The sequence below is a fragment of the Panthera onca genome, chromosome D2 (assembly GCF_046562875.1).
Source record: "Panthera onca isolate mPanOnc1 chromosome D2, mPanOnc1 haplotype 2, whole genome shotgun sequence".
Lineage (NCBI taxonomy): Eukaryota > Metazoa > Chordata > Mammalia > Carnivora > Felidae > Panthera > Panthera onca.
Window position 1 is genome coordinate 1,028,737 of NC_138349.1, and position 561,556 is coordinate 1,590,292.

The window sequence follows — 561,556 nt, forward strand, 5'->3', positions numbered from 1 at the left end:
CAGAGTGAGCAGGGCTGCGTCCTTGTCCCCCCTCAGGCAGGGGACAGCAAACTGCTCCTGGAACACTGTCCCTGAGCCCCGAGGCTGCACCCCAGCTGCATCCCCCAGCCCCAAGCTCTGCCGTCCCTCCCACGGGCCTCCCGCCCCCAGCTCTGCTCCCTGGAGGAAAGGCTAGCCCACAGCCTGTGTCCACACGGCCCACAGAGCCACTGGCCGGTCAAGTGGCAACCACGGGACATCTGAGTTGTCAGGTCCAGACAGACAGAAGGAAAGATGTTTTAACCAAGTCTTTGGCTGGGAGATATTTACGTAGTTTCAAAGACAAAGAGACCAAAGCTCAGCTTCTGCTTGGACAGCCGGGGTCACCAGAGCTGGGAGGCCAGGTGAGTGTGGACGGGCTACCCTGCAGAGCCCGTGGCAGGCCTCACAGACAGGGGTCCCCCTGCCTTCCGGACAGGGTCTCCATCACCAGTGGTGGGAAGAGGCATAGATAGTATAGAAATGTTTTCAGAGAATCAAACCCAAAATGTCAATATTTGTTATTTTTTCTTGTCCACGATTTGCTGGTTTTGGCTAAAAACCTCAGGCAACAGATGGCCAGACACTCTGGCCCCCCTCTGTCACCAGCTCCTGGTTTTAAAGGAGTCACAGCCCAAAGGAAGGGGTCACTTGCAAGGGGGAGAGTTGCTCTGAGCTGGGAACAGTGCCACCGGGGACTTTTGTCCACAAAATGGGCATGGTCTGGTCAAAGCCAGTAAGACTGGTCCTCAGATAAAAGAAACATCACAGTGTTAGTTCCTGGGCCCCATGATTCCTCTGTAGTGGCTCAGTCTGAAAGACAGCAATGAGTAAGAGAGTAGGACCTCAGGCTCATGGGAGCGGGTCCAGGAGAGATGGGAGAGCAAGGGAGACCGCACTGCCTCCCCAGGTCGGGGGGAAACATAGCAGGGCCAGACAAGGTGCAGTGGTTTACGGCAGAGACTTGAAGGGACCCAGTCTCCCATAGTAGACCTAGGCTCGGCCCCCAATGGACAAAAATCAGCCCATGATGCAGCCAGGCTCAGCCCAGGAAGGAGCCAGAATCAGCCTAGGACAGAGCCAGGATCAGCCCTGCACAGAGCCAGGATCAGCCCAATATGGACAAAAGTCAGCCCATGATGGAGCCAGGCTCAGCCCAGGACAGAGCCAGGCTCATCACAAGAGGACCCAGGATCAGCCCACGGTGGACAAAAGTCAGCCCATGATGCACCCAGGCTCAGCCCAGGACGGAGCCAGGCTCAGCCCAGGACAGAGCTAGGATCAGCCCTGCACAGAGCCAGGATCAGCCCAATATGGACAAAAGTCAGCCCATGATGGAGCCAGGCTCAGCCCAGGACAGAGCCAGGCTCATCCCAAGAGGACCCAGGATCAGCCCACGGTGGACAAAAGTCAGCCCATGATGCACCCAGGCTCAGCCCAGGACAGAGCCAGGATCAGCCCAGGACAGAGCCAGGATCAACCCAGGATGGAGACAGGATCAGCCCAGGAAGACCCAGCCCCAGCCCACAGTGGACAAAAGTCACCCTACAATGGAGCCAGGCTCAGCTCAGCCCGGGATGAAGCCAGGATCAACCCTGGCAGCTTTTGAAAGAGGAAACTGGGTCACAGTAGACGCATCCCTTTTTGGACTCAGGACATCTGAGAGGTGCCTGCTGACATAGACCTTAACATTAAATTAGCACATCTGACTTGTCTGAAAACTGTCGGAAGAAGTATGTGCTGCCTCTCCTGAGATCCATGAAATGCTCCCGGGAGCCAGGAAGCCTGGGCTGGGATCGGCAGGCTGACAGCTGGAAGGATTCGCCCATTCCACAGGCCCCACGTGCGCAGCCAGAGTCCTTGGAGAGCACCCACACCCCGGGAGGAAGTTAGATTCACTTCCCTTCCATCAGGCACCGAGCTGGATGCTGTCTGCGCCCCACAGGCCACTCCCCACGGTGGGCGGGGCCCCTGTGGCCCACTGAGCCCCGCCCTGGCCCTCTAGTGTCTGCCCCAGCCCCCGTCTTCAAGGGGGCCACCTGCTTCCTGCCAGGACGTGACCCCCGGACTTGGACGGACCATCTGCCCGACTGCAGAGAGCACAGGGTTGGGGGGATGGTTGGGGTCCCCGTACTTGGGGTCTGGCTCACATGGTGTTCTCAGGAGGCTGTGGCCCAAGTTAGGCTTAGCCTGTCTGCACGCTCCCTTTCATTTGTATTTTTAAAATGTTTTTATTTATTTTGTTTTAAATGTCTTATATGCATTTAAGTGTCATCTCTCTCTTGAAAGAGAGAGAGAGAGAGCACACACGCGCATGCATGCGAGAGCTGGGGAGAGGCAGGATCTGCACTATCAGCACAGAGCCAGACACGGGGCTCGAACCCACAAACCGTGAGATCATGACCTGAGGTGAAACCAGAAGTTGGACACTCAGCTGACTCAGCCGCCCAGGTGCCCCCCTTTCTTTGGCTTTAAACAGAGAATGTCACTTTGTGGAGACCTTTGGTGTAGCTGGGGGTTTTTATTTCGTATCTAAAGCTCATCTCAACGTCCTGGTTCTTGTCTGTGAAAACTGTCTCGGAATTTCTACAAGGAAGCATCTAGAACTGGCTGACCCAGAGCCACAGTGAGCCGTGACCCATGAGGGGAGCACAGGCGCCCCTGGCCAGGCGCCCACCTGCACCCCCGGTGTTTCTGAACCTCGTTCGACGACATTCCATCTCCACGGATCCACGTGGCTCTCATGGCGGGGACCCGGGAGCTCGGTCCTGATGTGGCTCGTGGGCCTGCTGGCCACCTGGCTGCAGAGTTTGCAAGCTTGGTTCCAGAAGTTTCTAGGGTTTGCTCCCTCCTCCCACTGTCTCGAATGGTCATGCAACATCCGCTTGGCCCCAGTGCCTGGCGGTCCGGGGTCCCCGTCATGCTCCAGATGCGAGACTCCGAGTGGTTCCCCAACAGCCGCTGGGCAGGAAGCTCTGTTGGGCACCTGCCTCCCGCCCACTCTGGGCGCCACGTCCTGGGGGAGGAGCCCCACAGGGAGCCAGGATGGGCCAGCAGGCTGGAGTCCACAGACATGTCCCTGCCCCCTGTCACTCGTGGTCTAGAGGGACAGAGAAGGGACCGAGACGGGACAGAGACGGGACAGACGAGGAATTACAGCAGTGACAAAGGAGAGGGCCTGGATGGGGTTCTGTAAAGCCTTTTTGAAGAAGTGACATTTGGGGAGGAACCTGAGGGGTCAAGAGTCCACATTGGCCCCATCCCCCTCTCCTGGCCTCCAACGGCTGTGGCTGGTCTCCTGGCCCACAGACCCCCCCCCCCCACCCCAGGAGTAGATCCCACTTAGTGTCCCCTTGGGGCGAGGGAAGTAACACATCAGTTGTTCAGCTTGTCCGAAAGTGTGCATGTCCCTGTGGCTGTGTGTCCCTGTGGCTGTGTGTCTTTGGGACTGTGTGTCCCTGTGGCCATGTTTCCTTGTGGCCATGTGTCCCTGTGGCCATGTTTCTCTGTGACTGTTTGTCCCTGTGGCCGTGTGTCCCTGTGACTCTGTGTCCCTGTGGCCATGTGCATGTCCCTGTGTCTGTGCCCTGAGCGAAGCAGGCCTATGTCACTGGGATGAAATGCAAACTTGGCCCCAGCTGGGGGATAAATTCGAACAGCTGTGTACAGCTGTGTGTTTATCTGTGGCCGTGTGACCATGCCGTGTGTGTGTGCGTGTGTGTGCGTGTGTGTGTGCGTGTGTGCGCGTGTGTGTGTGTGTGTGTGTGTGTGTGCACAGGCACACACAGTGAGCAGGTTCATAGAACTTTCTGGTAGACCAATCTGCAGGTGGCCCTGAGCAGCTCTGGACCCTTGTGCCTGCCCGATTGTGACTCCTCTGTCAGCCCCAAACACCGGCTGGGACCCCGAGCTGCAGCATCTCCAGCGGGGGCGCGTCTCACAGGAGGGCAGAGACAGGTGAGCTCCCGGGGGAGGCGCCTGCCTCCACGAGGCGCCCCACAGGGCGAAGGCAGGGTGCACTGGGTACGCACAGGGTGCACTGGGTACGCACGGGGCCCTGGCTGTAACGTGGCCCGTGGCAAGACGCGGCCTGTAACCCCGTGGCCAGTGGCACTGCTGGGCGCTACGGGGCTGTGGATGGAGTGTCTTCTGATGGGAGTCTCCGGGCGGCTGGAGAGCCCGGGGCTCAGAGAGGTTGAGAATCTGCCTAAAGTTGCAGCCACATCCTCTCCAAGGTCGACCTGTCTTCAAAGTCCATGCTTTCTCAGCAACCGGAAATTCTGTCCCGTTCAGGACTGAACTATGGCAGCAGCCACACTGGAAAGGAAGGAAGGGCTTCTGTCTATTTTGGGGAAAGGCTGGAGACAGGGGAGGGCTCCTACGGGTTGGCCCCACACCCCTCGTGGCACCAGGGGCCTGGACGCCAAGGTCTGGCCAGTGCTTTTGCCCCGTGCCGGTCCAAGGCGACAAGCCCCCCGACCCTCTGGGAGAAGGGACCCCAGGACCCCTGCTTCCTTTGGGGCTCAGGAGATGTGGGGCCACATCGACGGGTGCTGCTTGTGTCCTGGTTCTCTGCCTTCACGGGGAAGCTCCCCCCGGTGGGAGAGGCGGGGCCCTCAGGAGGGAAGGGGAAGACAGGGGAGGAAGAAGGTCCTGGGACAGCACCCCGGCCGGGAGCCCCAGCGCACAGACAGCCACGTCCTCCAAGAACGAGCTTCCCATAGACCTGAGAGAGGACATTCTCCTGTGGCTGACGTGGCTTGGGACTCTCAGCTGGATCCCAGAAAGCCCTGACAGATCTGGGGCTGGCATATGACTCGGTCCTGAGACCCCACTGGGAGGTCTGCTGCCCAGGGAAGCTCGTGGCTCAGAACGTGTGCTCCAGGAGCATGACTGATGGCCCACGTGCTGTGACTCTGGGGCCACTGTCTGGCTGGACTATTCTTAACCAATAATGAGCACCGCGGATGAGACGGGGGATGGGCTGGAAGACTCCCCCTTGACCTGGCTGTGACTTTCGTGGAAATGCTCTTCCTGTGATGGTTAATTTATGTCAACTTGACCCTGCTATGGACACCCAGATATTTGGTCAAACATCATTCTGGGTGTCACTGAGAGTGCTTCTGGGGGAGATTAACATTTAAACCAGCAGACTGAATAAAGCAGATTGCCTTCCCTAATGTGGTGGGCCTCATCTAATCAGTTGAAGGCCTGCATAGAACAAAAAGGCAGATAGTCCCCCGAGTAAGGGAGAAGGTTTTTGCCTGACCACCTTTGAGCTGGGGCATTGGCTCCTTCTGGGTCTCAAGCCTCCTGGCTCTCAGATGGGGACGACGCCATCAGCTCTCCTGGCCTCAGCTTGCCAACTCACCCCAAGTCTTGGGACTTGCCCGCCTGCCTCATCGTGTGAGATGATTCCTTATAATCAACCTCAATCTCAATTCTTGAGAGGGAAAAAACAAACAAAAAACACAAAGCAGTTCTGAGCTCTGTCCTCCAAAGCAGTCTAGAAACGATGATCAACCCAGCCACGGAGGAACCGGGGACCTTGGAGACCCAGGTGCGGGAGAGGAAACACAAAGATGAGCCTCGGCTGTCTGGTCCTGCCAGAGTGAGGACGCCACCAGGATTACCTGTGTCGTGTGGGAAGGACTCGGGAGTGAACGTGCTGAGGCTCCCGCTGACCCAAGAAGGGCGATCTGACCTCCGATAGGACCGCAGCCAATGGGCCCCACCCGCCACCTCGCTCCACAGCGGGTACGTAGCGCCCAGCGATGCGGAAGCCGGTGGGTCATCTTGGGAGCTGACGCATTGTCTTGAAAGCTGGAAATCAGGGGAACAAATCAAGCACTTACCCCCCGTTTGTCCACGAACTGACCGCCAGGCCACCGCGTGCAGGTGGGGGACGGTGATGCTTTATGAAAACTTGCCGACTAGCAACTGAAAGATGACAGACCCCGCTTGTCATCGTTTCGTGGCCCCCGCGGACGCATGGTCTGGGGCTTCCGTGGCTGCTCAGACAGCAGGGCCATGCGTCTCCCGAGGGACCGTCACCGCGCCTCGAGACCTGCCCAGGGGACCGGCCCGCATCCGACGGGGCCTCCGGGCCCAGGCAGACCCTGGCCGGCCAGTCGTTCGTGCACCGGCCTGTGAGTCCCGCCGGCGACCCCGAGCAGACCGCAGGGAAGCCCAAAGGGGGAGGACCCGTGGACTACAGGAGACTTACGCACGCCGAACTCGACAACTGAGCGAAGCTCACCTTGCTGTCTCAGGACTCACGTGGTGAATCAGCGTGGTGACGGACAGCGGTGACCCTGGGGGCCGTGGTCCGGCGACAGGCGGCGGGCGCAGGGGGTTCTGAGGTCGCGGAACGAGTCTGTTCGGGTCTGCACACTGCCTTACGGATGTCCTCTTCACACTGCCTTAATAAAGCGCATATTTTCTTGGTGTGGTTTCCGCTTCCCAGCTTTATTGTACAATAGAAAGGCTTCGAGAGTAGGGGCCACATCGTGCGGGGCATCACCCCTCTGCGCCCCTGTGCGGAAACGGTCAATCCTTGGCGGGGGGAAGCCCCTTGAAGCCCAAAACCTTCGGTCTCTGCAGAGACACAGGCGCCCCTCAGCTGGGGGTCGGGGTGCTTCTGCGGGGCGACAGGGAGGGACGCAGGGTTCATCAAAACATCAACTCACCCGGCAGACAAGGAGGCCGAGCCCTCCCGAAACCGGCCTGGCCTCCGGAGGCGGTGCAGCTGATGGGCTGGGACAGGTGCGCACTGGCTCAGCAGACCCTGGGCAACCGGTGTGTGACCGCGGGGGACAGACTACCGAGCCCCAAACAAGAAGGAGGCGCGGTAGGTCAGTCCCCACCGGGGAGGGGGAAGCACCTGCCCCTCCCCGGTGGGCCCCGGGGAGAAGGACCCCTGCAGAAGGACAGACTTGGGGATGACGGAGAACGAGCACAAAACAAGGAAACCAGCGTCCATCAGAAGACTCCGAAGAACAATCATTTCCAAAGACGATCTTTCCAAGAAAGAAGCTAACTCTTTGACATTTACGACGGGACGCGGGAGACACGGCCCCACACACGGGAGGAGGGCATTCAAGACAGACAGACAGATGGGTGTGGGGTGGGGGGGGCCCTGCAGGACGCCACAGGACTGGGATCCGGGGAGGAGGGCAGGAATCTGCAGACTCCGGGCACGGGGGGGCTTTGCCGGCAGGGCTGTCGGTGCGGAGGGAGCCGAGGAGCCGCGGCCTCGCGGGAGGAGGTGGGGCGGAGGCGGGAACGACACCCGAGGAAAAACATGGAAGTATCCGAGTAAATGCAACACACTGTTTTCGGGAACCAGAAATCCGGCCAGCGCAGGCTTCCTGCCGAAAAAGGACGTCTGCGCGTTGCGTCCACTCGAGAGACAACGGACCACACGGCTGGAGCCCGACTCCGGCTCCCTGGCCCGTCAGACTCACAAACACGGTTCTGTGACCCGCAACATACGCGGTGAGAGGGTCGAATTGTCACCGAAGTCGGGTGACATGATGCAGTCACGGTGCAGTAGCCTGTGGAGGACGGTCGCGCTCGTAATAACTCTGTGCACAAAACCCCAGCCAGGCGCGCTCGAACACCTGCTTTGGCCCAATGAGAACCGAGCACCAAGCAGCCCTGGAAGAGCCCCCTGCCCCCCGCCTGGCTCCGCGGCCCCTGGGAGCCCCCAGCTCGGGGAGGAGCCCCTGCGGCCCGTCCTCTGCAGAGTCCCGCACACCTCCCGCCGTTAGGACCACCGCAGCCTCAGCGCCCGGCTCGTCCGTTCCAGCAGCAGCGAAACCTTCCGGGCGGTCGAGACCCCGCGTGGCGGAGGCAGCGGGCACCCTGGCCCTCGCGGCTCAGAAGCGCGGGTGCACGAGGCAGAGTCCGTGCTCCTGGCGGAGGACCGTGAGCACACCGCCCTGCCCTGCGTGGGGAAGCCTCGGGGAAGCACGTAGGTCTGTCGACTCAGAGAAAGAGGCCGTGACCGTGAGATGAGCGGGCACCCAGGTCCTCGCGATCTCATCCCCGCCGGAACCGACCTGGCTGTCACCAGCACACAAGGGGTGATGTCAAGGCTGGGGCCCCGGAGGGAAGCCCAGGGAAACCATTCTGGATGCGCTTTGTCTCCTTTGTGCTTTTTCAGGGGCCCGGCCGCGTGCGTGTGTCATCTCTGAAAGGAAACCTGCATCTGTGGATTCCACGCATCTGTGGAACCCACACCCCCGGGCAGCAGCACACATTTGCCTGAAATCCCGGCAGGCGCTTCGGACGTGGGCAGATTCCTTCCTTCTGTTTTGTGTGTTTTCCAAAGTTCCTATAGTAAGTGGTATTACTTTTAAAGCAGAAATCGTGGTGGCGCCTGGGTGGCTCAGTCGGCTGATCGACCGACTTCGGCTTAGGTCATGATCTCACAGTCCGTGAGTTCGAGCCCCGCGTCGGGCTCTGCTGACAGCTCAGAGCCTGGAGCCTGCTTCGGATTCTGTGTCTTCCTCTCTCTCTGCCCCTCCCCTGCTCACGCTCTGTCTCTGTCTCTCTCTCAAACATAAACATTTTTTTTAAAAACCTGCCAAAATCTTTTTTAAAAATAAAAAAGCAAAAATCATTCAAGTATATTTTTTATTATTTTTAAATGTTTATTGGGGCGCCTGGGTGGCGCAGTCGGTTAAGCGTCCGACTTCGGCCAGGTCACGATCTCGCGGTCCGTGAGTTCGAGCCCCGCGTCAGGCTCTGGGCTGACGGCTCGGAGCCCGGAGCCTGTTTCCGATTCTGTGTCTCCCTCTCTCTCTGTCCCTCCCCCGTTCATGCTCTGTCTCTCTCTGTCCCAAAAATAAAAAAAAAAAAATTAAAAAAAAATAAATAAATAAAAAAAACGTTAAATGTTTATTTATTTATTTTGAGAGGGGGGAGGATGAGTGGGGGGGGGCAGAGAGAGAGAGAGAGAGAGAGAGAGAGATTGAGAATCTCAAGCAGGCTCCACACTGTCAGCACAGAGCCAGACTCAGGGCTTGAACCCATGAACTGTGAGATCATAACCTGAGCCGAAATCAGGAGTTGGAGGCTTAGCCAACCGAGCCGCCCAGCGCCCCAGAAATCATTCCAACTTAAAAGCCAAAAACAAGGAAAGGCGGGTGGGCGGAAGGCCCCACTTAAGGACGCAGTGGCCCGGAAGCCAGCAGGCGAAGTGGCTCCCGGGGCACCTGCAGGGGTGGAATCTCGAGGGGAGACAGCTCGGCCCCACGGTGGGAGCGTCCCCCGGGGCCGGTTGGCCGCACACACAGAGAGGAACCTCCGTAAACAAGGGGTGAGGCTGCGAGCGTGGGGAGCCACCGCGGCCCTCTAGCAGGAGGCCAGGACAGCGGGTGCCCGCGTGGGGGGCACTGTGGCGTGAGCGGAGACGTCGGGGCGCCGCCAGCCCCTTCAGAGCCTCGGGGACACCGCGCCCTGGGACAGAGGAAAGCAGCCCTGGGGCCAGCGAGCCTGGAGAGGCAGGCCAGGACACATGCTCCGTGCCCCCCGCACCGGATGCCGGGCCGCGCCCACGGCAGGGCTCCGGGAACGTGTGGGGGTGCACGCGGGCTCAGGGCAAGGGCCCAGGGGGCCTGCAGCCCGCGCTCCCACCCTCGTCCGGGACCCCACACGGCCGGACCGAGGCTTCCTACCAGCCCCCTGTGAGCTCCAGCGCCCAGGTGGCCTGTTGGTGGAGGCACCGCGGGGCCGAGGGAGGAGAAACCGAGGATCGGGGAAAGACGGGGCAGGGACGTGCCGCCCGGAGGGCTGTCAAACGGCCATAAAGACCTTCCTTGGAAGGCAGTGAGGGCTCGGAGGGTCCCTGGGCCGGGACCCCCAGTAAAGGGCCTTGGGTGAGGGAAGCTGACGTTGGACATGACTCGGCACGGCCGAGGCCAGGCCAGGGCTCCCGTCAGGACATCAAGAGTCCCTGGGAAAACCGGCCCCCGCGGCCCCCCCGGGGCCCCGTCCTGGGGCTCCCCAGCGCCCACCCAAGTCCTCACTGCGACCTCCCGGGGTAGCTCACACCAGCCAAGGAAGAAGGGGCAGGAGACCCCGAAGGCTCACCACGCCTGCTGAGGTCCTTCCCTCCGTCCCCTCCCCCGGGTGCGCCCACGGCCAGTGCGGTCCACTGGGGCGGGGGTGGGGGGGACCCAGCCCTCAGCCCTTCCCCCACCTCTCCTGGCCGGCTGCAGGGCTGGCTTCTCCCTCGGCCGGGGAGACGGCGGCTACAGCTGCCACGTCCACGGCCAAGGAGTGAGGGGTTTCTGCCCTGCGTCCCCAGCAAGAGCCCCAGAACCACCGGTGGATCACGCACCTGTGTCCAAAGGGCAGGGCCTGAGCAGTGGACCCGACCCGCTTAAGCCAGCCTGGAGCTGGGAGCTGGCGAGGGGGGAGGGAAGGGGGCTTCCGTGGATTCCCAAACCTCCACGGGCCTGGCTAGCGGGGGGTGGGCACAGAGAAGCTTCTGCGGGTGCCCCGGACCTGCAGGAGCCGACCCGGGAACCCTCGGACCCTCCGGGCTCCAAGTCCCGCTCCCCACTGACGAGGGTTCTGCAGATAGACGGACAGACAGATGGGGGTGGGGGAAGGCGGGACGGAGAGGAAGTGGGGGGGGAGATTAGCGGGTGGAGCAGGTCTTGGGGCACATCCGGGACTGCAGCTTCTGCCCTTCTTGGAGGCCGACGTCAGGGGCCCAGGAGCCCGAAGGTGGAGGGCAGAGCCCAGAGACTCCCGTGGAGAGACCCCCGCCCCGCGCGCCAGCCCTCCGCTTAGCCAGGCAGACACAGGCGATCGGGTGCGGCGAGGCCTGCCCGTCGCTCAGGGGGACCAAGGCCTGGGGTCGGGCAGCTCCTGGTTTTCCACCCCCATCCTGCAGGGGGGGCCCTTGTCCAGTCCCTCATGGGACCCCGGTGTGCTCCCTACCTTGGGGCCTGGGGTGGGGGGGCGGGGTGAGGGCTGACAGGTGTCACCGCCTGGCTTTGTGGCTTCCTTCAGGAAGAAGCCTGTTTGGACCAGGAGCCCTGTGCTGCTCACACCCTCACAGAGGCTGGGGTGCACAGCGTGCCCCGGCCCAACCCTCTTGTGTCGTGTCCTTGGCCTCCCTCAATTTTCTCTGATTTTTATTGGTTTGAGCCTCTCACTCTCTTTCTGACTAAGTGGGACACCTGCGTCCTTAGCCTTCATTCTTTTCCCCTTGTAAGGCAGCACGGTGTCCTCTGAGCACCACTTTGCAGGGCCCTGCGTGCATGCTGTTCCACCCGCTGCAGACACGATGGCAGGGCGCTCACTGCAGTCCATTCCCAGTGGTTCCGGTTCCCATCAGACACTATTCTGTGACCCGTGCATCCTTCGCAAGTTCACATTTTACTTCCCAGGTAAATTGAGATTTTAAAGGATTATTTTTATTATTTTAAATTACTAAGATTAATTTTTAGATCTTGTTTCGACTTTCCACTAATTGCATTAAGGACAGAAAACATAGTTTGTATGGTATCGATTCACCGACATTGGTTGGTTTCTTTCGTGTCCTGACGTGCATTATTTTTCATAAGCCTTCCGTGTACATTCGAGAATAACAGGAAAGGGACGCCAGGGGGGCTCAGTGGGCTGAGGGTCTGACTCTCGATTTCGGCTCAGGTCACGATCTCGAGGTTCGTGAGATCAAGCCCCTCCTCAGGCTCTGTGCTGCCAGTGCGGAGCCTGCTTGGGTTCTCTCCCTCTCTCTGCCCCTCCCCAGCTCTCAAAAAAAATAAATAAACATTAAAGACAGAACGGGAACGTCCCTCGGAGTGCCTCGGTGGCCAGAGAGCAGGACGGATGTTCCCTCCCTTTTGTCAATACAGCTACAAAATCACGGACTCGACTTTCAGCCGCCCGGCGGCCGCTGCACAGCGCTCTCGATGGAGGACAGCTCCCCGTGGGTGGCCTGGGGCCGGGCCCTGTCTCAGCTCTGGTCTGATCCAGACTCGTCTTCGGCCTTGCCCCTCTCTCGGGGTCCCTCATGGGGGGTTTCTCCTTGTTCCCTGCACCTGTGCTCGCTCGGGACGGCTGTGCCTCCTGTCAGCGCAATTGTGCGGGAGGCGACTCCCACCCCATCCCCAGAGGCTCTGCCCCTGCCCCCACCGCACCGGGAGCCGGCTCCCCCCTTGGGCTGGATAGTGAGCCTTCCTGTGCAGCCTCGGGGTCATGCAGCCGGTGACTGGGGACCCTTACTCTTGGGGTGAAGCCCTGTGCTCACAAGGCCCTGGGGCCCCACGGCTGCCCGGCGGTCTAGCGGCTTATCTTGCTTCGCTTTTTGCCTGAGGAGTGGTTTCCAGGGGAGGCTGAGTGGGCCTCCTGCCCTCGCTGTCACACCTTGCTTCCCTGCCTCCTCGCGGCCAGCAGGGTGGGCTCACTGCCCAGCACGCGGGGTGTGCTCACGAGGTCCGGGCTCCGAACGTGCCAGCTCGGCAGCTCCCGTGTCTGATTTTGCTCTCCAGCACTGGGCCAGCGGAGGGACGGGGACGGGGGACAGACACGGGTCAGGCGGTGTGGGGCTTGGGCGTTGACCCGGGCCAGGCCCCGGGATTCCACAGCCAACGGGCCAGAGTCCTTATCCTCAGGGGCCCCTGGAGGCATGCGGGGGCCAGGCTGCCCCTCATCGCTGCTGGTGGGGTCTGGTGGGTGGCATCCTCAGGCTCCGTGCCGTGAGGGTGCAGGTCAGGTGTGGGAACGTCTGCCTGCCGTGTCCGGGCGCCTGGCCGTCCGCCCCAGAGGCCGGGCCGGTCTCTGGCCCCACACCCCTCCCTTGTAGACAAAGCTGTTTCCTAAAGCATCTGGGGATAATTCCTCGCTGTGCTCTAAACGGGGTTTCCAGAACCTTCTGGGCTTGCAGGTTGACTCCAAGGAGGACTTTCCTCAGACGTGTGACATTACAGCATGGAGTTCTCCATCAGTGCCTCTGTGCAGCACGAGAAGACGCTCAGTGACCCCAGGGACCAGGCGGCCCTGGCAGACTCCATGGGGCAGAGGAGGCTCGGAATGGACCGGCCCCGAAGAGCCCCTCTTTGTCCATCGGTCTCGTTGAGGCTCCAGCCACGTGGCTCGGACGCACATGTGAGCCTAGGGGACCCCTCCAGCACAAGTACAGGTTACGATGAGACTCAGGAAAGCACTTGGGGGGTCTCTGATACATCTGTCCCCCTCACAGGGTCACACTCTCCCTCTTCACTAGCCGGCGAAAGGTTCAAAAGGCAAGTCAATAATGTGGGGAGACTGGAATGTGGAGCTTGGGGTCTCAGGTTCACGGAGGAAAAAAGTGAAGTCCTGTGAAACTGTGTCCAAGGCACAAAGCTGTCTGGTCTCATTCATGAGTGAGTGGATGGATGGACGGATGGACGAGGAAGCGGGGAGTAGACGTACGGATGGATGAGGAGAAGGATGGCCGTCCCATCCCCACTGTTGGTGGCCCGCATCCAGTGGCCACAGTCGGCACGCTGTGTGTCGGGGAGCCCCTGCGAGTGGACGTTTCCGTGCGTCCACCTGTGACCCAAATTCCATGTCTCACGAGGGGTGGCGGCTCCCGGGGGCCCGGGACTCAGGAGCGGGTGCCTATGTAAGATTGGACGAGGCCGGCCTCCACGCCCGGGGGCCGAGGGGCACGAGTGTGGACAGGAACCACTCAGACTGGTCAGGCACCAAGGCAGGGACAGCAGACACCTGCTGGGACCTCTGCCCCGGGAGGGAACAGAGTGGGGAGCTGGCCTCTGCTCGGCGGCAAGGTGGGGTCCCCTCCTGCATTTAGGGCCCAGCCTGGGAGGCCCCTCCGGAGCCGGCCGGCAGGGTTCCAAGACCCCTTCCCGGGACCCTGGGAGCGGCACCCTCATCAGGCTGGTCAGCCCAAACTCGGGTCCTCCGCAGAACGTGGCCTGACCCGGAAATCGGGCCTCTCGGAGATGGACGCGAGGCGGAAGGAGACCAGGCCCGGGGCCTGGAGGAGGCAGGAAGGCCCGTCCCCTGGGTCCCCTGCGTCAGGGCCGGGAGGGCGTTAAGTCCCTGCTTGCGGTACTTTGCCCCCGGAAGCCGTCACAGACCCCTGGTGGACTGGCGTGCAGGCACAAGCGTGGGCTCTGTGACCACCCTGTGGGGCCCCCGCACGTGCGGGGCAACGGGCCCAGAGGCGGCGGGCGTGGGCTTGGACCGCACGGCCTGGGTACAAGTGCCCACCCCCCCCTCCCGTAACGCCCTCAGGATGCCCCCCGGGGCCACCACGGGCTCGGCTATGCCTCCTCGTGGACTCAGAGCCCCCCTGGCCCCTGCCCGGGCCCGTCTGCCTGAGGCTGGGTACAGTTCCAGGTGGTTTATGGGGTTTCGGCCGAGGAGTGGCCAGTGGCTGGAGTCTGCCGGAGGGAGGTCCCGGGCAGTGGGCCATCTGTGGCCCCAAGCCGTGTGGGAGTGGGCAGCGGGGCCCGTCTGGGTGATGGCGGGGCTCCAACAGCAGCCCCCGAGCCCCCCCACCCCGCCCCGGTCGATGGGGACCCACAGGCCGCACTGACGAATGTCAAGGCCCCGGCGTTCGGAGCAGGCTGGCGAGCCGGGTGGCTGACAGACGCAAAGGTCGCTGCTGATTAATACCGAGCTACCAAATGCCATGGGCCGCCAGACACGGGAGCGCCCCGGCTCGCAGCTGCTAATGGCTTAGGGATCGGCAGCGGGAGCTCCCGGGAGCCTGGAGAGCACAGAGCGAAGCTCCCCCCGGAAGGTCAGCCCACCGGCCGGCAGACGGCTGAGCGGGGCGTCCCCGTGTCCCCGTGTCCCAGACAGACCTGAGGGTGAGCCCAAGAAGCTCCGCCTGGTCCGTGTCCGCTCTGGGCCTCTGCTGCCCGGCACACGCACAGCTGGAGACAGACACGAAGTGTGGCGGTTCACGCCCAGCCCCCGGGGCTGCGACAGGGGCCTCATGACAGCCAGAGCCAGGTCACCCCGGAGCCGTGGCGCCCAGTCACCCCCTGCGAGGGAGAGACCAGTACTGGGTCCTCAAGGGGGATGAGGACGGGCACCCATCAGGGGCGGCCGGGGCCCCGGCACCTTCGTTTGTGTCGGGAGGCAAACGGGCGTCAGGGAGGTCAAGAATCTTCTGCTCACAGGTGTCTGCCCTCCCCAGGGCCGCGAGGCCTCCTACCACTCCAGGACGACAGGCAGCAAACACACCTGTGCACACGTGCGCACACACACACACACAGGTTCACACCCATGTGCACACGTGCATGCACAACCCATTCCCGTGTGAGTACACATATACACATACGCACACGCACAGACCCAAAATAGAACCCACTTGCAACCTGTAAAAATAAATCCTTCCTTCTTTTTTTTAAAATGTTTTTATTTATTTTTGAGAGAGAGAGACAGAGAGACAGAGAGACAGAGACAGAGTGCGAGCAGGGGAGGTGGGGAGACAGGGAGACACAGAGCCTGAAGCAGGTTCCAGGCTCCCAGCTGTCAGCACTGAGCCCGACGTGGGGCTCGAACCCGCGAACCGCGAGACCATGACCCGAGCCGAAGTCAGATGCTCAACCGACTGAGCCACCCAGGCGCCCCAAATCCTTCACTCTAAAAGTAGAGAAGATAACAAGCAAGTTGAGGATAAGAAGTATATTTTACAAAAATTTCCAAATGGAGAAGTATGTATTTTGAAGTATCTGCTTTGAGCTTTTGTTACAAATCAAGACTAAAGGCACTGAAGAAACGAGAGGACCAATCAGAGGCCTTCAGTGGAACTTCTGCCTGAGTGTCAGAAATGAAAAGATCGCTCGGCAGAAAGCAAACACAGGAAAGGTCACGGAGAAACCGGAAGTCAACCGGAGGAAAGCGATCTGCTCTAGAAGCCGTGAGGAACACACGCTGAGAGGATCCCAACCAGGGACACAGTGATGAGCGACATCTGGAAAGTGGAAAAAGCTTTCAGTGAGTTTTGAGATCAATTACATGTAGAAATGAGTCTAAAACATTGCATTTGGTTACAAGTCAGAACTAAACGTCAAAAACAATTCTTCAAAAATCACATAGCAGACGGGCACCCGGGGGGGCTCAGTGGGTTAGGCGTCTGACTTCGGATCGGGTCATGATCTCAGGGTTTGTGGGTTCAAGCCCCGCGTCGGGCTCTGTGCTGACAGCTCGGAGCCTGGAGCCTGTTTCGGAATCTGTGTCTCCCTCTCTCTCTGACCCTCCCCCTGCTTATGCTCTGTCTGTCTGTCTCCCTCTCTCTCTCTCAAAATAATAAATAAACATTAAAATTTTTAAAAATCTCATAGCATAAAAACTATAAGTGAAATAACATATAACACTATTGAAATAAATCTGTACATCTAAAAGAAAGGGATGATTTTCTAAGAAAATGGGCTTTTCCAAAATTGTCTCAAGAGGAAAATTAAGAAGTCCAATAGGTGAATAACCCTGGAATGAATTCGAAGCGTCGCACGAGAAGTGGTGTCAGATCCATACAATTTCAGGGTATTTATGGATATTTCAAAATTTTAAGCAACAGATATTTCCAATGTCATATAAATTGATAACTGATTTAAAAAATATGAACATGTTCTCCGGGACACCTGGCTGGCTCAGTCGGTGGAGCGTGTGACTCTTGATCTCAGGGTCATGAGTTCGAGCCCCACGTTGGGCGTTGAGCCTACTTAAGAAAATATATGAAAATCCTCCCACTTAACTATATGAATCTAGTTTAACCCTGACACTAAAACTTGGCAAAGACAGCATTAAAAGAAGATTTATGGAACAGTCTCAATTATGAATTCAGACCTAAGAATTCCAAATAAATTTATAGCAAGTTAAATTCAGTCACTGTCTTAATTAACAATACATTTAGTACATTGGATTTATCCCTCGAAGACAAGGATAAGCTAAAATTATAAAATCTAAGCTGTATCAATAATTTAATCATATCTACAGGTTAAATGAGAAATATGACTCATTAATAAATACCACAAAAGGCATTTGATAATACTTAATATCCATTAACCTTAATTATTTTTTTTGTAGAGAGAAAGAGAGAGCAACAGTGGGGGAGGGGCAGAGAGAGAGAGAGAGAGAGAGAGAGAGAGAGAGAGAGAATCCCAAGCAGGCTCCACACTCAGCTCAGAGCCCAATGCAGGGTTCCATCTCATGACCCTGGGATCATGACAGGAGTTGAAATCAAGAGTTAGATGCTTAACCAACTGAGCCACCCAGGCACCCCTCCATTAATCTTAATTTAAAAAAAATTAATGTTTATTTATTGTTGAGAGACAAAGACAGACAGGGCATGAGCAGGGCAGAGAGAGAGAAGGAGACACAGAATCCGAAGGAGGCTCCGGGCTCTGAGCTGTCGGCACAGAGCCCGACACGGGGCTTGAACCCATGAATCCCGAGATCATGACCTGAGCTAAAGTTGGACACCCAACCGACTGAGCCACCTGGGTGCCCCAACCTTAATTTTAATCCAAGTAAATACATGCTTAATTTTAAGAGTCAGAATTATTTGCCAGGGTTTATAACATAATGCTCTAGTCCCTTAATTCCTCTTAACTTGTAGCAATTTCCTGCTTCCCAGAAGCCCCAACTTTCAGCTCTTTTTAAAAAATTCTCCATACTTCATACAATTCTTTTTTTTTTTTTTAATTTTTTTTTTAATGTTTTTTATTTATTTTTGAGACAGAGAGAGACACAGCATGAACGGGGGAGGGGCAGAGAGAGAGGGAGACACAGAATCGGAAGCAGGCTCCAGGCTCTGAGCCGTCAGCCCAGAGCCCGACGCGGGGCTCGAACTCACGGACCGTGAGATCGTGACCTGAGCCGAAGTCGGACGCTCAACCGACTGAGCCACCCAGGCGCCCCCATACTTCATACAATTCTAAGTAACATACTTCTCCTATCATTGCTTGATTTTTCAGTTTTAGATATTATCTACTGGCTTCCTTTGGAAGTTTGAAACTCTCTTACATTGCCTCCATCATTATACAGTCTCATGGACTTCTCTCCCCTTTCTTATATTTTGTGGGCTATATCACAATTTTTATTAAATCAAAATTATTGTTTGTGTTATTAGATCAGGTTAACGTCATTCAGATCTGGATGAAATGTAATTTGATTGTATTTCCTTTGTTATGTAACTTTATAGTTTCCCAGAGTTAATAATTGCCTTACTAGTCATTAGCTTGATTTTTCTGCCTAAGGTTTACAGAACTTCTTGAATCCATGGGCTGATGTCTTTCATTTGTTCTGGGAAATTCTAGTCATCATCTTTTTGCACATTGCTTCTGCCCCATTTTCTCTCCTCTCTTTCTTAAACTTTAATTATTAGTACGTTAGAACTTGAGCATGTTCTGGGCACCTGGGTGGCTCTGTCGGCCAAGCATCCGGCTCTTGATTTTGGCTCAGGTCGTCACGGTTCACGAGTCTGAGCCCAGCATTGGGCTCTGCGTCGGCGGTGAGGTGCCTGCTTGAGATTCTCTCTGTCTCCCTCTCTCTGTCTCTCTGCCCCTCCCCCGCTCACACACGGTGTCTCTCCCTCTCAAAATAAATAAACTTTAAAAACAAAAAAAAGAACTTTTGAGCAAGCTCCACATGCCTCACATATGTTTCTCTGTTCTTTCCTTATCTGTCTTTTCTCTCTGTGCTGCAGTTTGGGTCTTTTCTATCAACCTGGCTTCTGGTTCCTCGATTCTGTATCTGCGAAGGGTGTTGATAGAGTTACTAGTTTCTGACATTGAACGTACGGCTGCAAAATATCCATTTGATCTTTTTCTAATTTAGTTCATGGTTTTTTAACAAATATTTCAATTCTCTGGTGAAACTTTCCATCTTTCCTTCAATTTTCTATGATATATTCATCATAGTTATTTGGGAGTCCTTGCCTGCTAACTCTAATACCCAGATCATCTCTGGGTCTACTGCATGGTCTGGTTTCCCTCTTAACTGTGGGCCATATTTTCTTGCCTCTTCGATGTTCGGTTAGTGTTTGCTATATGCTTAACACCGCGCACGACGGAGCCGGCGAGGCCCAGGTAAGACTCTGTTCCGCCCATCCTGTCTTCTAGGTGTCAGGCCCGGCCCGGCTGAGGCTGGGTGGGCTGACCCACAGTGTGAGCCCCCCCTCGCGGCCTGCAGGCTGAGCCACCCCGAGGCTGTGAGAGGCCTGATGGCCTTTCCGGTGCAGCCTGACTCCCCAGCCTCTCCTTTCCCGGCTCCCATCTGGTGAATGACTAGGAGTTTCACGTCATCCCGTCATAGGCCCGCACCGTCCAGGTCTCAGGGCCGCCGGCCCCGAGCTCTCCAGAGCACGTTTGCCAGGGGGGTAGAAGGGCAGGAGGTCAGACAGGTGGGAGGAGAAGGAGGCTGGGGAGCTGAGTTCTGAGCCTGCCTGCCAGTGCTGGGGCAGGCTGTGTCTCCCTGCAGACAGCTCCCCGTGGGGTCCCTCGGGGCCCAGAGGGTCACAGCTGCAGGCCTCCTGGGGTTTGCTTTGAACCCAGCCCACAGAGGAGTAACCCTAGTACCAGGCCAGGAGAGCACTCGCTGTGCATTCTGAGCGTTCGACCAGCACCGCGGGGATAATTGGTTAATTATTTGGAGAAGAAAATAAAGTTAAATCCCTGGCCAAGCTTCCATATAAATTAATTCCAGATGGATTAGAGTAGTATGAAAAGAAGAGGGAAAAATCACGCTGTAAATACAAGAGGCATATGTAAGTATTGCGCCGAATGGAATTTGATAAGAACTTTCTAGGCACACACCCGAAGAAGGAAAATACGACTAGCTTTCAGTGCGTGCCGTTTCCACATCTACGTATGTGTAAGTGTCTTCAATAACTTAAAAGCCAAGTGACAAGCAGGAAAACACTTTGGCAACAGAGGGAGATCTCCAAAACTGATGTAAAAAAAATGGAGAGTGGGGGACTAGGACGCAACCGTTTCAATAAAATAAATCCCATGTCTCCGTGAGCCAGGTGCCTCTAGACATCAGAGATGAAACGAAAGGCAGGTGGGATTTATCCGGCACCCAGCTGCCCACCCCCGTCCCAGCCCCAGGTGAGCCATCTCCTTCCAGGGGGCGCCCCTCAGACCTGGTTTTGATTCTTGGCCCCACCTGCACCCTGGGATTTTCCCTTCAGACCTGAAAGGCCCATTAACATATTTTCCTAAACAAATAGATAGTTTCCCCTGGAGACAAAGCCTGCAGCCCACGGGCAGGGGGGCTGAAAGGGAACCGCAGGAAGCAGGAGGCGGGGCTTACACCCTGCGTAGACACCCTCCCCATCCCCCTCTCCCCGCCCTGGGTGGGAAGTCCCTGACCCAGCCCGCCTCCCCCAACCGCCCTCTTCACCCGCATGTGCAACTGCAGGGGTCCTGTTTTGCCTCAGGACTCCTCCTCAGGGTGTGAGCATCAAGGGGACAGGGACTCTGTATGACCCCGGGGCGGGGCACGAACGAACGAACCTGGGGCCAGGACGAAAGGATGCGGCTACAAGGCCACCCCGGTTCCCTCTGGCTCTGGACGTGTGGGTGACTGGCTTCCTTCTGTTTTACAGCCGTTCTACAGCAGTGACACAGGTGTTGTTGAGGTAGGCAGCACACGCTGGTAAGAGACAGTGCCCACTGAGCCCACTGAGCAGACACCCAGCCAGAGCGGCGGCCGAGGGGCCCCTGTGTGGGGCAGGGAGGGGACCTGACGCGGGGCTTGAGCCACAGAACAGGACCTGGCCGGGCTCCTCCTGGCCAAGGGGCCATAAACACCCGCTGGTCCAGAAGTGTCCAGGTGCCCAGAGCGCAGGCCAGTGCCCAGTTCTGCCAGAGCTTCCGGGCTGTGACGCTGCCCGGGCACAGCCCTGCCTGCCCCGGACACGCCCAGCCCTCGCCCAGGGGTCAGGAGGAGGCGCCGCGCAGGGCAGCGTGAGGGTCAGCGGGCCCAGGGAGACTCCCCAGGGCTGGTGCTGCCGCCGCCGTGGGAACCCGGGAACCCAACCCTCGGCCAGGCCGCCCCTCCGGCCGGAGCCGCTCTTGTCAGATGGAGCTCCTGGCTCCCTCCCTCGGCCTGAGTCACGGGGAAGCCAGAGCGGGCCACTGTCACATCACCTGTGCCCACACACCTCTGTTTACCCAGCCCCGGAAGGGGCGATGACCCCATGTGAAGACAAGGGGCCTGCCGGCTGCCCCAGGTCACCCTCCCAAGGCAGAGCGGGCCGGGCCCCGGTGGCCACGTCACCGCCCGAGACTTGGGACCCGGGGGGCTGGGACCGGGCCAGGGACAGCCATGGCAAGGCAGGTGTGTCCACCGGGCCGCTGGGAGCCGCCGGGAATGAGGTGTTGTGTAACCTCCCCTTCCTCTCCGGGCTTTTCGATTTAATTGCGAGTGTATTTCCAGCAGCGGAATCTGGGCCACGGTGACGCGAGCGGATCTGAGGGGAGGGACCAAGCCCAGGGGTCTCTCCCTCCACAGTTGTCCCCAAGCTCCTCCAAACTCTGGCTGGCGGGGTGCTCGGTGTGGGGGGACACTGAAAGCCTGCCTCCTGCAGAACACATCTGGGTGCAAACCTGCGAGGCAGCTAGCCTGCAGACCATCCTGCCCTCTGGGCCAACCCTCCTTCTTCCGGAACCTTCCTTCACTAGAAAGTGGTCGGGGCTGGGTGCTGTGGTGACCGCCCATGGCCTGGATCTCCAGGGTGTCACCTGCTGTGTGCTCGCCCTGTCCCTGCCTGCAGGTGGCCCCCAGCTCAGCCATAGATGCCACAGGAACCTGGCCAGCGGTGGCTCATCCCTCCCACGTCCCGGCCTTTCACAGCAGCCATGTGTCCTCGGGCAGGGCTGACCTCTCCTGGCCTCAGTGTCCCCAAGTACAACAAGAGGGACCGCCCAGGGCCCGGCCCTACCCGTGTGGGTGCGCTCCGAGGACCAGGGACCAACCCACCACACGGGGCTCACAGTGGACCCTGCATCCACCCCTGGGCGGAGCTGGTAGGGGGACTTGTGGCCTTGACCTACAGGCTGACCGCAAATCGAGTGCTGCCCCTGCTGGCCCTCCCGGCCGGGAGGGGGGCCCTCTTTCCTGGGGGGCACCTCCAAGTGGACCGGACACTCGGCTGTCCCGGTGCAGTGTGGGCAGGTAGCTGGGGCCCGGCTCGGGGAGGGATGAGCCCCAGCAGGGCCCTCGGAAGGCGGCTTCCTCCCGGATCCCGAGCCAGGATGGGGCGGGGCCTTCCAGGACTCTCTACCGCCCGAGGCAGATCCTGTCCCGGAAGCAGGCTGAGCCCCCAGCCCCGCCGACCCTAGAAGCGCCTGCTGCCTCTGCTTACGCTCAGCTCACGGCACTGGCCTCTCTTCTGGGCGGGACTGAGGCAGCTGGCAGCCAGGAGTAGGTGAAGGGCAGGCTTTGGGGGTGGCCCGTCACCGGGCCAGGCCACCAGTGACATTTTTAGAAAGGATTTGGTATTTGTTATTTCCAAAAAGGCATCCAAGTGGTCTCTGCGGGAAAGAGCAGCACCTTGGCCTCCTTCCGTGTACTTTACGGCTTAGCGCTGTTCTTATTTTGAATTACACAGCGGCGGGGGTGGGGGCACCCCAATCCTCCCCGGGCCTTGGTCACAGCCCTGCATGGAGCCCAGGAGGGACTTGGAGACCCAGGCCCCAGGCAGAGGCTGCTGAGCGCCCAAGTCAGGCAGCTCCACGTCGGGGTAGGCCCGGCAGCGAGGCAGCCCAGCAGACCATGACCCCCGACCTGGCTGGTGGCCCCTGACCCAGCGACGTCTGTGGGTGGCTCGTGTGGGCATGTCTGCCGGGGCCACTGCCCGCGTGCTCCTGGGCCGGCCTGGCACCACGTCACGGTCAGGACGGTGCCCGGTGCTCCTGGCCAGCGGCTCAGCTCCTCCCCACTCGGGGGCCGGTGGGTGGGGCCCGGCTTGGCCTGCAGGGCGGCCTGGAAGCTTCCGGGTTGGGTTGGGACAGGCCTGACTCTGTGGAGTCCAGCCAGAGAAGAAAACCAGATGGGCTTTTAGGAGCTGGCCCAGCTTCGGGCGGCCGGGCACTGCTCTGGGGGAAAGAAGTGCCACCGTCCTGCCCCTGAGAGGCCCGGGGCCCTGGCAGGTCCTGGTGGGGACACCCCCGGCATGCCGGCCCCTCTGCTCCCTGGAGGAGGCGTCCCCATAAACTCCAGGCCCTGGGACAAGAGTGACCTTGTCTGAAGCAGAGACCCGGGGTCCAGCGGGACCACCAGGGCAGATAACCCCCTCGGGGCCTCAGTTTCCCTTCACCTCAGCCTGGCACTGGCACCCCGCCCAGGGGTCGGCCTTCGCCAAGAGCCGTGTCTGCCTGGCGGCTGGGCCTGCACACCCACGGGCAGAACAGACAGCACACAGGATCCCTGGAATGCTGGAGAAGAAGGCCTTCCCTCAGGCTTGGCCTGGCCCCCTCTGGACGCCGCGGCCAGGCTTGGACACAAGCTGGTTTCACCGCAGCCAGAAAACATGAGGCTCTGGCACAGCGAGACAGGCGGCCCTTCCAGGGAGTGTGGGCAGGGCTCCTGGTTAGGCTGTCGGGGGTGGACAGGCACACCGGGGATGCTGGCCTCGGGAGCCATCGGGCCGGCCAGGAGGGCCTGCGGGGGGGCAGGAGCTCAGCTACGGGGCTCAGGCAGCCTCAGGTCAAGGCCCCAGACTGGGTTTGAATCCAGCACTGCTGTTTAAGGCAGGGTGACCTTGGCCTCAGTTCCCTGTCTGGGATATGGACACAATAGATATCCCTAGAGATTTGGTGCAAGCTGGTGACAGGGGGTGCTGGTGACCTTCTATGGGGACCCAGTGCCCCTTCCTCAGCCCCAGCCCCATGCCCCTGCTGGCTTCTCAGGGAGATGGCTGGGTGTGCGGATATGGATAGGGCCCGTTTCCTGCCAGGCCCACAGCCGACCCCCTGACCGCCGGTCATCTCCATAGCTTCGCGCTGACCACCTGCCTTGTGTCCGGGCCGTGCTGGGAGCCAAGGACAACCCTGCCCTCAGGGAGCACAGAGGCCATCGGACGGGAGAGGCCCAGAGGAGACAAATAAGGAGGTTGGGGAACTGGCCTCAGTTGGGGGTACAGGGAAGGGCGTCCGGAGCACAGATGTCCTCCTGGGTCTTTGCACGGGCCCCTGGGCGTTGTTGGCTGCCACATCGACCTCGTGGTGCACGGGGCCGAAAGGGTCCTTCTTGGGTTCCGTTTACAGGCAAGGACGCTGAGGCCCAAGGGACGAGGCCTCTGCCAAGACTGAATGAAGAGCTGGGGCCTGGACCCGAGGCTTTGTCCTGCGGCCCCCAGGACAGCCTCCCCAGCCCGGCCTGCCCCCTAGCCCTATCTTCCTTGGCTGAAGGCCCACCTGCCTCCCCATCAGCCCTGTCCCCAAGATTGGGGGAGGCGGTTCTCAGGGGACTATCCCGTTCCCTGGTGCTCACGCTGATGCCCGGTGACATGACATCACAATCCCGAAGCCCAGAACACACAACCCGCTCTCTGCTTCCACATCCTGGACCTTGTCCCTGGCCCTGGACCCAGACCCAGGACTCCACCACCTGTGCCGGGTGCCTGGGTCTGGCCTCCCGAGGTCTAAGTGTCTACGTGAGCTCCAGGCGCCCCACTGGCCCTAGTCTCGCCCGCCTCCTGGCCCCTTTGCCACCCCAGCCTGGTCCAGCTGCAGCTCTGCCCAGCCCCACTCACCCCTCCCCTGTTAAGAGGAGGCTTGGAGGGGCCCCAAGCATTAGAATGGAGGTTTGGGTTGCTGTGCCCCCCGGGTCCCTGCCAGGGTATGCCAGGGCAGCCTTGTACCAGCCTGATGCCCACCTCACTGCACTAGCCCACTGCCCTTTCCCAGAGCCTCTCACAGGCAGGCTCTCCTCTCCCAGACATTTCTAGCAGCTGTGGAGATGTTCTGAGGAAGCTGGAGACCAAGGTATAGGGGCCCCTAGGTCCCCACCATTGTGGATGCAGTGTTCTGGCTTGTTCTGTGGAATCAAGGAGAGACATCTTGCCCCTGTTTTCACACCATGGCCCAGGACGGCCCAGCAGCAGCAGGCTTCCTGAGCCACGGTTCCCGGAGGGGACTGGGAGAGGCCCGCAGATACATTCTGCTTCCTGCTGGCTTCCTTCCAGTAAACATTCTTCCAGATGAAGGGCCGGGCTTTGCCCATGGATTCTGATGGCCATCCTGATGGGAAAGAGAGCAGAGTGGATGTGTGGGCTCCCTCGGCCTTCGCCGCTGGCCGGAGAAGCTTTCCAGGGCGGCAGGCCGTGTCACCAGGGAGCCGGGCCCCCACGACGGCCTCCCCGGCCCGGCCTGCCCCCTAGCCCTATCTTCCTTGGCTGAAGGCCCACTTGCCTCCCCCATCAGCCCTGTCCCCAAGCACCCCCACCATCGTTTTCCAAGGTGGCTGGGCCTCAGAAGAAGCTGCAGGCATCCCTGTGTGGGCTGGAATGTGACTCCGTGGGTTCCCAGGACCCCATGAGGTCCCCCATCGCTCTGTCTAATTTAGAAACGACTAATGAGTCCACTCCCCCCCCCCCCCAGGGAAGCACTGCCATCTGTCCTGGTTTTCGAGGCTCCTCCTGATCCTGCAAAGAGCTGCAGGTGACCTGATTTACCCACAGTCAGAGGAGGAGGTGCCCACAAAGGCAGGCGGCAGCCAGCAGCAGGATCTGGTGACGGGGCAGGCAGGCTGGGCCCCCCAGCTGCACACCTCGTCCCAGGGGAGCCCGGGGCCCCTTGAGGAGGCAGGCCGGCCCTCCGCCTCTGGGCAGTGCAGACTCCCATTCCTGGGAGAACCCCAGGTCTCTGCTCCCACGACCCCCACCAGGGAGGCAGGGACACATACGGACTCCCTTCTACAGCAAGAGACAGCCATTCTGAGAAGTCTCCGGCAGAAAGGTCACCGCCAGCCTGGAGATGCTCCCCTTGGACGTCATCAGCTGCCCGAAGGCAACCCCTCTCCCCAGCCCGTCCCCTGCACGGTGCCATCCTCTCTGGGACCCGAGTGCCCATCCACAATGCCAGGGCAGGGCCCGGTAGCCAGGGAGGTCCTACCCAGGCACATGATGCCTGTTGGTTCATTCATTCATTTGCTCAGCCGTGTGTCTAGTGTTCTTGAGCGCCCCCACGTGAGCGGCCAAATTAGTGCTGGGGACGAGAAGCAGTTCACAGCCCTGGGAACAGACGGGCCCTGCGCAGGCGGGGAGAGAGGCCTGGGGACCTGATGGGAAGGAGACGGGGAGGTTGGGAGGGTTCTAGGGAGGAGATGAGGCCTGAGCTGGAGAGCTTGGGGTGGGGAGGAGACACGCAGGGTCTCAGGAAAGGAGAGGGACGGGCAAGGCCCTGGCTGGGCTGGCAGGTGAGGGCAGAGTGCACTCTGGGAGGGCCCCCGGGACCCCTGTCCCCAGGCAGACCCCCACCCCCTCTGGGACTTAACGGCTGGAACTCTGGTCAGGCACAGGCTGAAGAGTAAGACAGAAGACAGGAGCGTCCGTCACTGACGCTGCAGAAAGGGAAGCCCGTATAGACAGTGTGACAGTCACCTGATGGCCGCCTGGCTGCGGCCGCCCCCCAGGTCAGGAGGGACAGGGTAGCAGGGGATGAGGGTGCTTGCTCCGCCCTCCCCAGCGAGGCTGGCTCAGGCCCAGGACAGACCCCTCCCCACTTGGGTCCTGCAATAGGGGCATGCAGACTGCCGTCACCCTGCATCCTGCTTCCTGAGGCTGCCAGGCAGACGTGGACAGCATCACGGACAGCCCACGGTTGGGCAAAGCTTGATCGTGATGGTTTGCATGAACCACAAAGCAAGCAGGAGCTGTTCTCCCCTGTAACTCACAGGGCATCTGCTGAAGGGTTTGAACTGGCTCCAAACCTACTCGGGCCAAAACCGCTGAGCTGGGACTTCTGTCCATTCCGTGCAGTCCCCGCTCCTCAGGGGACTCCTGCCCCTGTGGACGGAAGGGCCTACAGACACCCCGGCTCCATCGTGGGCCACCGGCAGTGACAGGACTTGGGGCTGAGGGAGGGGGTGGCCCTGGGCAGGAGGCCACCACATAGCACCGAGAAGGTTGTTCTCACCTGACAAGCAGGTTTGGCCCCGAGCCTGTGCTTCGGGCACCTGGTTCCTGGCTGCCCGGCCACCTCTGGCAGGTGCCGATTGCCCCGGGGGCTGCGTGGGGTGCCCACCTCACCTCCAGGCATGAGGCCTGGCTGCCTGGGAGGAGGTCCCACGTGCTGGGAAAATAAAGGTCCCCAGTGTCCTAAACCCTGGACCCGTGACTGTGTCACCGTGCACGGCAAAGGGGATTCAGGTTGCCAGTGGAATGAAGGTTGATAGACAGCCAACGTGAAGATGGGGGGGGGGGGGGGGGAGGGTCATCCAGGATGATCCAGGCAAGGGTCCTGGCAGGGGAGTGGGGGGCAGGAGAGTTCAAGAGATCAGAGAGAGGCACCTACTGGCTTGAAGGTGCAGAGAGGGGCCGGGAGCCAAGGAAGGCAGGTGCCTCTGGAAGGTGGAAAGGGCCAGGAAATGGAGTCTTCCCCGGAGACTTTATATGAAACCCCCTGCCCACACCTGGACTCACCCACTCCACACTCGTGACCTCCAGACCTGAAATGGTAAATCTGTGGCTTCTCAAGCCCCTAAGCTGTGGTAATTTGTTACAGTGGCCACAGGAGATTCCCGCACCCTCCTTCTTGGGACCAGGGGTCCTCATGGAGATGACGACGAAGGTGATGACGATGGTGGCGGTGATGGCTGCTGCTGCTGCTGCTGGTGACATGGCAGCTCACGTGCGTGGCCAGAGGGATGTCCCTGCCACGTTCTCGTGGAGAGTCCGGCGGCGGCCAGGCGCTCATGACGGGCCCTAGTGAACCCCAAGGGCAGGTAAGAAACTTAGGGATGTGGGAAACAAGCCGCCCTCTGGTGAGACTGCCGGGGAGGAAAGCCCGGGCGTGAGGGCTGTCCGGTTAGGGTCGAGGGGGGAGGGACTCCTTTTCTTCCAGGTCTCCTGTGGCGGCTCCACGTGATTGTAGCCAGAGCGTCTTCGGTGCACCTTTCGTGCTGTGGGCTCTGGGAGTTTGTGGGCAGCAGGAAGAGGGCAGGGGGCAGCGGGGTTGGCGTGGGAGCAAGGCACGTGCTTGTGCCCGGAGGGCGCCCTCTGTTGGCAGATGTGGCGCGGCCGTGGGTCCTGCAGCATGGGGCCACCTCCTGGCGTGGCTGCACCTGTGACCCACCAGGGCACCCCGGGGGCGGGGCGGCGCTCTGCCTATGCCTGCTCGGGCTCACCTTCTCTCGCTCCCTGGGCACCGCTCACCCAGCTGGCTCCTGGGGACTTGCTCTGAGTGTCACAGGAGGCCCTCTCTCCCGGGAGTCTCTTGGCCTCGATGGCCGAGTCAGCTTGTCTCTTGAGAGTGTGCTCCTGTGGTTCCTTCTTCCCCTGCCCGCGGCCCCGACCCACACCTGCCCACACCAGGGCGCCGGAAATGGCAGGATGGGAGCCACGTGGCCTCCACCACCAAGCACTGAGGCCACTGATGGCTCCAGGTGGGGTCGGCACTGGGTGCGGGTCCCCTGCACTGAGCTTTGGGTGCATGGAGCCCGTCTTTGCGCCGTGTGGGGCGCACGCCTGGGGCCGGAAAGGCCTCTCTGAGACCCCTGTGGCGCTAGAACCGCAGACGTGGTGTCCCGTCTCCCTCCTGACGTCTGAGAGCGCCTCCCTCTGGGCCCTGCCCTGGGCGGCTCCCCAGGCTCCAGTGCAGGGCTGACAGCCGGCACCGCCAACCGGGCAGCGTTTCTGGCGGCCACCTTCGGAAGGGCCCGGAGAAACCGCGCCCCTTCCCCTTGGCTCTCAGCCAAGCGCAGGCAGGACGCGGCCTGCCCCGTGAGGCGTCGCTTCGTGGCTGTCCTGAGACGCCACCACGCGATGCGTCTGTAAACACGGAGGCACCCCTGAAGCCCACCCACGTCCTCACCGCCCCAGGCCCCTGCCGCTGTCCTGCGTGCCCATTCGCCTGCCCTGCTGGCACTTTGTGAGGACGTGGAAAGGTACGTGGCTGGGGCAGGCACCTCCCAGGCATGGGCAGGACCAGAGAAGAGGCGCTGGGTGCCGGGGCCGGCACGACCCACTCAGGGGACGCTTGCGGGGGGCTCTGGGCTCTGGGCTCTGTGATCCATAGACCCCAGGAAAGCAGGTCTGGAAACCCCCAGGAGCCAGAGCCCGAGGCGAGCTGGAAGATTCCAGACCCTGGGGCAGCTCGTCCACCGCAGACTCATGTCTGAGCATCCAGCAGCTCTTAGAGAACATTGCTGTCCTCAGAGAGCATCGTGGTTGCTATGGAAATGTCACCTCACGGGGACAGCAGTGCTCTGTCTGGCGGCTCCCGGAGACCCAGCACGGGGTGCTCGGTGCTGTCCTCACCCCACCTTGCTTCTTCCACGCTGTCCCCGTCCCCCCTGCCCCCCGCCCTGGGTGGTGCCGCCGCAGCGCTCTCCCGTCCGAAAGGGACATTTAGCCCCTCCCTCCGTCCCCCCTCCCTGGCCTTGGGTCCTGGTCAGAGGACTCGCCGTGAAAGCCGACAATGCAGCGTATACGGGCGGTGGGTCCCCTCCGAGGCTGCCTGTTTCCCTGTGTCCCCCTGGCCTGCGCCCAGGCCAGAACACCTCCTCTAGGTGCCCCTCGAGGGGCTAAGCCCCCGACAGGGAAGGGGAGGTGGGAGGCCCCTGCCTCCTGTCCCGCCTGCCAGTGTCTGCTCTCACTTGTCCTGTGCCAACCCCCCTCGGTCCTCCGCCCGCGGCGCCTCCCACCTCAGCCCCGGCTGCCCTGCCTGCCGTGCACGTCCCTGGAGAACGTCTGCGCAGGTGAACGAATGCTTCCAAACCCTTGCTTTGGGAAGAAGTGATTGTGTCTGGGTCTCTGGAGGCCCCGGACCCGTGGGAACACTGCCTGGGACCATTGCTGCCCCCCTGGGGCCCTGGCCCTGCTTCCGTGGCCATTCGGGGGCCGCGATGCCAAGAAACGTCAGCAGGGGGCACCGCCGCACCGTGGCGACCCCTCGCCTGCAGCTTCGCAGGCCGACACCAGGGAGTGAGGGTCTTTCCACGGCTGGGACCTACAGCCGCGCCCTCAGCAGTCCCTGGCGGGGCTCTAGGCCACGTCAGGATTGTCCCCAGAGGGGCTCAATGGAACAGCAGGGACTCCCCAGTCCCAGAGACGCGTGTGGGGCCTGCTATTTGCAGGAGCCTCACACATCTGGAATCTTCTGCACACCTTAGGAGGGGGTAACGTTTCTGGGGTTCAGAAGTGGAAACTGAGGCACGGAGCTGTTTGTCGCCTCCTGGCTTAGGTCCAGCCGCTTGGACGTGGCCAAGTGGAGCCCACTCCTCTTTCCAGGACTCTGCCCCTGAGCTGTGGGTGGCCCAACCCAGAAGGGGCACCTGGGCCTTGGGGGTCCAGTCTTGGAGGTGCTGGAAATGCTGCGGTGCCCGGTGGGCCTGGGCCTGGAGAGTAGAGGCCTCAACAAGACCTGAGCCAACTCCCCGTAGATGGAGGGGTCGGCCCTCCATTCCTGTGGCCAGGCTTCTTGGGGCCAAGGAGCTGGTACAGATACACTCACAGGTGAGCATGAGGGCTGTGGGCCTGGGGGCGGCACGGGCCTGGGGGCGGCATGGGCCTGGGGGCGGCACGAGCCTGGGGGCGGTGTGGCCCGGGTGCATAAGGAGGCCACATGCGTGGTGGTGCTCTGCCTTCTGCAGTGTGGCCAGAAGAGGGCCCCCAGGCCCTGCAAGGCTGCATGGACCACCCAGAGGCTGCAGGGCCAGGTTGCTGGGTGTTCATTGGGCGGCAGAGGGCCCCAGGGCTGGGCTGGCTCAGGGTACGGCCTCCTTCCGGCTGGAGCCCTGTTGGCACTTTGGGCCGGGCCCTGATGGCAACTCCCTCCTGCTCCCGGGACTGGGCGGCCACTCTGAGCCACTCCCCAGGTACAGCACGTGGCTGTGCCAGGAGGAACCCCGGGGGCCTGCAGGGTCATCCTCCCCACTGCCACCCTATTGGGCTCACGGTTTTCGGCCAGGGGCTGCAGCTCGCCGTGCCGCCCACCCTGTGACACCACAGTCCCTGGGGTCCCAACAGCCCACGCACATCTGGGGCGAGGCCGGCACCCTCCGCTACCCTCCTCCTCTCACTTCTCCCAAACCTCCACCCGGTCGTGGGCACGCGCTCCCCTGTGTGGGCCACACTTGGGCCGGGATGGTGCCGGGCTGGCACCTGGGCCCTCAGCAGGCTGCCCTCTGGCCGCTGCCCTGGGGTCTCCCCGCAGGGGCAGCACACATCACCCCTGCAGAGAGACCCCCTTACCTGCCGAGGCCGCCCGGAGACCTCAGGTGGTGGTGGCGGTCGTGACTGTCCCCACGCTGGGGGCTTGTCCCTAGTGCCTGGGCCCGTTCTGTGCCCTGCGGAGACCAGACAGGACCAGCATGCCATGCTGCCTGGACCCCTGAGGCCTCCTTCTGAACATGTCTGACCCTCGTCCAGCCCCAGGAGGCCCCTAGAGTGTGCCCCGGTGTGGGGGCCAACGTCCGTCCCACAAAGGCAGACCTTACCTTGAGCCAGGCCTTGGTGCCTCGTCTATCAGACACAAGGTCCCAGCTCAGAAGGCCTCATGGAGGCTGGGGAAGATGCCCGGGCCACCGCCGTAGGCCACATGCAGGAGGCGGCGTCCTTGGACCTGAGCTCCATCCAGGTCCCCACACCTAGGGTCCCTCGCCTGCCCGGAGCTGACCACGCCAGCCTCCGAGGTCTGAGAGGGCGGGAGAGGTGCCCACCCCCACCCTTCCTGTGTGCAGGACTTGTTTACCCATATGTGGAGCCAGAGGGCCCCTGGGGCTCTGACCCCCTGGCAGGCTCCTCTCCCCCAGCCGGGAGCATCCTTTCGTCGCTTTGGAGCAAGCCCCTCCGAGGAGTCCCCAGGGCGCAGAGACCGCCATACGGCAGGTGGGGGGGGGGGGACAGAGGAGAAGGCAGAGGCACCAGGTCTGCCCTCCCCCCGCTGGTGCAGGTCCCAGAGCAGCAGCCCACGGGCCCCGGTCAGCGCTCAGCTGGACACACTCCTGCCTCCCCGGCTCTGCCTCCTGAGACGCGCGTCCGCCTCTCGGCCGCTGTCTGGGGAGGGGCTGGGGGTCGGGGAGAGGGTGGGTCGGAACTCCAGGTCCAGGGTGTCGTGGGGGGAGGGACTCTCTCCGTACCCCCAGGGTGACCCGCCCCGGCCCCTCTCCCCTCCCTCTCCCTTCACCAAAGGCCTTGCCTGGAAATCCACGGGAAGGGCCAAGCTGCCTCTCTCCCGGCTGAGACCCCCTCCTGCCCTTGCCCTGCTCCTAAGCGCCACAGCCTTCCCTCTGTCCAGGGGTCATAAGAACAAGCTGGACCAGCAGGAAGTCCTGGGGGTCGGGTGGGGGTGCTTCTGGGCACAGGGAGGGGCCTGGCCAGCCAGGTCCCCGGGCGGGGTGGGGCGTGTGTCTCCAACCCACCGTTTGGGCCTCCCAGTGCTGAGGGCGACGTCCACTGGGTTGGGACTCACCTCCCTGCCCCGCCCCCCAGCACCTCTGTTCCAGCCCCAGCACCCTCCTGGCACCTGGGGAAGGCCAGCCTGGCCTTACCTGCTGGCCGGGTCAGTACGACTCGGAACACGGACGTCTGACGGGAGGCGCCAGAATAACACAACGCACAAAGGCAGTGTGAATCTTTCATAGACGAAAGCACAGCCACATTTAAAGACAGGATCCGCGGGGCCCCTGGGTGGCTCAAGGCGGTTGAGCATCTGTGACTTCGGCTCAGGTAATGATCTCACAGTCCGTGGGTTCGAGCCCCCCATCGGGCTCTGTGCTGACCGCTCGGAGCCTGGAGCCCGCTTCGGATTCCGTGTCTCCCTCTCTCTCTGCCCCTCCCCTGCTCACGCTCTGTCTCTCTGTCTCTCTCTAAAATAAAAAATAAAAATAAAACTTTAAAGAGGGGACCCTCCCTGTGAGGAACGCGGCCCGCCCTCCATCCCAGGGTCACGCGAAGCTTCTTCGTTGGGAGGCGCCCCACGGTGCAGGCCACGCCCTTCAGGCACCTCCACCAGCCCCTCCCACCACCGCACCCGGGCCGCCCCCCTCCCTGTCCTCAACAGGTGCCCACGTGGCCCTATGGCAGGGTCTCAGGTCATGCTCTCACGGTTCGTGGCTTCGAGCTCCGGAGGACAGACAGGTGGCTCCTGGCCCCTCACCCTGCTGGCCCACCCGTGATCTCCTCTTCCTTTCCCCACAAAAGGAAACTTCTTTTTGTATTTTCACCTTTTCTATAATGCGCAGCTTTTAGAAAACTTATTTCATTAAAATTCAAAATTTTTATTTTAAAAGCACAAAGTGCAAGACAAAGCAGTAGGTTCCCGGGGGAGCTTGGGGAGCCCGTGGGCACAGGGGGCACAGGGCCCAGAGGGGCGTGGTCGCCCGCTGGAGGGGAGCAAGGGGTACCCCTGGAGGCAGGAAATGAGAGCCAAGGATGCTATTTCTGTCTGGGGGGCGGGGTTCTCCCTCTTTGTGCTTAAGGAAAACTGTTGCCCAACACAGCGATGAGCAGCCTTGTCCCAGGGGCCTGTGGCGTCCCCGGGGTGCCATCACTTAGGCTGTATTTTAATGAGGAATCCGGACAAGCAATTTGTTTCCTGCCTCTGCCAGGGGCACCATTAGCTTTCTCCCAGAGACAGGGGACAGCTCCTTGGCTCCGGCCTCCCCACGGGCCCCCAGGACCCCAGGCCTCCCCTCCCCTGCCGGCCCTGCCCTTCCTTGCTCCAGGGTCTGAGGTGTCCCTGGCAGCCCGTCCTGCCAGAAGCGTTGTGGGGCCCAGTGCTCTTGGTGCCCTGGCGTCCCCGAGGACGGTGCAAGGGTCTAGGAGGCCTCCTCTCTCTCCCTGGGGTGAGGCCAGCCTCTTCTAGGCTCGAGGCAGCCCCCGCTGAAGGCCCTAGGCCTCCCCACACAGCAGGCCGCCGGAAACTCTGCCATCCACCTGTCAGCACAGGCCAGCGAGGGGCCCCACAGAACTGGCTTTTCCAGCCACCCCGCATCACCCGCCTCTCCCAGGCCCTGGGCCCCTGGGGGTGCAGGCTGGGGGTGGGTGGGGGGCTGCCAGGGAGAAGAGAAGACGGCTCTCCTGGTGGCCTGGGCCTTGAAGAGAAAGAAATAGCTTCTTGTGTGCCCAGTGACTCCTGTGCCCACTGGATCCCAGTGGGGAGGGGGGAAGGGGAAGGGAGGGGAGGCAGATGTGGGGGGAGGGAGGGATACCAGCGAGACCCCCACTGTGTCTCATGCTTGCACTCACTATCTGCACGCGCACGGACACACACACACACACGCCTCGCACCCGTGGCCTTTCGTTAACCCCCTGCCCCGCGTGGTGCGGCCCACCCAGCCCTGCCCAAGGTGCCAGGAGCCCATGGCGGCGGGGGGGGGGGGAGGGCTCCCTCAGCACCCCATGTTGCCTCCGCCTGCTGGTCCTGGCCACCATGTGGGCCACCTTGGCTGCCCTGAGGGCCCCTCACCCCAGCAGAGGAGGGAGAGGCCCGGGGCGTGTGGCCCAGCTGGCAATCTCACAGGCCCTTCAGGCCCTTCCTGAGCTGCTGATTCAAAGCCTGAGGCTCGAAGGTCTCTACAGACACCACGTCCCAGCCTCGAGGGACCCCACACCCACGTCGGGCTCGGGTGGGACTCTCCCCAGCCCCCCCCCCACCCCTCCCATGGGATCCAGCAGCTCCCCAGGCCCCTCTCTCCTCCCCAGAGGGCCTCCCGGCCAGCTGACCATGTGGCTGGAGCCCAGGGCCCTGGGGAGCCGCCAGGAAGGGCCTTGCGGGAGGCTCAGGGAGGCCCTGGCGCCCTCCCCGCCCTCCCCTCCCCACCCCCAGCTCCCCTGCACTTCCTCTGCCTCTCCCAGTGAGTCAGCAGGGAGCTGAGAGGCCATCTCTGAGGTCTGCCTAGGGCCCTCCCCGGGAGTCCAAGCTTCTGGAATGCTCCACACCTGAGGCTTCCTCAGCATTTGACCAAATATGGGGCCCTGCCCATCTCACCCCACCCTACCCCACCAGCCCCACCCCACCCCCACCCCTGAGTCAGCCAGGCTCCTGCCCCGGAGGAGGCAGGACCAGAAGACAGAGAGCTGACCCTGGGGTCCCACCTCCTCCCTCCTTCTGACTAACTCCACTGCTGAGCTCGAGAGCTGACCAGGGCCTAGCCTTTCCCTCCCCCTGAAAGTGTCTTCCCAGTGCCCTGGGAGAGGGGCAGGGGCCAGAGGGTGGAGTCAGGAGCGGCTGGGAGTCGCCAGACACTGTGACTCTGGCTGGGGCCTCACGACTGGGGGTGCAGCCCTGGGGGTCCCAGCGCCCAGATCCTGTGGGGAGAGGGGCAGTGCAGCTGCCCAGGGGCTCCAGGAGGCGGGCAGAGCCAGGGAGCCCACCCAGGCAGAGCACGGCCTCAGGGGCAGGTGGCCTGTGACAGGGAGGCTGTCTAGGCCCTGCTGGGCACCCGCCCCCCATTCCAGCCCCAGGGACTTCAGGGAAGAAAGGGGTGAGCACAGGCCTTCTCCAAGGGGAGACCAAGCCCCCGGGCAGAATGTGGGATGGTCTGATGGCTCCCACACTCATGGGGGTGCCTCCTCATGCCCAGCTTTGGGGGCGCCAAGCAGATCGAGGGGTGTCATCCTGTTGTCCTCAGCAAGCTAGCACTGCCCGTACCAGGGGCGCTGGGAGCCACAGCTGGGGCAGCTCCTCCAGAGGGGAGGCTGGCTCCACCCGCAGGGACCCTTGGCAGGACCCCAGGGTTGACAGCAGATTGTGGCCCTGGAGTGGCACGTCCACAAGGTCCTTATGGGATCGGCAGGACATCTGTCACAAGCACCCAGACGCCGACCCGCCCCCAGGACTCTCCCATGCCCTGCCCTGCCATGACCCACGGAAGTCAAACAGCCAAGCCCCCCGGGTGGGCACCTCGGGACCAGGCCCTTGGACACAGCTTCCGCCTGGGGACACAGTCCCTGCCCGGGGACACAGCCCCTCCCCAGGGACACAGCCCCTGCCCAGATCTCCAGCGGGGTCTGGGTCCCCCTCCTCTCTGCCATGTGGACCCGTAGTCGGCTCTGGTGACCTCAGGGAGCAACACCTCGCCCCGTCCACTGGGCCCGCAGAGCAACCTTTGGGGTCTGGCTCTTCGGAATGTTCCCAGCCCTCCCTCTACCTGGCAACCACAGTGCACGGACGTGTCCAAGCACATGAAGTAGAGACAAGGCCCGTCGCGCCCGCCCCTTCCTGTGGTGCCGGGTCATCTGGGGCGTGGATGCTTCCGGATGCTTCCACGAGATGCCCTGTTCCCTGCTGTTCCCCGTCGTTCCTCCCCCTCCTGCTCCTGCTGGTGCCGAGGGGACCTGACCCGTCAGCCTTCGGGGCTGGTGACTTCGCTTGTCACGATACAGCGGTGTGCTAAGAACTCGCTTTGGTCAATGATGCACCCCTGCCCACACGCATGGGCACCCACCTGCTCCCACGGTCAGCTCGGAGGAGACAGAGCAGGGCCAGCGGGAGCTTCAATGTTTAAATGAACATCTAAAAACAAAAAAATAAAATTGAAATCAAGATACAAATCAGGAGAATTGGGGATTTTAGCCAGCTTCATTTTTTTAAATAGATGAACATTTTTTTTTTTAAGTTTATTTTGAAAGAGAGAGAGAGAGAGAGAGGGAGCACAGGTCACATTGCCAGCAGAGAGCCTGACGCGGGGCTCGAACTCACAAACCGTGAGATCATGACCAGAGCCAAAGTCAGAACTCAGACACTCAACCGACTGAGCCCCCAAACGCCTCCAACCAGTTTTATCTTTTTAAAATTTTTTTTTAACATTTATTTATTTTTGAGACAGAGAGAGACAGAGCATGAACGGGGGAGGGTCAGAGAGAGGGGGACACAGAATCTGAAACAGGCTCCAGGCTCTAAGCTGTCAGCACACAGCCCAACGTGGGGCTCGAACTCATGGACCGCGAGATCATGACCTGAGCCGAAGTCAGCCACTTAACCGACTGAGCCACCCAGTCGCCCCCGACCAGTTTTATTTTTAATTCTGTTTCTGCGTCAAGTTGTAGGCACGAATATCTCCAATCACCAGCTCACGTTTTCTAGAACTCATTGCTTTGGCGGGTGCCACCTGCGGCCTGCTGTGGCTCGTCCATCTGTCCCCTCTCGCGGGACAGGTATGGCATCGGCTCCACGCCCAGCAGATGGAATTAAAAGGACAGATAATAAAGAGTGCCGGGGAGGGTGCGGTGACAGCAGAGCCCTGGCTCACGGCCGGCGGGAATGCACAGTGGCGCCGCCACGGAGGACAGCCTGGCGGCTCCCCGAACGTGAGTCACCCCACGACCCGGTAGCCCACTCCTAGACATGTGCCCGAGACATGAGGACACGCGTCCACGCGAGGCGTGTGCACGCGTGTTCTCAGCGGCCGGGGCCCGGCAGGCAGAGGCTGGAAGTGAGCTGAGTGCCCACGGGCGGCTGAAGGGCGGCACAGGCGCGGGGACCGTTTCTCAGCTGCAGAAAGGAGGGAATCACGGACACGCGCGAGCCGCCGAGCAACATGGCGAGTGAGGCGCTCGAGGGGGCCAGGTGCAAAGTCCACGTACCGTCCGGCTGCATTCACGTGAACAGTCCAGGAAAGGTAAAGGGAAGGATCCAGAGAGCGGATTTGTGGGGGCCAGGCGCTGGGGGAGGGGGGCTGCCCGTACCGGGCAAGGGGGAGGCGCTTGGCCTGGAGGTGACGAGCTCTTCCAGAGTTGCCTGAGGTGGTGAGGTGAAGGGCACAGACGTTAGAGCTCGATAAAGCCATTTTGCAAACGGTTAAGGACAGGACCCCTCCAAGTTTCTAGAAAATGCACCAGAGTGCTTAAAGAGACAGGAGAGGTCACCACCGTGCGCTGCAGGGCGGGAGTCTGCTCCTGACCAGGGGCCTCCAGGGACCACTCACGGTGCCCACGGCGCCCACGGGTCCTGCTCCTCGGGGGCCACACTGCCGGTGCCCTGCGGGCTTGGCCCACGCGGCGGAATTCAGGGCTGCCGTCCCCGAGGGGCCCGAACGCCCGGGGCCCTCCTGGTCGGATCTAGCAATCTGTCCACTAGCACACCGCTGGGGGGCACGGCCTCTCAGACCAGGACAGACACGCTCATCGAGGGCTGTTCGCAAACACGGGACCTCGGCAGCAGATAACATGTCAGGAGCAGTGGATTCCTTGGGGGACGCTGGGTGGGGGGCACCGGGGAGCCATTAAGGTTCTTTTGGTTTTGAACACATGTTAACGCATGAGAAACTGTGTGAGAAGTGATGCTGATTTCCACAGCACTGTCCACGCGCGCACCTGTGTCCCTGCGAGCGTGCCCGGATGTGCGTGGTTCTCCAGGAGAATATGCCGGAGGCAACTGTGGGCGCCCTGGATCGCGGGAACTCTGATTTTCTTCTTTACGTATTCGTTTCCACTTTCTTAGCGAGACACGATAAACAGCTACAGTTTTTGTAACCGGAGCAGAACAGAACAACAGTATCCACAGAAAGGCTGGCCCTGGGGGGCAGGGGGTCTGAGGGCGGAGAGGGGCTCTGAGGACTGGGGGGGGGGGGTAGCGGGGGGCTCTGAGGGCGGCCTCTGTTTGCAGGAGCTGAGGCCGCTTTCTTGCCCGAGTTTGTGGAGAGGCCTCTCCTGCGTCGAGGAGGAAATCCCCACATTTGCGCAAAGCCAGAGCCACGGTGAGGCTGGGGTCCAGGCTGAGCCGGGCAGGACCGGAAGCCCGCAGGCCCCAGCCCCAGGGGCGAGGCCATGTCATCCAGGAGTCTGAGAGCCCTGGAGCCTGGGTGGGCTGATTTCGGGTCACATTCCTGCTGGTTTTCTCTGTCCCCTGTGGTACTCCGGACACACGGCCTGGATTCGTGGTGCACCAGAGGTGACAACAGCCTTTGTACTTTGCAGAGGCGTCCGGTGGGACCCAAACCCCAGAGAACCCCCTCAGAGGGGCAGGAAGGCCTCCCTGAGGCTCTGGCGTGTGGGGGAGCGGCCCCTTCCCGCATCTCGATTTCCTGGTGACTGTAGGAAGGGGGGAGACACTGGGGAGCAAGAGAGACAGAGGGAGACAAAGGGAGAGACAGGGAAGGAGGTTGGGACAGAGAGAGATTTTAAGGAGCTGGCTCACACGACTGTGGGGGACTGGAGAGCCCTAAATCTCCAGGGCAGGCCGCAGGCTGCACACCCAGGGGAGAGTTGGGGTCCAGAATTCCTCGGAGACAGAACTCCCTCCTTCTCAGGGGACCACAGTCTTCTTCTCTTGAGGTCTTCAACTGATTGTATGAGACCCACCACATAATGAAGGGTATAAAATGGTGGAAAAATTATATATTGGCCTCTGTCCCCTTAGAGAGAGGTCCTAAATCCCTCAGAATTTCCCGGTGACAGGAGTGTCTCTGGGTCTAAGAGGTGACTCTGAGTGGGCTCCTGGATGGGGGCCAATCACCAGAAAGAGCAGACTGCGGTTAGAAGCTAAGAACTTTCCTCCCCACCCCTCCCCCATCCCCCCTTTGCTCAGGGCACCTGCGCTGAAACCCAGACCTAGCCCCAGGCTGAGCCCCGCCCCCGCCCCCCCTGGGCACCAGCAGGCACCCGTAGGGGAGAAGCCCCTCCCCTCTCCCGGCCTCCCTGGGCCACACGTCGAGGGCCAGCGGCCACCTGACGTTGTGGGTCTGTTCTGTCCAACCTGGTGCCCAAGGTCTCTCAGTTAGTTTGAACACAGACCAGTCCCGCCACCAAAGCCATGGTTCTGCCATTGCTTCTGGAACTGGGAGAATCTGTGCTAAATTAGACACAATAACAATTACATAATGAAACGCTCCTCCCTCTCTCTCTCCTCCTCCAGACGGGGCTCACGTTGAACCAAGCCTGACAGCCTCCATTACCGCAGAAAGGCTTTCAGCAGGAGCATTGATTTCCCGCCCGGGTCATTTATATCCTTGGGCGGACCCCGCGCACGGGCACCAACTGCTCGGGCCGGCCATGCACGGCAGGCCAGGGGGCCCCGGGGCTCCGCCACGGGATGTCGGCCACGGCGGTGATTCATTCCTCAGCGTCGGGTTGACATCTCGTTTGTCTTGATCCAACGTTAGCTCAGAGGGGGAAACGTTTTTGTTTCAAGTGTGAACCGTAAACTGTGCGTGTTTTTATTCCTTCATTTGCCGCCAGCGCAGGCGCAGTCCAGTCAGCAGAGAGGAAAATCTATATATCTATCGGCTCCAATGTGCATCCCTCCAGGGACGGGGTCCGCATCCGGCCTGCTCCTGGGGGCGTGGGCGTGGGGGGTGGTCACATCTGCTGCTGAACAAAGGGCGCCCTGGGGCCACTGACCCCCTGAGCACACCCCAGTCCTGCCCCCCGCCCCAGGACCTGCTCCCTCTCAGCCCTTGGGCGGGTCCAGGCCCTTTGGGGGCTCTGCTGGCTGGGGCTGGGCCTGGAGAGTCCCGAGAGCCTCCCCGTGTGGCCTCCCTGCTCTGCGCCCGTCCATGTGGCTGCTTCTCCAGGGAGCGGAGGCCCCAGTCACAGAGTGGCCACAAAGCTCCCGTGTGCGAGTGACCTCAGAGCTTTCGTTTCATCTCTGGTCCACTCCTCAACACGGACTCACGCAGGCAGGCCCCAGCATGGGGCAAGGACGGGGCACGTGGGCTCCAGGCACCTCCGGTCAGCCCCCGCCCCCGGCACTGCTCGGTGGCCTCCAAGCCTGTCCCCACATTGCTCCCGAGGAGCCTCCACAGGGCCTGCCCCAGTCCACACTTCAGACCTGCCTGGGACCTCCCCCCAGGTCCCCAGGCCCCAGGCGAGGGGCCACCAAAGCTGTTGGATCTCCTAGCCAAGGTCCACACCCCCACAGCCCACAGAACAGGCCTGTGGCCCCCGGGGGATGGTCTTCTTTCCTGATGGCCCGGACTGTTTACCTGGTGCGGCCCCATCACTGACACGCAGATCTAGGGGAGGCAGTGCCTGAAGGACGTGACGTGAGGGCACCCTGCCCTCCAGAGTGACCTGCACACCCACCCGCCCGCGGCTTAGCCCCATGACCCCCACAGCTCCAAAGCCACTCCTCAGAACCCATGGGCCAGGGGGACTCGGGGACCCCACCCATCGTCCCCGGGAGGGGACGGGAGGGGACGGGAGGCCACCAGTCCCCACAGAGAGGCTGGGCAGGGAAAGGGAGGAGCCAACAGGAAGCTGGGGGTGGTAGGCTTTGAGGACCACCCCAGGAACTGGAGGAACCAACTGCTTCCTGCTGAGAGCTAGCCACGACCCCTCCCCTCCCCATGCCCCCCCTCCCCCAACCCTGGGTCTGCCCAGCTCCTTAGGCCATGTCAGGCCAGCTCCTTGGGCCAGGCCAGGGCTCAGTCCCGCCAACCACACAGGCAGGCCCGCTGTTGTTTGCTGGTGCGAATTTGCCAGAAGGCCCAGGGCAGGTGGGGAGTGGCCAGAAGTCCTTACCACGGCTACCTTAGCGCTTGGTTAGGCCAGGTTGCCCTCCCTGAGCCTCCAGGCACGAAGAGACACAGTCACACATGCCGGCACACAGACCTGGGACAGGCAGGCACACCCCACAAAGACCCACAACCGCAGACAGTCCCCAGACAGATGCCCTCACGGACACACACGACCCTCACCCCCACTCTCACACACACGCGGGGACACACCCTCCCACCTGGCGTCCCCGGCCTGCACCCCACAGCAGGTAGGCAGGCCTGGCAGCTGGCTGCAGTTACCTAGGAAACGGTGTCACCATCGTGGCATCGCAGAGTCTCAGGGGCCCCCAGCAGGTGCTGGGCAAACCCCCCGGAACCTGCCTGGGACTCAGGCTGTAGGTAGGCACGGTCTGGATGTAGAGAAGATGGCCGGTGGGCAGAGCGGGCCCCACTGGGCGAGGAACAGGCCTGAGAGATGGCAGGGGCAGGCGAGAGCCCCCCCCCCCCCGGGGCCCCCAGGGGCCACAACTCTGATGCTCCAGATCCTGACATGGGCCCTGCCCTTGTCCAGCCATGGTGCCCACAGACCCATCGGCAGTGCCCACTAGGCGGGATCACTTCCTCAGACAAAAGCCGTCTCGGAGAGAAGGAACGGAGCCAGGAAGAAAGCAGCCCGAGGTCCTGCCTCCCCAGGAGAAGGGGCAGGACAAGGACAGGGAGCTGGGCAGTAGGCAGTAGGGAGGGACATCTCTAAGTGGGGGGCGGGTTCAGGATAGGGGGCAGGGCTTGGTCCTGCGCCTCTGCTGAGCCAGATGAGGGACCACTGCCAAGATCCAGGCTACCTGCTCGCTGACAGGTAGGGCTGAGTGCACCAGGACCTGCCTTTTGGGCTCTTGATGGGGCATAGGGATCCGCGCAGGGACATGGGGGGCAGATGGGTGTTCAGAATGACAAGTATGCAAAGCTGGGGCAGGGGGAGCAGACGCCTGTCCTTCCTGCTGGGAGGTCTCCAGCACACCTGCCCCACTCGTTCATTGGCTCAGAGCCAGGCCCCACATGGAGGGCGTGGCAGACACCACAGAAGAGACAGGGACAGTCAGTGGCTGAGCCCCCGGGCTGCAGGTTGACATTCAAGTCCCTCAAGCCCTGAACAGGCTGCCCATCATTCCCACTGCCTCACCGGGTGCCCAGTTGGAGCAGTGACTTAGGAAAGACCCTACCTGAGCCAGACCCAGCAGCCAGACCTCGAGGGGAGGGGGGAAGGTGGTGGTGGACAGGCTGTCTCTGGAACCAGGGGGTGAGAAGGGTCCCTGGTCCCGAGGAAGGAGGTCAAAACAAGTGGGGCAGAAAATGGCCTGTGTGGGCACGGGCAGGGGGACCGCAGGAGACCTGGGCACAGCGCCTGCGGGAGACAAGCCAGAGGGCCTCGCACGGGGCAACAGGTGGGGACCCTGAGCGGCTGCTCTGGCCCCGGGCTGGCGCCGACCATGGAGGTGCTGTGCACACAAGGCCACACTTCGAGGGTCTCTGTGCTCACGGACCCCTCCTGCAGAGGCCTTTCCCTACAGCCCCCAGGATGATGCTCTCCCCTCTCCGCACCTGCACGGCCCTCCGCGCAGCCCCTGTGTCCCAAGGCCTGGGGCAAGCCTGCCCCGACCTGCTCTGCGGGGCTCGTCCTGGACAGCACTGGAGAGTTTGCACTGCGCCGTCCTTTCCAGGGCACTTACCACCGGGCGCGTGAGGAATCGCGTGGAGACGATGGCGGTGCGGGGGCTGGGCATCCAGCCTGCTGTGGGCCCTCGGGAGCCAGACGCCCGGCTTCCCCCGGCGCTGGGGCGAGGCTCCCGCCGCCACGGGGAGACACGGAGACGCAGACTTCACGCCTGCTCGGGGGTGAACGATAACTACCCTCCCTCTTGCAGCTTCTCCCAGCCTCTCCCAATGAACCCGTTTTCTGTCCGTGTGAGATCCCGGGGCCCAGCCCACTTGGCTGCTTGTGATGGTGTGGATTTCAAAGCCACATACTGGGCTCTCTATTCCCACTGGCGTGTGTTCTGACTCCACAAGCGTTTGGTGTTTCCCCCAGATCAGGGATCCTGAATTCAGGGGATCTGTGAACTCGGGCAGGAGAAAACGACACCTGTCTTTGCACAAACCTCCACCTGAAAGTTAGCACTGCCCTCCACTGGGGATGTCCCCGGTGCCAAGAATTTTCTCCGTAACCCACTGATGCGCCTGTGTCCCCGTCCTCTCGTGGCAGATGCTTCAAACGTCCACGCTTCCCACAACCGCCAAACCGCAGGGCCTCTTCCATGCGGGGGACACATGCACTACCGCTTTGCATGCCTGCGTCTAGCCTTTTGATAATTATCTCAAAATAACTGCCTTCGTGTGTGAGCCTATGTGTCTTTATTCATTGAAAACCTAAATGAGCAGGTGGAGTGCAGGGGATTTTCAGGACAGTGGCACTATTTCGTGTGACATTGTCACCGCGCGTTTGTCAGAACCCACGGAAGGTATGGGTTTGCACAGAGAGAGACCCTAGTGCAAACTATGGACGTGAATTCATAGTGATGTACTGGGACTCGCTGGGTGACTGCAACAAAGGCACTCACTAGAGCAGCTGTGAACAGCAGGGGTGAGGCGTGGGGAGGGGAAACGGGAACTCTGAACTGTCTGCCCATGTTTCTGCAACCCCAAAACTGCTCTAAAGTATAAGGCTCATTAATTTTTTGCCGTCTATGAATTATGGGGAAAAATTGTCATCAGGCCTTACCCCCACACCCCCACCAGAGCATGGCGGGACTCAGGACAGCCCAGCCCCTCACCAGGCGCGAGTGGGGCGGCCGGTCCCAGGGCCACGCAGCCCTGGGTTCCACGGCCTGTGAGCCACAGGACAGTGGGCATGGGCATCTCCAGGGTGGCCTGTAGGAAGCGACGGTGATGAAAGGACAATCCGTGTTGACGCGTCCCACACACGCGCACGCACACGCACAGGCGCACGTGTGCACGGCATCAGCAAATGGCCCCGCTCCAGGACATGCCAGAACATTCCATTCCCAGCTGTGCAGATCTGAAATTCTTCTCTGACGTTTTCCATTCTGACTGCACGTGTGATTTAATCTCAGCATTAACGTTCAGAGTAATTAAACCAAAAACCTCATTTCGGAGGTTTTCCTGAGCTTCTGCATCGATGTTGGACACCTGACTCCGACCGTGGATACTGTGCCGGCGGGTAAAACCACCTCAGTCCCAGTAAACACAAGCCCGGCCCCAGATCCTGCAGAAAGAGGTGCCTTTTCCGCGAACCGACCCACCAAACTGTCTGTTTAGGTGCCCAGATCTGGCAGGATCTCGTTCCCGTTTTAAGATCTCAGAGCCAAATTCAGTTTAACAACCTAAACAATTAGCCTACTTCAGAGCGAATGTGTTTAAAGTTGGAATGTAACACATTAAATATTTCAAGGAAAAAAGGCTCACTGTGTGAATCAGAAAGTCAGGATTCCTGTAGAGCTAAGCCCAGAAGTGATGCTTGTTTGGAGGGAGCGCGGTCAGCCGGTGGGAGGCTCGCCTGCGTGCGGCATCCGCCGGAAGGAACACGGACGCTCCATTTGGCTGCCAGGAGAACGCGGCCCTGTGTCACAGGCCAGGGAGCACACGGCCGGCTGGGTGTGCACTCCACGCCTCGCCAGCACCACACGCTAGGTCCCTGAGTGTTTGATGACCACCGCGAGACCGCTCTGGGGACACGGACGGGCTCCGAAACGCTGGGGGCTCGACCATAGAGGCTGGTGCCACGAGTGCCCCGTCCAGGGAAGAGGCGCCTGTGGGGTGGACGCAGCTCTCGCCCGAAGGAGCATCCCGCGGGGGCTTGGGGCTTCTGGGGCCAGACGCTGAATGACCAGGCTGGTGGGGCTGGGGACAGGCTGCAGGTGGTGACCTCACCACCTTGTCACCATCCTCTCCAGCCTCCGTGGGCCAGCGCGATGGGCCAGCAGATCTTAACGCATCGTGTGGGCAGCCGCCGGTTAGGGACGGTCCCAAAGGGCTGACGTGCCGCAGCCAGACGCGTGTGAGAAAGGCAGCTTGAACAGTGGGCACCGGCAGGCTTGGGTGTGTCTCCGCACCCGTGTCTGGAGTCCCAGCCCCACCACTGCCCTCAGTAGCTGCTGCCGTGGGTCGCGCGGGAAGTCCACATCCACGGGGTAGGGGAGGGCCAGCTCAGGCAGCAGGGCCGCAAGCCAGAGGGTCTCAGTGCCTGCTCCCCGGACTACAGCTGGGAGCTGGGGTCACATCAGAGCACCTGAGACTGCCAACCCCCATCACGACACCTTCACAAAAAGGACGTACGTGTCCATCACCCACGGGACCCCGACGTACACCGACACAGGACCCGTGCGTGAGCGTCCTCGGCAGCGCTATTTATAATGGCCAAGAGATAGACACCGCCCAAGGTCCATCAAGAAGAAGGCACAGGAAGGACACGTGGCCCACGCGCGGATGGAGTGTGGTCCTCGGAGGAGGGGGAGAAGCTCGAGGACGCGGAAGGGCGCCGGAGAGACCACGCTCGGGCGAGAGAAGCCAGGGCAAAGTCCACGTACTGTAGCATTCCGTTTGCACCAAAAGTCCAGAACAGGCCACGCCTAGAGACAGGGCGCCAGGGGCTGGGGACCGCGTCGGGGGGCGACCGCTGTGCTCTGCAACCCCCGACTCTGAATGTTCTCAACACCGCTGAGTCGTACGCGGCGCGGGGGCGGCCGATGCAGCTCGTGCTGGTTTCCCGTCTCCCCAGAGGGCGGGGGCAGGTGGTCTGAGGCGCTCCCAGGACCCACGTGCTTGTCTCTGTTGCAGACCCTACCTACGCTGATAATACGCAGCCAATTGCTCAAACGAATCATCGAGACCGTTGTCTCTGCGACAAATAGCCATTAGGAGCTCCATGCTTCAAGCTGCATCCAGATCAGGGACCTGAGGGCTGGGACAGCATCACAGCAGCTGGCCCTAAAATCTCCCCTTCCGGCTGCCCCGTGGGTGCCGATCCTGGGCACTGTCCCCAGCGGGACCCACGGGTGGTGGGAGGGAGCAGGTGGGAGCCGGCGGTTTGGGCAGGGCCTCAGTGACCATGCCGAAGCAGGCCTCAGCTGTGTGCCCCCAGCCCTCCTCTTTGTGGGGGAGGGACAGTCTCCTCCTACACAGACCCGGTGCAGGACCAGGCAGCCCAGCCGTGGGCCTCCTCCCCGTGGGATCTGCAGCCCATGGAGTGCCACTCCCACCGCGAGGGGCTCGGGCTCTCCCCACATGTTCCCCGAACCCCCCGTGCTGCCCACACCTATCTATGGCCCCTTCCCCTTTCTGCAGGCCTCCCTCCTGGGCCCACCTTCGCCCCGCCCAGTCCCCCTTGGGTGGGCCCGTGTTTGCCTCCCCACCTCTGCTCCTGTCAGCTTTCCTAGCTGTCCCGAGGCCCAACTCACACCCACTGGTCCAGGATGCACTCTGCATGTGGACACCCCTGCCCTGATAAGGACTGGATGTTTGGGCCCCCAAAATCCCTATGGTGAAGCTTAACCCACAGCGGGCAGGGTTTTTTGTTTTTGTTTTTGTTTTTGTTTTTTTGGAGAGGAGCCTGGGAGGCGGTTACGTTTAGATGCGTCTGTGAGGGTGGCCCCCCAGTAGGGTCAGCGTAAGAAGAGTGTAAGAAAAGACACCAGGCTCATTCTCTCCTCTCTCTCAACCACACAGAAGAAGGTGGCCGTCTGTGAACCAACAGGGGACGCTTACCAAACACCGTGAGGCACCTTGACCTTGGACCGCCAGCCTCCAGTCCGTGAGAAACACAGGTCCATGGTGCGTTGTCGTAACAGCCCAAGCCGACTGACGGCCCCCTCCCCCCAGGAGGCCTCAGCCTCCGAATCCTTGTCTTCAAATGGGGACACTGATCCCAGACGCTTCTTCAGGTTCCCTAAGCTGTGCTCCCAGATTTGGGGCCCTGGGCCTCTGCCCTAAGCCACACTGGGGGTGGAGGGGAGCCCCACAGCCCTGCCTCCCTCATGTGGTCAGTGATGTCCAGCCAGTCTGTAAAAGGGTCTGGGACACAGGGTCAAGGGTGCTGGCTGCCCTGCCAGAGGCCCAAGGGCCTTACGAACTGATGTCTGATCTCTAAGGTAAGGAAGCCAAGTCTGGCATCAGGAAGGACTGCTGTCCTTACAGGTGGGGCAGGAAGGGAGGCAGGTCCCGGGACTGTGTTCCTGAGAGGACCCGGGGCCCAGAAGGACCACCTGGGGACAAATGTGCAGAAGGCCCACCGGGCAGGGAAGGTGGGGGAGACGGCAGGTTCTTATTTTCTGCTTTAATTTTACTGATTTTCTACCACCAACAGTGGTTATTTCATAATTAGAGAAAAAGAACTCTTGCAGCAAAGGGAAGGCATGGTGGGGTGGGGGGTGGGGGAGCCACTTCTGCAGGACCCCGAGTGTCCAGGGCTTTGGGGCCCTTAAATCCGGCTGACGGGATCGGAAATCAGCTGGAAGATGTGGGCGCCTGCGGTGACCCGACCCGCGTGGCAAAGCCCCTCAGCGCCAGTGAGGACCCGGTGTTTGCTCTGCCCCCACCCCCACTGCCCCCAAGAGCAGGAGGCACGTGGTGGGTTCCTGTGCTTTCCTGGGGAGCAGAAGCGCAGTTGTGGGGCCTAGGGCCCCAGCCCAACACCCACCACGTGTGTGGCACAGCGCCCTGCCCCCATCATGAAGCCCAGGCCTCTCCAGGCCCAGGCCCCGGTGCGCCCGCAACGGCCAGTTCACAGAGCCCGTGGGGTCTGAGGGCCGGAGAGTGGTCGGCCCCCCTGGCAGGCGGCAGGATGGGCATAAACCTCGGGTTCCAAGCGCCTCCGGTAACACCCTGGCCAAGCCGTGCCCTCTCCAGGCCTGGGTCCCCCAACTGAACAATGGGGTGGCACCCCAGGTTGCTATGGGAATGCAGAGGGGGTTCTGTTGCAGGGGACCCGAATAGGAGGCCAAGTGGAAGCGGGTCAGGAACTCTGCTCTCCCTCCTCCATCCGGGGACCCTTCCATCCCCGAGGACGCCCCTCCAGCCCCTAGGCCCACCTCCACCGCGTCCTCGGAGCCCCCCCTCCCGCCCCCGTCCCCGCCCCCGTCCGTCCCCGCCCGTCAACCCCGCCCGTCAACCCCGCCCCCCTGTCCCTGCCTGGAACCCATCCCTGTCAGCCCCGCCCCCTGTCAATCCCCCGCCCGCCCCCGCCCCGCCCGCCAACCCCGCCCCCTGCCCGCCTCCCTGCCCCGTCCCCATCCCTGTCAGCCCCGCCCCTGTCAGCCCCGCCCCCTGTCAATCCCCCGCCCGCCCCCGCCCCGCCCGTCAACCCCGCCCCCTGCCCGCCTCCCTGCCCCGTCCCCATCCCTGTCAGCCCCGCCCCTGTCAGCCCCGCCCCCTGTCAATCCCCCGCCCGCCCCCCTCCCACCCCCTCACCCTCCCTTCTCCCGTCCCTGCCCCCTGCCTGGGCTTCATCCCTGTCAGCCCGCCCGCTCCCCGCCCTGTCCCCGCCCCATCCCTGTAAGCCCCGCCCCCTGCCAGCCTCCCCCGCCCCCGCCCGTCCCCACCTCTGTCAGCCCCTGCCCTCATGCTGCAGCCTGGTGGGGGGCACTGAGACCCCATCCCTTGGAGGAGCAGGGCATAGGCTGGGATGGGGCACGTGACAGAAAACAGACCCGGAAGTTCGCCACCTGTCACCCTCCTGTCCTCCCCAGGCCTCGGACATCAAAAGCAATGCCAGCTGGCCAGGGGTCAACGACCATCGACCAGCCCTGGGGGAAGCAAGGACCCTGGTGACTGGGGTGGGGTGGGGGGTGGGCTGGCTCCTTCTCCCGAGTCCAGGCTGGGTGCGGGAAGGGGCCTGTGGGGCTGGAGGCTGAATGAGCCTCCCCCGGGGGGCATCCAGGCCCAGGACGCACCAGGCTGGGCCTGGCTGGCTCCTGGGGCCACATTCCCCCTGTACCCTGCCCCCAGTCTCCTTGAAAGCTAAAGGGATAGGCTCTGTCCATGGGGGGCATGCCCAGACAGCCCTGTTCTCAGAGCAGAGCAGCTCCTGCAGGGGGTCCATGGGAGGCAGGGCCCAGAGCTGGAAGGGCCCAGGACTGCTCCCTCTGGGCTCCCGGATGTCCCTCCAGCCCGGCCTCGCATACTCCACACCCCATTTACACCCAGGACCTCATCACACTGAGCAAGCTGGCCCCTCCTGCTAGGGCCATGCTCGAGATGGGGGGGGGGGGGGTGTCCCTCTGTCGAGACGACCTCCTCCCCAGCCCCTTCCAAGCTGGCATGAGCCTTCCTCCTCCATTTTCCCAACCAGCACCCAGCACCTCTCCCCACCCCCACCCCCCACCCCAAGCCCACTACTTCCTGCTGCCCTTGTGCTGGCCCCATCCATCAGGGGCACGGTGGGGGCGGGTGGAGGGAAGGAGCAGAGCACCTGAGTCACCAGGGCACCCAGATGTCGTCAGGGACCAGCCACCTACCCAGGTTCGGGGCCAGCGCTGGGTGTGGGCCCTGCCTCCCAGTTCTTGGGAAGAATGACGGACTATCATGGACGGGCTTGCCGTGGGTACCATGAAATCAAACTGACAAGAAAACACGATTAATTTGCTGCTTAAAGAAACAGTCACAAAGACTTAAAAAAAAAAAAAGCTGCCTTCCCTTTTAATTAGATGCGCTGTCTGTCCCTGCATGCCCAGGGGCCGGTGCACCCCAGCTGGGTGGGGGTGCGGAGGGGGGAGCCGAGGCTGGCTCTCATCCAGGCCCTCCTGCCGGACGGGCCTGGGGGCTTCAGCAAGGGCTGCCTGAGGGGCGCTGAGCCAGCGGGCTGCTGGTCATGTGAGGGGACCCCAAGCCAATGGCAGGAGAGGGCCCTGAGCAGGACTAGGTAGCATCCGCCCGGAGACAGGGCCGCTAAGGGACCGGGGAGCCACAGTCTGAGAGCTATCTTGGGGCCAGGCATCCCAGCTGGGAGGAGGGCACTGACCCAGGACAGCCCAGGGACAGCTCTGGGGCAGGGCCGGTCTCTGTCTCCTGCGATGGTGGTCGGGATGGGACGCCTGGACGCAAACCCCCACACCCCGGTGGCCATCCTCATGCTGCTGTGACCTGGGAGCATGGGGCTGGGAGCCCTGGCCAGGCGCTTAGTGGTCTGCCTGTGGCTGTCCGGCTCCGGGGCCCTGAGTCCCCGTCTCCGTTTGTGATGTGCTTCTCCAAGGAGCCATGCCTAGCTTTCCAAGAACGCCCTCTCTCTGCCTTGGTGCTGTCCCCAAATCCAGGCGGCACCGTACAGAAGCCGCTTCTCCCCTCAGAGTGGGCATGGCAGCCCCTGGCACCAGACTGGGGGGATGGTCTTAGGGCAGCTGTGAGCGCAGGGCCCGTGGAGCAGGACAGGAGGGGAGGGGAAGAGAGCACGGTCCCTCCTTCCTCCAAAGCTCGCCCTGCCCTGGCGGACTGGCGAGTCTTCCAGCTGTGGACCCTGGGGGCCAGCACAGCTCCTCCTGAGGGTTTATTCTGGTGAGGTTCTGGCTCTGCTGTGTCCCACACCCTCTGCCCCCCAGAGTCAAGAACCAGGGGGGAGGGGAGTCTCATGCTCTTCTGTCCTGGGGGGCTCTTGAAGTGCCCCCCACACACACACGCCCCAGCCTGGCCCCGAGAGTCCTGGTGGGGCCCTCAAAACGTTCCCCAGTAAAACCAGGACCAGGCGGAGCAGTCACCGTCCCTTCTGGGATGTCCCTCGGCTCCGGAGAGCCAGCCGGGAAACCAGGAGGCAGCAGGGAGTGAGAACAAAACCACCCTGTCTGCCCCACCTGGGGGAGCCGCAGGGAGGCCCGGTCGAGCCACACGCCCAGGGCAGGCGGGGAGGGAATGTGGCACGGGCCACCTGCTTCTCAAAGCTGCCACCTTCACACACGGCGGGCGTCCCTCCAGGGGCCACCCGCACGCGACACATAGGACCACACGGAAACGCTGCGCCCGGTGCGGCTTCGACACAGACCTCCCTTCATTCTCTTTCGTGCTTAAATAAAGAAGGAGCAGAACTCGTTTTCTGTTTCTTTCTTTTTCTTTTTGGTCTTTAAAGTGACAGAAAGGAGACAGGAGCAGCTCCTACAAACAACAGGCCAAGCTGTTTTCCTTTGGAAGTCTCCCGCATTCCCAGAGTGGCTCCCCTCCCCAGGCCCTCACCGCCAGGGCGCCCGCGGGCCCCCAGCTTTGGGAGAATCATGGGGGAGGCCGGGCAGGTTCCGGGTTCTCAAGTGCACAGAGACCCCGCGCCGAGGGCTTGGGGAGGAAGCGCCCCACACGTGCAAGCTGGTTTCTGGAAGCCTGCGGGCCTGAGGGGGCCTGGCCCAGGACCTGGACGCGGGGTGGCAGGCCTCGCCTCTGCTAGGTGCCCCAGTGGGCGAGGCAGCAGCAGGAAGGGCGTCGTGGGCTCCTGGAACTTCACAAACCACAGGAGCTAAAGCCTGAGTCGGGGGAATAAAGACGTTCAGCGGGGAGGAGCCGCGGTGCTCCTGGGGGCTGTCCTCCTCCCCACACACACCTGCTCCCCTCTGGGGACCCCCCAGCAGGCTGGCCACCGTGGGCCTGGCGCATTTCTGCAGGCAGCTGGCCAGAAGGCACACGGGGCCCCTCAGACGGAACAGGTGATGCGGAGGGCACCCCCAAAGTCAGAAGCTCCAGGAGAACAGCCGCGCCCTCACCGTCGGTGACCTTGAGGGAAGCAGAGAGGGAAAGAGGTTACCTCGGGGTCAAGTGCTGGGGGACAGGCCCCTTGGGGGTCCGACCACCAGTCCAGAGCACCCGCTCAGGCTCTGTCTCGCCAGGGACCCGCAAGGACCCCCCAGCTCCCACTGGCCCTCACCACCCCAGGAATCTCGCCTCCCTGGTGCCACATTGTGCCCGCTGAACCTCCTGGGTGGCCCCTGTCCCACTCGTGTCCATCTCACCTCCCAGGGCCCCAGGATTTCCCAGAAAAAGGTGCAGGACACTTGACGGCTCAAGAGCCCAGACCACGGGGCTCCCCATGAGACACTAGATCCTTCTGGCCCCTCATGGCCAGGGGGACTGGGGAGCTAAAATGGTTGTGCACATGGCTTGGGGCTCACAGCTCAGAGGGACCCCAGTGTGTCACCGTCAGAATGTGTGACCTACACCCTCTGGAGGGACACGCCCTCTTGGTGTGGGGGAGCCCCCTGGGGCTGAGGGGACAGACCCTTGAATAAGAAAACCTTTCCCAGGTCTCCCTGAGCAGGCCCGGCCGCAGGGATGGACGGGCACCTCAGCCCCGGCTCCCGGCCCCACACGGGGACAGCAGCCACGCCTGCCAGAAGGGAGCTGGCCCGAGTCTGGTGACCGGGGGCAACGTGTTCTCTGCACTTTAGTCAGGGGGTGGAGGGACACGTGACAGGTCTGCAGGGCCACACGGTCACAGGAGGTCCTGGAGGGCGAGGGGAGCTGGCGTCCAGCAGACAGGAGACAGTCCGGCCCGGCCAGGAGAGCCCACAGGGCGCAGACGGCTGCTCTCCCACCAGGAGGGGCCGGGCTCCCCCACCCGCCCCCCCTCGATGCGCTCGGACCAAACAAGCGGAAGCGATGCTGCCAGGGTCCTGCCTCAGACCCCCAGATGGAGATGCCGCGACAAGGCCCAGATTGCCCTGAGACCGCCACGCTGGGAGAAGGCTCGGCCGCCACGCGGAGAGGCCCTGCGTGTGTGTGAGAGAGATGGGGGGGGGAGGGGGAGAGAGAGAGAGAGAGACAGAGACAGAGAAAGAAAGGGGTGGGGGGAGAAAGACAGACAGAGAAACAGAGACAGACACACAGCTCAGGGCACCCGACATATCGTGGCAAGGGAGGGGCGCCACGGCCCAAGAGCACACACAATCCTAAGAAACACCAAAGCCGTGACACGTTAGGCCCGTGTGTGGTGGCAAAGCCTGTTCACACATCACACAGTGATCGTCGCCATCTGAAGGCCCTGACGGGTTTGATCTCTCTTAGCTGGGGACAAATAAGTGAGAAGAACATAAAAACTAAGCAGCCAAAGAATGAGGCAAATTCAACTCTGCAGAGAATAGAGCTGAACAAAAATGAAATTTACTCACGGGTATCTGCACGGATGGGCTGCGACGTCTAACACCAGCACTGAATCTGGACTCAGCCAAATAACTGTGTGTGTGTGTGCGCACGCGCGTGTGGACACGTGTGCCCAGGTCAGCCCCGTCCACACCACACCGGCCCTGGGGGGCTGGCCTGGAGGCCCCAGGACCCACCCGTGCCCTCGAGGGGCACAGAGGTGGTGCAAGCAGGTGGCTGGGAGGAGCTTAAGCCCAAAGCAAACCCCCCCACCCCCCGGAGGACGCGGCTGGCCCCAGGTCGGGGGCTGGGTGGAGGGGACAAGACACTGACCTCCCAGACCTTCCAACACAAGGCTGCTGCCCTTGTGACAGGTGTCCGTGGTTGGTGGCCCCTCCCTGCGACATCACTGAGGCTCAGGCGCACTGACCATCCAGGTCCCAACCCGGCGTCAGGTTCCCGAGGGGCCCAGGAAAGACCCTGGGGCAGAAGGGCTGACAGCAACAATCCCCCCCGTGAGTGGCCTGGCTGGGCGGGGGGCAGGGGACCGCCCTTCCTCCTCTGTCCAAAATGGCCGGATTCCGGTGACCGGCAGAGAAGCTCTCTCAGTGGCTGCAGCAAACCAGACCCGTGTTGGCCCTGACACAGGGCTCTGGGGGTGGCCAGCAGCCCCCCGGGGGGCAGGAGGGGCGGTGGGTGCAGAGAGGGGATGGGGGGTGTGAGGGTGGAGATGACCACGGCCCTGGTGCTTAGGGCTGAGGGACCATCACCACCCCTGCCTTGTAGACAGGGGCTCAGGCTCCCGACCCTGTCCAAGGTCACTCACCTAAGCCTCGAGGCCAGGACGCAAACCCACATCCCAGGGTGACCAGAACAAAGCACCCCAGACCGGGTGACTCCAAACCACAGTTACCCCCTCTCTGTCCTGGAGGACAGACCCTTGGAATCGAGGTGTCCCCAAGGGGGAGCCCTGACTCTAAAAGGCCTGAGAAGGGGACCCCATGGGGCCCTAGGCCTCCCTGGTCGTAGACCCCACCACAGTGCAGCTGGACGGACGTCAGGCTGAGCCCCAGGAGCGAGGTGCCCCGAGATGCCAGGCCCTCTGCTGGAAACAGTGTCCCCCCAAGTCCAGGCCTGAACACCCAACCCCGGCCCCGACCACACTCCCTGCAGGGAAGGCTGCTCCAGAGGGCTCCACAGTTCCCTGGCCCGTCAGGGAGGAGGCCTGAGCAACACACACTCAAGGGGCAGGGGTTTCTGACCTGGGGTGGCAGTCCCTTCCCTGGCCAGGGAGAGGCCCTGACTCAGGGTCCCCAAGAAAATGTCTCTCAGAAGAACATGACTCAAAGTCACTGTGTCACGGGAAGCGTGCTGATCCCAGTGAGCTCTGCCTGGGGGGTGTCTCAGGGAAGCTGGACGAGGGTGACAGCCACTCTCCATGGATGCGGGAGCTGGATGGGGCTCTGCCCGCCCCCCCACAGCCGCTGCGCGCTCTGGGCAGACGAGGTGGGGTCCCAGCTCCTGCACCGCTGAGCACGCAGATCCCAAATGAGATGAACAGTCCCTTAGGGAGAAACACTGGCCAGATCTCGGCCTGTTGCACAAACCCATTCCCCCCAGAACCATTTTCTTTCTGCCTTTTCATCTGTCCCTGCCCGGGAAGCAGCTGTGACCACCCAGGCTGAGCTCCTCTGCAGGTGTCCGCACAGGGGACCAAGAGCCCACCCTGGACAGGGGTTTGGGCAGCCACACCTCCATGATCAGGTTGCTGAGTGGCCCAGCAGACACGGTGAGGAGGGGCATGGGGGCTCCGGGGAGGTCACGGCCGGTCACAGCGGGAGCTGCTGGGGGCCGAGGGGTCAGCACCACCCGGGAATCGGCGCACGGGCCGCCCCTTTCCGTTGAATGCTTTGGGGGCTCACATCAAAGGCAAGCACGCTTCGCTGCGAGAACCACACCACCCCGGGAGATAATTAAACCTGCCCAAGCCCCTCTCCGTCAGCAGCACGACCTTTGGAGATGTCGTTAAACATCCATCAGCCCTGATCCTCGTTAGAAAAACGCACCACAGTCTCCAGAGGCGGCGGCCAGCCCGCCCCTTTCGCCCCTTTCTGTCTCGTGCACCACACCGGGCCTTCAAGGAGGCCCCCTCCCGACAAGACAAGCAGGGTGGTCACGGGTCTGTCCTAGTGCCCTCACCCACCGCCTCTCCGGCTTGGCCGGGCTCCATGGGAAGAGCAGGTGTTTTGAGAAATCTGGGGAAGAAGGGGGAGCCCCCTGCACCCTCCTCGTACCCAGCAGCCAGGAAACCCCCCTCAGAATGCGTGGGACCCCTGCCGGGTCACTTCCTTCCTCCCAGCCCAACAGGCCCAGAACCCGTCCCTTGTCATGCAGGGATGTTCCGGGGGACCCCCCCAGAGCACCCCAGCTCCTGCTGTACCTCTCACCCGCCCCCCTGGAAAATGCGGGAAACAATGGGAAAGGCGAGATCACTACACTGGCTGCTGCTGGCGGCCACAGCTGCACAGAAAAGTTTGTTCTTCCAGGGGCTTCCTAGGCAGGAAGACACCCAAATGCCCAGCACGGCTGCCCCGCCTCCCCTCACCCCCACCCCAGGCTCCGGGGTCTCTGGGCAGGGCCTTGCCTCCACCTCCACCATGCAAGTGCCCAGACATCCCCTCCCCCCTTCCCCCCTGTCTGCCCCTCACTGGTCCGGGCTGACCTCCCAAGAGCTTGTCCCCCATCAGGAGTGTCCCCCATGGGGCCCCGAGGTCACCACCACGGGCCCCATGGTTAAGGTCAGCCGAGGCCGCTCTGCCCGCCCAAGTCGCTGGTGCCCTAGTGACTGGGTCCACAGCTGGGGCTTGTCGAGAAGATGGGGGTGACCAGGAGGGCTCCCCTCCCCCTACAGGGCCTGGGCTGTGTGGGCGGAGGGTGGGCAGCGTGGCGGGTGCTGGGCAGCGTCCCATGTCCCGTGACGGCGACCAGAGCTGCTGCTCCCAACACGTAAGACCAGAACTAAGAAGGCCCGTCTCCCCAAACCACAAGCCTTCTGAACACAGTGCCATCAGCCAGCAGCCACACGCAGAAGGGGGAACCACCAGGCGTCACAAAACAAAGCAAGAGAGGCAGCCACTGGCCGGGCATCGCGGACGTCCACCGTCCTGATGGTGTGTGCAGAACGCCCCCATGCAGACCCCCACCAACCCCTCCCCACCCCGCCCCCCCCACGGCCCAGTCCCTCAGAAGTGCCTGCCACACAGTGGCCACCTAAGCTCACATCCTGGGTCTGTGACCCCGCTCCAGCCCCAAGAGCTCCACAGCACACGGCCTTCCATGGGCCACACACACACACACACAGAGCTCTGCCACTTGACTTTGGCTCTTGGCCAAGCGCGGCCACCCCCTCAACCCTGCGGAGACCTGTGTGGCCTTGGCTGTGGCCCCCGTGCACCCTCCTCTACAGAACTGGGCCCGAAGCCACCTGCTTGGTCCCCATGGTTCCTGCAGCACCACAGAGACCCCGGCCCAGGTGTGGGGATCCCAAGGCCACTGAAGTGCTATTTCCTCTGGGAAATTCAGACGCGCTGGCAGGAGGCCTTCAGAATCAGGGTCAGTCACGCCCACCGGAAGTGGACTCCCCCCAGGAATGCGGGTATCAGAAATGCCGGCTCCTCCAGGATGGAGGGCTGCACCACTGTGGTTTGAAGGCGTTTCCCCAGGATATTTGGCAGTTGATGCGTGGCCCAAACCCTCTGGTCCGGAGGCCCAGGCGCCCTGCTCCCAGTACTCCCCCTCTGTCCAGGGGCGGGGCCCGGGGCTGAGGTCGAGGTGTCCAGAATCCCCAGGAGAGCCCGGGCTACATGTGATCTGTCCACGTGGACGTGGGAGCCTCCAGCTCAGGGTTCTTATTCCAGAGATGCCCCGGGGCAAATGCCAACCTGCCCACCTGCCCCAGATCCTCTTCCCGGGAGGCTTCCCCCACTCCAGCTACCCCTCCAGCTGGGAAGCACCTTCTCTTGCCCGGGGTGCTGTGGGCTGGTGGGCACATCAGGCAACCAGTTCTCCCCAAGGCCTAGGCGGGGCCAAGGGTGCTGGTTGTGCAGTGGAGGGCCCGGCTGGGGGTGAACCCCAGCTGCCTCCCGCGAGCCAGCGTCCCCAGGTATGGGATGGGGTGCCACAGCCCCGTTCCCCGGTGCCACGGGCCCCTGCTGCGAGGGTCTGAACTCACAAGAACTTACTTACCTGAGGGGGAGCCCACACAGGGAAGCACAGAATGGAGGGGTGGCTTGTCAAAGGGGCCCTGATGGAAATAAGGGTGCAGGGTGACCATGCCGAGCTGGGGGCCTGTCAGGCACAGCTGTGCACAGGGGGCTCTGGGAGAGCTTCTCCAAGAGGGGGACGCGGACCAACAGCCTTGAGAAAGAGGGAACGACCAGCAGGCACGGCGCGAGGCAGCCGCTGTGGCTTTGCCACACGGTGCCAGGGGCAGGGCATGGGGAGAACCTAGGGGTTCTCAGGGGGCCTGTCTGCCCTACACCTGCAGCCCCACTACTGGGTCCAGTCATAGTCTCGGATCCCCCGAGACCTGAAGGACCTTCCTGCCTGGTTACGTGCTCACACCCCCCTCCCACACCCCATCTTGACGTGGCTTAGAAAGGTGCAAGGGTGCTGGTGGGCCCAGGGACTCTGCCAGGATGGGGACATGGTCTCTGCACACGGCCACCAGCATCTGGTTGCTGCGGGTCGCAGGCGCAGTGGGGCACCTGGGGGGTGTGGACGCTGCTTACACCCAAGCGGGGAGAGGGGGCTCCATATCTGTGCCCGCTTATGTCGCAAACTCAGGAAGATCAGCCAACACTGGGGGCGCCAGGGCGGAGCCAGACCTCTCCAGATGGGACTGGTTGCACCGATTTGACGTGGGACCCTTGTCACGTCCATGAGCACGTAATTACAAAACACACAGGAATAACTACAAATGGAACGTAAAATAAAATAAATAACCCTAACTGTAGGTCGTAACAACCACAGAGAAAGAAACTGTCTCGATGACTTGGAAAGAGGAACTTGACACACAGCCCCCACCCCAAGGACACTAAGATCCTTAAGGAAACCTTGGAGTATCCCCACTGATCACCCAGTAGCAGTATTCCACATATATTACACAGCTGGTAATTACATGCCAAATATATGCTTTACATATATTTAATATTTGACTAATTGTACATACACATTAACTTTTACATAGAAAATTAATACCGTTGACCCCTAAATAGGGATTGGGAGCACCCCGGCACAGTCAAAAATCCATGTGAAACTTTGACTCCCCCCAAAACTATTGTTAATTGGAAGCCTCGCCAGCAACATAGTTAACACATATTTTGTATGTATTATATGCTGTATTCTTACAACAAAGCCGGCCAGAGGAAAGCAAACGTTATATTAAGAAAACCGAAGGAAGAGAAAATTTTACATTTACAAACATTCACACACTGCTGTGTATTAATCGGAAAAAAGTCCGTGTACAAGTGGACCTGTGCAGGTCAAGCCCGCGTTGTTCAAAAGTCAACTCCATGTGAATTTCATTAACAAGCAAGATTTTCTGCACAAGAGAACAGAAATGCAAACCAAACAACCAAGAAGTAAAAATTCTGGATTAGAAAAATCAGTGGTGGGGCGCCTGGGGGGCTCAGTCGGCGAAGTGTCCAACTTCAGCTCAGGTCACGACCTCACGGTTCATGAGTTCGAGCCCTGCGTCGGGCTCTGTGCTGACAGCTCAGAGCCTGGAGCCTGCTGTGGACTCTGTGTCTCCCTCTCTCTCTGTCCCTTCCCCACTCATGGTCTGTCTGTCTCTCTCTCTCTCTCAAAAATAAATAAACATTAAAATTTAAGAAAAAGAAAAGAAAAATCAGTTTCAAAGTCGATTTCTCTTCTAAAGAAATTCCTAGGTCTGCTTGGAAACCACGGGGGAGGGATCACCAGCTGCCCCTCCCTCGAGAGGACACAGGACCCCTTGGGGAACGGCCAGCCCCAGGTGTGGGCGGGAAACGAGCCGGAATCCTGGGTTGTGTACAAAGCATGGCCACGGCTTGGGAGCCGCTGAGCTAACCTGCCGGGATAGCCCTTGGGGACGGAGTGACAGAAGCCCCAAAAGGGCAATCATTGCACAGATTGACGGGAGTGAGTATGTCCCACGAGGTTGTGTGCTGTGACAGTTCCCTGGGCACTCTGCAGAGTGCTGGGAGCCGACCTGTCCTGCAAGACTGCATCCAAAGGTTACGGGATGCCCAGGGCGTCACTGAAGGTTGCTAAGGAAAGACCTGAACAGTGATTCTGAAGAAGATGGGGCCCTGGTGGAGGTGGTGCTGCTCGAGTCCCACGGCACACGTGTGCAGAATGTGGGCCCTTCCCCGTGCACCCCTGGACCTCTGACCCCAGGGCAGGTGCCGGGTCCAGGGGTGCTGAAGCTGCGTGGAGCCAGGGGTGAATATTCAGAGCAGGTGTGGGGGGGGGGGGGCAGGGGCACGGAAGCAATGACATCCAGGGCGATGCGTGCTCTCCCTGGGGATACAGGCAGCCCCTCCCTGAAGTCAGGAGAAGCCCCTTTGCTCCAGGTACCTGCTGCAAACACGTGAGTCTCCCAGCACAGCCTTGCCCCTGCTCCCGCCCCACCTACCTGCACCCTGCCTGGCCACCCTGCACTCAGGGCACTGCCCGGAAGAAGCGGAAGAAGCGGAGAGGACGGCCCCGGCAGGGGGGAGGTCGGACAGGGCCTGCGCGCCCACAGCAAGCTCAGAATTCTCAGAATTACAGGCCTTAGTTTCCTCCGGGAACAAAATAATTATAACCTTCGCGGAGAACCTGAGTTCCCTGAAAGCAGTGCAGGAAGTCAGCTGAAAACCCATCTCCAGACGCGGAAGCACCTTTTTATTTACAGCTGGGAAAAGAGAAAAGTCGGTTTGGGGCTCGCAGCTCAAGCACCCTGCTCTCGAAGGCACGACAGACAAGGAAAGTGAAACCCTGGACACGGGGTCCGGATGCTTCTGCCCCAGCCGGCCCAGCACACAGCACATGTACGCAGACTTCCAGCCTGAAGGACCCACCGCCCACAGGCACAGCCTCCCGGGGGGGGGGGGGGGGGGGCGGTGGATCCTTCCGGAACAGCACCACACAACCCCGTCAGGCTCCAGTCCCCTTCACCACCCGCTGACCCGTCCCTGAGCCCAGCTGGCCTGTCAAGGACGAGGCTGGGGGAACCAAGCTGAGTGGACACACAGGCCCCTAACATCTGCTGACCAGATGAGAGGGGACACTGGGCAACTGGGGCCCCGAGGACTTCAGGCCCCACCCCTGGAAGGGGACTGTCACCCTCTGCAGGGAAGGCGCTGCGGTGTGACCACATTAAGGGCTCTGATGAGGAAACGCTGGCTTTCTCGCGCGGCCGCCCTGGGGTCCTTGCAGGAGGGGGGCAGAGGGAGACTCGACACTGAGGAGCGGGAGAGGCCACGTGACCGGTGCGGTCACAAGCCCAGGGACTCTGGGAGCCCCCAGGAGCTGGAAGGATCCTCCCCTGGGGCCTCCGGAGGGAGCAGGGCCTTGCAGACGCCTGCAGTTTGGGGTTCTGGCCTCCAGAGCCAGGAGAATAAATTTCTGTTCTTTCCGGTGGCCCCGCATGTGGTCGTTCGGGACCGTGGCTGCAGCTAACCCTCCGGACGCCGTTCGCTCAGTGAAGCAGAAACCCAGTTCCTGGCCCCTCGAGGGGGCTGCTCTGTGACCTTGGAAAGCTCCCTGCCTTCCAACACTCTGGCGGCTCAGGCAGAAAGGGGCGCGCTGGGGCCCCTCCAGCTCACATGCAGCCTGGGAGTGTCCCACTGGCCCTAGAGGCAGGGAGGGACCCCGCGCGGCCTTCTGCCCCCCCCCACCCCACCCCCTGCAGGTACCACAGAGCCTGGCCCACGCCTCAGCGGAACACTGCCAACAGCCCGTCCCCCACCCGGCTCTGCCCAGTAGGGTCCCTGGGCTCCGAATGCTGCACAGAGGGTGCTCTCAGGGCCCCCGGGACCCAGGTCTCCTGTCCCCATAGCTCTGGGCCCCGCGGGGCACGCTCCTAATGACCGTCGACCCTCTCCCCGTGTGGGGCCAGCAGGCTGGACGAGGCCCCGTCCCATCTGTGCCATCCACCTCCCTGCCCAGTCCCCATCTCTGGGCCCCCGCCAGGCCTCACACCCCGTAACCTTGCTCTGCCTCTCCGCTGCACCAAAGCTTCCTCCCCTCCAGCAGCCATCCCGTGGGGCCTAGATCATTCCACGGATCCACGACCCCAGGTCCAACATTGCCCTGAGTGCTGGCCTGCCAGCCGAGACTCGGGCACTCAGACACTGGCCACCGTGGTCCCCAAGTTCCGGGAGCCGACAACCAGCATCCCTGGCTGGTCTCTTCCGGCCTCAGATCCCCGCTCCCTGCTCTGTCCCCTCCCCTCCTGTCCACCTCCCCACCCCTGACCCCACAGCCAGGGGTCTTTCCAGTCAGAATGGGGCCATTCACCCCTCTGCCTAACATGCCCCCAAGGCACCCTCTGCTCTCAGGACAAGGCTGCAGCGCTGGCCTCCCCAAGCTGTGTGCCTCCTGCCCCACCCTGGAAAGTGCAAGATTCCTACCACCACAGGCACTCGCCCTAGTAGCTCACGATTAGCTCACCGTTCGTTCTCAGTCATATGTCGCCTCTTCCAGGCAGCCTCCCCGGATACCTAGTCCAGGTCAGCTTCCTCACCAGACACTCTGCTGTGGGGCCCGTGCCCCTTCTCAGCACCTTCCTGCACGTGATTACGCACAAGTCTGGGGAACGTGACTCGCAAGGGAGGCCCTCCTTGACGCTGTGCATACTCTGACCCCCATCTGGAGGGGCACTCAGCCCTCCGTGGGCGGGATGCCACCCTCGGGAGCAGTTACCCTCACCTGTCAGGCACCGCTGCCTGCCTGCAGGCCAGGCCTGACCAGTCAGCTCCCAAAAGGCCTCGCCCTGTGACCCGTGGAGCCCCTGGAGCCTCACAGTCAGGAGGGGGACACCCGCCCCATCCAGCCAGGAGCACAACCCCGTCCCCACCCCAGGGATGCAGCCTGTGGCAACCTGGGGGAGGGGGCGTGGGAGGGGCCAGAAAGGCGACTGCCAACAGGTCATTACCAGACCCCCCGGGCACCCTTCCCTCACCACCCGGCCCACGTGGCAGGTGCTACGGTCACTCCGAGACAGATGAGGAAAATGAAGCTCAGAGATGCCAGCCTTCGGGGCCAGAGCAGCAAGCGAGCAGCCAGGGCCCTGCGAGGTGGCCCCATGTCTGTCCCTGGAGGTCAGTGCCTGCTGAGGACCACTATGCCCTGTCGCTGGAGCCCGCCCCGGGCTGGGCTCTCACCGGTGCCCTGGCCGCCGAGTCCCAGGATGGCTCGGGGCTTCTCCAGAATGTCCCTGTGGACACCCCCCTCTCAGCCGAGCCTCCTGCCGCCCTGCAAAGTGGGACGGAGGAGTCTCGGGACCAGGTGGCCCCGGGAGGGAGCTGCCCCCACGGTGTGTGCTGCTTTCCTCCTGACCAGCACTGGTCAGCAGCACAGATTCTCCCCCGGGGCCGAGGGGCTCTCGGCAAGTGCCTCAGGGGGTGGTAGCAGGGCCAGTCGGGCTGGGCCCCGGCAGCCGGTGGACGTGGCCCGAAGGACAACCATCCCCACCAACCCCTGCCCCAGCGGCAGGACCGCGCCGGCCTCCTCCCAGGCGTGCCCAGGTGCCAGCGACCATGCCGCTCCTGTGCGAGGCGAAGGCAGTTCCCGGCTTCCCCCTGGAGGAGCAGGCCAGAGGGCCTGGTGCCCAAACAGCACCACTGACACTCGAAAGCAATCTTGTGGACGGGAGACTCCCGCTCACCAGCACCATTAGCCTCCTGCCTGGTGTGGACCTCACGGCAGCCTTCCATCCTCATCCAACAGAACTAAAGAGTCACTCGGGCAAGACCACTTTGTGCTTTGGTGCCGACAAGATCCAGCATCCCTCGCTCCCAGAGCCCCACGCACCGCTGGGGACAGCATGGGCACAGTCCCCGAAGCCAGAGGGACAGAGACAGAGAGATGCTCAGGGACAGAAACACAGAGAGGAGAGGGAGGCCGGGAGGGAGGGGGAAGGGGGTGGGGAGGAGGCCGGGCTGTGGGCACGGGGCCCCTACAGCAGGCAAACCTGTCTGGCAAGATTCTTCCCTCTGCTTCCTGGTAAACAGAGCCAGCCCTGAACCACCCCAGCCAGGGGCTCCCTGCCCGCCAGGCCACACTGCCACCCCCCCATACCCCCCCCCCCCCCCCCCCCCGTGGTAGGCTCACGGCCCTAGGAACTGCCCACTGTGACCAAGGATCTGAAGGTCGGTTTCGAGGACTGACTGCTCACCACATCCTCGCTGACAGCACGGGCCCACGGCGAGTGGGGGAGGTGCCCAGCTTCCACCCTGGCCCCAGACCAGGCCAAGGGCAGGAGGGGCCTGGTGAGCAGAGAGGTCGGGTAAGGGGGCAGCAGAGGGCGCAGACGGTCCCGGGGCCCACAGGACACACCCAGAGCGGGGAGATGCCCAGAGCACCTGGCCTTTCTCCAGACTCCCCCCGACACACAGGGCGCCCACGCCCCATCACAAAGACCCAGAGGTCACAGGGCTGTGCCCACTTCGGGGGAGGACAGGTTTGTGTCCGGACCCCTGGGAGTCTTTCAGAGACGGTGACCAGGCTCGATGCAGGAAGCAGGTGGAGGAAAGGGTGGGGACAAGGCTTCGGGAGTCCTGGCTGTGACCCCGCCCAGGTGCACCCCTCACCATTGCTTCCTCAATCCTAGGACCCCCCCAGACACGTGGCACAGCAGTGAGGGACCAAGCCGGGTGCCCCACAAACCCCTTCCCAACCACACGTCGGCCGGCCCAGCTGAGGCCCGAAGGCCCAAGCTGGGAAACTGGCACCAGACAGGCAGACAGGCAGGTGGACCAGACCGGACAAGGTCAGCTAGAGGTCACAGAAACTGAGGCAGAGGCCCCCCTGGGGTGGAGGAGTGCCCCTCTGACACCCGCCTCCCCTCTCTCTGCTTCTGTGGGCCTGGGCCTTAGGCTAAGGGGCCCGAAGAGGGCCATGGCCTGACCTCCAGAGGGGGGCCCCACCACACGCCCTCGGGTCCAATGCAGGCAGCCTGCACGGGACCCGCCTCCTGCCGTGGGGAAGGACAGGGAGGGGAGTGGGCCCCAGGGGGCCACCACGGGGGCCAGTGACCGCTGGACACACCCCGCTGCTCAGGCCCCAGAGCCGACGCCCTCTGATGGGAACACACCCAGCCCCTCCCTGCATCCTGGGCCCCCCGGGAAGTTCACGGCGGGCAGCCTCTGCCCCTCGGCCGTTTCCTGACACCCCACATGGTGACCACCCCACAAGCTGCCTGGTGACACCCCAGGCCCATGGGGTCTCCTTCTAAGACCTGGGGTGGGAGGCCCTATAGAGTTCTCCCGGAGGGGAGACAGAGGGTAGGACACCGGCCCAGGGACAGACCCCGGAGCACCTGACCGACACAGGTCCGGGAACCACGCACCCGCAGGAATGGGGGGTGGGGGCTAAGGCCACGCGAGTGGCATCTGAGGGCAGCCAGCCAAGTCAGGACCCATTGGGGACAGGAGGGAGGGGCTGCGGCCCCAGCGTGGGGAGAAAAGAGGGAGGGACCCCTCAGAGTGAGTGGCCAAGAGGAAGCTCCCCCCCCAACACCTGCGCCTTCTCCAGGACGCAGATAAAAGGGGACGGAGATCTTTCGCGGCCCTTGGAAAACTGGCCGCAAAACACCAACCAGCCCTGTTCTCCGCACGGTGGCTGACGATCCCCCACGACTCGACTCGGAAAGCCTCTCTTCCGCGAACCGCAAAGCAGGGTGCCGCTGCCATTAAGCAGGCCTCTCTGCCAACTGCCAGCCAGAGGGTGGAGGCTTCCCAGCAGAGCAGCGGGAGGGGCACAGGAGCAGCCCTGCGCGCTCACCTGGTCGGGCGGCTTACGTCTCAAACTGGGTTAAGACCTCCCTTATTTCCGGGGCCACATGCTGCGCGGCATTGGCGGCCTCCGTTATGGCTTTCCGGTACATCCCCTTCTTCTTACGGTTAAATCTCAGTTTGAAAAACTCAGAGAAAGGGGAGAGTTTTGAAGTAGACAAGAATGACGTAGTCGGAGAACCAAACCACGAGACTTTGGCTTCTTGCCAGGAAGGCTCCCCGTCCTCCTTCTGGCTAAGACTGATGTCAAGGACACGCGCTGGCCACCAAGGAAAACCATGAATCTTACCCCACACGATGTCCCCTACGGCCACGGTCCTTCCGTCCTCAGTCACGCACTTGGAGACGCTCTGTGTGTGCAGCCTGACTGTCAGGGGCGGGACCGTCTGCCTCGCGGCCCCGGACGAGGACCTCACAGACGTACCGTCGCCGGACAGGTCACACGTGTCCGGTGACGGCACTTCTGAGCTGCACGATTTGGACTCGTCCAGGCTGTCGCTGCTCCACACAGATTCACCGGCACAGTCCGTCCCCCTCCTAGGGCAGGCGGCGAGGAACGCCAGGCCGTCCTGCTGGGGTTTACCCTGGGGACACCGCTTGAAGTCATCATCCTCGCCAGAACTTCCGGAAGACGAGTCCGCCGGCCCACGGCCCGCGGAGCCGTGGCCCAGGAGAGAGGGTGAGCTGGCCCGGGGGCCTCGCCCGTGGCCGTTGAGCGCCTCCACCAGCTCGGCTCTGTAGACGGGCTCCCGCTCCCCGGCCCCCGGGCGGTGGGGCTTCAGGCGGATCTTGGGGGGCGGCAGGCCGGCGCCAGGGGGCCCGGGGCGCGTCAGCTTCAGCTTGGGGATGGAGGCGCTGGGCCCGCTGGGGTCCTGGCCGCCACCGTGCAGGGCCTGGGAGGGGCAGAAGGGCTCGAGGGACCCGTGCACGCGGGAGGGGATCTCCACGACCTCGCCCGTGCCCTGGGGCGTGCTGTAGGAGATCTTGATGGCCGGGCTCCGTGGCACCCGGGCCTTGTCCTCCTCTCGCTTCTCCCTCTTGCTCCTCCTCGTGGTGGCCGCGGGGTCGCCACCGCCGGCCGGGTCCTCCGGCTTGCGGGGCTCGCTGTCAAAGCCAGGGCCGCTGCCCACCCTCCTGCGCGGCCTCGGGGCACCCGGGGGGCCGGGGCTGGCCTCGGGGGGGCTCAGCGTGCTCTTGCACTTCTCACAGAGTACTTGGCGCGGCCGCAGGCGGATGGGGCTCAGGGCCAGCCGACCCGGGTCACGGTTGCGGGACAGACGCCGGCGTGTCCTCTTGATGGTCCGGGGGGGCGGCTGCGGCACCCACTGCCGGTAGGTGCTTCTTAGCCAGAGCGGGGGAGGGAAGGGGGCGCCTTCGAAATACGGTGGGAACGGGGGCACGAGCGGTGGCTTGGGGTCTGCAGTCTCGGGGGGCTGGTCCCCGTCGGGAGGCGGTGGAGGGACTGTCCCCAGCTGCATTGCCTCTCCGTCCTGCTCCGCGGGGGCCGGGCCGTGGCAGCCGTTGACTGGGGGGTCCTCGGGCTGAGGCAGCGGGGCCGACAGGGGCAGGCCAAACAGGCCGGACCTGGCAGAGGGGAGACAGAGGGGAGAGTCAGGACGGGAGGACACCGCTGCACCTGGCCCCGGCCCGTGGGGCCCGGAGCACCTGGGGAGGCACACGCCCCCACGTGTCCACCACGTGGGACATTTCAGGGGAGGCACGTGCTCCACCAAGTCTCGTGACCAGCACGGCGGCCAGCTCTCGGGTCCTCAGGGCCCGACGTCCACACCTTGGTTCACGGTAACAAGGGGAATTCGGGCAGATGGAGACTTCCCAGGGCCCCGGTGTAGGCATGGGGGCCCTGGGAGCCTGAGAACAGGGTCTCTGGCTCTGTGACATGGCCTGAGCAGGCCGGCTGCTCTTCACGGGCCTTGTCCACCTTCTCCCTCCTCCCAAGGGAAGACCCCAAGCATGCTCCCTACAGGGCTCAGGGCAGCCCATAGGAGCCGGGTCCCAGGCGCCGGCCGTGTGTGGGGGCAGCAATGGCCTCCACGGCCCAGAGGGGACAGAAGTCAGCCACCGAACCAGAGCTTTGGGTCTGGGGGTGAGATGGCTCCCTCCCAAATGCTGAGTCGGTCTCAGCTGTCTCCACGGCCCTCGGGTGAGGGTGACACCCACACCACCCCTGGCCACCGTAGCCTGGAAGGACCACCCCTCCTGCCGGGCACCCCCAGGCCCTCCCACAGGCCCTCCAGCTCCAGGAAGGAGAGTGGGCCAGGCAGTGTCGACAGGGCCACGAGACCCATGGGAAGGGAACACGAGAGGGCAGGAGGACCCCTCCCACGAGGACGCACGGCCAAGGCCAATGGCACAGCGGCACCCACAGGGCTCCGCAGCCACAGTCCTGCCCCCTCCCCGGGAAGCGTCGGGCCAGGCAGCCTCCATTCAGACGTCTGGGCACCTTGGGGCGTCTCGTTGTTGAAGTCAGTGGTCAGTGCTCCGTCCCCCCGGACCCCGTGCCGGGAATGTCGGGAGGCCGTACTAACTCACCAGCGACGCCCGGGGCAGCAAGAAGACACTCACTGTTCCAAACAGTGAAAAACAAGGCCGCGTAGGTATGCGTAACTTCTAAACAAATGTGATGTCACCTGCGAGGCCCTTTGGCCAAAACCTGTTACTTTTTACGCACAAAAGCAGACTTCTTCCGCCAAGTTAAGGGAAACACGGCACTTCTGTGCTCACCGTCCACTACGAACCTAACCGAAGTAGAAGCGACAAATGAACGCTCTGCCTTTTCTATTTCCAAATGGTTTCTCCACTTGCTGTTCTCCAGAAGAATCGAGGCCAGCTAAGAGGGCCCACCGCGCAGGACATCACCGCCTCCAGCTTGGCCCCCGAGTGCCGAGGACCGGCCGGGAGCGGGCACAGGCCACACGGGAGCCGGCCGCAGAGGGCTGCGGGACTGGCCCAGGCGCAGTGGCCCGCGGGGACATCGCCTCCCCAAGGTCCTCGGTCTCGAGGTCGATGAGTTAACAATATGGCGGCACACCCACCGTGTGAACACTGCCCCGTTTTCGTGCAAGGTCGTGGTAAAAGCCCGGAAACCACGGTTTTCCTTTCTTATCAAGCTCCTGTCTACGTGCGGCCATCCCCTGACACTAAAGTCTTCGCGTGTGGGGGCAGGGGGTTCACATTCATCTCCTCATGACCAGAGAGTCCATAGACACAGGACCGTGGCCACGGGCCCCAGGGAGACTGCTCCTGCCCTCTGTGTGGCCAGACAGCCGAACTGTAACCTGTAACTGTGAGCAAGGGAGAGCGGTGGGGGGAGCTGTAAGGCCAGCCTGGGAGGGAGCACCCAGCCACGGGCCGCAGGGGGGCACCTGGCTCCCTCCGAGGTGGGATTCTGCCCTGGGGGAGGGGGGAGCGGCCACGGTGAGCCCCGCCACCCATCTCCGTCCTCTGCTGGGCGTGTGGCTCTTCGTGTGCCCAGTGGCCCGGGACGGCCAGGCCATCCCCCTGGACCACATGTGCTGCGGCCCCTGCAGCCACAGGCCACGCATCCCTGCTGACCAACAGCGATACCAGAGTCTGCTCCCCAGTGCTGGTCTCCTGCACTAGAGGACTCGCACGCTAGGATGGGCCGGGACTCCTGGGGAACGGGGGGCCCCGGGGTCGTGTCCCCACCGGGAAAAAGGGTTCCGCACCCCGGCACCGGGCACAGGGACCTCACAGCCCCAAGAGCCACCTCCAGTTTCTGTAAGTCAGGGTTTACTGACGCCCAGCCACGCGTGCTCGTGCTGGTGCTCGGACTACCCTTGGCTGCCTTCCTGCTCCCCGCTCCCCACCCCCCCACTGCTGAGTAGCCAGGACAGAGGACAGGCGCCAGGCCCAGAATAGCTACTGTGCAGCCCTCTCGGGGAAGTCTGCTGGGGTCCAGGTGTGGGAGACAAGGCCCGGCCCAAAGCTGCCCCCACCCCACCCACAGTCGTGGCCAGCAGGCCAAACCTCACCCTGAGTCCTCAGGCATCAGAGTGGGGACTGGACCCCACACCGGAATCAGCACCTGGTTCTTTCCTTTCAATAAGCCTCATAGAACATAGAACATTCAGAACAAAGCAGAAACTCTGAGCGCTAAACACATGTACTCACACCAAGACACACACACACACACACACACACACGCACACACACACACGTGCACACACATTCACCCTGAGCTTCGGGGCCAGTGTGCCCAGCCTCTTGCTGTTAGGGGTGCTGGGATCCCCTCCATGGAACCCATGGCGCCCATGTAGAGGCCTCAAACGAAGGGGGTGTTGGCAAGGAGAACGGGGAAGGCAGGAGGTCCCCACCCCCCGCAGCCGTGGTGACCTGACAGACGATGACATCAAGACACGCAAAAAGTCCCCAGGGGCCCCTCAAGGGACAGCCTTAGCCCCAGTGGGAACTCCAGGATGGCCAGGAGGTCACCGGGGAGACCAGCCCCTATGCTGAGTGGGCACCCAACTGCCACCTGTGGGCACGAAATAAGGGCCACAGTGAAGGTTCCAGAACCTGAGAGGGAAACCTGTAGGCACATCTACAGACCAAGGGGTCCCACAGACCAGGAGAGGCCACACAGCAGACAGGATCCACACCCCTGGGACCTGGAGTGTTGTTCCCAAGGCCCCCCCAAAGCCCACTTCCTGCCCCCCTTTACAGGCACTCAGACCGTGACCAGACCATGGGGATTCATCCACATTCCCCACTCCCCTCCCAAGCTTCTCTGCCTTCACCCCACTCGGAACCAGCCCATACCCCCCCAGGCTCTCCTTCCCTCTGCCCCACCCTGTCCCACGCCTGTGCCCCTACCAGCCTGCCTGTGGGGGTGCAGAACCCCTCCTGCCAGCCGGGGTCCGGGGCACCCCAAGAGCAACCCCCCGGGGCAGGTCCTTTCCCTCACCCGGAACCCGTCTTCCCTCTAGAAGCCTCCTCTGCAGGACCCTGTGGGCTGACAGCGCCTTTGGCCACCTCCCCCCGTCAGGGGGGCAGGCTGGGGACAGCTGGGGCGGAGAGGGGGTTGTCGCCCTGCCCCCGAGGCCCCGAAGCTGTGCTCCAGGGAGGTTTCCCCCCCCTCACCGTTTATGACACACCCCTCAGAAGTCCCTGCGTGTTTACGACAGTCACAGAGACCGGTGCACGTGCTTTATGGCTCCTGAGTGACCCCTCCCTGCCCTGGGAGGTCAGACACAGCTTCACAGAGGACCCAGAGCCCAGGCAACACGCCTGCACCTGCCCTGCGTGGGGGCCACAGCCTCGGGGGTGCGGCGGGCTCCCAGATGTCAGCTGCGGCCTTGTGGATCGGCACTCGGGCCGGCTGACCCCGCGGCCCCGTGACTCCGCAGGCGGCTGCTTCCTTCCAGCCTCGGCCACACCCACAGCTGCCGGAGGGTAAACAGCAGCCAGTGAGGGGCTCGCTCCCTGGGCAGCAGGTGCCTGGGCACCAAGCCCCGCGAGGTACACAGCGTCCCCCTGCCCGATTCGCCGATGGCGAGGCGGCTGAGGGAGGCCAGGGCACCCGGCGGGTCTGGTGACAGTAGCGGTCTGGGCTCACGTCTCAGCTCCACTGCCTCCAAGTACAGAGACACAAGCCGTTCTCGAAGGATCTCAGCACCCTGTCTCCAGCGGGGTGACCTCAACTGGACCAGAGGGCACGAGGCGTGGCAACACCACAGCCTGTGGTTTGCCTACGGGGCCCAGCCCCTCGGTGAGGCCAGGCTGTGCTGACATTGGCACGTGCCCAGGGTTGGTGGCCCCGGCCAGCCTGGCAGTGCCCCCCCAGGTGGCACTGCAGGGCCTCAGCAGGCGAGAGGGCTGGGAGCCCCGCTGTCCCGCCCTTTACTGTCCTTGCTGGACCCACCGGTTGCCTACCCAAGGATGGGGTAGATGTGTGTGAGGAGGGGCCCTGGGACTGGGGTGACTCACAGTGCAGAGCTGGGGCCTGGAGGGCCGGACTGACCAAGGTCTCCATGCAGGAAACTGGGGACCCCCAAACGAAACCTCAGCACAGCGTCCTCGGGGAGTTGGGGGAAGGGCAAAGGAAAGGTGGGGGACACCGAGGTGAGGAGCCCAGGAGACTCTGATGGGGGTGAGACCCAAAAGCAAAGCAGTTTTTCCCCCGAGTGTCCCCACTCTGCCGAGACGAAGGCACGGCCATCTGGCATGGACACCGGGCCCAGAGAGAAGCAGCCTAGCCTGCAGTCCTTGGCAAAACACCAGCGGCCGGGCCTCGCCTCACCCGCCCTCCCTGAGGTCTCACCCATGCAACCAGCTCAGCAAACCCCCAGAGCAGCCGGGCCCGAGCTGGCCCGTGGCCAGGAGGAGACGGCCCGGCCGCCTGCCAGAGCTCCCGGCCTCCCCTGCGGCCTCTCCGCTCTACCGACTCGGGATCCAAGCATCTGTGGAACCTGACAGTGGCCTCCGACCCCAGCCAGGTCCACGTTTGCCCTGGCCTTTCCTTCCTCAACCTCGCACAGGGAGAGGCTCCCCTGGTGTCCAGTAGAGAGGTGAGAAAACGTGGCTTCTGGAACAGAAACACCCCAGGGGTCCATGCAAGGAGCCTGCAGCCCCAGGACAGGCCTGAGTCCCGATGGTGAGGCCCACCCTGCGGCCAGGCTCCTGCCCCCCACCTCCCTCCCCCCTCCCCCCACGACTCTACACGTTGGTTTAGGACACGTGCAGCAGTCCGTCTGTCTCCTCTGCAGCCCTGCACACAGGGAGTTGCAGGGCCTGGCCCCGAGGGAGGGTCAGGAGCAGGCTGGCACAGGGAAGGTAGGGTGGCCTTGCCAGGCCTCTAGGGTGTGGAGGCCTCCGGGTCCACTTCTGCTCAGGGACTTGTGAAAAACAGGTTGGCAGGGGAAGTCACAGCCTGGACACCAGAGTGACCCCTCGTCTCCATGGGAGGCCGCCCTGCCCCCGTGGGTAGACCCAGGGTCTTGGGGACAAGCCATGGGGCAAGGCTGTCACATCTGGCCCCCCGAGTCCCAGACCACCAGCATCATCCCAGTAGAGCTCAGCTGACCACACCCTCGTCTAAGCCATCTGAGGGCTCCCGCAGTCCACACCCCCTCATCACCTCCACGCTGGCCAGGTCCCCTGGGTGCAGCTGCCTGCCAGCCGCAGACCCTGCCACCCCATGACACACAGGGCACCTTGCTCCTGGCCCTTCTGGCCCCTGAAGGCAAGGAGGACGTGCTCAGCAGGGCCCGGACCAGGTGTCCATCGTTGTTTGCCCGGTGAACCATCCCAGGACCGGTCGCCAGTGGTCAAGCCTCCCTCCTGGACCAGGGGCTATGCCTGGGATGGAACAGGGGTGCTCTCCTGCCCGGGGACAGGCCTGCTGGGATTCCTGACTGGCTGGAGTCCCAACCTCCCAGGGTGGGGTGTGGGTCACAAAGGCCCAGGAATCTTGCACGGTAATGGCGCCCTGGGTGACTCACAACTGGGGAAGTTTGAAAAACACCAGTTCGGGGATGAGGGCTGGGGACCTGGGGTTTGCCATCAGGCCCGATGGGGCAGCTGGTCGTCGGGGCTCCTGTTACTCTCGAGACCTCTCCTTTACCACTCGGGTCTCTGCGGTCCTGGGGCCATGCCTCAGCCAGGGCCACCCAGGTTGGGGGACCTCAACCCCAGGGGTACCCCCAAACCACCCACAAAACAATGCCCACACCCGCCCGGCACCCCAGCCCAAAGACTTGGGGCAGGCCTGGGCCATCTGCACCCTCACTACACCAGGAGAAAGCACAGCCTCACAGGGAAGCTGGAGGGTCCACGCACAGTCTTCCTGGGACTCAGCCCAGGTACACAGTAGGTAGTCAATGAATGCAGGTGAAGGCACGAGAAGGCAGGCCCCCAGCAGTGGAGGACCTTCCTTCAGAGCACAAAGCAACCTGGCAGCAGGTTCAAGGCTCGGGTGGGAGGAAGCTGGGCACCCGCCCCGGCAGCTCCACAAACCTGCTGAGATCTCGAGGGCCTCTGTGAGCTCTCGTCCTCCTGTGCACATTTGGGGACGGGAATCTGCCTCTCAGAGGGCCAAGGGAGGGGATGCCGCCTCCCAAATGCCCGGAGAGTGACACTGCTCATGGGCCCCGCTCTGGGACGGGAAATGGGGGCTGCACGAGGGACCCCTCCTCTGGGACTGCTCCACCCCTGCAAGAGACTCAGGCTCCCGGCCCCCCACCTCCCACCCCAGGCCCGCACACAGACGCTGGAGGCTGCTGACGATGACAGTCACTGGCACGTGCCTGGCCGCGCACCACGGGCACACCGACAGCTGCGGCCTCGCTGCCCTCGACAGACCTAGGACGACCCCACTGCTCTGGGACCCGCGGGTTCCCAGAGGTGGGCGGCTGTGTGCAATCGGAGGGAGGTCCCAGCCGTTGTTCCCGGCCGGCCAGCGCCACCACCCAGGGTGGGGCCTCCACTGACCGGCCCTGCCACTGTCACACGTCGGGGAGGGGCAGCAGGCACCGAGGAGGAGAAACCGGCCCCAGGGAAGGCGGATCGGTGCCACGGACACGGCAGCCCAAGGCCAGACACCGCGGCCCACAACACCCCGCCCGGGGCTGCCAAGAGACCCCACCTGATGACCAGGCTGCAAACAGGAGCGCTGAGTCCTTAACATCACGGGCAGAGAGCGGAAGGCAGGGTGAAACCAGAAGTGGCAAGAGGAGGGGAGACGAGGGTGGCAGTTTCGGGACCACGCCCCGGAGGGCTGGAGGCGCTGGGGGGCCGCAGGGGGTCTCGGGATTCCCCACAAGGAGGAGGGATCAATGCCGATCGGAAAGAGCCAGCGCTGAGAAGAGCTGCACCCACCGAGGCCTCGGTTCTGGGCCACTCTGGTTACAGCTGAACGTGGCCGTGGCAGGGCTGACGCCCACCAGCGTGCTGCTGCCAGTTCCCACACTGGGGATCCCAGCACGGCCTGCTGGCTTCTACGGGGGAGGGGGGTAGGGAGGGGAGTGACGGGGGTGTTGATCTCCACACCAGGTTAGCCACAGCCTCGGGGAGGGGAGCCCAGTTGGAGGCAGAGAGGAAGGGGGGTGAGGCTGCCATCTCGCAAACATTGCCACCCACAAGCCGAGGGGCCCACAGCCTCCCTTGTGCTGAGCTGGGGAGCCCAGAAAACGAGGGGGGGAAGCCTCTGTTGCGAGTGCCCCTCTCCAGGGAGGAAAGGCCAGGCAGGGCTGTGCAGACAAAGCCTGAGTACAGCCCCCCGCACAGACAGGGGAGCAGGGACGGACAGAGCTGGCAGTCCTGCCCGAGAGAGGAAGTGATGGCCATCAGGGGCAGGAGACCTTGGCCACCCGGGGGGGGGGGGGGGGGGAGGGAGGTACAGGCTTGGCAGCCTCCAGGTGGCTATGTTGCAGCCCTCGCCCCCCACCCCCACCGGGTCCCGCCAAGCACTCTCTGTGGTAGCCAGGGCGGAGCGGGGCGACAGTCACCCGGGAGGCCATATGTTAAATCACATGACCGGTGCATAAATGGCTTCTGGCACGTCTAATAAAGAGATGATGCCAGCAGGGTAACTGTTGAAGAGTGATGGTCTTCCTGCCACGTCCCCGCTACTGCAAGGTCTGGGCTCCACGGAGGGAAAAAGTTGGGCCTCCGCAAGGGGAGCCATTTACTGCTCTCAGCTTGGAGATAAGGCCCAGCAGGAGCGCCAAGACATTAGTGCCTGATTAATGCCTAATCATTTATCTGCGCGACAGCTCACTGCCATGTGACACTGTATCCAGGAGACTCTTCCTGCCTCCGAGTCCCTGCAGCGGGCGCACAGGTGCGTCTCAGGTGCCCCCAGGCCTGCCCGGGGACCCCCTTCCACCCCGGAAAGCAGGGCTCCTGCGGCCACCGCCCCCCGCCCCCCGCCCCGGCTCAGCACCTCCACGGGCGCCTTCTCGCTCCCACACTGCCCGGGGCCCCTGCGCCCCAGGCCGCGCTGCGTGGGTTAAATCCCACCGCTGGACGCAACTGCTTGCCATCAGTCCAAGCCTCAGCCCCGAGTCGCTCCTAGGAGTCTGGGGGGACCCAGGGAGATAGACAGGACGCCCCCACTTGTGAGCGACTGGCAGGGCAGGGCAGGGCAGGTCAGGGCAGGCGCGCATCTGAACCCGCTCCCCCGCCGCCCCCCAACCGACAATTCTGAAAACAGCCGAATTCAACAGTGCGTCTGAACAAAGAAAAGTGCGTTAATTATGGCAGACGTGCGGAGTTCGGGAGCCGGCGGCACGCGGCGGCGGCGCGGGGACTCCCCGCCACCACCCCCCCCCACCGGGCGCCCACCGCCGCTCCCGCCCCGCAAGTCGCGACGACTTTGAGAGGCGCTCTGGGCCCCCCGAGGGGCGGCCGCGCTCGCGCGCCCCGAAGCCCCGGGCCGGGGGTGGGGGGTGGGGGGATGGAAACCGAAAGCGGGCGCCGGCGCCGAGCCTGCCCCGCCCCGGAGCCGGTCCGGGCCCCCACCCCCACCCCGCCCCGCGCCGGCCGCCGGGGGTGGGGGGAGGGGGGCGCCCCCGCCCCCGCTCACTTTTTCGTGCAGTCCAGCAGGATCCCGGCGAAGCTGCGCTCGCCGCAGCTCACGGTGACCAGCAGCGCGCCGTTGACGACCTGCTCCACCCGCACCGGCAGCCGGCAGCCGGCCCGAGGCTCCATGCTCCCGCGCCGCGTCCCGGCCCCGGCCCCCGCCCCCGCCCCGCCGCCGCCGCCGCCGCCGCCGCCGCCGCCGCCGGGTCAGCCCGCGCGTGACGCCGCCCGCCGGCCGCCTGACGTCACAAAGCTCCGCTCGGGGCGGCCACCGCGAGCGGGCCGGGGCGGCGGGGGGTGGGGCGCGCGGGGCACCCCCCGCCCGCCGACGGGGCGCGGGGGGTGGGTGGGGGGGAGCCGGGGCCGGGCGCCTGGGAGCCGGCGAGGAAGCGCATTGCGGGACCCCCGGGACGGGGCAGGGCCGGCTGCGCCCTCCGCTGGGGCCCGCGGCCGCGAGCGCCCGCCCAGAGGACGTGCGGGCCGGAGCTCAGGACCCCTGCCCCGGGGCCGCTCCCCGCCCCCCGCCCCCGCGCCGGCCCGGCCCGGCCCCCGCCTTCCCCCGCCCTCCCCCCGCCTCCGGTCTGGCACCGGGTGGCCACCCGGCACTGCGGGGAGGAAGTCCGGGCGACGCGAGCAGGAAGCCGGTCGGGCCGGGCCGAGGAGACGCGGGCGCCCAGCTGCGGCCCACTCGAGTCCTCGCCGCGGAGGGGGCACTTGGCGAGCCTCGTGCGCTCGGCGCCTCCGCGGGTGACCGGAGGGCGCGCGCTCGGCTCGGGGCTGCCTGTGCGCCTGGGGGTGGCCCGCAACGGCGTTGGGGAGGGTGGGCCGTCCGCAGGTCTCGGCCGCGCGCCCCCGGGTCGCCGGGGAATCTGCGGGGTGCGTGCGACCCCGCTGCGCCCAGAGGGCCCGGGACCCCGTGCGGCGTCCACAGCGGAAAGGACCGCCTTCCCCGAGTGACAGCGGGGCTCCCCCACGCGCGCAGCTGGAGGGCTGGGCTAATTGGAGGTGCAGGCGCCGAGCGGGCGCGGGCCCCGCCGGGACCCCTTCCGGAACCCTGCTCCCGCGCGCCTCCAGCCCAGCCAGATTTCTCCACTGTCCCGAGCCTTTGCGCCTTTCGCACCTTGCTCGGGACCCCGTAAGAGGCAGCCCTTAGGGCCGGCCTGTTGCAGTGACCTTGCCCCGGCCCGGCTGGTCCCCTGAGCCAAGCTTGCAGCGAGCGCCTGGCTGGGCACAGGGGATTGGCGGGCCTTTGGGTTGTCCTGACGACCCGGACGCCGCCAGGCCCCGCCCACCCCCCCGCCCCCTCCAGAGCCCAGGCCCTGCCCCGCCCGGCTCGGACCTGCGCCGTGGCCGCCACCCCTGGCGCCGCCGGGGACAGTCGGGGCCGCAGTGGCGCCGCTCCTCCTCGCCCTCCGGCGGCGGGCCGCGCGGCGCGGGGAGCAGGCCGAGGGGAGCCGGGCGGAGCCAGGGAGCCCGCGGGGAGCTGGCGGCGCCTCACCGCCGCCAGTTTTACGGGGCTGAGGATCGAGGCCCAAGGAGCCCTAGGGGAGGCCTGGGAGCCCAGCGAGCACGTGTTCTCTGCAAGGCTTGGGGCTCCTCTGCAGAGTGAGGGGTTTCACCAGGAGGCACCTCCACCTGGCCACCTCTTCAGGGTCCGCCGCCTCCCACCCTGTGACTGTTGGGCCCCCAGCGGGAGCCTGTCTGCTTCTTCCCCCACAGGCCTTTGCAGCCTCCCCACGAGGGGAGGGGGGGGAGGGGGGGGAGGGGGGGTGGGGAGGGGGGACTTTGGGGCAGAAATGCCAGGCAACAGGGGCCAGATGCTGCCTACCTGCTCAGCACAGGTGCAAGCATGTCCCAGATGCCTCGTGGGCACTGGGACCATACCACGGACCAGGCTGCTGGGGTCAGAGTCAGATCCCAGACCGGTGGGGACATTACAGAGGTGGGCACGTCAATGCGTTTCCCCGGGGGAGTGGGGGGGTGCTGGGTGTGGGTGGGAGGTGCCTGGGAGAGGTGCCCTGGAGGGGGTGCTTGAGTGAGCCGGCGACCACCCAGGGGAGAAGGGCCCCACGGGGCAGCTTGGGCAGCAAAAGGCTGCTGGTTGCCTAGGGGCCCAATGTAGGGGGCTTCTGGGGTCTCTCCCAGGCGTTAGCGGGAGGGGCAGGGAGGGGCTGGGCGCCAGAGACACCCGAGGAGCTCTCCTCCAGGGGACTGTGAGTGCCAGCTGGATGGGAGGGGCCCGCAGACCCACCCTGCAGCTCTTCTGCTGAGCTGCCCGCCCTGGGGACTTTCTCTCAGCCTCTGCCCCGCTGGGCTGTGCGCTGTGCACTTTTTAAGTGAAGTCGGAAGCCATTTTCAAAATCGCTTCTCCGGGAAGCAGAACCTAAAGGCATTGGCAGACGGTTGTTCGATCTGCAACTTAAAGGGTGGCGGTTTAGGGTCCCCCCCCCCCCCAGACCATCACTCTCCTGGGAGGAGCACCCCAAGCCGGCTCGCCTGCTCCCCCACAGGCTTCCCCTCCCCAGAGCTCTGATTAAAAGGCGGATACCCTTAGGGAGGGGCCGACCAGCCCAGGGGGCCTGGATGCTGACCCCACTTGCCGACTCCTTCCTGACCCAGTGTTGTGTCCTCTGAGTGTCCCCTTCAAAGGCCCACCCTACACACGCTGACCAGCCCAGCCCGGCCAGCAGGTTCTAGACAGAAGAGCCCCAGGCAGTGGGAGAGCTGCCCTCAGGCTGTGGAGTGACCCCCAGGCTCAGGGAGAGCCAGCTGGGAGCCTCCCCCCTGGGTCTCCGGACTCTGCCCCCAAAGCTTCTGCTCTCTGCCACAGGCACCACAGGCACCGGGCCTACCCAGCGCCCAGCCCGTGGCCTGGCCTGCCCCGCAGAGTGAGCAGGGCCGGCAAACCCGGCCGGGTGGGCAGGGTGGTGGTGCGAAGGGGGACGGGAGACCATCCGGCACCCTCGCTGGGCCGAGCTGAGTGCCCACGAGCTGGCAGGAGGGGCGGCGGGGCGCTCTGGGCAGGCGCTAGCCGCTGTGTCCGGCTCCCCTGGGTGTGGTTTCTGTGCTGGGCCTCAGAGGTCCTCCAGGATCTGCCCCCACACCCCCGCTCCCTGCCGCCCCCCTGCCAGCCCAGCACCAGCGTCCCTCCTCGAGGACGGGCCGGGCCCCTGAGAACCAGGGCCTGGGTGGGGACGTTGGATCTCACTAAGCACCCACGTGCTAGCACCCATCCCACGTCTGGGGCAGAGCGGGGTGCGCCAGCGGACCAGGCCTCCCTGAGGCCAGCACTGGCACATGGCCCCTGTGCTGTCCCCAAAGGCAGGGGTTCCAGGGAGTCTGCTTTGCAAATGCTGAACCCAGGGGACCCGAAACTTCCCCTGCGGGTCACAGATCCCATTGGAAACATTTGTTTGGTTCTGTTCCCCTCTGGACACCCTGCGTCCGCGAGACCGGCGTGGTTCTGTCTGACCGCCCTGAGGGGTCAGGTCTGGAGCCCTGTCCCCACCCCAGGGATTATGAGGACTGTCACGTCTCGGGACGAAGCATCTCACAGGCCTGGCTGGGAACGGAACCCGCTGGGACTCCTGGAGGTGCCACAGACAGCAGTTAAGAGGACGGACTCAGGCCACGTTCGTTGCTGGAGTCCCGCTGCCTCCCCTGTGCCTCAGCATCGTCCTCCGTAGAGTGGGAATCACGGCAGTGACACACACAGCCTCCCGGTGGAGTGAACCGTCTAACGTGGGAAGGATTTCGCATGGCACTGGCCGCAGTAAGGACTCTGCAAGAGTTAGTGCTCATCACGGCCATCACACCACCGCCACCGTGGCCTGTCACCATCAGTCGTCCCCTCTGTCATCGCCATCACCACCACCTCTGTCATCACAACCACCTGCCATCACCCCTGTCACTGGGCCATCAGTGGAACCACAGGGGGAGGTCAGGGCTGAGCGGGGCACATCCCCTGAGCAGCGCCTGCCCGGTGGTGGCAGTGGAGGTGTGGAAGGGCCCGGGTGCCTCCCGGGGAGCTGTCGTCGCCCCACTCGCCCCATGGCCTGCGCCCCCCACTCTGCTCCGGGGCCTTGTCAGGGGAGCTGAGGCAGCCAGGCCCGGATCCGAGGGGGCCCGCAGTAGCAGGCATCTGAACAAGAACAGTTTTCGGGCGGAGAATCGTTTCCCAAGGTAATTGCTTTCATTTCAAAACAGTTGATCCGTGGCCCTTCTTTTTCTGATCCAGCTCGCTGGCTCTTCCGTGGTCGGGGAGACCACGGCAGGCGACAGCGCAGTCCCTCGTTTACCCCTGCACACCTGTCACACTCACCTCCAAGGGCTCCCCAGGGCTCGAGGGCACCTGCCCAGTTCTTCATTTCACCTGGTTTGCCGTTCGCCTCTGGTGTCCCCATGACTTCCCGCAGGAGAAATGCCCCCTCCGCTGACCCCAACCGCCCGTGCGGAAGTGACCCAGCCTCTCTCCCAGAGTCCAAGACCAGCAGCGCTCCCGGGGAGGCTCCGCGTGACGAGGCGCAGCGGAACACGGCCCGCAGCAGGATATTCCCAGAGCCTGCCTGCCTGGTGCTCCCCAAGAACTCCGGCGGGCGGCCAGAGCAACAGACCGCAGAGGGTGGACCACGTAAAAACAGTCTCCCCAACGAGCTGCAGGCCCACGCGTGGGGGTGGCGGGCAGAGTGACGAGCTGGGGCCACTGCCCCGGGGTCCTGCCAGGTGGGACTGTGCCCCCAGGGGAAGCAGAAGCAGGGCCCCCACGCACGGGGGTGGCTGGGCCGCCGGCACTCGCCACGCCAGCTGACGGCCGGGGAGGTGCAGCAGGGGGGGCCCCAGGAGGAGGAGGAGGAGGAGGACAGCGGGCGGGGTCCGAGGGCGTCTCCCAGGGGCGTCCTGACGGCTGGGCCACCCTCCTCGCCGGGCTCTCCCGCAGACCCACATCTTCTCCCTGAGGACCACCACACCCTGGATGGAAACCAGCCTCGGTCCCAGGTGGCCTCCTGGGTTTTCCTTCTCCTGACACCTCGTTAACCTCATTAGACATCTTTTGTGTCATTACTTCAACCTGGCACTAGAAAGCGGCTTCTATTTGCTAAAACAGCATCGATATTTCGCGGCTGAACTAGTTGCAAGTTACCCAACCTGGTGATTATTTGGAGAAAGCCACTCAGAGCTCACAGACCATGTTCTCACACCCGAAGGCTCTGTTCTGCCTGCTGCGCTCAGCCCCCAGGCCCCCGGAGCCCAACCCCAGGACAGGCACTCCCCCCCCCCCCCCCCCAGGGCCCAGAGGGGCGGGTGGGCAGTTGTCACTTAGGGAGAGGCCTGTGCTGGTCCTTCGGGGCCAAGCCCAGGGGACAGCACTCCAGTGCACACACCAAACCTTGCTGTGGTAGCTGAAGAAACTTCCGGCAAGGGCGGGTGGTTCTTTCCCATTGTGCCGACCCCCACGTCCCTGGGTGTACACGGCCTTTCGCCTGCTCCACAGACCAACACAGTGAGCATGGAGAGCACAGAGATGGGGAGCACGGAGATGGGGGAGCACGGAGATGGGGAGCACAGAAACGGGGAGCACAGAGATGGGGGAGCACAGAGATAGGGAGCACAGAGTTGGGGGAGCACAGAGATAGAACACAGAGATGGGGAGCACAGGAACGGGGAGCACAGAGATGGGGGCACACAGAGATGGGGAGCACAGAGATAGGGAGCACAGAGTTGGGGGAGCACAGAGGGGGGAGCACGGAGATGGAACACAGAGATGGGGAGCACAGGAACGGGGAGCACAGAGATGGGGGCACACAGAGATGGGGGAGCACAGAGATGGGGAGCACAGAGAGCATGGAGATGGGGGAGCACGGATATAGGGAACACTGAGGGTGGAGCACGGAAATGGGGAAGCACAGGGAGCACGAGGATGGGGGAGCACAGAGATGGGGAGCACGGAGATGGGGGAGCACAGAGATGGAGAGCACAGGGAGCATAGAGATGGGGGAGCACGGAGATGGGGAGCACGGAGGGGGAGCATGGAGATTGGGAGTACAGAGGGGGAGCACGGAGATGCGGAAGCACAGGGAGCACAGAGATGGGGAGACGGAGATGGGGGAGCCCGGAGATGGGGCAGGGCCGCTCTCCACCCCCAGGGTTGAAAAGGCCCACGGTTGCTTCCTCCCTGCTCTGTCCCACCAGGAAGAAATGGAAGCTAATGGTGTCATGCCGGGGGTGCTGTTTTCCCAGTGAGCCCTACTCCCCACGGGCTCTGGCTCCCCAAGGCTACTGTCAGCTGTTTCCAGCCCAATAATGTGTGTTTCTGTGCACTGGGAAGCATGCAAACCCGGCCAGGGAGATTCTTCAGGCGTCCTGCCCCGGGGGGTTGGCGCAAACAGTCTCTGTCCGGACGCCAGGAGCCGCGGTGGCCTGCAGAGTCCGCGTCCCGCCAGACCCGGCACGAGGACTCCACCCTGCACCGCCCACCTCAGCGCAGGTCTCTCTTGCCCTCTCCAGGCACGGCCTCCCCCACCTGACGACCACCTGTGGTTACTTGGGGCTCCACCTCTGCCCACAAGGCCCAGGGCCCACATCCTGGCCACACCTCCACACTGTGAGTCCCTTCTGAGACCTGGATGCCGGTATTTCCTGGGCTAGACAGTGGCCAGCGCAGGGGGGCTCCAAATGGCACCTGCACCTGACCGTGCGCAGGTGGCTGGCGGGAAGAGAAGGGGCCGCGCTGGCCGGGCCTGACCCTCATTTTAGCCCAGGACCACTGAGGAATCCAAGGATGTGAGACGTGAGCCAGGGCTCCCCTGTCATGATGCAGGTGCCTGGTCACGGTGGGAGAACAGACACCGCAGATGTCAGCCCCTGGGGGGCCCTACATGGGCCCAGGCGGCAGGCGTGTGCACGAGAGGGCACAGCCCCTACCCTGCAGCTCTGTGGCGGCCGTGTGCCTTGTCCTGGCTAACTCGAGGCACCACCTGCAGGGAAACTTGGGTTACTGCGCCAAGGCCTGGGTGTCAGCCCTGGTGGCTCCAGAGAGCAGGTCCTTGGTGGGGGACGCCGCGTGCAGAGGCCCCCGGATTGCACCAACTGCTCTGGACAGCGGCCATGGCCCTGCAGCCCACGCCATCCCATTTCCTAGCACAATCCCTGCCCCCCAGGGGTTCCCGGCCCTTCCTCTGGCTCTTCCTCCCTCCCCCTTCCCAGGGTTGTTGGGCAGAAAAGGCCTCGAGGTCCCAGGATGTACCATCCAGGCAGTTAGCACAGATGTGCTCACTCAGAGATTAAGGATGGAGGTCAGATGACCAAACAGGAGAGGAGCAGGAGTGGGTCGGTCAAGTGCCAGCGGGGAGAGTACCCCCATCCCAGACACCCCGATTCCACTGGAGGGAGGGTACCCCCCACCCAAGACACCCCGATTAAACTGGGGAGAGGGCACCCCACCCAGACACCCCAATTCCACCAGGGGGGAAGGCACCCCACCCCCAGACACCCCAATTCCACCGGGAGGAGGGCACCCCCACCCCAGACACCCCAAATCTACAAGGGAACCAACCACAAGGCCCAATCAGCAGCCAAGCTAGGATAGGACTCTAAAATTGCCCCCCACCAGTGCTAGCAGGATCAGTGACCTCTGTGTAGGCTCAGAATCAACGAAGGAAACACCGAAATGAACAAATCATAGAATGGTAGAATGAGTACTTAGGAGAAGCAATAAATAAACCACTGGTTGACCTAAGGAAAGGGAAAGAACTTGGGGTGGGGAGTGTCCCTGGTCACTGCCCCAGGCTCCCTCCCCTCCAACCTGCCTGTCTTCCGAGTCAAGTGGGTGCTACGCTGGGGGCGGCTTGGGTCCCCCACGAGAGATCAGGTGGTACCCCTCGAGGGCAGTAGCCGTGCAAAACCAAGCCAGGGTCTGTTGGGGGGTTGGTCACTGGACCCCATGGTGGGCCTGGTCTAACCCTGCCTCCCTCCCACCGAGAGGTCAAGGAGCTGAGAAGCCAAATCAAAGATAGTTTCAAGGTCAAGCCCTTGAATTTATTGAACACTCAGTCAGAGGCTCCTGCAGGAGGGTCTGAGCAGCCTGGGTGAGGGCTAGCTAGGAGGGGCTGACGGGGGCAGAGGGGAGGGCCGGGTGCTGACCCGCGGACGTGCCGTCGGTGAGACGGGCAGAGGCACGGGCACGGGAGTGCACACCCGGTGGCTCGTCCTTGGTGTTCTCTCCTTTAATCTGGCTTAACCCTTTTACAGCCTCTGAAAAAGCCGCGCAGACCCGGGGGGGAGGGGGTGGCGTTGGAGCGGACGCCCCGGGCGCGCTCGCAGGGAAGGACACTCGGAAAGGGCCCACGAGCCACTGCACCCACTCCTCGGTCTGAAGAGTCTTTGTCAGTGCCAGGGATCCTCACTCATTAGCACTCGCGACCGTCCTCAGACTCAGTATTTCATGTGGAACAATATCTTCTGGGGCTGGGACGCAGGTGGGTGGCGTGGACGGTGCCCAGCGAGAGCCGCGAACCGGTGGCTTCTGGTTAAGGTCGGCCCCGGTCCCGGCTCCATCACTTGATCCTGTAGCTTCCTGGCCTTTCGGGAGAAAGGGAGGGGGTGGACGTTAGCCCAGCTGGCAGGTCCCGGGGTGGGGGCACAGCCCCGTCCACACAGAAGGACCGTGTACAGGTGCGCAGCGCTCTGTCCTGTCCCGGGGTCTGCAGGGGAGCCGGCTGAACACCCTCCCTCCCAAGGAGGACAGTGACCTCTCCGGTAGGCCCGTGGGCTGCGCCTCCCGGAGTCCCCACCCGGGCCCCGCCTGTGACATCTGCCCACAGCTGAGTGAATGCCAGTCCGTGGAGGGTTGAAGACAGGAGCAGGGGCTCCTCATGTGGCCGACGTGGGCACCATCCCTGACCATGACCCCTCCAGAGCTTCGTGCCTGTCCTGGGGAGGCAGGGCCTCAACTGCACCCTCACCCCACAGACACGGCAGCAGGACCAGGGTCCCTGATAGTGGAAGGAGATGCCCAGAGGGGAGTCCTGTGCTGCTCCAGATCCCACGTTCTCAGCCAGTCTGCTGGGCCAGGAAAAGTGGTGGACGGGGCTCCGTGGCCCTCGGTGGGATAAAGCGGCCAGCATCAAGGAGGCAGGCTCTTTCCTGTCCCGGTCCCGCAAGAAGTTGGCCAGCGAGTACTCGTGTCTGCAGTGCTGGGACCTCCCCAGGGCATAACCCGGACCGCCCTCCGGCCCAGGCACCGAGACCCCTAGTACGGATCCGTCACAACCGTGGGTTAACGTTCAGGTCCACGTCATCATGGCTGGGTAACGATCACTACCTTGGACAACGTGGGATTAGGGGCTCCAACCCTGCACGGCAGAAAATCCGTGTGTAACTACTAACTCCCCCAAACTGTACGAGCGGCCCAGAAGTTAGGCCTCTGTTGACCAGAAGCCTTGCCGATAACACACACCGTTGAGTAACACCGATTTTGTATGTGGTGTGTGTTCCAGATGTCATCTTACGACAGTCAGCTAGAGAGAAGACGACGTCACTGAGGAAACCACAAGGACAAGTTACAGCACGTACCGTCAAAGACCCGCCTACGAGCGGACCTGTGCTGCCCCGGCCGTGCTGCCTGTCTTCTTCCCTGCAGAAATCTACGTCCGTCGTGCAATTCCTAACCGCTCCTTCAGAAAGATTTGCTTTGTTTTCGACACACTTGTCCGGGAACCTCTCGACATCCTGTCTCCTTGGTCAAATGCTCAGCGATCTGTCTGCCCTGGAGAGACCCTTGGGGCTCCTCCCTGAGCTCCAGGCTGGCGGCCTGCACAGCCGACAGCCTGCGGGGGGGGGGGGGGGGGGGGGCTCCTGGGCTCTCTTTTGGGTCAGCTTCCTTTTTTCTGGAACACTCACTCCTTTCCCGTTCTGCTGACTTGATTTGGAAGGATGCACTCTGCAGTAGCTTCCAGAGAAAGGCCGCGCAGAAAGGAACGCAGTGAGACCTTGTGTGGGAATGCCTCTGTCCGTGGGCACCTGGCCTGCCAGTCTGAGGACAGAATTCCTTGCTGCCCCCCCACCCCCCGGTGGTGAGGCCACTCGGTTCTCTCCTGGCCCTTTGCAGGTTTCAGCTTCCTGTTAGACCAGACGGGACGCGTTACACTCCGTGACCTGCCTCTCACACATCATCGTCACCCAGGGGCCGTGGTTTACAGCAGGGCTCACTCCTGGTGTGCGTTCTGCCGGCCCAGACAGATGTATAATGACAGGTGTCCGTCACTGTGCTGTCACAGAGCTGGCACCACCCTGAACATCCCCCGTGCTCTGCCTGCTCATCTCTCTGTCCCCCAGCCCTGCAGCCACAGAGGCTCCTACTGTGCACAGACTTTTCTCTCTTCCAGAACGTCATACCGTTGCAGCCTTTTCAGATGGGCTCTTTCACTTAGTGATATGCATGTGAGGCTCCCTCAGGTCTAGTCATGATGTGACAGCTCGTTCCTTTTTGGGGCCAAATGGTACTCCACGGTCTGGAGGGACCACAGTTTATTGATCCGCTCACCTACAGAAGGACATCGTGGTTGCTCCCAAGTTTTGGTAACTATGAGTGAAGCTGCTATGAACATCTGTGAGCAAGTTTTTGTCTGGACTTAAGTTTTGAACTCTTCGGAAAATGCCTAGGGGCACGATTGCTGGATCTCAAGTTCAGAGTACATTCAATTTTGTAGTAAATCACCAAACTGTCTCGCAAAGTGGCTGTGCCGTCTGGCGTCCCCACGGCATGAACGAGAGTTCCCGCTGACCCACATCCTCACCAGCATCTGGTGTTGTCCGCGACTGGATTATAACCATTCTAATAGGTGTGTGTGGTACCTCTCTGTTCTAATTTGCAATTTCCTAACAACATACAATACTGAGCATCTTTTCATATGCTTACTTAACATCTATATATCTTCTTTGGTGAAGTGTCTGTCAGATCTGTGGCTTACTTTTTAATTGGGTTGTTTTCTCTCTATATTTTGGATAAGCAGTCCTTTGGTAGATGTGTTTTTGCAACTATTTTCTCCCAGTCTTTGGCATCTTATTTTTTTTTTAACTTTTAAAAAAATGTTTATTTATTTTTGAGACAGAGCGTGAGTGGGGGAGGGGCAGAGAGAGAGGGACACACAGAATCCGAAGCAGGTTCCGAGCTCTGAACTGTCAGCACAGAGCCCGACATGGGGCTTGAACTCACAGACTGTGAGATCATGACCTAAGCTGAAGTTGGACACTCAACTGACTGAGCCACCCAAGCGCCCCTATTTTAATGTTTATCTTTGAGAGAGACAGAAACAGAGTGCAAGGTGGGAGGGGCAGAGAGAGAGGGAGACACAGAATCTGAAGCAGGCTCCAGGATCTGAGCTGTCAGCACAGAGCTCTATGTGGGGCTTGAATTCATGAGCCATGAGATCATGACCTGAGCCAAAGTCGGACACTTAACTGACTGAGCCACCCAGGTGCCCCTGGCATCTTATTCTTTTGACAGTATCTTTCGCAGAGACAAATTTTTAAATCTTAATGAAGTCATTATCAATTTTTTTTGTGGTGCCTTTGATGTTCTATTTAAAAACTCCCCGCCAACCCAAGGTCACCCACATTTTCTATGTCATTTTCTACAAGTTTTACAGTTTTGCATTTTACATTTAGTTCTGTGACCCACTTTCGGTTCACTTTCGGGGAGGCGTAAGGTCTGGGTCTAGATTCGCTATTTTGCACGTGGACGCCCGGCGGTTCCAACACCATCTCTGCTCCGCCGTGTTACCTTCGCTCCTTTGTCAGATGTCAGTCGACTGCACTTATGTGGGTCTCCCTCTGATCCACCGACCCATCCGTCTACCGTTCCGCCAACCCCTCGCCATCTTGATTACTGTAACTTTTCCGTGAGTCTGCAGGTCGGGTAGTATCAGTCCTGCAACCTTGTTCTCCTTCAGTGTTGTGTGGGCGATTCTGGGCCTTTGTCTCCTCTCCATGTAAACGTTAGCAGCAGGTTGTCGATATCCACAAAATCACTTGCTGGGACTTTGATTGGGATTCTGCTGAATGTCTTCACCAACTTGGGAAGAACCACCATCTTGACGACATTGAGCCTGCCCATCCATGAACATGGGATTCCTCTCCATCCCTTTAGTTCTTGTTTGAGTTGACTCATCAGTTTTGTTGTTTTCCTCACACAGATCTTGTACATATTTTGTTAGATTTGTACCTAGCACCAGTTTTTGGGTACTAATGTGAATGTTCTTAATTTAAAATCTCACTTGTTTGCTGATGGTATATAGTAAGTGACTAACTTTTCCATCTTAACCTTGGATCCTGCAACCTTGCCATAATCACTTATTAGTTCCAGGAGATTTTGCTCAATTTTTTGGGATTTTCTACACAGCCAACTAAGTCATCCGGAAACAAAGGTAGTCTTAACTCTTCCTTCTTAATCTACCTCATTTTCCTTTCTTGTCTTGTTGCAGTAGCTAGGACTTCCCATGTGATGCTGGAAAGAAATGGTCTCGTTCCCGACCTTCAGGGGAAAAGTAGTTTCTAGTTTCTTACCATGAAGTACGATGTTCGCTGTAGTTTCTGTAGATGCTCTTTATCAAGTCAAGGAAGTTCCACTTGTGCCTAGTTTGCTACAAGCAGTTATCACAAACAGGTGCTGGATTCTGTTAAATGCTTTTCCCGCACCAAATGATACGATCGTGTGATTTTCCTTCTTCGGCCACAAGGTGACGATACGTTTACATAAAATGGGTTTTGAATGTGGACCCAGCCTTGTACACCTGGGACAAACCCCACTTGGTCATGGTGTATAATTCCTTTTATACATTGTTAGGTTTGATTTGCTAATATTTTGTTGAGGATTTTCGCATCTGTGTTCAGGAGAGACACCGGTCTGTAGTTTTCCTCATACGTGACGTCTTTGTTCTGGTATCAGGGTGATGCTGGCCTCATAGGATGAATTACGATGTTTCCCCTCCACTTCTATTTTCTGGAAGAGATTATAGAGAATGGTATCATTTCTTCCTTAAACGTTTGGTAGAATTCTCCAGTGAACTCGCTTGAAAATTATTATCGGTTTGATTCCTTTAATAGATGCTAGCATATTCAGACTGGCTATTTCTTGTGTGAGTTTTGGCAGATGGTGTCTTCCAAGGCATGGTCCATTCCGTGTTAGGTTATCAGACTTGTGAGTACAGTTGTTCATAATGCCAGACCGACCTTTCACTCCACAGTTGAAGCTCGAGGCACAGATGTTTAGAAGCCTTAGGAGGTAGAGCTTGGGGTGTTTAAGGAGGAGGTTACAGCCATGAACAACGGATTTGGAGACAATAAAGTTACCTGAGGGCAGGTGCAATTCTCTGGGCTGGGAAGGCAAAGCCGGCAGAGGGTGGAGTCTGACAGGGTGGGGTCCCTGAGACGCAGCCCAGGCCCTGCCTGCACTCCCTCCTCCCCTCCTCCTGCCCCGTGGACCCCGTGGACAGAGGAGGTGACGGAGCCCTCCGATGGGCTGTGGGGACGGCTCTGTGGGCAGCTTTGGTGCCGAGCCGCTGTGTCAAGGTGAGCCTGGGCTCGGGGGGCCGGGGAGAGCAGGCGTGTTTTCCTGCGTCCGTGAGCAGCAAGGGCATAGAGGCATCAGGCTCAGCCTGCACAGCCTGAGGCCGGTCACTCTGGGGAGGTGACAGGTCCCCTTACCGCTGGGTGGGTAACTATGTGTCGTCTGGGGCAGGAAGCCACCTTTCTTGAGCGCGGTATCACTCCCATAACCCCGACCATTTCTGCACACACAGCACACGTCTGTGCAAAGGGGCCTGCCTCCCTGCCCATGGGTTCCAGGGGGTCAGCCGGCTCCAGGCCCCTTCAGGGTCTCACCAGGCTCTGCTGGTTACCAGGCGTCGGGCAAGGACCCCACGGGCACGTCCCCATTGTCCCTGGTGATAAAGCGGAGGCTGTGCTAGGGTCCCGGCAGGTGGCACAATGTGTCAGGGGGCTCACGCACCTCACACACCAAGAAAACACCTCTTATCCTCCCACGAAGCGCGATTCTGGGCACGTCCCTCACGTGAGGCACGTGGGGTGCTCCCCACGATCGAGAGAACGCGTGCTCTGAAGAGGCGCGGCAGGTTCCCTCTGATTCTTAACAGAACAATTCGTTTTTACACAGAGCCAATGCGCACTTACAATGTCCAAGTCCCGGGCAGCCGGGCTCATTTCCTTGAGTGGCACCGTGCCTTGAAATCTTTTTCTTCCCTCGTGCGTTTTCTGAATGTGCTGCTTTAGGTTTTCTTCCCAGAGCTCCTCTCGGAAGGCCCTGAGGGAACAGAGGGTGATGAGGACACGATTTCACACATCAAGTCGAGTCGAGTCTCGGCAATCCCTGCTCCAACAAGGGAGAGAGAATTTTCCTTTTTTCCTCCAGGCCAAAGTGCAGTCCTGGGGCTCAGGGGCTGTCGCCACGAGAATGGGGCCACCTAGGCCACCCGCTGCCCCTCCGGGCAGCAGCTCAGACAGGCCCAGGCAGTGAGAAGCCGCAAGAACACACGCCACGTTTTAAAACTTCACATCCAGGTAAGAAATTACACATTCAGGGCCGTGCACAGACACTACACGAAAGGGACAGTCTCTGTCTTCACAGGAAATACACAGTTGTGATAAATCCTTAAACGGGATTATTAAATTAGGATTTCAGACATACTTGCTCTGCCAACATCAGGGCTTTGGGCTCAAATTCTCTGCCTTTAAACACGAGGATGTTCAGAGTGGCACAGCATTCTGGGCCGCGCAGGAAGGGCGGCAGTGCCTGGTGTGTGAGGAGGCCCTGGAGTCTGGAGTGTCTGCCCAGGAACAGAACCACCCCCACCCCCACCCCCCACCCCCCCCAACCTCCCCAGCCCCGCCAGCCCGGGGCCTCCCAAGGCCCCAGCCCCACCCCCCAGTGGCCCCGGAGTCTGGGGTGTCTGCCTGGGAACATAACTGCCTCCCATAACCCCCCTAGCCTGGGGCTGACCCGAGGACCCTAACCACCCCTCCCCCCCCCGCCAGCAGGAGCCTCTGTGTCGGCTTTGTTTGCTTTTCAGCATAACGGACACAGGCAGGACGGTGGCCTCCAGTCCTGCCCTGCACAGACCCCAGCGTCGGCACCTCTGAACCCCGGTTCTCAGGAAAGTCCTGCCCACAGGGCAGTCGGGGTCCGCGGGCACATGCTCGTGTGCTGTGGGGACAGCTGCATGCCGTCCATTTCCATCTAAGCCATTCCACGGGCTGGGGTGAGTCCTGTCTGCGGACCTGCAGGGTTGTCCCCGGGGTTCTGGGCACGAACACGAACGACTCCCCAGAAAAGAACACCCCTTTGCCGTCCACGCGTCACACCAGGACGACCTTCCTCTGGGCCTCCTGGTCCCCAGAATGTGGAAACACGGCGGTGGGCAGAGCCGGGACGTGCAGGCCAGGCCAGTCCTCCCCGGAGCACATGAGCCCCCCACCCACGCCCAGAGCTCGCCTCCGCTCAGCTTCGGAGCGCCCGGGGCGGGGCCGGCAAGAGGGGGCACAGGAGCCCCGTCCAGCAGTGTCCCTGGCCGCCCATGGCTCTCCCTGCGTGCCCGGGAGGGGTGCAGAATAGCACAGTCACAGCATCAAGTGTGTTGTGAGTGAAAGAGCCGAGAGGAAAATGCGCGTGCATGCACACGCACACAGGCACACACACGCGCATGCACGCACAGGCACACAGGTCTACTTCTGGTCTGCAGCAGCTGGGGAAGGGTGAGGGGCCCAGCGGTCATTTCCGGGGTGCAGATGCTGGGTCAGCATCAGGGGTGTGCTTGGTCACCTGCACCGGAAAACTGCAGAAATGCCACGCCCCCAGCAGCTGCTGTGCCCGCCCTGTCCCGCCCCCCGCTCCCCTTCCCCCTCCCCCTGGCCTGCCCCAGATGCCAGCAGGTGCCAGTGAGTGCTGGGGTGTGACCGCGGCCACCAGTGGGCAGCGGGGCTGAACTCGGACCCCGGGACCAACCTCATTTCTTCACTTGCTTGCAATGACTTCTCTTTCCTTTGCCTCATGTTTCCGGGTGGATTCACTGGCATTTTCTCATTGTCTGCCAAATCCACGGCACAGGGAATCTTTGACACCACCTAGGAAAAGGCAAGACATTTTCAGGAACCTAAGGAAATGCTGCCGTTCACACAAAGCCAACCGCCCGCAGGCAGTAGACTCATCCTTCCTCCGAGGAGGCTGCCGGCTGGACGCTGGTCGGTGGGAGGGCAGGGTCCGAGGGGGGATGCCAGCGGGCCTGGAGAGCTGCCCGCAATTCTGTCCGCAGGGCGGACAGGGGCCGTGCTCTAGAGTGGGTTCCATGCCTCTCGAGTGGGTGCGGCTGTATTTTGGATCACTGAGTTTCAAGCTGATAGGTAAGTGCTCCTGCACAACTGACCCGTGAGAAGGTAGGAAACGTCCTGTCATTGGGAAGCCTGTGTTTGTAAACTCACTGCTCTTGGATCCATGACGTCACGGATCAGCACGGATAAATGCTGAAAACCCAGGAGAAGCACTCGGGGTTGGCTTTTCCTGATAAAGCCCACCGATTCCAAGTGAGGACCTGCAAGGTCCGTGGGATGCAGGTAGAGAACAGTGTTCCTGTCTGCCGGTCCCCGGCCCCAGGTGGGATGCGGCGCCGCCCCCATCGCGGGATGCCCGGTGGGGCGCAAACGTGTCCTCCGGTAGCGCCAGGACCCTCCCCGGCAGCCCCAAGTTCACGGATGGCGGAGAGAGGGCACAGCTAGGGCAGAGCAAGATGCGACAAAGGTTCACATGTTTCTGGAAGCTCTCTGAGAATCGCAGGCCATGTGAATTCATTTTGGAAACAATTTCCTTTCTAAGTTATGGCACTGCATAAAATATGTCCAAGCAGCACCGTAAATGCTGGAATACTCCTTACGTCTAAGGGTCTGAGGACCTGATGCCAGGATTTCTGGTCACCCGGGCTCTTGGATTTCCTCATCCACCTCTCCGGAGTCACACCTTTCATCGCCTGCAGGACCCCCCTTCCTCCTTGTCTTCCCAACCCCTACCTGGGTTTGCCTTTCTAGAGCCTTCCTTCCCTCCTCCCTCCTTGGGCCACACCCAGGTGTCTGCCTGGCTCTCCTAGTGTCCTAACCAGCTGCTGCCTCCACACTTTCCTGACTCCCACCTATGATACGCTCCCATGGCAGGTGGGCTTTGAAATGTCTCCTTTGGTGTGGCCCTGTGCCCTTGAGGCACCTCAGACACTCCCCAACTCTCAGGGAGCAAGCCTGAGAACCAGACTGATCTCTCCCTATGCCAGGGGGCTTTAGACTTGTGTGTGTGTGTGCACCTATGTGTGTGCACCTGTGCCCGTGTATACCTGAGTGCATCTGTGTGTGTACACACCTATGTGTGTGCCTGTGTGTGTAGCTGAGTGCATCTGTGTGTATGTACCTGTTCATGTGCCTGTGTGTGTACCTGAGGGGACCTGTGTGTCTCCATCTGTGCATCTCTGTGTGTGTACCTCAGGGCACCTGTGTGTGTGCACCTGGGCCTGTGTCTGTGTGTGTGCCTCTGTTCACATGTGCCTGCCCCTGAAAGGAGAGCACGCCCTTTAGGGCATCGCAAGGTGGGCAGAGGGAGAGACATGGCAAGTGTGGGTGTGGGGAGAAGGGCAGGGAGGGAAGGGAGGGAAGGGAGGGAAGGGAGGGAAGGGAGGGCAGGGAGGGCAGGGGGACTCCCGGGGAGGGGAGGGGAGGCGGGGCTCTGACCAGGGGCTCCTCCGGCTGAAGTCTGCAGGGGCCCACGTGCTGCTACCCAGACTGTGTCTATAATCACCTCATGTGCCACAACACCTCTAAGTGGATTAGCAGGGCAGGACCTGGTCTGCCTGGTTCATGTGCCTGACTCTGGGAAGGTGCTTAACCCCAGGGGATGGGGGTGGGGGTGAGAGAGGGATGAGGGAGGGGCAGAGTCGGGGGTTGGGGGGGGGGGCCAGAGCTGGCTTAATCCCAGTGGATGGGTGGGGGAGGGAGGGGGCTGCCACACTTTCCCAGGAGGACTCCTAAACATTTCTCCAACAGGAAGAGAAAACAAATAGAAATTCAGTAGGTGAATTTATATATATATATATACGTATATATATATATATATATACGTATATATATATAGCCACAGTTTGCTATCAGTACAAACACCGAGGAGGAAGACGTCCCACATACCCAGTCCTCTGCTGAAAGCAAGGACCACAAGCAGGGACGGACAGGAGGCACAGCGGCGCCCCCACGCCCTGCAGGCCGCCAGCCCTCCACCTTCTGGGGACAGAGCCCACACACAGCACAGCCGCTTCCTGGGGAGGCCGGCGGTGCCGGCGTTCACGGGTCCACGTTCCCTCTGCCACATTGCCCACAGACGCGCGTCTCCGTACGCGGATGCCAGGAATCGGACTGCGTGTATTAAAGCACGGGGTCACCAAGAGCTCAGAGAAGCTCGGATTTTTAACTTAGGTATTTTCCAACACGTTGCAGCAACAGCAGCGGCCACGGTGGCTGGGAACACGTGGCCCTAGCGGGTGATGGTGTGGCAGCCACTGAGCAGAAGGAGCCTCTGTCCTGTCTTTACTGCCACTGGGGGGTCCCTTGCGGGGACAGCCTGTCTGCCTCCGCCCACATTCCTACTGAGCTCTTTAACTTAAAACAGCCTGGTGATCGTTCTTCAGATCTCAGACAGCGGCCTTTGTCCCAAGTACAAGTGTTAGCCTGTATCTTTTGACTTTGATTACGGTACTCTGGGCTGTCTAGAAATTTCAGTTTCATAAAGTTAAATTTTTCTTTTTTTCCTTTTTTTGCGTTCACTCATTTTCTGAGAGGGCGCACAAGCGGGGAGGGGCAGAGAGAGAGGGAGAGAGGATCCCAAGCGGGATCCGCACTGTCGGCGCAGAGCCTGACACGGGGCTCGAACTCACAAACCACGAGGTCACTGAAACTCACGACCTCAACCGACTGAGCCATCCAGGCGCCCCGAAGTTAAAATTTTCTATTTGTAGTTCCAAAAATTCTGTATTTCCTATTTGATTTGTGAGGCTTTTTGCCACTCCAGATCATACCAATATTTTTGAGTTTCTGTGCTACAAAATACAACAGCGACTATGCACAGTATGTCCGTGTGGTTCACAAATTATGCAGAACAGGACAACCTTCCTCTTCTTGCAGAGGGTTGTGGACGTCACATTGCCCACTAGAGTAAACCGTGTACAAACAGAAGCTAGCTCCAGCGATCCCACTTGCCGGCGCCCCCCCCAAACTGAAAGCGGGGTCTCAGACACCCCCGTGTCCACGGCAGCAGATTCACAGGAGCCCGCAGGTGGAAGGGACCCGAGTGTCCACCGTGGACGAGCGGGTAAACGCAGCGGTCCGTCCACACGACACGAAGTCCCCCGGCCTCGCGGGAGGGAGACGCCTGCCACGCGCGGAGGAGCCCCGGGGTCGTGATGCCCGGTGACAGAAGCCGGACGCAAAAGGACAGGCCCGGTGTGACCCCACCCTCTCGAGGTCCCCGCAGCCGTCATGTTCACAGAGGGCAGGCAGACAGACGGGGCAGGGGAGCGGACGGGGACCTGGTGTCTGATGGGGACAGACCTTCCTTTTGGGGGGACGGGAGAGTCCTGGGGACGGAGGGGGGGTGGCTGTGCGCGGGGTGAGCGTGCTGGGTGCTCCTCAACTGGACACCTGAAAACAGTTCACACGTTTTACGTGACGTGTGGATCTCACCCCCATCTTACAGAAGGAAGGCTTCCACGCAGCGCCAGTCGCCAGCCTCCACCGTTAGTGCTGCTTAGATACAGCTCCGCCAACGGGGCCGGGAGCCGGCAGCCCCAGCAGGCTCAGCGGTCTCTTGGTCTTGACAACCCGCCCCTGCGATGTGGGGAGAGGCTGGGAGGGGGTCCCTGCAGCCGGCAGGGGGCGGGTGCACCCCGGACCCGGGCACCAACGGGACAGGAGCGCTGCTGTGGGGCCGCGTGCACTCAGGGCCCGGACACAGGAAGAGTCCAGCCTGACTCGGGCACCCCCTGCCCCCCCCAGCAGCCCTGAGCCCGCCACTGGGAGCCCCCTGCCGGGTCCGCCCCGATCGGCATCCTGCAGGGCGGGCTGAGGGGGAGCCTGGCCGACGGCAACAGGCGACACCTGGCACAGGCGACCACGGATCCTGTGTGTCCAGCCTGAGAAGCCAGAGCCTGGCCGAGTCGGAAGCCTGGTTGGGGGGGGGGGAGGATGGCACCGGCACATTCCTGGCCAGCAGGGGGTTGGGACCCCAGGAGCCTGTGCAGGTCTAGGAACAAGGGGAACCTTCCAGAGTGGCCACACACGCTTGAGGACCCGCAGAAGAGTGGGGGCCCAGCGGGCAAGGGGAGGAGATGCCTGTGCAAAGGCCCTGTGGCAAAGAAGAGGGTCTAGGTAGGATGACAAGGAGGCTCTGGAGGGCACTGGGGGCGAGGTACAACAGGGTGAGGAGGGCGGTCAGTAGACACAGACACGGAGGCTGGTGCCCGTGAGCTGTGAGGACACAGTGTCAGAGGACTGCTCGTGACCATCCGCTGGAGAGACCCAGGGATGGAGGTAGAGATGATGAGGCCCGGCTCCTGGGGACAGAGCCAGCCTTGGGGACGCCTGACCCGAGGAAGGTGGCAGGACACAAGCAGCTTCTCACGGGGTCAGGGGGGACGCTCGCGAGGAGAGGAGCTGCAGGGGAAACAGGGCACCTGCCGTCCAGGAGCGGGGCGGCACCACAGGCAGGCCTGGGCAATGGTGCCGGGACCAGCCAAGGGAAGGGGTCCGTGCGCCACAGCAAAGCGCCCAGAACTGGGGCCACAGAGGGGGCACTGGCAGAGGCCCAGGGGAGGAGACGGCAGAGCCTGTGCACGCCCGCCTGGTGGCCTCTCTTTTCTCCCTGTGGTCACCTGCTGACTGAACGGTAGAGGCCAGGGGAGTAGTCAAGCTTTGCAAGAGTGGGTGGGAAGGGGTGCGTGGGCGGGAGAGGGGAGGGCCGGGATGCCCCGACCCCACGGCAGAGCCTAGCACCCCTCCGCAGCAGAGCTGGGAAGCCAGGGGCCGGCCGGGAAGGGACAGCTGGGCACTTGCAGGGTGGCGTTTCCAGGGGGCCTGGGTGACAATGGGGCACAGGCCCTGGGCCAGGAGCTGGCGCTCCGGGAGGCAGGGGACAAGCCGAGCCTGGTCTGGCCGTGCACAGGAGTGCTGGGCACGGAGGCCATGGGGCTGTAAGCACTGGTTTCCTAATTGTTTTCCGGCAGTCCTGCATCGCGGTCCCACTAAGAGTCCTGATCCTTCGACGGCACATTAACTGGCTGTAGGTCAAGGATGCCGTGTGGGTTTGCTTTCATACGCTCAGCTGGGGGGTCGGGGGGGGGGGTGAGGGTGAAGCATCTGCAGAAGGCCGAGCCCTGACCCCGCGGGGACACCCAGCCTCACAACATCCTTCCTGCATGTTCAGAAAGCCCCAGAAATGTTTTACGCACCTCGTAGGCCTCAGAGAGGCGAGGGCGTCCTCTGCAACAGAGAGGAAGAAGCAGGACGCAGCATGGATGGCTGCCGTCCCCTCCCAGCCTCCGGCACGGCGTGGCTTCCCGCCAAGCCCCTTGGGCAGGGTGTTCGCCCCTGGAAGGACCCTGTCCCAAGGTCAATGGCTGGGGGTTTCCCACAAGGGTGGCAATTCTCCTCCACCTGCAGCCGACACCACTGGGTCTCCTCACGTCCTCACGGCCGCCCTGCCTGAGTCCAAGCTGCCCCTCACCGCCAGCTGACCGGCTCCCAGCCAGGCCTCCCACAGCCCCTCGGGGTCAGTCACGCGCTAGAGCAGCTCACAGAGCTCAGGGCACAGCGGAGGCTGCAGCCTGGGAGCAGCTGCGGGAACTGCCACACGGACGATTCGCGGGGCCACACGCGATGAGACGGGGGGGGGGGGGGGGGGGGCCGCATGGAAGATTCATGGGGCCACATGGGACAGGCGGGGGGGCACATGGGACAGGCAGAGGAGTGCCCGGGACAGGCGGTGGGGGGGCCTCACGGGACAGGAAGGGGGGCGCATGGGACAGGTGGGGGGGCACACGGGACAGGCGGGGGGGCACACAGGGCAGGCGGGGGGGCACATGGGACAGGCGGGGGGGCACATGGGACAGAGTGCCCGGGACAGGCGGGGGGTGGGGTCCCCCGGGACAGGCGGTGGGGGGGGGGCCTCACAGGACAGGAAGGGGGGGCGCATGGGACAGGTGGGGGCACACAGGACAGGTGGGGGGTACATGGGACAGGCAGGGGGCTCACAGGAAAGGGTGGGGGCGCAAGGGACAGGTGTGGGGAAGCGTGAGGAGCCGCACATCCTCTCTGGGCGCCACCCTCCCGCACCTGCGGGGCCGTTGGGATGGGGCTGAAAGCTGCAAGCCGCGCTCAGGCGGTCTTTCCGGGGACCAGCCGCGTGACGAGGCCCCACCCTGAGCCACCCGTCAGCATCAGCTGAGGTAGGCTCCCAGCGCTCCCTACGGTAATAAGACACGCCCGTCACCCCCGGCCCCATGGGGTTTCGCAGGTCTGTGGGGGCAAAGCACAATGTATTTCTCGTCAGGCCGCGGTCTCACAGGCCGGCGTGAGTCTCACACGGGGTCTCAGCTCGTGCTGCCCTATAACGCCTTCGAGACCCTCGTGTCAGTGGGGTATCCTGCTAGCTCACCCTTTTCCGTGGCCACGGGGTCACCCCGAACTTGGGATACAACTTACAGCCACCCATCTCCTGGCATGCCAGTTGTTTCCACCGCGCTGCTGTAATCGAGCTCGGACGGCGTCCTCGAGAAGGTGTAAGTGTGCAAGTCGTCCTGTTCCTGGAGCGACGGCACACGAATCTTGGATGCTTACGTGCCGTGCAAAAATGCGGGTGGTGACAGAGAAGACGGGATGGGAGGACGTAGCACGTCGCCTGTGACGCAGGCAGGCGTGCGTGCCGGGCAGGGAGCAGAGGGCAGCCCGCCCGGGGAGGCCACGCGGCGAGAGGAGGTGGGAGGCGCCGCTTCCTCCCAAGTTGCTGTGGCTCTGATGTGGCTCTAACGGTAAAGGACCACTGGAAGTGTCCGCGGGGAAGTCAGGTGTCTCAGGGCCTAGAAGGTCTGAGAGCCACCTGCTCTCCTGTCCCCCCGGCCAGGTCTCCTTAGTGAGAAGTACAGGCATGAGCAAACACGCCCCGTGTGAAGGGCCGCGGTCACAGTCCCGGCTCCACCTGGCGCTCCGGGGACCCAGGGGCCAGCCCCGTGGGCACTGGCATCGGGACCGTGGGCACTGGCATCGGGACCTACCAGACCCCGCACTTGGATAAAAGGGCTCCGTGTGTCTTTTCTCTTCAGGTGACAGTTGCTCTGCTTCAAAGGACAGAGGCCTCACAAGGAACGTGAGGTGGTAGCAGGACTGGGCACAGACGTTCCCATTGGGACAGCGCTGGCGGCCGGCCGGCCAGACACGAGCCTCCCGTGGGCGGAGAGCGGCCCGGCGCCCAGCCTGGCGTGGAGCGTCTGGTTCCCCCCCCCCAGCCCCTCCCCCGCGTCCCCCACCCCCAGTCCTGGCTCCTCACATGAGAGGAAATAGGTCTGTCAGCGGGCCGCAGGCTCCATCTCCGCAGCGGGCACCGTGGCCCCCGGACCGGATGAGACCCCTCCCGCTGGCGTCCTCGTCCCAGACTCCTCTGGGGAGGCAGGGGCTTGCCCAGGGCCTCCTCCGCTGTCCTCCGGGTCCGGGCTCGCTCCCGCCACTCCTGCGGTGCTCCTTCGTCTCTGGGGAGGACACGCGGCACGTTAGCCGTGGGACCAGAAGCAGCCCCGGCACAGTTTCCCCCCAAACCCTTTCCCGTCCCTCCACCCAGACGGGAGGCGCCCGTCTGCTCCTGTCCCACGGCGCCAGCTCCATGCGAGGGGACAACACAGGCCCCCCCACCCCCACCCCCCGGGGCTGAGCAGCAGGACCCTGTCCCCAGGGAAGACGTGGGCTCTGGCTGAGCTCAGGAATCAGAGGCCTTCACGGTCCCCATGACACCTGAGTTCCTTCCTTCCTCTCTCTCTCTTCCTTTTTTTAGAGAGGGGGTGGGGGACAGGGAGAATCGCAAGGAGCCTCCATGCTCGGTGCAGAAGCTGACGGGCGGGGGGGAGGCTGGATCCCATGACCCTGGGATCATGACCTGAGCTGAAACCAAGAGTTGGACGCTCAACTGCCTGAGCCACCCAGGCGCCCCAAGTTTCACTTCTACGGCTGAGCTTCTTGGGCCCACCCCCAATCCCCTCCGCCAGGGAGCCTCCACGCTGCCGGCACAGCTTGGCCCTGCACGGTGACCTCGCTGCCCCTGCACGGTGACCTTCCAACGGTATCCGCTGGACTCACTGCCTGCCCCGCGGAGGTGGGGCTGCCGCACCGGATGCGTGTGGAATTTCTGAACTAAACGGAAAGACCAGCCCCTGGTTTGGCTGTGGTTGCAGCTTCCGGGATGGGGTGGGGTCCCAGCAAATCCTCACCTGGCCCTGGGCTCCACCCAGCTCGCACTCTGGAGTCTGGAAGCTCTCTCCCCAGCCCCACGCAGGCCCCTGAGAGGCTGCTTCCTGCCTCCCCCGCTCCCAGGAGGTTCCTGAGCCCCCTCCCCCAGCTGAGCCAGGCTCCACCACTCATCTCCGCAAATGGAGCTGTGACCTTCCACGACCTGGCCCCTGCTGTGCCCCTGGACAGGGGCTCCACCCGAGTGTCCACTACCCCTTACCCACTCCTGGAGAGGCACAGGGGACGCGCCGAGGGCTTGCATGTGCACAGATAACCAGGTGGCGTGACGGGGGTCCACGGGGCTGTGCTGAGTCTACGCCACAAGACGGGACTCTGCACGCTGTCACCAAGGGGCCACAGAACGCCAGCGCAGGCCCGAGGCAGAGAAACCAAGAAGACAGCGCTCGCTTGCCCTTGGTATTCAAGAATCTTCTCCCACAGAGCTGTGCAGCATCCTGGGCGCCACTCGAGCCCAACCTCGTGGCAGGAAGCACACGTCCTCCCGGCCACACGCCACGGCGACCACAGCCACCCCAAGTGCCACCTCCCTGCACGCCGTCCAGATCGTAGGACTCGCACTGACACAGGGCAGAGCGAGGGATGAGGGGGTCCAGAAGGGCGGGTTGGGCGGGTCTCACAAAACACCATAAAGAAAGGAACCTGGAGGGAGGTGGGGAGGGGGACCCTCCTGCAGCACCGTGAGAGGCACCCCAGCGGTCAAGGTCATGCCAGTACGTTTGCTCCAGAAGGGCCGGCAGAACTGCCCTGCAAAGCCACCTGTGCTTGGCCCACACCTGGAGCTGGTGGTAAAGCAGCAGATCCGGGACTCCGGCCGAAGGACTCTCTGGGGGGCCCGGGGGGCGGCCTGAGCTCCAGCCGGGGGCCTGCCTGGCATGTGGCTGATGACCAGTGTGAACGTGCCCTGCAGCCGGGACTCCAGGCGTCAGCCGCACGTCAGTCATCAGGACGACAGCGCGGGGGGTGGAACGCAGCGAGTCCTGACCAGTTCTGAGGGCCGGACACCTCCCTCCTTCCACAGGAAGGGTCGGGCCCCGTCAGCACGTCCGGCGCGGGGAGGACACGGGCGCACCCCTGCCACACTGTTCCTGGGCAGTCTGTCCCATCAGAGTCCCCAGAGTAAACGCACTCGTGCGGGGAGATTTCAGGACTAAGGAGGGTCTATTCACACGGGGTGTGGCAGGCGGCCCCGGGGACAGAGCAAGAGCCCTGTGACCCCAAGCCCCGGGGAGGAGGGACGGAGAGGCTGCCAGGACCCAGGCGGCACTTACACGGAGGTGCAGGGGGAAGCAGGACCCTGCCCTCCCTCTCCGCCTCCTCTCTGATCTCCTGCTGGGGCCCCCATTGGCCAAACCCAGCCAGGAGGTGAGGGGCACTGGGGTGCCGTGGACGCAGTCCATGCTGGACGGCCTCCTGGGGCCCAGAGCGCAGTAGAGACGGGCGGCCGGTGGAGCTGGAGGACAGAGGAGCCGGTGAGGACAGGCCCCGGCCCGGCCCCCTGCGAGGCTGACTGCAGCTGCAGGCAGCGCACAGCTACCCAGGCAGGGGCAAGAGGGAACTGTGTCGGTGGGTGCTTCTTTTTTTTTTTTTTTATGTTTATTTATTTTTGAGAAACAGAGTGAGACAAAGTGTGAGCGGGGAGGGGCAGAGAGAGAAGGAGACACAGAATCCGAAGCAGGCTCCAGGCTCTGAGCGAGCAGTAGCACAAAGCCCGATGCGGGGCTTGAACCCATGAACTGGGAGATCATGACCTGAGCCGAAGTCGGACGCTCAACCGACTGAGCCACCCGGGCGCCCCGACTGCATCCTTTTTTTAATTTTCAACTTTATTCTTTAGAGCTAGAGAGAGCGAGCGAAAGCGGGCCAGTGTGTGAGTGGGGGAGGAGGAGGGGGAGGGGGAGGGCCTCAGGCAGGCTCTAGGCTCGGCACAGAGACTGACCGGGCTGGGGCTCGATCCACGACCCCGTATCATGACCTGAGCCAAAACCGAGAGTCGACGCTCAACTGGCTGAGCCCCCCAGGCTCCGGGGAGCAAGGCTTCAACGCACAACCTTCCTTAGAAGAGCCCCGGGAGCCAGGTGATCGGGAAGAGGGCAGGAGGGGATCAAGAAAGAACAAGGCATCTGAGAAGACGCTGGGTGGAGCCGACGTAGAGCAATGACCCCCTGAGGCCTGTGCCCACAGCCGCCCGCCCGAGGGAGCCAGCCAGCAGAGCACCCCAGAGGAGGCAAGAGCAGAGCCTTCCCCAGAGAGAGGCAGGCCCCGCGCCAGATCACTCACCGTACGTGCTGCTCCCTGGGGGCCAAGGCCCGGCTGTCCTCCGCTCTCCTGGCGGGAAGCCCCGCTCGCTGCCGTGGCACCAGGGCCGGCAGGACGCTCCTGAGGGAGGACATCTTCCTTCTACCGTCACAGACCCCGCGGTGAACACTCCCCCGCGGACGGCACGCGCTAGAACACAAACACGCAACACGTCTGAGCAAGGCCCGTGGGGGCCGATGGTGAACGTCCATGGGCGCCCACGGAAGCCCACGGAAGCCCGAGACCTGGCCGCTCCCAGGGCCCGGCAACCTGGGGCTCCTGCCTCGGAAGGCTCTGGGTGGCTGGGAACCGGAAAGACAAGTGGAGTCGCAGAGAGAAAGGCCTCCTCCTTGTTCATAACGAGACGGGGGAACTGAGGGAGGGCGGGGGTGGGGGTTAGGCCCCGGGGACTCAGTGCTGGGCTGGCTGCAGCTGGACACCCACACTGCCCACCTCCAGCGCCTCCCAGGTTGGAATCGGTCGACAACACTTTGGTTTTCTCCCGAGAGTTTTCAAACCTCAGGACGGGAGAAAGAACGGCACAATGAGCCCCCGAACACCTTTCACGGGGAAGGAAGTTTTCCATGGGCCGGACCCCAGCCTTTCAGACTTACTTTTCCTAACGGCCCCCCCACGGAGCGGGGCCACGGACACCGCGGACCACTGGACACACGTCCCTGCCGTCCGCGGGGGCTGTGCCGTGCAGCGCCACAAACCACAGTAACCGCTAGGATTCTGTGCTCCCCAGGGGCCGATTCGTGTCCCCCTGGAATGGTACCGCCCCCTCGTGTGAGTGTATGAGCTATATTCACCAATAAATGTTCTCTTTCTTTGTCCCTCCATCCACATGTGTGTGTGCACACACACACGCACAGGGTCTGAGTTTCTGGGTAACTGTAACCCCAAACCAGGCAAGCATCCACCACATGACAAATGCCGACAGGGCACAGACATCTACCTGACGTTTTAAAAGATCACGAAAAGTGGTATTACAAGGTTGGCCAGATCAAGACAATACAGCCTGGCTTTTAAATTTTACCTGAGAACGCGTCTGGAGCCGGAATGTTCTTTCTCCTTCGTGTTCAGAGCCGCCTTGAGGTTTGCAGGTAACTCTGCCGGTAAGAGCTGCTTTGCAAGCACTTCCTCCTGCTCCTTCTCGACAATCTCCTGCCTCAGCCTCCAAAAGCGCCTGATTTCCTCCTCGCCCGGCCAGTCTTCTGGGGAGGCAGTGGACTTGCCCAGCTCACTCAGGTGTAGCTTTTCAACAGGAGGGAGAAAGTCTGCTTTTTCTTTTAACCTCCCCCTTCGATCCTGAGAATTCACAGCGTCTTTGTCGGCCACACGCTCTGCGGACAAACACAACGGGGGAGGTGGGGGCTCCGTTGGGTGCGTCGCGGCAGCTGGTCAAGTCACTGGTGGACACGGTGCTGTGGGCCGGCTGCACCTCTACACGGCCCCCCGGAGCCGCACGACCCTGGTGACCGGCTCCCTCCACCCTCCGGCCCTTCCACTCCACGTCTATTTATACAGATGAAGCACACTTCTCTGTTCCCCCAGCCTCGATCTTTTAATAGCTTTATTTCTAATTAATTCTTGGCCCAGGTGCCTACTGTGTATGCTTGGCAAGATCGCTGTCGACCCTAAACACTGTCCTCTCCAGGTAAGTTACATGAAAGGAAGCTCGCCAGGAACACTCTTGCCTTTAGGATTACGCTCCACTGTCCCCTCGTGGACGAGCAGCCCCACCTCCTGCCCCCGCCCCCACCAAGGCAGAGTGAGGTCACAGGTCGAGCTGACACAGACTACTTTTTGGCTTTAGGTTCAAACTCGTAATACAGACACTTTGCATCTGGCCATCCTTCCTGAGAAATGACCCTGGATTCTGATCCGTCTTTAAGAGACGAAGCCAGTATATTCTTTGGGAAACAAGGGTGTTTGCGGTTTGCAGCAGCAGGCAGGCAGTAGACGAGGCAGATGCACGGAGCTGTGGGCGCCCTCCTCGTGCCCTGGGCCCTTGCCATCCCGGGGTTTGCCAGACTCACCTCCTACCAGCACCCGCACATCTGCGCCTGGGTGTTTCCTCCAGCCCACGAGGGCCAGCGTGCAGGGCTGGGGACTGTGCGCCCCTCCGTTCGGCGAGGCATCGCTGGTCTGGAGCCCGTGTGCCCTACTCCCCCACTCTGCTGTGCAGTAACCCCTGGGCCTGCGTCCAAGCGGGAACCCTGTGACTGCCGAGGCCTTGTGAGACCCAGGTCCTGACCCGGTCCGTGGGGGCAGCACCCGAGGGGCTGTGACTGCTGAGGCCCAGTGGGGGCTTCCCACCTCTGTTGGCCTCCTCCCCTTCCCCACGTCCCCCGCTTCAGCCTCCATGCTGCCGCCTGGATCATCTCTCGAATCAGTTACTGGCCCTTGAATCCTGACTCAGGAACTGCTGTTGGGGGACACAAACTAAGACACTTTGCAAATACAATCGGTGTTTATGATGACACATTCTGGGGTCATTTGTTTGGATTTGGGAAAAAGATCAGCACTTCCTAATTACTTTGGCCATTCCTTATGTTTACTGAGACAGACTTAGTAATTCCCACACTTTGACTGTATCACATGTGTAACTATCATGGCTGCTTCAAGTCTAGGCGTTTTCTTAATCTAGGAGCTGTGTTTAAGCAGTAAAGGTTTCGATGCTCCGAAGTAAATTTTCAGAGCACTCACTTTTTTCGTGAGCATTCAATTACAATTCTCTTTTACGTCTACTTTGTCTGAGTGGAACCACAGTGCTCCTTCCCGGTTAGATTATCTCGTGAGCACGTGAGAATGCCTGGCTGGATGGTCCGCACGTTGAAAACACAGGATCAAATGTTGAGTGAGCGTGCACCCAAAAAGTGGCAAGACCACGGCCCCTTGCCCACGAGTAAGGGCGTGTCACTGCTCCTGTTGTGAAATAGTTGTCGGACGGGCCGAGGGAATTTCCTGAAGCAGGTGCCTGGTGAGGCTTGCTGGTGAGGAGTTTCATTCGATTTACCCAGTGAACTTTTACCAGATCCCACCCTAGACGGGCTCTGCAAGGGGCGCGGAGAGCGCAGACCCATGAACACAGAACCGAGGAAAGACACAGCTCCGACAGGCCGGCACGGACCCCCGATCGCGGTGTGAGTCCAGCAGAGGCCACGCGAGGCCCAGCGTGCTCCCCGTGACGCCACTGAGGAGACAGGCTCCCTGGGTCCTGGTTTTAACAAGCAGTGACTTCAGTTCTAATGCAGTTTGGTGCAGTGACGGTCCCACCAACCTGGAGAAGCTGACCCTCGGGGAGGAGGCCGCTGCATGGCGCAGGCCTGCAGGAAGGCCAGGATGGCACCCAGTCCCTTCTGCACGATGAGGGGGGCGGGGAACTCCAGGGGGCAGTGTCTCAGGTTCAAGGCTCTCAGTGTGGTCACGTTCCCTGTGAGAGAGGAAACCACACCTTCACACACTCCTCCACGGATGAAACAAGGAGGAAAGATTAAAAATCCTATTGGGAATTTGGGGTAAAATGATACGACAGATGTCTGAGCTTTGCTGTAAAAAAAAAACAAACAACTCTGCAGTGGAGGCAGATCGCACAGGTGAAGCCCAGGCGAGTCACAAAAGGAAATAAATGAAATAGAGTGAATAGAAGAGACGGTGACAGCCCTGAGGCAAAAACCAGAATACGAAATTGCTGTATCATCTGAAACGCAACAAAACCTCGGGGAGGACAACGTGACCCATACTCAGGAAACAAGCGTCACTAGAAACTGTCCCCAAGCAGCTCAGATGTTGGATTTAGCGAACAAGAAATTCCAAGCAGTCACAAATATGTTCAAAGCCACGAAGGAAACCATGTTTAAATAATTACAGAAAAATATGGTAAAATGACTCAACAGGGATGAAATGTCGACAGAACCAGAAATTATAAAAAAAGAACCAGCTAGCAGTTCTCGAGTTGAAACTGCAAAGACCGGGGTGGAAAGTTCTCTAGAGGGACCCGGCAGCAGACACGCGACGGCAGAGGACACAAGTGAGCTTGATGATGGGAGAGAAACGCCATGAGATGGGGAGAACTCCGGAGGCCCGTGGGACAGCCTCACGTACGCTGGTGCACACGCCCGGAACGAGAGCCGCAGAGGACCCGAGCGGGGCCCGGCACGCTTCTGGGGAAACCACGGCGCACGTGTCCCCCGCTCGCTGACAGACGCCAGGGCAGTGTCCACAAGTTCACCCCAAGTAGGTGACCGCCAAAGGCAGTCACGCCTGGAAACATCAGAGTCACCGAAGACGCAGACAAACGAGCTTGAAAAGCACAAAGGAGCGACAAACCATCACACACACGGGCACAGGAGTGACTTCCGGGTCAAACAGTGGAGGCCAGAGCCCAGTGAACGGCACGCTAGCGTGCTGACAGAAGACACCTGCGGGTCAAGCGTCCTGAGCCCACCCAGACGGCCCTGCAGGAACACGGGCGAGAGGCAGCCGTCGGATCGCCCGAGCTGCCCGGCGGCGGTCGGTGACCCGGCTCAGGGACTCCACGTCTCCCCCGCCGTTCGCACAGTTTCAAGTCCAGCTGACCGCCCCTGGACGGAGGGAGAGAGTACAGCAGCAGAGGACAGAACCCGTGAGCTGCGAGGCCAGCAAACACAAAGTAGCAGGATCCGGAGCAGAGACGAGAGGGGACGGGAAAAGAAGGGCAGACTCGAGGCCCGCAGGACACAGTGGAGATGCCGACACCCACCGAAGGGTGGCCCAGGGGGAGAGAAGAAAGGATGAGAAGGAAGCAAGGTCTGCAGAAAGAATGTCAATAGCCAGGGGTTGTCCAGCTCTGATTAAAGACCCCGCTAAAGGTTCCAGAAGCTCGGTGAACCCCAAGTAAAGCGGATGCAAAGAGAGATGCGCCCAGGCACACCGCAGGTAAACTGCTGAAAATTAAACACAAAGAGAGGAGTTTTAAGCAGCCAGACGAAAAAAGATTCATCGGTTTTAAAGGAAAAACAGTAAGACCGACAGCTGGCTTTTCAGCAGAAGTTAGAAGCCAGAAGACAATAAAGACATTTTGAAAGTAGTGAACACACCTCTGAAACCTGGGTTCTCTACTCAGCCAGACAGCCTCCAAATATGATGGAAAATAAAGATGACTTTTTAGAAAACCAAACTTGAAGAATTCATTACCAAAGAGGAAACGATAATACTAAAGGGAGATCTTCAGGCCACGATGGTCCTCCCGGGTGAAAGCAGGCAACTTGAGAAACGAAGGTTAAACATGTAAGAAAATATAAATAAATACTGACAGTTTAAGATGCGTTTGTGGGATGTATAACAAGACGTAAAAGCAAAATCTATGAAAAATAGCCCAAAAGGCAGGAAGGAGGCAATGGAACTAAAAGTGGTGAAAGTCTGACTTCAGCCGACGGTCATCGGTCAAGGATGGACGGCATAGTGTCTAGAGAACCACTAAATGATGCTACAAACAGTACAGTGGACAACTCTGCTTCCCGCAATGTTGGCGTAGCTCCAATCTGATCAACTCCCTGCAGATAACCAGTCTGCAGAAACTGGGCAGAATATACACCACCCGTGGGCAAGCCAGAAGTGAAAAGCAGGCAGAAACTAGAGGGGGAATGACAGCTTCCAGAAGAGAAAGACACAAACGCGTGTACCATCTGTATGGCTTTCTGCCTGACGGAAGGCCCCAGAGGGCCCCACGCGGGGCAGCTGTAACAGACAGAAACCTATGTGACCTTGTAGCGCCAGAGGACAGACCACAGAGCTACTGCACCAGCCAGAAAGCGAAGGGGTGCACTCCGGACAGAAGAGGACCGCCAAGGGGGGCCCTACATCGCCGTGCAGACGGCCCACGTGCAAATCCCTGGCACGGTCCTGAACTTCCCGCACACAGCACGGCCACACCTGCTGCCCGATGCCAGAGAGACAGTTGGGAGTCTGGGTTCTCTCAACTTAGCTATTTAAAAAAAATTTTTTTTTAAGTTTATTTATTTATTTTGAGAGAGGCAGAGACAGTGCAAATGGGGGAGGGGCAGAGAGAGGGAGACAGAGAATCCCAAGCAGGCTCCGCACTGTCAGTTTGGAGCCCGATGTGGGGCTCGAACTCATGAAACCGTGAGATCATGACCTGAGCCGAAACCAAGAGTTGGACACTTAACCGACTGAGCCGCCCAGGTGCCCCTCAACTTACCTATTTTCAAAAACCAGTACTCTAAAGAGGAAGATAACAGAATCCAGAATCTCCACAGTGTATCTACCGCAATGTCCAAGATAAAGTCCAAAAAATTATTAAAGGAAAAATTTGTTTATACTAAATGAAAAAAAGAACTCTGCACAGAAAAATAGAAACTATTTTTTTAATATTAAAATCCAAGGACTGAAAACACAGTATCTGAAAAAAAATTACTAGACGGTTTTCACAGCCAATTAGAGATGACAGAAAAAGATGCATGAACTTGAAGATACTTATCTATCTTCTCTGAAGAGCAGAAAAATTACCTTTTTAAAACGTACAGAAGGTCAGTAATCTGTAGGACAATAACAAAAGGTTGGACAAATAGAGACAGGAACAGAAAAATATTTGAAGAGTTAATGACCAAAATCTTTCTCAAATTTGGCAAAAAGATGTGAATTTCAAAACTGGAGGGGCGCCTGGGTGGCGCAGTCGGTTAAGCGACCGACTTCAGCCAGGTCACGATCTCACGATCTCGCGGTCTGTGAGTTCGAGCCCCGCGTCAGGCTCTGGGCTGATGGCTCGGAGCCTGGAGCCTGTTTCCGATTCTGTGTCTCCCTCTCTCTCTGCCCCTCCCCCGTTCATGCTCTGTCTCTCTCTGTCCCAAAAATAAAAAAAAAAAAAAAAAAAAACAAAAAAAAAAACTGGATAAGTTCAACAAACACCTAGTAGGAAAAATATAAAGAAAACCACAGCTAAGGACCTCAGAGTCAAAGCACTGAAAAGCAAAGATACAGAGAAATCTTGAAAGTAACCAAGGCCAATGAACACAGTTCATAAAGGAGGACAAAGTGAGTGACCTCAGAGGCCTGAGGGCAGTGGAACTTCTTTAAAGTCCTGGATGAAACAAATTCAACCCTTATTTTTAATCAACAATATCCTTTGAGAATCAAGGCAAGGGGTACCTGGGGGGCTCAGTCTGTTAACTGTCCGACTCCCGATTTTGGCTCATGAGCTCACGGTTTGTGGGTTCGAGCCCCGCGTTGGGCTCTGTGCTGACGGCGTGGAGCCTGCTTGGGATTCTCTCTCTTTCCCTCTGTGTGCCCCTCCCCCATGCTCCCTCTCTCTCAAAATAAATAAACTTAAAAAAATTATTTACATCAAAAAAGAATTAAGGCGGGGCGCCTGGGTGGCTCAGTGGGTTAAGCGGCCGACTTCGGCTCAGGTCATGATCTCACGGTCCGTGAGTTCGAGCCCCGCGTTGGGCTCTGTGCTGACAGCTCAGAGCCTGGAGCCTGTTTCAGATTCTGTGTCTCCCTCTCTCTGACTCTCCCCTGTTCATGCTCTGTCTCTCTCTGTCTCAAAAATAAATAAAACGTTAAAAAAAAAAATAAAAAAAATAAAAAAAAAAAGAATTAAGGCAAAATGAAGACATTTCCGGAAACGTAACAATTAAAAGTCTGCCAACAGACTGATTTTAAGAAATCTGAAGGGAAGTTCTTCAGGCTCAAGGAAAAGGACACCAGCTATATCTTCAGGAAAGAGCGAAGAGATGTCTACGTGGAATGCTACATGTTAAGCAAACATAAAATGCTTTTTTCTCTTAGTTTCTCTAAAAATACGTGACTGCTGAAAGCCAAAACTGTAAGTCCGTGTTGCAGGTTTATAACATAGGTAGACCTCATCCGTAGGACAGGCTGAGTATAAGGAGGACCGGAGAGAGCAGGCCGGTATGGCTACCAGGTGGTGACACAGGACAGCGCTAGCTCGAGGCATACGTGGTGCAACCCTGACAGCAACCGTGAGACGGTAGAGGCATGTTAAGAAGAATAACTGAAAAGTCAATATAAAAGTTAGAAGTCTAAGTGATACCCAATCAACATGCAGTCATTGGAACAGAAAAAAAGCATTGAGACAAACAGCAAGGAGTGAAACGACAGCCCGAAATCCATTCATGTCAATGATTATATTAAATTAACCAGTCTAACCACTTCCGTCAAAAGGCAGAGATAGTCTGACTGGACGGAAGAGCAAGACCCCGCGACATACTGCCTACCAGCCATGCAACGTACCCACGGAGAGGTTCGAAGTAAGAGAGTGGAAAAACACATCACGTAAAGAGTAGACAGAAGAAGGTTGCAGCGGCCACACTAGTCCGTCCCGAAGGGCCCGTAAGCACCTGACAAGGTTCACGTTGGAAAACACCTGGAGATGCCGCGTTTTGGGGCTTGTGGGAGCAGCCACGGCAGCACTTGGGGGAAATCACAGTTGCCACGGCATAGGTTAGAAAAGCAAGGTGGAAAACCAGTGATCTAAGCCTCTAACTCAACAGGTTAGAGAAAGAACAGCAAGTTAAACCTAAAGAAACAGACAGTAAAGAGCAGAAGTATGAGACGAAACGAAACAGATGCGGAAAGGAGAACATCGTCTTCTGCTTCCTCCTCCTCGTCATTCACAGCAACGAAAGTGAATGAAAGTGACGGCACCGCCCTCATACGTGTCCCTGCAGATCCACCCCAAGACCGCAGTGCTGAGCCCAAACTGCAAGTCGCCGGGACAGCCCATCGGGAGGATTCAACTTAGAGACAGTTCAAAAGGAGGGTCCTGGGTGGGGGATGGGCAGCGAGGAGGGCACCTGCCGGGATGGGCACCGGGTGTTGCCTGGAAACCGATGTGACGATAAAGTTCCTATTAAAACCAAAAAACACAAAAGGAGGGTCCTTGAAACAGACATCGTCTGAGAGCCGTCAGTGGCAGAGCCCTCCAGGAAAGCGAGGGGAGGGCGAGTCCGGACCCGCGGGCCCCCCGGGAGGCACAGGGTGCAGCGGGGACTGGACCGGACCGGGCCCGGGAGTTGCAGCTGTGACGCCAGCTTTCCTGAGCTGTGCGCTGGCTACAAAGCGCCACATCCTTCTTCTTTCTCCCCCCACGCCCCCCCCCCCCCCCCCCCCCCCCGTTGACACATCATCACACTTTCTGCGAAGAATGGAAGAATGCAGGTCCCCGCATAACAGCTCGTCGTGGGAGCCGCAGGGTCTGGGGCCCCGAGGGACACAGTGGAAGCAACTGTAAATAGTAGCCAGCTGGCCCCCGCGACTCGCCTGATACGCCCACTACGGGTTCCACTAACTCAAAAAGGCAGCATTTCACAGCCAGCTTTTACGGTAATGCTTGAATACTTACCCAGCTCCACAGGTAACATTTTGATAGGATTTCTTTCTAAAAGCAAAGTTTTCAAATGCCTTTAAAATAAAACAAAAAATACATAGTTTAAGAAGCAGAAAATCAAATGACCGTCCCTAAAAGACACCGTCAAATTTCCTCCTCTACCTCCTCTCCCTGGAGTCGGCTTCAGCGTGGGCACACTCGTTTACGGCGTGCCCCGCGTGTGGCCCCCGTCTCGGCATGGGCCAGGCTCCCCCGTCGGCGAACTGACGCTTGGGGACGGGCGACTCTCCGTCAGGCGGCCCGTCCTGCAGGGCGTCCAGCTGCCTGTCTCTACCCACGAGTGCCAGCGGGACCCTCCCCGAGCTGTGACAGCCGCGGAACCCAGGGGCACCGCCGCCCTGCAGGGGGACGGGACTCCTGCCCGCGTCTCCTGCGGCCTGCTGTGAGGAGGCCTCGCACCCTAAGGCGCTGCCAGCAAGTCCTCCCCGCTCGAAGTGCCGGGAGCCCGCTGCGGCGCGGCTCGCTGTCCGGCTGGGGAGGGAGAATCCGTAGTCTCAGACGAGGAAGCGTGGCATCGGGGCATTTCTCCCTGCACCGGGCTCCAGACCCCTTCCTTCGTGGAACACCTAACACCCCTGCAAAATCTCTCACCAACCAGCCATGGGGAGAGAGGACAGAAGGAGCACGAGAAAGTAACACTTTTTAGCAACACTAAAAAGTTACTGATTGAATGATAGGGAAAAAGGAGTATTTCACCTTAAATTCTATCTTTCCCCTTTTACCATACTGTGCTTCTTTTGTTTTTCACACATCATTCTTTTTTTTTTTTTTAAAGGTTTATTTATTTTAAGAGAGGGAGAGAGAGAATGTGTCAGCGCAGAGCCCGATGTGGGGCCCAAACCACGAACTGTGAGACCATGACCTGAGCTGAAATCACGGGTCAGGTGCTCTGCTGACTGACCCCGGCGCCCCTCCCGTGGAATTCTGAAGACTCATCATACACTAGGGATCAATTTCTTTCTCTCCTTCACTTTTTAGGGACCAGCAGCTGAAATCTGGCATAAAAAGACCACAAACACCCCGGCTCATGTTTCCAGGCTGGGGGACGGGCACCCGGGAAGAGGGTGGGACCCCTCCCCCCTGTATCTGTGTCACCCCGGGCTTCGCCGAGAGACGTCTGGAGAACTGTCAAGTCGGCCGTAGTATTCAATCTCCACACCTTCGCTGCAGCACACGGCCGGCCGGCCGGAGTCCCAGGCACACGGGGCTGCTGACCGTGTGGGGATGGCCGCCGGCCACGACGGGGTCGCCCTCACAACCGCCTGGAGAAAAGCCCCCACCCGCCTCCTCCTCTATTGCGGGCTCAGGAGTCGCCGAGCCCTCAGCGGCCCCAGGAAAGAAGCCGGGTGACCGCGGGGCTGGAGAGCCGTCCACCCTGCGTCCGCGCCTTCGGCCCTCCCGCCAGAGAGGAGGCCAGCAGCCGAACGCACCTACAGACCCCGCGTGTGAATCCGTGCGGCGGGTGGAGGGAGGCCATCTCAAGCCTTATCTCCCCTTGGACAGTGAAAACATTAAAATCCAGCATCACGACTGGCCAGGGTCTCCAAGATTTGAAAGCGGAAAGGCAATGTCACAGACACACAAGTGAGAGTTCTCCTGTTCTGGGCCAATGAAGTTTAAGTTCCGGACCAGCAACCCCAAAGGAAAATCAGATCGCCAAGGGGTGAGACGACTTTCTTTCCATTTACTCCCTTGGTTTTCCTTACTTACGTGAGGTCTGAAAGGAACAGACGTTATCGGTCCAACTTTTCTCAGTGTATGCAGAGTGAGTCATGTCAACGCCATCACTTCAACCACCGGGGGCTGGTTTAGCCCCAATCGTGGGGTACAGAAACGGCCCGAGGACGGGGCAGTGCCTGCTCCCCCACACGACGGACAGACCCCGCGGTCTGCGCCCCCGTGAGCAGGCGGCCGGTGCCCTGGACGTCCCCGCCACCTGCCTGCTCACGGGGGCGCAGACCGCGGGAACCAACCACTCACCAAGGAAGCGTCTTCCCGCCTTATGCAATGACAGGTTTGAATATTCTCGTGCACACGTTAAATAATAAATTTGTAAATGTTGGCCCCTAGGCACTGTCGGTCCACGGGCTGTTTCACAGATTCTCCACGGAACGCATACACCGCAGTGGCTTGCCTGGGGAGGCGTGTATGCTGACGTACAAATTTCTCTCTCTCTCCGCTAGCAAAGCTTACACATCCAGGACAATGAGGGGGGAGAACATTAGTACTGGCATTGCTTTCATTAGGCCTTTTGGAAAGTTTAAGGTTTTTAATAAGCCCGTAATTACTTAACACTTCTGATTAATATGTTTCAGCTCTTCGGCAAGCTGATCTAATTTTAATGATATAATGGGCTATAAATCACATGCAAAATTATATCTTAAACGATATTAAGCAGCTGGCTTTGACTGGCAAATCAACAAATTCCAAAATTGGAGAACCGTGTGCTTATTTTAGAAGAAAGAGCAGCACTTTGGGAAGAGGCTTTCGTTTGTCTACACTCTGAGGAGCAAACCCTCTCCTCAACTATGCTAATGCCACAGTCTAGGGACAGAAAGCACTAAATTATCCTCAACACAAAAGATGAGTCACCCTGGGAGGAACAAAGCCTTCCTTCCCAACCTGCCCTAACCACCAGCTCAGAAGACTCACGAGGTCGTCAGCTGGAAGGGACAAGGTGGGCGGTGGGCGCGGCCCTCAGTCACCGTCACACCGTCCTGGCTGGAGCCAGGGACAGGGTTCTGTGCGTCCAGCGGCACCACCCACAGACCCCGACGACCCCAGAGCTCCAGGAAGATGGCTCCTGGCTCTGACTGCCCCCTGCTGGAGACCCCAGCTTGTCATCAGAAGTCAGCTGCTTCCTTGTGGGGCCTGAAAAGGCACAAAAGATTCACACATGTTCTCTTACTGTTACACGGACAAAACGCTCACTTCTTACAAAACACTTCAGCAAGCAGTGAGCCACCCTCCAGGCAAGTGAAGGGCCTTTACAGCCTCCCGCTCTGCTGCCTGGAGGGGCCACCACGGCCGTGTGCGGACGTGATTACTCACGTAAGAACCGGGGGTCGCCCTGGGACACCTCTCTTCCTCCCATGCCCTGAACCAACCTGAACCCCACCGGCCCTCAAGTCCACCTGGCACTCTGCCTTGTCAGCCTGGCCCAGGCCGCCGCCTCTGGTGGGGACGGCCGCGTGGCCTCCTAACTGGCCTTCCACGACCACCCTCGCCCCCCCTTACAGAGTGACCTCAAAGCCAAGTCAAACTGCAGCCCTCTCCATTCCAACCCACTGGGATTCCCAAGCTCTTTCAAAATGAAATCCAACACTGCATCCCTGGCCTGCTAGCTGGGCTGACCCTCTTTCAAGGCATTTCTTGCCCCTCTGCCTCCTGTGTTCCTCTCTGGCCTCCCTGCCGTCCCTCACGTCCACCAGGCACACGCTCCCAGGGCCTACGCATGTGCTCTCCTCTGCCCAGGAAGCGCTGGCATTAAAGGACAGCCTACAAGGGTTACCGGGCTTTCAAAAGGGTAAGAAACACTGATCTGGAAAGACGTGGGTGCTAAAGGCGACGGGGTCAGGACGGTAGGCCGAGCTCCCAGAGAGCGTGGCTCCTCGGGGAGTGCCGGTGCCAGCTGACCCTTAGCTGCTGGGGAGAGTCCACGTGAGGAGGAGGGAGGGAGGCGAGGCATTTGTTCTAGAAGCGGGGGTGCTAGGAAATCCCTGGAATCATAGCCACGGGAATGTGGGGTTTCCAACTCTCCAAACGGAAAGCATTTCTTGTTATTTACCGGAAACTAAAAGATATACACGAGGCCTCAGGAGCACAGAGGCCGGCTGTAGCTCCTCAGCCATATTTCTGACCTTCAGGCAGCTTCCCATGAGGAGAGTCAGAGATGGAACCAGGTGTTGCCAAAACCTCACGGGTGGCCTGGCAAAGGCACTGTGGCTGCCAGCATCCCCTACCCTAAATTATAACTACAGTCAAGTGCTTTGTTGCATCTCCTAGCTGGCTTTAAAAATAGCGTTAAAAGCTTCTAGCTGAAACCAAAATTCAACCAGGAGTAGGAGCTACGCGGCAAAAGGGCAGGCACTCAGGCATCTGAAAACGTGCTGCTTCTTGAAGTCTGGAAACGCGCAACTCACTTGTGAGACCCGATCCCAGAAGGAAGAGCTCTGATGCTGTTGTAGCGGAAGTCCAGCCACGCGAGGTTTGGCAGCGACTGGAAGAAGTCTGCGGGAATCTCGCAGAGGGCGTTTCTTTGAAGGTGCAGTTGCTTCCAGGGAAGAGAAGAGAACGTTCTGTCAACTAAGCACGTTTTGAGCCGTGACGTAGCCAAGGCGGTTCCAGAACAAACACTAGCTTTTGCAACCACACACACCAAATTGAAAGAAAACTCACACTAACCGATCCTTCCGTAGTTTAAACAGCAGACGAGGGAAAGAGAAGCACCAGGACCCCTCGCACGCCTCACGGGCCGGACAGGGACTCCACCACCACCGCGCACACGGGGCTTTTGCTACAAACACCCCTCAGACCAAACGTACTTCCCGAGCTTTAAACCCCTTTTCCCCTTCGTGGGCCCCCACGCTCAGCGCTTCTCAGGCTCCACGGTCACTGCCCCCGCCCTCGCGCCCTAGCACTCAGCAGCCCGCGGGCCTCTGCTCCGTGCACAGGCAGCAGGAGCGGAGTCTGGTCGGGGACCCATCCCAAGCAGATAATTAAAGGAACCTAAAAGACAGGTGCGCCACGCTGCTCTCCGAGGCGCCCAAACACGACCCCAGCCGCCACCACCTCGGCAAGGGCTCCAAGCGCCAGCCCAGCGCCATCAAGTCTCCATGAGGCGTCAGAAGGAGCAGGAAGGGAAGGCTGAAGACGGCATGTGCCGCGGGGACTCTGGCCGGGTCACGTGGGCACATATAATCCCACAGTCGGGCACCGCACGATCGTGGGTGGAGAAGAACCCCCTCGATGGGGCCGTTACAGGTCGTAGGTCACACCTCCCTACCCAGGTAGCAGAGCGCAAAGTCACGAGAATGGCCTGGAAGCCACGCTTCCTGGGTTCAAATCTAGATTTCAAAACCTTATTAGCTGAGGGACTTTGAGCAAGTTCCCAAACCTCTCTGGGCTCCAGCATCCTCCCCTATGAAGTGGCTCGGGGGACCCACCTGCCAGACCACGCTAAGCGAGCGGTGCGGGGTGCATGGGAGTGCTAGGGAAGCACCAGCCACCCCCTCGGGCCACGCTGTCCCCACTCCCAACTCTGCCTCCGAGGCCGTCCTCTGAGCCCCTTCACAGGTCACGACAGGAGCTTTACAAGCACACAGAAAGCAAACTGTCCCGCCAGGCAAGGCGTGGGCAGCTACCCTGCTGGCCGCGGACGGTCTCGGGGACACGGGCTGGCGGTCACTCTGGCAGGGGTGTGCGCACCTCGATGAGAGGCCGCAGCGTGGGCTCCAAGCCCCCCAGGCCCGCCATCTCGGGGCGAGCTGCTTCTAAGTGCCCGACTCCAGAACCGCAGTGGCTTGAGGGAACAGCCAGGTGACTGCGCCCCAGGAGCCCACCCTCCCTCCCGGGCTGGTGAGACCCGGGGAAGCTGGGTCCCCCCGCGCTCCAGGACCGCATGTGGCAGTGGAAGCAGTGGGCGTGCTCCCGGCGACTCTGGCGATGGCTGCTTCGCCGGCACGTGTACCCATAACCCCTCGAAGGCCACGGCGCCGCGTGAGTGGCCGCCTCCCTCAGTGATTGGTTGCCATGGCGATGACATCTCTATTAGCGTCTCTGTTTTCTGAAGGGCATAAACAGTTACGATGCTTCTTTATTAAGCTTGAAAAGCAGGCTCCTTCTTCCTTTATGCACAGAGGTAACACAGTCTCATGGCACCATCAGGGTTCGGACTGCCAGCTGGGAGCGTGTGCCCACGCAGAGGGCACACAGCAGCCCTGACGACCCAGCAATTCACTCCAAGAGGTGGGTGCTCAGGGAGGGACGGCAAGGTCGGTGGCGGCCTGGGCAGCAAAACCAGGGCGTGTCACATGCAGCAGAGGATTTAGTCCTCGAGCAGCCACTTACGATTAGGGCCTGCGGCTTTGCAAAAGCACTCCCAAAGGTCAGTCCACACCGCAACGGTGCAGCGTGTCTGGCGTGTACCATGCTGTGGACACTGCGGTCCAGTTCTTGCAATGACCCACAGCAATATGCTCACTCTCGCGTTCCAGATGGAGACGAATGAGATTTAAGGAAATTACAGGAGTATCAGGCAGCAGGACCCCGCTCACGTCAAAACTGTGCTCTGACCGAAGCTTAGTCTAGAAATCACGGGGGGTGAGACAGCGCTCCCTGGATTACCAGCTGGCACGGGCCTGGCGAAGACACTGGGCACAGGGCAAAGTCCACGGGTAATGTCAGCAGAGCAGGGCTGAGAAACGGTGGTCAACTGCCTCGATGTGTGGGGGTCTGTGGGCGCGGTGTTTTACGTGAGGTCAAGGGTGTTATGGGCAGTGGTTTCTACCACCAGCTCTTTGGTGCTTAAGACCCTCTGAGGAGACAGGATGGATATCACGGTCCAACTCCACGAGGTATTTGCATTGGCTCGTCCCCGTACCTCAATTCCTCACTCTGTGCTGAGCCGCACATGAGCCCCTGAGTCAACCCTCTTCTGTCTCATTCTGGAATCTCTCTCCTCAGGTGAGGCCTCCGAGTAAAAGCCATTCATGTCTACCAGGCAGAGGCACAAATGAGAAATGCCCCACTTACTTTAATGTTGGGGATTTTAAAGATCTCTTCTAAATGGTGAAGGCCACGTTGACTCAAGTCTAAGACCGATGAAAGGACGACCCCCTTGACCTCCTGGTGAACCTCTCCGGAGGGGGAGGCAGGCACGCTGCTAACTTGGCCGGCACCGCACTCTGGATCAGCCGCCCCAGGGGGCAGCTCGGAGGGGCCGCTTCCGTCCATCTGCCAGCCGCCGGGGGACCACTGCTCATCCTGCGCGCTCTGGAGTCACCTGGAGACAGAGAGGGAGACACGGCCACAGCTAGGTCACTGCCACACTCACCCAGGTGGCACGGGGTGGCTATGGGGCAGATCTGCGACAGTGTCACTTGCTTACAAAACCACCATTTTTCATAAACGGTATCATAAATTTGACATTCAAGTTCTAAGGAAGGAAGAAAGCAGGAAGTCAAGAAGGTTCTGATTAAACGTATGAGCCTCACTTCGCCGCACAGAGTTCCAAGATTCCACTTTAAGCTCCTGGAAAACACAATGACCCAAAACAAGAATGGCTATATTAGGGATGAAAACGTCAGAAGGTTTCGGCCCGTAAGCCGATACGTTCCTCCCGTAAACGTGCTCCTGCTGAGGTTCTGAGCTCTCCCCCGCCCCCCATCCCCTCCACCGGGTACCAACCTCCCCGAGCCCAGGAATCCTGCCCGTTCGGCTCAGGGAGCAGCGCTGGGTCTGGGGAACACAAAGTTAGGTGCTGGGAAAATCTGTCAAAAAAGAATCTTCACTTTTAGTTGTTCCACAATATTCCCAAAGTAGTTTAAGAACTGCTGCTCACCAGCAGCTCTTCTGGGGAAGCACACTTCCACATGCAATTTCTAACTTTTTTTTTAATGTTTATTTATTTTTGAGACAGAGACAGAGCGTGAGCAGGGGAGGGGCAGAGAGAGAGACACACACAGACTCCGAAGAGGGCTCCAGGCTCTGAGCTGTCAGCACAGAGCCCGACATGGCGTTCAAACCCACGAACCGGGAGATCATGACGCGAGCGCAAGTCAGACGCTAAACCGACTGAGCCACCCAGGTGCCCCTCCACGTGTAATTTCTAAACAACGGATCCAGCGGTAATAACACACATCGGAATGCTAATGGGCTCACACGCGATCCCTGGTTAACGCTCCACTTGGCTGCTACACGAGCACACGCACATACTTCCTTCCCGTGCTTGTGCTGAGGAGTGCGAGGCTTGGGGTAGTTAAGGAGCTGCCCAAAGGCTGAGCAATGAATGAGAGAGGGCGACCCGCGGACACCCCGGCGGAGGCTGCGCCACGTCCCCACCATGCCTGCCTCAGTTTCCCCATCTGCACCAGACCTGGTTGGGCGGACCCGTTAGTCCTCAAGTTCCAGGCCTGGGGTGCACAGCCTTTCCCGGGGCAGCCGGACAGGGCACAGTGGGCCGAGGGGGCACCACCTTCCTTCTGCTGCCTGCCCCCCATCTCACCCCTGGCACCCTCCCACCCCAGCCTCACCTATGGCGCCCTCCCACCAGGCACCTCCCCCCCTCACCTGCAGCGAACCCCCACCCCCACCCCACCCCACCCCCCTCACCTGCAGCGCCCTTCCCCTGCACCCTCTCCTCACCTGCGACAGTTCCCCTGTCCCCCCATCTCACCTGCGGAGTCCTCCCCCACCCCCCCACCTTACCTGCAGCGCCCTCCTCCCCCCCCCCCCCCCCCGGCCTCACTTGCGGCGACCCCGCACCCCCACCTCACCTGCGGTGCCCTCCCCCCCACCCACCACGCCTCACCTATGGCGCCCTCCCACCAGGCACCCCCGCCTCACCTGCGACACTTCCCCTTGTCCCCCCATCTCACCCGCGGCTCCCTCCCACCCCGCTCTCACCTGTGGCACCTCCCCTGCCTCCCCCCACCTCACCTGCGGCGCCCTCCCCCACCTCGCCCCCTGCCTCACCTGCAGCGACCCCCCACCCCCACCCCACCCCACTCCGCCTCACCTGCGGCGCCCCTCTCCGCGAGGAGGAGCTCGCTGGCACGCGGGGAACCGAGAGCGGTGCAGCCCAACGACGCAGGCCGCCAGGCCCACGCGGTCGCCATGGAGACGCCCTACGGGGTCCCGGAGGGGCCAAGCCGCGGAGCACGCGCAGCCGCGGGGAGGGCGGTGCGCCTGCGCCGGCCGCGGAGGCGCGTCCCAGCGCGCGTGGGCTGCGGCCCGCGGTCTCTTCCGCGCGGCAGGCGGTGGCGTCCCCGGGGGGCACGTGTGCCTTAGTCCGGAGAGTCGGATGCGCGAGGAGGACCCTTGCGGCCGCGAGAGCGAGCAGACCCTGGGCGGGGCGCGCTCCACTCCGCCCAGCGGCCTCCAGGACCCGCGAACCCTCCCGGGGTCCTGACCTCGCTTCTGCCCCGCGTCCGCCTGGCTCCTCCGAGGGTCCCGGGATCGCCGCCGTCACGCGGACACGACCACCGGGGGAGCAAGGAGCCCCGCGTGGGCCGGGGCCAAGCAGGACTCCCTCTGCGGCCGGGCGCTCGGGCGGCGGCAGGCGGACGCCCAGGCAGACGCAGGACCCCCGGGGGCGCCGTTGCGGGGATCGAGGGGGCGGACCTTCCGCGCCGCGGAGCTGGCTGGACGGCCCCCGAAGGCTGTTAGTCCACGGCTGTGCTGGAGCAGGCGGCGCCGAGGGGAAGCTGCCGGGGACAGGGGGCGTGGGCGCAAGCAGGAAGCCGGGAGGACGGACCGGCCCTGGGGACGTCCTGCAGAAGAAGTTGGCACCGTCCGTCGCAGGACCGCACACCTGCCTCCCGCCAGCGAGGTGAGCTAGCAGGTGTGCAATAGCGGATGGGCCGCAGCCACACCTGGGGCCCCGCCCGGACCGCCCACGTGTGAAAACCGGACCGCTGCGGCTTCACCCTCCGTCCGCCAAACCTCAGCGAGATGCCTCTTGTGATCCAGTTAGCAAACCCCGTGGGAAAGGGGTTGGGAGGGGGAGGAGGGATGGTAGTTAAGGCTAACTTGGCTGACACGTCGTCACAAAGCCACCACAGTACCTGAAACTAAATTGGGGACAGTGTTAGAAGGGCTGCCCAAAGTATCATCTACAAAGGTCCCTGAAGAGCTTTACACGGATGCTAAGATAAGATCCACCTTGCTGTGAAAGGTCACTCTCGGTTTCCGCTACAGAAAGGGCAGGCTAGCTCGTTATGACCAACCCTTCCGCAACAAGGGAGTGAAGCATTCCAGAAAGGTGAACTTTTCCCCCAGTGAGCATCTTTCTATTTGGAAGAGGTATTAGAAAGCTCAGCTACTGGGGCATCAGCAGAGCCTGCTTCAGATTCTCTGTCCCTCCCTCTGCCCCTCCCCCGCTCGCACTCTGTCAAAAATAAAACATTACAAAAATTATAAAAAACAAAAACCTCAGCTTCTGAGCAAAGCTCCCAAGAGACCAAAGACCCAAGGGATTAAGTTATTATTCTGACGTCCCTGCAGAGACAGAGGGTCTAGTAAACCCCCGGGTTTTGGGTTGGGGCTCCGTAATGCCTTACTCTAGGACAAGAGTGACCTGGAGGAATGCCAAACCTCATGGGGCCTGAAGCTCAGCCTCAGACCGCAGCTGTGTGACCGGGGTGCTGTGTTTTTGGCTCCCTGCCAGAAGTGGAGGTCAGTCCTTTCCAGAGAAGGAAGAAAATGCCATCTTAGGTCTCCAGTTATCTTCATGGTTTTAAAATGGGTAACATACGGGGCACCTGGGTGGCTCGGTCGGCTCAGGTCATGATTTCATGGTTTGTGGGTTTGAGCCCTGTGTGGGGCTCTGCACTGACAGTGAGGAGCCTGCTTGGGATTCTCTCTCCCTCTCTCTCTCTCTCCGCCCATCTCCCCCAGATGAATAAATAAACATTAAAACGTAGAAATAAAGTGTGTAATGTTAGTCACACACCAGGCAACATGAACACGTGATCAAATCCAAGAAAAACGAGGAAAAAGAAACTGACCTGTGGGTGGTCCAGATAATGAAGTTTGCAAGAATACAGTTTGGTAAGGCTTAATATGTTCAAAGAAGTAATGATATTGGAAATTACAGCCAGGAATCAAATTGGAATTCTGGGTCTGAAAAAATACAATAATAGCTTAGAGCTGAAGAGGGTGTTGGTGAAGCAGAAAGTAGGTTAGAAGACCACATCCATCAACAGGCAGGGAGAGTAGGGTCGGCACAGGGGATTCCACGAGCAAGTCTAACACACGGAGACTCTGGCCAACTCAGCACCTCCGTCCTGCCCTCGGAGTGCCTCCTCTCCTGCCCTGGATACTTTTCTGTGTGGTTACAGGGGCTCTTGCAGGAGGCTTGGAAACGGAGGAAGACGGGCTATTAGTTTCTGGAGGCACACGCAACGCTAAGGGCAGGTGAGAGGTTCAGAGAAGATTCCCAGATGACTCACGGTGGCAGGACGGGCATAGTGTGGCGGTTACAGACGTGCCTGTCGGAAAGTGTATGAAAAGTCTTTCTTTTGATCTCACTCTTGAATGAGGGTCAACTGGTATAGAACTCCTCGTTGGCAGTTATCTCGAGTCAGAATTTTAAAGACACGACTCTTTGGAAGCTCTTGCTGCTGACGAGAAGCTTGCTGTCCATTGAATTGCCATTTCTGTGAGGGAAATCCGTCTTTTCTTACTGTGTCCTAATGTCCTGACATTTCACTACGATAATTGTCAAGTGTGGGTTGTTTCAGTGACACTGCTTGGCACTTGGTGTGTTCTTTCTGTCTGAGAACAGAAAGGATCTTCGATCCCGGACATTCCAGGCGTTTTGTCTTCACGTAAATGTGGCCTGTGGTCTGCACCCCAACCTCGATTCTCGTATTCTGGGTCTCCTGTGAGGGGATAGATTGAAACCAGTCAGTCTGTTCTCCATGTCTCAAAACTGCTTTTCTTCATGTTTACCTGTGCTCTCCACCGGGAAATCTGTCTCCACTGGTGCCCACTTAGACTTTGTATCATGTACTTAGATGGTTATTTTTTTATGACTTCATGTCTCATTTCTAATTTTCTTTTTTATACTGTTCTTATTTTGTTTTTCCAGTTCTGGTTTTATAATCTTTTCCAAGTTTTTGTGGATGTTTTCTCTTTATCCAATGTGAGAATCCTAAACATGGTTATTTTAAAATCTCTATTTTAATTTTTAGGTTGCTGTATTGTTTTCATTTCATCTGGGATGAATTCATCTGCTGGTTGCTGATCTTGTTACCTTTCTTCTTAGAGTAACGTGCTTTGGAGTTGAGGCTGGCAGGCTCGTCGTAAACAAGGGGCTTGTGTTCTGTGTTCTCTGTCTGCTCACCTGTCTGTGTTTCTCTGTCCTGCAGGTGCCTCCACACAGCCTTTTGGGGCTCTGCAGCGCTGATGTGTGTTACACTGGGTGCTCGGGGCTCTCATGCAGCCACCCCCTGAGAAGTGCAGAAGTGTCCAAGTCCATCCTCTGGGGGATCCTCAGGTAACTGTTGCAGAGGTGATTTTCTTTCTCAACTTCCTGTCGTAGAGGTGGGAGACTTGCCCTGGGTCCAATTTTAGGTGATGCTCTTGGCTGTTGTTCCCCCACTCCCTTTGGGCAGTTTTAGACTCTTCGACCCTCAGGGACCGCATTTCCCAGCCACTTGCCTATTTCTGGACCCAGAGCCCCGCAGGTCCAAGGTCTCTATCCTGCACCCTGTTCTGTGTCTTCCTTCCGCCTTTGGTCTGTGGAAGGGTTAGGGTTTTTAATGCTTTCTTTTTAAACATCTCTGTCGTGGCCGTGGATGGAGGGAATGGTGGAAGGGTCTGTGTGCGCAAACCTAGGGTGCCTGCTTGCCCAGAGGAAGTAAGTGTTTTATGCACAATGGACAATAAGAACATTTTGTTCTGTTTTAGTTTTTGCTGTTTAATTTCTTGGTATGAAGAGGCTGTAAGTTATGTTTGGTAGATTCCTGATAACTAACATCCTTCTGTATCAAAAGAAAAGCAAAATAAAAACTATGTATTTTTTTAATGTTTATTCATTTTTGAGAGAGAGACAGAGTGCAAGTGGAGGCGGGGCAGAGAGAGAGGGAGGCACAGAATCCGAAGCAGGTTCCAGGCTCTGAGCTGTCAGCACAGAGCCCAATGCAGGGCCTGAACCCACGAACTGCAAGATCATGACCTGAGCCGAAGCCGGATGCTTAACTGACTGAGCCACCCAGGCGCCCCCAAGACAAAATATTTTTAAAACTTGAAATCTACTTTCTAGAAAGTTTTAAAAAAAGAGAATAAGCATTTCTAGGTAAGCTTCACAGACTTCAGAATGGCTGGGAGTTATTTTCTGGAAAACGTTCCAGATGCTTCTGAGCAGCTGGCGCCATCTCTGCTCTGCCGGCCGCGCCGAGTTCTAAATGTGGCGGTTGAAACGTATCCTTCCTCAGAAGGCAGTGAGGCCGCAGAGGGAAGACAACCTTGGTTTTCGCGGGTGCCACCCGCCACTGAGGGTGCACGAGGCGTGGGCAGCGGGACTGCCTCAGGAAGGCAGGAGGACCACGCGGGGATGCTGGTTCTCTGGCGTCTCGGGAGGAGCGTGGGATGACTCCTCAGTGAATGCTCCAGGCGAGCCCGGGGGTGAGTTCGCCTTTGAGATTTGGGGACAAACAGTTGAGCCCCATAGACGGCCCCCACCGGCTCCATGGCCCATGGGCACCGGTCACCCTCCCCCAGGCTCCCGTGAGCTCCGGCTCTTGGGGGTTCAGGGTGCAGCGGGGAGGGAGGGAGGGCTGGCTCTGCATGGCCCTCTGCCTCTGCCCTCCCTCTCCTACCTGGCATCGACCCACTCTTAAAACCCAGGCGTCCGCAAGGTCCTCACGCAAAGCCCTCGTGAGAACAGCAGCACTTTCCGCATGGCTGGGGACAAGGGTTCGTATCCCCGTGGAGCGGCAGCCCCGCTGTGGGGCAGTCCAGACACGGTCCCTGCCCCACCCCCCACAATCTTCCTGAGTCCCGGCGCTCCCCTCTTCCTTTTCCAGTCTGGGGATGAAGCAGATTCCTCTCCAGATGTCTCCTAGACAGCGGGCTTTGAGTCGCTTTCTTGTCCCCTGGCGAGGTCCTTCGCTTCCTGCGAGCCCATCGGTGCCATGAAAGTGTGGATTATGTGAGACCTTGCTGTTGTGTCGCTTGGGGGCCCCTCGGGGTATCAGCACGGAGGCTGTGCCCGAGAGCGGCACACAGCGCCCGTGGCACGAGGGAGCCCAGTCAGACTTGAATGAACGAGTGAGGAAATGCAGGTGCATTCCTGTCTTTCCAGCTGGCGTGTGGTTCCACGCCCACAGCACGCGGCCACGTGTCCGGGATTTCTGATAAGCGGAGCCCATGCTGCCACTGGAGAGAAATCAGCCCTGTAACACGACACGGCCCTCATGGAACGGACGGTGCGCAGAGGGCAGGCGTCTCCGGGGCACAAAAGGGAGCCTAACACAGGAAGCGCTTTGCTTTCAGCCTCAGACGGAAGGCTCTCGCTCGCATGGACTGACCTGTGACCCGAGCACTTCCGGGCCGTGTCTGCTGGGCTTTCGTCGCCTTGGCATTCATGCCCAACAGGGTGAAAACGGTTTGTCTCAACTCCGTTTCCCGTGGCTGCCGTAGAAATCCGTCAGAGCCTTGGTGGCCTGTGACAGACGCGTTTCTCCTACAGCTCGGGCGCTCACAAGTCTGGCTGGCTTTCCCTGGGTGACATGAGGTGTCTACAGGACTGCTTCCTGCTGAGGCTCTGGGCGAGGATCTGTTTCCTTGTCTTCTCCAGCTTCTCGAGGCACCTGCGTCCCTTGGCTCACGGCCCCTGCCTCGTGTCCTCACTCCCATTGTCACACCTCCATCTCCGACTCTGACCCTCCCGCTCCCTCTCCCACGGAGCCTGTGATGCCGTTGGCCCATCAGATAATTCAGGATCATCTCCCCCTCAGCATCTGTCACTCACCACGTGTATGACGTCCCTTTGGTCCTGTGTGTACCATACTCACAGGTTTTGGGGGTAAGGTTGTGGACGTTTTGGGGCCACCATGCCGTCCCCACAGTGAGCATATCTCCTGGAAAGGAACTGTCTTCACTGGAGAAAATGTGGCGACGAGCTGATGTGGAGGCTCACGGCCTGTGGCCGTGGGTACTGGCCTGTGATGGCAGCGAGCGTGAGGCCCGGGCCGGCCAGCGACGGCCCCGCTCAGTCCGCACGGTCCAGAGAAGACGGGGATGGAAGCCAAGAAGCCAGGGGCAGGCGCTGCGGCACCAGTCATGACACCAGGCCCGTCTGCAGACCCGGGCCCAGCGGTGGACCCACATCGCCCTCTGAGGAAGAGGGCTGCCCCAGCCCAGCACCGGCGGTGACCCCCGCTGTTCCCCCCGGGTGCCGTGACCACGGGCACTGGGACATTTCGAGAACTGGGGAACGTGGGCTGGGTCCATATTCCTACCTAAGTGGGGGGGTGCTGAGGTGTCACCGTGGCAGCCGTTTGAGTGCCGCACGTAGAGGTGAGGTAAGAGAGATGTCCTGGCCCAGCTGTGTGTGGTGGGCACGCGGGGTCCACAGCCCACCCCCAAAGCCGTTCTCCCAGCCCCCGGACCGATCGCTAGAACAGATGTACGGCGGCCAGCCTCTCCTCGGTACTAACCACACTGGTTTCTTTTCTGTATGTTCGTGCCGTGGTCTCTGGGGCCTTGCTGACTGGGCAGAGACGCCGCCCCCAGGCTGGGGGAGGCAGGGGACGGGCGTGCACGTGGGGCGTGTGAGGGGCCGAGTCGTGTCTCTCTGAAACCCATGCATTGAATCCTGGTCCCAGCACCTGAGGGGTGGCCCTGACCCATTCTGACGGGCGTCCTTGTGAGAAGAGAGGACACGAGGACACAGACACGCACGGGGACGACCCCGTGGGGACATGGGGAGGGCCGGCCGGCTACACACTGAGGACTGCAGAGCGAGGCTTCGGGAAGAACCGGGCTCGTGGACACCTGATCCTGGACCTCCGGCCTCCAGAACCGGGAGGGAATTAGCCTCTGTTGTTTCAGCCGCCCCTGCTGTGGGATCTGTGGTCGCGGCTTCAGGGGGCTAATGGGTGGGGTGCCGGTGGCGGGGTCGGCTTGCGGGGTTCCTGCTTGCGCTTCAGAGCTTTTATATGTTCCACGTGTCACGTGTCCCAGAGCAAATGAGCTACGGGACGAGCACCTGCTGCCCAACTGCTGTGGGGGGCACGGGGTCCTAACCCACCCCTGCTCACGCCCGGGCCTGGGTGGGTCCTTCCGACCCTGTCACTCGCTTGTAAAATGCGGTGGTCACGACGGGGATCTTGTATGATGGTGTGAGGTCTGAATGCAGCTTGTGGTAAGACAGCAGCATGGTGCCCGACGGGCCAGCAAACGCCGGGTGCTCGTCTCCGTGACGCCGGGTGGGGGTCGTTTCCCGATTCCACACGGAGAAGCGAAGGTGCGGGGTGGCGACTGGGGGCCGGAGACGCCCCCGGGAAAATGGAGGACCTGGATTCACGCCTGGCTCTCGACCCGCCCCTCCTTCCAGGAGCATCTAAGGGGAGCATGAGAAGGTGGGGGTCCCCTCCCACAGCCAGACTCTAAAGCAGAAGTGATTTCTCCACAGGGGGCCTTTCTGGAAGCCCAGAAGCAGCAGGCTCACACTCTTAGGTGGACTTAGCCAGTAGCCACGACACCGCAGGCCTCCGGCCCGGGTCTGACGTCCGGCCCCTGGTGCCCGGGTCCTGGGCCAGATCTGAGCTGAGCGTCCACACGGACCCAGCCTCTGGGCTACAGGGCCCAGCCCCTGCCCGCGGATGTCGGCCGCATGGCCAGAGGGGTGCCCACGGGCCCCTGCAGAAGCTGACACACAGCCTGACCTGGGCAGCATGATCGTGTGACCTCTCCCAGGTAGGGGACGATGGCACACAGCCCAGTGTGGATAACCTGGGGCTCCCGTGCCAGCTTGTGCTGGGTGTCCCCAGCCAGGACAGGCGCGGCTTTTCTCTGACCGGCCAGACAGAACTTTCCCAGTCAGGCCTGAAGAAGCCTGATTTCTTTCTTGCTTTCTTAATTTTTTTAATGTTTGTTTATTTTTGAGAGAGAGAGAAACAGTATGAGCAGGGAAGGGACAGAGAGAGGGAGACAGAACATGAGCAGGGGAGGGACAGAGAGAGGGAAACACAGAGTCCGAAGCAAGCTCCAGGCTCCAGGCTCCGAGCTGTCAGCACAGAGCCCGACGCGGGGCTCGAACCCACGGACTGTGAGATCATGAGCCAAAGGTGGACACTTAACTGACCGAGTCACCCAGGTGCCCCATGAAGAAGGCTGATTTCTACTGCAGAGTCTTTGCTTCAAAACCAGGTGAGGCAGCCAGGGTGCTCACAAGCCGATGTCGAAGCAAATGAGCAAACCTTTTTAAAATTTTAGAGAGAAAAGAAGAGCTTTATCGGAGCCCAAGTTAGGCCCAGCTGCCCGAATACACGACTTTCACGAGGAGGGACTGCTCCGGGGAGGGGCCTTTGGGGCAGCGTCGTATGTGTTTGCACATAAAGAATTAACAAATCATCACGACCGGGGACAGTGTGGAAGGTTAGAGACTTTATCTTCTGTTTCTAGTCTGTGCAAGGCTGTGGGACTTTAATTGCATGGGGAGCAGGGAGGTTTTCTCTTTTTCTTATCTGTCTGTTCAGAATGCTCCTTTTTGCTTAAGTTTCTAACGGAGCAGATGTACGGTGTGTGTGGGGGCAGAAGTAGCCCCGTGCTTTGAGGTTTTGCCAAGTCATTCTGACCCCGTAAATGTTGAAGGACAGCTTCCCTGGGCACCCAGGAGCAGGGCCCACAGGCACGAAAAGATGAAACTTCCCTTTATTTTGTCACCTCTTTTGAAGAGAGGATTGAGGACAATGCAGAGAATTGGCCCTTTTCCCTGAAGATTTCAGGAGTGTTTGCACAGAACTCCATCAGAAGCGGTGGGGGAGGGATTCTCCCCCAGATCTCTCCACCCTGTGTGGTCCTCATCCTCAACAAGCCGCTGGGGCCACCTGGAGGTTCAGTTTTACTTAAAGGCAGCACTGAGTGCTGTGGCCGTGGAGGGTGGCTTGGTGTCCCAGCCCCTGCCTGGGGACAGAGACCGGCCTGGCCCTCTGAGGCGACTAGCTCCGGGCTCAGAGGGAAGGTGGGCTGGTGACGGCCGCTTATCCACTTGCTGCGGAGGGACGTGCCCCCCAGAAAATGTGCAGTCGTCAAACATAAAGGTCCCTGAATCCCGCACGCGCCCGAGAAACAAGACGTGGACACGTCAGTTTAGGTCCGTGGTTCCTTGTGGGTGGGCAGCACGGGACAGAGTGATGAGGCGGGTGGCCCCTCACCACCTGACAAGCCCGTGTGCCTGGGGCACGTTTGCAGGAAGTCCGGCGAGGACACGGGCTCTGCCTTCCGGGAGACCTGCGTTTGCCTGCCTCACCCACACCCGCCTCGGACGCCCCACGAGCCTAGTCTGGGACCCGGGGCTGATGGCTCGCCGCGCTTCCACGGGGTCCAGCATCAGATCAGTGTGAGCTGCGGACGGTCCCCGGCAGCCAGGTGGAGGGTGAGGGAGGCCACGTGGAGAGAGCCGCACGCGGGCACCTGCTACGTTGTGCCCCTTCATGTTGTTAATGGTCGAGTGGTTCAAAGTATACCGGACAGATCTAATTCAGGGCAAGGGAATTGTTTAAAGGAGATTTTTTTTTTAAAGTTTATTTATTTTGAGAAAGAGCGAGCATGCAGGGGAGGGGCAGAGAGAGAGAGGATCCCGAGCAGGCTCTGTGCTGCCAGCACAGAGCTTAAGGAGGTTTTTTTAAAAAGCAGAAATATAAAATGTCAGATGGGGGCGCCTGGGGGACTCAGGCAGTTAAGCCTCCAGCTCTTGATTTCAGCTCAGGTCATGAGCTCACGGTTCATGAGTTCGAGCCCCACGTCAGGCTCTGTGCTGACAGCGCAGAGCCTGCTTGGGATTCTCTCTCTTCCTCTCTCTCTGCCCCTCCCCTGCTCATGCTCCCTCTGTCTACCTCAAGATAAATAAATAAGCTTTATATATATGTATATATATGTATATATATGTGTGTGTATATATATATTATATTTATACACACACACACACATGAAAATGTCAGATAAATAGAGTGCCACTTGCCTAATAACAAGGCAGTTTGAAGCCATGTTTTTCTGCATTTGGGGATGCTTACCTCGTGCACACCCCGATTGTTACAGATAAGGAAACAAGTTCAGGGTGGTTAAGGACTTGCCAGCTCCATGCAGCCATCAGTGAGAGAGCTGGGATGTCGTCCCCCGATCACAATCTCCGAAGTAGTGAGGTCCCAACAACACGGCTATTTTTCAACCACGTGAAAGAAAAAGGACGAGAAATTCGCCCAGGCACGGAGTATAAGAATGCACGAATTCAACCATAAAACCAGATCAACAGGAATTCAGCCGCAGACAATTCAACAACAACTGCAGGTAGACTGTAGCCCGTGGCTCTCCGTTCGTCCGTAATCTGACTGCCAGGCCACGTGAAACCCCTCCGTCACGTGCAGTTGAGACGTGGCATGTTGTGGTTCCGGCAGTTCCAGCCACCCTCAGTGGCCGTGACAAAGCTTTGAGAGCGCGTGGCCGCTGAGACGTCTGTGGACAGGGCTGTCGTGCAGTGGCCACCGGCTGTCACTAACCTGCCTCGCGGGGACCACAGGTGCCTGTGACGTCCGGACCTCCTCCCGTGTCACGCTTTGCCAGCCAGCCAGCCCTTCTCACCTCGGGGCCACGCAGATGCTCTTCTCGTCACGGAGTCCTTCGAGCTCCTCCACAGTGTGAGCAGAAGGGACGTGAGCAGAGTCGCGAAGGCCCTTGTATCCGTGTAGAAAGCACGTGAGTGGCCTCCTGCTCCCAGAAGAATAGAGGCCCACAGGACAGACGTGGCCTGAATCCGTGACCCACAGCCAAGCCTGGTGAGATCTGCCGAAGCACGGCCGACCGCAAGGTGCACGAGTCAGATGCAAATCGTAGGTGGTAGAGAGAAGTTGGGGGTGGTTTGTTAGCGGAAATGTCATGGGAATGGCCAGCCGGTGCAGGGTCACCTCACCCCTCTCTGGAGCCCTCGGGGACGGTGTCCAAGAGGGCCCTGGGCCAGCTCCATGCAGGGAGCAGCTCCGTGTACCTCTGCCCTACCGAAGGGGCCACTTCACCCCTCCCTTGTCTGCAGTCTCTCTCACAACATGGCTTTTGAGGGACCACGGTGAGTTTTGCGGTCTGTTAGTTATACTTTCGTAAAAATGGAGAGATGACAAACAAAAAGACCCCTGACCACAGCCCATCGTACAGACACAATTCAATGATTTGTAGTAAATGTATAGAGTTGCAACCGACACCACCGTCCGGCTTCAGAACGAACTTCCCACAATCCCCATTTCCACCTCCAGCCTTAGGAGTGCGCTGATGTGTGCCTTCTGCCTCCACAAATCTGCCTTTTCTGGACATTCCGTATAAATGCAACCATACGATACATGGTTTTTCATCTGTTTTTTTCCCATTTTATCCTGACTTTAAGGTCCGTCCGTGTTGCAGCAGGTAGCAGTATTCCACTCCTTTCCATTGTTGGGTGATATCCCGTGGCACGAATCTATGGTTTGTTTATCTGTTTGCCAGCTTGTGGATATTTGGACTATTTACGGTGTGGGGACATTAAGAATAATGCTGTTATAGGGGCACCTGGGTGTCTCAGTCGGTTAAGCCTCTGGCTTTGGATCAGGTCATGACCTTGTGGTTTGTGAGTTCAAGCCCCACATCTGGCTCTGCACTGACAGTGCTTAGGACGCTCTCTCCCTCCCTCTCTCTCTCTGCCCCCCCCCCACTTGTGTGTGCACACACACTCAAAATAGTGAAGAATAAAAAACTTTAAGAAAGAATAATGCTGTTATGAATATTTATGTGCATGTATTTGCATTGCTGTGTGTTGTATTTTTCTTGGGTAGATTCTTAGGAGGGGAATTGCTGGGTCTTATGGTGCGTTTATGCTTCAATTCTTAAGGAGTTAACTATTCTCCAGGTGGCCATATCACTGTACATTTCTATCTGCAGAATTTGGGGGTTCCAGTTCTGCTACGTCCTTGAAAACACCAGGTATTTGGCCACCACAGAATATGCCACCCTGACATGGGATCACCTTAGGTGAATGGTGCTGAGAAACAGTGTGTCCCCACCACCAAGTCAGGGTGCAGATGTCCCTCCGCGAAGACGCTCTCCCGCACCGGGAGGGGAGACCGCTCTCAGCTCTGGAGATGGTGCTGACTCCAGTCTGTATAATAAACCTTCCTAAATTACCTTATCTTCCAGTACTTTCTCCCATATGTTTTTCTTCCCCCAACTTACCATCCCTAGAAGCCCAAAGCACTTTTTCTTGTCACTTCTCTACAATTTACTGCCCTTTGTTAAAATGGCATATGAATCCCCAGGCCAAGTAGCTTTTTTGAGCTTTTCTTGTCTTTTCTCTGACGCCTCCCTTGTGCACAGAAAACAAACGTTTTCTCCTATTACTCTGTCGTCGTTTTAATTCACACACCCCAGAAACTGGGTCTGAGAAGATACAGGGAAAGTTTTTTCCTCCCCTGCAGTAGTGAGTGTGGTTTTTATTATAGCCCTTCTAATGAGCATGGAGTACTATCTCAGCGTGGTTGGAATTTTCATCTGCCTGATGATTAACGGTGTAGAGTACGTTTCTACGTGTGCATTAGCCGTTTGTATGAATCGGTCAAATGTCTGTTCAAGTCTTTTGCCCACCTTTTAACTGGGTTGCTTATTTTCTTATAACTGAGTTGTGAGTCATTATATATTCTCTGCACAAGTCCTTTGCCAGAAGTATAAGCTTAGCATCACCGCCTCCCAGTCTGTGCCTCCCCCTTTCGTTTTCTTTATGGTGTCTCTGAAGCACGCGAGTTTTTAAGTTCAGTGAAGACAGACACGGGCTTTTTGACAGCTTGAGCTTTTGGTGTCACATCTGATAGCTCTTCGGCCAACGGAGTCATGTAGGTCCGCCATGTTTTCTTGTAGAACCTTGTGGTGTCAGCTCTCTGACACCAGAGGCCTCTCATCCGTTCTGAGTTAGTATCTGCGTAAGGGTCTCAGCTTGTTCTCATATGGATATCCAGTTTTCTCAGCAAATACACTTTTCTTTGGGGGCATGTTTTTAGATATAGAGTCAATTTTGTGCACACATATGACCTATTCATATTCTCTATTCTATCAGTCTTGATAAACTGCACTTTTAAAAAGGCTTCTTCCATTTTATTTGAGTTATGAATTTATGGCACAAAATTTCTGCGATATTCCCTTATTTATTTTAACATTATTTTTAATGTTTATTCATTTTTGAGAGACAGAGAGATAGAGTGTCAGCAGGTGAGGGGCAGAGAGAGGGAGACACAGAATCTGAAGCAGGCTCCAGGCTCTGAGCTGTCAGCACAGAGCCTGACGCGGGGCTCGAATGCATGAACCGTGAGATCATGACCTGAGCTGAAGTCAGACGTTTAACCGACTGAGCCACCCAGGTGCCCCCCTAATTATTCTTTTAATCTCCTTAGGCCCTGTAGTGATAACCCCCTTTTCCATTCTGATGTGGCAATTTTTTTGCTCTATTTTTATTCTATAATAGTAGGGTTTTATCAGTTTTACTGGTTGTTTTCAAAGTACCAATGATTTGCTTTATTGACTTTTTCTATCATTTGTCATGTTCTGTTTCATAGATTTCTGCTCTCATGTCTTTTCCTTCTACTCACACTGAATTTAAATTACTCTTCCTTTTTTAGCTTCTTAAGATAGAACTTAGATCATTGATTTTAAACTTACTTTTTTCATATAAGCATTTAAAAATAGCTGTATCCCACACGTTTTGTTATGTTGGTTTTCATACTCATCCAGTTTTAAATATTTTCTAATCCCCTCTGTGATTTATTATGTGGTCCATGGATTACTTGGAAGTTTGTCATATAATTTCCAAATGTGTGCAGCCTTTTAGGACATCTGTTATCATCGGTGTCTTTTTTAATGTATTGTGTTCAGGCAACATATTCTGTATGATTTTAAACCTTTGAAATTTACTGAAACATTTTTCTTTTTTGGTCCCAGGATATGACTTATCTCCATGAATATCCCTTGCACGCTTGAAAATGATGTGTAATATGCCACTGTTTTTATAATGTTCTCTAGAGGTCGGTTAGGGCAAGTTGGGTGACGGTGTTGCTCAGACTTGTGTGTGTGTACTTGCTCTATCAATTAGAGAGAGAGAGGAGGATTTAAATCTACCACCATTGGGGATTGTTTTCTTCTTGGGTTGTTGTACGAGTCAGGGTTTTCCAGAGAAACGGAATCAAGAGGATATGCAGAGGTATATATACGGGGGTTCATTACCGAAGCCGGGTCATACGGTTACAGAGGTCGAGGGGCCCTGGGATCTGCTATCTGCAAGCCAGAGAACCGGAGTCGCTGAGTGTTACTTCCCAGTCTAAAGGCCAAAGGCCTACAAACCAGGGAAGGGGCTACGAGGGGGTGGAGTGGGTAGCTGGTTTAAGTCCTAGAGTCGGAAGGCCTGAGAGCCAGGAGCTCCATCCAGTGTCTGAGGACAGCCGAGCTCCAGAAGAGAGAATTCAGGCCCCCAGCAGGTTAGATGCTGCCCACCCATGGCGGGGAGGATAGTCTGCTTTGTTCAGTCTACCAACTCAAATATCAGTCTCTTCCGGAGACACCCTCACAGACTCGCCAAGAAATAATGTTTTGCGAGCTCTCTGGGCTTCCCAAGCCCAGGCAGGGTGACACATAAAATTAACCATCACAAGCCCACCCCTTGCCGACCTGACATCATACACACCTCTTCAAACGACACTTGGTCTCCAGACAAAGACATAATGAGATCATAATTCCACCCAATAAGACATACACCCCAAGATGAACTAAACTCTTCCCCAGTGGATGATGACGGGAGGCACTCAACCACCATGAGCAAGGTGGCCATGGTGGCCGTGATGCACAGCAGAGGCCAAGTCTGACTTGAGCAGACCTGTGGTGTTGGCTGGTCAGTCGCAATGTTTCCGGAAGTAGAGTAGACAGGAAGCCTGTGTTAGCAGAGAAGTTCTAGGTCAAGTGAACAAAAGTCTAACCTGAATCATAAAAACAGGGAGCCGTGGCCCCTCAACAGTTTCCAGACCGGAGCTGGTTAACAGACCCAGGGCCCCTTGAATGGAAGGGCCCCCTCGAAGAAGGACTCCGGAACACTACCAAAAATGTATACTGCTTATCTTTCTCCCGGCCTTCCCCGAAGGGACTGATGGCCTTCTACCAGGGTAACTGAGCACTGGGGGTGGGGGGGGGGGGGGGAAGGACATAATCAGACATTTGGGGACTACTGAACACCAGCTCTGAGCTGACATTAATTCCAGGAGACCCAGTCGAAATGCCCTGAAGAGACAGTTGGTAGAAATATGGCCCGCCGGGGTGGGCTGGTGAGGACTGAGGACGAAGGGAATGCTGCCCTCGGACAGGACACACACCACCATGAGCAGGATGTTTGTTGGCGGCAAGGTGAGCATTAAAGGTGGTGGGGTCCCCGATGGAAACAAGGAACGTGCTACTGGAAACCAGAGGAACAACGAGCCCGGTTGTGCAGTGGCAGAAAACTGGGCTGCACTGCATCCTGATGTCAGGCAGAACGCCTTGCAGGTGATGAACTTGGCTACTGGCTGAGGAGATTTATAAGCAAAGTGTTGAAGGCGTGGGCTGCTTTCCTCTTGCTGCTCATGGGAGAATATGAGAGAAAAGAGATAGATTGAGGAAAGTCTCTTAAGCAAAAGTGAACCAGCGCTTCATGATTTGGGCCTATCTGGATTGCAAAGAACACTAAAATTAGGAAATTGCCTGTTGGAAAAGCATGTTGGAAACAGAGGGCCAAGGGTGTGGCTGCACAGCCGCTTGCCGGAGAGGCTGGTGTGCGACTCTTAAGTCACTCAGCCGTCGCAGCAGAGCCCAGCGGGAAAGGTGGGCTCACTGCCCCCCCCCATTTAAGGGAGCCCCGCGTGTGTCTGCGAATGCTGTGCCGGCAGATGCACCGCTCGTCGGCACTGAGAGCAACAGATTCAGGGCGGGGTGAAAGAGTGCTATCAGACTTTCTAGAAAGTTCTATAAGCAGGAAAGGGGCTGACAGGGCTGGTGAGCTGCAGGTACGTGCAACCCATCAGGATAAAGGAAGAACACAGCTCTGAGGACGGGGCTTCCAGTCGCAGAGGATTCTTCTCGGGTCTTGAAACTTAACGGAATTTTCTCTGCTGCATTTTGAGTTTACTTGGGAGTGGTGACCCCTTTGTTTCTTCCACGTTCTCTTTTTGGAATGGAAAGGTCTGTCCTGCGCTCGACCTGCCCATGTATTTGGGAAACAGGTATCTTGTTTTCCAGCTGCACAGATGAAGAGGAATTCTGCCTTGGGATGCACCACACCCAGAGTGTCACTAGCACCTGAGAGACATGGTGACCTTTGAGACTCGTGAGCTGATCGTGCTTAGGTGGCATTTTAGGCCTGGAGCTCACGCCGCAGTGCCGAGTGGGGTATTCTGCACACAGGATGGACACAGATGTTGGAGGACCCAACAGTGGACTGTGGTAGGTTTAATGGTGGCCCCCCAAAAGATATGTCCGCCCAGAACCTATGAATGGGACTGTCTTTGGAAAGACAGCCTTTGCAGGTGTAATTAAGATCTCGAGATGGTGTCCGCCTGCGTTAAGCTGGGCCCTAAATCCTCATAAGGGAAGAAGAGGTGAGGACACGCAGGTGAAACATGATGTCACAATGGACGCAGAGAGTGCAGTGAGGCCCCTGCGAGTCAAGGGTCACGTAGGATTGCCAGGAGCCCACCAGAAGCCCAGAAAGGGGCGGATTCCCTCTCAGGACCTCCAGAAGGAACAGGCTCCGCTCCAGGGCTGTGGGAGAATCCACTTCTGTGGTTTGCAGCCAACCACTTGGCGGTGCTTTCTTGCAGGGGCCCTGGGAACTGATGCGCGAGCCTGTGTTCAGACCTGGTACCATCCCAGCGGGTGAAGGGCTCCCTCCAATGCACCGTGGGGCTCCGGCCCCTCTGCTGTGCGTTCCCCTCTCTGATGATTCTCTCTGTGGTCATCAGAAGCCAGGCAGCCAACCATCCCAGCACTTGATCCCCCAAACTCCTGCCTGCCACCGTGTTTGGGACTCTGTTTGGTCCCAGCAGAGTCAGTGCTGGTGGCCCACAGCCAGGGACGGTCTGCTTCCCATCTCCTGCCAGGACCCTCCACATCGGTGAGCGGTGAGCGCCCCAGGATCAGAATCCCCTTTGAACTTGTTTCCTGTTTCCTGGGGCCAGTGCTGGTATCTGCTTCCCAGCAGAGCAGCTCAGAGTTCCATAAAAGGACTGTTTACGAAGAGGCGGGCAGCCCACAAGTGTTAATCTCATATCGGCGACATAAGATGAAGCACACCTGAAAACTGGAGACTGTCCTGGACTCTGGTTACATGACAATTACTGGCTCAATGTCAGGGGCATCCCCCTAGGGAAGCACAGCTCATTTGGAGAAGTGAGAGACCAGTTCACAAGATCAGTGGGACTAACCTGGCTTCTGCTGGAGCAAAAATGCGCCCCTCCCCCATCTCAATGGCCCAACACATGTCCTACAAGCCTGGGGCTGCTCTGCAAGTGTCCCCAGTGATGGGGGCTTCCTCTTAGCCAAGGGGATATGTATGGCCAGTCCCACACCTGTGTTATACAGCTCACCACAGTTCTCACTTCATTGGTCAAGCAGGTCAAGGAGCCACGCTGAATTTCAAAGGTGGGGTGGGGTACAGGTGTAGCCAACCATGGAAAGAGACCGGAGTGGTGACGGATAGACTGAGTACCACAACCTGGGGTTGGGGGGGTAGAGACAGGGCAGAGCCCAGGGTGGCCGAAGGATGTGCGTGGACAGAGGAGCAGCGGCGAGGAGATCCGCAGGGCCTTGCAGGACCTGCAAGCCGGGAGCGAGAGGGGGGAGGGGGGGTCCATCGCATTGTGGGGAAGCAGAAGGCCCCTCCACGACCTCTCGGGGAAGGAAGCAATGACCGGGCTTTGGGCCTGGCTACCAGGCAGAACTTAAGGCCTCCAAAAGCCAACCCATCACAGAAATGATTCTTCAGTGACAAAGTCTAAGGTGCAGGAGGCTTGGCACTCCTCAGAACCGTCTCCTAGGGCGTCCGCTGTGCCCAGCGCTGGACTCCCGCGGTCTCACGTGGCCTTGCGAGCAGGGGTGGAGACTCACCGAGCTTAAGCTGTGCGTGGCGCTCCCCAAATACGCCGCGAAGGCCGTGGAGAACCCCGCGGTCAGCGCCAAGGCCCTCGTCGGACCCGGGCAGGGCCAGGGGACTCTGGGCAACTCGGGCACACGGTTCCTGGGAGGGCTCGCGGAGTGCACCTGCGCCAGGGGCTCCAGCTCCGGATGGGCGTCCGGCAGGCCTCACCGAGAGGAGGACGGGGACCCTGCCAAGGAGACCCCGAGAGCGCGGGTGCACGAGTCCGTGAGTGCGCGCGCTGGCAGCCAGGCTCCCTCCCCTCAGACCGCTGGCGGAGGGGCTGAAGCACCGGGCCCCGAGGCCCGCCCCGCCCTCTCCCTCCCCTGCACGCTCTGACCCCCACCCAGCCTCGGCCCCCGCCGCCCTTCCCCGGCCCCGCGCGCGGCCTGGCGAAGCGCAGAGCCTCACGATGAAGTTGAAGGCCGCCCCACATCGGGTGGCCGGCTTTGTTCGCGAAAGCGGCGGGGGTGGGGACACCCAAGGGGAGCCCCGAGTCCCCGCCGCCTGGCCGAGCGGGGCCGTTCCCGTCCTCTCGGGAGACCCGGAGGGGATCGTGGCCTTCCCTCCCTCGCTCTTGTCCCCGCCTCCTAGTCGGTGCCGCAGCCCCAGGGTCCGCGCAGACCAGGCCCCGCTCGAGGTGGGCGGCGGGCCCTCGGCGGGGCGCGCCACCGCCAGCGCCGCCCGCCGGGTCTCCGCCCCCAGGCCCCGCCCCCCGCCGCCGGCCCCGCCCCGGCCCCACCCCCGCGCGCGCCGGCAGCCAGCGCCGAGGCCGGGGCGCACGGAGAGCGCCGCTAGCCGCTCCGGCCGCCGCCCCTGCTCCCCGCCCGGCGGGCGGGCCATGTCCCCGGCTGCGGCCGCGGCGCGCACCCAGGCCCGGCCATGAGGAGCGGCGCGGAGCGCAGAGGCAGCAGCGCCGCGGCGCCCCCCGGCTCGCCGCCCCCCGGCCGCGCGCGCCCCCCGGGCCCCGACGCGCCCCCGGTCCCGCCGCCGCCCGCCGCAGGCCAGCCCCGGGCCCGGGACGCGAGCGATGCCCGCGCGCAGCCGCGCCCCCTGTTTCCGTGGAGCAAGTGGAAGAAGAGGATGGGCTCGTCCCTGTCGGCGGCCACGGCGCGGAGGCCGGTGTTTGACGACAAGGAGGACGGTGAGCGCGGGGGGCCCCCCGGGCCGCTCCCGGGGGCAGCGTGGGGACCTGCGCCGCACGGACACCGTGCGCGCTCTCGCGGGGCGGCCGCGGCGGGAGCTTTTCCTCGCGCTCAGACACCGCGGCCGCCCGGGTGGGACGGCGTCCCGGGTCGGCTCGGTTTCCGAGGAAACTCGCTCGTGGTGCCTGCGGCGCCCACGCGCACCCAGGGCTCCCGCCTGCGTCCTCCGTGTCCAGTGGCGGCGCGGCGGGCGGAACAGGCTTGGGCCCGCCCTTTGGGGCGAGGGTCCGTGGTCGGAGTGGCCCCGGGGTTAGCCACGTACTGTGGCGACGGCTGTGTGTTTCCAGTTTCCTTTCAGGGGCGCTGTGCAGGCTTGGTCTGCTCTGCACCTGTACTGTGCCGCGTTTGCGAAGGGAGAGAGGCCAGCCCCACAGGTGGCGCGGGGTCCCTGGCCCTGGGAGCTCTGCCTGGTGACGGCGTGGCGTGGCCGCCCCGTGCCCGGTCTTTGCACGCAGGTGTGCAGTGGGGGAGACGGCTTTGCCTTTGTGCAAAGACCTGCCCTTTGGGAACTGCCTTTGAGAGTTTCCTCTCAGGTCCCCTTACGGGTACAGCTGCTGACCCAGGGGAGGTATCTCTTGAGTGGCCATGCGGAGGCGGCGCCAGTGGAAAGGAGTGATGGGCCACCGTTGACTTAGCACCTGCAGGGAAGGTCTGCCTTTGGGGCACTGTGATAAATTCACATGCAAGCATACAGCTCTTTTTACAGATGTCGTGCAGATAATTTAAATGGTACAATGATGACACACTTGATGTTTTCTGACATTTTCTTAAAATAGTTGAAATATGCATTTTTCATTTGTAGGCAGCCTGCAGAGGTATGATGGGTCTTTTATAATTTTAGAGCACAGCTCAGCACAAGAGCCCGAGCTATTTATTCTGATAAATAATTTAAGCGTTATAGGAAATTACAATAATACGACCTGAGGCCAGTGGTGGTGGATGTGCAGGCAATCGTCAGAGAGCAGTGGAGAGACTGCTGTAGGTGCCCCGGAGTTGGTGGGGGGGGGGGGGTGCCGGCTCCGCAGCTCAGCAGGGGCCAGGCATGGGTGCATTCCGGACCCACCCCATCGACCCACCCCATTGGCACAGTGTGCTCTGAACTTGAGAGCCGCAGAGCTCACTGCTGTGGGTGTTTCGTATGTTATACATTTTTGCTTTTAACATAAATATTCAAAGTAGAGAACGCCCAGAGTGAATTGGCAACTAGTGAGGAAGCAGGTCTACCTACATGTGGCTTCTCTGGCTGCGGGATGAGAAAGACGGCTGGGTTCAGCACGTGCTGGTGTCAGCCAAGGGCCGGCCGCTCTCTCCGTACCTTAGCCCCGTGCTCTCCAAGGCAGAGAATGTGAACGTAGAGGAATTGATGTAGCACAGGAGCTGCCTCCAGCTTCTCAAGGTGGGATTTTTCTGTTTGTTCACGGTGTGCAGTGTCTCAGACTTCAAGGATCATTGAAAAGGCAAAAAGAGCACAGAGTCTGTTTATGATGCGCACAGTCTGACTTGAGACTTCTTGAGCACATCCTGCACCCCTCCTCACCTGCCTGGAGAAGAGCGGCCGTGGACCAGCTCTTGGGGACGTGTGTGGGAGTGGGCGCCCACTCGGGCCACAGGTGCTTGCTGTTTCGGACGTGTGACCGTCAGTCAGTTGCTCATCACTTGGCACGGTGGCCACATCCCCAGACTGAACACACCATCGGGCCTTATCCGGACTTTGTTGGGTGAGACTGGGAGGCGAAGCCTGGGCCTGGGCTGGGCAGCCGGCAACATTGTCCAGGCCGGCAGCCACTTTGTCGTACATTTGCATGTCACTGTCAGGACACATATGGCTCAAGAGTCACAGCACACGTTTGCTGAGAGAATGTTGTGCAGCTCTTGGTGTGAGGTCCGTGGCGTTATTTAGATGGAAGGAGTGGGGTTTGGAAAGGAGGAAGGAGAGTCGGGACGCAAGCCGTGGCCCCTGAACCCCAGCTGTCTCCCGGCCCCTCCAGACAGCGGTTCCATGACTTTCCCGGCCCCGCTGCAGAGCCGGCTGGAAGAGGCGGCCGAGTTGTGCTGGAGACGTGCATTTGCTGCGGCTGGACGGTTGCTATGGCAACGGAAGACCTTCTGGTGAATTTTTTGGATTAAAACTCCCGATTAATGTATCAAGTTTGGTGTGCAGAGAAACGGAAAAAAAAAGAATAAAAGAGGGCAGTTTAACAGAGTGCCAGGTAAATCCCAGCTAAAAAGCGTGGTTGTGATATAGAAAGTCTTAAGTGTCCTCGTCCCTGTGGGTCCTGCGGCGCCGAGAACCCTGTGCTCACTTGGCGGGTACCGGCCGCGTGTTCAAACTCTGTGCGCCTCTCACACCGGACCGGGGCCCCTTTCCCTGCGCCCGTGACCCCACGCCTCAGATCCCTTGCCCACTTCTGGGAGCCCTGGATTTCCGGAGCTGAACCCTGCAGGGGACCCGCCTTTCTTCTGCTCTCTGCCCCAGAGTTGCGGCCGTCCCGCAGCCCCCTCATCTCTCACTGTCTTGGTGTGCCCGAGTGGAATGGGGTTGCTGAGCCGGAGGCCATGGGGTGGGGGCTGGGGCTCCAGCTCCTTCCTGCTGAGCAGCTCCATAACGGGGGGGGGGGGGGGGGGGGCACCTGGCCTTCTCAAGCCCTGTGTGGCGTTAGCTTAGTAGCGGGGAGTAAGTACCTAGTCACTGCAAAGGTTTGCTTCCCCCAAGAAAACCGGGAATAAGGGAGCCTTGAAGGCCGTAGAATGCCTTGCCCGTGTCTGTTGGGTGGGTGGACAGCCTGCCAGGACAGGAGGCCAGCAGGTTCTCAAGCCACCTTTCTTCAAAAAAAAAAAAAAAAAAAAAAAAAGCCTTTGGTTTTTTTTTTTCTAATTAAAGAAGCATTAAAATAAATAAATGTGTATGCTTTCCTGTTTTTCCTGAAATTGTCCTCAACGGGAAGACTCAGACGTGTATCCTTGGCCCCGAGAGCCCGCCGCGGCCAACGGTGGACGTCTTCTGCAGCCTTGCCCTAGGGGCATTCTCACGCGTGCAGCCGTGTGGGAGCACACTTTTTCCCTCTGATACGGAAATGGGAGCGTGTTCCATATGTGGATCTGTCGTAACCTGCGTTTTTACTCAGCGATATGTGGCAGATACCTGATAGATGTACAACATCATTTGTTGGCTAGATTTGCCACCGTGGTCCTCAAAAGTGGCCACGAGCTAGACTCCGTGGTGCCCTTAACCACCAGGCTGGCTGGGCCCCACCCCCCGGAGATTCAAGTTGAGTTTGTCGGGATGGGTGGGGGTGGGGGCAGAGCTCAGCACCGCTACGTCTTTAGGCCCTGCTGGTGGTTTTGATGGGTCGTTAGGTCCCAGAGTCCCTGCCTTTCGGCTCTCCTCTGTGTAGACAACTCCTCTGTGTAGATACCACATTCCCTGTTTACTTCATTTCCTATCGTAGGACATTGGGGTGTTTCCCTGTCTGTGAATATCATAAACAGCTCAGCACACGCATCTCTGTGCATTCAGCTTCACGCACTTGGGAATGACACACGCAAGAGCGTCCACCTAAGGCATCTTGGTACGTCTGCCCGGCTGGCCTCGATTCGAACGGCCCTCTGTGAGCCAGCTGCCGTCGGGGCTGCACCTTACACGCTGGTGACCAAATGCGTATGGCTGCTGCGTGTAGGGTAACCAGACGGGGGGGCAGTGGGGAGACCGACAGCGGACAGGAAACGTGAATGAGTAAACTTAATGGCAGGAGGGACCCGGGGGAGGGGCGAGAGGGCAGAGACTTCCACGGAGCAGCCGGGACAGAAGGCCGTGGTGGTTTGTTCTCGCTGTGCGCTCCAAAGCCCTCTTTCCCTGAGTCCTCACCGACTTGGGCTGGCGGAGATGTTTTACACTTTTGACGGTCCGCGAGGTAAGGATTGTATTAATGCTTGGAGTTTCTCTGCCAATGAGACTGGTAATTAATCTCTTTGCTTTCTATCTCTGGGCGGCTGTCTCTTGTGAATCGCGCGCCTCCCACTGGGACCTTTGCTGTCCTGTTTCCTTTCACCGTTCCGCGTGCACACGGCCTCACCCGCGAACAGCCCCTATGCACATTTGCCACCTATCTTGCAGTGTTGCTGGGGGTTTCTTTGTACGGATGTGTTTAATTTCTGTGTGGTCGGATTCATCAATAGCTTCCTTCCTGGCGGGTCCTGGCCTTGGTGTCGTGTTACTGTCGTCCGTTCCCAGTTTATAAACCTGCACCTGCGCTGCCTTCCGGTACTTCATATGGAAACTTCCAGTCCATTTGGAACAACATCTGATGGCAGCGAGAAGGTCTTCCTCCTGTGGGCTCACTTAGGGTGCTTCTAAGTTTAAATGCCCTTTATCGTGTGTTCGCCGCTGGGCTTCAGGATCTTTCCGCACTGGTTAGTGCCGGAATGAAGGAAAACTCTACTTTTTATTTCATTGTTTAAAAAAATTTTTTTAATGTTTAGTTTTTGGGTGTGAGAGAGAGACAGAACACGAGTGGGGAGGAGCAGAGAGAGAGGGAGACACAGAGTCCGAGGGAGGCTCCAGGCTCCGAGCTGTCAGCACAGAGCCCGATGGGGGGGCTCGAACCCACAGACTGCGAGATCATGACCCGAGCCGAAGTCAGACGCTCAACCGACTGAGCCCCCCAGGCACCCCAAAACTTTACTTTTGAAACTATTCATCCTGGAAATGGCCACTCTGCTGAGACCCTTGCCGGTTCCCAGGGTTTTGATTTCTGTGCTTGGGTTTTCTGGGTGGCCAGTCACACGAGCAGCAAAGAAGGGTTGTCCACTACTCTACGGTGCGTGTGCCCCACTTTTCCTTTGTGTTGTCTAGAGCTTGCAGGGCCGAGAGCAGCGGGGTGGGGCACACGGGTGGCGGCCTGCTAGTGCTCATGGGGCCACCCTTGTGGGGGTCAGTCCGGCCCCTCCTTATTAAGAGTCTGTTTGCAGGGGGCATAGACTTGAGTTTCAGGAAGTACCTTTTTCCTTCCCTCCTGACCGGGAAGAGGGGGTGGGGGGCCGGGCGGTGGCTCCCTGTGGGGCCCAGACTTGGGCTAATGGCGGTTCACACGCCCTCCCCACGTGGCAGGGGCCTTGGTGGCCAGAAGCCCTGTGGGTGCAGACCCTGGGACCCTGGGGTCCTTGACCAGCTGGTTAAGGCTGGTTAAGGGCAATGCAGAGGCCCTTGGTGTGGGGTGGGCATTTGGTTCAGGTTGGGTAGGAGGGCGCATGGCCCCTTTGGAAAGCCCCCTTGCGTGTTCGTTCCTGGATTTCTGGGGTTCTGGGGGGGCAGCACTGGGTGTCCTGGAGGGCGTTTAGGCAGCCCTGGAGCTTGACGTGTTTCTCTCCCGTGGCTGACAAGGCTGGTCTCAGAATGGACTTGGGACCTACCGTCACGTCATCTCTGCACGCCTGTCCATCTGGTTGTGTGTTTTAAAGTGCTATAAATAAGCCGATTTTCTTTTAAAAATTTAACCACCCAGCTTTCCAGTTGAGAAGTAATGTACGAATGCGCGGGGGTAATTTTTGTTCAGGGCTTCTGTCTGAGGATGAGGGTCTGAGGGTGGCAAAGCTGTGGAGGGGCACTCATTCTGAACAGGGTCAGGGCGGCCCAGCCGTCCTGGGCCGCAACCCCCCCGGGGGCCTTGTGAAGAGGCAGATTCCGACTCAGCAGGTCTGGGGTGGGGCCCAAGGGTCTGCATTGCCAACCGGCTCCCAGGCGGTGCCGTTGCCGCCTGCCCTGGGACGCACCTTGGGCACGGAGGGCTTAGCAGGCCCAGATGCTGAGGGCAGAGTCCCCTGGGGCTCGGCGTACTGGGTGACGGGCATTGGACGGGAGCCCACACCGGCCCTGGACACAAGCTGGCTCTTACCGTGAAGCTGCTGGTTATGAGATGGCCCCATGTCTCTTTCAGTTGTGTCTTTATTTCTTCATGATCCGTGTCAGGTACGGCCTGGGGCACACGTAACCACAGCACATTTCCACCGTCTTCCTTTTTCTTAAGTGGGGACTTGGCGTCTTCCTTCTGATCCCTCCCCAGGTGTGCCGGGCAAGTGTACCAGTGGGGGTTGCTAAGGGACATCTAGGTGCTCCCCGATCCTGTGTGCGTGTCCTTGGTCCCAGAGCCGACTGCTTGGCGGGTGCCGAGGGCTCGCGTGTCCCAGAGGTCACTTGGCTCCCCTCCGGTGTGTGCTGGGAGCTTGGTGGTCCAGCCCCACACCCGAGGGCCTTGCTGGGGGGCTGACGGGAGCCCTCTGCCCTCCTGGGGGGCCTGGGACAGCCCCTCTGGTCCTCTTTGGGGCCGGTTGGTTCTTATTTTAAGGGCCTGTGCCCGGCTCCCCGTCTACAGGAAGCTCAGTCAAATGTGGCATTGACCTTAGTGAAGGGCCTGGCCCTGGGGCTGGGGTCACTGTCCTTCCTGTGCACGTCGTTCTTCCTTACTTCGAATAGGTCGACCGCGTGTTTCCTCACACCTGCCTCGCTCCGCAACCTGTGTGTGACCACGGACACACACACAGCTTCGGTAAGCGCTCCTCCTGCTGGCTGGTGTTCCCACAAACGGTCAGTCCTCGCCGTCCGGCGCGCAGGCCTCCTCCGTTCTGCTCCTTCTCCCCAAGGCGGGTGGACACCGAGCTCCTCTCGGGGTGCGAGCCAGCCGGGCCCCCGCAGGACACGCTGGGCTACTTTTTGCTGCCCCAAACACCGGCTGGATCCAAACGCGGAGTGATTTCCATGATCAGAATTTGAGACAACTTGGGAGAAGCTGTAATTAATACAATTATTGTTATTTTTAAAATCTGGGATGCCTGCTTCATCAAAAAATGTTTTTTGTCATTGACCTAAAATCTATTACTTTAAAAACCAAGGCAGCTGACCGCTGGGGGCTCTCCCTGCCTGGCTCCACTCAGCTGTGGGAAGGCCCCTCCTCCCCCCGCCACGTCCCGCGTGTGCCTGGGAGCCCACGGAGGCTCCGGCACAGGCCCGCGTCGATCCTGCGAAATCCTGGCTGGCTGTTATCTAGGCTCCGAAACCGAGGAGCTGGTGTGGGTGGGAGTCAGTGTCGCCCCCAATTTATTAAAAATAGAGCTGAGTACATTCAATTTCTCACAGCGATTTCAGAAGTTGACTTTAGAAAGGTCTCTGCTCTCAGAATTCACATCATGACTCCTCATGCTTTGTATGCGTGAGGTGGAACTGGTCACAAAAGCAAGACACAGACGACTTTGCGATTTCCTTGGGAGCGTGTCAGGCCTGGCACAGACACTCGGGCCTTTGCAAGCGTGGCCTTTGTTCTTTCATGCCTGTGGCAGCGTCGGGGCGAGGAGGGGTCTGCTGTGCCATCGGCTGCCTCCCCCAGGACCCGGGCCTCTCCTGGGACCTGGCTGGCCACGTGCGACCCGGAGCCCTGGGGGCGGGGCAGGGTCTCAGCACCGAGTCTCTCAGACTGGTCGCTGTTTGTGCCCGCGGGGCCAGTCGTCAGTTACTCATCTGCGGCGACGAAGGGCCCCAAAGCTCAGTGACTTAACCACACCTCTTCTTATTGTTTCTCGGACTGGCCAGGGTCCAGTGGGGACGGGTCCCCCAGGACATCCGCGGTGGCTCCCTTGCTCACGTACACGGTGCCTCATTCCCAGCTGGAACGGCTCAGAGGCCTGGAGGCCGAACGTCACGTCCCCGGGGGTCGCGGCTCAGGCTGTCGCCTGCTGTGTGTTATCTGTTCCTGTTCTCTGTGACGTAGCAAACCACCTCGAAACCTCAGGCCTTAAGACGTGCCGTCACCTCCATTTCTGTGAGCTGGGGGGTTGGGAGCGGCTTTCCCGGGTGTGTCTGGCTCCGGGCCCCCCGGGAGCCGTGAGCCGTGGCTGCACCTGCACCGTCTGCAGCTTTGACGGGCAGGGACCCTGCTCCCGCGCCAGCCCCTCACCGCGTGGGCCTCTCCGTGGGGCTGCTTGCGTGGCCTCACGCCACGGCGGCCAGCCTCTCCGCGAGCCGGGAGAGAGGAGCAAGCCACACTCCGAAGTCACATGCTGTCCCTGGCGCCTTAGGCCACTTGCCAGAAGTGGGTCACCGTGTCTAGCCCACACTCAAGGGGAGGGAATCGGGCCCCACCCTTTGAAGGGATCATCAGCGGCTGCGTGGGCCTATCGTCCGTGGTCTCGGGGCTCCTCCGTGTCCGCAGGTGTCTGCCGTGGGGGAGTGGGACTTCCTCCCGAGAGCGCCGAGGCCGATGGAGCCCAGCGCACGGGGGCTGAGGCACGCGGTGGGTGTGGACAGGCACCCTGTCCCTCCGCCACATTGCATGGCTGGAGCGGGTCCCGCTCAGGCTCAGGAGAGAGCACGCACACGGGGGTGGCCGGCAGGGACGAGCCGGAAGCCCCTCAGTGTGTCTGCCCACGGCCACCTCAGGAAGAGGCCTGCCTTCCCCGTGTTGTGTGAGCGCCCTCTTGGCCACCTTGGCCCTGGGGCCACACAGGGTGCCAGTGTGGCAAGAGGACCCAGCACCACCCAGCAGAGCGGTCGCTGTGTCAGAGCCCCGGGAATCCCTGGGACACTGGCGGAATTCGGTTCTCTGCCTCGAAACTCAGCCTCCGGGGAAGTGCCGTCCGTCTCGGAAACAAACAGGAAGAAAGAGGGGAAGCGAGCGCCTCCTGAGTGTGAAGAATGGAGCCCAGGCAGCCTGCGGGCTGTGCACCTGCCAGCGCCTGTGACCCACCTGGCCCTGGGGACTTTTCCGGGAAGCTCACAGGGACCCTGGGTCCAGGGGACCCACCTGGGCTGTCCCGGGTCGTGTCTCTCCTTCGTCCCCAGTTCTTTTGTTTTCTCCTTTTCTTCTAGAATCAAGGTCGACGTGTGTTTCTGAAATTGTATTTTAGCTCCTCGGCAGAAAGGATGCTTTGCAAAATTAGCACATGACTGGGAGGGTGGGGGACAGGGAAACAGGAAGGAAGCCACAAAGAGAGGGGGTCCCCGTCCACACGTGCGCGAGCAGTTCATGCCTGGGCTGGGGGCCCCGTGGCACATTCAGCAGCTGGAAAACCTGGGGTGGCCCTCCCCCCACCCCTGTAGGGTGCTTCGGGCAAGAGTGCGTGGTCGGCCATGGGTGGGCTGGCTGTGTGGGCTCACAGGGTCGAAAAGGTTGAGAAGGGCCCCCGGACACCAATGTCACGTCTCGGTGCCTCTGACAAAGCCTCCCCGCTGACCCGGCTCTGCTCTGGGGCCACGATGCGCAGGGATTTAGGGAGGACGCAGCTACGACCCTGTACCCCGCACGACTCCGGTTCCTGCTGGTTGGTCGGGCGTAGTGATTAACGGCCTCCCTGTCACTCTCAGACGTGTCCTGGTTTGTGTGACAAATTACGTGGCTGCTCGTGTAGCCACCAGACGCTGTTGCCAGGACGCTCCTTTTTTTTTTTTAAACTTTATAGCTTCTTATTATATAACAAAAAGTGACAAGAAAAAATATTAAGAAATTCAGCGTCTTATGTAATCTCAGCACTAATATAACAACCACCTGCAGTTTTCCGTATCGCCTTCCAATCCATGCTTGGATCCATATGAAGCGTGTGTTACTTTTTCAAAACTTTTTTCTTGTAAACTTGGAGTATTTTAGGGGCCCCTGAGTGGCTCAGTGTGTTGAGCGTCCAACTCCTGATCTCAGCTTAGGTCTTGATCTCAGGGGCGTGACGCCTACTTTAAGAAAAAGAGAGAGAGAGAGAGAGAGAATATTGTAGATTTGCAGCACAGTCTGAAGGCAGTGCGACGAACCGTCACCACGGGTTTCCACGAACACCAGTGTCTTGTGTTGGGGTGGAGGGTCAGACAGCCACACCTGGTGAGCCCACCGTGACCTGACCCCATAGTAGTCAGGGCTGTCGGGGGGAGGGGGGTGCACTTGCAGAACGGGAGTGTGGTGTGTGCGTGTGTGCACGTGCATGCGGGGGTGTGTGTGTGCGTACTGGGGGATTTATTTAGACCGGGGGCTCGCACAGTTACGCAGCCCGAGCAGGATACAGTCAGCCGTGAGCCGGCTGACCCCGGGAACTGAGTCCGCGTCCGTGGGCAGCTCCCAGTCCGAGGGCAGAACGTGACACGAGCCGTCCCGGAAGGTGAGGCAGGAACAAAGGGAGAGTCCACCCTTCCCCCATCAGGGCCTCGGTGGATTGGTCGATGTCCACACTCGCTAAGGTGGGGGTCGGCTTTACTGAATCCACGGACTGCAGTGCTGGCATCACCCGAAACACGCCCAGACCCGCCGGGAGAGTGTGTGATCTGGGCGCCCGTGGCCAATTGAGTTGACACGTGGAATTAACAGTCACAACTGAGTAACGGAGGCCCATAGTTGATTCAGGTTTCCCGTCTGTACTTGATATTCTCCTGTTCCGTGGTTCCACGTGACGTGTCTTTCTTTACATTTCTTGGGCCACGACAGTTTCTCAGCCTTTCCTGGTTTTTGATGACCTCGGTGGTTTTGAGGAGAGCTGGTCAGGTGTTTTGTAGCATGTCGGGGTCCCACTGGGTTATGGGTCTGTGGGACGAGCCCAGCGGGGCTCTGACCTTGTCCCCGTGGCTGCGGCCTCCTACTCAGGAGCGTCCGCCGTCAGGGACTGTCCTGTCGGCAGTCCCCACGCACCACCCACGCTTAGGGGGTGGGTGTCAGGCCCCCCATCCTGGAGGGGGAGGCGTCTACGTTCTGCACAGATTTGTCTCTCCTCCCCATTTGTGTGGTTGTTGGGTCATTCACGTATATTAGTGTGGACGCAAGGGTGTTAGTGGGGCACTTGGGTTATAATCCAGTGTGACTTCGTTGTCACTTCTGTTGCTGTAGCTCTGGCCTGGCCTTCGGCTGGCTCCCGTGCCCCTGGCACGCCCCATCGCCCTTCTCTTGTTCCTGCAGCCTTTTGAGCCCTTCCTTTCTGGCCCCACAAGGTTTGTCCCCTGGCCCGGTGCTGGAATCAGTCAGCTCTCCAGGGATCCCGGGTCTTCCTGTCGGGGAGGGGACAGTGCCGGGGGTGCTCACTGTTCCTGGGAAAGGACCGTCTCTCTGAAGCACGGGCTCTGGCGTGTGCCCGTCACCTCCTTCAGCGAGCTGAGTATCTGCCGTGTGCACCTGCTCTGTACGCCCCGGGCAGAGGGAGTGTGAATTCACACAACCACTTCAGAAGCTGCTCGGCGGGACGTGGCAGAGAGAGCCCAGCCTTCACGTCTGGAGCTGGCCTGGCACGCGGCCGGGCCCCGGCGCTCTTGTGTCGCACGTAAACGATATCACAGAACACCCACGTCCAACCGTGATGGGCCAAGACAGAGACAAGAGCCCTCCGTGGCACGTCACGAGTGTTGTCCAAGCCCAAATGGCCAGACTCCCCCTGCCCGGCTCTGCCAGTCACAGCTCTTTACCCCCCACCTTCTGTGGACGAGCTACGAGGATGCCCAGCCCTAAAGCTGTCCAAGCACCCTGACAGTGTCCGGGCCGCTGCCCCCTACGCCCCCGTGCCGCCGCACTGAGCCCAAACCTCCCCGGCCCTTCTCGCAAATACCCTCTGGCTGAGACGGCCCGGGGCCCCCGTCGTGCCAGAAGTGTCCAGCCTCAGATGGCTCCTACTGGCCCTCGGCTGGGGGGCAGTGACCCTGCAACCCAGGATGTGTTCCTAGGTGTAGGCCTGACAGAATGTCCCTGCCCCAGGACGTCTCAGAGGCTCTGTGGGGGCGGGAAGAGCCATCCACGGCGGCAGCGGAGACGGGCGGGTGGAGCTCCCGGGCCCCCCGGGTTCAGCCGAGCCCTGCGTTGAGCTCAGCTCAGGTTTCACGCGTGTTGACGGGTTGCGTCACCGGCTCCTGAGGGTGGCCAGGGTGGAGCCACGTGATTCTGTGCCCCCAGGGCCCTCGTGGTGCAGGCGTCCTGTAGGCGTTGCATGTGCGCTGCTCCCCGTCTCCAGCAAAACTCATCAGGGGCTCTTCGTCCCTGCCTCTCTGCCCCCGGGAACCCGCGGCCCCGCGCCCGGGGGAAGGTCCCCTCCACGTGGCGGCCAGTGATGTCCAGCCCCGGCCCTGCTCGTCCTCCACCCGTGGCAGCACCTGGCACCGTGGAGCCGCCCAGAGTCGCTCCCTCCCTGTGGCTCCCAGGGTGCCGCCACTGGCTTCTCCTCGGCCCCTCGGCCTGTCCTTCTCTCCCCACTGTGCGTCACTACACTCACACGTCGGCCGCCTCACGGCTTCAAATGTCATCCATATGCCGACTCCCAAATTTATATCTCCAGCCGGGACCTGCCTCCCACGTTGCGGACTTTTCTGTCCAGTCTCTGACTCGACACTACCACTGATGTGTCTCACACTCTCAGATTCGGCCCCTTCAGAACCGAGTTCTGGTGCCCCCAGGCCCGAGCCCTCCTTGGGGCCAGGTGTAACCAGCACGTGTGTCCGGCATGGCTCCTGCCCACTCAGTGCCCTGTCGTGGCAGTCCGCCCCTCTGGCCCTGCCCCCTGCCCTCCCCCGTCCCCAGCTGGCAGCAGCAGAGCCCTCTGGACGGCCAGACCCTGGCTTCGGTTCTGGATGACTCTGTTCCCTTTTCTCCGGGGGCGTGTGTTCTGTTCCAGGCCGTCAGAGAAGTTAGGTGAAGCTGCCTGGTCACTTGGACAAACAGGCTCAGGACACTGGGCTTTAGGAGAAGTCAGGGCAGGGCCTGCAGGGGACGGGGAATGGGGCACAGGGGTGGGAGTGGCTGTCCCGGCTGTTGGAGACACAGGAGACTGGCTGCACTTGCCTTCGGCTGAACGTGATGGATGAATTTGGGCAGATGCGGGTGCTGCTGTCCCAAAAGCCCTTTCCTCGAATTGGGTTGGAGAGGCTGTGTGTGGGCTGCTTATGAAACGCACATCTGACAGGAGCTGAGAACCCGGCTGGTGAGCAGGTGTGTGCCTCGTGTCGGGGGCCACAGCCGCCTCCCTCCGCACAGGGTCCCCGTGCCTTCTGGGGCGGTCACTGGTGTGCAGGGTGGCTTTGGGGCCTCAGCTGGGTACAGCTCTGACCACAGGGTCCCCTGGACTTCCACAGGCCAAGCCGGTGGGGGCTGCCCTGTGCAGGGTGGAGCAGGGGCCAGCTCTAAGCCAGGCAGGCTCTGCAGCGTGGACATCCGGGCCGGGTCGTTCTTGGAGGGGGAGGGGCGCGGTTCCTTCCACCACAGGATGTTAGCAGCATCCCTGGCCTCTGCCCACTGGTGCCAGCAGCAACCCCCCCCCCACCACATTTGTGACAGTCAGTCATACATCCAGGCATTGCCACGTGTCCCCAGGGGGTAACTGCCCCCTGCTGAGAACCACAGTGCTAGCCATTGGGAGCACTGAGCCTTGAGTTTCCTGTGACCACTGGCTGGGAAATGCAGTTGAGGCATGGCTGAGGGTCTGGGGGAGTTGGTGTCCCTTCCAAAGCGTCTCTGGGAGTCCCTGCCCATGGGCCTGGCAGTGTGTGTGTGTGTGTGTGTGTGTGTGTGTGTGTGTGAGAGAGAGAGAGAGAGAGAGAGAGAGAGAGAGAGTATATAAGGATATATTTATGCCTGTGTGTGTGGGAGTGTGTGGGAGCGGCCCCTGCTTGGCTGACAAGTGTCCTGGGCTGTGCTCGCCTTAGCTGTCCACTCCGTGTGGGCACCTCCTGCCCGTGGAGGGGGTGCCGTGCATGGTGCTGCTGGACTTCGCGGTAGCAGCCTTCGTGGGCTGCTGCCCAATGTTCTGACTCCTGTGTCTTTAGGAAGCAGCTGGAGTGGTCTGGGGCCCAGGAGATGCTTTGTCTCGACGGGGCCCCCTGGACCCCTGCAGAGGGAGCCTTGGATCTTGAGAGAGGCCCAGTGTTGGGGGACCCTCCCCCCGCCTGCCTGCCAGGGCCCATGTCTGTCTCGCTGGGACACGAGGTTAGGAAAGGCTGTCCTGTGCGCACAGGTGGACGCAGAGCCCGTGCTGACCGCACCCCCAGTCCGCAGGCTGAGCGTCCCCATGGCCGTGCGCAGGGTGGCAGAGCTGTGTCTTGGGGCCGCGAAGTTAAGGTTTGTGCAGCCCAGCTCACCTGTGGGCTTATCACTTCTGGGGCCGACAGGGCTCCTCAGTCCTCGGAAAGTTGAGCCCACCCTCTTGCTGGGATGATGCGCATCTTCGGGCCCACATGTGCAGTCTTGGAGGGAGGGCATTGCAGGCCAAGAAAGCCGAGGGGACCGTGGTCACCTGGAACAAGGCGGGGCCACAAGACCCTTGTGGGCGTGTCCAGTGGAATCCAAGAAACCTTTACAAAATTATCTCAAATTCCTTTTAATTAAAAAATCTCGGTGCTCCAGAGAACAGGAGTTTGCTCATCTGCAGACTGAGTTAATTGAAACGTCCTGAAAGGCTCTGTTAATTACACAATCTTGCAGTGTCTCCGTTTCCAGTGAAGGTGCCGTTGACATCCCCTTGGTGAGTGGACGGCAGCCCTACGGCAAAGAGGGCCGTCCTCCACGCGAGTAGTGAGGTGGGAGCTGGTGGTGCGGCGCCCTCTGACTGGTGGTGCCTCAGCTCCCAGACCCTGGGTCAGCCCGCCAGCAGCCTGGGCCTCAGAGCCTCGGGGCACAGCACACAGGACATGGCCACGGCCTTGGGTCGGGGACTCAGGGGGCTTTCGATTTCCTGGGGGCTCGTGGAAGCCAGACTCACGGACAGCAGCACGGATGGCCCAAGAAAAGCAGCTTTCTGTTTGGAGACGGTGTTCTCGCGTGTGCTGCGTGTCCGTGCATGTGCGTGCGTGTGCGTGTGCACGCAAGCCTGCACAGTAGACAGAGACCCTCTCCAGGAGTCTCCTGTCACAGGAATGTGCATCTTTCTCCAGTGCCCGCGATGCCGCGAGGGCAGGACCACACTGTATTTACCGGGGGCTCCCAGGGCCTTGCTTGTTGCATTTAAGTCGACTGAGCGGAAGGAGGGAATGTGCGAGTTGACCCGGAAGTGCTCAGACCAACCCCAGCTGGAGTCTTTCTGACCCGATGGGTGTCACACACGCCAGGTCTACCTTCAGGGAATGTTCTGGACTGTGCAGGGGCAGTCGTGGCCCAGACTTGCTCTCCTTTGTGGCCGGACCCCTGGGGGTGCTCGTGGGGTCTGGGTTAAAGGCATCTGCTGGCCCGCAGGGCGGCCGGCTGGTGTCTTAGAGGCTCGGCAGGATCTCTCCAGTAGGCACGGCCAAATCTAATCGTCATGGAGAACTATACAATTATCAAGAAAATTATGCTTCTTACATTGGCAGACGATGAGTGTTCCAGAAATGATGAACAAAGAGAAATTTTGGTGTTGGGAACATTTGCATTCCCCTGATGACTCATGGTATTGATGACTTTTTCATCTGCTGATTGGTCATTGGTACAGCTTACTGTGTGAAGGGACTGTTTAAGTCTTTTGCCTGTTTGGTGTGTGAGTGTGCGCGTTGTTAACACTGAGTTCTGTATGAATACTGAGCTCTCTAAAAGGAGTTCTTTAGACATTCTGGATTCAGGTCTTTTGATGGACGGATGTGTTGTGATATTTTCTCCCCATCTGTGGTTGGCCTGTTCTTCCCCTCAGTGTTCTTTTTAGATGAGCAGTCATTCCCTTCTGGTTGGTGATTTCTCTGTCTTGTCTGAAATTTTTGTCTACCTTCGAGTCAAGTTTAGGTCTAGGGCCAATTTCTTTCTTTTTTTTTTTTTTTTTTTTTTCAACGTTTTTTTATTTATTTTTGGGACAGAGAGAGACAGAGCATGAACGGGGGAGGGGCAGAGAGAGAAGGAGACACAGAATCGGAAAGAGGCTCCAGGCTCCGAGCCGTCAGCCCAGAGCCCGACGCGGGGCTCGAACTCACGGACCGCGAGATCGTGACCTGGCTGAAGTCGGACGCTTAACCGACGGCGCCACCCAGGCGCCCCGTCTAGGGCCAATTTCTGACCCATTTTTGTGCAGAGCATGAGGTAGGGAGTTGGTTTTTCCCATGTGGATACCCAATTATTCCGGCACCATCCCTTGAAAAGACTTTGTTTTCCTCATTGGATAACTTTGGTACCTTTGTCAAAAGTCATTTGATCTGCATGTGTGAGTCTGTTTTGGGATCTATCTTTGTCTTTCTTTATTCCAGTGATACACTCTCTTCATTGTTACAGCTTTATGGTAAATCTTGAAAAGAGATAGTGTACGTCTTCCAGCTTTGTTCATTTACCAAAATTGTTTTGGCAATTCTATAGCCTTTGTATTTCCGTATAAATTTTGAGTCCAATCTACAAAAAAGTCTGCCGAGATTTTGTTGAGGTTATGTTATATCTGTATATCAATTTTAGATAAAATGGATATCTTAATAATATTGAGCCCTCTAATCCATGAACATGGTATATGTCACCATTTATTTATTTCTTGTTTAGGAATGGGTTGGAGTTTCCAGTATGCAGGTCTTGTGCATCTTTCATTAATTTTATTTCCAAGCATTTTGTTTATTTGATGCTATCATAAGGGGCCTAATTTTTTTATAGTTTTATTTTTAGGTTTTTAATTACTACTACATAGAGATATAATTTTAAAAAACTTTAAGTAGCCTTCATGCCCAGGGCAGAGCCCAACACAGGGCTTGAACTCACGACCCTGAGATCAAGACCTGAGCTGAGGTCAAGAGTGGGTGTAGTCACCCAGGTGCCCCAGCAGTTAATTTTTGAATTCAGTTTACTGAATTGTAATTTACATAAAGTAAAATTTATCATTTTAAAGGGTGCGATTCAATGACTTTTGACAAATGTATACAGTTTTGTAAGCACCACTGCTGTCAAGTGTGGGATATTTCTTTCATCCCAGAAAGTTTTCCCCATCCCCTATGGCTAATCCAATTGTGTGCTGGTTTATAGGAGCCAGTTCTGTATATCTGATTCCAATTTGGTTCTTAAAGGGGATTCTGGAAAATAAGTCAAAATTTGATGGAGTAAAAATTTCTTCCTCTATGGTTTGTTCCTTTCTTGTCCTTTCTAGGAAATATTTGCCCAACTCAGGATCACAAAGATTTTATCCTTTATTTTCTTCTACAACTTTTATAGTTTTAGCTGTTAATTTTAAAGTTCCATTTCAAGTTGATTTTTGTGTTAATATGAAGTAAGGGCCAAGGTTCCCCCCTCCCTTCTTTCCTTCCTTCCTTCTTGTCTTTCTTCCTCTCTCCGTCCCTCTCTCTGCTCTTCCCCCTTTCCCCTCTTCCTCCTCCTCCTCCTCCTCCTCCTCCTCCTCCTCCTCCTCCTCCTTCTCCTCTTCCTCCTCCTTCTTTTGCAATAGGGATGTCTGTTTTATCTTTTACACCAATACTGTACCATATTGATTATTATACCTTTATAATACATCTTGAAAGCAGATGTGTTTGCCCTGCAACTTTGGTCTTCTTTTTCAAAATTGTTTTCACTATTCTAGATTCTTTGCCTTTCCATGTATATGTTAGAATCAGTTTGTCAATTCCTAAAAGATGCTGGCCGAGATACTGATTGGCATTGCGTTGAAATTATTGATTGATGCAGAGAGAGTGGGCCTCTTAAAATTTTGAGTCTTCGAATCCATGAATATAGCAAATCATGCTGTCCGTTCCGGTCTGTACTTTCTGTCTCGTTCCATAGTTTCAGTGCAGGGGTTGCACAAGTTTTGTTCAATTTCCTCTCCATTTAATAAGTTGTGAGAGGCAGAAGCAATGCAGAGGAGTCAGCACTGACCTAGGAGCACAGCCACTACCACTATGAGTGTCCTCAACAAACCCAAGAGTGAGGTGACCCTGGAGCAGCCGCAGAAGCGGGACGAGGAAGAGTTTAACCCGGGTCCACTCACTGTACTCACAGTCAGTCAAGAACAACACCCAAGTGCTCATCAGTGGCCACAACGACAAGAAGCCCCCAGGCCATAGGAACCCCCTTCGACAGGGACAGCGACGCGGTGCTAGAGGAGATGTGGACCGAGGTCCCCAAGAGCATTAGGGCAAGAAATCCACCCCGGTCGACAAGGACTACTACATCTCCAAGAAGTTCCTGCGCAGGGCCTGAGTCATCATAGTCCTGTGGAACCCACTCATCCCTGACAAGTAGGGGCCTCCTTCTCACCCTCAGAATTCCCTCCTTCATCCTGCAAAGACCTACCCTTTGTAATGGGAGCAGTAGTCCTGTGTTCTTTCTAAAAAAGCAAACAAACAAAAAACAAATACAATTTAAAAAATGTTGCACATCAACTGTATCCCTAAAACCTTGTATGTCATGATCATGGCATCTGTGAACAAAGACAATTTTATTTCTTCCATTTAGAACTTTATGCCTTAGCACACTGTCTAGGATCCCAGCACAGAGTTGAACAGAAGTGGGAGAGCAGGCACCCTGGCCTTTCTCCTGGTCTTAGGGGAAGGGGTTCAGTATTTCACCATTAAGCACAGTGTCAGCTGGGCTTTTTCAAAGCTACCCTTCTCAGGTTGAGGAAGTTTCTCCTCCTAGTGTGGTGAGATTTTTGCTTTTAAGTCATTAATGATGTTGAATTTTGTCAAGTGCTTTTCCTATTCCTGTGGAGGTGATCACATGATTTCCCTCTTTTATTCTGCCAATGTGGTAAATGACATTGTCTTTTGAATAGTATCCCAGCCTTGCACCACTAGGTTGGATTTTATCTATCATTGAACCCAATTTGCTAATATTTCTTCAGTAATTCTTATCTCCATGCTCATTAGGGATATTGTCCTAGATTTTCTTTTCTTGCAATGTCCTTGTCCGGTTCTGGTATCAGGTTTATGCTGGTCTCAGAAAATGGGTTGTAGGTGTTCTCTCCCCTTCTGTTTTCTGAACAAGTTTGCATGACTTCCTCAAGGGTTTGCTAGAGTGCATTGGCGAAGCCATTTGAGCCTAGAGTTTTCCTTGTGGGAAGATTTTAATTACAAACTCAATTTCTTTAATAGATATGGCATATTTGCATTTTCCATTTCTTCCCATGTTAGTTTTGGATTCCCATTCAAGGACTGGAATCTGCCCATTTCAGCTAAACTAGTGACTTCATTGGCATAAAGTTGTCGTTCTCCTAATGTCTGTAGTGATGCCTCCCCTGTCATTCCTGGTAGCGGTGTTTTGTGTCTCCTCTGTGACCAAGAGAAGAAAACCTCCAACCCTGTCAGTTGGTCTGTGTCTTCCTGTCGTTCTGTCTGGTTTTGTTGCTGGGTGGGTGTGTGCATGGCTGGCACTGTCGTGTCTGTTTGATGGCGTGGTCCTGTGGTCGTTAGGAACTATCTCTCTTTGTCACCGATAACAGTCCTTGGCTTAAAGTCCACTTTGATATATATGAGACCATGTGGCTTTCTTTTGATTGATATTTGCACGATATATCATTTTACACCCTTTGACATTTACGCCATCTATATCTTTAAGAAGTAGTTCTTTTATAAATAACACGTCATTAAGTTTTGCTTTTTTAAAATCCAGTCTGAAAACGTCAGCCATTTAGTTAGATTAATCCACTTACTTTAATATAATTGTATATATGTTTGCGTTTGAATCTACAGGTGCACTATTTTTTCTGTTTTTCCTTTTTCTCCATCTATTAATTGTTTATCAATTGTTTAACAATTTCCACGTGTTAGAAAATAAAGGGAGAGGAATCTTTTTCACTGCACACCCCAGCACCTTAGCCCTGTGACTGTACTGAATTTGTCCCTGGTCTTTGTCTGCTGGGCCCAGCGCTGCAGCCATGCACTGTTGATCTGGATGCAAAGGGCCCGTGTGGTCAGCGTGGTGTCTGCGTGGGATGGCTTTGCCTCTGCCTCTTCCCGTGTTCTCCACTGTGAGCCACTGCCTCCTGATCTGCAAGGCCATGCTCCTGGGTTTCCCCTGCAGCCTGGCAAGCCCGTGCGTGCGGTCTGGGTGGTCTTGGGCCTTGTCTGGTCCTTGTCTCCTCTTAAAGGCTACGTGCCTATAGGATGCTTCTCCTCAGTCGGCCTGCAAAGGCCTCAGCAGCAAGTCCCAGAATTTGGAGAATCTGGCCCTTTGGGCGCTGGCTGTGTGCTGTGCGTGCGTGTTCGTCTGTCCCTGTCTCCCTGTTACCTCTGGCACTCGGGACCCTTGGCCTTTGAATGGGGGTGTGGGGTCTGGGCCGGGCCTGCGGAGACAGCCTGGGACCGTGTGGGGAGAAGTGGGAGCCATCTGGGCCCATGGGGGCGAAGGGGTGGGAGGCGACAGCTGGTGGCTTCCATGCAGAGCAGGCGTCATCGGCTTACCCCACTCGCTGTGGCGCTGGGTCATCTCCATGGCAGCCTCTGTCTACATCCCCCTCTCCCCTCCCGGGCCCTCGGCTCTGCGGCAGGCGCTGGGACCAAGAAAGCCGGCCAGAGGCTCCCTGCTTCTGCAGCTGCCGAGGAGACTGTCCTCCCAAAGATGCCACCCAGATCTGCTCCAGGGAGCAAACTGCTCCCTCGTCCTCTTCCTCTGCGCCCAGTGAGCACAGCGGCCCCCCTGTGTCGGGCCTCAGGCCATGGCCTGCAGCCCAGGTGAATGGGTGTCCTGGTCACACGGCAAGGAAACACCACCTGCCCTTGCCCCTGAAGCTGCCAGCCGCGTGCCACTCACTGCTGAGCACAGGGAACCGGGGCCTTTCCAGAGCTGCTTCCAGTGGTTTCCAGACAGAGCAGCAGACTCTGGCCAGATGGCAAGTGCAGCCGGGTCCCCGGGTTGTCAGCTGACCACAGGTTGTGCCTCACCCTGCCGACCCCACGCCATCCCCGGGACGCCTGCACCTGGTGCACGTGGGCTGTCCACATTGGTGGTGGCCCTTTGTGGGGGAGCAGAGGACTCAGGCCCTAGCCTCTGAGGGGCTGACAAGGGCCTGCCTCCTGTCGTGGACACGCTGAGTTGTGGCTTTACCATCCGGAGCCTTCCCCCGGGGCTCCATGCCCTCCCTTCCCTCTGGTGTAAACAGGATGTGGAGAATCTCCTCCGCTGGCCGAGCTCCGAGCAGGAGTGGCAGTAGGTGGCCAAGACGTTTAACTGATGGCCCCGGTCCCACGAGGGCAGCCGAGAGATCAGAATGCCCTTTGCTGCATTTGCCTCACTGTCCCTGACTTTCCTGTTTCTTTCCTTAAGTGGGGGCTTCCCCGACGAAGCCAAGGGCCGGGAGTGATGTGGGCAACATGGTTCACGGATAGGAGACGCCAACGGGGCGGCTGGTGCCCAGCCCTGGAAGGAGGCCTCACAGAGCCGCCACAGAGAACACACCGTGCTGTGTGCATCTGGGGCCAACGTTGCTGACGCCTGGGGGACTGCCTGGCCAGCACTGTGGCTCTGCCGGGGTTGCGTGGCCCACAGAGGGGCCACAGAAGTCCACTTTTTTCTGTGGCAGGTGGTTCCGCAAAACCTGCGGGTGCCACGGTCATCGGCGCCTCTGAAGTCCCGTGGCGTTTCCAGCGTGGCCCGAGCTCTTGCCGAGCACAGTGCGGCGGCCGGCTGCGCAGTTTAGAGCCTGGCCTGCCCACGAGTCCTGGTGCTGCGCGAGCCTGGGTGCAGAGCACAGCCCCTCCCCTCCACCGCGCTGCGGACAGACGGACGGAAGGACAGAGGCTTCCCCTGGAGCCGGCCTGAGACTCACGCAGGAGCAGCCCCGCCTGACATGTGCTCCCTTGCCTGGATCTGAGGGCTCCTGAGTCCCCAGAACTGGTTCTAGGTTCTGGTTCCCACCGAGCTGGTCCCCCTGAGCGAGGGCCCCATGCCGGGCCGTCAGAGCAGGCAGAATGGACTTCTCTCGTCCAGTGGGGGGTGGGGGGGGGCAGCACGTGCAACAGGGCTTGTTGTTTTTGATAAACAGAGAGGCGTAAAGAAATCATCTGAGACCCAGATAATCCCTGTTGGCCTGAGAAAGTACCTCACGTGCAGGGTGTGAGCGGGAGAGCCGTGCAGAGGGGCGGGGAGGGGAGGGGAAGCCCCTGGGTCACTCGCGGTCTGGTGTCTGCACACACGGGCCCCCCGCGTCGAGAGGTGCGTTTACCCAGAAGGAGCCTCCATCCGCAGGTTCTCCGCACTTTTATGAAAACCTCGCGCTTGTCTTATCGGCACAGAAATCCGCCTGGTTTTCAGCATCCACACGAAGTTCGCGTCACAGCTGTGACGGAGCCACGCGACCACCACTGGCTGTGGCGCCTGGGTCGTTCGGGCGATTTGGGTTTTGTAGTTGCGCATGCACTGCCCACAGACCTTGATGGACCCTACGGCAGTGGCTTTGTTGCCCGAAAGAGGGGGTGTGCCCCGACACCCCACTGCAAGCAGCTCCTGCGAGGGCTGGGCCTCCCCACCCCCACCAGGAGCGCGAACAGCACGAGGCAGAACCAGACCTTTCACTGTGACAGGTCAGAATGGGGTCTCTGTGTTGTCCGTGGACATCTTTACGCTGAGGTGCAGGGGGGACACGGTTGCATTCTGACCTGCCTGTGGGGCCCCCGCTTCTTTTCCTGTCCAGTTGGGTTTCTCACAGATCTTACAGGTTCACTGTGATGGGAGGAAATGAGCCCCCCTTGTCATATTTCTTGCAAATACTCTTTCACAGTTGGTAGTATTTTGATTTAAAATGTTTATTTTTTCTCTCTACAGAAGTTTTGTCATCTTGCATATGATTGAACTGATGCCTCTGTGGTTTCTGGATTTGTCTGTCTTGCTGTAGAATTACAAATGAATTCACTGTCACCCGTTGTTTAGAGCTCTTGTGGGTTCAGTGTGTGTGCACACGCCTGTCTGTGTTGTGTTGGGAATCTGTTTTGTCATCAGGTCTGAGGGGGACTAAATGTCACATCTCTTCACAAGCCCCCTGTGTCCCGCGCTGAGTTCTGGATGTCTTTGGGTCTCTCTCCACATGCCAGTGACGAGGTTTGGGGGTATTGTGGGGCTGTGGAGCCGGCGGCCAAGAAAGAATCCCTGAAGACGTCTTTGGTGCAAAAAGGTGATCTTATTAAAGCACGGGGACAGGACCCACCCGTGGGCAGGAAGAGCTGCCCTGGGGTCGTGACAGGTGACTCATTATATCCCCTCAGGCTCGAAGGGGTCAGGGATAGAGTAAGTCCCTAAGGAATATTGGAAGCAAGGTTTCCAGGACCTTGAGGGGCTGGCTGTTGCTAGGGAAGCGCCACTTACTACCGTTTAATGAAACCTCAGTCACGAGACCCTCCAGATGTATATCGGGGGACATCAGCTTGGGGGTGTGATCGCCAGCATGTACTTGGGGGAGTTGACATCAAGGAAGTAGACGTGCAGGATCCTGGGGGTTAGGATGACGTTAAGCTAAGACTCTCTTTTGCCCCAGCAAAGTGTCGTCATCGAGGCAGCTGAGGTCCTAGAAGGAGGTCACTCTGCCGGTCTCAAGGACTTGTGGATGGGCTGTGGCAGTAAGGGAATTTAACTTTTCGTTTGCCTGAGTTTCCCACATCGGCATGGCCAGCACTTAAACCCCTTTCCTTTGTTCTCGGGCGGCCAGGAGTGTCTGAGGAATGTCACACGTATTCCCCTGGGGGTGGGGGGGTGCTGCTGTTAGCCTGTACTCTGCCCTCTATTTCCCCTTGCTCCCTTGTCACCAGCACAGGGACAATCTGTCTGTCTGGTTATACGGCAGACTGTATCCCTCACCCCCTTTTAAAAGTCCTATCAGAGGGCAAGAACTGCGGTGAGGGTGGCGGGAGATGGGATCCCTGGGAATCTTCACATGAAGGGGGTCTGTCCCCTTGAGGATCCCACCGCTCCGGATGCGGAAGCTCTGCCGTGCACCTGACTTCTGCAGGATGAATGTGACCTGATGTGATTCGGGAGGTGACAAAACCCTCATCCCAGCTGGTCAGAGGGCAGCCTGGCCCTGGGTGGCAGGGCTGAGTACTGATGGGGTGGAGGGTCAGGCCGGTATGCTGAGGCCCCAGGTAAGAAGTGAATTGCAGCCTGAAGGCAGAGGATTGGAAAGGAGTGTGTGTGCGCACATACGTGTTCGAGGGACACGGAGGAGAAACCTGTTCTATCCAGGGCTTTCCCCCTGCTCAGGTCCAGGCCACAGGTCCAGGTCCAGGTCTGGACCGGAGCCCGTGGGGGTCGTCCCAGGGTCCCAGGCTAGCAGGTGCTGTCCATGGTGCTGTCCGCTGGAGGCCGTGGGCGCAGGAGTGAGGCTAGTGGGTGGCGGGCAGGCTCTCCAGGCTCCTGACGCCCACTCACAAGGAGAAGCTCAGGTTGCAGGGGAGGCAGGATGCCCACGTTCCTGACTCCTGGAGGTCTGGGGCCCCTGTGTGGTCCCGGCACACCCCTGCCCGGCCGTCTCCCGATGCTAGTGAGTCCTGTCTCTTCCCCTCACGGCTCTCGGGGGGCGCCTCTTAGGCACGGCCAGCTTTATCCCACCTTCACATGGTTTCGTATCCCGGCCAAGACTCTCGTCCTGGAAACCACAGGCTGGATGGAGCACCCACAAGAATGCAGACTCCTGGCGCCACTCAGTTCTCTGATTCTTATTTTTGGAAACATGAAACAGAAGTCTTATGCTCTGTCTTGAAATAATACCTTTCCTTAATTCTGTTCAATTTAGCCAAAAATAGGCCCACCCTTTCCTAGGATGACAGTCCAACCTCTTGAGCCAGAATGGGGAGGAAGGGGTGCTGGGCTGGAGGAGGGGGCGGCATCTTGGCCACTGCGGGTGTGGCGTGGCCAGGGCACGGCCGTCCAGACCAGCCCAGGAGCAGAAGCACGGGCTTCCCCACACATGTGGTCATGCCTCCGGGATGTGAGCAAGCATGTGGGCCCTGTCTAAACACCCTGGAGCCAGCTCAGGGTGGTGGCCCTGACATGTCCCTGGCCAGGGATCCATGGAGGGGTCTGTGGGGTCAGGGCACTGACACAGCCAACCCCACACCTCGGAGGAAGGCAGATCAGAGGTCACAGCTGTGACAGGGACCCTAAGAAATCAGTCCATGGCCCCTGAGCCCCAAGGACCCACCCCTGACACAACAGGGCTTCCTTGAGGCACCAAAGGGGGCCCAGTCCAGGGCACCGTCCCCAGCACCTGCCGCGCTGCATAAGGTGCCCAAGCCGGCCCTTATGGCTCACCATTTTATGTCTTTCTGTGAACATTTTCCTTGCTGTCTTCCCACCCTTGCTGGACATCTGTCTTCACCACTTCCCTGCGGCAGGAGGCCCCCAGGAGGGGCTGGCGCCTAGATTTTCCGGACAGACTGGACTTCCCGTAAACTCTGCTTCCCCGCAAGTGAGAGCATCTTTGGCCTCCTCACGGAGGTGCCCGGCAGGCGGGAGGCCAAGGCGCCTCTCTAATGGAGGGGGGTCGTGTGAGGTCTGGTGCGTGCCAGAGGAAGACAAGTTGGGTGGGCTCTGGGGGGCAGGTGCAGGGGTCCGGTGGTCCCAGACTGTCCAATTTAAACTCAGGGGTGCAGATGATTAGGCTACATGGGGCTGGCCCCACCCTGGTCTTCTGGTGCCGGGAAATCTTGTCATTGGAGGAGGCATGTTGAGGAAAGCAGGTCGAGGTGGAAGGATGGACGCTGGGCTCTGGGGTGACCCTGGAGTAGGTCACGCATGGTGGCGGGCTCTCCTTCAGCTCAGGTCCACAGGAAGGGTCAGGCTCTTAGCTGGTGCACAGGGCGCCAGGACCACTTCTCCACTGAGGACGGGGCTCCTTTGCTGTCGCGCACCCCCTCTTGCTTGTGGGCACCAGCTCGTCCCCCACCCACCCCCACCCAGAGGTCTGTGTGTGGACGCCTGCGGCCCTATGCCGGTGGGCACGCGGACAGTGTACCTGCCCTGACGGCTGTTGGGTGGGCCCAGTGGCAGTGCGGCAGGTGCTGGGGACCGCGCCCTGGACTGGGCCCCCTTTGGTGCCTCAAGGAAGCCCTGTTGTGTCAGGGGTGGGTCCTTGGGGCTCAGGGGCCATGGACTGATTTCTTAGGGTCCCCGTCACAGCTGTAACCTCTGATCTGCCTTCGTCCGAGGTGTAGCAGCCTGGTCCCAGCAGCTGGGACGTCCCCTGGAGACTGGAAGAGAGGGTACCTGTGCCCCAGCCACTGGTCCTGGGAGGGGAGGAGGCCAGCCTGCCACGGGGGTCCTGGCCGGCGTGTGGCTCTGCACCAGAGAGGCCCCAGCTGCTGAGGGGACATCACACCGGGGAGGTCTAAGGGCCCTTCCTGCCCTGGTCCCCTGAAGCTCCGACTTGCATTTGCCTGAGGGACTGAGGTGGCCTGAGGACCAGGCCAGCTTCTGCCTGGACGAGGGGCAGGGGACAGCCCTGTGGCCAGGCCCACCAGGTTCCCGAGCCTTGGGTAAATGTCAGCCTGGTAAAAGGCTTTGTCGATACTCATTTCCTGCAAAACAAACAACCATGTGGTTTATTAATCTTTAAATCTCGACTTTTCCATCAAAACCATGTGCAAATGTCTTTTCGAAGAAAAGGTCTGACATAAAACCGTGCACTTACCGTGAGATGGAATTTAAAATAGCAACTTTCCAAAAATAAAATAAAATAAAATAAAATAAAAAAAAAAAAAAAAAAAAAAATTTAAAATAGCAACTTTCCCTTAACAGTGCTGCACTGCTGTTTATGCAAACGCAGCGTGGGCTCGGCCTGACTGAGACGCCAGGCTGCCCGCTCGTGAGCGCTGGGCCAGGGTCGGCAGTTGGTGCTTCCCCGGGCAGGCGGAGCCCCCAGACCTGTCCCTCTGCCCAGAGCCCCCAGGCCGTGGCAGGTGGCCCCTCCACTGCGTCCTAGCCTGGCTGGCATCCAGGTCTCAGCAGGGCTGCGCCCGGGCGCCGATTGGCTCGCGGCAGCCGGGCGGGCTGTGCTGGGGAAGCCGGCTCTGGGACACTGGGCAGAAACACGCACCTCTCCCACACTCACTCCTTCACTCCCTGCTTCATTCATTCATTCACTCACGCACTCAACAAGTGTCTCTCGGGCGCAGAGGGCCAGGCCGGACGCGGCAGGACAGCTTGCTGAGCCCCTCGGAGGGCAGCGCCCGGACCTGCCAGGAGCCGGCGGCAGAACCTCAGAGCACCTTTTGGGACAAGGAGCTTCCTGGGTCAGGTGGAGGCCGCCCCCTGGGGGAGGCCGTGTCCTGAACACAGAGGCACGGTCCGAATCCCGTCAGTTTGTTTGCAAGCTGTCAGAAGGCCAGGTAGATGGTAACTGATTCTTGGTGAGCTTAGTAGGATATTAACTGACGGGAAGCGCTTGGGGCTGTGTGAGCTGCAGGGGCCCCAGGGTGGCCCCACCTGTGCACAGGGCCAGTTCGGGGCCCCCCAGGCAGATGGCGCACCGTGGCAGCCTGGGGTCTGGCAGCTCTTGACGTGTAAGCTGACGCACGGGGGCGCGACCATCCAGCCTCATCGGCTTGGCAAGGGCCTTCGTGCCTTTGGGGATAAATCGGTCCTTCAGCCTGAGGCCCAGCAGCTGCAGGGGCGGAGGCGGCAGCTCGCAGCGGGGCGGGGGGGGGGGGGGGGGGGGTGGTGATAAACGGCTGCGAGGCCCCAGGCTCCCTCGACAGCTTTTCCCTGGCACCTCCCTCCCCTGCAGCTCACGGGAGTTCTCTGGGGGAAGGTCTGGATCAGCCGGCATCCTCATAACACACATACTTCCCACAGCCTAGAAGTTGCCAGATCCCAGGGAAGCATGCAGGCTCCAGGCTGGATGTGTCTGTCAGACCCGGGGCCAGCTGCCCAGTAAACCCACTGGAAGAGAGCCTGTGTCAGGCCTCCATGTGCACACATACACACGTGTGCACATGCATGTACACACAGAGAGCCACATCCACGGGCACACGCATGTGCACGCACACACACAGAGCCACATCCAGGGGCGCGCGTGGGCACACGCACACACACACAGAAAGCCACGGGCACACGCATGCACATGCACGTACACACCGAGCCACATCCACGGGCACACACGTGTGCACACACGTAGAGCCACGTCCACGGGCACACACGTGCGCACGCGCCCGCAGACATGAACACATGCACAGGCACAGAGCTGCCCCCACAGCCAGCACATGCACGCACACACTCCCAGACACGAGCACACATGGACACACGCAGAGCCGCACCCACAGGCACATGCGTACAGAGATGTGATCTGAGGTGTATCATTGGGCTTCAGAATAAAAATAAATTTTGTACTGTGCAAACTTCTCCATTTTGGCCAGGTTTCTTTTCTTTTTTTTTTTTTTAATTTTTTTTAATGTTCATTTTACTTTTGAGAGAAAGATGGGGAGGAGTAGAGAGAGAGGGAGACACAGAATCTGAAGCAGCTCCAGGCTCTGAGCTGTCAGCACAGAGCCAGGCACAGGGCTCAAACCCGAGAACCAGGAGATCATGACCTGATCCGGAGTTGGGATGCTTGACCGAGTCACCCAGGCGCCCTGGCCAGGTTTCAAAGGACTTCCAAAGGAGACCAGCAGCCTGCACCCAGCACCCTGTTTCTAGAGAGGGGTGGCCCCTGGCAAGGCTGGTTAGCTCTGCCCAAACGGAGCCCGGGGCACATTCTGTGGGCACAGCCTCCAGGCAGTGTGGGGGAGAGGGGTGATTCTGTGCAGGTCGTGCTGGTCCTGGGGCTGAGCACCGGGTTGTGCGGGGTGCCCGGGGCCACTGCTGACTGAGCAGTCTCAGAGCTGGCCCACTCCCCTGGGGACTCTGTGGCCAGCTGGTCCGGCCGTGGTGGCTCCACGCGGGCAGGGGCCGGGAGAGCATCCGGCATGGCTGCCCCCGCCCAGCCTAGCTGCCCATCAGAGAGGGCCTCGCCCCAGAGCTGGGGGGAGTGGCAGAGGCCACAGTCGTGGTCCTCCTGGCCTCCTCACCTCAGCCCCGGGCCCCAGAGCCGCCAGCAAGTCCTGCTGGTCGGGCCTCCGTGCTCACCCTCGCCGGGTCCTGCTCACATGACGTGGGCTTCGTGTCGACACGCCCCTTGGCGCCCCTTCCCACCAGCGGAGCCCATTCTGAATCCCTGTGTCCCCCCGAGAGCCTTCTGAGCAGCTTCCCACCCCCGTCGCCGGCCAGCCCCCCGCCGCACCGCCCTCGTAGCCCCCGGCCTCTCTCAGCATCTTGGTTGGCCCCTCCCATCTGGCCCTGGGCGCAGGTGCGTGAGGATCCCGGAGGCTGGATTCTGACCCACTGCTCTGTCCCTTGGCCCTGTGACTGTTGCATGGTCACTCGGCCTCTCTGGTCCCGTTTCCTGCGCTCACTCAGTGAACGGCTCCTTCCTGCAGCGTAAAGGGGCTGGATACCTATGACCCGCCCCCTCTGCAAAGTGGCATCATCTCGTTTTGACGTGTGGGGGGGTAATTACAGTAAAATGCAGAGCTCTGAACTATTGGCTTAAGTTTATTTATTTTGAGAGGGAGAGTGTGAGCAGGGGAGGGGCAGTAATTTTGTTCTTCATTTGCAGAAGTTCTTTATATATTTTGGTTACAGGCCCTGTGTTGGACGTGTGTATTGGCAAACATTTCACTTCCTTAGTAGTGTCCTTTAAAGAGCAGATGGTTTTGATTTCTGCGAAACACAACTTATCAATTTTTTCACGGTCAACATTTCTGGCATCGTGTCTGAGAAGTCTTCGCCCGTCTCCAGGCTGCAAAAGTATGACCGTATGTTTTTCTTCCAGGAGTTGTCTTGTGTGTATGTTTGCAATCTACCAAGAATTATGTTTCGGGCACGGCACAGTTAGCACTTCTCCCGATGACGCTCAGCTGCTCCAGTACCACTTGTGGAAGGCTCACATTGCCCCATAGACCTTGTCAGTGCCTTGTGCCATTGGAAAACCCGGGTGACCACATGCGCTGGAGGCCGTTTGTGAACAGCGAGTCTGTTCCATTGCCCTGCGTCCGTCTTCAAACCAGTGCCACACAGTCTTCATTACTGTACTTTTTTTAAAAATGTCTTTCGGGGTGCCTGGGGGGCTCAGTTGGCTGATTGTTCGACTTCGGCTCAGGTCGTGATCTCACGGTTCGTGGGTTCGAGCCCCGCGTCAGGCTCTGTGCTGACAGCTCGGAGCCTGGAAGCCTGCTTCCAATTCTGTGTCTCCCTCTCTCTCTGCCCCTCCCCTGCTCATGCTCTGTCTCTCTCTGTCTCAAAAATAAATAAAAACATTAAAAAAACAATAAATGAAAAAAACAAAATTAAAAAATTTAAAGGCAAAGAGCTAACAAACTGACTTTACACATTTTGAAAAGCAAGGACATGTAACATTTTAATTAGCCATTTAATTTTACTCTGAACAAATGTTAAGTTTTCAGTAAGACTTTGGGCAATAAGAGCGACTCCTATGTCTTCTCGAAGGCCTTGGAGGTGTGCGAACCTCCTGTGGGGCCCAGAGCCTTGGGCCCGGGCTAGATGGGGCAGCCAATGCGCAACAGTGAGTCACCGCAAGGCACGGGCGTAGACGTGGTGCCAAGGAGCGTGTGTGCACTTCATCACCAGCCCATCAGTACCGGAAGGAGGGTGTTCGTTCACGTGCAATAAACGGGAGAGTCCTGCCTTTCAACAACCTGTTCCAGTGAGCACAGACTAATTCGGACCAAAACGTACGCCAAGTTTTCTCAGGTATCACTTTCCCATTGTCTACAAAACAAGAAACTGTTGGTGGTCACAAAACTCTACACTCAAAATATTAAAGGGGCGCCTGGGTGGCTCAGTTGGTTAAGCGTCTGACTTTGACTCAGGTCATGGTCTCACAGCTCGTGGGTTTGAGCCCCGCGTCGGGCTCTGTGCTGACAGCTCGGAGCCTGGAGCCTACTTCGGATTCTGCATCTCCCTCTCTGCAACTCCCCCACTCATGCTCTGTCTCTGTCTCTCAAAAATGAATAAACGTTAAAAATTTTTTAAATATTTATTAATTATTTATTTATTTTGATAGAGGGAGAGAGCACATGCAGGGGAGGGGCAGAGAGAGAGAATCCTAAGCAGGCTCTGCGCTGTCAGCACGCAGCCCAGTTCGGGGCTCCATCTCACGAACTGTGTGATCGTGACCTGAGTCAAAACCAAGACTCAGATGCTTAATTGACTGAGCCACCCAAGCACCCGATTACTGTACCCTTATGTGAAGTCTTAAAATCAGGTAGTGCAAGTCTTCCAACTTTGCTCTTGTTTTTAGCATTATTTTTCACTATTCTAGGTCATTTAGATTTGCATATAAATTTTAGTGTCTGATCACCCCTTTCTGCCCAAGAAAGTCAGCTAAGGCTTTGACTGAAATTGCATTGGTTCTATAACTACCTCTGGGAAAAGGTGGGTCCCGCACAATGTTCACAGTCCCCCGGGAGCAAGGGGCAGTCTCCACTTACCTCGGTCCTGCTTAATCTCTCAGTGGTTTGCAGTGTTACATGGAGGGTCTTGTACAGCTTTGTTAGACATGGTCCTACCTTAAAAGGCCTTTGGTGCTATTGTAAGAGGGACTTGGAAAATCTCTTTTCAATGGCTTGTTGAAAGTACATTAGAAATCCAAAAAATTTTTATTTATAGACCATGTATCACATAACCTTGCTTAATTCACAGAGCTTTTAGCTCTGGAAGGGGTTTGTAGAGTCCTTAGGATCTTCTCTGTAGACCACTAGGTTGTCTTTTCTGTGGTTTATTTTTAACTTTTCCTATGTCGTGGGCCAGGGCTGCATAACATTAAGGAAAATGATGAGAGTGGACAGCCTTGCCTTGTTCCCCATCTTGGGAGAGAATTCACTGCGTTACAGCTAAATGTGGTCTTAGCTGCAGACTCTGTAGGTGTCCCGTGTGACAGTTAAGAGGTCCTGTTCTCATTTGTGGAGTCTTCATCATGAACACCTGTACATTTTGTCAAACGCACCTCCTGCCTTTGTTGAGGTGATCATAGGGTTGTCCTTCATTCTGTGAGTGTAGTGACTCTTAAGTGATTGGTTTTCAAAGTTAAACCAACCTTGCATTCCTGGTGTGTACTTCAGCAGTCATGATGTATTATATTTTTTATATTGCTGCTAATTTGCTAATATTTTGTTAAGGAAGTTTGTGTGTATGCTCACGAGAAATCTCGATCTATGGTTTTCTTGTAATGGCCTTATCAGGCTCCGGTGTTTGGAAAATGCTGATCTCATAAAACAAGTTAGAAGGTGCTCGATTTCTCTATTTTCTAAGTGAGCTTCTGTAAGACTGGTATTGTTTCTTCCTTAAAAAACTTGATAGAATTCACCAGTGAAGCCATCTGGGCTGGACTTCTTTTTTACAGAGTGGTTTTCAATTATGAACGCATTATTTAGGAACAATAGACGTGACACTGTGCAGGTGGTGTGTTTCTTTTTGTATTCATTTGGTAAATTGTGTATTTCAAGGAATTTCTCCATTTACGTGGCATAATTTGTTGACATGAAGTTAGTTCATAATCTTTTTAAATTATTCTTCAGATGCCTGTAGGATGGGTAATGGCATCATTTTTCTAAAATTCTTAATACTTGTGCTTTCTCTCTTATTTAAAAAAAAATCAGTCTTCCAAAGGTTTGTCAGTGTTATGAATCACAAAAATAACATTCAGTTTTGTTGTTACTTTTGTTTTTCTGTTATTTGTCTCTAGTTAAGTGGTTTCCATTCTTTACTATTTTCTAATTTCTACTTTGGATATACTTTGTTCTATTCCATCGTCTTGTTTATTTTTTTCTCTTTTTTTTCACTTTTTTTAATGTAATCTCTATACTGAACATGGGGCTCAAACTCATGACCCCGAGATCAAGAGTCCCATGGTCTCTCCATCGTCTTGTTTTCTGATGTAAGTACTTGGAGCTGTAAACTTCCCTCTTCAAACCACCGTGGCTACGTCACTTCTGATATGTTTTGTTTTCAAACGTGTAACGTACCCAACCAAAGAGCCTCAGCACCCAGGGGACCTGCAGAGAGCAGTGGTTAAACTCAGCACCGTAGCAGATGCGCGTCTCTCTGTCCCTGTCGGGCTGGGGAAGAAGAGACAGGAACCTTCCAGCAGACAGTGGGCTTGTGTAGAATTCTGCTTCCAGTAACTACGAAACACGTGGTTTTCTAAAACAAACAAGGAATGTTTATTAAAATTTAGCTTTACATAAGTGAAACCGTGGAGTGTGTCCGGCCCCTTTCTCTCGATGCGCCGCGTCCGCGGGATGGGTCCAGGCTGTGTGTAGCAGTCGCCGCCGCATTCTCGTCGTGCCTGGAGTTCTGTGTGGCTACGTCACACCTTAGTATTATCCATTTGACGAAGGCCAAGCGCTTGGGGTCATTTCCAGTTTTGCGCCGTTCCGCCTCTCTTGCACTCGTGTCTCGGCGGGCGTGTGCTGTGTGTGTGCGTGTGGACCGGCCGGGCCGCGCGGCACCCGGAGCCCAGTCTCACTCCCACAGCAACGCGTGTGAGTCCCCGCTGCGCACGGCCCTGCCGGCCTCTGCGTCGGTCACTGTGCTGGCCGTGGGGAGGTCCCTGCTCTGCCCAGTTTCATACCCCTGGTCGCTGAGATGCCCAGCTTGTTTCTGTGTTGACCTGGCACTTGGGTCTCTTCCGCGTGAGGTGCCTATTCAAGAACTTGGCCGTTCTCTGTCTTTTTCTTGCTGAGCTGTCGGAGATGTTTCTGTGCACTGGGCGTCTTTGTCCAGTATCTGTGTTACGAGTGCATTCTCCCCGCTCTGCGCCCCCACGGTGTCCCGTGACCAGCAGTATGTGGGTGCGTGCAGATGTCAGAGCCGATCTGGGCACGTGCTCTCCACGTTCACTGTCCCGTGTGTCACTCACGTCTCGATAAAGCCGTGAAAATGCCTTGTACTGTAGGCCACCAAGAGAAGCTGGGCCACGTCTATATGGAGGATGCCCGAAGTGAGTGAGGACACATGGCATTTTAGTGGATGCAAATATCATAACAATTTCTGTTTCCTCACAACTGATGTTCAGAGTACTGAATTTATTTTAATTTTTTAATTTTTTAATTTTTTTTAATGTTTATTTTTGAGAAAGAGAGACAGAGTGCAAGTGAGGGAGGGGCAGAGAGAGAGGGGGGGGACACAGAATCCAAAGCAGGCTCCAGGCTCTGAGCTGTCAGCACAGAGCCCGATGCAGGGCTTGAACCCATGAACTGTAAGATCATGACCTGAGCCAAAGAGCTTAACCGACCGGGCCACCCAGGTGCCTTCAGAGTCACTGAATTTAGAGAAACAAACAACCTACGGCTTCTGTGGAAGTTGATGGACTGACAGACGATTGACGTGGATGAACAAGGGCCCCTGGAGAAGGCAGGCCACAGCCCGTGGTGGCTTCCCCCACTGGGCACCAGTGTCCACCGTAAAGCCTAACTGAGGAAGGTCGGTATTGCTTGGGGTAGACATGCAGGGCGAGGGAAGGCACAGACCCGGCAGCGCAGGCGCAGGAGGGCTCTGGTCTGAGTCACAGGCGGCCTCGGGAGTCGGCACTCAAGGGGACGTTAGTAAGAAGGCCACGCGGGCCAGAGAAACGGAGACTCTAATGGTGTATCGGGTCCAGGAGGAGGGGTCAGGGGGTGCTGATCCTCGTCCCCCATCCCCTCTGCTGGCTTCGTGCTCCCACGGTAGCCCCAGAAATGGTTCCTTCTGCTCCTTCTGCCCTGCTCTTGCCACCGTGGTGGACACTTCTCCTGAGTTCCGGAAGCCCAGGGCCAGCTCCAGTCGGACAGCTTCGCTCTGACGGGCCAGGCCTGGGCAGTGTGACCCGGGCGGATGCTCAGGGAGCGGGGGGCTCCTGGGCGGAGGGGAGCAGATCCTGGTGCAGTCGGCCCCGCTGCCCCTCGCAGAGGGCAGCAGGACACAGGCTGTCCTGTCCTCCCGGACGGACCCGCTGCTCTGTGGTCATGATGCGCCAGCACCAAGGGAATGGAGGTCCACCTGGAACCCTGTTTTGAAACTGGACTGAGTGTAAATAAAATACAGATTTGATGGGTGGGGCTTGGGTTTGTATGAATTTAACACAGTTTAATGTTGTTCTAAAGCAAAGGGGTCAGAATGAAGCTGCCTTAGCCACACATGTGATTTCTTTTTTTTTTTATTATTATTTTTTTTAAGTTTATTTTTGAGACAGAGACAGAGCATGAATGGGGGAGGGGCAGAGAGAGAGGGAGACACAGAATCGGAAGCAGGCTCTAGGCTCTGAGCCATCAGCCCAGAGCCCGACGCGGGGCTCGAACTCACGGACCGTGAGATCATGACCTGAGCCGAAGTCAGACGCTTAACCGAGTGAGCCACCCAGGCGCCCCACGTGTGATTTCTTATGTTTTCCATTAAGAAAAGATAGGATTAGTGACTGTCCTGCCCTCTTCCCTCCCACCTAGGGCGATCACCTTGAAATAGGAAAGTCGTCTAAACCCCATTCTGGTTGGCCCCCTGACCAGCTTTGGGGCGACTGTGAGGTCCGGTGTGTGTGCATGCGGGAGCCTAGCCGTGCTGGTTCTGGCAGAGTCCTCCCTCCGCGGAGCACGCACCCACCGATGAGTCCAAGCCCCTGGGACGCCCCCTCTTCCACACAGGGCCTGCCCTGACCACCGTCCCCACACATGGGGCCATCTGTGTGGGGCCATGCAACAGCAGCCATGCCCCCTACGTGGCCTCAGCCCACTCGGTCGTGGCTCACTTCCAGAAACAATTACTATTGCTTTTACTGAAGTGAAAGTCACATCACATAAAACTAGCCATTTTATTTTATTTATTTATTTAAAAAAAATTTTTTTTTAACGTTTATTTATTTTTGAGACAGAGAGAGACAGAGCATGAACAGGGGAGGGTCAGAGAGAGGGAGACCCAGAGTCCGAAGCAGGCTCCAGGCTCTGAGCTGTCAGCACAGAGCCCCACGCGGGGCTCGAACTCACGGACCGCGAGATCATGACCTGAGCTGAAGTCGGACGCTTTCCCGACTGAGCCACCCAGGTGCCCCTAAAACCAGCCGTTTTAAAGCGACCAGTCGGCAGCATCTTGCACATTTTGCAGCACTGTGTTAGGACCACCTCCGACACCCAGTTCCGAGATGTTTTCCCCGCGGAAACCGGTCCCGCTGGCAGCCGCGGCTGCGGTCTGCTCTCTGGTCCACAGGCCGCCCATCGTGGGCACTCCTGGTCGGTGACATCGCGCAGGGCCTGTCAGTTCGGGCCCCTGTCACCCAGCGCCAGGGTTTCAAGGCCTGTCTCCGTTGCAGCAGGTGCCAGAGCGCCACCCCGTCTGGTGGAGGAATAATACCGCATCGTGTGGCTTACCGCCCACGAGCCGCGGGGCACTCAGGTTGTCCCCACCTGTTGGTTGTTTCGTGGGTCCCCTGTCCGTGGTGCGCCTCTCACCATGAGCGCCCGGGCTCCCTTCCCCCTCTGCTCCCTCAGGAGCCTCTGCCCCGCGGTCCTCCTGCACCTGCACGGTGAGCCCCGCACCGCCTCCGGCCCGCGCGCGTTTCCTGGAGCGAGGCCGGGGTCCTGAGTCGCATCTCCTGAATTTCAAATGTGGGATTCTCGTGCACAGCAGGGACGCTGCCCCAGCCCGAGCTGAACCTCCTCCAGTGGCGCCATCCCTGTGCTCCCTCAAGGTGCCCGCCAGCTGGATTCTGCAGCCACTTTAGTAACCTGTCCCAACATGGGGCGCCTGGGTGGCTCAGTCGGTGAAGCGCCGACTTCGACTCAGGTCATGATCTCGCGGTCTGTGAGTTCGAGCCCCGCATCGGGCTGTGTGCTGACAGCTCAGAGCCTGGAGTCTGCTTCGGATTCTGTGTCTCCCTCTCTCTCTCTCTCTGCCCCTCCCCTGCTCACACTCTGTTTCCCTCTGTCTGAAAAATACATAAGAAAACATTAAAAAAAAAAAACCTTTCTCGATATGCGCACGCACCAGAACAGCATGCTATATAGCCTCGCTTGTGTTCGAACTTTATGGAGAGACCACCTGTTGCCTTCTGGGGCTTGCTCGAGGGGTTCCCCGTACCCCTTGAGTTGTGTGGCGCTTCTAGGCTCCTGGCTCACGGCACAGAGAGTGTGAGCTGGGCCTGGGCGGGGCCGGCCCCCGGGGTCCCCTCCGTGGCCTGCCCGTGCCCTGACTTGGCGCACAGGCGTGCCCGTCCCGCCTGCAGGCTCAGCGGCCAGCCTCAGGGTCACGGGGCACCGGATGTACGTGTGTGGGGTTGATTCGCTGAGACAAACCCAGCACCGGAGCCCCAGGACCCTCTTTCTCTGTCGGTCTGAGAAAATAAGACCTCTTCTCGCGTTGCGAACAGAAGCTTCTTGGGCCGTGCGGGGGGATGATAGACTGTTCTGGGACCCCATGGGCTTGAGGCGCTGGGCAGAGGCTTGTGCGCTGGGCTCTGCAGAAGACCCGGGCCCCTCGTCCAGTCCCGTGTCCTTTCTTCCTGCGTCTGCTGTGACCGTGCTGCGGCCCAGCTCGGGCCGGGCCGCGTGGGGCAGGTGTGGGCTGCCGTGCGGGTGGAGGCGGAGGGCGGATCGTCACCTCCGAGGTTCCCCAGGACCAGCAGTGCCACCCTTCGGGATCGCTGGCGTGACAGGCGCGGGTGCCAGACTGGCCTGCTGGCTCCCAGAGCGGAAGCAGTGACCGCGGCTTCAGGGTCTGTGCTTGTAGCGGCTGCTGTGGTATCTGGGGCTGCCTTCAGCCGGGCCCGTGTCCCCGTGCCCCCCGCACACACACGGGAGCCTGTGATGGGCAAATGGTGCCCACGTGGCTGCTGTGGCCCAGGCGAGGAATGCGGAGGGCAGGGCCCTGCTGCAGATGCTGTGTCCGGGCCTGAGCTGGGCACCCTGTGTATCTATATGCTCCTCCGGTCCCTGGGTGACGGGTTGGGAAGCAGACCCTGACTGCAGCCCCCAGGGACTGGCCAGCTGGGGGCCCTGGCTTCCTGAGAGGGGCCCAGGCCGGCCCTCCTGTGGGGCCCTGTGCCCTCCTGAGCACTGCACACACACCCCGTGTGACTTCCTGGCTCTGGAAAGACTCGGTCTCCTCCGCGTTGTGGTTAGAGCTTGCCCGTGGTGCGGGAGCCTGTGTGTGCGTGGCAGGGGTGCGGGATGAGGGGGCTGGGGCAGTGCCCGTCGCCCAGGACACGGGAGCTGGCTGAAGCCGGGGGCTTAGCCGTGAGCAGAGCCCGGAGACCCCCTCTCCCCGGCTGGTCCACACCACTGACATCAGGAGTCCTGTGTTCTGAGCAGGACCCGTTCAGAAACCACCTTTGTCTGCACCCTGGCTGGGCTTTGTGGGGCGGTCCTGCGGGTGTCTCTGAGGTTTGGTGGGTGAGGCCCCGCCCAGGCTGCTCTGGCAGCTGTCGTGTCTGTGGAGGCGTGGAGGACGCGCCCCCGTTTGCGGGGACGGCTCTGATACGGGAGCCCCTGGCCTGTGAGCAGGGCTTTGCCCGTCCCTTCTTCCCTGAATCACACTTAATGCTGTTTGTGTTGTGTGGCTCTGGTGACGTGGCCCTGTCCTCCCAGTGGCTGGGAACTATGGCAACAGCCCCCAGGCTGCAGCAGGCGGGAGGAAGAGCCAACCAGCCGCCACGTAAAGACCCACCGAGCTGAAAATGCTGGGCCCGTTCGTCGAAGGCACCTGCCTTGTAGGGAGCCACATCCCAGAAAGTCTGCGGGTCGCATTTCTCAGGGAAACGGCAGGGAAAGCTCTAGAATATCCAGGCGCTTTCCCCAGACACTTGGCTGCACCCACCTTGGTGGAGGGGGGGCCACGCACGGCCAGTGTCCCCGCCTGGGCAGGGGTCTCTGGTGAGGCTGGCAGGGAAAGGAGTTTCGTGGCCTCGTGTGCAGCTTGGCAGCTCCACGCATGGTCGGACAGGCTGCAGTGTTAGCGCCCGGTCAACCTGTGCAGCAGAGCCCCCAGCCTGAGCCTGCGGCTGGGGGTCCCGGGTCCACGGGGCGGCTCACGGGTACCCCAGGGACTGGTGGCCTTGACCCTGGGGCCTCTCTTGGCGTCGGAAGAGGGGCTCGGCTGACGAGGGGCTGGGCAGTGGGGTGTCAGGCCTGGGCCGCTGCCACCGGCGGGAGCCTCGGCGACCAGGGTGGAGGGTGGGCAGGGCGGTGGGGGCTCCAGGGCCCGGTGGACAGGGGTGATTGGGCTCTCGGTGCCAGAACACATGATGGGGCCTGACATTGAGGCTGCATTATTGAGGCTGGTCCAGGAGGGCTCGACGGCCAAAGCGAGTGTGAAACACCCCACTTGTCCCCTCCCAGGGGCTGAGGCCTCCCCACCCCCAACCCCCCTGGTCTCCCTCCCCCGGGACCCCCAAGCCTGCGCCCCCTCTTCTGGGCACTGCTGCTTGGTGGCCCGGGAACCCCGGTGCCCCCCTGCTCCAGCCTCTGAGGTTCTCCCGCTTCCTGGGAGGCCCCCATCTGTGGGGAAGGGGGTGGGGCCTGCAGGACTGTGCCTGGAGCCCAGAGGCTGCAGGCAGATGGAAAGACAGAGGGACGGGCTTTCTCTAGCCCCTGGCCTGGCTGAGCATCTCTCACCGAGTGTTGACCTCTGACTTGCATCCTGGGATTTGTCCATGTCCCTAGGGACTTGGGAACCCTTGTTCCCCCCTGGGAGCCAGTGTCCTAGGGGACTCCCAGCATGTGACCTGGGACCCCCCTCGAGTGTGGCTGCTGCCACCAGGACCTGAGCCGCCCTGGCCTCTGGGTCTGTCTGCGCTGCTGGCTGCGGGGGCTGGGCTGGTACTGACATGGGCCGGGGGGGGGAGCTGCTTGCCCCCCAGAGCCAGCTGTGCTCTGCTCCTTCCCAGGCTCAGCTCTCCCTTCCGAGTACCCAGGAGGCACATGCATACCAAATCCGGGCATGCTGGGTTCGGGGGGGCCGGGTCCTGACAGGGCAGGGAGGGAGAGGGACTCAGAGGTCAGACCAGAGTTGGGTCAAGAGCAGGGGTCTGGGGCCCGTTTGCTTTACTGGGCAGACCTGCCTTGGGGTTCAGGACTCAGCTGCTCCAAAGGCCTGTTTCCCCCCTCCTCAGCCCCCCACCCCACCCAGCTCCTGGGTCCTCAGTGCACTCCTGTGTCCCTATGTGGCTGACCTGGGGGCCCCCAGGGCAGATTCCACCGCCGCGTGTTATTGGGGTGTTCGAGGTTGGTCCTCATGGTGGCACTGGTAGGGGGCTGAGCACCTGGGAGAGGGAGGTGGCCAGGGGTGGGCCTTGAGTAGGACCCCTCTGGGCGTCCCCGGGGGAGGCCCTGCCACCCGCAGCCACGGGAGGCGGCTTGGCCGGAGCACCAGGTCCTGTCGCACAGACTCCCCCCTCGGATGCTGGAGGGGCGGGGCCCCAGGCAGAGATGCATTATTGATCTGGCTGTTGCCTTAATCACTGATTTATGAAGGTTTCGGGTGCCGTCTGAGGATGTCTGTGCCTAACGCCGGAACTGAGCTGCAGACTTTGCGGACCGGATGGGATCTGGGGTAAACAGTGCTGCTCTGGGAAGGTATCACTAGTTGGGTTTCTGGGCCAAGGCTTTTACTGAAAGCAGACGGGGGAGGGGGGTCTCTCCTGGGGTCCAGTCGGGGGCAGGAAGGCGTCAGCACCCCTGGCTTCTCCAGTCACCCAGGTCCCCAGGCCTAGGCACTTCCTGGGCATGAGAAGGGGCATTATTCCAGAACCTAGGACCCCAGAGGCCTCGGCACAGTCTCTTGGCTGATACACATCCTCGCTGCTGTGTCTGTTCCTCAGAAAAGACAGGGTGGGTGTGTTGCTCCTGCCACCCTGGGCAGGGCACTGAACTGGGAAGGGCAGCTGCGCCCGCCCCCCCCCCCCCCCCAGCATCCCACGCTGGGGCAGGTGCACGAGTGCTCAGAGGGGCCAGCGGAGGCTCCCTGGAGAAGGGCCCAATGGCTGAGCAGCTGGCAGGGAGGGAGTGGGGTGCAGAGGGGATCCAGATGGAAGGAAGGGCAGGCTGAGAGGCCCGGGTCTTTGGGTTGTGGTGCTGGCTCCCCGAGGCCCTTGCTCTTCTGCCCCGAGGGGCCCGGGGTCCTTCACCCGGAGTCTGCTGTGACTCTTCAGCTGTTTCCTCGCCTGGAAAAGGGGAGCATCCACCCCTTACCTGGTGGCTCTGAGAACTTGGTGGGATCAGAGCGGGAGGGCTTCAGAGAGTGCCTGCTCGTGGCACCTGCTGGTCCTGGTTCCCGGCAGAGCCGGTGGCCTCGCAGGACAGCTGGTGGCGAGCCGGTCGAGGCCTCAGTGGTGACCGTGCCTGCAGGTGACCCGCTTGTGCAGGGGCCGGCCCGTGCGCCCGGAGGAGGCAGGGATTTCCGCAGAGGCCACGCAGACCCTGCAGAGGGCCGGCCTCAGCCGGACTGGATGGTTTTCTGTGGGAGTTTTCTGGGTCATAGGACGTAAGACAAAATGGAATCGACTTCTGAATGAATTGCAGCGACTCGTGATGTTTGATTTATGATTGCAGCTTTCCCAGTATCCCCACTTCTGGCATGGAATTCACCCGAAGACGCTCTGAGGGCCGGGCCTCTCCTGGGTGACCACAGAGGCAGGCCGGGAAGGGGACTCGTCCCGGGGCCACGGGCAGGCCACCTTCCACACGGGGCCCACCTGCCAGGCCCTGAAGGCGTCAGGAGCAGGCTGGCCTCTGGGTCTGCAGGGGCCCCCTCCCCCACCCCGTGGCGCGGGCAGTGTCACCAGTGACAATAGCGGTGACTCACGGCCCTGCAGCGGCTCTATTTTTACCCTCCCCGGGCTCACCTCCTCTCCTGCTCTCCTCCTCGCTGGGGACGCTGGCTTATGAACCTGCTGGGCCTCACGGCTGCCCAAGGACCTGAGCCCACTGAGCCCACAGCAGTTGACGGGTTCCTCTGCCCACTGAGGGCGAGCGCTGAACTCCGGTCGGCAGACCAGTGTTATTTTTAGGGAAAAGTGTTCAGAGAGCACCTCACATCGTCTTTGGATTTGAGGCGACTGCACGAGGGCCTCCTGTTGGCTTTCACTGCTGCTCACTGAGCATGCGACCAGCGTCACGCTCTTGGGGCGACCCCCTCCCTCTCCTTCCAGCCACCTGTGTGACAGTAGCCAGGCCAGCGGGTTAGGTCAGGTCGGGTCGGGTCACTGGGAAACCAGAAGGATTTCGTGAGTCTTACCGGAACAAGGCTGTGGGAGCATCGATTGCCCAGCCTTTTCCCCGGTGGTGGTTGTGGCGGCTGAGAAGCTCTGAGAACACCTTGGGGAGGTCTGTCTGGGCGCCAGGCTTCACCTAGTTTCTTTCTTTTAAAAAACTTTTTTTAGTGTTTATTTATTTTTGAGAGAGACAGAAAGAGCACGAGCAGGGGAGGAACAGAGAGAGAGGGAGACATAGAATCCAAAGCAGGCTCCAGGACCCGAGCTGTCGGCACAGAGCCTGACGTGGGGCTCGACCTCACAAACCGGGAGATCCTGACCTGAGCCGAAGTTGGATGTTCAACCGAAGGAGCCCCCCAGGCGCCCGAGATGACCTATTTTCATAGCAATGCGGGGCTCTGTGATTGCCAGCTCGGCAAAATAAAGGCCTTCCTTGAAGAATAGATTTTCTTAAACCTTTGTGTTTTAAATATTCACCTGCACCAGGGACAGCCTGTGTCCGTGTGTGGCAGGAGCCCTGGCGGAGGCTGAGCTCAGAGCTGGCCGCCTCCTCGCAGGCACAGCTGCACCTGTGGCGCTTAGATTTCTGAGCAGGAGGAACAGAAGCGTCCGATAGGACCGTGGGGGCAGAGCTACCCTTGACCTACGGGGTCAGAGGTGTCTCATGGCGGGGGGGGGGGGGGGGGGGGGGGCGGGGGAGCGGGGGGGAGGTGTGCCGACAGCGTCACACAGCCACAGAAATCACATGTGAGGTGCAGCAAACTGGCCTCGCTCAACCATACTCCAGGTACTCCCGGCTCACGACCTCATCTCTGGGCCCAAATGTCTCCCCAGTGACCTTGGAAAAGGTAGCAGTCCCACCCACCCCTCTTCCTGCTTTATTTTTCTCCCAGGCACCAGGCGCCGTATTTGTCTGCTGGCTTGGAGTCTGTCGCCCACGATAGTGTCCAGCCTGGGAGGGCCCCTCCCTGCCTTCTCCCAGGGCCCAGGACAGACCTGGCCTGTGGTTCCTTCAGCAGCCTCTGACCTTGGCTCTCTCAGCGGGGCCCAGCCTCCTGAGCAGATCTGTGGCCGGAGCCTGCACTCGGATGACGCCAAGGCCCAGCCCCAAATGGCCTAAGAGAAGCAGAGTGTCCCCTGCAAGATGGGGGTGCCCGAGGGCCCCCGGTGCCAGGTGCAGGAGAGCAGGGCCCTCTGGGGCTGCAGGTGTGCCCAGGGGACGAGAGGGTAGAGACTCCCAGGGACCCGGGTAGTGACCTGTGTCTGTGGGGAACAGAAGGTTTGCATGCGGGACAGCAGCGTGGCCTCTAGGGCTTGGGCTCAACCCCACAAGGAGCTGGGCCCGAGGCTTTGCACCCAGTGGTGGGGCCCGTCAGGAGCTGAGGGTGGGGTGGGGGCGGGGCAGACAGGCGGGGCTGGAGGCCACTGGGCTTGCGCCCTCCTGGGACACCGCATGGCCCCCACCCAGGGTGAGAACCAGCCTTACTCTGGGCTCCATTTGCCTGGTGGCTGCAGCCCCTCTCTGGGTTGAGCAAACATGGACCGAGCCCACGCCCCTGCGTGGGGCCCCATCCCCCACGCCCTCCTGCTGTGTTCCTCGCGAATCTGGGGGGCGGTGGGCTCCTGGGGGCCCCAGCCCTTTCCTCCTGTTGGTGAGACCCGCTGGGTTCAGTGTTTGGGGGAACTTCCCACTTTATCGGCACGGACTCTCCTGAACCCTGTGGACTTCTGGATGGTGGCGTATACGCCGCGTGGGCTTCTGCGCATCCACCTGATGCAACACGGCGCGCTCCGCCACGTCCGTCCACCGCTACTCGGGCAAACCCTGGCGGTGGATCTCCTCTTCACCCTGCCTCTGGATGCCCGAACGAAAGTCAGCACCTCCTTTAGGAGCCAGAGTGGGGCTGACGGCGGCAGGATGCTGGGCGGGGGCAGTTAGGGGAGGTCCCGGTCCTGCCCAGAGTGGATCCAGAGCCCACGTGGGGGAAGGCACCCAGAGCAGCAGCTGGTTCTCGGTTCCACCTGGAGGGTCTCCGGAGCACATGTGAGCCGCTGGGTGCAGTGACGGGGGCCTGGGGGCCGGGGCGGAGCAGCCGGTCCGAGGGGTGACCCGAGGAACCTCCACTTAGCAGAGGACAGAGTCACTCTGGCTACTCAGTGGGGCTTGAGGCTCCCCTGGTGGGGTCCGGGCCGGCTGCTCCTCTGAGCAGGGTCACTGTGGGCAGAGCTACCGCCCTCTGGGACGGCCTCGCTCACGGCTGCTGGCCCCGATGGGATGCCCGCCCTGCCCAGCCCTGGGCCTGCCCGGGGACCCCTCCCGGCTCGCCGGCCTCGCCTGTCCAGCAGCTACGGCTGGGGTTCCCGTCCCACCTGTGTCTCCCCTGCGAAGCTTCCACGTGGCCGGCTCAGTGCCCTACCTGCTGTCTGGGAGTCCCGTCGTGCGCCCCCCAACCCTGGGGTCTTAGGAAGTGCTCAAAACCATAGGGTGCTGTGCACTGGGTTACACGTCCCCCCTTCCCTGTCCCGGAAGCGGGCCCGGGGAAGGCCACGGGGCTAGCCAGTGTGGAGCCAGGCCACAGCTCCCCACGGTGCTCGCACTCTCTGCTTCCATGCCCCCCAGACCTCTGAGCGCCTCTTCCCCGCGGCCTCTCCATCCAGGAAGCCCACCATGATAACCTAGCTTTCCAGGGCATAAAAGTGCAGGGAGAAGCATGGTGTGGGTTCCCTTGTGCTCCTGACCCGTGGTTTCATACACCTTGGTTCTGTTCCTCTCCTGGAAGGACCTGAAGTCCAGGATTTGTGGTTTCTCTAAAACCAGGGATTGTGCTGGCTGAGCCCCCTTGCTAACCCTTGGCCCGGTGGTGCCCCTACTCGGGGCCCAGCACCGTGCCGGCCGAACCCTAACTTCTCCTCCGGGGCTCGCTGGGCTGGACCTCCCAGCGCCACGTGCTGGGCCTTGTATGGCAGATGCCCTCCGCAGGCTCAATGTGCTGTTCTCGCTCTCGGGGTGGGAACGCCACGGCCCTTGTCTGCCGCTCCCTGTAGGGGCGGCCCAGGCCACAGGGCTCGTGGGCATCTGGAGACCCCGAGTTTCTGACAGGTGTTGGGGGCACATGGAGCCAGGTTTGCCCGGTGCACAGGCATGGGGGGCACGGACTTGGAGATGCAGACCTAGGGGGGCACAGACTTGGGGACGTAGACCTGGGGAACAGAACTTGGGGGGCACAGACCTGGGGCACAGGTGGGGCCCAGCTGGTGGCCTGAGAGTCAGCTGGGGGAGCCCCAGCCAGGACGGGGAGGGGGCAGGTGTAGAAAGCAAGGCTGGCTGGGGCTGCCTGGAGCCCGGAAATGCAAGAGGGAAGGAAACACGGCATCAGGTTGAGAGCAGAAGCGGGAGCCCCGGACTGGCGACTCCAAACTGCTCTCACTCACAGATTAACGCTCCCCGGGGCACTGTGTGTGCCTGGCGGGGAGCATCTTTTCTGAGAGTTGTGACAATTAACAAGGCTGCGATTTCTAACGACCCCTTTCTCTGGGAGGGGTTCATGTCTGACAAAGTTGATAGAAACCAGGATCTGGGTGGTTCACCCGTGGTCCCCACAGGCCCGGGGACCGCCCTTCGGAAAGTCCCTGTTATTCACCCTGGGACTGTGGCAGGCTCCCCTTTAGCTCATTCAGCGAACCCACAGGCGACCACCCCCAGGGGATGCGGCAGGAGGGTGGGGGGCCTGCTTCCAAGGCTCTGGGCACCTGGGACCCCTGGGACCCTGCTTGCAAGGCTTCATGCGTCGGGTGCAGCTTTCAGGAGGGGGTGTCTGGGTGCCTGGGACCGAAGAAGGGCTGTTCCGGGCACCATCGGCTCTGTTCACGCCCCATCCCGGCTGTGGGTCCGTGGGTGTGGTGGCCTGGCCTGACCCCGCAAGGAATCCAGAACAAGGGACAGCATGGCCCCTAGGACCCACCTCTCTGCCCTGGCCCAGGCGCTCCCTGCTTTGCACAGGAGCCTGACTTCCGCCTTCAGCCATCACCCAGGCCCACTTCCAGGGTGAAGTGTGTCACTGGGGGGCCGCAGGGGGCTCCCTGCAGTGGTGGGGGGTGGCCTCGGGGGGCTGCTCCAGCCCCAGGCGTGTGGAGGGCACGGGTCTTTCTGCCACCTGACCCGGCATCCCTCTGTTTTTTCTGCAGTGAACTTCGACCACTTCCAGATCCTTCGGGCCATCGGAAAGGGCAGCTTCGGCAAGGTAAGGCGGAGCCAGCAAGGAGGCCATGACGGGACCAACCCCTCCGCCCGCCAGCTCTGGAGAGGCCGGCCCCAGCTGTGCCTGTCGGGGGGCCTTGTGGACAAGCTGGCGACGTGGGGGGTGTCAGGGGCACTAGGGAGCCTCACTCAGGAGCACTAGGGTCTTTAGTCCAGGTCTTTGGGGGGCTTGTAAGTCAGCCGGGAGCTGAGGGTGCAGACGGCACAGCTCTGGGCTCCGCGGGACCGAGACCCTGACCCCTGCTCTCCAATGAGGCGGCTTTCCTTAGAAATGGGCCGGCTCGCGGCCTCAAAGGGAAGTGTCGTAGAAGCCCCTGCTGTGGGGAGGGGGTGGCGGCAGATGTCCAGTGTCCGGGAGCCGCTGGGACACTCGGACACCATTGTTGCAGTTGGAGCCCAGAGGCCAGGCAGCTTCTCCAGGGGAGCAGAAGGCAGGACTGGGGTGCAGGGGAGCACGGGTCTCACCCAGAACAGCCGTGCCGCTGGCTCCTCGAAATAGGCCTGTGCGGAGACCGTCTCCAGTTCCTTCTGGCCACATCTAACTTCCTGATTGCTGCCTCCTAATGTCTAGAGATTGGGGGTAATTATAACTCAAAGAGGCTTAACGAGCACTCCGGGAAGGTTAAAATTAGCTCTCGGGACTCTGCCTTGATGGGTCTGTCGTAAATGGGTCACTTCTGAATGGATAGTTTCTTTTCGGCAGATAAGGAGGCTTGGCAGATGAGGCCTTTGGCCCCCTCTCCGCACAGCTGTGTGGGTGGTGTGGCCCAGGCTGCCCAAGGCCTGGGCAAGTCATAAACCGGAGCAATTAGCTCCTTTGCAGGAGTTCATTCAAAAACTCTTTCATTAGGGAGAGAGTATTTTAACATCTGCTGGTCAGGCTGACCTCTGCCCTCCCTGCTTCTCCCAACTGAGTGTAAATTCTGTCCCCTAGAGCCACAGAGAGCGTGGGGAAGGTCGAGGGGCAGACAAGGTGGGGCTTAGGGTTAGGGTTAGTTAGGCATTGGAGGGCACCAACCCCGACCAGGATTCAAGACTGGCTTCTATGGAGAAACATGGAAGTCATGCAGACATTTGGAAACGGACTGAGGAGTGGTGTTGGGGACTGACCTGGGGCAGCCATTTCACTGTGCCCCCACTCCCCATCCCTACCATCCCCCTCATACGCTGCTGAGCACCACCACCCCCCACAGCGTCTGCAGAACCCCAGGGTTCTGGCTCCTCTGACCAGTTCTTGGCTTTAAAAGCCAGCTGGCCACAGGGTCCCGGAAACAGAGCTCTGCGGGGTGGTGAGGTGGGGAGGGAAGGGAGCCACAGGGTCCTGCTGAGACTCTACCCTCAGAAGCTGCCGTGTAGTGGGAGGACTCCTTCCTGCTCCCTAACGAGGTTGCAGCTGAGGGGTGCCGTGTGCTGGACGGGTTTCCGGACTGTGGACAGACCTGGGCTTTGGTCCTTCCGGCTGTCCTCGGGGGCTAGGGCAGTGACCCCGCTGGAGAAGGAATGGGGATTTGGAGGCTCGCCACAACCGGCTCCACGTGTGTGTGGCTTGGCCCAATGTGCCTTTCTGTGCGCGGCCTTATTTCAGATGTCTGCATAGACTCGGCCCCACGTGGACACCACAGTCAAGACTGGCCTTGTAAGAATGACTCTGGAAGCCACTCTTGGTCGAGTGGGTGTAAACATTCGGAGCTCACGCATGCCCCTCAGTGAATGGGAGCAAAGCGGTTGGTGCCTTTGGTGTGAGCAGTTACCTTGTGGCTGCCCCGCCCTTCGGGACAACAGTTACCTTGTGGCTGCCCCGCCCTTCGGGACAATAGCTCCGGAAAATGGATTATCCAAGCTTGCTGTACCCGGTCCTTGGGTACAAAGACTGCTTAATGTTTTCGTTTCTGTTTTTTCCTAGGTTTGTGTGTGTGTGTGTGTGTGTGTGTGTGTGTGTGTGTGTGAGATAAATTACACGTAACAGGAAACGTACCATTGTAACCATTTGTAAGTGTGTGGCTCAGGGCCGTGGAGCGGGTTCACACTGCTGTGCGAGAAACCCCTCCGTCCACCTCCGTCGCCTCGACTCTTTTCCTCTAGTAAAACCGAAACTCTGCCCCTATTAACCACCACCTCCCCTTTCCCTCCCAAGTTCCCGATTCTTGGACAAATCACGTCCCGGGGAGCGTGGGAGCAGGTGGTGCGAGTCCACCGTCTGGATGCCGAGAACCCCCGGCTCGTGGGTCGAGGAGCCTTGTCCCGGCTCTTCTGACCAGGCGAGGAGCCTGGGAGCGTCCCCAGTGCAGGAGGCCGGGAGGGCGGCCGCTGCCACGGACCCTCGAGCGCTGCCCGTGCCTGGGCTGGGGGCCGGGGGACCGGCGCGCCCAAGCGGGTGTGAGCCCAGCTGCGTGCCTCGCTCCGGGACAGGTGACAGCTCAGGTGAGCAGGTGGAGCAGGTGCGCGCCTCCGCGGGGACGAGTGTGACAGCCATTGGCAGGCGCTGTCTGCCGGTGCCCTGGGCCTCCGGTGGCAAGTGAGACTTAGTCCAAGTGAGCCACACAGGGGACGGTCAGGTGGGAGGAGAAGGGCCCGGGGAGCAGTCCGCGCCGCTCTCACCAGGCAGCCCTCTGATTCGCTGGGTGCGGCCCTGTGCTGCGGCCCGGCACCAATCACGCGGGGCTGCTGGGGCACTTTGATTGGCCCCGGCGGTCACGTGAGCGGGCCGGGTTGAGGGGGGCAGAGTGGTGCCCACAGTGGCTGCGAGCACGGAACTGCGAGGCTCTGCGACCCCTGGGGCCTCATGTCACGTCCGCGCGTCCCGGCCGGGCTGCTGGGCGGGGGCCCTTCTGTGCTCCTCCCCAAACCACCCCAAACCCTCTGCGGGGCTGCGCCCCACCCCTCCCCGAGGCAAGGGGCGGCCCTGCCCCCCCAGCTGCCCTTTCCCTGCGGCCGTGACACTCGAGGGCCGGGCACACCGCCTTTTCGGGGTGGATGTGGTGGGGGTCGGTGAGGTGCACCCCTTCCCGCCCCCTCCCCGCCCCAGCCTCCCCCTGCTTCTCCTTCCAGCTCCCTCCGGCCCCCTCCCTGGCCCAGGCCGTCCTGGACTGCCCTTCCCGAACCCTCCCTGCCCCTTCCCCGCCCCCAGCCTGTCCCCTCCCTGCCCCAGCCTCCCCCTGCTTCTCCTTCCGGCCCCCTCTGGCCCCCTCCCTTACCCAGGCTGTCCTGGACCGCCCCTCCCGCGCCCTCCCTGCCCCTTCCCCGCCCCCTGTCGCCTCCTGCCCACCCCCAGTCTGCTCTCTCCCCGCCCCGCTCCCGAGTGCCACCGCCCCCCCCCCCCCCCCCCCCCCCGCCCCTAGCCTCCTCCTCCCTGCCCCCCTCCCCTCAGCTTTCTGCCCCTGAGGCGCTCGAGTCAGCCCTGCGCCCTTGCTTTAAGACCTCTATTACTGTGTTTAGTCAGAACAAAGCAAACACTCAGGGTTGGAAAAGACTTGTTCACTCCATCAGAAATTTAACCTTGCACCTGGCCTCACTGCCCCTGGGCCACTGGCGGGCTGCCCTGTCCCTCCCTCCCTGGGGACCCCAGGGTCTGTACTGGCTTCCCACCCCCTACCACTAGGGGGTCTTCTAATCAGTCGTCCCCCTCCCGCCCCCCTGCTCTTACAAGATGCCTGCTGTCCTCACGTATGTTTCCAACTGAACTTTTACCTAAGTTTTGTCATGATCAAAATAAACATGATATCTGGGTAGGAATTACATGTAAAGATTAAGAGAAGACTGATCTGTTACCTAGCTAGAGATCTAGTATTTTTTTGTTCAAATGTCGTCATATATTTTCACATTAATCCCTCACGTTTTACTGTTTATTATATATCATTCTTGTAGTTATCATATGTTGAGCTGTTGTGCACATCGTCTCTTTTTGTTGTTGTGAATAGATTTTATTTTCTAAGTTTTTTTCCAGCGTATTGGAAAGTGGAGACCCTGTCACCCTCCTAACCTGTTCCCCTACGGTTTCTGCTGCCCTCTGACTGCCCTCCCTTGGCTGCTGTGGCCGAGGACTTGAACGGTCACTGGCTGCGGCTGATGTACCCAGCCGGGGTGGGGGGTGTGGGGTGGGGGGGTCTGACTTGGCCAACCTGTACTCCCACTCCTGACTGAACCAGGGGCATTTGGGACTAAATGTCCTCCATGCTGGAAGGTCTGGGGTCCCGGTGATGCTGTCTCTGGCTCAGAGGCTGGGTCCCCACTCACGATGGGCTACAGAGCCTCCTTGAGGTGTGCACCTGGTCAGGCCGCTGGATCGTCAGGAAGCAAAGGTTGAGGCAACAGACGGGCACAGCCCTTTATAGGAAGGAAAGGCCTGGCTCCTGGGCATGGGGTGTCCCTTTGTGAGTGCAGAGTCCCCTGACCTGGGTGCGTTCTTCGCAGTGGTCACGATGTGGTATTTGAGCGGGAGTGTCCCAGCCTTTGTCCTGTACCCCAGCCCCTTTTGGCCCCGTGGCCTGGTTTTGTCTCTGGGCAGATTTCTGCCCTTCACTGGCCGGGCCTCCTCCTGCCCGCAGCCCTGCGTGTCCCGCACCCCAGGGCACCGTTTTCCTCTCTGAACTTACAGAAAGGCTGGGCTGGAGCTCACACAGAGGCCTCTGGGAGTGCCTACTGCTGTCGATTTTCAGGTGGGTGGGCCTGGCTGCCTTCTGCCCACCACCTGGCCCAGACCCGTCAGGAGGCCGTGGGTTCTGAGTTAGGGCACTTGCTGTGAAATCTGGCCCGGGGACACTCTCCCCTTCCCCCCAGGGTCCAGCTCTTGTGGGAGGGCTCTCGCTGGGCTGTTACTCGTGGAGGGAGGAAAGCACTGGCCAGCCTCTCATGTCGTGGCCAGTTTCACATGACGTGGGCAGAGCCTCACGCGATGTGGCCGGAGTAGCGTGTCTCGTATTTCTCCAGTTTATGGGGAAACAACTAAGATAGGGCACAATGTACCTTGGCCACAGACCCCACTAATTCAGGAACCTTCTGACCCCCCCCTGTGACCCCAGCTCCTGATATGGTCTCTGGAGATGAGGTGGGCTGGGAGGAAAGAGCAGTCCTGAAGCTTATGACCCTGTTTGTGGGGACGTCCCAGGACTGCCCTGGCAGCACCTGAGACGACGCGAGTGACCAGCCACCCAGAGCTACAGGATCTCCAGTTGACCCGGGATGAGCCCCTCTGGGGGCTTCACTATCCGTAATGGCAGAAGCGCCTCGGGGAGAGAGCGGCGGTGGCCGGAGCTCCAAGGCGTCACGTTCCTGCCGCTCCTGGACCCGGTCACATCCTGAGACGTCCGGGCGCCAGGTCTGGGCTCTGGATCTTAGAAACCATGCTCTTGTTCCCGTCACATGCTTGACGGTGACCCCGCCACGTAGGTCGTTCAGGGAACCTCGGGAAGCTTGGCAGAAGGCAGGCGGGCGCGGACGGCAGTGTGGGCAGCTGGCGGCCTGGCGCTGGTCACCTTGGGACGCACGTGCCCACACCCTGGTTCTCCCCCAAAGTTCCACCCTCTTGGCCACACAAATGACCCTGGACAGTGAGGGTTCTCATCCCATCCCACAGGGAGCCAGCGCGCGCACACACACACGCACACATACACACACACACCTGCCAAAATCAAAATCCAAGCAAAGGCAAGCAAATAGAAAATTATCCACGTTGGTGGTAGAAGAAGTTGAAACCTTGAATAGGCCAATGAACAGAAGAGAACTTGAAAGAAATTAAAGCCCTGCCGTGAGAATATCCCACGGGACCGTACGGCCCATGCATCCCACTTCCGGGCGGGCCCCCTCACGAACTGAAAGCAGGGTCTCAGACACCCGCACCCCTGTGTTCACAGCAGCACAATTCACAGGAGCCCACAGGTGGAAGGGACCCGAGTGTCCACCGTGGACGAGTGGACAAACGGTGGTCCGTCCATGCAGTATCGTTCAGCGTTAAAAGCAGGGAAAGGCTGACGCCTGCTCCAACGAGGGTCACCCCTGAGACTCTGAGTTCTGGCTCATCTGACCCGGAGCCCCAGGCAGGGCTGGTGAGGCCCAGGTTGCTCACGCCCCAGGCCCTGAGCCCTGGAACACTAGTGGGGGGGGGCTTGGCCTTGGCCTTTCTCCGGGTGCCAGACCGGCTCACAACTCTTACCCGGCGCCCTGGGCCTCCTGCACGGCTGCCTTTCCGTCTTGGTTCCACTCTGCAGAACCCATGTTCGGATTTAAATTTCATAAGTGATCCTATGAGCAGCTATTACCTGGGGTGCCCTGATAGGAAGAGTTTAGCCACAGAGCCACCAGCCCGATGAGGGACCCTGCCTAGCTGACCTGGGTCAGTCTATTCTGCCCCCAAAAAAGGGACCCTGCTGGGTGGGGTGTGGTGGGGCTAAAGGGCAGTGACTCTGGAGGGGAGAGGGATGCCAGGGACCAAACAGACCAAGCCCTAAGGAGTCGGGGGAGGGGCACAAGGCCCTGGTCGGAGAACCAGGTGCGTTGGTGGGAGGGGCCGTGGGCGGTCCGTTTCCAGCGAGAAGGAACTGGACAGGGGCAGCAGGGAGGGCGGGGGCCGAGAGCACAGCCTCCTTCCTCTCCCTCCCACAGGGAGCTCACTTGGTGGAGGGGTCGGCTCTGGACGCCCCCCAGGCTGAGGGCAAGGCCAGGACGGGACCTGCAGGAACCGGCACCCTCGGACCCAAGAGACCCAGCGTGGCGGGTTCCCCTGGGAGCAGCATTGAACAGACCACGGGCTTCGAAGTGGGCCAGAGCACAATGTGAACTTGCTGGGTTGGTCTCTGGGTCACCCAGGCTTCGATTTTGTGCCTTAAAATAGCCATCTCCCTAGAGGCTGATTCTGGAGAAGGATGCTCACACCTGCTTTCTCATTCTTGTCCCCGGACAGCGTGTGAGTGGTCATCGTCCTGGCTGCGGGGCTGCTGGGGGACTGACGCCCGAGAGGTGCACCTGGTTCTGGGCCGAGTGGCTGGGGCAGGCCACGTGGGTGGACGGCGGAGGGTGAGCCCACAGCCCGCCAGGGACGGCCACCCCCACGTGTGTCCTGAGTGAGAAGGGAGCTTCCTTTACTAGGCCGGTGCGGCTGCCTGGATACTTCAGGAGTGGGAGGCGGTGTGGGAGCCCTGGACCAGGCTGTCCCAGGAGCCCCCCGGGTCCATTTCCAGTCTGGGTGTCTGGCCACCTGTGGGCTTTGCCGCCTCAGGTGGGCTAATCGAGGTTCCCAAGGCACTCAGCCCTCAGCCCCCAGGATCCCAACCCCCAGGCCTCCCCCAGCGCCAGTGCTGAGCTCCCCCTACCCCCCACCACAAACCTGCCCGTCCTGTGGGCTCTGCCTCTTGGGGAGGCAGCTCTTGGGGTTCACCCGGTGCTACTGCTGAGGCCCCTGCTCAGGCCTCACATCTAATTTTTAGTTTTTAATTTTGAAAAACGTCAAGCACATGGGGTGCCTGTGGGGCTCAGTCGGTTAAGCGTCCGACTTCGGCTCAGGTCATGATCTCACGGCTCATGAGTTTGAGACCCACATCGGGGTCCGTACTGACAGAGCCTGGAGCCTGCTTCGGATTCTGTGTCTCCCTCTCTCTCTGCCCCTCCCCCACTCACGCTCTGTCTCCCTCTCAAAAATAAATTTTAAAAAACATTGAAAAAATAAAAAATAAATTGAAAACTTCAAGCACAGGTACAGACGGGGAGGAGGAGAGCAGTTCCGCACCACCCGGGCATTCCAGCTCTGTGGACGCGTAGTTTCAGTGCCGGCCGCTGCCCGCCTCCCGCCCACACTCCGGGAAATGACCCCGGGAAAGTGTCTCCCCTTATCGGCATTTGCAGCGTGTGTCTGCGAGAGGGGGAGACTCTGCTCAAGCATGACCACGGCCCCTCCCACGCCTGAGATGTTTCACGCCAGTCGCTCGTATCAGGTTCACGTTCCCCAACGTCTCACAAATGTTCCGTGGTTTGATGGCGATGGCCCATGCGATGACGCGCAACGCCATCCACACGAGGCCCGTCCGGGACAGTCCGTGGCCCCGCTCCCCGTGTCCCTGTATCCCCGTGGTCCCTCTGTGGGCCTCCAGGCCGTCGTGCGTGCTGGTCCCTGACGTGCTCCCACCTGCCTTGTGTGCATCTGTCATGGTCTCCACCTGCGGGGCGGGTCAGGTTCGACCCCGCCGCACCCCCCACCTCGTGGTCCCCGGCAGAGCGTGGCGGCCAGCTATGACCACCGCTACCCCCTCCTTCCGGGGGATTGTTCTCTGATGAGCTGCCATAGTTATTTACAAAACAAACTTGCCGTCAGCGAAGTTTGTAGGGAACAGCTCGTGCAGGTTAAAGGCCTTTGTCCCCTTCACTGAATGGCGCTCCAGGACGAAGGGGATCCCCCCTCCTCCAGCGGCTACTGGAGCAGCGCTCATTGGCGCGGTGACTTTGTGGGCGGGACGCGTCTGCCACCCTCCAGTCCACTTCATGATAAGCAAGGTTGTGCATCTTTAAGTGTTAGGAGGCCAAGTGACCGGCCTTTGCCTGTGTTTCTATCGAGTTGATGGTCTTTTTTTTTTTTAGAGGCTCATTGAATACCAGGGATGTTAGCCCTTCGTTTCTGATGTCAATTGCGAATATTTTCCCCGTGTGTTGTCTTTCAGTTTTATGTGTCTTTTCCACGTAAAAAAGCTTTATTTTTCTGTAGTCTTGTTTATTGACCTTTCTCCTTGTTGCCAGGGGTTTTGTGTCCTGGGAATGTTGTCCCTGCCCCCACCGTGTTTTCTTTTCTCACGCCTACATCTCATGCATCGTGTTAGAACTGTGTCTGGAATCTGTTCTGGCTTGTGGCTTGTCGTGAATGGATCCAATTGTGTCTTTTTTTTAAATAGTGATTCAGTTATTCCAACATCGCTTATTAAGAAGTCCACTTTCCCATAAATTTGAGATGCCACCGTTATGCTACACGAAGCCTTTCTGCGGCGGGTCTGTTTCTGGCTTCTCTCTTCCTTCCCTTTGGCCTGAACACCTGTCCTGCCCCAGGACACACTTTCGCGGGTGAAGTTCTAGTGTCTGTGGTCACTGCCTTGCTCTCCTTTTAAATGTTTTTTCTGGGGGCGCCTGGGGGGCTCAGTCGGTTGAGCGTCCGACTTCGGCTCAGATCACGATCTCACAGCTTGTGAGTTCGAGCCCCGCGTCGGGCTCTGTGCTGACAGCTCGGAGCCTGGAGCCTGCTTCGGATTCTGCATCTCCCTCTTTTTCTGCCCCTAACCCACTCACATTCTGTCTGTATCTCTCTCAAAAATAAATAATAACTTAAAAAATTTTTAAATGTTTTTCTGCCTATTTTTGCTTGTTTTCCCAGATGAATTTTAGGACAAGCTTGTCAGCTCCAGGAAAGGTGGACCGTGCTGATAAAGCCCCTGGGGAGGGAGCCAGAGGCAGGTGGCCCCGGCCTGCCGTGCACATGCTCAGCTCACTCCTGAGTCCTTCAGGAGAGAATCAGTCTCCCTCACTTTCCGGTGCTTATTTGATTCTGTCTGATGCAGACACAAAACAAAGTCGTCGAGGTGGCTGTACGTCTTCCATTGGGTTTGGCCTGGACGCTGGGCCCCGTGTTTGCAGGCTGGAATGGGGGCTTCGTGGGGACCGACTGCACTCTGCTTCCTCGTCCTCAAGACGAGGGTGCTGTGGGGATTACATGAGAAAATGGAAGTGGACCCCCACCCCCGGTATCCGGGTAGCTGGTCGAGGGCCTGTCTGTGGATGAGGGGCCCCGTGTGGCCAGGACATGCCTGCGGTTGGCTCGCCGAGCACCCTGCTAGGACCCTGGGGCAGGAGCCTGGCCACACCTGCTCCTTCTGCCTGGAGAGGAAGCGTCTCTGGACGGCACTGGACCCTTCGTCACATGTTTATCAAAATGTCCTCACTATGTGCCAGCCCCGTTGCAGGTGCTGGGAAACGTGGGAACGAGGCAGACAAAATCCTGCTCCGCAGGGCAGTCTGGCATGCAGAGGTCGGCACGCCCGGGAGATCCTGATCCCAGCTCTCCCCCGGCGAGGGGCGGCCCCGCCGTGGGGTCTGGACGTGGGTCCCCGGGTCATTGAAGCCGCTGTGGGGTCTGGACGTGGGTCCCTGGTCAGTGAAGCCGGGCACCCTCGGGAAGCTGGTGCCATGGAGGCCGGGCTCCCACTCTTCCCTCCATCCACAGCCAGACGGCCTTTCCCGTGGGGAGAAGCTCGCCAGGTGGGACCAGGAGCCAGTTTCATTATGATGTGTTGAGGCCCCAAGGACCTGTCATCAGGCATTTGCTTTCTGGGGAGCAAAATTACTTGGAGAGGAAGAGAGCTTGGGGTGAATCACTAAATCTGCAAAGCGCATAAACAGCGTTGAGCGAACACGGCAATTACCCTCATTGCTCAGCAGCTCTTCCGGGCCGTGCTGGCCAGCCACACTCACAGGGACCACCGGCCGCCCGCACTCGCGGGGACCCCCAGCCGCCGCACTCACAGGGACCACCCTGGGTCCTGGGGTCGGCACAGTCCACTCCTCGTGCGACCATCCGGTTCCATTTCTTCTTAGTCCACCCAAGTCGATTACTGGAGGAAGCGGCTCAGAAAGCCGTTTTGTTCGAGGAACCGATTGGACGGCCCCAGAGGCTCAGTCGTGAAAGGCCCCAGTGCTCCCGCTCCCGTTCTGTGCTTGCTGCCCGTGTGGCCTGCGCGCCTGAAGTCCCCGCGAGCAGGGATGGCACCAGACCGGGCAGACCGTGGAGGTCGGGCCAGTCGAGCCTTTCCGGCCGAGGGGGGTCGCCAGCCCTTTCGGGGGAGCCCCGTGGCCGATGTGAAGGACGCCAGGGTGGAGCCCAGGGCCCCTCCCGGACAACTGTCGAGTGCCCGGCGGCCCGTGGGCCTCCCAGAAGTGGTGTGGTCAGGCCCCGGCTGGAGGACATGGGGGGTCAGAGGGGGCTGCAGTGGGGCCACGTGACAAATGGCCCGGTTGGCAGGGACAGAGGACAGCGGGTGTCAGGCAAGGGCAGAGGCTGGGGCCCAGCGGGCAGGGTCTCCGACACCAGAAGGAAGCAGGGTATTTTCAGAGGCGAGCACCTCCAGAAGGTGCGGGGAAAGGATCCGTGTCCTAGGGCCGCTAAGGAAGTGGTACAGCTTCAAGGCCTCCGACGACAGAAGCGTATCCTCCCACAGCTCTGGAGACCAGAAGTCCAAAGTCGGCGTGTCCTCTGGGCTGGGTCCTCCTGAGAACCCGCAGGAGGCAGACTTTGCTCTGTTAGGGTTTGCCGCTAAGCCCGAGTAGTCAGCTGACATAAGACACGTTTATTTAGTGCAAGTCTTAGGTGGCCCAGGAGCCCTCGTGAGGTCATGGAGACCCAAAGAAGTGGCCGGGCCCACGTGTTTTCATGTCGGGTTGGACAGAGGCAATGTGGAAGAGTAACCACACTCTGGGGGGACCGGAAGGTGAGAAGCAGGTCTGTCCAGAAGTCTCTCGGCCTTACCTCCCTCCTGGTGCAGGGGGGACATCTTCCACCATCGTCCGCGTGGGGGGTGTTCTCTGTTAGGAAGGAAGGGGGCGCCTTTCTCGCACCTGCTGTGTTGTAAATGTCTCAGCTCATGATGTTGTGCCCGAGTGGCGAATTTCAGCGACACCCCCGCCCCCTTGAAGCTCCCCCAGGGCGTCACAGTCCAGGCGCCGAGTGGACGGCCTGCTCCATCGCTCGTCAGTCCCGAGAGTAGGTCAGTTCAGCGAAACGGGTTTCAGCGTTGCAGGTGGTGTCCCCGCAAAGCCGCGCCTGTCTCTAAGGTGTGAGCAGTCAGTCGGGTATTTAATGAGAAGCGTTTCTGTGGAAACGAAGACAAGACAAAGGTTGATGTCGGACTAAATCATAAACCCAGACAGACTCTGAGCCCGGAGGGCGGTCAGCTGAGATTTTAAGTGACTGGTCTCAGTGCCTCTGGATGGTGGAGGGAGGAGAGACGGGGGCAGTGGGTGCGTTTCCTGGTGTTTGGTTGGAATGTCTCTGGTGGCCTGGGGCGTCGCGGGGAGCTTCCGGAGTGGCCCACGCAGCCGCATGCACGCGGTCTGCTGGCGTGCTCTCTCTGAAGTTATATCAGCTTGTCCAGCTGCTTTGGGCTTTGGGAAAAGGGCAGTTTTCATTTTTAGTTTTTCCAAGTCAGAAAGATCGGGGGGGGGGGGGATCTGGAAATGTTAATTATTGACAGAATGCACAAAATGGCAGGAGGCAGTTTACAAGGAAGAAGCGTGGCACCGCGGACACCCCACGTGGCACCGCGGACACCCCACAAAGGGTATCATCGCTTTTATCGAAACAAAATTCTCCCCCACAGTAACCCCCATTTTCATTAAAGACGATTGAAGTCAGACTCATTTTTTTGCAAACTAAGTCAAGGCTCATCAAACGTGGCCTCATCAGTTACGTAAGTATGGCGAGAATAGTGACTGACCGCATAGGCCCTTTTAAGTCAGCGTTGCTGGAACTTTTATGAGGAATCTCGGATCAGATGTAGGTTCTTGAGGCTAAGAAACCAGGTCAGGCTTTGCCTTCAGGACCTAGAAATTTGGATGAATTCCTGTCTTCTCCGGGTCCCCGAGGTGCCCTGGGGTTCCTGGGTCTGTCAAGAAGTGACGTCTTTACTCAGCTGCAGGGCCAGGAACCCGTGAGCAGGCATCAGGCTGGTATTTCCGGGCCCGTGGTAAGCGTGGACCCCGTCAGCTCAGAGGAGGAGTTTCTCACGTCTGGCCGAGTGATTCCATGTGCCGCGCTTTCAAATGTGGCCTCCCAGTCGGTCTTGGTGACAGAACCGATGGTTTTAATCACGTCCTACTGCTAAGAGAACAGATTCCCGTTGAACCTACACAAATCATCAGCGCAAAAGTCAGAGTATTTAGTAGCAGTTGCTAAATTTTGGAGGAATCAGGTGGGGAGAAAAGCCAAATGTCCCCATCCCATTCCAAAGCTATAATCTACCAGACGGCTGTGAGCTATAGACAGCTTGAGAGAAAGGAGAAATAGGATTTCTTAAGTCTGGAAAACAAAACATTAAGGAACCAGCCATGTTTCAAACAAAGGTCAGAGATGTGGTGATCTCCCTCACGGGTTCCTTCGGTCCCGCGTAATTAAATCTGGTGTGCTCCATCCTGGGCTGTCAGCTTCTTCAGAGTTTCAGAAGGTCTCCTCTGGCTCAGGGGCATGATCACACAGTTTCCAGAAGCCTCTCTCCCAGGGTCCCTGTGGAAGCCGGTCCCAGACTTCCTGCAGATGAAACTCTCTCGTCTGTACGTGGTCATAAGAAGCTTTCCACAAAGTGTCGGTAAACCAGTGACCATCTCCAAACAGGGACACACTGAAAACAGCCATAGTTAAAGATCTGATGACAGTGTATTGCAAAAGGTGGTGCAGTTGACAAGGAAATTAGGTTATTTCTACGGTATGTGACGTTTTAAGATAATTGGAATTACGACCGATTAAACAACCGCTAAGGATGTTGATAAGCTTCCAGCCATTTTACATAACTTCTGAAACGTGTGTATCACAGCATATGTGCATACAAATGTAACATACAGATTTAGCAACACTTCTAAGTTCACCGTTTCCCTGTGTCACTTCATGTGTCAAATAAGCCTCATTAATGTAACCTCTGTATTTTTATAAGGAGAAATAACAAATCTTTTTCCTCAGGGACCCTCTGAAAACCCCAAAGTTAGTTTGAGGTCAAAAAGACTATTTTATTTCTTTATTTTTTTAATTTTTTTATTCATTTTTGAGAGAGCGTGAGCAGGGGAGGGGCAGAGAGAGGGAGACACAGAGTCTGAAGCAGGCTACAGTCTCCGAGCTGTCAGCACAGAGCCCGACATGGGGCTCGAACCCACGAACCGTGAGATCATGACCTGAGCCAAAATCGGCTGCTTAACTGACCGAGCCACCCAGGCGCCCCAGTTTGGAAACTATTCTTAAGTAGACATTTGTTATTGTTGAAAAGTTCATTTACAAACTTTTGGTCTACTCGCATCTATTTAATTTTTTTCTCTTTTTAGTAATTATGCTTGGATTGCTCTTGAAAATTTCATGAGACGTTAAACAGCCACCTACCTATCTTCTTAAGTTAGTATTATTTTTTTGCCAACAAATTTTGTAGCATAGACGTAAAATGAACTTATTTGACTAGCAAAAACCCAGGTGGGGAAAGTTGTACGTCCGCATTAGATCTAATGTCAACAACTCTGAAGACGCATCTGTGTTCGTTATGGCAGCAAACTTAAACTAGCTTTTCTCCACTGAAGATTTCCTAGATCACGTGAACTTAAAAAAAAAATTGGGTTAGTTTCTGTATTTCTGAGAGTTTTAGAATACTTAAGCACGTAATACTTCCTCACTTATTTTCCTTCAAGCCGCTGGGATGAGCTGTTACAAATCCTTTGGCCACACCATCCCCCGGTGGGAAATGCACCACACGAGGCAGGTGTGTGATCGTATAAAACTCACTAGTTTATGAAAGACCAGTTGGATCCAAAGCGCATTTCTAGGGGCGCCCGGGTGGCTCAGTCGGTTGAGCGTCCGGCTTCGGCTCAGGTCATGATCTCATGGTTTGTGAGTTCGAGCCCCGTGTCGGGCTCTGTGCTGACAGCTCAGAGCCTGGAGCCTGCTTCGGATTCTGTGTCTCCCTCTCTCTCTGCTCCTCCCCTGCTCCTGCTCTGTCTCTCTCTCTCCTTCAAAAATAAATAAAAACACTAAAAAAAAAAATTAAAAAAAAAAAACGCATTTCTGGAAGTTGAGGTCGACTGTGTCCCACCAACATTTTAACCAGCTCTAGTGGAAAAGACTTTTGAGAGGGTTTCACTTGTCAGTTTAGTCCCAAACAGCTCCCTTCTTGTTTCCTTCGATTGGAAGTCGAGTTATTTCCCCAGAAGCTTGTATTTCCTCCAGAGGGCTCGCATCTAGCAAAGAGACCATCTGTGCATCTCAAACACCAGGAAAGAATGTACATTTTCATCAAGGAGTTCTGGGATGTCTTTTCCTATTATCAAGGACTTAGGGTAATTTTTAAGTTTTTCTTTCCCTACGGATAGGGTAGTCCAGTGACTTTTTGTGGTGGGGGCCCAAACGGGAGGGGTTGGTGCTGAGGGAGTTTGGTCACAGTCCCAGTGAGGGACCTGCATCTGGGGTTGGGGGAGCACAGGTGGAGTTTACAGGGGGTGTGGGCTTAACTCCCGGCTTTGTCTCACTACTGAGGCTCTAAGTAGCAAGACCTCCCTGTGAGTCTTCCGTTAATCTAATCTCCCCACAGGCAATGCCAGGACATTATTTAGGATGAGGGCACTCTAAAAAATCCTTTTAGGAATAAAAGTCCAAATCTTTAAAGGCATACCTATTTTAATGGGATTTTAAATCAGCTGGCCTTTGTATGGCTTAAAACCAATTAGCCTTTTATGATTTAACAAAGGACACAAGTGGTGTCCCCAAAGAGGGCACAAATGATGCGGGCCTCCCAAGGTCCAGACTTTCTGCCAAAGACAGTAAGAAGGCCAAGAGCCTTGTTGTCATAGGAGGTCAAAACAGCTTCGGGCTCCCATGAGGTAGGACGCCTTAAATCACGGACCTGCTGGTCTATCACTGGACAGGTGATGCTGGACAGTTTCCCAGCACAAACAGGACAGGTGGGGAGAGATGACGGTGGCCCCTGTGGCCTCTGTAGGACAAGGGACACAAAGGACAGCATCAGGGGGCTGAGGATCTGTAACCCGCCGGGCCTGACACCGAGGCTACACGTCACAGAACCAGGTTTTACAATGATTTTCTCCTGCCCCTCTGAACTTAGAAAGTAACTGGAGACACCCTCCCTCCTCTCTGGAGCAGGCAGTGTGGACGGAGAGCTGACCTGAGGAAGGAAGGACCATTGCCATCTGTGGGGCCCATGTCAGGCTCTGGGCGGGGGCCACCCAGGCCCTTCCTGCCTTGTCGTGCTGGGACCCACAGCAGGGTCTGGAGGGGGGCTCCCAGGCCCTTCCTGTCCCGTCGTGCTCCCCAGAAATCACGGAGACAAAGCTCTGCCTCTACCCCCTCCAGGTTTTTGGCTGTGATCAGTTGAGCTGTGAACCTTCCAGGACACAGAGCCCAAAAATTCAGGGAGTCTGGGTCTGGGCTTGGCTCGCCCTTCCTCCTTCTGGCTGGGAAGGGCCCTTGAGCTGTGGGTACTGGTGGCCCTGAGGTCAGCTTGCTGCTCGGCTGGGCTCCACCTCCCCCCAGGCCCCGGCCCAGCGAGCTGAACCCCATCAGCACCGCCTACACCGATTTCCTTGGAGATGGCAGGAGGGACTGCGTGGCCGCCCGTGTCCCCAGCCACGGGGCCGCAGCGAGCCTTTCCAGAGCACCTTCAGACGCACGCCGGGAATCCGCTCTCCCTCCATGTCGGCGCACAGACAAGTGGGCCTGACAAAAGTTGGGGGGGGGGGGGCGCGCAGATTTGCCCTTAGGATGGCTCACAGGCCCTTACCTGGCAGCTGCTTGATGGAATCCGCTAGGGCGGCCAGGCTCTGGGGGCAGCACAGGCCTTCAGAGCCCCGGGGGACTCAGCCAGGCTCAGAGCCACAGAATGTGCCCCCTCGGGTGGAGGCGGAGGTGTTTCTGGAGCTCTGGGCTTCTCCACCAGTGACCCCGGCCAGGAGCCCCTGTGGGCAGTCCGCCTGCCACCGTGGGGCCCCTCAGATCGTCAGCCAGCGGGAGAGAACTCCAGCCATCCCCACTCAGCTCAGAAATCTCGAGGAAGAGCGTCGGGAGAGCAGAGGGGACAGCGGGTGATTTGGCTTTTAATTGCTGTGATCACACTTGATCAGACGCATTTGCATAATTGCCTAGAGCTGGGGTCTCGATGCTCCTTCAGTCTGCGTTTCTGGGTGACGTCCCAGATCCGAGGCCTGGCTCACGGAGACACGGGGGAGCCGGTAAGCCCACTGTCTGGGCCGCGTTGACAGCTTCCGGGTGCGGAAGCCCGGAGAGCGCCTCGGCTGCCCATCCCGTGGACGAACTTCGGGCCATTTGGCTGAAATGAGAGGAAAGATTCAAGAAAGGGAACGGTTCTCATGCTAATGGCCTTGTCTGTGGGAGAGGCTTTACAGACCTCATGGTCTGGCCTGGCCTCTATCCAGTCTCCATCCGTCAAGGCCCCCGAACCCTGCGTCTGCGCCCAGAGCATCCCCGACGGCTCGGAAGGAGAGTGTTTCACAGCAGAGATGGATCACATGGCCCAGTGACACCGGCTGTCCCTCACAGCTCCCAGGACGTGGCTTCCTGAGGCCACCGCGACAAATGACCACACATGGCGGCCCCTCCCTCTGGGCGTCACGTTTCTGCCACGGACTGAACTGTGCCCCGACTTCCCATGTTGAAGCCCCCCTCCCCGTGTGATGGTATTTGGAGGTGGGGGCTTTGGGGGGGCTTAGGCTTAGCGGAGGGTGTGCAGGCGGGCGGGTGATGGCATTAGTGTCGGGCACCTGTGGAGGGGAGGGGAGGAGACCAGAGCTCTGTGCGTGCGCCCACGGAGGACAGGCTGCTGAGGACACGTGAGCACCGGAAGCGGGCCCCCACCAGGAACGGAATCTGCCAGCACCTTGGTCTTGGACGTGCAGCCTCAGAGCTGTGAGAAATGAGTCTGTCACTGAAGCGGCCGGGTCCGTGCTGCCCGCTCTGGCCCAGACACCCTGCGGCTCACGTCTCCCACCGCCTCCCGCTCATGAGGACCCTGCTGAACAGTCCGGGATGATCTCCCGGGAAGGTCACGTGTCACGGGGCTCAGGGACCAGGATGTGGATGTCTTTGAGGCCATTGGCCAGCTGAGCGTGGCAGAGACAAAGCCGTGGTCAGTGGACGCGTGAGCACGAGAAGTCCTGACTCCTCACAGGCTTGTGAGCCAGCATAACGTTCACGTTTAGCAGGTGGGGAAAGGGAGGGTCAGCCGCTGAGGAGGCCGCTGGACAGCCGGAGAGGAGCGGATGACGGAGGACGGGCCCAGGGACGAGGGCGGCCCGAGGGCTCCCGGACAGGTTTCTGTCTGCTGTGTGTGGCCACAGGGGCTGGGAGAGCAACGGGTGAATCCAGGGGGCGGGGGCAGCCCTGTGGCTTGGGCATCTCTTTCTCAGACCCAGCCTGGCACCCTGCCTCATCCCGGTCAGCAGGGGTCCCCGAACATGCAAGGTCCCCAGGGGGGAGCCGGCGGGCACAGTGGTCACTGCCCCCGTCCCCACCAGGAGAGCTCTGCCCATCCCCACGCCCCTTGGGGACGTTTTTATGACTGTTTATGCTCCTGTCAGAGAAGTGACCCCCGCTGTTCCCTTTGGGGGACAGTCAGGAGGACGGGGATGGCTCCAAACCTCTCTCTGCGTGGGAAGGCCTGGCGGCAAGGTTAGGGCAGGACATTGGTCGTGGCCTCCCTTCCCAGCCCCGCTCTGCCCCCCCTCAGGGACGGGGCTCCTGCATGTTGGGCCCCCCCAGTCTGGGCGGAACAACGAGGGTGGGGGGGCCTTGACTCTCGCGGCATCAAGAGCAGATGGGGGTCTTTGGACGCCCGAAGCGACGCAGGTCTGAGGTCAGGTCCCCGGCTCCGGACTGCGGGCTTTCTGGGGAGTCAGCCCAGCCAGAGGCAGTCGTAGGCAGAGCTCTGCGGGGGTCTCGGCGGCCTGCACGGCCCCTGGGCGGGTTTGAGGTGGGAGCTGCACAGGCACATCACGCGGGCGTCACACAGATGTCACGTGGGTGTCACGCGGGCGCCACGCCACACGCCTTGCCCGTCTGGGGCTGGCAGGGAGGTGTGCCCGGTGCTGCTGTGCCTCACGAGGGTCCTGTCCCTGGAGGATGAGGGGGATTCAGCACGCAGGCTGCTCAGTTGTGTCCGGCACCCCGAAGCCAGCAGTCACCGGCTGCCTCCCCACCGTGGGGCAGCACTGCCACCAGACTCCCCCACGGTGACAGTGCAGGAGCCAGCGTGAGGGGCGGTGCGTGCCCTGTGCTCAGTTCCGGTTCTGCCCGCATCGGGTACATCATCGATGCGTCCCGCATTAAATGGCACAGCCTTGCGGTTTTGCTTGGCCTTATGAAAGTCGTCACACGTGCTTAACAGTGTTTATAAATTCAGTTTCAGTGGCTGTGTGGCATCTCGTTGAGCTCACTTGCCCGGTGTTCATAAGGTTGCTGGATGCTCAGGTTGGTGAGCATCAGTCTGTGATAAGCAGTTTGCTCAACTGGTAAACATCTTCTGAAAAAAACCCACAAAACACCTTCGTGTCTTAGGATGTGTTCCCAGGTGAGGGACCGTGGGCTTCACCCAAAAGGGCTGCATCCCGCGGGTTTGGCCCGCGACCCTGATGCTCACTGACACTTCCGGTCAGGTCCAGGCCACCTGCCTTTGGGTGGGGCCCCCGGACAGTCTCCCCGCTCCTCGAGTTCCCCCAGCTCCGGCTACTTGAACACCTGGAGCCCAAAGGCTGTGGGGACCCTCAGGCGTGACTTGGGCTTTCTGTCCTCGAGAGGTCCCTCGATGACTTGAGTGGGGAACGCGGCCCCCGGCCTGTGATTTTGTGCGTTAGCCCCGTTTGCTGTTGGAGACCTTTGTCCGTGGCTCTGATGGACGCCCCTTGGCCACTCGGGCTCGCACGAGTCTCTGCTGCTTCTGTGGTTCTGCTGTCCCTGCACCCCCACCCTCTGCCCAACGTGTGAGTGCCGCCAACATCGCGAATGGACTTCACAGCTCCGTGCTGGGTGGGATTAGCACTTGAGAGCCGTGCAGGGGCCCCGCCATCGTAGGAGGGTCCCTGTTGCTCTGGGGATGGTGGCTCAGGGTTGACGAGGACAGCAGCTCTCACGCCTGGGTCCTTCCCAGGTGCAGAGCTCTGGCTGAGGGGTCTCCCCATCTCGTCCCCAGCGGCCCTCCAAGCCAGCTGCTGCTCCGAGCCCCAGGAAGGGGCAGTGGGTCACCGCTGGTGGTGGAGGTGGGGTTCCTGGGCCCCAGCGCCGTGCTCCCGGCTGGGTCCTGCCTGCTTTCCGAAGGCGCCTCGCACAGGAATTTGCCCCACCAGAGACATCCAGTCGTTCCCGAGTCACGTCTGCCGTGGCCAGCGTGGGAGGTGGGGTGGTGGCGTCCACCTGAAGCGCCCTCTGCCCCCAGGTGTGCATCGTGCAGAAGCGGGACACGGAGAAGATGTACGCCATGAAGTACATGAACAAGCAGCACTGCATCGAGCGGGACGAGGTGCGCAACGTGTTCCGGGAGCTGGAGATCCTGCAGGAGATCGAGCACGTCTTCCTGGTGAACCTGTGGTGCGTGAGCTCGCCTCGCGGGCACGGAGCCCAGGCTGGACCCGCCGCCACCCTCCCCTGCCCCCGGCACCCCTCCCCGCTGCTCCCCCCTCTCCTGCCTCTGGGATGCCCTGACGCCCACGGCCCGCGCCCCACGCGCTCACCTTCAGGTTCCCCAGGGCCAGCGCCGTCCAGGTGTGTGCGACGCACGTGTTGATGCAGGTTTCCCACCCGCGGGAAGCCCAGGCTTTCCCCGGAAGGAGGCCTGTGGCCCCTGGAGTTTCTGGCGCTAAAGCCAGTGGGGGAGAATTTTGGGGGCCTGAGTTCCTCCCTAGAATGGTCGCCAAGACCAGCCCCTGAGGGGAGGCAGACACGGGCTGCAGTGAGATCACCCTCCTCTCTCCTCCGTGAGCGTCGGGCTGCACGAGAGTCCTCCCCGCCGGGGTCCTCCCCGAATCCTCCCTGACAGCCTCCCGTCCTGGGGTCTGTGCTCCCCGACGGGCTCACAGACCCGGTGGCATTCCCGAGGGCCCTCGGTGGGCACAGGTGCTGCGGCAGCTGGGGAGGCGTGTGAGAGACGAGGCCTAGCCCCGCCCCCACTGGGAGCCGAGGGTCCGTTAGCCCAACATGGAGGGAGAGGCCGCTGAGCGGCATCGGGGACAGAGGCGGGGACGGTGCACCGTTGAAAGTGACCTGGTGCTATAGCTCCTGCAGGACGCACTCAGAGCCGCAGGTCCCCCTTCGCTTATTTACCTGGGCCGCAGCAGGTGGGAGGGTACCGCGCCGCGAACAGCAGCCCGCAGCCAGCTCTCCCCGTCGGAACCGGAACCGTGGTCCCGCCCAGGGGGGAGACCGGGCAGGAGGAAGGAGCTGGCTGTGCGTGGGGGGTGTGGCCTTCCCCACGTGGTTGTGGGAAGAGGGCGAGGTGCTGAGCAGGGCCCAGGGCGGTGGAGCCCGGCTGCCCGGGCCTCCTCCAGCCCCTCACCCCTGCACGCGGCCCCGGGCCTCCCTCACTGTGGCCCGATGTCCCTACGAATGTCTAGTGTCCAGGCAAGCAGAGGGGCCGGCGGGGCCACACGGTGTCGCCGTGTCACTGTGCTCCATGGCGGTCTTCTCGGCATCCTGGGGCAGCGGTTCTAAAGCTAGGGGCGTCCAAGCACCCCTCAAACCCACCCACTCTGTGCCGGCCAGGGGGGGCCTCACTGGGCCGCGCCTGCTTGCAGCCTCTCAGGAAGGGGCTGACGTGTGTGGCTGACCCTCAACCGTGACACCGGCCCTGGGGCTTGCCGAGATAGAAGACCCAGGATTTCCCACCTGGGGGCCCTCCGCTTCCCTCCACACCCTCTGGGGCTCTCTCTGGGAGGCCACGTGCCTAGTGGCCAGGAGCACGGGCTCCTGCGTCAAACTCCTCCTGCTGCGGCAGACGACATCCCGTCTGTGGAGCAGGGGTGGCAGTGGTCCCCAGTGCAGAATTAGAGACGCACGTACACGGACAAAGTGCTCCACGTAGGATGACTGAGGGATGTGAGCCGTCAGCATGATGTTTTCCGGCCCTGCTCCTGCGGCCAGCACCCCAGCCCCATGGGCGGGCCTGCCAGGGATGCCTCCCGCCACCAGGACGGGGCCGCCTCAGCCTCAGCTCCCGGCGTGGGAGGCCGCCTGCTCTTGTCCACTGCTCCCCAGGACTCCTGGCCTGTCCCGGAGCCTGGCCTTCCGAGTCCCTTTGCCCTCTGGTCCCATATCCCCTCCCCAGGCCACCTGCCCCTGAGATGAGGACAGGGTGGCTTCCGGTGGGCAGCGAGAGGAACATCACGTGAAAAAAATCAATTCTTTGTAACTTTCTTCTTTTTTTTAAGCTTATTTATTTCGAGAGAGAGAGACAGAGACCACGAGCAGGGGAGGGGCAGAGAGAGAGGCGGAGGGAAAGAGAGAGAGGATCCAAACAGGCTTTTTGCACTGTCAGCGTGAAGCCTGAGGGGGGCTCGAACTCACGAACTGTGAGATCATGACCTGGGCCAAAAAAAGCTGGACGCTTAACCGACTGAGCCCCCAGGCGCCCCGTGACTTTATTTTGGAAAGAGCCAGTGCTCAACAGTAAGACGGCCCTCTGAGAGCTCACAAAAGAAATTACAAAATGGAAGGAGGTCCTTAAATGTTGTCTTGTTACTCCCATTATCTTCGTCATCACCGTTGTCATCATCATCGGCATCCCCACCCCACCATCACCATCACCACCACCCCCACCACCACTGTTGTTAGAAGCCGGCCCCTTGCCCAGCACTGCCTGAGCATTTCGCCTTGAGGTCTCCATTCCTTAACGGTCCTCCAAAGCAGATGCTTTTATCCCCTTTTGAGAGAAGAGGGGCAGCAGGGAAATGGCCAGAGACGATGTATCCTTCTCTCCATCGGTCACTCCCACGTCTCTGCCCCCAGCTGGGCTTCTCCCATCAGGACAGGCCCCTCCATCTTTCCCAAGGGTCCCGGCTCAGAGCGGCTCCCGAGCAGGAGCCGGGTCAGCACCCCGGGCGGGACCCCGCTCCCGGAGAGTGCCCGTGGGAGGTGGGGGTTCATCGGGTGTGGCGTCTGTGGGTTCCATCTGTGCACGGAACTGCGACCCCGGCTCCCCGGCCGTGCGTGTGTGCCAGGTCCTCCCCCGGTGCCCGCAGGTACTCCTTCCAGGATGAGGAGGACATGTTCATGGTGGTGGACCTGCTCCTGGGCGGGGACCTCCGCTACCACCTGCAGCAGAACGTCCAGTTCTCCGAGGACACGGTGAGGCTGTACATCTGCGAGATGGCGCTGGCCCTCGACTACCTGCGCAGTCAGCACATCATCCACAGGTGTGTGCCTGCCTGATGGCCTCCCGGGTAGGCTCCTGCCTGCTCTGGCCACCCCCTGCCCCCAGGTGGGGCGCCTGGGCCAGCCAGTGCCTGGCTCCAAGGCCGTGCACCTGATGTCCACCTCGGGGTGGGTCCTAGGCGAGCAGCCCCGGCTCGGCCGGGATCAGGGCGGCCCTCACCTGGTCTGTTCAGCTGCCGGGTCCCCGCCACCCCCAGCAGGAGTCCATTTGCTCATTGCCGTGCCCTTGGGGAATCAGGCTGAGTGTAACATTAGCTGAAAGCAGGTGAAGTTAGGAAGACAGAGCTGTATCCGCAGAACGAAACGAGGAAGCCCATGTGGTATATTACGAAGTCAAGTAGATGGGGTCTCTGTGTGTCTGCCTGGGGGTTCTGTCATCTGGTCACAGTTCAGGCAGCGAACATTTACTGAGCAGGGTGAGGCCTGAGGCCAGTTGGTGCAAGGCAGAGGCCCAAGTCGTCAATTCTGTGCAGCCCCGGGGCTCTGAGGAGAGGCCAGCCCGGGGGGCTGGGGAAGGGCCAGCCACGAAGGGGGGTGCTGGGAGAGGAGCCAGCCTGGGGCGCTGGGGACGGCGTTCTGCTGTCCTCTGGGGGTTCTGGCAGCCTTGTGTCCAGTGCGTTCCTGCTGTCTTCCTGGCCTCACCCAGGTGGGAGGGGCGCTTCGCCAGAAACCAGAACGGCTACTTCACCTGGCTCGGTCAGAATTGCCAGGTGGCATCTCCCCAAGGCCCACCTGGGTCTCCGGGGCCTCTGCCTTGAGTGGGGAGGGGCCGTGAGGGAGCCGCCAGCCCTGCCAGGGACTGCAAGGCATGAACAGGGCTCCTGGACCATCTCCCCACTTCCTGCTCCCGCAACAGGGACGTCAAGCCCGACAACATCCTGCTGGACGAGCAAGGTGAGCCCGGGCTGCGGGAGGCTGGCCGTGGGGGCGCGCGCCCTGCCCACGGGATGCCCCTCCAGCCCTCGGGACCCCGGCTGTGTCTTCTCTCCTCGCAGGGCACGCACACCTGACCGACTTCAACATCGCCACCATCATAAAGGACGGGGAGAGGGCCACCGCGCTGGCGGGGACCAAGCCATACATGGGTGAGCCGCGGCCACCAGCCTCGCACCCGCCTGGCCAGCCTGCTGTAGCGCGGGACAGGCTCGGACAGACGCTAGGTGACGATGTGACAGCTAGGATACACTCCTGGGTCGGCCCACCGCCCACACCAGGTGGGGGAGGGTCCCCCGGGCGGTCAGCCGGGGAGGGGACCCGCGGTTCTGGGATGCTCAGTGGCCTCTCCCTCCCTGGAAAGCTCCGGAGATCTTCCAGTCCTTCGTCAGCGGTGGCAGCGGCTACTCCTTCGAGGTGGACTGGTGGTCGGTGGGGGTGCTGGCCTACGAGCTGCTACGTGGATGGGTACGGAGCTCCTGGGGCCGGGGGCTGGGGAGGAGGGGAGGGGCACTGCAGGGCCAGGCAGAGGAGAGAACTGTCAGTGGGGCTGCGTCCTTGGGACCTTCCTGTGGGGTCCCCTGCTCTCACCCTCTAGCCCTGGGAGGCTGGGGCCCTCCCGATCCCTCCTGGGGGGCCTCCGAGGCCCTGCACCCTCAGCCACGCTGCAGGACCCCAGCCTGGAGGAAGGTGGCCCCTCCTGGCCTCCAGGGCCGATCCGCCCAGGCCGGGGCATCCATGGGGGTGATGTGCTTCCTGCCCGGCCAGAGGGGCGGCCTGTCCTGGCCAGTTTCCCGTCCTGGACGCAGGCGCGGCCCAGACCCGGCATCTTCCTGGGAGCGGAGGCCGTGCTATGTGTGTGCTGGGGGTGGGGCGCTGCCTCGGGGGCCTCTGGGTGGCGGGGCCCCTGCCGCAGCACTGCCTCCCCCGCCCCAGAGGCCCTACGACGTCCACTCCAGCAATGCCGTGGAGTCCCTGGTACAGCTGTTCAGCACGGTGAGCGTCCAGTACGTCCCCACCTGGTCCAAGGAGATGGTGGCCCTGCTGCGGAAGGTGAGTCCCCACCCCCCCCACCCCGCGCTGAGGAAGCACCGGCTTCCTGCGTGTGCATGTCCGTGTCGCTCCCGCCGGGCTCTCTGTCATCTTGCGGTAGCTGGGCCAGTCCGAGCACTGGCTGTGAGCCGAATGCCATGTGCCCGTCGCCAACTAAATCCTACGACCTGGCATCACCCCATTTCACAGATGCCCAAACTGAGGCGCAGGCCCCCCTGTCACACGTGTCGGGGGGGAGGGTGCGTGCAGTCTCTGGCCTCCTCTACCTGACCTTCTGCCAGACATGGGTGGCCACTGCCTGCTGCCAGCAGTCGGGCTCACCCCCCGGGAGCACGCGAAAAAGACCCCAGACCCCCCTTGCACCCCCCACGGCTGAACAGGTGGCTGCAGCAGCCAGGGGACCTCAGTCTGGCAGGGACCCAGGCCAGGTGCCGCTATCACAGTGCCTCGGTCCGGTGTCCAGGCCTGGGCTGGGGCTGCCCCTCAGCCGGCCCCACCGCTTTCCACTCAGAGAGTCGCACACGGGCACCTCCGGGGTCGGGACCGGCCGTGCAAGAGCTTACAGGACACACAAGGCCCAGCCGGCCCCCGTCTCCTGGCCCACAGGGCCCTCCCTGCATGTCCCCCCTGCTGCTGGAGACCTTTGCCCCTGGAATGACAGACGGGCAGCTAGCGGCCTCTCCCAGTTCCTGAGAGGTTCTTAACCCAGCCTCCACCCCACATGGCTCTGCCCACCCCTGCCCAGGTAGCTCCCACGGTGGACCTGGGCCCCAGACACCCAAGCAGGGAGTAAGGGCCATCCGTGCACCAAGCCTACACCTCAGGGACGCCTGGGATAGGGTTTGCTGCCTTCTCTCTGAGACAGGGACAGGGACAGCATGTGAGGGGACACCCAGCCTCACTGACCCGACCGCACACGGCACCCCGAGGCTCCCAGGGGCTGTGTCCACTTAGTTCCGGTCTTGGGGCCCTTCCTGCCGTTCACCAGGCTGAGGCTGCCACCTGCTGGTGACTCTTAGTCAAAGGTCCCCGTGGACCCCACACGCCCTCCACTGGCCTTGGGCTCCAGGGGCTTGGCCAGGTTGTCCCCTTGGCCACATGACTGCACTGATCTGGAGTCAGTGCCCCCTTTCCTTGCCTGACCCTTGAGATCCTTTTAGTGGGGTGCCCTGGCCTGGGGCAGGTGGCCACCTGTGGGCGCCAGGGCTGTGCTGGGCGTGGGCGCCATCTGACGTGGGTCGTGTTCCAGCTCCTCACTGTGGACCCCAAGCACCGAGCCTCCAGCCTACAGGACATGCAGGCGGCCCCATCGCTGGCCGGCGTGCTGTGGCAGGACCTCAGTGAGAAGAAGGTGGCACCGGGCTTTGTGCCCAATGTAAGCCTGCGGGCGGTGGGCGGGGCCCCAGGTGGGCGGGGGCCGACGGGGCGGCAGGGGGGGGGGGGGGCTCAGCTCCCATCCCCCCCACAGAAAGGCCGCCTGCACTGCGACCCCACCTTCGAGCTGGAGGAGATGATCCTGGAGTCCAGGCCTCTTCACAAGAAGAAGAAGCGTCTGGCCAAGAACAGGTCCCGGGACAGCAGCAGAGACAGCTCTCAGTCTGTGAGTGGGGGGCCTGGTGTGGGGTCCCCCCCTCCCTCCGGGGCACCACCTTGAAACCCACCCCCCGGCCGAGCCCCTGGCTTCCTCTCCTCAGCAGGTAGAAGCGCCTCGAGATCCTGCTCCTGGTGGAAGGGCTCCCGGGCCCGCATCACTCCCACCTCTGCCCCCAGGGGCACATGCACGTGTCTTCTCTTATAGGGACACCCATCACCCACGGGTTAGGACCCACCCTAACCCCGATGACCCTCTCTTTATGTGACTCTGTGTCACGTTCCAAGGAGCTGGGAGTTAGGACATCACTCTGGGGGGACACAGCGAAACCCACAGATACCCCTCGCCTGCCCCAGGTCACAGAGCTTCTCCCGGGAGGGTGGGGGCGCTCCTGGGGAGCTCGCGTGTGAGCGCACGATCAACCCTGCACCTGTCCCGGAGGGACAGCTGGTGCTCACAGAAGCAGCTGGGGTATAGGTGCAGATGGCAGCAGTCACAGCTGTGGCCCTCCTGCCCCTGGACCGGTCTGAGCACGCAGAAGACCCCAGCCCTGGTGCCGCCTCCTCGGGCCTGCCCCCCCGGCACAGGGGTCAGGCGGGGGCTGGGTGTCAGCCACGTTCAGCACACTGCCCGGTCCAGGCTGGGGGGTACCCTGGGAGCCTGGACTCTGGACTGCTGGTGGCGGCCCCTGGTGTTCAGAGGTGGGACTGCAGGTGTGGCCCCGCACGTTTCCCTCTGGGGCTGTTCTGTTGTGACCGTGGGAGCACCGACTCTGAGCCGCTCCCGCGAAAGCACCGGAACCACGCTCCTTATCTTTTTATGATTGCTAAGAGCCGTTCACCTGTCCTGAGACACTCATCAGAGACATGAGCTGCAAATAGTTTCTTCTGTTCCGTGGCTTTCTCTTTTCTCGTCGGGTGGGGTCGTTTGCGACAAATGTTGATGAAGTATGATGTCTCCACTCCTCTCTTATTTTGTGCGTCTGGCGTCTTATCGAAGATTTCCTTCTGCGCTTTCTTCTTCGCATTCTATCACTTTACCTCTCGCATTTAGGTCTGGGGTCCGTTTTGAGTTAACTTTTACGGGTAGCGTCAGGTCCACGGTCACTCCTGCACGTGGATATCCACCCATTCATGTGCTGAAGACGCTGCTGTTTTCCCGTTGAACTGCTTGGCATGGCTTTCAAAGACTAATCAACCCAAAATAAGCGTTTCCTGGAAGTACAGTCATCCACCTTGGGTGCGTGCACGCTGGCCCTGGCCCCTCCCCTGTGGGCACTGGAAGGGTGGCCCCGTCACGTCGGTGGCTGTGTGCCGCACACAGAGCCGTGCATGGTCCACGCTGGTAACATGCTGCCTCGGGCTCCGCAGCTCTGCCTGGAGCTGCCCTGGGCCACACGTGCCACGGTCCCCATCGTCTGCCCTGAGCCAGGTGCCAGGTCTCCCTAGTGAGCCGGAGGGTAACGGGGAGTGGCGTCCTTGTGCCCTGAGGGCTCGAAGGCAAAGGCACAGACTTACAGTCGTGACGGTGGCACTTGTCACTGCCATTCCATTCTGGTGCGGACTTGTTTTTGTAGATCTAGGCTGCTTTGTTGGGGGGGGTGCAGTTTCAGGAGCCTCTTGGCCTCGTGCATGGTACGGCCGTTACCCCACAGATCCAGGACCAGCTACCAGGGCTGTACCAGAAGCCAAATGAGTGGATTTTGATTATGCACTCAGGGCGGGGGTGGGGGTGTTGGGGGCCAGCCACTGGGCGGGGTGGGGACACTTGCTCCCACCCAGCTGCCAGGTGGGCGTGGCCAAGCGTTAGCTCAGACCCTGTATCCAACAGACTTCCAAAGGTACACCCGGGAAATGGTGTGAATTTCCATCAAGGTGGCTGGTGACAGCTTTCTCTCGTACCCTTGATCTTACTGTGCATGTGTGTGTGTGTGTGTATGGGTGCGTGTGGGTGCGTGTGTGCGAGCATGTGTGCACATGTATACATGTGTGAGCATTGTGCACATGTGTGCATGTGTGAAAGTGTGCACACATGTGTGCATGTACGTGTGTGCACAGGGGTGCACGTGTGTGAGCATGCTTGTGCGTGAAGGTGTGCGCACGTGTGCAAGCATGGGTGCAAAGCGTGAGCGTGTGTAAATACGTGTGTGTGTGTGTGCACGGAGATGTATGTGCATGTGCGATGTGTGCACCTGTGCACATGTGTGAGGATGTGTGCACATATGCGTTTGTGTGCATGGGTGCACGTGTGTGTGTGAGCATGGGCTGGCTGTCCGTGTCCCTGGCCCTAGGAGCGCTGGGACCCATTGGACACCGCTAGACCCGGGCGCAGGGGGACCTGCTTCCCGCTGCACGGTGCGGCCGGTTACAGGGCTTACTCCCACTTGGCTGGGTCCAGATAAGTTGGGTCCAGGCTTGTGCTCTTCTGGCGCACCATCATCACCATGGCCGCCGGGGGGCTCAGTTCTAGAGCAGCGTCTCCTGCAGAGCCCAGGCGGTGCCAAGCTGCTCCATGGTGCCCTGCCCCCTCACCAGCTGAGTCGTTAGCGCCTCGCTGAAGGGAACGTCCTCTGGGCCCCCCAGGAGAGCATGGTTGTCTGAGGGCAATCAGTTCTTCGATGTTGAGTCTGTCCGCCCTTTCTGGCTGCCCACCTCTCTTGAGACAGCACTCGTCCCGGGCTGTTCTGGAATCTTCGGCGGGCCATCATTCCTTCCAAGTTTCCAGGAGCTGCCCGGCAGCATGTTAGACCCCCTCCAGGGTTCTTGCCCGGGAGTTAGCTCCCGGCCGTGGGAGGACGCCCCACACCCACACTGTCCCTCCTGCGTATGCCCCACACCCGTCAGTCCTCCGGGCACCCACCCAGCCTCTGCTCCTGCACCAGGCGGTGCCCTTCTGACCTTAGCGGGTCTCACACAGACCCTGCTGCTGGGGGCAGGTGGAGGCAGATGGGTTGGGGGGGGTGGGGAGGTGCTGCTGTCCTCCGGTGGGGAGGGCCCTCTTGTGGCTGGAAGGGGCCATCGTGGCCACATGTGTGCACTCAGGCCCTCCCAGATTTCAGAGGCCAGCTCTGTCTCCCAGGACCTTGGCTTTGATCCAGGGAGGGGAGGGAGCCAAGCCAGGTATGGTTTTTGGCCCAAGTTTTGTCCTGCAGACCTTGCCTTCATGGCAGCGTCTGCCCTGAGGCAGTGGCTGGGCTTCCAAACTGGGCACCCTTTGGTCACTGGCTGAGGGTCACCCAGGAGATGCAAACTCCCAGATGTTCTGGCTGCCTGAGGGCAGAGTTTCTCCAACAGCCCGGATCAGGTCTCCACAGAAAGCCACAGGTGCTGGCCACAGCAGGGCAAGAGACAGGCTGGGAGGGACGCTTGGGAACCCATCTGAGGGGAGGGGAGGGAGTCTAACAGCATCCATTACATTCATTGGTATGTCTTTCTAACAGGAGAATGACTACCTTCAGGACTGCCTTGATGCGATCCAGCAAGACTTTGTGATTTTTAACAGAGAAAAGTGAGTGCGTGCGCTGGGGGGCGGGCAGCAGGGCGCCAAGAGGAGGCGGAGGCTCTCTGGGCCACACAGGTCCCGAGCCCCGGCAGCCATAGGGCATCAGGGGACCGGGGAAGCAGGTCCCCACCCTCCCAGGGAGGGAGAGTGGGAGGCCCCTGCTCAGGCTTGTGTGGGAGGGAGGGGAGCTTGGGAGCTTGCACTTCTAAACTGAGGTCTAACAGCCAGCCTCTCCTGAGGAGAGACTCCGCGGACTTCCTGGGGGGGGTGATGGCTGGGCAGTCCTGCAGTCACATGGACTGATATCCCTCCCTCGTGCACGCCACACTTTCCTGAACGTCAGGGACCATGGGACAGAAAGGGCACAGCTGGTTAGCAGGAAGCTAGGACAGGCCTCAGACAGCTAAGACACCTGCTGCAGTGGAGGGAGGAAGCCCAGCGCTGCGGGCCCAGGAGAGGGGTGGTAAGGTGCAGCACGGAGGGCTTCCTGGAGGAGGCAGCTCTGCACTCCGGTGACCAGGACGATGTGTGGGCACTGGTTTAGGGCACTGGCTGCCATCCTGGAGGCCGGAGGCCTGGATAAGGACACTCAGGCAAGCTCTTGACAAGCTTTGTTCCAAAACTGCTGACCCACAGGACGTGCCCTTACACTAGGTGTCCTTCTCAGCTCTGGCTCCCCAGCCCCACTGTTGAGTCTGAGGCCTCAGTGGTCGGGCAGGGTGCTGCTGGGCTGGGCTGACCCCTGGCGCACCCCACGTCCATTCTCTGCCCCGTGCGGTGCCTGGAGGGGCACTTCTTCCGGCGAGTCCCTGGGGGACCCATTCTGCAAGTCCTGGGCCAAGGCCGGGGTTGGGGGTGGCCAGAAGCGTCCTGCGGCTGCCGGAGAGGCTGCAGAAAGCCCCTCCTTGTGTTTCCCCCCCACAGGCTGAAGAAGAGCCAGGACCCCGCGAGCGAGCCGCCGCCGGCCCCCGGGGCCGGGGAGGCTGCGGAGGACCAGGAGGGGACGCGCCCCGCCCTGTCCATGTGCGGCCCCATCTGCCCCTCCCGCCTCACCGAGAGTTAGCTCCCGCTGCTTTGCAGACCCAGGTCTGCCAGGAGGACAGGACGGGGTGGCGGGCAGAGGCCCAGCGTGGACATTCCCCGCCGAGCAGCCCTGCCCCTCCCAGCACAGACCCCGGGCCTGGTGGCCGCGCTGCTCCCTGGCCTTGTTTGCACGGGGACGGGCTGACTGCCGAGCCTGCTCGAGGGCTCTCCGTGGCCCATGGCAACCGCCGGGAGTGGGGGACACGCCCCGGTGGCTCCGTTACCTGCGATGGTGGCAGGAGGCCTGCGGCCTCCGCTGGTGCCCCCCCACCCCCACCCCTCCGGCCCACCACTGGCAAGCCACAGAGGCTCCAGTGCCACCAGCCTCAGCTGTACATAAGCCCTCGGCACCGGCCCCGCCGTCGGCTGCCGGACGTCCGTGCACTGGCTCCCCGGGGCGCACGGAGTCTCGTGCGGAAAGGTGAGGAGTGTTTTTATAGACACATTGTTCTGGCGACTTCTGCTGTGTTTCTGTACAGTTGTCACCTCTGAGCATCACGACCTAGGAGCTGCTCGGTGTCCAGTGTCGTGCGTGTTGTAAGCCTGCAGGGGTTGTACAAAGCCGGGGGGGGGGGGGGGGGCAGAGGCGGAGCCTGCTGGCGGGAACGGGGCGGGACAGAGGCGGAGTCGGCCAGTGGAGGCACGGAAGAGGCGGGGCCCGTCGATGAGGGCGGGGCAGAGGCGGAGCCTGTCGGTGGGGTGGGGCGGGGCAGGGGCGGAGTCTGCCGACAGGGGCGGTGGCGAAGCCTGCCAGTGGGGTGGGGGCAGAGGAGCCCGGGGCAGCGGAGAACCAGAACCAGATCCAGAACCGCAGCTGGCTGAGTTGGGCAAAGGGAGCTCCCCGCTCGCCGAGGGCCGGGGGGGTTCATGTCAGAGACAACCCCGTGTGCCCACGCAGGGGACACAGGAGTCACTACCGGGAAGCCAGGGTCCAGAGGTGGGCAGCTGCAGGACACCTGTGGGTGGTGCCAGCCCCCAGAGAAAGTTCTAGGTGGAGACCTGGTGGTTCCAGAGGCAAGAACGAAGAAGAGGTTAGGGTTCTGTAAAACCTTGTGAATCTCAGTGTGCACTTTGAGACCCCAGGGGATAGCACACCCCTTTCCTGTGCTGGCTGCGCGGATGTGGGTGTGACCTGGCTCCTCGATCACCTCTCGCCTGTGCCTGGACGTCGGCCCGGCGGAGCCCCGGAAATGCAGCTCTGAGGCTGCACTGACCAAACAGATCTGGGGACCGCCGGGTCGGGCCTTCTCCTGGGGGCAGCCCCACAGGAAGCCCAGATTCCAGGCTGGGGCTGTGCTCCCCCAGAGGGCACAGCTGGAAAAGCTCCCTGGTCACCACCAGGAATGGGCGCTGCAGGCACAGGGTGGAAGGGACCGTCCCCGACCGGTGCAGCTTGTCGTCCCCCTGACCATGAACACCCTGCTCTTAGAGCAAATACACCCTTCGGGGACATTCCACACCTGGAGCAGAGAAGCAGCACGATTTCTATGAAAGCAGTGAGGCCAGGCCATCAGTGCCTTCTGAGTCAAAGCCCTGGTTTGCTCTGTCTTGAGGGGGCAGGGCCCGGGGCGCACATCTGCGGGGGACACAGGCCTCAGGCTGGGGCTGCACCACCTTCTTGGCCCGTCTGGTCAGAACGTGGCGGAGGTCGTCCAGCCCAACTCTCTCGCTCTGCGCATCTGGCCACGGGCCACACCAGCATCTGCTGGCCGTGTCTGAGCTGCAGGCCTGGGTGCGGCCACGGTTCCCGGGCCCCTTCCCTTGAGAGGAAGAGCCAGCCCTGCCCCGTCTCTACCCAGAGGCCGAGCAGAGCCATCCTGAGGGGCGGCTGGCCGTCCGCGCAGCCAGCACGAATGTTCTCCAGTGCCCCGCACGCGAACTGCTGGTGGGGACGTGGTGCGGGGTCAGAGAAGTCGGGGCTCCACACGCCAGCAGCTTCTAGCCCAGACGCCTTTAATAGACCCCATTCCCGTCCGCGCGGGGCAGAGGCGGCCGCTCGGGCTGTGGGTGGCATGCAGGTTCCTGGCTACAGCTGTCCTTGGTGCACAATGTGCTGCGCTAATCAACTACCAGACCGCACACTTGGTCGTAAAAGGAGAGCATCTCAGCTAAAGGATCCTAAAACTCCCCTGGACTCGGGCTACTACAAGAGCGGAAGTTTGGTCCTTGGCAACGTACGAACGAGGCTGCCCTTTGCGAAGTTCCTGATGGGTCCCTGAAATCACAGCAGCTCTGGGGCAGGGGGCTCAGCTCACGGGCGCTCCCCCTGCCCCATACCGAGGCGGACAGGGAAAGGGGGCAGGCTGCACCTTCACCCCCAGGAGCAGAGGGGAGGCCTGGGGCTCCGTGGGGCAGTGATTCATAACGGGACGGGAGCCGACGCCCCAGCCTTGCGGCCGGGCCTGCTGTTCACGCGTTTGCGGGGCCCCCGTGGTTCCCGTGGTCCTGGCGGGGCGGCAGCCCTGCCTTTGTGAAGCACCCAGCTGTCCTTCGGGGCCACCTGAACTGACTCCGCCATCACATCCAGCCTCTTCAACCTGGCAGTGAAACCCCCCAAATTCAGCCCTTTCCTTGCACAGGCTCCTCGTACAGGACCTGGGACCCCAAAAGGGTAGTTTCTTGGAGGTGGGGGGAAGGTGAGGCCAAGCACCTTTAAGGTAAGTCTGACAAAGGGAGAGCTATGTGAGGTGAGCGGCCCCGGCCAGCCGCCGCCCCGTGGGTGGGACAGCACTGGCTCGCCGGGTCCCACGCAGACACCTAGGACAGCGAGGTGATGTTGGAACGTCCGCCAGGGGGCGCCATGATCTTCTGAGCCGTGCGTCGCGCAATGTGGTCGTCCGCCTGGGACCCTGCAGAACGGGTGGGCATGAGGGCAGGGGCACGGATGCGCTGGCTGCACCCGTAACCGGGGCCATGGCTGCGGAGCCCCCGCGCACCCACACCGCAGACAGCCTGGCGCACGGACGAGCAGACCATGCAGACGCTCTCACACCAAGGCCGCGGGTGTGCGGGAAGTGAGGTGGGGCAGCCAGGCCTGCTCGTCCCACCTGTGGGTCTGGGCCCCACAACAAGAGAAGCCTGCCCCTAGCTTTTATGATGACCCCAGGAGGCCAGCAGGGACTCTGCCGCCAGTGAGAGGGAGGACAGGCAGGGACATCAGGGGTGGGAAGAGGTAGGACCCGGGCCCAGTGCATCTGCAGGGATCTGTCACAGCACAGCCAGGACCCTGACCAGAGGCCCAAGGGGCAGCCTGCACCCTGGGCCCCTGGAGCCCTCCACGGTGTCCCTGCGTGTCCCCATGTGCTCACAGAACCCTTCCTCATGTGCCTGACATGAAACTCCCGGGCTGGAGGGGCCGGACCCCACACGGCACCCGGCACAGGCATCGCGTGCCCACCCCGTCACTGAGCCCTCTCCACAGCGCGAATGATCCAAGTAGGGGTCACCACAGCCACGCTGGGGCAGACGCTGGAGCAGGAGGGCCTCCCCACTGGCCCCTGTGGGGTGGGGGTAGCATGTCCTGCCCCCCCATCCCCACACTCCCCATCTGCGGACGGTTGTGGGTGGTCTGCGGCCTTGCTGAACTCACCCTGCCACAGGCTGGGTGCTGGTGCCCACCCCGGGGGCGCTTCCTGACCCTCGGGACGCTCCAGCGGAGCCCCCACCCCAGCTCCACTCACCAGACAGGCTGAACCCCGACTGGTGCAGGTTGCGCACCGGTGGGACCGAGATCTTCCCTGGGCAGGACGCGCGGGCCTGGGCACCGCCCCCCGGCTTGGCGGGCACCATCACCTCGTGGACAGGCCCGTCGTATAGGCCTCGGGGCACGCCGTGGATCTCCGCCAGCTGTGGGGCCGAGGGGGCTGGGCGTCAGGGGGGCCGAGCCTGCTCCACTCCACGGGCCCCCCTCTGCCAGGCTCTGGAACCCCAGGGCTCCCAGCCAACGGAGGGGTTCCTCCCGCGACCACCCGCAAACCTTGAACGCACCCCTCCCTCCCCGCTCCCCCCTACACAGTGTGCACGTCCCTCCCTGCTCACGCCTGTGCACACGGCCCCTCTTCCCCTGAGGCTAGAGGACACGCTCAGACAAGGGCAGCCCTGAGGACATGGCCTCTTTAAGGAAGGGGAAGCCGGCCCCCGTGGCCACTGCCTCATCAGTAGACTTCATTCATGGCCCCAGCAGAGCCCCCACCCCAGCCCCGAGGAAGCCCTGGGTCCTGTCCTCCCTGAAAACGGCCCCATAGCCAGAGACGTTTCCCCAGTAGCCACCATGATGGACAAACGGTCTGTGGACGAAGCAAAACCCTCCTGTGTGCCGTTTCCTGCTGGCGCCTCCCTGGGGTTCACGCTCAGACTCGTGACTGTTGCCAGTCCCAGGGGGTCACCACAGGGTGCGGGGGGGGCAAGTGTGGGGCTTCGAGTCCGACGGCTTGGGTCTGAGTCCACACCCCGCCTCCAGCACCCATGGTGAGGGACCGGGAGCCACCTCTCCCTGCCTGGGCTGCGTGTGGGGGCAGGGTCTGCAGGAGCCCAGCAGCAGACCCCCACCCCTGTGGGCGGGAGGCGGAGGGGGATGCCTGGACTTCGGCCCGGGCTCTGCACCTGGGCCGGCTGGGCCGCGTTCTCCAGGCCCCAGCTCGGGGAGCAGCTGTGTGGCCCTCACGCCCTGAGACAGCGGCATCTCCGGGAGTTAGAGCAGATTCCACTCTCCTTCCCCCTGGAGGAGACCATCACCCCGGCCCCCGGCCCACCCTGGAAGCTGGCCCTCCTTGCTCTGAGCTCAGACAACGTCCTTCTAGAAAGCTGGATAAAGCAAACCTGTGTGTACAGTAATTTTGTGTACACGTGTGCGTGTGTGTGCGCGAGCCAGCTACGCGTGCCGCGGGGCCGGTCAGACGCCCGGTGCGTCCCTCAGACGCAGGGGGCAGCTCAGCCAAGGGTTGCAGGAAGGAAGGAAAGATGTGGAAAGTACTCCCAAATCCCCGGTTCATAAAGCTGCCATAAAGCCTACAGGCCCCTGCTTGTTTGTGAACGCGCGTCCATGCACGGGCGGCGGGGTGGGGGGGGCTCCCATGGTGCCCCCGCACAGTCTACGGCGCTCACTCAGAGAGGCGGCCACCACTTTTGTTGTGCCTCTTGGGTAATAAAAGTTTGCATGGAGGGGCGCCAGAGGGGGCTCAGCCTGTTAAGCGTCCGACTCTTGGTTTAGGCTCAGGTCATGATCTCGCGGTTCATGGGTTCGAGCCCCGGGTCAGGCTCTGTGCTGACAGCTCGGAGCCTGGAGCCTGCTTCGGATTCTGTGTCTCCCTCTCTCTCTGCTCCTCCTCCCTCCCCCTCAAGATAAATAAAGATTTAAAAAAACAAAAGTACATAAAGCCACTACTAAGAACCGACTCCCCAAGCAGGTGCTGGTCCCACTTATTTCCGCCGGGCCAGGCTGACCAGGAGGGGAAACCTCGTGGAGGTGGACAAGGTCGGAGAAGTCCAAGCCATCCCCCCCGCCCCGCCCCGGCCGGCTCCAGCCTTACCCGGTTGCGCGCCTTTATCCTCTTGTAGACGAAGTCGGGAAACGTCTTCCGAGGGATGAAGCGGCCGGCCCCGGGGGTGACGAACATGTTCCCGTCCTCCATCACCACCCTGCCCTGACTCACGACCACCGTGGGGGCCCCTCGGCACTCGAGGCCTTCAAAAATGTTGTACTCCACGTTCTGGGGAGACAGGGTGGAGGGCCGGCCTCACCCCCCTGCGGGCTGACCGGCACCCTCGGAGCCCTAGGGCCCCCATTCTAGGACCCCTGAGAACCGGTCACCCCGGCTGGGCCGGAACTTGGACGGAACTGGCCACAACGGGCCGTGCCAGTTTCTAAAACGCGTGTCTCGGGAGGAAGGGCCTGCGGATGAGCCTGTAACAGGGTTGAGTCTCCCGCAAGGCAGGGCAGGTAGGTGGTGCAGGTCCCTGGGGCTCCCCCAGCCCTGACCCTGACGCTGACCCAGGGACTCCGGCTTCTCTTACCAGGTTGTGGCTCTTGGCAGAGATGATTTTTGTGGCCCTGGGGTTCCAAATAACCAGGTCGGCGTCAGAGCCCACAGCCACACGCCCCTTCCTCGGGTAAATGTTAAAGATTTTGGCCGCGTTCGTACTGGTCACAGCGACAAACTCATTCTCATCCATCTTCCCTGAGGCCTGGGAAACAAGAGGGCCAAGGTGAGGCGGCAGGCGGGGGACGGGGGGTGCTTGTCCGAACAGCCCTCGGGGGTCTGGTCTCGTGGCCTTTGTGTGGACGCCGGCCCCTGTCCCCAGGCAGCAGGCGGCATCAGAACCGTGCTCCCAGGGCGTCGGAGGGCCCCGCTGCCGCAAACCCACGCGTCCCTGTTGGGCCCTGCACACCAGCACCGTGCTCACCCTGTGAGGCAATCAGCGGCCAGGTTTTGCTGACGTCTATCTCCCCTGGAGGACATGACCGTCCCCAGGGGTGGCCAGGCCTCGGGAAGAAGGGGGACGAGAGGGGGCTGGTGTCCGGGCCTCTGCGGGGGGAGGAGCTCAGGGCGGGAGTGCGGGGGTGCAGGCAGTCTGAGGAAACGTCAGGCCTTTGGGGGAGACTGGGCATAATCCCATCACAAATAGCGACCCGGCTCTCCCAGATGCATTCTGCAGGTGACCTGGTCGCCCCACAGCGGCGGGAGTTTCCTCCAGGGGTACCAGAATTGAATGTCTGGGGAGCCCTGGATGGCAGGGCTGGGGGCGTGATGCCCCGGGGACACGACACACCCCGACCTGTGTTCCAGGCGGTGTGTTTACTGGGTAAGTGGCTTTCTGTCCTGAGGGACCGGCGGGGGGCGGGGGGGGGGATGGCCCACGACCCCCAGTCCGCACGCACCACACACTTCTCCCAGACCACAGACATCCGCTCCTCGATGCCGTTGGTGCCCTCGGGGATGAGCGTGAAGTTGTCCTTGCCAACGGCCTTCTGGGCGGTGGTGAAGGTGCAGTGGGCACTGCCGGTCACCTGGAGGTCCCCGCTGAGAAAAGGGGGGGGTCAGGGGAGCCCACCGCGGCCTGATTTTCCTGAGCCGGCCAAGGCCAGCCGGCTTCGCCCCCCTGCCCGGCCAGCACAGCCCACGGGGGCCGGAGGCTGTCCCGGAGCAGCGCTGGGCACGGCCGGTGGCTCAGCACGGGGACGGGAGGGCCAGGACGGATCGGCGTGGGTTCTCTGCCCGGGGGGGGGGTCCCGGCCCGCGGCTCGTGCAGAAGCCCAGGGCTGCTGGGGGCTGAGGTCGTGGTGGGGCGCCCGGAGGGGCTTCTTACCTGGACAGCAGGGAGGTGAGGCGGTCTGCGGTGGTGGGGTCCGGGTTGATGGGGGGGGACGTGACAAAGGCCGCGGCCTTTGCCCAGTTCTTGCTCCAGTAGTGGGAGCCGTCGGTGCCCAGGCTGGCGGTGATGGGCTCCCCAAACACGACCACCCCTGCAGGGAGGCCCGTGAGAGGCACCCCCACAGGCTGCGTGCCCCCCGGACCCGGGCAGGGTAGGGCCCTTCGCGCTGTGCTCTTGCTACGCCCCTCAATTTCCAAACCCTGGATGGCTCGTCTCTGCCTTCCAGGACACCCGGACCTTCCCACGCGGGGGTCCCCTCCATACCCTCCCCTTCACACCACCTGCCAGAGGTCGGGCCTGCCGGGGAATCAGCTGGGCCGAGGGCAGGAAACGTGGTCAACTCTGCCCGCCCCTGCCGGTCTGAGGCCTGTCCCCTAGGACCCCCGTTCTTCTGTGTCCCCCCCGCCTCCTCCGCTGGGGGCGTTCTATGGGCAGAGGCCACCCGGGCTCGCATCGTGTGCACCCCAGCTCCTGGAGGCACGGAGGCACCAAGCACACAGCGATGGGCAGGGCAGGGGGGCGAGGTCCCATCAGGCATAGGGTCAGCTGTCCCTCACACACACTCGCGCCACACGCGCGCACACGCACGCACACACGCACGCACAGCTGTGTCGCTTCTGTGCACACAGGACCGACGGGCCCCTCGTTTCATGGCCCCTGGTGAGCAGCTGCTACCTCGACGAGACAGGAGGCCCGGCCCCACCTGTACAGGGACAGGGCGCCCGTGTCTCCCGCAGGACTCACCCCTGGAGCCCCCGCCCGAGGCCCCACCGCCGAGAGGCCAGGCAGGGTGGCCGCTGCTTCTCCATCAGGCCTGCCCTGCTCTGAGCCTCAGTTCAGCCAGCTGGGCCCCCAGTCCTGAGAACGCGACCCCCGATCCCTGAGAGATCCGCCCCCGCCCCCAAGCGTCTGGGGCCCAGGGCCCGGCACTCACCCCTGCGCTTGGCTTGGGCGACCATGTCGGCCGCACCCTTGCTCATCACTTTGGTGACGTACAGGGGGCAGTTGGCCTGCTTGGCAACGGTGATGGCACGGTACACGGCCTCGGCCTCCACCTGGGGACGGGAGCTCAGACTGAGCGGGCCCTGGGGCCTCCTGACCGGTGTGGGCATGGACGGCCACCATCACCCACAGATCCCGGGCCCAGAGGGGGTAGCGTGAGTGACTGAGGACCCCAGCCTGCAGTTCAGTGCCCAGGAGGGTCTAGGTTGACCCACGTGGTTCCCAGAGCCTGACCTCACCGCCTTCTTGGCCTTGGGTAAAGGACCACCAGTGGTGATGGGGGACATGAGCCAGAGGAGGACCAGCGAGTCACAGCCCTAGACGCCCACGGGGTCAGGTCCACTCCCGTGAAGTGGCTGTCTGGGATGCGGTCAGGGCTGGGACGGCGCTCAGCGGGCAAACTCCTACCTCCTCGGGGCGGCTGAGCACGTGGCCCTCGGGGCCGGTGATGCCAAGTTCCAGCAACCGCTTCTGCTCCTAAAAACACGGACAGGACATCACAGTCCGGCCCGGGTACAGCCGGAGTCTCACAGAGCCTCAGTCTGGGTGTGATGTAGGCAGCCCAGGAGACCCCGCCCCCAAGATGTGCCCTGCCCCCCTGACGCTCATGTGAGCTCTCCTCCCCTACACTGAGCTCTGGGCCTCCAGGCCCCCGAATCACCAACTACAGAGAACTCAGAACGGAGGAGTAGGGTGGGTCTGGAGAGGAGTGACCCCAGCTCCCTACATTACAGATGAGGTCGGGGCTTGGAGAGGGCACCCCGCCTGCCATACTGTGTTCGCCAGCAGGGGGCATCCAGGAGTACACTGGGGGCTCCGCGGTCAGGGGTGGACAGAATGCACCTTCCCCAGCACGCCCTTGAAGATCTGTGCCTCTCGCATGAATGAAGACCGTGAAGAACCGGCGAGAAGCAGAATCCCGTGGACCCGATAACACGACTCCCCACACTGGTGGGGTCTCCCTGGCATGCTCTGCCCACCTGCCTGCGTACTGAGCCAGACCCACGGCGTTCTCCTAACTGAAGCCCGGCCTGGCCTTGGACCAGAGAGGCCACACACAGCACCTGGCGCTCTCGTGGCGGGGTGGGTGGATGAGGACCTGGGAACCCCACGTGCCCCTCCCCAGGTGTCACCACTTTGCTTTCAACTGGGGATGAGGCAGAGCCCAACCCACCAGGAAGCTTCTCTGTGTCTGGGATGCCAGGGAGGCATGCTGCCCCGTGAGGAGCCCCCGCACCTCCCAGCACCCACAGCATCTGTACCTGCGGGCGCCGACCCCACAGCCCAGGCACAGGGGCAGGTGGGGGCCAGGACCTGTGCTCAGTGACCACAAGGAACAATTAATTCTCTGTGGGGCCTCGATCCACAGGGGCAGAGGACACCAGGAAAGCCTGTCTCGGTCCCCCCGGAAGCAACATTTTGGTTCTGGGAAACTTCTGATAAGAAGTGTGATGATCAGGGGCGCCTGGGGGGCTCAGTCAGTTAAGCATCCGACTTCGGCTCAGGTCATGATCTCACGGTCCGTGGGTTCGAGCCCCACGTCGGGCTCTGTGCCGACAGCTCAGAGCCTAGAGCCTGCTTCGGATTCTGTGTCTCCCTCTCTCTCTCGGCCCCTCCCCCCCTCCTCAAAAATGAATAAACGTTAAAAAAATTGAAAAGAAAAAGAAGTGTGATGATCACGGAGGAATCTCCATTATGGACAAAAGCCCCCAGGCCCCCCAACTCCCTGCTTGCTTGACCTCTGATCCAGGGCAGCCTGCCTACCAGAATATGTCCACTGTTCCCTCCCTGGGGGTTTGTGCGACAAAGTGCCCACATGTGAGTGTCCAGAAGCCACCCGACCCCTCATCCGCCCCCGCCCATCCTGCGGGCAGCCCTCCGGGCACCTCTTCCACGATGTCCCCGTTCTCTGCGTGCACTTGGGCCAGGGCACCCAGGTCCCGGATGATGCTGAAGATCTCGTACATCTGGGAAGAGAGTGCACAAGGCATGTGGGGCTGTGTGCACCCTGCCAGCGGCCTGAAGCACCCGCTGTCCCCTCCTGTCAGCCCCTGCCCTCACCTGGCCGTCGGTGCACTGGTACCTGTCCTTGTACGCCATGAAGACCAGGAAAGAGTTCACGCCTGGAGGACAAGCAGGGGGGATCAGATGCTCAGCCGCTGTCGGTCCGACGCCCGGGAGGCTCCCCTGCTCCCTGATCTCCTCTCCCACGGGCCTGCTCGTAACTAACTTGTGTCAAATCCCCAAGAAGCTGTGATGTGGGTTTTGCTTCAGGATTTTTGATTAAAAGAAATTAAGCCTTGTTCACAGACTGGCTTTTCAGTGCAGACAGCACAGAGAACTGCAGGTTGGAAAGTATTCCCTTCCTAAAAGGACGCTAGGAAAACTTGTAGTTCTTGTCTTTCGTCCAGGACAGGGACAAGGGGCCCGGGCTGCAGCTGAGGACAGTGACAGGACCTGTCCCTCAGACACAGAGGCAGGTGACCTCCTGCTCTGGATCCTCTGCAAGTAGAACAGACCTTCCAATTTGTCCTTCTTCCCCCCAGCTCCCAACCCCCCCACCCTGGGGTCAAACAGAGGCAGAGTCCAGCCTGGCCAGGGGCTGGGGGTAGGGGCCCTTTCCAGCCAATACCAGGGAAGCGTGGACCCCCATGCCTACCCGCCCTCCAGCCACCCCACCCGGCCTCTGGACATGCCGTTACCTTTGTCCTTGACCAGGGCCTCCAGCTCCTCCCTGATGCTCTCATGCCAGCGGGGGACATCCACGTGGAGGGAGTAGTCACAGCAGGCCCCACTGTCTGCGCGCTCCCGCCACTGCTCATAGGCTGCCAGCAGGCTCACACCCGTGTCGGGAAACACGTGGTCCACTGTGGGGGGGCAGTGCGGTCAGCCGAGCCCCCACTCTGGTCACCGGGAACCACCTTGGCCTCCAAGGGAGACTGGTTTCATGTTCCCAAGAGATCAGGAAGTGCCTTTGAAAAAGCCGTGGAGAGGCCACGGGTCGCTTCCATGAGGCCGGTGCTGCTATGAACCTGCTCATTGGTTCTGTCCAAAGAGGCACCTTCTGCCTCATATCCCTTGGCCTTCTCTGAGCAGAGAGAAAGCCCAGACTCAAGCCACCCACGCCCTGATGGACACATTCACCCCAAGGAGCACCGGTGGCGGTCCAGAGCCTTAACCTCCAACACAGGTGTCTAGGGAGCGAGCGCACCTGGAGGGCCAGTGGAGGGCGGAGAAGCAGGTGGTGGTGCTGTCCGTGGTGCTGAACCTGGCCAGCCAGCCCGGAACAGCAGCACCGGGCTGGCTCCCCTTACTTGAACCTCACTGACTACACACAACACCACCACCCCACCCCTGGGGAAACCAGGAGAGCACTTGGCCACTACACCATCACTTCCCCCACCCAACCTCAGGTCCAAGGTCCAAACACTGCTCACGGTCTCCCCTGGGTGCCGGGAAAGAGCTCAGAGTAGGGGTGGCCAACGAGAAGGCACACCCACCCAAGGGTTACTGGCAAACGCTGTGCCTTCCCCCAGCAGACCGTGGGTCCCCCCCCCATGTGGGTCTCCCATGCTCCCCACAGGTCAGATCTCACGCCCAGGACCCTGGGGAAGAGGGTGCTACCCTGTCCTGTGGTCCCTGCATGGCTCCAGCCTGGGGAAGACGGTTAGCCAGAGGCTAGCTTCAAGCCACACAGCATCTCTCTGTCCTCACAGTGACACCTCACGGCTTGTCTGATGCCTGGGCACTGGCACGAGCAGGTAACAGTCACAAAGTGTCCTGCTGGCCGGGGCCACCAGTGATGAGCATGAGCAGTGACCTAAAATGGCCAGTCTCCTCACACTAAAAAACAAGACCATTGTTGGCTTGTTGGTGTTTGCTTCATGGTTGAGTAAACCAAACGAAGCCGTGGTTTGGGCAACAGCTAAACATAACTTGTGAAGCAGCCCAGAGTCCTCAGGGCAGCCTTCCTGGTGGCAGCACTGACAGCATGCACCGCGTGCCAGGCACAACAGAGCAACTTGTGCACTGACTCCCTTAGTCCCCACAGCCGTCTAAGGAGGCTCTTCCCCTCCCGCCCGCCTCACAGGTTAGCAAAGCGTGGCTTCTAGAAGTTAGGTGAGTTACTGAAGTCAAACAGCTGGAACGTGAAGCCAGGGTTCAACCAGGCGTGTTAGACCAGGTCTTAACCACAGCAGGGTGCCTGCACTCGGCACCGCCCAGCTGGTGGCATTCAAGGCCATGAGAGGAGGGCTGGGGTCTCATCCTGGCTCTGAGCTTAGCACAGTCAGGTTCACCTCGGGCAGGTGAATCCGCCTTGCAAGCCGTTAGGTAGGCGGGGCTTGTCTGCCGAGCTCCCAGGGTTTACGAGCTGCAGGTGGCACAGAGCCAGCACTGAAGAAAGGGCAACTCTGGTGGCTGCTGATCAGATAACAGTAAGTATTCCTGTCGTGCTTTTTCTGAAAACGTAGCCTCCTTCTCGACATGGGCAGGAACTTTGTGCAAACCGAGTTTCAGAGGCTCAGGAGCAAACGTGTCTGCTTCAGACATGACCCCTCCCCTCATGCAAGGCATTTTGGTTTGGAAAACCTAGTCCTTGGCCGGCTGCCAGCTTCCCAGGAAATAAGAAATTCCTGGGCACACATCCATTTGCTCCCATGGAAATCCCAGGAGCAGGCCGGAGCTGGCCAAGGCAAGATGACTCACAACGTGAACGGGGAGAACAAAAGCATACGCGAAGCTTTCTTAGACTGAAAGGTAATAAAGGGAAATAGACCAAAAAATCGCTCTATTGTAAGGCTCTTCCTGCAACACAGAAGCCTGGCCGGCAGAGCCTGGGATGGATGCTTTGCACGCGGGAGACACTCACGTATCATGGTGGTCCCTCCCGCTAGGGCGGCCTTGGTCCCCTGGCAGAAGTCATCAGCTGGCGTCATGCCCAGGACGGGCATCTGCAGCCTCGTGTGGACGTCCACTCCGCCTGGCAGGACCATCAGGCCATGGGCGTCGATGGTTTTGATGCCTCCAGGGACAATGAGGTTTTCTCCAATTTGTCTGAAAGCAACAAAGATTACTTAACTGGTCTGGCCTCCGGAGACCGTCAGAGAGCATGACATACCAGCCGTGGGCTTGAGACAGTCAACACAGAAGACCCACCCTGGGCACTGCCCTGCGGTGCCCACCTGGGTTCCACGTGTTGCTCTAGGGACTAGAGCCGCTGACAGGAGCAGAGACGCTGACAGGTGTGGTCAGTAAGTATTTATTAAGCACCTACCTCGAGCCCTGAATCATCCTACAGCTGTGATAACACACATAAATGTGTGAGCCACTGTCCTGCTTCCCAAGACCTTGCCACTAACTGGCAAGATTCTGTTGTCACTAAAGGCCTGGGCTGGGGCTCTTTCCAGGGAACGGGATTTTGGAAAAGAAAAACAAAGCAAAACAAAACATTTAGGTGGAGTTCACCCAAAGGTAAACTTGTGGACAATGTGCAATCAATGTGCACACGTGTGATCTGTGAAGATATTTGAGGCAGAAACTTACTTTATCAAACCGTCTTCCACATACAAATCAGCATAAAAGGACTGGTCATCATTCACGATCTTCCCGCCTTTGATCAAAAGGCGGTCACTCTATTGGAAGCAAACAAAAGACAGGTTTTCTCCAAATTGAGCTATTCAACATCCTCTCCAAAACTTCTTCCTCTGGAATTAGGATTGGAACACTCGGATGCAATGCGTACACATAGAAATGAGCGAGGAAGCCAGCACTGTCTCCCACCCCCACGAATGGGGCAGAGGGGTCTGGAGGCCACTGTGGCTCACGGGCGGTGTTCAGTGATGGAAATGGGGGTGTTGCCTGGTGCTCTCTTAGGCTGTCTGGGGGTGCTGAGGGGCCGAGGAGGGATAGAGTCCAGAGAGGCTGGGACTCGGGAGACAGGAGCTGCTGATGGAGAGGCCATGGGGATGAAGGGCCAGGAAGACATCAGGGTGACCACAGGCCGTGGTGCTGCCTGGAGGTACCCCACGTGGGTGGACAAAGTGCCAGCAGGCGAGGCCAGCTGGTGGGTCACCTGCACAGCGTGGAGCTGTGGCACCGGGTGGGGCTGGCCCAGTGCTCAGCAGCCATAAACCCACTTCTAGGAACCCCGCCAAGTGGTGGGGAGGTGCAAAGTGGGGCAGAAAGTGGGGTGTCATGCACGGAACTTGGCACGGACTCGGGAGAATGATGGGGAGAAACGTGGAAAAGGAGCAGAGACACAGAAGGCTGTGGACGAGCACCCCACTCGGCAGCCCTTTCCTCCTGTTCCCGTGTTTGAGCCTCAACACCCCTCTGACCTGGCCCGGCAGGAACGACAAGTGTGCCTCACAGGGAGGCGTGGCTCTCCACGCACCAACAGCCAAGGCCACAGGAGCCAGGCTGTGCAGTGCAGTTAGCAGGAACCCCAAGAGCCCGCTGAGGTGCACATGACCTGTCACGGGGGGGGGGGGCCTTCCTCACTACGTGATCCTCCTCTCGTCCTCATTTCCATTTGGACTGACTTCTCAGGATTGTATTGATTCGTAAAACCACCCCCCACTGTCTACAAAACAGCTGATGAGCCAGGCCACGGGCCAAGTGCAGCCCCCAGTGGACTGACCATCCTCAAGTAAGCCCAAGGAAACCCTGACCAGGAAGACGAAGGCTTTGGCAGAAGAGAGCTGTGGTCTGTGTGTCCCCCCAACCCAGGCAGGAGGACACATGTGGCCTGTGTGCCCCCCCGCCCCCTCAGGCAGGAAGACACTTGTGGTCTGTGTGCCCCGCCCCACCCAGGTAGGAAGACCTTACTTGTGGTCTGTGTGTCCCCACCGCCCCCCCCCCCCCCCCAGGCAGGAAGACATTTGTGTTCTGTGTGCCCCGCCCCACCCAGGTAGGAAGACCTTACTTGTGGTCTTTTACATCTCTCCCCTTCCCAGGCACCTGAACTCACACTTTGGGAACCTTCCTGGGTTTGGAACCAAGAGGGAAATGCAGCTGGGATGAGGTGCTCACCAGGATGAGGCTGGAAGTTCCCCTAAACAAGCCATCTTGTGTCTGACTCCCCCCCCCGCCAAAACCCCAACCCCGTGCAAGCCACTGGCAGACTTCCCCAATCGGGCTGGACCCCGAGCCAGTCGAGGCAAGACCCCCTCCAGTCCGGGAAGGACAGGGGCTCCTTCCTCCCGGAGTATCTCTCAGGACGGGAATCCGCAAGCCCACCGCCCTCCTGACGAGGTCAACTCCAGAGTCGGGTCTCAGCCTCGCGGGCGCCCCCTGCCACGGTCCAGCTGGCGCCGGGGCGCCTCCCTCCCCCTCCCTCCGCCGGCTCCCGGCCGGCCGGCTGGAGGGGGCGGCTTTGTTTGCTGGCAGCGCGGGGTGAACCGTCTGACCTCCCGCACCCTCGCTTGTGGTTGTTGGGGGGTCTCCCCTCCCGAGGGCCGGGGCTGCCGGGGTGCCCGCTCAGAGGCTACGAGGGAGCGCTCGCTTCCCCTGGGGTCTCCGAACCCCGGCTCCGTGGAGGGGTTCGGGCCTCCAGGGGCTCCAGGCTGAGCCGCGGAGGCTGAGGCGCTTTGTCTCGGACAAAGAGCTCCCCGCGCGGCGGAGGCGCGGTCCGGAGCCAGGCCAGCCGCGCCGCGCGGGGGACGCACCCGAGGCCCGGCCGGCGGTGCCAACAAAAGGCCGCGCGTCCCAGGAGGACGCCGAGACCGGATCTCCCCGCCTCGGCGCGCGGCCGCCGCGGGGAAGGAGGCCCCTCCCCGCTTGGGGGAGCAGGCCTCTCCCGGCCCCGCGCCCTCCCTGGAGCACAGGAGGGCCCGGGACCTGTGCGTCCGGCGCGGCGCTCGCTGGAAGGACCAGCGCCGGGAGGGGGGCACCCACGCGGGCTAGACGCGGAGCGCAGCAAGCTGGGCGCGGAGCCGGGACGGTCCGGCCCCGGCGGTGGGCAGGGGGCGCGGGGTGAAGGGGGGTCCGGAGCGGGGCTCACCGTGATCCGAGGGATGTTCTTCTTGCCCTGGAAGGACATCCTGCTCCTCCCGCCCGCGCGGCCCCCACGCTCGGCCGGCGCGGCCTAGCTCAAGCGGAGCGGCCCTGGGGGTCCCGGGCGGGGGCGCGCAGAGCCCGGGCCTGTACGCGGGGGCGCCGGGCTTCCGAGTGCGAGCACGCCGGGCCGCGCGGCTCCGGTGCCGAGCCCCGCCCCCGGGCCCGCCCCGCCCCCGGCCCGCAGCTGCTCCTTTGCATTCAAGCCCCGCCCCAGCCGTGCTCAGTACCCACCCGCTAGCCGCCCCGGCGGAGGCCACAGTACCCCAGCAGTGCTCAGTAACCCCTCCACCCCGGGCCCCGGCGAAGGCCACAGGCGGGACCCCTGCGCCCCCGTCGCGGCGCGGACCCGCGGACGCACGCTGCCTGGGGAGGGGGAGAGGGCTGCGACAAGTCCTGGCCGCCGCGTGTGCGGAGTTTGGCCCCCGGAAAGAGGGTGATGTCCGGCCAAGTCCTGCAGGCCCCGCCCTCGCCCCTGCCCTGCCAGGGCCCGCCGCCTGCTCCCTGGTGACCCGACGCACCCAAGGCCACTGGGATTGATCCTAATCTCAAGTCCAGGCCCGGGCGCTGCGGGAGCCGGACTCCCTCCGGGAAGGCGCCTCTGGCCAAAGCCTGGCTCCTTCGCATCCTATGGTCCAGGCCCGGATCGGGACGCAGGGCGGTGTACTGGCTCCGGGACCCCGCGGTGGACACACCTCCCGCAAGGCTGCTCCACGGCCGGCCGCGTGAAGCTTGGGGACAGGAGGAAGGGGACAAGGGCACAAGTTAAGGAGGCACAGAGATAGGAAGGCAGAGCGAGACTGAGACATGCAGGGAAAGAGAGCTACCCAGAGCCCCTGACAGACCGGAGAAGCAGAACCAAGGCAGAAGAGGCCCGACGCGCGCGGGTTCAGGACAGCGAGTCTCCCGGGGACAGACTCGGCCAGTCAGGGAGAGGGAGGCCCCTCCCTGAGCCCTCACGTCCCCTCGGAGAGGCTGCGGGTTTGGGAAGAGAACCAGCCCCTGGTCCACGCCCCGGCGGCCTGCCCTCCCTGCGGCTTCTCACTGCCTGCTTTTGGGTCAAGCGGGGCGGCCCTCCCAGACTTGCCGCGGCCTCCGGGTCATCTCGGTGGGGCTCGCCGGGTCCCTCTGGGTCGCCAGGTGGCCCGCTGTACTGCTCTCCAGCCCGAGGGCTCCGACGGCCACCGCCCGACGCGTCCAGCTGCAGCGTCTTGTTCTCAAAGGCGTCCTCCACGCAGCGGAAAACGCCGCCGAGCCTGGGCCGGGCCCGCGGGCTGCCTGAGCCCAGCGTCCCCGGGCCCGCGGGCAGAGGCTCCGCGGGCTCCTGCGGCCGGCGTGCGGCCATGGAGGGAGCGGGCGAGGGGTCGCGGGTCCCGGAGCCTCCTGCGGCGGGTGTGCGCGCGGCGCGTGACCCGGCCGACCCGGCCCGGCTCCCCCCGCCCCCATCCCCAAACCGACCCCAAACCGACCCCGAGCCCGCGCGCGGGGCTGGCGCTGTCCGCGCAGAGAGTGCTGAACGCGCCGAGCAGGCCCGAGGGCTCGCGTTCCGTCTGGGCGAAGCCAGGGTTCCCACCTCCCGCCCACCCAGCGGGGCACGCGCTGAAGAGATCCCTGCCTGTCGACACTCCAGCCAGATTTCCGAGCCCCGTGGTAGATCCTACGCCCAGCCGGAGGCTCTGACTCCGAAACGTCTGGCAAGTGGGGAGGGTCGGAGGGGAAGGCGGGGAGGGGCGATGTGCCCCAGGAGAGCTGCTCCTGACCGCCCTTAAGCCCCAGTTCAAGGCTCTGGGGTAAGACAAGGCGGAGGGACTCAGCCCGCCCAGGGTCACAGGACGATGCTGTCACTCTGCCAAGCCCTGCTGAGAGTGACTTTTCAGGAAAAGACATCCAGCCTTTGTGTTCTAACGCAGCCGGCATTTCAAAATGTACGTTTGGACATGAGAGTCACCTCGAGGACACTCGTGCTGGTGTGGCAGGAGCATTTCTGCAGAGCCAGATCAGCACCTGTCCCACCCCTGCCGAATCTCTGGCTTCCACACCACCACCCCACCCCCAGGGTGATTAATAAAACAGCCTCTACTCACCTGTGTGAAGCCATCTGCAAGTGAAACCTGTTGCCAAGTCTCATTCATTCGCAGAAATTCTCTTACTTTCCTAAGCTTTTTACATTTTGTCTTCTGGTTCTCACTTGATAAGCAGCTACATGAAGAAGCCTCCCTGGTGGCTGACCTCAGCCTAGTGCTGCCCGGTACCTCTGATTTCAGAGCCTGTCTTCCAGGTGATTCTCCACAAGGTAGGGTAAGGCTGCAGGTAAGACGCCTGGCTCCTCCGTGCGCAGGAGGGCCAGGCTCCCTTCCCGGCGTGGAAACGTGGCACTGCCTTCAGATAACGGACACGGGACACAGAAGTGGCTAGCATTGCCAATATGCCCAAACTTTAATGCCGTGGGAAGAGGGTAACTTTGATATTCTAAGATTTAAAACATTTTTTATTAAAACTGTACAATAATTTACAAATGAGTAAAAATTCTCTGGTATACATCATAGGAATCACAATACAAAAATAAGTGTAAAATTTTGTACTTGACCACCATAGGCACCTATTTTAGGCCTGTGAATACTGTTTAGCACTGAACAGAATATCGTGTTTAGAATGTGGTTAGTAAGAGAACACATACTAGCTGGCATAATGCCATGATAAAACAAGTCCGAACTCATTTTTGCATAAATGCACAATAAAGCTTTTTAAAATACAGTAAACAAATATATGATTTGATACATATATTTACAACTTGATTTTCCTGAGCCTAAATATAAATCCATTTCTGTGTTAAAACACACAATCCACCTTAAGGTTTCAGTGATGGGGTGATGGTAAATGTAGACGGACGTCACAGTGCCTCCAAACCCACTCCCACACACCGACCTTCCTGACAACCAGGGTGGTATGCACAGCCGTGTAAGGCACGCGGGGTGTCCCGTAGGCTACAGGTTCTGCAGGGGCAGAGCACTTTAAGGAAGAGCACAGTCCTTCGGCAGCGGGACTCTAGACCGTGGAAATGAGGTGCACACACACATCCGTGTCAGCCAGGGGGCTGCGATTCACGTGGATTTCCAGTTTAGACCAACGAAAACATCTGTGCGGTTCTGGGTGTTGTGCACACAGTGGGATTGCGTTGATGCTGTTATGCTGTCAGCACGTCCACGTCCTGGTTGCACAGTAAACATTTCTGGCAACTTCTGACCCCTACCCTTGTTCCACGAGACAGTGGCATTCACCCACCCTTCTCCTGTTTGAGGAGGTTTGCGACAACAGGGCACAGATACTTCCAGCAAATTCAATCCAGCCCACTGGTTTAGCATAAAAGGTATCCTCTAGGATTTAGAAAGAGCACATTATTTTAAAACGCTTGAATTCTTCAGATGCTCACTGCACTAGTGGCAAGCAGGGACAAATGCTCATATCCACTTTTGCCTCCCCCCACCCCCCGCCTGTTTTCTGTTGTTGGCAAAAGCCCAGTCCTGAAATGCTGGATTTCGTAATCAGGTGAAAAGAAGGTGCCCAGGATACACGAATAAAAACAATGACGTCTAAAGAGAAGAACTAACATTGGGACTCAATGGGGACTTTCAGGAACGTGGCAAGGGTACAAATGTGGTTTGGTACACGGGATATTATTAAAAACATTCATGGAGCCATTTTCGCTACATCCTTTTACGTGTAAGCAACTTCATAGGCATTGGTACGCATCTACATGCTTCTCTGTCCTGCCTAGTTTGCCCTTTTTGAAACTACAAAGCCGTGGTTAAGAACATCTGGCACGTGTGCGGAGGGAATATGAAGTGCTCCAGACAAATGCAAAATCGGGATGATCCAAATGAACAGGGGCGAAGCTGGGTCTCAACTGCACGTCGTCAGATCCCGAATGGCCATCCCGCACAGCTGCCGTCCCTGGGCAGGACCCACTGGGGTGGGCGGGGCTGCACCAGAGGCGGCAGCGCCCCCGGGGCTTGCCGCGACAGGGTTTCTGGACGCCTGCGTCACACCCTCCACCCAGCCCCAATCTGGGAGTTCACCCGAAGCTCCACAGGGGCTTTTATTAGCTCAAGACTACCGCTTGCCATTCGGTTCTGGGTACATCAAATGTATCCAGGGGATGCGGCCATGAGAATGAGGCAACACTAGTCATGGAGAATGAAACAAGCTTTCAGACTTGGTCCTCAAACCCCAACATCAGGCTCAGCCAGAGAAGCAGCGGATTCACCCTGTATCCCGTCCAAGTGAATAAGTAACCGTGAGTTAATGACAACAGAAAGGACGGGTGTCCCGGGACAAGTCTGACTAATAGTACGCTGCCCAGCAGAAACCCTGCTCCCACTAGAGAAGAGCGTCTCTGTCTGATCCCGTGAGCCTCCTCCCGATTTCTCCCAGGGAATCAAGCCCTGCCTGGTGCCAGTCATCTGCGCCAGACTTGGACACGTCTTCCGACGCAAATATGAGATGAACCCAACACCTGCAGACAACCCAGTCACCCCTCCCTTCCTCTCCTCGGAAACACCGTCTGCTTTTCTTTTACGCGGTGTTTGCCGCACTCTCACCCGGCTGCAGGTGTCACTACGCAGCACGTAAACTTCCCGGTGCCTCAAAAGAGCCCAAATCTTGTCTCCTCGTTGAGCAAGCACGTGCGCACACACAGAGGCTCACGCACACGCACGCGCGCGCGCACACACACACACACCTTGCGAATTCAGCACTGGGAGCGACAACCTCAGGCCAGCAAGGGTGTGGGGTCGATGGAAGAGCCTCTTCCACCCATGAGTCGGGCTGGCTCCGAGTGCTGGAAGACGTTCCTGGGCTGCGGCCAGAGCGCTAGGCAGGAACGGAAGCTTCAAAGGAGCTTCATCGACGTGCTGTTTCCTCCCTGGAAAAGAGGGAAAACAACAGCTTTATTCTAGCGTGAGCCATCCGAGGCACTCTGAGGTTACACTGGCGGTGGGAAGGGGCGGAGAGATGCCCGGGGCACGGGCTCCGCACGGCGCAGTCGGACTCCAGCGGCTGGTGCGGGAGCCGCAGAGACGCGTCCCGGTGCCCCACAAAGCCGTGTGCAGACGTGGCCTCGGACCTGCCTCGAAACGCCGCGGGCAGATGCCCACGCTTCCGCCTGATTTCCATTTCTTCTCGTTACTTAGAAAGCGGGCCTCTGTTAGGTTCCATTTCTTCACTACCTTTTACGTTTTTATGTTTGGAACAGGTCTCCTCTCTGCACAAGGAGAGTGGGCCCCACATCAGCCGTGGGGCGGGGGCAGCACCGGCATCAATGGGGTGAGAGGCGGTGAGGGGCACGGACACCCGCGGCGGGGGGGGGAACCCTGGGCCCACACGTTCCTAGGCTAGGAGAGGCTGCAGAGGGTTCTGTGCGTTTGGGGTTTTTCACCTTCTAGTAGGTAGACCCCTTCCCCCAACGCATGAGGCAAAGGAAACCGGGGGAATCACACACACTTCCTGCCCACGTGGCACACATTATGCGCGAATCTCAGGGCCGTGGAAATGAAGCACTGTTCTTTGTGACGTTAACCGGATCCATTTCTAAGTAGGTTCCCCTCGAATCATCCGTTTCTAGGATGTGAGATGTGAAAGGGCCGGCCTGGCCTTTTCACCTTGCAGACTGAAGTCTGAAGTTCTGAGCTTAGAGGGGCTCCCTCAGGTCACACCCCAGGCTGACCAGGGCCAGGGGCCCTGACCACCTGCCCACCAGCGTCCGCCCCCCAACCACAGCACTGCTTCCCTTGAGCTACGCAGGTAACTGCCTGTGGCATGCATCTCACACCTGCAAACACAGAAAACATCTTGTTGAGAATGACGTGCAGAGTCCTAAAAAGTCATTCCCCAAAGTGGAGGAACAGGACAATGGCATCTGGTTGCCTGTGGTCTCGGGACCCTCTTCCCGGAGCCAGTCCTGCCTGACTTTGCTAACACACTCTGTTCGCTGCCACTGTGTCCAGAAGGGGGGGGGGGGGTGGGCTTTCTGTCCTCGTCCATGACTGCAACACTCTGCCCCCACACTCAGGGGCACACGCACTTGCGTGGGCACACACACGCACACACGCAGAGGCATGGTTCTGCTTCAGGATTCTAGGCTTCCCAAGCGCCTTCTGCCCCCCAGTCCCATCTCCTCTGGGGGACAAGGTGTTCATGATCCCTCCCTGTTCTGACCACGGGCCTGACTTCCGGACTGTCCTCACAGCCAGCCCATGAGCTCATCCAGGTTGAAACCACAAAAGACACGAGGCAGGTGAGGGTGAGATCACCCGCTGGGTGTGACCTTGGTCTCACGGCCCCATGGGCTCTTCACCCCCCAAACCCCTGGCCCGGTGCTGGTCCAGAGCCTCCGGTGCATCTGCGGCAGGAGCTGAGACTGCTGTGGGTAGGAGGGCCCGCTTGCGAGGTCAGCCCTTGACCGGCATCCGGGAGCCCGCTTTTGAGGCGTTCCCTGAGCCATAAGGTTGTGCTGGTGGAGTGGCCTTGACCGTTTGCACAAATGATGTGATTTATGGCAAACACCTGTCTCCTTCTGAGGGCCTGACACTTCGGAGCGCAGGGGTGGGCTCCCCAAACGAGCAGCCTCAACAGAACACCTGAACTCTGAGCGTCAAAGGAACTTCTCTGGGGAGACGGACAGTGCACACGGATGGCCATGTCTTCACCACTGGGTAAGGGTGTGCTCTGTGTGGTCCCCACAGGAGGCAGAGAGCCCACGAAATCTGCTTATGGATCCCTCCAGATCCAGCCACGTTTCCTGACTGTGTTGCCGAAATGAACCTTAGCCAGGGCACCACTGTGTGCTGGGCCCCGAGAACCCCAGTGACTCACTGAGAACAGGGGCATCCTTGGAGACCCCCAGAACACACTGCTTCCCACTTCCGGGGGCTGAGGTCGACTGTGAGGCCGTAAGACGGATCAGACACCGTGCCCAGCCTCCATGAGACATCTGCTCACTTACTTGGTCGTTCATGCAGCAACCATTCATTTGTGTGCGTCTTGGGGCCAGGCCCTGCCTGAGCATATGTTGGGGCCACACTGGGGACTGTGCAGTGAGCAAGTCGGGGACACTTCTGCCGTGGGCGGCTCCCCACCGATCACAAGAGCCCAGTACGCTGATGGTAACGTGGATTAGCACGGTGAGACAGGAGAGACGTGGGACACCGGAGGGGCTCCTGGCACACGGTGGGGCGGGTGAGACCCCAACCAGCTCAGAGCCCAGGGGGCGGAGGCTGCGGGGCACACGACTGCCCTGTGATGAGGTGATGTCCTGACAAGGGTGGACACCAAGCATCACGGCCCGCCCTTCCTTCCGAAGGGAGAGGCTATGACACAATTTTCATACTGGGCTGCACTGAAGCCCAGGGAGAAGATACAGGAGTAAGCTGATCGCCAGAGTCACAAATAGCCTTCACTTCCTAAGTACCAAAATGAACAGAAGAGGGCGAGGACAAGAGGGTGACAGGCTGGACCATCACCCCGCTGGGGGCGGCAGGGCATTTCCACGTGGGCACCGGCCCACAGCCTCGCTAACGGCTGCAGAAGCGGGACCCCCACGGGTGACGCCCACTGGGAACACATGCAAATAGGATCAGGAAACAGCATCTGATTAATGTCAAAACAGAGCGCGAGGAACAGGCTCCTGCCATCTGTGTTTGCCGGGAATTCTCACCGGGATCTCGACTGTTGCGAAACAGAAAGCTCTTGGCAAAGGAGACGGCGGCTTCCTGGGGCCGGAGAAGCCCACTGCGCTCGGAGCCAACGGCAGATGGTGGGCGCCGGGGGAAAGCCCCAGGCCCGCGCCTCGCTGGGGTTTCCAGAAACGCACACGAGACACGGAAACTCGGCCCCACACAGGGTGGGTGCCCTCCGCCGGGAGAACCCCCCGCGGCCCAATCCTCCCTCTCTGCCCCCAAACCCAAACCCGCCCCTACTTCCTGTGCCGCAGACCCAGATGACCGGCGCGCGCGCGCACACGCACGCACACGCGCGCGCACACACAGCATCCGCTTATAGGCTAAAAACAGAGCCCTTCCACGTAAGCTCTGTTTGTCTGGAAAAGTGTAGCCAAACGTTGTCAAACCAGAAAGAAAAAAATCGGCCAAACTAACTGTTTGGGGCTAAGGTCTTTTTTCCCCAAAGCTCTGGTTTGGGGGAAACATCAAGAAACATCTGGCCTCACCCAGACCCAGCTAAGCTTCCGGGTTCCCGGGTCCTGCAGGGCCATCCCACTCGCCCTGCGGATGGTGCCCTGCCCGCCCTCCCCGGCCCCACAGCACAGCCCCGCGGGGCCCACACGGACGCTGGGCCGGTCCTCCCCTCCGGAGTCATCCACCCTCACACCGCGCCCTGCTCCGGGCCCTCCTCCGGCTCTCACTCTGGGGCTGCTTAGTAAACATGTAAGAAAGGCAGCGGCCGCTTCACACAGCAGGCCACAGGTGAAGACGTGCCCCAGGACCCTTGAATGCTATGGTGAAGTTCACACGTGACCTTGATGGGCCTTGGGGGGACCCAGACGTTTGCCAACATTATCCTGGGTGGGTCCGTGTGGGTGCTCCTGAGTGAGGTTAGCATTTGAAGCGACAGGCAGAGGAAAGCAGACCGGCGGCCCCAATGCAGGTGGGTCTCATCCAATCAGTCGAAGGCCTGAATAGACCAACAAGGCTGAAGAAGAGGGAAACCTCTCGCCTGACCCGTGAGCTAGGAGGTCGGCCTTTTCCCGGCCACAGTCCTGCATAGGAATCTGTACCGTCGGCTCTCCCGGTTCTTGGACCTTTGGCCTCGGGCTGCAGACACACAGGCGGCCCTCCTGGGTCTGTGGGCTTCTCAGCCTCCAATTCCTTTCAAGAATCCCCTCTCTATGACAGGCGGGATAGAGACACGTACGTTCTACCGGCTCTGTCTCTCCGGGGAACCCGGCCAGAACAACACATTTCCAGACTAACCTTCCATAGCTCAGGGAGGCCGAGGTGGACACGGGTCACCTCACCTGCTGTGGCCGCATGACTCAGGGCAGCAGCAGGGCCCGGACCCAGCCTGCTGGCCCCGAAGCAGTCGCCAAGTTTCCTGACGGCAGCCACAGCTCCCCCAGAACCCCACACAGACGGACGTGGCTGGTGCGGCTGGAAAGGGGCTCGGAGAACATTGAAATCCCAGAGCCACTACAATAAGCATAACACCGCGGCCAAGATACGAGGTCCGCTCACGACCCCAATCCTGGGTGACGGGGGGGCAACAGTGCCTGTGGAGGCTCCTCCCCACCGGGGACTCAACAGTCTCAAAGCGGGGCCCCGGGTCCCACAGCCCGTGGCCTCAGCATCCCCGGGACTCGTCAGAAGGGCAGATTCCAGGGCCGTTCAGTCCGTGGAGGAGCTGGAGGAGGCAGCGGGGGCAGCGGGGGCAGCGGGGGCAGCGGGGCCCGGCTGGCTCGGGAGGCGAGTGTCAGGGCACCGTGGTCCCTGGATCCCCCACCCGCCCTTACCCTGATGGGGAAGGCGCCCCTGCAGCCCCACAGCCCACTCTGCCTCTCACCGCCTTCCCGCCTGGACCCCGCAGCCCCGCTAAGCCCCTGTGGCCTCTGCGCGTCCGTGGCTCCCGAGGCCCGTTGCAGAGAAGGCCACGCCAGGCTGCTTCAGGGCTGGGCGTTCTGGTCCTCAGCCCAGAGCGCCGACCAGCTGTGGCCAGCTGGGCCCTCACTGACCCGAGGGTGGTGTCCCCGCAGCCCACACCACTGAGCTCTTAGCACACGAGAAGACAAGGCTGCGGCTCAGGACAGCGGGGACACAGGTGCAGGGTGACGAAGCACCCAGTCCCCAGGTGCCAGGCTTCCCCCGTTCACCACGGCTGGCCACAGGAGAGATGGGGCCCGTGGTCCTCTCCGCAGCCCCCCCACAAGCCCCTACGCCTGGCTATTGGGGAACCATTGCGGTGAGGGGCCATCCCTGGGGACGCGGTGGGGTGGGGGGGGAGGTAATTCCAGAGGTGGGGGCAGGGCAGGACACCTCCAGTGCTGTGTTCATGCTGCAGGGACCAGTGAGGGCTGGTAATGAGCACATCCCCGCCTTCCAACCACCTGAGCACCCAGGACCCCCCAGTTCACATCAGCCCAGAAGTCACCAGGACCAGGGCCGTGCCCTCCAGCAGTGGCCAGAGGGCATTCAGAAGCCAGTGCCTCCCCGTCCCTCTTGGAGAGAAGGCTGCCTGCCCTCACACACCTACTGTATGCACTCCATTTGGCCAGTCTCCCTGCTTGCTGTGGGTGTACAGGGTCCCAGGCCTCTGCCTGACGACACCCCCCGAAATGCACAGACATGCACACACACACACACACACACACACTGCATGGACGTGCACACACACGCAGATGTGAACACACACACACACCCGAATGACAGACATCCAGACACACACCCAAATGCACACACGTGCACACACACACACCCAAATGCACAGACATCCAGACACACACCCAAATGCACACACGTGCACACACACACACCCAAATGCACAGACATCCAGACACACACCCAAATGCACACACGTGCACACACACACACACCCAAATGCACAGACATCCAGACACACCCAAATGCACACACGTGCACACACACACCCAAATGCACAGACATCCAGACACACACCCAAATGCACACACGTGCACACACACACCCCCAAATGCACAGACATCCAGACACACACCCAAATGCACACACGTGCACACACACACCCAAATGCACAGACATCCAGACACACACCCAAATGCACACACGTGCACACACACACCCCCAAATGCACAGACATCCAGACACACACCCAAATGCACACACGTGCACACACACACACACACCCAAATGCACAGGGCTGCACACACCCAGACACTACTAAACGCACAGATGCACACACATACCGCACACTCACACAGTGCACAGGCACGTGTGCGGACTCACGCACCGCATGGACTTTCTGCCTGTGCTCCAGCGGTTCTTGGTTTTGCTCTTATGGGGGTCACAGGCAGCCGCTCTCACAGCCCCGGAGGGGATTCTAACTATGACTTCTCTAATAGAGGCATCTCTTATTAATGGCTTCACGGTCACGCTAGTGAGAAGGTCCATCACTGCTGTCATGGAGATGGTGACATTTTTGGATCACCGGGCAGCTGGCCACAGGCGTGAGCCGCTGGCTGGAAAGAATGGAGGAGGCGACAGAGCGATAAAAAGGGGGAGGGGACACCGTTGGCTTCAAGCCAGCTATTCAATTTCTGCCTGAGGCTGTGAGCAAATCTAGTGAAGTCAGAGAACACCTTAGGCCGTAAGGTAAACACAGAATTCTAAGCGAAGAGCCAAATAGTGTGCTCTGAACGCCGTGACCGGAGGAGAGTCCCGCGTGCCTCCCGAGGCTGAGCTGCGTTCCGATGGCCCGGCGACACCCGAGGCAGCTCCTGCGTCAGCACACAGACGGGCTTCACAAAAGAAGGCCCAAGCATCCGCCAGAAGTGCGTCAGGTGCCAGGAAGAGGTCCCAGCACCAACCGGTAGTCGCACACAAAACACAGCGGGGGTGAATCTTAGCGCAAGGATAGCAAGGGTAAAGAGTGCGTCCAAAGGCACACGTGATGCCTCCTTTTCCAAAGACTTACAAAACAACAAAAATCATACCTTTCAGAAACCCACGTGTCTGCCACAAAGCTCTGCACAGGGACGCTGCCCCCGGTCCCAGATGGCAGTTACCTCGGGGGAAAGGGGCTGGCGATGCGTCGGGGGTCCGCGGTTAGAGGTCAGAGGACAAACAGAATGGCTACCGGGCCACTCCCGGACCAGGGGCAAGAGTGTGGCAGGGGCCAGTGTCGGGACTAACGCAGCTCTGTGCACCGGCAGCGGGCTCCAAGCTGGCTCCTGTGCACACAAACGTGGCACGAACACCGTGGCTTCACGTGAGTGGGAGGCTGCACGGGCTTGTCGCCTGCCATCAGACAGGCACACGTCTGACCGCAGCCTCTGACCCCTCCTCATCGCCACCTGGGGTGGGAGCCCAGGCCGAGGAAGCCTCCTGGAGGGCTGGCTGCCTCCGGGGGTGGGGGTCCTGCAGGAACAAGGCAGGTGCCAGGCAGGGCCCTTCGGTGCCCCCAAGACGGGACAGGCGGTGCCTGAGGACAGCGATCCTCTGAACCCAGCCTCCACCCCTGGGAAGAAAAGACTAGAAAAGCTAGTTGCTCGCATTTGGGTGAACCTTCTGCGAGGGAAAATAGCCTACCTTTTGCTCCATAAAAAGTAAATTAATTAATAAAACAATACACATGAATGAAGAAGAAAATTCCATTGAATTGTAATGAAGAAACTACAGATATTTTCGCACGAGGGTTCCTGCTCGCTGTGAACAGAAGCAGCCTCTCCAGCGTGACGCCATCACCCTTCGTGGGCCACCTGGGACGCCACGGCGCATAAAGGACCCGCCACCAGGCTGCTCGCCGGCAGCTGTAAATCCGGGTCTGCTGACAGCTAATGTCACACACGTCAGGCCTGCCCCCCAGCCCCAGGAACCAGTGAGGACCGGGCTGCGGGGTGCGGCCAGTGCGGGGACAGCAGCTAGCAGCACACTGTCCCCGCCTCCTGGCGTGAGGTGACTCGGAGCTGGGGAGGACACTCCAGCCAGGACAGGGCTGACCGCGGGGCAGGGCTTGGACCAGACAAGCAGAGGGATTTTGACCAAAAGAGGGGGGGGGGAGAAGCAGGGGGTGGGACACCACAGGCAAAACTCGTGCTTCGACCCAGACGATTCCCGCTGTGTGAAAACGGACTTGGAACCAGTCCCGGGTATGATGCCAGACACCGAGCCACAAGATTCTAGAAGGAAGCACGGGAGCAAACGCTTGTGATTTTGAATCAGGCAGTTTTCTTAGGCCCGACGCCGAGGGGTGGGGGCGGGGGTGGGGGTGACAGGTGGAGGGGGTGGGGATGGGGGGGTGAATGCAGAGGGCACAAGAGGGAGTTTGAGGGTTGGTGGCAGCGTCCCCTATCGGATTGTGGCGGGCACACGTGCGTGCCCAAGCCCAGAGATCTGTACAGCACAGTGACCTTTATGGCGTGTAAATAAAACACAGACCACTCTGTGGGGAAGACCAAATTGGAACCCAAGCCGCGACACATGAACTAACCATGGACAAATGGACGGCACAGGCCTATGGGGAAGAGGTGGGAAAGAAAAGGGCTAAGTTAAGTGGGAAAACACTATTTTGTCTGGACAGTACCAGCTACAGAGACAGGGAGCTGTGCCCAAAGGCACCCTCGTCGGTCAATCCGTTTCTCACAGGCTGTACAGGTTGGCAATTCTGCCGCTACTCCGTGTATGTGCTGGGGCTGAGCAAGTGAGCACATAGAGTGTATACAGCCGGAGCCAAAGAAAGGAGTCACAGATGATGGGGGGAGGCCGGATGGACGTTGAAGTGTTAACCTAGAACTGGAGGTATCATTATGAACTCATGGTTTTATAATAGACAGGGGATAGATGATTGATGATAGATAAATAGATAAGTGATAGACGGATGGATGATGAGAGATAGACGATAGATGGATAGATAAGCAGATAGATGAAGAGACGGATGGATACATACATAGGCAGACGGATGGATGGCTGATGGATACACAGATGATAGATGGATAGGTGGACGGATGGCTGGATGGACGGACAGACAGATGATAGATAAGCACACGGATGGATGGATGGATAGATGATGGATAGATGATGGATGGATGGATGGATGATGGACAAACGGACAAGACAGACATATACATACATACATACATACATACATACATACATACATTCACACATGATAGATGGTAGACAGGTGGTGGGTAGGTGCAGAAATAAACAGGCATGTGCAGAAAGTAAGGCATGTGCTCAAGCAGCACACGGGGCGCGTCAACAGGACACAGGAGCTGCCTGGACGAGTGCTCAGTGGCCGGGACAACCCGACAGGAAGATAAGCAGTGATGGCGCTGGACTGTAGCCCCCAGAATAAATGTCCCGACCCGGATCGCTGGACAAAGAAGGGAACAGCTGGAATGGGGCACAGGAAGCCTGCGGCAGCACCGCGACATCCTACGGCTGCGGCAAGGCCCGCTGACCGCCGCCAAAGTCCGTGCCCAGAAGCTTCCGGAGAAACAGCACCCTTGCGGTCTCAGGTGCCTCTCCCCAGTGCGTTCACCGGGCACGAACAACACGTCTTTGGTGCAGAGCCTGGGAGGTGTTGTCCACCGGTGATAAAGGCTAACGTCACCCAGGATGCATGATGCGTGGGCATCGTGTCACTCGGCTGGGCAAACTCACGGTGACACTGTGGCCCCAGCCCCTCCGGCTGCCTCGGCCGTCAGGGGCCACCTCTCACGGGACATCAGGATGTCAGACCTACTGTTCCTGCCTGCTGTGACAGCCCAGCCCGAGGCCCGTCTCATACATTTTCCCACTTTGACGAGCATTCCAGAACTCCCTCCCTGATGCCCAGGCAGCCGGGAGGCTGGGCGACGGGGCGGGGAGGAGGCCTGCTTCTCTCCGGGCTCTGTGTCTGCACACCTTTAGGGCCGTCTGGCCCCCCTCGAGGGGGCTGCCATGTGGTGTGTCCCCTGCCTCCAGCCCCGGCCAGACCCGAGCTAAGGTTGCCCCACGGTGAGCACCCGGAGCTCCGCCCAGGCCCTGGAGGTCACTGAGGGCAGCTGTGTCTGCTCTCCCTATGGGTAGGACCCGCTCGCAGCTCTGGGGGCACCGAGCGTCCTTCCAAAGCCTGGCAGATCCACCTTGCCGCGAACACCGTAGGGCAGGCCACAGAGCCACTGGCTGGCTCACCGGGGACACACTACGGGGAAGGATGTGGGTGGGGCATTTCCGGGGACCCTGGACAGCGTGTTTTCAGAGGGGCGTGTGCCACTGTGACACACACGTTCACTGTCACCTCGCTACGGGCGACCTTTAAGGCTGTGATCGTGCACGGTCCTCGCCAAGCAGTCAAAGGCAAGGGCGGTGTGTTCAGCACTTTCCTGAGCACCATGTGCTCAGCCTGAGGGCTTCCGCACCAGCTGTGAACCGTGGCTCGAGCCCCAGGGACTGCAGGCCCCAAAGCGCATGCTTGGGTTGGAGCTCACGTAAGCCCTCGGGGCGTCCCGGGAGCAGGACTGGGACCAGGCAGGCTCCTGCTCCGTTCCGGAGCAAGCCTGAGAGTGACCCTCTGGGCCCGAGGCTGTGCCTATGCACCCCTGGAGGACCCCGGGGTCCCACACGTGCCATTATGTGCCCCTTCGAAGGAATGTGTGCCACACGTGCTCCATGACATGAAGACCATGCTGCTGGACCCCTTCTGGATGAGCAGGTGGTGACCTCACACGCTCCCCCTCCCACAGCCCCGGCCTCTGCCTCCACTTCTGCTCCCTTCCCTACACAGCAGTGCACATCCTGGGGAACCCCCTGCAGCCCCGCCACCCGAGGAGCAAGAGCCCCGATGGGGAGACGGCTCACCGAGCAGCCCTGGGTGTGGCCCACCAGCCTCCACCAGCAGCTCAGCAGGCCTCACATAAGTGGCCTCACTTAGGCAACTCCCCTGGGGGCTGAGAGCTCAGCCGCAGCACCCTGCCTGGGCCTGATCCCCCTGAGGAGGAGCCTCCTAGCCTGCAGGGTGCGGGGGCTGGGCAGAGAGAGGAGGTGAGGGGTGAGGTCCTGACCCCTGAGCTCAGCCAAGTGCATGACTCTGCCTGAAGGGAAGGGGAGCCTTGGGGGCTGGGGCTCAGGAAGCAGGGGACGGGGGTGGGGGGACTGCTCTGCAGGGTGGAGTAGGAAGCTTTCCTTTACCGAAGCTTCTGGCAGCAGGAAGGTGGGGGTGGCCAGGGCTGGCCAGTAGACCTGTGGGGGCCGGGGCACATTTGGACAGCCCTTCACTGGCAGGAGAGGAGGCCACCCTGGAACTCAGGGATGTCCCCGTGGCACACACTTGGATGCATGGGGGGAGTGTCCTGGGTCTGGGCGAGGAAGCCCCCAGGGGTCACCACATTGAGGGACGCTGAGGAGCCCACACAGGGACGCCCCCAGGGAGCACCCTGTGGTCCAGGGGTGGTGGAGAGACCCCTCCCCGTCTCCACTGGCCGGGACAGACACCCAGGGCTCCCACAGCAGGGCAGGCCCCAGCAAACCGAACCCACATCTCCGCCGGGACCACACGGGACCAAGCAGAAGGAGGTACGGCAGTGCCCGCGAGGGCCCCAAACGGTGAGGGACGGGCGACAGGGAACACTGCCTCCCACGGACAAATGGCTGCACTTACCTGCTCACCACCTGCGCTTCAGGTTCCCTCCTCGTATCTGCGGGACCACGGGTGCATGGCTGCCCTCGGTGGGCACTGCCCTTGAGGGAGAAGGCCGGAGGTCTGCACCGCAGCTTCGGCCCCGCTCGGCCCGGGGCCTCCGGGCTGGGGTGGCGCCGGGCGCCCAGGGCCGCAGTGTCTGGGGTTCTGCGTTCCAGGAAAGCCAGGCCCCTTTCCAGTGGGTCTGGGCCCTCTCGTGTCCCACCTCCCACTACCACGCTCCTCAGTCTCCCTCTGGTCGGTCCCACCGCGCTCCTCTGCGAGGCTCAGGGAGGCCTAGGAGGCCTGGGGTTCATGGCACGGTGCATGCGGCAGCCACGGCTGTTCCCACGGGTGACAGGCAGGGGTGCGTCAGCCAGTAGGTGCTCAGGACCCCGGCAAGCGAGTCCTCCTAGGCCACCTGAGATGGCACGGGGAAACCGTCCTCGGAACATCCCCCTTGACCGTCTGGGGCCTCCTCGAGTGAAGGTCGCCTCTTGGCCGCGGGCTTCATTGTGTCACGTGGTGGGGTGCCTGTGTCCGTTCATCTGAGACGCGTGTCGCACGATTAAGGGGCCGTGAGGTGGGAGCGCGGGGCGCCAGACGCTTCTGCACAGAAGCAGCTCTCTGCACCTGCTCAGCAGGGAACTCGTGCATCCCTGTCACCGGGATAGGGAGGCTGCGCCCCGAGTTGAGACCCCAGGGTCCAGCAGCCAAGACCAGGCCTCTTCCAGAGGAGCCCCAGTCAAAGAACGAGTTCTAATTCTGGCTCACAGAGTGGACAGGTGCCCACTCAGAGGTGCTCAGAGCGCCCCTTTCTCCCTCTTCCTCGACGGGCCGGGGTCCGCAGAGACCAGATCCTCGCGGGTCTTCGGGGACGAGACAGGGCGTCTTGTCTGGCGGCCCGGGCACCGGCTGCTCTCTGGTCCAGCTGGAGGAAAGGGGTCTGGCTCCTCCAGGGGCTGCAAGGAAAGGGCAGGACACACGTCAGGGAGACTCCTCTGGACAGGAAGGGGCTGGCGGGGTGGGGGACGGGGACAGGATGCGGCTGCCCCAGGGGGAGCCTCTGGGGATGCCCTCAGAAGGGCAGGGATGGCCGAGCGGGTCGGCGAGGCCAGCGCTGCCTCCGGTCCTCCTCTGTGTGGGAAGGAAGCAGCGGGCAGGCCTTGTATGTGGGCCTGGTCTAACGCCACGGTAACACCACAGCTGAGCATGACTGCGTTCACGTCCGTGGATGAGACCCTCGTGTCACGGAATCCCGGGCACTTGTGGCCGAGTGTCCAGTGTAACCCAATCTCGTGCTCCGTACCACGGGAAAAGGACAAGAAACACGAGACAACCGTGCTCCCCAGCACTGCTTCCTGCCAACGCCACAAGCGGGGAGCAGGAGCCCACCTGGGGTGCCGTGCACGCGGCCCCTCCTGGGGGAGGCCCTCCAGGAGGGGTCCTCACTCTCCCTCCTGCTCAGGACACGCAGTGCCCTCGAGCCCTCTGACGTCGCCAGAGCCTGAGTCCCGGCCCGGGCTCTCAAGGCGGCCGGGTGGCTGCGAAACGACCCTTGGAGGCAGCTGGAGGGCCAGGCCCTGCCGGTCCCCGGGGAGCAGGCGGGACCCTCGCACACCACGACCAGCCGGAGCCATACTCACCACGTCAGGGGGCCCAGGCGAGCTATGACCACAGAATGAAAGCTAAGGAGAAAAATAAGAACAAAAATAGAAACTGAAAAGGAACGGGGGAGGGCAGAGACGGAGGGAAAGAGAGAGAAAAAGAGTTTGTAGACATCTGGCGAGAAAGGACGGCGATCACAGAGATCACAGACAGAACAAGACGCGCCGTCCGCCGGGCACAGGAGCAGACCCCGCTGCTGTCCTGCGTGCGCGGCTGGCGCTGGGAGGGGCCGTGAGGACGTCCTGGGTCCACAGGGACAGTGTGTCCCCACGCGCCCCACACGAGCGCCTTCACCCACCCCCCCCGGCTCTTCCTCCTCCTTGGGGCCGACGGTGGGCCCCTCGCTGGCTGACCACGAGGAGGGGGTCTTGTGGAGCCCCTCCAAGGGCCAGGCAAACCCAGCGCCCCGATAAGACTCTGGTCTCAGTCCCACTGTAACGGTAAAGGGCCAGCAACCCGGACCGATGTCACACTGGGGCCTCACTGGGGCGGGGGTGGGTGGACAGCCAATGCAGACACAAGAGAAGGTCTGGCGGAGGGTCCAGAGCCTCTGGAACCACACGAGAGGAATTCACACCCAGTGTTTAACACCCAAGTAGTTAATGCAGACAAACGCTCCCACATTAAGACGCAAGGGAAGACCGATGTTTACTCTGGAGGAGAGGCTGCACGCGCCGTGAGGCTGGAGCCCTGAGCACAGCGCCCCTGCGCCCCCGGGGTCTGCTGGAAGCTTCCCCAAGTGTCAGCGTCCACGTGGCAGCAAACCCTGTTTGCAGGGCACCTCTCTGCCATCCACCCTGCACGGTCCAGGGGCACCGGCACGGCAGGGTCGCACGGTTACCGTGACGACCACTGGGCAGATGGCAGTAAAGTGTCCAGGGAAGGGGCAGGCGTTGTCACTGAGGTGGGGGGGGGGGCCGGGGGGTGGGCTGTCACTGGGAGGGGCCACACCCTCCCTCCGTCACGGGGCCTCTGCGGGCTCCTCCTCTGGCAGAGGCTGAGGACATGCAGCCCATGGGGCTCCCGTGTGAGCGCCCACCTCCTGCTTTCCCGGAAAGGACAAGGCAGGGAGGTGGACCCACCGGCCACCTCACTGAGCGCTCAGTGGGGAGCTGGCCATTTTAGGGAGACCTACCCCACAGGCGGGATCGACTGCAAGAACCGAACATCAGTGTGACCCCGGAGATGCTAACACATCCCTAAATCACAGGAAAAGAACAACGCCAAAGTAAGCGATGCCACGGGAAGAGGCAGGGCTCTCTCCAGGCACGCTCCAGACACCTTGATTTGGGGACCGCCAAGTCAGGCTGTCACCAAGAGTGGACACAGTGCCTGTGACCTCACGCCTGGCAGGGCTGGGGGTCCAGGAAAAGAGCCAGACCGTCCGCCCTGGGGCCCCAAGCTGCGTGGCCCCAAACCAACTGCACACCGGGACCTCAGGTTCCTAAGCCTGGAAGCAAGGACACGAAGGACCGGAAACAAGAGACTGGGACTGGACAGATGGCCTGCTTCCGAGAGAAAATCCAGTCCTGCAGGAACTTGAGTTTTAGACCAACCGCTTGGGAAACGTGGAGGCATCACGTACTCCACACAGCCACCAGCACCACAAGGACCCTAGGTCACTGGCTCAGCTCCCACTGCTACGGCTGGGGACACGGAGTCCGTGAGCGACACGGCCCCTCCCAGGTGGCATGGCTGGGTCACTGCAGAGGGGGCGTTCCCAGAGCCGGGGCTCCCAACTCTGCCCTGGAGCCTCTTTCTGACCAACCGCGCCTCAGTCCCCGGAGCGCACGCTAACGACACGTGTCAGCCGTCTGTGTTCCCAGTGAACAGAACAAGCCCCCGAACGTGCATCTGTCTTACCTTTTCCTCCAGTTCCTTGATCTGCCTCTTCTGACCTTCTATCCTCTCTTCTAACTCTTTAATCCTCTGCAATGTTAAGAAGAGAAAATCTTCAGTAATCAGAGCATGTATTTGGGGAACCAAGTACTTGGAAAAAACCCTTTCGAGGTTTGCACTCATTTACTGCGAGGGGCCAGGAGCCTGTCTGTCCTGTGTCCGTGGAATGCTGGAGGCCGTGTCTGAGCAGAGGAGTAGCCTCGCTCCCCTCGGTTTCCCTTTTGGACACAGCCATTCTTAGTCGGTGGCTCTGCTCCAACAAGAGTGACGTCTTCCCGCCCCCTATGATTTCAGATCGTAAACCATAACGTTAGCTAGAAACCCAAGGAATTGATTCACGCCCTTCCCAGATGCCCCTACAACAGCACCAAGGCCACAAAGCCAGTCCCAGGGAGGAGTCTCCTCGACAAGGTGACATGGTACTCGAAGCCCCAGTCTTCGCTGTGGTATACCAGGCCGACTGGATGCAAATTTGTGTGTCCACCCTGGAACCGGATGCCGTGTCTGGACCCTGCAAGCAGCCTAACTCTGGCTACAGCCTGTCGGATGGGCAAGAGGGGTCCACAGGTAATGGCCACACTGACCACCCTGAATCTGGCAGAGACTGTTCTGGTAGCTGACGATCCTCTGGTCAGACGTCACCCACCAACATTCACGGGAAACCGTGGTTTACTAATTTATCTGACTTCACAGGTTGAGCCTTTGAACACAGAACCCACCCGTAAAGCCCCCTTCCAGGCCCCAAGGGTGCACACAGGGGAGCAGAGGCACGTCCGTAACACCAAGGCTGCCCAGAGTGCCAGGGCCCTGCACCTTCTGTTAGAAATGGACCTACGGATCGGCTTGAGGTCCCAAAGTGCCCGAGGCTAGAAGCCAGGGGCTTCCCCCAACACACGAGCTGCTGCTCCCCAGAAGACAACTTTACCAGGTCCTGACCATCGAAGGAGGAGTCATTGTAGAGACCTCACAGTCAGGGGTCCCAAGAGAGAGGGATGTGCTACCCTCAGGAGCAGATGGTACAACCCAGGTGGCTGATCAGAGGGGACAGGGAGTCTGGCACAAGGGCCTACCGTGGGAAGGCGTGGCCGTTGGCGATGTGGCCATTGGGGTGGGGTGGGGGGCCATGGGAGGGCGTGGCCGTTGGAGATGTGGCCATTGGGGTGGGGGGGGGTGGCCATGGGAGGGCGTGGCCGTTGGCGATGTGGCCATTGGGGTGGGGGGGGGCCATGGGAGGGCGTGGCCGTTGGAGATGTGGCCATTGGGGTGGGGGGGGTGGCCATGGGAGGGCGTGGCCGTTGGCGATGTGGCCATTGGGGTGGGGGTGGGGGTGGCCATGGGAGGGTGTGGCCGTTGGCGATGTGGCCATTGGGGTGTGGGGGGGGGGGGTGGCCATGGGAGGGCGTGGCCATTGGAGATGTGGCTATTGGATAGCACCTGGTGAAGTGCCTGGCCATGGGAGGGCATGGCCATGGAAGGGGATGGCCTTTGGAGATGTGGCCATTGGGGTGGGGGTGTGTGGCCATGGGGGGGCGTGGCCGTTGGAGACTTGGCTATTGGACAGCACACCGTGGAGGCGTGGCCGTCGGAGACGTGGCTATTGGAAGGCACACTGTAGGGGGTATGGCCATGGGAGGGCGCGGCCATTGGTGATGCGGCCACTGGGGTGAGGGTATGGCCCTGGGGGGCGTGGCTGCTGGAGTTGTGGCTATTGGACAGCACACCGTGGAGGGCGTGGCCGTTGGAGATGAGGCTATTGGAGAACACGCCGCGGGAGGGCGTGGCCATGGGACTTCGGGAAAGAAGCGCGCAGCCCCCTTCTTCGGGCACCCCACCCCCACCTGCAGGCGCACCTGCTGTGCCAGCTGCAGCAACTCCATGCGCTCCCGCAGGATCTGGGCATCACGCTCGCGCAGCTCGCTCATGACCTGACGCTTCCACTGCTCCACGGCCACCTTGAGCTTCTCGCGCTCCTCCTGCGACAGAATCTCGGCCACTTTGGCCCCGGCCTCCTGCTGCAAGGCGTCGTATAGCATGGCTTCCAGCTCCAGGATGTGCTGGTGGCGGAAGGGCAGACATTAGTCTTGCCTTCTTCTCAAAGGGCTGCCTGGGCCTGATGGGGCCAGGGAATCCCGTGACCCCCGGCGTTACAACGTCCCCAGAGCACCCACGGAGGGGACTATTTCCCCTGGACTGGCTTCAATGACCTTCTGTAGAGTGGAAACACAATCCAGGAGTAATTCGTCCAGGGGCATTCACCTCTAAATTACTGCTCACACGTGCACTGAGACTTCAGTGGCAGAATTCTTATGTCATGCTAACATAGGGAACACAGGTGAGCAGATATCTGAGACCAGAGTAGGATGACAGCCCCTAGGGAGTCGGGGGAAAGCATGACAGAGGTAGACCTCTTCCTTCGCTCATGGCCTTCATCAAACCCTGGGCTTATGAGCCCCAATGAAGGAAGAGGGGCAGTGCTCACAGGTGTTTGATGTAAGGACAAAATCGACAGTAAGTCCCTGACTTCCAGCTTCTCTCTGAGGCCAGGCCACTCTGTGGTCCTCAATGACACCTGTGGTGGGTCAGTCGTGTCCCCAAGAAGACACGTTCAAGTCCTGATCCCCAAACCCCGTGAGTGTGGCCTTATTTGGAAACAGAGTCTCGGCAGCCGTAATCAAGTTAGGATGAGGTCATGCTGGATTGGGGGGGTGGGGCGGGCATCCAATGGATCGTGTCCTTGTGAGGAGAGAGGAGTTGGGAGGCAGTCACAGAAGACATGGGGGAGAAGCCACGTGAAGACAGAGGCAGAGGCTGGGGGAACCGCTGAAGCCCCCAGCAGCTGGAGGAGGCAGGAAGGACCCTCCCCTGGAGCCTCGGAGGGAGCATGGCCCTGTGACACCGGGCTCTCAGACTCTGGCCCCCTGAGCCCTGGGAGAATCCCCCTTTCTCTCAGCTGCTCCCTGCTGCCTCAGACAAGGCCTCACCGCCACTCAGCCTCGAGGCCCTGTGTGCCGCGGTCCCCACCTCCCGGCTGCATCACCTCCAGTCTCAAGATGATAAATCCCCAAACTGCCTGCACCCGTGGTGCCCAGTACATACTGCTGGACCTGGTTGAAGACGCCACCTCTGCAGAGCCATCCGGTGCCCACGCCTTCCGTGAGGCTGCAGCCCTTAGTAGCCCCAGGTCGTGAGACAAGTGGGGATACACAACTTGCACAGGGTCCCATGGGGACAGCTGGGGTCTGGACCCTGCAGGGCGCTTGCTCCCGAGTCTAGTCTTCACCCTGCCTGTGAGGGCTCGGATAGAGAGCCCCTCACGCCCCTGGTCCCCAAGCACGTAAGCCACCCTACCCCTCCGTGGGGGACCACGGTCCCCAAACGTGTGCTATTCACAGTTAGGGGCCACAGCGCTCACCGCAGACTTCAGGGGAAGGACCCATAATCCCATAGGCTCCCCACCCGTGAGAGCACCCAAGAGAAGCAGAGAGGCTGACAGGCCAAGTGGAGCCAGGCCCCGGACGCCCAGGCCAGGGCTGAGAGAGCCGGGCTGGGGCCAGGCGGAGTGGGCCGGGAAGCGGCCGTGGGCGGGGACACAAGACGAGGAGAGAGCCGCGTGGGGTGTGGGGCTCACCCCTCTGCCGCCTCCCAGAAGTCCAATGCAATGCCCAGAAACCACGAACCAATGCAAAATGATCTCTTTGCTGTAACTCAGCAGCCAAAATGCATACCTTGTTATAAATTCCTAAGGATTTACCAATTTGATCTGGAGTACTCTCAAAGCTCTTTCCTCGGGAAACTTTCCTGGTACAATCTTTGAAAAAACCAAGTTCTTCAACTACAGAAACCCCTCTTCCTATCAAAGCCATAACATCTTCAGAAATGAAGGGTTCTATTTCTTCAGGCAAAATGATTTTGAAAAGTCCTTTCGGCTTAGTGGACGTTTTAGGAAATGAAAAAAAATAAATAAATAAAACCTTTGGACCTCACATTTTATTGCTTTTGACAACCACAGAATAAACTCTCCCCAGCTGTCACAAGCAGCTCAACACTCCCCATCAACCACCACTTCTTAGAGCAAAAGAACTTAGGCGGGTAAGATAAGCGAAGCATTTAAAAAATAAATAAATGCAGCTGAGTGTGGGGCTTAGAATTAGCATCACAATGGCCCGGCACAAAGCTGGTGGCAAGAGATGTGTGGTGACTTTCTGTCCCTATGTGAGCCTGAGCCATGGGCCACCTGGAAACTGCCCCTGGGCCCTCGGCCTCTCCCAAGCCTCCCGCAGGAACAGCCTGGTCCGTGCAGCTTCCCCAGGGCGGTCATCACACGGCACGGACCGTCTTTACCCTTTCGAAACCCCAGCCGTGGCCCTGTGTCCACAGACAGAGCAGGGAGGGTGTAAACCCCGGACAGGTACCCACAGGGCACCCCGGCACCGGTCTGTGCCGCCCTCCATAACAGGGCTTCGTGAACGGCAGAAAGAACTAACCATCCAGCAGGAAGTGCAGGCGTGAATGGCAGGTGAAGAAAACAAGAGACAGCAAACGTGTGTCCTTCCTATTGGAACTGGAGGAAGGGGGCATCACGGGGGAGGGGTGTCTTCCCCCGGGGACGGCCCCCCAGCCCCAATGGTCTTCCCCCGGGGACGGCCCCCCAGCCCCAATCACATCACACAGCCCTGCGGCTGAAGAGGCCACCCTGCTCCCCGACCCTCTGAGGTGCGTGTGTGTGTGTGTGTGTGTGTGTGTGTGTGTGTGTGTGTGTGATATGCAGCCCACTCTCCGACATCACGTTCACCGGCCTATGTTCTCTGCACTGATGTCACATATAATCAATTCCTATTCCTGAGCTGTATCCTGAGGAATGCCCGGGGCCGGGGGCTGAGCTGTCCCCTCCCTGCACGTGTCTGGGATGCAGGACCAGAGCACAGGGAGCATCGGCGGCGGGGGGCTCGGAGCTGTCCAGCTGCCCCCCATATACTGTGAGCATGCTTCCCACCCGGCGCCGTGGACTGGAAACATGGACCCTGGCACATATTTCTGGGACGGTCCATCAGCGCCAGCTCGGCTCTCTGAGGCCACCTCCCTCCGCCACCTCCTCCGCGGCTGCTCCCGCAGCGACTGTCTGGTGAGTGGGCCACCGTCACTGCCGTCGGCACCCAGCAGAGCCTCTGCCCTGCCTCGAGGGACCCTGATGGGGGAACAGAAACATCACGCTGCCAGATTCCAAGCTGGGCGACGCCCGCTCCGCACACAATTACCTCGCTGTCCTCACGATCCAGGGGGCGGGAACTAATGCCTCCGGTTACCGCACGGACGCCTCTGGCCTCAGGCGTCCGCTAGCGGCAGGGTCGCTTCCGGGCCCCTCGGCAATGCTCGGGCCACCTCTCCCGGGCCACCGGGCAGCTCGCCCTGAACCAGGGTCCATGACATGCACTGGCCTGAGGGACGGCCGGCCCAGGGGAGAGAAAGGCGCACGCAGTCTGGAAGCGCCGCTGAAGGTGACACTGACCTGAGGGGTGGGTAACAGATGCCACCAAGGACACGCTCGCGCCCGAGGAGCCTCCCACCTCCGGGACGCCCCGCAGTGCGCCTCTGAGGAGCAGCCAGACCGTCCCTGATTCGGATTCACCCCCTTGAAACAAAGGCAGCCTGAGGCTCACGTGAGAATCCCGGTTCTCAAACCCGAGTCAGCGAGGACTGAGTCCCGGTGACGGAGCGGCGTCTGCAGGCACTCCCCGGTCTCGGTGCCACCCGCAAAGCGGACACCCTCCAGGCGCACGAGCAGGGACGCCTGCTTCCACGGGGCCAGCCGACGCGCAAAGGCAGGGAAACGCACACTTCTCGCAGCGGGGGCACACGCACACTTCTCGGAGCGGGGGCACACGCACACTTCCTGGAGCAGGGGCACACGCACACCTCTCGCAGCCGGGGCACACGCACACTTCCTGGAGCAGGCACACATGCACACTTCTCAGACCAGGGGCACACGCACACTTCCTGGAGCAGGGGCACACGCACACTTCTCGCAGCAGGGGCACACGCACACTTCCTGGAATAGGGGCACACGCACACTTCTCGCAGCAGGGGCACACGCACACTTCTCGCAGCAGGGGCACACGCACACTTCCTGGAATAGGGGCACACGCACACTTCTCGCAGCAGGGGCACACGCACACTTCTCGCAGCAGGGGCACACGCACACTTCTCGGAGCGGGGCACACGCACACTTCTTGGAGCGGGGGCACACGCACACTCAGAGCAGGAGCACGCACACGCTTCTCGCAGCAGGGGCACACGCACACTTCTTGGAGCAGGGGCACATGCACACTCAGAGCAGGGGCACACGCACACTTCTTGGAGCGGGGGCACACACACTTCTCGCAGCAGGGGCACACGCACACTTCTTGGAGCAGGGGCACATGCACACTCAGAGCAGGGGCACATGCACACTTCTCGCAGCAGGGGCACACGCACACTTCTCGCAGCAGGGGCACACGCACACTTCCTGGAGCAGGGGCACACGCACACTTCTCGCAGCGGGGGCACACGCACACTTCTCGGAGCAGGGGCACACGCAGACTTCTCGCAGCGGGGGCACACGCACACTCGGAGCAGGGGCACATGCACACTCAGAGCAGGGGCACACGCACACTTCTCGGAGCGGGGGCACACACACTTCTCGCAGCAGGGGCACACGCACACTTCTCGCAGCAGGGGCACACACACACTTCTCGCAGCAGGGGCACACGCACACTCAGAGCAGGGGCACACGCACACTTCTCGGAGCGGGGCACACGCACACTATACGCATCAGGGGCACACTCACACTTCTCGGGGCGGGGGCACACACACTTCTCGCAGCGGGGGCACACGCACACTTCTCGCAGCAGGGGCACACGCACACTTCTCGCAGCGGGGGCACACGCACACTCGGAGCAGGGGCACACGCACACTTCTCACAGCAGGGGCACACGCACACTTCTCGGAGCGGGGCACACGCACACTTCTTGTAGCAGGGGCACACGCACACTCAGAGCAGGGGCACACGCACACTTCTCGCAGCAGGGGCACACGCACACTTCTCAGAGCGGGGGCACACGCACACTTCTCGGAGCAGGGGCACACGCACACTTCTCAGAGCGGGGGCACACGCACACTTCTCGGAGCAGGGGCACACGCACACTCAGAGGGGGGCACGCGCACACTTCTCAGAGCAGGGGCACACGCACACTCGGAGCGGGGGCACACAAGCCGGAATCCCCAGAGAATGAGGTTCCTCACATGCAACTGTGTTCAGTTAACTCGTAGCAGCGTCACTTGTCGTGAATCCTACTTCTTCGACTCATTTTAAATATCCATTTGGGTTCTGCCTTCACAGGGCAAAGTGCTGACGGGGCAGTAGGGCATCTCGGACCTCGCTGACAGGGAGACGTGCAGAGAGGGACCCCACGGTGGTCACCCTGGCCCCAGGCACCCGACGTGTGAGCAACTCCCCCCGTTTCTCCCCAGATCTGCACCTGCCCCGCCAAATGGCTCTTACCCTGTGAGCCTGGTCCAAGGACTGCTTCCTGTAATCCAGCTCCTCATCAAGGTAACCCTTCTGCTTACTGAACAGCTCCTGAAACACAAGAGGACCCGTGTCTCGGCCTCGGGCACCCACCTGGCGATATCGTGCTGCGGACACGAGGCAAGACGCCCACCAACCTTCTCGCTCTCCAGGTCAACCATTTTTCGGTGCAGGGCTGACTCCGTCTCTTCGATCTGCTGGAGCCACTGGACACAAACCGAAAGAGCAGGTGGCGGTGACCTTTCCAGTGGCCACGCGGGCACCAAAGCCATCCCACCTCCCCCCAGGCTCCACAGGCGGCCTAGGAGCGGGGGTCGGGTTGGCACCGTGCGCTCCGCGTGCCCAGCGTCCAGACACCCCCACTTCGCCTCCAGGAAGTCTGTGCCCCACTTCTCCAGGGAGGGGAGGGGAGGGTCGTTGGCAGGGGTTCGGCGGGAAGATACACCCGAGAGCTCAGCCGGAGGACGTTCTCCCCCAGTCCCATGCCCCCTGGAGCCCGACTTGCCGGGACTCCCTCTCTCCTCCCTGCCGGAGGCCCCGGGGGGTGGGTGCTGACGGCCGGCCCGCCAGGCAGGCTCTGGCTGGGGGGTGGGGGCCCAGGTGGGCCGGGCAGCACCCAGGGGAGGGTCCCGGTGGGGTGAACAGAAAGCAAATGGTACACAGACCCACGACACTGCCTGGTCCTTGGGGAGGAAACTAAGGCAGAGTCGGCCTTGACTCAAAGTCTGGCGGATGTGTGATGTGCACGCACGTGTGGTGGGCGCTGACCGGCGTGTTGCCAGACCTCCCAAGGTGGACGGGGTTAACGGCCTCCCCACCCCCAGCCCAGAAGCCCCTCCTCCAAGGACAGCATCCTCTCTGAGCTCTGAGCACAGAGAGAGAGGCCTGCGGGGCCCAGCCCTGTCCCAAGAGCATCCACACGGGTGCTACGGTTACCTTTTCGGCCAAGGTCAGGACCGTCCTAGCTTGTATGACGACCACTTGCTCCTCGTTGGTCAGATTCTGCACCCAAAGCAGACACGTGTGCAGTCAGGGGCAGCGCTTTCAGAGGTGCCCAGACTGAAATAATGAGGTGGGGGGGCAAATGGGGGTGCCAGGTGCAGTGTGGGTAGGTGAATGGGGGTGCCTGGTGGGGGGTATGAGGAAGGGAATGAATGGGGGTGCCAGGTGGGGGGAACGGGGGTGCCCAGTGGGGGGTGAATGGGAGTGACCAGTGGGATGTATGAGGAGGGAGGTGAATGGGGGTGCTGGGTGGGGGGTGAATGGGGGTGTCTGGTGGGGGGGGTAAGAGGAGCGGGATGAATGGGGATGCCAGGTGGGGGGAATGGGGATGCCCAGTGGGGGGTGAATGAGAGTGACCAGTGGGAGGTACGAGGAGGGAGGTGAATGGGGGTGCTGGGTGGGGGGTGAATAGGGGTGCCCAGTGGGGGGTATGAGGAGGGGGATGAACGGGGGTGTGCTAGGTCGGGGGGATGGGGGTACCCAGCGGGGGGGTGAATGGGAGTGACCAGTAGGGGGTACAATGAGGGAGGTGAATGGGGGTGCTGGGTGGGGGGTGAATGGGGGTGAGGGTAGGAGGTGAATGGGGGTGCCCAGTGGGGGGGTACGAGGAGGGGGATGAATGGGGGTGCCAGGTGGGGGGATAGGGGTGCCCAGTGGGGGTGAATGGGAGTGACCAGTGGGGGGGTACGAGGAGGGAGGTGAATGGGGGTGAGGGTAGGAGGTGAATGGGGGTGCCCGGTGGAGGGGTATGAGGAGGGGGATGAATGGGGGTGCCAGGTGGGGGGGATGGGGGTGCCCAGTGGGGAGTGAATGGGAGTGACCAGTGGTGGGGTACGAGGAGGGAGGTGAATGGGGATGCTGGGTGGGGGGTGAATGGGGGTGAGGGTAGGAGGTGAATGGGGGTGCCCGGTGGGGGGGTACAAGGAGGGGATGAATGGGGGTGCCAGGTGGGGGGGATAGGGGTGCCCAGTGGGGGGTGAATGGGAGTGACCAGTGGGGGGGTACGAGGAGGGAGGTGAATGGGGATGAGGGTAGGAGGTGAATGGGGTGCCCGGTTGGGGGGTACAAGGAGGGGGATGAATGGGGGTGCCAGGTGGCGGGGATGGGGGTGCCCAGTGGGGAGTGAATGGGAGTGACCAGTGGGGGGGTACGAGGAGGGAGGTAAATGGGGATGCTGGGTGGGGGGTGAATGGGGGTGAGGGTAGGAGGTGAATGGGGGTGCCCGGTGGGGGGTACGAGGAGGGGGATGAATGGGGTTGCCAGGTGGGGAAATGGGGGTGCCCACTGGGGGGTGAATGGGGGTGACCTGTTAGGGCTATGAGGAGGGAGGTGAATGGGGGTGCTGGGTGGGGGGTGAATGGGGGCATCGGTGAGGAGTGCAGGTAGGGGGTGACTGGGGGAGCCGGTGGGGAGGGGTGAATTGGGGTTCCTGGTGGGGGTGAGTAGGGGTGCCAGGAGTGGGACTGATGGAGAAGCACAGGGGACTGGGGTCACCTCTAAGGTCACTTTTTCTGAAATTGTCTCCTGGGGTCTTCAACCCCTCTACTCCTGACCCTGGGGACTCCGAGGTGCTTCTCTATTCTGTCCCCTCTGTCCTCCGTTGCTGGTGACCAGGACACTGTAAGTAGCCAGCTGAGGCAGAGGCGGGGGTGGGGGGGTAGCATAACACGGGCAGCGGCAACACACGTGTCCCCACCGATCCCGTCCGCGTCTTTATTGAAAGCCAGCTGCCGCATGTGCAGCCCGCATTACTATTATTAAAACACCGCCTGGACGTGTGGGGTGAACACCGGACACTCATGGCTACGAAATGGTGTCCACCCCTCCCTGGCTCTTTGTCTTTTTCTGCTCAGCGTATTCATGCCTCTTCCCAAGGGGCCACCTGGGTGCTCCTTCTGGGCGCGTCTGGCTTTGGGGCCAACGAGCGTCCTCGGAGGCTACAGGCGTTTCACTCACTCGGACCCTGACTCCCACCTGCAGCAGCACCGGGGCAGAGCAGGAGCTGGACCGTCCCCACTGCGGGGCCCAACGTGCGGGACAGCCGTGGGTGCGGAGGGGAAGCAGAGACCAGAGCAGGGCAGAGGCTGCTGGGATCACTGAGCTGGACGACAGCCCCCTACAGCCTGGAACGCCCCTGACTCAGGGTCAGTCTGTTGAGAAAGCCCTCCCAAGGGCAGGGGTCTCTCACCATCCTCTACCCCAGCAGCAGCCAGCAAAGGGGGGGCCGGTGACCAGGTGCCATAGGCGCAGAGCAAGCTGTGTCCTTGGGTCACAGTGACCCCGACTCGGCACGGAGCCGGGCTGGGCAGACGCTCCTCACACCCCCTGCTCTCGGGGAAGCTGGCCAGGCGCCCGTGCACGCCCTCCTCCCAAGACAGGAACCGGGGAAGGCTGAGCAAGGGGCTTCAGGGAGATCCTACCAGGACATGGTTATGCTGGGGGCTGAAGGGCCTGCAGCGTCCCATCGGGTGAGCAGCCCGGCCAGGAGGTGACCCCATCCCCAGGCCCCAACCTCAGCCAGGTGCCATCTGCCCCGCCTTCCCGGGGTGACCCATCTCTCTGCGGTCCAGGTACAGCAGTGGCGAGTGGTGCCGCCCACCAGGGAGGGTGGGGATCCACTCGGCCCCTGCCAGCCTCTGCTCAACTCCAAGGGCCCCGACTCTTGAGCAAACCGAGGTCTGGGGTTCAGGCACCCACGTAGCCGGTCTGGAGGCTGCGAGCTTCTCGGAGGTGGACTGTGCCAAGCAGCCACAGCACGAGTATGTCCTGGCTGTGACCGTAGCAGGGGCCAGGCTGTCCCTGTCACCTGCTTCAGGTGCCAGGCCACTCTGAGCTCCAGGAATGGATCTGTGGGCTCAGGCTCCATGGGGCACAGTCTTGGGTCACGAGGTGCGTGTGAAGTGTGCCCATATGCTCAACTGTGACCACCTGAAGGGATGTCCTCCGACCCACTGGCAGGAACTGCCATGGTCTCCCCACAGTCACCTGAGCATAAATCTGAAGGTGTATCCTCTCGGCCCCAATAGCCTCTGTCCCCATACTCTGAGGCCACTTGATGGCCCCATGGCTGTCCTGCCTCCTGGTGCTCTTGAGTAGGCAGCTACAGGGTTGGGGAGGGGCCCTGGACTGAACTGGACAGAGGTAGGCTGAACCTACACCAGCTCTGTGACCCTGAACGGGTGTCCTCTTGGGCCTCAGTTTCTCCAGCTGTGAATCGGAAGGTTAACCAATATGGTTCCCAAGAGCCTGTGATGGGGCCTGGCAACTCGGGACCGGACCCCATCCCTGCCACGAGCTGAGGCCTCAACGACCTACAGCCGAGATGGGTCTGGGGGAGGGCCAAATACAGCCAGCGGAGCCTCCCTTCCCAAGTGAAGGGGGTTCAAGGACAGAAGGGTTCTTGTCGACACAGGGCCCTGTACACGTCACAGCTGCTGGAAAGAACAACTAGCCCCAGGAATATGTGTGAGTGCCTGGGTTTGGGTGTGTGTGCCTGAGTATGTGTGGGTGTGTTTACACGCATTTGTTTTTGCGTTTTTCTCTTTCCGCTTCATGCAGTGCGCTAATTTGACTAAGTGCCTTGCTCTTTCTCAAGAACAGTGACCAGGATGGGGAAACCAAGGTGTCTTAGGATTAGCCGTAGACTGTATGCTTATTGGTATACCTTGGAGGAGGAAAAGTTCTGGGTGGTGAGTGAGGCTGCCTTCTAGCACAGCTGAACTGCTCATTGGACAGGGGACTCAATGAGTGCAGAATGATGGATAAAGGGCAGATAGAAGATGGGTGGATGGATGGATGGATGGATGGATGGATGGATATGTGGATGGATGGGTGGGTGGATGGATGGGTGGGTGGATGGGTGGAGGGATGGGTGAAGGGATGGGTGGATGGGTGGAGGGATGGGTGGAGGGATGGGTGGATGGATATGGGTGGGAGGATAGAGGGAGGGGTGGGTGGGTGGGTGGATGGATGGATGGGTGGGTGGATGGGTGGATGGGTGGGTGGATGGGTGGATGGGTGGAGGGATGGGTGGATGGGTGGAGGGATGGGTGGATGGGTGGAGGGATGGGTGGATGGGTGGAGGGATGGGTGGAGGGATGGGTGGATGGATATGGGTGGGTGGGTAGAGGGAGGGGTGGGTGGGAGGATGGATGGATGGGTGGGTGGATGGGTGGATGGGTGGAGGGATGGGTGGATGGGTGGAGGGATGGGTGGATGGGTGGAGGGATGGGTGGAGGGATGGGTGGATGGATATGGGTGGGAGGATAGAGGGAGGGGTGGGTGGGAGGATGGATGGATGGGTGGGTGGATGGGTGGATGGGTGGAGGGATGGGTGGATGGGTGGAGGGATGGGTGGATGGGTGGAGGGATGGGTGGATGGGTGGAGGAATGGGTGGAGGGATGGGTGGATGGATATGGGTGGGAGGATAGAGGGAGGGGTGGGTGGGAGGATGGATGGATGGGTGGGTGGATGGGTGGATGGGTGGAGGGATGGGTGGATGGGTGGAGGGATGGGTGGAGGGATGGGTGGATGGATATGGGTGGGAGGATAGAGGGAGGGGTGGGTGGGTGGAGGGATGGGTGGATGGGTGGAGGGATGGGTGGATGGGTGGAGGGATGGGTGGATGGGTGGAGGGATGGGTGGAGGGATGGGTGGATGGATATGGGTGGGAGGATAGAGGGAGGGGTGGGTGGGTGGAGGGATGGGTGGATGGGTGGAGGGATGGGTGGATGGGTGGAGGGATGGGTGGATGGGTGGAGGGATGGGTGGAGGGATGGGTGGATGGATATGGGTGGGAGGATAGAGGGAGGGGTGGGTGGGAGGATGGATGGATGGGTGGGTGGATGGGTGGATGGGTGGAGGGATGGGTGGATGGGTGGAGGGATGGGTGGAGGGATGGGTGGATGGATATGGGTGGGAGGATAGAGGGAGGGGTGGGTGGGTGGAGGGATGGGTGGATGGGTGGAGGGATGGGTGGATGGGTGGAGGGATGGGTGGATGGATATGGGTGGGAGGATAGAGGGAGGGGTGGGTGGGTGGAGGGATGGGTGGATGGGTGGAGGGATGGGTGGATGGGTGGAGGGATGGGTGGATGGGTGGAGGGATGGGTGGAGGGATGGGTGGATGGATATGGGTGGGAGGATAGAGGGAGGGGTGGGTGGGAGGATGGATGGATGGGTGGGTGGATGGGTGGATGGGTGGAGGGATGGGTGGATGGGTGGAGGGATGGGTGGATGGGTGGAGGGATGGGTGGATGGGTGGAGGGATGGGTGGATGGGTGGAGGGATGGGTGGAGGGATGGGTGGATGGATATGGGTGGGTGGGTAGAGGGAGGGGTGGGTGGGTGGATGGATGGATGGGTGGGTGGATGGAGTATGGGTGGATGGATAAGTGGAGGATAGAGGATGGAGGGAAGGAGTAAAGATGGATAGACGAATGGAGGGATGACAGACAGAGGATAGAGGGTGGAGGGAGGGATGCATGGAGGGTGGGATGAAGGGGTCCAGTCACTCAGTAATTAGTATTCTTCTAGGAGTTTGCCGTAGAAATCGAAACTGTCTCCTCAATAAGATTTGCAGATTATAAATGGTGCCTGCCCCTCTCCCAAAACCAAGGAGATGGGAACCCCTAAGAGTCTGGGCTATCTAAGCTACAGGAAGGAGCTGCAGAGTATCGAGGGTACGGAGAGGGTTCCAGAAACAGAGAAAACACTAGCCAGAAGCACCACTGCCGGAGGGGACGGTGTGCAGGCGGAGGCCCCCCCCACCCAGCAGAGCACAGAGCCGAGCTCCATGTCTCTGGCTGCTAGGCACCACCCGGCCGGACGCGGGGACTACATGAGAAAGGGGCCGCCCCAAGCGCTATGGCCGCAGGGAGGGTGCGGGCGGGCAGGGCAGCTGACTCACGGGGCCCCTGACCCCGGGGGGCTGACGGGGGTGGTGGCTCGCATGAGGAGGCATGCACAAGTCAGGAGAGCGACATACACTTACGGCGTTATCCCCCAGGATGTCCAGCTGCTTCATCAGCTCCGCGACCAGGATGTCCTAGAAAGACAGACGGGCTGGGGTGAGCGCCAGCCGGGTGGGCAGCACGGGGTGCAGGGCGAGGGGGCGGGGGGCTTACCGTCACGCCTTCCGCTTCGCAGTAGGCCTGGAGGGGGCTCTTCCCTTCCGCGAACGGGGTGTGGTGGAGGTTGATGGCGGGCGACTTCCTCTCCCTTTCCTAGGACAGAAAGCGGGAGGCTGGCGCGGAGCTGTGCCGGGGACCCGCAAATAGGGTCCACGTTTGTGAAACGAAGCCCCAAGGGCGGCAGGCGACCCCTGTGCAGACAGACGCTGGCGGAGAAGGGAGCTCCCGGCCAAGACAGGCCCTGGGGATCCGGCTCAGCTCCCTGCCCCCCGGTCACCACCCCCGCTGGCGACCTGCCGTCCACCGTGAACTCCAGGGCTGTCGGGAGCCTCAGGGAGCGGGTCCTCCACAGGCTGACCACAGCGAGCCCCTGGGGACCCCCATCTTCTCACAGTATCGTACAAAGTGTGGTCGCTCCCACCAGCGAGGGTCATGCCCTCGTCGTCACCAAAGGTCCCAACGGTGACCAGGACTGAGGAGGGGGCCCCCAAGGGGTGTGTAGGCGGCCAGCAGGGCAAACACCAGTCCAGATCACTTCCTCACGCTTCACAGGTGGACCGTGCCCCCAGCTGCCTTCACGGGGAGGAGTGACAGTGGCAGGTGAAGGCAGCAATGTGGCCGTCCACGCGTGGCTGGCCCTTTCCCCGAGGGAGCCTTGCTCTAGCTCCCTCCGCTGCAGGAGGCCACGGTCATGGCAGAGGACAGACAAAGGGCGCCTGGTCACCATGTGGCACCCAGCTGCCTGCACTCAGGGGCTTAAATGAGCAAGAAGGAAACATTGGCCGGGCTGACCACTGTGGTCAGGCGTGTGGCCCCCACAGCACAATGAGGCACAGCCATGATTGTCCAGCCCCCACGGGTCTAGAAGCAGACACTCATGTTTCATTCTTTCGGGGTACGTTTTGTCCTTGTTTCCTCCATGGTTCCCCACGCAGAGAGAAGCCCCCTTTCCAGCCCTCCCTCTTGGGGTCATGAACAAAAGCTCAGGTCAGGAAGGCCAAGTGACCGGACAACAGGCCTCCCTCCGTCCACGGCTGGTGGCCTGTGCCCCTTGTGCCCACCCCGGCTCTGCAGGCTGGTGGCCTGTGCCCTGGCGCCCGCGCCCGCCCTGAGACACACCTCCAGCTCCAGGATCCGGAACTCTAGCAGCTCGTTCTGGTCTCTGGCATCCTGGACCTCGTGTCTTAACCGACCCTCTTCCGTCTCCATTTGCTTGATCTGTAAAATAAAAGGCAGATGAGATGCCTGAGGTCACAGGTCAACTCCCCAGCTGTCCTGACAGCTGCTGGCTCTCTGTGGGACAGCTGACCCACCCCAGTGCCCAGAGCCCTCACTCCAGCTGGAGTCCATGTGGGTCCATCCTAGCGAGACAGGGTTGAGTCTCCAGCCGTTGGTTAATCAGGATGGGGGGACGCAGGGGCAGATCAGGGGGCGAGGAGCCCCGAGAGCCCGGAGCTCGGCCTGGCCATCTGAGCAGAGATGGGGAAGGGAAGGGACCCATCAAGGGAAGAGACGGCAAGATGTCCCTGTATGACAGTGCTCCTTAGAGCCCAGGCTGGCCCAGAAGCAATGGAAGGGCCATGAGCCATCGCTGCCTGACCCCCTCCAGAGCTAAGTTTACTAATTAGGAGGTTGTTTAAACAGAATCAGAAACATGCACGGCCCATGCCCTCCCAAGGGTGAGTGCCACGCATCCTGGGGCACTCGGCCTTGTGAACACAGGAGAGGGTGTTCCAGAAGGGTGTCCGCTGCGGGCGGGGGACTCGGCCCATCCCCCGAACTGAGTTTGGGGAACCGAATGCCCTGCTGGGGTGCTCGGGGGTGGGTGGAGAGATGGTTCCAGGGGATCAGCACCCAGCAAGGGAGTCGTGCATTCAGGGGCAGGGCCTTATCACAGTGCATGTGTCACAGCTGAGGCCGTGAGGGAGCACCCACAGGCCAAGAATGTGACCCCACATCCATGGTAGCCAGAGAAAAGTACAGGTTTGAAGTGTGCACAGTGTTTGCACATGGACATTGTGCATGTGTGTGTTTAAATGTGCACGTGTATGTATTGCGTGCATATGAGTGTGTAAGTATGTAAGAAGTGTTTAAATGTATGCATACAAATGTGTGTGCACAGAAGCATATATGAGAAGAGTGAGTACAGGAGTACAATGAGTATATATGTGTGCACACAAGCATGTAGGTATTTTTGTGCACACACAAGCATTTACGTGTGCGCAAGTGTTATGTGTACGAGGGAGTATTTAAGTGTGCACAGTGGTTAAATGTGCTCATGGGTGTGTATGCAAGAACATTTAAGTGTGCATGTGTGTTTGCATGCACATGAGTGAGTGTGCACGTGCATGTTTAAGGGCACACAAGATTTTAGTGTGCACGTGAACGTTATGTGTGCACACAAGCATTTCCATGCACACACGTGTTTACGTGTAGGTGAGCACCAGAGAAGGTGAGCACAGCTGTCCTGATTTAAGATACAAGCGGGAAGCACGTAGGTGTCACTCACTGTTCAAGACATAATACCCAAAGCACAGCCCCGTGTGGGACTGACGGCTTCAGGCGGGGCGGGCGACTGAACTGGGACCCACGGCCTTGGTCTGGGGGCTGCTGGTCTGTGGGAAGCACCGTCGAGGATGTGGCCCTGAGGCTCGTGAGGACACCCTAGTCTGGCTCTTCTCGGTAAGGGCGGCGGATGCCACGGAAAGTCCTTGGCCCAGGGCGAGGGCTGTGGCTTGGAGGGACGGGCCACAACGGCACCGTCACGTAGGCATGACGATGGCGGGGCTGCGGGAGCCAACTGTAAGCCCCGATGGCCTTTCTGCCTCTGAACATGTAGCTCCGGCTCCCACCCCGTTCCGAGCCACCTGCTACAGCACTCTGGGCCCTACCCACTGGGGACGGTCCCCAGCTGCCCAGGTGTCATCTGACGAACCATGTACAGTCCTCGGCCTGTAGTGCTGTGGGTCCCTCCCTGAACCGGCCCCAAGAACGGGCTGGATCAGAGAGGTGGTGATGTAGGCGGAGGTGCCCACGAACGGACGTCTCACGTCCAGGGACAAGGGGAAGCCAGGCAGCTCCTGGGAGGAGCTCAGGCCACTAACAGGCACTGGCCAGCTGTGCACCGTGTTTCCTGACCAGTCACATAATGTCTTCCAGCCAAAAAGCCCCAGTCTGGAGGCAGGGTGACAGGGACGACAGCATTTTGGAGCCTCCTGTTAGCCACAGCCAGGAGAGCCCATGGCCACGGCCACAGCCACTGCCAGGGAAGCTTTGCTTACGTCACACGCCCTCACAGTTGCGCGGTGGTGACAGAAACTGAAGCCCAGCTCCCGGGGACCCTCAAAGGACCTCTTCCCGGAATACAGTGTCCTGGCTCAACAAGGCCTCTGAATGGGGTGACTCCAGTGGTTTTGAAAGGACAACTCTTCCACAGAGCCTGCCTGGCCCTCGCCAACCACAGAGCCCATCCGTGGGACAGAACAGGAGCCCAGACGCAGCTCTAGACGCACGGCTCACCGTCTCCAGGAGGTGGAGGGGGCGGCCTCCCGGGAGTGAGCCACCAGCAGGCCCGGCGAGGGGGCGGCCACGGAGGCTCTGCCGAGCGACCCCCCGCCCCCCCACCCCCAACCCAGCAGCGCTGGCCGCACACGCCCGGGAGCACAGGGGAGGCGGCCAGAGGGTCGGACGGCCACAGACATACCTTCTCCACGAGCTCTTGGTTCCTTCGATACAAAGCTTGCTTCTCTTCAATCCACTTCATGTCCTTGGACGCAGAATCAAATTGGAGAAACAGATTCGCCACAGGGTTAATCTCAAAGTCAGCATTTAAATCACAATTCAGCAGAACAGAGGATCCGACCAAAGGACTCAACACCCAGCTTCTGACATGACCACCCGGGACGGCTCATTCGCACAGCTAATGAACACCTCTGATTTCACCCTGTATCTCCTGGGAGGGGCCCGGACAGAGCAGACGGGGGCAGCCCCGCTTCAGGCGGACCCCTCGCGCCCCCACGTGGACAGCGCTCCCGGCCAGGCACCAGCGGCACGTGGTACCATGTGGACGTCACGGGTCCGGGGACCCTGACTGGAGCCGGCGGGAGCCAGGTTCCCTTGACGGGGTGGGAGGGGGGCGCCTGGTCCATCTCACTCTCGGACACTCAGACGGAGGCATTTGTGCAACAGCGAGAGACGTGTGTGGCCGTCCTGCGGACCCCGTTCCAGGGTCAGGCCCTGGGGGAAGCACAGGGTCTCTGGTGCGCCCCCTGCCCCAGCAGCGTTTCCAGTCAGGTGTCAGGAGGAAGGCCTATCGCCCCAGCTTCTTTCCAGCAAAGTCATCTTCGAAGCTTGAAAGATTGATCTCAGCAGATGAAAGGCAGCGTTGTCTTTTCTCCTTCTCCTTCTCCTTCTTCTCCGTCTTCTTCTTCTTTTTCTTCTTCTTCTTCCTCCCCCTCCTCCCCTTCCTCCTGTCCCTCCCTCTCCTCCTCCTCCTCCTCCTCCTCCTTGTGTCCCAGATACCACCACTGCTCCTATCCAGCATGGCGTGGGGCCCAGGGATCTCACTCTCGAAGTCCAGGCAGGGTCCGTGAGGACTGTGCGCAGCTCGGCTCCAGAACGCCGTTCCTGCAGCCCAAGTGTGCCGTGGCCCCGGGCGGAGATGTGGTGGCCGTGGTGGGGCGCGAGCCAGTCTGGCGCTGAAGCCTGGCCGCGTGCTCAGGCAGGGGCGCTCACAGTGTGGCCCCGGTGTCACTCAGGCCCTCCTCTTGTCCGGCCGGCCGTCCACCCGGCAGTTAACACGTCGAGGACCGCCGTGGGTCTGCACGGGGCTCGGTGCTGGGCCAGGCGCCTCCCAGGCAGACCCTCCCAGCCCTACGTGGACGTCGTCCAGCCGCATCGTGGCTCCACCTGGAGCTGTGCCATCCAGCAGGTCACAGGCCCGTGGCCAGGGCGGGAGGACGCCCTCCCGCGGGGTTCGAAGAGCCCCGAGGTGGTGAGGGAGTGAGTGACAACCTCCAGGGGCCTGAAATCCTGGCCCCGAGCTGGGGGAGAGACGGGGCCCACCCAGACCAAGCCCAGAGAGGCCACGCACTCTCGGCCGGGCGCGTGCCCGCCCCGTCAAGGCTGCTGTCTCCTTCCTCTGGATACAGATTCCTTCCAGTTTTCACATTTTTGATTGAGGTGTGAGTCTTTAGCGCGCAGCCAGTAACTTTCACCTGCACGCGCGCACACGGGCCGCCGCCCTCCCCAGGAGTCCGTGCCCCTCAGGCTCCCTCCGACCCCCTGGAGCCCCCCAGGGACCCGGGCTCCACACACCCACCTGTCCCTGCTCGGCCAGGGTCTGCTCGAGATCCTCTATCCGCGTCTGGGCCCTCTGCACCTCTGCTTGGAGCTGCTCACGGGTCTGTAGGATGGGAGGAGACATACATCCAACTTTCTCTAAAAGCCAGGACATACCCACAGGGACGGAGACTCTCAGCGACCTTCTGGCTTCTGCCTCCGCCACCTCTGCTACCGGAGAAGAGGCCGTTCTCCCCTTTGCAAGGAGTGCTCAGCACCGAGGGAAGAACTCTGAGGCTGGTTTGAAGCAGGCGACCTCACTTAGACCACAGGGACGGCCTGCAGACTGGCTCTGAGAGCGTGCTGGTGGAAGGAAGTCTGTTCACAGGATCGAACAGCTGATGGGCTGGGCCGGGCGTGGCCCAGGGGGGCTGGTTCCAGTCTCGAGGGCGACAGTGAGGACACTGGCAGGGCTTGGCCATCTGCCCAGCAGGGACCAGACGCCCTTCCCTTCCCTTCCCGCACAGGCGCCCTCTGCCGGTCCTGGCTTCACCTGGATTCTGCTTGCTGACTTCACTCACTTTCTCCCCCACCCCGGGCCCCCTGTGGAAGCCCACTCTCACTGCCCTGGTGCATGCAAGGCCCCCGAGGGTCCAAACCGCCCTCCTGGGAGTTCATGCGCACTCGTGAGGTCCAAGCTATAGGGCACTCCATTCTTCTGGTGCTCCTGCTCCCCGAGGAACAGCCTCCAGGGCAGATGAGGGCACAGGGTCAGGGGTCCCTCAGCTTGGGGAGGGCAGGGTATCCCCTGGCCGGGCCCTGGGTGCCTCTCCTCATGACATCGGTGGACCCAGGCTCTCCCTCCCCCGTCCCCTCCTCTGGCCTCTGCTCTCCATCCGCAGAGATGAAAGTGAAGCTGGCCGGGGTCCTAGCTAGTCCCCACCCGATTCCCTGGAGGCCCAGGGGCTCTCCAGGCAGCCAGGACATATACAGTCTAGGGGAGGGGACCCCGCTGACACTGAGCCCTGGTTCGAAGACGTCCATGCTCAGCCGGCCAGCCAGAGTTGCAGAAATGGCTAAGTGGTGTTGTCCCGTGTGGCTTGGGACAGAGCTGGCCCCCAGGCCCCACAGCAGCAGGGCAGGAGACCCACAGGGACGAAGCTTCTCTCTCTATGCTGGGCATGCCCTCTGAGCCCCGGCAGAGCAGGCCACGCATCAGGCACGGGGGTAAAGGGGGTTTGGGGGAGGGCGGCAGGACACAGCCCCTCACCACGGCCTCCCCTGGCGGCCGGCAAGGGCACCTGCCTTTGGCAGATGGACCATGGGTACCTGGCCCAGGGTCCAGGGAAGCAGGGGCAGGAGGAGACACCACCTGCTCCCGGCTGGGCCTGCCTGGCGAGGCTCAGGGGAAAGGGGGGCATGGCATCCGAGCTCAGCGTTTACTGGACACACAAATAATCTTGGCTTGTTTCAAGAACCGAGCTGCGATGCCGGGCCTCCTCCGGCTCTGGGCCTCAGTTACGGGGAGGCCCCAGGAGCGCCACCAGCAGGTTGGCCAGGAAGCCGACTTTACCTTGTCCGCCAGCTGCAGTGCCCAGAGGGACAAACCTGGCTCTCCCGGGGGGCCACCGCTCACACCTGTGCCCGGGGCTGCCCTGGGGTCCCACCCGCGGCCGGCCAACGGCCGGCGCCACTTCCCAAACACGGGCTCCCGACGGCCTCGGCGAGCATCGCCGGGCCCGACAATAACCGCGGAACGTGGGAGAGGACTTGGCCCGGAAGGCGAAGCGATGCCAGTGCCCCTGCCAAGGCCGGGGGGGTCAAGCGGGGAGGAGCCCCGGCGGGAGCCGGAACGTCGTGGAGTAGAAGTCAGTTAGACCTTAACTTCTCGCTCTGCGTCCAGCGTCCCTCCGACCTGCTCCTGCAGCAAGGCGTAGGCTCGCTGCAGGGCCTGGTACTCCATGGTCAGCTGCCGGAACCTCAGCTCTGTCTCCTCCTTGGCCACGCCCTGGAGAGGTGCATGGAGACACGCTGTTACCCGGGGACCCGGGGAGGTGAGCCCGGAGCCCCCAGGGACAAAGGCCCAGCGGGCTGCACTGAGGCCAGGGTGAGCCTCAGGGGCCGGGAGCCCGGCCAGGGCCTCAGCTGGGGCCCCCGTGCGGGCCAGGTGAGCGCTGGGCCCGAGAAGGCGGTTCCTCCCCACCCCACCGCACAGCTCAGGCTCCCTTCCCACGGCCATCCCCAAATGTCTTCTGGCCGCAAGGACACCCGGTGTCCCTGGGAAAAGGCGGGGGCTGCGGCTGCCTTGGCGGGGCCCCAGCGGACCCCGAAGTGTTTGCTGCTCCAAGGAGAACACCCCGGTCTGCTGTGGGAGGGTGGCTGTGTCTGAGAGTGACCGGAGCCCGGCCCCTGCTCCTTATCCCCGGGGCCACTGGCAGCAGCTGGGCTACCATAGCTTAGGTCTCTACGTGGGTCGGTGGCCATGGGGCCACCTGCCCGGATCTGCCAGGGGAGGCCTGGCTCCTGGCCCGAGTGCCCCTGGACAGGTCCGTGGACCGCCTGCCACTACGTGTCCTTCAGCCACAGGGGCCGGGCGGGTCAGACCAAACCCAGCACGGGCTTCCTGCCACGTGAGGGGGCTCAGATGTCCGCCTGCATATGAGGGCGGTTCCTTCCGGAAGGAGGATTGGGCAGGACAGGCTGGCTGGGCTTTTATCAAAGACAGGGCTGCTCCTCATTGTTTTGTTGCCTTGATGTACGTCTCGGCGTGGCCCGGACCCCAGGGCAGCCTGCGAGAGGGCAGGGGTGCAGGCAGCCAGGGAGAGGCACGTGGCCCTCCTTGCCAGGTCCCTGGACCCCCGGAGCCCCGCCCCGGCCCGTGCAGAGGCCCCATGGGACGCTACCTCATCCAGGTCATCGTCGGGGGTGCACGGGGTCTGGTCCGTCCTGTCCGTTTGGTAAGAGACAGAGGAGCCATCAGATTCCAGGGAAGCCTCTTCGTCGTATCCAAAGAACGTCTCCACCACAACCGGCTTCTGACCAAGAGGGACCGGGTTAATCCACACACGGACCCATGTGCCCTCCCCACCCCGTGTCCACTCTATCCAAGTCCCTCCTGTCAGTGTCCCCGGCGCTCTCCCAGATACAGGCCCAGACGGTCCCAGGAGCTCCCCGCGCCCTTCTGCTGAGTCCCCAATGGGGCCCTTCACGGTCAGGCTCATGAGGGTCACCGGTCACTAAGGCTGGAGGGCGCCGTGGCCGATGCTCCCTGACTTTGCCATCCCGTCCTCGGCTGCTGAACCTGTCCTGCACATTGAGGGCTCCTGGCCTTTATCCCAGTTGCCCGGATTCTCCCCACTCCTGCCTCACGGAAGCCCGGGGAGCAGGGGGGCCTGGCGGAGAGCAACAGGTCCACTCTTACCACTGCACTCCCGGGCTCCCAGGCCTCCAGAAAAATCTCTAAATACTCTGCCATAATCCCAAAGATAGAGACCCCCAAACCCTCTCCCTCCTCCCATGGGCCTTTCTGGGGGCCAGAGAAGCCAGCATTTGTGCCTAAGGAATATCTCACAGCCTGTGTGAGGAATGACCACTGAGCATTCAAAAGCCAAACGAGAAAACACTCATTTTGTAGAAAGCAGCGCACAAGTTACTTCCTTGAGGCTATCTCCTGAATCTCCTTTTTTAAAATTAATTAGTTAATTTATTTGTTTTTGAGACAGAGTGAGCACAAGTGAGGGAGGGGCAGAGAGAGAGAGCGAGACACAGACTCAGAAGCAGGTTCCAGGCTCTGAGCTGTCAGCACAGAGCCCAACATAGGGCTCGAACCCACAAGCTGTGAGCTCATGACCTGAGCCAAAGTCGGACGCTTGACCCACTGAGCCCCCCAGGTGCCCCCTCTCCTGAATCTCCTCTAATAAAAAGCACACATTTATTGAAAAAGGTTGTGCTTCCAATTCCCTACGGGCGCACGCATGCCTGGGAGGGACCTGTGTGGGGCCAGCAGACAGGTGCTGCAGCCTGCAGTGCTGGCCGGGGACCATGTGGTGACGAGGCAGGCCTGTGGACTCCAGCGCAAGAGGGAATTCTAACTCCGAGCCGGCAGAGGAAGGTCAGGGTCCAAGGCTAGCCCCTCCTCCTTGCCGTCAGAAAGCATATCTTCTCTGGGAAAGTTAAAAGCAACAAGGTAGGATTTCTAAATTTAAAATTATAATCATTGTATTGATTTGGGTTCATTTTGGTTATTGTACAGTAATGATTTTTAAAAACAATTGGGGCGCCTGGGTGGCTCAGTCGGTTAAGTGTGTGTGTGACTCTTAATTTCGGCTCAGGTCAAGATCTCATGATTTGTCAGTTCAAGCCCAGCATCAGGCCCTGCACTGACAATGTAGAGCCTGCGTGGAATTCTCTCTCCCTCTCTCTCTGCCCCTCCTCTGCTTGTGCTCTCTCTCTCTCAAAATAAATAAACTTAAAAAAATAATAGAATTATTAGGGCACCTGCGTGACGCAACCTGATGAGCGTCTGACTCTTGGTTTCTGCTCAGGTCCTGATCCCAGGGTCGTGGGATCGAGCCCCGCATTGGGTTCCACTGCTTAAGATCCTCTCTTCCTCCGCCCCTCCCCTGCTCGTGCACTCTTTCTCTCAAAACAAATAAATAAACATTAATAAAAAGGAAATAATAAAATTATCTTCTTTTCACCTCCAGAGAGAAACTCACTCCTGTTAAGTGGCTTTTAAAAACACGCATTTTGTGTGTGCACATGTCAGTGCTGTCTCCTTTACCTTGGGGAGTTTCGCCATTTTCTTTCTTTGCTTTCGAAATCTTAAAAGCTTATCTCGCTCCTGCAAAAACCAGTGGAAGAGATTTTGTGAGTGGTTGAGCAGCTCAGTTAATGTTCCCGCGAGGTCATCCGAACGGACTTGCAGAGCGCTTTCTGGATGGGCACGCCGTATGCTCATGAACACACGGCCCTGCTCAGGGAGGACCATCACGCTGCAGGTGCTGATGCCCTGTGGCTTCCACTTGGGCTGAAGTGAGTGACGGCCCACGTTGTGGGGGGGCCCTCGCCCCACCCTGCTCAGGGTGCAAAGCCTCCTTCAGAGTGTGCGGGGGGGTAGGGGGGGTAGGGGTAGGGGGCGGGCTCTGAGCAGCACGCACACCGGAACCGGAACCGGCAGGGACGGTGGCCCAGCCCTGCTCCGCACTGTCTGAGCAGGTGTCTGGAAAACGGCAGCCCTGCACAGGTGGAGACGGATCCTGCAGAGACAAAAATCCCGTTTCTCCCCAGGGAGCTACACTGTGTTTCCGTGGCCCTGACCACGCGCCAGCCACACTTAGACTGCTGGGCCACGCCGGCGGGGGAGAAACCCGTGGGGGTGCGGTGCCCCAGGGACGGCAAACCTGGCTGGGTGCCGACTCCTGCAGGCATCACCAAAGGCCATGTGGGGCACCTGTCTGACCCTAATGGATGGGCTTCTCGGCCACTGCTGCAAAGCCTTTGGGCAGGTAGCAAGTGCTGTGTGGGCACAGCCACCTTTGTCTGGACTGGAAGGAGCCACCAGCACCAGGGGTCCCAGGGACAAGTGCCCTGGAAAATGGGCGTGGATGTAGGAGAGAGAATTACTTACCAGCACACTCTTCACGTAGCCGGCAGTTTCGAGGGTCTAGGGGGAGAACAGCATGTTAGAGAACTGGGGGCCCAGACCTGCTCCTGCGGGAGACCCCGAGCCTGCTGGCTGCCCCAATTCCCACTGCCTGGAGAGGGAGCATGTGACTTGGCCCTCGCGGTCCTTTCTCCCTCCCAAGCTGACCTCCCAAGGGCACCGTGAACCTGCAGAAGTGCCCAGGGGCCCTCAGCTCAGGGCTGAGGTCCTGTCACCTTCCTTTCAGAAACTGAAGTAATGTACAATTGTAATCGACCAAGATTTCTTCCTTTTCCTATATTCCCCCGTAGATTCTCATTATCGTGGGCATCGACGGTCACTGTGTGCTTGAATAAAGAGGTCAGCTCTCAGGCACGGCCAGAGGAGGCTGTGTTGGGGGGACGCCGTCCTGCAGCCCGCAGTGGGCAACTTCCTGCTACTCTGGAAGCAACTTAAGTTGCTTGGGGCAACTGGCCTTGGGGCGCCCGGATGGCTCAGTCCATGGAGCATGGGACTCTTGATCTCAAGGTCTTGAGTTCAAACCCCACGATTGGCATAGAGCTTACCAAAAAAACCAGGAACAAAAAAAAAAAAACAAAAAAAACAAAAAAAAACAAGCCAGGCCAGGCCAGCACTTCTGGGCCACAAGCCACACCAGCAAGAGACAATGCTGTCCCTTCGGATGCCCCTGGAGGTCACAGAATGACCAAGGCCACTTGCTCTGAACAGATCTGAATGGACCCCAACAAGAAGCAGAAGGCCCCCAAGCAGGGTAATTGGAAGGGTCTGATGCAGGACTATTTGCAAAACTGTACTGGGGCTGTAGGGGCCACAGGGATAGGGCAGTGTAGCGGGCTGGATGGGCCCCCCTCCCCGGGAATGCCCAGAACCTGGCTCTGGACCTTATCTGGAATAGCGCCTTTGCAGGTGCTTTTGAGTCAGGGCTCTGGAGGTGAGACCATCCCGGATTAGGGTGGGCAGGTGTCCTCAGGAGAGAAGAGAACGGGAGGGACACAGAGAGCAGGCCCCGCGGAGACAGGCGGAGCTCAGAGAGAGGAGACGTGGTGATGAACGGACCCCGCCCTGGCGCTCCCTGAAGCAGCGGGGCCCTGCCCGCACCTTGACTGGATTCTGGCCTTCAGACGGAGAAGCGTGCTAGCCCCCAGGTGTGCTGCTCTGTCCCGGGGTCCCAGGAGCTAACACTGCGGCACTGCTGCCTTTGAAACCTCGGGTCTAAAGCGAGGAGGGGACCACGCAGTTTTAGCGCTGGGGCCTGACAGCGGGGCCCCTAGGGAGGGCCGGGAGGACTCCCCTGCTGGGTTCCCCAATGCAAGGATCCTGTGGGAGGGGAGGGGCCGAGGGAGGGAGGAGGGGGAGGGGCCCAGGGAAAGAGGCGGGGCCTATGAGGACAGGGGCTGAGGGAGGAAGGAGGGGAGGGACCGAAAGGAGGAGGGGAAGGGTCGAGGAAAAGAGAAGGAGAGGGGTTGAGGGAGGGAGGAAGGAAGGAAAGGGCGGAGGGAGAGAGGAGGGGCCTATGGAGGAAAGAGGGGAGGGACCGAAGGGAGGAGGAGGGCAGGGGCCGACTGAGGGAGGAGGAGAGGGGGCCCAGGGAAGGAGCAGAAGAGGTGCCCAGGGAAAGAGGAGGGGCCGAGGGAGGGAGGGGAGGCGGGGCCTAGGGAGCCGGGAGCGGAGGGACCGGAGGGGGGAGGGGAGGGGCCGAGGTAGGAGGAGGGGGGGTGCCCAGGGAAAGAGGGGGGGAGGGGCCCAGGGAAAGAGGAGGGGGCTAGGAGGACGGGAGGGGAGGGGCTGAGGGAGGAAGGAGGGGAGGGACCAAAGGGAGGAGGAGGGGAGGGGCCGAGGGAAGAAGGAAGGGAAGAGCCCAGGGAGAAAGGACGGGCCTAGGGAGATGGGAGGGAAGGGGCCGAGGAAGGGAGAAGAACCGAGGGAAGGAGGAGGGGAGGGACCGAGGGGAGGGGGAGGGGAGGAGCCCAGGGAGAGAGGAGGGGCCTAGGGAACGGAGGGATGTGATTGAGGGAGTAGAGGGGTGGGGCAGAGACAAAAAGAAAGAGTGAAAGGGAGGGGCCAAGGGAGACGGGAGGGGTGGAGGGGAGGGGCTGATAAGCTGTAGGGGCGGGGCAGAGGGAGGGGAGGGGAGGACAGGGTCGAGCGGAGGGGCTGGAGGAGGGAGAGGTGGGGCCGAAGAAGATGAGAAGGGTGGGGCCCAGGGACGAGGGAGTGGAAAGGGCTCAGAGGTTGTGGGGGGGGGAAAGGGGCGGAGAGGGAAAGGACGAGAAGGGAGGGGATAAGGGGAGGGGCGGAGGGATAAGGGGAGGGGCGGAGGGATAAGGGGAGGGGCGGAGGGATAAGGAAGGGACAGGACCCGAGGGAGATATGAGGGGGCGGGGCCGAGGGCGATGGGGAGGGCGGAGGCTGGAGGGCACAGGGGTGGCGCGGCGGGACGCGAGTGCCCCGCGGAGGGGACGCTGGGCACCTTAGAAAGCTCGTCTATGAGGTTCTGCTGCTCCACAATTTGAAGTTTCAAGAAGTCAACTTCTCTTTCGTCCTGACTTTGATCCAGGTCGTTTAAGGAGCTGGGTCTCCTTATGATCCCGGCTCTTTGTCTCTGCAAAGCCAAGCAGACCGCGGCGGTGGATGAGGGGTCGACCGGGCGACGGGGGAACGGGGTCTTCTTTGCCAGCGGGCACGCGCAGCCCGTCTGCTGGGGGACAGGGGCCCCTCTGCTCGGGCCTCGGGGCAGCGGGCTGCAGGGCCCTGGGGACACGCGCGGGGCGAGTCTGCACCCCAGGATGCGACGGCGTGGGCGGCCTGCCATCCCTCACCCGCCGCCTCTTCCCAGCTCAGCGCGGGAAGAAGGCATTTCTGCAGCCGGGTGCTGAGGACACCCCGCTCCCGAACGTCGTACTGAGTTACTCTTTAGCTAAACTCTCGCCTGCGACCTCTGGGGCCTTTGGGACGGAAGGGACGCAGGAGACACCGGCTAACCATCCCACACTCCGTGGATGTGCAGGAGTGAGCCTCCCCCAACGTGGGGTCTGCGGGGTGCTGCTCGGCCGACTCCTTCCCCTCCACGCAGGCGTTCTGGGACTCTCCCCATCTGTGCCCGAGAGTTTTCAGAGTGAGAACAGGCGCAGTCCAAGGTCCTCGTGTTATACCCGGCAGCAGGCCTGGGGCTCGGGCGGGACTTGCTCAGTGACTCCCCTGCCCGGTTCCCCCAGGCGGGCGCCCAGGACCGCTCCCCACCAGTGCTCGGACCTCCTCTCGCAGCCAGCAGGCCTGGGCCGGGTCCTGGCCCCACAGCGTATGTGAGGCCCGAGGCCCGCGGGGATCTTGGTATCCAGCCTTGCTTGCTGTGAGCAGTGGGGGAGCTTGTCGCTAGCTGCTGGTGAGCTCTCCAGCAATCCCGCTGGCCTGACGGACCAGCCAGGGCCCCTTACCATTTCTATGTTCTCCTGCGTGACAAATTTTAGCTTGTTTTCCATCCGACGCAAAGTGTGGGACAGATCTTCATTCTTCCGAGTGAGACGCTTGTTTTTATCCAACAACGGTTTGTATTGACTCTCAGCTTCTCTTAAGCGCTTTAACTGAAAGACACGACACGATTTTAAGTGTGACATGGGACCAACAGTCCCTGAACAGAGTCGGCAAACCGACCAGAATACGCTTTGGCCACAGTGGAGGGAAACAGTCCGGGGCCAAGGCTCTATTTTGCCAATTAGAGCTGCAGTAAACTCGCCCGCCCGTGACCCCTCGGGGAGAAGCTCACCCTCAGACACAATCACCTGGAAATTTCAGGGCCTGTTAGGACTAATCGTGATGGCTCCACCTAGGGGTGAGGACCTCACTCATCCCAGATGACACACAGGACTGAGGGTACTTTTGCTCAGTAATGAGAAACCGGGATCAACCAACCAGTGCCTGAGGCCCGCATCTGCCCCGCCCCCCGGCCCCCTCCCCCCCCCCCCCCCCCCCCCGGTTTTGTTCATAAAGCTTTATTGGAACAGCCAAGAGGCCTTACGCAAGCGCTGCCCTTGGAACTATCGCTCCTCCTCTCCAAAAGGAATTTTGGAAGTGGGCGCCCCCTGCCCCTCCCCCACACCGCAGCCATAGACCCGCAGGGCCCAGACCCCCACTCACCAGCTCATTCCTTTCTTCCGACAGCAAGGCATTTCGGTCCTCCAGCTTCCGAATGATCGCGCTCAGCTCTGCAATTTTAAGTTGGAAGCGCCGAGCGTCCTTTTCATCCAACTGCTGTTCCTAAAACAAAAATCACTGCAAATAACTGTCCACAGACACAGACGTGAAAACCTCCGCAATCCCAACACACCATGGAAAACAAAGCGGTTCCGCGTCACGAGCGCCCGTGACTCCAAATGGCGGGTGGGCGGGTGCGGACCGACCCCCGGGGCAGGTGACTGCTGGCTCCACCGCCGGGGGCACCGCAAGCCTCGCAATGGGGACAGAAGGAAAGAGCAGAAATGTCCAGGGGCGTGCAGAGGTGTAAGGCAGGCAAGGGCGTGCAAATGCAGGCACCACAGGCGTGGCTGCTCCCGGCCGCGCTGGGGGCTGCTGGCCACGGCTCAGGGGGGGTCCGCCCTGCGCCTGTTTCCCCCCCCTCCCCCGCAATGTGACCTGAGCACAGGAAAAGAAGTTCAACTGAAGGCTTGCAAAGGGCGGTTTCCCAAGAAGTGTGCTCCCTCACACGGAGGTTCTAAAAGGTCACTTTTGAAACGTCTGGAACCTCATTCAAAAATCAGTGAAAACGTTTTGATCCAGTTTCAAAATCTCTCTGGAGTTGACTGCAATCTATCGAGTGCCAGAGCAGGATTTAATTCAGTTAAGCCATTTATAATAAGATTATAAAAAATCATTTTCTATTCTTGAAATGTCGCTGTCCTCGGGCTGGCTCAGCTCAAACATTTTGTCCTCAGAGCAAACAAATGTATGTCCAGGAAGGACTGAGGAAGGGTTCCTCATTCAGCAGGTGCAGGAGAGGCTAGGGAGCAGGCCCAGCAGGACCCGCATTGAGGGTCCATGGAATTTAGATTCCCCACCCCCCCATCCCAGATTTCCCAGAACCACTCCAGAGGGCTCTGAATGAGGAGCAGTGATGACGAATGAATGATGTCACGGCCCTGCGGCTGCTGGCTGCCCCCACGCTGTCACAGCAGGCCGAAGAGGAGCAGAAAGGTGGCATGGTCACACAAAAAGCGGGTGAGGGGTGACTGGTGGGGATGTGGGCGAGTAAGGAGCCAGGAGCCCGTGCACTCGGAGATGGCCTCATCCCGCTAGCCCGGGGCCGGAACCAGCACCAGCAAGCAAGGGCCCTGAGCCACCGGGGGATCCCGGCAACTGCAGGTGGGCTCCAGCTGGAAGCCTGAAGCCTTGGGGGTCCACGGGAGGGTGATCAAGTGACGGCCAGTGCTGTGTCACGTTAGCAAGGAAGGAAGTCTGTTTGCCCTCCCAGCCAAGCCAGAGAAGCTGAAGGGTCCGGGGTCTGGCTGGTGGGCTGCAGATATGGTCAGTCCCCGGGGCAGGAGGTTCTGGTTCTGGACTCTGGACCTAGGCTCTCAACTCCCTGGGGAGCTGCCAGAGCAGGGCCACATAGCTACGTGCAGCGGTGTCTGTCTGTGACTCTGGATCACCAGGCAAAGCGTGGGGAGGTGCTTACAGGGCTTCCCGAGTGGTCTGAGGCGTCTCCTGCACCGCCTGCGTAAGGAAGTTCCCGCCTGGGGCTGCCCAGGTGCCGATCAGCCTCTTTGACCTGGGACAGCTGCTCATCTAAAGCCTCTTTTTGGAGCTGCAGTCTCTGAGCATGCCCGGCTTGAACCCCTAACTCTCTCTCCAGCACGAAGACTGCTCTGTCTTTAAATTTTATCTCCTCCATCTACAAGGAGAACAGAACACAATCACACAGGCAGGCAGAGTACAGATCTGCAGTTACCATAGAAACAGATGGAGCAGAGCTACGAACAAGCATCGGGAGGGTCCCCACGGCAGCAGCCCCGCCAGCGTCTCCCGGCTCTGAGACCGGAAGGAAGCAAAGCGGGTAGCCCTGGACCGAGAGCCCCACCGCTCAGGCCACAGCGGGACTCCCCCGTCCCGGGCGGGGCTCTGCTCTGCTGGGTCAGTCCGAGCTCGTGCAACTGACACACACTCCTTCCCAGACTCCGTGCAGCCCTCCCAGCCTCCCTGTGCAGCCCTCCCAGCCTCCCTGTGCTCTGGCAGGACCACCCTCCTGGGTGCTGGCCTGCGGGGGCTCCTAGGCGGCACCGGGGGCTGGCATTGTCTGGCAGGTCCACGAGGCCCCCTCCAGCTCCGTGTTGGGCATGGCAGGGGGATTCCCCGGGTTCCCTGAACCCCATCAGTAGGGGTTGTGAGCAGCAAGGTCCGTCTGCACACAGGCAGGCTGTGGACACGAGAAGCAGAGCTCCTCGCTGCCTCTTTCCTCCCCTCTCTGAGGGGCACTCGGCCCAGAAGGGGCTGGAGCCCACACGCTTATCCTGCCTCCAGCCTCTCCTTGCTCCGAGGCGTGGACGGAAGCCCAGCTGCTGCCCCACTGTCTGCGGGCAAAGCTGCATTTGTAATTAATCTTGCTTTGAACCAAAGCTTGGAGGAGAGGGGTCTCTGGACAAGTAGGTTCCAACCTGGAGAACAGGAGCCTCTGATCTGGCCAGGCCTCCACGTGCCCTCGGGCTCCTGGCTGTGAGGGGCCCGCAGCCCTCCCCACTGTCGCTAGAGCGCTCAGCCCCCTACAGCAGCCACCTGTCCCCGAGGCCCTCGTCCGGGCTGCCAAAGGGCGGGAGGCGGGACAGACCCCACTGCTACCCATTCTTCAGACCCAGTTTAAAACATATTTTCAAAACAGAATAGGATAGGACCCCTCGATGCTTCACTTGCTGTTTTAGGCTAAATAAGCTAATAAATCAGCCATCTGCTGAAGTCAGCTTAGAAACAAAGCAATGAGATGTCTAATTAGCCCAGATCACAGCATTCACAGGCAAGCGATGAACTGAACAGAATAAAAGAAATCCTTAATTGCCAACTTCCCATTTACTCAGGCACACAGAAATGCGGAAAGAGGCAACACACTCAATTAGTGAAAACAAAGGGGCCAGGAAAATAAAATCATATTAATAAGCAGCTGTATTCTGGGTCTGACGTTTACACTCACACACGGATACTTTAGAAACCGTTTTTCTTTCATAGAAAACAAGAAGATAAGAGTCTCTACACAAAGATCCCACTTAAATGAGGTGTTTAAGCCGACGGTTTGGACCAAAACGCAGACCTCCCTGAGAAGTCACCCGTGCAGGTCACGTGCTGCAGCCAAGGGAGGGGGTCCCCCCACAAAGGGAATTCGAGGAAACGTGCGCTCGCAGAGGGGCACGATTTCACTTTTGAAAGGGGGAAGTCACTTTACGGCCAGTGAAACGTGGAACGTGGGGTTCTGCACGTTCTGTGCTCAGTCTCCGTTGGCAGGAGATGCCGAGGCCACGCTTCCACCCAGAAAGCCCACTGGTGGAGGGGAGCCTGGGCGCTCGGTGCAGATGCCAGGTGAGACACAGAAAGAGCTTTGCCGGGTCGTGTGGGGCCCGCCCCTCACTTCTAGGAGCGGTTTCCGACTTGGGGCACATACTCAAATACAACACCCAGCCAGGCCAGGGAAGCGGGGGTGGGCGGTGCAGGAGGTGGGGGGCTGCACCCCTCCTCCCCCTGAGGCACCCCCTTGCCCTCACCCCCCCCCACAGCCCCAGGAGCTCCCACACCTCCAACCCTCCACACCCCCACGCTGCCATCTCCCCACACCCCTCCCCCTCCCCTTACCCCCAGGAGCTCCCCATGCCCAACCCTGCACTCCCTCTCTCCAAGTTACAGAAGGTGGATGGAAACCAGGGGAAGCCCTTGGGAGGGTGGGTCCCCGGGGAAGGGGTGTGCGGGAGGATGCTGAGGCCAGAAGGGCCCTTGTGGAGGGTGGGGGGAGACCTGCACCGCCTGACGCCCCCCTCCCCCCCCTGCAGGACAGAGCAGGCTCGGCTGGGATGCACAGAACCAGAACCACCAGGTGGAGCCTGGGAGCCTGCATTTAAAAGCACGCCAGCTGACTGCGGGGCAGGCACGGTAGAGCCTCCGTCCCGAGGTGCCAAGCGCCAGCCCCAGCACCCTCGTGGCCGCTCCCACCTGGGAACCACAGCGAGGGACCCTGAGGGGTGGCCTTCCGTCAGGACCCTCCCTGGCCTCGCACCTGCTCCAGGGAGGAACCCTCCCCACAGAGCAAAGAAGCCAGCGAACGAACGTTCTTTGGCAGCGTCTGGCCCTGGCGGCTGGAATTCTCCGTCACCCACCTTGCCTAGGACCCAGCCGGGGGGCTGTGACGCAGTGTCGCCTCTGTGTTTGCAAACGTCCCCTCTGAAAGCTCACTCCTGCCCAGACCCTGCCAGGCTCCGCCAGAGTCGGCCTCTCGCACACTGCCGCCAGTCTGTGTCTCCGTGGGAACCAAGGCGAGCGGGCCCCTTCCCCCAGCGAGCAGCGCTCCAGGAGGACGTGGTCTCCTTTCACAGCGATCTTTTCTGGGGCTTGATCACTGCTCCAGACCCTGGGTGGGGAGGGGACGACGCCTCGCAGACTTCTGTGAGAAAGCCAGAATCGGATTTTGCCTCTCCTTGTCTGGCTTTATGGAACTTCTAGTAACTGACTGAGAGTGTGAATGACTGACGTGTGCCGTGCCAGACAGACATCCCTCCCGGGTTCAGTAGTCACATGCGGCAGGAGAGTCCACGAGGCTGCCCCGGGGGCCCAGCGCCTCACCCCCTCCCCACCCAGCACAGCCCTGAACAAACTGACTCTGCCTTGGGGGGAAATGCGACCAGGATCCCGCCCCCCCTGACCTGGCTGCTGCAGGGGCACTGTGGGACAGGAGTTGGCTCTAGCACCTTCTGAAGCTCCAGGCTCCTCTTCTGTGAGATCAAGGGGCCTCTGCAGGCCTGGGCCTCACCAGGAAGGTTCTCAACCCACAGTTACCTCCTGAAATCCACCCCCAGCCCCCGCCCTGGGCAATCTGATATGTGTCCCTGGAGCCACACCTCTGGTCCCTCGGGTGACAGGAGCAAGGTGAGGGCGTGGCTGAGTCCCGACCTCATGGTGTCTCCTACCCCTGGAGCTCCGTGTCCCAGCCCTGCCCTGGCTCTGTCTGCGGTGTGCTTGTGGTCACCCTGCCCGTGTCCTGGCTTCCCTCCAGGTGGCTTCTCTTTGACGCCTCTGTGACCCCCACAGGGCGCCACACCTCCAGCCGGGACTTAGGGTCTTCGGGTCAAGACAGGGACTTAACTGTCACAGACTCTGCTCTGCTCCAAGCCAAGCTGTAGCCCTGCTGCTGGGGCCCCACCACACCAGGGTGGCCCCAGGCCAGATGGCCACGGACAGCCACGGCCTCCCTTCAGCACCCAGAGCCACGTTCCAGAGGACACGAGGGCTGGAGGTGGGGCAAGGGGGCAGTGGCCAGGCCCGGGTGCCAGCGAGTGTGAGTAGGTAGCTGCAGGGGACCCCCTGGCTTTGGGGGTCGTCCTGGTCTTTACAAAGTGGCCACCACCACTTGCTGAAATCCACTCCCTCCCAGCTCCCTCCCTCCCCCAGCCGGCCTGCCAGTGAGACCTGCCCCAGGGCGTGGGGGGTGCGGGGGGGGGGGGGGGACTCAGGCCCCAGGTTTGCCACCAGCAGAGTCCTCAGCAGAGCCCCCCTTGTTCAGGGCGTCTGCCACGCGTGGAACATCGTCACCATAGAACTCCGCGCGCGCTCCCGAGCGTCCTGGGCAGGGTGCCCGCGGCCGCAGCGCCCCGTCCCAGGACCGGCCCCGCTCAGCCGCCCGCATGTCTGTCCACAGACCTGTGCAAGGCTCCCGGCCGCTCTCACACACCCTGGTCCCAGCGCCAGCCCTGGGGCCGCACACCAGCCGGAGGTTTCTCCCGCGGGCCGGCGCTGCCTTGGGCACCGGTTGCCCCCTGGCCTTCTGGGGCCTCCACACCTGCATCCCAGGCCCTGAGAAGCGGTGCCACACCCCGCAACGGGCCGGGGCCGTAGCCAGAGCCACAGCAAACTCCACCTGACGCTGTTAAGGAAGTAGGATTGTCAAGGATCGTCAGCATCGGGGCCTTTCCACGGGGGCAGCCCTGAAAGATCCGGCCACCGTCGCCCTGGGCCGACACCTCGAGCCTCTACTCACCCAGAGCTGCGCTGTCCTGGGACTGAGGTCATGTCCTCCCTCCTTGCCAGGGCCCGGGAGGCTGCCGTCCTCCCCCTGGACCAAGGGGCCTGGCCGTGCACTGTGCCTCCGGGCTGGGCCCCACCTCTAGACAGCCCCCAGCTGGCCCGTCCCTCAAGCCAGGACCTTTACCAGACCCACCCTGGTCTGCTGGGCACAGACGCCTTGGGCCTCCTCCCTCCACCTCTGTTCCACCCTCCTCCCAGCCCCACTGTGGGCGCCTTGTCCAAAAACGTCCCCAGGTCACCCGTTCCCAACCAAGGCTGCCCCCAACCCCCCAGGCTGGACACCACACTCGGCCGCACCCTTGCACCAGCCACACCAGCTCACGTTCACGTTGTACTTTGGGCGTATCTGCACACCTGGGCCTGGGGTTGGGGGGGTCTTTGGGCCGTTTGATGACTGAGCGCAGACATTCGACCGAGAGACAGTGGGCGCTCCAAATGCTGCTGTCTACAGACACATGCACGGTTCCTGTCCCCAGGGCTGCAAGGGAGCTTTGCCAGGCAGGGACACAGATCTCTTCAGATCAAATCCTCGTGTGAATTGGTGGCAACATTTTATTTGTTTCCTCATGAATAAATAGGTAGGATTTTTGCCGTGTGTTCACTGTACCCTTTAACGGTTTGGGCATAAGCAGGGATTGGGCATAAGCCCAACAAAAATCCCCGCGGGTTTTTTGTTTATTTGTTTTTAATCTAGGGAAACTGATTTTGAGGTTTTTGTGGGAGTTTGAAAAACTCCCAAGAAGAGTCAAGTCTGTCTGGAAGAAGAACGAGGAGAGGAGACCCGCCCTCCAGACGTCACCATGGTTACCAAGCTGGGTCAGCTCTTGCACGACAGGCTAGAGGGGTCAGAGGGGAGCCATCAGATGGCCCCTGCCCCGGGGGACACGCGCTGCCTGACAGAGGTGACCCTTACAACACGCATGCACACACTCACATGCACACAGACGCACACATGCACACACGTACACACGTACATACACACGCATGTGCACCCACGCACACACATGAGCTTGGGGCAAGGACTTTTGCACAAAAGGCAAACCATAAGGTTTCAAAAAGATAAAGCTTCGTGGCTTCAGAATAAAAGCATTTCTCAAACAAGACCCAACAAGCACGGGCCCCACAGGAAAGGACGGACAAATTAGAAAACCTGAAAGCTTTAGATCAAGAGACGCTACCCCTCAGCGCATGGCCCGCGGGGAGAGGTGCTTGCTGTCTTAGAGTTTTCAGACCGGCTTGTCCAAGCCTGCAGGAGAGCGGCCGGATGCTGACAGGCGCGGCTGTGACCTTTAAGTTAATTCGGGGAGAACTGGATCTTAGCAATACTGAGTTTCCTGAGCCTGGGCAGGAAGGTCTGTGTATCTACATCTCCCTCCGTGTTGTTCAGCTGTGTTTTGTGGTTTCGGGTGCAGGTCCCACACATCTTTTGTTAAACTTATTCCCACGTATTTTATTCTCTTTATGCCCTTGTGGGGGGACGTTTTTCAAACTTCATTCCGGACAGGTTGTCTGTCGAGCCTGAAAATACAACTGATCTTGGCAGATTGATCTCGATCCTGAAAACCTGCTGAACTCTTTCAATGGTTCTAGTGGTTTTATGGTGAATTCCCTAGGGTTCCCTACGGTCACGGCACCTGCAAGAAAGATGTTTTAATTCTTCCTTTCCGGCCCCATGTCTTCAGTTTCATTCCTTGGCCTTATCGCCCTGACTCAACTTCCTCAGCGGAAGGGGGGGAACAAAAGGTCAAGAAAAGTCCCCCTCGCGACACAGACTCTCTTCCAGTCCACCTTACAGCCAGCCCCATGAGGCCCCCTGGCGCTCAAGGACGCCCTCCGGCGGGAAGGAGCACAAGAAGACGCTTTCAGAGCCGATTTTCATCACCGCCTCAGAGAAATGAGGGGCCTTCCGTCTCCGAGCATGCGGGAAGGCTACGGAGAAGGAACGTGCTGGAGAATTCAGTGTATGGAGGCAGAAATAAAAGCCTGAGCAGGAAAATTAGGACACGGAGTTGAGGACATCTCCCAGAAATCAGAGCCAACGCCAGGCCAGAGGGGAGAACGGGAAACCTGGGGCGCCAGCTCAAAGGCCCAGTGCCGTGCTGACGGGACGTCCGGAAGGAAGACGGTAGGGGAGACAGTCACACGAGATTTCCCCAGCCGGTGACTGAGTTTCCAGCTAGAAAAGCTCCCGACCACGGGGTGTGGTGGGTGAACAAATACACCAGGTGCATCACCGCCAGGGTACAGGGCACAGGACACAGGGCTCAGGGCACAGGGCACAGGGCGCAGGGCTCAGGGCTCAGGGCGCAGGGTTCAGGGCTCAGGGCGCAGGGTTCAGGGCACAGGGCTTAGAGCTCAGGGCACAGGGCACAGGGTTCAGGGTGCAGGCTCAGGGTGCAGGGCGAACCCTGCAGGGCTCAAGGGCACAGGGTGCAGGGTTCAGGGCGTGGGGCCCAGGGCTCAGGGTTCAGGGCACAGGGCTCAGGGTGCAGGGCTCAGGGCGCAGGGCACAGGGCACAGGGCTCAGGGTGCAGGGCGAACCCTGCAGGGCTCAAGGGCACAGGGTGCAGGGTGAACCCCACAGGGCTCAGGGCACAGGGTGCAGGGCTCAGGGCACAAGGCTCAGGGTGCAGGGCTCAGGGCACAGGGCACAGGGCACAGGGCTCAGGGTGCAGGGTGAACCCCACAGGGCTCAAGGGCTCAGGGTGCAGGGCTCAGGGCACAGGGCACAGGGCTCAGGGTGCAGGGTGAACCCCACAGGGCTCAGGGCACAGGGTGCAGGGTTCAGGGCGTGGGGCCCAGGGCTCAGGGCTCAGGGCACAGGGCATAGGGCAAAGGGCGCAGAGCATAGGGCTCAGGGTGCAGGGCTCAGGGCTCAGGGCACAGGGTGAACCTTGCAGCTTCAGGGGGCAGCAGGGAGTGAAACGGGGCCACGGGAAGATCAGGAACCAGAATGTTTTCCAACTTCCTCATGCAACACTGGAAGTTAAAAGACAATGCAGAAATACCTTCAAATTCCCAATGGAAGGTTTTTCCAACCTATAATTCCCTTCCCAGTCAGAGCATCGAGTGTGAGGGTAGAATAAAACTTTCATACACACAGGGTCTTACAACATTGATCTCCACCCTCTCTGTTTCCAGGAAGCTATTGGAAAACGTGTTCCTCCGAAATAAGAAATTACGTTGATCAAGAAAGAGGAAGGGGGCGCCTGGGTGGCTCAGTCTGTTAAGTGTCTGACTTCGGCTCAGGTCATGATCTCACGGTTTGTGAGTTTGAGCCCCGCATAGGGCTCTGTGCTGACGGCTCAGAGCCTGGAGCCTGCTTCGGATTCTGTGTCTCCCTCTCTCTCTGCCCCTCCCTCTCTCTCTGCCCCTCCCTCTCTCTCTGCCCCTCCCCTCCACTCATGCTCTGTCTCTCTCTCTCTCTCTCAAAAATAAATAAACATAAATAAAATTTTGGCTTCTTTTTTTTTCCAAAAAAAGAAAAGAGGAAGATGTGGGAGGAATCTAGCCCAGGAGAGAGGAGGGGCTCCCAGGATGATGGCAGAGGAGGGTGGGGCTGGCAGCAGGGGCAGCCGGCAGGCAGAGGGCTCCAGAAGGGGTGTCTCAGAAACCAGGTCAATGGGTGGATCGTTCATCGTTCACCGTGCTCACAGCAGAGGGGCATTTTACTGGAAATCCCGGGGTGAACTAGGAATAAGCACTTAGAAAGCTAATTCCGAGAAAACAAAAGTACGTATAACAAAGGTAATAGAACCAGGGGTCACTGTGGGTCTTTTGTGAGTAACGCTAACACAGCAACAGTCGTGCAAATGGTGATTCACTTAAGCCAAGGTAAAGCTCCAAGTGTCCCACGGGACCCTCTCTTATCCCCAAATTACCCCCAGGAGGATGGCCCCATGCTCCCCCCTCCCGACTGTGCTGAGTTGGCTGTGGCAGGGCCCTCCAGGGGTCCGGAGGTCCCATGGTCACCGCCCGCCCCTTCTCCAGGGCCCCAGCAAGCCCCTGCTGTGGTCACCACCCCCGGCTCTCCCCTGACACTGCCCACGCCATTGTGAATTGGCCCACAACAGGCGCTGGCCAGGACGATCGAGGCAGAGGCGGGAGCACAGTGGAAACTGAGGTTTCAAGGAGTACACGTTTAAGCATGTTTTTGAGAAGCTGGCACAGACTCCAGAAGAATCGGCTAGAAGCACTGCCCGTAGCTGCCTCCGGGGCATCCACGCTAGGGGTGAGGGACCCACAGGGACCCGCAAGGGACCTGCTAGTTTTGTTACAGGTCCTGAGCTAAGGAGATGGGGCCACTGGCCTGTGCACAGTGAATCCCATGGACGTGAACAGGGTCCACCTGGAACTGGGCATCGGGTACTGACCGCCCTGCCCCTCCTTCCTTGAGCAGCCTGGGCAGTGGCTTCGTTCCTCTCTGGGGCAGAAGAGGAGCCGAGGGGCCATCCCGTCACGTGAGGAACCCCTCACTGCTCAGAGGTGGTATTTTGGCCAGGTCCTCGGTGGCTCAAGGAGGTGCCGACACATGGCTTAGAGTCGTCTGGGGGGTACCCGGAACAGGGGACACTCTGGGAAGGAGGGGGCCCTCCAGGTTGGGAGAGTTCAGGGCCCCCACGTGCACAACATGGCAGCGCTGTGTGTGGTTCACAAGTCTGTGCTCATCTCAGGGCCGCGGGTCCGGACAAGGGCCACACCCCATCTGGGAAGCGGTACCGCCTGGGGGCAGTGTCTGGAAATCAGAGCCCCCCGAAGTAGGGAGAGGTGCCCCGGGTGCACAGCTGTGCGGCTGGAAAGATGGCTGATCCCATGAAGGGGACCCCCAGGGTCCTCCGTGGGATGGGCGGCAAAGCCAGCTGGGTCCTGGCGAAGCCCCTGACAGGTGACCCGGGGCTCGATGTTCGAGCGGTGTTCCCCCAAAAGCACGGAGGAGGTCCAGGTTCCCGGGGGAGGGAGGGGGGTCAGGCACAACCCCTCACAAACCCTGACCATTCTCTTCAACTTCTTAGCTCTGGGTCTCCGACAACATGGAGTCTACGGGTGCCGGCCACGGCCAGCCGGTCCCTGGAGCCATTCGGACGCCCCAGAGGCAGCTGCCAGCATTTGGCCCTTCCGACCGGACGAGATGCGCTTGCTACGGCCCAGACGGAGAGGATGCTTTCCCAGGTAGTGCACAGGCATCGATGCCAGGACGGCCTTGGAGGCCCAGGACCTCCCCCCGGGGGCTTCTGGTCTCACCCCTCTGGATCCAGTGAGCTCCCACGCCCCACATCCCCCCACGCCCAGCAGGCCCCCCGCCCCGCGCCCCACACCCCGCCAGCAGCCCCCGCCCCGCGACCCCGCAGCACGTACCAGCCTGCGGATCTCCCGCTCACACTCCTTCTTGATGCGGGAGATCTCCTCCTGGTGGAGGTGATACACGCTCCTGATTTCCGCGGCCTTGATCTTGTCGGCCTGGATCACGATGGTCAGCGCCTCCTCCACCTGCCTCTTGGCCCCCTTGAGCTCAGAGATCTCCTGCTGCATTTTGATCTTCTCCACCTCGAACCCCTTCTTGGCCTCCTCCTTGGCCTCAGACAGCAGCACGGTCTTGACCTTGTCGGGGGCGCCGTCGCGGAGCGCGTGCAGCAGCGCCTGCAGCCGCTGGTTCTCGTTGTCCTTGATCTTGATGACCCTGAGCAGCTCGGCCTCGTGCTGCCGCAGCAGCACCTCCCGCACGGCCTGGAGCTCCTTCGTCTTTTCCTCGTGCAGCTTCGTCTTCAGCTCGGTGAGCAGGACGGCGCTCTTGTGCTGCTCGTGCTCCCGCACCTGCCTCAGCTCCTGGTTCTTCTCCCTCTCCACCCTGCTCACCTGAAACACAAGACCGCGGAGGCGTGTTGCTGCGGGGCCCGCCTCTGCCGCCGCGGGCCCCGGGGGCCGGGCGTGGGGACCTCCGGGGTTCTTTCCTGCCGGGCCGGGAGCCGTCTTCCCTTCCAGAATGTCTCCTTGACCTGCGGACTTGCCCGCGGGCGGTGGGACCACGCACCCGTGGGCGTCCGCAGGGGCGGGAGGCTGGAAACACTGCGAGCCTGGAGGGTGAGGTCACAGACACGTGGGCGCACACAGATGTGCTCTGTCGTCTCCCCCGTGGCCAGGCCCAGCCGTGCAGGGGGCCCAGTGGCCGCCTCTCCCGTGAACCACCGGGAAGAGGGCGCGGGAGGCCCTTCGGGCACGACCCTCCAGCCCCATGACAAGGGTGTCACGCTCACCTTCTGTGACGGGGAGGCCCACCTAGGCCGCCGCGCTCTGTCTAGATGACGCGTAACGTCTAGATTTTTGGAATCACTTGGATTTTTTACTGAATCTTTTGTTTTCATCTAGAACTTCACCCTTGGCTCAATGACCACACCGCCCACATGTGGTACGAAGTTGGTGCTCAGAACCTAACACGGGATGAAACAGAGGCTAAGCTGCCCTGGGTCCAGCCTGCCCCTCCCACCCCACCTCCACTCTGCATCCCCATCCACAGCACCTCATGTGGGGCCACGGTCCTTGGCTGCTGTCCCCCCAAGCCATCCGACCCCATCTGACCCTCGACCCTGCCCGGGTGCCTGCAAATCTTGCCTGCAGTCTCCAGCCCTGCCTCTGCACGCTGACCCCGCCGTTCACGCCCCTGCACAAAAAGTGCCTTATTCATCCCTGTCTCTGGGACAGGGCGTCCCTCCTGCAGGGCAAGTGTCCCCGGACGGCTTGGACCCCCCAGTGCTGGAGGAAATTCCAGCCCGGAGCCCTGTCTGAGCCGTCCAGGCCCCTGACACTGGCACAGGGGACGGAGCGAGCCCCTGGCCAGCTCTCTGGGTTTCCTCCAAAGAATGGGGTGGCTGTTGGAGCTTAGCGCACACGGGTATTTACTCCTTTTCCATCCAACGTGAACTGCCCTTTTTTCCAGTTTAAATTGAACTGAGGACACACGGAAAAGCAGATTTTTGGTAGCGGTTCTCAGTCGTGGGGGCAGGGCGGTGCGATTAGTAATCTGTACTCTCGAGGGCGCCCACTCCGGGGCGGTGTCAGCACACGTGGGAGGCTGCCACGGCCCCCACTGTGCGGTGTGGACGCCGAGGGTAGGGTGCCGGAGGTCCTGCGCCTGGACGTGGTGGAGCCAGAACGGCCTCCTGGACGGAACCAGCAGAGAAAAGGACAAGAATCTGCACTCAGAGCAGGTGCTGGTCGGAGCCGGGAGGGAGGGCGGAGGAGAGAGTACCAGAAACGTCCAGGGTTTAGTGCTGACCACCGTCGAAGCCGTCTGGGGGAAAACGGGGCCCTCCCGTCCGGTGCCCGTGACTGCCCCGGGACGGTCTGCCAGCGCCCGAAGGGCCTGCTGAACACCCAGACCCGCACAGAGCGCCCTGCCCCGCGTGCCTCGGAATGCGAGCGGTCGGCTCACAGGGAGCAAACAGGGCCGGGGTCCCTTCAGCGCCTGCGCCCCCGCCACGGCCGCTGCGGAACCGGCCGCTGAAGACAGAGGAACAAGCAGAACGGGGCGCTCCCAGGAGACGCTTCTGCGCCCCGGGACTGTCTGCGGCCTCGCTCGCCTGCGGTTCTGGGCTCCCATCTCTGCCGTCCGCCCCCCGTCTGTCTCCCGCAGCGGGCTTCCTCTGAAGCTCCCTCCACGCGCAGCCTGCGAATTCCTCCCCATTTGGTGTCTGAGTCTCCCCTACTGGAGATGCGGGATGTGGCGGGGAGGCGCGTGGCCCCGAGCACGCGGGTGGGGGAGAGGTGGCTGACGGAAAGCTGGCGACAGCCTCACGGCAGCCTCGCAGCAGCCACGAGAGCGGGCCACAGCACCGGACACAGTGAGCAAAGTGGCCGGCACCCTGAGCCCCGGGGGCCCTTCGTGACTCAGGCCTGTTTCAGGAACACACGACAGCTTTATAGTGCGTTGCTGAGAAGGTTATTCCACCAATGAAGCACGTAGAGATGTTTCCCCGAGATCCACAGCTGTCCCCCGACGGGCCGCAGCCTCCCGGGACCTCATTAAAGTCTGCCTCACGTGGCCACGCGCTGTGGGTGGCTCAGCGGCAGGGCTGGTGGCTGGGGCTCTCGACCAGCGGGGCTGCGGCTTTGCCTTTTCAGAGTCCTGGGGCTGAGCGGTTTCTGCATCTGGGGTGGCTGGTCCCCCCGACGCTGCGGGACGCCCGCTGGACCCATTGCTTCAAGGGGCCCAGTTTTCAAGGGACCACGTCGGCCTCAGAAAGGATTTAAACACAGGTGACAATTTCAACCACTGCTGGCCTCACCCTTACTGGCACCCCGAGCACCCCGTGTGCGGCCAGTGAGAGGCGGCCCCGAGCCCTTCGGACGCCCCGTGACCCCGGTTGTCTGCTGTCCACCAGGCCGAGCGTTCCGGGCCCGCGTGCTCACCTCCTGCCCACGACTGTCCTCCAGTCGCCCTGATTTCTTGCGATGGGAAATGGTATTCCAGTCACGGCCCGGGCCCCGGGCGGCTCCCTGCTCCGGGCTGGTCTCCGTGGCAGGCCTTCCCGATGGACCCCGTTCACGTGGTAAAACGCCCTGAAGTTCCCACGCGGTTTCAAACTCAAACGCGGGGCTTCTGTCCCAGTTCTTGGCGGCTTCGGCGCCTCCGCTCCCTCGCGCTGAATCTGGTTGCCAAGGAAACCAGGGATGGCGGGAGAACATCCCATGATCACTCCTTCACTTGGTCCGAGGGAGGCGTGCCGTCGGGCGAACACAATGGCTGCGACGTTCACGCTCTGCCCGCCCGCCGTGATGATGAGAGCGCCTGTTCCCCCACGCTTCCCGCTCCCTCCCAGTCTGTCACGGCCGTGCCGTGCCTGCGTGGTCGGTTCCGTGGCCGTGACGGTCCCGCCCTGCTCTCTGGGCTCTGCGTCTTTTCCTTGAGGAATCCCAGGGTGTCTCCTCATTTTCCCACTGCTCTGCCCCGACAAGACCCGCCAGCCACGGAGCACACGTGGCCTCTCCATCCTCAAGTTTAATTCAGAGAGAAACTGTGTTCAGTGCTGCCCGAAGTCCTCGAAGAAACCTTGGGGCTGGGGGTGGGGGTGGACACTGACGAGACCTCCGCGTCTCACACGGGGCCGAGCCAGCCTTTCCCAGAGGTGGGGGTGCCGGCACAGGAGGACCCCGCCCGGCCTGCCATCCCGGTGGCTCGGACCTGCCCCGGAAACAGAGGGCGCACGCCGCCTGCAGGCGCGCCGTTGCCTCGCTGGTGGGCGCGACCGTCTCCCCTCCTGGGTCAAGACCGGCTTCACGCTCAGGCCGGACCTCAGCCCCACGAGGATGGCCCACTCGTGGCCTGTGACCAGCACGGGCCCGGCAGAGAGCAGGTGCTCACAGGACGGGCGCTCCCCTGAAGGGTCGGTATGGAGCCGGCCGGGCGTCGGGACACAGTTTCCCAACAACCTCCTGAGCAGAATGGAGGTGCGCCTAGAGTCTTAGCTGGAGAAGCGTAGGCAGGCGACCAAGGTGTGTGTTAGGAGCAGAGTTCGTGTGACTGGCTTAAACCGCAGAGAAAAGGCACGGCTCCAATACGCAGCAGCACGGCCTCGGGCCGGCAGGAGGGGTCCTGCGCTCAGGCCACCGTGCTGGGCAGGCCCCACGGGCACCGGCCACGCCGCCAACAGTCCTCCGTCTCCTGACAGGGGCTTTGGGATCCTGCTCCACACCCATTTACGGGTGGAAGCTGCTGTAATCCTTTCTGATGCCATGAATGTTCGTGGCTCTCAAATACTGCTTAACGAATTTGCTCAGAGGTTGACGGAATTTTTAGTTAAATGGATAAACACTCCCACTGGGATGCTGCCTCGTTGCTTGTGGGCCACGTGGAAAAGACTTTTTTGTCTACGGTCTTATTTCCAGGAAATAGTCTGCGGTTCCCTCAGATATGGGGTGCTGAGGACTCGGCCATCTGCATGAGGACCCACAGGGGAGCAGGGCCCGCCTCACATGTGCCACGGCTACACGGCCCACTTCCTGGCTGGTGCACCGTCAGGCCTTGCTTCGAATGACTGAATGCACCCCCTTAGGTTCCACGCGGGTTGCCTGTGGCCTTTCCCCATGTTAGGCCAGTTTCCGGAACATTCTGTCTTAGTCTTTGTTCTTTCAAGCTATTAGCTTTATGAAGAAGGCACTTTTTCTCTGGCTCGTTATTTTGTTCCTACCATGTTTTTGTCTCCAGAGTCCCATGTGGCTCTATTTCCAGCGAGATTTACGTCCAAGTCTCGCCTGACGAGAAGTCTGAAGCTTCCCTGCAGCCCCTGGGGCACCGTGGCGGGGACTTGGTTCCCAGGCCTGTAGCAGCGAATGACTGTCTCCCACAGGAGGTGTGGACACAATCAGGATTTGGGGATTTGGCAGTTAAGTCCCTGCCGTCGACTCCCACACCTTCCATGGACAGAGCTGATGCCACCACTCCCTGTGGACCCAGCCCCGCGCCGTGGGCTGCCTCTGCTCCAGCCTCCTGCCCTCATTCCGTGCCCTTCCCTGCCTGGCCTCCTGCTATGTCCCCTCCTCATCACAAACGGGCAGGACACTTGGTATTTCTAGACTCCCCCCACCTCACTGGGTTTGGAAAGACTGCAACCTTCACCGCTTTAGTGTAACAAACACACTGACCTTGTGACCAGGACACTGCACACGCCGAGTCTGAGGCTAAGTTCATGGTCTCCTGGTGGGTCCTGATCTGCTTCAGGACCCCTCCGCTCTCCCAGGTGTCCTGGTCCAGACAATATGGCCACCTGCGCGGCCACCGTGGCCTGAACTCTGGACCGCCTTTCCTGCCGCTGCACCAGGTGAGCCCTGCCCAGAGCGAGACACCCTCAGACCCACCTTTACTGGTCATTCTGGTCTCTGTCTAAAACCACCTCTTCTGAGAGGCCCTCCCCGATTTCCAGGTGGGGTGACTGCACCCCAGGTGCCTGCCAGCCTGGCTTCCTCTGGCCCGGCCGACTTCCTGTTCCTTGGTGTCTCCCTCATTGGGACACGGCGGCTCCCGTGAGGCCTTCCCTTTGAGCTCCTCTCCCTGCAGAGCTGGCTCCCTCCTTCCAGAAGGTTCTTCACCAGAGATGGTCCCGCTTCAATCTCCCGACAGAGGGCGGGCAGGAGGACAGTCCTGCTTCCATTGGAGTCATTTTATTCTTTACTGTCAAGTCTCCATTCACACAAGCATCCTTCGGTGACAAATCAACCGCTGGCTCGAGACCCAGAGTGCTCTGCTCTGGCGGCGACGTTCACTGGCATCTTTCCAGGCTTCCCAGGGACTTTCTCCACCCTGACAGCTGCAATCTGCAAAACGAGGTGTTTCTCCTCCAGAATTTTGCTGCGCTGGGAACTCCTGGTGAGGGGTGGGCGCTGTGCGCAGGTGGGGTCAGTGCCTCCACGGCCTCTGTGAGACTCCCGTCGTCCAGGCAGGCTTGCGGAAGAGGACAGGGTCCTGTGGCCGTCCCCGGACTTCCACCGTGAGTCCAGAATCAAGCCCCCCTCCCTGGGTGCTTCCAGAACATCTGGAACATGCCGAAAACCAGACAGAAGGTGCCAGTCCCGCCTTCTGGGTCTGGTTGTGCAAATCTGTCCCGTGGGTGCACCAGGGACACTAACTGTGGCACGTGTAAAGATTTCAGGATTGATGAGGACGAGGCTATTGACGGTTGTGATCACCGGACTGTGTTTTCCATCCCCCACTTCACGACGACCGAGGTGCGCGGTTCGCGGCCCACATGCAGCGTTTTTGCAGCGAGGCTCCTTTCGATGGGCTGAGCGGACAGACCGGCCGGAGGCACCTTCTCAGGATCCGAAGGGATCCTGAGTTACTGAACTGGCTGCCGGGGGAGACGGGGGAGCGCAGGCGGGAACTGGAAAGACGCGTGAGGAATGTGTCACCCACCGGACCTGCGTGGGGCGGGGCAGGTGTGGGCGCCCGTGCGATCTCTGGAAACGTGCACGCGGCGGACCCAGCAAACCCACCTGCGAGAGCTTATTCTGCAAGTACCCTCACACGTGCACACAGCGTGCTCCCTGCACGGCGCCCCGTCAGCCGAAAATCAGAAGCAGCCAGGATGTGGGGGCCAAACATCGGGCACAGGATTGCGAAGGGGTGCTGGAGCCGCTCCGGAGCCGCACGCGGGACCCCCGGGAGCCTGTGTGCGGTGAAGAGAGAGGACCCGGGGGCGGCACTCTGCTGTCGTCTCTGCGTTAGAAAGGGTCCCCAGACGTGCGGCGAGGGGCCTGTAACACGAGGCCTCCGGAGCGGGCACCGGGGCCGTTTCGTCCGTTCCTTCTGAATCTTGTACCAAGAGGCATGTCATCTTTCCAAAACACAAATGGTGGCAGGGCCCCAGCCCCAGGGCCCTTGCCCGGCAGCGAGAGGGCGTGATCTCCGACCCCGCCAGCCTGGGGCGCTGACAAGCGAGGAGGCGGCCCCCTCCCGCTCCCCTGGGCTGTGGGGATGGGTGGGTTTTGGTAAAACCGCACAGGAAGACAATGCCGTGGCAACGGGCACAGAGTCGGCACACGAGGCAAGTACCGCTCGGCGATTTCCGCGTGGTGCTTCTGCGCATTGGACGAGGAGCACTTTCACCCAGTGAGACGAGGGCCTTGCTGTCTGCGTCCTATTGGACAACCCGTGAGCGGTGTCTGAAGCGGGGTCCTGGGCCTCCAGACGTCTGCACCTTGACCCTGACTCCACCCACGCCGTGCGCCCGCACCTCTCGGTGCCGCCCCTGCTGACCTGGCGACTGCCTGACCCCGAGCAGTGCTGACGTCGATGCCGCCGGGCTCCCCCGTGGGCTCCGACTCTCCTGTGGGCCCACAGAGGACGCCTCGCCACGGGAGCGGCCACGTGGTCGCTGTGACCGCAGCCGATGGCATCGGAGCGGCAAGCTCATCCTGGGCCCCTCGAGCTGTCCCTCCCTGGCACCGAAGGTGCTGCTACTGTCCCCTTGGTGCGGAGCAGGGACCTGAGGCAGAGGGTAAGCGCCCGGCGTGGGCCACACGCTCTTCCTGTAAAGAGTCTGGCGGGAAGTCACGGAGGCTTCGTGGCTCAGCCAGCAGACAGCACGTAGACGGGCAGCACGGCCGAGTCCTAACACCAGTCTGTTGGACACTGAATCTAATTTCGTGTCATTACCACATGGCACGGAATAGTACAGCGTTCATGATTTAACCTGCGTGGGTAACCCAGGCGTTAGGCAACTGGGCCCAACCACCTGATCCCCTCCCCCACCCGCCTCCCGCAAGAACCGTCCCCCTCCAGACCCGCCTCTCTCCAAATCCTTTCTTCTCAACCTCCCCGGATGGGGAGAGGGCAGAGGGCAGACTTATGGCAGAGAGGGGGGCGGTGGGCCGGTGGGATGCCCACCACCCAGGCTTGGCCTGGCACTGAGCTGCCCTGTGACCAGCCCCCCGCACTCCTCTCAGAGGCCCCGGCCCCAGCCTTCCCTATGGGCCTCAAGGACCCCAAGTGCTGATGTCCGGTGGGGCCATCTCGCACCTGCCCACTGTGGTCTCTGGGCCCCACCACCCCTGCGGGCCCGCCCCCGCGTTTCCGACCGCACGTGGAAACAGCAAGCCCGGCCTGTCTCCTTCATCCCACATGCCAGGCCTGCTATATGTGGGCTCAGTTCCACGGTGACCACTTCAGGGGGAAGGGACATTTCCCAGGATGCTGCCACAGGCTGAGGTCCCTCTGGCGGCCCCGGCACCCACCCGGCACGGTCCCCTCACTCACCCCAGCCCGCCCCCTGCCCCGCTCTTCTCCAGAGCTGTCTGTGCACCCCAGCTGCCCGGAGAGAGCTGGCGGGCACTTGGGCAGAGACCCTACCGTGCCCGGCTCCGGGCAGACCCCGGGGCCCAGGAGGGTGTGGAGAAGTGAGAGGGGCAGGGCGTGGGGGGCCCACCTTGCTCTTCTCCTGCTGCAGCTCAATCTGGATGTCGGTGAGCTTGGCCCGAAGCTCCTCGTTGGCAGCCTGCAGCGCAGCGAAGGCCTCCGCCTTGTCCGCCTTGCCTCGGCCGCCCGTGCCCTTCTTGGACATGGTGAGGGTGGCCCACGGGGGGCCCGGGGAGGGCCGCTCGTCTAGGCTGGTCTGTCCGCACCACGCTGGGCACGTAGCGCCTCGCCGTGGACCTGCTACATTTTCTCCGTCACCTGCAGGGAGAGCACACCTGGTGAGCGGGCTGGCGTCCCGCGACCGTGATGGGAGCCCTGAGACCCTGGCGGGAGGCAGGCGACCCTGGTGGGAACCGCGAGACCCTGGCGGGAGCCTCAATACGCTGGTGGGAGCCGGGCCGCGGGGGGTGGGACAAGGCTGGCATCTTGTGCCCTGAGGAAGCCATCCCGACCGCACCCAGGGTCCCCAGCCACAGACCACAGAGGCCCTCGGCCCTGCACTCAGCAGCTCTGCTGGGGACCCCACAAGTAAAGCCCTTCTCAGCGACTGGCACGAACGGGGAGCTGGAGAGGAGTTCTTTCCCCGCCCCTTTGGAAGAAGAGGCTGGGCACCCAACTTTAAGGCCCGAATGTCATACCTGGGTGGGTGGCATCCTGGTGGCGATGGTGGGTGTGAACCAGGAGCTTCTCAGACAGAGGCGTAGAGGCGGGGACCCCCAGACCCCCCAGGGGGCCCAAGAACTCCGCCCCGGAGGACGTGCACTCTCACCCTGAGCCAACTTAGGGGGTGAACGCACACCCTCATCCAGCCCACGGAGCAGGGGCGCTGCCCTGGGCCGCCCACCCACCACCACCCCGCGGGCCTGCGGCTGCGTTTCCTCAGTGCCCCGGCGCCAAGTGCGGGAAGCAGGCCCATCAACCAACCGCACAGACGGTACGGGCCTGGGCTCAACAGCAGGAGGCACGGCTGGAGTCCTGCTCCACATTTACTACCCGGGAAGCCCCCTGCACAAAGTGGGGACAAGAATGTCCCTGGCCCCCGAGGCCTCCTTCCTGCACTATAGACACCAGAACAGTTGTCCAAACAAGTGACCTGGGCCAGAGACGCCCTGTGCCCACCACCCGCTCCAGCTGACAGGCTGGGACAGTCCTTCCCAAACCTGGGATATGACGTCAAAGTTCAGCTTTCACAGCGGGGGGCCTGGGCGCAGGCTGGGTTATCGGCACTTCCCGGGAAAGGCTCTCCAGACGTGTCCCCACGGCCTTTGTCCTCCCTCCCGGCTCGGTCCCTGAGGCCCCGAGACACAGAATGAGTACAAAGCCCCAGAGGTGCAGGGGGCCCGGGCGGCACAACGGTGAGAGGTGGCCGCTAGGAGGCGGGGGCCAGTGAGGGAAGGGGCTCAGAGTGGGCCTGGGTGCAGAGCCAGAAGAGGGACTCAGGAGGGCAGCAGCCTCCCGAGGAAGGAGAGAAAAGGGCCGGCCGAGAGTTTAAAGGTGTTTTGCCGTGTCTCAGAAGAGATGTCAGCAGGCACGTGGTCCCCCCGCCCTAGCCCGGTGGCTGGCCCACGTCTCCCTGCCCACAGCCGCCTGTCACGTGAAGAGCTTGTTTAGGGGAGGGGAGGGGAGGAGCTGAGGCCAGGCTCTCGATTTGGGGTGTGTTTTCTAAGTCACCCCTGGGCACCGCTTTGCAGATTTTCCAGCTCCGTGTGCGAGGGTCTTCTGCCGGCTTGTGGTGACCTTTCCCACTCTCCCCCCACCCCCCCGAGTCTTCAGAGCTGGCGCTGAGACCCGTGGGCTCCTGCTGTGGCTGGTTAGGGCATGCCTGCACCCCATCCGCGCACCGCCCCTCCGCTGCTGCCACTGCGGTGGTCAGGGGCATCCCGACAGCTGCAGGTGCCTGATGCTCGGGCACCAGGGCGTGTGGAGAGAAGGAGGATAAAAAGTAGCCAACAGAACAGCTGTCTTCCGCCGGCTCTGCTCTGGGAAACAGACGGAGCCCCTTTACAGGGTCCCGGCGGCTCTGACCTGTGTGGCTTCATTTGTGGGTGGGGTCAGCGATGTGGTGTGGCGGGGCTCCATTTGGGTGAGGGAACGTGTAGGAAGTTAAAAGTCTCATCCAAACTGGAGGAAAAGCCCCCCAGTTCCTGCTTTGGTCGCCAAAAGCGCTTGGGGGGCCAGGGGGCCTCAAGAAGGAATTCACACCGGGTCTGGGTGGAATTCACACCTCCAGGCACCCGCCAGCTGCCAACAGGGCCCCTGAAGGCGCATGTGAGGCACCTGCTGTGCCCACACCGGCCCCACTGGTTAGACCAGTTAGACCCGTGCTAGTTCTTGGCCAAGAAGCCTGCAGCTCACACCCTGAGGGCTCAGGCAGAAAAGCAAACCAGGACAAGGGCTGGGGTACACAAACAAAAGCAGGGACCTGGAGGAGGGCTGGGAGTGCCCCCCCGCTCTGGCCATCCCTGGCAGGAAACCACCACAAGGAAAGCTGGGTGGGGGCACCTGACGGCCCACGGGGGGCGGTGTCGGGGGAGGCTCCATCTGTTCACGGAGGCCGAGTCCACGGGTCCTGGCAGGACCCCAGGCCCAGGAGCTGCCTTGACCCCAAAACCCATCACGCTTGAGAAAATGACAGAAAAAGGACTCTGCTCTTCACACACCCAGTGACAGCATTCTGCCTGCCTCGGTGACACGTCCTGGACGCCTCACCTGGGGTGCGATGCTGGTCCCGGGCACCTGCTGAAGCTCTTAAACGCCCTGGCCCGGGGACATCCTTTGGGACCCGCTGGCCTGGTGTTTTGGGTCAAGGGCTTGGTGTCTTCAGCCCACGGTCCTCTGCGAGCAGAGCCCCTGCGTCCCGGGACCAGTGTCAGCGTGTTCCCCAGACCCGGGCCTCCTGACCACTCTCCCTACGTTCTCTCCAGGCTGTTCTCTGCAGTGACTCCCACGCCACCATTTCAAGACACAGCCTGGCCCTGTGGGCAGAGAGGGTCGAGGGGCCTGGAAAGACAGACAGACGCAGCTTTCTGGACACGGGAAAAGTCATTTCACGGGTGCCTGGGTGGCTCACTCAGTTACGCATCTGACTCTTGATTTCAGCTCAGGTCTTGATCTCAGCGTTCTGAGTTCAAGCCCCACATCGGGCTCCACGCTGGGCATGAAGCCTGCTTGAAAAAAAAAAAAAAGAAGAAGAGGAAGAAAAGTCATCTCAGGCCCCGGCCGCCTTGGGAAAGCAGGAAGAAGGACGAGCAGCCGCCATCAGGCAGGAGGCAACCTAATCACACGAGGGACGGCTCATCGGAGGCGCGACCCCCAGAGCCGGTTTGGAGGCGAAGTCTGGCCGGACGCGCCCTCCGGGGCGACCTCTGCAGGATCTCAACCCCCCTGGGCACCCAGGTCCCGGCGGAGCTGCCCCAGGCCGGCCTCGTGACCCCGGCCCGGACTCCGTCGCCTCCGGACTTTTGCCACCGTGCCGTGCCGTGCCGTGCCGGAGCCCCTGCACGCAAGCCCCTCGGTGAGCGTTAGCCCCTCGGGTGAACCCCTCCCCGGGTTTGCTGTTGGGGGAGATGCGGCTTTGGGAAGGATCCCGCTTTCTCGTCACTTGCTGCAAACAAAACCCTTCCTCCTCCCGTTCTCTGGCCTGGTTGTGTCTTTTGTGTCCTCGACGCCCCAAGAGGGACCCCAGTCTCGGGTGACAGCCCTGGCCTCCCCCTCGCCTGGTCAAGACGCTGCATGTCTCCCCCCTGCCCGCCCCAGATTCCAGTGAACCCCAATCTCCTGGACAATTTGCCAAGGCTGCCTTCCACCCCAACAATTCTTTACTCAACGTTCTCTCTAAACGGGTTCATTGTTTGTTACATGTTTGACCATGAAACTGCGCAGGCCTTTCCTGGATAGACAGCCAGCGTCACCAGGTGTCTAAAGAGGGAGACACCCCGCGCACGGGTTCCAGACAGACACCTGCCCCACAGCCCTGAGGCGGCACGGGCCCCTCCCCTCCCTGCCCCGCGCCCTCCGCCCACCATGCCTTTTGCTCTGTTTGGAACACGCTCCCACACAGCTCAACACAGACTGATTGCTCTGGCCTGGGCTCAGGGCTCCTGCCCGCCGCCCCCCACCCCCTGGGGGCTGAACTGCTCCTCTCGGTACTGGCCACCCTGCTCCGACAGTTTTGATGCAGCCAGGGGTCTCGAGCCCTCCCTGACATCTCCCCAAAGGCAGCGTGAGTAGCTTTCTCCGACACCAATCTGGGGACAAATGTGATAAACGTGTTGACTTTATTATTTGTGGAAACGAGTGGAAACAGAAGAAACACCCCCCCCCCCACCCCCGGGTCCTCCGAGGGCACCTGGTGGGCCTTGTTCACGCACACCCCAGGCAGGGATTTCGGACGGGCTCCTCCTTCCAGCCCAGGCTGCACCCTCCTCCGGGAGCACTTAATGAGATCACTGCCGAGGGGAAGGAGAGGGGTTTTCACGCCTTACCCCAAGTCCTACTTGTGCTGATGATATCAGCTTGAAGCTTGCACGGGATAAGGGCTTGGTGGAAGGAAGCATCTGGCCCCCGAGACACCCACCGTCTATGTTGGGGGACAGGCTCCTGCAGGGGATGGACAAGTGGCACCGAGGGTGTCCAGGGTCCCCTGTTCTGTCTTATGTGCTTCTGTATGCCCCGTGGCTTTGCCCCCCGCGCCCACACCCAGTAAAGCCTTGGCTGTAACCATTGTGTCCAGGTCATGGATCCCACATGTTTCCTGTCACCCTGGCAGACAGAAGAGGTGGCTGGAGGGGGACACCAGGCCTTGGGAGGCCCCTGAGCTTTGCTGGATGCTTTCGCCCTAGTGCTCACCCCTGCCTGGGAGAATTACTGGCCTCTGCAAGCGGGGGCCGGGGGTGGAGGGTTTGGTCAGAGCAGGCTGCACCAGCCCCCCACCCACCAGGTCATGGGTGGGTGGGAGTAGTCTCCACGGGCCCACGGTCAACACTGCTTGAACCACAGATGTGAACAACCCTGATGGTCAGGCCTCGGGCCTCCTGTCGGCAGAGCTCAGTCACCAGGTCAGCGTGCAGGTGGGGGGCAGGGGTGTGGAGGGACCCAGCAGCGACAGCTCAAGGGGGAGCCAGCTCCCTAAAATGCACAACACTGGGCATTTCAAATATTTTCTGGATTGAATTTGCGCCTCCCCCCCCCCGCCTCCATAAGTGTCACCAACCTGCTCGGGAGACCCAGGTGTGTGGGAGGAAGGGGGGGGGCAGGGTCACGTCCAAGCCTCAGGCTCACGCACCGACCCGATGCCCACTGCCTCCAGCCATGTGGGTCACACTTTTTCAGGAAGTCGCTACACGAGTAGATTAATAGTGCAGTCCGCCCACCTTTGTTTCGGGGTCAGGAGCTCCCTCTGCTCACGGTGTTAGCGGTTCTATGTTCAGAGGGTTCAGAAGGAGCCAAAGCTCTACAGTCAATGAACGCGCTTGCCCCGACCGCCAACCGGAGCCGCTAACCAGGAAGCGGGTAGGTCAGCGCCGCTCCCCAGCAGGTCCCTGCTGGCCTCCAGGGTTTCTCCCCCGCGGAGCCCAGGCTCCTGTCCTCACTGCACCGTGTAGCGAGAGGGTCCCTGATGGCAGTAAAACCGCCTGCCCGCGAACCGCTCAGGGCAAGGCCCCATGTAATTTGCAAGTGTCCTGGGTCGTAAAGGGGTTTCGACCTTGTAAAGTTGATAGTATCTGACCCAGATCCTTTCCAGGTTAAAGATTTTATCTACGGAGAAGAAAGGATAATCTGATGTTTCTAAGCCTTATTTCCATGGAAATCCAAGGCAGGCAACAGGGTGGGGGGGGGGGGGGTCGGAGACACTTGTCAAATCCACAGGGACCCTCCGAGTACAGCCTGTGGCTCCCTGTTGGCAGTCGGACAAGGGCCCGTGCCGGGCAGTGCATCTGGGAGGAGAGTGGGCAGAGGCCGAGGCCATGCTGTCGGGCATACGTGGGGTGTCGGTGGGGGTCCCTCTCCCGGCAGGACCCTCACGGGGAGCCTGGCAGAAGGCGGGTCATCACTCCACACCCCTCTCCCATCAAAACCCACTTGTTCTGGCAAAGAGACACCCAGAGCGCAGTCAACCGGCCGCAGGCACGTCCGGGAGCAAGTGCTGACACAAGAACCGGGTCCACGCCTGAGGACGGGGAGGCAGTCGCGTCGGTGGGGCAGGAGAGCGACTGGAGCAGGGCTGGGGACAGGCCTCGGGAGGAGGGGAGCAGCACTCGGGGCCTGGGTGCCGGCGGGGAAGAAGCCGGCCCCCCGTCGGCACCGACCCTGGGACAGCGGACACACAGCACGCCGGGGTCTTTCCCACCGACGACCACGGGGCTGCACAAGACCACGCTGTCGGGACACAGAGGCTGAGGCCTCCGCTTCATCCGGAAGTGCGTCTTCTAGAAGCCAGGGGCAGAGGTCAAGAGTCCAAGCGTGCCACGTGAGGTCACGGGGTGGGAGCTTCCCTGACGGCAAGGGCAGGAGCAGACCGCCCCCAGGTGACAACGGCACGGCCCCAGGACACTGACCCCGAAGCGTGTGCACAGGACTCCTGGTGCCGCCCGGGGAGCCTGCGCCCACCTTTGCCCTCCTCGCCCGACAACCACGAACCTGCCTTCCGCCTCTGTTTTGCACGTCAAGAATGTGACAGAAACGCAAGCGTGCAGCAGGGGGCCTTGCGGGGACCCGCCGCGTGCAGCCCTGGCTCCCTGTGTTTATTACCGCGGTGCGGCGTTCCCGGCGCGGACCCGCCGTGGCGGGTGTAACGGCTCGCCCACCGCAGGACGTCCGGGCGGTCGCGGGGTGGCCGCCGCTAACATCGCTGCTGTACAGGCGCACCTGCGGGTGACTGAGGAACAGTCTTCGTTCCTCCGATATAAACGCTCGCCAGCGCCGTTTCTGGGCCGCGCGGTGGCTGAGCGATGAGGTGTCGGAGAAGCCGCCACGCCGCGCTCCGCAGGGGCCGCACCACCGTCCCTCCCCGCCCCCAGCGCGTGCGGGACGCGGCTCCCCTGCTTCCTCGCCCGCATTCGGTGCCACTGTATTCGATTTCAGCATTTTGCCAGGCACGACCTCACCGTGGTTTTCCTTTGCTTTTCCTAATCGTGACTGACACCTGTCCGTGCTCGCCTGCCGTCTGCGCGTCCCCCTCAGTGAAGTGCTACCAGGCTGTTCTCCTGGCCCTTCGGCGAAGGCGGCAGGCTCCTCCAGGCCCGTCCGCCCTCGCCACTGTCTTCCTGGTCCCCGGGTCCCTAGTGGACCTCCTTCTTCACCTTCTTCTTATGTTTGTTCTAGATCCAATATCCAGACTGCTTCACCGTACTGATGGGAGGGCTAGGAGAAACTGGGTTTACCCTGCCTTCCTGGAGGCGGAAGCCTTTCTCCATCAAAGGAAAAATCTTACGCTTGTATTTACCTTCATATAATAATAATGATTATCATAATAATAACAATATAAGTGGTTATAATTTAAGCCACAAGCGTGACTTAAAATTTGCCAGCTCACCTCCCAGGATAGAGGACGCAGATGTTACAGGAGATGATTGTGGGAGCCGACCACCTGTTTGAGGAAACTGTCCTCACCTGCAGCACTGCCTCTGGGCCTGGCTCCCCCCAGAAACCTGGGCCAGGGGACCCCCCCTCCCGTTGGCAGATGGCATCTGGTCCCACCACACTGGCTTCTTGCATTCATCACCCCAGATACAGGAAGAGTTTAAGTGAAACACTGAAATCTTTTCTTTGTCCTCACGGACAGCTTCTGTGGCTCTCAAACCAGGTAGCCACTGAGCTGCAGCGTGGGGTTGAAAGCACGGCGTCTGGGGTGCTCTTCCGTGTGCGTGTTAGCGCCCGAGCCGTCGGAGGACAGCGGCTGTGGTCTGGGGTCGCCGCTCAGCTCGGGACCCCTCGGGAGGCCTCGGCTGAGGATGGGACCCAGCTCCCGAGCCCCCAGCCCGAGCTGGAGGCCAAGAGCAAAACGGCCTGAAACAAGGCAGTCACTACGTCGGGAGGAGCAGCCCCGGAAACCAACCTGAGAGTCAGGCTCCTTCTCGCGGTCCTGGCACAGATGAACAGGAAACAGTTGATCGAAACAAGTAATGTGAAGGATGATCTTCAGGTAGGTGAGAAGGCAGACTGACAGACGAGACGGATGGACAAAAGCAGCCTCCCCCCCTCTCCTTCCCGGAGCATCCAGCCGGAGTTCCGGTGAGCTTTCCCAGGCCTCCTGGGAGTTGACCTGAGGTCTGGAGGGGGGTTTACCCATTTCAAAAGGGTTTGCGTTTCATTGCCTCAAGCAGACATCAGGCCTGGCCCTTAGCACGGGGCCTCAGTGAGGCCTGCTGCGCCCCGCCTCCCGGGTCCCCTGGTGTCAGGAAAGCGTGACAGGGCCCACTGAGACTCCTCAGCTCACGAGGACCACAAATCCAAACAGAAGGCCTCGCTGATCCCACGACTAGTCCTACACTGTGCGTGAACAACAGCGCGGCTCATCAGGGGCCAGGGCCCTCCAAGGGCATTAAGGAAAGACAGGGACTGAGTCAGGACAGACAGCGGTCCAGCACCAGGCCCGCAGCTCAGAAGCGGGGCAGCACGCGTGTGCGACCCGGGACAGCACCGCACGCGGGACAGACCTGAGCGCAGCCGGGGCCCAACGCCCAAGGACAGCGGCTGCACGGCCTCCCTGCCCCGTCGCTCTTGGGGAATTTAGCGGTGGCAGGACAAGGTCAGGGCCAGCGACCCCGTCTCCGCCAGAGGGGAGTTCAGGAAACACTGTGTTCACAGAACCCATCTCAGAGCGAGGGTTTTGCAAATATAATTTAGGGGGAAATGCTGTAATGGTTGGAATGAGTGTTGGTGTGCAGCAGAGACAGAGCAGATTGTCTAAGAACAGTCAGCCTATAGTTTTAATTGTGTGTGTGTGTGTGGGGGGGGGGTCTGATGGAGCCCAGGAATGGGAAGGACGAGGTGACCCTGACCCCACACCGGGAGGCAGCCGTGTCCACACAGGCACACAGCACAGCCCCGCCCCGCATCGACAGGGGTCTGACTCCCAAAACAGCTCTTCTGGGAAAAAGGAAAGTGCTCGGACGGCATCTAGAAACACCTACTTCCTGACCTCTCTCCTCGGGGGACAGTTGCTGGGGATGCACGAGCCCCCACGTTCCCCACGCAGACAGCAGACCACGTAGCAAACAGCCCAGAGACACGAGCAGCTGCGGGTGTGTGGCCAGAGCTCAGCAAGTGCTGCTGCCCTTGTAACGGGACCTGCATTTTACCTGGAAGGTCCCGACGCGGCTCGCATTTAAGCTTGATTTTGTCTGTCTCGATTAGCCAGTATGTATTGTGTATTTGTCCATTACAAACATACCTACAGTTGATGAAGTTCCTTTATTAGTGAGGTTTTGTAGACAATTTACGTGGTTACCATAAATCTGAAATTTTCAGCTCCCTGCCATTTTACCCATGGAAATAATTTGTTTCAGGATGTTTTTTTGAATACAAGACGTCTTAGTAACCGGACTATTCCATCCCAGCAGAAGAACTGTGTTAATTGAGGAAAGAGGGTCCGCGGTCAGGCTGTGAACACCCAGGGAGCACTCCGCCAGGAGAGCAAATGCTTGGTCCCCGATATTGGCCGCATCCTAGTCCTGGAACCTGTGAACGTGTTTCTTTATGCGACAAGGGGGAGGCCGAGACCCCGGGAAGGGGTCTGTGGTCCAATCCAGGCCCACGGGACCCCAGGGGCACCGCCTGAGAAAGACGCGGGCCGAGCCGCTGGCCTGGACGCGGGAGAAGACACCGCAAGCCAGGGGCGGGGGGCCTGCAGGTCCCAAGCACGAGGAAATCGAGCCTGCACTCGATAATGAGCAAGATAATGAGCGCCACTAACGAGTGAGTGAGCAAGGACACGGGCCCCAGAGCCTCCAGACAGGAGAGCCGCCTGCCACGCTCCAGCTCAGCGCCCCCCAGACATCGGGCTGAAGAACCACGACGTAGCGGGTCCGTGCTGCTTTAAGCTCCTAGATTTGTGGCAATTCGCGCTGGCAGCCACAGAAGGTTAATACAGAGACTGGTGCCCGAGGTGGGGCTGGAGCCGCGCAGCAGCCCCCCATGGTGACCCCTGCAAGCCAGGCCCGCGTCTCGCCTTCCTTGGCTGCTCCCAGGACGCCGCCCCCGTCCCCTGGGCCACAAGCGCGAGCGGGAGACAGGAGGCGCGGCAGCAGGAGGAGGGCCCCGGGAACCGGGCACCTCGGGGCCCGTTCGAGACGACCTGGCGGCCACTCCACGTCCGGTCGGAGGGATGGGGCGCTGGGGTGCGTGCCTGACCTCGGGCCTGGAGGGTCTCACAACACCCTGTTCACGCTCAGGGTACACGGCAACTCGGAGGCCCGCGGTTAAACGTGGGTCCTAAAGCCCAGTGGCCGGCCCCAGGGCTGCAGCAGGGAAGGAAAATGGGCCCGCCCAGTGACAGCTGAGACACCCTCAGACCGAGGTGTCCGGAGAGAGCCTGGCAGCGACACGGCAAAGTCTGTAACAGAAAACAGTTTCCCTGGTCAAAACCGTGTCCTTTTGCTAAGCAGGAAGAACCCCAACCTCACGACTGAGAAAGATCACCCCGTTCAGAAACAGGCCCCACAGTCTCTCCCACATACGTCACGTTCCACGGTAAGGAGAAGGACGTCACCTAAAAACACCAGGCGATTAGCTGGCTAATTGTCAAAAAAAAAAAAAAAAAAAAAATAGATGTATGGAATACTGCCCGCCCAATGGAACTCTAAGTGGATTAAAGAGTGCTGAGGATGAAAATCAAAGCAGGGAAAGGAGAAATGAGCATTTCTCAAATCTCTGGAGAGAGACGCCTTCCTGGGCTTAGAGAAGATAAAAGGAATTCACAAAAGGGAAAGCCGACAGATTCCACCACATTAAAAATTTACGTTTCTTTGTTACAGATGGCGTGCAATTAAGCTAAAAATGCACTCAAAGAGTATTTGCAGTAAATCCAATTAAAAAGTTAATATCTTTACTATATTAGAAGACTGTGAAACTCAATAATAAAAACACTAAGATCTCACAAGATAAACGGGTAACTATCAAAAGAGATAATTTACAAAGAAGGGAAAAAGGGGTTTCAAAATCACAAAGAAACCTCCTCTGCTTAAGATGTAGAAAATCGCAAAAGAACGTCTCGCCCATAAACAAAACCCTGTCTTTCCTTGAGCCCATGAAAGAGTTGAGGTCCCAAGGCAACCGAAGCACCAGATTCCAAATGGTGACCAGCCCCTCTGAGGGGAGACGGGCGCATGATCGGGCCGAGCACAGGAGAAAGAAGTGGGAAGAAATCAGCTCCAATTTTAACACACTTCTAAGGGCTGCACGTGGCAGGTCAGTTTGGAATCGCTGGAGTCCAGACACGAGAGAGGTTGAGGGCAGGGCAGAGGCTGGAGGGGCTCCCCCCGGTGCAGATATGCAAGAGACCGCCTGCCGCCTGGGACAGGTACGGGCCTCTCCCCACCCCCAGAACCCGTCCTGCACACAGAGCAAAAGCCATAAGCCACCGGGACAAGGGCAGCAAAGCCTCTTGTCCGCAGGGTCCCTGGGCTCAGGATGAAAGTAAGATCCCTCCTTCCTTCCTGCTTCAGGCACTAGGAAAAAATCTCTGCCTCTACGGTCAGAGTCGAAGCCCCAAACACCTGCCCCTGGGGAGGAAGACGGAGGCACTGGGGCTCAGGGTCCTGCACTGAAACAGAGCAGAGCTTGGCCGCTGAGGAGGAAGGCAGGGACCCTTACAAGGCCAACTACCCAAGTTCAGGTGCATATGCCTTGACTGACCTAAGGCTGCACCAGAAGAAACTGAGATCCCCTTTCCTCAAAACAAGCCTCACGCCAAGGAACAAGCAGCCACAGTCAAGCTGGGAGAGGGGCAAGGCTGCAGAAGGAGCCCCTGCATGGTACGGGGGTGCAGGGGGTGTGGGGGCTAGGTGCAGCAGGAGCACGGAAGAGACCCCCAGCACAGTGTGTGGGCAGCCCGCCATGACGAGTCTGAACCCCGTGCTGGGCTGGCCGTAAGGACAGGCTACAGGCTCCTAAGCCGGCTCAACTACTCCCTGCCTTCATTCCAGCCCGCACACTGACACAAGGAGAGATGTGTCCACATCTGTGCTTAAATATCATTTTCCGGGGGCGCCCGGGTAGCTCAGTCGGTTAAGTGCCCGACTTCGGCTCAGGTCGTGATCTCGTGGTCCGTGAGTTCGAGCCCCGCGTCGGGCTCTGTGCTGACAGCTCAGAGCCTGGAGCCTGTTTCGGATTCTGTGTCTCCCTCTCTCTGACCCTCCCCGTTCATGCTCTGTCTCTCTCTGTCTCAAAAATAAATAAACGTTAATAAAAAAAAATTTTTTTTAAATATCATTTTCCGCAGATAGATACCTTCTACTGTTCTTCTACAATGTCTGCCATTCAACAAAATAATTACAAGACACAGAAAAAGGGAGACAAAAAACAAAACAAAACAAAAAAACAAGGAAAACCACCCATTGTCAAGCAATCAGAAGAACCAGATTCAGAGATGCTGAGTTGTTGCTGCTACTGGACAGGACATTTAAGTAACGTGTATGCCCGAGGGTCTAAAGGAAAAGACGGAGACCCAGCGAGGAAATGGAAACTACAAGAGAGGCTCAAACGCAGTCATTAGAAACAAGGGTCATGACATCAGGGGTGAGAATTAGAGGAACGCACTTGGCAATGGAAGGACTCCGTGAACTTGAAGACAGGACACTGTCTGATGTGAAACCCAGGAGAAGAAAGAAGACAGAGTCTCTAACAGGGCCAGGCAACATCAAGAAGCCTGGAAGAGGTGGGGGTGGACTCCCAGAGAACAAAGAGAAAACAGGGAGAAGGAAAACATAAAGAAAGGAAACAACAGAGGATCCTTCAAAATTAGTGAAACACAACAACTTACGGACTCGGAGCTCACAGATCCTCAAACGGCAAAGAGAAATGCAGACACAGGAGTCAAACTGACGAAAACCATAACTAAAGAAACAACCTGGAACAGAATGAAGGGAGGAGAGCACACAACACGCAGAGGAACAAGGCAAGAACTAGCTAGAAGATGATGGGACCGTGGCTCAAAGAGCCAGAAAAACAAAACAAAACACAAACACCCATGAAACCCGAATTCTAGACTCGGCAAAAATACCTTGTGGGGATGAAGCAGCCGACCACCTCACGTCCATTAACACGGCCACCATAAGAAGTTTTTTTAAATAAATATTTTTTAAAACCCAGAAAAGAACAAATGAGAACATGGGTAAATTGGAACCCTCGTGTACCGTTGGGGACGTACAATGGTGCGTTTTCTTCACACAGTGAAACGCCATGTGGCCCAGCAATTCTCCTCCCGGGGATGTGCCACACGAACGTCACCGCGAAGGTCACTGCAGCGTTACTCATAACGGCCAGAAAGTGGGAACAGCACCGATGTCCACCAACTGATAGACGGACAATAAAACACGGCATAGCCATACGATGGCCCACCACCCAGCAGTGAGTAGGAATACGGTGCCGGTACAGGCTAGTATAGACGCGCCTGGAAAGCGTGGCAATACATGAAAGAGGCCGGACCGAAAAGGTCACATGCTACATGATTACATTGTGTGAAATGGCCGGAAAAGGCAAATCTATAGAAAAAGAAAGCAGATGAGTGGTTGCTGCAGGCTTAGGACAGGGGAAGCGAGAAGTGACAGCTAATGGTCCAGGGCTTCTATTTGGGGTGACAGAAATGTTCTAAATTTGTGGTGATAGCTGCAAAATTCTGTGAACACACTAAAACCCCGTGAATTCACACTTTAAGTGGGTGACTTACATATTATTAAATCTGTTACCAAAAGGGAGAAATAGACTTTTTCAGAAAAACAAGAGTTGAAAGGATTTATTGGCAAAAGATGTGTGCTACAAAAAAATGTTGGAGGCAGTTCTATAGGCAGAAGAGACGTTCTCAAGCTGGAAACTGATGCACACAGAGAATGGAAGCACGCTCACAGTGGTGAAGATGAGGGTGTGGAGAGCAGGCTCTTTTCTTAGTTTTCATCCCTTTAAATTTTTTTTTAACGTTTATTTATTTTTGAGAGGGAGAGAGAGAGACAGAGCACGAGCAGGGGAGGGGCAGAGAGAGAGGGAGCCACAGAATCCAAAGCAGGCTCCAGGCTCCTAGCTGTCAACACAGAGCCGGATATGAGACTCGAACTCACAAACTGCAAGATCATGATCTGAGCCAAAGTCGGTCACTTAACCGACTGAGCCACCCAGGCACCCCTATTTTTCATCCCTTTAAAAGATAACAAATTAGCTAAAGCAAAACCAGGAAGTGCAAGTGTAGAGCACAGCGAACATAGAATTAAAATATCTGAGAACAATACAAAAAATGGGAAAGAAAACGAAAATGAAAGTCATTAATTACATGAGAACTGGCATAATATCAAGAAGGACTGATGAGCTAAAGACGATGTTTAGCCCCTAACATGAGAATTAACAATTACCCTGCAAGAGAAGGGCAATGAAAAAGCAATAGGTGAACAGGGTCCTAAAAATACTCACTCCCTCAGAAGTCAAGAAAAGAGGACCAAGGAAGAGATGACACAAATGGAAAATAAAGAGCAAAAAGCTAGATTCAAATCCAGCCATATCATTAAATATAACAAGCAGATGGGCTAAAAAATACAATTTAAAGGCAGGCACTTCCAGATGATATTTTTTTAAAAAGGCAAGCACCAACTTTACACAATCTGAAACTCACTTTAAATATAAAGGCATAGATCAGTTAAAAGTCAAAGGACAGAAAAAGTTATATCATGCAAACTCTAATCAAAAGAAACTGAAGTGACTACATTAATGCTAAATCATGTAGATTTCAGAGCAAGGAACATTACCAGGGATTAAGAAGGACATTACACAATGAAAAAGGAATTGATGAATCAAGAGGACACAGCAATCAAAGAGAACCTCAAAAATACTTTAAACAAAAAACAACAGAAATGCAAGTAGAAATAGGAATTTTCACAGCTAGAATTGGAGGCTGCAACACTCACCTCTCAGCAAGCGGTGAAATAAGAACATAAAAGATCAGTTAAGGATATAAGAGATTTAAAAAACAGTATCAACAAATTCGACCCAATTGACATTTGTAGGGTACATCATCCAACACCAGAATATGCAGCATTTTCAGGTGCACATAAGATATTCATCAAAACAGACTACGTGCTGTGCAATAAAACAAATCTCATCAAAGTTAAAATAGTGGAAATGATCCAACTGATGTTCTCTGCCCCCTCCCCAAAAAATGAGCTATAAATAAGTAATAGATTTCAAGAGAAAATTTAAATACTTGGCAATTTAAACACACTTTTAAATAACCCATAGGTGAAAAAGGAAATGCGAAATAAATTAGAAACATGTTTTGAACTGAATGGAAATAAAAGCACAAACACCAGAATTTGCAGAGCATAACCAGAGTGGTACTGGGAGGGCACTAAGGACAATAAGTGGTCATATTGGGAATGAGGAAGGTCTCCAATCATAATATAATCCTAGTCTAAGACTCCATCTTAAGAACACAGAAAACAAATAATAAGGTAAATGTAACATAAGCAGAATAGAAACAATAAAGATGTTAGTAGAAATTAATAAATTTGAAAACAAAAACAATAAGAGAAATCAATAAAACTAAAAGCCGGTGTTTTGAAAATATTAATAATACTGATAAACCTCTGGAAAGACTGATCTGAAAAAAAAAATGAATACATAAATTACAATATCAAGAATCAACAAGGGGACATCACTACATGTCCTACAGACATCAAAAGATTTACAAATGAAATGGGTAAATTTCTTGAAAGACACAAACTAACAAAGCTCACTCATAACTTGAGTAACCTTTTATCCATTAAAGAAATTGAATTTGTAGTAAAATCTTCCAACAAGGAAAATCCTAGGCAGAGACGTATGCACTGGTGAATTCTAGCAAACATTCAAGGAAGAACAACAATTCTACTCAACTCTTCCAGAACTTTTCTTATGAGGCCAACCTTATTCTGATACCCAAACGACACAAAGGCATTACAAGAAAATGTCCCTCATTAAGGTGGATGCAAAAATACCTAACAACGGGGCGCCTGGGTGGCGCAGTCGGTTAAGCGTCCGACTTCAGCCAGGTCACGATCTCGCGGTCCGTGAGTTCGAGCCCCGCGTCAGGCTCTGGGCTGATGGCTCGGAGCCTGGAGCCTGTTTCCGATTCTGTGTCTCCCTCTCTCTCTGACCCTCCCCCGTTCATGCTCTGTCTCTCTCTGTCCCAAAAATAAATACAAAACGTTGAAAAAAAAAAAAATTAAAAAAAAAAAAAAATACCTAACAAAAATAGCCACTCAAATTCAGCAAAAATAAATATATAAAAAAAAAATCCCACTCTATTCAGCAATAATACAATGGGATCAAATGGAGCATGTATAAGGAATGCAAAAATTGGTTTAGTATTTTTAAATGAGGCCCTTTAATTCACCATATTAATACACTGAAATGAAAACATAATTATCTCGAAAGATGCACAAAAGCCTTTTGACAAAATTCGAAGATCCGTTCACAATAAAAACATGTAGCAAAATAGTCATAAAAGGAAGCCTCCTCAACTTGAAGTGTCTGTAAAAGAACACTGCCACTAACGCCATACTTCATAGTGAAAGACTCACCGCCTTTCCCCTAAGATACAGAACAAGGCAAAACACCTGTACACACTGCTCAACACTTCCATCCAATGGTGAGCTAGGAAAAGATCTCAAGGCATAACAAATGGAAGTAAAGAAATCATTTTTGCTCACATGTGACCTCATCACTTATGTAGAAAATCCCAAAGATGGGGCGCCTGGGTGGCGCAGTCGGTTAAGCGTCCGACTTCAGCCAGGTCACGATCTCGCGGTCCGTGAGTTCGAGCCCCGCGTCAGGCTCTGGGCTGATGGCTCGGAGCCTGGAGCCTGTTTCTGATTCTGTGTCTCCCTCTCTCTCTGCCCCTCCCCCGTTCATGCTCTGTCTCTCTCTGTCCCAAAAATAAATAAAAAATGTTGAAAAAAAAAAAATTAAAAAAAAAAAAAAAAAAAAAAAAAAGAAAATCCCAAAGAATGTGCCTGGAACACGGGAGTTTAGCAAGTTAACAGAATAAAGGTCAAAGAGAAAAATCAATTATGTTTATCAGTTATATTTCTTCATACTAATAAGATACTTTATCACAAAACAATAACTTTTACAACAGCACCAAAGTCATATGAAATACCTAGAAATAAACCTAACAAAATATTTACAATATTTATACCTTTGAACCCCCAGATATTCATGAGAGAAAATTAAAGGCTGAATAAACAGAGAGATATACAGTGTTCACGGATCACAAAACTCAACATTGTTGTTATGTTCACTTTCCCCAAATTGAAATTTAGATTAAACACAATCCCAATCAAAATCCTCACAGGGCTTTTTTTTTGTATAAACTGACAAGCTATTTCTGAAATGGCTACGGAAAAGGTAAATGATCTACATTAAGCAATTTTGAAAAATGACACGTTTGGGGTTGGATATCACCACCAGACTTCCAGCTCACGATAAAGCTATGGTCACCGAGTGTAACATTGGTCAGTGGAACAGAACAGACCACAAAGTATCTGATCGACTGATGTATAATGAAGGATCCAAGAAAACTCACTGGACAAAAGATGGTCTTTTGAAGAAATCATGCTGGAATATTACACGTCTTTATGCCCAAAGTCACAAAAAAGCCCCACAACACCCACAGCTCAGCCCATACCTCACGTCATATTCAGAAACCAAGTAGAAAGGGATTGTGGAACTGTAAGGTATAAAACCTCTAGGTGAAAACATACATCCAACCTTCACAATATTGAGACAAGAAAGCAAAAACCATATGAGAAATATTGACAGGGGCACCTGGGCAGCTCAGTCAGTTGAGCATCTGACTTCGGTTCAAGTCTTGATCTCGTGGTTTGCGAGTTCCAGCCCCGCGTCAGCCTGTGCTGACAACTCAGAGCCTGGATCCTGCTTCAGATTCTGTGCCTCCCTCTCTCTCTCTGTTCTTCCCCTGCCCACACTCTTTCTCTCAAAAATAAATAAAGGTTAAAAAAAAGTTTTTTAAGAAAATATCGACAGATTCGACTTTATAAAAATTTTAAATTTGGGGATGCCTGACTGGTTCAGTCAGGGAAGCAAGTGACTTTTGATCTTGGGGTAGTGAGTTTGAGCCCCACATTGGGTGTAGATATTACCTAAAAATAATAAAATCTTAAAATAAAGGAAAGAGGGGCACCTGGGTGGCTCAGTTGGTTAAGTATCTGATTCTTGATTTCAGCTCAGGTCATGATCTCACGGTTCCTGGGATGGAACCCCACGTCGGGCTTTGGGCTCACAGCAAGGAACCTGCTTGGGATCCTCTCTCTGCCCCTCCCCAACCCCTCTCTCTATCTCTCAAAACAAAATAAACAAACATTTAAAAAGAAAGAAAGAGGGGCGCCTGGGTGGCTCAGTCGGTTGGGCGGCCGACTTTGGCTCAGGTCATGATCTCATGGTCCATGAGTTCGAGCCCCGCGTCGGGCTCTGTGCTGACAGCTCAGAGCCTGGAGCCTGTTTCAGATTCTGTGTCTCCCTCTCTCTGGCCCTCCCCTGTTCATGCTCTTTCTCTGTCTCAAAAATAAATAAACGTTAAAATAAATAAATAAATAAATAAATAAATAAATAAATAGAAAGAAAAATCTCCCCCCAAATTTGAACGTCTTATCTCTGAAAGATACTGTTAACAAAAAGGAAAAGACAAGCCACAGATTGAGAAAACATATTTGCAACACACACATCTGGTAAAGGACTTGTACCCAGAATATATAGGTATGTATATATTTAAAACTCTCAAAATTCCGTAACAAAAAGACAACCCAGTTTAAAAATAAGCAACAGATTTGCAAGACCTGTCACCAAAGCAAGTGTAGAGACAGCAAATCACCACATGGAAGGGTGTTTGCATCATCAGTCGTCAGGGGCTTAGAGTAAAGCAAGGACGCCTGCTGCACCCCTGGGAGCACGGCTGACCGGCTGACTGGGAAGGGGAAGAACGGGGGGAACGGGAGGAACAGAGGAACAGGGGGAACGGAAGGACCGCGGGGAACAGGAGGAACACGAGGAACGGGAGGAACTGGGGGGGAACAGGAATTCTCCTACGCAGCTGCTGGGAATGCGCAACGGTTCAAGCATCTGGAAAACGCTTTGTTACTTTCTGAAAAAGTGAAACACACACAGAGCATAGACGAGCCTGTAGCAGGCTTCTCGCACAGAGAGTCATGACACCGAGGCTTCTTATCCAGGAAGCAACTTTTATTCGTGCCGGCACCGCTCAGTCGGGTTCCTACCCAAAGAACTGAGTGGTGAACATCACACGGCAGAGTCTGTCTGTACATTTTCTATTTCTTTGTCTCCCGCATATGGTAACACACATAAACGCGCAGTCCGATTAGGCGGTCTCGCTTTACAAGGTCATGAGGGATGTTGTCACGTAGGCGCACAGCCAGGTTACCTTGAAGTTTTCTCTCCCTTTTCTCTCTCTCCTTAGGGAGGGGACCCTACCCCAAGCCCACGTCTGTGCCCAAAGGGAGCGAAAGCCCAGGTCTGTGCAAAGACTTTGCGTCAACGTTCGTGGCGTTGTAAGAGCAAACACTGGCAGCAACCCCAAATCCATCAACCGGATCAGCGTGTGGATAAACAACTGGGGACAGCCACACATTGCTCAGAAAAAGGGGAAAAAAGAATTGATTCACGGTACATGCAGCAACAAATCTGAAAATAATTCCACTGAGTGAAAGAAGCCATTTACACATATTTTATAGAGGGGAGAGGGGTCGAGAGAGAGAATCCCAAGCAGGCTCCAGACCCAGCACAGAACTGAAGTGGGGCTTGATCTCACAACCCTGAGATCATGACCTGAGCTGAAATCAAGAGTCTGCCGCTTAGCCAACTGAGCCCTCCAGGCACCCCTGAAATGTATACATATATATACCACAGGACTGCATTTATACACAATTCTGGAGAAACAAACTGATCTAGTGATAAGCGGATCGGCAGCGGCCTGGGGGGATGGGGCTTGTCCGCGAGGGATGTACAACCTCTAGAGAGGGACGTTAAGTTCACTATCTTGACGGTGAAGGCAGTTGCGGGTGGAAAGAGAAGTTTCAAAGCCACAAATATTCCACCAAATTGGCTGTTTTGAGTATCCCTGATGAGAAAGGTTGGTTGCGAAGGCTCCTCTGGAAAGGAAGGTGATAATACGGAAGAACAAATCTCCAGGCCGCCCCTAACTTTTCAGGGCTCTCCTCTCCAGCAGTCTATCCAAAGAGGTCATCTGAATACGGGGAAAGCCCCACACTCAAGAGATGTTCGAGGCAGCACTGGCTATAATCGTGAACCCCTGGAAAAATCTCTACTCTTATGGGTTACGTTTCTGCACCATGAGATACTGTGTGGACTTTAAAGTATTGCTCAGTAAGAGTTTATTCTAAAAGGGGAAGTTTTGTCTTGTTGGTATCTTATCGTTTTTTTTTTCTTCTAGATTTCTTTTTAAGTTTCATAGTGAGAAAACACATCTACTGATGCATTAGAACCACGCAGACGCTCAGTGCCCCCCCCCATCCTGGGGGATGGGACACATCCGTGAGGGCACACAGCTGGCAGCCGGGTACTGCGGACCCCGAGGGCAGGAGGAGAGATCACCCGCCTGCGAGCTGGGAGGCTATGCACCGAGGCCCGCGTCTCTGCACCCAGGGCCCATCCAAGATGAAGCCTTCTCTTCTTTCTTATCTGAGTTTGCTGTAGTAGGTATTCCAGTCGCCCCAGCCTACGCCGGGCAGGACCCCTCACCTGGTGGCGGGCATCTCCTCCGGCGGCTGTGCTTTCTGACCTTGGAGTCACCATATGCGTCTATGGGTCTCTGGCCTTGAACATTCACGGCCTTCGTCTTGGGTCAAACCCCTCATCAGGAGCAGGACAGAATCCCCCGCGGAGGAGGATCCCTTCCCCCACGAGGCCTGGGTCTGGCCTCACGTTGAGGTCAGGCTGCTCTTGGGCCCAAGCCTCTGTGTCACTGACGCGCGTTCCTGCAACCTGCCTTGTCCACTGTGCCCGCTTGGAGATGTTCTAATTTCCTGAGCCGTCACAAAGTGGTGGCACTCAGGCCTCCGAGAGGGTGCCACCAGGTGACCACGGCCCACGGCGCCACGTCCTGTGCAGAATGAAGGCTGGCCCCCGTGAGGGGCTCCTGAGTGCCCCTCATGCTGCTGGATGCCTACGTGGGGGCCAGACCAACAGCACAGAGTCCCTGAGATGGGACACGTGTGCCCGTGAGTTTGTGGGGGAAGACGGGGTGGGGGCCATGGTTCTAGAAAGGCCGTGGTCTCTGTGGTCTGTGTCAGCCTTCTTCACCCTCTGACTTCTGCCCCACAGAGGCTGTTTCGGGGTCCCCGCACTTGTGTCTGGAAACGGGGCAGGCGAGGAGAAACGAGCAGACGTGACGTCTGTCCTGCGTGGAGACCCCAGTGCGCAGAAGCCCGTACTCAGGATGAAGCCCCGCGAGCCCACACCTCAGCGTGCCCTGGACTGAGGGGTACGAATCGTCCTGGGTCCTGGTTCGCAGCCGCCTGGCTGCAGGCAGGGCACCCGGCTGTGTGCATGTTGCAGGAGGGGCCTGTCCGCGGCCTCGGGCATGCACGTGACCTCGGGAACCGCCAGCGCCCTGCCCACGGTCAGCAGGGGTGGCGGCAGATTGTCTCAGAATCACGGATGCGCTTGGCCCCGCCCCACATCCTCGGCCTGAAGAGGGAACCGACCGCCAGGGACAGGACTTCCTGAAATTCCCAGAGAGCCTCAGACAGAGGCCGACCGTCCACGCGGGACGTGGGAGTGAGGTCGTGCCCTGGCCCGCTTCCCCGTTCCACCAGCCGCTACTGACCTGCTCCAAGGCTCGGCCCCGCAGAGAACATTCGCAGATGTACGACTCTGGTCCTGGGTTCAAACGAGGGAAAACTTTCTCTCGCTGTCACGGGCGCTCGCACGCCTAGGAGCCCACAGCAGACCCGAGGCGGAGGTGAGCGTCCAAGCCGCCGGCACCCTCCCCTGCCGTGAGGCTCGTCTTCCCACCGCGGCGCGCAGCCCGATCGCCTGCGATAACGTTCCCACCATGCCCGCCCCCGTCAACCACCGATTCTCCCTGAACGACCGGGGGAACTGAGGCACGGTGTGGTAGCGACCGCTTCTTTCGAGGAGAAGTGTTGGAAACCAGTTAATAAGCCACTGTTTCCCCCAAACACGAGTTCCTCGCATAAGACGTGGTGTCGGGGGACAACATGTGAGTCCTGAGTAAGTTTCACAGAGAAGACACCGCCCAAGCAGGGGGCAGGCAGGCGATAAGGACGTGAGCCATAAAAGAAACCCAGGCCCAAAGGGCGCCCCCCCCTCACTCCCACACCCGTCCGATCAGGATCAGGGAGATCGGGATCAGGGAGGAGGGAGCCAGTGAGGCGGTGACCACACCCAGCAGCAGCCGGGGTCCCCCGCCTGGCTCTCTCCCCCGCCTCACCCCCCGCCCCGCACCCACGGCCACCACGTAAACAAGCTCCAGCCTCGACTATGAGACGGGAAAACAACCACGTTCAGGAGGAGAAACCCACTCCCAGGAGGACGCGGGCCCGGCCTCCCCCGTGCACGCAGCACCACAGATGGACGGGCGTGAGATCAAGCATCCCGTGCTGTGATGGTCTCTGCACACCTAGCGTGACCTCTCCTTCCACACCGCTAGCTTCCGGCCGCATACGTCTGCATACTAAATATAGAAGCGAATTCAAGTGTAAGAAGCAGAAAGACCCGGAGGCCAGGCCGAGCCAAGGCTCTGCGCCATTCCAAACAGAAACCCTTCCCGCCGGGGACCGAGGCCCCGGGCGCTCACCTGCGCTGCCTCCTGCCCGGGGATCCTTCCGGCAGCTGGAGACTCAGGCCAGCGCTTGCGGCCGGCTCCCAGGGTTCTATGACTCAGCAGAGCACTCAGCTTTTATTTTTCAGTTGGAATTTACCAGCCGTGCCTACATCCAGGGGGAGGGACCGTCTCCGCGGTGTTTCTAAGCAGATGCCTGCAGCGGTCCCTCAGCTCTCCGCTGCCCGGACAGGCTTTCTCAGGAACACCCAGCGTGGTGCCGGGTCCCCTGACCGCATGGACGGCCCCTGGGTGGGGGAGGAGGCAGGCTGCCCTGCCCGCCGCAAAGGCACGGCCCTGCCCTGCAGACCGGGCCCGACGGCCGCCTCCTTCCGTGCGCACACGGGGAGGACTCCGGGCCCACCTCCTCCGGGGAAAGCAAGTGAGGGACACGGGCAGGCCTGGCTGAGTCCTGTGCACACAGCCTTCCGTGTCTGCAGCCGCTGCGGGAGAGCGTCTCCGGCCCCTCTTCCTGAGAAAATCCCCCCCTGGGTTTTGTGGCTACAGGGTCCGTAATATGAAGGAAGTTCCACTCCAAAGGGCGGCTTTATTTTCTTCCAATGGTGAGGTGCCAGAAGGGAGGTGTATCCATTAAACCCTGGAGAATGAAAGTGTAGAAACGAATCCAACGAATGAGACCAGCGCTGGTGGAGCGATTGTGCAGCGGCACGAGCTCTCCTTGCCGGAAATCCAGCCAAGTCCACGATAAACCCCCGGAGAAGCCAGTGCGACCAAAGGAAGACGCAGGGCCCACGGGGCTGAAGCTGAAGGGCACTTAGGAAGAGCCAGTCTGATCCGACCAAGGAAACACGGACACAGATGGTCCCTGCACCTCACGGCCCTGCCTGGGGACATCGGCTGTGGCTGCGCTGGGGTCTAGAACCGTGAGGGGGCGAGGAACGAGGCTCCCGGCCCTGGTTCTCCGGAGTTCAGGCTTGTGAGGGCCCTACTTGTCCCTCTGCCCCCAGCCAGCCCTGCACCCGCCCTTCCCTTTCACTCCAACTCTTCAACTTGGACCCAGACGTCCAAATTTCACCCCATCCTAGTCCCAGAGGGCATCGTTCTGACGGGAACCCACAGGGTAAATACCCACACCAATCACCCGTAGCTCGGAAATGAGAATGCGGGTTATCCTGTGCTTGTCTACACCTGGGCGACTAATAAATTAGAACAAATTACCAAGTTGCTGTGCCTTCGAAACAGTCAGAACACCGTGCTGGTTGACGCTCTCCTGAGCTCCTCGTAGGCGTGAACTCGTTTCAGTCACGAAAGCCCCACTGGCTAACTGTCACGGTCTCCCCCGCACAGGCGAGGAAACTGAGGCCCCGAGAGGCTGGGCAGCTTGCCCACCATCACACAGGCGACAGCTGCCAGAGCCAGCGTGCACCTGCCGGGGGCTCCGGACACCGAGGTCCACACTCCACCCTCAACAGCGCCCCGAGACAAGGTCGCTTACACTCGTGGGCCCGGGTCCAGCCCAGTGCCCGTCTCGGGGCGGCTGCTCTCCAGGCCAGTGGAGGGAGACAACAGGTGGTACATGCCCATGAACTCAGCAATGTGACGCCTGGAAATCCGTCCCAAGGAAATGATAGAATAATGGCGTTGGAGCATATTCTATGTAACAAACACTTTTATAGCACTTACCCTGTGCCAGGCACTGCTCTGACAACCTCAAATACAACTCATTTAAGGATAATTATGGTGATGTGCCCATAACACAGCTCGAACAATTGGAAGCGTCCTAAATGCCCACAACAGAGATGATTCACACAAACGATGGAATGCACATAAGCCAGACTACAAGGCCACCATTTGGACATGGCTTGTCTACACTTACTTACATGGAGGGGTGTAGACAACACGCTAAATTTTTTTAAACGCCAGTGTGTATAGTACGAGCACATTTCTATTTGAAAAAATAAGTGGGTGCATTAAAGACAGACATACAGACCAACAGAATAGAATAGACAGCCAAGAAAGAAATGCTCACACATACGGCCAAACGATTTTTCACAAGGGAGCCAAGACCATTCAATGGAAAAAGGACAGTCTTTTCAACAAACGATGCTGGGAAACCTCGATGTCCCCAGGCCAGGGAGTGAAGCTGGACCCTTACCTGACACCACAAACAGAAATGAACTCAAAATAGATCAAGGAGGTAAATGTAAGACCTAAAACAACAAAGCTCTTCTAAGAAAACAGGATAAAAGCTTCACAAAGTGGATGTGACAATGGTTTCTTGGATTCAGGGCCAAAGGCACAGGCAACAACAGGAAATGGCCGAACTGGGCTTCAAGAAAATTTAAAATTTCTGTGCATCAAGAGCCACGATCCACAGAACAAAAAGGTGACCCAAAGAATGGGAGAAAGTATCCGCAAATCATGTATCTGATGAGGGATTAGTATCTAGAATACACAGAGAATTCCTACAAGTCAACAACAAAGAAACAAACAACTCGACGCAAAAATGGGCAAAAGGGGGAGGCCGGGTGACTCGGTCGGTTGACAGTCCAACTTGATTATGGGTCAGGTCATGATCCTAGGGTCATGGAATGGAGCCCCACGTTGGGCTCTGCACTGAGTCTGAGGCCTGAGATTCTCTCTCTCTCTCTCTCTCTCAAATAAAAAATCTAACGGATAGATAGATAGATAGATAGATAGATAAATAAGTAGGCACAGGACTTGCATAGACATCTCTCCAGAGAAGATACACAGATGACCAATGAGCTCACGAAAACATGCTCAGCATCACTCATCACTAGGGAAATGCACGTCAAAACTATGAGATACTACCTCACACTCATTAGGATGGTTACTATCAAAAAAATCCCCCAAAACCAGAAAACAAGTGCTGACAAAGGTGTGGAGAAATTGGAATGTTGTATACTATTGGTGGGAATGCAAAATGGTGCACCTGCTGTGGACAACTGCAAAGACTCGCCTAAAACATTAAAAATAGAATTACCACACGGTCCAGCAATTCCATTACTGGGTATCTACCCAAATGAATTGAAAGCAAAGTCTCGCAGAAATATGTGCACCCCCATGTTCACAGCAGCACTGTTCACAAGAGCTAAAACACGGAAGCACCCAAGTGTCCGCTGACAGATGAAGGGACAGGAGAGTGTGGTCCATCCGCGCGACGGAATACTACTCGGCCTTGGAAAGGAAGGACGCCGTGACACCTGCTGCAGCCCGGGTGGACCCTGAGGAGGCTGCGGGGTGGGGTCGTGCAGACACACAAACCGTGTGATTTCACTTACACGACGCACTTGGGTCCAGGTCACAGAGACCGAAGGTGGCCGGTTGGGCAGCAGGGGCAGGGGAGGGGTCGGGGAGTTGGTGTTAATGGGGGCAGAGTTCCGGTGTTACAAGACAAAGAGAGCCCCGTGGGCGGACAGCGGGGACGGCTGCACAACAGTGTGGGTGTGTGTGACACCCCTGAACCATAGACCTAAAAATGGTTAAGGTGGTGGGTTTCATGTCGTGTGTATTTTAACACAGTAACAAAGGGAAAAACTGTGTGTGTGCTGTTTTCACAGAAAAACTTGAAGTCTGAAACTGTACAGGCCAGGTGGAAAGCGGCCATCTCTCTGGGGGATGGGATCTCAGATGATCTGACTCTTGGCTTTAATCTTTCCGAACCGTATGCACTTTTTTAACCGTGAATATGTATTTATTGTTAGAATTAAAAAAAAAACTTTCATCTTCAAACTTTGGCACACGCACAGACCCACGTACACGCCTTTTATCACCATAACCGACATGTCCCTTGCAGACCGCACTCGCACAGAACCCCGCGGGAGACAGTAACCTTTCCCAAGACCCCAGAGAGCGAGGGGAGGAGGGGGGGTTGCTGAGAAAAGCTCTAATTCACAAAGCTTCAAGAGCCACTTGCTGACCCGGACTCGGAAGGGAGGAAGCCGAGGCTGAGCGTCCAGGATGGAACAGCCATGCCCGGCAGCACCGAGGCGCTGCACAGTGAGGGCGTTCTGGGAGCACAGAGTGAGAGTGAGCGCCAGGGCACCTCCGTTTTCTTGTCTGCGGAAGACTCCCGGCCACACGGCCCTCTCACCAGGTCCCGGAGGCCCCTGGGTTCCGATTGCTTCCCCGCAGGTGCCCACAGCCTTTCGGAGAGCTTGGCTGTGCCCCAGGCCATTCCCGATGGCCCGTCCTGCTGTCCCCACGCCTCCAAGCCCCAGATGCACGCCTCCTCCGCTGGCCTCACCTCTTCCCGCATCTCTCCAGGGCCTCCCGGAACCAGCACATCCAGAGTTACTCTGTCCCTCCCTCCTGTTCCAGTGTGGGACCCCCCCAGCCACCAGTTGTCCAAGTCAAAGCCGGACCATGGTCCCGGCCTCTTCTCTTCCCGCCCTCCAGTCCACCGACCCCACCTCCTGCCAGGACCCTCTCCCCTGGGGCGACGCCGCAGCCCCCACCCTCGGTCACCGTCGCTACCCAGCCCCAAGGCTCTCCTGACCCAGACTCCTTGTCATTCCCGGGCACGGCTCTCCAAGAGCGTCCGCGTCTCCCTTGTTACCGCTCCGTGTGTTCTGAAAAACAGCAAATGTGGTGTCACACTTAGCGTGTCCTTCTGCATTTTCTGCGTTCACTCAACACCGTGTCCTTGAGGTTTCGGCACGTTGGTGCTCGTGGATCCCGTCACTCCAGCGTGCTCCCTCAGCATCCAACCGTATCACGCGCTCGTTCCCACCGCCCTGCTGATGCCACAGCCGACGGCCCTGTGCACACCCGAGGCACGTCTGTCAGATGGCGGTGGGCAGGTCCCCAGCAGGGCGTGGCTGGCGTGAGGGCGGCCAGAGAAGCTACCAGAGCCCCAAGAAATGCCTGTCTCCCCACATCTCAGCAAGCGTGATGCCGGCCGGCGTGACGGCTGAGAGGAGACCCCGCTGCGCCCCCAGCCTGGTCCCTGACGACTGACGAGGGGCTCGTCTTTGCCGCGCCGGCTGCGTCCGTGACCCTCTGTCCCCTCCCTCACCTGTGTCTCTGTCCGAGAGTCGTCCTTCACTGCTGGGAGGGAGGCCGGTATCTATTCTGGATACTGACCCTTTGTTGGTAAAGTCCTGGCTGGTCTTTTTCGATGTTATGCTGTTTTCCATCCCGCAGAGACTTCAAACTCAACCACTCTGCCCATCATTTCCTCTGTTGTAGGATGGTTCTGTTTCTCGCCTAAGAAACGCTTCCCCGACGCACTAAGGCACCCTCCGAGGTTCCCCTCCAGAGGTTTTCCCGTTTTCCGTTTCCGCAGGCCATCTTCTCACGTCGAAAACCTAGTGTGCACGTCCTCCTTAGTGCGGACTCGTCCGTCCCGCCGGTCTGATGCCAGCCTGGCCTCACCGCCTCCTGATTTTACGGGACTCGAAGCCACCTGTTCCAATGTGCCGGTTTCTTTGTCAATCTCCACGAATAGCGCACTGCTTCATTATATAATTTTGTCAGAAGTTTTGATGTCTGATAGGGTTCGTCTGCTTTGCCCCATTATGTTTCCTTTTTTTTTTTTTTTGACATTATTTTATTACTATTTTTTAAAGTAGGCTCCATGCCCAACGTGGGGCTCGAACTCATGACCCTGGGATCAAGAGTCAGATGCTCTATCGACTGAGCCAGCCAGGTGCCCTGCCCTGCCCTGTTGTTTTCAAACTTGGCAATTTTTTTTTTTTTTTTTTTTTTTTTTTTACCGTTTATTCTTCTTTGTCAACTAGTCCAGAGCAGTGGGAACCCTGTCTGGATTCTGCTTGGAACTACACTGAACTTACAGATTAATTGGGAGAGAGCTGACATCTCTTTGATACTGTGTCTCCTTCACATGAAATAGTATAGCTCTCCCTTTATTTAGACCTTTTTTTTAAGTCTTTCAATGGAGTTGGCTCATTTTCTCCAAAAGGTTTCGCACAACGCTTGATCTACGTACTCCTGGTGCCTGACATCTGTGCTGCTATCACGAAAGGTGTGTTGGGAGTCACCACCGCCTTTCTCCACGGCAACTCAGAAAGTTGCTGTAGAGGAACATTATTTCTTTACAGATTTTATTTTTAAATACTCTCTGCACCCAACGTGGGGCTTGAACTCACAACCCCGAGATCAAGAGCCACATGAGCCGCCGAGAGCCAGCCAGGCACCCCCATTATTGATTTTTTCTTTTTTATATTGAGCTTGTGCGAGCAACGGCCTCAAATTTCTTCCCAGCTCTGATACTCCATGTCCGCCTTGTCCAGAAACGGGCATCCCGTTCCTTCCTCTCCAGTCTTTACACTTTCAAACTATTTTTCCCACGCTCGTGTGCAGACAGGACTCCAGTGCACGTTAGGGAGAAGTAACACAGTTGGCCTCTTTCTCTTACTTCCAGCTTGAAGACGGATGCTCCTGGTGTCTCGCCACCAAGCCCACGGGGTCTGTTCCTCGGGTTAAAGAACGTACCTGCGTCCCAAATCTGCTAAGCGTGCGTTTTTACACACTGTGGGGGCTGCTGGGAGTTCCGGAAGGCTTCTCCTGCTTCTGTTAGGGGAACCGTATGGTTCTCTCCCCGTCCCTCGGAGCCGGCCTCGTGTCCCCCACCCTGACCCCTCTCACCGTTGTTCCCATTATTCCAAGCCCCGAACCTGGCAGAGGCACAGCCCTGACTCTTGAAAGTCTCCCTAAGATGCTTCCCACCCAGACTGAGTGGCGACAGGGCTGGTGGGCATTCGTAGCCCCCTCTGGAGGGGCGGCCTTTCGAGGGTCCGAGCGCGCGGCCGGGTCTTAGTCTCAGCTCGCTTCGTGGAGGCTTTGTCTGGTCTCCCCATCCCTGCGCGGGCATGATGGGGAGGGCTCGGGCAGGAACAAACCCCTGCCCGCCCAGCCGCTGGCTGCAGACCCTGAGTCACAGCTCTGGGTGTCTACGCAGTCTCCTGACCCCGGATGGATCTCTCTCCCTCTCCCTCTCCCTCCCTCCCTCTCTCCCCTGTAAAAGGAGCTGGAGACAACTCTGGACCCTTCAGCCATGCTGGGAGCAGGGAAGGTCTCCCAGGCTGTGCTCACCGGCCACCTTGCCAACAATTCCTTTCACCCCTTAAACTGCAGCCCCTCCACCTTGATACCACGAGCTTTGAACAAAATGTCAACTTCCCGACCCCCCTCTGGTTCTCGAAAGCCAGCTTCTCGAAACCTGAACCCCTGTGGGCGAGCCCGGCCGGGAGAGTGATGGGCAGCGTGGACCCTGGGGACCCCGGCTCCGACTGTGCAGCCGCCCCGTCCCGTCCCGAAGCGGCCCCTGCAGCCTGCTCTCCGAGGAGCACACAGCGGTGGTGCAGTCCCGAGGCCAGACGTCCCGAGGGACTGTCCTCCAGGCCCCGAGGACAGGGCAGCACAGAGCCACTGGCAGGACCACAGCCCGCTGGTCCTCCTGCTCAGCAGGACAGCTTGGCGGTCACACGCGGCCACAGGTGCTGCGCAAAACGCGGTCTTTACTCGAAAATGTATGAAGCTGGTGTGTTAAGGTCCCTCCTGACTTGGACAAGTGAACGATTCCACCTCCATCCTCCACACGGTGGCCTTGCTTCAAGCAAGAAGATTCTTGACACATCTCAGCTCCTACTGAAGACCCCGGACGGACCCCCCACCGCAGCAGGACAAGTGTCTCCTGGGGGTGGAGGGCAGTGTGGACACCATCTAGGGGGCTTCACTGCGTGACCTTCCTAGGAATATGGCAACTCGGTCCCCAGCACAGAACCTTCCGGAGGAAAGCCCCTTCCGCTTGCAGCTGGGCCACAGGAGAGGAAACCCCAGCCCTTGACCCGCACAACTGCTCAGAATCAGACAGGAGAGGATCGCCACCCAGAAGCCTGGACGGCAGGCCGTTCCCACCGTGTGAGTGCCCGTTGGGGGACGGCTCCCACCCACAGGTGTGTAGGGAGCCTGGGGACAAGCACGGGAGCACAGGATACAGAGGGCCACGTGTGCCTGGAGCCCCGGAGCTGGAGGGCTCTGGAGCTGGGAGGGCGTGGCGTCACGAGATCCAAGCCGAACCTTCTATTTTCAATAGAACTTGCCGCCAAGATCAGCTGCGATTTTCCAGAAACCCCGTGGACCCCCACTCACTTCACTAGTGGGTGACTAATCTTTCCACTCACACACCGTATCAGAGCGCGGGCGACACGGACACACGCAAGCAGGGCACAGGGCACGTCCATCCCCAAGGTGTGGCAGCAAAGCCTAGCGCCCTGGGGAAGGGGGCTCACGTCCTGCCCACCCCACCTCCTGTGGGGGAGGGGCGGGTCACACCCCCCACCCGCACCCACCGTCCAGGGACACGCCCTGAGTATTGGCTGCTTCTAGAACCCGTGAGCCCCAGTCCCCCCCCTCCCCCGCACGCAGCCTGCACCCTGACCGAGAACCCACAAGGACGCACTCACCAGCACCACCGAGCGGCCCCCAAGTCACCGGGTCGGCCCTGGTCAATGACCGGAGCGCGGCTGGGGCTGCAGGAGTGCAGGTCCCCACCTACCGCGCCCCTCTGGCTGGGTCGTCCCTGGAGCCCCTCCCTGCTGTGCGCCCCAGTGCGCAGGGCGACACGGCCCATTGTGCCCGGTGCTAATTAGCGTGTTTCGTCCAGAGCCACAGCGAAGAATGCCGCATTCATGCTGAGGGGCGGAGTGGGCCACTGTCCCTGGCTCCCCTTTCATGAGGGTCAAAAACACAGGACACAGCTGTCCTTGTTCCAGCCCCAGCCCAACGGGCCCGCTGAGGAAGAGCGGGAGGCAGACAGCACACACTCCTCTTGCCCGGACAGCTGACCGCCAGCTCAACGCGGGGTGCTGGGTGCCTGCGCCCTCGTCCCCGCAGCCCTGACGTGACCCCGCAACGCAGCGGCCGGCTGTCGCGGCCGTCCCGCCCATGTCCTTCTGTCCACCCCTCCTCCAGCGCCGCTCCGGTGGGATCCCACCCAGGGTGCGCGGAGCAGGGACCAGCGGCCGACACAGCCCTCGTGTGGGCCTTCCCTCCGCCCCCCTCCCCTGGCCTGCCCCTCCCACCCCCCCTCCTATTCCCCGGGACCCCTTCCTAAAACACACGCCCTACACACAGGCCATTTTCTCAGGTCTGTCTCGGGGAGGAAGGACTCCAGGGGACTAGACATGCCCACAGTGGCTGCGGAGAGCTGCCTCTGGGAGGGGCGGCACCAGGGAGGGGTCTGTCACCAGGAAGGAGTGTCACCAAGGTGGGGTCTGTTCCCCAGGGAAGGGTGTGGCACCTGGGAGGGGTCTGTCACCAGGGAGGATTTGTCACCAAGAAGCTGGGTGCGGCACCCTCACTGGCGGTGGAGCAGGACGAGGGTGGGTGGAAGGTGGGAGCAGAGGGTCACTCTACGTCCAGGGGTCACCGTCGCTGTCACACGGTGCAGCCGGTGGGTGGTGGACCTGTGTCACGGCATGGTGGCCTTGCACACAGAGGATGGCAGCTAGACCTACCCAACTGTCAACCTCAGGCGGGGAGACCCCGGGGGCAGCGGGAAAGGAGCCCCTGTGCCCACCGAGCACGGGGTCCAGGAACCAGCTGCAAACACAAGTCCGCCAGGAAGATTGTGCGCGGCCTTCGCGGGTCTCTGGTGCCGAAGCGAGGGCCTGGGAGGAGGAGACGGGGTGTCCGGGTGTCACTCTGGGCTTGGACGGGCCGTGTCCCCCGCCCTCATAGCCGCCTTTGTCACCTAAGGAAACTAAACACCCCACGGAGGTGGAGGCGCCCAGAATCGGGCTTCCAGCTTCGACACGCGCGGCGTGGTGTGGAAACCGGGGGGCTGTGTCCGCGGCAAAGCCCTGGGGCGGCCGGTGGCGGGACAGGAGCCGAAGGCATCCCCTCTGTTCAAAGGCAGCCAACGGCCGGGGGCGCAGGGAAGGGGAACCTCACAGAGCAGCTCACGGAGAGCACCCGTCGGCAGAACCATCTGGGGCCGGATCCGTGGGTCCTAAAAGGGGGCCTTTTGTTCTTCAAGAGTGCACAGCGCTGCCTCTCCCGGTGACGGGGACAGGGGTGTCCACACGTGCATGGGAGCAGAGCAGGAAGGGCGCAGGAGCTCTGGGGAGCCCACTCTTCCCAAAGCCCCATGGACTCTGGGGGGGCCCCTTTCCAGGAGGTGAGGCCTGCTATTGGGGAGGGGGGGGGTCTCCCGGGGACAGTCGGGGCTCCAGGCGTTAGTGTTTCAAAGGCCTTCTCTGCAACCAGCGGAGAGGAGGCCGTGTTCACAGGGCGATGAAGAAACTGGTGCCCACAGGGCGGGCAGGGGTGTGGGCAGGACAGTGTCCTGCGGCCGCCTCAGCCCTCACCGGGCCTCACAGCCCCACGCGAGCAGCACCCCTACCTCTCAGGGAGAAGCTTGGGCTCAGAGAGGTGAGTGGAGTCCCGCCAGGAGCGAGGAGGCCACACTGGAGTCAGATTTCCAGCTCTCGAGCCAGACTTTTGGAAGACAGGCCCCGGGTGGCCACTGGCAAGCTGGCCGGGGGGACAAGGGATCACCAGCAGCACCTCACAGAAAACACAGGCTCGAGTGACGTGCGGTGGCAGGGAGGGAAAGGGCCCTGCAGTCCCGCCGCGGCTGCCTGAATGAGAAGGGGGGTGTCAGAGGGCTGGGACGCCCCGGGGGAGAAGGCCAATTACTGGGTCCTTCAGCCCAGGGGTCTCACGACGCGGGCTGTTGACCCGCTTGCAGAGAGGAAGGCAGCCGCTCATTAACCTCCTGCTGACCAGCTTCCCAAGTTCAGACGGAATTTGAGATGGAAAAAAAAGTCAGGGAGTGAGAGTGAGCATTAATTAAAGCCACGGTGCCGGCCGCTCAGGCCCCACGAGCTGCTTTGCAGGCCGCTGACTCTCCCCCGGCTTCCCGGCAGTCTTCCTTCCCAATTTGGTCTCGCCGTGGCCTACAGGCTTCTTGGCAAGGCCTGCTTTGCTTTAATTTCCTCCCAAATGTTGGCGGAAAAGAGATGTTAAATTTTAATTGATTCACGACGTTTCTCAAAGCAATTGCTCTGAGTGGTGGTTCTCAAGACAAGTTAGCGACCTAGGCCGGTGGCCCAAGTGACACAGCCGTGTCCACTGCGCACGACTTTGGTCCTTGCTAACCCGCTCCCACTGGAGAAGGAATCTGCCGCCAACCCCCGCGCCCCGCCCGCCCCACACCTGCCTGCCCCAATCAGGACACCGTTCGTTTGCTCCCACATCTGCCAAGGCTCCTAACCTCGGCCGAGCCTTGCAAGTGAGTGACTTGAGAGACGTCTATCCAGAAGTTATTTGCTCAGCTTGTAACCGAGGGAGCTACATGGTGGCTCTCCCACACGCACACGACCATTTCTAAAATTCTTGGGAAACAGAAGTTGTTGGGAGAAAGAGAAGGGGGGCCGGGCCTTTCCCAGGCTTGCTCCTTACCCTAAGTGAAGCTTCCCTAGCCCGCTGGTTTCTCCAAGCCACGGTTGACCCTGGCCGTAGGCACTGGGCTTAGAAATCGTTTCGTGATGTGGGTTCCTCCTTCCACATCCTCCTCCAAGTTCGCAGAGTGAGGCTCCCTGGTCCCCCCTGGGTCGTTCCAAAAGTGAACTTGAAACCCCAACAATACGACCTTGAGCTTACAGTCTTGCTTTCCGTGGCTTTTTGCTAACGGATCCACCTGGACAGAAGCCAACACCTGCAGACCCTCCTTGATTCTCCATGGGGGCAGAGGAATTCCAGAACTCTTTCCCAGGGAGTGGTGGGCTAGGCTGGGTCAGAACTAACTCACCTTCCTCCTAAGACAGCAAAATGCTGAGGGGACAAATCCCAGGTGCCCCCCCCCCCCCAACCGAGAGAGAAGTGCCTCACTGAAGGACTCAAAGCAGCTTTTGCCTAAGAAGTCGGCCCGCACCCTGCACTTGGACCCCTGCTCCTTAGCCTCCTGCGGTGAAGGAGGCAGGAGAGACCCCTGGTACCTGCTCCAGTGGGGCGTTTTGCTGGTCGCCCGCCCCACAGTGGAGCCCCTGGGGGACGTGCCAGAACATGCCCACCCACACCGCAGCCTGACTCCAAGGGGCTGTGGGAAGACGGCCACGGTCGCAGCAGGGAGTCCCCTCACCAAGAAGGGGTGACCACAGATGGTCCTTGCACAGAAGATGGTCTGAGTGGCATCCAGGGCTCCAGGTCCGGCTGGGTCTGATATGGTCCCTACCGGGTGCCCCAGCCGCCTGGCAAGGGCAGACGTGACCCTCCCTAGAGAAGGGCGCGTTCGTCCAAGGTCTCAGGGAAACCCCACGAGCAAATGTTTGAGGACAGTGACAAACACGCAGCTAAGGGAGCCAGGAAACCAGGAAGCAAGGCAAATGAGCAAGAGCCAGGTTTAAAGAAACAGGACCTTCAGGCATTGCATTTAACCAGCACGGGTCACAAAAGAACAAGTCTCCCTGCTTTTTAAATAGACCGTATTTTTTTTAGAGCAGATTTAGATTCACAGCAAAACTGAGCAAACAGCAGAACTCCCGTACACGCCTGCACAGAACCCTCCTGGTTTATTTAAGGAAATAAGTTACAAGCTTGAAAATAACTTTAGGGAGTAGAAAACTGTAAGAAGGGATATGCCAAAGCTGAATAAGAAGAGAGGACTTTGTAAAAACAAATATAATAACTGAAATCAGACACCTGGTGGACACTCGCGGTGGCAGATCGGGCAGCAGAACCGCAAAAGGGGGAGAGAATTCGGAAGAGATTACCTAGCATTGAGCACAAAGACACAAAAAAGAGAACGCATAGAGGAAGGGTATAGAGAGAACGAGAAGCTCTCCCAGAAGGAAAAATGAGGGGGAAAAACTTAGAAGCAGAATTTGAGGACGTAGTGAACAGGATTCTCAGGGTTTGATGGAAGAAAACGTCAAGATGCAAAAAGTAAGCCCAAATCTAGGCACATCGTAATGACACTTGAGGGGAAAAAACGGCAAAGACGGACAGAAATGGAGACAATTTCTGAGCCCGAGGAACCGAGCTCAGGTCGGAAGGCAGGAGGGCGGCGGGACTTCTCATCAGCGCGATGGGGGCCGGAGGACGGCGGAATAACGCGCTAACCGTGCCTTAAAAGTACCTGCCGAGCAAGAAGTCTGTCCCCCGTGAAAATATTTTCACCCTCATCCCTGAAAGAGAGAACTTCTCAGACAAAAAAGGGGAAATAAAGGAATCTCCACGGGGTGTGCCTCGGGCGGGAGCGTGACTCCCAACGGACAGTCCAAGAGGCAAGAAGAGAGGGAGAACGACAGAAGTGCTACGTACAACAGGAAGTCTGAACTCAGTGCCTGTAAAACACTGACAATTTCTCGTGGTGTTATGAGAGAAACAGGATGGAAACAAAATGCCAACAACAAAGACATAAAATTTCCAACAAGGATGAGCTCGGTTCAAATTCTCAAGCTCCTCTCTCTTCTCTGGGGAAGCTTTGGGTTCGCTTTACCTCCAGTAACATGATTTTGCTGCTACTTTTATGATAATCATGAAAATAACAGAAAACACACTCTGCGACGTTTAGAGGGAAGGGGGGAAACCCCTCAATCGGTGCAAAATGAGGCAAGAAAGGGGGAGAAGAAGGGTCACAAACAGAATAACACAAAATAAAACACAGTTCAACCCCAAATACACCCCCAAAACCATCAAGTGGAAATTTAAAAACGTACTTCTCAGGTGGAGGCAGAATGGCAATGACAATGTCATCGTTCCAAGCACCCCCCCCCCCCCATATCCTCTCAACACGGAAAGGGAACAGTCAGTGCAAGAAAGCACAGGAAACATCAAAAACGTTTTCCACACAACAAGGTGACGAAACACCGTCCTCCTGCCCGCTGATGGTGTTACCGAACTGCCCCAACACTTACTGGCTTAGAACACGTGTTTTATTCTGCTCGGGGGCAGGAGGGTCGGGACTTGGGGGAAAGCTTAGCTGCGAGGCTCCCTGCCGACCCCCGTGCTGTCAGCAGCAGCTGCGGGGCTGGGCTCCACCCCAGGATGGGGAGTCGGCACGGGCGGGGGTGGTGGGAGCTCAGGTGTCCTCTCCGGGGCGGTGGCCGTGTCCCCAGAGTGCACACCCCAACAGTGGTCTCTCCGAGGGGTCTCTATGGAGGCTTCCTACCAACCATCCGGGAGCCCCGGGCCATCGCCACCGAGAAGAGGGGGAGGGGGGCTCTGCCTGGACCAGGGGACCGAGCGTAGGCACCCCACCAACGCCCACACAGTGAGGGCCTTGGACCTGCTCCTCGTCCGTCAGAGCCCAGGGGTCTCTAACAAGTGCTTTACCTCGAAAACAGGGTCCCCACTCGAAGCGGAGCCTCGGCCAGACAAGCTGATCTTGTCAGGAGAGAGATGCTTTTCAATCTTTCAAGGAACACAGAGGAAAGCAACGAAACAGCAAAGCTAAGTGGTAAGTCACAACACGCGGGGCCCTGCGGAGGGGACTTAGTGGCCTACAGCCCATTACAGAGTCCTGTTTGTTTCCTTTTGGTCTGGAAATCCCTTTTGTAATGATCGAGTCAAAGACACGCTGGAAAACACACAGAGCCATTTCAGAGTAGAGCTATTTCTGATAGAGACCGAACAGAGAACGAGCTGCCACCCGGGGATGACCACGCGCCTGCAGGAAAGGAAGGGGGACGGCTGTTCGGTGACAGGAAGGGACCGAGGCGCAGTACTGAGAAAAAGTGGGGCAGGGTCCTGGTCGGCTGCATTTCGCCTAAGACGGGAGAGGGCACGTGGACACACAAATGCATTTGCTGAACCTATTTTTAAAGGGAAATACGAACTAAAAAACTACCTTAAAAATACTGCCACTGAGAGGGTCGCCTGGGGGGCTCAGTCGGTTAAGTGTCCAACGCTTGACCTCGGCTCAGGTCGTGATCTCACGGTTCGTGGGTTCGAACCCCGAGTCAGGTTCTGTACTGATGGCACAGAACCTGCTTGGGATTCTCTCTCTCTCTCTCTCTCTCTCTCTCTCTCTCTCCCCCTCTCTCTCTCCCCCTCTCTCTCCCCCTCTCTCCCTGCCCGTTTCCTGCTCATGTTTGCACACGCTCGCTCTCTCTCTCTCTCAAAATAAACAGGTAAACTTAAAAAAATAAAAGGAAAAGGAAAAATAATGAAACAAAATATCAGAAAACAACGATACATTTCTCTTAGAATTTCTTCTAGGTTTGTCGTCTGAAAACCTGTTAAATCGTGACCAGCTCAACAGCCACGGGCTCCCCCCGCACTCGGCTCTGACACTCAGCTCTGTGGGGCTTTCCCACTGACAAGAGCCGGGGCCCCCGGGGGATGCTCAGGACGCGGGCAAGGCGGGCACCTGGGATCCGAACACGAGGCCGCGATGCAAGACTGCTGGGCTCCGCTCAGGAAGACACAGGAGAAAAACGTGGGACCACGGGGCCGTCGCGGGGGAGGCCGGCAAGGGTCCGGACGAGACGCAGGGAACAATAACCACAAAGGAAGAAACGGATACATCAGACTTTGTCAAAATTTAAAACTTCCTACGACAAGGAAGAGGCAAGGAAGTCGTGTCTCACGCAGAACTGGGACCTACCGTTCGAGAAGACAAACCAGTGAAAGAGGCAAAAGATGTGACCCCGCTTCACAGAAGACGTGCTGGCCGCCAACAAGCACGAACACAGCGACTCCGTGTCAGTCTTGAGGCAAACGGAAACGGAGCCACCGGGAGCCACGCCCGCAGACTCACCGGCGGGACTAAGACGCAGATCAAACGACCGCGGCCAGGACGGGAGCAACCGGGACTCTCGCACCAAATGCGTGGCCGTTTTCGGGAATGTTCTGGTGGCCACTCATAAAATAATTCATACACCTTCCCGACGATGCCCTCCGTCCGCTCCCAGGAACCTCCTCACAGGACGGAAAGGTGCGTCCACGAAAAGATGTATTAAAAAAAGGTCCCGCGTAGAAAATCCCGTAGGCTGTGTTACGGGAACGAATTTCCCCCAAATCTCCTCCCTAAACTACACAAATATTTCACATCAAACATTCTTTGCAAAGCCACGTGCTTGGCATTGCGTGAACACAGAGTGTCCCTAAACCGTGAGGTCTCCGCGAGTAAAAAGAGAAAAGCTAACCGATCCCAGCGCCACCGACCCTCACGCTTGTGCCCGGCCGCGGGGAAATGGGACGGTGCGGCTGGAGGGGTCGGGGACATGGGGTGGGGGGAGCCACCTCCACGTGTGGGCACCACGGAGTCCGGCCAGTGGCGGGGAGGGGCTGGCAGGCCCTGCACCTGACCCGAGCCCGACCCTGACTCCGACCCCGACCCCAACCCCGAGCAGGGTGGCCCCAGTGACCGAGAGAAAGCCGGCTGAGCTCTTGAAAGTGACGAACTCACTGAACAGAGGCCAGCGTGGCATGAAGGACACACGTGGTCTAAGAGGTCAGCCTTCCAAACACAGAGCTTCTTGGTAGAAAAAAGGCAAAAAGAGAAACTCTTAATCAAGCAGAGAAGGAGAAAAGAAGAAAAAAGGAGAACTGTAGGGTCTTTCAGGCCAAGACCCTCTCCTCAAAACAGCCCCCTGAAGCGTGGGGACTTTGCCAGGCTGGCGGGAAAGGGGGCTGTTAGGTTAGGGATCTTGTAAAATCCCCCAAACACCCGATGTCATAAACACGAATACAAGTCAAGTCCGCAGATGCCCCGTGCAGAAAATCAGGAACGAAATTTTACACAAGGGTTGATGCAAAGTCTCTCTTGTTCAAAAGCAGCCACGAAGCAGAAGAAACCTGTAAAGCCACACAGAATTATGCCCTGGAGGGCACAGACAACCACCCGCAGTTAGAAATCCAAACACTAAAATGGATCAGAAATGAGGATAAGTGAAAACTTGACTGAACCCAGAAGAAAATACAAGAAAGACCCGAATTATCTCAGCAATGAGCGCTCATGAAGCATTCGGGGCCCATAAGAGCAGGGACCGCGGTGCTGGGCTGGGGTCGTGCTCTTGGGATGGGGACGTGCCCCCTGGGCCAGGGTCGTGCTCCTGGGCTGGGGTCGTGCTCTTGGGACGGGGATGTGCTTGTGGGACAGGGTCATGTTCTCAGGATGGGGACATGCTTGGGGGATGGGGACGTGCTCCTGGGCTGGGATCGTGCCCCGCGGGCCTCCTATTCAGAGCTATGATTCAGGGAGACCTTCCTCGCACAGAAAGAGACCTGATCTGCACATTTCAAGGGGCTCACTGGGGAACCCTGAGACGCGCCCAGCAAAACATTTGGATTTCAAAACTCAGGTAAAATCCTCAAAGCCTGCAGGCAAAAAGATCAGTTATCTTCCAGAGTCAAAAGAATGAGACGGGTCAGACTTTTAAACCAACACAGAAGCAAGGAAACAATGGAAACATTAAGAAAAAATCAGAACCAGCCAAGTCCAGAACATCCGTGGTTCCAGAAAGTAAGAAAGTGCTAAATAACAATGATAATTTAATCAAAATCTCACGGAACAGACAAGATGGGGCGTGTGGAAGGAACACACGTGCTCCTAGGCCACCAGCTGGAGCCGTCTGGTAAACCAGCCTGCCCTGTGGCTGCGGGACGCCGACCCGGGGGACGAAACGGTCGTCCGCGTGTCCGCACCCAAACGAAAATCATTGTGTAAAGAACGAGGAGAAGGCGCGGCTTTTCCCGAAAGGAGCGTTCCAACCAGCCACGTGAGCCGAGGCTGGAGCTCCAGGGCCCCCAGCGGCAACGGCACGGTGACGACCGTCAGGCACGGACACACGGAGGAGGCGAGGCTAGCGAGGGGGGATTCAAGAAGCAGGGTCCGCACGCCTCGAAGTATCTCCCCAGGATACCGCCCGGCCACGGCGGGGAAGCCCCGGCCCCCGGACACCCAGGCCAGGCTCACCACGAGCGGGAGACAGACACGGACAACTCGGACGCAGGACGCGGAGGAGAGGACGCCCGCGCGGCCGCGGGCTCCTTGCCAAAGACACATAACCGTGTTCCGATCATGAGAAAAACTCCGATTCTGGGTATTTTTACAACGTCGCTCCTCAGTAGCCTGCGGAGGCGTCGACGTCGGAAGAGGACAGGCAAGACTGAGGACTTGTCACCGGCTAGAGGAGACCAGGCAGACGCAACACCCACACGCAACGTGGGGTCGGGGGTGGGACCCCAGGGCAGAAGAGGGACGTGGGTGGGTAGGGAGGTCTGAATAAGGTCTGTACTGCGGCACCACTATCAACGCCCCGGTTTCGGTTACGCAGGATGGTTGCGGAAGACGTCAACGCTAGGGAAACCGGATGAGGGGTAAACGGGGCCCCGTGCCATTTTTGCAGTTTTCCTGTAGGTCTGGAACTAGTTTAAAATAAAGCTTTTAAGAAATAAGCACGTAAAAAGATACTTAATATCACTAATGGGAAACGCAAATCGAAACTTCAACGAGACACCGCCTCACCTCTCTCTCTCTGTCTCTCTCTCTCTCTCTCTCTCTCCATATATAAATGAAAAAGAAAACCAGGTGTTGGCGAGGATGTGCAGAAGTCGAGACCCTCATGCGCTGTTGGCAGGAACGCAAACCAGTGCAGCCGCCGTGGAGAACAGTACGCAGGTTCCTTTAAGTGTGAACACAGAATTGCCACGTGGTCCGGCCATCCCACTTCTGGGTGTGCACCCAAAAGAACAGAAAGCAGGGCCTCGAAGAAATACTTGCACACGCGGGTGCACGGCAGCGTTACCCACCATACCTAAAACCTGGAAGCAATCCAAGCGTCCACCGACGGTGAACAAAATGTGGTCCACGCACACAATGGGATATTATCCAGCCTTGACCAGGAGAGAAATCCGGCCACGTGCCACAACGTGGATGAGCCATGAGGACGTTGTTCTCAGTGAAACAAGCCAGTCACAAAAGGACAAACACCGTCCGACTCCACTTACGTGAGGTCCCCAGAGGAACCTAGAGGAGTCACACTCGTGGGGACAGAAAGCAGAAGGGTGAGTGCAGGGGCGGGGGAGGGGGACGGGGGTTACTATTTCATCAGACAGAGTTCAGTTCTGCAAGGTGACAAAGTTCTGGAGATGGACGGTGGTGACCCCTACAGCAAGGCGAGTGTGCTCAACGCCCCTGAACGCACCCTTGAACGTGGCTGAGATGGTCAATTTTATGTGATGAGTATTTTACCACGATTTATAAAAACGAAACAGAAGAGGGGTGCACGGGTGGCTCAGGTCATGATCTCACAGTTCATGAGTTCAAGCCCCGCGTCGGGCTTTGTGCTGACAGCTCGGAGCCTGGAGCCCGCTTTGGATTCTGTGTCTCCCTCTCTCTCTCTGCCCCTCCCCTGCTCACACTGTGTCTCTCTCTCAAAAATGAATACACTTTAAGAAAACAAAACAGAACAAACCCACGAACCTGACCTCTGTCTTCCACGCATGTTGATAAGCCCCTCAGCTCTGAGGGTCCAGCTGCCCTAGCAGCCCAGCCTCGCAGCAAGCGCCCCCGGCCACAGCATCCTGCCCAGCCTGCTCCTGGCCCGCGGGTCCCCCCTGTACCCTCACTGGCTTCCTCCGGGCCCCAGGGCTGGCCTGCTCCTCCCCTCGGATGGCTGTGGCCTGAGCTGCCTCTTGGACCTCCAGCCAGCAGAAGGCCAGGTCACAGGCTCTGGGGGAACTGGGAAACACCTTGGTGATTTTGGTCACAGCAGAAACAGTATGTGTTTTCACGGTGGCTTAAGGCACGTCCGTCTGGCTGCTGACCACTCCCGGAGGGCAGAGACCACGTCTGTCCCTGTTCACCGACCTCCCCAACTGAGGGCCACGGTGCCTGTCCCAGACAAGGTGACTGATTTCATGTTTTGTGGGCAGGAAAGTCTGGTGGCATCAGGCCATGAGGCGGGGCCAGGAAGGGACGGCGCTGAGTGACGCAGGGGGTCCCGGCGGTCCCCGGGCACAGTATCCAGGCCACAGCTTCACCTCACGAGTATCCTCCTGAGTCCCCAGGTGGGTCTCTGCTGTCCAGCCCTCTCCCCACACTGCATGGCCGCGCTGAGCTCAGCTGTGGGCGGACAGCGCAGGAGGGAAGGTCTTTGTCGCTCGAAGGGAAAAGAGACTCAGCTTGACTTTGCCTCCTGGCGTCCTTCCCTCCATTTCTTCATTCTGCCCCCAGGATCTCAACCCAGATCTGGAGGGAAACCAGCCCAGAGGTCAGCCCAGGGCAGGTGGACAGGAGGTCTCCCTGGAGTCTGGGCTGGCCACAGGGAGAGCCCTGCCTCGAGACTTCTTCCTCACTCCCCGGGCCAGGCAAGAACATTCCACCCTCTGGGGCGTCTGGGTGAGCACCCACCTCTTGATTTCGGCTCAGGTCGTGATTCCAGGGTTGTGGGATCAAGCCCTGCTTGCTTCGAACTCTGTGCTGAGCATGGAGTTTGCTTAAGAGTCTGTCTCCCTCTCTCTCTCTCTGTGCCCCTCTCCCCCATTCGCTCACTCTCTTAAAAAAAAAAAAAAAAAAAGGAACCTTCTGCCTTCTGCTGGCCTCTGGCCGCTCCCCACAGCCTGAGCTCCAGAAACTGAGTGGAGAGAACCTTGGGCCTCCGGATGCTCCATAAAGATGTGCTTTGGGGCCAAGAGAACCCAGCCCCGTTCTCCTCCCGGAACCATCCGTATCGTCCCTGCACTTTCACACCAAGGAGCCCAACCCGGAAAAGCCTGGATTAGAAACCGCAGACCAGCAGACTCCCTGTTTATAATGCAAAAGATTCCATACAAAGGCCGTGTGTAACACAGTACGGACTTGAAAACAACCCCAGAAACCCGCAACACATTGATCAGCAGAGGCACAGGCGCAGCCACCTTAAGAATAAACGACCAGGGGCGCCTGGGTGGCTCAGTCGGTTGAGCGTCCGACTTCGGCTCAGGTCACGATCTCGCGGTCCGTGAGTTCGAACCCCGCGTCGGGCTCTGTGCCGACAGCTCAGAGCCTGGAGCCTGCTTTGGATTCTGTGTCTCCCTCTCTCTCTGCCCCTCCCCTGTTCATGCTCTGTCTCTCTCTGTCTCAAAAATAGATAAACATTAAAAAAAAATTTTAAAAAAGAATAAACGGCCATAAAGCTTCCCAAGAGGAAAGGCTGTTGATAGGACCAACTACGTGAAGCTGGTGAAGCCCGTTTTTGCTAATTATCTCCAATATTGTAATGACCCATGTAAATTTCAGCCACAGAGGAACCGTCAAACCAGAGAGAGAGGACAGAATGGGTGCTCAGCCCCCGGGTCGTTAAAGGGAAGTTAAGCCTGGTGGCGGCCCTCCCAGCCCGACATCCTTCCGCGCTCACGGATGCTGAGGGCCTGGGCTCACTTCCCCGGGCAGAGCGCAGAGGGAGGGGACTCTGGGGACCCAGCCTGGGCTCACCACGGAGGGGAGGGAGGAGGGCAAGGCATGGCAGGTAACCTTCAGCAGGAAGTCTGGCCAGGGACAAGGCCTCATCACTCTGCTCTGGACCGTGGCACAGCACCCTGACTGACGACCCCGCGGTCCAGGCCGAGCCCTGGCGGGAAGCGTGGAGGAAGGGCACGGAGACCCCAGGGAGGAGCAGGGCAGAGACCGGGACACAGGTCTGGGGTGCGATCCGGGGCCCAGGGGAGGGCTCTTATGTGCCAGGACTAAGAGTCACAGATCCTAACTTAGGACAAGACCCTTCCCGTCTCCGGGTCTCGGGCTCCTCACTTCTCGATGATTCTTTGCGATACTGTCATTTTGTCCTTTGCAGGTTCCTTGAGGATGTGGCCCCAGCCTGGTTCCCTCCACCCTCCTCAAGGTGGGTCACCGGCATCCTCCAGCCTCTCCCAGGCCTCCTGCCGCCCATCCCTTCTCTCAAAGTCATGCCCACATACCTTAACACACAGAAATCAGAACGGAGCCTGCCATAGAGCAGGCTGTGTAACAGGTGAGGTTTTTTTTATCCTATTTCCTCTTTTTTATAACAGTTTTTTTGTTGCTATGCCATCGTTCACAACCTCTTAGATCTTGCATCATGAAAGCAAACTGCTCGTGCTGAAAGCCCAGACCCTGGAACACGTTGGTCATGATGTCACCAGCTGCCCCTGGGAAAGGCAGACCCTGCACACTGGTTCCTGGGGCCTCAGGCACGTGGGACAGGGTGGCTGCAGGAACACGCCGTGGCCCCGGGCATCTGCACTGACCCCCTGCTACCAGTCCATCCCTTCACCCTCCCCCGTGGGCCCGGTTCTCAGCGGCCACCATCAGTACTGATAATAAATGCCAGTCACGCCTGTGTAAATATTTTCAGCACACATAAAGTTCCGAAACAACAGCATGTACGATGCATCAGTCTGCTTGAAAATCCTATTTGGACTTGAAATCATAACTTCATCAGCCCCCAACCGACAGGCACCGTTATAAAAGCTCCTTCTTTCCAACCATAGTCTTTTTGGGAAAAAGCAGGTGTGGTAAGGACTGCTTACTCCCTTCCCCATTAGTGGCCGGGACCCCAACCCGCTGCGGCCAGTTGGTGGTGCTGTTCTGTACCCCACAGAGCAGCCGCTGCCCAGGCGGCCCCTGGATGGGGCGTGAGCGCCACAGCAGGTCCCCAGTGGAGCCTGAGATCGACTGGGCTGGGCCAGGGTTCTTGCTTCTGAAAGCACGTCAGTGTTCTGCTGACCTGTCCCGGAAACGCTTCGAAAGGGGGCATAATACTCCTTGTTACCGAAGTTTACAAGAAGGTAAACAGGTCTGTGAGCCGTTAATGGGGGGGGGGGGGGAGGGGGACACTGCAGACAGCGGCCAAAGCAAGTCTTAACTCAGGGATGCAGATCCGCTTTCAGAAAGGCAGGAAAGGGGCGGGGGGCGTCCCTCCTTCTAATCCTAAACCCCGGGCAGACACACCGCCTGGTGCCTTCTCCCCTCCACCACCCTAAGGCGGGGAGAGCCCTCTGCACCCCCCGAAGTGCCCACCAGCTGCCCACTCCCTCCGTGGCACCCAAGGCAGAGAGGGTGCGTCTGATTTCTGGCTGCCCTGCCAGTGGTCACCCTGGTCCCTGTGTTTGCAGACAACACGCACTCCTTCCTCTGCAGGAAGTGAAGCTGAACCAAAACCTCAGGTGCGGCAGGAAGTCGCTGCCCACAATCCTGCTTCTCCAAGAGACAAGGTCAAAGCGACAGGCCGGAGGGCTTTTCTCGGAAAGGTGTGGAGCCCGAGCCTCCCCTCCTACTCCTGACCCCAGTCGAGCCCTTCACGCTGCGGCTTCCGAGGCTTCGGATACCGTGAGCCTCCGACCGCCCTGCCGCCACCCCCGGAAACAGGAACACGTGAAAGCAAAACACTAGACACCGAGGGGGGTGGGGGCAGCTCAATCTGCGGTGCGGAAACGCCCAAGTGGCGCGGACCCGGACGAGAGCACCTGCGTGCCGCCCACCCGGGGCCGGCGTCCCTGCCAGCACAGAGGCCTGTGCACCTGCCGCCGGCTCCCGGGAGCTCCCGCGAAATGGGCGCGATTGAGACAGGTGGCCCGCGGGGTCGCCTGGAGAAGCCGAGAGGAGCCTGGCTCCAGACAGGGGCGTCCCGGCCGCGGGCCCCCCGACCAACAGAACGTCACTCTGCCACCTCCCCCCCCCCCCCCGCCAACCCCGAACCTCCCCCGGGCCACCCCCCCACCTTACTCCCCCCCCCCCCCCCCCCCCCCCGCCATCTCCGGACCCCACCCCGGGCCACTCCCGGGCCACCCGCCGGCCGCCCCCAGGGCAGGGGGCAGGACGAGCGCGCGGGGCCACCGCCACCCCGCCGCGCAGGGCGCAGGGGCCCCGGGACGCACGGTGCCAGGCGCCGGCGCAGCGCAGAGGCCCGGCGGGGCGGCGGGGCGGCGGGGCGGCGGGCGGGGGGCTGGGGGCGGCCGGCGGCTGCTCACCGAGGCTCCCCGCGGGCGGCGGGCTCCGGGCGGCGTCCGACGGCCCGGCTCGGCCATTGCGGAGGCGCTGCGGCGGGCGGGGGGCGCGCGTCACCGCGGGCGGGCGGGCGGGCGCCCCAAACCCAGGGCCCTCCCCCGACACTCCCCGCTGCCGCCGCCGGGCGCGGCCCCGCGACACCCCAACCCCACCTCTTTTCCTCCTCTGCCATCTCAGGCTGGCGGGGAGCGGGTTTGCGTCTACGGAAAGCCGGCGACGATGCTGCCGAAAATAACCCGGGTGCTGCGCAGGGCGGAGGGGGGGCGGGCGAGGCCCGCCTCGGCCGCGCCCGCACTGACCGCCACCCACCCCGTGCGGCCGGGGGCGTCCGCGCTCAGAGCCACTCACCCACACTCCTCGCCGCCGCGCAGCCCGCAGCCCGGAAGACTTGCACGTGCGTGTTTTAGCCGTTAACTCCCGGCTTCCGTCTCCAAACGCTGCCTTCCACGCCCCGGATGAGAGAGAAATGCTCTTTGGAGCCGTGCGTGGAACAATCCTCTCCGTGCTCCGGAACCAGACCCACAATTCCATCGTTAAGCCGCGGGCTCTGGGGCTGCTGGCCTCAGGGTCCCAGCACCCCCACTTCTTCAGGCTCCGGGTCTGGGGGGCCCCCCGGAAAAGTGCCCGCCTCTTAAAGTTGCCGGAGGGGCTCCCTGGGCTGATAGGTGTGGCAGGGCAGGGTAAGGATTGTATGAAAACCGACTCGCGGGGCACAGTGGCCCCTGGGAAGGACATTCCTTCTCCCACACCCAGACTTGGAAATCAGCAGACCCCAAAGTTCGGCGCGTGAGAGCAAACGTGTTTGCAAGCGGATGATGCCTGGTGACCCTCACAGGTGCATATGCCCCTCCTCCCTTCCTCCCAGACCCAGGCACTTTGGCCGCAGGAAACCCGGAACCGTCCGGGGATTGTTGGCTAAGAACACGTTTGCTAGCACAGAAGCTCACGTGAAGAGTTGTTCTCCCACCACCGGACACCCTGGGGCACCTTCAACTGGCCCATTCCAACATTCTCTGCCATCCGGATGATGGACACGGAGTACGACTTGGAAGTCCCGCCGTGGCAGCCCCCGGCTGCCCTTCCTTGGTGAGTGGCTCAGTGTGAAAGAGAACGCGCTCTGTAAGTCTCCGGATGGCGCTCCTGGTGGAGACCTGGTGAGCAGGGAAGGAAAAACTACCCCGGGATGAGCCTTTACTCCAATGAGGTCCCACGGAACCACTGTGCTCCCAGGGGGCTGGCGGGTCACGGGGGCGCGTGGCGTGGCTCTGGTTGGTCTCAGCTGCTGGTCTCAGACTGAGCGGGAGGCGCGGCAGTAGCCTGGGCTGGGGATGAGCGAGGTCATCAAGCCCGTGTGGAATCGCCATCACGCTACGACTGGGGCTCCTTCCGTGAGCGGTGTGTGCCGACAGGGGGAGCGGCTGGCTGCGCAGAACAGGTGTCTGCGACAGGGGGAGCGGCTGGCTGCGCAGAACAGGTGTCTCCCCACCTGCCGGGCATGCGTGTGGAACACGGATATTCCCAGACCTGAGCCCGCTCCAAAAGGTCCATCCAGACCCCCTTGACCCCATCCTCCGAAGTGGTTCCTTCTCGGTCCCTGATCATCAGCGTAGGGGAATATGTCAGCTCACTCTCCTTCCAAGGAAAGTGGAAAACCAAACATGCTGCTTGCAGTCACCCACTGGGTGGGCTCCCCTCCACCATCACCACCCCCACCCCCAACTGGGGCCCGTTCCAGCAGTGCCCCAGCCAAGAGCGTCACCGCACACAGAATCATGCGCACAGCAGGCTCCGTTTCTCAGCCATCAGTCAGTGGGTTTTAGGGAGCTGGTCATAAATCTAAAGAAGCCAGTGGAGGGAAGGTGAGGGGGTCAGCTACCTGCTCAGGCAGCCTATTTACATGTTACTTGAGAACAATCTCTTCTCAGCCTGCTCAGGCGGCCACAACAAAATCCTACCGACTGGGGGGCTTTAACAACCCGTGTATTCTCTTGTTCTGGAGCTGGAAGTCCAAGATCTGGGTGCTGGCAGGGGCTGGTTTCTGGTGAGGCCTCTGTCCTGATGAGTGCGGGTTCAGGCTCAGTTGCAATGATCCCCTAAAGGTCTAGTGTTTTCCTTTCCCTTGTGCACGATCTGGGGAGTGTGGCTACAGGTCCTTTTCTGAAAGGCCAGGAGGAAACTTTGCGAATACTCACGGTGTCAGCACAGGATCCTTCCCCAGGGACACCCAACCTCTCCTTAATTAAAAGGATGTGGTGTCTGTGAACTGATTCAGGTCTGACCGTCGTGTGACGGCGGTGACTTCTAGGATAGTGACTCAAGTCCGCTTCTGCTCACTAAATTTAGAGTTTGCTATTTTGGTCACATGGGCCGAATAGGCCCTTAGGGGGCTTCTCATCTAAAGGCTGAGGGAGACAGGCAAGATGGAGGGGATTTATCATGTGCACCCCTCCCACACACCTGCTGTTTCCCCCAGCATGGCATAAAGGCTCTCCCCTCCCCGAGGCCTTAAGGCAGACATTGTCAGGGCAGGCGCCTGAATCCCGGGGAAGCCTTGGAGTGGCTGTTGCCACCACTGGTAGTGGTGCCACCATGAAATGAGCAGTCCTGGGTAAGGGAACAGCATGAGTACAGTCGCTATAATCACAACTTCTCTATATATTTGAATGTTTTTCAAAACAAAAGGTAAACATGGATATGAAGATTATATAAAGCATAACAACCGTTTACAACATAAAATTGTACCGGTTCAGAGGCAGCGGGGTGGCTCATTGGTTAAGCATCCAACTCTTGGTTTTGACTCAGGTCATGATCTCATAGTTTGTGACATCAAGCCCCACGTCGGCTCTGCACTGACAGCGTGGAGCCTGCTTGGGATTCTCTCTTCCTCTCTCTCTGCCCCTCCCCTGTTCTCTCTCTCAAAAATAAATAAATAAACTTTAAAAAAATATTGTGCCAGTTCAGTGTCTCTAGCAGCAAATTAAAAACAAAACAAAACATAGGAGTGCCTGGGTGGCTCAGTCGGTTAAGCATCCGACTCTTGATCTCAGCTCACGTAATGATCCCAGGGTCAATCAGGAGCCCTGCATTGAGCCACAATGAGCGTGGGGCCTGCTTGAGATTCTCTGTGTGTGTGTCTCTCACTCTCTCTCTCTCTGTCTCAAAATAAAAATTGGAAACTCAGACAGGGTTGAAAAAACACTCATGAACAGAGAGTTCTGGTTCTAGATAAAATGGAGTGAGCACACTGCCCCCCCCCCCCCATTTCTGTCCTAAATGCAGCCATAAAATCTGAACAGAAAGCATGGAGTAGCTATTTAAGAATTCTGGAAGGTAAATGGTAGCAGGTAGATTGGGGGGAAAGACCAGAATTTGGAGCACCATCACCCTGTTGTGAGTTTCTGTTACTTCCCAGCCTGGATTAAATCCAGCCCCAACCTGGAAGTGGGCATGGGCTGAACAGAGAGCATTCTGAGAGACGCCTTCCAATTCTAGTTCAAGAAATAGTTAAGGGCAAAACTAAAAGGCAACTGATGTAATGGGAGAAGATATATGCAAAGAGAATATCGGATAAAGGGTTAGTATCCAAAATCTATAAAGAACTTATCACACTCAACACCCAAAAAATGAATAATCCAGTGAAGAAATGGGCAAAAGACATGAACAGACACTTTTCCAAAGAAGACATCCAGATGGCTAACAGAAACATTAAAAGATGCTCAACATTACTCATCCTCAGGGAAATACAAATCAAAATCACGATGAGCTACCACCTCACACCTGTCATAATGGTGAAAATAACTCAGGAAACAACAGATGTTGGCAAGGGTGTGAAGAAAGGAGAATCTTTCTGCACTGCTAGTTGGAATACAAACTGGTGCAGCCACTCTTGAAAACAGTATGGAGTTCCCTCAAAAACTTAAAAATAGAACTACCCTACAACCCAGCAATTGCACTACTAGGTATTTATCCAAAGGATACAAAATGCTGATTCGAAATTGATTCAAAGCTGATTCGAAAAATGCCCCTTCAGATGTTTGTAATGGCACTATTGACAATAGCCAAATTATGGAAAGAGTGCAAATATCCATCAACTCAAGAATGGATAAAGAAGGGGCACCTGGGTGGCTCAGTCGGTAAAGCGGCCGACTTCAGCTCAGGTCATGATCTCACGGTCCGTGAGTTCGAGCCCCGCGTCGGGCTCTGTGCTGACAGCTCAGAGCCTGGAGCCTGTTTCAGATTCTGTGTCTCCCTCTCTCTCTGACCCTCCCCTGTTCATGCTTTGTCTCTCTCTGTCTCAAAAATAAATAAATGTTAAAAAAAAAAAGAATGGATAAAGAAGATGTGGTTTATATACACAATGGAATATTACTCGGCAATCAAAAAGAATGAAATCTTGCCATTTACAACAATGTGGATGGGACTAGAAAGTATTATGCTAAGTGAAATAAGTCAGCAGAGAAAGACAGATAACATATGATTTCACTCATATGTGGAATTTGAGAAACACAACAGATGAACATAGGAGAAAGGAAGGAAAAATAAGAGAAAAACAGAGAGGAGGCAAACCATAAGAGATTCTTAAATGGAACAAACTGAGGGTTGCTGGAGGGGAGGTGGGTGGGGGGATGGGCTAGATGAGTGATGGGCATTAAGGAGGGCACTTACTAGGATGAGCACTGGGTGTTATATGTGAGTGATGAATCACTGAGTCCTACTCCTGAAACCATCATCCCACCATATGTTAACTAACTAGGACTTACATGAAATTTTGAAAACTATTTTCTAGCATAATAAATATGCAGTTATAAGCTAACAAAAAAAAGAAGAAGAAGAAATAGGAAAGGGTTTCCCTAACGCTTACCGAGGGGGGAGTACATCCTCCCTCGAGTTTTTTCCTTTCTTCATTCCCTCGTGCGCCAACCCCACAAAACCCGACGGTGGTGGCAGCAACTCCAGGGCTGCAGGGGCCTAACACCTTGGCGGGAGGGGAGCATCTTCCTCTCTAACTGGGGGACTCTGCTCCCAAAAGGTTGGGCAAATCACTGTTGCTTTCTGTCCTCCTCCTCTTCCCCCACGTGGCCCAAGATGCAGGTGCAGTAATCAGAAGCATATAACAAAGCTTTCTGGGAAAATGCCCAAAAAGAGATGCTCCAGGAAGTTGATAGCTATGAGGAGACTGCAGAAAGGGGGTTACTAAGAAAAGTGATATAAGAAAGTTGTGTGTGATCTCCTGGAAACACCCCTGGGCCGCAAAGGCGCACATCCGAACCTGAGCGGCCAACCATAGACTGTGAGAGTGCACAAAGGGCCAGGCTGCTGCCCTGGTCCCGCTGGGCGGTGCACCCAAGGGACAGACCCACACAGTACTGTGCAGGTCAGATGGAACACTCAGCATGAATTCAACTGTGTTACATGCCTCGTACGATGACGCTTATCACCACTCTCCGTAATTGAACAAGTACCAGGGTCTCATAACATAGTATTCAATACGTACAAGATACGATCCAGAATTGCCTGGCAGACAAAGAACCGTGAACATGTCAACTGGAATGTGAAGAGATGACAGTCACCAGGGCCGAAAAAGCAGACATTGGGATTCTGTGACAAAGCAAGTATTACAGAAATGCTCTGACCAGGAAGAGTAAACGCTCTTGAGAAAGTGGAAAGCCAAGAAATAGAAAATACAAAGAAGAATGATATGGAAATTTTAGAAATAAAACATATAATAACCAAAACAAAAAGCCCACTAGAGAGACTCGGTGGTGGAACGAGGATGGCAGAGGAAAGAGGAAGTGAACTTGAAGACAGATCAACAGAAATGACCCACTTTGTATTACAGAGAGGAAAAAGGGGTTCAAAAACAAATGAACAGAGACTCAGGGACCTGTGGCACAATATTGAAACGTCTCACATTTGTGTTCTTAAACTCCTAGAAAAAGAGGAAGGTGTGGTTAAGAAAAAAACATTTGAAGGGGCGCCTGGGTGGCTCAGTCGGTTAAGCGTCCGACTTCGGCTCAGGTCATGGTCTCATGGTCCATGAGTTCGAACCCCACGTTGGGCTCTGTGCGGACAGCTCAGAGCCTGGAGCCTGCTTTGGATTCTGTGTCTCATTCTCTCTCTACCCCTACCCTGCTCATGCTCTGTCTCTCTCTCTCTCAAAAATTAATAAAAACATTAAAAAATTTTTTTAATAAATTTAAAAAAAAGAAAAAAAATATTTGAAGAAATAATGGCTGAAAACTTGCCCAATATGGTAATTAAGACAAAGAAAACAATCCTGAAAGCAGCCCAGGAAAAATGATACATTGTGTACAAGGAAATAATATGAATACTGCAGAAAACATGGAGGATAGAGGATGTGGAACAGCATTGTTAAATGCTGGGAACAAAGCCTGTCAGAATTCTATGTGCACAGAAAATATCCTTCAAGAATGAAACTGCTGTGGACTGAATGTGTGTGTGCTTCCCAAGTCCATATGCTGAAATCTTACCCCCCCCCCCCAGCCCAGTGTGATGGTGGTTGGAGGTGGGGACTTTCAAAGGGGATTAGGTCACGAGGCAGAGCCCTGGTGGTGGAATTAGCGCCCTGGTTAAAGACACAGCACAGGCCCTTCTTGCCCCTCCACCCTGGAAGGACACAGCAAGGTCACCATCCATGGAGCAGGGAGTGGGCCCTTAGTGGACACTGACTCTGCTGGCACCTCGCTCTTGGCCTTGCAGCCTGCAGAACTGTGAGACGTGAATTTCTGTTGTTTACGAGCCCCCCAGTCTGTGCTACTTTATTACCGTAGCCTGAATGGACTAAGACAGAAAGTGAAATAAATTGGTCTCAGATGAAGGAAAAATACCGTAATTTGTAGGCAGCAGACTTTCTGTAGATGAGAGGCATCAGAAGGAAGCAATCAACTGAACTTAGAACATGGGAAGTTATTTAGGAACAAAGACACATCCAAAAATGTAAAAACAGAGGTGAGTTGAAAGTGAATGGATGAGGAAAAAGCACACCATGTCAACACCACCCCCAACACCACCCCAGACACCACCCCCAACACAACCCCAACACCACCCCCAACACAACCCCAACACCACCCCCAACAACAACCCCAACCCCAACCCCAATACCACCCACAACACCACCCCAACACAACCCCCAACACAACCCTAACACCAACCCAACACCAACCCCAACACCAACCCCAACACCATCCCCAACACCACCCCAACACTACCGCAACACCAACCCCAACACCATCCCCAACACAACCCCCAACACTACCCCAACACCAATCCCAACACCATCCCCAACACCACCCCCAACACTGCCCAAACACCAACCCCAACACCACCCACAACACCACCCCAACACCACCCCCAACACAACCCTAACACCAACCCCAACACCACCCCAACACCATCCCAACACCACCCCAACACTGCCCCAACACCACCCCCAACACTGGTGTCGCCATATTAATATCTGATACAATAGACTTTATGGCAAAGTGAATTACTCGAAATAAAGATGGTTGCTTATAATAAGGTGTTCAATTCATCAGGAAGATATATGAATTGTAAATGTGTAGGCATATAATAACTTGGGTTTAAAGTATATAAAACAAAACTTGACAGAAGTAGAAGGAGAAATAGAAAAATACATAGCCAGAGTGGAAGAAAAGATTCCGTCTCAATAAGTATTAAACAGAAAACTAGGCCGTAAGTATACAAAAAAATTGAACCTCATTACAAACTGGATCTAACAGGCATGTATACAAGACTATATTCGACAACATGCAACATTTTCAAGCCCAAGTAGTTCTGCGCAAGTCTCAAAAAGTTTCCAAGCACATTGACAAAATACAACCTCTTTTATTGATAAAAACCCTCAAGAAAGTAGAGATAGAAGGAACATACCTCAACATCATAAAGGCCATATACGAAAGACCCACAGCTAATATCATCCTCAATGGGGAAAAACGGAGAGTTTTCCCCCTGAGGTCAGGGACAAGACAGGGAGGCCCACACGCACCACTGTGGTTCAACATAGTGTCGGAAGTCCTAGCCTCAGCAACCAGACAACAAAATGAAATAAAGGACATCCAAATTGGCAAGGAAGAAGTCAAAATTTCACTCTTCATACATGACATGATACTGTATGTGGAAAACCCAAAAGACTCCACACAAAAACCTGCTAGAACTGATACATGAATTCAGTACAGTTGTCAGATATAAAATCAACGTACAGAAACCTGTGGCATTTCTATACACCAATAATGAAGCAGCAGAAAGAGAAATCAAGGAGTTGGTCCCGTTTACAATTGCACCAAAAGCCATAAAATACCTAGGAATACACCTAACCAAAGAGGTAAAAGATATGTGCGCTAAAAACTGTAGAAAGCTTATGAAACAAATTGAAGAAGATACAAAGAAATGGGAAAACATCCCATGCTCATGGATCGGAAGAATAAATATTGTTAAAATGTCTATACTACCTAAAGCAATCTACACATTCAATGCAATCCCTGTCAAAATAACACCAGCATGTTTCACAGACTAATACAAACAATTCTAAGATTTGTATGGAACCAGAAAAGACCCTGAAAAGCCAAAGTAATGTTGAAAAAGAAAACCGAAGCTGGAGGTATCACGGTTCCAGATTTCAAACTATATTACAAGGCTGTAATCATCAAGATAGTATGGTACTGGCACAAAAACAGACACATAGATCGATGGAACAGAATAGAGAACCCAGAAATGGACCCACAGACGTATGGCCAACTAATCTTCGACAAAGCAGGAATGAATATCCAGTGGAAATAAGACAGTCTCTTCAGCAAGTGGTGCTGGGAAAACCGGACAGCGACATGCAGACGAATCAACCTGGACCACTTTCTTACACCAGACACAAAAATAAATTCAAAATGGATGAAAGACCTCAATGTAAGACAGGAAGCCATCAAAATCCTCGAGGAGAAAGCAGGCAAAACCTCTTTGACCTTGGCCGTAGCAGCTTCTTACTCCACATGTCTCCAGAAGCGAAGGAGACAAAAGCAAAAATGAACTATTGGGACTTGATCAGGATAAAAAGCTTCTGCACAGTAAAGGAAACAATAAACAAAACTAAAAGACAGCCTACGGAATGGGAGAAGACATTTGCAAATGACATATCGGATAAAGGGTTAGTGTCCAAAATCTATAAAGAACTTACCAACTCAACACTCAAAAAATGAATAATCCAGTGAAGAAATGGGCAAAAGACACAGACACTTTTCCAAAGATGACATCCAGATGGCTAACAGACACACGAAAAAATGCTCAACATCACTCATCCTCAGGGAAATACAAATCAAAATCGCAATGAGATGCCACCTCACACCTATCAGAATGGCTAAGGTTAACAAGCCAGGCAACACCAGATGTTGGCAAAGGTGTGAAGAAAGGAGAATCTTTCTGCACTGCTAGTTGGAATGCAAGCTGGTGCAGCCACTCTGGAAAACAGTATGGAGGTTCCTCAAAAAATTAAAAAATTTTTGACCCTATGACCCAGCAATTGCACTGTTAGGTATTTACCCAAAGGATACAAAAATGCTGATTTGAAGGGGCACATACATCCCAATGTTTATAGCAGCACTATCAACAATAGCCAAAGTATGGAAAGAGTCCGAATGTCCATCAACAAATGAATGGAAAAAGAAGATGTGGTGTGTATGTGTGTGCGCACACACACACACACACACACACACACACACACAGTGGAATACTGCTGAGCAATCAAAAAGAATGAAATCTTGCCATTTGCAACAATGTGGATGGAACTAGAGTGTATTATGCTAAGCGAAATAAGTCAATCAGAGAAAGACAAATACATGATTTCACTCACATGTGGAATTTGAGAGACAAAACAGGTGAACATAGGGGAAGAGAAGGAAAGAATAAGATAAAAACAGAGAGGGAGGCAAACCATAAGAGACTTTTAAACACAGAGAACAAACTGAGGGTTGCTGGAGGGGAAGTGGGGGGGGATGGGCTAGATGGGTGATGGGCATTAAGGAGGACACTTGTTGGGTGAGCCCTGGGTGTCATATGTAAGAGATGAATCACTGGGCTCTACTCCTGAAGCCAATACTACACGGTATGTTAATGAACTTGAATTTAAATAAATTTAAAAAGAAAAAAACTTGGATAGATTAAAAAAAACATTTTTTTCGGGCATTAAAATCATACAGAGCAGATTCTCTGACCATAATGCCATTAAATCTGGAAATCAATAACAAAAGATAACTAGAAAATGGCCATATGTTTGGAAATTAATAAACGCATTGCTAAATAACTCATTTTGGTCAAGGGACAAACCGTGATAACAATTAGAAAACGCTTTTCAATAAGCAATGGTGAAAAAACTAAACATCAAGCTTGTGGAATGGACTAAAGTGTACTTAGTGTTTTCATGCCTGAGCGTACACAGCAGGGAAAACAGCTGACAAGAAGGAGCTGAGCGTCCGGAACCCAGGGAAGTGGCAAACCAAACCCCAATGAAATAAACAGAGAAGCGAATAAATATGAGGCAGAGCGTGATGAAATGAGGGAAATATACCGCAGAGAGGCAAACTAAGCCACGAGGACTTCTCTGAAAATACCCGCACAATTCATAAGCCTCTGACAAATTTACGAAATCCTTCAGAAATTAAAATCATATGAGTATGTCAATTCTGTGCCAATAAATTTGAAATGAAATGTACCAATTCCTAGAGATGTAGCAAAACTAACTCAGAAAAAAAGTGATTTTTAAAGACATTGAATCAGTAGTGAAAAAATCCCCCCCAAACAGAACTCTAAGCACAGATGGCTTTATTGGCAGTTTTCACCACATGCGCAGGGAACAGAAGAAAAATGTTATACAAACTCCTCCAGATAATAGAAAAAGGGGTAACAGTCCCCAACTTGTTTCATGAGAAGAGCAAAACCTGATACGAATGAGGAAAAAAACTCATCAATCTTAACATTAGTAAATGTGGATGGGGAAATAAACGCAGGAAAAATAAGCAGATAAAATTCAACGTTGATTCGTAATTTTTTTTTTTAAATCTGAGCAAACCTGGGGGTGCCTGGGTGGCTCAGTCGGTTGAGCGTCGACTTCGGCTCAGGTCATGATCTCCTGGTTTGTGGCTTTGAGCCCCGCATTGGGCTCTGTGCTGACAGCTCGGAGCCCGGAGCCTGCTTCGGATTCTGTGTCTCCCCCTCTCTCTGCCCCTGTCATGCTCATGCTCTGTCTCTCTCAAAAAAATAAATAAATAAATAAACCTTAAAAAAAATCTAAGCAAACCTGGAACTGAAAGGAACTTCTTAAACCTGGTGAAGGGTATCTTCTAAAAAAAGGAAAATAGATCCTCTTAGTGGAAGGATAGGTCATCGTAATTGATAGAATTTTCCCTAAGACCAGGAAGAGGTCATAGAGGCCCACAATCATAATTTCCATTCTACGCTGCACTTGGGGTCCCAGACATCATCATGACGCGACGGCAACAACAACCAGAATGTATATGAATTGGAAGGTGAAAGGGAAAACCCGGATTATTTGTGGATGGCATATGTAGCTGCATATGGAGGAAATCTAAAAGACGTCACATCTGTGGGGAGCTTAGCTGAATCATAGTCTGTGACAGGAGAGCACAAAAGATGGGGACCTGGCAAGGGCCAGAATACAGTGCTAAGCTGCTTACCATTTTCTTTCTGCAATAGTATGCCATTTTTGATACGGTTTTGATCATTTAAAGGTATATCCTATTCTCTAGATCCAACTTCTGGAGTTCTGCACAAAGAGCAGGTAGGAAAGAAAGAAAGAGGAACGAAGAAACCAAGAGCAAACGAATAAAAACCCAGTTCGGAGACGGTGGAGTCCAAGCACGTCAGGAGTAAAATAACGGTAAATGCACTGCCTACTCTGGCTGAAAGAGATTGTGAGACTCGGTAAAAAAGTAAGATCAAGGGGAACCTGGGGAGCTCCGTCGGTTAAGCGTCTGACTTCGGCTCAAGTCACGATCTCGCGGTTTGTGGGTTCGAGCCCCGCGTCGGGCTCTGTGCTGACAGCTCGGAGCCTGGAGCCCGCTTCTGTTTCTGTGTCTCCTCCTCTCTCTGCCCCAACCCACTCGCATTCTGTCTCTGTCTCTCTCAAAAATAAATAAACATTAAAAAAAATGTAAACAACACACTTCTAAATAATGTGTGGATCGAAAAAGAAATCACAATGAAGTTAGAAACTATTGTAATCTGAGTGATAATGAAAACACTAGAAAGCAAAATTTGTGCATATGACTAAAACACTCCTGAGGGGAAACGTACAGCTTGAAATGCTTACGTTAGAAGAAAAAGATGCTGGGGCGCCTGGGTGGCTCAGTCAGTTGAGCGTCTGACTTTGGCTCAGGTCATGATCTCAAAGCTCTGTGAGTTCGAGCCCTGCGTCGGGCTCCGCGCCAAGAGCTCAGAGCCCGGAGCCTGCTTTGGATTCTGTGTCTCCCTTTCTCTCTGCCCCTCCCTGCTCATGCTCTTTCTCTCTCTCTCTCTCTCTCTCAAAAATAGGTAAACATTAAAAAAATAATTTAAAAAAAAAGAAGAAAAAGATGCATCACGGCCCGAGAAATACAGGAGCAAATCAACCCCGAGAACCACTCCTCTTTCCCACGGTCCCGGGACAGCACCCAGAAGCACACCTGAGCCCCTCGGGCCAAGAGCAGACAGCGTTTCCCGAGGAAAACCAGAGCGGGGGAGAGCGCTGGGCAGGCCACGACTACCGCTGTCCACGCGGCGGCCAGCGTGACAGAAGAGCCGCGCACGCGTTCTTGGGCCCATTCCAAGACCACATCTCGGCGGCCCTCGATGACCCACTCTTCGGTGTCTTTCACCGTAATTAACAGAGATGGGAGGCACCCGGCTGGCTCAGCTGAGGGAGCGCGGGACTCTTGATCTCGAGGTTGTGAGTTCGAGCCCCACATTGGGTATAGAGTTCACTTAAAAATAAAAATTTTTATGGGAATGCAAGCTGGTGCAGGCTCTGGAAACCTGGGGAAAACAGGATGGAGGCTCCTCAAAAAACTAAAAATAGAACCACCCTACGACCCAGCAATTGCACTACTAGGCATTTATCCAAGGGATACAGGTGTGCTGTTTCGAAGGGACACATGCACCCCCATGTTTAGAGCAGCACCATTGACAATAACCGAAGTATGGAAAGAGCCCAAACGTCCATCTGTGGATGAATGGATAAAGAAGATGTGGTTTATATATACAACGGAGTATTACTCGGCAATCAAAAAGAATGAAATCTTGCCATTTGCAACTACGTGGGTGGAACTGGAGGGTCTTATGCTAAGTGAAATTAGTCAGAGAAAGACAAAAATCATATGACTTCACTCTTATGAGGACTTTAAGAAACAAAACCGGCGAACGTAAGGGAAGGGAAGCAAAAATAATATAAAAACAGGGAGGGGGACAAAAGAGAAGAGACTCATAAATATGGAGAGCAAACTGAGGGTTATGGGAGGGGTTGTGGGACGGGGGATGGGCTAAATGGGGGAGGGGCACTAAGGAATCTACTCCTGAAATCATTGTTGCACTATGTGCTAATTTGGATGTAAAATTTAAAAAATAAAAAATAAAATTAAAAAAATAATATAAAGTTTGAAATAAAAAAATAAATAACATAAAAAATTTTAAATCTCAAAAAATACCCCACAGATGACAGTGAAAAGAATCACTCACTTTGACAGTCCTGGCGGCCCCACCCCCACATCGCCATGAAGCCCCGTTCTGGGTGAAAAACCTAGACATCTGCCCAGTCCAGCATTCATGGTGCAGGGGCCGCTGGACCCCGGACGTTGTTCTAGCCTCTGTCCTCACAGAACTATTTCATGGGGAGAGACAGTGAGACCTTTTTAAGATGTCAGGTATAACTGTTTTGGAGAAAATAAATGCAGGGTAAAACAGGTTAGAATATTCCAGCAACAGCAGCAGGGAGAGAAGCTTTCTATAACATACAAGGAGGTCAGATGACCTACTAAGGTCAATTGGAGAGAGGGAGCCATGCAGGTATCTGGAGAGGGAGCATTCCGAGCAGAGAACAGCAAACGCGGAGGCCCTGCACGAGAACGTGCTGTCGGTGTGATGAGGTTACAATCACCCCATCCGGCACTTACTGGCATAACGGAGCCACACGGTGGAAAGGGTTGGAGGGTGAGCTCAATGACCGTACCGCCCGGACCCCCACCAAGGCAAAGACAAAGCGAGTAACACAGCCGCGGTGGACTGCGGGCTCCCTTCTGGGCACCCACGTGCCCCCAGTCCTTCTCAGTCAGACCCTGCCCATCCCTGATCAAACCTCCTCGCCCCCGCCCATCCCCTCTGCCCTGGAAGGAGTGGGTCTCAAACTCCCTCCCACAACGCTGATGCCACGCGGCCCCTCCCAGCCCGTTTCTTCTGCGGTCTTTCTGGGCACAGCACATTCGGTCCTCTGTGGGGACCACGGGTGCACCGTCTTCCGGATCCTTTCTCTTCTCACTCTGTGCCGAATCCAGCAACGACAGCTGCCACTCTGTCTCAACACGACTATACCTTCAGACGGAAAGTTCCACCGTTTCTGCACCCCCCCCCCCCCCGCCACCCAGGACCGGGCCAGCATCCCGGATCCTTGCCGTCCCCCAAGTGCTACACCTGCTCCCGGCCTCGCCCCAACTGCAGCCAGAGAGATGCCCTAAAACGTGGGCAGTTCACTCCAGCCGCTGCCGGAGCCCCACCCGGTGGCCTCCAGCTGGCCGGGCTCCCCGGCCCGGTCTCCTGCCCCCCTCCGCCCGTCTCTGCGCCCCCGTCACATGGGATCCCTGCTGGTTGCCCAGTGCCCTGGGCCGCTTCATTGCCTGTTCCCCTTCCAGGATGCTGCTCCCTCACTTCCTTCAAGACGCTGCGAAGATGTCACCCCAGCAGCCTTCCTGACATGGCCCAGGCGGGACGGCAGCACCCTTTCCCCAGTCTGCGTCCAGTCCGCGTCATCGCTACGCTTCTTCTCCATCATACGAACTGACTCCGAGAAGGCGTGCTCTTTCGGGTGCCTGTTTTGTGTATCTCTCCCACTAGAACGTAGAATTCGCAAGGGTACAGACCACACTCCTGTCTCCGCCTTGTGTCATCTCCCCAGAGCCCAGAGCTGTGCCTGTCGCATGGTGGGCTCCGGACAGGTGCACACAAGCGCACAGGTGACCGCAGCATGGAAAGGTGACCGCAAGCATACAGGCGCACGCAAGGACCGTGACGAAAGCCTGCCTCCTTTTTCTCCATTCCCACTGGACACCACCTTAATCCATGGGTAAGACCTTCCAAAAACACAAATCTGATCCTGCCCATCCCCTGCTGTAAGTCTTCAGCCAGCACTGAAAGCATCTCATCATCCTCAGGTCGGGTCCAAACTGCTTCACGTGGCCACGCGACCCTCCACAACCTGCCTTCTTCCTCTTCCTCCCGACTTGTCTTCAGCACCCTCTTCTGTTTGCTTATTCTGCTTCATGACGAACAGGTTTCTTTTCCTCAAATCCTCCTGCTTTCTGTGCCTCGGGACCATTGAATGTGTTGAGAGAAACACTTTTTCTCCTGTTTCTGACTCAACTTAATGTTACTTCCTCAAGGAACTTTGGAAGGTTGGAGACACGGAAGGATGGATGGATAGATAGATAGATCAATGGATGGATGGAAGGATGGAGGGATGGGAGGAAGGAGGAAGGAATAGAAAGACGGATGGGAAGATGAATAAATGAATGAAGCCTCGCTTAATTGCATTCAGTTTCTCGTAAATGTAGGCATTGCTTCTGGATCAGGTTTCTTGGGAAGACACGCACACTCTGCATGGAAGTCGGGTGACCAGTAGAGCCCACAGAGGTGACTGGGCTTCCAGCCAACCAGCTGAGCCTGGCTCAGTAGCCCAGACATGCTTGTCACAAGCTTGCCCCTGCCAGTATCCTCTCTGATGTCACTGCTGACCGTCCCCTCCACGGTCCCTGGGTCCTATTCGGCAGGCACTGCCACACCGGCTTGATGGTTACAAGCGTAAGCTCGGGAGCACGTGACCGAGGTTCAAACTCCTGCTCTGCTGTTCCCTCTTGGTCACTGAGACGTTCACCTCCCCGGTGCGACGGATTCCTCATCCACAGACTGGAGCTCAACCGTCTCACGGAAGGACAGCCGCCCGCACGCTGTGTGTGTTGTCCCACCGTTACAAGGCCAAGCCTACCCTTCCAGCATCTTGTTTTTGGAAGGAAGCTTGCGCCACCGCCGTGCCCGAATTCGTGTATTGAAACCCTACCTGCCCTGATGATGGCATTAGGGGGTGGGGCTTTGGGGAGGTCATTAGAGGTAGGGGAGGTCACGAGGGTGGGGCCCATGATGGGATTAGAGTCTCCCCCCCCCCACCCCTCCCCCGCATAAGCATCCCGTCTCTCCAGTGCTCGGGACTCCGGACTCAGGGAGAAGTCAGCCCTCTGCAGCCAGCAGGGGGCTCCCGCCAGGACCCGACTGGACTTCAGCCTCCAGAGCTCCGGAAGCAAGTTGTTCGGACCGCCTGGTCTGCGATGATTTGTTACGGTGCCCGGGCTGACCGAGACGCCTCCCTTCCGTGGTCGTGCACAGGTGTGTGCCTTTCACTCAGTTCAGCCTGCAATCACCAGGGAGCACCTGCCACGCCTGTACGCGTGCACGCACGTCCACCGAGGAGGCACCCCCGGCCCTGAGCCCCCGAACGCCTGCTCAGCCAGCTCTGGACCCCTCTCCGAGCCAGCTCGTGGCGCCTCGCACCCACCTGTGCACCGTGTACACTTCCCACGCTGCACGTAGACGCTGTGTACGCTCCACTCAAGGGCGACCCACCCCCACGAGGCCACGGCTGTCACCGAGACCGGGGTCCCTCTTGGGGCGTCGGGGACACAAATGACACAACCAGGCCAGAGAACGGGAGGAGGAAGGGTTTTGTTTGCAGCAAGTGACGAGAACGCGGGATCCTTCCCAAAGCCGCGTTTCCCCGAACAGCAAACCCGGGGAGGGGTTCACCCGAGGGGCTAACGCTCACCGAGGGGCTTGCGCGCAGGGGCTCCGGCACGGCACGGCACGGTGGCAAAAGTCTGGAGGCGACGGAGTCCGGGCCGGGGTCACGAGGCCGGCCTGGGGCAGCTCCGCCGGGACCTGGGTGCCCAGGGGGGTTGAGATCCTGCAGAGGTCGCCCCGGAGGGCGCGTCCGGCCAGACTTCGCCTCCAAACCGGGCTGGTGAGTTCTGCCCGTGGGGTCCATCCGTGTGACACAGACTCCATCAGGACACAAAACGCGACCACCTCCCCGGAGCGTCCCCGGCCGGCCCTGCCCCAGGACCGCAGGGCCGCGGTCCTGGCCTCTTTCACCTGGGAGCTCGTGTAGTGGACACTGTGTGAGGCGTCCTAACGGCTGTGGGTACCGGGACTTCGCGCCCACGGACTGCCGATGTCCTTGTGTCATATGCTGGTCCCCCCGCCCCCCCGATTCCAATCTGCCCCCCCACCTTCCAGCCCACGGCTCCCCCTTGGGGCGCAGTCAGTTTCCTGCGTCCTGGGCAGCTGGGGGAGGCCGAGAGCCAGGGGACGGGCAGGCAGGCGCGCTCAGCAGGGACGAGCCTGTCCACGGCCTGTCCACGGCCTGTCCACGGTCTGTCTACTGCTTGTCCGCGCTTGTCTTTGCTACACCTCCAAACTGATTGTAGGAAGACAGCCGTCATACCACACATCCGTGCCTGGGTCAGAAGGACACATCTTAGTGATCAGTGAGCGGGTTACCCACATGCGGGAGGGCTCCTCCGGCCTCACCTGGGCTGCCAGGAGACTCCAGCGGGCACCTTCCCACGGACGTCACGTGGATGCAAGTGACACGGGCAAGTATGTCCCCTGTGACTACCCGCACCACGGCCCTCGGGAGTCACGACAGTGACAGCGTCCCAGACACCTTGACTTGGTCTCTTAGATATTTGAAACACGAAAGAGGCTGCACAAGACCATCTCCGGCTAATGGGATGCCTCATGGAAGGCCTGAGCCAGGGGGAAGCCAGTCAGGATCCCCGCACCTCGTCCAGGAGGCCACGCGGGGAAGGTGGCGCCCACGCACCTCTTTAAAAAGCCAGTGCCCGACCCCCCAAGGCAGGATCCGTACCGTGGGACAGGCTGGTCCTTAGCAGCCCAAGCGCTCTAGATGGCCCCGGCCCCGCCCTCCCTCCTCACCAGCACACGTTGTGTCCCCAGTTCCCAGCGAGGGTTGGGTCCCAGAGCTCTGGGGGTGGGGGTATTGGATTACCACCACCTGCAGCTATGGGGGGAAAGAGTGGGCTGGCCTAGGGATGCCCTAGTCTCTCTGTTTCCCTTCATCGCCTTCAGGCAGGTGTCCAGCCCTCGGAGCCGTCCCACGAGGGGCAGAAAGTCCCATGAGGGGCAATCCTCCAGCCAGCTTCCCCCGGGGCCACCGACTGCGTGCTGCCTCCAGGCAGGCAGGCCGCCCAGCAGCCCGTGTGGCCGACCGCATTTCCTGCAAGGCACCACAACAGGGCCGGGGGGACACGAAGGGCCCCTGGGTGGAGGGGACAGAGGATGTCTGCCAGCAAGCTCCGCGGACAAGTGACCAGCTCCCTCCCCGAGGAGGAGCACAGACCGACACAACCAGGAGGGATTCCCCGGGAGGACCGGGGTCACCTTCTCTCCAGCCGCTGATGCTCGGGGGACTCGGGAGGAGATCCGGGTGCTATGGATGAGAGTGATGGGGCCACGCACCTGGCGGGATGGCGGGCGTTGGGAAAATGCAGAGACCGGTCCAGGGACGTCGGAGGAGGCAGGCCATCGGGAAGAAAGGATAGAAACTCTGAGCGGTGTGTGTGCACAGGATGGGAAGCCCTCGCCGGCCGCTCTCCTTTTCTTTCTTTTGAGGGATAAGGTTAAGGGGCAAAAATGACGCCAGACGAGAAGGGACGGCACCCAAGGGGCACCCTGGCTCCAGCTCGGCACAGGTGGGGCAGTGAGGGCGGTGCCAAGGGGGCGTCTGTGGACGGCGTGGCCATGGACAGTGTGGCCAGTGTGGCCGTGGATGGTGTGGCTGTGGATGGTGTGGCCATGACCAGTGTGTCTGTGGATGGGATGGGATGGGATGGATGGTGTGGCTGTGGATGGGCCAGTGTGGCCAGTGTGGCCATGGACAATGTGGAAGGTGTGTCTATGGATGGGACAGTGTGGACGGTGTGGCAGTGGATGGTGTGGCTGTGGACGGGACGGTGTGGACGGTGCTCTCACAGCCTTGAGTGGGGGCTGGGTGCTCGATTTAATTCCTAGACTCTGGGCTGCCTGGCAGTGGGCTTGAAGTGGTTGGAGGCACGAAGGGAAAACCAAAGAAGGAAAAATAAAACTCCTGACTGGTGAGGTGACACGGAAGGGGGGGCACAGCCAACACAGACACGTGCGCGTCCGTCACCAGCTGGTCACCTCCCGAGCCAGCAGGGGAGCAGGAGAGAAGGACCCCGGGTCGTTGACCCCCAGCAGGCGCGGGGCACGGGGGTATCCTGGGTGAGGCGGAGAGCCCGAGGCGGGCTCAGGAGAAACTTCCGAGATTGTCTGAGCCCAGCGCTCATTTGTGCCTGGAGTGACGCCGTCAGTGCTCCCGCACAGGTGGCCTTGGCTCCCGAGGGCAGGCAGCGTCTTTTCCGACCAGCTCCACCCATCCCAGTCCTGGGAAAGCATCTGGACAAAGATGCAAATCACTGGTGGCTAATTATTATCCTTCTAAGGGGCTGTGCCCGGCCTTGAGCTCAAGAAGGTGGCCCTTGCAGGCATCCTGGGTGCCCCACCCCCGCCATGTGCAGCCCCGTTCCACCCCGGGCCCGCGGGCTCCCGTCCTCGCACCCTTCCCCGGCAGGCCGCTCCCCGGCGGTCAGTCCCAGACCAGCCGCTGTGGTCCCCAGGTCTGCGCCCAGCTGCACCTGCTGTCATCCCACAGACACCCGCTCAGCGGCTCCTCTTCTCCATCCCACACTTGGCAAAGAGCGTGACCTCCCCATCTGCAGCCACCTGAGCCAGCGCATCCCCACAGCTTTGGCTGGTCCCTCTCCCTCTGTTGGGCAGGTCACGGCCTTCCCTGCCAAGCCCAGCCTTGGCCCCCCCGGGCTATCCCAGGAAGCTCCCCGCTGTTCTCCTGGATGCGGGGACAGGGCCCAGGCTCTGGGGGCCATGTCTCAGGGCTAAGGGCTCAGGACTCTGCCACTCTGGTTGTGGCTGTGTGTGTGTGGTTGGGGGGCTTCCACGGAGGGACAAAGCCACCGGCGCCACCTTAGTTACCACTGCCCCCCCCCGCCCCCCGGGCTTGTCACTGGCCCCGTCTTCTTGGGGATCCGACATTTGCCGAGAGCCAGCTCGTCACTGCACCTGCGTGTCTCCTTGTAAATGGGGGCGCCTCCGATGGGGGAGCCTTCCACGTCCCCCCGCTGCCCGGGGGCCCTGCGGCCTGTCCCTCCAGTGCAGCGCTCGGCACTGCCCGCCCGAGCGGCCGCCGGACCCCGGGGGTGCGGCTCACGGCCAAGCTGGGCCGAGGGCGGCCCTGGGTCACGGGCACGTTCAAGTTCCGAGCTCCCGGGCCTGAAGCCTGAGCCTCTCAGCGCGGCTGCTGCCCCACGTGTGCGCCCCTCCGGTCTCCCCCGTGGCCACCACGTGCCGGGGCCGCGTGACCGTGTCTGCCCCGCGCGTGGCTCCCGCGCCCCTGGCTGGCTGCTGCACACTCGGCGCTCGGCCGTCTCTCCCCGAAGGAACAGCTGAACTGTCGCCTCACCGTCCGGGAGCAAACAAACAGCGGCCGCCCAGCCCTCCCGAGGCCGCCCTTGGCGGGACGGTGTCTCTGCTCCAGGAACTCCTTCCTGTTTTGGACGTTGCCAGGCAGGTGCCGGCCGGGCTCTTACCAAATAACGCCCTTTCCTTTGGAAGGAGCCTCTGCTCCTAGACCGCCAGGGACGTGGAGCAAGTGTGGACTGGGGACAGAGAGTGACGACGGCACGCTGTTTACAGTTCTAAGCGTTTCGTCACGCCGACTCCCAAAAATAGCCCGCACGGCACGGACTCTCCCGGGAACTCGCGGAAGAGTCTGTGTTCTCCTGGAGGAGGGAGGAAACAGACCGGTCAGGTCAGGTCAGCCCTCTGTCCCTCAGCGGCCCTGAGATGACCAGAGGTCACGGGCTGCCCCCAGGCCGCTGGGGAAACAGATGCCTCGTCTTAATCTTTCCCCAGGACAAATTTCCTGCCCCGGGGGAACCAAGCCCAGGGCTTTCCTGGTCACCCCCAGATCCTACAGACACGCCCGCCTTGGCCTTCGGGATATTGTGCCCAGCGTGGCCCTCAGAACCTCCTCCAACGCAGCGGTGGCCCAGGAAAGCCGTGTGCGCACCGCCTGGGGGGAGGCCCTCCCAGCGGACTGCCCCCTCCAGATGCTCCTTCGGGGTCTCTGGAAGCTCTGGGAACCGCCGAGCGTCTCTCGTGGGGTCCCCTGTGCTGTGCTGCTGACTCGGAGGCCTCCTGCCTCCCGCCTGCCTTTCCCAGGTGACCCACCTCTGTCCCCCAGAGCTCCAGCGGCCTGGCAGGACGGCCTGCCCGTCCCTGTCCGGCTCAGCCTCTTTCCCTGGAGCCCGGCCCGCAGCAGTGCCCAGCTCTGAGGGCTGTGACGGGGAAGGACGCCCTGGGCGTGGGGCCGGGTGGGAGGCGGGCTCCCAGGCCCCACGTCCACCTGCAGCGGGGGACGTGAGCTTGCAACAAAAGGTCTCGGGCACTCCCTCCCAACTGCGTGGACGGGGCCCAGCGGCCGCTCAGGTGGGGACCCTGCAGGGAGACAGGCTGAGGATAGGGGGGCTCATGCGGGCAGTGATCGGTGGCCAAGGAAAGGAGGGGCAGTGGGGGTGCCACGAGGGGCTGCTGGAACGGGGGGAGCCGGTGGGGCACAGTCACCGCATTGGGGGAGGGGCGCTCACTTCAACTCGATTTCCTGAAGCCTCTTCTTGGTTCAGGCGCCATCCGAGCTCCGTCTCTTGGAGGCGCGGCTTGGTCCACTTACCCCTGGGATGTTTGTGTCCTCGAGCTTTACTGGGACCACTTACTGTTCCGAATGCTGGTCCCCTGCCTGCGTCCGGAACGCTGGTACCTTCCTCCTGTGTGAGTCGTTCCAGGCAAAGTTCGGTCACATGTTCCCTGTCCGGTAAAACGGAAGGTCGTCAGTGCTGTCCACGTGCCCGGGTCGCCGCGAGGGTTGGTCAGGGGCCGAGACGAGGCCACCGACTCTGCAGACCAGAAGCCCCCCATCAGCGTCACCCTTACGGGATGAGTCACGTCTTCTCGCACCTCCCTGCTAAACGGTAAACGTTTCTCTGTGTCGTGAACAATTCTTATGGAATTTATTTTTAGGTATTTTGTTCTTGCTGCTCCTATGAGTGAGAAGTTTTCCATTTCCAAACTGGCTACTGCTAATATTTAACAAACACACTGATTATTTTTAAGGTTTATTTATTTATTTTGAGAGAGACAGAGAGAGCGCGAGTGGGGGAGGGACAGAGAGAGAGAGAACCCCAAGCAGGCGCCACACTCAGAGCAGAGCCCGACGTGAGCCCCAACCGTGAGATCAGGTCATGACCTGAGCAGAAACCAAGGGTCGGACGCTTAGCTAACTGAGCCACCCAGGTGCCCCTAAGTTTATTTATTTATTCGGAGAGAGAGAGAGAGAGCAGGCGAGGGGCAGAGAGAGAGGGAGAGAGAGAATCTCAAGCAGGCTCCGCTCAGGGCTTGAACCTAAGAACTGTGAGAATGTGAGTTGAGCCGAAACCAAGAGTCTGATGCTCAACCCACTGAGTCCCCCAGGAGCCGCCCCCAGAAACACCGATTTTTCTAAGCTTACCCTACAGCACGTATTTTACTGAATTCTTATTTGTTCGGACTTTCTCCGTGCATTGTCTTGAATTTTGTTATTCTTGGTTAATCCGTTGATTTAATTAGCAAAGTCGAACCTAACACCCACCAAATGCGAGCCGCGGTTCAACAGCCATCATGAGCCGAAGAGGCAAAAAGTCCCGCCCCCACGGGACTTACCTGGGGTGCCCACGAGGGGGATCCGTCGTGACAGTTTTGTGTCTTCCTTTTTGGCATTTAACGGTTTTCCTTTGTCCTTGCCTGTGATTTTTCTCCCATCTCGAGGGTGGGGCTGATGGCGGTCTCGTCGGCGACATAAGGGGACGCGCTAGTATTTCGCAGAGAAGAGCGGGGTTTCCTGCGGGTTTCTGGAGAACTTCCTCTACCTGGAAGGCTCTCAGTTGCAGCTAGCAGAAGCCAGCCCTGGCTGACGCAAGTGGAAAGGGAAATTCCGGAAGGAGCTTGGAGGGTGCGTGCAATTGCTGGAAAGGCCGGAGCACCGACCTTGAAAACACGCAGGAACCGGGCAGCTACGAGCCACGCTGCTCGGCGGTGCGGGAAGGGAACGCCGCAAGAGGCGACACCCCTGTCCCACTGCCCTGGCAGGCCAGGAGCCTCCGATCCCACATTTCTCCAGACAAGGGGCTGGCATTCAGGGGTGAGCAGCCGAGGAAAATGAAGAAAGGTGTTCCGCATACTGCTCATAAACCAAGGACTTTGCCCCTTTCTACCTACTAAGTTTGTTTTTGGCGAGCGTGTGTGTTTTAAGTCACATATGCTTCACTGAGTTATTCTTGCTTTTTAAAAAAATTGTTTTAAACGTTTATTTAAAGAGATGTTTATTTAGAGAGAGAGAAAGAGCTTGAGCGGGGGAGGGGCAGACAGGGAGGGAGACACAGAATCCAAAGCAGGCTCCAAGCTCCGAGCTGTCAGCACAGAGCCCGACGCAAGGCTCGAACCCACAACCCGTGAGATCATGACCTGAACTGAAGTCGGACGCTTAACCGACTGAGCCACCCAGGTACCCCGACATTTTAAATAGCAATTACTCTAAAACTCTAGGGAAAAAAAATGTTTTTACATTCTTTCTCTGTCCCTTAAAATTATAAACGTTTAAGATGTGAACACAGACCAGAATCACCTGAGACTGAAGGAAAAAAGGACGAGGCCTTTTTAAACAACCATCTGCTGAAAGGCCCCGGGGAACAGAGATGGACCTGGTCTCCCCCTAAGATGCTCTGTCTGTGCTTTGTGACACAAACGTCCTGCCTCTGGCTCCTCCCTGACCAGAGCCATTCTCTGAAATGCAAACCTCGGTGGGAGAAGGGAAGGGGAAGAAAAACAGAGAGGAAGGCAGACCATAAGAGACTCTTAAATGCGGAGAAAAAACTGAGGGGGGGGATGGGAGAGAGGGGAAAATGGGGGATGGGCATTGAGGAGGGCACCTTGTTGGGAGAAGCACTGGGTGTCCTAGGTAAGCGATGAACCGTGGAAATCTACCCCCAAAACCAAGAGCACATTGTACACGCTGTGTGTTAGCCAACTTGACGATAACTTATATATTTTTTTAAATGGTTAAGAAGATAAAAAAAAGAAAGAAAGAAAGAAAAGAAATGCAAACCTAGGGAACAGTGTCTCCTCAGGGCAAACAATTTTGATTGGGATTGTATTGAATGTGTAGATAGCTTTGGGTAGTATTGACATTTTGACAATATTTATTCTCCCAATCCATGAGCAGGGACTGTCTTTCCATTTCTTTATATCTTCTTCAATTACCTTCATAAGCTTTCTATAGTTTTCAGCATACAGATCTTTTACATCTTTGGTTAGATTTATTCCTAGGTATTTTATGCTTCTTGGTGCAATTGTGAATGGGATCAGTTTCTTTATTTGTCTTTCTGTTGCTTCATTGTTAGTGTATAAGAATGCAACTGATTTCTGCACATTGATTTTGTATCCTGCAACTTTGCTGAATTCATGTATCAGTTCTAGCAGACTTTTGGTGGAGTCTATCGGATTTTCCATGTATAATATCATGTCATCTGCAAAAAGCGAAAGCTTGACTTCATCTTTGCCAATTTTGATGCCTTTGATTTCCTTTTGTTGTCTGATTGCTGAAGCTAGAACTTCCAGCACTATATTAAACAGCAGCGGTGACAGTGGGCATCCCTGTCGTGTTCCTGATCTCAGGGAAAAAGCTCTCAGTTTTTCCCCAATGAGGATGATGTTAGCTGTGGGCTTTTCATAAATGGCTTTTATGATCTTTAAGTATGTTCCTTCTATCCCGACTTTCTCAAGGGTTTTTATTAAGAAAGGGTGCTGGATTTTGTCAAAGGCCTTTTCTGCATCGATTAACAGGATCATATGGTTCTTATCTTTTCTTTTATTAATGTGATGTATCACGTTGATTGATTTGCGAATGTTGAACCAGCCCTGCATCCCAGGAATGAATCCCACTTGATCATGGTGAATAATTCTTTTTATATGCTGTTGAATTCGATTTGCTAGTACCTTATTGAGAATTTTTGCATCCATATTCATCAGGGATATTGGCCTGTAGTTCTCTTTTTTTACTGGGTCTCTGTCTGGTTTGGGAATCAAAGTAATACTGGCTTCATAGAATGAGTCTGGAAGTTTTCCTTCCCTTTCTATTTCTTGGAATAGCTTGAGAAGGATAGGTATTATCTCTGCTTTAAACGTCTGGTAGAACTCCTCTGGGAAGCCATCTGGTCCTGGACTCTTATTTGTTGGGAGATTTTTGATAACTGATTCAATTTCTTCGCTGGTTTTTTGAAAAAATAAACAAAATTGACAAACCTCTAGCCAGGCTTCTCAAAAGAAAAGGAAGATGACCCAAATAGATAAAATCATGAATGAAAATGGAATTATTACAACTAATCCCTCAGAGATACAAACAATTATCAGGGAATACTATGAAAAATTATATGCCAACAAATTGGACAACCTGGAAGAAATGGACAAATTCCTAAACACCCACACTCTTCCAAAACTCAATCAGGAGGAAATAGAAAGCTTGAACAGATCCTCAGGGCAAACAAATAAAAGGAGGTATTTGAAAACTGGCCCCCCTCCAAAGCTCAGACAGAAACTAACACAGCTTTCCAAGTTCACCTGATCTGGGAACTACTTGGTCCTAAAGCTAATGTAGGACCGTTAGTTTCATTGAAACAGACACGTCTTTAGAACTATCAGCTCTAAATAGAAGACTTTTCTCCTGCGTGTGTTGGCCAGAAGTCAAACAAGTTCACGTTCTTTCTTGAAAACTTTGTCAGGAAAAAAGAAAAAAAAGGTAGGAGGAGTGGGAACGTATTTGTTGTTTAGGGAGAAGAACGTGGTTGTGCCCTAAGTGAAGCTGGTTGTTTGGGGGAAAAAACTTTTAAGACAGTATCTGCATGTAAATAGTGAGGTTGTGAAAAGTTTATGGGAAAACGGCATCTTTGGAGAGGAGTTCACGCGTGGTCGGTAAGTGGCTCAAACGAAGACAGCTTTTTTTAAATGTGTATTTAATTTTGAGGGGGAGCAGTGCAGAGAGAGGGCGACAGAGGATCCGAAGCAGGCTCCAGTCTCTGAGCTGACAGCAGAGAGCCCGACACGGGACTCGAACTTGAGAACCGCAAGATCATGACCTGAGCCCAAGTTGCTGCTTAACTGACTGAGCCCCCCAGGGGCTCCTCAACTGAAGGGAAGTTTAAGTAAGTAAATGAGCTTCACTGTCAAAATTAACACTGGTGCAACATTGTCTTTGCACAAAAAACAAAAAACCCCCAAGTTTTCTTGAGCTACCGTTCTGCTGTTGATGAAAAATTATAAAGGGAAGTTTTTCTTTGCCTTTAAAGTTATCCCCCTCCCCCCACACAAAAGATTCTGTTTTGCCCAAACTGAGTCAATATTAAAAGAGCTACATTTTGCTCACAACAAGGTACGCATCTTGCATTTGGCTTTGACATTTTATTTGTCACTGTGATGTGATGAGCACCTGACATGGGTTCATGGCGACCTGGGATCCTGTTTAATCGAGTGTTTGAAACTTTCCATATTGTTTTTTGGGAAATACTTCCTAAAATCAAATTCTAAAATAAAGCCTTTGGGGGCTCCTGGCTGGTCCAGCCTGAGGTGCGTGGGATTCTCCATCTCAGGGTTGTGAGTCCGAGCCCCACATTGGGCAGAGAGCTTACTTAATATAGATAAATAAGGGAAGTTATAACTCACTATAGTTTAAAGATAAAATAAAATGAAGCATTTTGACCACAAGCTAACTGAAATCTCCCAGGGACCTCCTGGAACATTTCAAAGATTCTTTGAGAAATTACAGTAATAAAGCGTATTAGGTGTGTTAAAATACATGGAGGCATTATCAGACAGGTGATGTTAGACCCTCTGAGATCTCAGTTATATAGGTACATTATTAGAATAAGTGTTCCAAAAATTGTACGAGCGCTCCAGAAATCTGATGTCCCGGAAGGTGATCATCTTGATGTGTTGTATGGCACAGAAATAACCAAATGTCCTTGACTGCGTCGTAATGTGCTCCAATCGGCTCTGTCACCACGGCTGTTTCAAAGCCTCCCATCAATGACGGACGGTCACACTTTTACTCAGATGCTTCGTCTATTAGAGCGTCCCGTAAACGTGTTTCATCTCCAGTGAGACTCATGAAAAAAAAATCTGAGTACAGGTTTCTGGTAACTTTAAGATGATAAAATTGAGCTGGGTGGGGCGCCCGGGTGGCTCAGTAGGTTAAGTGTCTGACTCTTGGTTTCGGCTCAGGTCATGATCTCACAGTTTGTGTGTTGGAGCCCTGCGTTGGGCTCTGCTGTAGGCATGGAGCCTGCTTGGGATCCTCTCTCTCTCACTCTCTCTCTGACTTTGTCCCTCCCCTGCTTGCACTCTCTCTCTCTCTCTCAAAAATAAATAACCATTAAAAATGATCTTTAAAAAAAAACAGTGATAAGACATTTCTTTTAAAGTTTTTTATTTTTGAGAGAGAGAGAGAGAGAGAGAGAGAGCAGGAGAGGGGCAGAGAGAGAGAATCCCAAGCAGGCTCCGCACTGTCAGCGCAGCCCGACTCAGGGCTCGAACTCACGAACCCTGAGATCATGACCTGAGCTGAAATCAAGAGTTGGACACTTAACCAACTGAGCTGTCCAGGCGCCCCTAAGGAGACATTTTTAAAGAGCTTAGGACCTCAGGAAATATTTTTTAATCCTTTAAATGTGCACCTATAGCCATTTGACAGAGATATGATAAGGTAGTCAATACAAATCCTTGAAAATAAAAAGATATCACATTAGGAGAAATGTATAAGAAGAAAACGACATTGAAATATAGGTTCAAGAAGAAAAAAGGAAAGATGCAAACTTTCCCGTTAAAGAAGGAAAACTATTAACGTGCATTTTAAGTGGACACGAGACTCTCCGACGGCTTTGGTACTCAGCTGCCAGTGCATATGTGAAAATCAATGAGGGGGCACCTCACTGAAGCGGACTGGGAGGCTAGAAGGGGACAGTGAGGGGAGCCCCCCGCTCACGTCCGTCACAGGAACAAGTGTCAGAGCCCCGCACGATGCGTCTCCTGCCGGAGATGGGCCACCCCCGCCGAGACACTCATCACCCTGACCTCCCCTTTCCTCCTGTGGACTTTCCTTCACAACAACCCTCCCAGCCTCTCCTTCTTCTCCGTTAAAAAGCATTCCTCTCTTCTGTTTGTTGGAATTGCCTGTGGTTTCGCCTATTGGATTTGTCCCCAATCCCAATTTTGTTATTCCCAAATAAACCCATTTCTCGTTGGTAAAACAACTTTTACTTTCGCGTATACATTTAGAAGCATTATGAGGGGCGCCTGGGTGGCTCGGTCAATTGAGCATCCGACTGTGGCTCAGGTCATGATCTCACGGTTCCTGGGACCGGGCCCCGCGTCGGGCTCTGTGCTGGCACCACGGAGCCTGCTTTGTTCTCTCTCTCTCTCTCTCTCTGCCCCTCCCTTGCTCGTGTGCGCTCTCTCTAAAATAATATAAACATTAAAGAAACTTAAGAAATATATAAATGTTAGGAAAACTTTGATTAAAACAATGATGATCACGGTATGTCAGAAACAATATCCTTGGCAACTGTGTACATTTATGATGCAGAACTTAAACGTCTATGTGGCGTGTGGAAGGTGAATTTTTCAAAATTATTTATTATTTTTTTAAGTTTCTTTTATTTTGAGAGGCAGGGGGGAGGGACAGAGAGAGAGAGTTTCCCAGACAGGCTCCGCGCTGTCCGCACAGGGCCCTAGGCCACCTCAGAACTGTGAGATCGTGACCTGAGCCGAAATCGAGAGTCAGACTTCACCGACTGAGCCCCCAGGCGCCCTGAATTTGTCAAAGTTCTTACAGGGGAAATGGGAGCATAGAAGTTTGATGACCACTGCCTGAAAAACAGCCCTGCTGTCTGTGCAGGGAGGGGGAGAGCAGCGCTCGGGCCGCAGATCTTCGCATCGCTGAGTCCCTTTCCCTTTCCCACTGGGCTGTCGTTGGACCCCGCTCTGCTTCTCTGCCTCGGGGCTCCTCAGGCTCCCCGGGCAGGCCGCCCCCATCTCTGCTACGACCTTCGCAGGGACAGTTTACGGGTCGGCCTCAGGCTGCTCACACGTGGAGGCGGAAAGGGCCCCTCCAAGCGTGGCCCTTGCCCTCTGTGGAAGGTCCCGCACGGACAGGGAACACCGGGTTGTAATGGCCTGGAGAGAGTTCAGAAGGCTCATAAAATCTGTGTGTTTGGGTGACATCGCAGGATGTGCCCACACACAAACACTGTTATATTATTTCTTTCTTAAAAAGTTATTTTATTTTTATTTATATTATTTATTTATTTATATTTATTTTGGAGGGCAAGAGGGACAGACCACGAGTGGGGGAGCGGCGGAGAGAGAGGGAGACAGAATCCCAAGCAGGCTCCAGGTTCCCAGCTGTCAGCACAGAGCCGACCGGGCCTGAACCCACGAACCCTGAGATCATGACCTCGGGCGAAGTCGGATGGCTAACCGACTGAGCCACCCAGGTGCCCCGTTTCTTTTTTGTTATGTTTATTTATTTTGAGACACAGAGAGAGAGAGAGAGAGAGGGAGAGAGCGCGAGCCCATGAGTGGGGGGAGGGGGAGGAGAGAGAGGAAAAAGAGCGTGAATGGGGGAGGGGCAGAGAGACAGAGGGGGGGAGAGAATCCCAAGCAGGCTCCATATTGTCCCCACAGAGCCCAATGAAGGGCTCGAAACCATGAACGGGTGAGACCATGACCTGATCCGAAATCAGGAGTCGGAACTGACTGAGCCACCCAGGCGTCCCCATATAGTTCTATTTCTATTCTAGTAATAAGCAGTCAGATGAAATTCGATGGCAATGATAGTAACATTAAACGCACGACTATTTGGGGATCTAACAAGATGTGCGAGCCCTGCAGTCTGGAAGCTACACCCCGTCGCCAGGAGAGAGCAGGGAGCACCGAGCGCGAGGGCGAGGCCCGCTGGGTGGGGGCCGGGGGCCTCCCGGGACCGGCGGCCGAGTGGGGGCCGCAGCACCACCGGTGCGGGGCGCGAACACGGTGTGAGGGGCTTTGCCATTTGTGTCTCCGTGGGGAGGCTGTCCCGCACTGGCGCTGCTGGGATAGGGACCGCGCGTGGGAAACGCTTGTTGGATAAATGAGAATAGCTAGACTGAAGGGGAAGCCAGAAGGACTTGCGCTCCTCGCAGGAGCACCCTTCTCTAGAAGGGAAATGAAGTCGCAGGGATGGGAGCAGAGGGCTGGGTCCCCCGAGGGCGCTGTAGCTCCCAGGCACGCACGTGTGGCAGAGCCCCAAAGGTGCGGAAGGGAGTGACAGGCCTCACCGTGGACGGGGTGGCTGTGGTGTGCCCTGTGGGGCGCAGACGTGGAGAACCAGGGCCGGGGTCGCCGTCGATGGCTAGGGAGCACTCGGGCTTGCCCTGGTGAGTCCTGAGTCGGGGAGGCAGGGACAGGAAGTGGGGAGGTGATTGATCAGGTGCTGGCCCTTCCGGGTCATCGTTACAGGGGTTGCTGTGCGGCCTCCTGGACCAGTTGCTACAGTTACTGGTTCGACTTCCTAGAAGTGTCACTTGTGGCAGCCTGGCTTTGTGACTGACGGCTCGGGGGAGGGTCGGATGTGGGGGTCTCTGCAGGTGAGGGTCTCTACAGGTGAGGGTCTGGGTGTGGGTGGTCGTTCAGGTGAGGGCGGGCCAGCTCCTCCCCGACGGTGGTGACCAGCGCATCTGCCTTCCCGCAGATCCCTCGGTGGCCGGTCTTAGCAGAGGGGATCGCGGTTCCCCAGCCGGCCCCCCGCCCGCGACCACCACGCAGCGTCAGTCCCGTCCCTCGCCGCGCCTGCGCACGCATGTCCCGGGCCCCCGAACCCCCGCCTCACGCGCGCGCGCCCCGCCCTTCAGTACCCGTTCCGCGCACGCGCGTTGAGCTGCTTAGGCGCGGCCGCAACTCGCCCCGCGCACGCGTCGCACGCGCCGCACGCGTCCCGCGTTCTCGCGCACGCGCAGGCCCCTCCCCGCGGCCAATTGGCGTCGCCGCGGCTTATCCGGCGCTTATCTGTTGTGCGTCCGCCGGCGCGCGTCAGTTGGTCGGGGTCCGGGGTTAAGGCGACGCGCTTTGCTGGGCCTCGCGCACGAGTATCGGTCCCCCGCCCGCTCTCCTCGGAGCGTCCGGCGCCCACCCGGCCCCGACCCCGACTCGCGGTCGCAGCGCCGTCGCTTAGGCGCCATGTCTCAGAGCGGGACTCCCGGACTGCAGGAGGAGAACTTGCAGGGTGAGGCCGTGGGAGCCGGGCACGACCCGCGCCGGGGGCTGGTGGGTGCGGGGCTGGCAGGGCCGGGCGCGGGTTGGGGTAGTTCAGTGGGCGACCGGGGGCTGGCGGGGCTGGGGCGGGGGACTGGCGGGGCCAGGACAGAGGGCAGCAGGGGACGGGCGGCAGGGGACTGGCGGGGAAGGGGCCGGGGGTGGCGGGGGGCTGGCGGGGCCGGGGACTGGCGGGGAAGGAGCCGGGGGTGGTGGGGGGCTGGCGGGGCAGAGGACGGCCGGGGGCTGGCGGGGCCGGGACAGGGGGCTGGCGGGGGATTGGTGGGGCAGAGGCCGGGGGCGGCCGGGGACTGGCGGGGCCTGGACAGGGGGCTGGCGGGGGATTGGTGGGGCAGAGGCCGGGGGCGGCCGGGGACTGGCGGGGCCGGGACAGGGAGCTGGCGGGGGACTGGCGGGCAGAGGGCGGCCTGGGGCTGGCGGGGCCGGGGACGAGGCCAGGGGTGGCGGCGGACTGGCGGGGCCGGGGATTGGCGGGGCAGGGGCTGGGGGCGGCTCGGGACTGGCGGGGCCGGGACAGGGGGCTGGCGGGGCACTGGCGGGGCAGGGGACAGATTGGATACCCCTAACAAGCCTAAACACCGCTCAGGCGACTGGGAATCCCGCCCTGAAGTCACAGCTCCCTGAGTCCGCATAGCTTGGTAAAGGCGCGTTTTATCACGTATTCCGTACTCCGGCGTTGATTTTAGCGAGCGGATGCCCAAGGTGGTTCTAGTTGGATTGTGGGCTTTAGATTTAAGGCGTTACTAGTTCTGCCCGTGGTGACTGTTGGGACTTACTCGGGAGGCAGGAGAGGACGAAGGGGTTACTGTTGATACAGGGCTCAGGTCCACCGGCCACTCTTCTTAGCGTAAGATAAACAGCTTAATAAATGGTATAAGCATGTAAGTGTTTTTTGTTTTTTAAGTTGGGGTTCCATTTGTACTAGAAGGTTCATTGCAAACCAAAGCTCAGGATTGATTTGTGGGACAAAAAAAAAAAATCACTGTTCCCGTCCAGCACGCGGGTCCAGACCAGGCAAGTGCTCTGGGGCAGACACGTGCCTCCAGCCTTGCTGGTGTGCCTGTTGTTTCTGGGTCTCCGGACTGTCCTTTTGCATTTTGGGGAGCCAGGGCTCACAGGGTTGCTGGGCATTGCCCACCCACACAGCTAAGTGAAAGGCAGCCTCCAGAGCCGCCTCCTGGGTCTTGCCTCAGTAGAGCTGCGGTGCAGCCCTTGTTCTCTCGGCCCCTGGGGGCCCAGGAGAAACCCGGTGGCCCTGACCTTTGTATTCTCTGAAGCAAAAGTTCACTAATCTGAGTGAGCCTGTAAATAAGCTCTGGGGAGGGCTGTTCAAACCTTCGAGAATGAATGTTTAAGCTTCATTAAGATTGTCGAAATCCTCATGTTCAGAGAAATCTGGTGAGCTAATTCTTGTCCCTTACAACAAACAGGATCTGACTAGGCGAGACTGAGTCTAATACCGCGTGTAACGTGCATTTAAAAACTGCAAGCCATTTTTAAAATCCTGTAATCTCTTTAAAATTTGACATTGACTAGTTCTTTGAAATCGACAAAGGGATTAAGGGTTTAAAGGTTCTCTGTCTTTTCTCCTGTAAGTTATAAATTCTCTGCCTTGGGATCATCCTTTTTCTCATTGTCAAGCTACTTACTTTGCAGCATCGTGTGTCTTTCTTATGGGCCTTGTTCTGAGTGTTCCAAGGGGGCTCAGATCGCCCTCCGTCGACTGACCCCAAAGTGCTGAGTCATTGGCAGTGCAAAATTGGCAGCTTCTGAGTTAAAAGCTTTGTTTTTCTGTTTTGCTTATTCTATAAAAAGATGTTTACACACTGAGTGGAAATTCACGTTTAGGACACTCTTCGGGCGGTTCTCTTGCGTGTACGTGCTGCTGGGCACTCACTATCTGCCGGGTGTGGGTGGGGTCACTCGCGTCACATCACGTGGTGCTGCCCGGCTGCCCTGGGAAATGTGAATCCGGGCACGGCTCCCGTCTGAGGCGGCGCGTGCCCCTCTCGGTTCTGGGCTGATGACCTCTTGTTTCTCTCTGAGCCCGAGCGGAGCCAGCCTCCTTCAGCCCGCCCTACAGACAGCGGCAGCGCTTTCCTTGAGAGCTGATTGGTTGTTCCCTGGTGCCCCCGGTCCATTCTAGTTTCAGCAAGATCCCGATCTGCCTTTCTTTTCCCCACTTAGATGCGCAAGTGCTACCGTGCAGGAGGGCGGTAGGTAGTAGGATGGGAGGCGGTGGCATGGCTGACTTCCCACGAGGACCCCCGAATTCCAGGCCGACTGTTGACGAGTGCATGGGTTTAGTAAGGTGCTCACCAGTTTGCTCTGAGATGCTCCCCCCACTTGCTTCCTGCAGCCGGTCAGACGACGCTGCTGTCACAGCCAGCCCGCTCTGGGCAGAGGCGTCCGAAGAGAAAAATGGGGTTTCTTTGGCATGGAAATTCTAGTAGAATTGTGCAGTTTTTTTTAATTAAAAAAAAAAATTTTTTTTTTAACGTTTATTTTTGAGACAGAGACAGAGCATGAACAGGGGAGGGTCAGAGAGAGAGGGAGACACAGAATCTGAAACAGGCTCCAGGCTCTGAGCTGTCAGTCAGCACAGAGCCCGATGTGGGGCTCGAACCCGCGAACGGCGAGATCATGACCTGGGCCGAAGTCGGACGCTCAACCGACTGAGCCACCCAGGCACCCCAGAATTGTGCAGTTTTGAGAGTGCAGGTTTCAGACGTGTAGGTCCTTGCCCAACTCACAGATGGTCACTGAGAGGCCCAAGGCGGGGCAGAAAATCAGGCAGGTGAGCACAAGTATAGGAAGAGTCAGGCTCCCGGTGAGGTGCCCCGGGGGCTGCTGGGAGCCCGGGGGGACAGTGCAGACAGGATCCTGAGTTATCAGAGTCCTAGGTCAAATCAAGTCTCTCATTCTGCCCACCTAACTTGAGAGGCGTGCATGCATTTATTTACTGTTCTGTTTACTCACAAAAATGGTTGTGCTTAGAGAAGTTTTTAGAACGTGCAGTTTTCCCAGGGAGGAAGCCCTCTGAGGAGGGAACGAGTTCCTCGAGGCTTAGTGGCCGCTCTCCCTCTGAGAGGTGCGCCTTCTCAAACGTCCTTGGTTCTGTTTTCTGTCTGTCCTGCTGTCTCACAGGTTATTAGGACGCCTGCCACCCCCCTGACCAGTCCTTTTCAACCCTGGCTGCCCAAATCCCGTTACAGCTTTTCCAAAATACATCCATGCTGGGGTTCTGCCTCCGCATTCCAGCTCGGAGTTTGCAGAGCGCCAGCGAGGCTTCTGGAGAGTGGGAGAGAACGCGGCCTCTCCGTCTCCAGGGCTGAGACCTGCTACCCAGACCAGGGCCGGAGGGAAACGGGATGTGCTGGGGGTTCCCTGTGGGCTGTCACATGGCACAGTGGAGGCAGGAGGTGTGGCTGGTGCTTCATCTCTGGCTTGTTCCGAGGTGTGAGCTGGGCTGTGTCCCCATTAGTATGGAGCATACGTGGCGGGGAGCGGGGGGCCTGCCTTGGACCAGCAGCACCCCCGTCTGTTTCCTCGTGAGGCCTAACTATGGCTGGTGACTTGGTTTGTTGTTTGTGATTGAGGAAGCTTTCTGAGGTGGTGAAGACACGTTATCCCCATCTTTCCTGCTGGAAAAGATGAGGGACCTTAGCGGGTGCGTGACGTGGGTGGGTGGATAGCAAGCCCGGTTTTCCCTTGCCAGGAAGTGTGCTTCCTGCCCAGTTGCGCAGGTTAATAATAAAACTCTCTTCCTAGTAAATCATTCTTGGAAAACAGCTTTTGGACCCAAAGCTTTTGCTGTAGAGAATCCAGAATGGGATTTTTTTTTTTCCCTCGGGATGCTTAGGACTTTTTATGACATGATTTTAAAAAGCATGGGCTGGTCTCATTGGGTCTTGAGTTGATCCTTGTAATGTAACAAAAAAATAGATATACACTTGCATTTAATAGTGTTACATGTCAGTTTTGTCTCAGTTTATTTTTTATTTTTATTATTTTTTAAGATTTTATTTTTAAGTAATCTCTGTACCCAACATGGGGTTTGAACTTGTGACCCCAAGATCAAGCCACACGCTCTTCAGGCTGAGCCAGCCAGGCAGCCCAGTAATACCTGTTTAAGAAAGCATATGTTTGGGGTCTTTTTCCTTGCATCTTGGCACCGAGCTCCAAAAGCCCTTGGGATTTCTTGGGTGACAGTAGTGTATTGAGGAACCCTGTTGGGACACACGGAGTCTGCTAATGAGGTGACTTAGCAGGGACCTAAGTGGCCTTTGCATGGGGGAGTGAGGGGAGAGACAAACCTGAGACGAGAAGGCGGGCTCTCAGTGCCTGCCCCCCTCCGGGGACAGGAGCAGCTGGAGGTTGGTTAGGAAACCTTCATACAACGAGCTTCAGGGAGTTTCACTGGTGCACATGCTGAGGTGCAGGAGCTTCCCCCCCCCCGCCCCTGGTCCTTGTACCCTGTCCTCTGTGTGTGTGTGTGTGTGTGTGTGTGTGTGTGTGTGTGTATGTATGTACTTGGCTGTCCCTGAGTTGTGTCCTTTGTAATAAGCGGGTAAGTAAGGTGTTTTCCTGGGTCCTGTGAGTTGTTCTAGGGAAGGACTGGACCCGGGGCAGGTCTTGTAGGAGTCCCTGCATTTGTCGTCTGCGGGCAGAAGCGTGAGCAGCCTGGATGCCCCGTTTGCAGCCACTGTCAGCCGCAGGCAGTCTTGTGAGGTGGACCGTGTGGGGCCTCGCTGGCTCCCGGGGGTCACGCTGGAAATGAGTCATCGGACAGCCAGTTGGAGACCCCCCCCCCCCCCCAACACATTCCAAGTTGGAAGTGACATCATGAAAAGACCCCACACCCCTTAGACTCAGGCACCAGAGCTCTTGGAAACCCGGTCGGCAGCCCAGATGGAAACGTCAGATGTGCGGTCTTGGGATGGGAGGTGTGTAGGATGCTCTGAAGTCACTGTAGCTTCTGCTGACACGTGGTGGCCCGTGGCCTGGGCTCCTGGCTGGACGCTGGCTTGTGCATTCATGATGCGCTCCTGCAGCTGGAGACAGTCACCGGGAAACGTGTGTGACGATCGTGTTAGCAGACTGGGAGGCTGTGAGCTTTGTGGCAGCGTCTTTGATTTGCTTTTTTCCGATGAATGTGACCTGTGGTACAAGCAGCTCACTGAGGGTAGGTTAGGACTCAGAGAGGCCAGCTGGCTGGACGGCTGGCCGTCTGCTGGTGCCTCCGGTCCACCGTCCCCCCGACTGCACGGTGTGGGGCCATGCGGGGCTATGGTCCTCGTGGTGCAGTTAGAGGAGGTAGGACATGGCCCCCGGTGTCTTTCCCGCACGTTGTCTTTTGCAGCCTGCCCCCACCCTGTCCCAGCCCCTGTCCTCCGCGTGCTGCCGGAGCAGCCTTTGACAAGTAGCTGCTGCCTGAGATACACAGACCCGTGACACAGAACAGAGAGACTGTCGGGCTCGGAAACAGACCCGTGCACATTGCCAGCTTGATCTCTGACAGGAGGCAGCCCGGCAGTGGGGAGCGCGGGCAGCTGAATGTCTGCCCCAGACTGAGCGTGTGCACAGATTGCAGCCGGGCTCAGGAAACCCACGTCTGCACGACAGTCCCCAGGACATAGATCTTCAGGACCTCAGAGTAGGAAGAGATTGAATATTTGGCTGAATTAAGATAAAAAACTTCTATTCGTCAGAACAAGACGTTAGCGCAAGAAGGCAAGCCACAGGGAAGTTACTTGTAACACGTTCAGATAAGAAAGGCTTGCATCTTGAATATTGAACTCTTACAGGCAGAGGAAGAGATTTTTGAACAGCTGATGTAAAAGGATGTCATCCAGGTGGCCAGCGAACGTGAAAATCCGGCCAGTTTCGTTAGAGATGAGAGAAACATGGGCTCCTGGGTGGCTCTGTCGGTTGAACATCGGCTGACGCTTGATTTTGGCTCAGGTCATGATCTCATGATTCGTGAGTTCCGGCCCCACGTTGGCTTCTGTGCCTATAGCGTGGAGCCTGCTGGGGATTCTCTGTCTCCTCCTCTCTGCTTCTCCCCTGCGCGTGCTCGTGCTCCCTCAGAATTAAACACTTAAAAAAAAAAAAGCGGGGGCGCCCGGGTGGCTCAGTCAGTTGAGCGTGTGACTTCAGCTGAGGTCACCATCTCACGGTCTGTGAGTTCGAGCCCCGTGTCGGGCTCTGTGCTGACGGCTCAGAGAGCCCGCTTCGGATTCTGTGTCTCCCTCTCTCTGCCCCTCCCCTGCTCACGCTCTGTCTCTGTCTCTCGAAAATAAATGTTAAAAAACAAATCCGAGAAATGTAAAACCACGTGAGGCGACGCCATCACAGAAGGGCCACCCGGGAAGACTGGCTGCACCAAGCGGGCAGCAGCGGATGCCCTGCTTTCTCGGGAGGCCTGCGCGTTGGCGCAGCTGTGTGTCGGGGCAGGTGTCTCCTGATGAGCCTGACGGCGCACGCGCTCCTCGCCAGCCGTCCGCTCGTAGGTCTGCATCCGATGGACGCGAGAGCGGGGACTCCGTGAGCGATGGGCAGTTCCGGAAGCACCGATGGCTGCCGTCCCCCACCGAACGGGCCACGGATCCGACAGAACCCCCAGCTTGTGGCGCAGCCGCAGCGGCGGGCCCAAGCACGTGCACGTGTCCACCAGCACTTAGCGGCCCCCGCGTCCAGCCCCCAGGTGGTGCCATTGGGCCCTGGCCCGGCGCCCCCCCCCTCAGCCCGCGCCGAGCCCGCCGCTTGCAGTGCACTCAGGACGTCTGGGGGTCACGTCCCCAGACATGTGCACGTGCACCACCCACAGCCCCTCCCCAGCCCGTCCCTGCCCAGCACGAGGCTGCAGGGTGGACGCCGTGTCCGTGGAGACGCCTCTTCCGACAGGCAGGCTCCCTCTGGGGGTGGGGGCTCCATCTGGTCCTTTGCTCACAGCCCGTGCAGGGGTGTAGATTGGAGTGAGTTTATCCCAGGAACTCAGCCGGTGGGCCCGTGGGAGAGCGAGCCTGGCAGAAGGTAGTGCTTTGCCCTGCAGGCCGTGGCTGCCGGGGGTTATTCGGTGCGGATGGTCCGGTGCTAAGACAGCTCTCTGAAGCCACAAAATCTGGCTAGAAGCAGCTTGGGATGTATGTAACGGATGTCAATTTTTAGTAAGTTTAAGGACGTAGACTTCCTTCCGGTAACAGCTTGGGTGGCTTGAATCCATGAGATGCTTTGCTCTGGTTAATCACGTTTAGTGAGAAATTACCTTCGTTCTAGACACGTTCATCCGGCTTCTCACAGACGGGAGCACAGAGCAGCGGTCAGGAGCCAGTGTCGGGAGGCGTCAGGGCCAGAGTGTGCAGCTGGTGTGGAAATAAGCACACGACAGAGTTTAAACCTTCAAAACAATTGAAATCTCTTCAGATGCTGTCGATACCCTTTTCTGAAAACTGAGTCGAAAGCATCCCAGTCGGTGGTCCCTGCTGGCCCAGCAGGTCACCGGACACCTGTGCAGGTGCCACCGGGCGGGTATTTGTAGCTTCAAGGAGATGGCTGCGTGTCCCAAGAGTCAGGGCTGGGAGGGTGGCTGGCTCCACCGTCGGTAGAAAATCCAAGCCGTGTCCTCTTTTGTCTCCGGCAGGCTCCTGGGTGGAATTGCATTTCAGCAATAATGGGAATGGGAGCAGCATTCCAGCCTCTGCTTCTATTTATAACGGCGACCTGGAAAAAATCCTGCTGGACGCCCAGCACGAATCTGGACGGAGTAGCTCCAAGAGTTCTCACTGTGACAGGTGGGTGTAAGTACGCACGCGCATCCGGTGCTGACGGCCCAGCGCTCGAGCGGTCACCGTGGTAAGTGCTGCTTGAACCTGAGCTCGGCGCATGCTCAGGAGCGGCCCTCCCCCTCTCCGTCCCTCCTTGGAGAGGGGGACCCTCGCCCTCTGGCAGGAGGGATGGGGCCTGGTCCGTGGAGGGACCACAGTAAAGGGGGGGGGGGCGGGGGGCAGATCCCACACCTGGTCCCCCGGCCTCTGCTCCCCGTGGGTCCCGGCTTTGTCATCTGGGTCACCACGAGCTGCTGGGCGTCAGCACTGCCGGTGAGTTGGGGCAGCGTGACCGGTCAGAAACCAAAGCTCAGGTGCTCGCAGGCCTGTAGCAGAGCACCAAGCCACGCAGAGCGAGCCTGCGGGCCGCGTCGGGTCCACCCCCGGGCCTGGCTCCCCGCTGCCTGCGCCGCTCCACTGACGAGGAGGCCGCACGGTCTGGCGCTGGCCTGGTGCCAGCGCTTCCTGTCTGGGGAGGTGGCCCCGGGTGCTTCGCTTGTCGGGACGGGAATAACGTGCCCGCCTCGCTCTTCTCCCATTCTCGCGTGCGTCACTACCAAGCCCGCCTCGCTCACAGACTCCGCAAGATACGAACCGAGCTTCGGAGATAGACGCCCACAGCGTGGGAGAAAAGAACAGCTCTCAGGTAGGCCGGAGCGGGCTGCGCACCGGGTGCCGTTTTGACATTTCTATGGTAAGCCTGTCCAGTGGAGCTGAGGAGAGGAGGCTCTGGTGTTCTTAGGGGGTCTCTTGCCTTTTTGTAAAGCCAGGGGTGGGGGCAGCGACAGCCACCACTCGGGCCTCACACCGAGCGGGCCAGAGAAGTGCGGCTCAGGTCACGTAGGGGGCCTCCGCTGCCCTCCCGTGCCGTCCCGAGGACACGCGGGAGGGAGGTGGCTTGTCCTGGGCCTGCAGCCTGGACAGGGGCCTGTGTGGCCAGTGGGAAGGGTGGCTGGGAGCCGGGGAGCGGGTGGCCTTGGCTGTCGGTCGGACGGTGAGCGCGTGTTCCAGTGTCCGCTCTTTGGGAGAGCCCGGCATTATCCACAGAGCCTTTCGGGGCCCCCTACCATCGTGACGCTGACACCCCTTCCTCGATGGATGCTGTAGACCCTTCCAGAAACAGCCTGAGGCTGTGCTGACTGTTGTTGGCATAATTCATGTGAGGAGCACACAGGCCAGTTACTTCAGTCTGAGCTCACTTTTTTAACATTTGCTCAAGTAGTTAATGGGTCTTACTGGCTAGGTGCTTCGGTTGTGTTGTGGGGCTCCGGTCTGAGAGCGTCAGGCCCTCGTGCTGTGGGGCTCCTCCAGTACCCCCCAACCCCCCACTCCCTCTCCCTGCTGCACCTGCGTATGTTGGAATGCGCAGAAAGTGTTTTTGTTTTTTTTTTTTAATGTTTTATCTTCTTTTTGAGAGAGGGAGGGAGAGAGCATGAGCGGAGAGGGGGCAGAGAGAGGGAGACACAGAATCCAAAGCGGGCTCCAGGCTCCGAGCTGACAGCACAGAGCCTGACGCAGGACTTGAATTCTCGAACCACGAGATCATGACCTGAGCCGGAGTCGGATGCATAACCGACGGAGCCACCCGGGCGCCCCTCCAGGAAGTGTTTTCTTTGGGTGTTCTCGGTAATTACAAGAACACAAACAATTGACTTCCTTTCCCATGTTTATTTCAAAGTCTCTTGGGAAGCAAGGTCTTGAAGTACCACTGAGTCACTTGATCCTGTGGGGTCTCCCCTCAGGGCCTCCCTCCCACCTAGGCTCTTCCAGGACTGTCCCTGGTCCCCCGGGTATCCTGACGGTGCCCCCAGGCAGCTGGTTTGTTTTGCTGATGCATTCTACAGTATTTCCAAAGTTTTTAGTGGTTTTTCAGATTTTAAAGGAGGAATTACAGGATATACTAAGGTATAGACAGAGGTTTTATTTTTATTTTTTTAAGTTTTATTTATTTTGATGAGAGGGAGCATGCCAGGGAGGGGCTGAGAGAGAGAGAGAGAGAGAGAGAGAGAGAGAAAATCCCAAACAGGCTCCACACTGTCAGCAGGGAGTCCGACTCAGGGCTCAAACTCACGAACCGTGAGATCATGACCTGAGCCAAAATCAAGAGCTGGACGCTTAGCCAACTGAGCCCCCCCAGGTGCCCCAAGTAGAGCTTTTGAAATGCAAAAAAGAAAACTCTCTGTGATCCTGCTCCTTAGTCCCCTGTGATTAGTGTCACATCTTACGGATTTTAAGATGTAGCTTGAAATCACAGGTGCAGGTATGTTTTTGGGTTTTTCACTCCCACTGAACACAAAATCGTTCTTTTAAACTTGATCAAGGGGCACTGTGCCGTTCAGAGCTTGTTTTGGGTTTTAGATGGTTTTTATTTGCTTGTCTCACAACCAGCCCCGTGGTCGGCATCTTTGTGCGGCCCCTTTGTCCTCTGTCCTCACTTCACGTGGCTTCCTTGGGACAGTGTTTGCAGCCTCAGCGTCTGTCCCAGAAGCGAGCCCCCCAACCTGCCGTCCACCCACCACCCGGCCGTGGGCCTCCAAGCCCGGCCTGCGTGACGGCGCGTGTGTGGACGGCGGCATTCCGTGGCGGGGCCGTGAGGGGCTGACCCACTGTTCACGTCGACTCTGTCGCAGTCCGAGGAAGATTATATCGAGAGGAGGAAAGAAGTCGAGAGCATCTTGAAGAAAAACTCCGACTGGATATGGGACTGGTCCAGTCGGCCGGAAAACATCCCCCCCAAGTGAGTGTCCTCGGGGTCGCGGGGTCTCGGTGGACCCGGAGCACGGCCGCTCACTCGCGTGTGTCCCCCCAGGGAGCTCCTCTTCAAGCACCCGAAGCGCACGGCCACGCTCAGCATGAGGAACACGAGCGTGATGAAGAAGGGGGGCATCTTCTCGGCGGAGTTCCTGAAGGTCTTCCTCCCGTCCCTGCTGCTCTCGCACCTGCTGGCCATCGGGCTGGGGTGAGTGAGGCCGTGCGAGGCTGCCCCCGGGGAACCGGGTCCCAGTCAGCTTACGTGACCTGCGTGTGGCCAGGCACGGGACTCGGACCCTGGCCTGAGACCCTGGAGGTGCCCCTGCCTCACCTCCCGGCCCCACCGCGGGGATGGCCCCCTGACTGAGCCCTGACGGCAGAGGCTTGTCCCGCCCGGTGCTTTCGTGGCGTCTGGCTCGTCAGCACAGACGGCCCCGTGTCCTGTGTCGTCCCGGGCTGCGCCTCCCACGCGCAGGCGTGTCGCGGCCTGGCTTGGCAGAGCCAGGGAAACGGGCCTTCGCGCCCCCTGGCGTCTGGTGCGGCTTGCCCGGTGCGGTCCCAGCCTCTGTGCAGGTGGGTGGTGGTCTCACGAGCCCGGGCGCGCCTCATTCCGCTGCGGTTGTAGCTTGTGGGACGGTCTGCGTGGTCAAGATGGGCTTCTGATTCAGGCCGGCACCCCCTGGCCGGAGGGCTCGGGTCCGGGGAGAGGGAAACCAGGATGACCCGAGCCGCTGACGCACAGCGCCCTTGGCTTCCTGGGCCCCGCGGACGGGGAACCCGAGCCTCGGGCCCTTCCAAGTTTGGGGGCAGGTGGGAGCTTTCTGGAGGGCCCAGCGGCCGTGGGGGTGGGGGTGGGGCAGAGTTGCCCGCCCCGCCCTCCCTTCTGAGGCTCAGACCCTACTTCCGCCTGGGAAGTGGCTTCCCCAGGGGCCGGAACCCGTCCCCCTCGCTGCCCGGTGCTCGGTCTCCGGCACGGCTGTGTTCTGGCCAGCTTCTCCTGAGTCCAGCTCTGGACTGTTCTCCACAGCTAGCGAGTCAGATGGCCGCTGCTTAAACGCCTGGTTTGGGCCTCCATTTCAGGGCTGATGTCTGCAGCTGGCGCCCAACGGGCAGAGCTTGCTGGCCCTCGGGACGAAGTCCGTCTCTGGTCCACCTGAGGCGGCTCCCCTGAGGACGGGTGGGCTCGCGCCTGAGCTCTCCTGCTGGGCCCGCCAGCCCCTTTATTTCTGCCCCCCTCTCGGTCAGTCCGAGCCTGACCCGCGTGCTCCTCTCCGGGCCCCGCTCTCGCCCCCGGCCCTGGACCGCCTGAGGGCAGCGCTTTGTTGCTCGGGGACGGCCCTGGTGAGGCTGGCGGACGCGAACCCACGGCGAAGCCGCCGGGTCCGCTTCGAGAGAAGCGCTATGGCCGTTGTGTCGTGAGAGCATCTCTGCTTGCTCTGTGGCCTCCTCTATACTTAGAACACAGCTGGATCTCTAAACGCGATTACAAAATACTATGACAAATCACTAAGCGTTTGATAAGGTTGCAGATGCTCCTCACAGAGTTCTTAGGACAAGGTGGCAAATAGGCTGCCCCCGCCAGGCCGTGAGCGGTGTGCCCACCTAACTGCTCGTTGCTCTCTCTGAAGGATCTACATCGGAAGGCGTCTGACCACCTCCACCAGCACCTTCTGATGAAGAATCAGAGCCCGGCTTTTCCCCGCGGCCGGATCGCCGTGGGGGCCGCGGCAGCACCGACGGAGGCCTGTCCCGACCCCAGGAAGCCGCACCACTTGGTTCTGTAAACGCTGCGTTTCCGCCTTTAGTGAGATGAAAGAAAAGACAGAAGAACCAGGCTAACCCGTAATCGTATCCGTGGGATCAGTTAGTGCGCATGTCGTGTTGGTTAACATCTGCTGTAATAATTCGGTAGTAAATTCTCTTTGGATATTGTAAGTAAGTAAATAATTTTAACATGCTAGATACGATGTATGTAGTATTCTGGCAGATTATCTGTAACCAATTATTCAGTTAAAATACTTTATATTTGCAAAGAATGAATGTTTATTAAAATGACTACATGAGGGGTTTATCCCAAGTAAATATTGTGGCCTTATATTCACACTATTATAGGAAAGACTACATTCAAGTGGATGCAGGTTGTCTCCTAAAGACATTTAACTCTTTTAACACAGAGTTCTTTGTCACGCCATAGAATCCCGGAACAAATGCAGGTTCCGCTGTACTGTTGGGACACGAAGCCGTGCGTCCCTGCGGGGGGGGGGGGGGGGGGGGGGGGACTTCCGTCTGGGTGGCCACCTGGGACACTCGCCTCCTGCCCAGGGCCCCCGTCCGTGCCCTCCTCTCCACTCACTCTGGATTGCTGGATCTAGTCCTCCCCGTGGTGTTGGGGTTTCGTGCGCTCTTAGAATCTGCTCCATCCTGAGCAAACCTGTGTCTACTTCAAAAGACTGGAAATAGAGAAAAAATAAATCTTTGCCAAATCCTTGAGATGACTGTAGTCACGTGGCTTAAAAGTGTTCTAAAAGCTTTGTGGGTGAACCGGGCGTACGTCCCCTTGTCCCCTTTACCTCTCCTACAGCATGGCGGTGGCGGCGGCCTCTCGGACGCACCGTACAGATAGATCCTCCTGTATCTGTTCTGCACCCGTACGCTACGTTCTGTTGTGTTAAAAATAAATAACATTTCGAGTTTTTAAAATTTGTTTATATTTAAATGATTACCTCAGGTACAGCAGCTCACAGCCATCTCATTTGCAGAAATTTCTGCTGCTTGAATGGGGTCAGAAACCTTCCTGGTGCTCGCCTTCTGGGAGACAGGTTCGGTCACGTGGAAATGCTCCGGCCGAGCAAACTCCCGTGACAGACAGCAGGGGGTGCCCGTCTGTCAGGAGAAACGGGCTGGTCCCTCTGCCGCTTCTGTTTCAAGCGGCCAATGGCCTGATCCAGGGGGCTGCACTCAGCGTGGCTGAGCGGGGTCCTGTGTCTCCAGGGTCGGTGCCCCTTGAGCACGGTTGACTCCCCTGTCGCCCTCTGGGTCATCACATGAGCGACCGGGGGCCCTCTGCAAGGCACTTTTGCCCCGCTCTTGGTGGCATTAGCTGAGCCCTGGGCAAATCTGGCTGGAAGCCCCGGAGGGCGGTCAGGAAAGTGCTTTCCCCTGAGTGACACCGGGAATGAGAGCGGGCTTTCTGGAGGCCCCTCCCCAGAGTGTGTGTATTTGCAGGTGTCTCTCTTTTGTCCTTCCTTTCTGGTGTGATAACAGCACACAGTAACAGCTTTTGCTAATAGCCCTCTTTACTGTTCATTTTACTCGCTGAAGAGTGAGTTTACGCGTCTGGGTGACTTAACGTGCTGCAAACAGTCTCGGATCTAAAGAGAGAAAGTGCAGTTGCCACTTTTAAATGAGTTTTCTGGTCCAGACACCTGCAGACTGGGTGAGGCACTTGGGGGCGGGCCGGGGAGGAAATCCATCAGCACCTTGACCACCACCTGCTCGTTGCTGTGACCTATGACCCGTTCTAGGAATCCACCCTGAGGATCACCCTGTAAAAGTCCGTTTCTAGCAGCGTGTCACGGGAGAGGCCCCCCCCGCAGAGGGTGCGCCAGCCGTGTGGGCGATCGGCTTGGACACCACACGGGCCCTCCGGCATCGGGCGAGCTGCCCCAGGTGACCCTGTTCAGAGCTGGACCCACTACGGCCCAAACTGCAGGCTGATGAACAAAATAAAGACGTATTGGAAAAAAGAGCGTAACCGATGGTGTGCTGTCATTCGTGCAAAAATGAGCCAAGGAGGCCCCTGCTCCTTATGAAGAAACCCGTGACCACACCCGAGGAGCAGGTGGGGGCAGCAGGTATGGGGGGGGGATGGAGGGGAAGGAAGGCACAGGCCTTTGCCGGGACGGACTCAGCACCTCCGCGGTGCCTCGCGAAGCCAAAATCAATCATTGGAAACGTTTCCGAGATAATTCAAAATCGAATGCAAACAAGGAAATGGGACGATTCCTGAGGCCACGCTGGCAGCGGGGCAGGTGTTCGGAGCTGCGAAGGAGGAGGACACTGATCCGGAGGAAGAGGGCGGGCCGGAGAGTGAATGGAACTCAAGGTCTAATAGATGCGGGGGAGGCAGGCACATCCTGCGGGGGAGGGGTCTCCCAGCTCCAGCCGCGGGAGGCGGGGCCTCCGTCAGCCCGTCAGCCCGGTGAGCACTGCGAGCTGGCGGTCCGGATCCGGTCCCTCAGGCCACAGGTAAAGTGAGGCCGTGAGGTCATGACCCGAGCTGAACTGAAATGGCCACGGGGTGAAGCACGGCCCGAGGGAGAAGTGGGCTCCGGGGCAGTGGGGTCCGGAACACACACACACACACACACACACACACACACACACACACACCAGAGAGTGGGCTCAGGAGCCGGCACAGGCAAAGGACACGGGAGACAAGGTGAAGGAAGTGCCAGTGGCCCAAAGCGGGACAAGAAACAAGCACGGTGGCGCGGTGACGGGCAGGCGCCCTCTTCCACGCCGGCAGCAAACAGGTGGGAGGAAAATACGGGTCTGCGAGTTGCGGGTCCCCGTCAGGCACACGCGGGACCCACAGACGCCGCAGAGTGAGCGTGGGGGGCAGCCCCACTACCCGCCCCCCCCTCCGCGGTGGTCGCAGAGGCCAAGGCCACGGTGCGTCGTGAAGACGCCTTGCAGCCGGGGTGAACCCCCACACGGGCCGTCCGCCTGCGAGGTCGGCCGCCAGCGCACCCCGGGGAAAGGGCCGCGCGTCCAGCAGACCGCGCCGGCAGGACTCGCCCCGGGCCGCCGCGGACAACGTGACGCAGGGGGCCTGACTGGCTCTGTGGGTGAAGCCTGCGACTGTCTCAGGGTTGTGAGTTCGAGCCCCACGCCGGGTGTAGAGATGATTTAAAAATAAGATCTTAAATCTCAACAATGGATTTAGGACCTGAAACCAGAAGCCAGACAAAAACAGGCCGTGAGCTCCCTGACATCGGTCTTGGCGACAGGTTTCTGGATTTGACACCATTCGCAAAAGCAACAGAAGCAAAAATAAACCAGTGGGGCTGCACTAAAAACCTTGTGCACACCGACGGGAGCCACCAACACGGAGCAGAAACCAAGTACACGGGAGCCAAGATCTGTGACGCGGAACCAACACTCTAAGTAACACCAGTCGGGTTAGACAGAAAACACGACGGGTTATTTCTCCGAAGACATCCGGGCACGCGAGATGCTCAACGTCACCCCCTGCACATGTGCGAGGCTCCCAGTCTCCGGGCGACGTCTGGGCCCAGGAGCGGAGCCCACGAGAAGCGTCAGTGGTGCCCCGAGGGTGTCGGTAAAAGGCTGCAGAGCCTAAGAGGTTCATCCGCAGCCTGGGAAGGTCTGTCCCCACCAAGCACACCTGCAAAGCCTACTCTGAACAGACTGGTCTCCAGTGACTTACCAGACACTCTGGTTATCAGAGGAATCCCAGGTTTGTTGCTCACGACGTCCTCAACTGTGCCGGGGTCGAGGTCGACAGCAGCTGTCCTAGCCCAGCGCTGGCATCCTGGCGGCTGGCAGGCCCGTGTTCCGGGGACCGTGCTGCACGAAGCAGGACAGGAAGGACAGGCCAAGTGATCCTGGATGGCGGCCACCCAGCCTCCCACCCGCTGGGGCCGCTGCCCACCCTGGACACCGAATGGTGGGACCCCACCTTCACGCACACCCCAAGTAGAGGGATGCACTGTCGGATGAGGTGCCGACGACTCCAACAGGCCCCGGGCCCAGATGACCCCTCCGCACGTTCTCCTGCCGGGGAGTCCCTTCTCTCAGGGCCACAGCTCCTAGGGTCAAGGCCACGCTCGGGTGTGAAAGTTCCCTGTGTGCTGTGCTCACCCGCCATCACCAGCCCCGCAGGGGTGCGGCGTGGGCCCAGGGGCAGTGCGCGCACGCCTGAGCCCGCCACCGGTGACCGCGTGCCACAGGGCGGCCACCTGTCCCCTGCCGCCAGTTCGCAGGGCCCGTGTGCAGCAAGCACCTAGAAAGAAGGGGCCGCCACCATCAGAGTGAGCGCCCACGCGTCATACCCCACTCCTCCGAGACAGCCCTGGGTGTGTGTGTGGGGGCGGGGGGCTGCCCCACCCGTACTTGGCCCCGAGCACCAGCCGCGTGGAGACCCCTCACGGGGCACACATACTGCCCTCTCTGCGCCGGACACCGAAGGACCGGGGTCCCGGTCAGGTATCCCACCGGCTCATACGAGACTTTTCCGGACTCCCTCCACTCTCCCGGCAGAGCACCCGAGCCCTGTCCTAATGGAAGTGCGCGTTCCATCCCCGCTCAACATCCCCGACACCATCCCCGGGCCAAGCCCCGCCTCAGACCTGGGTTCCGTGCAGAGCGGCGTCCTCTGGACAACAGACACCTGCTGTCCCTTCTCCTGCAGAGCCAGGGAGCTGCTCACTCGGGGCTCCCACTGCTCTGACCCCGTCCCGGACACTCCCCCGGAGAGGCCGATGGCTGCTGGTCTGTGGACACAGCACACGTTTGGAAGGAAAAAGCCCAGGTGCCAATTCTGACATTCGTCTCGACCCCCTTAAGACTTGCAGACATTTCCTCCTTAAAGCAACGTAGCAACAGAGCCCGGCTCGGCCTGGTCAGAGCGGTCCGCTCGTGCTGACCAGGGATGCTCCGGGGACGGGCCTCTGGCTCGGAGAAGTGGGGCCGCTCAGCTCCTCGGGACAGCAGGTGGAAACGTGGCATTTGTCGTGCTGTCCCGTCACCAGTGCCAGCGATCTGCAGACACATGACAACCAGGCTGAGTCTCACACTGACTTTCAGAAGCTCCATTTCTCACGAATAAAGATTATCCGTCCCGACCCAGGTCACTGGCCTGCGTAGAGCACGAAAACTTCTAGGAAAACAGCAGCACGGGACCCTAAGAATGAAAACAATTCACACAACTGACTTTGCGGAACAGAGACAATTTCTGGATTTGTAAACGAGAAAAGGGGAACGTTTTCGAAAATCCGTATTTCATGAACACAAATGAGCAAAAGAAATGAAGTCTGAAAACCAGGGATTTTGCCTTGTCGGGGGGACAAAAGGCTCACCTGGGACTGCACGTCGAGGAGGAAGCAGTGCAGGGGAGACATGCCCGCCCCCCGAGCGCGCATCCCGCGCAGGTCCCAGCTCCTGAGAGCAAGCGGGGGACCCCGGAGTCGGAGACGGCGCCACCGGGGGCCGCGCCCCGGCGCGTCCCCTCTGCCGGGTCCCCCGCGACGCAGAGGCTCAATTGCTACTCAATGGGAAAAGCCGTCCGAACACACAGTGCAAACCCAGTTAAACATTTAAAATTTATTAAACTTTTTGGTCAAAATAGTTGAACAAATATGTACAATTCCGTTAGGGCTGCTGCTTTGTGCGAAGGCCCGCAGCGGACGCACACTCGGAGAACCGCGCTCTGGGTCTCAGGCCTGGAACTCGCGCCGCGACGCACAAGTAAGAACTGGTTTAAACTCTCCACTTCCAACCGAACGCGAACTGAAGAGGAGCTGCTACGTTAAATCAGGGTAACGAACAGAACGTTCATTAACAAGACGTTCGCTCTCACGCCCTCAACAGCGGCGTGGGCACCCGGCGCCCCGAGGACGCTGCGGTTTGGGCCCGTGTGTGAAATCCCAGTAAGTTCCAATCCCCCCTCTACAGTTTCTGTCCTGGGAAATCCTGATTTCTGGCATCAAAGATCCTACTTTTAAAATACAGCCAGGTAGCGGTGGCAGCACGTGGGAATCAAAACTGTTCGTTCTGCTGGCTCGAAACGCACCATGAAACTCCGCATGCATAGGGTTTCGGCGCTTTCTAAAGGGACCGCCCCCGGGACTCGTCACATTCCCCGGCGTGCGCGGGGAGGCTCACTGGACACCGGTGTCGCGGGCACGGCAGCACCGGTCTATCCTCGAATCCTTTCTGAGGGGCTCCCCCAGCCTTACCTGGCGCGTCACCTGGCCGACTTCTACAGAAACGAGAGAAAATGAACGCAAGTTCGGGGCCGGGCAGGGTCCGAGTTTGAGGTACTGCACGTGCCACCGTCCTGCCAGTGAAGGACGAGGGTTCGAAACTGTTCCAAAGCGTAATTCTGCGTAATTCCGTTATATGCAATGAAAGCGAATAAAAAGCCGATACTTGTCTTAGACTTAAAAACACTTCTCAGAATGTGTCACTTTTATTCACTGGCCACACCGGAAGATGTGGCGGCAGACACAGGTGCGTGGGTGAGGAGAGCGGCCGGAGCCTGCTCGCCGAATCCAGCCCTTGGCCGGGCCACCAGGCCTCAGGGGACTGCGGGGGGGGGGGAGCGGTCCCCAAGAGTGAAGGGAGAGGGGAGGGGGAGGGGGGCTCGTGGAGAGACTTTTCTCCCGGTGTTAACTTTTTGGTCTATAAACTGGAAAGGAAGGCTCAGACTTAAATAAATACATTTATTGTGAGTAATGGCCTCTATCGAGCACGGCCCGCCGATGCGGCGCCAGGAAGGTTTCGGGCGTGAGCGGCGCCCACGGCTTGCCCCGGAAGGCGGGCAGCCCCTCCAGCCCGCGAGGGGAGCGGGGCCCACACTGCTCCTCGCGGAGAGGACGACGGCGTCCCTCCTCTGGGGCAATGGCCGGGCTCAGTCCCCGTGCCGGCCTCCCTAGTTGACCTTGTCCTGGAAGATGTACAGGTTGTTGGTAGCGGCCACGGCGATGATGTTCTCCGCTGGGTGCCAGGCCGTGTGCAGAATCTTCTTGTTGAAGTCCAGACTGTCCACACTGATCTCGTCCTTCTTTCTCTTCCCGCCTGTACACACTTTCCGAGGCTTTAAGCTGGCTCGGGGCTTGCTGTTCTCCCTGGAAGCTTCCAGCGTGACATCCCTCCGTGTATTTCGATCGAACATTCGGAAGAAGTTGTTGTAGGAACCAGTCATGATGGCGCTGTGCACAACGAGAGAGAGTAGTGCGGGTCAGGCACGAGGCGCGGATACCTTACCACACGTGGGGGCCCAGCGCCCTGGACGCCCGGCGAGGGTCACCTGCCCTCACCCCTTCCCTGACAAGATCGTTTCAGAAGCAAGACGTGAAAATAACGGTTGGTAGAGAAAAACAGTGAAAATCGCCTACTGAACTTCACGTACGTAATCATGTCCGCGAAAAGAAACATTACAGAATAAAAAAGGAACAGCCACACTTGATTACATTGATGTGTTCTGTTTGAAGTGAGCTCCTCACCCGGAGTGGGGTTTGAATTCACTACTCGCAGATCAAGAGTCTCACGCTCCTCCGACCGAGCCAGCCAGGCACCCCACGTTACTGCGTTTTTAAGAAGAGAAAAAGAAAAAAAACCCGACACAGCCACCTGTCCCAGCCACGGACAACGGGGTATTTTCAAGTCTCAAACATTTGCACTTTGTCAGTGATACAAAACTGACTTGTGTTCAGTAGACACTAGACCTGTCAGTGTCCCTGCACACACACCTCATCAAAGAATACTTTTTAATTCATTTAATGCCAAGAAGCTCGTTCACGCAAAGCAACTGGCGTACAAAGGGGAAGACCTCGGGGTGAATCTCAGATGCTGCGGCTCTGCCCACATTCTTCTCTCTCCAGGATTAATACCTAAGGCCTCCATGGTCTCTGAAGTCAAAAATGTTCCTGCTATACTGGTAGAAACTACTGGTCTGTTTTTTAACAAAACTGAGAAAAATGGCTGACAAGCGTTGCCAGGATTTCGCCCGTGGCTTTAGAACGAGCCCTGCTCCAGACGAGGAGGGTGTTCAGACCTCGCCCTGCGGCCCCCGCAGACCCAGCCCGGTCCCCGTGGCTCCCCAGTCTCTTCCGGCGACCCCGCGGTCTCCCGGCTCGGGCACGGCTAGCGGCTGACCCCGACACAGGCAAATCCCTCAGTGTCTGCCTCACCTCGTCTAAAACCGCACCCGGAAAACAGGACGGCCAGAGAGGGACTCCTTCCACTACCCGTACTCAGCCTGTGCGGTCTAAGCCCAGGAGCACGCGGCGCTCGGGAGAGGCCCAGCGCCGCTCAGACCAGGGCGCTCCCCAGGTCAGCCTCGTGTACAAGACCACGTCCAAGGAAGGCTGGGCAGGAAGTGTGCCGACGCGGCCCTTCCGTCCACGCTGCTCAAAGTCAAGCGTGTCTGCCACGATTCCTTGGAACAGAGACCGGGAAGAGCTCTTCAGGAGGATGCGGTTTTGTCCTCGACACGGATGAGAACTGGCGTGCGGCAGAAACGAAAGCAGACCAACTCTGATACAGATTCGGTATTTCTTTAGAATGTCTGACCCACAAGCCTGCAGGGGAGGTGGGTGTGCCCACTACTCAGACCATGTAAGTGACAACCCTCCTGAGCACCTGGACAGATGTCCTCCTGTTCCCCAGGTGGCCGAGTGGACTCAGGGGTAAGTGGCTATGTCCATTTTTGCCAGACAACCTGAGCACAGCCAAGAGGTGTCACGGGACAGCATGGTCTCAGGCAGGGTGCGGGTGCCCCCCCAACGTCACACCACCCCACGGGAGACGCTTCCTGCAAGAAGGCAGGGGAGCGCTGCGAGGGCAGAAGAACAGGTAAACCTTACTGGGAAGCCTCTGAATATTCCCGGGAACCGGTAATTTGAAGGCAGTTTTCAGTATTCCCGATATACCAAAAGGCACAAAGAAAAATACGACTATCCTTCTACCCATAAGCCACTGCTAACATGGTCAAATCCCACTGTGTACCTCTCTAGACGGACAGATCTCCCACCCGGGGCCCCTGCTGGGAACCGTTACAGAAGAGGAGTAGTATTCCTGTACGTGTTTCCATTTGGAGTAGTTATGTATTCTTAAAATCAATACCTTCTTGCGTGTTCTAGAGAACTCGGAAAGCATCAAATCATACGTATTCTTCCACAGTATGCTTTCTTTGCTTACTATCCTTGTGAGATCACCCATGTGATATGTGTAGTTTTAATTCATCGATTTTCACTCGTTTTTAGTGGCAGACGTTACGGACAGACAACAGTTTTCCTGTCCGCTCCCCTGACGGCGAACACGGGGGCCCCTCAGGGGTCTGCTAGCTCCGGTTTCTGAGCGTGTTTCTTGCCTGCACATGCACCAGGTGCCTGACCCATGTGGGCCGCTGCCAGTCTCAAAAGGAGGGCCGTGGTCAAGGCCATCGGGCTCCGCCCTCAGCCCACCGTTGTAAAGGCTGTGAGAAGGTGTCCTTGTCCCTTCAACGTGCCGACTGCTGAGACCCAGCGCTCTCGTCTTCTTTCCGTTTCTGTCAGTTCCCGCTTGTGAGCTGTCCCTCTCCAACTCTTTCACTGATTCTGGACACTCCGCTCTTGGCTGGTCATATCTGCTTTCGTGGGTTTTCACTGTCGCATTTTGATATAAAACAAGTTTACAACGTTGAAGTGGGTGAAGTTCCTTAAGTTTTTCTTTGCTGTCTCGAAGTCCTTCGGTCTCTTCCATGTAGGTGCTGCTCCTTCACGGCTCTGGCCCCGTCTCTCAGTCACTCCCAGCTCGTGTACTAGACGGCTGAGGGACAGCTGTAACCTGTCCCCACAACACAGACAACCAGCTTACATCAGAGAGCTCAGAGTCAATATTCCTCAGCTTGGCTCACAGGGCCAGGGCTGGCGGTGGCCGTGCGCCTGCCTGAGCTCTCAGAGCCGCCTTCTGGGGTCACGTCCTTTCCTGGAAGTACACCCCTGAGATCTATCCTGTAAGCTTCTGGTCAGGGTGAACCGTCCCCCATCTGAATGCGCTTTACTGCGCACTGTTCCGAGCGACCGATCGTTTATCTCGGCGGGCAGTGACAGCGGTCACAGGGAAGGACAACACGCTGCGTCACACCATCCCGTGTACCTGCTGTGCTGAGAAGGCCGCTCCCAGCCCGACTGTCCCTTCTCCAGGTAGCGCGTCTTTTTTCCCCATGGCTGCTTTTAACCTCTCTCTGCCTGCGGTGCCCTGGGATTTCATAGGACACAGACATGAAATTCTGTGCTTCGTGAACCTGTTCCTCAAGTCTTCGTCTGTTACAGGAAGTTCCTGGCCATCATCGCATCGGACATCACTTCTCCATAGTTCTCTACTCCTGGGCACGCCTCTAACACGTGTTTCACCGGGTGCCCCTCCCCCAGCCTCCACGCTCGTGCCCTTCTGCAGATCCTACCCCTGGAGCTCCGCGCTGGGCCCCAGACAACGGCTTCTCCTGTTCTCTAACTGCCCGGGATCTCCTACTGAACCCATGGTCATTTTCAACCACTGAGTAGTTCCTTCCCAGAAGTTCTGTTTGCTCCGTTTATAAATCTCTCGGGTCGTTTCTAGTGGTTTTGCTCACGGTTCCCTGCTCAGGTTTTGGTTCCTTCCTTCAGTCTGGAAACATTTTCAGCCCTCTTACCTTATACTCTGCAGCTTACAGTTCCAGTGTCTGAATCCGCAGAGGTTCGGTTTTGCTGCTGTTTCGGACTTGTTCACAGTAGCTTTCCTTCACGTACTTGGTAGTTTTTACCTGTACATCTGGGGAAATCTCGAGCCCTGGGTGTACCGGGAGAGGCAATCCACCATGGGTGCGGGGTGCCCCTCCGCGTCTTCGTGGCTGTGCCAAGAATGTGATTCTCGAGTGCTCTCTCCCTGGGCCCCGAGTCTGGGCTCCGCAGCGTCCACGGGCAGGCGGGCTCACCGTTTTCTGAGAAGCCCAGTCACGCTGGGTGTGACACCAACCCCACTGCTTGTGCGGCCCGGCCTGGGCCCCTTGTGTCACTCCTGTGCGGCGCGGGGGCCTTGGAAAACTGGTGCCCGCACGGAGCTCACGCTACCCTGCAAGGCCAGGGGTCTGGAGCCCGGAGTCTGCCCTGGGGACTCGTGTCTCCAGCAGCATCCACCAAACACCAAGAGGTGGCGGGTCGGCACGTAAATCGGGTAAAAGCCTAGGCCCGAAAAGGTCTGTTCCTCCTGATGCCCAGAGCCCCCCTGCTACGTAGCACCCAGGCCCTCAATAGCTTTCCCAGATCAGGCCGCCAGTACACATACTCCACATCCCGTGACGGGGGACAGGCTGATGGTTACAAATCTCAGGGGACTTTTATGCTCAAAGTCTCAGACAGATGTCCCTTGGGACTCTGAACGTAGATGGATGATGCCTTTTCCAGAACCCTCGAGGGTCTCCCCATCACTGTGCACTGTGCGTGGGCCCCAGGATGTAACTGCACCAGACCTCAGCTGTGAAGACCTGGGTCCTGGGACCGGATGCCCGCGGGCCAGCCCGGCACCCAGGGTTCCCTTGACCTTCTACTTCCAACCCCCGCTTCATGCTGGCTGCCGTGCAGTTTCCTTCGGTCACGTGGGACCGCCCCATCCCAGCACCACAAACGCAACGTGTCGTTCGACAGCAATGACGTGACCCTCGGCACTACTGGCGCCGTCCTCTCTGACGAACCGGCACGAGACACATTCCCGAGGCACCAGAACTACCACACTGCGGAGGCCACCAGGCCCTGCCGCCGGAGCACCGCCACCAGTGAGCCGGGAGGGCGCTCCCCGCTGCTCTCCCGCAGGAAAGGCCACTGGAATGCGGCCGGTCACATGCTCAGGGGGAAACCACCGCCCCAGTCCCTTCCGTCACAGTCCTCTCGGCAGCAGGACATGAGACGTTACTTTAAAAGCATTTAAAAAACAGCCCAAAAGAACCTTAGTACCACAGGTACTGTAAGCACCACAAGCACGGGGAGAACTTCCTCCTGAGCACCTTCTCTCCACGGAAACCGTCTGGTGGGGGCAGCAGGCTGGGGTTGGAGGGGGGAGGCACCTGGGTGGCTCGGTCCATTAAGCATCCGACTCCGGCTTTCGGTTCAGATCACGATCTCAGGGTTTGTGGGATCGAGCCCCGCGTCGGGCTCTGTGCTGACAGTGCGGAGGCTGCCTGGGACTCTCTCTCTCTCTCTCTGCCCCTCCCCCGTGTGTGCGCATGCTCGCGCTCGCTCGCTCTCAAAACAAAACATTAAATAAATAAAAATAAACTGTCGAGAGCCTGAAAACCAGCCTTTAAAGCACGGCTCGGCACAACCGGCCCCCCACCCCCCGCCGAAGCCCCCTGCCTCCCGTGCGGGCCTGCCCGCGGCCTCACCTGTCTGAGCCGCCCCAGCAGCACTCGAACTTGTCGAAGATGCAGTCGTTCTCGTACAGAGAGCACAGCTTGCTGCGCAGGTACTCGTGCACCTTAACGAAACCACAGGAAGGTTAGACGGCGCCGCGGGCAGACGTGGCGCCGTCCCGGTGCGGCGGTCTCACCTGGTGGGTCTCGACGGGCCGGCTCTCCATGTTGAGGTCCCACACCTTCACCGACAGGTAGTCTCGGGTCATCATGTACCGGCCGCTGTGACTGAACCTCACGTCGGAGATGGAGGAGATGATTTCGGAGAAGAAGGACCTGCTGCTGGGATCTTCGGGTTCTTCAAAAACTGGAAAACACAACGTGTTCGGCTTCTGTTTAAAAGCCAGAGGACGAACCATGCTCTGGGCTCCAGGCCCTTCCCGGGGACCCCAGAGGGGGGCACAGCCCGCATGCCACTCAAGCTCCTGACCTTTCCAGTCTGTGAGTTTTCTGGCCTTCACCTTCTGTGCTTCAGAGACTTCGAGGAGGTGGCCCGGGGCCAGTCACTGACAGGGGACAGCATCAGAAACCCCCCGATCCCGCCCAGACCCGGGAGCAGCACGCCCACGGCTGAGGCCCAGGGCTGCGGCCTGGGGAATCCGCCCCCGACATGCCGGCGTGGGCTGCGGTCAAGAACCGCCATGCTAACCACAGGTCGCGACCACAGACACCCGGGTGCCCAAGCAGCCCTGTCCCGTGTCACAGGAAGACAGAGGTGGTGCCGCCTGGGCACACTGGGTCCAGACTGTAACCTCCGGATGGTCCCACCCGCCAAAGCCCGTGTCAGTCTCTGCTGTCTGGGAGCCAAGTTCCATTAACGAGACCCAATTACTTTCAGAAAGACTCCAGATGCTTCCTCGGCAGACATTCCTTTCTCCTACAGGTTTTGCGGTTTCAGCAGAAACTCAACAGCCCCCGACCTGCGCTGCCACAGCGGCCCCAGAGGCTCCGTGAGCCCCCCAGTCCCCCAGGGTGCCATCACACCCTCGGCTCAGGAAGCTTCGAGTGAGGGTCTCTGCACTTCACTTTAAGCCGCTTTAGCCTTTTTTTTCTTTTTAAACGTGGGAACCTGTATGTTTCTTGGCTCTGCACGTGGAATGAATTTTAAGCAAGCTAGCTGCTGGCAATGCCGAGTGTCTCCTCAAAGAAACTGCCGACAAGAACTACTCCTGGCATCTTTGCAAAATGGTCTCTTCAAGAATATCATGGTGAGGGGCGCCTGGCTGGCTCAGTTGGTAACAGTGTGCGACTCTTGATCTTGGGGTTATGAGTTCAAGTCCCACATTAGGTCTAGAGATCACTTAAATAAACTAAAAAAAATGAAAAGACTATTAATCTTGAGAGACACAGGTCAACATCATACGAAGCTGACTCTTCACTGCAGGACTCCTATAAAGAGGACGGAATTCTTGAAAACACACTTTAGCCTCAGAAAAACGAGAATAAGGCAAAAAGGTTCCCGTGAACCAGTCGGCAAGCACATCTGACGTGAGGCGCTGCTGTGTGGCCGTGCTCGGCAGGGGAGCCACCGCAAACAGAACGGTCAATGGACTGACTCCACCGAAGGAGAGCGCGTCCCAGGACACGGGAATCGAGGCGCCCTCGCGGGCTCCGGGGACGCGCCGGCAGAGCTTGCTGTGCAGTCCAGTCCCCACCACGGGACACAAGGGAGGACACACGCACGCTTCTGCTTTTCTATAAAGCCGGGCCTACTCTTTATGGCTAAAACTGAAAACAAGATCAAACTCTCCTCACCCAGAAGAAACTTCAAGGCTCGGCGGATTAAAGTGCTAGAGCGTCACCTGAGGGAAGTGCCTTCCAGGGCAGCAAAGCTCACTTGTGAACAGAGCCCATCGCGACAGCCGAGAACGACCACGAGTGAAATGTGCCCTAGCCGCCGCACGAGGTCCTAGCGCACGGAGGTGGAGGCAACACACGGTTCTCGGCCGGCCCCGGCCCGGGAGCCCTCAGACGCAGCCCTGAGACCGTGGCGGGAGAACCTCTACGGGCCGCCCCTCCGAGGGACACCTAACGGAAAGTCTACGGGACCCTGCCCTCACCGTCCACGTGGCGCCAGCAACGGCCCACGCGAGCGCCCCCCGGGACTGGTGATCGACAGCAGGTCCTACGCCTGCGCGGGAGGGAGCGGAATGGAAGGAACCCTGTGTCTCTGGAGACAGCCTTGCGCCTGGAGAACAGGCGGATTTAAACGAGGCAAGCCGAGCCCTCCAGGCACTTACACTTAGAGTGTCTGTCGCACAGGGCTGAGGAGCGCATGTCGCACAGCCTGATGGTCCCTTTGCTGCTGCTGTAGACGAACACGTTGCACTGGTGCGGGTGGAACTCGGCCGCGGTGATCACCTCCGTCAGCTCCTCCATGTTTACGGGCTTGATGTCCACGATGTCTGGAGGCACACGGTTAAGGCAGGTGCTCGGCAGCTTCGACCGCGTCCACGCGAACGGCAGGCGGGAAAGACCCACCGTGAGCGTGAAGAGTGGACACGTAAAGGAGGTGACCACACAGACGGCGTGCAGGGGAACACGCCAGGAAGAGGGCCCGTGTCACCTAAGCGCCGCTCAGACCACGGGGCCGCGGCTCAGCAGGCCCGGACCACTGCTGCCACCAACGTTCCACAAGACGTTCACGGCAAGATCATACGTGCCTGATGGTGTAAGACCCGTGCGAAAATCCCATACTTCTATCCATACGTCACACACACACGAGACCTGCCAAATTCCAAGATTCTGCTTTTCTAGGAATCTTTTCATCTGCCATCAAGAGCTCGTTCTAAGTAGCTAGAACAGCATAGCTTGCCAAATACGGAAATCACTTCACTGAAAAACACAAGAGGAGAGTGGAATCTGGCTACGGGCCGGGATGGAACGACGGGGGCCAGGTAAACCCTTCCACTGACAACTAGGTGACGCCACAGCGTGTCACTGGACAGCACCCAGTGTGGGCAGCGATCCTGGAGGGACTGCAGCCCTGCAGCCGACCCTGTGCACTGCTACGTAGGGTGGAGACCCGGGCCACGCCCAGGGGCTGCTGGGAGTCCAGGGAAGCTCACGGGGCACCCCCGCGCCGAGCGCCAGGGCAGAGTTCCCGGTAAGTTCAAGGAGCCGGAGTCCGTGCCAGCCCGTGAGGAAACTGCCCAGGCAGGTGGGGAGGCACCCGAACAGAGCGAGCCGCACTCCCCTCACGCGCAGGGCGTGATCTGCAACGTTGACCAGGGTGAGAGGAGGGCCGGCCTTCGGCGAGCGGACGGGCGCAGAGGTCCAAGGGCACAGGGCGGGGGCTGAGTGTCCGGAAAGAGCACAATTCGCTGCTGGAGGTCTCGTGTGAATGGATCAAAGGTATTTTTAAAGTAATCGTGTTAGGAAAAATAAGACAGTGTTAACAGATGCAAAAACTATGTCAAAGTGTATGTGACTCAAAATCTAGGTCACAAGGAAGGGCGTTCGGAACACGATGGGGAGACAAAATTTTATAAAGGCAACGAAAACTGTGAGTGCGTACACAAATCGTTTATGAATTGAGAGCGCTCGCCAATCATGAAGGAAAAACAGGAGCTTCCGACAGGAGAAAAATGACAAGGGACACCAAAAAAACTTCACACTAATGGACGGTAAATCAACAGCAAATACTTTAACTCACCTATAATCGAGGAAATTAAAAATGGTCTGTTTGGTTTCACTAACGTGAAAAGTTATTTTTCGGAAGATCCAATCCTCTGCTGAAAACAAGCACGCTGAGGGGGCGGGGGCGCCTGTCCCAAAGCCCGCACGGAACTGGTACCACACGCGGCCTGCGCCCCGGCGCCAGTCCTCGGGCTCGAGGGGCACACAGAGCACAGCGCGGAGCCGCCAACCTTCAAGAGCTCCAAACCCTGCAGTTACACACCTGGAGTCTCACGGATACGAGAAAGACGGTCAGAATGCGGTGGAGAAAATGAGGCTGACGGCAGAGGCTCACTCTGTTGTGCACCAGGCCCCGTGCACGCGGCTCTGTGCCCACTGGCTTTGGGGTTTTACAAAACCCCAGGCGGCCCCCCAGGAGTGCAGGTTTCCAGAGGAGGAGAAAGGCCTGGACGGCCTGAGGGACTCGATGCTAATTAAGGTCCCAGAGCTGAACTCGGCCGCTGACATTCCCGAGCGCTTGGAACATCACGTCACTACCACCAAGCAGAGGATGAGCCCGGCGCTTCCGAACACACGCGTCCTTGCGCCGCCGGGAAAAGGTTGCAGGCGTGCACACCGCCACCTACCATGGCTGTCTGGAACGACGGAGGGGGAAGAACTTCCCCGCTTACTGGAAGTTTGTTCCAAACAGTCATGTACTAATGGGAGAAACACTGATTTAAAAGAGAACAATTTAGGGAGAATAAAGAGAAGGCAGGGACCATGGGCATGAACCTCCTAAGCTGGGACGTTTCGCAAGGTTGCAGAGGAAGAGACACAGAAAGTGCGGCGGCCACAGCGGCCCCTGGCCCAGGCGGGCCTCCTCCCGCGGCCGGGCCCGCACGCTCTTCGGGAAACGAGTTACCACGGTCAGGAAATAACCGAATCAAGTAAAAGGACAACAGATAATAAAACTCACGTGTGACATGCTCGAATCTGAAAGGTATATACGCTTGATTTCGTGGACTGTCCTGAATGGAGGCGTCACACGCAGCCCAGGCGACCCTGCGGACGCCCGTCCCGCTCCGGCCAGCCCGACATCGCTCCAGAACGTGGGAAATCCTGACTGAAGCCCCCTGACGTGCACATGTGACAGGACTCTCATTTCTGGAGAAATCAAGAACTTGCCTAACCAATAATTGGCAGACTTTCACCTTCGTAACAGTGTAACTGCACCACTCTTTTGAATACTCCTTAAACAAATCTTTTAAGACACAATTCTTACGTGTCACTTCTTGGGTTGGATGATTAAACATCACTCGAACCACAGCCAGTGTTTTCCAGTCTATTATCTACTAGCAGATTTGGGGGGGGGGGGGGCGGGCAGGCAACAACGGAGCCTCCAACAGATGCTATTTAAAACAGCCTCTCATTAACCCGGGGGCAACAGACTTGGTCATTCTCATTACATAGAGAACCCTCCCCAAAGGCAGAAAGTAGTTTCCATTTTTAGGGATGCTCCAAATCCCAGGGAACCTCCACCACGGGCTACCGTGCAGCAAGCGTGTAGAAGAGGAGACTCAGACGCAGGAAGAGACGTGCACGGAGAACCCCGTCTCTGAGGGACAAACGTGAAAAAATGCCGAGACCGCCATCTGATGAAGGATACTGAAGCTCCTATCTGTGATTTCTAAATGCCATAGATTAATTCTCAGGTCATCTGCAGAAAGATACGTTTCATGATCACTATTTACTGAAATGGAATTTATATGGTATGTATGAGCATTGGCAAAAATTCGTCGTGGACTTGCTTCTACCATAAGATCCATGGGCTTCAATATTGGAACCTAAAAACGGAAGGAGACAGGAATTCAAAACAAAGATCACCGCAGCATAAAATTACAACACTTCAAGACAGCAGAAAACAAAAAGGAACAAATCCAAGTTCACAGTGAGCTAACGGTTTCGTACAGACAATACCCCAAATAAGCAATTACCAGAGCTATGAAAACAGGCTACAAACGGGGTCCTGTCCCTCCCTGCGGCCACCGCCAGGGCCGGTTACGTTCGTCGAAGGGCAGACTGAACTGGCACCTAACAAAGTGCTTCCAGCGCACCGATGCCTAACGCTTGGCTTCTCCTTCCCGTGTGTCCCCGCAGCCACGAGGACAGCGAAGTCTCCATGGGAGACTCCGTCAAGGACCCCCATCCCTTTCTCTCCCTTGCAGCCACTGCCTTTAAAAGGGACACTACACAGCTGGTCTGCTCGGTGCAAATGCCACGCACCGCGGAGGGGGTGCGGGGACAGGAGAGCGCACGGGGGCCCCCCAGGGAGCTGAGGTACCATGCCTGATCTGCTGCTGGCTCCGCGGGCAAGTCAGCCCGGAAATACCCAGGGAGCCGTTCACTTATACGGCAGAGGCAGTTTTTGGTACACAGATTATGCTTCAACAAGAAACTTTTTTAAAAAGGGGGCACAAAAACCCCATCTCTGTGCTGTGCGCTGTGGTCAGGGGACAGGACACCTATGCCACCAATGGAGACGTGGAGTCAGCCAGGCAAAGCGGGAGGGACGGGGCCGGCCCAAACACACACATGCCCACGCGAGCGGCAGGGGCGCCATTGTGCGTCATCGTGTCCACGCGTGCGAAAAAGAAAAAAGTCCCAGCATCACTGACATCCAATGGAAAAGAAGGCAGAAGCTTTAAAATCACAATAAAAAATGAACAGTAGTAACTCGTTATTTTTCTAATTAAAAGCCAAAGGGAGCACCTCTCGTTTCGTCTTCTCTGACCAAAAGTCTGCAAACTGCCTGGAGAAACATGCATCAACACTGCTTCCTGCACCTGAGGCAGACAGGTGCCGACCGCACGCTGGCCTCTCTGCCCTGCGGGGCACAGGGAGGGTGGCCACAGCCCTCAACCAGTCTTTTAACTGATCAAAACACGTGGCAACTCAAATGCCAGGCCTGAAAGCCTCTTCCTCCTAATTAAATTCCTTTTTTGGCGCTAAAATAATTTAAGAGGAAAACAAAATTTAAATAGAGCAGTATTTGGGGTGCCTGGGTGGCTCAGTCAGTTAAGCATCCAAGTTCAGCTCAGGTCATGATCTCACAGCCCATGAGTTCGAGCCCCGTGTCGGGCTCTGTGATGACAGCTCAGAGCCTGGAGCCTGCTTTCGATTCTGTGTACCCCCCTCTTCCCCCACTCATGCTCTATCAAAAATGAATAAACGTTAAAAAAAAAAAAAAAAAGCAGTATGTGACTCCCACTCAGCTAAGTTTAGACAAATACTCTATTTTTAGCTTTTAGAGAGGCAGTTAAGAAATCAAATATGGGCTTAAACTCACCAAGACCAGTCTATTTACAGCCTGTGATGTCTTAAACCCCACTGGGATTAACAAAAGCAGTTTCTGATGAAATCACACTCTGGCCGCCAATTAGACCAATTTTATTTGGGCGAAACACATAAAAGAGCCTCTGAATAAAACCAGCACTGGTTTTATTTACCCAAATAAGACCTATGGTTTTTATGGTAGAGGCACGTGAGCGTGCGGTGCGCTCAGGGGGAAGCAGGTTTCCAGCAGCGGGGAAGAGTGTGCCAGCCGGTGGGCGGGCAGGCGGGAGGCCGTGAGGGCGGCCGGGGACCGACAGGAGGCCAGAGCAGGGCGCCCAATGCCTCCTCCAGCCCAGCCCACTTAGAGGCGCTTCAGGTGTTGGCAGCCGACACCAGTGCCACCGTCACTGCGAGCGGTTTCTCGCTGCCACGTGGATGTGAAAGCGGTAACCGGGGCAGCAGAAATCACCAATGTTCAGATCGACACAACTCGGTTCAAATCAGTTTTATAAACTCCACCCGAGTATATTACGTCGCCTCTCGGAATCAGCCCCTGGACACGGCAACACTTGGGACCCGAGGGCCTTGGAAGAGGCTGACCCAGCCCGCTCTCCTCCCGGGCAATGCTACTCAGCCGCACGCTGCTGTTTCCTGAACCACGGGGAGCGCCGCCTCCGCTGCCGGGCTGTGGCTCTGACCCGCGTGCCCGCCATCCCAGCATGCTGTGCGCGCCCAGTGTCACTGAGGTGGGGTGTGGTGCGGGGAAGGGTCTCCGCAGGACGGTGTCCTTCCCTGTCACACCTTCCTACTAACCTGGAACGTATCCACTAACTAGGTGTTCACTTGGTGAACAGTATTCAGCAAAGTTTTTAAACCTCATTAGAAAAGAAACCAGCCAGCCGACAATTTTCCCGCGTACCAGGCAGCGGTTTTAGGACAGGCCTCTGAACTAACACCCCACCTCCTTTGCCATATCCCGTCTCGCTGTACGCACCGGCCAGGGTGCACACCGGGGGGCCAATTACAAGACCCTGAGAGCCTGTTCAGTTACTTTTACTCAACGTCATAGATGTTAAAAAGTAAAAAAAAAAAATCTAGGTACCAGAAGTGACGGTCATTTCATACTGGGCTCAGGGTCAGCAAAAAAGGGAGGGAAGAATTTGTTTTAATTTCACAGTTAGAAAAAGAAGTGATGATTCGGAAACCTGAGAACATGCCCCAGCTAACCCAGGGAACTCCGTGAAAGCCAGCGTCTGCGGCCTACGCGGCTCCACCCAGGGCAACGTTCCGAATCCCACGTGGACGTCACCACGACCCACGCGCCACTCAGGACCTTTGCAGTGAAGGGGGTCGACACGCTTAGAAAGATCTGTTGTGGAGTTAGATCTGAGTCTCTTCAGTGTCATCGTGTTTTCTGAAGACGCCGTGTGACTTCCTGCTTACGTGACGCACAAGGAAACCCGACCGTAACACATACAAATAGCGGCGACTGTGATCGCAGACAGCCTCCACGGGCCGGAAAAGGCGGACCCCACAGGGGCCCCACTCAGCGGTCTCCTCTACGCAGACGCACGCACTGTCCCCGGTTAACTAGGAAGAGAACCGAGTAGTGTGAGGAGACGCAGCGCGTACCCTCAGCGCCGTAATTCGGAATGGGTCTCGAAGCCGTCCGTCTTCATCTTTCAAGTTGTAACCTTCTGCTCTTTTGTCCCGCTCGCTTATTTTCCATAATTTAATAGTTTTATCTGAAAATAAAAATCTTAGTCTCCGTATTAAAAGAAAAACCTTAGCACGCACCACTGTTAGTCGAGTATTACATCAGAAAATGTGGATTCTATGTGGATTTCTAAGCTACGAGCCTCTGAACCTTAGCTTCCGGTTACGGACAAACCTGGACGTTCTGTCGGCACAGTAAGTAAAGAAGGGGGGTGTGTGCCGCAGGGCAGCGCCATATGGGGAGCGTGTGCGTGCTCACCTCTGTGTTCTTTAAGTCCTCAGCCTACCACCTGCTGCCTAGCTAATAATTTACCCTCTCCCCAAAGTTTAAACAGAAACGTTTTCTAGAATGGGTTAAAGTAAAAAAGGAACCTATACCCAGAAAATTAAAAATAAAATCCTACATCAAATAACCACTTACAAAAACAAAAAAGCTCTTACCATTTGTAGAGAGTAGAAAATGAGCAGCATTCTGTTGTGGTAACCACCTAATTTTATTGATTTTTTCCTCAATTTCTAGACTTTTCAAATAGTCAAACTCTGGTTCATGACTTTGAAAGGTACTGTAAACATTATATTCTCCCCTAGAGTGAGGGCGGCTTTTATTCTGCAAGGAAACAGGAGGCTGTTTTAATGAACAAAGCACAGTGCAAAGAAAAACTCCGTACTACCAATATGACTATAAAATGACCACACACATTTTTAAAAAGTTAAACAAAATCCCGGGTCAAAAATTATTACACAGATGACACTCCAAATTAATTTACGTGGAAAAAACAAGTAACAGAGATTTCCCAGACCTTCCATCTCTGTCCTAGGCACGCGCTCCGCTCCGGGTGCACGTGAGCCAGGGTTCCGCAAACATGAGCAGGCCCTGCCGTGCGTGCACTTCTGGAGAGAGGCCGAGGGCCCACAGCGGGTGAGTGCACCCCCTGGGCCCGGGGGCAGCCGGCCCAGACCGCACTCGTGCCCGCCGGGAAGAGGGCCATCGAATGGCACGTATGCGGTGACCACCGCCGGTAGAGGATACCTGTTATGTGGATTTTTAGCACACATAAAACAATTCTACATGTTGCAGTAAAAGTATGAACACACGCTCGGGAAGATACAGGCCGTCTTTAAAGTCATAACCAACTCTGGGAAGGCCGAGGGAGAGTAAGGTAAGACTTGGGGATAAAGCTGGAAGACAGCACGGGGAGGGCACACGGGAGCCTCATCCACCTGCCAAGGGCTTGGTTTTCTTTTACGAAAGAGTAAAACCTGGGTGGTGGGTTCATAATATACTAATACCTCAAATCTTCTGTATGCCTCAAATGACGTTTTCTATAAAACAGTAAGAATACGTAATTAATATAATTGTTTTAATTTTTTTTAATTTTAAAATTTTGCTTAATTCTTGCTATCTAATCAGCATCTTTAGTCTTACATTTTTTAACACTTTAGGAAGTGTGTCAGAGAAACCGAATGAAACAGAGGGAGCTTTACGTCTAGATTTCTTTCTATCTCTGAGTTAAGATCAAGCATTATGAGGAGACACCCCCAAAGCTGCCTTGATCTCTCCACTGCTGCACACTCCCAGAAGCCACACACGGACCCTGGGATCTAGCACATGGCCTCCACGCGTGCGCTGTGCTCGGTGGGCTAACGTCCACGAGAAAAGCAGCATTTGCCAGCAGATGCTTCTAACTTGCTGACGAGAAAAATGAAATGGGACTATTTAGGAAAGAAAAATCTGGAGAGTCCTCAGTCCCAGGGCTCAGGACCATAATCCACTTCGAGAAACTGCAGAATCTGAACCAATCTATGAGGCGCCCGCACCGAAGCGCTGCTCTCCTTCCCCCGCCACCGTGCACAAGAACCAGAATGGATGCTCCTGACCCTGCTGGGCCGTCTTCCTGCTGTAACTGCCCGACCAGACCCTCCCCCGCCCCCCCCCCCACCCCCGCCACAGGCTGAGACCCTGAGGGGCAGTGAGCGGTCTCCACGCCCCGTCCCGTCCCACAAGAGGCAGAACAGAGGAGAGAGCGAGGGCCTGGAGGAGGGGGCAGAGCCAGAGCCCAGGCCGACGGCCTGAGCCGCTGGGAGCTGTGATCCGCAGGTGGCGGGAGGCCTATCTTGTCGGCAGACGTGCCGAGCGCTGGCGTCGGCGGACTCGACGCAAACACGGCAGTTCGCGTGGTCAGGTGCAAAGCTGTGCTCTGAGGACGAGGGCTGCACAGCCGCGTCCCCAAGCTCTGCTCCCTGGAGACTGCCACACCGGGCTTCCCGCAACAGGGCTCTGCTGCTGAGAGGGGAAAAAGCTCCAAGATCAATACTTTGAACCGTGCTCCCTACCCCCGGGTGTCTGGAGGGCTCCCTATCTCCCTGATCGCTCAGCCCCCCCCCCCCCCACCCCGGTCGGGCAAGGCCCTGCTGTGTCCCCGCAGCCCCCCGGGCTCCGCGGTTCTGCAGAACCGGCTGGGCCGTTTAACGGACAGCGCTGGAGAAGTCTACAGTGAGGGTTGCATGCAGCAGCCACTAGAAAATTTTAGAAGCAGATGGAATATGAAAGCTCTGTTTATGTTAACCAAAGTATCGAGAAAAGGATGGGGAAACGCATTGCCCAGGGATTAGTGAGTTGCCGTTGCTTGGGTTTATCAAACTTGAACAACTCTGACCACCTGTTTGCTGTACAAATCTGCTGCTGCACTTTATTAATAATGATTTAATCCATCTTAACTAAACACTTTGTACTACAGGTTCTCAAAAGCGTTAACGTATTTTGTAACAAGATGCTTGAGTTTTACCACAATCTATTTCACAGTTGAAGCTAGACAGTTTTTAGATTTCAATGACGACCCACAAAAATGAGGAAAGTTTTCTATAAGGATATCATTAAAATGGCAAACCTTAAGGAGCTGAAGTCAATTCTTAAATTTAGGACAGCTATGGCTCAGCAATCTGCTAAAAATAATCCTTCTGCTAAAAGTAATAAACACCACCAACCACTTTTACTTCTGCCAAAAAGGATCAGGTACACAGTTCTACTTAAGGAGTGCCATGTCCTAACCTACCTCTGGGGAAAGAATGCAAAACTATGAACTTGCCAAATCATCTGTGAAGATTTTCAAAGACTAATGGCAATAAATATTATTCACAAGAATTCTCACCATTCCAAATCAGAAAAAATAAGATTAAAAAAATTTTTTAAATTGGGGCACATGGGGTGGCTCAGTCGGGTAAGCGTCCAACTTTGGCTCAGGTCATGATCTCATGGTTCATGAGTTTGAACCCCACATTGGGCTCTGTGCAGACAGTTTAGAGCCTGGAGCCTGATTCTGATTCTGTGTCTCCCTTTCTCTCTGCCCCTCCCCCACTCACACTCGCTCTCAAAAATAAACATTAAAAACATTTTTTTTAGGGGCACCTGGCTCAGTTGGTTAAGCGTCTGACATCTGCTCAGGTCATGGTCTCACGGTCTGTGAGTTCGATCCCCACGTCGGGCTCTGTGCTGACAGCTCGGAGCCTGGAGCTTGCTTCGGATTCTGTGTCCCCACCCCCACCCCTGCTCTTCCCCTGCTCACGCTCTGTCTCTCTCTCTCAACAATAAATAAACATTTAAAAAGTATGAAAAAAAATTTTTGTAAACTATACAGACATAGCAAAATTAGAGCTGCAACATGTATATTCCAATGAGATGCTGGCACACCTCTCCTCACTTACAGAAGCAATCCTCCACTGACTGGGGGCACCCAGGGCTCCCTCTCCTACAGATGCCCCTACGTGCCTCCTCTCTGGTGGCAGGGCCAGCATTCACTGCCGCACAGGTCTACTAGATTCCAGGGCCCACTAGCTGCCACACCAGTTTTGCCACAAAAATGTAGACACCAGAATCTGCAGATGAGAAAGTAACCGCACACTGACCTGCTGGACACAGACGAGGGCCTGTGTGTGACTCTGTCAAGAGAAAAGACAGATGGCTTTCCACAAACCCAAGCCTGGCTTCCCGGTGGTTCTGCCCCGGAACGTGTGCACAACAGACGAGCAGGGCACCAGGCCATCTTGCTTCCTTCATCAGAACTCATCATGAGCTCTGACGAGGCTCCCCAGAAATAAAAGGGGTGGGGGGGGCTGCAAGGCCTGGTTCTGCCTCCCATTCTCCTCTTACGCATAAATGAAAAACATGGGTTTCTCTGCCCTTTCCCCCCGCAAAGCGGGAGTGACCGAAAAGGCAGTGCTCGTGATTGAGATTCACCTGTGGGGTCCTTCAGGCCCCAGTGAGGACTCCTTCCTCCCAGCACTGATGGTGGGGCCTCGGGGGGTGCAAGACTGCTGCTCACCTCTGAGGAGGGACACAGAATTCATGGCCCCCCAACACACACAGAACCTTCCCTGCGGCTAGCGCCGCAGGAGCCGTTCAGAGCATACTTACTGCTGGACAGCACGGCTGGGAGCCGCCACCTCCACTGGCTTGTGAAGTGGTTTTCACCGACAGTCACTTGAATTAATTACAGGATGAAAGCAAATGAATGCAGAACCCCACCACCCAATCCTTCATCTGGTCCTCACGACAGCCTGTGGGTAGGGCGAGGACTCTCCTCCCCGAACGTAAGGGCACAGGGGACTTAATCGGAGCTCAGAGGGTGGACGTCAGTGAGCTGAAACACAGATCTTGCTCAGCCCTGAGGTAAGAAGATTCTATGTGGTTAATGTGATGTAACCGAATCTAAGTGAACTTAGAGACTGAGAACGTGCTGTGCTGCTTTCCTTCCTTCCCAGTGACATGAGAAAGGCTGCAATTCATTTGGTTTGTGTACAGTGAATCACTGACCTCTTGTTCCCGCTGAAAAATAACGACTCTGCCGCCCTTGTCTCCCGTTGCAAGCAGATCTCCAGAGTAATTAAATTCAACAGTTGAGATGATGTCAGCTGTCAATAAAATACAGAAGCAATTTATCAGATTATGATTTTGAAAGGAGGCATAATCAATACCAAAAAGCAGTAAAGGTTCAAAAGAAAAATAAAAACATATACAACTTTCTCCCTATTGGATAAAGCAAAATTTTCATGGGAAACTTGTAATTACCAAGCAGCCAATTCTGATTCTGGTGCCCAGAGCCCAAGAACACATACGGGCTTATGGGTTTTGCTCAACGGATTGAACACCTGGTCCCTAGGGCACCAGGATTTATCTAGACTGTGATGTCTTGAGAGAAGAATATAGAGTAAAAATTTAGAAAGTTAATTTTGAAAAGAAAAACAGAAAAGAACTGGTCCTAGAAGACTGGCTCTAATTTTATAATGCATGCCTAATATGAACTTTTAAAATAAATCTGATTCTTACATGATATTGACAGAATGTTTTTAATATTCTTTGCAGTAACTTTTGCTGCCTTCTGTACACAATATCCTTACAAACAGCACAAACTCTATTTCACCGACTGGATACAGTCACTACCATCGATAATGACAATAATGACGCCATCATTATCTAGTCAGACACTGCCGGTTGGGTACGGAATTTCTGACAAGGATCTTGGTCATCAGCTCACTACGGGCAAAGGGTACAAAGAACAAAGCCAAGTGCTGGAAAAGTCCTTAGGTACCTAAGGCTAAGGCCTAGAAACAATAGATCTGAACTCATGAAATGGACTCCTGGAGCAAAAAAATAGAAAACCTGGTTGTCTTCAGCCCAGGGGTGCTGAATGCAGACTGAATCAGGACAAAGACGGCTTCGGTCCTGCACAGGCCACTGTCAGCCTGCTCCTCTACCACCGGGACTCTTCGCCTGCCCCAGACAATCTCCTCTCCAGCGGCTCCGAGGAAGGGCTGGAAGGGCTGGATGAGAACCTCCCCCCGCTGCTGGGGCACCGACACGAAAGGCCTGTGTGCCTGGCAGATGAGTGTGTGCTCTCCACCTGCGGGGCTACAGCTCCGCCCAGGCCAAGGGGCTTAAACCCAAATACTGCTGCACAACCAAAGTCTATAAAGAACTTATTAAACTCAACACCCAAAAAACAAATAATCCAGTGAAGACATGGGCAAAAGACATGAACAGACACTTCTCCAAGGAAGACATCCAGATGGCCAACCAACACATGAAAAAAAGCTCAACATCACTCATCATCAGGGAAATGCAAATCAAAACCACAATGAGATACCACCTCACACCTGTCAGAATGGCTAACATTAACAACTCAGGAACAACAGATGTTGGTGAAGATGCGGACAAAGAGGACCTCTTTTGCATTGTTGGTGGCAGCGCAAGCTGGTGCAGCCACTCTGGAAAACATGATGGATTCCTCAAAAAACTAAAAATAGAACTACCCTTTGACCCAGCAATGGCACTACTAGGCATTTATCCACGGGATACAGGTGTGCTGTTTCGAAGGGACACAGGCACCCCCATGTTTACAGCAGCGCTATCAACAATAGCCAAAATATGGAAAGAGCCCAAACGTCCATCGATGGATAAATGGATAAAGAAGATGTGGTATACACATACAATGGAGTATTACTCAACAATCAAAAATAATGAAATCTTGCCATTTGCAACTATGTGGATGGAACTGGAGGGTATTATGCTAAGTGAAGTTAGTCAAAGAAAGACAAAAATCATACAACTTCACTCATATGAGGACTTTAAGAGACAAAACAGATGAACATAAGGGAAGGGAAGCAAAAATAATATAATAACAGGGAGGGGGACAAAACATAAGAGACTCTTAAATATGGAGAACAAACAAAGGGTTACTGGAGGGGCTGTGGGAGGGGGGTGGGCTAAATGGGTAAGGGAAGCTAAGGAATCTACTCCTGAAATCACTGTTGCACTACATGCTAACGAATTTGGATGTAAATTTTAAAAAGTACAAAATAAAACAATAAAAAAAAAAGACCCTCCCCCTGAGGTTGTCATAATGTAACACAAATCTTAAAGGTGTGAGCAAACATTTTAGTTAGATAGTAGTTATTATAGGACTTCCTGGGAAATGAGCTCTCACTCTACTGTTTCTAAAGAGGCTCCACCCCAGGAGCCCAATGTGGGGCTCAAACTCAAGACCCCAAGATCAAGACCTGAGCTGAGATCAAGCTCAACCCATTGAACCACCCAGAACCCCTGTGCGCTGACTTTTAAACACACACTGAATTTTCTGCCTGGGATTTCTTGCTTTCCTTTAAAAAAACAAAAACAAAAACAAAAACAAAAACAAAAACAAAAACAAAACCATTCAGTTAGATCTGGAAAAGAATTAGGCTTGTTAGAAGTGCCACTTTTTAAATTAAATTACTCAAAATAACCCAATTTGCTTAAATGAAATTAAAATATTCTGTATTGGACTAAATGGCACTAAATCTCTGTCATTCATACCCAGGGGGTGTACAATATTATATAATTAATGGTATTCTAGCTCTGTCAGTGATTTTTAAACTTAATTAAAATGGACTGAATCTTTTAAAAGAGAAACTCCCATGACTGCCACTGGTGAGAAATGACTTTCATTAAGCTACGTAAATATGCATGAATCTAAATTTAGAAAATGCTGTCTGCAGAGTTTAGCAGAGCTCTAAAATCAAAACGTATATAAATATACAAACTGAACACCAAGACAATTACAAAACCAATAACATTTTAACTACCAACATGAATTTAATGTGATGGCTGTTACTTTACAGAACTGGCGTGATGCTAAAAGCATAAACACGGCACTAAGGGCACCGAGCGGCGCCTTTAAACCCGTCACGCCCCGCACGATGGCTCAGTGTCATACGGGCAACGCTAGCGCCTGCTGGCCACCTCTGCGGCACCGCGGCTCCACACGGCCGCGGCAAGGACCCCGCGCACTGGCACAGTCCGCACGGAGGCACTTTGCCAGGAGGGGGTCATCGGGCTGATGCAGAACTTACTTAGTAGATGTTTAGATCAAACTCGGAAACTATGACACATGCTTCGCAGCCCCGAAGAGCCCACCTCAGACTCTGCAACACGCTTACATCTCTCCCGCTGCCACTAAGGGGCCAGAGAGGAACTGGAAAGGCGTCCGTCCACAAGGCAATGGTGGTGAGCAGGCTCTGACAGACACATGATGGCGAGGGGTGGCAGGCGTGGTGGTGACAGTCTTTTTTTTTTTCTTTTCCTTTTTTTTCCAGACAGGGAGAGAGACAGAGCGCAAGCAGGGGGAGAGGCAGAGAGAGAGGGAGACACAGGATCGGAAGCAGGCTCTAGACTCCAAGCTGTCAGCACAGAGCCTGCCGCGGGGCTCCAACTCATGAACCGTGAGATCACGACCCGAGCCCAAGTGGGACGCTTAACCGACTGAGCCACCCAGGCGCCCCGACGGTCTTTTTTTTTTTTTTTTAGATCCAAGTTAGTGAACATGTAGTGTAATAATGGTCTCAGTAGAATTTAGTGATTCATCACTTACATATGGCGCCCAGTGCCCTCCTCAATGCCCATCACCCATTTAGCCCATCCCCCACCCACCCAACACCTTTCCAGCAACGCTCAGTTTGTTCTCTGTATTGAAGAGTCTCTTACACTTTGGTGGGGATGGTCTAAGTGTGCACAGGAGGCCAAGGTCCCAATGTGCTGAGGGCCTCAGCCAGGCTCCACACCGGAAATTGGGCACAGAGATGGCAGAAGGTCTTGTACTGAACTGCTGGGTCCCCAAGCTTGTGCCCATCCCGTCAGGTGGCGACTCCCGCCCCCTTCCTGATCTCCAAACGCTAGCTGCCAGGAGTGAAGTCCCCACCCTCCCTGGGCCTCCTCTCCAAAGTGACAAATCAAGGGACAAACGTCCTGAAGCTTCAAACGCCCGCAGGGCCTGAGAGAAAGATCGGCCCCAGGAAGCCCTCCGGCTGGAAAGCCCACCTCTCACAGGACTAGCTGCTGGCTCTGCAAGCGGCTCCAGATTAAACATGAACCGACAGCTCAGGACCTGCAGACAGGGGAGAAAGCGGCCAAAACAAGGGGGCTGGGGGAAAGGGGCACAGCGCTTCAACAAAACCAACAAAACCTCAAGGAAACGACACTTTACGTCCTCGGGGAGTTGACAGTTAATGCCTGCTAACGGGAGTGACATCACCAATGTCAGCTGAGTGCCTGCGAGGTGCCAGGTGGTATTCTAACTGAGCACAGCCCTGCATTTAGCCAGTGAACCTCCCACACCTATGAAGCAGGGCTCCCGTCACCCCCGTGATGGAGAGAAGCGGGTGCTGGATGCTGTATGCAGCTCACCCACACTGGCAGCTCCAGCCACTAATCGGGGGGCGGCAGGGTGCCCCTACGTCCGTCCGGCAGGGTCCCTAGAGGATGAGCTGCGTGCTACCTCGAGAAAGGAAAACCAGCAAGTGTGTTTTGAAATTCAAACGCTAATAACAATTTTAAAGCTCAACACCTCTTCCAAAGCCTGGAGCACGAAGACAAAGAGAAGGACAATCACCATCACAGGATCAGGTTAGGTGGCCCATTAGCCAGTTAAGCTCCGGAAAGACGACAGAGAGAAGGGAGTGAAAGAAAAAAAAAAAAAAAAAAAAAAAAAAAAAAAAAAAAAAATCAAAGGACGAAGGCAAGAGTCTCCTGACAAGGTCTGGTGAGCGCCAAGCCTGAAAAAACCCCTAGCCCAAGGTGCCTCACCCTGAAAACTAAAACACCCAGGATAAAAGGGAAACTCTAAAATTCCCAGAGAAAACAGATCACAGACAAAAGGAACCAGACAGGAAAATGGTGGATGGAATACCAACCACCCTCAAAATTCTGAGAAAACGTAACTTTCAACCCGTAATTCTACACCCAGTCAAACGTTCAATCGGGTTTCAGGGAGGAGTAAAGATGTTTCAAACACGCAAAGAGCAAGAACGCCTTTCTCAGAAAACCACTGGAAGATGTTTGGCGAAATGGGAATAAACCAAGGGCAAAGAAGATGGGGGGAACTGACATGCCCACAATGGTGAGGACAGTGCCGAGGTAGGAGTCAAGGACCCTGGAGAGCAGCAGTCCCGGCTGGAGGCGGCTGGCCAGGAGACGTCCTGGGAAGAGAACGGCTAGCGGTCACCCGCGCCGTGTTTGGGAACGTCACTGCTGTGTGTCTGACCACGTCTGCTTAAACTGCACTGAAGACAGAGAAGCAAGCATGTGAAAAAATTAGGCAATCGTCAGCTCTAGGAAAAATGAAATCGGTACGAAAGAGAAAAACGCACATATACTTTAATTCAGCAATGAACAGTATTTGCCTGATCCTGAGGGAACCAAAACTTGTAAGAGAATTCCCTCAACTCTCTCCTTTTTTTCTTCCCCAGGGGAGGTGGGGGAGTGCACGTGGGTGGAAGGTGATGCTAGTGAAAAAGCACCATCACCAGGTACCGTCGGACGTCAGGACTCCCTCTTCAAAGCCAGGAAGTCAAAAGTCAGCAGGGAAGACGTTATTCAGGGGCTGCTAAGGATACTTCCCGGCAGGTGACGAGGAAAGAGGCACTGAATGTGAGATAACAAACATTATGGTGACACAAGGAAGAAGCAGGAGCAAGAAATGCGGCGCGGGGAGAGGGGCCCAGAGGGAAAACATACAACGAAGTTTTAGAAGACGGGGAAGCGACACCACGTTCACGTGCCCCGGCGCCTGGCGCAGCACAGGGGGAGCCAGGGCACCGGGAAGCAGGGTGAGCCGACGGGTGGGGTCGGGGAGCGCGTGGCACAGGAGGCAGGGTGGACCTGGGCTCTAGAGGCGGTCTCGTCAGACCACAGCTCTTTCTTCCACGAGGTGTGGGAGAAGATTCAGCTGCTGAGGGCGAAAGGGAGGGGGTGCGGGTGAGGTGCGGGGCGTGTGAAGGAAGCGTTCTCGGGCGTGAGGCCACACTACGGAACGCGGGACCGTCTCTGTGCCAGTGCCCACGTGAGATCTGAGGTCAGCAGCTTGTTTCTAAAAACCAGCAAACCTGCTGAGTGACTACCGTAAGCCATGCACTGCCCCGGGGACACAGCACAGGCAATGTCCCCGCCCCTGACATCCGAGTGGAGGAAAGGACTCTGAACAAGCCCATCCAGGGGCGCCTCTGCAGCTACGCGGCGCAGGCAGAGGGTTAGACCAGGTCTGGGTTCTGGCAGGAGTGAGAACGGGGGGGCTGAGAGAGACGAGGAGGTAAGAGTGAGCCAGGGGTGACACGGCGTCAGGCCCCGGGGTCCAGCGGACGGGTCGGGAAAGACGGCTCTAGCGGTGGAGTTGGGGGTACGCGCGAGTATACGGGGTTTGCTAGATGATTCTTGCACTTTGCCGAACTTTTAAGTTTTTCAAAACAGCAACAAGGATGAACACGTCATTCCCTCTACTTCTGTCAAGCTTTCCTGCCGCTGCCCTAGTCTATCGCCTCAGGCTGAACGACTGAGACGGCCCCCCAGCGGCCCGCTCCCTTCCTCCGCGGCCCGGAGTTGTGTCCACAGAGCGGACGGAGCGTCTTCCCAAAGGCACAAATAACATCAGCACCGTGCCTCAAACCCTATCAACACCCAGCTATCACGGCTTGCGTGCTCCCCAAATTAAGCACGCTTACTCAGAACTCACCAGCCAAGACTGCTGAGTCACTGTCGCAGAAAACGAAACCACAGCGATTGGAAGGGAGGTACAGTTCGCAGCGGTTCCGTTTTTTCTCTCCTCTCTCCCGGTGGTTAAAGACGTAGGGGATTATTCCACCACCACCTCCCGGCCGGCGAGCACGATGCAGGGGAGACCCAGAGTCGCGCACGCTCCTCCAGAGACCACTGTCCCCGTCCTGGTATCCCCTCGTGAGCAGGACCGTGTGGAACACAGTCCCGGGAAGCGGTCACCATTAAAGGCAAGCATCCGCCTTCCTTGAGATGTCACCAAAGCTGGTCCTGGGCCGGGAAGCATCTCAAGCGGCGCTCGTCCCCTTCGCCCATCGGGAAGACGGGTGAAAACCATTTACACACACACCAAACCGCTGCTCCAAGTGTCACAAAGACGGGAACGACGGGAACTCTCACGGGCCGCATGCGGGACAGAAAGCGCGCAAGCCCTTGGAAGACTGCTGGGCACCGTCCACCAAAGCCAGGCAGCCGCCGTCCCGCGACCCAGAGACCCCGCTCCAGGCACACGGCCGCCGGCACCACACAGTCTGCGGTGTCACCACGGCCCTACCAGCGGCACCTTCACAGAACGGGCGATTCAGACATCCAGTGACGCAGCGGAGCGCTCCCGCGGTGCCTCCCATGGCAATGACAGCGCACGGATTACAGCTACGCCTCGCAAAGTGGATTAGTCTCGGGAAGAAAATACTAAGGAGTGCTTACCGTTGGATCCTACTTACATCAAGTTCAAAGCCAGGTGAATCTAATCCATAACGTTAAGTCCCTCCGGGGGTAGGAGCGCCCGGGGTACCCGCGAAGTGCTCTCCTGAGCGGGCTGCGCTCCCTGGCGCCTGGGACCCTGCGTGCAGCCAACTGCACCGTGTCTCCCCTGCGTCCCGGTGACAGGTGTCCACCTTCTCCCGGATCCTCATCCGTGGGTCCAGTGCTGGCAGGCCCCCGCGTGCCGCTCACATGGACAGACCTCCACGGGCCCCTGACCACCTGGCGACCACCTCCCCACACCTGGTCCCATGCCCCAGCTTCCCTCTCTGCTGAGGATTCTGCTTATTCGTCTTAGAAACCCAAGTGTCCAGGGACAACTGGGTGGCTCAGTGGGTTGAACGGCCAACTTCGGCTCAGGTCATGATCTCGCGGTCCGTGGGTTCGAGCCCCATGTTGGGCTCTGGGCTGACAGCTCAGACCCTGGAGCCTGCTTCGGCTTCTGTGTCTCCCTCTCTCTCTGCCCCTCCCCCACTCACACTTTGTCTCTCTCTCTCTCTCTCTCTCTCTCAAAAATAAACATAAAAGAATAAATAAATAAAACCCACAAGTGCCCAGGGCAGATTGTCCCACCATCAAGAGAGGGTCCGTCCCACCTAGTCTCCTCGAGGACTCTGCTCCGACAACAATATTCCCGCTCTCTGGAGCACCATCAGTTTTCTCTCCTCTAACAGATTAGTCCTAATTTCAAACAGAAATGCTGTAGTCTATCATATTAAAAAAAAAAAAAAAAAAAAAAAAGCTGACCTCCACACTCCACACCGGCCACTGCTGCGATTTCTGTCCCCTTAAAGCAAAGCTGGACAGTGCTCTGTCCTCACTGCCTCTCCTGATTCTCTCTGGAGCTCACTCTGAGGAGTGTCTGCTTCCACCACTCGGCAAGTTCACCTGTTTCAACCCACCAGGTCCTTTGTCACCGTTACCAAACCCATTCTCTGCCCCATCTATGAACTCAGAAGAGGGGTATCTGGGGCACTGGCCACATCGTTTAGCTCCCGCCCTCTGGAGCACTGGTCTGAGTGGGCGGTGTGCATTCACACTGTAGGAACTCCGACAGTAAGAACGTTAAGCCCTAGGACAAAGAGGCCTTTTGAAAATCACACTCAAAAATCCTGAAGAACACTTTACTGTATATTCAGACTGAGGAGCACCATCTACTCTCCAAAGACAAAGAGCACTCTGAAACCTTCCGTGTTTACACTAAAGAATGGAAAATCTCTTACGGGCAGACGTGAATGAATGTTACAATTCTGGCTATGTCTTTTTAAAGCAGTCACCAAAGGCAAAAGTTTTCTTTCAGAAAGCAGACACGAACTGGCAGGGAATATAAAAAATGGAAACCCCCCTGTAAGCGATATAGTAAGGTTCTAAACAGAGACACTATAATCTTAAGAGCACCCCAAATTAAGTTTCTCCCAAGTATGAGCAGACTGGATAAAATGTGACAAAACAGAAAAATCTGAATATCATTTTCTAGTCAATCGCTACAAAAGTTTGTGGCAAGTTATCTAAACTGGAGAAATCAGAAGGGACAACTGAAATTCAATTTCTCTACTCCTACAATAAATACTATTTTAATAACAGGAAAAGTAAACCGTATCTTAGGAACACGAGGATGATTTACCTTATGAAAATGAACCACCATGGATACACCATTTTAATAGAATTAACAGACAAAAACTGCACGTTTATCTCCTGCGCAGAGCATTTGACAAGGATAATCCAAGACCTGATCATAATAAAAGCACTCAACACACTAAGAATAGAAGGGACCTTCTTCAACTTGATAAAGAACACCTACAAAAAAAAAAAAAAAAAAAAAAAAATCCACAGCTAACATCATACTCAATGGTGAAAATGTGGATGCTTCCCCCCATAAGAGCAGGAACAAGACAAAGGTGTTCGCGCTGACCCTTCCAGTAAGCTTTCTCCTGAAGTCTCCAGCCAGGGTAATTAGGCAAGGAAAACAGAAGGCATCCAGATTAAAGAGGAATAAAGTCAAGCTTCCTCTGCTCCCAGGAGACATTATCTTGTCCATAGAAAGTACTAAGGAATCTACACAAAACTATCAGAGCTGATAAACGGATAAATAAATCAGCTGATAAATAAGTATCAGTGCAGCAAGGGTAGGGGATACAAAAACAGAGATCGACGGTACTTCTCTACTCTAGCAATGAACAGTCAAAAAATGAAGTAGGGAAATGATTCACTTTATAGTATCATCAAAAGTAATAAGGTACTTAGGAATAAACTTAAAGAATTGCAAGATTTACAAGCTACAAACTGCAAAATATTGTTCAAAGAAATTAAAGAAAACCTAAAAACTGTTAAGATTTCATTCATGGATTAGAAGACTGAGTGTGAAGACGGTAGTATTCTTCAGATGGATCTACAGAACCCAGGCAACACCCCTAGAAACTCCCAGCAGTCTCCCCCATGCCCCCGCCCCCAGCGGAAACTGACAAGCTAAATCTTAAAATGCATATGGCACTGCAAGGGTCCCAGAACAGCCAAAACAATTTTTAAAAAGAACAAAGTTGAAGGGCTCACACTTCTTGATCTCAAAACACACTGAAAAGGACAATAATTAAGACAGTGCGGTACTGGCATAAAGACAGACATATAGACCAAGGGAATAGAATTCAGAGTCTAGAAAGATACCCTCACATCTATGGCCAATTCATTTTCAACACAGGTGCCAAGACAACTCAAGGTGGGAAAAAACCCAGTATTTTCTGTATGGAGACAACTCAATATCCACATGCAAAATTAAGACATTGGACCCATATCTAACACCATATACCAAATTAATGCAAAATGGGCCAAAGACCTAAATATAAGAACTAAATCTATACAACTCTCAGAACACAGGAGCACATTTTCATGATCTCGATTAGGCAATGGTTTCTTAGAAGATACCAAAAGCACTGCAGACAAAAGAAAAAAAAAACCCAGATAAATTGGACATCATCTAAATTAAGAATTCTTGTGCATCTAAGGGCACTGACAGTGAAAAGACAATGCACAGAATGAGAGGAAATATTTGCAAATCATGTATCAGGTAAGACTCTAGTCTCTGGAATATATAAATAACCCAATAGATAAAAAACAAAAAACAAAAAACAAAACCAACTAAAAAATGGGCAAAGGGCTTGAACAGACTTTTTTTTCCCAAAGAGAATACACAAATGTCGAATAAGCACAGGAAAAGATGCTCCATATCACCTGTCGCTAGGGAAACAGAAGCACAATGGGATAGCACGGCACCCATACAGAAGGATGGCTCAAGTAAAAACAAAAACAAGAACTGTTGGGGAGGATGTAGACAAACTGAAACCCCCATAACACTGCTAGTGGGATTGTAACATGATGCAACCAATTCGCAAAACAGTTTGGCATCTCCTCAAAAAGGTCAACGTAAAGTTAGCACACGACCGGCGATCCAACTCTTAGGTATCATGGCTGACAAAACTGGAAACACAGGTCTACGTGAAAACTTTTTCAAGAATATTCATAGCAACATTATTTAAATTCAGCCAAATACTGGAAATAATCCAAACTATTCATGAAATGAACTCAAAAACAAAATGTGGTCCATATTCACCCAGTGGAGTATCATTCAGCCAAAGAATGAAATACTGACACCTAGAAATACCGACACTTCACCTAGTAGGTGAAGGCAGCAGGAGATCAGGAAATTCAGTGTGTGCACATCATTCCCCAATTAAAAGTCTTGTCAGATCAATTCCGGTAGACTTCAAGACTTAGGAAACCACGTTTCACTTCTGTCGTTAAAGCCCAGCAGAGATTTAACCAAACTCTTCAAGGAGAATCTGACTCATACGAGTATTCCATGCTACCTCCTCCACCCCATCCTAAAAAATGACAAGTTTTTATCCCAAAGGCTATCTGACAGCATACATTACCCTTTTCTGTAGACACGTTAAGTAACCTGAACAATTTCCAGGGACGCTCTATGCTGTATCGCCTACCTAGTGACTCTGAGTAATTAAGTGCTGGTAATTAAGTTCTGCCACAGCAGAAGTCTGAGCCAAGACCAGCAACAGCACCCTGGCACAATCATCAAAGCACGTACTAGACTGTTTAGAAGAAAATTAAAGCTACGCACTCTCCAACCGAACATCTTGCCCCTACGATGATTCTCACTGCCCTTACGATAAAGATCACAATCCTCGTTCTGTTCTCCCCTTTGCCTTCTATGGTCTGATGACCGAGGCCTTAGTTTCTCAAACTGGTTATAATTCTTGCTGTTTCAAGCCCTCCTCCAGGCTCTCTACTCTGCCAGGACAGCTCCTCCCACCCCCCAACCCTGTCATCTATCTGTCCTTCACACCACAGCCCAAGGTTCCATTGCCCAGGGAAGCACTTTGACAACTTCCTTGCTACGTCTCAGGACCACGTGGGCCGCAGAGCAGTGCTTCTGCCCACGGCGCATCTGAAGCATGGGTGCACACCTGCAGAATGGATGCACCAAGAAGCAAGAGGAGGAGCTGAGAGTTCACCTGCTAACCCTGGTCACTCGCTATGCATCAGCCAAACTGCCCTCCTGCTGCACACCCAGACAGGCGACCGCACAACCGGTCCTTGGTATTTCAGACTCACACTGGCAAGAGGACAGTGACGAGCATTTTTGTCGTATATGTGAAAGGGGCCACTCATCTGAGAAATTGGTCCCAAAAGGGGAAGACTCTCCTCTAAACTTGGGAAAGGACCTAATCTAGTCTGTCGTATTAGAAAAACAGGCTGCTATCATTTCTCTCCTTATATGCCATCTTTTCTCCCCCCGTAAAGCAAGCTCTATGCCCCACGTGGGGTTTGAACTCACAACCCTGAGATCAAGAGTCACGTGCTCCACCAACAGAGGCAGCCAGGCACCCTCTTATATGTGATTTTTTATTACTATCTGTTAGGAACACACACAGCCTTGAGACTGTTCCTTATACCAAATAAACAGTTCAGTTAGACTTAAAGACATGCGGAAAAAACTCACAGGTGTTTCTCAGAGAAATCCCCAAATAGGCAAGATTATCAAATAAGTGAGTTTACCAGGTAACTGATAAAACAAGTCAAAGTTGTTTTTTTTTAAGCTTATGTATTTTGAGAGAGAGAGAGAGAGAGAGAGAGAGAGCGAGCGCGCGCGCACGTGCATGCGGGGGAAGGGCAGAGAGAATCCCAAGCAGAATCTGCACCATCAGTACTGAGCCCGACACAGGGTGTGACCCCATGAACCCTGAGGTCGTGACCTGAGCCAAAATCAAGAGTCGGATGCTTAACTGACTGAGCCACCCAGGAGCCCCACAAGTCAAAGTTTTATCAAACTTTAAATAAGCAAACAATAATTACTCATCCCCAGTTTGTGATTTTAGAAGAAGTGTAAGTTATTTTTGACCAGTAAGTTCGTTCAGTGCATATAAATTCAATTTCTAAGTAGCTTTTCAGGAACGTATTTATTCTTTGAGAATAAACATTTTAAGAGTGCATTCAATGATTAAAACGATAGATTAGAAATGTATGATTTCCTACTTCAAAAAATCCACATTTAACTCTACCATACAATGGAATAAAATTTGGGGCACCTGGGTGGCTCAGCCGCTTGGTTGAGTGTCTGACTTCGGCTCAGTCATGGTCTCGCGGTCTGTGAGTTCGAGCCCCGCGTCGGGCTCTGTGCTGACAGCGCAGAGCCTGGAGCCTGCTTTGGACTCTGTGTCTCCCTCTCTTTCGGCCCCTCCCCCACTCATGCTCTGTCTCTCTCCCTCTCAAAAATAAACATTAAAAAAAATTTTTTTTAATGGAATAAAATTCTGATATATTCAAGAGAATGAGAAGACCAGCCACGTACCAGTAGAAAAGACTGGCAAAAGACACAGCGGATAAAGGACTGCTATCCAAAATACAAGAACTCTTCAAACCGACAATAAGAAAACCCAATCACAAAATGGGCAAAAACCCTAACACAAGATCTCCAGACGGCAAAGATGCACCGGAAAAGATGCTCCCCATCACCTCCTCAGGGAAATGCAAATGACAACAGGACCCCGCTACATACACACCTATTAGAGGGGCAGAAGTGGAAATCGCGGACGAGACCAGATGCTGGCGAGGCTGGCGAGTCACAGGAAGTCTCCTTTGCTGCGGTGGGGACGCACAATGGTGCAGGTGCTTTGCCTGAAAGTCTGGTCTTTCCTAGAAAACCCAACATTCTCTTCCCATACGATTCAGCAGCTGTGCTCTGTGGTACTTACCCAAAGGAGGTGAGAACTTACGTCCACACAAAAACCTGCACGTAAATGTTTACAGCAACTTTATTCATAATTGTTAACACATGGAAACAACCAAGATGTTCTTTAGTCGTTGAACGGATAAACTGGTCCATGCAGACCATGGAATACTGTTCAGTCCTAAAATGAAATGAACCATCCAGTCCTGAAAGGCATTAAAGAACCTTAAATACGTGTAATGAAGTGCAAGGAGCCAGCATGAAAAGGCTGCACACTATGGGATCCTAAGTATACGAGATCCCGGAAAAGGTAAAACCATGGAGACAGTCAAAAGATCAGTGGTTGCCAGGGGTGAGCAGAGATGAGCAGGCAGAACACAGATTTGTTGGGCTGAGAAATGACTGTGTGATACCATAATGATGGACGTGTACCATTATGTATTTGCCCAAACCCACAGAACGTGTGACACCAAGACAGAACCGTAACGCAGAGCAGGTTGATAATGGGACTTGGGGCAATAACGTGTCAGTGTTCTCGTTCTTTCATTGTAACCAATGCACCATCTGGTGGGGGGTGTTGATAATGGGGGAGCGTGTGGGGGACGGGGAGAGCAGGGGGTTATACGGAAAATCTTTGTGGCTTCCCCTTAACGTTACAGTGACCCTAAAACCACTCTAGAAAAATAAAGACTTAAAAAAAAATTCTGATAAGTGCTACAAGGCAGATAGATCTTAACAAATTAAAAACATTATGCATAGTGAAATAAACCAGATACAGACGAACAAGCGTTGTATGATTCCACTTACATGGGGTCCCTACAAGAGGCATATGAATTTTCACAGAAACAGAAAGCAGAGTACAAGTTATTGGGGGCTGGGGGAAGGAGAAAGGGGGGAACTGTTATTTAATATGGACACAGTTCTTCTTTGGGACAACTGAAAAGTCTTGGGTACAGACGGCGGTGATGGTCACACCACACTGTGGACGTAATTGATGCCACAGAACCGTATGCTTACAAACGGTAAAAACGATCAATATTCAACTATGTACAGCTCACCACAGTTAAGAAAAAAATCCAGCTCTCTCAAGAAGGTCCACCCTCACCACTTTTATTCAACAGGGTGCTTACTGAAGTCCTAGGCACAGCAATAGGACAACATAAAGAAACAAAAGGCATCCAAACTAGTAAGAATGAAGTAAAACTGTCACTATTTGCAGATGACAGGGTAACACTATATATAGAAAATCCTAAAGAATCCACCAAAAAACTACAACTGATAAATGGATTCAGTAAAGTCACAGGCTACAAAAGTCAAGGTACAGAATCTGCTGCAGCCCCATACACACTAATAATGAAGCAGCAGAAAGAGAAATTAAGAAAACAATCCCATTTACAATTGCATCAAAAACAATAAGATACCTAGGAATAAATCTAATAAGGTGAAAGACTGTACTCTGAAAACTGTAAAACACTGATGAAAGAAATCAAAGACAGCACAAAGAAATGGAAAGACATTCCATGCTCATGGGTTGGACAATCAAACACTGATAAAATGTCTACACTACCCCAAGCAATCTACATGTTCAGTGCAATTCCTACCAAAACACCAACAGCATTTTTCAGAGCTAGAGCAAACAGCCCTAAAATGTGTACCACAGAAGACCCTGAATATAGCCAAAGAGACCTTGAAAGACAAAACTGGAGGGATCACAGTCCCAGACTTCAAGTTAAATTACAAAGAGGCAGTAATCGAAACAGTATGGTACCGGCATAAAAACAGACACATAGATCAATGGAACGGAACAGAAAACCCAGACACAAACCCACAATTATATGGTCAATTAATCCTCGACAGAGGAGGAATGAATACGCAGTGGGAAAAAGACAGTCTCTTCAACAAATGGTGTTGGGAAAACAGGCAGCTACACGGCAAAGAACGAAAGTGGACCATTTTCTTACACCATACAAAAATAAAGTCAAAATGGATTAAAGGCCTGAATGCGAAAAACTGAAACCATAAAAATCCTAGAAGACAGCACAGGCAGTAATGTCTGTGACATGATCAGTAGTGGTATTTATCCAGATGTGTCTCCTGAGGCAAGGGAAAACAAAGAAAAAAAAAAAAAAACCCTACTGGGATTACATCAAAATAAAAGGTTTTTGGGCTCAATCTCATGAACTGTGAGATCATGGCCTGAGCCAAAATCAAGAGTCTGAGCCACCCAGGAGCCCTGTGCACAGCCTGCTTGGGATTCCCACTCTCTGCCCTTATCATACGTGTGTGCATGTTATCATGCTATCTCTGTCTCTCAAAATAAACTTAAAAAATTACAGACGATATATCTGATAAGGGGTTTGTACCCAAAATAGAGAACTTATACAACTCAACACCCAAAAAAACAAACAATCCAATTAAAAACTGGGGAACATTATAAAAGGGGGGGGGGGCATCTGGGTGGCTCAGTCCATTGAGCATCGTACTCTTGGTTTCAGCCCAGGTCATGATCTCACAATTTGTGGGATTGAACCCTGTGTGGGGCTCTGTGCTGACAGCATGGAGCTTGCTTGGGATTCTCTTTCTCCCTCTCTCTTTGCCCCTTCCCTGCTTGCTCTCTCTCAAAATAAATAAACTTAAAAAAAAATTTTTTTTTACATAGAAATACCCTACAATCCAGCAATCACATCACTGGATATTTAAACCCAAAATGCAAAAACAAAATAAAACAAAAAACCCACACTAATTCAAAGGGATATATGTACCCCTACGTTTATTGCAGCATTATTTATAATAACGAAATTATGGAAACAGCCCAAGCACCCACCAACAGATGAATGGATAATGTGGTGTATGTACACAAGGGAATATTATTCAGCATAAAAAAAAAATGAAATCTTGCCATGTGCAACAACCTGCATAGAGCTAGAGAGTATAATGCTAGGTGAAGTCAGTCAGAAAGACAAATATCATATAATCTCACTCAGACAGAGTTTAAGAACCAGAAATAGAGAGAGGCAAACCAAGAAACAGATTCTTAACTATAGAGAACTCACGATTACCAGAGGGGAGGTGGTGCAGGGAGGGACGGGTCAAACAGGTGATGGGATTAAAGAAACATCAACAGGACAGAACACAGGAATCTAATACAGATTTCAATTAAAAAAAAAAAATGCCTAGACCTCAAAACCAAAAAAGCCCAAATCCACATTAGCCCAAATGTTCTGTATTTTTCTGTAGGATCAAATGAAATGAAAAGATCCCCCCCCCCCCACCCCGACTCAGAGCCAGTTCTCGAGGCGGTGGTGTGAACCCTCTCCCGCCGGCCCTCCGGCCAGCAACCCAAAGGTAACTGTGGGTGGATTCCTAAAGCAACAGTTTATAGAGTTTATAGGACTGCTATTTTACCTACGCACACACCTTCCCCCAACTCCACTTTAAAGTGCATACAATCCTACCAAGCTCCGCGGTTCCTCAGTGAGCATGAAGTGAACAGGATGGGAAAGGGAATGTTCTCGTTCTCTTGAATTGCCTATTGAAATTGATTACATTCCTGAACTTAACCGGGGCTCTGGCAAAGCAGAGTAAGAACGTTTCTGGTAACTACGACTCCTATCAAGACTATCTGACTTTTCCGATGACTTCAGCAAGGGACAGACCTTTGGTACCGTAAAGTCAAAACCAAGAGATGTGACTTCTAAACACTCCCTGAGATCATTAAGGTGTGAGAGGCAGAGAGACAGCAGCAGCAGCTGGGGCAAAGCGGACACATTCATCTGCCTGAAGAGAAGTTGAAGAAGGTGAGCAGGGACAGTCTATATGTCGTGTCGTGGCAGAAGCTGCCGCTGGTGAGGGCAGGAGACTAGGCAGTTAGTTAGGTTCTAACAGGGTACCTGGAGCCCAGCAACGGGAAGGTGGGAGGGCTGTCCTGGAAGGTTCCACAAGAAGCTGGACCAAATCAGACAGGCCCAAGACGGTGGGTGCCATGACTGGACCCCTGACCAAACAAGGAGGAAAAGGCATGAACCTGTTTCCAAGGAACCACAGTCCCCAGTGATGAATATTTCTCCCCCTGGTTAACAACTGCGCATAAAAGTTAGAAGCCCAAGCCCCAAGGCACAGAGCCCCCCGTCTCTCCCTGGAGCTGCTGCCTGTCACGGGGACGGTGCACGCCTTTTCATCATCGATTTTCCCACTGATGTCGTCTGCGCAGTCTGTCCTTGAATTCTTTCCTTCCGGGACAAGACCGAGAACCTTTGGCAACTCCTCTGGGACAGGCTGGGCTGGGGTCTCCCTGGTTCACCAGGCAGCAGAGAGGAGGGGTTAGAAATGGAACTGAGAGGGGCGCCTGGGTGGCTCAGTTGGCTGAGCATCCGACTTTGGCTCAGATCACGATCTCGCGGTTCGTGAGTTTGAGCCCCGTGTCGGGTTCTGCGCTCACAGCTCAGAGCCTGGAGCCTGCGTCGGATTCTGTGCCTCCCTCTCTCTCACGGCTCCTCCCCCACTCATGCTCAGTCTCCCTCTCTCTGTCAAAAATAAATAAACATTAAAAAAAAAAAGAAAAAAAAAAAGAAATGGAACTGAGAGTTACAAAAAAGAACTTCAACTTGAACTGTAACTTTTACTTCTTAAAAAAATCTGGAATAAGATCAAGTATTGAAAACAAGAGTATTATTAATGTATCATGTTAATAACATACAGCTAGATTATTATCTTGTTTAAAAGCCACTTAGAGCTTATCAAAATGTGAGGTGGCAAACAGTTTAGTCTGAAGAATTAAAATATTTCTCCTGTACGAAAGGTGTACCAAAAAAATCATGACATCATGACACTTCTTTAAAACGTGCAGGTACATAGTTACCCCACAGAAACAAAGCCGGATGTAGCCCCTGACAATTTATGAAGTTAGGTATGATTATAAATGCACTGATGCACATAAGGCACTGAAGCCCCCCCTTTCAATGATTATTCGCTGAGTTATCATTTTGCTTTGTTTTAAATCTAATTAAGGAAACTCCTGCTTTTTAACGGGTATACTTTTATGGCTATGTCTTGTCCTTGGAGATACTGGGAGAAAATGAAAAGCTAGCAACAATGTTTAGGGAGTTTGCAAACAGCCAGAGGCAGCCCCAATCACAAGCAGCAGCAAGGGAAACTCTCCTGTGTTCAGTGCGTAGAAAGCTAGTCTTTTCCTGTTCTATCGTTACAAAACACAAGGCATCCTTCCTTGGTGCGAAACACAAGCGTACAGAAGCGTCCAGCATAAAAGCAGACATCCTTCTTCAGTGCCGATCCAAACCCTCACTCTCCGCAGGCACCCACTCTGAACGGTGGGGTGGCAAGGTCCACACCCAGGTTATTTACAACCACACTCCATTTTTATAGGGCAGCGCTGTTCTGCCGGTGGCTGTTTTTAATCTCCTGGGTCACAGACCGCTTTCCAACGGGCACAGACCCCTTTAATCCACAATATGGGTGTACCAGAATGCTTTTAATCCCTTCACTACTTTGGGGCATTTCAGTTTTTCCGGATGTTTGACCGCTGCCATGCACAATTCTATAAACAGCTGGTCCCGCAGTGCTGGCACGCTCCTGTGGGACTCCCACAAGTAGAATCATGGGGGTCGCAACCCAGCTTTGAGTTTAACAGATGTACGTGCCACACTGCCCTCCAAAGTATGAGTGTGGGGATAATCTTTCTAGAAATGTAAAGCAAAAGTAAAACCTCATCACTACTTTAATTCTTTTCCTTACTGCTTTTATTTATTTTTCAAATGTTTATTTTGAGAGAGCACAGGGGAGGGGCAGAGAGAAAAAGAATCTCAGGCACCTCCACACCCAGCAAGAGCCGGACACTGGGCCTGATCCCGCGAACCGTGAGGTTATGACTGAAGCAGAAATCAGGAGCTGGATGCTTAACGGACTGAGCCACCCGGGCGCCCCTAGTTGTGGTTTTCTGATCGACGAAGGTATAGATGAAATAGACTGAACTCTGTCCCACGCTCTGAGCAAGTCCAAAAACCTTACCGGGATTTCTGTTTTCAAGGTTGTTCCTGCCTCTGGGCTCTGGACTCCAGCTTCTATTCAAGTTCAATTTATGAGCCACTCTTCCTGTCCCACTTACCATTCCTCTCCTAAACCAAGACTGACCCACACACGGATCTGACTTTCCTTAATTTCCAACAGCAAAAAAAAAATCCCCCTTGTAAAAGACACATGTTCAGCATCCTTAAATGAACTCGAGGTAGAACGTATACGAACTGGGGGGACAGAAGAATTAAAATTCAAGGTTTGGGGCATCTGGGTGGCCTGACTGGTTAAGCATCCAGCTCTTAGTTTCAGCTCAGATCATCTCGCAGTTCATGGGTATGAGCCCTGTGTCTGGCTCTGCACTGACAGCGTGGAGCCTGCTTGAGATTCTCTCTCCCCCTCTCTCTCTGCTCCTCCCCTGCTTGCACTTTCTCTCTCAAAATGGATAAACAAAATTTTAAACATTAAAAAAATCAATGTTTACAATAAATATTTAGAGATTAATATTCATAGTGTATAAAGAGCTTTTAAAAATTGATTTTCATGCAGCCTGGGTGGCTCAGTCAGTTGGGCGTCTGACTTCGGCTCAGGTTATGATCTCACAGTCCATGAGTTCGAGCCCCGGGTCGGGCTGTGTGCTGACAGCTCAGAGCCTGGAACCTGCTTCTGATTCTGTGTCTCCCTCCCTCTCTGCCCGGCTCATGCTCTGTCTCTCTCAAAAATAAACATTAAAAAAAAAAAAACTTAAAAAAAATTGATTTTCAAAGACCTCAGTAGAAACATGGATGAATGATGTGATCTAATGACTCACAGGAGAAACAGAAATCATCAGTAAAAAAAATCTCAATTGCAACCCTAACCCTAATCCCAACCTAAATCTCAACTGCCTGGGTGGCTTTGGCTCAGGTCATCTCACAGTTCGTAAGTTCTAGTCTCGCTATTGTCAGCTCAGAGCCCTCTCTGGATCTTCTGCCCCCCCCCCCCCCCCACCTCATGCTCTCAAAAATAAAACATTAAAAAAAAAATCTTAATTGCATAACTGGTAAGGAGATGCAAATTAGATTTGCCATTAAAATAGCTAACATTAGGGACGCCTGGGTGGCTCATTTGGTTCAGTATCTGACTCTTGATTTTGGCTCAGGTCACGATGTCATGGTTATGGGGTTGAGTCGAGCTTCGGGCTCGCACCGGGCACGGAGCCTGCCTGAGCTTCTCTTTCTCTGTCTCCCTCTCTCCCGCTCACATATGCATCCACACACTCTCTAAAACACTTTTAAAAAATAGCTGACATTAAAAAGACTGATGTTCTCAGCATGAAAGGAGGAAGGAGAAGTTTGGGGGGAGGTATAAGACGGCATCTTTCGGAGAGTACTTTGGCAGCCTCAAAACGTAAACAAGGAGCCTTCCCCAGTGTGTCCGTTCCTAGGAATCCAGCCACGGAAATGCTCGCCCAGGCAGGTGGGGGCCCAGACAATGTGCTGCCGAATCTTTAGTACTAAAGAGCGAACACGGAAACCACCAATAAGACTAGTTCGATAAACAAGAGAATCTGTGTGACGAAATGGGGTGCAGTCATCAGAAGGGACCAATCAGAGCTATACAACGAGGCAGCTTGGTTAAAAATACTGAGTATGGGCTCTGAATCCTGACTCTAGCACCCACCAGCTCTGGGACCTGGGGCAAAGCGAACCAACTTCCCCGAGAGTCAATTTTCTCATTTATAAAACGAAGGCAACAGTAGCACTTAGATCTCAAGGGGCTGCTGCAAGGGTCAAATGAGCTGAAGCACATACATGGCTCAGCACGAGCTGGGTCAGCGTAAGACCTTAAATTGCACACTAGTGACAGCCAAAAAACTGCAAAACAATATTTATGACAGGATCCGCATTTTGTACAAAACAAAACGAAAAACTGCCTATACGTAAACTAAATTTTAAAGTAGAAAATAATAGATAAAGGCATCGGAAATGGTCTAAAAACACACACACTGTTAAGGGTAGTTACCTCTGGGGAGGATTCCTGGACAGCGGCGCAGAGTAGGAGGAAACTTCACTTTTACTCTTCACACATCCATATCATTTGATTTTCTTTAAAAAATGAATGTTCCGCTTTTGCATTCTGAGACAAAAACAATAAAATCCAGGGAAGATGAGCAAGGGCAGTTCTCGACACCTGCCCCGCCGTTCGTGCTGCTAACACCTCACTTTAAAGCAGCAGTTCTCGAGGCGTGTCTGTGGATCCCAGGGGTCCCCGAGCACAGAACTGTTTTCGTAACAGCGTGCCGACATCCGCGTGGATGAACCAAAGCCACGGTGACTAAAACCGTCGGGGCCTCCATGCGCATCACGGCTGCGGTGCCACGCTGTGCGGAGCGAGCCGCTCGGCTCACACACGCACGTGAGAGCCAGCAAGCTAGTCCCACTTGGGAACAACCTTGATCAAACTAATTTTACCTAACCCCAACCCTCTGGTAGGAGTCCTTTCGCTATTCTCTGTGGTGAAGTGGGCACTGCGCAAAAACCACATCTGCTGCATCTCCAAGCACAGTGGCCGTCTCGAGAAGCACATGCATGGTTGACTGTGTTGCAGGCCGAACTAGGCACTTATTTGACGGAACGCCATGTTTATCTGAAAGAACAACTCACCAACTATGGTTTTTCAGAAAAGTCTCCTGAAAATGAACAAAGGGAGCCTCTCATTTCACAGAGAACCGACAGCATTTGCTGCCAATGTGAATATTCACATTTTCAAGAGGGAATTTGAATTTTGGAAAACATACTTATTACTCTTACTTTGACAGCTTCCCACTTCAAGACTTTTCTAAGGAGATCAGTTGTGACATTAACAAATGTGATTTTCCTTGATCTTTTATAATGAAATGTATTGACATTTTGAAGGTCTGAATAAGCCAGTGTACCAGTATTTGGTATAACTGGTCCAAACGACCAAGACATGATGTTACCAAATCACACACGGAGTGAGAGAGCCATTCAAAGTACAAGGTAGAAGTAAGGGATCTTAATGTAATAGGAAATACAAGTTCAATGATACGGTTTCAGGTTCCAAAGCACAACTGAACTTGAAGAAATCATCACGTGTCCAGTTTTGCCATAGTATTAGAGAATATCCAGAATTACACGGAAAGGCTATTAAGTCATTCTTTCCTTTTCTAATTACAAGTGTGAGGCCAAATTTTCTTCATGTATTTCCATAAGACAATTTCAACAGATTGAACACAGAAGCAGAGAATCTGAAAATCCAGCAGTCCTGTTTTAACCCCTATACTTAGAGGGTTTACAAAGTGTAAAACAATGCCACTCTTCTCACTAAATCTTGTTTCTTTTAAGAAAGTTGTTTTTCATTAAAAATGTTATGCTCACATGCAACAGATCATTATTATTTTAAAGTGAAATAAGTATTTTAAGTTCTTCTGTTTTAATTCAAATTTGGTAAGTACTGACACATAAACCCACACAAAGAAAAGCTCTCTGGTCTCCCTGGGACCAAAGACTGAGGACCACTGATGTTAGCACAGAGGCTGACAAACTACAACCTGAGGTTCACATGGAGTCCAGCCTCCGCTGTTTTAACAGAGATGTTGGCCCACGGCCTCACGCCTTTGTTCTGTGGGGTCTGCAGTTACTTTCCAGCTACACAGGCAGACAGACTGGGCTCGGTGGTTGCAGCAGGAGCAGACGGGCCTGCAAAGTCCGAAATATTTACTTTTTGGCCCTTTACAGAAAACAAATTTGCAGACCTCTGATTTAGAGTAAGCCCGCGTTTCCAGCCTTCACTATCGCAGCAACTTCCTACTGGCCTCCGTTCTTACCCCATCACCAACCATTCTCCCAAGGCCAGAGTGACCTTCCTGAAAAAGGTAAAGCTGATGTCACTGTTCAGCTTACAGTCTTAAAGGCTTGTGATCATGATCACTTCAAAATACACTTCCAAGTTCTCAGCATGGTGCTCGAGGCTGCTATCCAGCACTCTTTGGCCCTCCCATTCTGCCCCTGGACAAGCGCTCAGGTTTCCCAGAATGCACCAGGCTCTCTCCAATCTCCTCTCCACCGCCTTCCCGCCCCTCCCCCCCCCCCCCCCCGACTTCTTCCCCGTCACTCCCCACCCAAGGACCACTGGGCACTTCCGGCACGTCCCCATCCCCGTCCCGGCTCTGCTCTCAGGATGGTGTGAGGGCTAGTCTGTCTCAACACAGGGCTTCTCGAGGCAGGAAGTGGGTTTCTCTACTCCAATATCCAGCAGCAGAAGCAGCCCTCCAGGGCACTGGTCAAGTGTCAGATGAAGACAGCCCAAAGCCAGCCCTCCAACACCCTTCCCCTTCTTACAGGGGCTCCCTGGGGCAATATGGAGCAACTTACTCTCCTTTGCAGGAGTGTCTCGTACGAGAACGTTTCCACAGTTATTAGTTACTGCGTGCTTGTTTGCCAGAGATTTCCCCGCATTTATGTGGAATCTTCCTAACAAATTGTAATGGCCACAGAGTATACTACCTCTGTTTTACAGATGAAAAGCCACAAAGAAGGTAAGTAACCAGTCAAGTTAACACAAAGCTAGTAGGAGGGCTGAAAAGGGATTTGTACCAATGCCTTTCCATACCGAGTCACAAGTTGGAGAGACAAGCCTAACACATGATAAAACTGGAGAACAAGAGGACACTGCTAAATGCCAAACACCACTATATGCTAAGTAAAAAGAAAGGTCACTTCCTAAGACAGAATACCAGGTGTTAGGGTGGCTGAGCAGGTGGGCACCTGGACGGCTCAGTCACTTAGGCGTCTGACTCTTGATTTCAGCTCAGGTCATGTTCTCGCAGTTTGTGAGTTCGAGCCCCTTGTTGGGGTCTGCACTGACATGCAGAGCCAGCTCGGGATTCTCTCTCTCCCTCTCTCTCTGCCCCTCCCCTGCTCATGCTCGTTCTCTCTCACTAAATAAAAAATAAATTCTACAAAAAAAAAAAGTGGTTGAGCTGTGATTCATAAAGAAAGTGGAATGTGATAAGGATTGGTAGGGTGTGAAGGTAGACAGGAAACAGAAAGCATATCCTAAGTTGGGCAAGAAACCTCAGCAAGGGACACAGAATATAAACAAGAAATATGCCTGGGTGGCTCAGTCGGTTAAGCATCTGACTTCGTCTCAGATCATGATCTTGCGGTTCGTGACTTCGAGCCCGCCAGGCTCTCTGCTGTCAGCACAGAGCCTGCTTCAGATCCTATATCCCCCTCTCTCTGCCCCTCCCCTGCCTGTGCTCTCTCTCTCAGAATAAATAAATCAACTTAAAAAATATATATACGATCAAGAAAGGAGGACTGAATAATAATGGAAAAACCCAGGTTAGACCCAACCGAAGGGATCCAGGGTGAATGAACAGATGGGGGAGAGGTCAGGAAAAAACAAGAAACTGCTATTATTTTATGTCTAAATTTAGCTACAACCAACCCAAAGACCTTAAAATAAATGAGAGTTCATTAACAGTCGTACTTAACATTCAAGCAACACTTTACAGGTAACAAAAGCACTGCACACCGTTTGACTTTGACAAAAACCTTCTCCTGTAATTTCTAGATAAGGGAGCTGAGGTTCAGAAAGTGCCTTCACCCCTGATAAATGGCAGACGTGAACTAAACCCAGAACTCATCAAAACAAGACTTTTAAAATCAAGGAATAAAGAAATCGAGGCGTATGATTTCATATCACTGTAAATCTTAAATACTTACATCTGATTATAACTAAGATCAGTGCAGCTTCCTGAACATGCAGCCTGATTTAAGAAGCATTACAATGTAGCTGTACTCATAAACATATTAAATGCCTTAATTTTAAGAAAACCACACATATCTGATTTCCTAATAGCAGAATCTCCCCACGAAGCTCTCTACTAAATTAAACAGCAAGAATGTTACTAGATCGTTCTCTTGTTTGATGGCTTTCCCCCAGAAGATGCTTTCCTGAAGGCCTTTCTCAATGACATAGATGTACTTCATGCTCATTTTCTACACACAGGAAAAACAAAACCCACAATACTCTAAAAATAATGAATATGACTGAAACGTTGTGCATTCACAAATACTGGGTTTCACTGACTCCAGGCAGCAGTTTACCACGTTAACATCTTTGAAAGCAGATGTATCTTATATTCAACAAAACACACTAACATCTTATACTGATGTCCTAGTGCCCTTAATTTTTGTTTCCCTTCCCCAACTTAAAGGTTTCTTTCTCTCTCACAATATATCTACATAAACACCTTTAGAAAGGCCCTACCACACCACCCAAATACCCACAAGATTTATGTAACTCCCCAGACTTGAGTTAAAGATAAACCTTTTAGTATTTTTTCATATTATTTTTTCAGAAAAAGATTAATGTCCAATTCAAGACCACAGACCAGATCATGGATTAAAACAAAATCATCAAGTAAAAAAGGCAAGACACGTGAGGGGCACTGGGTGGCTCAGTGAGTTAAGCGCCCCACTTCGGCTCAGGTCATGATCTCGCGGTCCGTGAGTTCGAGCCCCGCGTCGGACTCTGTGCTGACAGCTCGGAGCCTGGAGCCTGGAGCCTGCTTCGGATTCCGTGTCTCCCTCTCTCTCTGCCCCTCCCCTGCTCATGCTGTCTCTCAAAAAATAAATGTTAAGAAAACCTGTAAAATCGCCCATGATGAAAAAGCTACACATAAAACCAGATAACAGTTCATCACAAAGCCCCCCTCCAGCCCTCCCCCCGTCTGTCTAGAAAAGCAACAGGCAAAGGCAGCAAGACCCAAACCTTCCCTGCAAGAAGACAGCTCCAATCCCGTCGAGGTGACCTGGCAGGCAAAATGACCACATCGTTGGCTGGGTGCGCAGATGCTTCAGTCACTGACCAGCGTGTCATCTCTGTGACATCTATTCTTCAATGGCCGTTTTTTAACCCAGGTTACTAAGCTTCCGACATGTTGACAGGCGCTTCCTTTAAAGGCATCTCGTTTTCATTTGCTTTCAGAAGCAATTCCCTACAATTCCTGCCAGAGAGCTCTCCCCCGAGCTCTAGGAGGAGCAATCCCGAGGCTGGCAGCCACACCCCACGCGAGGACTGCCATCGGCACCGCCACTAATGGTCACCGAAGCAGCCCAGTCGGCCTGGCTTCAAACCCTGGCTGCGGTCACAGTGGCTGCTGACCAAGGTCGGTGCCCCCCTCCTCCCCGTGCCTTGGCTTCTGCGTCCGAAACCGGGAAGAACAAGGGCGGTGTGGAGACTGGACTCGCGGACCCAGGGAGCTCGGCGCAGTCTCAGGAACGTGAGCGGCGTTCGATGTCTGATAGCTGTCGTCACCGCAGACCGGGTCCTCCACGAGGGGCGTGTGTGGGGCCGGCTGGCCTTCGAGCTTGAGGGGACGGGCCGGCCAACGACTGTGATGTCGCGTGACATCTGCCAAAGGCATCCGTCCAGTGAGGTCGTGCAAGAGGGGCTGTAGGGCCCGGGCACTGGGCGGTGGTGACCAAACACCACACGCGGAAACGTGACAAATATCCAACAGCTTCCGCACAGCAGTCACTGCCTAGAGCATCAAGCTCTGCAGGCGCAAGCTCACGATCCCGTCTCTTCTCCCTTCCTCTGGCAACTCCCCCTGGGTTTTAGTTCTTTGACCCCCCCCCCCCCCCACTCATCTGGGCCTAAAGTTCGCCAATTCCACCGCAGGGGGTGACGGCTTCCCTGCAAGACGTCAGCTTGCTGCAGGGGAAGGAGCAGTGACTGTCACTCCCGCATCCTGTCACCAGCAGGAGAACTGCCAATTTCCTTTCGAGCCCAGCTCTACTCCTGCTCCCGGGAGCTGAGAAATCCCTGAAGGCGCCACACTGGCCCGGCCGGCGCGCGAGCAGAACCCCATGCTTTGAAAAGAAAAAGCCACTGCATTTTACACAGTACGATACTTTCTTCAGGGGCGGTGACTCGAGTCCCGCGCACGACTAGTTTGAAAAACCAAGACGGGCGCCCGGCTGGCTTACTCGGCGCAGCAGGCTACTCCTGATCTCGCGGTTTGGAGTTCAAGCCCCTCAGCGGGTGTGAAGACTACCTAAAGATAATCTTTAAAAAAAGCCTGGGTGGCTCAGTCGGTTAAAGCGTCCGACTTCGGCTCAGGTCATGATCTCACGGTCCGTGAGTTTGAGCCCCGCGTCGGGCTCTGGGCTGATGGCTCGGGGCCTGGAGCCTGCTTCCGATTCTGTGTCTCCCTGTCTCTCTGCCCCTGCCCTGTTCATGCTCTGTCTCTCTCTGTCTCAAAAATAAATAAAATGTAAAAAAAAAAAAAAAAAAAAAGCGAAATGGAAGGCGAAAGCCTCTCTCCCCCGTACTCACTCAAGTGTTTAGCCCCGAACCTTCTCACGCAAGTGAGGCGAGGCCCCGGCCTCCATCCACCTAAATCAAAGACGCACAAGTGCAGGGTCACAGAGGCGCTGCCAGGTAGAGCCCGGACCAGGACAAACGGCACGAGCCACAAATCTCAACGCATAAAGGTTACCGCCCTGGAGTTCTCGAACCCAAGCCTCCTCCCAAGGCGCACGACGGCCTCCTGCAAATTACCGGTCCTCAGTGACCTCCTCTCGGCACCTTCTTCGTGCTGGTTGAGTCTGGACACGACAAGCTCGGTTCTTCTCGCTGCACAACCACTAGTTGGAAGCGATGCCGTTTCCTACACCACGGACTGTGCGCAAGGAATACAGTTCGACAGACACTGTCCCCACTCTGCGACAGAAAGGAGACTTCTAAGAGTGTTCGCGCGGACCGATTACCCGGCCAAAGCTCGTGTGGGTCACAGGAAAAAGCTCCCAACACCTACGCGGACCAAAAAATTCCCGAGTGATTACCGCAAAGAAATCTCACCAAAAAAAGATAACTTGCCACGCAAAACTTCCAGGTACGTTCAAAATTTTAAAGTAGGGATTTAAAACTGCAAAAAAGTCCCGATTCCGTTCAACCAGCAAAATTATCTCTGCGAAGTTTTTTTAAGGGCACCATTCTCAAAGTGTAACGTCACACTTAAAAGACACCGTTTCAGTCGGAATTTGACAAACTCATTCCGTTTGTCACAACTTTTTCAGAAAAGGAAAATCAGAAATTAAAACAGGCATTAGGCTCCCCCCCAAAACAAACACGTTTTGCTTTGCTCCTGCTAAAAATTTTAACTGTCACCCACTTGGCCCAAGTAAAATAAAAATATATCTTAAATGAATATAAAACGCACAATCGGTGAGTTAAGTTCCAGAAAAGCACCAACTTTCCATCCTCAAATCGTACGCATCTTCACCAATTTCTTCGAGGGCACTTTTACCTAACAGTCTGGACTCTGTTAGTCTCGGGCCGCAAATCTCCCGGTGTCACACCACCAGGGAGGGGAGAAGGAGCAGAGGGTCGTGGGAGGGGCCCATGATCGGGACAGGTGAGCACACGCGCGACCGGGGGCTTGGGGCAAGGGGGGTGCATTTCAGGCAAAGACAAGGCCTTGCCACCAGACGAAAGGTTCACGACGTCCCCTAAAACGAAGCCTGTAAACCTGGGATGTCCAGTTTCCGAGTCCCCACACATCACGTCCGGGAAAGAACGGCTGTCCCTACTGGAAGAGGCCGGGCGGCGTGGTGGGGGGCGGGGGCGGGAGCCGTGCAGCGCTCGCGGCCCACCGCCCGCCACCCGCCACCCGCGCGCTGTGCCCCCCGGCTCATCTCAGGCTTCGATGCAGGAAACCACCACGCAGAACGCAGGGGACTTTAGGACACCGCTGGAGCAAAGGAACCGGCGACGAGCCCACGACGCTAGAACCTTACAGAACGACCGTAAGGATCAGGCAGCCCAGCCGACCGGTTTTCAAGACGAAGAAAACGAGGCACCACGGCTCGCCCGGGTGGTGCCCGCGCAGGTGGCTCCCGAGCGGCGGCCTCCCGACCCTCCCAGCGCCGCGTCCCAGCCGCTGCCGCGACCCCGCGGGCCCCCGACGCCGCGCCCCGCGTGCCCGGCTCCCGCAGGCACCTCCGCAGCCCCCGGCGCCGGGAGGCACCCACACGCCACCCCGGAGACCCGAGTCCTCGCGAGGCTCTGTGACCTTGGCTTCCTTACATAACCCCTCGGGGCCGCCTCCCTGTCCGGGGGCCGGACCTCCGCGCTCCGAGCGGTGCCCTCGGCGCCCCCGGCCCGGCGCGGCCGCCAGAACGGGGTCCCCGGGGCGGGGGACGCGGCTGCCCCCAAGGAGCCGCGCCCGCCCCCGCGCCAGGTGCGCGGCCTTACCTTCCGCCACGTCCTCGTCGATGGCCCCCTTGACCTGCGAGAAGCACCACTGCAAGTCATTGCCGCCCGCGGGGCAGCCGCCGCCTCCGGCTCCTGCGGACACACCGGGCGCGTCAGGGGCCCGCTCCCGCCCCGCGCCCCCGCCCAGGACCCCCGCCCGGAGCCCCGCGCCCGACCCGCCCCGCCCCGCGCGCGCCCCTCACCTGCCATGGCCGGCCTGCCGGCGGGCGGGCGGGCGGGCGCCGAGGCGGCGGCGCACGAAGGAGGCGGCCGCCGCGCCGCTGCCTCCCGAGCACCTCAGCCCGGCCGCCGCCGCCGCCGCCGCCGCCGCGGCCGCCGGGGAGGGATTTTTTTTTTTTTTTCCCTTTTCAAAATGGCGCCCAATGCCCGTCGCCCCGCTGGATGACGTCATCCTCCACCGCCTCCTCCGCGGGCCCGGGTGGGGGCGGGGCCGCCGGGAGGCTCCCCCGCTGGGGAGGGGCGGGGCGGGGCGTGCGGCCGCGAGGGCTGCCGGGGGCTGTGGGGCGCGCCTACTGCGCTTGCGCGAGCCGCCTCCGGTCCCACCACGCCCCCTGGGCTGGGCCCCGCCCTGAATCGGAGCGGGGCGCTCCAGGGCGGTCGGGCGGGTGCCGGGGCCGGCGCGTCCCTGAAGACCAGCCGCTAGGCCGCCGCTAGCCTCACTCCTCTCTCGCCGGGTCACGCGAAGGGCTCCAAGCTGCCGTCGCCCCCGGCGCGAGTCGGGTCCACCTTGGCCAATGGGAGTTCGGTCCTCGGGCGGAGCAGCCAATGGAGGGCGCGCTCCGCGGCCGGTGGGCGGAGCACCTGGGAGCTGCACCTGGGCGCACCGCACCTGCGCACTTATTCCCCGCCCGCCTACCGGCGGGACTGCTGATCGCAGTCCTCAGGCACAGCGCGAGCCCCGGGAACTCCGTGTCCACCTTTAACGGCAGCCCTGCACAGAGTTCACATTGCTTACCGCGTTGTTCGTCCCAGGGTTCTTTGAGCCTCCGGGATACAATCTTAGGGAAACTTGGTGTTTCAGTACAACGTGGCCCACCGTTCCTTCATCGTGGGCGTCTTTTCTGTGGCAGACGGAGTGATTATTCATTTGTGAGTTTTATGGATCCGAAATCATAGCTTCTTTCAGTGATATTGTGAATTTGGCAGTGACCGTATCACAGAAGATGATCGTTCTGAAGACGGGCAGAGCAACGGGGCTGCGATCCCCCCTTTCTGTGTAGATGTAGCCAGTCTGCCTCTGAGCGGTTGAGAAAACAGTCACCTGTCAGGCTCTCTCACGTGCAGTTGCTTCGGTGCGTTTTACAGGTGTCTCTTTTGAAGCGAGAGCACGATAATTAGCTGTAGTTTCGGCTGTATTCTCTGGTTAGTTGGCTACATTGAATTAAGGTTTAAAAACAACAGAAGCCACACAACGGTACCGTATTCCTGAAAATAGGGCGCTGCCTTCTGTGTGTCTCACTGTTCACCAGCGGATCAGCAAGAGATTTTTCACTATTCCACTTTAGGATCTAAAGAAGTTTAGGTATCTCAGTGAGTTACTCTGGATTCTAATTGGCGTTTGCCACTTTTCTTGTTTTGTCATTTTTAGGGTGAAATGCTGGGTGTGTATCAGAATCTAGCCCGCTGTAAGCACGCAAGAGATCCAATTTAGTAATAAAAAGGAATGAGGCACTGTTGCAAACAGGAATGACTGTCAGAAACGCCATGCTGAATGAAAGGAGCCAGTCTCCAAAGAGCATATGATGATCGATTGTCTAATGTCAACTTGACTAGGGTATAATACCCAGTTATTTCATCACACACGACTATAGGTGTTGCCATGAAGGTATTTTGTAGATGCAATCAATATCTGCAATCAATGGACCTTGATTAAAGATTACCTGTGAGAACGTGGGTGGGCCTCATCCAATCAGTTGAAGGCATTATGAACACAAACAACTGTGGTTTCCTGGAGAAGAAATTCTGCCTCAAGGCTGCCACACCAAAGCGTTGCCTGAATTCCCAGCCTGCCATACAGATATCACTCTTGCCTGCACCCTCAATCATGTGAGCCATTTCCTTAAAATAAGTCCCCTAATCTATACACATATACCCGATTGGCTCTGTTTCTCCGGAGAACCCAGAAGCTCTAAACCAGGCTAAATGACTCTGCAGTGATAGGGGCAAAGTGGCTGTGGGGTAGGGAGGGGACTGGCCGGGAGAAAGCAAGAGAACTCTCTGGGGTGATGGAAATGTCCCATGTCTTGTTGGAGAAATGGTTACACGGGTGTCTACAACTCAAACTACTCATCGAACTGTGCACTGCAAGTGGGTCGTTTATTTTGCGTGAGTTATGCGCCAATAAATTGATCTTTAGTCTAGTTTAATATATATCTAATATTCCACCAAGTCTAAAGAAGACTCTATGTCTCAAAAGTTTGCAAGAAATCACGGAGGAAGTTACTTGTTAACTGTTCTTCCCCGAGTACATTTATTTTTTTAAATTTCTTTGATTTATTTAGATTTCCGCGACTAAATACCATTTACAACATTGACTGTGGATCGTTTTCAAGTTCAGCTTTAGTGGCTAGCTCAGAGTTATCACAGCCGTGCCCTGTTGGCAGAGAGCACAGTCTTCCGGTCTAAATTGCATCAGATTTAGAGACTTGTTCAAGTGCAGGGTGTTCTGGTCTCCCTGGGCTGCTCAGGGCGGCCAGCCGGGCTGGAGGGAGTGGCCATGGGAAGCCCCCGTGTGTGTGTGTGTCCCAGGGGCTGCTCATCCTTACCATTCGATGCCAGGCGCCGTACGCAGCTGTGTCGTTGTCCGAGCACAGTGGCTGGAATCACATGTCTGATTCTTTTTTTAAAAGACTTGGGTCGCCCGGATGGCTCCGTCAGTCGAGTGTCTGACTCTTGATTTCGACTCAGGTCATGATCTCAGGGTCTCGTGGGATCCAGCCCCTCGTTGGGCTGAACTGAGCATGGAGCCTGCTTAAGATTCTCTCTCTGCTCCTCTCCAGCACTTGCATTCTCTCTCTCTCTCTCTCTCTCTCTCAAAAAATAAATAAAAAGCAAATAAATAAAAATAAGATATTTAATTTTTGAGGGCAGTTTGTTTGGGTTTACAAATAAGATTGAAAGGAAGGTCCAGAGACTTCCCATGTGCCCCCTGCCCCAGCACCTGCACGGCACCCCCACTGTCACCATCATGCATCGGAATAGTGCGCATTTTCCCAACGATGACCCTGCACTGGCATGTCATTATTACCCAAAGTCCTTAAGGGTTCACTCTTCATGTTGTATGTCCCTGGGCTTGGGCAGATGTATAACGACCTATATCCACCGTGACACTATCGTGCAGAGTAGGTTCACTGCCCTAAAAATCCTCTGTGCTCTGCCGGTTTTCCCCCGCCCCCATCCCTGCAACCACTGCTCCTTTTACTGTCTCCATAGTTTACCTTTTCCAGAATGTTTTACGATTGGCTTTTTTCACTTAGGTAGCATGCATTTAAGGTTCCCCATGTGTTTCCATGGCTTCATAAATAACTTCTTTATATCGTTAATAGTGGCCCATGGTCCGGAGGGACCGCAATGTATTTGCCCACTCACCTACCCAAAGATAGCTTACTTGCTTCCAAGTCTGGGAAATTATGAATAAAGCCGCTAGACACATCCCTGACCCTATGACCTGACGCCCCCATCACTACAGCAGCTCGGCAAGGCATTGAACTACATCCCACTGTTTTTCTTGACTCTTCCCTGGATTTTTCTCCAGGTGATGACGGAAGGGAAGGAAGGAAAAAACAAAGGACTACGTTATGTGATGGGGCAAAAGGGACTTTGTGGATGTAATTAATGTTACAGACTTTGCCACAGGAAGGTCACCCGAGATTACCCGTGTGGGTCCGATCAATCACATGAACACTGTAGGCAAAGCAGAGGGCTTGGCTCCAGCTGGAGGCAGAGCGATAGAGCAGGGAATAGAGAGGGCTTCCGAGTGTGTGAGGACTTGACCTGCCTTGCCGGCAGGGGCCACGTGGAAAGTGCTAGAAGGAATGCAAGCAGCCTGTGTCACGTCATCGTGACAGACAGGCTTGTCTGTGCGGAAGGTGTTTTCGAAGCCACCGCTCGGGGAGGTGGGGGGACCGACCGCGCTCCCACGGGCAGCACCTGCCGGAGCCCATCTCCCGTCTCCGGCGCTGCCAGTGTGTCCCGATCGCAAGCGCCTGCGGGCAGTGACCGGTGCTCAGGCTCGCTGTCTCCTTCCCTCGCCCGCCCTCCTCCCGGCCCCCTGCGCCCCAAGTCTGTGGTCTCCCTGATGGCGATGGCACGGGTGCGGCGCTCAGGCTCCAATCGGAGCAGGCGGGTGGGTGCGGGGCTGTGGCCGCGAGCCCCCCGCCCCAGCCAGCCCTAGCGTGTCACAGCAGCCACGGGCCTCGCACCAGTGGCCGGGAACCTTCTAGAACTCTCTGTGGGCGGCTCTCGGGTCCCCCAACATGATTTAGAAAGTCTGCAGAGCACAAGGGACTTCACCCTGCCCGAGTTTCAGCCATGTCCAGTGGAGAGGTTGTCCACCTTGAGAATCGCTATGTTATGAACCTAGATTGAGAAAGTCGTTGGAGAGAGCCGTGCGTTGTCGTCAGTCGGTGGCACCTTCCCCTAACAGCTGGTGCCACGTACCCTCCAAGGATGCTGTTTGTGTCTCTGGGGGCAGTGACAAGTGTGGGGAGGCGGAAGGGGACTCTCAGGGCCTGGGTGAGGCTGGAGCCTCCCGCACGACACTGGCCTGGCCTTCCGGATGGGGACAGCGGGTGGCGGGAGGATGGTGTGCCAGGGGACCCTGCGCCCCGGGCTCCTCAAGGCCCACCCTCAAGCTCACCCGGGAGGGCCTGACTCTGCAGTCACAGGGCCGCTCGGCTGCCAGTCTTGGAACTGGGGACTGGGCCAAATGTAACAAGACCCCCGAGGGAATGGGGCCCCTGGCTGACATTAGGGCTGCTTGACCACCGCACTGTGTCACCGGGCCCTGTTCTGAGCTGTGTCGGAGCCTCGCCCAGAGGTCTGTCCTCCTCAGAGACCTCGGACCCGAGCACCTTGGGATTTGGACTGCTGGTGGAAACTGGCCCCGTCACAGAGGTGCTGTGGGAGGCCAGGGGCCCCTCCCAAGGGCTCACACCAAGTCCTCGGCTTCCGACCGGTCGCAGGCTGCCCGTGACACAGAGCATCAGGCACACAGTCCCTGTGACCAAACTGGGGCCGGTGGTCACTGTGAAGGGCCCTCCAGTCCCGGCGGCCCCACCTAGGCCCTAAGCTCTACTGGGGGCCGATTGGTGTCCCCGTGAGGGTTGACAGCGGAGCACAGATGTTTCTGGTGGTTCCCTAGGATGTCCCTGTCCCTCTTTCTGCCATATCACGCTCCGTGACACAGATCTCTGCGAGCAGCCGGCTCATTTCTCCTTCCCAGCTGCACCGAGCCAGCCCGGGCTGCTTACACTCGCCCCTTTTGCTGTCAGGCTGACACCTTTGGACCTGAATATAGTGAGCAACAGTGCTACAGACAGGGGAGGCGGGGGCAGGTCAGGGTCTCTGCGAAGCCAAGGCCAAGGTCCTGAGTTGGGGCTGAAGTGCAGGAGATTCTTGAGAGGTGGCCCTTGGGAAGAGACGATGGGAATAGGGTGGGTGTGTCTGCCGGGCCCTAGGAAGCAATCCTGGGGGGGATCTGAGCAGCTCATCTCTAGTCCTAGGTACCCGACCCACCAACCTCCCTGTGAGGCCGTGCGATGGGTCACTGACTCTCATGGCCACGGTGCATCCTGCGACATTCCACCGAGCAGAGGCAGGGGACGGGGTCAGACAGGCTCCTGGGCAGGATCAGCCTGGGCTCTGCCACCCAGCACGTCCTCCTGGGCTCCGGGGACTCACTTCTGCTCCCGCGGCCACCTCACCTCATTTCTGATGCGGGAGAGGGAGGAGGTGAGCGGGGAGCGTGGTCCCCCCCCCACCCGGTGCTACCCACAGGTCCCGTGTGGCCCCTCCATGCCTCCATCCAGGCTCAGAGGTGGCAGAGGGACTTCCCACCACTCGGACTTCTGTGCCCTTTGCGTTCTTGCGGCAACAGAGTGACAGTGCGGGCCTCCAGGTGACCAGACCCCACATCTCTGTGCCGGTGCCTGGAGGAAACCCACACACGCCCTTGGGGAAGATCTTTCCTTTCTAAATCAACATTCACCCACACCTATGTATTTCTTGGTTTTTTGGATCATTTGAAGTTTCTTTCTCTCTTTTCTTTTTTTTTTTCCTTTAAAGTAACCTCCACATGGAGACCCAACGTGGGTCTCAAACTCATGACCCTGAGATCAAGACCCGAGCTGAGATCAAGAGTCAGGTGCCCAACTGACTGAGCCACCCAGGTGCCTCTAAATCAGGTGTTCAAAATATTTTTTAAAGTGCTTATTTATTTTTTGAGAGAGAGAGCAAGCAGGGGAGGGGCAGAGAGAGAGGGAGACACAGAATCCAGAGCAGGGTCCAGGCTCCCAGCTGTCAGTACAGAGCCAAACGTGGGGCTTGAACTCATGGACCGCGAGATCATGACCTGAGCCAAAGTCGGACACTTAACCCACTGAGCCACCCAGTCGCCCCCTAAATCAGGTATTTAAAAGTGGGAAAATACTTGCCCGATTTAAGTTGTTTTTTTTTTTTAAGAAATAATTCACAGATGGGTATAACTGTATTTCAAAAATAAAAACGTTCATCTCATGATATTCCACAATATGTTTTTTTTTCTCTAAATTATAAAAATTAAGGCAGCTCCAAAGCAGTTTAGCACTCTCACGTCAGCGAAAGGATCAGAACTGAAGGCACATTGTTCAGAATATCTTGTAATTTTCCTTTACTGGGAGCCGATTTGAATTTAAATTATGCGCAATAAATGTCAAATCTTCCCCCATTTATCTTAGTAACTTAGGGATTCTGTACATTGAAAAAAGATCTTTGTGCTGCAAAGCCTCCTTGACAGTGTGAGTCTCTTACCTCCCGTGGGAGGAGGTGTCAGCTTGATTGATCCGATGACTTTTAGATGCTGCGGCGACAGGAAGGAAGGGCCCCCCACCCCAGCCTCGCTCAGAACGTGCGCCTTTGTCTTTTGTCCTTCTGTTGTCAGCTCAGGTCTGTTCTGACGAGCCCTTTGTTGTGAGCACCCTGGGCCTACGGAGGGTCGGTGGCAGACAAGCCACCGGACTGTGCCAAACGGAGCGGATCATAGCAGGGGCGTGTTGTGGGTCTCACGTCGAAAAAGTCAAACACATGGAGTGTTCCAGAGTCAACGCAAACGCAAAATGCAAGAAGGTGCCCGTCCCCCCGACCCAAGACTGACCCCTGCTAGTTCACGGGAGGGGGTTCAGGTCCGAGCTGTAAAAACACGTCCCAGTGTGTGGTCGTGCACGTGGGGGGGGGGGCAGACGTGTTATGGCAGCTCCTGGGGTCACACAGTTGGGGTGAACGCGTGCCCCAGGCGGTCCCTGTTTTGGGGGCTTGGTGGCCAGAGGGCTCTGTGCGAGCAGGTGCACTCAGACCCCCATCACAAGGTTCCAAATCCCCCCTCTGCTCCCCAGCCTCAGGACCGCACCCAGTTCCCAGCCTGAGTTTGTCTCTTCATCCCTGAGATAGGAGCCACCGTCCCAGCTCTGCCTGCCACCACGGGTTAGGAAGACACTAGAGGGACGAAAGCTCTGTGTTGTCACATGTGTCTACATTTATGTGACCTGTTTTTATCACTGAGCTTTGGAGAGCTGGGAAATCACGTTCTGGGCCAGCCCTCCCCATCAGGGTGGGAGTCTGAATGGAAGACCAAGGAGGATGGGCTAGGGTGTCACGGGGGCCAGCTGTCCTGGCGGTAACTGTCACCGGCGAGCCTGGCCGGGCCGGCGTTCCCTCGCAGCTGCTGCCCTCTGCTGGCAAAGCTGGGACAAGCAGGAGGGCGCTGCGGGAACCTGCCAGAGGGGCTCCAGGGAGGTGGTTGTCACTCTGGAAATGGGAAGCCCTTCGCAGTTCATGCCCCGAGCTCCCAGCACCGGGCAGACGTGTGTATTTATGGGGACCCCCGGGACCCTTGGGGCAGTGAGCACCTGGGTGGGGCACCATCCAACGCAGAGCCCTTTGTCTCCGCCTCGGAGCTGGAGGAGAGACGACCAGCAGATGAGTGCAAACCAGAGTTGTTCTAGAATCCTTGGCCCTTGGCCCTGGTGGAGGTGAGGACAGGTCACCTGTGCATCTCTGAGAGCTGCTCTGTGCCCCCACCATCAGCTCCTCCTTCGTCATGGGTCTCTGTGGACAGGGCTTGTGGCTGGCCTTTTGGGAGACATAGCTCGTCCTCTGGCCACTGGTTTCAAGGGTGTGGCTCTTGAAATACAGCCTCTGCTCAGAGACCTCTGGCTGGCCCCGTGGCCAATGTCTGGTAAAGTGTTTGTCATTTGATGTTTTGATAAATGTGATCCACATTCTCAAAGGAAAGGCCTTTCAAGAGGAAAGACACCCTTTATTCTTACTTGAATTTTAAAAATCAAGCCTAGACTCCAAGAGGAGAAGGCACGAGCTGTCTTGCCCGGTCTGAAGCCTGGGGCTGAGGCTGAGAAGGTGGGAACTGAATCGGGCCCAGTTCCGAGACAGGCGGCATTGTCTGCCCGGACACCCGGTCTGGCCCAGGCCACCAGGACAAACCACGGGCAGGGAATGTCTTCCTCGAGGGCCACTGGGGATGGTCTGCCCCAACCCCCCAGAAGCCAGTAGTGCTGGCTGGCCCCTTCCCATGTGGCTGGGACACCAGCCCTGCTCCTGACCCCCCTGCAGGGAGAACAGCGGGAACTCAGCCCCTCCCCACGGGACAAAGCAAATGAGCCATTTGGGGGTGATGATAACAATGAAGGTTTTCGATATGAGAGATACAAATATAAACCAAAGAAGTTAAATGGAATCCTGTAAGTCAAATTATATCATTAAGCCTGTGGTCTTACACACACACACACACACACACACACACACACACACACACACATTCCCTGGCTCTGTCCACAGAATGACCCGGAAGCAAAGACTCCTGAATGGCATCTCTGTGCCTGAATTTTGGTTTCTAAATAATAGTCCCCAGTAAAAGGGAGAAGGACTCCTCTAAATCTGGGGTGGAGAAAATATGAGGGGAGGCCATAAAACAATGAAGACAGAGGCCAAGTGTCTGAGGACACCAGATCCCCTGCCAGAGACATAGGCTGGTGCCAACCTGCCATCTGCATGAATGCCAGCCACACCGGAAGGAAGCAGGTCAGGGGAATCTGGGATGGGGGTGTTCTGGGGACCCCAAAGAGCTACAGGGGCTGCCAGGAGGCCCACCTTCCATTGCCTCCTGAGACCCCTGGTGGGCGTGGGGCTCCCTTAGGGCAGAGCTGGCCCTGAGTCCTGGCCAGACACAGGTCCTTAGTTGTAGTTGAAGGGGCCCCCAAAATAGCATAAGCCTAGTGAAGTATTACAATGCCTAGCAGATAGTACAGAACTTATTTAAAAAATCTACTTTTAAAAGGCAGTTTTTCCTTTAAATAAAAGATGGTTTGAGTAAATCCAAATTGTTTCCTCAATGGCCTGGTGACTTTTCCAGATGAAAGGAAAGGCTCAAGTGGCAGAGGGGACTGGAGTCAGGGCACTGGGGGTGCACGGGTGCGGGGGTGAGGGGGGATGGGGGGTGGAGGAGCACCGAGGTTTGGGGGCAGTGATCACGGCATTGGCGAGGGACCTGGGTGGATGGAGTGGCCTAGGAGGGTCCTTTAAGGCCAGAGCTGTGGGGCCTGCCTGGAGTGAGGCAAGTCTGGAGCAGATTGATAGGAAAGGGGGCATCTTCAGGGCACGAGCTGGGGAGCGATGCTTGCTGAAGATTGTTCCACCACTAACTCTGGAAAATAACTTTTAAATCAGTTTAAAAGACAAGGACTTTTAGTATAACAGTAAATGTGTAATAAGTGGAACTTCCCAGCTTGATAAAGGACATCTGCGTGACAACAATTGTGAGAAACTTGATGCTTTCCCCAGGTCAGGAAGAAGCAAGGACGTCCCCCCTCACCACCCCCTTTTGACATGATACTGGGAGTCTTTGAGGTTGCAGTAAGCCAAGAAAAGGAGACAAAGGCATACAGTTTGGGAAGGAAGAAACACAATTGTCTTTGTTCACAGATGGCAAGATTGTCTATGTAGAGAATCCAAAATAATTGACACAAAACTCATGGAACTAATAAGACATTTTGGGAACGTTGCAGGATACAAGGTTAAGTACAAAAGTCCATTGTTGTCCATTCAGTGAGCAAGTAGTATTTGAGATTAAAGACGTACACTATTTACATTAGCACAAAAAAAGGAAGGAAGAAAGAAAGAAAGAAAGAAAAGAAAAAAGAAAAGAAGCACTTAGGTACGAATCTAACAAAATATGTACAAGATCTGTGTGAGGAAAACAACAAAACTGATGAGTCAACTCAAACAAGAACTAAAGGGATGGAGAGGAATCCCATGTTCATGGATGGGCAGGCTCAATGTCGTCAAGATGGCGGTTCTTCCCAAGTTGGTGAAGACATTCAGCAGAATCCCAATCAAAATCCCAGCAAGTGATTTTGTGGATATCGACAACCTGCTGCTAACGTTTACATGGAGAGGAGACAAAGGCCCAGAATCGCCCACACAACACTGAAGGAGAACAAGGTTGCAGGACTGATACTACCCGACCTGAAGACTCACGGAAAAGTTACAGTAATCAAGATGGCGAGGGGTTGGCGGAACGGTAGACGGATGGGTCGGTGGATCAGAGGGAGACCCACATAAGTGCAGTCGACTGACATCTGACAAAGGAGCGAAGGTAACACGGCGGAGCAGAGATGGTGTTGGAACCGCCGGGCGTCCACGTGCAAAATAGCGAATCTAGACCCAGACCTTACGCCTCCCCGAAAGTGAACCGAAAGTGGGTCACAGAACTAAATGTAAAGTGCAAAACTGTAAAACTTGTAGAAAATGACATAGAAAATGTGGGTGACCTTGGGTTGGCGGGGAGTTTTTTATTTTTATACTCAATGTGGGGCTTGAACTCACAACCCCACCAAGAGTCACATGCGCCACTGACTGGGCCAGCCAGGTACCCCCACGGGTGAGGTTTTAGATGCAGCACCAAAGGCACAATCTGGGAAGGAAAAATGTGTACGTTGGATTTCATAACAATTAAAAAACCAGTGCTCTGTGAAAAACGCCTTGGGAGAAGAAAAAGATAAGTCACAGACGGCTAGAAAATACGTGCAAAAGAAACATTTGAGAAGGGACTTGCACCCAAAAACATACAAAGAAGCAGAAAAAGCAGATGGGTTTGTGCATTGCTGTCCTGTGGCTCCTCTAATAATTAATTACGCAAACTTGGAGGCTTAAAGCAACAGAAATGGAATCGCCCAGAGTTCTGGAGGCCAGAGGTGTACAGACAGTGTCACGGGGCAAGCGCCAGCCCTGTGGCTGGCCTGCAGGCGTGCCCTGGCCAGCACCAGGGTGCGCAAGGCTCCCTGCCAGCGGGCCGGGAAAGGAGTTGCTGACGGTCTCACGGGGCCAAAGCACGGAAGCAGGGCTGGCTGGGCCCGGGGTGCCGACCCCCCGTGCTGAGCTGGTCTCCAGGGACGATGGGGGGGCACCCCTGCGTGGTGTCCACTTGTGGCATTTCACACCCTCCATCTGGCCTCAGCAGGGGGGCATTGGGATGGTGGGAGGGTGTGGAGGACCGGGGAGGGGCATCGCCACCCTCCGAGGCGGCCGGGAGTGGAGGGCCTCCAGCTTCCTGGACAGTTTTCCCAGCGGAGTGCTAGCCCCACTTGCGGCCACCCCTCTGTCCCTCAGGGCTGCTCACATCCATGTCCTCGTGGGCTGTCCTTCCAGCCGAGGCTTCTCCTCGCCCCGGAGGGGTCCACTGGGCAGAACAGACGTGGGGCCGTCCCTGGGGGCTCTGTGACCCCCTCGTGAACGAGCGATGGTGGGATTCGGAGCTCAAACACCAGCTCAGTGCCTGTGCGCTCGGAGCCCAGCTCTGCACTGGAGACCCCTCCCCTGGGAAGAGTCCTCTGCCCTCCAGGAGTCCCCGGAGCAGTGGGGAAGGTGGGGAGGGACACGCTGCAGGGACGCCCTGGGGGGGCATGTTGTTGACTTCCTTGACTTCCTTGGAAATCAAGCTCCAGGCCCAGCTGCCCGTGAAGCCAGTGTGGTGGCCTGGGGGTCCTGGCCAGGATTCGGTCTCAGCCTAACATCAAGGTCAGGCTGTTTATTAAGGACGCAGCCACACATGCAAGTTCAGCAAAATAAATGCTTGCATATCAAACCGCATGTGACCTAAAACCACCAAGCGTAATGTTAAAAATTAAACATACCTAGTCTAGATCATTCTAGAGTTCTACATCTGGGGCCACATGTGTATCTCATTTCCTTTCAAACAAACTTTTTTAGGAGGACTCCTGCGATCCCCTCATAGGTGAAGTGATGGCACCAGGCGGGGTAGGAAGTGTCTTTCCCAACATCATCACAGGGAAAACGGGATGCTGATGAGACCTGCAGGCCCCCTCCCCCGCTCCAGGCTGAACCCCGCCCCCCTCCAGGGGAGGGCGGGTCAGTGGGGAGGCAGGAAGTGGGGGGTCTGCTGGCCCCTCCTCCAGCCTCAGGGACCACAAAGAAGAAAGAGGGGATCAGGGAGCACCAGGCCTCCCCGCCACAGGCAGGGGACCCGCTTCTAGCTCCCTCAGCGCCACCCTCGGGGCGGGGCCAGGACCCCAGCCCAGAGCCCGGCACGAGGGGGCCCCGCACCCCTGCTCCTGGACAGCAGCCCCTCTCTGAAGGTCTTGCCACCTCCTTTCCTGAGTCTGCAAAGTCACCCCGGGGGGGGGTGGGGGGTGGGGGGTGGGGAATCACCTGTCACTGAGCCTAGGGCTGGGTGGGGAGGGGACAGTGCCATGAACCGAGGGCCCAGGTGGAACCAGCCACAGAACCTCTGCAGACGTCCAGACGGCCCAGTGCTGCAGGACGAAGCAGCCGCCGGATGTGGGAGGCGGCCGTTCAGGTCTGGAGGACCGGGGTCGGGGTCAAGCCAACAGCCCAGGATGAGAGACAAAGCCTCACATCTGTCATCGAGGCTGGGGCTGCCCCCCAGAGAGAGAAAACATGCTGTGCCCCCAGGTTTGCAGCATTGCCGCAGGGGCCCGGCCACATCCCTGTGAACGAGGAGCTCTGGGCGGGGTGGTCCTGGGGGCCATCCAAACACCATTTTCTAGGAAAAATTGCATTCGGTTGGAGTTTCAGTTAGATTTGCAGCCCTGGAGGGAACGAAGCCGCTTTCCAGGACAGAGGAGACCCTGAAGGAACAGACAGGGGTAGCCGGTGAGGAATGTCCTTCTGGGGAGGCAGGTGGTTGGGGGGTCGGGCCTCGTGCTGCATCTGCATTCACCTGGAGGGGGTTCAGAGCCTCCCTGCCGCCAAACTGGGCCCAGCCTTGGGCTCCTTGTTCTTACCCTCGGCCCAGGTCTTCCTGGACAGAGACGGGGTCAGGGAGCAGTTGGGAGGGATGGTCAGTGATCGGGGGGAGTGGTCCAGGTAGCAGGAGGGGGAGGGGGTCAGGGAGCAGGAGGGGAGAGGGTCCGGGGTAAAGCGGGGGATGGGAGGTGGGCAGGGGGCAGGAGAGGAGGTGGGCAGGGGGTTATGGTTGGGACAGACCCTCAGGACCTCTTCTCAGAGCAGCCAGGGGCCCAGGCCCGAGGGCATCACTGGAACCACTAGGGGCCAAGCCCTGCTTTCCAACCAGTTTCTAGGGCTGTCTGTCACCATGTCCTGCCGCGCCTGGGCCATCCTTTGCTCAGGATAAAGGTCCCCCGCAGGGATGGCCCACCATCTAAGCTCCTGGGACTGGACCCGCGTAATTCTCTGTGTGGGCTGGCGGGCTTCTTGTCGGTGAGCTGCATGAGGGACTGGTGGCCTGTTCACCTCCTTCCTGGTTGATGAGATTTGGTGCCATACTCTGGGAAGGGCCCCATAACCCGCCCTTGAAGTCACATAAATGGAGCAAGGTGGGAGGTCCCCACCCCCCACCCCCCCCACCAGGCTGGGCAGGCCACCTTCCCGGATCCCGTGGCAGCAAAGCCACCTGAGCATGAAGGTTGGGAGCCTTTTGGGAGGACAGGGGTCAGGCTCTGGACCCCTTCCCGCGTGAGGGCAAGCACCGGGGAGCCTCTCTGATGGACTGGGGGGTCCCCATTTACATGGCCAGGCAGGAAGGACTGAGGGCATCGGGTAGCGGAGGCACTGGGAGCCTGGTGTCTGGCTGGGGGACCTGCTGATCAGGGCACCGGGTGTCCTGACCGAATGGCTGACGGTCGGTGGGCTGGGAAAGCCAGGGCCAGGGCTCCCCCAAACCCACCGGGCCCCGGGCTTCTCACGGCCAGGGCCACGGCAGTCCGCACGAAGGGCTGGAGAAGACCTGGGGGGCTCACGTCCACAGATGAGGGACACGGCCTCTGAGGCTCCCCAGGGGTCAGCTTGAGGGTGGGGGTCAGGGGGCCCCAGGTGGAGACGCTGGGCTTCGGGGAAGACGTTTGGACAACTAGAAGCATTGTACCCCAACGCGAGGCACACGGTCTTGTTTTCCTCCAGACCGTGAACAACCTGAGGGCCGGGCTGGGTCCGTGCTTCCCCCTTCCACTGTGGTCAGTGTGGGAGACCCCCTAAGTAAGCCCCTGCCTGCGAACCCTGGGGCCCCCAAGTGTCCCCGGTGCAGGGCGCACAGGAGGTGTCGGGACGCCGTGCCGGGCGGGAACAGTCCCTGCGCGCACCCTGCTCCCTGCTCCCTGCGAGCTGCTCTCTGGCCGGCCCACCCGGCTCCCTAGTTTGCATGTGGCAGGTGAGGAGTGGTGAGCCTGTGGCTGCAGGACTGAACCTCCGGTGCCACGGACACGCGAGGCTCGAGAGCACTCCGTGCCGCCGGCGGGGTCCCTGGGGAGACCGCGAAGTGACGATTCATTCATTTTCACTACTTTCTCTGACATCTCCCAATCATCCGATACTCTGAATACGTGGACTTCAAATAGGTTTCCCGGAAAACGTTGTTAGGCCTGAAGACTCATTTCTCTTGAATTTGGGGAGGGCTTTGCAGGTAGTGGCCTCACGTGTTTACCATCATAAATCAAATATGCTTATTTTGGACAGAAGGCAAATGTTCATCAGCTCTGACTTTTAAAATATTTGTTAACTTGGGAGCAGTTCAATTTCTTCCCTCGGACAGAGTCAGAGCCAGTGTTGATTTATTTAGTCTGCTCGACAAAATTGCACGGTTGGGTCTTAAATATAGCTTATTAACACTTTTAATAGAACGCAAAAAGAAAATTTTCAACGGAGATAACGTTCTGGCACAGTAACGAAAGCTGTGAGGGGGTTTTAGGAGGTGTAAAGTCGACCCCACGCCCTAAATGGGTGATGCTGCGCCTTTAATTGGTAAACGTGGACTTGTGGCTCTGAGGTGCTCCCCGGCAGGGCCACAACGCCACTCTCCTGAGCCACCTGCCCTCCATTTTCCGGGGACACCAGCGTGGCTGTGGCTCCATCGGCCGCTTAGGCCTTGGCAGATATTCCAGAAACACCCACTGGGCATGTGGCAGGAAGGGGAGTCCTCCTGAGTTCCTCCTCCTGCTTCAGGACTTGCTCGCTGCTTCAGGGCCACCGACTGGGTGTGAAACAGTTGATCCTCTGGGTGGCCTCACCACCCAGACTGGGGGAGCGCAGCCCCGAGGTCAGAATCGGAGTTTTACCCCTAAGGGGACTCTGTGAACAGAACGTCCCCCCAAGATGGAATGTTCTAGGTTTGCAGTCTCCGATATGGTGGCCATTAGCCACATGGTGCTATGAAACCTTTGAAATGTGGCTGGTGTGGCTGAAGAACCGAATTTAAAGTTTTATCTGACCTGAACCAGTTTGAATTTAGATGTAATATCTGCACGTGGCTATAGTTTTGTGTGGCACGCTCTGTCAGCAGGCCTAGGGCTCGCCCCGTCTTTGCAGAAAAGTAAGGAGCCTCTGTGGCAATTGGCCTGTATATCCACCTCCAGGGAGGGTACAGCCACCGCTGTGCATGCTGGGAGAGTCCCAGTAGAGGGGGCAGGCCACCGCTGTGCATGCTGGGAGAATCCCAGTATGGGGGGGGACAGGCCTCTGCTGTGCATGCTGGGAGAATCCCAAGAGATGGGGCAGGCCACCGCTGTGCATGGTGGGAGAGTCCAGAGATGTGGGGGACAGGTCACTGCTCTGCATGCTGGGAGAGTCCCAGGAGAGAGGGCAGGCCACCGCTGTGCATGCTGGGAGAGTCCCAGGAGAGAGGGCAGGCCACCGCTGTGCATGCTGGGAGAGTCCCAGGATGTGGGGGCACAGGTCACTGCTGTGCATGCTGAGAGAATCCCAGGATAGGGGGACAGGTCACCACTGTGCATGCTGGGAGAATCCCAGGATGGAGAGGACAGGCCTCTGCTGTGCATGCTGGGAGAATCCCAAGAGATGGGGCAGGCCACCACTGTGCATGGTGGGAGAGTCCAGGGATGTGGGGGACAGGTCACTGCTGTGCATGCTGGGAGAGTCCCAGGATGTGGGGGCGGGCCATCGCTGTGCATGCTGGGAGAGCTGGGCTACCTTGAAGGGCCAGCCAGAGGTCAGATGGCCACAGCATGACCACTGCCTTCCTGTTGGCAAGTTCATCCTTTCTCCAATGTCCTCCCCTGCTCCCCTTAAGTCTTTTCATGTCCACGAATGTAGGTTTAGGACAAAACTCAGTGCAATTATCATATGGATGTGTGTGACTGATATCCCCGTTTGTCCTCAGCTTCCCAAGAAACCTTGAGTCATTTCTCCCCCTCGCCTCACTGTGGCAGTGGCTTTGCTCCTCGGCCAAGTACCGGGAAGTCGACCCACCTGCCAGGACTCAGAACCCAAAGGCCGCCCAGAAGGCTATTTGCTGGTATCAGTCTATTCTTTTTTTTGAAAAAGTTTAATGTTTATTTATTTTTGAGAGAGACAGAGTGTGAGTGGGGAAGGGTCAGAGAGAGAGACATACACGCACCGAATCCGAAGCAGGCTCTGGGCTCCGAGCTAACAACACAGAGCCTGACGCGGGGCTCGAACTCGTGAACTGTGAGATCGTGACCTGGACCAAAGTCGAGGCCTAACCCACTGAGTCCCCCAGGCGCCCCTCAGTCTATTCGTTACATTGTTTGTGATAAGCGTTCTTAGTTCAGGAGTCCAAGTGGGGTCCCCCTTAGTTCCCAGGCTGGGTGCAGAAGCTCCTCCCCGGAAGGAAGGGGACCACGAAACATGCACCCCCTCTTGTGTGAAGGGGCAGAGCAGGCCCGGCCTGGGGTTCGGGGCTCCGGGTCTGCTCTGCAGCATGAAGGGACACAAAATCTGTCAGTCCATTTGGCTGCGATCTCAAAATGTCTTGGGATCATAAACATGGGGCAGGTTCAATATAATCAACTTAAAATTTTAGTTTATTGTTGTTCGAACATAAAGCAATATTCATTCTTGCCTCTAGTCAGCTTCTAAAGTACTTTCAGGGCTTAGAGGGTTCGGGCAGAGATGGCCATGACGGGTGCCCCCAGGCTGCCTCTCCCCCGACTGTGTGGGCAGTGGTGGGGGCGGCAGGGGCGGGTGCCCCCCGTGGTTCCCGAGCCCATACATTTACCTCATCTGACTAGTCCTGCTGTGCTGTCCAGGGGTGACCAAAGGACCTGCCTTGACCTTTTTTTTTTTCGGTACATTTTATTTTTACTTTACTTTTTGCTTATTATACGTATTTTTATTTAAAATATACATAATGTGAAATCTGCATGTTATCGCCCCGCGGGCAGCCACCCCCAACCTCCATCCCCAGAACTCTCCCATCCTGGAAGGTCTGTCCCCATCAGACACCAGGTCCCCATCCCCTCCCCTGCCCCGTCTGTCTGCCTGCCCTCTGTGAACATGACGGCTCCGGGGACCTCGCGAGGGTGGGGTCACACCGGGCCTGTCCTTTTGCGTCCGGCTTCTGTCACCGGGCATCGCGACCCCGGGGCTCCTCCGCGCGTGGCAGGCGTCTCCCTCCCTCGAGGCTCAGGGACGTCGTGCCGTGTGGACGGACCGCTGCGTTTACCCGCTCGTCCACGGTGGACACTCGGGTCCCTTCCACCTGCGGGCTCCTGTGAATCTGCTGCCGTGGACACGGGGGTGTCTGTCTGAGACCCCGCTTTCAGTTTGGGGGGGGGCTCCCGGAAGTGGGATCGCCTGATGGTGCGGTGATTCTGTGTTTAATCTTGAGGACCCGCCACACCGCTGTCCACACGGCTGCACCGTTTGACGTTCCCACGTCAGTGGACAAGGTTCCGATCTCTCCACATCCTCACCAACACGTGTTTTCTGGTTGTCGTTGTTTTAATAATCGTCAACTCAGGGGCGCCCGCCCGGCTCAGTCGGAGGAACCAGTGACGCTTCATCCCTGGGTTGTGAGTTCCAGCCCTGTTTGGGGTGTAGAGATGACTTAAATAAACAAGACTTAAAAAGGTAATAGGCCACCTAAGGAACGTGCTGGGTCTCAGCGTGGCTTTGATCTGCCGGTTCCCCGAGGATCAGTGACACTGGGCATCTTTTCACGTGCTTATTGGCCATTTGCCCGTCAACGTGGGAGAGATGTCTGTCTGAGCCCTTTGTTTGAGGTGGTTTGCTTATTTTTTTGCTCTTGACCCACCTGGAACTCCGAAGCCACTTCTAAGCCCTGCAAGGCAGTACTCGCCCCGCAAGGAATCAAGTCCCGCGTTCCCAGCACGAGCCAGTAAGGAGTTGAGGGGCACTGTGGGCGGGGGGCTGTGTGGGGGCCGATGCTGGTGTCAGAGGCTCCTTTGGATGCTCGCCCACAGGCCGACGAGGTGGCCTCCACCCAGATCAAAAGAAGGCACCGGGAGGGGGGCCTCCTGTCTGCTGTCAGAAAGAATGGCTCCTTCTCCTCCCTCAAACTTCAAGACAGGAATCTGGCAGATAGAATGGGAATCATTACTGTCCTTTCCCTGCAGGGAAGATCAAATCCCCGCCTAATTATTTGTAAAAGTGAATCTCCCCCCTCCCCCGAAAAGCGCAAGCTTTCGATCATTGGTGTGAGAGGCACACTCCGTGCGCACTAATGGGGGTGACTGAGCGAGGCCTGGCTCGTCAGCAGGCAACGGCACCAAACGCAGACGCCTCCAAAGTGGGGGTGCCTCGGGCCGCTGGTGTAATGAAAATGGGAACCACTGACGGGAGTGATCCTGGGTCATTATTTAATCAGGGGAGAGGCTGGGGAGCTAATGACGGCTCCAGGAATAGGATTTAATGAGGAGAGAAAAGGCAAGAATTAATGCGAAGGTCAGCAAAATGGAGTGGAATCGCTTGGCGTTTTTTTTTTTAATTTTTTTTTTTTCAACGTTTTTTATTATTTTATTTTTGGGACAGAGAGAGACAGAGCATGAACGGGGGAGGGGCAGAGAGAGAGGGAGACACAGAATCGGAAACAGGCTCCAGGCTCCGAGCCATCGGCCCAGAGCCTGACGCGGGGCTCGAACTCACGGACCGCGAGATCGTGACCTGGCTGAAGCCGGACGCTTAACCGACTGCGCCACCCAGGCGCCCCTCGCTTGGCGTTTTTAACGAGCGCCGGTGTCCTGACGTGCCCTGCTCAGAGGCGCTTTGCGGTCACGAACACGGGTGATGTGATGAGGGATAATCATCGTCCTAATAACCCCAACGTTTATTTACTTTTGGCAGGTTACAAAGTCCTTGTCCGCGTGTTCTGGTGGATCCTTCCCGACGCCCAGGGCAGGTGCCCAGGACTGGGGCCTGGGGTGGGGGTCCGTCCGGCCTCAGCGCTGCGTCCTCACTCTCTCCCTGGTGCCCCTCCCCAGCGTGACGTGCCGGCGGCCGGGTCCAGCGTGGCCACCCCTGGAGCGAGGGGGCAGAGCTGTGGGTTCTTCTCAGGGCTCCCCCCAGCACCTGTGTCCCTGGGCCACCTGCCGGGGACCGGTCGGGTCCACTGGGCTGTGTTTTCATGTCCTTTTCAGGCCAGGGCTGGCCGTGGGCCCCCCACTCGGGGTCTGGGGACAGCAACGTTGTCTGTTCGTCAGAGCCTCAGCCTCAGGTGACAGCCCAGTAGGCGGGCCTGAGGTCCAGTGTGAGCTCCCAGCTACGACCACAGCCCAGGGCTGGGTGCTCGTGTCACCTCAGCCAGGAAGCATCTGCTGACGCGAGCTGTTCACAAAGGAGGTCCACGCTCTTAGCTGGGGGCAGACACCAGCCGGGAAGGTCCCGGAAAGGCAGGCGGAGGGCCAGGAGCTCAGGCAGCTGGAGGTGACCCCTACACACAGCATCCCCCTCTCCGGCTGCCTGGGTCCGGGCGTTCTGATGCCGGGCCAGCCGTGGGTCTCCAGTCCCTTGCCTAGAACACCCCCCACCCTAGCTCGGCCGGGGTGTGGAGTGCCTCGAGGTGGCCTTGGCCATCCTGTTGCCTTCGTTCCAACCGTTGGGACAGCTCCACACGGCCCAAGAAGAGGCCAGACTGATTCCTTAATTTTCCATCTCAACTCCCCTGCACAGGCTTGTCTCTCTCCGCTCTTGGGGAACAGTTGACATCGATCCACAAACTCGACCTCCAGTTTAGGGGTCTGCCCTCTCCCCAGCTGGAACCAGCGGAGGTCTCCCTGAGTCGGTCAAACACGTGTTGTTGGGACGCGTGGTCACGCAGAGATGGCCCGGGGCCAGCACCCCGGAGTCCGCCCCCAGTCAAAGCAACTTAGAAATAACGTCTAGAACATCTTCAGCGTAAGACTCCAGCTGCTTTTACAGAAGGACACACACTTCCAGATGCCGACCCCACATCTGAGACAGCCCGCGTGCCGGCCGGTAAAGCCTGGCGTGGGCGGCTGGGTGTGGGAGGAGGCCAGGCGGGGCTCACACACAGTGCGGGGGCAGACCTGGGGTCCCCAGGTCCCAGAGGTTGTGATGACACTCGAAGAACCGCAAGAGCCACTCCGCGCAGCAGGGACCAGGAAGAAGGGTGCCGTCCCCTCCCAGGCCAGCAAATGTCAGAGGCACAGCGATACCCTCGGAGGACAAGCAGGCTCGGAAGGTTCCAGACGGGGCACGAGGGGCCCTTTCCTCGAGACCTTGCAGGGCCGGGTGGGGGCGGTGCCGGGCCGGGAGGAGACACAGGCCCTGGGGGTGGGAGCAAACAGACTCTCCACAGGGACACGGCTCCAGGCGGCCTCCCTTGTGTACCGGGCGTCCTTCCCACTCCACCACCCTCCCTCGGGAGGCACCGCCCGGTGTGCCCAGGCTGGAAGGGCCTACTGCTGGCCGGTGACAGCGTTTCTGGAAAGTGCCCTTGCTTCTGGCCAGTGCCCCGCCCAGGCTCTGACTCGCTTCCCCCGTGACTCCTTCCCTGCAGAGCGTCATGGTGTGGAGGAGGGTCGCCCTATTTCAGATTCAGGGGAAATGAGACCAGATTGAGACGGTGCCTCACACGGCTGCTCAGAGTGAAACCAGGGTGACACTTTGGGACAAGAAAGACTTGAAATCGTATTTTCACAGGTTGCTTTTTTGAAAATATGTTGATTGAACATTAAACAAATAGGATCTCATGAATGCTTTTCAATTTGGCAACAGAAGGACTTAAATCAGGGGCGCCTGGGAGGTTCAGCCGGTTACATGTCCGACTCTTGATTTCAGCACAGGTCGTGATCTCAGGGTTGGCGGGTTCAAGCCCCGAGTCGGGCTTTGTGCTGGCGGCTCAGAGCCTGCTTGGGATTCTCTCTCTTCCTCTCTCTCTCTGCCCCTTCTCTCCCTCAAAATAAAGAAATAAACATCAAGAGAAAAAAAAAATTCTCTCTCCAAAGAAAAGAAAGGGACTTAAATCAGGGAAGAAGATGTCTTAGAGACTCAAGCATGCTCAGGGCTCGTGTTGTTTGTGGAGGTGAATTCCGGACACGCCGACCCGAGCCAAGTTGGGGTCACCTGCGGACAGCTGCATTTTGTTTCCCCAGAACTGCCCACGAGTGGCTGGTGGGAGGTGACCCCGGAGGCCGGGGCGCACTGGCAGGGAAGCCGCTTCAGGAACCGCTCTGTGCAAACACGGTGTTTGTCTTACCGTCTTCAGCCCCACGGTATTTTGTTCTTTAGGGCAGTCGCGAGTGCGTGATGACGTAAAGTGTCATTTGTCAAGGTTCTGACAACAATGCCCGCTTGATAATTACCCCCAGGCGGCTTCGCGTTGAAGGAAGGCACAGCGTGTGCTGCCCGGAGTTTCCTGGAGAATTCGGAACCAAGAGGAATCAGCTGATGGAAAGGAGACTCTGTCAGATCATCCGAGGGAGCTGTTGGGCCCAATGTGCAGAAACCTGCTCCCTCCTCTGGTTCAGCTTAAAAAAAAAAAAAAAAATCCCCTTGCACCGGAGAATGCCAGGTTCTCGGGATGCAACTTCCTGTCAGAACTGCTTTCCCCTTCGATGGCCGAGAGGACCATAAGGAGGGAGCTTCAGGACGGCCGTGCTGACACTTCTCTGGCAGACCCGGTCTGCCGTCCGTCCAGAATCGCTGCAGACGAGCCCCGTCCGTGCTTGGGCTCCTTGTCGAACACTCTGGCACGTTCCCAGAGTTTCGAGGAAATTTCTCTTCTTTCTTGGTGTGGGAAATGGGTTCCAGGAACGGCCCCCTTCCTGGCCCCAGGACCCTTTGTGACGACCTCGTGGGCCAGGACATTTTTCCTTTGTCACCAGACTGTTCCTTAAAGCGGGTAAAGCCCAGGGATGGTAAACGTCGCTGTCTGCCGTGCTGGGGTGTGACGGCCAAGGCTGCGTCTGCGGCTTCTGGATCCCTTTGGTCCGGCGGCCCCTGACTCTGACGGCTGGTCTCCTCTCTGCTCAGCACCCCCGCCCCCAAAACGCCCTGTCACCTGGGCTGGCTGGCTGGGTCACCTCCACGCCCGGGTGCCGCCGGCCTGCGGGGGGCTGAGGACCGTCTCCCTTCGCTGGCTGCTCACGTCTCTCCCGGGGACGCCTCTTCACGCCCCCGTGTGGGTGTGTGTTTTCGTCAGTGCGTAGGAACCTCCCGATTTAAGGGACATTCACTTTTCATTTAAAGTGTGGCAAGAGTACCAGGAACAAATGCTAGACAAGAAAGGTCTTGTGGCCCGCGAGACAGACCCAATTGCTTTGTGGCTTCTGGACACCTCACCTTACGGGCGAAGTTCTCCCCCCAAGGGTGCGAAAGGCTGCTTACCTGGTAATGTCCCTAGGCTCTGCATTCCACACGGGGTTTATTTTCACGCACGGCACGACACAGGATTCTGGATTTCTTCCTTCAGAGCCAAAAATGCCCACGCCTCGCGCTAACCAAGCCACTGCCGCCGTCGGTCGGTCTGTCTACACCGCCGTGATGACTCGACCAGCTTCAGGCATCTCGCGGGTCCTTGACCTTCCTCCCGGGCCTGGGCTACGCGGTCAGGATCCCCTGGCGACGTGGGGCTTCTCCCATCCGGTAGGCGTGGTCCCCGTCTCGCCACTTAAAAAACCTTCTTGGCTACTTAGCGACGTTAGGAATCCTCTGTACGAGTTCAAACACCATTTTGCTTATTTCAGAAAAGAAGACGCAAGATCTCTTTGGGATTCCGGCCCCCGTGGCACCAGGCTCACACCTTCTTGTGGAAAGCGTTGATGTGTTTTGCAACGTGAGCTGGTTCCCCGAGGATCACGGTGCCTCCTTCTGTCAACTCAGGTCCCGCTCTGTGTGCGCACGGTCTGCAGAAGGTTCTTTTCCACCCAGAGACGAGTCTCCCTGTCTCGTCCTCCTTCCGGGGGGTGGGGGTGCTGAACGTACTCAGCAGTCCCTCTCAGGTTCTGGGGAAACGTTTGCTCTCCTGGGCATTCACGTGGCTCTTTGCTCCGGGGCACTCTCAAGGCCTGTGCCATGGTTATTGTCACGTGTCAATTTGTCTGGGCCACGGCACCCACGCATTTGGTCAGATGTTATTCTAGATGTCGCCGCGGAGGTGTTTCTTGGAAGAGATGAACATCTACGTGGGTAGGCTTTGGGTAAAGCAGATTCCCCTCCACCATGTGGTGGGCCTCACCCCATCAGTTGAAGGCCTGAAGAAAAAGTCTGGTCTCCTCTTTGGAAGGGGGAGTTCTGCCAGCGGGGGGCCTTGGAGCTCAAGCCACAACAGCAACCCTTCCCGGCCGTCTGCTGTGTGGAGTTTGGACGTGGCGGCCTCCGGTACTTGATGAGTCGATCCCTTAAAATCTCTCTCCCTCTGCAGATATCCGTGCACACGCCCATACACGTCCCCGTGGCCCTGCTTCCGGTTCTGTTTCTCTGGAGAGTCCTGAGGAGCACAGCCGGGGTCTCGATGCCGGAAGGAAGCTGGCGGTTTAGTGCCCACCGCTCCGCTCTCCCGCCCGGCGGCCGCCCCGCCCCGCCCCGCAGTCAGCCAGCACACGGTGTTTTCCGTCTGCAGCCGGGATTTCTCCCTCACCCGTCCCTCCTGGAGCAGCACGGGGGTCCCGCGGAGACGCTGGCGGTTCTGCACGCGCTAGACGCACCGTTAGGGCCGCGGCCTCCCCTGGTCACTCGCTGCTCGTTGCACGGCGCGGACCCACTTCAGAAGCGTCCTCGTAAGAAATTCGCACACGTAGAGACTGGTCCTTATTCCTGGGACTCGCACGGCCACAGTAAAGCCCTCTGAGCTTTGTAGCTGCCCTCTGCTTGATTCTTTGGAGTTAGGCGGTCTCGGGGGAGGGGAGCTGGGCTCAGCAACTTCTCCCGTCACGCAGTTGACCTACGTCACGACGGACGGTGTCTTGTCAGTAGAGATCGCTTTCTCCTCCCTGCGCTTGGGCTGTCTGTTGTCCGAGGATGATCGAAGGCTTGGAACATCCGTCCTCGTTCCCGTTTGCGGGTGCCAAGGCGGTGGCCACGGACGGCTGCCCTTCCTCGCCGCGTCATGGGTTGCGGCGCGTGTCCCCGGAGCGGCGGTGGCTAACTGAGGCATGAGTCACGGGGCACGGTGGCTGCCCTTGTCCGAGACCCGGACGGGGCCGCCGGCACCCGCAGCCCCTCCCCTGGGTGCTGCCACTGAGCCGACCACGTCACGACGCCAGGCTGGCCCTCGCCCCGGTCCCGGGGCCCGGGATTGTCCGCGCCCGCTGCCTCCCTCGTGAGCAGTACGCCCTGAACCATTTCCAACACTAACGGTGCCGGCCGGGGGCCAGGCGTGCCCACCGGGTGGGCGTCCTGTTTACACAGTCGTGTGGATCGCCCAGAAAAGATCCGACGCTGACCCCTCGGGGCCTCTGACTCCTCTCCTCTCTGGGTCCACATCCCGCCCCGCGAGTGCACCCAGGGGGCGCCTCACATCTGTTCCTGCCCCCCCAAACCAGGCTGGAGACTGGCGCCGGGCGCGGTGGAAAGAGGGTCCCCACCCCGACCCCCGGGGCCTGGGACTGTTAGTTTCCTCGGCCGGGGGGGTGGGGGGAGGGGGAGTTATGTTGCTGAGCAGCTGACCTGAACGCAGGACACTGCTCCTGGCCGTCCACGTGGGGGTCCCCCCAATGTCACGGACACCTCTGACCGAGGGCCCGACGCACGACAACGCAGCTGGGGGCTCCCTGCCCAGAAGCCTGCGGAATTATTTCCACCCGGATTAAAACCAGAGCCTTTTCCTCCCGGGCAGTGAGGGTGAAGGGAGCCCCCTCGAGTGGCCGTTGGAGCCGCCGCCCAGGGCGGCCCCCGCGAAAGGGGTGCATTAGCTGCCTGGACTTCAGAACGCTTTTCTCAGCGGCTTCCAGCAGGCCGTTTATTTTTTGAGAAGACTGGATCCCGTCAGCCACTTCTGGTAACTCTTGAGCAAGGAAGAAGACACATCAACGTTTTTAGTGGATTCAGAGAGACCGATGACGACGGTGATTCTCGTCCTTCTCATATCCTCCCGCGTGGGTCCCGTTTGCAGGCGGGTCCCTCCAGACGTGGCTGGGGCTCCTGCCGCCCAGGGCTTCCCCCTGCTCTGGGTCGTTGCACCTGGCAGGTGACCTGGGGCGCAGGGGCTGGAGGGGCACGACCCCCTCCCTGCCCGCCCGGGGTCCCAGGCAGCGTGCCCGAGCTTCGAGCTCCCCCGGTGTCCTGCCAGTGGCCCAGATCTGACTACGTGTGCCTTCCTGACCCCCATCCACAGGGCTGGGGTGTGGCCCCCTGGTCCTTTTCAGCCGCGGGACACAAGAGTCACCGTGGCTGTCCTGTGTGTTGTGTTGGGTGACAACCACCTTCAACGACTCAGGGCAGCTCAGTCTCTTGGGGACACTGAGGACTGTCCCTCCGCCCTCCCTGGAACGAGTGAGGTTCGGGCTTGTAGCGAGAGGCTCGGTCCAGGCTGTGACCTTCCTGGGGCCACATGTCTTGAGTATCGATTTCTCGCCCCGTTACGTGTCTGTGCTCACAGCTTCCTACGGTGGCTGGGAGACCCGAGGGAAGCTCCGCCGTCCCACCTCCCTGAAATAATCAGGTCAGCTCGTTTTCACATGTAGTTTTCATATATGTTGATTAAATTGTAGATACAGCTTGGTATCCTGCTTACCCCGAAGTTAAAAATCTTTTGTATCATTATTTTCTTTTTACTTTTTAAGTGTTTATTCTTTGAGAGAGAGAACGAGCAGGGGAGGGGCAGAGAGAGAGGGAGACACAGAATCCAAAGCGGCCTCCGGGCTTCGAGCCGTCAGCATGGGGGGCTTTGCTTCCCACCCTCAGCTGGCCCACGCACTCACTCACTCGTGCATTCTGCACTCACGGAGGCCTGCGGGGAACCATCCATGGGCCCCTGCCTTTGGGGGAGGCCAGCGTGGGAGCTGAGCCAGGAGACGAGGGGGAGGCGGGGCCTGTCTGGGAAAAGGCGCCATGGTCACGGGCCTGCCTCACGCAGGTGGGAGTGGGCTCCCGAGGGCCCGCTGTGCAGGCGGGTGGGTTGTGGGGACAGCAGCGCCGTTCGCTCCGTGGGCAGCAGAGGGCAGTGTCCCAACGTGGATGGTAGGAGTTCCCGCAGATCAGGCGGTGGCTTTAAGTTGTCAGCAGCAGGGATCAGAGCCGGGCGGGGGTCCTCCGGTGTCCTCCCTGAACATCCGTTACCTAAGTCAAAAGGCTGATGTGCCACGGAAACAATGGTTTCGTGTCTGAAATTAATACAGGTTTTTCCCTGGTTATTGCCTTCATATCTTCTTCCATCCCAACAAGCTCTCCAATTTAGCTTTAGTATTTTATTTTATTTTATTTTTTTATTTTTTAGAGAGAGAGAGAGAGAGCACAAGCGGGGGGGTGGGGACAGAGACAGAGAGGGAGAGAGGGAATCCCAAGCAGGCTCTGCACTGTCAGCACAGAGCCCAACGCGGGGCTTGATCCCGCAACCCTGGGATCATGACCTGAGCCCAAATCAAGAGTTGGACGCTCAACCGACTGAGCCATCCTGGCGTTGCTCCAATTTAATTTTAAATACCCATAAGAAAAATTAAAAGGGGTTCCTGGGTGGCTCAGTCGGTTGAGCTCAGTCAGGCTGAGCGTCTGACTCGGCTCAGGTCACGATCTCATGGTTTGTGGGTTTGAGCCCCTCATGGGGCTGTGTGCTGACAGCTCAGAGCCTGGAACCTGCTTCGGATTCTGTGTCTCCCTCTCTCTCTGCCCCTCCCCTGCTCATGCTATCTGTTTCTCTCTCTAAAAAAATAAATAAATATTAAAAAAACTTAAAAAATATAATTAAAAAAAATTTCCAGTCAAAAGCAGGAGGAAATCTTTGTGACGCTGAGTTTGGTGAAGGTTTCTTAGGTACGATACCAAAATCACAAACCATAAAGGAAGTGAATTGCACCAAAAGGAAACACTCCTCTGTGAAAGGCGCTGTTGAGGAGAGGAAAGGCCAAGCCACAAAGGGGGTGGGGGGAGTCTTGGCAAATCACATTCCCGTGAAGACCTGTCTTCGGGATATATAAACAAATCCAAGCCCGTAATGAGAAAACATGCCATTGCGTGCCATTTGTGTACAACAGAGCCCAGTGACCCCGTCCTAGAGAGGCACCCCTGGGAAACAGGAAGGTAGTTCACCTACGAACCGGCCCATGCGCGATGGTAGAGGCTTTATTTGGCCTCGTCCAGACCAGGAAACAGCCCAGACGCCTTCAGCTGGGAGGGGTGAGCCGGCCACCTGCCTGTCCGCGCTGGGGACCCCCCGGCGGCAGGAAGGAGTGAGCTGGTGGCACCTGCCGTGCAGGTTCTCAGGCGCCTCGTGCCTCGGGAGAGAACCCCTGAAAATGCCCGGCGCTGTCGTGATGCCCCAGAAATGGCGGGGTTAGAAGAGCCGGGTTGCCCGGCTCTGACCACACTGGCCAGCGGCTGACGGTGGGGAGGGGTCGGGAGGGAATTTCTGGTGCCCCAGAATTTCATTGCTCCCTCCCGTCGCTCCCAAAAAGCCAGTGCCCAGGAGCACCGAGGATCCGAGATACCAGGGCCCTCCTGGGAAGACGACTCTCCTGGGCAGTGTGGGACTCTTTTCTAGAACGTTCTTGGGAGAGGTCCGTGGGGTCCTGGGCCACTTTGGGAGCAACGTGCTGCCAGCCACCTTCGGGGAAGACTGAGGTGACACTTGTGAGCGACAGGTTCTGACCTGCCCTCAGCGGGGAAGAGGCTTGCAACTCGAGGCTCTGAGCTATCGTTGGTCACCTGCCCGGGACCAGACCAACTCCCCCGCCGGCCGTGCGGGGGGTTAGTTGCCATAGGGAGCCCGTGGGGGGCCTTCCTCGGGGACCCTTCTCCCGTAGGTTCATGGAACACAGTCTCCAAAATAGCTGTTGGTTGTACAATTCCTATATTTTAATTGCAATAAACTTGAGAACGTAGGAAAGTATCAAGGAAGAGGTAAACTCACCTGGAGTTTGAGCCCAGAGATCACCTCTTACCCTACTCCAACCTATGTCCTTCCAGATTTTCTTAAAAAAATTTTTTTTAACATTTGTTTATTGTTGAGAGAGAGAGAGACAGAGCATGAGTGGAGGGGAGGGGCAGAGAGAGGGAGACACAGAATCGGAAGCAGGCTCCAGGCTCCGAGCTGTCAGCCCAGAGCCCAAACATGGGGCTCGAACTCACAAACTGTGCGATCATGACCTGAGCGGAAGTCGGATGCTTAACCGACTGAGCCACCCAGGAGCTCTTTTTTTTTTTTTTTTTTTTTCTGTTTCCAATTCCTGGAACCAGAAACTTGATTTCCTGAACAGATCTAATTCATGTATCATTTCTGTTCCGTCTTCTGTAGTCTTGTCTTTTCGTCCTGCCCTCCAGGAGGGCTCTGGTGACTCTTTGCCCACCACCCTGGCTCTCATGTTTACACGTTCAAGACTTTTCTTGGTCTCTAAATGGGAAAAATAGCATCCTGGTTCTTTTCCATAGATGCCACATCGCTTCTTGTCAAAATCAGGTGATTAAAAATTATAGTTTTTAAAAAGTGTCTCCCGGTGTCCCGCATTTTCTGAGGCAGAAGTGACAAGAGGGCAGAAACGGTATGGCTGGTGGTGGGCCCCCCGGGGGGGGTGCAGGCGGGTGGCTGGCCCCTTGCGGGGGTCTCCTGCCCGGGGTGCGAGGCCCGCTGAGCCCCTCCAGGGTGCAGGGTGCGGGGTCTGTGCACGTCCCCGGGACGCCCCGTCCTCCGCGGGCCCAGCTGTGTGGGTCTGTGGGGTCTGTGGCTGCCCAAGCCACCTTAGTGTCACCTGAGCCTCCACTTGCGGGGGATTGGGGCTCCGGTTCTGACGTCTGGGGGTCTCCCCATGGTGGCCCCTCATGGGCCTCTGTCCTTACATGGGGTCCAGCTTTCCTCAACCTCTCTGGGTTTCAGTGGGTTCTGGGACAGGGTGGCCGTCGTGCCTTTGTTTACTGGACGCGTCTCAGCCCCCCCCTTAGTGCTTCAATATGAAGTCTCAGAAGTGGGATGGTCCTGGTAGATGCATGAACGCTTTCTGGGGACGGCCTCCTGTCCCCCTTCCCCCTGCCCTGGGGACGGCCTCCTGTCCCCCTGCCTTGGGTTAGGCTGTTATCAGGGGCTGGCCCGTTTTCTCCACAGGCTTCTGGGAAGTAGCTTGTTTCGCTGTGGTGCGTGTAGGGTTCCTGCGTTCTGGGGGGCACACTAGTTGAGGGTCGTGGCAGGAGGTCAGGAAACCCTGGCGGGACCCCGTGGAGCCCTTCGTTCTGTGGGCAGGTGGGTTGAGCTAAGCAAAGCCAGATGGGCCAGATTCATGGGGGTGAGTGGCCAGGACTTCACGAGGTGTCTGTGGGGCCCGAGGGCCTGAGGCCCAGCCCCTGCCTGTGTGGGAATGTCCCTTAGAGAAGGTGGGGGGCTGGGGGGGCGGGGCCCACGGTGGGCCAGGCCTGGAGGCCCGGTCAGCACTGCGCTCGCTCACGGGACTCGGCGTCTCGGGACAGTGTCAGCAGACAGGGGGCGCTCCGTGACCGCCAGCCACTGCCTCCCCAGCACACACGTGCGGGGTGCGTCCTGGCCACGTGCTCCGTGTCACAAAAGCATCTCAGTGGGCGGAATAAAGGCCTTGTCGTGGGGCGTTTGGCCTGCAGCACGCGTCTTCCTGAGGTCTGTTTGCTTCTGTTTCTTGGGGTAAGACCGAGCTCACGCTTTCTTGGAAGGTAGCCCCTCTTTCACAGAAGTGGAGGGTCGACGAGCGTTTATTTTCCCCTGTGGTCTGGCCTTTCCGGGCCATCTCAGACCCACAACCTGCTCGGACCACTAACTGGGGACCTGCTCTCCAGCTGCCTGGGGGGCCCGAAATCCTGCTCCAGACTCCGTGGGGCCTCAGGGGCGTCTGGGGGCAGCAGCCGGGCTCTCGGGAGCTGGCTGGGGCTGCTCGTGGGGCTTCAGTGGGTGGTTCTCTGGTGAGTGGGCTCCCCGAGGCCTCCCTGGATGGTTCCCGTGAGCACCTGCGTTGGGGCAGCGCCAGGGTCGAGGCACCGCCAGGCACTGCGAGTGTCTGATGAGGCCGAAAACCCCATTTCCTCTCTGTTCATTTTCACTGGGGAGCTCACGGAACCGTGGGCCCGTTTCACTTCCAAGGAAGATGTCTCCCCCCAGCTTCTGCTGGGCACGGCCGCCACGCGGGCCCGTGGGCACAGACGTGGGTCAGTCTCAGGCTGGCCAGAGGCCTCCGGCTCAGTGTCCGAAGACCAGCTGGTCACCCAGACCGTCCAGATCTCGTGGCTTCCGTTGGAGACAAATAGAAGTACCAGTCACTCAGCCGGGGGCTCTGGGAGGAAATTTCCATTTCTGGATGGAAATGAGACCGAGAGCTTGGAGAAGGCGGGGCGGGGACCGTGAGGCACGTGGGCAGCTCTCGGGAGGAGCGAGGGCGCCTGGGCCCCTGCCGTGGGGTCCCCGAGGCCGCCTGCCTCCAGAACCGCCCCGCTCTGGATCTGTGGTCCCCACCAGCGGACCTTGGCTTTGCACTTGAGCTGGTCTGAGCTGGCCTCTCCTGTCACTGCGGGAGAGTCAGGCAAACGGCAGGAATAGCCCCTGGCTCTGCATGCTCCCTCAGACCCGCCTGCAGGCCCAGTTCTGGCGCCCTACCCACCCCCCCCCTCACCCTGCAGCCTGACCCCATGGGGAGCCACAGCACCTCCAGGCCCGGGCAGGGTGACGGCTGGGCTCGGCGTCCTGCCTCCTCCCGGTCCCTGCATCACTCACCCTGGAACGAGAGCCACACCTGCCCCCCCCCCCCCCCCGTTTTCTCAGGGCCAGACATGTTGCCAAGCCTCCTCCCCTGTGGGTTTGTGCATTTGGGGGTAGCACATGCCTCTGAGGCTGGGGCTTGTGTCTCCTGCTTTAAATAGGCCTGCCTTCCAAAGCTTCCCCGGGAACCTGCCACTTCTCGGGCACCAGATGGGGAAGGAAGGTGCCGGCTGCCCTAGACGGGGGTCCACGTGCTCCTGCCAGAGACAGGCCGGCTGGAGACAGCCACAGAGACTCCGTGCCAACCTCAGTGCTGAGGGAAGGTGGCCTGTCTCCCGCCGCCTGGGCCCCACTGTCTCCGTGAAGCAAGACAGACTTCCTCTGCCCACGGTTAGGACCCAGCGCCCGATGCTGGATGTCAGCTCCACAGCCCGGTTGCCAGCGTGCACCCCACTCCTCAAAGCGGGGGAAGGGGTGGCAGGAACAATTCGCTGGCCCCTGGGGCCTCTGAGAATGTGCTTTGGAAGCAAATGACTTACGTCCTTTTGTACCTAAGGGATCACCGGCTTCTAAGTGATGAGGCTCAAGGGTTCCGTCCTGGAAAATCTCAGGGAGCAGGTAGTTGTGGAGAGAGAGGCCTTGGACTAGGGTGGGGCTCAGCATAGGTCCACGGGCAGTTTTGGGGTGCTGGTGTTAGGAATGTTTTAGGGAGGAGACAGGGGCCTAATGGGGTCAGGCGGGCTTGGGGGCTCGGCTCCCTGCTTCTGCTGTGGGGCCTAGGGAAGCCTCTCGGGAGTGTCCCCGGACCCCGCCCCGGCCGACGGGCAGAGGGGGCGGCGGCCGGATCACGTCCTGCTGGGGCAGAGCTGGTTCTCGGGGCGGGGGCCCCCCACCCTCTCCCGGCTTCCCCGTCCCGCTTTCTCCACCTGCTTCCGTGCACATCTCGGGGAGAGGTTGGTGCTGCCCTGGGAGAGCCTGGGAGGTGGGGTAGACAGAAGCTGGGCTTTCCCGGCCCCGTCGCCCGGTCGTCCCCGGATCTGCTGAAATGTATTTGGATTGATGCTCACACCCACCCTCTCAAGACGCAGCCTCTTCACGGGCGGCTTTGGCATCACGTGTGGGCATTAATTATTTAGTCCCACCATTTTACCTCACGTAGGCTTTGTTGCGGTGGGAATAAAATGAGTTACAGAATAAGGGAAAGCCATTTATTTTGTCTCATGATCTCAAATTCAAACTAAATGCCACCTTTGGCGTTTTCCTGCGTTGGGGGAACTGGTGACCTGGAGGGAATAAATATTTCGCACCGGCTTCCCCGCCTTCACACTCTCGATTTCAGTTTGGAATCACTCTATTTTCATGATGCTACCGAACATCTAGAGAACTCCTGGAAGACGTGAATGAAACTCCTCTTCGGACAGGATTAGGTAATGCCTTACACTCGACGGAAGGCAAACCCTTAAAAAACCAGGCAACACGCGTGTTAGTCTTGGGAAAGGGATTAGCGGGACTTGTTTTAGTGGCTGGGTGTCTGCCCAGAGGTGGGCAGAGGGGAGCCCGGGGCGGGTCACGGGGCGGGGGCACACGCCTGCCGTGCGGGCTGTGATGTGGCCGCTCCCCTCGGCCACCCTGGGCTGTTTACCAGGGCACAGGCAGTGGGGAGGCCCCGGGCCCCCGGCCAGATTGGGAGGAGGCTTCTGGACACTGCCTTCGCCTGGCCCTTCTGCGGTTTAGACACCACCAAAATTGCGCAGGGTTTAAAATAATTTATGCATTTTCTATTTCACATTTCCTATTCATGCCCCTAATGAGCAGCTTAGCCTGCCCTGTTAATAAGTGCTGTGAATTGGCTGCTGGTTAGTGTCCTGCCCCAATTACCTGGGGTCTGCATTAAGACCAGGCTTTCCCCTAGTGGCCTAAATCATGAAGATTTCTCTATCATTTGTTGCTTAGCTGCTTCTCTGAGGGTTTTGGAGGATTATGTGTGGCTGTAAATAACCCCAAACCGCTCTCGGACTTGAAGCCATAAGGAATCAGGGGCAGGACTCAGAGGTGGGGCGACGTTGCCCCCGGCACCGTGTCTGCTGTGACCTTTGTTCTCAGCCTCTGCGCTGTCCCAACATACCGTCTCTCTGCTGACGTGGCCAGATTTAAAAGTCAGTGCAGCACTTAGATGTGGGCACGTGAGGTCTTGATCGGAATGAGTCTGCAGGGAGGTGGGACCGAGGAGGCGCTGTGCTCACCGGCCTGGGCGGCCAGCTGCACTGGGAGGAACCTCGGCCTTCCCCCGCTGCCAGCGCGCTCCATGATGGCAACTGGCCATGCTGGGAATATGCCGGCATCCCTGGGGAACCTGTCACTTCTGGATGAATACCCATGTCCTGCTGGGGTCTGGCCTGGCCCTTCTCGGTGCTGGCCTCTCCTTTCTGAGCCCCAGCTACCCCGGGCTGCCTCGGTTCAGTCCCCCCATGTGCTGGTGTTTCCCAGCTGGAGACATTGGAGGAATGGTCTGTCCCTTCCTTTGTCCCCTCTCGGGATGCCTGCCTCCAGCCTGGGCGGCCTGTTCCTCCTCCTCCCTTCAGGGGTCATCGTTGTCCCCTCCCAGCTCCAAGTCCATGACAGATGTGTCTGTGTCTGACCCCCCTAAAGTCCAGGGTCTGGCCCAGAGTGTCTGTCACACAAGTAGGTGGTGCAGTGCGGGGTCCCCCTGGGGGAAGGCGGCCGGCCCAGCTGCAGGCACCACTCTGGAAGCCATCAGGTGGTAATCGTGGGTGAGGTCAGGTTCACGACGGCCAGATGGAGCCTTCCCAGCAGGGGCTGTTTGTCCCTCAAGGCTGGGAGAGCCAGTCTGGTGTCAAACCCGCACGGCTGGCTCCCCCTGCGGAGGGAATGACACGTGGCAGGAGCCGGAAGGGGAGGCTGTCTGGCAGCTCGGCTGGTGCTCACACACATACTCAGGTTCTGTATAACGGAGGGGACAGTTACCTGTCAGTACGGTTGACTTTGTCACTCCTCCCGGCACGGAGAATTTGTGTTGATTGAGTTGCGTTCGGGCCTGGGCCACGTGTCCCGGGTGAACCGATAATTTCACCGGGAGTCTGCCTCATGCAAGGAAAACCCACGAGTCCAGCAGCGCTCGTGTTCCAGAACACAGATTGGAGCCTCGTTCATGGAGGCAAAGCCCCGGGAGCACCTTGCATGTCCAGGGCCGAGGACGCCGCGGATGCGGAGGGGGAGCCAACGGATACCAAGAGGGCAACGTATGCGTCATTTTCTTGATTCTGTAGAAAAAACAAAGCAGAAGCCCCTGTAAATGTATCTTTGCCTGAATGGCTGTACATTTATGTCTGTATGAGTGGAGAGAAAAATACTAACGCGTTCGTATACACTCATAACTCAGTTCCCGGAAGCAGGTGGAGAGCAGAGTGAGGCGGGCGGAGGAAGAAGCAGTCACAGACAAGAGCAAACAGAAAAGTGGGAAGGGAACAGCCCGGGCCCTACACACAGTGTGCACGGTGCAAATGCACGTACAACTTTGTTAGGCTGTGTGTCCGTGCACACGTGTATAAAGTGTGCAGAAAACCATGTTCCGTTAGATTTTCATGTCCTGACGGGCTGAGGAAACGTTCGTCCTTGGGTCTCCCTGGGGCCCTGGAGACTGTCTATCGGGTCGTGGCCTTGGGCACTCAGACGCAGCCAAAGGAGTCACATCTGGGGTGAGACACCGGTGGTGGTGGGTAGGACTCTGTAGGCCTGGCCAGGTCTCCCGGGGCCGCGTCGTGCACCGATCTTGGCCAACAGTGGCTCAGAGCAGAGAGGCTCAGACAGAAAGTTGGCTCCCGCTCCCAGATGCTTAAATGAAAACTTATGAAATCATAAGCCACACAACATAAAACAAAACATCTCCCATTTGCTAGTAATTAAATGCTTAAACATTTAAATTATCCATATCTTATGCTTATCAAATTGCTGGTAGCCTTAAGGCTATAAAAACACACGCTTCTCAAGTTCCCCAGATGTTCTGTCGCCTCGCTGTGGTGAATCTCAAGTTGTCAATTAAACCTCTCTCACAACGGAATGGGGCTTCAAAAGCGAACATTCACCACAGTGCGCAACAAAACCCGCCAATATCAAGATTCCCATTATTAAGGAAGTAAATCTCCTTCCAGAATAAAGACATAAATACCGTGTTTTTGCTGGAGAAATGATGTGGGAAGATGGCCTCCAGAGATCGTCTGTCAAACACCCTCGAAGAAACGTATCTTGTGTTTATTGCAACAAACATCCTCTAAATTGAACGCCAGCTGAAGCTCGGTTAAACGCTGCTGGCACCCTCCTCCTTCACGCGCTGAATTGAGGTGCAACGTTCAGGAGCAGGCCTGGGCTTGTTGTTAGAGAACCGGCCGAGGCTCCCGCAGAACAGAAAGATGGAAACAGGCAGGGGGGCGTGGAAGCCCACAGAAGGGTCTTTGTGGTTGCCTAGCTGCCTGTGACTAATCTGCGTCCAGAACAGCCTTCGCCTGAGATGGTTACCCGGGCCACTCCCCTGCCCGTCTAGCAGGGTGGGCAAGGGAGAGTAAGTACCTGAGACTGGAAGATGCCATCACGTTTCCCTTGGAATTGGGAAGAGGAAAGCCATGGACCACTAGGCTTAGACTGAGAAAGTATTTCCTCATTAGCACAAGAAGACAAAGCATGTTTTTTTTTTTTTTTTTTTTTTTTTTTTTTTTTTTTTCCAGGATCACTTTTCCGGACTTCTCAGTCTTGCCCAGGGTTTTGGATCTCTTGTGTAGAGTGGAGAAGTAAAAGGAGCTGTCACGGGTAGCATCTCAGGCACTGCGGTGGGGGTACAAATTGCCCCGGAGCCTGGCGGTCATCTTGTTACGCTCAGTGACGCAGAAGGTCAGGGGTTGGACAGCGAGCACTGGGGTTGGCTGGTCTCTGCCCCACGATGTCTGAGACCTCAGCTGGGAAGACTGGGAAGCTAGGGGTGGTCTGACAGCGGGGCGCTGGAATCACCCAGAGGTGTGGTCACCCACTCTCGGAGCCTGGCCTGGGAGGACTAGGAACCGGGGCCACTCTGGCCTGGTTTCTGCTCAGCACGGCGGCCTGAGGTGGCTCCAAGCTAAGCGTGAGCGTTCCAGTAAGCAAGACAGAACGACATATCTTTTGTGACACGGCTTCAGAAGTCACCTGTGTCACTTCAGCCTTCCATGACTTGCACACATTTGTCCTGTGGCCAGATCTGATCTGGAGCCACACAGGGAGGGGGCTTCTGGGAAATGCAGTTCCAACCCCCTTGGGGTGGGGCTAATGTAGACATTTTCTGAGCCCTGTTGGGCACATGTGCGATTTAGGTCTCCTGTCTGCTGCAAATTGTCTGCAGGCCATGGGGCCACATTGGGCTGGGGGCCTGGGCATCCTGGGGGAGTGGGGGGGTGCTGCATCTGGACGGGAGTGTGGGGTATGGGCTCCCCTGGCGGTGCCTCTTACCTCAGCTGTGAGTGCAGGCAAAAAAGCCCTCGCGTGAAGTCGGGAGAGTTAGGAGTTCGGACAGCCAGTGTCCTTCAACGAGGGAACCGTGTTTTACAAACCTGGCCTTCCCACAGACACACTTTACCAAAGCTCATAAATCCGGGTTGTCTGAGAAAAGGCCAAGAAAGAAAATGCCATTTCAGTCATTTAAGTGAGTCTGCTTGGCTCGCGTGACCGGCCGTAGATCTTCCCCTTAATGAGAGCTGCCGGGGGCTTTGTGACCAGCACCGACGTGCTGAGATGGATGCTGGGGTGGCGGGGCACTGGTGTGGGCACCCACAGACCGCACGGCTGCCCGTGAGGCCTCCAGATGGCAGTGTCCAGTTAGAGAGCAAGAAAAACCATCACTGCCCATCTGCTTGTCATTTATATCTTCTTTGGCAAAGTATCTGTTCAAATCTTTTGGCATTTAAAAACCTGGATTTGTAGCTTTCTTGTGGTTGACTTAGACATTTACGCATGCTTGACACAAGTCCTCGATCAGCTCTATGATTTGAAATCTTTCCTCCCAGTCTGCAACTCGTCTTAACAGTATCTTTAAAAAAAAATTTTTTTAATGTTTATTTATTTTTAACAGAGAGAGAGCGAACCAGAGTGCAAGCCGGGGAGGGGCAGAGAGAGGGGGGAGACACAGAATCAGAAGCAGGTTCCAGGCTCCGAGCTGTCAGCACAGAGCCCAACTCAGGGCTCGAACCCACAAACTGCGAGACCATGATCTGAGCCAAAGTGGGACGCCCAACCAACTGAGCCACCCAGGAGCTCCTTAACAGTATCTTTTTTAATGTTTATTTATTTTTGAGCGAGAGAGAGAGAGAGAGAGAGAGAGAGAGAGAGAGAGAGATGGGGGAGGGGCAGAGAGAGAGGGAGACCCAGAATCTGAAGCAGGCTCCAGGCTCTGAATTATCAGCACAGAGCCCAATGCAGGGCTCGAACTCATGAACCATATCATGACCTGAGACAAAGTCAGACGTTCACCCGACCGAGCCACCCAGGCCCCCTTAACAGTGTCTTTCAAAGAGTAGATGCTCTTAATTTTGATGAAGTCCAGTTTACCAACTGTTTCTTATGGATCGTGCTTTTGGTGTTCCGTTCAAGAACTCTTTGCCTGATCCAAAGAATTATATTCTCTCCTGTGTTTTCTTTTAGGAGTATTATAATTTTTCATGTTACATTTGAGCCTATGCTCTATTTTGAGTTAATTGTTGCATAATGTATAAAGTATAGGTTGAGCTCAATTTTTTTTTTTTTTTTTTTTTTTTTTTTGCAGATGGAGGTCCAATTGCTCCAGAAATATTTGTTGAAAAGATAACCCTTCCCCCATTGAATTGCCTTTGTACTTTTGTCAAAGATCAATTGGCATATTTGTGTGGGTCTTTTCTGGACTCTCGATTGTGTCCCATGGATAGATGTGTCTATTCTGTCACCAACATGACACTATCTTTATCGCTGTAGCTTCAGAGTAAGTCAAAATCTGGCAACAGGAGTCTTCCAACTTTGTTCTTTAAAAAAAATATTTGTCAGGGCACCTGGATGGCTCAGTCAGTTGAGCATCTGACTCTTGATTTTGACTCAGGTCATGATCCCAGGGTCATGGGATTGAGTCCCACTTCAGGCTCCATGGAGCCTGTGCATGGACCCTGCTTAAGATCTCTTTCTCTCTCTCTTTCTCTCTCTATCCCTCTCTCCCTCTCTCTCTCTCCCTCCCTCTGCCCCTCTCCCCCACTTGCATATGCTGTCTTCAGAATAAAAAAATTATTATGGTTCCTTTGTCTTTCCATATAAATTTTAGAATAAGCATCTGCATGTCTATAAAAAAATCCTGCTGTGAATTTATCTGGGATTGTGTCAAATGGATAGATCATATCGGGGAAAACTGACACTCTAACTAAATTGAATGTTGTAATCCATGAACATGGTTTGTCTTTGCATTTATTCATCCCTTCTTTGATTCTTTCCAACATTTGGTAGTTTTCAGTCTATAGCTCTTTCACTTATTTTGTTAGATTTATGGCTACATATTTCAATTTTTGGAGCTAAAGTAAATGGAATTATTTTTAAAATTTTCTTTTCTAATCCTTCATTGCTAATATATAGAAAAACATTTGATTTTTGTATGTTAACCATATGTTTTATGAGGACATTTGTAATTCATGTATTGGTTCTAGGGCCTTTTCTTTTTGGTAGATTCCTTGGGATTTCTTAAATCATATCATTTAAGTATAGGGACACTTTTGTTTCCTCCTTTCTCATCTGTATGTCCTTTTATTTCATTTACTTGTCTTATTGCATTGGCTATGACTAGTACAATGTTGAATAGGGATGGCAAAAGAAAGGGAAGATATCCTTGCTCTTTACCAACGTTACGGCAATAGCATTTAGTCTTTCATCATTCAGTAACATGCTATTCATAGATTTTTTTGGATCAATGTGTTTTATTAAGATAAGTAAGGTCTTTTCTGTCCTTTCTGAGAATGAAAAGGTGTTGAATTTTGTCAAAAAAATTTTTCTGTTTTAATCTATGGGATTATGTGATTTTAATTTTTAGTCTGTTAATGTTGGTGGATTCCAGGAATTAATTTAGTGTTGCATCAACTTTCCATTCCCACTACAATCTCCAGTTGATTGTGATGTTTATTCTTTTTTTTATTTATTGAGAGAAAGAGAGGCGGGTGGAGGGGCAGAGAGAGGGAGACACAGAATCCAAAGCAGGCTCCAGGCTCTGAGCTGTCAGCACAGAGCCCGACACAGGGCTCAAACCCACAAACCATGAGATCATGACCTGAGATGAAATCAGATGCTCTACAAGCTGAGCCACCCAGGCGCCCCATGATGTATATTCTTTTAATATATTACTGGATCCAGTTTGCCAATATTATGTTGAACATTTTGTATTTGTGTTTGTGAGTAATATTGGTATGTAGTTTTCTTGTACTGTTTTGTTTGGTTCTGATATCAAGGTAATGCTGGCCTCGCAAAATAGGTTGGGAAGGGCTAACTATGTTTCTGTTTTCTAGAAAGATTGTGGATTGTAGTATTACTTCTTCCTTAAGTGTTTGGTAGAATTCATCACTGAAGTCATATGGTCTTGGAGTTTACTTTTTGGACCCCCTTCCCCATTTCTTTCTCTCTTTCTTATAAGCAAATTCCTTTAATAGGATAATTCAGATGATCTATTTCTCCTTGAGTCAGATTTGGTAATTTGTGTTTTTGAAGGAATTGGTCCATGTCTTGTAAGTTGTTGAATTTGTGTGCATGAAGTTGTGTTAAGTGTTACCTTATGATTCTATAATTTAATGCCTGTTTGGTCCACAGCAATATTCCCTCATCATTCTTAATAATGGTAAATTGTATCTGGGTTCTTTTTTCTCTTGGTCAGACTGGCTAGAAGTTGATCGATTTTACTGAACTCTTTCCACACAAGCAGCTTTTGGTTTCACTGATTTTTAGTATTGTTTTTCCGTTTTCAAGATAACTGATTTCTGCTCTTATCTGTATTTTTTCCTTATGTCTGCTTGTTTTGTGTTTATTTTGTTCTTTATTTCTCTGGTTTCTAAAGGTGGAAACTCAGATAATTGACTTGAATGCTTTCTTCTTTTCTAATATATGCATCTAGTGGCACAGGTCTCCTTTAAGCTTTGCTTCAGCTCCATCCCATAAATTTTAATATATTTTAATTTTCATTTAACTATAATGCTTTCTTTTATCTTTTTAAAAATTTTATTTTATTTTAATTTTTAGAGAGAGAGAGAGAGAGAGAGAGAGCATGAGTTGGGGAAAGGGGCAGGGAGCGAGAGGAGTGAGGGAGAGGGGCAGAAGGAGAGAGAATCTTATGCAGAGCACGGAGCCTGATCCCATGAACTGTGAGATCATGACCTGAGCTGAAATCAAGAGTCAGACACTTAACTGACTGAGCCGCCCAGGGGCCTCTAATTATAATGTTTTCTAATGTTTCTCTGAGACTTCCTCTTTGACCCATGGGCTACTTAGAATTATTTTGTGTAACTTCCAATTATATGGAGCTTTTCCAAATACTAATTTCTAGCTTAATTCCATTTCTTTCAAGGAACATTCATTTTATGATTTCTATTATTTTAAAATATATACCAGCTTATTTTATGACCCAGGATATGGATCTGGTTGCCTTGGCAAATGTCCCGTGTGCACTTTAACAGAATGTGTCTCCTGCTGCTTCGGAATGACGTGCTCTGTAAATGTCATTCCAGTCCAGTTGTTTGATGAGCTCAGGCTTTCTATACCTTTGCTGATTTTCTCTATACTTGTTTTTTTATTGGTTGCTGAGAGATAAATGTTGAAATCTCCAGCTGGAATCATCTATTTCTCTTTTCAGTTCAATCAGTTTTCCCTCATATCTTTTATGGCTCTGTTATTAGGCACATATACATTTATGGTGTTATGTGTTCTTGGTGAGTCGAATCTTTTATGATCACGTGGGATTTCCTGTTCACCTGGTAATTTTTTTTGTTCTGAATTATTTTTTGCCTGATACAAATGTAGCCACTCCAGCCTTTGTTTGATTAGTTTCAGTCATATACGTATATACATATACATATATAGTCCATCCTTTATTTTAATTCATATGTATCATTATACTTAAAGTGGCCTTTCAGACAGTATGTACTCAGATCTTTTTTTAAATCCACTCTGACAATCTCTGCCTTTTAATTTGTATTTTTTGACCATTTGTGTTTAATGTAATTATTAGTATGGTTGGATTTAGCTCTACTACTTTATTATTTGTGCTCTGTTTCTTTTCACTGATTTTATTTTGTCTGTTTCCATTTTTTGCCTTCTTTTGTGTTATTTGAACATTCATTTATAATTATATTTTAATTTACTTATTTATTTATTTTTACATCATATCTCTGCTGGAGGTCTCATTTCCCACGATACTGAGGCAGGTGGAGTATTCTGGAGATGTGGATGCCTCTCATGGTGACTTTGTCCACACTTCCTTGGTTTTGCAGTGGTCTTCCTTCTTCCCCCCCCTCCTTTTTGAGGGTCAGATCCCACACAGTCTGACAGTTTACTCTACCTCCCCACCTTCATGGCGTTTTTCCTAAGACATTCCTTGCTTAGGGAGCTCTGTCTTGGGGGTCTGCTTCTCAGAGGATCCGGAAGCAGAGAAGACATGGTGTGATCGGCACAAACACAAGCAAAGAATAAGGCTTCCTGGTCGAAAGCCAGTCCTCTGCCGGGTCCATCTGCTGAGGATGTCCCATCACAGATCTAAGGACCAGGCTTGGTCACCGTATATGACAGCGGGATAGGGGCTCGGGTGCAGAGAGTAGACCCCAGAGCTCGAGGCAAGGCAGTTCTCATGCATTAATTCTTGTGACTTGCCCACTGTTCTCAGAATTGGTCGAGTGGGACCTGGCCTTGGGTGGGAGATGACAAATTCATTGTTTTCCTCATCCATCTGGAGACTTGTAATGGGACAGCCAGACGTCCGGTTTGCATCTACAGATCTGTTTACTTGAAGGTGATTTTGCATCAAAATTCATAAGGCAGCAGAAGCATCCGTAGATTTCGGGGTGGATGTGGGCGATCTGTGTCTACCACCGAGCTTTGTCGGGCATCTGATCTGCATCTAGCAGAGTAATGTGGGCAGCTCTGCTTCCTGGTTTGTAATCTCAGCTGGCTTATGTAATTCCTTAGCTGCAGACTTTTCCCTCTTGCTTATTTCTGTGCTTACAAAGTAGAAATAACTTCCAAGGCGGGGACCTCTGGCTTCCCCTTGTTTACCTTGTTTACCTACCCCTTGTTTAGCTACGGAGAAAACACCTGTTGCTTTGGCCCTGGCTTGTGCCACAGTTGTGGGATGAGAACAAGCCTTTTCAGAACAAGCCCAGCCTGATTTGACCCCCACGCAGCAGACCCAGGCTCCCTCTGTCTGTAGAAGTGGATTAAGTCCTCTGCTGTGGTGTCAGGACGAATGCAGGAGCAGACTCAGGCTGGAGACTGGCACTCAGCCGCCCTGTGGCCAGGCCGGGATCACCTCCATCCCTCTTAGGCACAGATGATCACTTCCGTCCCTCTTAGGGACAGATACATAGTGCTTCCTGTGAGCCCTTCATAAATGTCCATGATGAGGTAGCCATCGTCTCTTTTTTATGGAAGAGGTGATGGAGGTTCAGGGGGACCCGTAACTAGCAGGTGGCAGAACCGGATCCTACTCCATCCGTGTTGTGGAAGGATGCTCCCTCCGCCACACCAGCTGCCTCATGGGCTCCTCCCTCTTTAGGGAGGACGCCCAGTGTGGGAAAGCGGAGGGCTACACGGGTGGCCTGGGGGACCAGTCTTCCCAGACACACCTCTGGTAGCAATGGTGGGCTTGCTGATGGTGACGATACTGACGCTCATCCCTGCTGAGTTGGTCAGAGGAGCGGCCCCGCAGCCACGCTGGTGTTTGCACAAGTCCAGGGACAGCGTTACCTGGCTGAGTTTCCCACCTGCTCTGGTCCTGGGCCCGCCCCACCTGGTCACCCCTGTGGCTGTGGACTCTTCGTGGGCTGGGGCTGTGGGGGAGGACGGGCAGGTGGAGGTGGCTGTCCGGGGCGGTGCTGGCGTCCGGCCCATCGGAGGCCCCCCGCTGTCCCAGCCGCGAGGCTCCTGCTGGGCGCACACACTTGTCAGCTGGCCTCTGTCGCTCACCTTGTGCAAATGGAGAGGAGAGGGGCGTCTCCATGGCTCAATCAGCCTTTCCTGTCACTCAAACGCCATCTGCTCAGGAAAGTGGCTCTGTGACCACTTACTGCAGGAGGCTGAGTCCTTGCAGAGCACCCCTGGGGCGGGTGCTGCTGAGAGGAGGGGGGGCAGGGAGAGAAGTCTCCATCGGGGTGACCTCGGAAGCAGTTAGAGATCACGCTCCTACCACTTCCCCCACTTTTTATCTGAGCTCAGCACGGGGCTGCTCTTTCACCGGGGCTTTGGATTCACAAGATTTTGGAAGGGGTTGAGTGTGGGAAAGACAGCAAGCGGCAGGAGACTGGAGGGACAAAGATGGAGGCACTGAGGTCACCCAAGACCCCGTGTTCCCGCTGGGTGGGGTCACACAGTCCCAGCCCTTCACCCTGCGGGGAGAACGGGCTTGTCGTGCTCATACATTTAAACAGAAGAAATGTTTCCTTAGAGTGACTTACACGACCTTTACCATTTTCGAATCTCCAATGTCAGCCTGAACGGATTTGGGTGCAGTGCTTTGTAGCCGTTGGATGCCTTTCTCCCCTCAGGCAGTTGCGACTTGCGAGCTATTCTCTTTCTGAATATTTGTGTTTGGTTCCCCGTCCCTGAGTCCCGAGTGCCGACCTGGGGCAAGGGCACACGCGTTTCTGCTTTCTTATCTGTCTGTGGGGTGCTGGGCAAGAGCGCCTCGAGGAGAAGTTGGGAGCCCGGAGAGCTTTCAGATGCTGCGTGGGCGTCGGTGTGACGCTAGACCGTCGGGAAAATTCCGCGGGGGGAGCCCAGCGACGCCTGGGCAGCAGTGGAAGATGGGCTGTGCAGTCGGCCTGAAGGCTGTGTTTTGGAGCAAGATAAAAAAGTCTGTGCCAGGGAGACAGGAGACAGGGAATCCAGCAGGATGGGCTGTGTGGGTTTCCAGCGTTGTCTAGAAGAGAAGCCCGGACCTCCAGGCTGGAGGCAGGCTGGGCGCCCCTGAGGAAACAACATCGATCCCTCCAGACACGGCTGTGGGTGGCGGCCCCTGGCTCGCTGCAGCCACCACGTGTCCCCATGGCGTGTTTGCAGAGCTTGGTGGGGCCGGGCACCCTGACGGCGGTTCTGAAGCTGGGGGTTTGTTTCCCTGGAGCAGCCAGTCTGTCCCGAGTCCCCCACCTCGGACACTCGCCCTCCTCGACCGGCCAGCTCCGGGGCAGCACCTGGAGGAGAAGGGGGTGGCCAGCACGGCTCAAGGGGGTAGTCACAGACCCCGGGGGTCCCCGAGATCCTTCCGGGTGGCTCTGGAAGGTAAAAGCTGTACTCATAATCACCCCAAGACTCCCTGTGCCGTGGTCATGGTGTTGAGGTTGGACAGAAGTGCGGTGTCTCAGCGGGAATCAGGCAGCGGCCCGCGGTGCTGGGGATGTGGTGCTCCTCACGTCACAGGACGGACCCAGAGCCGGCTTCTCTTCGGTGCGGCAAACAGGAACAGCGAGGGGGCGTCTGGGGGACACGAGGCACCAGGGCCCAAGGACCAGCCCGTGCAGTGGTTTGAGATGCAACTCGAACGCCCTGCTTTTTAAAATTTATTTTATTTTAATGAATCGCCTTTTATACTGACAAACGATAGCTTTCCAGGCTCTAATATCTGACAGGCATTTTCACCAAAGAGCACAGTGAACTTGCCACTTTGGGGAAAATGGACGGTATTTGTTGCTAACGAAGTTTGGGCAAAACTAGGATTTCGGATAACTGTTGTCTGTTACTGTGACCCTGACGGCTTCCCAATATTTAACAACTTTTCCAGTGGGATTAGCCGTGATTTGAACACATGTGACCTTTTGGTATCGGGCTATGAAATGTGTCCACATGACTTGTTGAACCAGTGTTTCCAAATGGCCCGGGCAGGTTGCTGTAAATTCACACACACAAGCAAAAGATCCATCGATGTGCCCGACGGTTCGGTGGGCCTTAATGCACAGAGGATGAAGGTCGCCGGTTTGGGCTCAGATGCTGCAACTTGACCTTGACAAACCCCGCTTTTCTGTCCACATATTGGTAGTGAGGTTGCATTTTCTTTTCTTTCCTTAAAAAATTTTTAAAGTTTTTATTTATTTATTTATTTGAGAGAGAGAGAGAGAGAGAGAACGATCAGAGGAGGGGCAGAGGGCGAAGGGGACAGAGGATCCAAAGCAGGCTCTGTGCTAACAGTAGAACCCAATGTGGGGCTTGAAACCACCAACTGCGAGATCGTGACCTGAGCTGAAGTCGGACGCTCAACCCACTGAGCCACCCAGCGTCCTCTGGCCCCATTTTCTTAAAAATTATAAACAAGATACGGTGTAAGATTGAATGCACAGCAGATATGAGACTCTGTCTTCTATTAGCCAGATAGTGGACACACACACATATATATTAAAACATTGATCTCACTATTTTTTTCAATTTGGAAAGTCTAGTTTTTTTCATTAAAATGCTATTTATGTTAACATATAATGGGTTTATGACTGCTATTTTTACATGAATCCATCGGTAAATATTTACAATTCCCTCTGCTTTAATCCATACTGCAGTACAAAAGCTCCGTTGCGTCCCCCATAGTTTTTCACCCCTTTGCTGTCAAGTTTGAGCCCCGCGAGGCAGACAGAGGGGAGGCCCCCTGCGGGACGAGTGATCGTGGCCGTGGCTCCCTGATGCCGCAGAGGGAGCGGGCGAGCACTCCTGTGCACCGTAGCGTTGACTGCAGATTTCGCACCCACTGGAGCAAACTTCTCTCCTGCTCTTTGCTCCCAGAAGCAAAGGTACCAGCCGTGGACCGCCAGTCAGTGGTCAGCCTCGGGGTGTGGCTCTCATGGGCAGCTGTCAGCTACCTGTCCTGCCTGGCCTTACCGCAGTCGAAGCTTTCCTTGAAGCGGTCTCCATCTGGGGCCACATGCTTTTGTACTGGGGGGCAATTGATACACACAGCTTCCGCTGAAGCCCGAATTTTGACTGATGCCCAGTTTAGGCAGCAAGGGCTGGTTAGCAACTAAACCACGGAAGCACGAATAAATAAAACATGTCTACATTTTCTCGCTGTGAGTTAGTAGCTCTGAAAGCAGAGGACTGTTATTTCTTGCTACTGTGAACCCACTGAATAATAAGGAAGCTCTCCCTGTAAGTTCGTCATAACATTCACTATTAGATGGATTTCTTTGACTAATGTTGAAATTGATTTCCCGCAGCCATCATCTGCCTGCTTTAGAGCTTTATTTTTTGTTTGATGGACACGTGTAAATAGCGCACCGTAGTCTGCAAACAGCTGAATGATCTATGTGTGCTGCAGAGTGGAATCGATCCACCCACCCGTGAAGCGAAGCCCGGAGGCAGAGGGGGCTCTGTGCGGCCCCGTGGGACGGACGTGCAGCAGCGGGATTGGTGGAATCCCCGGAGTCTCCCGGCCCCGACTTTCCCGGTGACGTGGAAGGCTGACCCAATCCCAAGCGACGGCCACAGGTCTCTTCCCCCGAGACGCCGCAGTTTAAGCCACACCAGAGGCCGACAGCCTGTCAGTCTCCTCCCCGCTGTTCACACTGCGGTCCCCCTGGCGCTGGGGCTCGGCGTGTGTGCGGAGTGAGCTTGGATCTTGCCGGGGACCAGCAGCCCCCACCAGCCGGGAGCGACTAGGAGGCATCGCACGGGTGCCCGAAGCTGGGGCTCCCAAGCGCCGGGCCAGTTGGCTTCCCGGGCACACGCATGCGGGGCTCGCCTGGATGGCCACGTTCCCTGCTCTGGGGTCCTGAGGGCTGCAGGGCGTGGCCCCCGACTCCACTCCGGAGCTAAAGGTGCCCACCTTTTCAAGAGGGCGGGCGCTGGCCGGAAGGGGGCGTCCGAGAGGCGCTGACTCTGGCCGGAAGGGGGCGTACTTGAACCGTTCTTCCTAGTGGTGCTCCGCCAGCCAGTGCTGTGGATTCACACGCGTGACCTGCTACGGATTTGAAAACACCTGCCGCGACATGACTCTTGTTCTCAAGGAGCCTGTAGTCCGGAGGAGAGATGCGCCTCCACCAAGAGTGGCAGGCGCTGTTGAGCCTAAGCTGGTGAGGCAGGCCCAGAGCGCAGGAGGCGAAGGGCTCGGCCGCTAGAGCAGACAGTACAGGGGCAGTGGGTCCTCAAGGGGAGCTCGTGAGGACGCTCCACAGGGCGGGTGTGGCCTAGAAGGCTTTGAGGATGGGAGAGGAGTCTGGTAGATAGACATGGGGGTGGCCCTTGAACACACGCAGGCACTTGGCAGGGAGACACGGGAGGCCAGGGTGTATACAGGTGGGTGCCCATTGCGGGAGTAGAGGGGACACGGCCCGTGGGGACGAGGACCCTCGGAAGATCGTCAGTGTCAGAACGGCTTGGCGGTGACCCCAACGGGCACGTTGGCTTTGTTTCTCCCGGGGACGTGTTTGGCCAAGTGCTGTCTCCTCTGTCGACGCTTAGGGACCTTCTCCAGGTCCCTGCGATGTGTGCAGTTGTGAACTTTGTCGTGTTTATCTTGCTTGGAGTTGGTCTGGCTCTGAGCCTGTGGATCAGTCCCACTTTGCTTCTGGAATTCGCATCCCTTAACCGTCGAGCGTCACCGCTGCCCCGTTCCCCGGCTCCTCTCCTTCCCGAGCTTCATTCCGAGTCTGTCCCGCGGTGGCCGCGTTCCCGCCGGCAGGACGTGAGGCTTCTGGCTGCCGTGCAGCCTCACGGATTGGCTACGGTTAGTCGTCCTTGTTCCGGTTGTTCCGACGCAGACTGGTCGGTACCTTGTTGTGGCTTCAGTTTCTTTCCTCATGATTCACGTCTGCATCTTTCATGTGCTTATTTGCCACCAGTGTATTTCTTTCGTGAATTATCTGTTCGGGTTTTTTGCCCTTTAAAAAACCCCAACTGTTTGTCTTCTTAATATTGAGCTGTAAGCGTTCTTTAAGTATTTTGGATACAAGTCCTTTATTAATGTATGTCTCAAAAATATTTACCTAGGTTTCTTTTAATTGTTTGTTTTCCTTTTTAGAATACGTGTTTATTTGTTTATTTTGAGAGAGAGAGAGAGAGAACACCCATGGGGGGGACAGGGGCAGAGAGGGAGGGAAAGAGAGAATCCCAAGCAGAGCCCAACTCGGGGCTCAAACCCACGACCCTGGGATCACAACCTGAGCTAAAATCAAGAGTCTTTCACTCAACCGACTGAGCCACCCAGGCGCCCCAGTGTTTGTTTTCTTAGGAGCATCTTTCAAAGAGCAAAAGTTTTTTGTTTGATGAGGTACACTTTATCAGTTTTTAAATGGTTTCTGCTTTTTACATCTTTTCTCGGAAATAGTTGGTTAGTCCAAGATCACGAGAAGTTTTTCCTGTGGTTTTTTTTCGAGAAGCTTTATGTTTTATGGTTTCCGTGCTGAGGGGTGAGTTTGGAGATGGCGTGTGATGGGGGCAAGGACCGTATTTTCTGTGTATGGCTGGCTGTCTAATGGCTCCAGTGCCATTTGTTGTAAACGTATTTCCTTCCCTGTGTGACTCTGGTTTTTTGTTGGCACTGAATTGCGCATATGTGGGTGGGTCTGTTTCTGGAATCTGTTCTGCTCCGTTGATGTATGTGCCCACCCGTATGCCAGCATCACTCCACCTACATCGTGTGCTGGGGTGCATCCTGATGGGGGAAAGTGGACGCCTCCAATACATCCAATTTTCAGAATTGTTTTGGCCAGTAGGTCCTTTGCCCTGCCGTAGATTTTATTTTATTTTTTTAAATTTTATTATCATTTTTTAAATGTTTTTATTTATTTTTGAGCAGAGAGAGAGCATGGACGGGGGAGGGTCAGAGAGAGAGGGAGACACAGAATCCGAAGCAGGCTCTGGGCTCCGAGCTGTCAGCACAGAGCCCGACGCGGGGCTCGAGCTCACGAACCGCGAGATCATGACCTGAGCTGAAGTCAGATGCTTAACCGACTGAACCACCCAGGTGCCCTATGCCCTCCCGTAGATTTTAGAGTCAGCCTGCTCTTCGGGCCCTCGGCATCTTTAACCCGGACCACTGCAGTGGCCTGACCTCCCCCAATCGTCAGGTCCGTGTCCTCAGCGCCTGCTGCCTTCCAGATCAATCCCCTTACAAGATGGGTTCTTTTCCCGTGGATGCTCTAGGATTATTCAGTTGCTAAAATATTCTGGTTATTAAAATGGGCAAAATGTTTTCATTTTCCCTCATGCTTGGGTCATAATATTATGCATGTAATTGTTTTCTCCTAAATCCAATTTTGGTTTCTTATGAGGGCTGAACGGAGCCATCACACCGTTTTCCCTGAGATTCGTGTTTCTGCTAAAATTGTAGATCATTAAATCTTGACCGCTAGGGTTGATCTGGGCCGCCAGGCAGGTTAATGACGACAAAAATGTCCAGAGGGCGCGAAGCCCCTCTCACTCCTGCCTGCGGACTATGTGCGGCTGACCCGCACGACCTCGTTAATCCTGCCTGCCGCCCCCACGGCCCGCGCTCCTCTGTTCGACACACAAGAAAGGTCTTTATCCAGCATGTGACAGGCTCCGTCTGGACCCAGGTGGCCTCTGGTCAGGATGAGATCGCCGCAAAGCTTGTCAGTGGCCTCGGGGTCCCGGCAGATGCGAATTTTCTGAGCGCGGGCTCCGCTCGCCATTTCCCGGAGGGCCTTCTGTGCGAACCTGTGAGCTGCCCCTGCAGATGATTCGGCGCATAACTGGGAAATGCGCAAATCCCCTCACATGCCCCCCCCCCCCCCCCCCGCCCCCGCACTTGAACATCCTCGCGGGGGCTGCAGCTGGAGTCCCCGACCATTCTGGGCTTAGTGCGAGGATCCCGCCTCCCTGGAAGCTCCTCAGCCTCAGGCCACCCGGGGCCGTGGGTCCCCCCGACAGCCCACAGCCCACAGCCCCGGTCAGTGCCTTTTTCTGTTTTCCTTCCAACAAGCCGTTACGTGATCAATGGGGTATTTCACAACACACGGAGTCCCCAGAACCCGGGAACTGGACCCAGTTCCCCTCTGGGAGATCACAATGTCCAGTGAAGGCCCTGAGGGATTGCGAATCACTTCGTCACCTCACCTGAGCGTAGAGTGTGGCACCTGCAGAGACACGGGTCCCAGGACGCCACCCCGAGAAAGGCTGCTCGTGACAGGACATCACACGCAGAGCCCCAGGAGGGCAGAAATGCGCCTCCTGCTGGACGGAGCCTTACGCAGGTACCGCTGCCCTTTGGGGGAGAGAAGGTCCCTAGCCACAGAAAGCAGGTAGTGAGAGGAAGGGAAATTTGCTTTATAAATTAGAAGCAAACACAGATCTGAGTGAATTGCTCTGGCTCCCTGGGGAGGTGGCCGTCTGCATTCATTCATTTAACGCACATTTGTGAGAGCCCACCGCGTGACGAGCTTGTGCCTGGCACCACCAGGCTCTTGGCCTTATGGAGCCTACAGTCGACAAGCAAGCAGATACATCGAATTATTTCAGAATGTGACAAGTGCCAGAGAGGCAAAGAGGATGTCTTACTCTATAAGGGAAAGAGGTGGGAAGAGTTTTCCAGGAGGGGAGGTTTAAGCCAGGACCTGAAGGGTGAGAGGCCACCGGCGGGGGCCAGGGACATAGTGGTGGCAGGAAGCGTCCTCAGGCAGAGGGGATTGCTTGTGCAAAGGCCCCGAGGCAGCAGAGGCGGGTGCTTGCAAAGGCCTGAGTGAAACAGCAGTTGGAGGTCAGAAAGCGACTGTTTGCACGGGAAGCGGGTTTAAGACTCGATCTGAATTATGTTTCTGGACAATCGCTTGTGCTGCCCTGTGGAGAGGGGACTGCGAGGTGGGAGAGGCTGGCCTGTGCCCAGCCGCGAGGTGTTGGGGCCCCTGGGGGAGTGGAGGGAGGTGAGGGGGTTCTGTGTGGAGTTTGGGGGGTGCCTGCAGCACAGATGGGACCGGGGAGACCTCCCGCACTTGTGGCAGGGGTTTAGGGAGCACAAGGTGCCAGGCACCCCGGGGCAGTCGGGGAGAGGGCTGGAGCCCCGTTCTCGGAGTTGCTGAGGACGGGGGCGCGCGGACTGGTTTGGATTCTTCCGTCCGGACCTTAGGCATGCTGGTTGCCCTCTCGGACGCTGGGGCTCCTGACTCCTGCGCCTCCATGTGCTGGCTGGGTGGGCCTGAGAGGGGCATGCAGGGGTCACCCCGGGCCCCCAGGCAGGATAGCGTGGTTCATGGCGAGGAGTCTGGCCCACGGTCCCCTGTGTTAATCCTTCCTCCCGCGGGAGGCCAGACGACACCTGGTGGCAGGTTGGCCCTGGCCCGTGGTGACTTTGTGTGGCTGTGGCTGTTAGAAACGCCAAAGGTACAGGCTTGATAAATGTGAATTTAAAGGATAGCATCAAATAAACCATCACTGTTGTCAAATTATATTTAAATATGCTCTGTTTATAAAACCAATTGTACTCTACACGAAGCAAATAACGTCCTGAGTGGGCAAAGTGAAAAGTAATCACCCAATCAATTATTAACAACAATTTTCCGAGTAAAGTTTCTCTAAATGTGGCTGTTCGGTACTAACGATGAGGTCTCAGGTTTATAAAGCACGGTAGGTGTCCGTGTGTGGGTGCATTTGGTATGGGGGAGGAGGGGACAAGCCCTGACCATAACTCTCCTCACTCTGCGGGCAGGCTTTCGGAGCTGCCCCATGCCTCTGGGACCGGGCCTCGCATCTGTCCATGCGTGATCCCCTCTGGCAGCCGTCAGGACCAGGTGCAAGAGGTCGTCCTTCCTACCCCATGGAGCACGAGACCCTTCCAGAGCTTTTCTGAGATGGGATGTATTTACCTGTCACGATAACTTCTGGGACATGGAGAGTGTGGAGTTTTCAAAGCTATTGTTTACTGAGCACTTGCTTTGAGTACTCCCGGGTGCTAAGCGTTTGCACACCATGTATCATTCGGGCACAATGGCCCCTCTAAGAGCAAAGGCTGTTTCGTGGAGGGAGGAGAGTTTTGATGAACGATGCTGGACAACTGCATACCCCGGATGCACAGAAGAACAAAAGACTCAACTCAATCTGTACGCACCGGTGAACATTAACTCAAATACACCCCAGACCTAGAGTGAAGCCAAAGCAAGAGAGCTTCCAGAGGAATGCGGGAGGGAATTTCCATGAACTTGGGTTAGGCAAGAGTTCTTAGATAAAAGAAGAGCCATAAAGATTAATAAAGGAAGTTTCATCAAAATTAAAATTTTTGCATCGATACTACCCAAAGCAATCTACATACTCAATGCAATCGCTATCAAAATAACACCAGCATTCTTCCCAAAGCTAGAACAAACAATCCTAAGATTTGTATGGAACCAGAAAACACCCCGAATGGCCAAAGCAATCCTGAAAAAGAAGTCCAAAGCTGGAGGCATCACAATCCTGGGCTTCGGGCTGTAATTACAAAGCTGTAATCATCAAGGCAGTATGGTACTGGCACAAGAACAGACACTTAGATCAGTGGAATAGAATAGAGAACCCAGAAATGGACCCATAAACGTATGACCAACTAATCTGTGACAAAGCAGGAAAGGATATCCGATGGAAAAAAAAAAGTCTCTTCAGCAAATGGTGTTGGGAAAACTGGACAGCGACATGCAGAAGAATGAACCTGGACCACTTTCTTACACCAGACACAAAAATAAACTCAAAATGGAGGAAAGACCTAAATGTAAGATGGGAAGCCATCAAAATCCTCGAGAAGAAAGCAGGCAAAAACCTCTTTGATCTTGGCCGCAACAACTTCTTACTCAAAACGTCTCCAGAGGAAAGGGAAACAAAAGCAAAAATGAACTCCTGGGACCTTATCAAAATTAAAAGCTTCTGCAGAGCGAAGGAAACAATCAGCAAAACTAAAAGGCAACCGACGGAATGGGAGAAGATATATGCAAACGACATAGCAGATAAAGGGTTAGTATCCAAAATCTATAAAGAACTTCTCAAACTCAACACCCAAAAACCAAATAATCCAGTGAAGAAATGGGCAAAAGACATGAATAGACACTTCTCCAAAGAAGACATCCAGATGGCCAACCAACACATGAAAAGATGCTCAACATCACTCATCATCAGGAAAATACAAATCAAAACCACAATGAGATACCACCTCACACCTGTCAGAATGGCTAACGTTAACAACTCAGGCAACAACAGATGTTGGCGAGGACGCGGAGAAAGAGGCTCTCTTTTGCATTGTTGGAGGGAATGCAAGCTGGTGCAGCTGCTCTGGAAAACAGTCTGGAGGTTCCTCAAAAAATTGAAAATAGGACTACCCTTTGACCTAGCAATTGCACTACTAGGCATTTATCCAAGGGATACAGATGTGCTATTTCGAAGAGACACGTGCGCCCCAATGTTTATAGCAGCACTATCCACAGTAGCCAAAGTATGGAAAGAGCCCAGATGTCCATTGAGGGATGAATGGATAAAGAAGATGTATATACATACAACGGAGTATTACTCGGCAATCAAAAAGAATGAAATCATTTGCAATAATGTGGATGGAACTAGAAAATAGTACACTAAGTGAAATAGGTCAGTCAGAGAAAGACAAATATCCTATGACTTCTTTTATATGTGGACTTTAAGATACAAAAGATGAACATAGGGGAAGGGAAGCAAAAATAATATAAAAGCAGAGAGGGAGACAAACCATAAGAGACTCTTAAATATAAAAAACAAACTGGGGGTTGCTGGAGGGGAGGTCGATGGGGGATGGGCTAAATGGGTGATGGTGTGAAGGAGGACATTTGTGGGATGAGCACTGGGTGTCATATGTAAGTGATGAATCACTAAATTCTATCTCTGAAATCATTGTTATACTATAGGTTAATGAACTTGGATTTAAATTAAAAAAAAATAAATAAAAAATAAATTATTTTCCAAGTTACTCAGGTAGTTTTTTTACTTCCAACAAAATTGAAGGAAGAATCGAATCCAGTTTTCCACTGATTTTTTTAAATGTTTTTAAGAAGAAATCGTTGAGTACTTTATTTTTTGCATACAATTCAGAACGAGTTAAAAAAATTAAGTGACATTGTCATAACACTATTCTTTCTTTAAAAAGTTTATTTATTTTGAGAGAGAGCATGAGTGGGGAGGGGCAGAGCGAGAGGGGAGAGAGAGAATCCCAAGCAGGCCCCACAAAGTCAGCAGGGCTTGAACTCACGAATCTTGAGATCATGACCTGAGCCAACATCAGGACTCGGATACTTAACTAACTGGGCCGTCCAGGCCCACTAGCAATATTCTTAAATTTTATTTTTTTAATGTTTATTTTTGAGACAGAGGGAGACAGAGTGTGAGTGGGGGAGGGGCAGAGAGAGAGGGAGACACAGAATCTGAAACAGGCTCCAGGCTCTGTGCTGACAGAGCTCGAACCCACAGACCATGAGACGGTGACCTGAGCTGAAGTAGGATGCTTAACCGACTGAGCCACCCAGGTGCCCCACAATATTCTTTATAATAGCAATCTCGTTATTTACACGAACACGATTAGCATTTACATCTATAAAACTGACAATGGGGCATTACTGGTGTTGGACCCCATTCCATTTTATCGTCAAGTATCACACGTTAAAGGATACTAAGCTAACTGGCCTTTTTAAAGCTCCGTACATCTCATTAGAAAATTCATTTCCAGTAAAATAATATTTTAAGATTCACGAATTATCAAAAATTGTAATATATTTATGTCAACTTCACACTAATAGGACTTTTAACGGTAATTCAATGGGGGGGGGGAGGAGGATTTTAATTTGGAGCCTTTGGAAACATTTTAAAATGTTACATTTCCATTCACAGCTATTTTCTTGTTGCAGAGAAATATGATGACATAATCAATAAACCTAAATTTCTGTGAGAGAAACAGAATGGAAGTCAGAGTTCAAGGAAGCCAAGGAAAAATTGGAAATTTCCAACTGTTAAAAGAGGGCTCATTCATCTGTTTCTTAAATGGATAATGGTAGATAGGAATCAAAGCCCACAGTCTTTGTTTCATTGGAATCATGTCATAATTTATTTGCTTTATGTAAAAAAAATCAATATTTGTAATATGTAGAAAATTAGAGTATTTGAAGCTATTATTTAAACTTATGTGAAGACACTTTAGATACCAACTTTAAAGCGTGCCACGTGAAAGTTTTCAAAATTATGTTCAAGCGTATAAGGGAGAAAGTTTGGAGACCACTCGGCTCTCCATCTGCCTGCATCAAAGCCGTAAATACCCGGACTCCGCCCCGGGAAAATGAAGTCAGAGTCTCTGGTCGCGTCCTCCCCACCATGCCTACCCTCATGACAGCCGCTTGAGCCAGTGTTGAGAACCACCGTCATGGGGTGAATTAGAGGAACTCCTCCGGGACAGAAAGGGTCTGGAAAAGCATGCCGAGCAGGTACAGAACAAGGAAAGGAGAGAATCGAAAGAGGAGAGAGAAACAGAGGGAAAAAAAGCAGGAAACAAACCGTTGATAAGCCACCTCACCCCACCCCATCCCAATTATGGCCTCTAATCAATAATGATTGCGTTATTACCGGTGACTCTTGGAAAGTACATCTGTCTTTTTTATTTTTTGCGATATTTGACAACGTGCATTAAAAGTCATTTGCATGAAAAACAATTAAAAATTTTGCTCTTCCAGACAGATTGCTAAGAGAAAGAAAAATGTTTTAAAATGTTTATTTAAGAGAGAGAGAGAGAGAGAGCGTGTGTGAGCGGGGGAGGGGGAGAGGGGGGGGAGAGAGAGAGAGAGAGAGAGAGAGAGAGGGAGAGAGAGAGAGAGAGATCCCCTGACCCTGCCTGGGATCACGACCTGAGCAGAGATGAAGAGTTGGACGCTCAACCTACTGAGCCACCTGGGCACCCCTTTCTTCAGTGTTTTGTGGTGACTCTGTGGCCCCAATTCACAGGGTTCTGCCCCCTGAACGTCGGATGGTTCGTGGGTTATGATGTGAGCGACAGGCTTGTAGGGCGAAGACGCAGCATTCGGGGTCGGTGCCCAAGGTCACGGCTGCCCCTGTTTCGACACCATCTCAGGGGTCTAAGGCTGATGAGGTTGGCGCTGCAGGTGCGAGACGCGAGGACCCCGGCAGCGAGTCCACTCGGTCCTGGGTCCTGGCTCTGATGAGCCGCCCCGGCCCCTAGGCCCCTGACCCAGTCTTCACGTCAGAAGAGCCCGGGGAGGTCGAGGAGGCCCAGGAGGGCTGGGGGCCGCAGGGCTGGGGCTCGGCCGTGGGAACGATGGGGCGGCGTCTGGGAGTGAGGCCAGATCCCCCTCCGTGCCCGGGCCCCTCGCGGGAGGTGATGTGGCACGTCGGTCCCCTCCTCCGTGGCACTGGTGGGGTTATTTGAATATCTTCTGGTCGTGGCTGCCTGGGAATGACTTCCTCTGAGCAGGGAGACATCAGCGTGTCGGCGAGAGGCCCGCCTCTGGGAAATCGTAGCTGTTGCTCTCGTGTCCCTGTGCAGAGGTGCCTCGGCGGTTTCTGGGGAAATAGAAGCACGTCTGGAGGAGGTGGTCACTGTCCCAGAGGTCCTGGAGGTCCCCGGAAATGCTTCATGACCACGTTTAATTGAAAGGCCCGGTTCATTCCTGATGGCCTGGGGGAGCCAGGAACGGAGTCACGCAGACAAAGTCCCTCCTTCCCTACGAGGCCGATGGGCTCCATTTCCACACTCACGGTCTTACTGTGCGGGAACTTTGCCGTCAGACGTGTGCATTCCGATTAGGGAAAGGTGGGGCGTACGTTACACAAGACAGCGCTTCCCGGGAGGCCCACGTGGGCAGGAGGGGAGCCCGCCGCCTTCGCCAGGGCACCCGGCCGGCCTTGGCGGGACCCTCCGCGGCCGCTGTGCAACCTGTCCTTGCCGGCAACCCCCTGCTGCAGCCCGCAGGGCCCCCGAGACCCGATGGTTCACCTGTCCTCGCTGGCATCCACCCTGCTGTGTTGCAGCCCTCAGGGCCCCTGAGACCTGATGGTTCGAGCTCCTTCCTCACAGGTGCTTCCTCCCGCCATGGCGGGCCTTGAAGAATGAGCCGTGGGAACGAGGTGCTCAGGCGGACGAGACGTGGCCTGTGTCGGCCAGGCTTGCGTGAAGGAACCGTCTGCCGTTTCAGCCCCATCCTCCTCTCGGCCGGGGCTGAGCGGTCAGTGTGGGAGGGGAGGGAAACGGGGTGCTTCTGGAGGGGGCGGCTGTGGGCACGGGGCTCCACACACCCCAGGTGTCAGATCCCTGCCCCTAGTCCTCTCTCTCAAGGTCCGGCCCTGCCCACTGTCTGCCCGCCAGTCCCCTGGGCCTCCCCCTCCTGTTTCCCCACAGTCGTGTCCTCTGATACACGTCGTGTCCTGTGATAATCCCGGTTGCTGTCATCTGGAGGGTGATGGGCAGCGGACACGTCTATAGACATCGGAGCAGGGCCTGTGACAAATGCAGAGGACGGGAGGGAGACACAGTGACGGGGGGTGTGTGTAGGAAGCATCCAAGGAGAGTGAGGGAGGAGCCCTATAATCTTAGGGGAGGGGGTCTAGGCAGAAGGACCAGCAGGTGCGAGATTGAGAACGTGCCTGGTTGGAGCAGAGGAACAGTGAGGGGCACTGGGGGTGCAGGGGGGCGGATGGGGGTCCTGCTCTCATGGGGGGCCCATTCCCGGTCATGGGGGTGTAGGGGGCCAGCACGAGGTCCCGTTCTCACCGAGGGTCCATCCCCCAGGCAAGGACTCACGTCATGCTCACCGCAATTGTGATGGCTGGTTTTCGGGCCACAGGAACAATCTCAGAAAGGAGGGGACGGGTGGTTTCTTCCGTGTTCGATGGCACAGAGCCGAGGTGAGTAAATAAAGTAGTTTCTGTCCATGCAATCCCCGCTGTTTTAACTTCTGGCTGTGCAGCAGCGACAGAGCCGTGTCCCGGACGCTCCTGTCTGCACCATGGCTGACCTTTCCCGGCTATCACTTGCCTACGTTTTATTTGTTTTAGAAGAATCAGATTAGTATTTTATTTAGGAAAGATGGCCATTCTTAAATCATACATAATTCAAACGTTCCCAAAGGCAAGCTCTTAAATCTTCCAGATGGCTGTTAGTTACTTCTTCCTGGTGAAATTCGTGGGGGGGGGGGGGTCAGGGGCGGGGGCCAGCAGAGCCGAGAATCACTCTCTCCTGGAGCACGTATGGCCGCAGAGGGCAGGTCTGAGGGGACTGCTGGGCCGAGGAAGGGAGTGTCCTTTCACGTGAACCCCCCGTCTGGGAGTCACCTGCAGGGCTCCGCTCTGGACAGCCTGCTGCCTGGGGGGCAGGAGCGGCTCAGGGGAAGGGGCCCTGTGCGCCCACCTTCCTTCTCCGACTCGGGCTTTACTGAGAGCCTGCGTGAACACAAATGACTGCAGGTCACGAGTGACGGCCGATCGGCCTGGTTCCCACAGCTGGGCTCCCTGATCCCGGGGCCAGGACACAGATGTCACATTTCCGTCTGCCAGTGCAGTGGCTGGGGGTGGGAGGGGTTCACGCCTTCCCCTCACCCTCACCCACACAGCCCAGCCCTGGAGGGCCCCTTCCCCCAAGCAGTCCTGCCGGGACCCTGCCAGGCTGCCGGATCCCAGCCCCTCGGGACCCCTCCTCTGAGTTTCTGGGTCCTGAGGGCCCCCCTCCCCCCCTCCCGCCTTGGGTAAGAAAAGATAAGGCTGTGAATGGAAACCTTTATGGCTTTATGGCTGAATTGTATCACCAAATTCATGGATGGCGTCTGAAGCCCGGTACCGAAGCTGTGGCTGCGCGTGGGCACCTGGAAACACTGTGGTTACCTGAGCTCAGATCCGACATGACCGTGTTCTTACAAGAAGAGGAGGAGACACCAGGGACATGTGGGGGAGGCCACGAGGACACGGGGGAAGGTGGCCCTCGTCATGCCACGGGAGGGAGGCCTCGGGGAAGCCAGCCCCGTGACACCCCAATGGCTGGAGTCCAGCCTCCGGCAGATTCCTTCGTGCAGCCACCCCGACGGGGCGGTTTGTTACGGCAGGTGGCGGGCGCAAGGGCAGAGTCCTGGCGAAAACCCGGAAGAGGCTCCCCAAGGAGACCGGGAGCCGCTGACGTGTGCGAGCCGGCCGTGGGGTCCCGGGGGGCGGGGGAGGCGCGGCAGGCCAGCGGCTGTAGGTTGGGGAGGGGAGGGGCCCCGGGAGGCGAGGGTGGGACGGGCCGCGGTGGCGCAGGTGAGGCTGAGGGCAGAGCGTGGCCCGCAGGACGCGGCTGGACAGGTTGGCTTGTGAAGCTACGTGAGCAGGAGCGAGGGCATCCCTCCTTCAACACCGAAGTCATTTTTTATGAATCGGAGGTACGGTACGTGCCCATGGTACCCGAACTCAACAAAATCAAGGTCGCGGCGGAGGACGAAACCGTCCCCCAACCCGCAGGCCCCGACCTGTCCTTCCTGGAGCCCCCCGAAACACACGCAGGTATGCAGACACCTCCTCTGTTATTTATTGCTATTTATTAGTATGTTACTTATTGTTCTGTTGTTTGCTCTTCTTGCTCGTAAAATATTTAAAGCACGTAGAAAACACAGAAAACATCCCAAATACCCACCTCCCGTGACTCATCTCCAGAACTCACACATGAGCAACACGATTGAGGTTCCCCGTGAAGCCCCCCACCCCCACCTCGCTCCCGCCGCGGGGACCCGCTGTTCTGAACTTGGCGATCCTCCCTGGGCACAGCTCTTAATGACACGTATGCGTTCGTAAGCCCCACTTACATCTGTGTGTTCCTGCCGTCCGTGCGCCGGCGACATCGCCTTCCACCTTCCTTCCGCTCGCACTGGTCTCCGGTTGCCCAGACTCGCGCCCGAGGCTGCGGCTCCAGCCCATCTGTCCCGCGCGGTGCGCGGCGTGCCTGCCTGTGCCCGCTCTCCTGCCGTTGTCACTGGGGTCGGCGCCACGAATTCCACCGCTGGGGGTTCGGGAGGCTCAGGATTCGGTTTCCGGGAGCCACTCTAGGGTCGCCAGAGGCCACCGCGTCTCCCACGGACGGGTCTCTGCAGACACCCGTCCCACCTTTGCGGACTGGCCGTCGCTGTTGGTAAGGACGACACAGACCCGGGACCCGATCCGCGGCGAGAAGAGGCAGCGGCTGAGGGCTGGCGTGGAAGATGCCGGGCGCGTGCCCTGCGGCGTCCCGACGCCAGGGGGCGTGCCCTGCGGCCCCACGACGCGGCCCCACGACGCCGGACTTGCGCTGCGGCCCCACGACGCCGGGGGGCGTGCCCTGCAGCGTCCCAACGCCAGGGGGCGTGCCCTGCGGCCCCAGGAGGCCATGACGTGCGCTGCGGCCCCACGACGCCAGGGGGCGGGCCCTGCGGCCCCACGACGCCGGGGGGCGTGCCCTGCGGGTCCACGAAGCCGGGACGTACGCTGAGGCACCATGATGGTGAGAGGAGCAGCACCCCCCCCCCCCATAGGTGCCCGGAAATCGGATCAGTGGGGACGCCGACCTCGTGCAGGTGGGGACACAGAGGGCCTTGGTGGCCCTGGGCGGAGGGACTCTGCTGAAAGAGGGGTGAGGCGGGAGGGCTGGTCCCTCCAGGGGCCAGAGGTGTGGCGGTGGATGCGGGGAGCCGTGGAAGCGTCTCCGGGTCAGAGGGAACGGGGCGGGGATCAGAACCGCACCCCTAGGGGCCGTCCCCTGCCTGGGAGGGCGCTGCCGTCTTGGGCGATTAATCTTCTCCTCACTCACCCTTTATTCTGGGTTGTTCTTTCTAAATATGGCTTTAGAGTTAAAAGTAACGTATGGGGGCACCGGGGGGGGGGGTGCTCAGTGGGTTGAAAGCCGGACTTCGATTTTGACTCAGGTCATGGTCTCTTGGTTCCTGGGTTCGAGCCCCGCATCAGGCTCCAGCGTGACAGCACAGAACCCGCTTCGGATCCTCTGCCCCTCCCCTGGTCGTGGCCTCGCTCCCCTTCAACGATAAACAAAACGTTAAAAAAAGGTAACGTATAGTAAAATTATGTGTCTTCTTTAGGTGACAGGTCTGTGATTTGTGACATGGGCGAGGATTCAGCCTGTGTCCTCAGGCCTGACCCTGGGGCCACCACGGACACCTTCCCAATGCTGCGGTTTTGTCTTTCTGAGGATGTTTGCTCCAGGGGGGAGGGTTTGAGGCTGGCTCAGCTCCTTCTCTTGGCGAGTCGTCCCCGCGGACGCGAGTTGGCGGTTTGTTCCTGCTGTTCTGAGTAGTTACTTCTCCTCGGTGTGGACGGCCGAACCACTCTGTCCCCCCTGCGGTGTGGACGCATGGTCTGCTCTGCCCACCCACTTGCTTGCTGAGGAGCTGTGGTTGTTTCTGGTTTGGCCGGTAGGAATACAGCTGCAGTGAGCAGTCTCGGGCAGGGTTGTGTGAACGTGGGTCTTCACATTTTCAGGGCAAACACCCGGGGGTGGGTTGTGGGGTCGTGTGGTGTCTATTTAACTTTGCGGGAAACCCCAAACCCTTCTCCAGGGGCTGCACCACGATCAGCTGTCACCCGGGTCCAGTCGCCCACGGGCGGAAGCCACTCACCTGCTCCCAGACACCCGCACTTCAGCACCCGGAGAACGCAGACGTGTGTGCGGCCGAGCTAGGGGTGTGGCCCCGGAGGCTGGGTCCCCGTTCTCCTGACATGCCCAGGACCCTGGCTGTGCGGCGGTTCTCGCTCCGCAGCGGGTGCCTTCGGCGTCCCGCTTCAGGGGAAAGCTGGATGGGGTCTCCTGTGCTTCTGTCTGTAGGATGACCCATGGGGGACCCCGATAAGGAGTCACATTGGCCTCCCCCAGCCTGCCGGGGGGATGGGTTGGGAGTCACGTCTGATTTAAAGTAGTGGAAGTCAAGTAGTGTGATGTTCAGGGCCCCCCCCGGTTCGTGGCTCAGAGCCCCAGCTGCATTCACTGCAGGGGATCCGATGTCGTCACCGTCCCGCCATGTCCCCACCAGGACTCGATGGGAGGCCGTGAGCCTGTAGTGACCTCAGGCTGACTCGGCCTTGGCTTTTCCACGTGTGCTCCCCGCTCTGGCCCTGACTGAGGCCCGGACACAAGCAGGTGCTCCCGTGGTCGGCAGAGCTCAGGTGCAGGTGTGGGGGAGGGTTTTGTAAGTCGTGCAGACGTGACACCAAAGGAAATTTTACCCGTTGGAGGGGTGATGTGCGTCTGCAGAGGCGAGGACTTGGGGGGACGCCCCCGTCTGGGGGGGACCTTCCTCTGCCTGCTGCAGCCGAGGGATGGCCGTGGCCCGAGGGCTCATTCGTCTCGCTTGTGGACCGAGTGAGAGGACGCCCTTCCCTTGTAGTGACGGAGCTGAAGGGGCGGGACGGGGCCAGCTCAGCAGACACAGCCGATGGTGGACACGGCCGCGGCCCTGTGCCCGTTCACGTTTGGTCAGCGTGGCTGGGAAGACCAGACGGGAGTCAGCACCGAGGTGCGCTCAGGGCCGCTGGCTGGAGATGCGTTTGCCGGGCCTCCGGGGAGGGGGCCGCAGCTCATGTCTCCCGGTCCCCCTGGGGGGGGCGGGGTGCAGCCTCCAGCCCAAGGTCACTCCCAGTCAGTGGACGTGTTCACTTGGGGGCAGCCTGGCGCACGCACTGGCCGTTGGCGGACGTGCAAAGAAACGTCTCTAGGAAGACCGTTGTGCCAGCTCAAGTGGTTTCTGGCAGCTTCAGGACCGGGCCTGTTTTCATTCACTTCGGGGGCTGGTCACTGGATCGAGGATCGGCACGTTGAGCCGACGTGGCTTCCGAAATTGCCCAGAGAGCTCGGCGGCTCGGTGGTGTGGTTCACGTGCTCCTGACAATTGAAGAAAATTCCCTTCCTTGCTGCTTTTACAGACGGAGCCGGAACGTCATTAAACTTGATCACTTCACTATGGGATGCATCGTTTGGTAATTTATCTTAAACAATTTCTGTGACTATTTTCTACTATTTGGACAAGAGAACTTCTTTCAGGAAATACACGTAAACTTTCAACCATTTGGGAAAAAACCATGAGCTTCAAATGATGGACAAGCCGAGGGGATTTGTGGGTCAACGAGACCGTGAAAATTGCCTCCAGCTCTGAGGACGCCAGGACTCTGTCTCGGGAGAGGTGTGCGCACTCGACACTGGCGAATGCGAGACAACGTCCCCTCACCCCTCCGGCCAACGCAGCGGTATGTGGCCGTGCGCTCCGTGGGCCTCGGGGCCATCTTGTCGCCAGACCAGAGGCGACTGTTTGCCCAGAGATGGCCGTCAGAATTTTCCACCAGAGTGTTCTGCCCCAGTGGGCCGCACAGCACCCACCTGACCAAGATAGTACATCTAGTGCGAGGTGGAGAACGTAAGCGTTTTCTAATATTCGACAAAAATCCGAACGCCAGATTTTTCTCATTCTCGTCAACCACTCCTTGTTCCCTTCCCCCAAGAAGGTGTTCGGGAACAGTTTAAGACGTCAAGGGAAGTGTTACGTGTTAGGTTTGCTCTCCGTCAGCCAAATACATTGTCTCGTAAGCTGGTCAAGACAGGAAAGGACCACCTGGAATTTGATCTTGGGGGCGTCTGATGGTGGAGGCATCTAGGAAGAGAGGGAGAGAACAAGGAGGGACATGTGGTAAAGGCCCACGGTAAAGGCTCCGAGTTCCGGCACAGTCGGGAGCCTCCGATGGCCGACCGTGCCCGCTGATGAGGCCGCTACCCAAACAGCCCAGTATCGTGTGCCTGTGCTTGCTTATTCCTGTCCTGCGGGTTTCAGGTCCTTACGTGACTGTGGGATTATTCGAATAAGCCCACCACAGCCTCCTGGGGGGGGGTGGAGAGCCATAATTCTGGAAGCTGGAAGTCCAAGACCTGGTGCCAGCAGACTGGTGTCCTCGCGCCTGGGTGCCAGCAGACAGGTGCCTGGAGAGAGCACGTCCCGGTTCACGGATGCCACCAGCCCTCTCTGCCCTCATGAGGCAGAAGGGGCGAGGGGGCCCTGTGGGGTCTCTGTTATCAGGGTACTTACTAATCCCCGTCATAGAGGCTCCACCCTCGGGACCCAGTCACCTCCCAAGGCCATCCTTGGGGGTTAGGCACCGTTCATCCTTGGTGAATCTGGGGGGGCACCAACCTTCAGTCTGTAGCAGCCCCCCACCCACTGCACCTCTCCCAGCCCGGAGAGGCTGAGCTGTCCGCCGCTGGCCACCGGCAGGCGTCAGAAGGAGGACGGGGAGGGTCACGGGGTCCCCTCCCTCGCTGCTCGGCGGCTTGCTGATCTGGAGTCACAGCCCCGTCGGGGGCCCTCTCCCCGAGCACCTTCCTGCGGCTGGCTGACCGCGCTCTTCGGCCGGCCTGCTGGGCCCCACACCTGCACGCTGGGCCCCACACCTGCACGCTGGGCCCCTGCACGCTGCTTCGTCACCATCTGTTGACTGTGTTCGCTTTGAGTCAGTCTGACCTGGTTTTCGCTTCCCTACTGGTTTCAAGGAGGTCTGAGCCGCCTTCTCCCCTCCGGGAGGTGAAGGTCACGTTTCGAGCAAACCCGGAGGCAGAGGTGGAGAAGGTCTGATCTGCCGTGACTCGGGACTCACTGCTCCGCGTGGGGCGGACTCCACTTCCGGAACACCTGGCGGTGTGCCTGGCGGGCGGCTCGAGCCGTCTGCTTCCCGCGGCCCTGACGCACCTTTGCAGTTTCCTGTCCTCTGGGCAGCTGCACCCGCAGGGCCCCCCGACCCTCCCCCTCCTCCTCTTCCCCGGGGGGAGGCCTGCTGGCCTTTCAAGACGGGCCAGGCCTCCCTTGCTTTGGGGAGTGGGGCCTGTCCCTGGCCGGCATCGGAGCGGGTCTGCGGGTCTTCACCCTCGAGGGGGCTGACGGAAGCCTCGCTGAGGCCTGATCGTGGCAGGATGTGCGCGCTCCTGTGCGTGTCACCGTCGTCCCGTCCATCCCCATCCCAACACGGGAAGTGTCTGACGTGGCAGGCGGGCCCACCCGGCCCTTAAAGCCCGGTAGACGTTTTGGGGGGGTGTGGCCGGAGCGTCACGACTTCCAGAGGGAAGAGCGTGACCGTCTAAGTAATTACCACCAGCCCGCCGCGCACCAAATGGCCAGAGGGCGGAAGTGTTGATTCTTGTTTGAATTTGGAAGCACCTGAGACCCTTGCACGCCCCACCGGCGGGAGACCCGTCAGCCTGGCCGCTGAGGGCGCTGAGGGTCTGGGGCTTCGCGCGGCCGTCCCCTGACCTGCTGCCCGGCGAGCCCGCATCTTTAGCTGCTGGTATTGCTGCCGTGAAATTCCTCTTGGCTTCACGTCTCTGCATAAATAATTTAATTTAAATGACTTTTATCATCAAGACCTGCCTGTTACTGTGCAGTTTACAAAGATTCATCTACCTTCTTAGAATTTAGATCAGCATGGAGCACGGTAGAATGTTCTTTTAGACTAAGCAGGGACCTGATTTTAGCCAGAAAAAAAAAAAAAAAAAAAAAGTGAACTGCGCGTAAGATGGTTTCTGAGAATTCCCGGCTTCTGGCGGCCACTTAAAAAGTGCCAGAAAAAAGGGAACTTTTAAATAAAGGATTACAGGCAGCCTGTGAGCGGCTTCTGCTGCTACAGAATTACCACAGATTCAGCGGCTTAAAGATACAGACGCATCTGCGGACCATCCCGCGGGCGGGAAGTCTGAGCCCTGGGAGTAGTCTGAGCCCTGGGAGCAGGGCTAAGGTCAAGGTGCCGACCGTGCCGCGTCCTCTGTCCTTCCTCCCGGAGCTCTCGGGGAGATCTACCTCCTTGGCTCTACCCCCTCAGCCCCCCGCCTATCCTCCGCCTTCCAAGCCAGTTGTGGACAGTTCCAGCCTCCTCCCACGGGGCTGTGACCTCCTCCCACGGGGCTCTGGCCTCCGGCCGCCCTGGGAGGCCCCCTGACCTGCCATGAGGTTACTCTTGTGTCCACCTGTGTGAACACAGACAAGCCCAGACAGCTGGGCAGCGTGACGTCGGGTGCGTCTGTGAGCGTCTTCCCGAAAGAGATTAGTGTTGGATTCCGTCACTGAGCAAAGACCAGCCCCCTCCCTGGTGTACGTGGGCCCCATCCACCCTGCGGAGGGGCCGCTGTTGGCTCTTTCCTGCAGGATGCCCGGTTTGTCCTGCCCACGGGCATCGGTCCCCTGGGCCTCAGGCCTTTGGGTTTGGACCGGGACCAGCCCCCAGCTCTCCGGGGTCTCCAGCTTACAGACGGCACACGGTGGGACTTCTCGGCCTCAAAGTCCACGAGGCAATCCTCACGAGAACCGTCTCTCTGTATATCCACGTATGTCCCACTGGCTCTGTGTCTGCGGGGACCCCCGGCTACTACACTCGTCCTGCGTCACACCTACCCAGACGGCCCGAGGTCACCTCCCACCTCCAGATCCCCAGTTTAATCACATCCGAAAGGTCCCTTTTGACGTGCGAGGACATGTTCACAGGTTCCGGGCTCAGGACTGGATGCCTTTGGGAGGCCGACATCCTACAGACCACAGACACAGGCTCCAGACCCCCCGGGACCAGCGGGGAACTGAGGCGGACCACGGAGAAGCCTTTCCTGTAGTGGGAACCGAGCTCGGCAGGAGGGAGCGCAGTGAGCAAGCCGGCTCAGGCGCCCCTGGGCTGATGCCCACACAGCCGGGTTCCTTCGCGAGGGTCATTTCTGCAGAAGCGCCAGCAGTCCTCTGTGACGGTCGCTCTGTCCCTTTGTCTCCATGTCCACGAGGGGAACTTGCAGGCACGGCCGCTTCACGCCGTGGGCTGCGTGGCAGCACCCGGCCTTCAAGGAGGGAGCTGGTCCTGGGAAACACCACGCACAGAGAGTGGGCACTTTACAAGCCATGCACACGTGTGATCCTGGTGCAGAGGAACCCCCGGGCCCCCTGCTCTGGTGGCTGGTGGTGTACTCTTCAGGAAGAAGCTTCCAGAAGGCTGCCTGACAGAGGCATGGGCCGGCCTTGCTCTGGTGCTGCCATGGCTCCTGGAGACGCGGTCCTGAAGGACGGGGCCGTGTCCCCGGTGCCTGGTGCCCGATGCGCTCCGTCCACACGTGGCAAATTGGCGCGAGGCTCCCAGTCTTGCGCCGAGGGTGTCGCGTCTTGACAAAGCAGAGCGGGTTTGGGTTCGAGACGTCCGGGCAGCGTTCGGGAGCTGCTGTTTGGGAGCCAGGGCCCCAGCAGTCCTGCGCCTGTGAACGCAGAGTGATGCTGTCCAGCCACGGGTGTCCGGCCGCTGTCTGTCTTACGTCCCTGACCATCAGTCGAGCTACGGGGATCGGCACTTGTCTTGCCAGTCTGTAGCCCAGAGAACTTCGCTGATGCGCCCGTTCGCTTGGTTCTATGTTTCCAGACTGTTTCCCATCAAGCAAAGTTCCTTTCAGGCCCTGGGGCCTCTTACCTGGGAGCCCAGGTGACTCCTCCTCTTCTCTGCCATCGTCAGGGACGGAAGATACCAGGGAGACTGGTCCTTCTGTTTACGTCTAGAGCTCTTCACTGGCTCCACGGGGCTGGGGGACCGTGACAGACGGCGGCGTGAAGACCCGGGGCCTTTCGAGGAAGGTCCTGTTCCCAGATATGGGAGTGTGGACGTCGACGGGCCCTGCGCTCTGGGACCTGCCTAGGCCACGTCCTTTCCGGGTGGGGTGGCCAGTGTGGCCCGGATCCGGTTGTCTGCCCGCCACATCGGCTCCTGGGGGCCTGGCCGTGGCCACTGTTTGGGTCACTGTGTCGGCTCCAGTGCCCGAAGTTGTTCCCTCCCTCCCCCAAAGCCCCCAACACCGTCCTGCCCCCAGACGCCGTCCCAGCCTGCTTCCCGGGGAGCCCGGCCTACAGCAGGTAACAAGTGTCCCTGGGTGGCCGCGGTGCCGGGAACTTGAACCTCCCTCCACCCCTGCCACTCGCCATTTTGCACGTCATCCCATCGATTGCACCAACCTGAGGAAATATTACTGTCCTTGTTTTATGATGAGAAGCTGGAGTTCAGGAGCTGGCACAGGCCACACGGAGAGCCATAGGGCGCAGGGGGGACCTTGCCCTCAGGCACCGGTCAGCGGGCCCTCCCCCTGCCTCTCTGTGATGACTTCACTCCCCCGTCTGCCCCTGATTGCACGCCTCCCGCCTTGACCCTTGCCCCTTCTCCCTGGGGACCCACCCAGACCCGTGACCTCCGTGGACACCCTGCACTGAGCATTCCCGACCTGTCTGCCGTCCCGACCCCCTTGTGCGCCTCCCTGGCCCGCTCTGTGAGATGATTCCAGATGCAGAAAACCCGGACACCAGCTGCATGCCCCTGTCCTGGCCTTGTGGCCGACCACCGTCCACGTCCCGGCTTCCTCAGTGTGGCTGCTGTGCGCTGCAGTCCCGCGTGGAGGCGCGAGGCTTCTGAAGCCGGGAACCGGCAATTTTTGAGCAATCTGTGTCCTTTTCATCATTCTCTGCCTCAGGGTCACTTTTTTAAAAGTCATAATCGTGCTGCTACAATGAAGGGTTTTCTGTTTCCAAACACGGGCCGAGGGCTTAGCTCAGCAGGACATAGCTTATGTCACGTTATCACGGTACGTTATGTTGTTATGTTGCGTTATGTCACGTCATCGTGTTACGTTATTACGTTAGTTATGTTACGCTATGTCACGTCATCGTGTTACATTATCACGTTACATTATGTTGTTATGTCATGTCATCGCGTTACATTACGTTGTTATGTTACGTTATGTTAATTTTTAAGGACACAGTTTATTGAAACAGCAGCAGGTGTGCCACACAGATTGGAGAGCTAGGGCCTTTTCGGGGGCTGATCCAGGGAAGGAGCCGGGTGTGGGAAGAGCAGGAGGAGAGCAGCCGCTGGGGGTGGGCAGTGGTCCTGGCGGGATTGGGAGGCCATCGGGCACGTGGTCTGGAGCCGGCCTCTCCCGCAAGTGAGGGGCTGGGCTGTTCACCTGACTGCCGCCACCAGCGTTGGTTGAGGGCGGCTCTGGGGTTTTCAGCTCTGGCGCGTCTGGTCCCCGGGGCAGAGACGCGGGGACCGCCGGGAGAGCCCGGCCCCTGCCGTGCGTGGCGGGTGCTCACGGTCGCCGCCGCAAGGCCACGGTCTCGCGGAGATCCAAGACATCAAGCTCGCCTTTCCACGTTGGAGATTTAACTCAGGGCAATCATTTCCTTCAAAATTTTAATAGCTTAAGTATGTTGCACCTATGGGTCTTGATGAAGTTGGGAATAACTCTCCATAATTAAGACTCTAATAACCGCTACTTCATGGAAATGATACTTCAAAACAACAAACAAACAGACGTAAAGGTGTGACAGTTACAGTGTAACCAGGAGGCTCACCGGGTTGGCTGTGCTGCATAGACGCCCACGAGATTTGCGGTGCTGCGCTGTCCCCACCGTCCCAGGCTCGCGGCCTCCCTCTTGCTCTCCAAGGGCAAAGTGCGGACTGTCGCCTGGACACTCGTGATAATGGCTGAGTGGCCACCTCTGTAAGTGACAGCAGTCCATTGCTTGGGTCTGTCTGTCCTGCCTCTCTCACCGCCTGCCTGTGTCCCCCTTGAAACCGTCTGCACCCCAGGCCCTGCCCCCGACCGTGGTTTGGCAGGAGCCCCGCTGAGACAGACCCGTCCAGATATGAGTGTGAGGGAGCCTCGCGGGGATGTGGCTCAGCCCTTTCCTCCAGGCGTCTGAGGGGTCTGTCCCCCGGAGCGCCAACCTTATAACCGCCCGGGGGGCCGCTCTTCCCTCCCAAGCGGGACAGACTGGGGGGTGGGGACGCTGGGCAGGGGTGGGGGGGGGCGGGTTGCATAGCACCTCACCGTCGGGAGAAAACCAGCCGAGGCCGGCGTTACGGGCCACCGTGGCTTTCTTCCTGCCAGAGACCCGTCTTTCTTCAGTGGTTTAGTGCAGATTCCTTACAGAACAGCGAAGATCCAGCCGGTTTGTGCCTCCTGGGCCTGAGAGTGAAACACGGAGCCGAGCCTGCCCCCGACCGTGCGCCCCAACGGCAGAGACGGCCGCGGGCTCTCGGTGAGGGCTGGAGACTGCGCTCGGCTCCCCGGGCTCGGAGACGGTTCGCGATTACAGAACGTGTCCCCAGAGGTCACGAGGCCGGACCTGGTTAGATTGTGACCCGCGACAGCTTGTGGCGGGGAAGATCTTTGTAGAGGAGGGCGAGCAGGTGTGGTGGGCCGGGCTCGCAGAGAACGGTCTGGCAGAGCGGCAGGTGAAGTGACAGGAGACACGCGTGTTGGGCTCTGCCCCAGGCGCTGGCACGGGGCCCCGCGTCCCTCGGAGCCTCCAGGCGCTGTGACGATCCTTCCTCGTGAGGAGGCGGTGGGAGCTGCCAGCTCGTGGCCCCGCCTGCACCCCATCCTCCGGGCGGGGTCGGGGGGGCTTGGTGAGGACCCAACACGCCCACGAAGCCGCCGTAGAGTCTGGAGCTGTGGGGCTCAGGGCTCTTCCAGGTTCCGGAACCGGGCCCGGGAGCTCCTTCCACGTCTCGCCCCACACGCCCCTTCATCAGCTGCTCGTCCACGTCCTCCCGCGAAGCCCTGAACGGGTGCACCACGGGGCGTTTCTCTGAGCTCCGCGAGCCACTCTCGGGCCGTCCGCAGCAGGTGGATCGAAAGCACAGGTGCAGTTGGGGTCAGCAGTGGGGGAGGGGCAGCCCCGTGGGACCAAGGCCTTAGCCGTGGGGTCTGATGCCCCCTCCAGGGAGTTCTGATGCCAGAACTGAGCGGTGGGATGCCCAGCTGGTGTTGCAGGATCGCTTGGTGTGGGTGACGGAGGGAGGGAGAGACAGCCTTTCCCAGGCGGGGTGTGGTCCCCAGGACGCCAACAGGGCTTGCTGGGGACGCAGGGCCTTCCGGGCAGCCTTGAGCTTTCCCAGGCAGGCGCCGCGGGCACCGGGGTCATCCGAGGGTTGGGCCTTGAGCTGTGAGAAACGGTTCACGCCGCTGCAGCGATGCAGGGAGGGCTGGGCCTGTCCGGCTAGCGTCTGGCCGGGGTCTGGTCGGGGAGAATCTTGTCCGTGTGCACGTGGAAATGACTGCCACGAACCAGTCAGCGCGGGCTGGGGACTGGGGTAGCACGTTCACTGCCTAGCCTCGTTCCTGCGGGTGGAGCCGCGCCTCCCGCGTGGCGGGGAGCCAAGGAGGCAGGACGCTGGGCTGGCGTGCCATCTGGAGCCGGTTCCAGAACCGACCGCTTGGGAGAGGGTGCGCTTTCCTGGAGGTCCCGGCTCAGCCCAGGGCTGCGGGCGCGAGGTATAGCACGCTGCCCGACGCGTCCGGCCCTCAGAAAGAGGCTGTGGCTCCAGGTGGGTGAAGCTGGTCAGCAGGACCCATGTGCCCTGGTGACTCACCGGCCCGGTGACAGACCCGGTTCCTGGGTCCCCGATGCATGGCAGAGTGATGCCGTTCCCGCGGACGTCCGCGCTGCCCCTCTGTGGGGACACCTTCCTCCCTAGGGAGCTGAGTGCCGCGGGGAGGACGCCTGCTGTTAATGAGTGGGTGTGTGGGGGATGGGCAGGGGGCCCCTCCCTTCAAGGAGGACGTTCCAGTGGGGACGGGGAGGCCATAAATTCACGGTCAAGGTGCTGAAGACCATGCACAGAACCGGGAAACGCAGCCCGACACCAGCAGCCCGTGTGCTGATGGGTCGTCTGAACTTCTGAAGAGAAGCCTTTCGTGGGAACGGTGCTTCTTGCCTGGCCACGTGGTTGGGGACTCGGGAGTGGGCGATGCTGCTGTCTCCCTGTGTGGGGACACGTGTCCAAGTCCTCAGCCCTGGTGCCTGTGAATGTGACTTATTTATCTCTGACGGATCCAGCTTCCCTGTGTCCCGAGTGCGATTCTCTGGGCCTAAGGAGCCGGGTTTCCAAAGTGTTTTGCGTGTGCACCCAGCTTTTTTTTTTAAATTTTTTAATGTTTGCTTATTTTTGAGAGAGAGACTGAGCGTGAGCAGGGGAGGAGCAGGGAAAGAGGGAGACCCGGAATCCGAAGCAGGCTCCGGGCTCCGAGCCGCCAGCACAGAGCCCGACGCGGAGCTCGAACTCACAAACCACGAGATCATGACCTGAGCCAAGTCAGACGCTTAACCGACTGAGCCACGCAGGCGCCCCCTGTGCACCCAGTTTTGAAGTTTGGCTGTTATTTTAGGTAGACGAAGGGGCTTAACGGGGGTTTATGTCAAGATTAAGAACTGTGCTTGGGGACAGGACAGACCCCTGTCAAGCGCAGGGCCCTCCGCATCCCGGGGAAGCCGCCAGAAGTGCCGTTGGTGGTCACCTCATTCACATCCGAAATCTCCGAGGCCCTGTAGGGGGCCAGACCCTGGGAAGGAAGTGGGGAGAGGGCCAATTTCCCGGGAAAACGTGGCCAAGGAGAATCCCGATCTTGACAGACGGAGGCCCATGGGGGGCAGGTGCGGCCTGGTGGGTGACCGGGGTGGGGGACCCTGGTTCTGCAGGTGTCAGGACACGCCGGCCTCGGGAGCTCCCATGGCAGCCGCGTGAGTCTGCTGCCGGGGGCATGGCGCGTGTCGGGGGCCTCCCAGCGAGTGGGTGGGCGCATGACAGAGTGAATCGGTACCGCGATAGGATCTGCTGCGGGGCAGGGGGCGGGGTCCTTGCCGGGGCTGGGGTCACTAGCATCGGCCCTTGCCCGTGGGTGCACGGTCTCGCCTCCCCCCGCCGCTCCCCGCCTCCCCGACCCAGTGCAGGTTTCTGAGGCCGCAGGACAGTCCATGAAAGGCCCTGGGCAGGTAGAGGGTTGCACCGGCCCCGGGGGGACAGTAACCAGGACGCAGGACCCTGCCAGACCTGGAAACGCCTCCTCCTCGGTGGCGGGGTGGTGGCGCCCTGACCAGGCGCCTTCCAGTACCTCCTCCCCAGGGCCCCCATCCCCGGAGTTCGGGCCACATCCTTGGCCGTCTGGGCTCCGTGATTGCGGGACACGAACACGCCTGGCCCCTCCATGGCCTTGAGGTGGGGGAACGCTCCGGGAGCTTCTTTTCCTACAGTTTCCTTTTCTCCCCTGGATGTGCCCCGTCTTCCCGAGCCGGTGGGAGGGTGGCCCGTGGCTCCGTGTCTTCACTCCCGTGACCCAGTCGTGTCCTGCCGTACTTCCCCCGAGCACGTGGAGTAGGAATACAAACAGTAGACATTGCACACTGATTGCACGATCACATTTTGATTTTTGATTTTTCAGACAATTCTGTATGTTGCTATCGCTGACGGGACGCCAGGGCTCCGACAGCACAGCTGTGAGCCAGGATCCGCGGCCCAGCCACGCGCCCTCACGTGTAGGGGCCTCGAGGGAGCAGCTCTACAAGTCCTGATGAGGCCTAAACTCAGCCCAGGACACGGTGAGCATCCACTGCCAACGGGGCGCAGCCGCGTGGCCCTGAGCCTGCAGACTGCCCTCCTCCTGCCCCACGGCTCCCCGAGGTGGGTGACAGGGTGTCCTTGTCTGCCCTGGGCTCTCGGGAGATCACTGCGTCGTTGTCCTCTGGCCTCGTGGCTGGCCAAGCACCTGACTCGTGCTCTGTCACTCGGGGTTAGTGAAGAGGCCGCATCGTGTGACCCAGTGCGGACTCAGAGTCGGTCTGATGCGGCCGAGGCGCGGGGCGAACGCTGGCTCTTTGGTCGGAACAGTTACTACTGAGGTGAAGGCATCGCCGTCACCAAGATGAGTCACTTGGCCCGGGCCTGACACTGCACCAGGTCCCTGTCGGGGGACATGGAAATCCTGGTCCCTGCCTCAGGGCTCCTGGTCAGCCCTCTGCCTGCAGGAGGCCTTGCCCTGTGAGGTCAGGGCACCAGCTTGGAGGGAACGGGCCTGGGAGCAAGTGGGGAGGGGAGGCAGAGAGGGGGCGCACGCCTGTACCTCCCCATGCAGCGACCCAGTTTTCTCTGTAGAACTAAATATACAGTGGAGTGTGAATTTGGGATATTTTTCTGGAAGGAGCAGCTGGGGGAGAGGGATGGGGGAGATCGGGGGTGGGGAAAGCTGGGGTTCTGGGGTGCAGCTGGCGGGAAGGCTGGGGCCCTGAGACCACAGAGGTGTGACCGCCGATGTCCCACCGAGGGAAGGTTTGCTCCCGTGCAGCCCTGGGTCGGGGGTCCTTGGGGACACAGATGTCTGCACGCCGAGTCAGTCCAACAGAGGAGGCCCTGGGATTGGCCGGGGACCCCAGGGGCTGAGAGGGCTCAGCTGTCTCCACAGCGTGGCTGCTGGTCCCTTGGCTCATCGGGCCAGACGGACCGAGCGGGCCTCCCCTGTGGGTGTGCGAGGGTTCACGGCACCGGCAGACCAGTAGCCTCTCGCCCGTGGGGGTGGGGGGCTGGGGTGCACAGGGGTGGGTGCGGGAGGGCCTAGGGGGTCGACCTTTGAAGGTCCTCCTGACCTCCAGTCATCCTCCTCCTCCTCCTGTCCCGGGCCTGGAGCAAAGCTGAGGGCAGGTTTGGGGAGCACGGAGGAGGAGGAGGCCGGTGCTGTGAGCCAGTGGAGGAAAGCGAGGGCAGGGCAAACCCTAATGGGACGTGTCCCCTGAGCCACACCCCATGTGAGTGCTGCACCCCCAGAGGTGTGGGCTGAACGGACATTCGCACGGACACGGACATGGCCTCAAAACCCAGGTGCATTCAAAGCCTTTTATGTATTATCTATTTATTTGTTTGAGGTGTTTCAGGAGCTTTTCCTCTTTAGATGTTTGGTCAGATGTGGACATCGGTTTAACATTTATTCTAGGAAACTCCTGCACTGTAGTTTAGTATGATAATCCTTTAAAATAGAACATTCTCTCAGTACTCGTTAAATACACGTCCTCTCATATGAAATAATTGCTCCTTCTCATCTCGATTGCACGAAGAGACTGTATTAGGTTAGACTTTGAAGGTGCAGCTTACCTTAAATCGGAAGATCAAATTAGACCCTGAAACCCAATGCCATTGTGCACTAAAGCCTTCCGCCCACCCTTGACGCCCTCTTTGGAGAAGGAAGGAAGCTTTGTTATTCAGAGATGGCTGGAGAGAAAGAAACGAATTTCCATCAAAGTCCAGGTGATTTGATGAATATTCATATGGACAATTTAATCAGCGACTGATGATTATCTGCATTTCCATGTGAAGCAGGTTCCTAGAATATAAATAAAGATCACAGAGCAATTGTTTTGACTTTCATTCCGGTCTGTGATGCTCAGGTCTCTGCCCCAGGACCGGCTTCCTGTGTGGCTGGAGAGAGGCCACGTCAGGACCAGGACCGCAGGGGTGGACCCGCTGGCATCCAGCTGCCCCTGCCGGGTACCTGGCACCCACCTGCGAAAGGGCAGGCGGCTTCCCAGAAGGAAGGCTCACTAAGGATTCTTAGTGCTGACCATAGTACAGATTTAAGGTGTCAGCTCGACCCCCAGGGTGTGGGTGCCAGGGGCTGGAGGTGACCGCGTCAGGGGAGAGGGCAGTTTCGGGGAACCCCCGCTGCAGCCGGTGGCCGTGGTAACCTTTGTTCTTGGTTGTCTGAGAGGGCAGGGGCTGAGGTCCCGGGAGGGCGTGGCTGACAGAGGCAGACGCGCTGCAGGTAAATTGAGGCTGAGGATGGCTGTGGGTTCGCCTTCCTCCGGCGGTTCTTGGACCTTCTCCAGTCCTGCATTTGTGATAGAGCGTTGACCTCAGCCGTGATGCATAAGTAAATGGGAATAAAGTGACAGCACTTTCACCTGCAGCAGTGACAACATGACAGAGCATGAATTCGGGGGCCGGTAACATGCGGGGAACATGCCGTGGGGTGCAAGCCTCTGGGGGCCTCGCGCTCTACAAAGGTGCAAACCCTGTGATCCTGAAGGTTTACTTCCAGAAGTCAGTCCTGGAGAAATTATTAGGTGTGATTTTGCAGGGGATGCTAATTAAGAGACAATAATAATGAAAAATTAGAAGTAATTTAAATGTTTAAAAAAATTTTTTAATGTTTGTTTATTTTTGAGAGAGAGAGAGAGAGACAGAGACAGAGTGTGAGCAGGGGAGGGGCAGAGAGAGGGAGACACAGCATGGGAAGCAGGCTCCAGGCTCCGAGCTGTCCGCACAGAGCCCGACGCAGAGCTCGAACTCACGAGCTGTGAGATTGTGACCTGAGCCGAAGTCGGATGCATAACCGGCTGAGACACCCAGATGCCCCCTAAATTGCCCCCTCAACGTTGAATAATCAGAAATCAGTGAGCAATATTATGGGATATCAGTAGATCAGCAGACTATTTGGGCAGGAAGAATCATGCTGAGACTTTCTTCAGGCAGCAGAGGTCAAGCATCAGCAGAGGGCCACGTTGGACCCGGGAGTTCTGATTTCAGGATGCGTCCGACAGCTGCCGGGAGAGCTGGCACGGCCCTATCACACTGTCTCTTCCAACTTTGGGAGCGGGAATATGCCATCTCCCATTGTCTGAACCGGCCTCTCCTGGAATGCTTTAAGAAAGATGAACTCCTCTCCGAGCCCCGCGTTGGGATTATAAAAGAGAAATGATTCGAGGACTTAAAGATTTAGCAGCAGTTGTTACAGTCCTAGAGCAGAAAGATTAATGAGCTACCAGCTTAACATATGTCTCAGAAAAAGAACAGCCATTTAATTTCTAACTTTGTAGGACGTGGACCAGCTCCTGCGTTGCAAGAATAACTATTTTGCAACATGATATTTTGCTCTCAAATTAGCTGATTAAAATAAACCAAGGAAGTCACCCAGGGATAAAGAAGGTGGCTCAGGGACGGCGTTCGGGTTCACGCATGGCCAGGAAAGGCCATAAATAGGACGCACCGTTTCGGCCTCTGGAGCTGGGATGGTGGTGGCTGGGACACGGGGCTCCTCCCCAGGCCTCCGGTTGACATCTTCCTCCCTGTGGGGTCAAGTGCAGGGAAAGTCTGGCAATTTAGGAATATGCCCACGCGGGGTGCCTGGCTGGCTCCGTCGGAGCACGTGACTCTTGATCTCAGGGTTGTGAGTTCGAGTCCCACATTGGATGTAGAGATTACTTAAAAATAAAATACGCCCACAAGTTCACGGACACTCCTCCCTCAGCGCCCTCCCTGCAAACCGCCCGAGAGGTGACTTCTGAGACCCTCACCGGGGCTTCTGAAGGCAGGTCCTGGGTGGTGGGCTCCAGGTGAAGCCAGCTCAGCGTCAGGTCCAGGGCCCCGGCGTGGCTGCCGCACATTCTGGCCTCACGGAGACGGGGTGACGTGGGCGTGCTGCTTGAAGCCACCAGGTCCTGGGGCAGCTGGCTCCGCGGGAGCAGAGAAGGCCTGTTTCATCCGTCTCGCTGCCGCGACTCCCACCCCACTCTTGTTTTCTGAGAATTTGAAAACAATCTACATCTCACACCGTTTTGTCTGGAAATAATTCAGTATCTTTTTTTTTTTTTTTTTTCATTTTTATAGTACGAAGTTGTGGGAAATCACATACCAGTGCGTCTCTCACTCCGCATGTTGACTCGTGCTGTTCACCTCTGGGCTTTCTCCCTGCGAACTCAGGCACTTTAGACAAGTCCGAAGTCCCTCTGTGAACGCCTCCCCTGTCTGCCCCGTGACGCCCTCTGCCGGGAAACTGAGGCACATTCAGGCCGTGGCTGAAACGGATCCGCGCAGCTGTCCAGAAACCAGGGGACGTGTGTGTTTAAAATATGCACGGAGGGCAGTGTTTTCAGGCTTTCCCTATTGTTGCCGCCTTCAGGAGGAAAACAAAACAAAATTAATTTAAAATTTTAATTAATTAAATTTAAATTAATGAAATTCATCAATTTCTCCCTAATGAGAGAAATGAAATCGTACAGAATCTGGATTTTCACCTCCCTCTCCCCTCCCCAGACCAAACCCTTCTTCTCTGGGGGCGATACCACCCCTGCTGAGCACGAATGATCCCCGGGGCCACGGGTCATGTTCCCCAGCCTGTGACCTGTCACTGGTGACCCGGCCATGGCTGTGAGGCGGGGTCGCAGTCTCTGGCAGAGCAGCGCTGACCTTGGGGCCGCCCTGCGCGCCCCAGGATGTCCAACAGCAGCCGGGTCTGCACCTCTGGGCCAGCAGCGCCCCATTCCCCCCGGGAGCCGCCCCACATTTCCGAGATGTGGCCCACAAGCCTTGGGGTCACTGGCCCCACCCGAGGGGCCACGTGGGTCATGCACTGTAATCCGTGTTGTATTTTCTCCCTTTCTGTCCTGTCGGTGGGTGCCGGATGGGGTGTTGGCTGGGAGTATGATCAGATACAAGGCACCGAAAGCCGGGTCCCTCCAGGGACGGAGGCGAGGACCTCATGGAGGGAGAGACCCTGCGGGAAGGCCGCCGAGGTCAGCTCAGCCGGTCAGCAGTGTTGCCCTGACTGGAATCTTCCGGATTTCCATCTGCTGCCCCCACGTTCACCTTGTGGTTGTGCCTCTCACCGCACATCTGCCTCTGGTGCAGGAAGAAGGTGACAGAGGAGGGAGGCGCCAGGCCTGTGGGGCGGGAAGGAGGGAAGCCCTGTGCCCTCGCTTTACAGGGTGCCACCAAAATGCCCCCAGAGCGAGGGTGCCATGCACACCCCGGAGCAGCACGCGGGTCTGCCGGGCCCTGCGTGCCGGTCATCACGGGGTCACGCTTGCTGTAGTGTTTGCCACGCTGATGGGTGTGCAGGGGCATCCCTTGTTTTAGAGTGAGCTTCCCCAGCACGGTCAGGCGCCTTCCCTACGAAGGGCCTTGTCAGAGCCCTTGCGCCTTTTGTCCACTGGACGCTTTCTTTTTATTAGTGATTTGTGGGAAAATCATTATACTTCCTAGATATGAATTATTTATAGGTTGCATACACTGAGAGCAATTTTCCTCCTAGCCTGTGCCCGGTTTTTAATTTGATGATGTCTCCTGTTATACCCAAAATTTTACATTTTGATGTCATATTTATGAGTCGTTTCCTTCATGATTTATGCTTTTCTCTTTTCTTTCTCTGTGTTTTCTTAGAGTATTCTTGTATATTTCGTCCTAATTTGTTTTTCACCATTAGGCCTCTGATACATTGGGAATTTATAACTGTCCTTGTTGAGAAGCAGGGATCTATGATTTTTCCCAGTGTGGAGAGTCAAGGGTCTTGGAGGTGGTGTTTATCGAACGCTGAGTAATCATTTTCCCCTTTGATTTGCACACCTCCTCTACCATGTGGTGGTGCCGTCCGTGCGTGCACGGGGGTCTGTTGGTCGCACTCAGGGGCCTTTCCAACACACTTTGTAGCGACTGCAGCTTTATAACTGGCCTGGATAATCTCACAGTGAAAGTCCTTCCCTTTTTAGAATTGTCTTGGCTATTCTTGGACTTTTTTGCTTTCATGTAAATTTTAGGACACATTTTACAAGTTCCACAAAAAAATCTTTTGGAGCGTTGATTGGAATTGCTTTGAGTTTATAGACTAATTTGGAGAGAACTGGCATCTTTACGAAATTAGGTCTTCCCATTCATCAACATTGTACGTCTCTCTACTTATTCATGTCTTTTTTTAATGTCCTTGAGTAATGTTTTATTCTAACTTTCTCCATAAATATCTGGAACATCTTATGTTAGACTTTGTTTCAGAGAACTTACAGTTTCTTCGTTTTTTTTTTTTTTTTTTTTGCTATTGTGAATGGGATCTTATATAAATCACATTTCCTAATTAGACACTGCTGAGGTGTAACAATGCTTTCATCTTTGTGTGTCGGGCTTTAAGCAGTGGCCTTGCTGGACCTCCTTATTACCCGCAATTGTAAATTTCCTTTTATCTTTCTTTTGTACGCAGTTCTAAAGATCTGCTAATAATTACCTAATCTTTTACAATCTGTGTACCTTATTTTAAAAAATGAACATATTGCCTTGGCGGGAAGTCTGGTACAATGTTAACTGGTATGGGGGGTATCGGGCATCTGTGTCTCATTCTCTGGCAGACCCTACTTAGTGGTCTTTGCAAATGCTTCTGGCTGGTCTTGGAGGACAGGAGACTCTACCAGTGTACGGAGGGAGAATGAAGAGACGGGCCCAGCAGGCAAAGGAACCGGTGCAGAGGACCCAGACGTGGGGAATGAGGATTTGTCCGTGTTTCGTGCAGCCGCAGTAAAGGGTGTGGGATTCACGGGGAGGAGAGAGGAGATAGCATCCAGGGGTGAGGCCAGAGAGACAGCGTTATGGGGTTTTCAGTTGGGAATGGCAAGATAAATGTCTTTAAATCAGCCTTATCACAGTAAAATTTATGTGAATAAAATTGGCCACGTTGGAATATGCAGTTCGCTGGGTTTCAACAACTGTGTACCATCTTCCCGCCATGATGACAGCCAAGCCGTAGACCAGTTCTATCACTTCACCAAGTTGCTGTGCTCTTGGCAGTCAGGACTTGGTCCCCCTGAAAGTCCCGGGAATTCTGCCTTTGGAGTCCTTTGTGTCTGGGTTCTTTCACTCAGTGTCGTGGTTTTGAGATTTATCCGTGTTATTGCCTGCATCGTAGTTTATTCTTTTTTTATTGTTGACTACTATTCCATTTCACAGCTAAACCACGATTTCTTAAGCTCTTTACCAGTTGATGTGAATCTGTAACGGTTCCAGGTTTTGGCTATTATAAATAAAGCCGTTATGAACATTTGCAAGCATGTCTTCCTAGGCTTATATGTGTCATTTCTTTTGGGTAAATACTAGGAATGGGATCGCCAAGTTACGTGGTGAGGATATATTTAACATCGTGAAGAACTGGAAAATTATATTCCAAAGTAGCTGTATCATTTTGTGGTGTTACCCGTAGTGAACCATTTTAGTGGATGTGCAGCGGTATCTCACTGTGGTTTTGATCCGCATTTCCCTTGAGACAAATATGTGGCTCGTCTTTTCTTATGCTTGCTGGCCATTTGTGTATGTTTGTGAAGATCTGTTTTACTCTTTGGTTTTGCCCATTTAAAAAAAAAATTTATGTTTCTTTATTTTTGAGAGAGAAAGAGAACACACATGTCCAAGTAGGGCAGAGTGCAGAGAGAGAGGGGGAGACACCGAATCCGAAGCAGACTCCAGGCTCCGTGCTGTCAGCACAGAGCCCAACGCGGGGCTCAAACCCACGAGCCGCGAGATTATGACCTGAGCAGAAGTCAGACGCTTAACTAACTGAGCCATCCAGGCGCCCATGGTTTTGCCTGTTTTAGAATAAACTCGTTTTTTGGTGTCTTCTTATAACTGAGTTGCCAACGAGTTTCTATTTTCTGGTTACAAGTTCTTTATCGACACATATTACGTAATGGTCTCTCCTAGTCGCTTGTCTTTTATTTTTCTTAACAGCTTTCAAAAAGTAAAAGCTTTAAATTTGAAGGAGTCCAATTATTCAGTTGTTTTTTATGGTTCTGCTCTCTGCATCCCATCTAAGACCTCTTCCCAGCCCGAGCTGCAAGACTTCTCACAGTACTGTGATGGTTCTCTCTCTTTGTTGGGTCCAGGACCTATCCTAGGTTAGTTTTTGTGGGATGGTGAGATATAGTTGGACATCCGACTGTTCCGGAACCACTTGCTGGATGGCCACTTTGTGTTCTGTTTTTCCTTTAGGTGCTTCATTTGGGAAGTTCATGTTTCTGTTGTTCAAGCTCACTAAAATTTCCTTTCAGAGTTGAATCTGCTGTTGTTCCCATCCAGTGTATTTTTTAAATAAATGCTTTTGTTTTAGCCTTGGAGAACTATTGCAGAGATGGTTCAGGGAGAGACTGTGTACTCCACACCCAGTTTCCTCTACTGTTGACATCTTACGTTAGGAACAAACATCTGTCACAATTCACGAACTGATAGCAATACGTGATTATTAATACAAGTCCACACTTTATGCAGATTCTCCTGGGCAAGGCCTGGTGTGTAGCCTACAGGAGGCTCCAAATTCTTCGAAGCAAAATATTCCCATCTCTTCAAAACAAAAGCATCTTTGACCATTTTGTGATGTATAAGCAGAGCCATTTCTGAAATTGGGCTATCACTCAAAAGAACTAATTACAACAAGTTAATTAAAAAAAAACTCGTGCTCAGCAACAAGGCAGGGACGTCCCCTTTCACCACTCCTTTTCAACATTGTACTGGAAGTCCAAGCTAATTCAGTATGAAGAAAAAAGGACATAAAAGTATACAGATTGATAAGGAAGAAATAAAACTGTCTTTCTTCATAGACGACATGATCATTTACATGAAAAATCTGAAAGCACTGAAAACAAAACAAAACGCAACTCCTGGAACTAATAGGAAATTATAGCAAAGTTTCAGGATACGAGATTAATATACAAAAGTCAATCACTTTCCTGCCTGCTGTCAATGAACAAATGGAATCTGAAATCAAAAACACATTATCATTTACATTAACATCTTACAAAATGAAATTCTTAGGTAGAGACTTAAAATATGTCAAGATCTATATGAGAAAAACATCAAAATTCTGATGAGTGAAATCAAAGAAGAACTAAATGGATGGAGAGGAATCCCATGTTCATGGATGGGAAGACTCAATATTGTCAAGATGGTGGTTCTTCCCAAATGGTCTAGAGAATCAGCACAATCCCAATCAAAATCCAAGCAAGTTATTTTGTGGATATCAGTAACATGATGGTATCATTTATATGGAGAGGAGACAAAGGCCCCGAATTGCCCACACAACCTTGAAGGGAAGAACAAGATTGTAGGACTGACACTGCCCAACCTGAAGACTCAGTAAAGCTTTGGTAATCAAAATTGTGTACGGTTGGTGGAAAAGTAGACAAATGGGTCGATGTGGGTGAGAAAAATAGACCCACATAAATATGGTCAACTGATGCTTGAAAAAGGAGTAAAGGCACTACATTGGAGCAAAGATGGTGTCTTCGACAGATGGCACTGGAACAGCTGGTTGTCCATGTGCAGAATAAGGAATCTAGACCCAGACCTTACGCCTTCACAAAGGTTAATGGAAAGTGGGCCACAGAACTAATGTAAAATGTGAAACTATGAAACTTGTTGAAAATGACACAGAAAATGTGGGTGACCTTGGGTATGCAGATGACTTTTTAGATATAACATCAAAGGTACAATCTATGAAAGAAGTAATTAATAAGCTGGACTTCATTGAAGTTGACACTTCCGCTCTATGAAATACAGTGTCAGGACAATGAGAAGATAAGCCACGGACTGGGTGAAAACATTTGCAAAATACACATCTAGTAAAGGGCTGTTACCCAAAATATACGAAGAACACTTAAAATTCACCAATAAAAAAACCAACAACCTGATTTAACAATGGCCAAAAGACGTGCTCAGACACCTCACCAAAGGAGACATGTGGATGGCAAGTAAGGATATGAAAAGATGTTCAACATCCTGTGTGATTAAGGAATTATAAATTAAAACAAGGAGATAATACTACACCAATTAGAATGGCAAAATCCAGAACACTGGTAACAACAAATGCTGATGAGGGTGTGAGGCAACAGGAACTCTTAACTCATCACTGACGGGAATTCAAAATGGTAGAGCCACTTTGGAAGACCTTGGCAGTTTCTTATAAAACTATGACCCAGCGATCACACTCCTTGGTTTTTGCCCCGATGAATTAAAAACGTACATCATTTAAAAACCTGGTGTTCATAGCAACTTTATTCATAATTGTCACAACTTGGAAGTGATCAAGATGTCCTTCAGTAGGTGAATAAAGAGACTGGTCTGTCCAGACAGTGCAATATCGTCTGTTAGTAAAAAGAATGAGGACTGGAGTGCCTGGGTGGCTCCTTCAGTTAAGTGTCCGACTTCAGCTCAGGTCATGATCTTACCATTCATGGGTTTGAGCCCCACGTTGGGCTCTGTGCTGACAGCTTGGAGCCGGCAGCTGCTTCAGATTCTGTGAATCCCTCCTTCTCTGCCCCTCCCCTGCTCATGCTCTCTCTCTGTCTCTCTCAAGAATAAATTATAATAAATTATAAAAAAATTTTAAGTTTATTTAGTTTTGAGAGAGCGAGAGAGAAAGAGAGCACGAGTGGGGGAGGAGCAGAGAGAGGGAGACACAGAGTCCAAAGCAGGCTCTAGGCTCCGAGCCGTCAGCACAGCCCGATGCGGGGCTCGAACCCGCAAGCCGTGAGAACATGACCTGAGCTGAAGTCAGACGCTTAACCGACTGAGCCCCCCAGGCACCCCCCTGAAAAATTTTTTTTTGAAAGCATGAGGGTCAAGCCATGAAAAGACAGAAGAACCTTAAATTCGTATTGCTAAGTGACAGAAGCCAGTCTGAAAAGGTTGCATAGATATGATTCCAACCTTACGATGTCATGGAAAAGGCAAAACTATGGAGATGGTAGAAAGATCACTGATTTCCAGGGACTGAAGGAGGGAGGGATGAATGAGAGCCCAGAGGATTTTTAGGGCAGCGAAACTACTCTGTAGGATACTATAATGATAGATACACGTCATTATACGTTTGTCCCAACCCATAGAGCGTACAACACCGAGAACGAGCGCTGCGATAACTATAGCCTTTGGGTGGTAATGATGAGCCCGGGTGGTTCATCAGTTACAACAAAGGCACCATGTGGTGGGGATGTGGACGGTCCGGGGGTTGTGCGTTGGGGGGCGGGGTGACTGGCAACTCTGTGTACCGTCTGCTCCGCGTTGCTGTGAAAATCGCTTTAAGAAATAAAGTTTACAGTAAGTCAAAAATGCCAGAAAAAAAGGCGCTGAAATTTCAGTGTGGATAATGTTGTATAATAACTTTACAAAGTCGCACACTTTAAAGCGATTGTTCTCAGAGATCTTTTTTGGGGGAGTATTTTGTCTAGCCCACTTTTCTTCCCAGTGGGAAGGTTTTCCTCCCTAAATCTTCTTGGATGGATAGTGAATTAATTGAATTGCTTTATTTATACTGTCGTTTTCACTTGATGACTGCCCTGTTTTTTTAGAACTCCTGAAATAACTTAGACAAATTAATTAAGATGACAAGTTGAGCATGAATATTGCATTTCCTTTTTAGAATCATGATTTGGATAGACTGTAATTTGAATTTACTGCATTTTAATTCCTAAAATACTTTTTCAGTCTTTGGGGAGGGGAAACGCATCTTTTCAGGGATACATTCTTGTTGGGAGCCAGTAGACTTTCTGTCATGGACGTGTCTGTCTTGAAGAGGCTCCAGGGATGGGTGTGGACGGGGGATGCAGAGCTGGTCCCGTGTGCCCGTGGCTCCTATGCCGGCCGGCTGTTGCGCCTTCTCTCTGCGGGTCACTGACTCAGCCACGTCCTCCCACGATGTGGAAACAATGTGGCAGGGTGATCAGCTTCAGCCGGGACACAGACCTGAGTTTCAAGCCAGGCTTCCAGGCGTCCGAGGATGTGCAAATGCTCTGTGACGTTTCAACGAGCACCACGGAACGTGGCTGGAGGCCACGGCATGTCAGTGAGCTTGTCTGGAAGAGGAGGTGGGAGCAGGAGGGAAGAAAAGGTCCTCAGGAGACCAGGTTTGGAGACCAGCCCTCATCGTCCTGTGTGGGAAACACCTGCAGAGTCTGGTGTCCCCGTCCCTCTCTGGTGCTCGGGGCAGGGGCAGTGGGGGCCCGAGTCAGGACTGCCTGCCCACAGGTTCCCGCTTCCGCATCAGGGACAAGGTGACTGTCCTCCCCTGCGTTCCTCCCCCATTTGCACCCACAGAAGCGAGACCAGGGTCCTGCTGGACTGGCCTCGAGATGGCAGCCTTGCCCGGTGATGGCCACCGAGGGTGGGGGTGGTTCTCAGGACACCTCCCTGCTGTCACCTCCGGAAGCCCCTCCCATCCAGTGGACCAAGCTGTGTCCTCGTCCACGCCGCCCTGCTTGCTCACATCCCCACGTGTGTCTCACTCTCCAAGCAAGTGAGCTGTGGGATGGGGCCCTCAGCCCCGCCAGCCAGGAGCCTCTGGGACAGGGGCCCCGTCCTTGCTCAGTGTCCAACCCCAGCACCGCCTCTGCTGCTCCAGGAGGGGTGCAGGGCCGCAGCTCCTGGCCCCTGGCTCCTCGCTCCTTGGAAACTTCTGTTTGGTTCTCAAAGTAGGTGCTGTTCTTGCTGACAATTGTTGTTTAAAGTCACGGCCGTGGTGAAGAAAGCACCAGAGTGGGGAACGGGCACGTGCTGCCGCAGATGAGCTCACTGGATGCGGACGTCTGTGCCCAGCCGCCCCTCCTCCCAGGCCTGGACGCCCACCGGCCCTTTTGCCCTCTGGCTTCTGCTGGGCCCAGGCAGGAGGGTGGGGAGGAGGGCAGTGGGCAGAGCCTATTCTCCGACCCCTCCCTGGGGCCTTCCGGAGTTGGCCCCCCTCCTGGCCCTGCTCTTGGCCCTGCTCCTGACCCCCCTTCTGGCTCCACCCTTCCTGACCCTGCTCCTGACCCCCTTCTGGCTCTGAAGCTCTCTCCCGCGGGGTCTCACCACCGGCTGTGCCCAGCAAGGGTGACGACAGTCCTGCCGGGATGGTGTTGGCCTCCCCACACCTCTGGAGTGGACCCCTTCCTGGAACCTTCGGACTGTCCCAGTTTGCTATGCAGGGACCGCCAGGTGTGCTGGGACAGGGCCTGGGAAGTCTTGGGACTTGTGACTGGGATCCTGGCCAGGCTCTGTGCTCCTTGACCTTGGCGGTGGGACCCCAGTGCCTGAAGTTCCCTCGCCCCCTTGCCAGGCTCTCTGCCGGAGACCTTCCCGGAGCTGGTCACATGGGTCTGGGCGACAAACAGCGCGGCAGCTGGACGTCAGGGTGGGCTTCCTTCCGTTTGTCCCCGAGCAGTTTGGGCGGGTGGATTATTTGGAGCCGTTCTCCCCAGCAGGTCCTTGGCTTGTAGGTGGAACTGGAAAATCTCATCAAGGAGCAAGAGAAGCATTTTCACTTTCTCAATTAGGGACTTTATGGTAATAAATCAGGAGTGCCTACTCTAATAATCATAGAAAAGCATGATAATATGATGTATTCTTAAAAGTATTTCTAATATAATACTAGAAAAATTGTATTTCAGCTAATACCTGGTTAGCCTGTTGTGAGTGTATGCAAATATCTCTGGAAATATTAACATATACTGCCAGCTTTAGCTAACTAAAGAAATCGTTTTGGGAGGAAAGGCCTCCTGATAATTTAATCATGGTTTGGTCTTTGCAGAAACCTATGGTATTTGTTATTAAGTTCTCTCTGATTTTCCAAGGAATGAGAAATCTGATACAATCTTTTACCATGTGAGCCCAAGATTAAATTTTATTTAATTGTGAAAATTCTTCTGATCTGAATGCTTTTGAGCCCAGTTGCAGGGTCTTTTCTGTCTTGTGGAGCAGCTGGGGGTTTCTTCATTGGGGCTTTAACCCGGACTGTGCACGTCGCGGCCAGTCAGTGTGCCGTGCCCGTCGGATAAATGGTTCAGAACAAGGGATCTCTTAAGGAGGGTTTGTATGCTCAGACCTCGGGAATAATCTTCTCACAGAGACTTTTTGGGAATATTTAAAAAATCGATATTAATCACGGCATTAATTCCACAGTGAAAATGTGGAAAGGTCCTAAGTGTCTGGTGATTGTGGTCAGATAGCTGGCTGTGTCCACATGACATATTGAACGTGGTCTCAGGCTCTACGGTGGCATTTTCTGAGTTCTTAAAACAGGTGTAGCTACAACTTGGAGTGAAAAATGCAGAAGTCAAAATTGTTTATATTAACATGACCTTGGTTTCGGAAAAACGATCTCTAGCAGAAGAACTGGGAGGGGGAACATGTCAAACGGACACCTGTGTGGTCGAAAGGCGGCCCGGTCACAGGGCATCTGATGCTTAGGCTGAGCCGGCCTGTTCCGGCTGAGGTGGGGACTCAGCTCCGGTTTGCAGGGCACGTCTGCCAGGCTGGGTGAGACCCAGGCCCCCGAATGCCAGTGCAGGTGGCAGGAGGGGTCTGACTTCCGATTCATTGCCCCAGGTCCTCTTTGCAGGCATGTAAATCGGGAAGGAAGAGGTCCAGCTTCAGGCCAGAGGAGGGGCCTGGTCCAGCGCCACCCGGCGCCTGACCCCAAACCCAGACGTGGGCAGCAGGAGAGCCTGAGAGGGGGTCCTGCGGAAGGGGACTGGCGAGGAGCTTTGCTCGGGGGAAAACCTACCGTTGGTCACCCCACCGCAGAGTGCTGGCCGACGGGCATGCGGGGCCCCGAGCTTAGAATAGTGGCCCCAGACGGGGTACCGAATCCTTGGTCCCCATTCCTCTCTACCGTTTCCTGATTTCTGCTCCCCGAGCCAGATAGAAACAACACCGTCTGTCCTCTGTTCCCATAGCATATATATTTTTTTTTTACACAAACGCTCATCACGTTAGATTACAGTTATTACATATGTGTGTTTTCTTTGCCAGGCGGTGGGTTTATCATGGGTGGAAACTGGATTTCATTCTCTGAGCATCTAGCACTGGCCCAGTGACCAGACCAGCCATGTGATAAATAACTATTGTGCAGAATTAAATTAATTGCCGTGTTCAATCAGAATAGAGAAACACGTGGTTTTACGTGAATAAGTACTCACGATATATAAGTATCTACGTGTTTCTGTGTCCTGTCTGTCCATCCGTCTTTCCACCTACCTACCTTCTCATCCGCATGGTGCATCTACCTGTCTCGGCAGCGTGCACACCTTCGCCTATTAAACAACCAAACGGAACACGGATGCGTCCGTGTGACTTCTCGGAGAAGCCCAGAGGGTAACGGTTCTTGCGTTGCGATCAGGCAACGATTTTCATGTTTCATTTGCAGTCATCTGGTGAGAGCAATTCCTAGGTATTGTCGTTAAAATAGCGGTTTCGTGTGGTGCCATGTGACTTCCAAGCTGCATGTGAACGTTTTTTGAAGGTGCCCGGAGGTAATTTCCCTGAGGGAGAACCTCCCACGTTTTATCAGGTTTGGGAAACCACCCATGACCCACATGAAGTTAAGAAATGCTGCCTTGAGGCTTGTGTTAGATTGTACCTGTTACGTGAAGAGTTGATGTTCAATAAATTCACACATTTCCCTCTAAACAAGCGAGGACCGTGTGTTCAGGGCAACGTCCATCCCCAGAACACGGCCAACTTTACTTTTTGGAACATGCGACCCCTGGTGGCAGCACGTTTTAATCGCAGATTTGGACTTTTGATCAATGGATACATTTGGGGAAAAGGAGGGGGTGTGTAAGCCCCAGCACACGGAAGGCCTCCAGAAACATCCCTTCGGGGGTCGGAGACAGGCCGGATGGGCTCCCGTGGTTTCACTGACCTCCCAGAGCAGCTGGGCACGGCCAGGAGCAGGCAGAGCCTGGTGCCGAGGCTGCGGCACCTGTGTGACCAAAGTTCCCAGCAGACGAGGGCTTCATCTCAGAGCCGCCAAGACCTCGGGCAGAGCGGGCCTCCACGCTCCGTGTGCGGTGGGTGTAAACCCACCTGCGGGCAGCCGGTTCCACTGGGGTCAGAATCCGAGACTCTCAGACGTACTCGTGTCTGTTGAAAAAATCCCATTCTTTTGAAAAGTGCTTTCAGCGCTGTCCTTACGGAGTTAAACGTTGGCCTTAAGAGGGCACATTTATGGCCACTCGCCGACCCACTTTCCCGGCCAAGCACACTCCCTCTTCCGTTGTTCCTGCCCGGACGATGTGCACAGGTTTTATGAATAAGTGCTCAAAACAAACCCGGAGCCCTGGGTCTGGAGAGGGGGCCCGACTTCTGGCCACAGAGCTCTCCGGGGCGGGCGGGTCCTAATTGCCCTGGAAGGGCCTGTCGTTCAGGCTGCGGCCGAGCCACAGGCCCCTGTGATTGGAGCACCTCTTGCTCAGAATTTCTCTCTAAACGCAAGAGCTTTGGGGAAAAGGGAAGGGAGCCAACCTTTGCCGAACTTGGGGAGGAGGCGACGGCAGGGGTGAGAAGGGAGGGCAGACAGGGCGATTAGTGGTCCCCGCAGAAAAGCCGAGTGGCCACCTGCGCTGTGGGCCGTGAGCGGGGCAGGCAGGGCTGGGGGGGTCGCCGGTCACCGAGGGCCGCTCCGTGGGGTCAGCCTGGGGAGTATGGCGCTCACCCCGCTTTCCTGCACTCATTTTAACAATCACCTCTCGGTGACCCGGCAGCAGCATCCACCGGCCGCACCGAGAGCGTGCTCCGTCACATGCTCGTCCAGTCTCAGAGCACGACGCTGTCCCCCGGACGGGGGGGGGGGGGGGGGGGGGGCTGCACGTCCCTTCATCGTTGTCTGTCTTTGTTCCACGTTGCATGGTGGCCCTTCCCGTGTCTCCTGCAGTCACGTGTCCACATCCGGAACGCACTCACCCCGGACTCGGAGGACACGCACCAGGCTGCGGCCACTCCTGCCAGAACTGGAGCGTCTTCGGAGGCTGTCAGGTGCTGGCCGGCCCTGCCGTGCTGTGCGAGCCCCAGAGGGTGCTTTCTTCCCAGAAGATCTCACTGTCCCCTTGCACGGGCCGCTGCCACATGCCCGTGTCAGGGAGCTGGCCAGCTGGGACGAGGGGGTCCTGTTCGCGGCCCACTCGGGGGGAGGGGCAGGGCCTGGAGGTCAGGCCGCGGACAGCGGAGGCCGAGACAGGCATGGTCCCCCCTGGGACCCCTCGCCGTGGCCCCGGCGCCCCTCCTGCTGGCTGTGACCCTACCTGACTTTGTTCTCCACCAGCCTTCCGTGGGCGGTCTACGTCAGAGACGCTCTCCTGAGGCGTCCGTGTGTCCGGCCTGCTCGGGGGCCCTGTTGTCCACTTGTGTGTCTCCGGACTCTGGAAGGGCCTTGGCGGTGCAGACGTTGGATCTGTTTTGTGCTCCCACTGAGACCTGCTCCCTCGCTGGGTCACTTGAGTCCTGGGCCGTATTCTGAGCTCAGCACCCTTGCCGGCCACCCCCAGGCGAGCGGAACTCCTGACCACGGCCCGAGGCGCTGACTGTACAGAAAGACAATGGCCCAGGTTGTACATAAAAGTACCTAACAGTAGAATGATGAACACACAGTCCACAGTAACCAGCCCCGGAGGCCTGCCCGTCACCTGCAGAGACCCCCACATCCTGCCCCCCACCTGCAGAGACCCCCCACATCCTGCCCCCCACCTGCAGCGATCCCCTCATCCAGCCCCCCCACCTGCAGAGACCCTCACCTGGAGACCTTGCCTGGGGCGCCGTGGTCAACATGCCCGTAAAAACTAAGTGAGGCTTTCAGCGAGCTCTAGGCTGCAGTCAGTTTTCGATTCTGATCCTCACCCAGCACACAGCGGGTGTTACAGCAACAGGTGTATTCATATTAAAACACCTTTTGCGGCATGACAGCGAGCCAGTTTGCACAAGTTCTGGAACATGTCCGGGGTCTCTGGTCTGCCTAAAGGAGGATGCGGCATCGCCCAGAGCTTCGTGGGAGCCGGGGGAGAGCCTCGCACGCCCGCAGGGCGTGAGATGAAGCTGCCCAAACCCACTCAGCTTAGAGAAAGGAAATGCGTCTCATAAGCCCCCGTATTAGGAGGCAACAAACAACTTGAAGCACATTATAAACCAGTCTTCAAAACGCTTCACAATTTCAACCTGGAGCCCACCTCTAGAATCCAATAGTATCACCAGAATAAGTTTTTATACAAATAGGCTGTCAGGTGAGGCTGTGATAGTGGCTTCTAGTGTGGACGTGCCGATGAGGGGACTGAGCTCATTTACATATGCAGCATAGGGCTGTTTATATATGCACCACTCATTACATATTCACATCCCATTACATATGCAATCCCATTACATATGCAGTCTCATTACATATGCACAGCTCATCAGGCTCTCTCAGCCCCCATGGGGAGCTCAGCAGCAGGGGCACATTCTTGTGCAAGCCGTTCTGGATCACGGGCTCCCGTGTGTCCCCCTCTCAAACGAGGATGGTGGACCAGACCCTGCCCTTTGGAACAGGATTCATGCGGGAGGGTACTCAGTAAGCACTCAATAAGTGTATGTTAAATGGAATAAGATGAAATCAGCTTTATCCGGGACTGGACTAGGATGTGTGTTCCGTGACAGGGGACTGGGGTCCCGGCCAGGTAGCAGGGAGGGACCCGCTGGTGCCCACGGAGGGAGGAGCCAGCCTGGCGTCGGGCACCCCGCGGCGGTGTGCACGGTCAGCGGCGGGCTGGTGACCGAGGAGAGCGGTGCTGGGACGGAAGGGGCTTCTCCCCAGCAGGGATGCAGCACTGGCTCATTGCGGAGCGTTTCTTAAAGAAGAACAGGGTGGCGTTTAGAGCCAAGAAAAGGATGGTTTCAGTGTCACACATCGCCTTCTTCCGCCAGTGCACCCTTCTGTCTGCTCCTTGTATTTTCCAGAAAGTCAGAAAGGGCACTAGTGTTAGGATGGACATAGCTCAAGTTCAGCGCCTCCCCACCCTTGCGGGGCCACCCTTCTGTGGCCGCGGAAGACCGTCTAGCGCCGGGCAGGTCAAGGGGCTCCAACACACATGGCGCTGCGTTTTCCGTCGGCCGCAGCCCCGGGCCGAGTAGGGGAAGCGGTCGGCAGGGCAGATGGACACCTGCTCGGGAAGGTCTGACGTTTATGGAGGGACCCTGCTTTTTGCGTCAGGAGCGCTGGGAGCCCGCGGCCAGCCTGCGGACTAAGATGTGAGCGCGACTTGGCGACTTGAATCGGACGACGCAAGTGAGTAGTCGTCAGATGGCCCTTCACCGTGTTGGGCCGCGCACTTGTAGAAAGACGACAGGTTATCGGGCAGCGGGTCCGATGGGGCCCGGTGGAGCCAAGCCGGGCGGGCACCCCGGCGACATGGGGAGCGGCTGGCAGCCAGTGTGGCCCCACGCAGCGGCCAAGCGCCGGGCGAAGGCCGGGTGGTGCCCGGGCCGAGGGTGCTCACACGGACGCGGGAAGGGAAGCGGTCTCCGTTCTCCCACGTACTTGGGACTCCAGGAACCGTCAGCTGGAGAGCACTGGGAGCCTGGGCAGGTGGGACAGGGTGTGCGCACGAGCGGGGGAGCTCCGCGTCTAGGCCTACGGGTTGTGGGAAAGTGCTCCGCGGTCCTGCAGAAAAGAGAAACCACACAAATGGAAAACACGCTTCTCGTGTGATCCAGGCACCAGGCAAGGACTTTATGTAGGTTAGTTGCCCTCATCCTCCCGCAGGCCTTTGGTCACCGGCAGCTAGATTCTTGTTTAATAGATAAGGACACTGCGATGCAGAGAGGTTAGTACCTTGTCCAAGGTCACACAGCAGGTGAGAGGCCGAGCGTGATAGGAAATGAGGTTCTTCTTCATGATTTCCCTCCCTTCCTCCCTCCCTCCCTTCATCTGTCTTCCTCCCTCCCTCCCTCCCTACCTACCTCCCTTCCTTCTTTCCTTCCTTCCTTCCTTCCTTCCTTCCTTCCTTCCTTCCTTCGAAACAGAGAAAAGGAAGCAATCTAAATTATTTTACTCGAGATTCTGACAATCACAGCCGTGGTGTCTCTGTTCTCCGGTGACCACAGAGGGATGTTCTGACACATTCTTCCCTAGCTCCACGGGCCCAGTGACCTCTGGGGTTGACACACTGCCCGTCTTTGTGCTGGTCCCTGATATCCTGTGGGGTCTAGGAGATCTGTCCTCACCACCTTGAGCGTTGAAAGCACCGGATGGACCACGGCCTTGATGCCCTGGGGAATCAGGGGCTTTGGCGGGGACCAGCTGAACACCTTTTCCTGAAGAAGGGATAAGAGGTGGGGTTGGGGGGGACAGGCAGTCCTCACAGGCCACAGAACTTTGAACTTTCCAGTGTTAAAAGGAAAACCATGGGCCCAACATGGTGTCACTCAGGCTAAGGCCCCAAGTCAGTAAACCGAAAGACTCAACACGTAACCTGCCTGCAGTTCCACGCCCCCCCGCAGGGGAGTGAGCTTTCACCAGTAGACGTGGGATTTCCAGATCAATCCCAGGAAACTTTCTGATAGAGCCCTTCCGGTCCCCCGGGAGAGTAACCCTGCTGATAAACCCCTTTCTTCTTGTGTTTACATCCTCTCTCTGCCTTTGCCAACCTTCCTCTCGGGCAGATCAGCGGAGCACCCTCTGCCTCCCGGATGGCCTGCTGCCCCACTCGTGAGTCGCTTACCAAAGCCAATTAGATCTTACATTTACTTGGCCGCATTTTGTTTTTTGACACTAATACACTGTCGGGGAAAATTGCAAGACTGTGTGGGGCACCTGTCTGGCCTGACTGCACAGGGGCCCACATCCTTCCTTGTCTGTGGGCTATTTTACGACCCTGAGTTGTGCAAACTTAGAGTAATGCCCATAGAATTGCAAATAAATTGTGTCTGGGGGAATACAACTGGCCGGATACGGACCAGTGTTTACTTACTTAAAACTCATTTCAGAATTCCTGATTGCAGCGTGTATGTGTGTTAATCCTTTTACCAACTGTAGTATCTTACTGGTTTCTTCAGTAGCTAATTAGTTTAACAAAATCTCTGATGTGTTTTTTTTATAATTTTATGACAGTAATAATTTTCCCTTTATACAAAAATTTTATCTTCTAAAAATATTTGGATGAGAATGTGTGTGTGTGTGCGGGTGTAATTTATCACACGCCTCAAATAAATGTCATCCAAATAGTTCAGCAAGTGCTTGTAATTAGAGCCTGTACTGCCTCACTTAGCATTGCCATTCTGATGGTGAGTTTTATGTGTCAGCTTGACTGGGCTCAGGGACGCCCAGAGAGCCGATCAAATGTTACTCCCGGGTGTGTCTGTGAGGGTGTTTCTTGAGGAGATTCCCGCGTGATTCAGTAACTATAAAGGAGGTCGGTGGTCTGCCTCATCTAATGGGCGGGTCTCATCTAATCTGGTGAAGGCCCAAATAGAACAAAAAGGCCGAGGAAGGGCTGCTTTACTCTCTCTTCTTCGCCTGGGACGTCCGGCTTCTCCTGCCTTCGGACGTTGGGGTCCCTGCTTCTCAGGACTTTGGACTCGGATGGAATCCCACCACCAGCTTTCCTGGGGGTCCTGCTGGTGGACGGCAGACCCTGGGGCTGCTTGGCCTCTATAACCGCGTGAGCCAGTTCCTACAAGGAACCTTCTCTTTTGTATCTCTGTACATCCTGTCCTCCTGCTTCTCTGGAGGCACCGGCTGGCGGGAGGTGTTGATCACACGACAGGCAGGAGAGAGGAAGGACGGGCTGATCACCCCTCCAGCTCGAGCGTAGGTGCTGGTGGTGCCGGTGGTGATGTCATGCGAAGGCTCAGCCCCTGTTCACGGGACACCCGCCTCGCGCAAGTCTTGCCTTTCTTTCTTGCATCAGATACATTAAATGCTTGTCTTGTCCTTGCTGTCACAGTGTCTTTGGAGGAGGAAGTCCCTTCCAGCCTCTAGGGAGAGGGACCCAGACGTAGCCGCTGCCGCTGGTGCTCTGGGCTCGTGGCAGGATCTCGGGGTCCCGGTGCACGTCTGTGCGTGGAGCCCTTCCCAGCGCCGAGAATGAGGAGGCATCGCTCTCCGCGTGCCGACCTGCTTTAACAGTGTGAGGCATGAAAATTGTGACACGTGTAGGCGGACTCTACCCCTAGGGACTGTGGGCGTTTGCAATATTCTGCGGGTGGTTACTTAGTACTTCAGATATTATTATCAAAATCGACACCAGAGGGTCTAATTGGATGTTAGAAATTATTTTTCATTGGTGAACTGAATGGAGTTCCAGATCACCGGATGGTTCTAAGGATTGTTCAGACCCTGCCAGCCCTGATGCGGCTTGAGGTCAGCGAGTCCAGCAGGGCGAGCCCTTCAGCGCCTCCGTCGGGGTCTAGGTCCGTTGGTCCTGCCCACTCACTCCAGGCAGGGCGCGGAGTCTTGGCCCGAGGGCACATGTGACGCCTGTGCAAGGGGTCAATGCATCTATGTCCTGGTGAGATTCTGGGGCAACGTGCTTGCAGACAGTGAGGCCGCCTGCCCGTAGGCCACGACAGGAGACGTGATTGCGTGCGTGGAAATAAAGGTTTGCACGCTCAGCCGGGTTTGGTCCCACTTGCTTCCCTGTGCCGTCCTGCCCTTGCACAAATCATTCCCCTCAAGAGGTGGCAGATGGACAGTCTTTGTCCGTGGACCCGTGGGCCGTATCACTGTTTTATTCTGGGCCTTAGGTGACAAATCTTTTTTTTTTTTTTTTTTTCAATTTGTCTTTTTTAACATTTATTTATTTTTGAGAGACAGAGAGAGACAGAGCATGAGCAGGGGGAGGGGCAGAGAGGGAGGGAGACACAGAATCGGAAGCAGGCTCCAGGCTGTGAGCCGTCAGCACAGAGCCCGACGCAGGACTTGAACCCAGAAACCGTGAGATCGTGACCTGAGCCGAAGTCGGACGCCCAACCCACTGAGCCACCCAGGCGCCCCTAGGTGAGACATCTTTAATGGCTTCTGATCGCTTTCAGCAGAGGTCGATAAACCTTTTCTTTAAAGTTCCAGAGGGTAACCAGTTTAGCCGCAAGGCCCTGTAATCTCTGTTGCCGACTGCTTGATTCTGACGTGGACACAGCCCGGTCAGTGCGGAACCAGAGAAGTGCGGCCTGAACCGATGAGGCTTTATCTGTCACGCTGAAATTTGGGTTCTGTGTAATTTTCATGTATCAGGAAATATTATTCCTCGTTGCGTCTCAACTACTTAAAGTATAAAAACTATTCTTAGCTTGGTAGCCATACAGAAAGAGGCCGTGATCTGCTAGCCTTTGGATCTGACCCGAAGGCTGTGATCTGTTGACCTCTGGATCTGACCCCAAGGCCATGGTCTGCTGACCTCTGTCCTTAAGATAAACTTCAAACTCCTCACCAGGTTCTCATGTCCTTGTCAGTCAGCCATGATCAGAGAGAATCTGCCCAGGAGAGCATCTAAGGACACCCACGCGTGGCCCTTCTGCTGCCAGCCCTGCCCCCTGAGTCCTGCCCCCCATCCCTGTGCTGAAGGGCCCCTGGCCCTGAGTGCTGGGGACCCATCGGCCAGCATGTCCCCAGCACCTGTGTTCTGAGCCCCCCACCACCCAGACCTTGGCCATGAGGCCTAGGAGCAGGTGACACCGCTCCAACCCCAGCACGGATTCTGTCACCTGCTTCTCGTGCTTCTCAGTGACAGGGTGGAGCCTCTGGCCCCACCCAAGTCCATACGTCCCTTGAGGGGCGCGTCCCTGGTCGCTCCTACAGGAGGCTTTGCTCCCAGGAACCACAGCCCCACGAGCAGGGTGGGAGTGACCACGGCTCAGCCATCTGCTGTTGACAAACACCCTTGTATGGCCTTGATCCCTGTTTAGGCTTGTTTGGGGCCATCCTCCCGAGTCTAAGCAGCTCAGGGCCCCCGGTGGAGTTGAATGCGGCAGGAAAAGACACGGCATGGGGGAGGGGACCTTGCCACCTTCAGTGTCACCCTGTCCCGGGCCCCACACCCCCAGGCCTTTGAGTGTGAGGTCAGAGGTCAGGGCCAGAGGATGGAGGCGGCTGATCTGCGTCTTGTCCTACCTCCCAGCCCCGGCGGCCCAGGCGGCCAGAAACCCTGGTATTTCTACAGAACTGGGTAATTATTTCAGAAAACTGTTAAATACTGGAAGACGCTGTTTTCCCCACTTTGTATAACTTAAGGAGTAAGTATCTGGAAAGACATTCAGGCTGTCCACACCTCTTCTCTGGATTGTTTTCGCGGTACGGACAGACACACAGCGTGTCCGGGGAGGAGGCCGGGCGCCCGTCTGGGGAGGCGCTGTGCTCCCTGGGCACCGGGCACCATGGCCTCCTGGCCTCCTGGCGGCGCGGGCTGGTCGGCCTCTTCGGTTACACCGGTGAGGACTGTGAAGGGGCTACGGCAAGGGTGGGGACTTGTAGAAAGGACACGCCATTTACTCGAAGGGCGGCTCGCGGGGCTTGGGGTAGGAATGAGGGAGGCCTCCAAACTAGTAGGCGGGGACCTGAACATTCCCACTGCGCCTTGTCACCCATCCGCCTCGCGCTGGCGCCTCAGCGGGGGCCTGCCGGGTGTTGTTCCTGCAGTCACCGGGGTCAGAGCCAGTGTGGCCCAGGCTTCCTGGCGACAGGCTCAGAGACAGACAGACACACAGACAGAGAGGGCTCTGGAGATAAAGGACCAAGCTTGTGCCATCATGGAGCGTGGTTATAATACCAAGGCCCCCCCCCCCCCCCCCCCGGAACCCAGCCGTCCTGGCGTCCTCCGTGAATGCGGGTGACCTGGGCTGCGGACAGGCCAGCGTTCTGGAACCGACGGTCTTGCTGGCAAGGCTGGGGCGCACGGGCTGGTTCTGGCGGCCTGGGTCCCACGGGGCGAGGGGCCGGCCCTCAGCGGCGGACGCTCAGCCGTCAGGGTGGCGGCAGGGGCCGCCGCGCCGGCTCCTCCGCCCTCCGCAGGGACAGATGCCTGCCCCACCCACAGGCTCGTGAGCTGCTGTCACTGTCCAGGAGGAAGAGCAGCGAGATGGCCTGACCGAGCAGAGGCCCGAGACCTGCTCCCTCGCGGCTGAGCCGGGCTTCCCCGCCGAACCCTGGGGCCTGACGGTCACGGCGCACAGCGGTTCGCCTCTGCTGCCCCTGGGGGGCGCCAACGGCCGCGTCCTTCCTCCCGGGCCCCTGGCCCCGCGTGCTGGGTGGAAGGGAATCTGATCTGAGGGACAGGGGTTCAGGGGCTGTGGGGCTCGGCCCCCCGACGGCGCAGGGAGAGCGGCTGGCACGTCGCTTCCGGGACGGCGGCTTCCGGGACGCTGGCTTCCGGCCGGGGCAGGCCTGCTGGTCACGCGCGGTGAGTTCCGAGGAGGCGGTGCCAACTTTGGGGCGTCCTCCTCCCGTCCTCCCAGAGCTGGGGGCCCCGCCCCGTCCCCCGCACCGGCCTCTGGGGGTCTCCACCTGCTCCCCTCCCTCTCCCGGGGCCGAGGCCCAGCGACGGCTTGGGGTCGCCGTCGGGGCCCGCCGAGACCATCACGGGGCTGTCCTGCCTGTCCTGGAGTGCCGGGCCGGCTGGTGAGAGGTCCCGCCACCCCGAGGCCGGTGGGCAGGAACTGCTGATGGGGACACAGAAGCGTTGCTGGCCTCCCGGCCGAGTCCTTGGCCCTTAGACCCGGCGCAGTGCTGGCGAGCGGCTCACAGCCCCCCGGCCTGCTTGGACCCCATCCCCGGGACGCACACACCCCGAGGCCTGGGCCGGCTCGGCTCGTCAGCACCCCTGAGTCCCAGCGGGGCACACTGCTGCGGCTGGTTCCGGCTGTCAAGTGGCCTGGCCCTGCGGAGGCCCCTTCCCGGGGGCCTTGCTCCAAGTCTGCCACCCCAGGGAGCCGTGTGGGTGCCCGTACCCTGGTTTCTGGGGAGGGGGCCCAGCGTCTGATGGAAGCCGTGCCTGCTGCGGGGGCTCTGCCCACCGGGTGGCTGCCCTGGGCCAGGAGCCAGCGGGGGGACAGTGTCTGAGTCGTGTGTGTGACTATGTGTGTGTCTGTGTGAGCGTGTACCTGCTCTGGGGCCCAGCTGTCTGGGTGTGACCTCCACTGACCACCTGCTTATCACCTGCACGGCCTGGAGAGGGTCAGTGGACACTCCCAAGTGCCCCGGGCCTGCCCACGGCCATCCCCAGGCCCTGGCCAGGACGGTCAGGCACAGGGCAGTCATAGCACGTGGATGGCGCCGACGCACTGTGAGTGACGTTCGGGTTAGACTCGTCCCCCGCGTGTGCGTGGGGCTGAGTTACTCCTCACTAAGTGCTCTGACTGCTGCGTCATATGCACTGTTTGTGCGTCATGCACGCTGGGGGTGGGTCGGGCCCCGGGAAGTGCTGGGGGAGGGCGGTGGCTGCACCTGCGGGGGCCAGGCTTCGGGGGCAGGTGCGCTCAGCCCCGCCCCACACGTCCTCTGGAGTCTGTCCGTGTGACCGTCTCCTGAGAGGTTTCATTAATATCTAGGTCCCTGAAAGAGGAAATCTGCCCCCACACCTGCCCTCAGGACACTCCCTACTCTGGGGCACTTTCTGTCCCATGGCGCTGTGAGTGCGCTAATCACAGCTCTGCCCCGACGGACAGGGTGGGCGGCCGGGTGAACCCAGAGCTTACTGTGCAGCGCTGGAAATTGGGGAGGCGCGGGGAAGGCTCTAGCGGCCAGCTCGTGCTATATCGCGGCTGGCTCAGTCCCTACCTTCTCCCAGACTCAGCCTGGACGAGCCCCAAGCTGCTGCCCCGTTGGCTTCCCCGGTTTTACGCACCCCAGGGGGGCCGGGCCTCCGGATGGACCACAGCTCCAGGGCCCCTGGTCCCGGCCCCTGGGTCCCCCAGCGCTCCCGGGGCTCCTGCTCCGCTGGCCTCCTCTCTGACATCGGTGCTTTGCTTCCAAGGGGCCGCCCTGTGGGCCACCTGCATAGTCAGAAGGAAGACGCGTGCCGAGCCGTGCTTCTCGGAAATGATAGGCACCAACGAGTCTGCAGTTTGGATCCCTGAGGGACTCAACCTCGTTAGCAGCCTGGCCGTGAGAACGTTTCAACTGTGTTTGGTGAGAAGCGATTTTCTTTAGCCCTGTTCTCCAGCTCTAAAACACACCCCCTCTTCTGATGAGCTCCTTCGGCCAGGGCAGCCTTCTGGGGGGGTCTGTTCACCTGTTTGGGTGGTGCCAGGGGCTGGTGAGCAAGGCCCACGCTCAGAAGCAGCGGCTCGCCCGCAAAAGGGAGGTGGACGTAGGACGGGGCTGCGTCCCACTCAGAGTGCAGGGCACGCTGAGGACACCGTCTGTTTCCTTAGCTGTAAGACGTCCACCCAGACCACCTCAGGGGGCCGGGGGGACACAGGGACCTACTTTTCGTGGAACGCCGGCCCACGGTCCCTCCCTCCTCACCCCATGGTGGACCCCCCCGCCCCCACACACAGATGTTTGCTGCCCTCCTTCCCGCTGAGCTGGGGGAGCCCCGGAGCGAGGGGTAGGAGGCGCCTGCCTCTTCCCGGGGGACAGCTCCAGGCCGGGCCGTGCGGGGCAGGGCCAGCTCTTGGCAGAGTTTCCAAATCAGTGACGGTTGTTTGGTATCTTCCTTTGCTTCGCTCTCCCCGTGTCACCGGGCCCAAGTTCAGAGGTTAAGAGCGTGAGCTCTGGGGTCAGTCAGGTGGGGCTGCAGGGACACCCCCACACACGGTGCCCTCTCCGGGCTGCTCCCCCTTCTGTCCTTCCCTCCTCACCTCTGCGCAGTAAAGGGGCCTTAACTTCCAAGCTGTCCCCTGTGGCTCTGGGCGGGGGCGCACGATGGCTGAGGGGGGTACCCGGGGTTCGAGACCCGGTGCAGGGGGAGAAAAGTGCCTTGAGGCCCAGCCGCACGACCACACGTCCTCCGGGACCCTTTGCACCGCAGCCACAGTGACCTGAGAGCACATATCCCGCAGTGTCCCCACCCCGGCCGAAGGCTCTCCCTCTGTCCTCGTGACACTGAGGGGCACCTGCCTGCCGCGTCCGCACTCGCTGTGCCCTCGCCGCTGTGTCCGCCTCCAGGCCCCTGCCCAGGCGGTGGTCCGGGGCCAACACCACGGCCGTCTGGGATGAGCGTTTTTGTGGGTCGGGTCTCGCCGTGGCTGTAACTTCTCCCAGGGCGCCGCCTCTGACGTGGGCCTGTGGAGGCGTCCGTCCCTCAAGCCTCCTCGGAACCCCAAGCTTCGTCGACCGCTGGCCGCAGAGTGACCACCGAGCGCTCGCCGGACGCGGTCACACCCGCCCCTCAATCTGCGATCGTGGGCGCGGGCACCCCGCCTCTGCCATCAGCCTGGCACCCTGGGTGAACACCCTGCGCCCGGCACCTGCTCCAGCCGTGTGGGCAGCAGGCGAGGTGTGGGTGATAAGTCCACGGGACACGAGCGGTCAGAGCCGGGGGCGCCGCCACGCAGGCCGGCTGACGTCTGTGTGTCTTTTGGGCTCCTCCTAGGCTCACGTTGATGCCTCGCGTCTGGGAGCCGTGGTCTCCTTTCTGACTCTGGGGAGCTGGAATGGTGCGGGGAGGCGTCGTGGCCCCGGCTGTGGCCCCTCGAACTCGGCTCTCACTGGCCTTTGTGCGGGCCCAACGCGTGTCTGGCGGGTTCCGGCCGTCTCCTTACGCAAAACTCTCGGGGCAGGGGCCGTGGAGGCCAGTGTGTGTCCCGCGCGGTGGCCGGGTGGGGGGCCTGGCCTCGGTCCACCCCCCTCTGCGTCTCCTCACGCGGGGTCTGTGGGTTGTCTGAGACCCGGCGAGGTGCACCCGCGTGAGCCGCTGAGGTGTGTCCACGGCCTCTTGAATGCAGCCCGTCCCCCGCGAGGGACCGTCGTCGGGCGGGGGCGGGGGCACTGAGAGCAGCAAAGGGCCCCAGGGCTTTGAAGGGAAGGAGCTTCCAGGATGGGGACCTCGGTAAAGGGGGAGACGAGTCAGCGGGCACCCTGAGTCCTGTTTAACGGAAGAGGAAGGAGGGCTCAGCAGGCTGCTGGGGGACAGAGCTCAGAGCCCTTCCCCTCAGGCCAGGGCAGGGCCGCCGGGCCCTTCTGCCTCCTCGGGTCTCGCCCCAGGGCCGGCACGCTGGCCACCGACCAGAGGAACCGAGGCTGCGGAGGCCACGGTGTCCCCGGGAGCTGCAGTCGTGGGCCGTGTTCTGCGGCTGCCCAGATACCGAGTCCGCGGCCCCCAGGGGATGGTTCTGGACAAGGGCTCGGGGGCAGTGAGAGTCCCTGTCAGGGTGAGACGCACAGGTCGGGCGCTGCTGCCACGGTGTCCTCCGCAGCCTGGCGGGCTTGCCCCTGCCCCGGCCCTCAGCCTCCAGCCTGCGGCCCCTCGGTGACTGCAAAGGGGAGGGGTGCGGGCACAGACGACCGTTAGGAGGTCGACGCCAAGCCCAGCAGTGAGCAAGTGTGCAAGCACATGGATGCTGAGGTGTGTGTGCACACGTGTGTGCACGTATGCGCTGTGTGTGAGAGGGTGTGTACGTGCTGCATGTGAGAGGCAGATCAGGGGAGGGGGGGCTCCCAGGCCCGCTGCCCCCCCGCCTTGCTTGCCCCTCAGGGGTGTGTGTAGATCGGGGCGCGGGCCATGGTCCTGGGTGGAGGAGAATGGTGTCTCGGGTCCTGTTTCAGGATGGCAGGCGGCCGCCCCCTTTCCCTTGCTCCCTCGTGGTGTCCCCACCCCCTGGAGGAACGTGGCCCGTCGGGATCTGGGAGCGTGCTCCCGCACCCTTGGGAGGGGCGGACGGTTGCCCCCGGGAGCCGCCAGTCACCGTGGTGGAAGACACCCAGCGCCTTCTCCATCCGGCTCCGTCTTTGGTTTGAGTTTCCATGGAAACCCCCAGTAGCAGGAAACACAGGCCCATGAAAGTTTTTCAACTATCAACCTTTTTAAAGCTTCTCGCTCCCTCTTCCTGGCCCACATTCAGATGGCGGTTTCCATGGAAACTGGAATGGAAACCGAGGTGAGAGAGGAAGTCAAATCTGGCCATTTCCCATGGCTGGCTGTCATGTCTGCCAGCGGCAGCACGGGGAGGGCAGGCGGCCGCGTGGCGGGAGGGTCTGGTGGTTCCGGCCCGGTATTGCCGGCGTGAGCTGGGCGGCCGCACCCCCATCGTGCTCTCAGGGAGATACAGCTGCACCGTGATGGGGGCAGGGGCTCTGGGGCAAGCCCCCGATCTCTGGGACTCCTCCACCCTTAGTGCTGATGGCTAAGCCTTTGGAGGGTGAGACCAGGAAAGGGGAAACTTCCAAAGAAGCTTTCTTCCCCAAAGTTTCCTGGAAGTGATCCCCCAGTGCTCACAGAAGTGCCTGCCAGGGCCCAGCGGGTTCCCTGGCCCACTGGAAAAGCTGGTCCTCACCTGGTGGGCAAGGGCGGGGGTCAGTGTTGCCCAATAGGGGGGACTGTCATCGCTCCGGTGTTGAAGGTGGCGGCCCTGAGGCCGCAGGTATGTCCCCCGGCCCGGCCTTGTACCTGTGCAACAGCTCAGGTGAGAGCGTGTACCGGCACACAAACACAGAAGGAAGCATCCCTTGTGGGCCTCCTGTTGCCAGGGCTCTGGTGGGTGGAGCCGAGACATGCGGTCAGGAGAGCCTCGAGGGGCTCCTGTCGTCTCCCAGAGCTGCACGACAGGCGAGATCCTGGCTTTTTGCGCGGTTAGCTCGTTGTCCCTGCGGAATGGGTGGCATACTGCCCGCCCCAGAGGTACGCCCACCGGGTACCCGGGAATCTGTGAATGTGACCTTATTTGGAATAAGGCCTTATTTGTGGACGTAGTTAAGGATCTTGAGACGAGCTCATCCTGAACTTAGAAACGAAGGGAGAGAGACAATCAACAAACAACAGGTGGGGGCTCGAGTGCCACACTTTCAGTAGTGGACAGAAAACTAGACAGAAGGTACAGAAGGAAAGAGAAGGGGCAAACAATGCCATCTGTGAGCTGGACCCAAGAGGCCACCTCAGGATGCTCCAGCTGGCAGCAGGACACATGGGACGTTGTCCTGGCTGGCCCATATGTTTGGGCCAGGGTAAGTCAGCATGTGCTGAAGAATCTGCAATGATTCAGAGTCTCTTCTCTGATGATATTGGGACAGAACTAGAAATCAGCAGGGGAAGGAAATTTTGGAAACCACAAGTACACGCACATTCCACAACGCAGTTTTAAGTAGCCACTGGGCCAAAGAAGACACTGCAAGGAGATTAGGAAATACTTTGAGATGAGTGGAAGTGAAAACATTAATGTACATAAACCTACTGGGTGCAACTTATGTAGTGCTCAGAGGGAAGTCTGTGGCCATGAACACAAACGTTAGAAAAGATTTCCGGTTAATAACCTCAGCTTCCACCTTCAGAGAGTAGAATAAAGAGAGCAAACTAAATGTAGAGCAAGCAGAAGGGAAGAGAGAATTCTGAGAAGAGTGGAAGTAAATACGACGTAGAATAGAAAAAATGGTAGAGGAAAATAGACAAAACCCCAAACCGGTTCTTTGTGAACAACAAAGCTGACAAAACAGAGACTGAAGACTGAGATTACTAATATCAGGAACGAAAGAGGGGGCGATGCTACCGACCTTACAGAAATAAAAAGGATTAAAAGGGAATATTTTGAGCGGTTGTGTGGCAATTAGTTACACAACTTAGAGGAAATGGACAAATTCCTGGGAAGAGCTAGACCAAAACTGACTCAAAAAGACAATGAAAGTGAAAATAGACCTATGACAAGTGAAGACAGCAAGAGGGCAGTGAACATACGTCCCCAAATGGGAGCTGGATTCGCTGGTGAAGTCTACAAAAATGCTTAGAGAAGCATTAACACAAATCCTTCACAAACTCTTCCAAAGCTGTCGAAGAGGGAGCCTAGCCCGACTCTGATGTCGGTCTTACCTCCGCGGCCGAGCCAGAGCCTTACGGGAAAACTACAGACTGATGCCTACCACGAACGTAAACACGAAACTCATCCCTAAAACAGCAGCAAACGGAGCAGAGAGAGAAAAAGGACTGTTCACCATGACCGAGTGAGATTTGTCTCAGAGGCACAAGGCTCGGCTAACATCGGAGAATCAGTCCCCGCAGTGCATCTAGTAGTAACGGAGTAAAGGAGAAAACCACACGATCCTCTCAGTTGAAGAGAAAAATCTTTTGACACAATCCGACACCCTTTAACGATGAAACCATCCCACGACGTACGAGCGGTAGGGAAGTGCCTCGCCCGGTAAGGGCCGTTTGTGACAACGTTTGTGACAGGCCCACGGCTAACCTCGTACTTGGTTGGGGCGTGCTAAGCGTTCACAGCACGAAGGCAGGACACACGCGCTATGTGCTGGACAAGGAAGCCCAGGCCCCCTCGTCCCAGCCTCGACCTGGGGTTGTGCCAACCGGGCCTGGGGTGGGGAGACTGGCCCTGCCCCCGCCCATTTTGGTTGGAGCCTGTCCTGCTCTTAGAGTGAACGAGACAGCTTTTGTTGCCTCTGTTTGTTTGCCCCAAGGGTGTTTGCTCCTCGGCTCCTGTGGCCACACGCCACTTCCCCCGTCCCCCAGGGCCACTCGGCTCCTGTGTCTTCCCTCTGCCTCGGCACCTGCACCTCACATGTGAGTCAAGATGTCTTCTGGCGTCGTCCCTGCCTGTACGGTTGCCCAGGTGTCCGCTCCTTACTCGACAAAGACAGAGGCTTCCGTGCACCCGGCCCGACTGCGGAGATGGGAGGCCACCTGCCAGCGGAGCGCCACCCCCAGCCCGTAGCGCCGCAGGCCACCACGCGTCCCGCCAGATGTCCCACACCCCTGACAGCTGAGAGGCTGCACGGGGTACTTGTGGAATGGCCGTCCCCTCACCTGTCAGGTGCAGCAAGGTGGGGGTGTGTGTGTGTGCCACGGGCTGTCCAGCAGGAGGCTCACGTGGGCGGGGCCCTGTTGGGTCCTTTGTGTGTGGAATAGTGGCCAAGATCCCGGGCTCTGGCCTGGCCGCCACTCGGGTGCGGGCGGTGGTCGACCTGCGGCCGAGACTCGGGTGTTCGTGACTCGGTGGCCTGGGGGTGACGGGACACCGGCCGCTGAGCCCTCAGAGCGGGGCCTGCACAGCCGACGGGCTCCGGGGACCGCGGTGTCGTGCAAGCCGTGAACCCCCGCGGGGACGGTGCCACCGAACCAGCCCCGGGGCCTCCACTGTTCTCAAGTGTCCACTGGAAACTGCGGAGGCGGGTGAGCAGGGAGGAGGGTGTCGGTGCCCAGGACGGCGCCCTCCCTTCCGGGGCACAGCCTCATTTGCACAGCAGTGATCCAGCTCACTCTCTCTGGGTAACATTTGAATACAAAAGCATCAACGGAATTTTTAAAAAGTAATTAGGCTGCTTTTACTTCTGCTTAAACCCTTGAGGCTGAAGAGCAGGGTCACCATCTTCTCCCAGAAAAGGCTCAAACGTCCTGTGGGTGCAGGCGGCGGGCAGGCCTGTGCCCCCCCGAGGGTGAGGGTGACGCTGTGACAGGCCGGTCCGGCCTCGTCTGGCCCCACGCTCCCTGCACACCGCCCCCCCCCCCCCCCCGCCCCGCAGCCCCTCTGGGCAGGTGCACAGAGTTCCCAGACCCACCTGCCACACAGCCCACCTCCCACACGTGTCCCCTGGGGGCCGCTGCCTGCCCTGGGCTGCCCCTGCACTGGGTTCTGTCTCCCCAGACCTGCAGACAAGGCTGCCAGTGTCACCGTGACCTTCTCGCTCCCTCTCGCTGCCCCACTCACGTCAGACCCCAGTTCGGCCGCCCCAAGGTTGTGGGGCCTTCCGGGGCCTTCCGGGGCTGCTGACCCTGTCCTGGAGCCCAGCCTCCTGACCCCTGCTCACCGGCCAGAGGCCCCCCGAGGAAGCCGGCAGTGCCCCCGTCCCAGGCGCCGCAGACCCTACTTCCTCAGGACTCGGTGCACCAGCAAATGCACAGTTTTGTTTTTTCACATTTTCACTGATTTCACGGGAAAAATGGCATCTGTCTTGTGCCAAATAGCATGTGATGCATGCGACCGTGACACTCAGATAAGCTTGTCTTGGTGGGGCGGCCACCAGGTCCTGTGGCGGCCACACTGTGCACACAGCTGGTGACACGGGTGCCAGCACCTTCTGGCCCTTCTCACGGGTCAGTCTTCGTAACCGTCCCGTTTATTCAGGACGATGTATAGTTACGCTGTCATATTCCATGAAAACTAGCTTGGATTTTGACTGAAATAGGCTAAACTTATACGTAACTTTGGAACAAACTCAGTTATATGTGTTTTTTTTTTTCCTTTTTTCCTTTAAAACGTATATTTTTCCCTGTCGCTGCTGTAATAAATTACTACAAATGTAGGGGTTTGAAGTAACTTAGGGTTCAGGAGGCTGACCTGAGCGGTGGGCAGGGCTGGTTCCTCCTGGGGCCCCAGGGAGCGGGTCCCTTACCTTCCACGCCCCCCCACCCCGGGTCGTGGCCCCTCGCTCCCCGCCAAGCCGGCAGGGCCCAGCTCCCTCCTGCTCTCTGGCCCTCCTGCGTCCGTGTCCTGAGGACCCTGGTCATGACGTCAGCCACAGACAGCCCAGGCCCGTGCCCCCAGGTCACCATCATTCGCTTTTGCCGTGTAAGGTGACACATTCACAGGGTCTGGGGACCAGGCTGGGCACCGCTGTAGGACATGGTTCCTGTACACACACGCATATCTCTCCTTTTCCTCCTGTGCCTCGGTAAAGTTTTACAGCTTTCTTACAAATAAGTCTCTCAGTCGTGTAAAAACGTATACCTTCTGCTGCTGGAATGGAAGGTGTCGGGATTTTCCCCTCACGGATTATTGCTACTATACAGAAAAGCTATAGAATTATTTACACAGTCGTATTTCCAGCGCCTTCCCGGAAGTCTTTTATGAATGCCCGTAGGCTCTCGTCATGTGTCCTTGAGACTTCCCAGCGCCAAGGCACTGCCCTGACAGGTCAGGACGCTTTTAACTCCTGAGCGAGAATTAGAGCCCGCACTTGCAGGGTATTGGATGGGATTGTTAGGGCTCCTCAGGGGTGGCACAGGCCACGTGGGGCTTTCTCTTGGGTTTTAATTACTCACTTTTAAATTTCCTTGTCAGGTTCACCTCTGAGGCTGGTGCCTAAGGCATCAAGTCCGTGATATCCCTCAGGGCACAGGCTCAGAGACGGGGACCCCCTGCTCAGTGCCCACCTCCCTGGGGCGGCTCTGAGTTGTTGAGTAAGGGTCCCCGTGTTGTGTCACCTTCTCAC

At 57.6% G+C, this 561,556-nt stretch overlaps 7 protein-coding genes, 3 long non-coding RNA genes and 1 pseudogene across 53 annotated transcripts; 3 read left to right on the forward strand and 8 right to left on the reverse strand.

Annotated features, from left to right (window-relative positions):
* Positions 1–35,217: 35,217 nt before the first annotated feature.
* Positions 35,218–77,515, reverse strand: PWWP2B (PWWP domain containing 2B). Of its 6 annotated transcripts, XR_009612757.3 has the most exons (4): positions 71,733–74,747; positions 65,755–67,349; positions 52,193–52,362; positions 51,694–52,115 (listed from the first exon to the last, which is right to left on the reverse strand). XR_009612757.3 is itself a non-coding variant. In XM_060641163.3 (3 exons), exons 1-3 carry the CDS (start codon positions 72,068–72,070, stop codon positions 36,631–36,633), a joined length of 1,689 nt encoding a protein of 562 aa, XP_060497146.1. In that variant the 5' UTR covers positions 72,071–74,747; the 3' UTR covers positions 35,218–36,630. The 6 variants fall into 6 exon arrangements, 5 of the variants coding, with proteins under 5 accessions (XP_060497146.1, XP_060497148.1, XP_060497145.1 ...); XM_060641163.3 differs by lacking the exons at positions 51,694–52,115; positions 52,193–52,362 and adding an exon at positions 35,218–36,686 and having other exon boundaries at positions 66,055–67,349; XM_060641165.3 differs by lacking the exon at positions 71,733–74,747 and adding an exon at positions 77,446–77,515 and having other exon boundaries at positions 51,694–52,362.
* Positions 77,516–84,327: 6,812 nt separating this feature from the next.
* Positions 84,328–121,479, reverse strand: LRRC27 (leucine rich repeat containing 27). 10 transcript variants are annotated; one of them, XM_078435024.2, is made up of 13 exons: positions 121,373–121,457; positions 120,043–120,125; positions 119,850–119,886; positions 119,389–119,638; positions 116,778–116,908; positions 112,591–112,649; positions 106,507–106,659; positions 104,260–104,566; positions 103,203–103,370; positions 99,955–100,153; positions 92,341–92,459; positions 90,513–90,642; positions 84,328–84,902 (listed from the first exon to the last, which is right to left on the reverse strand). In XM_078435024.2, the coding sequence occupies exons 4-13, from the start codon at positions 119,587–119,589 to the stop codon at positions 84,756–84,758; spliced, it is 1,614 nt and encodes a 537-aa protein (XP_078291150.2). In that variant the 5' UTR covers positions 119,590–119,638; positions 119,850–119,886; positions 120,043–120,125; positions 121,373–121,457; the 3' UTR covers positions 84,328–84,755. The 10 variants fall into 10 exon arrangements, 9 of the variants coding, with proteins under 9 accessions (XP_078291150.2, XP_078291147.2, XP_078291148.2 ...); XM_078435021.2 differs by having other exon boundaries at positions 119,744–119,886; XM_078435022.2 differs by lacking the exon at positions 121,373–121,457 and adding an exon at positions 120,571–120,866 and having other exon boundaries at positions 119,744–119,886; positions 120,043–120,093.
* Positions 121,480–121,626: 147 nt separating this feature from the next.
* STK32C (serine/threonine kinase 32C) lies at positions 121,627–219,094 on the forward strand. 5 transcript variants are annotated; one of them, XM_081790433.1, is made up of 14 exons: positions 121,627–122,185; positions 124,728–124,855; positions 136,839–136,980; positions 187,195–187,250; positions 207,433–207,584; positions 210,230–210,403; positions 211,279–211,316; positions 211,418–211,582; positions 211,720–211,823; positions 212,292–212,408; positions 213,658–213,783; positions 213,877–214,008; positions 217,439–217,506; positions 218,425–219,094. In XM_081790433.1, exons 2-14 carry the CDS (start codon positions 124,796–124,798, stop codon positions 218,561–218,563), a joined length of 1,473 nt encoding a protein of 490 aa, XP_081646559.1. In that variant the 5' UTR covers positions 121,627–122,185; positions 124,728–124,795; the 3' UTR covers positions 218,564–219,094. The 5 variants fall into 5 exon arrangements, with proteins under 5 accessions (XP_081646559.1, XP_081646560.1, XP_078291154.2 ...); XM_081790434.1 differs by lacking the exon at positions 121,627–122,185 and adding an exon at positions 122,371–122,617; XM_078435028.2 differs by lacking the exons at positions 121,627–122,185; positions 124,728–124,855; positions 136,839–136,980 and adding an exon at positions 140,509–140,885 and having other exon boundaries at positions 211,418–211,636.
* LOC132684732 (small nuclear ribonucleoprotein Sm D2 pseudogene) lies at positions 158,458–159,098 on the forward strand (annotated as a pseudogene).
* Positions 219,095–220,515: 1,421 nt separating the features above from the next.
* DPYSL4 (dihydropyrimidinase like 4) lies at positions 220,516–236,380 on the reverse strand. 2 transcript variants are annotated; one of them, XM_060641173.3, is made up of 14 exons: positions 236,099–236,380; positions 232,501–232,589; positions 231,827–232,011; positions 229,659–229,823; positions 229,018–229,079; positions 228,843–228,923; positions 227,365–227,433; positions 226,889–227,009; positions 225,889–226,045; positions 225,461–225,602; positions 224,596–224,766; positions 224,112–224,291; positions 222,264–222,429; positions 220,516–221,432 (listed from the first exon to the last, which is right to left on the reverse strand). In XM_060641173.3, exons 1-14 carry the CDS (start codon positions 236,354–236,356, stop codon positions 221,341–221,343), a joined length of 1,938 nt encoding a protein of 645 aa, XP_060497156.3. In that variant the 5' UTR covers positions 236,357–236,380; the 3' UTR covers positions 220,516–221,340. The 2 variants fall into 2 exon arrangements, with proteins under 2 accessions (XP_060497156.3, XP_060497157.3); XM_060641174.3 differs by lacking the exon at positions 236,099–236,380 and adding an exon at positions 234,959–235,180.
* Positions 236,381–237,419: 1,039 nt separating this feature from the next.
* Positions 237,420–351,784, reverse strand: JAKMIP3 (Janus kinase and microtubule interacting protein 3). 25 transcript variants are annotated; one of them, XM_078434999.2, is made up of 24 exons: positions 351,711–351,784; positions 304,755–305,002; positions 296,197–296,694; positions 286,247–286,462; positions 284,713–284,826; positions 284,013–284,159; positions 283,049–283,180; positions 280,543–280,578; positions 279,697–279,756; positions 277,817–277,945; positions 276,793–276,921; positions 274,954–275,037; positions 273,337–273,399; positions 270,753–270,851; positions 269,628–269,726; positions 269,495–269,548; positions 263,438–263,503; positions 262,639–262,707; positions 262,475–262,552; positions 256,788–256,991; positions 254,902–254,967; positions 253,017–253,058; positions 251,353–252,332; positions 237,420–239,932 (listed from the first exon to the last, which is right to left on the reverse strand). In XM_078434999.2, the coding sequence occupies exons 2-23, from the start codon at positions 304,887–304,889 to the stop codon at positions 252,174–252,176; spliced, it is 2,679 nt and encodes an 892-aa protein (XP_078291125.1). In that variant the 5' UTR covers positions 304,890–305,002; positions 351,711–351,784; the 3' UTR covers positions 237,420–239,932; positions 251,353–252,173. The 25 variants fall into 25 exon arrangements, with proteins under 25 accessions (XP_078291125.1, XP_078291124.1, XP_078291122.1 ...); XM_078434998.2 differs by having other exon boundaries at positions 269,489–269,548; XM_078434996.2 differs by having other exon boundaries at positions 269,489–269,548; positions 277,817–277,948.
* On the reverse strand, positions 327,467–342,823 carry LOC132684735 (uncharacterized). Its single transcript, XR_009612760.3, has 3 exons — positions 338,176–342,823; positions 337,351–337,782; positions 327,467–332,377 (listed from the first exon to the last, which is right to left on the reverse strand). It is a non-coding gene; the product is annotated as an uncharacterized LOC132684735 (long non-coding RNA).
* A 10,791-nt stretch (positions 351,785–362,575) lies between the features above and the next one.
* LOC132684559 (uncharacterized) lies at positions 362,576–364,210 on the reverse strand. The gene is made up of 2 exons (XR_009612721.3): positions 362,840–364,210; positions 362,576–362,708 (listed from the first exon to the last, which is right to left on the reverse strand). It is a non-coding gene; the product is annotated as an uncharacterized LOC132684559 (long non-coding RNA).
* A 19,062-nt stretch (positions 364,211–383,272) lies between these two features.
* On the forward strand, positions 383,273–396,653 carry BNIP3 (BCL2 interacting protein 3). Its single transcript, XM_060641177.3, has 6 exons — positions 383,273–383,536; positions 391,229–391,379; positions 391,974–392,058; positions 394,043–394,149; positions 394,222–394,371; positions 395,792–396,653. Exons 1-6 carry the CDS (start codon positions 383,491–383,493, stop codon positions 395,835–395,837), a joined length of 585 nt encoding a protein of 194 aa, XP_060497160.1. The 5' UTR covers positions 383,273–383,490; the 3' UTR covers positions 395,838–396,653.
* A 5,964-nt stretch (positions 396,654–402,617) lies between these two features.
* PPP2R2D (protein phosphatase 2 regulatory subunit Bdelta) lies at positions 402,618–452,205 on the reverse strand. Its single transcript, XM_078434993.1, has 10 exons — positions 452,084–452,205; positions 451,881–451,973; positions 421,817–421,914; positions 417,448–417,613; positions 416,923–417,035; positions 413,624–413,801; positions 410,577–410,741; positions 408,474–408,643; positions 408,310–408,401; positions 402,618–403,120 (listed from the first exon to the last, which is right to left on the reverse strand). Exons 1-10 carry the CDS (start codon positions 452,088–452,090, stop codon positions 402,841–402,843), a joined length of 1,362 nt encoding a protein of 453 aa, XP_078291119.1. The 5' UTR covers positions 452,091–452,205; the 3' UTR covers positions 402,618–402,840.
* Positions 452,206–507,777: 55,572 nt separating this feature from the next.
* LOC132684741 (uncharacterized) lies at positions 507,778–511,987 on the reverse strand. Its single transcript, XR_009612767.3, has 3 exons — positions 511,629–511,987; positions 510,670–511,296; positions 507,778–510,355 (listed from the first exon to the last, which is right to left on the reverse strand). It is a non-coding gene; the product is annotated as an uncharacterized LOC132684741 (long non-coding RNA).
* Between the last annotated feature and the right edge of the window lie 49,569 nt (positions 511,988–561,556).

Coding starts and splice junctions, on each gene's coding strand:
- PWWP2B (XM_060641161.3), bottom strand. CDS start 72,070: ATGGGTGAGACCTCAGGGAGGGCGGGTGAGGCGAGGCCCGGCCGCTGG. Junction 67,350..71,732: donor CCAGGCCCCAGCTCTGCACT/GTGAGTCACCCC, acceptor CCCCTCTGCCAG/GTCCGGCCTGTTTGGCCTGC.
- LRRC27 (XM_078435019.2), bottom strand. CDS start 119,589: ATGGACGGAAGCGGCCCCTCCGAGCTGCCCCCTGGGGCGGCTGATCCA. Junction 116,909..119,388: donor TTAAAATCCCCAACATTAAA/GTAAGTGGGGCA, acceptor CTTCCCTGGAAG/CAACTGCACCTTCAAAGAAA. Junction 104,567..106,506: donor CCGAGGGTCAGCTTCTCCAG/GTTGGTGGGACC, acceptor GTTTGTCCGCAG/AGCGTGTGGCCGACAAAGAC.
- STK32C (XM_078435028.2), top strand. CDS start 140,624: ATGAGGAGCGGCGCGGAGCGCAGAGGCAGCAGCGCCGCGGCGCCCCCC. Junction 187,251..207,432: donor GAAAGGGCAGCTTCGGCAAG/GTAAGGCGGAGC, acceptor CTCTGCCCCCAG/GTGTGCATCGTGCAGAAGCG. Junction 211,824..212,291: donor ACGAGCTGCTACGTGGATGG/GTACGGAGCTCC, acceptor CCCCCGCCCCAG/AGGCCCTACGACGTCCACTC.
- DPYSL4 (XM_060641173.3), bottom strand. CDS start 236,356: ATGGCCGCACGCCGGCCGCAGGAGCCCGCGGAGCCTCTGCCCGCGGGC. Junction 232,012..232,500: donor GTGGAAGACGGTTTGATAAA/GTAAGTTTCTGC, acceptor TGTTGCTTTCAG/ACAAATTGGAGAAAACCTCA. Junction 224,292..224,595: donor CTGCCAAGAGCCACAACCTG/GTAAGAGAAGCC, acceptor CTGTCTCCCCAG/AACGTGGAGTACAACATTTT.
- JAKMIP3 (XM_078434994.2), bottom strand. CDS start 304,889: ATGTCCAAGAAGGGCACGGGCGGCCGAGGCAAGGCGGACAAGGCGGAG. Junction 275,038..276,792: donor ACGCAGAGCGAGAAGTTAAG/GTCTAACTGACT, acceptor CCCATCCTACAG/ACCCGTGAGCAGCTCCAAGC. Junction 253,059..254,901: donor TCAAGGAACTGGAGGAAAAG/GTAAGACAGATG, acceptor TTTTCTCCTTAG/CTTTCATTCTGTGGTCATAG.
- BNIP3 (XM_060641177.3), top strand. CDS start 383,491: ATGTCTCAGAGCGGGACTCCCGGACTGCAGGAGGAGAACTTGCAGG. Junction 383,537..391,228: donor GCAGGAGGAGAACTTGCAGG/GTGAGGCCGTGG, acceptor TGTCTCCGGCAG/GCTCCTGGGTGGAATTGCAT. Junction 391,380..391,973: donor AAGAGTTCTCACTGTGACAG/GTGGGTGTAAGT, acceptor GTCACTACCAAG/CCCGCCTCGCTCACAGACTC.
- PPP2R2D (XM_078434993.1), bottom strand. Junction 413,802..416,922: donor TCCGAATTACGGCGCTGAGG/GTACGCGCTGCG, acceptor TTCCGTTTTTAG/GTTCCAATATTGAAGCCCAT. Junction 408,402..408,473: donor GGCCCGTCGAGACCCACCAG/GTGAGACCGCCG, acceptor GGTTTCGTTAAG/GTGCACGAGTACCTGCGCAG.